The 479308-nt window shown below is 42.4% G+C and overlaps 2 protein-coding genes across 2 annotated transcripts; both read left to right on the top strand.

The window, feature by feature from the left end:
- The first annotated feature begins 67210 nt into the window (after window positions 1-67210).
- On the top strand, window positions 67211-210182 carry LOC126474390 (ATP-dependent translocase ABCB1-like). The gene is made up of 19 exons (XM_050101858.1): window positions 67211-67311; window positions 71930-72030; window positions 78029-78325; window positions 81535-81730; window positions 83994-84218; window positions 85603-85728; window positions 88668-88871; window positions 124942-125112; window positions 136999-137191; window positions 156629-156903; window positions 167681-167785; window positions 176897-177058; window positions 186343-186546; window positions 193677-193918; window positions 196127-196286; window positions 205279-205473; window positions 206999-207205; window positions 207335-207481; window positions 209904-210182. Exons 1-19 carry the CDS (start codon window positions 67228-67230, stop codon window positions 210096-210098), a joined length of 3489 nt encoding a protein of 1162 aa, XP_049957815.1. The 5' UTR covers window positions 67211-67227; the 3' UTR covers window positions 210099-210182.
- Window positions 210183-228354: 18172 nt separating this feature from the next.
- On the top strand, window positions 228355-441618 carry LOC126473833 (ATP-dependent translocase ABCB1-like). Its single transcript, XM_050101158.1, has 23 exons — window positions 228355-228516; window positions 253361-253449; window positions 265957-266070; window positions 266204-266270; window positions 269884-270186; window positions 280509-280609; window positions 292542-292838; window positions 306401-306596; window positions 310412-310636; window positions 323952-324077; window positions 336986-337189; window positions 354116-354286; window positions 366400-366595; window positions 374585-374841; window positions 381544-381648; window positions 398382-398540; window positions 398652-398855; window positions 401703-401944; window positions 411516-411675; window positions 424302-424496; window positions 433999-434205; window positions 438322-438468; window positions 440275-441618. Exons 2-23 carry the CDS (start codon window positions 253430-253432, stop codon window positions 440467-440469), a joined length of 3891 nt encoding a protein of 1296 aa, XP_049957115.1. The 5' UTR covers window positions 228355-228516; window positions 253361-253429; the 3' UTR covers window positions 440470-441618.
- The last annotated feature ends 37690 nt before the right edge of the window (window positions 441619-479308 follow it).

Raw genomic sequence — 479308 nt, 5'->3', positions numbered from 1 at the left:
CAACACCTATTAGTAGTAGATGTGGCAGGTTGTTGCTACCACACCAGACATGTCTTCTGCTACAGGCTTCGTGATTAGGTGCCAGGTTTTGGCGTAACAAATGCACATCACAGCCAGGTAAACGTTCCTGAAATTTGAGGCAGGGGCACCAGCAGCACCGGCACGATGCCTGGGTCGTGGTGGATGACGAGACGACTGGGCATCGCCAACAGGTGCCTTCGAGTCCAGGTGGACCAGCCACCATCATCACTGAGCTACGAGACTAGGTGCCTCAGCACTGCTGACCTACCATCCGAGTTAGCCTCTGTCCGACTCCTGCCGAAGGGCTACGGATGGCACGAAAAACGCAGCAGTCGCCACGTAACGCTGTGGCAAACACGTGGGCGACCGAATCAGAGCGCGATGCTATTCCCATAGAGGAACTCCGCCGCAACTCAATACGCAGCACTGCTGCCGTGAGGGCTGTGGCCCACTGAGGCTGTCAGGCCTCCTCCAGCTTGTCGTCAGCAGTGCAGGGCACCTACTATTGCTGAGAACAATTGGCCATGAGTCAGCACCGCCAGGGTCAACTGAATGAGGCGTGTTTGCCACACTGAGCTAGTGACACAATGTATAATTACAGTGGATTGAACACCTTTCTTTCGGTCAGCAGTGTACCCACTCGGTCTCCTGACCTGTTGTCACTACCACTCATGCTACAGAGAGCAGCCGCAGTGAACACGTCCGTGAAACATCTAAGAGTATGAGTACAGAGCGATTTGTAGTGAAACGGCCACAAAAAACCAATCGCAAGTAAGGCAGAGTCCAAAATGAGATTCATTGGAATAATCCTCACTAAAAGTAGTCCACCGACAAAAGAGGTAACATAAAATCCTCTAACGATCAGTACTTGGATACTGCTCACGTCTGGAAATCGTACCAGACAGACAGAGAAAATAGAATGTTCAAATGTGTGTGAAATCTTATGGGACTTAACTGCTAAGGTCATCAGTCCCTAAGCTTACACACTACTTAACCTAAATTATTCTAAGGTCAAACACACACACCCATGACCGAGGGAGGACTGGAACCTCCGCCGGGACCAGCCGCACAGTCCATGACTGCAGCGCCTTAGGCGAGAAAATAGAGAAGATCCAAATAAGGACTGTGTGTTTCATTACAGGTTCCTTTAGAAAGCACGAAAGCGCCCCTGAGATACTCACAGAAGAAGAGTGGCAGATACTGTAAGGGCGAGATCTTCATCACGGGATGGTTTAATGTTCGAGTTCGAAGATTCGACCTCAGGCTCACCAGAAATCGTTCTACCCGCGAACCATTCGCGACTGGAATAGGAAAAGACGAAAGTAACAATGATACACAAAGTACTTCTGCCACAAATCGTAAGGTGGCTTGCGGAGTATAGATGCAGATGTTAAAACGATCACGAGAGACTTTCGTTTCTGCACCTGGTTTCCGTCAGCCACCTTAACATAAAATTACCTCACAGCTATAGTCAAATATAAAACCTTAATTATCTTCCTTCTGATATAGCTAGACGTCATTCATTTTATTTACCTCTCATCACTCATTCCCCAATACCATATTGTGCACAATCTTGACGTTTCCACCTGCGGTTGCTGTTTTGAGACTACCTCCGCGCTCATCACACAGAAGTAGAGCCGCTTTTTAAATCAGAAGGAAATTAAATTGATGCCTCGTGAATCACTAGTTTTGGATAACTTTCTATTCTCGATTAACCATCCAAAATCAAAAATGTTATGACAGTAAGTGGGAGTGTTGTACCTGGGAGATTGTGTGGCAACGAACACGTTATGCTCTTTGGGCAGTACCTCAGTCTAGTAACTCATTTTAGAATCACGTAAACGAATGCGCACTAGACACTGTCATAAGCAGTTATCGCCGTTTTCTACAATTTTTGTTGTTGCTAGACATGAAGTTCTTTTTGTGATACATTTATAAATATTTCGAGTATCACGTATCTGTGTGCTATGTTATAAATTAAAGCTATTTGAAATACGTTGTTGTTCATTCATGAGTTACCAAATTTATCACAAGTTAAATTCTATATATATTTTAAAAATACTTGTATAACGTGTGGACGCTAACGCCATCCTTCGTCAGTCGTGCACTAACTTGCACGCTGAAACACAAGCAGGTATTTTCCTATGGAATATGAGACATTTGCAAATTACTTGTGTTTCGTTAACATTATTAGGAAAGAGACATATATCAAGCTATCAGGCATCATCCAACTGGGAACTAATTACATGTGGGGTCCCACAAGGTCCCATTTTGGGGCCCTTACTTTATCTTGTGTATGTCAATGACCTTTCATCAGTAACATAACCAGATGCCAAGTTCGTTTTGTTTGCCGATGATACAAACATTGCAATAAATAGCAAATCAAGCGTAGTCTCAGAAAGATCAGCTAATAAAATATTTGTGGACATTAATTACCGGTTCCTAGCCAATTCATTGTCAATAAACTTTGAAAAAACACACTACATGCAGTTCAGAACTTGTAAGGGGTGTCCCACGAGTATGTGTCTAACATACGATGACAAGAAGATAGAAGAAGTGGACAGTGTTAAATTCTTGGGATTACAGCTTGATAATAAATTCAACTGGGAGGAGCACACCACAGAACTGCTGAAGCGTCTTAACAAATGCGAATTTTGTCAGACATAGGGGATATACAAATGAAAAAGCTGGCATACTATGTTTACTTTCATTCCATAATGTCATATGGGATTATTTTTTGGGGTAATTCATCAAGCCAAGCTAAAGTTTTCCGGGCACAAAAACGTGCAGTAAGAGTTATATGTGGTGTGAACTCAAGAACATCCTGCAGAAGCCTCTTTAGGGAACTAGGGATACTAACTATTGCTTCCCAATATATTTATTCCTTAATGCAACTTGTCATTAAAAATATATCACTTTTTCAAACCAACAGCTCAATTCATGGAATCAATACTAGAAATAAGAATAATCTTCACAAGGATTTAAAGTCACTTAGGCTTGTACAAAATGGGTTGCATTATTCAGGAACACACATTTTCAATAACTTGCCAGCAGCCATAAAAAGCTTAACAACCAATGAAATTCAGTTTAAGAGAAGCCTAAAGGATTTATTGGTGCCCAACTCCTTCTACTCCATTGATGAATTTCTTAGTAAAACCAACTGATTTTTATATATATATATATATATATATATATATATATATATATATATATATATATATAAGTACAATCTAACTTCTTCATCATTTCAGTGCAGTAATGTGTTCATTGTAAATAAGTATTATAGTAGTTGTATTACATGTTTCTTACCTTATAAATAAATAAAAAACTTTTTATTTTAAATTCAGTGCATTAGTATTTGTAAAATGACTTTCATGTAGTGTTTATTAAAAAATGACGATCATTCCACTTGGGACCTGTGGAATGAAACATTAGCTTATTTGTTTTAGTTGTAAATATTTGTCATGTATTGTTGTTTTTTCTGACATGTTCCACATCCTAGAGGACCTCCTCACTACGGATCAGTTGGAATGAAAGTAAATCTTATAGCTAATCTTAATAGTTTTACCAGTCTTCAAAAACGAAATTTGCGTTAGTTTTGAATAGTTTTGACTTCAAAATGTATTTAGCTTGTAACTAGTTTTTCATAATACTGGACTGTGCAGTAGCCACAACGGAGCCACGTACATGCGATGTCGGTAGCAACCATTTCGAAGGAACGTCTTTGCCCGGTTCCTACGTAACAGGTGGTCATGCTTCTCAATGGGAGCAGCAATGTGGCACCAAGTGGTGATATGTTGGCGTGCTGGGCGTACATGAACATACACTACTGGCCATTAAAATTGCTACACCACGAAGATGACCTACTACAGACGCGAAATTTAAACAACACGAAGAAGATGCTTTGATATGCAAATGATTAGCTTTTCAGAGCATTCACACAAGGTTGACGCGGGTGGCGACACCTACAACGTGCTGACATGAGGAAGGTTTCCAACCGATTTCTGATACACAAACAGCAGTTGACCGGCGTTGCCTGGTGAAACTTTGTTGTGATGCCTCGTGTAAGGAGGAGAAATGCGTACCATCACGTTTCCGACTTCGATAAAAGTCGGATTGTAGCTTATCCCGACATTGCTGCTCGCGTTGGTCGAGATCCAATGACTGTTAGCAGAATATGGAATCGGTGGGTTCAGGAGGGTAATAAGGAACGCCGTGCTAGATCACAAAGGCCTCGTTTCACTAGCAGTCGAGATGACAAGCATCTTATCCGCATAGCTGTAACGGATCGTGCAGCTACGTCATGATCCCTGAGTCAACAGATGGGGACGTGTGCAAGACAGCAACCATCTGCACGAACAGTTCGACGACGTTTGCAGCAGCGTGGACCATCAGCTCGGAGACCATGGCTGCGGTTACCCTTGACGCTGCGTCACAGACAGGAGCGCCTGCGATAGTGTACTCAACGACGAACCTGAGGGCACGAATGACAAAATATTTTTTCGGGTGAACCCACGTTCTGTCTACAGCATCATGATGGTCGCATCCGTGTTTGGCGACGTCGCAGTGAACGCACATTGGAAGCATGTATTCGTCATCGCCATACTGGCGTATCACCCGGCGTGATGGTATGGGGTACCATCGGTTACACGTCTCGGTCACCTCTTGTTCGCGCTGACGGCGGTTTGAACAGTGGACGTTACATTTCAGATGTGTTACGACCCGTGGCTCTAACCTTCATTCGATACCTAAATTTCAGCAGAATAATGCGCGACCGTATGTTGCAGGTCCTGTACGGGCCTTTCTGGGTACAGAAAATGTTCGACTGCTGCCCTGTCCAGTACATTCTCCAGATCTCTCACCAATTGAAAACGTCTGGTCAATGGTGTCCGAGCAACTGGCTCGTCACAATATGCCAGTCACTACTCTTGATGAACTGTGGTATCGTGTTGAAGCAACATGGGCAGCTGTATCTGTACACGCCATCCAAGTACTGTTTGACTCAATGCCCAGGCGTATCAAGGGCGTTATTACGGCGAGAGGTGGTTGTTCTGGGTACTGATTTCTCAGGATCTATGCACCCAAATTGCGTGAAAATGTAATCAACATGGCCGGCCTGTGTGGCCGAGCGGTTCTAGGCAATTCAGTCTGGAACCGCGCGACCGCTACGGTCGCAGGTTCGAATCCTGCCTCGGGCATGGATGTGTGTGATGTCCATAGGTTAGTTAGGTTTAAATACTTCTAGGTTCTAGGGGGCTGATGACCTCAGATTGTAAGGTGTCAGGCAAATCGAACACCATCCATGAAAACCCTGACATGATAAGCAAATCCAGTAGTATGTCACATAGCTCCGAATAAATCGTGACATTAAATTAACCAAAGTAATACGAGTAACGAGTGAGCAAATGGAATACCACAGACTAACACAAGAATGCCTAAATGCATGTCATACCTTCCCACCGTGAGACAGACGCAGTTCCGAGGGGAGAAACGAGAACAGAAGCCGAGAGCAGAACCGTGTTAAGCGAGAAGGCCCTACGATAAGGGACGGACGGACACCCACGTCGCCAGCTAACCGCTAGAACCGCACCACCCGAAAGTTTTTTGCGTAAGACTTTTTTCGCCTCTCTGTTACGTTAGGACCACCCCCCAGCCCATGTTAAAAGCTAGAGCCCTCCAGAAGAACAGTATAGATCTTACGATAACACAAAAAGGGCCACACCACCCGCAAGTTTTAGCGTGAGACTTTTTCGCGTCTCTGTTACGTTAGGACCACCCCCAGCCCATGTTAAAAGATCGAGCCCTCCAGAAGAACAGTATAGATCTTACGATAACGCTAAAAGGACCACACCAGCTGCAAGTTTTAGCGTGAAACTTTTTCGCTTCTCTGTTACGTTGCAAACTTTAAAAACATTGCCCCACCACGAAAAGTATAACGTTTCTCATTGGATAGACAGAATTTTCGTAGGCGGAGCTTAAGGTTAACAGTGAGACCCTGATTGGTCAGATGAAAACACAGCCAGATAGTTTTTTTTTAAACCAACTTCGGTAAATTGTAGTAAGGAGAAGTTAGGAGAGGAGCTGCTTCCGAGAGGGCGAGCTGGACGGAGCTGCGCCGGCCGCCGCCCCCTGGCAAACACCGACAAGGTAATGAACGCATGCGATGCCGCATTTTTGAGCACATAAGGCTTCACTCAGAACTGCAGAAGTCTCATCTGTTACATCCCCTTTTTGCGTAATACTAGTGTCGATCGTCAATTAAAGCTCACGGTGTTCACATTTGCCACTTGAAGTAAAGATCTGAAACGCGATGATTTTTCTGTTATATAGTTATTGAGAAGCCACATCAGCCACTGTAATTTACGACAAGTTAGATAAGTAATTAAAGATAATTGAGGGTCACTGTAGACCATTTTGATAGTTTTCTCTCTTGTGAAACTTAATTTAAACCTAGATTATAGATGTGATATGGCATAGGTCATCCTTCGATCCATTGTAGAACTTGGAAACCCATTCAGGGAATATTCGTTCACATTTTTGTTGAACGCAGTTGGTTTTTACCATCCTGTGTTAAAACATTTCCCTTTATCAATAGTGCAATTTATAAACGATGTTTTGTGAGTAGAATAAAATTTCGAATGGTAAACTTAACTGATTTTTCGACGTTATTTTACCAGCTAACCAAAAATAGGAAAGCCTTGAACCTTGAACCCCTTCCACTAAATTTAGTTAGTATTAAGATTCTTTTACATTGAGTGCATTGGAGCTGACGCTGAAATCACTAAGTATTTGGTTATATTATCGATATTCTCACTGAACTCTTCTGAATTCTACATGTCATGTGTGGTCTGGCGTCTCCTTACCAGTAACAGGTCCCAGGTTCAAACTAGTCAATTCCCTAAAAAACACGCTCAGAGCGTCGTTGCGCGAAAGTGGTAGGGAGACACGATATAGAACAAACAGACACCGCGCAGAATGTTTAGAAGATGTTAAGTCCCATAGTGCTCAGAGCCATTTGAACCATTTTTTGTAATCAACATGTTCAAATGTTTGTGAAATCTTATGGGATTTAACTGCTAAGGTCATCAACCCCTAAGCATACCCTCTACTTAACCTAAATTATCCTAACGACAAACACACCCTTGCCCGAGGGAGGACTCGAACCTCCGCCGGGACCAGCTACACAGTCCATGACTGCAGCGCCGCTCGGCTAATCCCGCGTGGATGAAAATGTAATCACATGTTAATTCTAGTATAATATATTTGTCCAATGAATACCCGTTTATCATCTGCATTTCTTCTTAGAGTAGCAATTTTAATGGCCAGTAGTGTAGTTCACTTACTGGAGTGGGACGTTCGGGATTCGCTAGTACTGCGGACGTCTTTAGCTCCCCAGCGGCCTGATCACTGGGACACGAGTGACAGCCTGGCCTGAGGACTGTTGGCGGTGAGACACCTACCTGAATTCGAGCCACTAGACAGTCAACCACTTGACGGACGGGAATTTCACATGGAATTTCTTCAACCCGAAAACTGTTGTAATCTTTACAGCGAGTATCTACATCCATCACTGGGTGGCGTTTTGAACTTGTTCAAAATACTTTCTTAGCCCCCGTCATCCTCTTTACGTCGTACCTTGCAAGTGTGTTTTCTGTTACTTGAGTACAACACGATGAGAGTGCGCTAGTAGGCAAAAGGCGTGGGAGGGAGGGGGGGTCCGGAGGGTTCAAACTCACCCTGTTACCTAAATGAAAGTACACGCCACCTAGTTACCATGTAATGCAACTGAAAGATATTTTGATTTTCAGTCTGACAACGCAAAAGGGGCCACGCACTGTTCATTGTCAACAAGGTCATTGCTAGATTCAAACTATTGATGGCACTGTCGACTACCGCTCATCCATACTTCAGCCGAGACAAACTACTGTACGTTGTTAGTCTTACTTGTGCTCAGTTGTTTTGTTAATCAGTTCAATTCTTACTTGCAACTGAACATAAAGTAAGTGCAGCCGTTTATTGTTTTGTGGTGTGCGCTGTTTTGACAATTTCTAATTACGGTTAGTCTGTAACAAGAAAAACGAGGAAAACCGATTTTGACTCGTCCACCAATTACTCACTGCTATAATAGCCTAATCGCCTATCTATAGCATATTAATGTAAGCACTGGAGTCAATATCTGGAGACGAGTAGAACTTTGAGGTTGCAATATTTCAGTATTTCACAATGGCAGCCGAACGGTAAAAACCATTAGAAATAATATCAAATTAAAACCAGAGCACAAAAATACACTTGGATTTGCTTGTGTCGCCCAAAAATCACATTAATCAACAGAAATGGCTCCCAAACATCGATGGTTGCACTTTTATAAAAAATGGCTCAAATTCTGTATGGCAAAATACTGCCCAGTCTGGTCACCCAGGCGGTACTCAGTTAAGGAAACCAGTTCCGATACGCAACGGTCGGGAAGATTTGTGGACAGCAGAAGGAGTATTTGGTGATAGCACACTATTTATTTCGTTCGTTTCTGAAGGACTTCTTCAGTGAGCTGCTAGAATTTGTCCGGCCCGACCCGCCCCCCCACCCCCCATCCCCGCCCCGTTTCATGCAATATCTATTTACGCTCTTATTACACCATAATTACTGAATCCAGGAATTCCATGCACAAATTATTAAATCTTAAATTATGCATGCATCCATGCACTATCAAATAACCAAACATCCACTATTAAAAGAAAAACATGTAATGTTAGAATTCCACATTTCGTTGCGATGCACTTTATTTTATTTTAGAAAGAAGGTTTTCCAAATTCTGTACCGACTGGGGTAGCTCTGTGCGTTGAGACGCTGAGCTAGCAATCCCTGGATTTAGGAGGCGAGGTGGTTTGAATCCACCCCCGCCGATCCTGAAAATTGTTTTCTGTGGTTTCCCATTTTCCGTTTAAGCAAATGCCGGGGCCTGTCCCTTACTAAAGGTCACATCCAACCCATGCTGAATTACTGTCTCACCTGACAGATTGCAATTTCCTTTAAGACACAGTCTATCTGTTTCGATGAAAACAGCCTCTTCGGAAGCGAACCGAACCTCTCTTCGAGACTCCCGGTACAAAAAGCCATATTTACGTTGGAAGGTGACTAGCGATCGTCATTTTGTCCTGCGTTTCCGTTTATAAAAATTGCTCAATTTTGGAACGGCAGTATACCATGTCTTCAAGTTTTACTACAGGAACGATATTCAACTGTGAAATATCTTATTTCTAATGTCCTCGGAGCAACGAGTCCAACTGTCTAACTCTGACATATTTTCAAGTAAACATCATATAAACGTCATTGTATAATGTATATCGTAGAAGAGTTTTATAGCACCAAAGACTGTGTAACCATAGTGTCATGCATAAATACAAACACATTAACGAGGTTGCAAATATTAGAAGTCTATCTGAAATCGATGTGTGAATCAATATTAAGATACCAGAGCGGTAGTTCATAGTATATGTGCATTTAGTTTTGTTTAATAAATAAATAAATTTCGTTGCTAAGTTTCAAGTTGACTGTTGAAATAATAATGTTTAAAAAGTTCTTTATCGCTTAAGAAAATTGAAGAATTTTAATGAAGTGGAAGATACTTTAATAACATTTTAGATTTAATTGAGGAACATGGGATGCTTTGATGTGTTGGAGGATTTCTGGCTTGGTTTCAGATAAGTCATAAATTTAAGTACAAGAGTGTATTAGGAGGAAGAGTTTCATTGACAAAATTGATATGAACCCGTTTAACTTTGAAAGTACTCGAATTTTAATTCATTTGGCGAGAGAGTCAGGTTATCATGTTTCCAAACAAAGAAATATTTAACCCATTTAAGACCACACATTAGAATAATATTATTTTTTTAAAGTAATGTTTATTTGATCTAATTGTATAATAATATAGACATAAATACACAAAAAATATACAGGTACTAATTAAAGTACAGCAAAGTGTTGCGTTTACGCAACTTGGGGACTACAAGGAGTCGTATTTAGTTCTCTTATGGAATGTTTGAATACAGTTTGAATAGAGATGCCATTGTCAATTGTTGTACTTTTACATAACCTAGATCTTCTTCTTGCTTTGTTTTCCTCCACTATTATTATGTGGCCCACATCATCATAGCGTATTTCTTTCGGAAGGGAGCATTTAGGGGGACGTCCGTAAGTGCATTTTCCTGTGTTCTGAGGGGTAGTAGTTTCTCTCTTTCTTTCGTCCTCGGCTGCAGTATCTTTTGATTTCATTAGGGTCATACATAAGTATGATCGAAATTCAAGCTATGACATATTTTCTTAATTTGCAAGATTGTATATTTTCCATGAATTCACAATTACACTGCCTATCAAGTTGGTGAAGAGAGATGACCGCCATTTTTTGCCTCCTATTCAAATTCTGTAATTGGCAGTAGTATTATCAACGTAAATCAACACTATCCATATGCTGACTGTGCTGAGCTATAACCCTGGGTTGGTGCAGAGAAATACTTTTCTTTCTGACTGTACCCTTTTGCATTCGCTAAAGGCTGAATGATGCCGTTGTTGGTGACTACTGTCATAGTGGAACTGTCATTCCACTTTACCATCATGACTTCAGCTTTATCGTCAAACAGAAAGTCAAACATACCCTTGCCTTTATTATTCATGCTTGAGGGGGATTCCAAAGGGCACTTTGCAGTGCGGTTCTCCCGAAACGAGCCAGTGGCAAAAAATCTCTTTTGTTTTAAAACACAAAATAAAGAATAAGAGGAAAAGAGATTATCAAAATATATACAATGACGAGACGGTTCTTCAACAATTGAAAGCCAATTCATTACTACTTTTCACCCCAAGAAAATTCAGATGTTTCACATCCTGCCATCTTCCCATCATAAGGAATGAATTTATACAAGTAGCCATTTGAACTGCATAAACACCAGAATTTGAAACCAAATCGGACAGGTGAACATCTTGCAGGAATGTCTCCCTAGATAAGGGACCATTTCCTCGTCAATAGACAAATTATATGAATATATTCCAAATTGAAGATTGTTTCATTGATTTCATCAAAGATTGGTCCCACTTTAGAAAACTTGTAATTTTTATTCATTCTGTCGTTATTAGACAAATGGACGTTTTGTTTCATTGACAAGAATTTTTTAAGACTCATGCAACTTCTTACAATTGATAATCCGTTGTCTTCATCTTTCGACCAGTACAATTTGTTGCAGATAATCTGTGCGTACAGTTCCGTTGGTGGTAATGCGTCATGTCCTGAAAGAATCATTATTCCTATAAATTGCTTCAGCAATGGAACAGTTATTTGAAATGAATAGCGATTATTGTCTTGTGCATGTGTATTTGTGTATTCAGTAATTTTTGAAATCACTTCTGAGTCAAAGTAAAGTGAAAAAATTTCATAAGGTGATAAACCCTCTACTTTATTCATGTCTTATGGCTTGGTTTGAGGAGTCGTGTCACGGACTGTGCGGCCTCTCCCTCCGGAGGTTCGAGTCCTCCCTCGAGCATGGGTGTGTGTGTTGTTCTTAGCATAAGTTAGTTTAAGTACTGTGTAAGTCTAGGGACCGATGACCTAAGCAGTTTGGTCCCTTAGGAATTCATACACATTTGAACATTTGTCTTGGTTAGCACATCTGTTATCGGTGAAGATGTGTAAGTTGGTTGAACTTTCTTCCAGTTCGGAACATCTTCATTTCCTTTCGTAACATTTACACTAATTTGTTTTCCTTTCTTAGCAGGTGCACTGACTTCTGACCGACAATTGAATTCACTATGTCTAGCTCACTATGTGCTTGTATTTCAAATGTACCTACAATATTAGTTGCACAGTAGATAGGGGTTTGGTGTAATAACCAGACATTCCTAAACAAGCGGAAATCCCTGTGTGCACTGTCTGCATTCATTTACAGCAGAGCTGCGGTAAATTACGGTTTAATTTGTATAACGCAAAAGTAAACAAAATGCAAAACTTCAATTTTTAGTTTAATCGCATGGCTGGGCCCCCCGTCGGGCAGACCGTTCGCCGGGTGCAGGTCTTTCAATGCGACGCCACTTCGGCAACCTGCAGTCGATGAGGATGATAGGATGATGATGAGGACAGCACAGCACGAGGACAGCACAGCACTCAGTCCCTGGGCGGAGAAAATTCTCCGACACAGCCGGGAATCGAACCCGGGCCCAGAGGACTGACAATCCGTACGCTGACCATTCTGCTACCGGGGGCGGACAAAGCTTCAATTAAACTAACTGACCGGTAGCGAATATTTGATCAGAGCTATTGTTATACCTGTAAACACACTGAATGAATATCTCCCGAATAAAAGCTGACAGTAATAAGCTGTTCCGTCAACAATGGATTACCGATAGCCGGCCTGTGTGGTCGAGCGGTTCTAGGCGCTTCAGTCTGGAACCGCGTGGCCGCTACGGTCGCAGGTTCAAATCCTGCCTCGGGCATGGCTGCGTGTGATGTCCTCAGGTTAGTTAGGTTTAATTAGTTCTAAGTTCTAGGCGACTGATGACCTCAGAAGTTAAGTCGCATAGTGCTCAGAGCCATTTGAACCATTTGAAGCCATTTTGATTCTTGTATTATTATGGTAGAATGAAGCAGCCGTGTTTCACAAATATACTCGGCGTCCCAAAGTTGCGTAAATGCAACATTAGCGACATTATTGTAAATAGCAAAAAAAAAGTTCGAATTCTAACTGACGTCTCTAAACAGTGATGTAGTATAATAACAGAAGTTTGAAAGAAGTTCGCTGTATACAATTCGTCTAAAATTCATCACATGCTAATTAGGGAAGACAATGAAACTTTCGCAATGAAATACACAAATTTGTCTGGAAGTTCGAAAATTCACGGTGGTCAACATTACGGTCAGTGATCTAATTAAAATGACTAAACTAGTTTTTTTTCAGATGTCCTCTAAATGTTGTATTAAAGAAATTCGAAATCTTACAACTCATTTTATACAAAAATATTACGAATGAAATGTTGTGTTAGCGCAAGTTTGAGCCTTAATGGGTTAATTGTGAATTTGGGTACTTCTGATATATATACTGTTGACAATAAAAGTTATACTTTCTATGAAAACGTTTTGAAGCTTAATTTTATAAAACAAATACTATTTGTATGAAGATCTGCCGAAAGCAAATTATGAACAAAAAATTAAAAACTAAATATATGTGTTTTATGAATGAAATGAAAAACAGGAACCATTTCAAGGATCTCTTTAACAAAACAGAACCCTCCCTTTGACGAAATTCTGGCTACGCCCTTGATCTGTTGATTGTATCAGACTGTTTGCGGCCGTTTTGAGCAATAATCGCAAACTGATGCTTGCGTGTGTTATTTGCTGAATATCTTGATAACTACCAGAGGTAAGCGGTTGCCATAATTCTTGAAAGTGCGTTGTTCATTGGTGCTCAAGCAAGCTTCGTATTTTATGTTGTTAGTCTTTCAGTAGGCTGTGTTCTTAAGAGATCTGTTTTAAAACTGCCTTGCTGGTGTGTATTTTATGTTCTTGCATACGCAGTCAAGTTGGTTTATGCGTGTGTGCCTGCGTTAGTAGGAACTTTGGATCTGCAAAATGCGTTTTCACTAACTAGTGATGAAATTGGCACACGTGGAGTTTGGTTGAGTGCAGTATACACATAACTTCCGGATATTTTGGAATAACATCAAATGGAAACCATTTTTTGTTAAACCCAATGTTCATATTTTTTGTTTCTTTTTGTCCCGATTCCTCAATTTTTTTTAAAGTTCCACATCCCTCACTAGGAGTACGCTAATAATGTTTTATGTCGAAATTGAAAAAGCAACGATATTTTATTTTAATACAACAACAGCAATGAGTTTATATCTCAAATGGTGTTTAATTTTCTGGTAATTTGTTTCAGTCACACATGACCGTCTTCAGACCAATATGTAACACTGAAATTATGGAATTACATGGGGAATAATAAATTTCTGCTTACTTAATGCTATACAATTTGATAGCCGTATTATTCCTAGGCTACTTTGTTAATTTCAGAGTTACATACTGGTCTGTAGATGGTCTTTATACGATTGAAACCGGTTACCACAATAATAAACACAATTTGCGATCTACACTGATTGTTTTTGTTATATTACGATAAAAAATCGCTGTTTTTGAATTATGACTTAGAAAATTCAGCTGAGTATTTCTGAACTGCATTTTGGAAGTTGATGAATTGAGGTGCCCCACAACGACACACCTTCTTCCCTTCAATTATGAACAATGGTTTTCTCTTCACCACTACCATTTTGTTTTGGGGAGTACGTGAGTTTAGTGTATAAAACTGCTTTGCTCTTAATGACAGGATACCACAGATCGTTAATGATTCTGAGAAGCTCCCTTTCCGGATAGACAGACATGCATTTAGGAAATGCATTGGGTCTTGGTAGCCTGTAGTAGAGTTATCAATGCAGGTGTATGAGATCCTATCCTCATATACGCCTCCAGCAAATGATTAATTTAAACCATTCCTCCTGCTATCCTGGTGCTGGCCTACTGTAGTAGAACAGGTGAGATAACTGACTCACTTTGCAACAGCTAGACTGCCTGCAGATGGTTCCAACTGTCTTGTGGGAAAAAGAAGCAACGAGGTAGATACGTACGTGTCTGATGATTCCAAAAAAAGAATCATATGCACATTTAGTATTTTTTTCCGGTACTTATGCAGGTGATACTCCATGTTGGTATTAGTCAGTCAGAGGTTCATCTCTCCATACTCGAGCAGTTGAGTGTTTAATATACTATTCAACGCAGCATGGGAATCTATGTCCGTCATCTCAATGTCGGCAGCAAGCGCTCCTACAAACAAGGTAAAATCTTGTAAGCATTGTATGCAAGTGTAAATTATTGTAGAAATGTGAACTGTCGCTTATGTATTCAGTTCCTTCTAAACGGAAGCCATTCATGTCAGCTTACAGATGAGAATGGGCTCATAAAGTGCGGTGGTAAATACTCATTATCTTCATGAGGGCTGGGCATTTTATTATCAAAGACGTATAACACTCCATGACCATTATGTCGACCACGTGTGCTGGGTTATATTGAGGACTGGCTTCATATTTCTATGACTCACAACAGATGGTAGCCAATATGTGTCATACATAAACAGTACTTACGTACGTCCATAGCCACTGGATAGTTTTGTCCGAGACTGACATATTCAGAGACGATCATCCATCCTCAGATTGGTGATGTCATTCAAGAATTCTATGGGCAAACACCTAATGTCAGACAATCAAAGCACAAAAATATTCCACGCACATGTATAAAAATGTGTACTTACAATTGCAATCCTCGTTGGTTAGCGATGCTGGTTCAGTCATTCCAAACCAGCCACTCCTTCATGGGAGTTTATTGTCTCCATTAGGTCTAGTGTGTCACCACTCATCCGTTGTAATGGAAAGCTGCCATCTGCAACGTACGAAAAAAATCATTAGATCGTGTCTGTATATGAACAAGTACACACACACACACACACACACACACACACATAAGATATTTCAGGTACATACCTGCATTCCAATCCCCATAACTATTAGATTTTCATCTCCCTTTATGTACTGAACTACCGTTATATATCCTCATATATTTTCTCTGTTTCTTCATCTTCTGCTTGCGACATCGGTTTGTATGCATGAAGTAATATTGTCGGTTGTGGTTTAGTGTGGAATCTGATGAGAACAACTCTGTCACTAAACTGCCCTACCTTCCTATTCATAATGACTCCTACTTCTGCTATACAATTTTCTAATGGTGTTTATGATACCCTATACTCAGTTGAGAAGAAATAGTTATCTCCTTTCCATTTCATTTCACTGAACCCCACAATATTCAAGTTGAGCCTCTGCATTTCACCCTACAGATAACTTCTCTAACATTTTAAAACTTTTTACGTTCCACGCCCTAAGTCGAAGAATAATATCGTGTTGGCTATTCAATATCTTTCTCATGATCAACCCCCTCCCCCATACGCACCCCCTCCCCCGATTGTCACCTCCTGGAGATCTAAATCGGGGACTAGTCCGTAATCTTTTGCCAGTGCAGAGATTCCTATGAAACTGTTTCAGTTACAGGTCACATGCTCTGTGGATTTAGATTATGTGTATTAATGCAGTGGTTTCCTTTATCCTATGCATCCTAACGCCGTTGATCATTGCTTACTCTTACCCTTTTTAGGGGCAGTTTCTCAGCCCAAGGGCAAGAGAGTGTCCTGAACATCTGTTCACATCTCCACCCTCTTTGACAAGTCCGTTGGCAAAGTGAGGGTGATTTCTTACTCCACAGGTCTTTGGCCGCCATTGCTGCTGATTTTTATTCAAAATGTAACCAGTGTCAGTGGTCGAACCTGGGATCAAAGTCGTTTTAATTACTGCTCAAAGATGTGCGATACGGAGATACTAAGAACTGAAAAGGTATTCTTGAAGTTCTCTAAGGCTGTAGCTATTGTGATAATAAATAGAGCAATAAGCAGTTAATCTGAAGAGAAATTGACGTCTCTAAAAAGAGCAGCCACAGTGGTTGGAACAAAAACAAACGTTCAAGGAAGGTAATTACGAGGAAACTATGGATAACAGCAGAAATACTTCAGCTTATCTACATAAGAAGGAGGTGCAAAAAACGTTCAGAGAAATTCAAGAATACAAAAACGCAAGTCAGTTAGGCGTGAAATAAAGAGAAAGTGCATGGAAACTAAGGCGAAATGGCTTCATGAACAATGTGAAGAAATCGAAAATAATTTTCAGAATGCCTGCCTCAAAATGCAGATAAGTGAAAATAAGCTTCGGTGAAATTAAAAGCAAGGCCGATGACGTTAAGAGTGCAATGAGAATTCTACTGTTAAATGCAGAGGAAAGAGCGGATAAGTAAAAATAGTACATTGAGGGCCTCTACAGGGGGAGACATGTCTGAAGACACGATAGAAGAAGAGGAAACTGGAATCGATAGCGAAGAGAGACTGGCGATATACCATTAGACTTTCAGGTAAACATCATACACACAATTCTGAAGATTTCAAGAGCCGCAAGCGCGAGAATTATCGCAAATCAGGTTATTAACTCATTTATCGAAGTTGGTGATAACAATAATAATAATAATATGCACAAGACTGGAAAGGAAATTTGAGGATCTATCAGGAGACGGTCGGTTTGGCTTTAGGGAAGGTATAGGCACCAGAAGGGTTGCTCTGATGTTGCTGTTGATAATAGAAGCAAGAGTGAAGCAAAATCCAAACACGTTCATAGGATTTGTCGACCCGTACAAAGCGTTCGACAATGTAAAATGGTGCAAAATGTTCGAAATTCTGAAATAAATAGGGTAAGCTATACAGGAAGATGGGTATTACACAATACATACGAGCACATGAACTAGACGGGAGCAATGAGACTAGAAGATCAAGAACGGAATGCTCAGGGGTGTAAGAGAGAGTTATAATATTTCGTTCCCTCTGTTCGATCTATACATAGAAGAAGCAATGACGAAAATAAAAGAAAGGTTCAAGGGTGAAATTAAAATTCGAGGTGAAAGGATACGAATGATAAGATTCGCTGATGACATTGCTATCCTAAGTGAAAGTAGAGAAGAATTACAGAATCTGTTGAATGGAATGAACAGTCTAATGAGTACAGAATATGGACTGAGAGTAAATCGAAGAAATACGAAAGTATTGAGATGTAGCAGAATAGAGAACAGCGAGAAACTTTTCAGCAGAACCGGTGATCAAGAAGTATATGAAGTTAAGGAGGGAGGTATATAATTTACCCAGACATCTCTGTCAGGGTATTCTGTGTATATAGAATGATGTCATTAGCTAGCACACACATGTCCTGCAGGAAGTTGTAATTTAACTACTATGTTTCTGTCAGGGTGTTGTATGAATACTCTGCAACCCTAATGTCTGAAGACATTATGTTATGAATAAATACCGCTGGCAGAAACTGTAAATTAGCTACAATGTGCTTGTGTGTATAGAGTGCCAGCACTATATATATCCCTTGGTTTCACAGATACATGTCACTTGTGGCGCAGTGAACTGGCTGCAGGTGTTGCTGTGTTAGGCACAGACATGCACGTATTATTTAAGAGCTTGATGAATTCTATAAAGAGGAGATACTTGAGTGCACCACTTCAGAGAAAATGCATTCATTGTGAGTCAGTCACCTGTCTCCTTCATTACCTTAAAAAACAGCAGTAGCATTTAGAGAGAACAGTAGCAGCCTACTATACAAAGAGATGCCTGTTTGTAGTTTGATGCCCTCTCTTAATGTTGCAGTCCAGTATGTGTTGATAGTGGAGCATTCTCGTATAAACACAGGAGTAGCTAACTAATGCATGAGAGAATTAGCCAGCCGTGTCGCTATGGCATGGGTTCGTCTGCATCCCTCGCAAGCATTCACAGTGAGCACGTCAGTAGGTCTGGTGGCTACAGTCTTGCACGAGAAGTATTGCACACCCAGGAGGCAGCTCATAATGTGTTTCGGAGTTCATGTTCTATGAATGACAAGGTTTAATAAATGCAAGCCCATAGCTATCCTGTTCCAGTCATTAGTAAGCACAGTGCGGTGTATTTTAAAATACTGATTTTGTGATAAAAAGAGCCTTATATATTTTTTTTAAATCATAATACACCAATAGCACTGTGCATGTGTGTTTTCTGGTAGAAGCATGCTATATCACTTGGACTGCTTAGAAGAGTGGGACAAGGGGGAAAACCTTAGACAACCATATTGGATTCTAAAGGTGTACTGGGTGAAAAACTACAGTTAAGAAACGCTAAATTCATAAGTCCCCCTATGGTGGCTACATTAGGTAATAAATTATATAATTTGAGATAAAGCTGGTCGTCAGTTAGACCTAAATAAATGCTGGACAAGAGGACAAGAAGCTCATTTGCTTACATAAGGGCTACAAATTAAAGGCATTAAGATTATAGGCATTACGATAACTGGGTCATAGATTAGATCCTAAATATACATGGGACATCTGGCAACTACGTTGACAGCATCAACTTCCCTGACCAATAATATAATACTCCTTCGAATTCTTCTGCCTCATCCAGTTGGCCAAGAACGTTGAGGGAGGGAGGAGGGAGAGAGGAAGGTGGAAGGATAAGGAGAGGGTGTTGACCTAGAATGTGAATGTGGTGTTTACATGAGGAGGTCTGGCAGCAATGCAGAATGCACTAAAATACAGGCCGCCCCAATACTTACTAGTTTACACACATTGATAACAACCTACACTAACTGAAAGGAGCAAAGCATTTCTCAGCTGTGGAGAAACTCCTACCAAATTGAGGTTGACAGACAGAGAAAAGACTGTCCCTATAACAACTTATGTCCTACATGAATTTAAAATTACACCATTAGGTCTAAGTAATGCACCAATCACCTTCAAATCTGTGATAGACAACATGCTTTGATACCTTCAATGGACTATGTGTCTATATTATGTTTATGTATGTTGATGATGTCGTTTATTGAAGATATTTGGTGAACATCTAAGTTGTCTAACAATTGTGTTGAAGTGTGTTTTGACTGCAGATCTCCACCTGAATCCAGAAAGTTACCTCCTTGGCGTCGAAGAAACTGAAATCTTGGGGCACTTAGTTAATGGCCATGGTGTCTGTCTCGATCCTGAAATATTAAATCAATAAGAGGAAATGATTCGGCATTGTGACAGACCACTATTCTCTGTGCAGGCTGATTAACCTGAAGAATTCATCAGGATAGCAACTGAGGCTTTGAGAGTATGACGCTACAGCGGTACAAGAAAACGGACGCAAACACATGGACACTGACTGCCTTTCAGAGAATACTTTTGGAGAACAGAGCAGCGTGGACGAAACCTCAGCCATCGTTGTATTAAATGAGATTTGTGATAAACAAAAGGAAAAACCATCACTGCTGAAAACCACAGAAGCTAGAAGAAGGAGGAGCGGACCAAATGAGAATTCCGATTAATAAACGGAATATTGTATAAGAGCAATCACGTTCTGATGGAGTGAAAAGTACCCTCCATCTACCGCCAGTTATCCTGAAGTTCTACGATGCTCCACCATCTGGTCATCTGAGACTCGTGGCTATCCTAGACAGAATCAGGTGCTTGTATCACTGGCCAGGTCTCCACGGATCAGTTAGACACTACTGTACTTCCCTGCCTATGTCTTTAGGTGAGTAACCTGTATCAGTATGTAGAAAGCCAATGAAGACGGCAAACTATCATCTGTTATGTAAGGATTTCTAATGAGTGCTAAATAATGTCCCTACAGACTTCAAAATGGTGGTGGAATAGTGGCACTGTAATTTTTTTGTGGTCAGGTAAGATACATATGTAATGAAAGTCAAAGTTACCGTAAGTTCTGTTGTTTATTACAGATCCTCACACAAAACGAGTGCAATAGTTAAGCTGAAGTATAACACGAACGTGTCTAGTAACATCCTGTTCACTGACAGATTATCACAAGAATATGAAACAATTACAAGTAACTTAGGTTGGCGGACGTGCAAGACAAGAAACTGATTCGTAAGTTACTTCATTAGTGGCACACTGAACCTTTTCCGCGATCTGACGACAATGACTGCCAAAGTTTGACTACGTAAAATTATGCGTGTGAGAAGAGCGTCTTCCTTCTTACTCACTGACACTCTAAAGTTTACTGTGTACGTTACAACTTATACGCGCCGAAGCCAATTGCAGAGCTTTGCAGTTTGACAGCGTCTTTGTGTCGTCAGCCGATGCTGCTGTTGGTGCCCACAGTGTTGGATACGATGTCTGTGAATATCCAAAAGCTACATAACGCAAACTTTACATCATGCTCCTGTTTGAGCTCAAAATTGAATTGACTGCTTCTCACACCAAATTATGCGAGCAGACTTCGAAGTGTTTCTCTCACTCGCAACGGGTGAAGTGACTCCTTAGTTCCTCCTGTCTCCCCTCGTAAATTTCGCACCTTCTTTGAAAGTCAGACCTAGCCACTCACAAGCAGTCATCCTATGACACGTGTCAGTTCTCGTGAAGCGTCCTCCCACTTCTCAATAATTTTCCGAAACTATTACGTGAGACCGGGCTGACCAATGAAATTCCCGCATTTTCGCACCCAGAGGCCTACAGCTAAAGAAACGAATTTGGTTTGGTTCTTCCCCTCTGTGCCGGGATGAGAAAATTGCAGTCTCACACTCACAGAATCCTGCCGTGTTCTGCCGAGAGCATCGTCATCATCATCATCATTTAAGACTAATTAAGTCTTTCAGCGTTCAGTCTGGAGCATAGCCCCCTTATAAAATTCCTCCATGATAAGAGCATAGAGCCATAAATACCTGCAGCTTTCACAGAGCCCGCATAGTGTTCACCGGTATATTGCTCTCCTGTCGTCAGGTCAGCGCCGTCTTCCCTGCATTCTCCACCCGAGGCTCATTGCTGTCCGCCTTCTGGAACCCTTACTGTATTTTTCAGCGCGCTCACAGCAGAAAAACGGCCTAGGAACTCGGGAGTTGTAGTCATCTCGTGCAGATTTCCAATGACTCCGTTGCGGCCGTCTGGATGGTTGCGACGTTACTTGATGTCTGCATTGTGTCAGCTAGCGACGAGTGTTCCCTCACCCTGTCCTTCAGCGAAAGCTCTCCTACATGGCGTCGGCGTCACCTTTTACAGCCTACATTAATTTAATGGCGGCCTTGCGCCTACTTTGATCTTCTGTCTGCTGTGAAATTGCCAGCCCAGCAAAATGTAATTCAAATGGTTCAAATGGCTCTGAGCATTATGTGACTTAACATCTGAGATCATCAGTCCCCTAGAACTTAGAACTACTTAAACCTAACTAACCTAAGGACATAACACACATCCATGCCCGGGGCAGGATTCGAACCTGCGACCCTAGCGGTTGCGCGGTTCCAGACTGAAGCGCCTAGAACCGCTCGGCCACTGCGGCCGGCCAAATGTAATTCTCAACAAATAAAACACCTTCAAGTACTTCATGTGTAGTCAATTATTATCGGATAACCTTTAATAAAAATAAAAGAATACACTATTTTCAGATCAAATTAATTCGGTTTACATATCCCTCTGCGTAATTTGCATATCAAATATGTATAAAGTGATAGTCGACGAAACCGTCAGTTACGCCGTCTTTCACTATGAGCCATTGTAAAGAATACCTTCAGCAGAAGCAGTTTTCGCATTTACTTCCAGGACATCTGTTACCAGTTCGGCCTGCGGCAGCACAATTTTACCGAATTGCAATCGAACTTTTGAGAAGTTCCCAAAATCGACAAACTGGTAGTCGATGGATAATAGTCTACCTGAGTACCTCACCCGGCTATGCTGTCACCAAATTTGAGCCAACTACCAAAGCTCCAGAATTTGCAAAGTTCCTATCAGAACACATGAGACTAAAGCATGAACACCCCGTGTGATGATCTTTGATATAATCGAGACTAGTATCAAAAACAATTTCACACTGCCACATCACCCACATAAATTGCAGTACGCTTTAATAAGACGTTCGCACATACGTTTCCGATATATGTTGATGTCGAAAACAGAGATTGGGTACACTACTGCTGGTCATGAGATTCACATGTAACGTAGCGAAAGTAAAGACAGAAAAGGCTTCGCTGCATGCATTCTGCTCCACAGTCACGAGGTCGAAACGACAATGGATACAATGTTCTTGTCTGACTCAGACGAGCAACTCATCAGCAGGACTGAGGAACAAAATAGTTAGCTCGCGTAAGGACACTTGACGCTTAGGAGAGTGACAGAGAGTGCTGTAACCCCATGCATCGACCAGTGAAATACAGTCCGGGAGATCTGCCTTGGATTTTTATACCTGTGTGGGAAATAAGACTGCCAGAGAGCTTACTAAAGTGCTACTTTGAGCCGTATTGTATTGTAACGTCGGACATTACATACGAAGTCGACGAGGTTGATCATTCATTATGAAAAGAAAAACGCGGGAACGTCCTCCGTGTCGCTCGTATCTAGTCTTATTACGTTTCTGTGGCACAGGTTCAAGGTGTATGTTCCTCGTTTAAGGATATTGAAGACCCGCTCGACGATGGAAAAGTTTCGACGGGAGGCCTATCTTTCTTGCTCATCTTAGTGAAGAGGGTGTGACAATGCGACCAGAGCTTGAGGATCCGCAAGTACTGACATACAGAGAATATGGATCCAGGAGAACGTAGTCGGCTGCAATGAGAACTTCCAAAGCAGCAGGACGGTATTTCTCCAGGAGAGAACCATGTCGTGTGCCGTGTAGAGTAGCAGTCAGCGTCGCTCTCTGGTGAGCTGCTGGTCGCCAGTTAAAACCTATTCAGGAATTTAGTTCTGTTCTGGATGTGCGTTGCTGTTTGCAATAAATGTGCTTTTAATCCTAAGCATTGTACTTCACTGACGACTCTGCTTTCGGACTTGAACTTCATTCTGGTTACAATGTGGCAATATGAAGAATGCTCTGGTTTACTTATACAATCACAGTACCTCATGTTCAAGTCCCAAGCTTACTTCCATTCACAAATACAGTTGGCCAGCTTGTGGTGATGTACTTGTTTATGACAGCTTGTACAAACATGATAACAAATATAAACTACACAAAACAGCCAGTGCAATTATGCGTGCCTAGTTTCAGTGTTGCTCACGAGTATCTTCTGGTTCTCAGAACACAGTGCGAAGTTTCGAGCGATGTGCCCACTATGCAATGCATTGTAAAACAGCAGGTTTGGTTGAGCGATATCTGGCCGGCAAGTGTAGTGACTGTTCCTAGTAGGTGAGAGGGCGTTGAGGAGCGTTCCCCGTCATTGCAGTGGGCCGTGAAAGGAGGATGGATAGCTGTCTGGTGGGCGGAACTGTGCTAGGTAGTTGGAAATCCCTTGGTAGTTGGGATAAACTGTGCTTACGGACGATAAGCAGAAGTGGCTAGATTCCGAATGCGCTAAAACCGAGACTTTGAATATTCACTAAAAACAGTGAAACCACGCAAAGATATGTTACGGAGAATTAAATGACATGTCTGAAGTCACAATATAAGAACGAACTCACCACGTTTTTACCACTTGTATAAAATAAATACAAAGGAATTTATTGACATTTATATATAAAATAAAAATATTTAAAAAATTACTACCGAAAGCTACAGAGACGATACTTATGCGTACAACAAACAGTTGTGTAGATCTTGAAGCCATCTATAAAGACACCATGCTTATAATGTAGTTCAAACACAAGCACAAATTGTTATATATAAGTTAATGAATTTCTTATAAAGCAGTATCAAAACAAAGAGTTCTCCATACATACAATAAACATTAGAGTTAGCATGAATGATTTGTCCTTCTAATTCGCCTATGTCAATTTAAGAAGGTAACATTTGTAAGATTCTTGTTTAACTAACGTAGCACTGCCACGATAAACTGGTTTAAGAGATAAATTTTTTGCCAATCCCTTTGTGATGGATATAGTTGAAATGAAAGCTGATTACTCAGCGATGTTTGGCATTTAAAAATTTTATAGCAGACTGCCAATATTTGAAAGTATACGTAACTAGTGACTCGCCCCAGTATCGTAGGTTTAGCACTTACTATCTACCTCCTGACGACTTGTCAGCAGTAGCAGTAATTTCGTTTAAGGGGTAATGCGTAGAGTTACGATTCAAAAATCGTAACTGACAGGGCTGATTTAAAGACCGAGCGATAGAAGCCGCTGCTTGGGGCACCAAGCTGAGAGGAGCGCGAGAGGCGCCACAGCTGTAACATTTCTCTGCACGACGAGCCACAATTTCTAGCGGTCGCTCGGGGTGTCAGTCGGAGAGTCACGCCCAAGTGCAAGATACGTATACGGTGCGTATCCTCACAATTAGTAGTGACAACTGAAACGGGTGAAACTGTACCGGGGAAGAAGAGGGAATAGGACGCCAAAACAAAAGTCGCTTGTGCGAAAAAATGGTCTCGGATCGGCCCTGGTAGCTGCAAATCCACGCTTTCTTATAAATTAAATACACCACTTGCTGGAGTAACGTAGCGCCTAAGGGCGTGGCTGGGAACTGACTATCAGTGCAGGCCTTGCATCGATGGCTCCGCGGCCGTTCCTCCATCGATGTGGCGATCGTACCAGTGCTCCGCGTATATCAAAATCCGTACGTTATTTCCCGAGAACAGCCTTCGCATATAGACAGAAAAACGCGATGGGGGACTGCAATTCATCACAGTTCTGCAAATTTGCACCAAATACTTATAAATTATGTATACTAACGTTCCTCGTGAATCGGTGTACAGCTTGGTTTAACTAAACTTTCACTACTTAGGGGAGCCCCCATCACTAACGAGTGATGATAATACAGTGAAACTCTGGGGAAACATTTGTAACGACATGTGAAAGAGAAATAACAATTAACCATTGAAAGAAATACGTTTTAATTTCCACATTGGAGGGTAACAGTTGTTAATTACATACCAATGTATACCTTTCGGGTTACAAAAGTTGCTCAGTGTGACGAACATCTGCATCCATGATAGACAGAAACCGCACTAGAGATTGCTCTACTGCTGCCCAAAACAACGGTCGACCGTGGAATGTTTAGCTACCATGATACTGCTTGAAGATCGCACACTGCGTCCAGCATTCTCAGCCATGGCAACAGCAGCTTCATCAACAATTTGTAGTCCAATTGGCCGACGGCCTCTCCCAGAAGCGATTCCCAAGTCACCAGTTAATTCTAACTTACCCATCATATTCTTTAACACCGGGTTGAAGAGAGTAGCTCTTCGTACTCCTTTAATGCGTCAGTTCCAGCTACGGTAGATGTCGAGGATTAGTTTTAGGTATAGCAGATCTGTGAAAGTAAAGAGTCCTTCATTTGTTTTATTATTTAGAAACACTGATCGACAAGGACTGAAGATACATCAGTCGTTCATTGATCAATTTACACAGCACTGGTAGTAAATTAATCAGCGAGTGTCGCAGTAATTTGACTATCAGCTATTTGTTAGTTTCGCTAGGGGTTTCGAGAGAAGTGTTATATTGAAGATTATTGTTGAAGTGTTTCCTTTCTCTTGACGCACTTACTTAACTGACAGCAGCATAAATGGAGAAGAATTCAGTCAATTTTTTTGCTTCAGCAACCTCTTCTATCATTAACAGCGCAGTCCGCCCCTGGTAGCTGAGTGGTCAGCAGGACGGAATGTCATACCCACCGGCACGGGTTCGATACCCGCCTGAGTCGGAGATTTTCTCCTCTTAATCACTGGCTGTTACGTTGTCCTTATCATCATCATTTCGTCCCCATCGACACGAAAGTTGCCGTAATGGCGTCAACTCGGAAGACTTGCACCAATGGGAGGCCCTAGCCACACGGCATTTCCATTTTATTAACAGCGTAAGCCTCAACAACGACCCCTCGCAATGCTTCCGAATATTTGACGTGGACAGTTATTTGCTGGGATGTTCTGTATGATCAGTATCCCATGTACCCAACACCATCTAATTTGCAGCCAATCTGAATATGCCTGTATCAGGCGAAACGCGTCACTGGTAAATAAATAAAAACCATATCGCTACTACGAAGATTGTTTCTTCATGGAAAAGAAGATTACAGGAATGTAGCACAGCTCGTGATTTCCAATACATTTTAGAAATTTCATGACGTTCTCTTCAGTAAATGACTGAAAAGTTGTAAAATACTTAATGATAAAGTGGCACGCAAATCTCTTTTGCTAATTGGTCTGCAATTTGGCCGATACAATGACTGAGTGTTTTCTAGCTAGAAAACTGCAAACAACAGTAAGAGTTTCACTGACAGGAAATACTAACTTTCAGAAGACGCACAGCAACGACCTCTGGCATAAGTGTACTTAAACTATATATACAAAAAGAGGAACCGGGAGAGGTCACCCAGTGCTGAAAGAATTGACTCGCATTCGGGAGGACTATGATTTATATCTCCACCCGGCCATACACATTTAGACTTTCAGTGTTTCTCTTAAACACTTTCTGGCAAATGCTGCGACGACTATTTAGAGAATGAATGGTCTATTTCCTTCTCTCCCTTTCTATAGTCATAACATTTTGCTTCATCTCTAATGATCTAGTTCCTTTTTTTCCTGGTATGTGTGATACTTTTCAACAGTGAATTTGATGGCAGTTCGGCATGCTTATAAAGCAAAAGCTACTTATGGCTCTCTCAACACCGATTGCAACACGTCTACACTACATCTCCATTCAGTCGAAAAGCGGCACCAAGCGTGTAACGTTGCACAACGCTGGTCACAGCTGTTCCCGTATAGCCGTGAAATAACTGGACCAACGTCACGCTGTGAGTCACTGGCATAGAGATTGCACATGAGCAAGAAACAGGCTGCCGGTGAGAAAGGGGACGTCAGAGGGCGGGGAAGCGGGGGGAGGGGATTCCATTGATCTGCTTGCCGGCAAGTGGCAACAAAAGCTGTTGGACTTACGTTCCGTCGTGACAGATCGCAGTTTAGTGGCTAACACGAGCATAGATCGGTAGTGTGCTAATACGTCTTACAAGGTACGTGGTTCGCTACGCACTCTTCTCGTGCTCATGTTGTCTCTGCCCTGTGTGCTTTGTACAGTGTCGCAATATTTCAACTAGTTGCATTAGTCGACCACAATATTATTTTACCTGGGAGCTAGGGTGCTTCGGTCTGCTTATCATGAATTTTTATTGTGATATTTCACAAGGACATGGCTCCGCAAGGACGTGCTGAGCCACTTGATAATATACGTACAACTGTCTTCAAGTCGTTCACAACGCGACGCGTTTACTCAGCACTGTACTTGTCTACTGTAAAGTCACCTCGGGTTGCCGATAACGGCCACGGAAGGCCAAGTGTAATGATATCGTGGTCGGCTGATCTTGCGCTCCTTCTAATCTTCTGAACCGATAATATTTATCTGTATTTCGCGTAAAGCGCTTCACACTGTTCGCCCATCATCTGGCACGCTTCAAAAATACAGCATAGGATACATGTTGGATGCAGATATGTTAAAATTATTTTTAATAACATTTAGCAGCCATATTGCTTTTGTAGCTTCTTCAGTGGTGCATATCTCATCATTAAGTAAAAACTATTATTTGTCTCCTGTACCGGGTTTAGCTGTATTACCGGCACGTTTTTCACCTCATTCTTGTAGTCTTTGGTGTACATGAGTAGTGAATGTTGCAATTGTTCCACAACTACAATTGTCCTGACACTAGAAGTTAGTTTCTTCGTTGCACCTTTGTATTAATTCCATATTTTATTCATTCTTAGTAGAGTGTATAAAGAAACCACTTTCTGTAAACTCTCATCTATGTGTTCAATGTCCGACTGCTTAGCTGGGTGGTAACGTGCTCGCCTCCCATGCAAGAGGGTCCGGGTTCGATTCCCCGCCTGGTTCGAGATTTTCTCCGCTCGGGCACTGGGTATTGTACTGTCTCTATCATCATTTCATCATCATCACTGGCGCGCAGGTCACCCAATGTGGCGTCGAATGAAATAAGACTTGCACTTGGCGGCCGAACTTCCCCGAATAGGAGCCTCCCGGCCAACGGTGCAATATGTTCATTTCCATTTTATGTCTTCAGTGACTGTTGTGGTTACTGTTATGTACCTGGATCTGTGAAACATTTTTGCAGTTGACTGTAGCGTCGCTAAGTGTAGACAAGTTTCGCAAATCCGTATATTTGAGTTCTCTCTGCAGTCGGTCCTGAATTATTTTTCTATTACTTAGCCCGTCTTTCATCTCTCTAAATGTTTTAACCATGTCATAAATGCCAAGTTTCACTGGTTCAGAGGTCATGCTAATCTGCAAGTGTCCCGATAACTGACTAGACACAAGAGAACTACGGTTGAAGAAAAAAAGTGAATAGCACCAGTAATAGGAATGTGCCTAATAACTCATTGTGCTGGTCAGACAAAGCTTCAGGCTGTGGGCAGCTTTGTAAACATCGCATTTTACAATGTGTGACCTTGCTACAAAGCCTGCCGATGCAGCATAGGAAACTGCGAACGATCGGAGTGGAGTGTATGGTCGTAATCGTGACAGCCGAAGTTACAAAGTTGTTGTTAGGTGCTGGGTGCACATACCGTGTAAATAAAAATGCATGAAATCTGGTGTACCGAGTGTTGGACATCACCATTCAGTTTGCGTAGGGGTCTCAAGATGACTAATTTAAAGAAGAAACGCAGGCCGCGATGGCCAAGAGGTTCTAGGCGCTTCAGTCCGGAACCGCGCTGCTGCTACGGTCGCAGGTTCGAATCTTGCCTCGGGCATGGTTGTGTGTGATGTCCTCAGGTTAGTTAGGTTTAATTAGTTCTAAGTCTAGGGGACTGATGTCCTCACATGTTACGTTCCATAGTGCTTACAGCCATTTCCACTATTTTTTTAATGTCGAAACTGGTCCCGTAAATAGTATACACTAATCATGAAGGGATGCAAGTGGTCTGCAACCAGTGTACGATACTGGTTGGCCATCATGGTGCCTTGCACGATTTCCACTGGCCGTATGTGAATGTTCCCCAGAGCACAATGGAGCCGCCGCGAGCTTGTCTCCGTCTTGCTTTACAGGTTTCGAGGAGCTGTTCCCCTGTAAGATGTCGGATTCGCATCCTCTCACCGACGTCATGGTGAGGGCATTGGGATTCAACAGACCATGCAACGCTCTGCCACAGCGCCAACGTCTAGTACCGACTGAAGATGGTATCTGTTCTTTCAGACTTTCTCATATAGATAAGGCTTACCGGCCAATGATCTTCTTCAGTGCAGATGCACTCACATTGGCCGAACTCTTACGGGAATCGGTAGACTGACTGCCGCGAATAATGATTATAGTGAGTAGGGGCACTACAAATGTTGTGTGTGGACAGTAAGTTGAGAATGTGGGTCTCACGGGGAGAGTGCCAGAGACAAGTCCCTGCAGTGGCACTATCCTCTGTGTCCTCGATGGCTCAGATGGATAGTGTGTCTGCCATGTAAGCTGGAGATCACGGATTCGACTCCCGGTCGGAGCACACATTTTCAGCTGTCCTCATCGGTATTTATAAACGTTTGTGAGCAGCTAAAGGTCTGAATTTCATTGTAATTTAGTTCTAGTGCGGATGGTCACGTGCCCATTTCAGCCATAGTTGCCGATGTCGTTGTATTAACGTTTGCACATGCAAGAGTCGTCGGCTGCGGAAGCCCATCGTTGGGAGTGCACTATGTGTTCTGACACACTTTCACTCTGCCAGCGTTAGTTCCGTCACAGTCCGCCTCCTATCCCGTTCTACCAGTCTGCCCAGCCTCCGACGTCCGACATCTGTAATGAGGGGTGGCCGCCCAACTTCACGATGTCTCAACGTGGTTTCACCGTTGTTTTGCCACGTGTTGAAGACACTCACCACAACACTCATCGAACATCCGACAAGTCGTCCAGTTTCCGAAATGCTCGTGCCGAGCCTCCGAGCCATGACAATCTGTCCTCGGTGAAACTCAGATAGATGGTGTGCCTTCCCCAGTCCACACACTGACCGCACGCTCATTGACACTACGTACACCGTGCGTGAGTCTGACTAGCAGTGATTCGTCGCCAGGTGACGCTTGTTATCGCCTAGACGCGTTTATATAGGTCGGTGGTCATGATGTTCTGACTGATCAGTGTAGTTTATAAAAAGCAGGGTTGTTGGTATTCCTTATTTCCATAACTTCATGACCAGCCAAACCCCACGTCCATTTCAATGATGGGTCATGTAAATCTGTACAAATTGTCAACGGAATTCTTGTTGCAATAATGTTCCTTATTCCTGTATCCCAAAGTTTCATACTGTCGGCCTGACTTTCACATCGTACAAGATCGTTCAGTTGGGGTCTCAATTCATTCAGCCACGCTATTCACTTTTTCATCAGTAAATTTAACGATAGTAATAGTAAACCGTTCTTATGTCCGTGATACCACTTCCAGCTATGATTTCCGATCCTTGCACTACGATGCAACGTCACAACGTTAAAGTGGAGGTAGCTTGTACCGTTTAACGAATGAAAGTTAGTTTCAGTTACTGCCAATTTCAAAGAATCGTTTTAGTTACTACAGCATTGTAAAAGGGATGAATTCCTCGAAGAGGTGTTTTTTCCCTCTTTACCTTGCAGCACAAATGTTGTATACGTGCTTCTACACTGCAAGCACATATTCTTTCCGGTTCTGATAGGATGGTGTTGACAGGTGTGAAAATTACCGATCAGTTTAAGAAGTCATAGTTGCAATGTACTAACACGAGTTCTTTACAGACGAATGAAAAAACTGGTAGAAGCCGACCTCGGAGAAAATCATTTTGGGTTCCCTAGAAATAATGAAAACACGTGAGGCAATACCGACCCTAAGATATATTAAGGAAAGGCAAACCTTCGTTTCTAGCATTTGTAGACTTAGAAAAAGCTTTTGACAATGTTGACTGGAACACTATTTTTCAAATTCTGACGGTGGCAGGCGTAAAATACAGGGAGCGAATGGCTATTTACAATTTGTACAGAAACCAGATGGCAGTATTAAGAGTCGAGGGGCATGAAAGGGAAGCAGTGGTTGAGAAGGGAGTGAGGCAGGGTTGTAGCCTGTCCCTGATGTTAATCAATCTGTATATTGAGCAAGCAGTAAAGGAAACAAAAGAAAATTCTGGAGTAGGAATTCAAATCCATGGAGAAGAAATAAAAACTTTGAGGTTTGCCGATGACATTGTAACTCTGTAAGAGACAGCAAAGGACCTGGAAGAGCAGCTGAACGGAATGGACAGGTCTTCAAAAGAGGATATAAGATGAACATCAATAAAAGCAAAACGACGATAATGGAATGTAGTCGAATTAAATCAGGTGATGCTGAGGGAATTAGATTAGGGAATGAGACACTTAAAGTAGTAAATGAATTTTGCTATTTGTGGAGCAAAATAACTGATGATGGTCGAAGTAGAGAGGATATAAAATGTGGACTGGCAATGACAAGGAAAGCGTTTCTGAAGAAGAGAAATTTGTTAACATCAAGTATAGATTTAAGTGTCAGGAAGTCTTTTCTCAAAGTATCTGTATGGAGTGTAGCCATGTACGGAAGTGAAACGTGGACGATAAACAGTGTAGACAAGAAGAGATTAGAAGCTTTCGAAATGTGGTGCTACAGAAGAATGCTGAAGATTAGATGCGTAAATCACGTAACTAATGAGGAGATACTGAATAGAATTGGGGAGAACAGGAATTTGTGGCATAACTTGACTAGAAGAAGGGATCGGTTGGTAGGACACGATCCGAGGCATCAAGGGATCACCAATTTAGTATTGGAGGGAAGCCTTCAGGGTAAAAATCGTAGATGAATACACTAAGGAGATTCAGAAGGGCTAGGTTGCAATAGATATTCGGAGATGATGAGGCTTGCACAGGATAGAGTAGCATGGTGAGCTGCGTCAAACAAGTTTCTGGACTGAAGACCACCACAACAACAGAACTTTTGACGAGCAGGTGCCTTATCCAATGATTTTTATTCTTATTTTATGCCCTCTTGTGGCAATTGACGAACGACGTTTCTTCGGTTACGTTTTTCCATAACGTGATGATGCCTCACAAAGGCGAGAGGCGTAATTGGTATTAAGGAAAAACATGTTTTCAATCGAAACTGCCTTTATTGCTGCACCGGAGAGCCAATGATGGAATGAAACCAATATTGTCCACGAAAAATGTTTCATTTGCATTATGCATTCTTAATTTAAAAACTTTATTGAGATAGTCAACGTTACAACTGGAAGAATTATACAGCTATGGTAGCTAATTAATTAGCCAGTATTTTGTACTTAGCTCGAAGCTGTATTGTCTAAACTGAATACGGAGGAATTTGCAGCGCAGAACTGCAAAATTTTTGTGGCTATTTCGATATTTCTTCCAATGCGCTGATCCTACGAAGTATCAAGTGAGTATCTTCTTTATTTTTTATTGTTTGATAAAATGAATTCAATTTGTAGATCCACTTCAGTCCATTTTCGACTCATTATATTGAAGACAGACATGTATTTCTCGGTGAATTCTTGTGCTATGGGTATAAAAGTGATATATTAATGCTCTGTATTCATTGTCATATTACATACGAAGACTGAAGTGTTACTGACAGTGTTACACCAATTAGCAGTTTTTGGTCAGGGGAAACGCTATGACCGAAAATTCAATTAGCGCACGTATCTATTGAAGGAATGACGCAGAAATGATTCTTAGACGGGATACTCGGTTACTGCTATTAATGATAAATGCTTTCTTTCTTTTCAGTCATTCTCCCAGTGTTACGGGAGGCTTGGTCATCAGCTACTACATCTACAGAAATAAGTTGCGGATCTGGTCAAGTCATGAGGTTTGAAAGGCAGAAGATTCCTCCTGAAGCAAACGTGTAAGTTATGGAATATTATGAAGTGTGGAAATAGAAAATATTCCAAGTGCCATTTTTTTTTCAAAAGTGTTTTCAGTGCTATTGTGTTCTCGGTATTCTGTTGCATGCCCAACATTTGATGCTGGTTGCAAACTATGGATAAAACCTTTCAAATATGTGTTAGCAGATGGCGCATGGTCTTTGTGCCAAGCTGTGGCTCCGTCTAGAGTTCGAAAACTCAAACGACACAAATAGTACTTTTGTGGACTACACCTCCACAAAATTATAAACGTAATGCTTTATTTGCGTTCATGTATTCCTAACAGTATAATGTAGTGCTTCAGTTCTGTTGGCACTTAGAACATACACTTTCTCCCAGCTGTTTTGTCGAAATCTGATATTTTCGAGACTGCGATTGTGCACAAAATACAAATTGATTCTTGCAGAGAAGAAAACAGCAACCAGCCACTGTTGATAACGGTTTTTATTTACAGGAAAAGCGCCGATACCGGTTTCGGACCGACAGGTTCGTCTTAAGACGGCTGTTCACTTTTATATCATTTTAGTTATTTTTACATTAGTTATTGGAAGGAAAACGACTGACAACTAATGTAAACAACAGCAGATGTAGTGCAAACGTGAACAGTAATCTGAAGATGAACCAATCAGTTCGAAATTCGTAACGGCCCTATTAGTGTAAATAAACAGCATTGTTAACAATGTCTGGCTGCTGTTCTTCTGCTTTATATGAATCATCTCACAAAACTGTCTTACTAACACATAGAACCAGTCAGTTATCTGGTATGGTAATTAGAACGATGTCGATAAAGTAATTTATTTTCTAATTTGCCTCATTATTTTTTGCGACGGTGTAGTGAGCAGCATAATTGTTTGGTTTCACAATTCTTTCTCAATTTTTTGGATGCTTATCAGTTATGTACAAAGAGAGATACTTGTGTTTTTCATTCTCCTAACATGTGAGAGATTTGGCATTTGGAACTTTTTCGCTTTCCACTCGTCATGTAGAGAGGAAATTTTGGCAAATCCTTGTTTGTTAGTAGTGAGATACCGAAGTCGGTTTTTAAAGTTAAAAAGAAATAAGAACGTCTAATGCGTGCGTTTGCTATGTATTTGTATTGGGGAGCTTAATAACTGAATGGTTCAAATGGCTCTAAGCGCTATGGGACTTAACATCTGAGGTCATCAGTCCCCTAGATTTAGAACTACTTAAACCTAACTACTCTAAGAACATCACACACTCCATGCCCGAGGCAGGATTCGAACCTGCGACCGTAGCAGCAGCGCGGTTCTGGACTGAAGCGCCTAGAACCGCTCGGTCAAAGCGGCCGGCTACTTAATAACTATGTTCTATCGGACCTACCAATTACTTGTAGTCAAATTCTGATAAACTGTTATGGAGTATTACTAGGCGGAATGAGCTACATTCAGTATCCCGTGAAGCCGATATACAGACAGCTCAAAACCATACCACCCGCACATTTGAGAATTTTTATTGGTTTAGAGGAAAGAGGAGTAAGGTCTGAAAGGATAAGCCTCATAAACCACTATAATTAAAACAATAACCAAAATAAGAGAATTTCTTTCGAAAATGTACGTCTTTGGACATATGTTACATCAAAATCTGCTTCCGGTTACCGCTAATTATCGAGTTGTGCTACCCTGTGCATTGTAACATGCCTTTATTCTTCCTAGTCCAAAGCGTGAGTGGGACGTGCCTCAGGCCTTCCCACCACCTCCAGGGCTGCCCTCCTGACGTCATCCAGTGTGTGATGCAAGCTTCACCTGGATCCAAGTGTGGACTTGTTCGTCGTCTTGAAACAAGACTTCATCTCCAAAATGTTGACTGTAGGGCTAGACAGTTGAGTGGAGGTACCTGCTCTGATACTACTCAGATCTGCATCTAACTTCGACAGCAATCAGACTTGTCCGACCTCCGTATATGGTCCTTAACATGAGGGCCCCACCTGCCTGGTGAATGCATTGATACCTTGGCATCTCCACACTCTCCTACTAAATTTATTTGGCGTCAGGGAAATTCTACACTCGTCCGCGAAGAGCAGCTTTCTACGTTGCTCCAGGTTCCATTTCAATCGTTCCTTGTTCACCTTCTTTCTTCACCTCGGTGCTGTGGGGTTTGTACTGTTGTTTGTTAGCGTACTACAACGCCTATATAAGCGCAGTTGTTGGATCAGTTACTGCTGCTACAGTGGCAGCTTATCAAGATGCAAATGAGTATGAACGTAGTGTTATAGTCGGCGCACGAGCGATGGGACACAGCATCTCTCACGTAGTAATGAAGTAAGGAATTTCCCTTACGAGCATTTCACGATTGTACCGTGGATATTGGAATCCAGTAAATCATCAAATCTCCGACATCGCTGCGGCCGGAAAAAGATACTGCAGGAACGGGACCAACGACAACCAAAGAGGATAGTTCAACGTGACAGAGGTGCAACTGTTCAGCAAATTGCTGCAGACTTCAGTGCTGGGCCATCAACAAGTGTCAGCATGCGAACCACTCAACGAAACGTCATCGATATGGGATTTTCTAGCCGAAGACCCACTCGTGTACCCTTGATGACTGCACGACACAAAGCCTTACGCCTCTACTGGTCCCTTCAACACCGACATCGAACTGTTGATGACTGGAAACATGTTGCCTCATCGGACGAGTCACGTTTCAAATTACATCGAGCGGATGGATGTGTACGGGTATGAAGACAACCTCCTGCATCCTTCATGTCAGCATGGGACTGTTCAAGCTGGTGGAGGCTCTGTAATGGTGCGGGGCGTGTGCAGTTGGAGTGATATGTGACCCCTGATAAGTCTAAATACGACTCTGACAGGTGACCGTCTCTAATGACCTTGTTGTCGACGGGACGTTGAACACTAATCTCCTCCTCCTCCTCTGACAGGTGACACGTATATAAGCATCCTGTCTGATCACCTGCATGCATTCTTGTCGACTGTGCATTCCGACGCAAATGGGCAATCCAGCAGGACAATGCAATACCCCAAATGTCCAAAATTGCCACACACTGTCTCCAGGAACTCTTTTCTGAGTTTAAACACTTCCGCTGACTACCAAACTCCCCAGACATGAACATTATTGAGCATACATGGGATGCCTTGCAACGTGCTGTTCAGAAGAGATTTCCACCCCCTCGTACTGTTCCGGATTTATGGACAACCGTGCAGGAATCATTGAGTCAGTTCCTTCCAGCACTACTTTAGACGTTAGTGGAGTCCATGCCACGACGTGTTGCGCACTTTTGCTTGCCTGCGAGTGCCTTACACGATACGAGGCAGGTGTACCAGTTTCTTTGGCTCTTCAGTGTATCTGGGTCGACGCAGCGCAACCAGCAGCCTTCAAAAAGCAATTCGTTGTTCTAATGCATTTGTGTCTTACGATGGTGGTAGAATATAAGAACGGTAACTTCCTATGCTCACATCGCCTCTTCTCATAGATCTTCAAAGGCCCTTCAAGTCATGTTGACACACTCATCAACACAGTACACAAGCCACATAGTCACCTTTACACTTGTCGACACAGCAGTATCGGTCCAATGGACTGAGGCAAAGTTGAGTGTACCTGTACGTTGCCCCCGGTCGGAGGTTCGAGTCCTCCCTCCGACATTGGTGTGTGTGTTGTCCTTAGCGTAAGCTAGTTCAATTTAGATTAAGTAGTGTGTAAGACTAGGGAGGGATAACCTCGACTGTTTGGTCCCATAGCACCTTACCACAAATTTACCAAATTTACCTGTACGTTGTCCTGTAGTCAAAAGAGTGTTGAGAAAGAGGCTTATGATCAACAAAACATAAACAATGAAAGCCATGAGGGTTGTGGAAAACTACTTTTTAGCAGATTACATATGTGGACCGCTGTGAGGTTAGTCTAGGTACATAAATGAAGTCTGCTACTTTTAAACCTAGAAAAGGAATAACACTTACACCAATGGGAACCGTGAAGTACAGTCACGCGAGTAGAGTCACTTGTGTCACGAAAAGCTTGGGTTTGCAGAAAGGATGTTTTGGGATATAAGGGAACCGACGCGCGCGGGCGCACGCGCTTTAGTGTGTGTGTGTGTGTGTGTGTGTGTGTGTGTGTGTGTGTGTGGGGGCGCGAGAGAAAGAGAGAGAGAGAGAGAGAGGCAAATACCACACCACACCTCGAATATAATCTGGAACAAATTTCATGTGTGGTGACCGGCAGTATACCGCCTACAGAAACTCTTCCTTAATTTTGTATCTGTTGCATGTTGGGGGTTATAGCACAACGGCAGTCAGCTGACTCAAATAACTTGAATATGCCGTGGTAAATGAAAATTTCTTCCAGATCATAGACGAAACCGGATCTTCTACATATCGCAGGCAGCTGACTGAACGATTTAGGCCACCCTAGTACGTCTTCGAGACCGACACGAAACATCCTCCCTTGCCGAACAATCAGCCAGGATAGCGGGTGTAGCGCACCAGTAGGCCTCGATATCATTAGAAGGATGGCTTACCGTCTGTACATCAGTTGAATTAATTTCGTTGAAATGACGTACACGCAATTAATAGGGATCAAATCGATGACATTCTCTGATATGTATGGTATTTGTTAAATCCGTTTCAAAATGCTGAACCTGCAATGTACTGAATATTCCGAGGAATGTGCTCAGAAAGTATCAGTTATTTGTGTAATGAAAATAAATGAACATTTATGCTAGACTGTTTTTTTCGCGGCGAATAGTACCATGAAAGCAGCTGGTAAATCCCTAATATTGGGATTTACATCAGTTCAATGAAATGAGCAAACTCAATGGAGATGAAATGCAATTCACTCATATGGGAGAACCCCTGATAACTTAATCTGAAAATTTTGGAGAAAAATGTGAGTGGTATTGACTGTTTGGGTCAGATCTGGAGATGTCGGGTATGTTAAAAGGTGGTCGCTCCGAATAAGAAGTAGATTTGGAATCGAATTTCTACCTTAGAAAAAATTTTCATTTGTAAATATCGAGACTATTCATTATATTCAATGTTGAGAATTTCTGAACGGTCTCCACCACTATTACTTGATGTTGTTGCAATTAACGGACAGCACTCTCACTTATTCTACGCATTTCGTTTCATTAATTTAATTTAAATGAACTTTAAGAATGGCTTACCAGTGTAGGAAAGAACAAACAAAAGTTCTAACACTGATACCAGGAGTTACTGTCAGCTCAAGAACAGCTGTTTCTATTCTTGTACCATTACTTCACAATCATCAGATTTCGTATTTTAACTAAGTTTATCGCTTTAACTTAAGCAAGAGGGAGCTCAGACTGCATTACGACAGAAGCAAAGTAATCTGCAAATGCAGCAGTATAAGAATCGTATAGTACCCGCTGAAACGAACCGTTTGGCAGCGATTACAAATTCGGGGACATTTTGAAATAACACGCAGTGGAAGAAAGGTAAGTAGAAAGCAAACTTCAAGAGATTCAGTACGTAATGTAACACGTATTATTACCAAGTATACTAAAATATCCCGGTTTCATGATTTTTCTCCATCAGATATGGTAGTTAATAACTTCAGGAACTGTATCAGAAAATTGTGGTCCCATTCCACGGATATGAATACAGATTACAGCATCTGCTTCCACTTGCATCCTTCGCTTCGTGTGTGTGTGTGTGTGTGTGTGTGTGAGAGAGAGAGAGAGAGAGAGAGAGAGAGAGAGAGAGAGAGAGAGAGACAGAGAGAGAGAGAGAGACAGAGAGAGAGAGAGAGAGAGAGATAGAGAGAGAGGGAGTGAAAGAAACAGAGAGAGAGAACGAACTTTATCCTCCTTGGAGTGATTTTTAATGTCAGAGAGGTTGGATTAATCTTATCAGTTAATGTAGAAGTTGGTACTATGAAATACAAAGACTTCTCCTACGAAAGAACAAGTAACCGTGCGTTGGTGCTTAGCAAGTCAACCAGATACGCAAAAGCTACATGTGGATGTAATAGACAAATGGGAGGAAACACATCTCTATACTCAAATGATGAGAAATAACCATTTTTTGCTCTTAATGAAATATTATTTTTCCTTCTACTTTACAAAAGTTGTAAAAACACAGATCCTCTAATATCTCACATTTATACACAGTGCAGTAAACATCAATAATGAATACTGACTAAAGATAGGAAAGTAAGACCAAACTCCAAGAAATTAAACCCAGTGATGGGAATAGCGTCGACTAGCCACAAGGGTAAGGGAACACTTGCCTTTGCCTGATGCCTGTGCAGACGGAATTACCAGGCAAAGGCAACTGGCAACAGAGATCATACTCCCTTACGAAGGATCGGACGTGGCGGCCAAACATTGGCGCGCGCTGTCTGAAGCACCGTCCAACGGAGTACGAGCTTGGTGAATCTGAAATTATTCCGATTTAGTGCTTACGGTCGTTTTTAAATGCCCAGCAATCAGCTGGTGTTCAACATTGTGCAAAGACGGAAGCACGTTGCGACTGCACTGACGGTTTTAAAGTCCGCTTTTGGGAAAAGGTGTTAGACAGGCTTCCGTCAAAGTCGTAGGAGTATGTCGAACAGGTGCGCCCCGAAATCCTGTGCATTTACTAAAGAATTGTCGCATAGACAACTATAATTTAGTAGGCAAGTTAGCGAAATGGTCATTATAAATAAATAAACTGTATAGATAAATTCCATGAAATTAGTCATGTTGTTAATCCAAGATGATCATCGTTTAAAACAGTGTTTGTTAATAACAGTTCAAACATTTATGAACGGCGAGCTTACATTTTCGCGGATTCCAATGTAAAAAAAAGTTGGCGTAGTAAACGTACAAAGCCCATTAATGTAAGAAGCCAATTAATCGTTAAACTGAAAAGCAAACACCCAAAGTACGACAGCATAGTTTCTCACTGTTAATCAAGACATAAAGACAATGTTCATTATCACAAATATTCACTGCGAAAACAAGCAAACAAGTCCATAAGACGCGGATCTCAATATCAACCATAATAAATTATTTGAGGTTCCCGTGTTCCTCAAGTCCCACAAATACGTATTTTTGGGAGCTCAAACTCAGTCACCGAAACGATCTTCAAAATGACTAAGCCCCGAAAAAACGCCGCGCTCTGCAAAATTATAGTAACAATCGCCACACGAACACACACTACTGAAGCAGTGACCGCCATTTACAACTAAAGCAATTTGTGTATATATACACTACATTGTACACTCTCAATTGTTATGAACATTCTGCGAACTATAATTACGGAAACTACACAGTATTATATAAATTATTAGAAAATTCGCAAACACGTTTACATCCGATTTTACAATGTGGAAAGAATTACCTTAAGATACCAAAATGCAAATGACCAGCTTGACGAAGTTAACTCTTGTGTTTTACTTTTTATTTATTATTCGCACTCCCTTAGCGATTTAATATAGCTTACAAATGGCACTGACATACATAATCGTTTAAAAAATATTCAATAGTTAACCGTAGGCAGTCATTAAGTGGAATAGTTACGTGAGTGGAGGGTAATATGTTGTCACCTTCATACTACAGTAGTTGTAGCTTGTGGAATATTTATGACTGTGGCACATTTGCATAGCTTTGATAATAATTTATATTGCCAAGTGTAAAATACATAATCAAAATACGTAATTAATTAATTAATAATACATAATTAATAATTAAAATACATAATTAAAAGCAGTTACAACATCCTCAATATTTTTCGTCCGAACATGCTTAAAGCTGCAATGAGCACGTCTCACTTTTCATGGCGTATTTGGTTATATTGTGTCATGTGTGTAAGGTCTGTAACACAGTTTCTCTCAAAATGGAATGTGCGTCTTATAAACTGATGACGCATCCAGAAGACACGTCGGATGTCAATGTCACTTCGTACAGCCAGACACCATAGGCGGTAATGTATGTGATTAGAGATGCAGCTCCCTGTGACGGGTAGAACGGTCAGTAAACATTAGTGAGGTATGTATTGTTACCAGGCCTCGTACGGAATATAAGGTGGGTGAACAGCATCAGATGTTGGCTGGTCACATGAACGACACAGAGGGCCACCTACTCCTGTGAAACAGGGTTTTCAACATCTAACAGAGTTTTATAAGTGGCCCCACTGGGCCCTCTATTTGAGCAGCTGGTCGAATCATGCACTATCCACATTGGTGACGTATTCGCTATGACAGTGGTCGATGTTGGACTCCATGGGAACGTGGGGGTAGGCACATTCGTTGTCAACGTTTCGATTGACCACTGCTAACCACATAAGGTAGAATCGCCGTATTTTGCGCCAAGAATATCGTAACTGCTTCACATCTGCGTATCGTATCCGAGAACAAGTTATGGATTTCTTGCACTAACTATATCATCAGCACAACTTGTCGAGAAAGCGCAAAAGCTAGATTAAGAAATAATTCTTCGAATTATATTTCCGCCATTTGACTGCGTAGCCTCCCCCTTCCTAGTCGGCCTACTGGACTGTGACATAACTGACCGTGATTACGTATTCCTAGTCAAATTTACAGTGAGTAAGGGTATCCTTAGCGAAGGAGAATAATACCGGTTAGTAGGAGGAAACTGTACAACAGACCGTTCTGAAGGAAGACTATATTCTAAGCCTAATCTAAATACAGATGATAATTTTGAAATTCGTGGAAAGTAGTGCAAACGCTAGCAAACTACACAGGGGGAAGAGGGGTACCTCGTAAAAATTTGATACAAAAAATACAGATAAAACAAAAAATACTGATTAGCCAAAAAATGAACATGAAACGTTCAGCAGGCTACTGCAGCAATGAATATCCAAAATCCTAGGAAAGGCAATTGTAAAGAGAATTAAGCAAATAATCACTGGCGTGGCAACAGGAGTGTGTCAGGCGTTTCTACAATACATAAGATCACGAAAAAATAAATGAATCAGGAAGCACTCACTTTGCAGTTACTTAATCTGAAATACTAAATTTTGAAAGTAAAGTTAAATGAAGTTGCAGGTTAAATGAATGACAGACTGTAACTAAAATTTTGTTTCGTGGAAAATAACTTTCAGTAACTCCACCGTAACGTGATGCAAAATTTAGAAAAAGGCAAGTAATTTAGTTTTGATTATTGAAAGACTGAATTGAATTTAGTTCAAGCAAAAGATCAACTGATTTTCTTATGACATAGCAATAAGGTACATACCAAGCGAGCAGAAGTCACTCGCTAAACTAAATACGGAATAAATGAAATTGCGCACTCTTAATTTGTGCTGTATCTTTACTTATTAGTTTTTCTAGCGAAATTTTACGTTAGTTTAAGTGACTGAAGTTAATACTCAAAATTGGAGATAAGTTAAGCCTCTGTTATGCAATACAAGAATTAACTGAGGCAGCAAAATTTAGACTGAAACTGGTCATGAGCAAACAGACAAAACTGGCAGTAAATAGTTAATTAGTTTTCATAGTTTTAACACACTCGGTGATTACATGGAAAGGAAAGCGACTCTGCTTGGTAATAATGTTTGAAGAGAATAACAAAATATGTGCCCTAAAAGTTTTAACTATTGCGTGTTATTATTGAAGAAAATTATTAAATTTCGTGAAAGGAATGCCACTGAGTAATGCCTGTACAATAATAGTTAACAGTCTTACGATGTTGTAGCTGTGCGGACGACGAAGAATGCAGACGGCGACAATGCTGAGCTGCTACTGTTTCTGCTGCTGATTGAGAACTGTCAGTCGTCTCCAGAGAAACGGATAAATACGGGACAGGCAACAGTTAGAATTGCAGCTTCCTCCGCCTGTACACTCCTATCGTGCTCTCAATACTCGCGGGTTAACGAATTAGGTGCGCCTACAAGGAGCTGAACATCGCATCTGCCGGAGAGCCCAACATACACTTCCGCACTCTTTCATCAGCCAAGCTGCTCTGCTTCCCCTCTGCTCCCAGCGCGACAGAGACTCTCCATACGCTAAGATAAACAACGGCACAGCTACTGCCATTTCGTGGTTCCTATCGCACAATTAAAGAAAGTTCCCTTGGCTATTATCCAGAAATTTACATTATAATTAGAAACAATAATGGACAGTCTCATGAAAGGAGGGTATAAGATGAACATCAACAAAAGCAAAACGAGGATAATGGAATGTAGTCGAATTAAGTCGGGTGATGCTGAGGGAATTAGATTAGGAAATGAGACACTTAAAGTAGTAAAGGAGTTTTGCTATTTGGGGAGTAAAATAACTGATGGTTGTCGAAGTAGAGACGCAATGGCAAGGAAAGCGTTTCTGAAGAAGAGAAATTTGCTAACATCGAGTATTGATTTGTTAGAAAGTCGTTTCTGAAAGCATTTGTATGGAGCGTAGCCATGTATGGAAGTGAAACATGGACGATAACTATTTTGGACAAGGAGAGAACAGAAGCTTTCGAAATGTGGTGCTACAGAAGAATGCTGAAGATTAGATGGGTAGATCATATAACTAATGAGGAGGTATTGACTAGGATTGGGCAGAAGAGAAGTTTGTGGCACAACTTAACTAGAAGAAGGGATCGGTTGGTAGGACATGTTCTGAGGCATCAAGGAATCACCAATTTAGTATTGGATGGCAGCGTGGAGGGTAAAAATCGTAGAGGGAGACCAAGAGATGAATACGCTAAACTGATTCAGAAGGATGTAGGTTGCAGTAGGTACTGGGAGATGAAGAAGCTTGCACAGGATAGAGTAGCATGGAGAGCTGCATCAAACCAGTCTCAGGTCTGAAGACCACAACAACACAATATATATTTACATATAAATACGGTATTACATATTAAATATAGCTTCTGTAATAAAGCTCACCGATTCATTACTACACCTAAGAGCCAAAGAAACTGGTCACCTGCCTAATATCGTGTAGGGCCCCCGAGAGCACGCAGAAGTGCCGCAACACAACGTGGAATGGACTCGACTAATATTTGAAGTAGTGCTGGAGGGAACTGACACTACGAACCCTGCAGGGATGCCTATAAATCCGTAAGAGTACGATTGGTAGAGATCTCTCCTAAACATCATGTTACAAGGCTTCCCAAATATGCCCAACAATGTTCATGTCTAGAGAGTTTGGTGGCCAAACTCAGAAGAGTGTTCCTGGAGCCACTATGTGGCAATTCTCGACGTGTGGGGTATCGCTTTGTCCTGCTGTAATTGCCCAAGTCCGTCGGAATGCAAAATGGACATGAATGTTTCAGGGGTTCCATATCACTTTAACTGCACACGCTCCACACCATTACAGAGCCTCCACCAACTTGGACAGTCCCCTGTTGACATGCAGGGTGCATGGATCCATGAGGTTGTCTCCATACCCGTACATGCCCATCCATCCGACACAATTTGAAACGATACTTCTCCGACCAGGCAACATGTTTCCAGTCATCAACAGTTCAATGTCGGTGTTAACGGGCTCAGCCGAGGCGTAAAGCTTTGTGTCGTGCAGTCATCAAGGGTACACGAGTGGGCCTTCGGCTCCGAAAGCCCATATCGATGATATTTTATTGAACGGTCCGTAAGCTGACACTTACTGATGGGCCAAAATTGAAATCTGCAGCAATTTGCGGAGGAGTTAGACTCCTGTCGCGTTGAACGATTCTCTTCAGTTGTCGTTGGTCCCGCTCTTGCAAAATTTTTTTCGGTCGCAGCGATGTCGGAAATTTGATGTTTTACCGGATTCCAAATATTCACGGTACATTCGTGAAGTGGTTGTAAGGGAACATCCCCACTTCATCGCTACGTCGGAGATGATGTGTCCCATCGCTCGTGTGCCGATTATAACACCACGTTCAAGCTCACTGAAATCTTGATAAGCTGTCACTGTAGCAGTAGTAACCGATCCAACAACTGCGCCAGACGCTTCCTGGCTTATATCGGCGTTGTCGATCACAGCGCCGTTCTCTGCCTGTTTACGTATCGTCGTATTTGAGGAAGCATGCCTGTATCAGTTTCTTTGGCACTTCAGTGTCGAAGCATATTACAAGTTATCAACGGATATTAAACGTCGAAAAACTTTGGATGTGGCGGAAGGTACTTTATCTGCATTTTCCGTGTTACAACTGTACAAACTTCTTCACTTAAGAAAGAATAATTATACTCAACAGTGTTGTACCTGATAATGCCATAAGGCTGAAATCATGATAGTAATACAAAATAAATTGGGTTTTTAAAATCAATTGGCGAAAATATCTCTAAAAGATTACTACATGAGTGTGGCGCAAAAATATGAAACGATTAATGAATTATTGTCTCATGCGTAGGCTGCTGTTAACACCATAACACTAACGGTTTGTGTCTGGACTGATCTTGTGACTGGAAAGCGTGCACTATCTCTAGTACCTTCCGCCAAGGAAGTCGAACATGCGCCAGAACAAATGGACGTGGTCAGCCCATAGAGGGCTCCGCCTCCGCGGCGGGTATTCCGCGCAGCGGCTCTCGCGCAGCGAGGGCGCCACTGCTACGCCACGTGCAGACAGCGGCCAATAGCCGGTCCCTCCAGTTTCGTATATAGGGACCCGCTCTGCTCTAGTCCATTCACCTTGCTCAACTCCACCTCCTCCCCCTTACCCAGTGTGGCTTCCGACCCTCCTTCTCTGCTGACGACCAACTCCTCAACCTTTTTCACCTTCTGTCCATCCAGCTCAACTCCTGTCGCTCCGCCATTTTTGTTTCCCTTGACCTCCAAAATGCCTATGACCGTGTATGGCATCCCGGTCTCCTCTTTAAACTCCAAACCTACACCCTGCCTATCAATTTTGTCCGTCTGGTCGCTTCCTTCCTCTCGCACCGTCCTTCCTATGTCACCCTCCACAACACCAACTCCCATACCTTTTATCCCACGGCTGGCATCCCCCAGGGTTCTGTCCTCTCCCCTCACCTTTATTTCTTGTATACAGCTGATATGCCCAAGCCACCCCCACCAGTCCACCTTCTCCAATATGCTGATGACACCGCCTTCCTGGCTCTCTATCCTACCCTTCAACGGTCTCAACGTACCCTCCAAACCCACCTTAACCAGTTCACCACTTGGTGTAATCAGTGGTTCCTCCGTCTCAAGCCCTCCAAAACCCAGGCAATCATCATAGGCCGCACCACTCGCTCCTTTCGCCTCCATGATTTCTACCTCACCCTTTATGGTCGTCCTATCCAACTTACCCCCACCCTGAAATACCTTGGCCTCACTCTTGACCGACACCTCACCTGGACCCCTCATCTCCTGACCATCCAGCAGAAAGCCCATTCCCGCCTCTACCTGCTGAAACTCCTATCCGGCTGGACATGGGGATTGCATCCTTCTACCCTCCTCCACACCTACAAATCCCTCATCCGTCCTATCCTCTGTTATGCCAGCGTCGCCTGGATCTCCGCCCCCACCCGCTTTTACAAGGCCCTCCAAATCCTTGAACGCCATGCACTCCGCCTTGCCTTCCGTATCTGCCTTCCTTCCCCCACACGGCTCCTGTATGAACTGATCCCCTTCCTCCACCTCCTCCTGTTCGTCCTACATCTCCGCATCCTTTACATTGTTTGCAGGGTTGATCCCCCCCCCACCCTCTGGTTTCCTCCTTCCTCTCCATCCCCCACCCATTGCCGCGCCTCTATCGCTGTATCCCTCCCTCCACACCCTCCATCTCCTTCATCAGGGCAATTTCCAACGCCTCCCCCTCCTGGATGACGAACTTCGCTGTGACATCTACCCTTCCTTACAACTATAACCTGGCCTTGTTCCCCACCCACCTCCCCAGGGCCCCCTTCTCCTCTTTCCTCCTTCTCCCAGAGCGGATTTTCCTCCGTCCCCCCCTCCCCTGAGACCCTGCACCCCATACTTGCCTCTCTCCTTCCCACATCCCTCCCTACCTGGCCCTCTTCCGCGCGCCCCCTGCTCCCCTCCCCCATCTCTTCCCCTCCCTCCTTTCTTCAGGTCTCCCTCATCTCCTAGAACCTGGCAGATCCTCTGTATTGATCATCATCAGTGTGCCACATCAGTGTTGTGTTTAGTGCTGTTTCTCGTGTGCCTTGAGGTTCGCCTTCAATGTTACGTTATGTGCTATGCCATCCGTCAACACCTTTATGCTCCAGTCATACTGTGCCTTGTGTTCTTTTAATCGTCGCAGTGTGTGGCTTTTTGTGTGTGCTACTTTTAAACAGTTTTTTATCTCCATTTTACAGTCACCCCGTTTTTTGTCTATTGCCTTCCATGATGTTCCCCCTTTTTTATATCTATGTTCACCTTATTCTCTCCTTTGCTGTTTTTAAATGTCTTCTATTGTTTTGTTCTCTGTCTTTCGGCTGAAGAGCAGCGTATATGCTGCTGCCAGCCCGCCCCGATGGGGAATTGAAATACAATAAAGAAAAAAAAAAATCTAGTCCATTCTAGAGGGTTTGATCCCCTCCTTCGAAAGCGTCAGATTGCAAAGCCTGGGCTACTCTCAGGGTGGAATCTCCGTCTTCGAAGATTGTGTTTGTCTGTCTGTCTGTCTGCCCGCCGCTTGCTGCTGTCGCTGTCGCTGTTCGTTCGTCCGTCCGCCTGCCTGCTCGCTGTCCATCGCCGTCCTCGTAACCGCTGCCGCCGCCGCCGCCGCCGCCGCCGCCGCCGCCGCCTGCTGTTCGTCTGTCTGTTCGCCGCCGACCATCGCCATCGCCGACGCCGACGCCGCCGCCTGCTGCACGTCCGTCCGTCCGTCGCCGTTCGTCTGCAATGAGTACTCCCGCCTCCACCGTCATCTACACCTCCCCCTCCCCCTGTCCCACAGTCACTTCCTGGAGTGCCGCCCCTGGCCTCCCTCCTTCCACCTCCCCTTCCCTTCCCCCTCTTACCCATCCCCCTATCTCCTCAACTGCTGTATACCCACACCTCTACACCCTTCCTCCAGCCTCCACACCCTCAACAGCTCCCACTACTACCCCCGCCCTCACGTACGCCTCTGTTGCCGCCTCTGCTCGAGCCCCTCGGGTGGTTGACTTCCCCTCTCTCACCGACCCCATCGCTTCGTCTTCTGCATCTCCTGCACGTATCACGTCGCGCCGAGCCACCATCGCCACCACTGAATCAGTTGCTTCTCCCGGTGCCTCCACTACGCCACAGGGATCTGCCACCCGCCACCTCCCTCTCCTCCCCGTTCCTCTCCCCTCCTCCCAGCCTCCAGTCTCCAAAAAACCCCAAAAGCTCGTCCTTACCGACTGCTCCCGCCACTTCCCACAAAAAATCAACACCACCTCCCCCTCCCCCTGCTGTCACCATGGACACCACCCCTCCTCCTGCCATCCCTACCTTGGCCCCCACCCTCCACACCTTTGTCCTGTCAACTCCCGATCCTACGTTCCTCAACGCTCGTACCCTCACCAAGGAAATAAGAAAGTACTTACCTGGTGCTCCCATCTCCCAACTCATTCCCCGCAGGGACTCAGTCCTTATCAAGTCCCCATCCCCATCCTTTCACACAGACCTCCTGCGAAAACTCCCACGAGTTATGTTTGGCCCCCACGCCTCTGTGACACCCTTCCTTTCTGCTTCCACTCCTTGTCAGCCCCAGCCTCCCCGTCGCCCCCCAACCTACACCGCTGTGATCACCAAGCTCAGTCCGGTGATCACAGAGGATAGAGTGTTGGTAGAACTGAACTCCCACCCAGACTTGGAAACCCGCTCTGCCCGCTGTATCCACAATGCCTCTGGTCCCACCTACCTCATGCGGGTATTCTCTGAGTCCACCCCATCCATAGACCATCTCCTCACCCAGGCTGCCCTGATATACCACCGTCGCCACCCTGTTGAATCCTCCAAATCCCCTCCCCAATCCTGCCATTGCCAGCAGTGCCTGATGTACAATGACCACCTGACTCCCAATGCAACCCCCTCCCCACCTGTCCCCATTGCAAGGCCTCCCACTTTCTCAAGAACTGCCCCAACCTCGCTGCTCCTCCTTCCTGTAATACCTGCAATGGCCCCCATCCCACATACTCCCACAAGTGTAAAGCTAAACCCCCTCCAGCCAAACCTGAACTTACAGTCCCAGTTCGTCCCGTCGATCCCCCTGTCCATCCTAACAATTCCCTCCGTCCACCCCCCACGGCCGAGGACATCATCCGGTTCATTACCGTTGTACTTTCACCCTTCTCAGCGCCCCCACACCTTCCAACAAATATCTCTTGCTGCTCACTCTGTTTTCCACTTGAACACCTTCGCAACTTACTCCCACAACCAAGCCCACTTCACCTTCACCCGCCTCGACACCCTAGTTTAAGTCTCTTCCGTTCCCTCTCTTCCCCCCCTCCTTCCCATCATGGTGCGGCACGAGTCTCGCATCCTCTTCCAGAACATTCGCTCCTTCCGCTCCAACAAATACCTCCTCATGCACACCCTCTCCCACCACCAGGTCGACACCTTCCTCTTGAACGAAACATTTCTCCAGCACCACCATTCTATCCGCACCTCCCCCTATATCCTCCACCGCACTGACGCTCCTGTTCCTCGTGCGCAGGGTGGAGTCGCGATTGGCCACCTTAAGCATATCCCGGCCACAACCTCTCCTCAATGGCCCCACTGAACACCTTATCCTTAGCGTCTTCTTCCCCTCCCTCACCATTACCTGCGCCACCATCTATGTCTGTTCCACTGCTCCTCTTCCTTATGACCTCATCTCACACATTGACCACACCTTCTCCACCTATGTGATTGCCGCCGACCTCAACATCCATAGCCGCACTCCTGCTGCCCTTCGGCGGTGGCATCAGTTCCTCTCCACAATCCAAAGTGATCTTGTTCCCCTTCCCCAGCACACCCGACCCGAAAGTAACACCACTCCCGATGTTGTCATTGCCTCCGCCAACCTCCTTGGGCGTATCACTGTCGCCGTCTTTGACCCCACAGGTAGCGATCACCTCCCTGTCCTTCTCACCATAACGTCTGCAAGCCGCCCCCCTCCGGCTCCGCACCCTGCACCCCGTCCCAAGGTCGTCCATGTCTATCGCCGTGCCAACTGGGATGCCTACCGGGACTCCATCTACACCCAGGTCGAAAGCCACCCTCTTACCTATCGCCATCCTGACGACATCATCCACGCCTCGTCCTTCCTTCAGAAGGTCATTACTGACGCCGTGGAGGCCCATGTTCCTACTAAAACCATCCACCCACACCGTCCCACTCTCCCTCCGCGAGCTGTCCTCCTCCTCCGTGAATCCTGCCGCCTCTATCGCTCCTTCCTGCGCACTCGTGACAGGGATACACTCCAACGCCACCGGCAAATACAGCGACACGTACGGAAACTTATTACAGCAACGAAACGCCAAGACTGGCGACAGACCTGCACAGGACTCAACGCCACCCTCCCTATCAACTCCTCCAAGTACTGGTCCGCCTTCCATCGTCTTACTGGTTCCCTTTCCGCTCCCCACTACCCCCTTCTCCATAACGATCGCCCCCTTCCAGACAACCTCAGTAAGGCCAACCACTTCACTTCCCACCTTTCCGAGGTCTTCTCCATCCCCGATGATCCCCACTTTGATTATTCTCTTTTCCCCACCGTCATGGAACATGTGATACCTCGGTCGCTCTAATTGCTCCTAGTCTCCAGTACTTGGGGCAGTTGCCCCCTCCGACATCAACACTCCCATCACAGCACAAGACATTAAACTTATCCTCCAGTCCAAACGCAACACGGCCCCTGGTCACGACTGTGTCACCTACCGTCACCTTCGAGAAAGCCCCTATAACTTCCTGACTGTCCTCGCCCGTCTCTATAATGTCATCCTCTCTACTGGTTTCTACCCTGACCTGTGGAAGACCTCCCGCGTCCTCTTATTCCTCAAGCCCAACAAACCCCCTTCTGCCGCCTCTTCGTATCATTCCATCTGCCTCACCTCCGTCTTCAGTAAGGTCTTTGAAACCATCATCTCCCACCGTATCCATCAGCACCTTGCTCAACACCACCGCCTCCCCCTTACCCAGTGTGGCTTCCGACCCTCCTTATCTGCTGAAGACCAACTCCTCAATCATGTTCACCTTCTGTCCCTCCAGCTCAACTACCAACGCTCCGCCATTTTTGTTTATGCTCGAGTCATACTGTGCCTTGTGTTCTTTTAATTGTCGCAATGTGTGGCTTTTTGTGTGTGCTACTTTTAAACAGTTTTTATCTCCCCTTTTACAGTCCCCGCATTTTTTGTCTATTGCCTTCCATGATGTTCCCCCTTTTTTATATCTATGTTCACCTTATTCTCTCCTTTGCTGTTTTTAAATGTCTTCTATTGTTTTGTTCTATGTCTTTTGGCTGAAGAGCAGCGCATATGCTGCTGCCAGCCCACCCCAATGGGGAATTGAAATACAATAAAGGAAAAAAAAAAAATCTAGTCCAGCACCACTTGGTGTAACCAGTGGTTACTCCGTCTCAATCCCTCCAAAACCCAGGCAATCATCATAGGCCGCACCACTCGCTCCCTTCGCCTCCATGATTTCTACCTCACCCTTTATGGTCGTCCCATCCAGCTCCCTCCCACCCTGAAATACCTTGGCCTCACCCTCGACCGACACCTCATCTGGACCCATCATCTCCAGACCGTCCAGCAGAAAGCCCATTCCCGCCTCCGCCTTCTGAAACTCCTGTCTGGCCGGACATGGGGATTGCATCCTTCTACCATCCTCTACACCTACAAATCCCTCATCCGTCCTATCCTCTGTTATGCCACCGTTGCCTGGATCTCCGCCCCCACCCGCTTTTACAAGGCCCTCCAAATCCTTGAACGCCATGTGCTCTGCCTTGACTTCCGTATCCGCCTTCCTTCCCCCACACGGCTCCTGTATGGACTGATCCCCTTCCCACACCTCCTCCTGTTCCTCCAACATCTCCGCATCCTTTACATTATCCGCAGGCTTGATCCCCCCCACCCTCTGGTTTCCTCCTTCCTCTTCACCCCCTGTGCATTGCCACGCCTCTATCGCTGTATCCCTCCCTCTCTCCACCTCCACACCCTCCATCTCCTTCATCAGGGCATTTTTCCAACGACTCCCCCTCCCGGATGACGAACTTCGCCGTGACATCTATCCTTCCTTCCAACTATAACCTGGCCTTGTCCCCCCCCCCCTCCCCAGGGCCACTTTTTCCTCTTCCCTCCTTCTCCCAGAGCGGATTTTCCTCCTTACCCCGCTCCCCTGAGACCCTGCACTCCATACTTGCCTCTTTCCTTCCCACATCCCTCCCTACCTGGCCCTCTTCAGCGCGCCCCCCACTCATCTCCCCCATCTCTTCCCCTCCCTCCCTCCCGCCCTCCCTCCCTTCTTCCGGTCTCCCTCATCTCCTTGCGCCTGGCAGATCCTCTGTTTTGATCATCGTCAGTATGCCGCATCAGTGTTGTGTTTAGTGCTGTTTCTCCTGTGCGACAAGAGGTGTGATTTTAATTGTGTACTGCCTTGAGGTTCGCCGTCAGTGTTTGTTACGTGCTACGCCATCCGTCGATACCTTTTATGCCCCAGTCATACTGTGCCTTGTGTTCTTTTAATTGTCGCAGTGTGTGGCTTTTTGTGTGTGCTACTTTTAAACAGTTTTTTATCTCCATTTTACAGTCACCTCGTTTTTTGTGTATTGCCTTCCATGATGTTCCTCTTTTTTTTATATATATCTATGATCACCATATTCTCTCCTTTGTTATTTTTAAATGTCTTCTATTGTTTGTTCTATGTCTTTTGGCTGAAGAGCAGCGCATATGCTGCTGCCAGCCCGCCCCGATGGGGAATTGAAACACAATAACGAAAAAAAAAAATCTGGTCCTGTCAGTCTGGTACTCGCTCTGGATTTCGTTTCTATCTCGGCGGTATTGCGTTCTGGTCGTTGCTCTGGCTCTGGTTCTGAGTGGATTTACTGTTGGTGTTTGTGGTTTCCACAAGCCTCCGTTGTTTATCTCTTCCTTGCTGTGTCGGTCATAGTTGGTCGTGGTCGGTTGTTGTCAGTTGTCATTGGTCTGTCGTCCGACTCGTCCTGTGTTTACCCGGTGGTCCGTGCTCCACCGCCGGCGGCTTCCCCGCCTGGCGGCTCCGATCCGCAGCCCAAGGCGTTCCCGCAGTTGATTTTGGTTACTACACTATCAATGTATAGCGTCGCACTGTGTTGAGCGATGCATCGCGGTTCTGTTCTGCCCTGGGTGGCCATCGTCTGCGAATATGACGCCGCGTTAATCCTGGCGTCATGGCGTGGGTAGCCGTCGGGCATGACTTCAAGCCACTACTCATGGTGACTGAAGTTGGTTGATTATGGAGAGGGGACCAAACAGGGGGACCATCGGTCCCATCGGATTAGGGATGTATGGAGAAGGAAGTCGGTCGTGCCCTTTCAAAGGACATTCTCCTGAAACGATTTAGGGAAATCACGGAAGACCTAAATCAGGATGGCCGGACGCGAGTTTGAACCGTCGTCCTCCCGAATGTGAGTCCAGTGTGTTAACCACTGCATCACTTCACTAACTGACTGAGGGAACCCTGATGGCATAATGGTACTTCACGGTCATTGTGTGTCCTCACGTGTTTCATCTCATGGGACAGTATCGTGGTGTCATATATTCGTTAGGGCAATGTTTGTTCACACATATCACATGTCTGTGAACTGTCAGTGTGATGCTGGGGTACCCCCGTGACTACTGAGATCCCTAGATTTGTCCCTCATCGAACATGTGTGGGACCGGCTCGGACGTCAATTCCGTCTCAGTGGAATTATCCAGGATATCAACGTCGAGTTAAAAGGAGAGGATGCAAAGCCTGTGTGATACACTTCGAAACGGTATCAGTGTTTAAATTCGGGTCAGAGTGTGTGCAGTGGCATACTGATAAATGGGCTCATTCTGAAAATTTCATTTTAAATTTGATTTGACTCTGTAATCGCCGAAATAGCATCGCATGCTCTCTAAGCTCTTAAAATTTCATTTCGTTTCCCCTTTTCCTTCCCGCTGTTTCGCATTCTTTTGTCAGACAGTGTATTTTCTCACTGTAGTTGCCATTAAGTCTTCTGCAAAAGCTCGAGCCTCCCGGCGCGAGATAGTTCTCCAGTTCCTCAGAAGCATGCTGACATGGCTAACCGATGTATCAGTCCTCTACTTGCCACGAGGTTAGCATCGCATGCTCCCTAGCTCTTAAAATTTCATTTCGTTTCCCCTTTTCCTTCCCGCTGTTTCGCATTCTTTTGTCAGACAGTGTATTTTCTCACTGTAGTTGCCATTAAGTCTTCTGCAAAAGCTCGAGCCTCCCGGCGCGAGATAGTTCTCCAGTTCCTCAGAAGCATGCTGACATGGCTAACCGATGTATCAGTCCTCTACTTGCCACGAGGTTAGCCTAACAGTTCACATGAATTTTTAATTAAATTTTAACCCTCATGACGGCGCTTCCGCCTTCATTCTTCAGTTGCTTCTTACAACTCTTAATTTCCATTTATGTTTCATTTTCTATATCTCCCAGAATGTGTACAAGCAATGGGAAGCTTAGACGTCACATCAGATATTTCGTTTCCAGGTCTGAGCTCGCTGAGCCCCTGATTTCGTCTTACGACACTGAAGACCACTCTATAGATGAAATTTCAATGGAAGGTGCATCCAGAGGGAAAAAATCCACACCAGTACAACGGTAAGTCTCCAAACTAATATGTCATTACGTGAAAACAGTTTATAATTGAATGAAAACAAAAGTAATTTCTCATCTTAAAAGTATGTTTTGAATTTCAGGAATTGTACTGAGGACTTGAAAGATGAAGAGTCACCGGCTCCTGTGCCTTTCTTAAAATTGGTAAGGCAACTACCTAATACAAATTTCAATTGGCATAACAATCCTTTGTACACGTATTTGTAACATTGTTCTAATGTTTATAGAATTAAATTGTGTTCGGTTGCAAAGGATCTCCTTACACGCCTAGTACACACCGAAATTTATTTATTTGTTCAGGTTGTCAAACAATAACGCACATAAGAACGAAGATTCATTTGATAAAATGACACGTCCAGAGCAGTGTAGCATTACATCGCAAAGACCAAATCATATCAGAGGAAATAGATCAGTGGTGTGCTTCAGATATAGATTGCCATCAACTTCTTCCTCCACTCCGTCCGACAGAAATATTTGATAATGACGGTTTTCTGTTCTGGTAGTTTTCTTCGCCTGCGCTGATGAACTTCTGACAGTTTGGATACGTAGGTCATCCCGTGTAATTTCGCCTCCAAAGTGAAAGAATTTTCTCGCTTTGCTATTGTTTCCGAGTTCTGATGGTTAGCAGTTCTCTGCCTTCCATATTTTGATTAACCTTTGTGAATAAATTCTCTAGGTCTCCTAGCGTTACTAAATTCGCTCTGTTTACGTTATTCTTACTTGAAGAACTAAGCGCTATGTTAGCGTTTTTGACCTCGAATCTTTGTCTTTTCTGAACAAACTGAACTTCGTGCAGTCTTTCATACTTTGCTTTCAGATTTACGTGTTTTCCTAGTCAGCAATAAACAAGCACAAAATGTTGATGCAGTTAATTACTATATTTATCTGCTCGTACCTTGTCTGTTAGTGCAATGTTAACATTTTTATGGAAATTCGATAATAATTCTGCTACCTTCTAGATTTCTAAAATAGAATGCGTAACCTTCCAGTTTCCATACATTCCGTCGTTTTTAATCAATCTGAATGTATATAACAGGCATCTGTCAACTTTTTACGCTTCAGTTATTCTTTGCTGTATCAAAATGACCACCAGACAACTTGTTTCTGCCACACCGTTCCCTTCTTCCTCTCGTTGCTACACTGATTTGTTGGTGTGAGTAATAACTGGGAAGATAAAGAGCAGAATGATTAAAATAAAATTTTCGTTCCCGAGCGGATTTTGCGATCATTCAAAAATTTCTGGCATGTTAAAACTGTGTGCTGGACCGACACTCAAACTCGGGCCTTTGCTTTGCAAGTGCTCCACCGTCTAAGTTACCCTAACATGGTTTGCAACCCGTCCTCAAAGGAATCTGTCTTACCGACGAAGTGTGGTGTCAACCCAAAATAAATTTATTATCAGTTTTCTTTTTATCTTTATTGTTTCCTTGTGTTTCTTTTGCCAGTTTCATGTCCTTACTTCTTCGCGAGGATACTTGATAGCTTCAGGCTACCGGCCAAGAGGTTGCCCCAGCTTTCGCGCCTTTCTAACGTACTCCGATAGTCTACTGCTCATCGTAGTGACATGCCACACTGCTCATGAAGCTTGAGAAATCCCTCTTAGAACGAGAATTCGGATCGAATAACCTCTACTCTGAGAGTCCTTCGTCACAGACTTGGGAAAGTTGCATTACAACTTCAGCTTGTCCTTCTCTCTCTCTTACCAGTTCCCAGTTTACCCACAGCATATCGATTCCTAACATTCCACACATTAATTCACAGAAATTAATTCTTATCTACCATTCTAGTGGTAGTTTCTTCCTTTGGAATGCTCTCGGATATACACTGTAAGACGAAAAAAAGTACATATACAAACAAAAATATTATTACATTTTCAGAAAAAACTGGATGATGTACTGAAGAGCAAGACATTCACAAACTGAGCAAGTCAATAACGCGTTGAACCATCTCTGGCCCTTATGTAAGCGTTTATTCGGCTTGGCACTGATTGATAGAATTGTTAGATGTCCGTATAACGGATATCGTGCCAAATTCTGTTCAACCGGTATGTTAAACCGTCAAAATCTCGAACTGGTTGGAGGGTTCTGCCCATTACGCTCCAAACGTTCTCAATTGGGGAGAGATCTGGGGACAAAGTACGGTTCGGAAATCACGAAGACAAGTAGCAGAAACTCTTGCTGGGCATTATCTTGCTGAAACGTAAGCCCAGTATAGATTGCCGTTAAGGGCAACACAACAGGCTTAGTATATAGTGGACATTCCGATGCACTGTAAAGGTGTCATCGATGACAACCAAAGGCGTCCAAGTATGCAATGAAATGGACCCAGACCATCACTTCTGGTTGTCAGGTCGCATATAGGGCTACAATTAGGTCGTTGGGGCACCGCTGTCTAGGTCGTATCCAGAAACGTCTTCGACCTGAGATTTCTTTCATTGGAGCAGAGTTGCCTTCAGCGATAAGTCCTGCTTCAAACTGAGCCCCATTGACGAGCGAATATGCTGTGGGATACCAGCCTGTCGCCCGCCATATGGCCCGACAACCACGAGTGATTGTCTGGGGTGCCTTTCCATTTGATAGCAGGACCACATTGGTTGTCATGAGCACCATTCCATCACAGCGGTACGTCGATGATATTCTGCGCCCCGTTTTGTTGCCCTTCATGGCGAGCCGTCCTCGGCTTACGTTTCAGCAAGAAAATTCCCGGCCAGGACCCTCCAACATCTGGCGACCGAACGCTCCAGTTGAACAGAATTTGGCACGGTATCCCTCTGGAGGACATCCAACAACTCTGTCAATCAATGTCAAGCCGAATAACTGCTTGCATAAGGGTCAAAGGTGAACCAACTTGCTTAACTGGTGAAGCTCTTTCTCTTGAATAAATCGTCCAATTTTCTAAAATTGTGATTATTTGTTTGTCGGTATATTTATAAGACATCTACCGATTCCCGTCCCATTTGGATAATTCCTTCGTGGTGCATCGTTTTTTTTTTGTTTTTTTTTTCCTTTTTTGGGTGTATGAAGGGAAAAGGGCTCAATTTTACATTCGTTTATATTTCTATTTTTCATAGTCTTTTTTCAAAGGAAGTGATGATAAGACCATGTGTGAAAGGTACAGGCACTATGGATATTCAGTACAGTGGATGCCGTTACCTACTGCATTGCCAGTTGATTGAACATTTATCATATTTCTCTTTTTCATAGCCTTTTTTCCAAGGAAGTGATGATCAGACCATGTGTGAAAGGTACAGGTACTATGGATATTTAGTACAGTGGATTCCGTTACCTGCTGCATCGCCAGTTGATTGAACATTTATCATACTTTAGCCTTTACCGCTCCATAGGATATAAAGACCAGGCGGGAACATTGTCATTGGACTCTATTGTGCTGTATTACGTGCTCTTTTAAGTTACATGTTTTATTCAAAAATCTGTGCACTGATTGCGGTTCTTTAGACTGGTGCTGAGAGATGATATCCGCTATACCACGATGAAACTACTCTCCTCTTCGCGTAACTTCACGTACTTACACTCGGTCTATTTTTTTTACTTAAATCAGTGATTTGAACCTAGTATTCAATGGTAAAGCTCGCAGAATAAAATCTTGATCGAATCACGGAATTTTTCAGTCTGCTTTTAACTTAGGAGTCACCTCTCAGTGACGTGATGATCCGTCTTAAACCAGACGTCCTTCGGATTCCATGTTAAACTGCAGGTTTCCCTTCCCCTGTTGTAGGTGATAGGACAAGGAGACACAAGCCCCCAAAAAGGTGTGCAATTGTAGGATTTGATCCAGGCCACAGCCCCTTGGCAGATTATTAATTTTACTTAACAAATGGCTATGTTGCCGAGCTTTCAAGTTACTCCCCTGGGGCGAAGATTTAGTTCAGAGTTGTGAAGTAAGCGAAATGCTCTTTGTTACATTCTTGTCGTCATTTAAGGCGCTGTTAAAAACCGCCATGACAGTTCATGACCTATTCCATTGTTTTCGAGGAAGATTTTATTTTTGCGTCAGCAGAAATTATCCAAGGGTAGAGGGGGTGGCAAGACTGAAAAATCGCCAGTTTTGATATTCTGTACATGATTTGGTCAGTTTCGAGACGTGTCACACCATAATAAAAGCTGTCAGCCACATAACCCTGCATTTCTCTAAACAAGAGTGCTAGCGTAATCACTGGAAGTCACTTCTAGAAGATTATAATTCTGTAACAAATAAAAACTAGCATCCCTGGCGCAGACCGGAAACGCTTGATTATTGAGCTCGTGAAGATAAGAAGTTAATTCTGTAATGACTGTCAATTAAGTCAATATTACGCAGTAAGGAAGTTAATTAGAGCCCATTTCATATTGTTTATTGAAAGTTTCATGTGTTATAAAAGATTTCTCGAAGAAAAAAGTCCTACGGGCCGATTCCCGCGTACTTTAGACGTAGATTTCCATAGAAGTTTAAGACCTTTTCATAAGTTTTATGTGAAGAATTTAGCTTTTTTTCGTTACACATATCTACTCGGGAAATTAAAAGGTTTAACGTATATCTTTTATTTCTTTTCAAAACGCGTAAAGTCCATGTCGCTCAGACACGATCTTACGCCTAATTTTTCAGGTATACAAGTTTTACGTTTAACCTTATTTTAAGGAGATTACGTTACTACATTAATAGTATACACATGTATTAGCGTTCCACATAACTTTAGTGACTCTTGTGATCTATAGGTAGTAGAATGTTACTGTTATATTCTAGATAATTTTTTGTAAAATTATTATAAACAAACATTAGCACAAAGTGTTTGAGCTGCCGTAGGAAAGTTAATTCTGGGGTTCTACGCAGCTGTTGTGACAGACAGTTACATTGGGGGAATGTAATGGCATGGAAATCGTGGAAGTAAATGGTTCTCTTCCATGGTACTGCAAGATATGTTCAAGGGAAAGGAAATATCTGAGCAGGAAGAGAAAATTAGATCCCTTAAGAATGAACTGGATACTGCTAGGAAGGAACTGATGAGGTTATGAGGAGAGAATGCTGAAGACAGGTGGGAAGCGGGAACAAGGAACAGGGCCACGGAAAGAGAGCAGTATCTGACAGTTTCATCATTCGCACAAACAACAGATTTGCCTTGCCGCCTCAGTTAACTGAAGAAGAGGCTCAAATAGACGTAAGTGTAGCTAATAATCAACAGACTTTCACCAGGGAAACAACTGTTTCGAAAAAAGTAGAAAGTAGAAGGAAAGTTCTGTCGTTAGATAGTAGCCATGGAAGAGGCGTGAGCCAGATCTTGCAGGAAAAATTAGGTGAAAGGTGCCACATCACAAGTTTTTCAAACCCAGTGCATGTCTTAACCATCATCATTGTGCAAGGGTTTCACAAATCAGGATGATGTTGTGATAGTGGGTGGAGCAGGAAACAGTACTGATAGGGATCAAAGCTACAATATAGAGTGTGACCTGGTAACAATAGCATCTGCAACGAACCATACAAATGTTGGCTTGGTTCCTGCTTTCATATGATATGATTGGCCCCAACTGAACAACTCCGCCAGCAGGGTCAATATGGAGTTAGATCAGCTGCTTCGGACAGCTGCTTTGCAAGGCATGGGTTTCGTTCTTGTTGATACTATTGGTATTTGGAACTTCACAGGTCGGTCCTGCATCTCAGTAAGAAAGGGAAGAGTAAACTGGCCAGGATGATAGTAAAATCCTTAAGGCGCGTGGTGGTGGGGGCACCGAAACACATGGCAGTAACTCTATTTTAAGCTAAGAGCAGTGTCTGATAAATGAACATTGAATGAAATTTAGCTTAATGAGAACCTCTGACAGGCATGTACTAGGGATGCTAAAATATCACAAGATTCTCATAAAAATATGATGAAAAATAATATAAGCATATTTCATTGGAAAATCAGGGGATTGAAACACAAAGTAGATGAGCTTCTTTTTTGATTGGAAGATTTAGAAACTAAGAGTGGAGTAGATGTACTACAACTAGGTGAAGATAACAGTCACAGATATGGAAAGGTAAATCCATGTGGATATAAACTTTCACAACATGTAAGTAAACATGGTATGGACAGAGTAAGAGTTTCCATATATGTTATAATTTATCATATCGTGAAAAACTGAAAAACTAATAAATTTAGTGTGAAGCAACTTATAAGAGCGTGTGCCTATGAGCTTAAACTAAATAATGGTACTTCTATAATTGTAGCTGTGTACAGGTCTCCATTGGGAAATTTTCAACTATTTCTGAAAAACTTGCAGTCTTTGTTGTGCAAACTGTCAGACAGAGGAAAGGAAATTACTGTTTGTAGGGATTTCAATGTATATTTTCCAAAAGAGTCTGATAGAAGAATTACCTTGCAGTATTACTTGGTTCTTTCAAACGTCATCAATTATAAATTTTCCTACTCAGGTTGTTAAGAATTGCAGCACACTAACAGATAATGGTTTCACAGAGCAATATAAACTTAATCAAAAAGCTTTCCTTGTTAAAAATAGTCTTTCAGATCAAGATGCACAGTTAGTTACAGTATATGACACAGTAATGCAATACAGTTCTCCAAAATAGTGTGTTCAATTAACGACTTAACAGTTGCAAATTTTAGGGAAGGTTTGCAACAGATACAGGGGGTGTGATTTACAGGGAACCTGAAGCTATAATTTTAAATTTAAACTATTTCATGACATCTTTGTAAGTACATTTGAAGACAGTTTCTGTAAGAAAACGATGAAACATAATGGTAAGAAACCATCTAAAAAGCCATTCCCTACCAAAAGGTTAAAAATATCTTGTAAAAAGAAAACGAAAGTGTATCTTATAGTGAGAAGGAATAATTATCCAGAAACAGTCAAACTATATAAAAAATACAGCACTGTATTAAGAAAAGTAATTAAAACATCCAGGCACATGTGCACTATATCTGAGATTAGCACATTTGATAATACAATTAAAAGAATTTGGAATATTGTTAAAAGGGATACAAGGCAACAGCACAGGAAAATTGTATTTCTATCAAACTCATAGAAACGTCAGAAGTATAAAATGTTTTAGTAATCATATGGTGTAGAAAAGTACCCACTACCAGTCACGAAAAACATTATTTATTTGTCACACGACCGGTTTTGGGCTTGCGCCCATCATCAGGTGTTTATACATTCATTTACATGTTTATACTGTTGGAGATCACTGTACAAATAAGAAAAATTATTTACTAATGACTACACAGATGCAAGTGGGACAATTGTAACTGGTAAGGCAGCAATTGACGAAAATATATCTGTACTTACATAAAGATGGTGGAGCATCATTTTTACGGTTATGCTGTGGTGATAGTTTTGCCACTTAGTTACACACTTATTGTCATTTCACGTCCATGTTTCAGTTTTACCAAGTAAAGCTTCATATTTCACTATAAAGATGTGCACTCATGAAATACACAATGTTTACATACAGACATGTGGGCTTTATGTATTGATGTAAAGGTGTTGCTCATACAGAAACTTGTAGGTTATGGTCAAAGAACGTAGCCACAGGAAGTGCAAGGGTGTTGCATATATAGAAATTTAAAAAGATATTATAGACTGCGACATTTCTTGATACACATTATGAAGTTTTTTTATTCACATTTTTGTCATAGAACTTAGATCTAGGAAGTACACTGATGTTATATATATGAAATTACTCAAAGCTATCACAAATTAAAAAATGACAGCTTGAACTGTTATCCAGAATAATAACATACATGAAATACACAATGATCCCACACCCAAATTTCAGGTCCAGTTTAAGAAACTACTGAAATCTTCTGACTTCCTTTTATATGACTCTGATGTTCTAAAATGTCTTGTCATGAACCCATCTGCACCAAAACTACCTTCGCAAGCATATCAAAGACTTACCAATACCAGAGGGTGCTAAATTTGGTTCAATGGACATAGCAAACCTTTACATCAACATTCCTGTACATAACGCTATTCAGATAATTACAAACAACCTATTAAAACACAACAAGCTATCCAAGCCTGAGATATGTGAACTGTTGCTATCACACAATTATTTTACTTTTAGTAACAATATTTATAAACAGGAAGATGGTCTTGTAATTGGCAGTGATTTGGCAGGAATACTTGCAGATATTTAGATTAACCACATAGAATTTTTTTTCAGGTCAGATAGTTCACTTGAAAGTATAATATACTACAAAAGGTATGTGGATGATACTATTATCTTGTACACTGGTACAACTGAGGAGATTGAGAAACTTGCTAAAGGCCTCAGCAGCATGCACAACAACATCAAATTCACTGTAGAACATCAAGTAGATAAAGGCATCAATTTTCTTGACCTTACAATATCTAATGTAAACAAGAAACATGAATTCCAGATTTACAGGAAACATACCACTAGTGACATTGTCATTAACAAACCCTCATGTCATCCAGAACAACACAAAATGGCATTCTTCAGATCCACACTTAGTCATATGCATAAAATCCCACTCCGCTCCCATGATGAACAAAAAGAAATTAACATTATAAAAGAAATTGCATGGAGAAATGGATACAACCCAGATCTAATTGATAAACTTAACAATAAAATCGAAAAGAAGTAATGCACACCTACTAATTCAGATTCACAAGAAGGAAAAAACACATTTGCACATATACCATTTATAGGTAAAATTTCATACCAAATTGTCAACGTCTTTCGGAAAACTGGTATTCAAATTTCTTTCAGAACTAACAACAAGCCACAACAGTAAGACAAATAACCAATGTCACCACAAATCAGGTATTTACAAACTTTTATGTGACAATTGCCCACAGTTCTACATAGAGCAAACTGGAAGGAGTTTCACTATAAGATACCGTGAGCATGTGGATACCTTCCAGCTAAATAATTCTGATAAATCCACCTTTGCAATGCACCTAGAAGACCATGGTCACTCAGCCACAGCCATTACAGAAAACCTACAAATACTACACACTGTGAACAAAGGAAAGAAAATAAATCTGCCTGAAGAGCTAGAAATTTTTATCGACAGCTCTAACTCACCAGACCTCATTCTCAATTAACAAGTGGAGCTGGCAAACAAATCCTATCTTCACATATTTCATGAAATATTCAAAAACGGAAATTAATTGTCCTCTGGTATAATACCAACGTAATATTCTATGGAAATTCGATGTAGCAGTCATACTATGGTACAAGTGTCATTATTATAATTGGTAATAGTCATAGTGTAAACACAAGCTGTATCTGGCATTGTATTATGTGTAATATCTTTCAAGATTTCATGTGTGCAACATTATTGTACCTCCTAGATCTAAGTTCTCTGACAACACTGTGGCTCAAAACAATTCTAGCTGTCATTTTTTAATTTGTAATAGCTTTGAGTAATTTCATATATATAACATCATTGTAATTCCTAGATCTAAGTTCTCTGACAAAAATGTGAATAAAAAAATTTCATAATATGTATCAAGAAACGTCGGAGTCTATAATATCTTTTTAAATTTCTATATATGCAACACCCTTGCACTTCCTGTGGCTAAGTTCTTTGACCAAAACCTACAAGTTTCTGTATGAGCAACACCTTTATAACTGTTACATCTAAGTTTTTGACCACAGTCCACATGTCTGTATGTAAACATAGTGTATTTCATGAGTGCACATCATTACTTTGAAATATGAAGCTATACTTGGTAAAACTGAAATATGGACGTGAAAATGACAATAACTGTGTAACTAAGTGGCCAAACTATCACCACAGCGTAGCTGTAAAAATGGTGCTCCATCTTTATCTAAGTACGGATATATCTTCGTCAAATGCTGCCTTATCAGTTACAATTGTCCCACTTGTATCTGTGTAGTCACCAGCAAATAATTTTTTTTGTATTTATACAGTGATCTCCAACAGTATAAATGTGTACATGAATGTATAAACACCTGGGGATGGACGCAAGCCCAAAACCGGTCGTGTGACAAATAAATAAACTTTTTTTGTGACTGGTAGCAGGTACTTTTCTACACCCTATAAAGGAACAGTCACGGAGTTCTACAGTATCCACTATGGTTAAAATTCATTTTAGTAATCATTTTTAAATGTTGTAGAGAAAACAGCATCAAGATGTTCATTATAAAATGCAAGCTGTGTGTGGAAGAAGCAATGACCATGCAATTCGATAAAATTCCTAATGAAATTCGGAAAATAATTAATCCACTCAAAAGTAAAAGCTCTCATGGAATTGATGGCATCTCCACCAGAATAGTAAAAGCTTGTTCCAAACGGAGAAGTAGGATTATCAGCCACATATGTAGTAGCTCACTGGATAGGCTGTATAGGCTATTGTTAAACGACTGGGATTTTTTGTGATCTCTCAAAGGCTTTTGACTGTGTAAATCATGAAATTCTTGAAGCTAAGCTTACGTATTAAGGTATACATGCGACATTTCGTAATTGGTGTAATTCATATTTAATAGGAAGAATGCAGAAGGTTGAAATTAACGGTACAGATAGTGTGCCAAAATCAACAGAGTCCTCTAATTACGGAGGTATGAAGAACAGTGTACAACATGATACAGACTTGTGTCCCTTATTTTTCTTAATACATGTTAATGATTTGACACTCTATGTTAATGAAGAAGCATAGCTAGTTTGTTTTTTACCGATGATACAAGTATGGTAACTTGAATTAGCTGAGGAAATTATAAATAATGTGTTTCAGAAAATTATCGAGTGGTTCGCTGCAGATGGGCTCTCACCAAATTTTGAGAAAACACCATAAATACAGTTCTGTACAGTACATGGCATAAACAGCGTTGATAAATACAGAGTTTGAACAATAATCTGTAACTAAGGCAGAACAATCAAAATTCTGGTTGTGTATACAGGCGAGAAACTGAACTGGAAAAAAAACACTGGTGATCTGCTGAAACATTTATGCTTATTTTCATTCACTTGTTTCATGTGCCTTGATATTTTGGAGTAGTTTATCATAAAGAGAAGAAGTTTTCATTGGACAAAAGAGTGCAAGCAGAAGCTGGAGCCCGTCCAATATTACTTTACAGACATTTATTTAAGGAACTATGGATATTCACCTTCACAATACAAACATTCACTTATGAAATTTATTATTAATAACTCAACCCAATTAAAAAAATAGTAGCATAGTGCACAACTGCAGCACAAGAAGAAGGATGATCTTCTCTATTCTGCGTTAAGTCTGACTTTGGCACAGATTTGGGTGAACTATGCTGCCACAAATGTCTCTTGTCATTTACGCAACAGCATTAAATGTCTGACAGAGAGCCAACAGGCATTTAAAAACAAACTAAAAGAATTTCTGACTGACAATCGTTTCTACTCCATAGATGAATTTTTAAATATGAAGTAGTAATGGTAAAAAAATAAAATAAAAGGTAGAAAATGAAAACAAAAATAAAATAAAAAATTTGAATTATATCATGTATGGAAACCTTATGGTAACTGACTCGTTTCACATCGTAATGAAATGTCGTATTCACGATCTATGCAACAAGTATTAACGTAATATAATGTAAATGTACTCTAGATCCCAGGATGGAACAAGCATTTTTCTGCCCACCACCCCTTTCAGACGCCTGATGAAATATTTTCCTGTAAATGGCAGTTCTGCTGCTATACTTTATTATTTTTATTCTGTTTATTTAACTGTACTTTATTATTTTTATTCTATTTATTTAAATTTTATCTTAGTCACTAGTTTTGGGGTCGCAGCCCCATTCTGAAACGCTCTTTCTCGTCGTCACCTAAATTGTCGAGCTGTGACCTAGAATCATCATGGGTCACAGTAAGGCTGCGACCCTGAAGCTGCTATTTTAATTAAAATATGAGTCGTCGTGGTCCCTGTCACACAAGTAACATTCAGCTACAGTGAATGGAAATGACTTGTTTCGCAGTACCGTTTCTCGACAATCGGGGAGCGACTTGCTCTCGCGATAGGCCTGATGGCTGGCCTGGGCGAGGCTGTCACGGAGCCGATCAACAACCTGCTGTTCGGGGGCTTCGTTAAGACTATGGTGGACTTCGGTTCAGCCGTGGCAAATGCAACTGCCTCTGGGACAACAGTCTCCGACAAAGACGCGACAATTTTCCTGGATGATGCCAAGAAATACGCCATGTACTGGTGCATCATGGGCGCCATCAACTGTCTCCTTACCTACGTCTCCACCTTTACTTTCAACTGTGTCGCACACAGACAGGTAGGTGACCCAGAAAATTTAGAAATATCCGTCACATTGCAGAGAGAAATCACTATAATTATATTATCTTTTTCTTCGTAGATACCTTTTACTGAGACATTGGACATCTCAGGGTCTTTAAATGTAACTGCAACAAAAATAACTTAATTTATACATACAAGAATTTACATGCTTATAAACTAGTATGACAAGGATGGGACTGGCAGTCCGCAGTGGGACTATAAGCGGAGCCATCCCATCATCTGCCTGAATTAGTTTTGGAAAACCACGGAAAGCGGATGGCCGCATGAACGTTCAAGTCTCCACTCCCTCGAACACAAGGCTATTCTGCTTAAAACGGGTCAGTGGAAGCGCATCACTGACGTCTCCAGCAGAGACGCCTACCTGGCCATCAAAGGGTTCGATGGACCGTCTGCAGTGTTTGCAAGTGTCTCAAAGTTAAGGTATTTTCTGCAATAGATGTGACTATAGTCAACTTCGAAGACTGTTGCGTTGTCCGCCTGTGATACCAACCGTCGGCCGGTAAGCAATTTAAAGAACAAATCAGCACTGGTCGACTGCGTCTAATAACTGCGACGAGATGACGCACTGACGGCGCTTCTCCGTTGACGCTGTCTTGGCACCGCTTCCACAGACAGTATGAAATTCAAAAAATCCTTTTGAGCATTGGGCTGCGTCTTTTGAAACTAAAACCGTTATTAAAACAGACGGTTATCACATGGCAGCCTGTGTCACATTTCTGAACACGTAATTAGACAGTCAAAATGCCTATGGAGTGGTGACTCTGAGGATGGCTGTTGCCAGTGTCACCCAATCAGACGATTAGCAGGCAACAGTGAATCGACAGTTTGTACACAGAGGCACGGTTTTCCTGCAACACTGCAGTTCTCTTAAGGCCTTTCGTGAACCCAGGACTTCAGGAGCTGCTGGTTGACGATCACATGCAGCTCATAGTTGTAATGCCCTCGACTGCTAGCTTCAATACCTTTAAACTGATAATAAAAAATTGCTCTACAAAACCTCATATATTGTATACCACGCGAGGGAACAATAATACATGCAGCGACAGTGAACAAAATGACTCATAGCTTCTTTTACACGATAAACTATCAAATTTACGACCATCTATACTACATTTAATAGCATACCTTGTTTGTTAACTATCCAGTAGTCTAAATAATTGTACCCCACCTGCAACTATCATTTTTATTTGTTCTATTGCTTAACAATTTCAGCCTTGGGCCATTTTCAAGTATGTCGACATTTGTAGATGTTACATTGTTCCAAAATCAGCGACGGTAAATGACTCATGAGAATGGCCTAAGGCCGTAATTGTGCTGTAGAACAATAAATAAAATAAAACTGAAAATTGCAAGCGAAACGTAATCATTTAACCTTTCAAGTGCGGAGGCGATCTAGAGTAATGTGGAATATAGAAGTAAACCTTCAACAACCAGGACCGTACATTGTAATTTTATAAATACGTCATCTTATTAATTAACTGTTTGACAAAAGCTGCTTTGGGGTAGTATTTTATTTCACCTGCCTAGTGTCGAGCGTTGCCCATCATCAGTGGTATCTGTATTACAGAAAATATACATATTTCCTGTAATAAGTTACTTACAGTGTATATTGCAGTGTTTTATCAATATGAGATTTTTAAATTCATTGTAATTTGTTTTGCCTTGTATGTGATGTTTTCTAGTACACCCCGATGACAATATTTCTTAATGTTTGTGTAATAATCCTATTACATGATTTGCTCTGTATATACATATATGAAACCGGAATAAGGAATTGTTTACTAAATATATCCAATCGTTTTGGCCAATTACTGTGCATATTATGGAGATATACTGAGAGGTATTTGCATAAGATCCGATGACGAAAACTTGCATTTACCGTAATCCCCCATCAAAAAGTTGTAGTTAGCTATCTTGGCTGTTGAAGTGTTTACTTTTGTATTTCACATTTAAAAAACTGGCGCAATTATAGGCCAAACTTCAATCAAAGCAGTCTATCCAATATTCGTCGAACGGCCAGTTTGCACGCCATTGTTACTACACAAATGATGTTTTGACGACCGTTGAGTGGCACAGCCCTATGGCAGGATAGAATGTTGACAACAAATCGGAGAAACTAGTTCTGTAAAACTATTTCTTCTGCAAGCAATGCATCATCAGGAATGTAGCTGACTGCCCGTTGTGCGATTATAGGCGTTAGAAACAAGTTCTCACTGCTGAACATGCGCCAAAGTCTCTTTCCTCCAAGATAGATACGTTATTTGAATTACTCACTGATTTAATAACGTGAAGATAATCGAAAACATGTTTTGTTGATGATATCATAAAGTCAGAAAGAGATTTGAATCTCTCGGTGTAAAGAAGGAAGTTCCAGGAGTTAATCCAGCTTCCTTTGACAACACTGGTGGAAGATGTTAAGTCTTTAAGATAAACTTTACAATTTTGTTGGAAATATATCCGAACTCCAAAATACGTAGCAACCGTCCCGAGTCATTTGAGATATTAATAACGTAATTAAGTACGGCAGTCGAGAAAATAGTTCCTTATCACACAGTCTTTGATGAGTGAATCTGAAAAACTAAGTGAATGTCAATACCTTCCCATGATCAATGCGTTCTGTTGTTTACATACACTGACAGAAAAAAAAGGTTGCAAAACCAAGAAGGAGTTGTGCGACATAAACGAAATTTTTTAGGCGTGTTTCTACATCAAAAACATGAGAGTGCAAATCAGGCTTATTTTAAATATACGCTGTCAGCGTTCGTGACCGTAGGTTACCTTTGGGATTTCACGTAGTGAATTGATGTTAGTCAAGACTGCTTTTAACGCGACAAAGACGCCGTTGTCAACACGTCATTGGGTTCGAAAGAAGTTGTGCAAAAGGGTTACGAGTAGCTGTGATATTACAGGAAGACTTGGCAGGAATGTAGTCTGTACGTGACTGCTAGCAGCAGTGGTGGTGGTGGTTAGTGTTTAACGTCCCGTCGACAACGAGGTCATTAGAGACGGAGCGCAGGCTTGGGTTAGGGAAGGATTGGGAAGGAAATCGGCCGTGTCCTTTCAAAGGAACCATCCCGGCATTTGCCTGAAACGATTTAGGGAAATCACGGAAAACCTAAATCAGGATGGTTGGAGACGGGATTGAACCGTCGTCCTCCCGAATGCGAGTCCAGTGTGCTAACCACTGCGCCACCTCGCTCGGTGCTAGCAGCAGTGGCGATGAGAATGTATGGCTGCAAGAAAACCGGGCTCCGGACGGCCACGTGGCAATGTTGACAGGGAAGACCCTCGCGGTCAGCGTATGGCTCTGGCGCATCGTACTGCATCTGCAGTGATAATCTGAAGAGCAGCTGGGACCACAGTGACACAACGACCTGTTAAAAATCGGTTACTTCAAGAACAGGTCCGAGCTAGATACTACGTATCGTGCGTTCCACTTACCCCAAACCACCGCCATTTTCGGCTTCAGTGACGTCAAGCGAGAACTCATTGGAGGGCAGGGTGGAGATAGGTTGTGTTTTCTGATGGAAGCTCGTTCTGCCTCGGTGCCACTGATGGCCGTATGTTGATTAGGAGGAGGCCATTTTAGGACCTGAAATCAACCTGTCGGAGTGGTAGACACAATGGATCCACATCTGGAGTTACCGTCTGGGAAGCGATTTCGAATGACACACGTGGTTATTCCACGCACCCTGATTGCAAATTTGTACGTCAGTTTGGTGATTCGATCTGTCATTCTGCCATTCATGAGTAGTATTCCACAGGCTGTGTTCCAACAGGATAACACTCGCCCACATACCGCCGTTGTAACCCAGCATGATCTACAGATTGTCTCCAGTAGAGCACATGTGGGACATCACCGGACGGTAACTCTAGCGTCATCCATAGTCAGCACTAATCATCCCTGTACTGGCCGATCAAGTGCAACAGGCATGGAACTCCATCCCACAAAATAACATCCGGCACCTATACAACACAATTCATGCAATTTTGCATGATTGCATTCAACATTCTGGCGGTTACAATGGTTATAACTGTACCAGCATTTCACATTTATCTCGCACTTACATTAGCATGTTATCTTGCAGTTTGAATCACTTAAATATGTTACCTAGACAAATGAATTAAAGAAATTTCATTGCTCCACATTAATTATTTTTTGATGTTGCGATTTTTTGTTTCGTCAGTGTATTATGAATTCATAAGGGATTCGTATGACTCAAACGTACTCAGTGGAATGTAGTAACCCTCACTTACACTTGTTACAAACAATTTTAGTTTCTACTGTTCCCAGTTCGAGTTGCTGTTTTCAAGGATTATCTGATATATGATAGTGAGCGTAATAAGCTTTATAGTTGGGTATCATAATGATATTAGTTTAGATTTTCTTAGCTACCCTGCAATTAGTAACTAAAACACGAGAGCTTTTGTCGTTTTTCGAAAATTAGGTAAAATTGTAGCATAAATTCGCTATCCGATGTGACCGAGGCTTACTGCTGTTTCCTAGAATAGTTTGGTGAAATACTTCACAAGGAATTTAAACATGTCTTTAAATTGTGATGTCTATAAGAATGAATTGTTTTGTCTGTCCACAGATCCACAGAATCCGCGACCTGTACTTGAGGTCTGCGCTACGGCAAGAAATGGCGTGGTACGACGAGCATCAGGCGGGAGACTTCGCCAGCCGCATGTCAGGGTGAGCGCAACATTCATCAAACTTCCTACACACCACGGTCTATAACCATCGTGAATTTACTGAATCAAATACATACTCCACGAGCTTGCAGATACAGGTCGATCGTGTGGAGTAAGTGTCTAATTTATTTAAGTAAAGTATCGGCATATGCAGGGTCAAATTCGTTCGAACACTTTCTACATATCCCATGCTGTTCAAGCTATGCCTCACACAAGCGCTAATAAGTATAAGGAGTTGGCCGATACGCCACTGAATAAAACTGAAGAGAAGTGCAATATCTCGATGCTGTTGTTATCCCTGTGGTGATGTCAACCAGTTCAAAAGACTTTTGCATCTGTAATCTCTGCAGATCTTCAGCAGTGAACCTATCCATGCTGTTGTGTATCACTCTCAACTCTGCAATTAAAGTGCAGCTACTCACGCAGGTCCAGCGTCGGCTGGAATCATCGCGTTTCAGCGTAGATATGCTAATGCGTTCATGAAAAAATTTTGAAATGTAGATGTGCGCCAGGTGGTGTTAGTAGTCGTGCGGTGTTGTGAGTATTGTCCGACCTATGACACACAATACGGAAAGTTTTGCGGTCTATTTTAGATTGGTACCCGTACAAGATCCAAGCGGTGCAGCATCTGAAACCCCAAGATCCACAGCAACGTTCTGAATTTGCTCTTCGATTTCTGGTAAAGATCGAAGTTGATGACATGTGGCTGGGCAACGTTCTGTGGAGTGACGAGATACAGGGTGCAATGAACTCACAAAACTAGCGAATTTGGGGTAGTGTTAAACCGCGTGTTGTGCAGGAAGAGCCACTGCACTCGCCATATGTGACTGTGTAGTTTGGATCCACAAGCACCTTTATTCTCGGTCCGTTCTTCTTTCAGGAAAATACACCCAGAAGAACTGTCAGGTGTACTGAGATGTCCGCACGTTATCGAGACCTCCTTGTACAGAACGTGCTCTCTGCTTTGGAAATCGCTGCTGTGTGGAAATCAGCATTTTCATGCAAGATGGTGAAACATCTCATGTCGCTCGCCCAGTGAAAGATCTGCTTAATGCAACCTTCGACGAACGTGTTATCTCCAGACGTTTTCCATGTCTCTTTCTCTGGGGATATCTGAAAGATCACGTTTACCAGTGACACATTCAGTCTCTACCAGATCTGAAGGCCAGTTCAAAGGAAAACATTGTTCGTACTCCATTGCAACTTCTGACAACATCGTTTTACGGATGAAGCATCTTGTCGCCGTCACCAGTGCTCATATTGAACAAATTGTGCAAGCAGCGGTTAACAACAAAATCAACATTGTGCCTTTCTCATTCGTTTGACCTTTTCTCCCCACGTCCCATTCCTAATTCATTACATTTGGAAACATTTCTACAGTGTTTTCTTGCATTCATAGCATATCCAGATTTGCACCTGGTGGCCAAAATTACAATTAATTTTTTTCCAACTTTAATCGATTCCGCATTAACATACTGGAATATCTACAAAGTTTCGCTGCCATACTGGAAGGCGTAGGATAAAGAACCGCCAGTGATTGGGATAAGTTTGTTTACAAACAAAACGCACAATGCATACTGTCGACATTTGCATTGTTGTGCAGATATTTTCGTTGCAATACAGATACAAAGATGAAAGGGTGTAATAAAGCAAACGAAACGTAATTTCTCTGTGCCAAGTCACCTGAGACCGTGGCTTCCTTATATCAAAATACTCCGAAAGGGTCCCTGAAGAACAACCGAAATTTTGTGGGTGGCGTTGGGGTTCACCGAGTATCGTAATGACAATTCGGCTCGCTTCCCAACCATGTGATTCGCTCGAACATGATGAGCAAATAAATGAAATGTATGCCAATTTCGGCTTGTTACAAGATACAAGCAGCTCCATAGAAGTATAACATATAGTGGTAGGAACAGTTTTGATTGGTGACAGATGCTGGCGATGATTACAGGGACCTGTCGCAGCAGGATGATGGGATCATGGAGTGGATGGTGATGTTCACCCCCAAGTGGCTATGTTGTCACTGTGGTGATGGTCAGTCCCATTAGGGTTCAAGACATGTTTTCATTAAATTTAACTATGTTATATATAATAAATTTCGTTTGCTTCACGTCTATGGCCACAAATGTTTTGACATCAGACTACCGGTTTCGGTCTATAATGACAGTCATCAGATCCATTTTATAAAAACATGTCACAATAATTTTATAAAACAGGTCTGATGATGGTCATTATAGACCGAAACCGGTAGTCTGATGACAAAAAAATTTGTGACCATAGACATGAAGTAAAGGAAATTTATTGTTTATTCGGGTCACTGTTCGATTCGTGACCATGTCGAAGCTTGTGAAGCACGTTATACATGTTGGCGATGTCGAATGTGGAAGATGGATTAGGGAAGGGACAGAGATGTCCACAAGCAAGATGGATGGGTATATCAGATGCGTGATACTGCCCTCGTATAAGTAGAGCTCGATACATCTTTCAGTTAAACGTACGTCATACGTGTGGGAATGTCCACAGGAAGCCGTCGAAACTGGAAAATGAGGCGGTTGGCGGAATTGGTGAAAGCGGAAAGCCTCGCTCGCGGGGTGGAATCAGAGCTAACTATTTGTAGTATCGTTCCCAGAACCAATCGCGGTCCTCTGGTTTGGAGCCGAGTGGAAGGCTTAAACCAGAGGCTCAGACGATTCTGCGGAGATCTGGGGTGCAAATTTCTCGACCTCCGCTATCGGGTGGAGATATGTAGGATCCCCCTGAATAGGTCAGGCGTGCACTACACGCCGAAAGCGGCTACAAGGGTAGCGGAGTACGTGTGGAGTGCACATGTGGGTTTTTTAGGTTAGAGAATTCCCTCCCTAGGCCCGACAAGACGCCTCCTGAGACGCAGCAAGGTAGGAGTAGGCAAGATGCAACAGGGAATAAGAATATTAAAGTGCTATTAGTAAACTGCAGGAGCATCTACAGAAAGGTCCCAGAACTGCTCTCATTAATAAACGGTCACAACACCCATATAGTACTAGGGACAGAAAGTTGGCTGAAACCAGACGTAAACAGTAATGAAATCCTAAACTCAGATTGGAATGTATACCGCAGAGACAGGCTGGACAGTGAAGGGGGAGGCGTGTTTATAGCGATAAGAAGTGCAATAGTATCGAAGGAAATTGACGGAGATCCGAAATGTGAAATAATTTGGGTGAAGGTCACGGTTAAAGCAGCCCAGTAATGGTAATTGGATGTCTCTATAGGCCCCCTGGCTCAGCAGCTGTTGTGGCTGAGCACCTGAAGGATAATTTGGAAAATATTTCGAGTAGATTTCCCCACCATGTTATAGTTCTGGGTGGAGATTTTAATTTGCCAGATATAGACTGGGATACTCAAACGTTCATAACGGGTGGCAGGGACAAAGAACCCAGTGAAATTTTTTTAAGTGCTTTATCTGAAAACTACCTTGAGCAGTTAAACAGAGAACCGACTCGTGGCGATAACATATTAGACCTTCTGGTGACAAACAGAGCCGAACTATTTGAAACAGTTAACGCAGAACAGGGAATCAGCGATCATAAAGCGGTTACTGCATCGATGATTTCAGCCGTAAATAGAAATATTAAAAAAGGTAGGAACATTTTTCTGTTTAGCAAAAGTGACAAAAGGCAGATTACACAGTACCTGACGGCTCAACACAAAAGTTTTGTCTCAAGTGCAGATAGTGTTGAGGATCAGTGGACAAAGTTCAAAACCATCGTAAACATGCGTTAGATGAGTATGTGCCAAGCAAGATCGTAAGAGATGGAAAAGAGCCACCGTGATGCAACAACCGAGTTAGAAAACTGCTGCGGAAGCAAAGGGAACTTAACAGCAAACATAAACATAGCCAAAGCCTTGCAAACAAACAAAAATTACGCGAAGCGAAATGTAGTGTGAGGAGGGCTATGCGAGAGGCGTTCAATGAATTCGAAAGTAAAGTTCTATGTACTGACTTGGCAGACAATCCTAAGAAATTTTGGTCTTATGTCAAAGCGGTAGGTGGATCAAAACAAAATGTCCAGACACTCTGTGACCAAAATGGTACTGAAACAGAGGATGACAGACTAAAGGCCGAAATACTAAATGTCTTTTTCCATAGCTGTTTCACAGAGGAAGACTGCACTGTAGTTCCTTCTCGAGATTGTCGCACAGATGACAAAATGGTAGATATCGAAATAGACGACAGAGGGATAGAGAAACAATTAAAATCGCTCAAAAGAGGAAAGGCCGCTGGACCTGATGGGATACCAGTTCGATTTTACACAGAGTACGCGAAGGAACTTGCCCCTCTTCTTGCAGCGGTGTACCGTAGGTCTCTAGAAGAGCGTAGCGTTCCAGAGGATTGGAAAAGGGCACAGGTCATCCCCGTTTTCAAGAAGGGACTTCGAACAGATGTGCAGAACTATAGACTTATATCTCTAACATCGATCAGTTGTAGAATTGTGGAACACGTATTATGTATAATGACTTTTTTGGAGACTAGAAATCTACTCTGTAGGAATCAGCATGGCTTTCGAAAAAGACGGTCGTGTGAAACCCAGCTCGCGCTATTCGTCCACGAGACTCAGAGAGCCATAGACACGGGTTCACAGGTAGATGCCGTGTTTCTTCCGCAAGGCGTTCGACACAGTTCCCCACAGTCGTTTAATGAACAAAGTAAGAGCATATGGACTATCAGACCAATTGTGTGATTGGATTGAAGAGTTCCTAGATAACAGAACGCAGCATGTCATTCTCAATGGAGAGAAGTCTTCCGAAGTAAGAGTGATTTCAGGTGTGCCGCAGGGGAGTGTCATAGGACCGTTGCTATTCACAATATACATAAATGACTTGGTGGATGACATCGGAAGTTCACTGAGGCTTTTTGCAGATGATGCTGTGGTGTACCGAGAGGTTGTAACAATGGAAAATTGTACTGAAATGCAGGAGGATCTGCAGAGAATTGACGCATGGTGCAGGGAATGGCAATTGAATCTCAATGTAGACAAGTGTAATGTGCTGCGAATACATAGACGATTGATCCCTGATCATTTAGCTACAAAATAGCAGGTCAGCAACTGGAAGCAGTTAATTCCATAAATTATCTGGGAGTACGCATTAGGAGTGATTTAAAATGGAATGACCATATAAAGTTTATCGTCGGTAAAGCAGATGCCAGACTGAGATTCATTGGAAGAATCCTAAGGAAATGCAATCCGAAAACAAAGGAAGTAGGTTACAGTACGCTTGTTCGCCCACTGCTTGAATACTGCTCAGCAGTGTGGGATCCGTACCAGATAGGGTTGATAGAAGAGATAGAGAAGATCCAACGGAGAGCAGCGCGCTTCGTTACAGGATCATTTAGTAATCGCGAAAGTGTTACGGAGATGATAGATGAACTCCAGTGGAAGACTCTGCAGGAGAGTCGCTCAGTAGCTCGGTACGGGCTTTTGTTGAAGTTTCGATAACATACCTTCACCGAAGAGTAAAGCAGTATATTGCTCCCTCCTACGTATATCTCGCGAAGAGACCATGAGGATAGAATCAGAGAGATTAGAGCCCACACAGATGCATACCGACAATCCTTCTTTCCACGAACAATACGAGACTGGAATAGGAAGGAGAACCGATAGAGGTACTCAGGGTACCCTCAGCCACACACCGTCAGGTGGCTTGCGGAGTATGGATGTAGATGTAGATGTAGATGAAGATGGTGATGTTCAGCAGCAATGTGACGGGTCGTCAGCTGCATGATGAAGGCCCTGCTGTACATAGGGTTCGGGTCGCTGTTAGATAAAATATACACTATACAGTACTTTTGGCGATGTGAACACTAACCTGTCGAAGCTGAAAGAGGGAATCGGGAAGGTGTTCTGATGTTCACCAGCAAGATGGTGTGCCTAAATCGACTGTTTGGTGTTGGTTTCAATATGCATGGGACTCGAGACATCTTTCAATTAAGCACACGTTATACCTGTTGTCCATGTCCACAGGAACCTGTCAAAGTTGGAAGACGGGATCGGGGAGAAGGTAGTGGTCTTTGCCACCAACATGGTGGGCTGCATCGGCTGCGTGTTGCTGGCCCTGGTGCGTGGCTGGGAGCTGGCTCTCGTCTGCCTGCTATCCCTGCCTGTGTGCGTGGGCTCGCTCATTGCCACCGACGTTTACTCGTCTCGCCTCGCGGACCAGGAGGCGGATGAAGAAGGCAAGGCGGGCGCCATAGCTGAGGAGGTGTTCGCCGCCATCCGCACCGTAGTCGCTTTCGAAGGACAGGACAAGGAAGTCGAGAGGTAAATAGCATGGAAAGTACTGCTTAGTTGTATGATGGAGAGCTACCAATCAATCAAAGGATCGATAATGAGGAAGAAGAAGGAAACGAAGAAATCCTTTAGAAAATCGTAGGGAGGCAGTGGTCTTCATTATAACTGAATAAATTTTAGTTCTTTGAAAACGATATTACTTCTACAAATCTTTTCAATGCCTTAATTTATCTATCATTTTTACGCGTCTACGAAATGGTAGCACGTTTCCTTTAAAAGAGGTAGTTAAACCACGCAGTCGTAAAACACTGTAGCGCTTCTGACGTCACAACACTGCCTGGCCCTCTGTCAGCCAGTTCGAATCCTGCCGGCTGGGATCGTTGCCAGCCAGATTCATGACGTCACAGAGTGAATCCACAATAATTGCTGCTGCCACTCGCCTTGGACTGTGCCCAATTTGATCTCCATGTCGAATCCATAGATGTAGATATTTGTTTACTAGATTAATGCCAGTTGTACAAAATGCCAAACTCACTGTGCCCACGAGCTGAAGCTAATATCTCGTGGCACGGAACTGTTACATCGAAAAACAAATTATTTCATAATTTTCGAGTCGTTGAAATGAATGAACACTGTCACAAAAACGTACAGGGAACTGGTATACGTCTGAAAGTTGTTATTGTGGTATTCTCGGAGAGGCTGATGATCACTATGTTTAAGCTATTCAGCCGAACTGAAAATATTTCTACGATGGCCAACGACCTTTGTAAGGTGCTGTTGGTGATTATCTCACTTTTGCTGCCTTCGTAATGTCCAAAATGTCTTTCGCGTAGTGTCAGCATTAGCCACTTTTTCCACATGAGTTCGTCTCCCAGTGAGCTGATGAATGAATATGTTCACAGTACCTAGTGTAGGCATTTACTTTGGGCAGTGTGTAAAACTGGCCTTGAGAGGCCGTTTTCGTCATTATACATGACTGTTTCTACAGCTGAATATTCCATCTCTTATAAACATGACCTTGTATGCATAAAATACATACGTAGGAAAAGGATGGTTTGCTGCACGTCAGTGCAGCAACTAATATTCACCCTTCTCGCACCATCTGAAGTCTCCTCGCTGCAAAGAATAAGAGTTTTTGTGGATGATTGGGATGACGACTGTTCAGGTCTTCGTCTAACTATTCATATTTAGGTGTTTGTTGTCCCCATCTAAATCACGTCATCCAAATGCCGGGGCGGCTCCTTTGAAAAGGGAACTGCCGTTTTCCTTCCCCATCCTTTCGTAAACCGAGCTTGTGCTCCGTCTCCAATGTCATCACCCTCGACTGGAAGTTAAAAGCTAATCTTCCTTCTTTTCCTATTTGTCGAAACTATGTACTAATACTGGAATCGAATAGTGGCACGAACTCAATCTATGTAACTTTTGACATCTACTATAAGCTGACTCCCTCATATCTGTATCACTGCATGACTGGAGTCTCTAGCATAATGAATAAGCTCGTTTTAAGAATACCAGTCTCCGTCATCCTAGGGTTACCTTTCCTTGAAATTTTCCTTATAGGACATTTATAAGGAACTAGTTCCTTCATATTACGTGGCCAGTCCATCCCTGCTGTCTTCGCTCTATTGTTTTTCTTAATTACCACTCTTCACCAAATCTTTGCTGAACTCCATGGTTGGCGGTTTTACTGTCCACTACATCTTTAACAGGAGCCCATCGCTGCAAGAGATTTAATTTTTCCCTATAGACCATGTTTCGCATCCATAAAATAGGCTACAAATTCAGCTGTTAACCATCTTTGTTTATGTTGCGTGAACAAAGCAATTTTCTTTAATTCGTGACCACTGCTGTTTCCTCTTCAATTATTTGTTATATACCTTCTTTGTTTCTTCCGTTTACAATTATCTTACTTACTAAATATTTGTATGAATTTGTTTGTTCTCTTTTACTTCCTCTAACATTAACTTTTATTTCTTCTGAATACTTGTAGTTCACGAGTATTTCTGTCTTTCATGGGATAATTTGCATTTTGTACTTAACCCTTTACACTAAACACATACCTGTTAAGATTCTTTAGAGATTTATTTCATGTGAAGCAATCACAGCTATGTCATCCGCAAATCTACGCATCTATATTCCTTCTTTTTTTCATTTATTGTGGTACCTGTACAATATTCTTTGCTTTCATGTACTCCACACTGAATGTACGTGTTGGATAGGGATAGGGACAGACTGCATCCTTGTTTAAACCTTTTTAGAATTCTAGCTTCTTCTTGTGCATTTATTGCCTTTACTATCTACAGCTGAATTAGCTTCAATTTAGTTCTTAATGCGTCTGTATATCATTCTTGTTCATATATTTGAAATGTGAGTTAGAGGGCTCAGAGTCCTGTGATCATCATTAGTAACCGCTGTGTTCTTCTTTGGACCATTATCATGTCACTTTTCTTAAGGTCTTTATGGGTATTACCAGTTTTATGCATATCACTGACTTATTTTTGAGTCTAATACCTGAAGCATTTCCCTTGGGATGTTAACAATACCATTACTTCTATTTTCTTTCAAATCATATACAGATTTTTCGAAATTTTCTTTAGCAGTTTGAGGCACCATTTCAATGTTTTCTAGTTTCTCCTCACAAATACTCCTAATGAGGCCCATGAACATACACACCCTTTTTACAGTTCTCCATAAAAAGTTTTTAAAATTTTGAAATATGTGTTCTTCGAGTTACACTTCACAAAGTCGGGAAACTTAAGTAGACCAGTGAGATGTACATATTCCTTCTGAAAGACAGTAATCTGTTTGTTTATTTATAATAACTATCATTTGTGATAATACCTGATGTGGAGCCTAAATGAATTTTATAATTATCCTATCGACCTACAGAATATTCTCCCTCTCCTCCTTTGCTTCTCATTTTAGACAGTACGTTGCCTAAAGCAGGAAGTGTTTATTTACTCATACAAACTCCGTGATTAGTGTACGGAGTAGGAACTGTGTGTACCAAGTAGATAACAAGAAAGAAGCTTACGTCTCAGAAACGAAAATAAAAGAGCTGTCCGTCAGCTTGATACATTTGCAGTAATACCTGAAATAATAGAGCGTTTTATTCTTGTTTGTGTGTGTTCAAAAAACATTAAATAAATCAGCAACGGAATTTGATAATGTCGTGCCTTCTGTCATTTGTTACAGTCCGAAAAATTTTGAACTGAGGCATACCAAATGTGTTGTTCCAGGTACAGCGAAAAACTGCAAAGTGCCGTTAATATCAGCAAGAGAAAGCACTTCGTAAATGGAATAAACGAAGCAATCTCGTGGATCTCAATGTTCGGCGGGTACTCTCTGGCTTTCTGGTATGGCGTGGAGCTCATCATCAGAGACAAAGACTATCCTGAGAGTCAAAGAACTTACGACGCTGGCACTATGATTGCCGTAAGTATGAGGCACAGCGTGCAACATCTTAAAATAATTTGACAAATCGTTTATCCACACAAGAGAATGGATATGATTAACATGGAAGTCAATCATGTTTCGCTCATCCGTTGAATCTGTATAACTGCATACATGTTTCTATTCTGTGTGAAGAATGAGGGGCGTGAGAGCCAAAATTGGGACAACGCGAGTAAATATTCGCTATAGTGATAATTATAGACGCAAATGGGACAAGCAGGCTATTGAAGGTATTATGGCAACTGAAATTTTCTCTCCGTGACACCAATATGAAATGAAGTTCTTTTTTGTGTTCGTATCCGTTAACTTCTTTTTCTTCTTCCTCTTCTTTCTTCCGGAGTTAGGCATTTGTCTGTTACGTCCTCCTGTTCTGTGTCTTGTCTGGAGTTCGTTTCTATTTGTTTTTATCGCTTCTTTTTTAGTACAGTCGTTGATCTTTTCCCTCCTGGTATTCATTATTATTTTAGACCTGCTATGTTCATTCGTTCTTTTGACATGCTTTATACGATTTAATCTGTTCATTTATGGTTCAAATGGCTCTGAGCACTATGGGACTTAACTGCTGTGGTCATCAGTCCCCTAGAACTTAGAACTACTTAAACCTAACTAACCTAAGGACATCACACACAACCATGCCCGAGGCAGGATTTGAACCTGCGACCGTAGCGGTCACGCGGTTCCAGACTGTAGCGCCTAGAACCGCACGGCCACTCCGGCCGGCAGTTCATTTATGCTTTTTAGTTTAATTCTTGTCTGATTGTTAGACTCCTTATCATATGAGTAACCTATTACTTAATTTAAATGTGAGCCTGATACGATAACACGTTATTACATTACGTTTATGAGAATGATGCCAAAAATACTTGAGTAATATAAATCACATTAAATTTTACTATGTGACGAATATGTAACAAAAGCTGGCTGGTGAGTTCCAGGAATGCTTTGAATGTTGAGTAACGTTCACAATTTACCTAAGTGATTTATCAAATAGTATAAACAGCACTCTCATACTTCTCGAGGACGACGCTCCTATCCTCATGAAAGTACTGTCAGTGCATGGTACTAATGAATTACAAAACAACTAAGGCAGTACTGTGACATGGCATAGTGAAAGAAGCTGTCTTTAATTGAGGATCAGTGGAAAATATCGACTATAAAAAAGAGAAAAAATTGATATTATTTGATTACAAGCTCACCGAGTCGTATTCGGGACGACGACAGTTCAAATCCGCACCCAGTCATCCAGATTTCGGTTTTCCGTGATTTTCCTAAATCACTCAGGCAAATGCTGGCATGGTTCCCCTTTGCTGAGGACACCGCCGATTTCCTTCCCCATCCTGTTGTAATTCGAACATGTGTTCCGTCGCTAATGACTCCGCTGTTGACAGAACGTCAATGTCCAATCTTGCTTCCTTCTTTCCTGCTGTTTCCCAGGAAACAAAATAACATATGAAGGAGGAAGCAGACCATCACAGGCAAGTATGCCTAAAGAGGTCTACTTGCATTAAACACTGGCAAAATTTTGAGGTTTCAATTTCTGAGGATGTGTATCCGTAGCATAAAATTTCTGGACTGCTGAAAACGCGAAGAAAAGAGAAATGAAGCGTTTAACATGTGGTGTTACAGAGAGACGCAAATTAAGTAAGGCGATAAGATTAAAAAATGACGAAATTCCGCAAGATCGGCAAGCAAATGCAGTATGCGGCAAAAGTATGGCTATAGGAAGAGCCATAATGATATGACGAATGTTAAGACACCTCCATGTTGCTGAAGAACATGGACTGTAGAGGAAAACAGATATTGGTGTTTATCCAACAAATAATCGAGGATGTTAAGTGTAAGTTCTACTATGGGATAAAGAGATTCGGATAGGGAAGGAAGCTGTGGTGGGCAGCTTAAAACTTGTTCCAAGTCTTTTGACGAAAAAGCAGCTTTGAGAGGAGACACGTAAGGAATTCACAGAAGTGCCGTAGTAGCTTAATAGGTCGGTACAGCACATACGAAATCGTAACAGAGAGACTAATATCGATTATACGGAATATTTGGAAGCAAGAAGACGTTGTTCTCGCGGAATTCTATGGAATACATTTAGAAAACCAGCACTGGACGGGTTAGTTTTCAAGCATTCTATCTTTCACTTCACTTCTTATATTACATTGATCGAATTAAGGATTGATTCGGGGATTTGAGGAGCTGGGCAAAAAACGTATTAGGATATCGGGTTGGTTTTTATTGTTCCTTGCAGATTTTCTATTCGGTTATGGACACGTCGTGGGTGTTCTCTGCGGCGACTCGTCAGTTTGAGGCCTTCTCCACCGCTAGAGGCGCCGCCGCCAAGATATTTGCCGTCATAGACCGCGAGTCGCCCATCGACAGTCTGTCTGACGAAGGAGAAAGGCCACACTACGCCCGAGGGGACATCGCCTTCAACGACGTCCACTTTGAATATCCGTCACGTCGAGGTGTCAAGGTAACGCAAATAATAATCCCTCTACACGACTTCTTTTTTCACTTACTTTGTCATCGTTGCATAGCCTCACTGTCAAGTCCACTGGTAAATGTAGTGTCTGAAAAAGATACTGAACTCATTTCCGAGGAACGGACTCTAATCTTCATCGTCAAATCCCCATTTGGAACTCCTTTCTTTGCCGCACCGGGTTGTGGGACTGTCCTTTACCCTCTTTCTGATACTTTCCTGTCTGATACGTAAGGCAGTGAATATCATAATTTCCTTTTGTATATGTCCAGTTTTAAACACATATTCTGTTGAAAGCAATGAATAGAAGAAGCTCTGTATTTGCGCTGCTGCCATATATGCAATAAAACACCTACCGCAAAACTTTAAGAGTCACTAATAAATGCTATGCTTAATTTCAAACTATTATTATTGAGAGAAACAAATCATGGAAAGAGGAACAGAGCGTTCTTTCAAAGACATCATAGTCGCCCACACTTTTGGCTGTTTAGCCATGTTCAACTGCAGTAGATTGTCTGACATGTATACATACGGTGTACCAGCGGGAATGGTCAACATTCAGGGATATGACAAGAACGACCATTCTAAGCAAAATGGTCTAGTAAATATGGGTTCTAAAACTGTGTGCCTTAAGAGCTACAAAGATTTATCATCTTCCATACTGTGAAAGAAATCTATTCTGCTGCAAGTTCTTTGCTTCCCATATTTTGAGAACTACCAGTGTGGACCAAAACAAGAAAAAAATGTTCAGTAAACCTGGACTACAAAATGCATACCCTAAGAGCACTCGTTCATCTTCGTTACTGTGAAACACATGTGTTCTGCTGAACAAGTGCTCATAGCTCTTAAAGTGTGCATTTTAGAGTCCATGTTTACTATATACCTGTTTCTTATTCGGGTCCATGCTACTTCCTCGCAAAATATGGAAAGCAAAGATCTTGCAGCAGAAGACATTTGTTTCACAGCATCGAAGAAGTGCTGATAGCTCTCAAGGTATGTACTTTGCAGTTCTTGTTCAATAGACTTCTTTGCTTCGAAAGACCGTTCCTGTTTTATCTGTGGAATACTGACCGTACCTCCAGGATCACCTTTACAAGCGTCGGATGTATTGACACAAATTTAAACTGAACTGTATATCATTTGAAAATGTAGTAGGGTGTTTTTCGAACAAATAATTTCAACAGACTAAGGTGTCGATGACACTTTTCAAAAAGTTTTATATCCGTAACAACTCCAGAGAAGAAAAATCAAGAATTAACTAATGAAACTCCCTTGTTGTAAATTCTGCAGTGCTTTATACTGGGAAAAATAACACAGAAGTGAATTATTTATCGTTTACGCTGTTCAGTATTCTGTTGAAGTTTGTTCCTGCTTGCAGGTCCTTCAAGGCCTCAACCTGAAGATCAAAGCTGGCCAGACGGTGGCGCTTGTCGGAAGTTCCGGCTGTGGGAAGTCCACGTGCATCCAACTCATCCAAAGATTCTACGACTCTCAAATCGGTTCGGTAGGTATTTAATAGGACAGTTAGTTAGTCTCTACTGTAGTCAGTGACTTTCCTTAGATGACTGATAGTAATGTGAATTACCAGAATAAGTTTTAGCTATGACGCTGTGGATACAATATGCCTCTAGTGTCACTTGATAATCAGGTTCGCTTCTCTGGGTGCGCTTGTCCACAAATTTACCTCTTCTGTGGAGATTTTAAAGTGAGTGCAAGAAAGATTAGAAAAAATTAAGGGCCACGTCATGGGAAGGACATACCTTGCTAACAGTGTGAGTGTAGACAGTCTGTTAAGAAGAGGAGCGTACTGAACACGGCAGCACGTTGTGAATTAACCAAGTTTGAGCGTGATACGATAATCAGCGCAAATTTACACAAAAATACTGGTTTCTGTGGAAATACTGTCCAGGATAGGTGTTTAATATCTCTCAGACACTGTTTTTAATTGCATAAACAGCAACTCTGGACCACCACAAGCGTCTGACGAACAGACTTCACTCCGTTTCAGCAGAGCCATAGGGGCCTCAGGAAGCCGTTCCTACTGCTATTGTACGGAGACAAATCTGCTACATAATTTTCATCAGCCTACGACCGACGGGTGTTTCAGCGCCTTCCGGTCAGTTTTGACGACTCTGCGCAGATCTGCTCCACCACCTGATACACTCATCCATTATTCAGTATTTTTACTGAGCCTTATATGTGCGACAGTGAAGTCCGCTTCGTACCTATTGCCGCCAGTTTTTATAATCAACGTGATATAATACACTGCTGGAAAAAATTAGTATGCCCTTTTCGAGGACTGCAGTTCATTCAAGATTTATTATTAAAACAGTGCATATGGAGTACATGCAATGATTACATTTACAGATCACTAGCACAAGCGGTTCTGAGGTACCAGGTAACGACGCATGTTGAAACACCAATATTTGAACGTGGTGTAGCCTCCACGGGTGTTAATGTAGGCGCTGGGCGGCATCCAGATGATCATTCAGATGGCGAATACTATCCTGGTATACGTTATGTCACGTTTGCTCGACCTATTTACATAGTTCTGTAAGAGTTGTTGGTTGACAAGCTGCACGAGTCACTTCTCGTCCCGTCATATTCCACACGTGTCCGATTGGAGACATGTCTGGAGGTCGTCCTGGTCAGGGAAGCTGCAGAGCACGTTGAGTTTCACAGGCAGTGTGTGGACGTACATTATCTTGTTAGAACAATACATCGCCTTCTTGTTGTGAAAATAGCAAAAGAACGGGTCTAACAGCATACTGCAGGTACCGAGCACTGGCTAGCGTCCCCTGCAGAAAAACCAAAGGTAAAATAAAGTTATGGATTTTCGCACCCCAGACCATAAGGTCTTTGGAGGGGTCAGTGCGTCTTGGGCTAATGCACTCTACGAGACAGCACTCACCAGGTCTACGTCGTAGGCGCAAACGACCATCACTGGGGTCTTTGCAGAATATACTTTCATCGCTGAAGACTACGGCGCGCCATCTTTCAAGTGATCCTCTGACGGCACCAGTCGAGCCATTCACGTCGATGCTAAGGCGAGAGTGGAAGACGGGCTAGAGATGCGCGTGCCTGTAGTGCCACTGCTAGCAACCGGCTCGCAACAGTTCGTGATGACACTTCCGGGCTCACAAGTCCTCTTACCTGAGCTGTGGTAGCTGTGCTATAATCCTGGTGAGCGTCTGTGTTGCATTGTCATCCAGAACCTCGTTTACGTGTGTGTCAGTGTACATGCAACCACTGGTACTAGCATCATTGCATATTGTATAACACTGATGCAGCATGTCCAACTTGTGTGGCAATTCCCGAACTGCCCCCCCCCCCCAACACACACACACACAGACACATACACACACCACCACCACCACCACACTGATAACGCTACAATTTGGGATGTTTCCGACTCGCTCAGTTGGCTGTAGGTAGCACGAGTGCGTCTCCGCGGCATGCTTGCCTGCTTGTTTCGCACGTTTGCAACTCGCATCCCGTACCAACTCATTCATTTTCCATATCTTCTTCTCTTCCTAGAAGGTCTTCGAATCCACTACATAAATCGCAAAACCAGTCCCAGCACCCTATTTCCCACCCGCTAATCGCCAATCTAGGTACCCTGCTGCGGCACTACGTCCATATTGAACCCTCCATGCATATCCACGCCTTATCCATCATCTGCCGCCGGAATTTTAACCAACTGCTACTCCACAACGATGAATTCCGTCCCGAGATAAAACCTTCTTTCCAACTCTAATCACAACGCTCCACCTCACACCATCCTCCAATTTTCTCCTTCTCCCTTTATCCACCTTGCTGACTTGTAGTCGTTGCCTGCGGTTCGACAGGGCTCCACAGCCATACTCGTCACAGCATCTTAATCATAATAATTTTTTGTGTCTGACCTCGCATCACTGTTATACCACGGAATCATTCTCGTTCAAGAGTGACTGTATCTTAACCGTAATATAAAATCATCAAACGAGTTTTAAAAACCGTCAGTATTTTCATCGTTTTACAAATCCTCGTTTATTGCCATTTGCTTTTATGTAAAAATCGTCACTATCGTTCACCTATGTATTTTTTACAAAATCATCTCCTGTTGTATGTTTTAACCATTTTTAGAGTTTTTGTAGCCTTTGGCTGAAGAGCGGTTTTTTATCTGTTGCCAGCCCGCCTCCCCTTGTGGGGAACTGAAATAACAATAAAAAAAGAGAAAAAAAAACCAGCCCGACATTCAGTGGTTTTACCGCTGAAGACAAGATTTTATTGACTGTTACAGTCATTTGACGTCAGTATTAGTCTATGCCCATGCTTGGTTTCTAAATCTCCACTGGACGAAACATGAAACCCTAACCTTCTTACCAATTCGAAGAAAAATCTGAGACAATATGCAGAATAATGTATACATTACTAACAAAAGAATGTTCTCTTCGCTGGCAGGTGGAACTGGACGGCCGCGACTTGAGGACGCTGAACGTGGGCTGGCTGCGCTCGCAGATTGGCGTGGTGGGCCAGGAGCCGGTGCTTTTCCACACCACCGTCGCGGAGAACATCCGCTACGGGCGAGAGGACTGCACCATGGAGGATATTGTGGAAGCTTCCAAGACAGCTAATGCGCACGGATTTATCTCTAAGCTACCGCAGGTAAGGCCTGCTACTTCGTGTTCTCCATTCACACTTCAAGAAAGCAACGTCCGGTTCGCTCTGAATCTTACTAACAAGGAGAGGCGATGCCGTTCGGCTCACCGATTTACTTCAAGTTTGTGCACTTTTGTAGTCAATTACGACAACATGATGTACAAGTAGTGAGGCGTACAACTTAGGTGATTTCGAAAAAAAATCGCAAGGGATGTTTTATGCGTTAGTTATGTACCCGTGCGTTGCGGCCCTGACCACGAGCTCTCGATCATCATGTGGTTGACGCTGAAGTCCTTTAATCGGTGAATCGCAGGATCGACTATCGCTCATGTTCTTTTTTTTGTTATTCACAATTTTTGAGACGCTAGTCATGTTATTTCACACACATTACGTTTGAAAGGTAATATGATGATAATACACGTGTATTTGCAGGCTCTATTATTGAATTTCCTATGTTATTTGGTTGTTTGCCAACATTGTCAGAACAAATGTTATATTTACAATTTCGACGAGTAAACGACCAAACGCGTAAAGATTTTCTGAAAAATGTATGCTTCTCGTGATTTCCGAAAATGTTTGAAGCCGTATGTGTCATCTGAGATAACTTTGATTCGTTGCTAGGCAAGTTAGGGCCATTTTACTGCTAGAGAAAGCAACTTTGAGTGTTCTCTATACCACAAAATCACCCATCTGTTTCATGATGTCTTGTTACTACTGTGCTAAAATTTCGTTATTTCCTGTCCTTTTTGGTGTAAGGCATTTTATGGCTAGCGGAGTATAGAAGAGTGTTCAAATATCTGTGATCGCTTTCAGTTTTGTAGGGCTTAAATAGAAAACGTCCTTCGGAGTTCCACTTCCAGGATATTCTGCAGAAATTGAATGCTGCTAAGTCGCACTGCATAATCTGTTCAATTTTCTGTGAATTTTACTACTCTCATAGCATGAAATTTGTGGTTAAAATCATACAGTCATTCAAAAGAAATTTTACGTTTCAGCTAATGAACATTACACAGAAAACACCGCAGTAGCAACTGCTCAGTATCTCGTGCGTTGGAAGGCAGTCAGAGTCTGCTTGCAACATGCTTTCAGGAAAGACGTAAAAAGGTGTACGATGAACCCAAGAATTTTAAACATGAGCTGAAAATCTTTTCATTTTTAAATATACGTGATCCTTTAGATTTTCAAACCGCGAACAACACATATGACTCATTTCATGACCAAATAACTGCTGCACAAGTTCTATATGTAAATCTGAGGAACGAAATAATAAGCCCAAGGACAATAAATTAGTTACCCACAGAGAAACCATTACAAGCATCATTTATGAGGCGTATTCGGAAAGTAAAGTCCGATTAGGTGCGGAATGGAAACCACTTTGAAAATCCGATGGACCTTTGCACAGATGTGTTGGGCGGTGTCTTTATTTAGTATGCCTGTCGATAGCTTCACGCCGCAGTTTTCAGTTCAGAGCGCAAAGTGATCACGTAGAAAAGCCTAAAACAATAGTGTCTCCCGGCAAGTATGTGGATCTGGTGAGAGATTTCACATGAAGCTAGGAAGCCCACATAACATAAATATCATGTGTTTCTTTCTTCAAGACAATTTTCAGCCGCATTCTGCACGGGCAATGAAGACGCCCCTGCAGCATTTTCGATGGGAAGTGTTTGATCACTCACAATACAGCCCTTAATTGGCTCCCTCCGTTATTCATCTCTGCTCACGTGAACCGCTGTCTACGAAGGCAACATTTTGGCACAAAGAACGAGCAGCAGACCAGCTTAGAGGATTGTCGGAAAGCACCGGAGGCTGCTTTCTGTTACAAGGATACTGGAAAGTTTGTACAACGTCACGACAGATGTCTAAGTCGGAGCGGCGACTAGCTAGAGAGGTAGCTGGAAGTGTGGCTAACTGTTGGGAATAAAAAATTTTTGATTTTCACTGTGGTTTTCACTTCGCGATCGATCGGACCTTACTTTCCGAACAGCCCTCGTAATACCTTGCAATACCGCCACTGGAATTTATAACAGCCTGGATTCGGTTAGGAAGTGAATCAACAAGGTCGTACAGGTACGTCGTATCCAAGTTAAGACACTCGCTGAGAATTCGATAGGACAGTTCTACCCATTTGCGAGGATGCTGATGACGTCGTTTTACCCGCTGTTGCAACATGTCCCACAGATTTTCTGTGGGGATAAAGTCAGGTGATCCGGTGAGCAGAGACCTCTTGCGAGGTGACGGACTACAAGTGTTCAATGCAGCGCAGTTCCCATCGTAATGTTCTCTCGTTAAGCGGTGGGGATGACGTTCGTTCATTGCAGGCACAAATTCCTGTCGGCTTTGGAAGTGATATTGATTCACAAATCGCTAAAGGCGTCTCCGTTTCCTCTCAGTCAGGATCTTTTATCGACCACAATTCAGACGTCGTGTTGCTTGGCCATGTGTGTTATACCACTGATTGTAGACACGTTGAACAGTCAGCCGCGAAACACCAACAAATCCTGCAACTTCACGCACCGTTTGGGCACAGCCACAGCGAAACACGAGGCCACTTTTTGCCACTCTGTCACGTCCTTACATTTACCGACGTTTACGTGCATTGTCCGCATGGAACATAAATGTCTCCCTCATCGCTACTGCCTTATGTTCCCGTAGAGTCAGTGCGCGAGCGTTTGAGCACGTCACTCGATTGTTACGACATTTGTAAATGCTGAAGTCTCATTCATACATGTGCTCTGGAGTGACTGCTTGTTTGCCGGTGAGCTTAAGAAGAACTAAGAAAGTCCAGCATATAAAGAAAGAGTTGTGGTATAATGAAGCCCTCTGAATTCTTACTGTGAGTGTGACACTACAGTTGTGTTTCACGCTACAGATTTTCTGAGATTGGAACCTCCTGTCAATGGGATATGTTTCTGTTGAGAAAGAAAAGTGTGCTTGATATTACAAGTGTAACATGAGTGTGCAATATCATCATCATCATATAGCCGTCAGATCCAGGGCAGGCCATATAACAATGCGCAACAGCGTTCTGTCAGCACACTGCCTAACAACAAAAGTGAAACGCAAGGAGGCAAGGTGGGATGACGAAACTTCGTACTAATAGATACCATCGATGAATATGTAAATGAATAGATTTGAAATTCTCTGTCACCAGTAGAGCAGTCACCAATGTCCATCTGTGTTGTTGCTATTTAGTGCTGTTAACAGGCCTGGTGGAGCATGTAACGGATATGAACAGCATCAGATGTTAAGTAACCTCTGTGAAGGACACAGATGATGCGTACTCGTTACCAGTAACAGACAGTCTTAAAGAGGATCAGTGTGGTTTTCCATTTGGCCGGCTGGTAGAATTAGATTAGTAGGGCATTTAGATGTGACAGTGGCCCGATGTTGGACTGTGTGGGAACATGAAGGCGAGCATACTCGGTTTCGGTCGACCACATTTGACCAACACAAGGGAATATCGCCATATTCTGCACCGTCACATCGTAACCCCTTCAAATCTGCGTCTGGCATCTGAGAACAAGTAACACCTGCCTGAAACGTTTTGTGTCTTCCCGCACCACTGGACGGAGACTAGAGCAACTGTTAACACACAACACAAACGACTGTTTGGAGTAGTGGCGTCACTGGGCAGCATAAACTGCTGATTAATGGCGCTGTATTGTGTTCAGCGATAAATCGCGTTTCTGCCCTATCCCGGATGACCAACTTCATCGAGCATGCCGGCGAGCTAGGGAGAGGTCCCATTTTTGCAATGTTATGGAGAGGCACGGCCGTGTTACACTTGTTATGGCGTGGAAATCCATCGGATGTGACATCAGTGCACGGCTGTTAGCGACTGAGGGAACCCCGAAGGCACAGTGATACGTCTGCGGTGTCATGTGTTACCTCTCATCGCGGTGCCGTTTTTCAGCTGGAGATTGTTCGTCTACACATGGCATACGTCTCTATTAACTGTCTGTGTGATACCGAGGAACTCACGTGAGCAGCAAGATCCCCAGATCTTGTCCCAATGGAACATGTATGAGATCAGCTCGGACATCAATTCCACACCAGTGCCAGTATGCAGGATATCAAGGACCAGCTGTAACAGTTGTCAGACAGATTACCTCAGGAGATGGTACAACGACCTTGTGACACCCTTCCCAAGCGAACTGCTGCACACAACCAAGCCAGAGAGCGTGCAACGTCACACTGATGAATGAGCTCACACTGCCAAGTTATTTGCAAATTTGACGCGATATTGTAATCAATGAAATAACAGCACATAACCTCTCAATCTGTACTTTTTCTTCAGGCGGTGTATCTCTCAATCGGTTTCCTTTCCCTAACACGTCCATCAGAATGTTATTGCCTGTCAAGACGTATGCTTGTCAACAGACCTACGATGCCTGTGCTCTGATAAATTTCATGCAGTTCACGTTTGTACCGCATTCACGACTGCCCAGTATTCATGACTTGCACTGTCCCAAAGATTTTTCTTAAGGCTTTCCGTTCAAGAATGAGGAGGTTATGGGAATCCCGTTGGGCATACCACGTATGACTTCCATATAATATCACAAGTTGACTGAACATCGTGTAGGTTATTGGGAGTCTATGTGGCTCAGGAATATGACAGAGACTGTAAGAGAGATTCTCCGGGTGGATATTCGGGTGGATATTCGCATTGATCTCTGTGTGGAATGGTAGTACATGAGGAATGCCAAGGTATTTCACTGACACAACGTCTCCTCTTTATCACAGCCCACAGTGAAACCCTTGCTCCAATAGTACATTTTATAAAGAGAATATTCAGTTTTAGAGTCATTTTTGGATGATGAGGCCTATGCGCTGCAATCTCAATCGCGGTGCTCCTTCATATTAGTTCTTTCTTGGGCCTAAGCCATATGGCTACATAATCAATAAATACCACGAGGGTGATGTTTGTATGTACAAAGTGAATTCTGTGCAATTTCTTGCTGAATTTTACAGTAAATATTATCTCTAGAGCAAGGTGGAACAACACTTGCGTGAACTACTGTCTTCTTACCTCAGCTTCCAATGTCAAGGGTCGTAATTTTATTCTTCAGGTTTACTTTTCTGGAACGGACAAGCATGCCTAATCCATGACGGGAGAAGAAGGAGTATCATTTTGTCATTTGTGTGGATGAAGTTTCATTTTGTCTTTTGTGTCATTTAACTATGCTGCACTTAGCTGGGCACTTCATTAAGTTTTACTAGTGAATAAATTCAAATGCCTTTCTGAAACCTACCAAAAGCACGTGTCTCCATATTTTTTCTATGATTTGTCAGTCCACAAACATATTATTGGCTATGGATCCGCTCTTACGGGACTACTTTGATAGTCAGCAGTCTTCTCTTCCGCTGTGCCCTCGGTTCAGTCCAGTCTACACTTGCACAGTATCAAATAACACATATTTCGGAGAGCAATTCCACAACAGTTAGTGCACTTCATTTTATCATTCTTCTTGCAAATGAGGAAGATGATCATTATTTTCCCGTATTCTGGAATATGTACTACTGTCCGTACCTTCCCGATTATTTGGTGGGGACTCGTTTGCAACTTCCGTTAATCCTCTTGAATTGCATCCACTCGGCTCCCTAATTCACCTGCACTTTTTTCTCTTCATATTTTTCATTTTCAACTGTATAATCTCCACTGACGAGAGAAAACAGTTTGTTCGGGATAGTGGAACACATGCGAATGGTTTGTTTCATCTCATCTGAGAACACTGTTGAAAAATTGTTTCCACATCGCGACGATTCTTTCAGTATTATCCGTGACGAAGTTCTATTGATATAGTACGTGTTCTTAAACATATTATATCTGGTTATGTCTTTTCCCTCTGTTCTTCAACAACAGCCGCGCGGGATTAGCCGAGCAGTCTGAGGCTCTGCAGTCATGGACTGTGCGGCTGGTCCCGGTGGAGGTTCGAGTCCTCCCTCGGGCATTGGTGTGTGAGTTTGTTCTTAGGATAATTTAGGTTAAGTAGTGTACAAACTTAGGGACTGATGACCTTAGTAGTTAAGTCCCATAAGATTTCACACACATTTTTATGAACATTCTTCAACAACAACAACAACGAAGTAAACGATTTATTGACACAAAGTCAGCACGGATTCAGGAAGCATCGTTCTTGTGAAACACAAGTAGCTCTTTGTACTCATGAAGTAATGAGTGCTATCGAGAGGGGATGTCAAAGTGATTCCATATTTTTAGATTTTCAGAAGCTTTTCGACACCGTTCCTCACAAGGGTCTTCTAATCAAACTGCGTGCCTATGGATTATCGTCTCAGTTGTGCGACTGGATTCATGATTTCCTGTTACAGAGGTCACAGTTCGTAGTAATGGACGGAAAGTCATGGAGTAAAATAGAAGTAATATCCGGCGTTCCCCAAGGAAGTGTTATAGGCCCTCTATTGTTCCTGATCTATATTAACGACATAGGAGACAATCTGAGCCGCCCTCTTAGATTATTTGCAGATAGTGCTGTCATTTACCATCTTGTAAAGTCATCAGATGACCAAAACGAATTGCAAAATGATTTAGATAAGATATATGTAAGTTGTTGAAGTTATTCACATCAGTACTAAAAGAAATCCGCTAAATTTCGATTACGCGATAAATCACACAAATATGAAGGTTGTAAATTTAACTAAATACTTAGGATTACAATTACAAGTAACCTAAATTGGAACGAACACATAGATAATGTTGTGGGTGGAGGAAATCAAAGACTGCGAATCACTGGCAGAACACTTAGAAGGTGCAATAGATCTACTAAAGAGACTGCTGACACCACACTTGTCCGCCCTATTCTGGAGTACTGCTGTGCGGTGTTAGATCCACATCAGGTGGGACTGACGCATGACATCGAAAAAGTTCAAAAATGGGCAGCTCGTTTTGTATTATCGCGAAATAGGAGAGATAGTGTCACAGACATGATACGTGAGCTGAGTGGCATTCATAAAAACAAAGGCGTTTTTTGTTGCGACGTGATGTTCTCATCACCAGTTTTCTCCTCCAATTGCGGAAACATTCTGCTGGCACCTACCTACATATGGAGAAATGATCACCACGATAAAATAAGAGAAATCAGGGCTCGCACAGAAAACTTTAAGTGCTCGTTTTTCCCGCGCGCCTTCCGAGAGTGGAACGGTAGAAAAAGCTTGAAGGTGGTTCATTGAACCCTCTACCAGACACTTAATTGTGAATAGCAGAGTGATCACGTAGGTGAACCCTCTGGAGTTCTTCTTGTAGTCCTTCTAAAGTTCGCTAGAGTAGGTCTGCGTACTCCATCGAATACTTTTTCGGGAAAATTCTATCGCATCAGATTTCCTTGGCCCTTATTATCTTTCTTAATACCTGACGCACTTTTTTTTATATATTCTCCGTCTCCTAAAGATGTTTTAAACGAAATCAGTGCATCACAGCTTCTGAACCAGCGGGTAGAAACTACTGGAGGATTTAAAATTCCATACACACCCTTCTATCACAAGTGTGTGTTGATGGCCTAAACAGTTAAACTGGTCTTCTGTTATCACGCCAGTCAACGTCATAAGATACGAAATCGGTACGATAACTAGACCATTCAATCCATATTCGTCCACGTATTAGGCCTTCTGATATCAGCTCTTGTTTCATAACAAGTAAGAAGCAGCTGATATCTAAATGTATAGCAATATATTCTTTTCTTGACATCGTTTTACTTATACATCCTGCTAATTGAGGCAGCATACAATTTCCGATTGTACGTTTCGAACTGACAGAGAAAAATTGACGGTAAGCGTAATTTGCGTGCCACGCCATTGGTCAAAGTCTGTAAATGTAAACGAAATTAATGTACCTCATTTTGAAGAGAGATTTACTATTTCAAAATTTATTTGCATCCAATACAGCTTAATGACATTCAATGTAGTGTCAATATTTCCATATCTAGATAATTGTTACAGTCTATATCGTCAGTTTCCGCTGTCATTTAAATCTTCACTTCACTTTTCGTAATTCACGGGAGTAGGATACGCCACTTCCTTTAGATCGTGTTTTCTATCATCACGAAATTTAATATACAAGGTTTCTCAGGAGAAATGTCAATACTCAGAGAGATGATAGGAACGATCATTCAATGGGAGCTATGAGCACTTCCCCATTTTCGATACGGTGAAACAAATCCCTCTACTGCAAGCTTTTTGCCTTCAATATTTTGAGATGTATTGACAAGGACCAAAAGACGAAAAACAGTTCTGTGTGAACATGGGCTCCGCAGTGCATACTTTAAGAGCTACGAGTCCTTGTTGGTCTTGGCTGCAGTGAAACACACTTCTGCTGAAAAAATGCTCGTTTCGATCAGGCGATTGTTCACATCTACGAAGTGCTACCCCACAGATGTTTCTAGAATTTAATACTAGGTTCTCGTCACTGTATAGTAATAAACAGATTTATTTTCAGATATACTTCTTACTTACCAGACCAACTTTTCATCATTCCTTTAGTTGCACAAAGTATATTTCCATTCCTCCTCCTGTATCCTCGCTCATATCCAATGCTAGTAAGGTATTAATTGCTTTGATTGCTAATCTTCATTTGTTTTGTTAATGTATACCTCATTTTAAACGCTACCTCTGTGAAGATTAACTCAATGAATATTCTAACAATAAATAAAAATTAACTTCCCTTAACAACAATCAACAAAAAATACAGTTATTTCTATTTTATATCTTTCAAACCTTTCTCCTGACAACAGGGAGGATTGTTGTAGAGCACATCTAATATAATTTTGTAGTCCAAAGATAACATAGGGTTGTTTGAGATCCAGCAAATTAAAGAGTCGCGGCTATTTTCAGAGAAATGTCGCTGCAGGCGAAAAGTGCGGCAGAGGGAATCCCAGCTGGAACTACGAGTATGTGGGTGGTGACGTCGGTGCAGGCATTTTTCAGATAACCAAGGGAAACATCCCGAAAATCTTGGTCGGAACCGGCGGACTGTAACTATTTTAATATATTTCTGGGACAATATGGCAGTGTGGGTCCACTTTGATGCAAAATATTTTCCGTTTCTAACTCCCCAAACTGCTTCCGTTGAAATCAATGGGTTTCTTTGTTCTACGAGTGGCGTTCAATAAGCAATGCAACACGCTTTTTACTGAAATCAGGTTGTTTTTATTCATTAATCCAGTACACCTTACTATTCTCAGCTCTTTTGGCTACAAAATCTTACTTTTCTAAATAATATACGTTCAATGCGACAGCATTACTCCATCTTACTGGAAGGGCTATATGCCCTCATGCTACCACTCTACTGGTCGACGAAGGAACTAAGGCGTGGTCGATCAGTGACCTCCCCACCATCCACGTACTGCTTCCCACGGAGTGCATCCTTCATTGGGCCAATCAGACGGAAGTCTACTATTAGGCGGCGAGAAACCCAGGGGGCACACACCTCTGAGTACCCCAACTGATGGGCGAGTGTGTCGGCACTACCAGCAGAGACGTCAAATTGAGCAGCGAGAGGTGGTTCATTGTGATCCGTCGATCACCTCGACTAAGGGTGTCCGCACGTTCCAACATTGCAGGAGTCACAAGTGTTTGCGGTTGGCCATCGTGCAGGAGATCGGACAGGTCTGGGCGACCCTGTTGCGGTGATGACAGACGCCTCGCCCAACTATTCACCGTGCTTTTATTCACTGCCAAGTCTCCTTAGACGTTCCACAAGCGCCTATGAATATCTGCGATGCTCTTGTTTTCAGCCTTAAGAAACTCTGCTCGGAACGCACATTCGTTACACATGCCATTTCGATGGCTACGTATAGCCTGCCACCTATCGGAACTTCATAAAACTATAGGGGCTGAAGTGAGAATGTTCTACGATGTACCACAACCAATTCCACATTTGTTCAACGTAAAAATTTGCGTTGCATTGCTTTTTGAACGTCCCTCTTAAAATATTAAAATAACACCAATAAAGTTAAATTTATACGTACCTGGAAAAATAAAAGAAGAGATCCAGTAACAAAGATTCCGGAACAATGTTATGTATTGTCTCAGGCAATAAAAAAATTTAAAAAGCTGGCCGTTGTGGCCGACCGGTTCTAGGCGCTTCAGTCCGGAACCGCGCTGCTGCTACGGTCGCAGGTTCGGATCCTGCCTCGGGTATGGATGTGTGTGATGTCTTTAGGTTAGTTAGGTTTAGGTAGTTCTAAGTCTAGGGGACTGATGACCTCAAATGTTGAGTCCCATAGTGCATTTTTGAAAAGTAAAATTTCGTTTGCTTGTGTGTGCGTGTGCGTGTGTGTGTGTGTGTGTGTGTGTGTGTGAACTCAAATAGTTTGTGCGCTGTGTGTATTCATAATCATAGCACCACGCAGCTGCGAACAGATATCCCTGTAGAGCTATTTGAATATCTTGTTTAGTCCACTATTCATGCAACGTAGTACAGCACCTGTTTATAGGATGTTGTTGTTGTTGTGGTCTTCAGTCCTGAGACTGGTTTGATGCTGCTCTCCATGTTACTCTAACCTGTGCAAGCTTCTTCATCTCCCAGCACTTTCTGCAACCTACATCCTTCTAAATCTGCTTAGTGTATTCATCTCTTGGTCTCCCTCTACGATTTTTACCCTCCACGCTACCCTCCAATGCTAAATTGGTGATCCCTTGATGGGCCATCGCTAAAATGATGAGTATTTTGGGGGATAGTACTTTCACACTACTTTCACCATTTGCAGCGGATGATTCATGGATGCCACTGATAAAATAGCTCACACCAAATGCTGGCCATTACGTCCCTAAAAGCTCTCTGAACTGCTAATACGAGAAGTGTGTATACGGGATCGCCCTTCTGGGAAACCATTATCTGTCTAACATCCGAACAACAACGGAATGAGCAAACCGGCTTCCTGGGTGTATAACGCACTGTTGAGGGTTTCACATCGAAAAAAGGGTCTATTTCATCTCCCCTGCTTTCATCGTCACTTACATCCTGACATCACGCACACAAATTATAATATGACGCACCTTGATAAATTTCTCTCTAATCTGAACGTAGGGTAAATACGTAAATCGTTGCCGTATTGTCTTTGTGTGTCAAAACACGCGATGGTAGGATTATCTCTGTTGGGGTCCTTCCACCGTAACTTCTCAAATAGACACCTGGTAGGTGGGGTATCCGTTTCCAGGGGCCGGCAAAGTCAACATCACGCAGTATGGACAGTCGATGAATGCTGCGGACGGGCAGATATAATGCGGAGCTAATGAATACATTCTGTACCATTTGTTGTTTGCAGTTGTTTTTACCGTCCTTTGTTCTCCAGTTAAATTTTTGAGAAACTGTTCAATCGAATGAGCAAGCGTTTACGTTGGTCAACTTGTGAGTGATGAGCCCACATCGTATAAGAGGAAAAATCGCTGTGCACCTCCACTTCATATGTCACTCACCAGCTTAGCACCGGCTGCTTCGCTCGCGTAGGCTATATGGCCTGCACGGATTTTTTTGGTTTATTTATTCGAATTTTTAGGTCGTTCACAAATTTCAACATTTTCTGAGCTTTTCAACCTAACTAAGGCCCTGTAAGTACTTCTGACCAAAAGGCGATTCTGGTAGCTGGAGTCCGAAGTTTTTGTTAATCATGCCTTTTGCGTTCCTGTGGGTATATTCCCATGGCAACTTTTATCCCCCAACAAACATTATTTATGTCTAACCGAGAAGTGAAACATCAGTTTTCGTAAATTTAGCTTTAAATTTTTTTTAATATAACGGAATATTTTACTAAAAATTTTCATTCCTTGTTGCACTCCATTACGGGTTGAATTTCCAGAAAAACTACAACACGTGGTTTTTTAATTTCTAACCGAAAAGTCAGAAACCAATTGGAATAAATATAGGCTCAAAAACCCCTTAATAGTTCATTAGAAATTATATATTTTCAAAAACCTTTCACCACAACTTTACCTCCTTAGACACTGAATTTCCAAAATGCTGAAACAAATATTTTTTATTTTCTGACTGAAAAACGAAATACAAGTTCTCGTAGTTCTAGCTTCAAAATTCCCTTAACAGAGATACACTTTCGAAAAGCCTTTCATCCCCTATTTCACCCCGTTAGGATTGGAATTTTGGACAATCTCTTCTGAAACGATGCCACAATATAAGATCCACACCCTCTCCAAACTTCAAGCTTCCCTCCTCATCGGTTTGTGCTGGGCGATGATGAGTCAGTAAATCACTCTGACCCTGTTTCACCCCCTTAGGTGTTGAATTACCAAAAACAATGAAACACGTATTTTTTCATATATAAGAGAGAAGACATACACATTTTTTTAAAAAAGATTTGGCTTTCAAAATGCTTTCGCAATGAAATACTTTCACAAAACGTTTCACCCCCCTCCCCCATTACACCCCCTTAGGGGCTGAATTTTCAAAAACAGTGAAACATGTATTTTTTTATTCCTAACTATTCTAATTTAAATTTTCATAGATTTGGCTTTAAAAATGCTTTCATAATAATTTTCATAAAAATTCTCGTCCCCTATTTCACTGCCTTAGGGGTGCAATTTCCAAAAACACTGAAATTCGTATTTTTGTATTTTTGTATTTACAACCGAAAATTCAAATACCATAGATGCAGCTTTACATTTATTTTAGTAGTTCTTTAATAAGGATATATTTTCAAAAAGGGCTTTCGCCCAGTTTTACATCCCCATAGGGTTGGAATTTCGAAAAATTCCTTCTCAAGCGACGCCTGTAGTATAGGATCCACACCTTCTCCAAATTTCGATTTCCACCCTTAGCGGTTTGGGCTGGGCAACGGTGAGTCAGTCAGCCAGCCAGTCAGAACATTGTCTTTTATATACAGAGATGACGTCTCTCATCCTTCCACCTCCAAATTATAGAGATAATATCTTTCGACCTTCACTTGTGCAAGTCTTACTTTCCTTTCGTATACATTATCTCCTCCACTTGACTAAACACGTGGTCTGCATTTCTCTGGCCTGGACTGGCCACAGCTCTATATTATCAGTTGATGAATGTGATACCGTTTCTGTTTTTAATGATGCTTCGGTACGGATAAATTAACTCCAACAAATTTCTTGTGTCACCTAAGTGGGCAGTTCAAATAACAATAATAAATGCGTACGTTGAGTAGCGATGTATACTATGCTTTTATCGCTTTATATCGTCCATGTTAAGCAATGATTTGCAAAACTCGACTGTCATGAAGTAAAAGATGAATTAAAATATTATCTGCGTCAGTTACATGTTCTCTCATGAAACGTTTCTAGCGGCATACACCTACACCTTCACATTTAGTTAGATATATGATTTATTTTACAGTTTAGTTTGGCAGTTGTAGACAGGTGTCATTTTCGAACTTCCTTTCCGAAGATGTTCCAACTGAAAGAAAATTTCTGTTTGCTAAATAACCTACAAAGGATTGATGAATGGTGAACTGTCTCGGCCTGAACGTATATAAATCTAACATGTTGCTCATAGATAGGAAAACAAATCCACTGCTGTAGAAGGGCACTATCAATGATAAATTGATCAAAACAGTATCTATCGAAACTGTGCAGTGAGACCTTAAATGGAATGAACATATAAAACAAATAGTAGAAAAATCAGATGCCAGACGGAGGTTCGTAGCAAGACTCTTAAAGTAATGTAACTCATCCACGGAGGAAGTGGCTTACAGGGCGCTTGTTCGACCGGTTCTTAAGCATGGTTCATCAGTCTGGGTGTCTGGCTAAAAGGGACTGATGGACGAGACGGGGAAGATCCAACGAAAAGCGGCGCGTTTCGTCACAAGAGCGTTTGGTCACGTGAGACAGTTACAGAGCTGCTCAACGAACTCCAGTGCGAAAACTAGAAGAGAGGCCTTCTGCATCACAGAGAGGTCCAGTGTTGAAATTTCGGGACAGCACTTTCTGGGAAGAGTCGGACAACATGTTGCGTCCTCCCACATACACTGTCCAGTCACATTAATGTGAACACCGCTGGAAATCCTGAATTTCCACCTTTTGCAGCGCGGACCTATGCGAGACTTGCAAGAAGGGAGTGAATGAGGTTCTGGAAGGTATCGACAGGAATGTGGAGACGTGTCGACTCCAGTACCGTGGCCATCTGCGGTAGGTTTCCAGGTTCAGGATCCACGGCGCGAGCAGCCCGATCGCAGTGATCACATAGATTTTCGATTGGGTTTAAATACGGCGAGTCTGGTGGCCACGGGAGTACGGTAAATTCGTCCTGGTGCTCTTCGAACTACGCACGTTACATTGTCTTGCTGGTAGATGTCATCGCGCTGGAAGGAAAAGAACTGCTTGTAGGGGTGGACATGGTCCCCATGGATAGATGTAAACTTCTGTTGATCTACTACGCCATCCAGAATTATGAGCCACCCTACACCCCCCCCACCCCCACCCCCCCTAAGTGAATGTCACGAAAAAATTATCCCTACTCCGGCCTGAGCCGTTCCGACATTGGCTGCAGGGCATTTCCTTTGAAATGTTTCACCTCGTACACACAAACAGCCATCTATCCGATGGAGAATAAAACGCTATTCGTTTGAGAAAGACACCTGTCGCCACTCAGTGGACGTCCAGTTGCAGTATTGGCGTGCAAATTCCAGCCTTTGGCGCCGACAACCGCAACCAGCAGTGGGCCACGGAAACGAATCAAAGGAGAAAATATAAATGCCTGAAACAGAAGAGCGTTTAAATTCATGTTTTACACCTTTAATGTCCCTCACTGCCCACGATTTACACTGACGCAAGAAAAGTAGCAGCACCAAGAAGGAGTTGTGGGACATAAACGAAACATTATCGCTATTCAAAATTCGCGCCAGTCGCGTAAGAGTGGCACTAGTGTAGCCACTATGAGGATGTGAATCAGGTTTACTTTAAATACACGCTGTACGTCGTGAGCGTTAGTTACCTGTGGAATTCGACGTGATGAGTTGATGTTAGTTAAAAATACCTTTAAAGCGACAAGGACGCCGGTATCAGCACCTCACTGATTTTGAACGAGGTCTGGTGATAGGACTACGAGAAGCCAGATGTTCCTTCTACGATACTGCAGAGAGGCTTCGCAGGAAGATAGCCACTCTATGTGATCGTTGGCAGCGGTGATCACGGGAATGCACTGTTCCAAGAAGAGCAGGTTCCGTAGCGTCATGTGGACTATCGAGAGGGAAGACCATCGTGTTCGGCGTATGGCTCAGCCGCATCGCACTGCATCTGCAGTAGTAATTTGAACAGCAGTTGGCACCACAGTCACAGAACGAACTGTTACTTCAAGGACAGCTCCGAGCCAGACGCTCTAATGCATCCATTCCACTGACACCTAACCCCAGCCATTTGCAACTTCAATGATTTCAAGCGAGAGCTCATTGGAGGGCGGTGTGCAGGTCTCTTGCGTTCTTCGATGAAACCTGGTCCGGCTTCGGTGCCAATGATGGCGGTGTGTTGGTTAGAAAGAGGCCAGTTGAGGGCCTACAACCAAGCAGTCTGCGAGTTAGACTCGTTGGACCTATACCTGGCCTTGTGGTCTGGGGTGCGATTTCATACCACAGCAGGAGCACTCCCGTGGTTATCCCACCACCTTGACTTCAGATTTGTACGTAAATCTGGTAATTCGACCTGTTGTACTGCCTCTCATGAACAGCATTCCAGGTGGTGTTTTCCAACAGGATAAAGCTCGCCCACACGCCTTTGTTGTAACCCACCATGCTCTATAGTGTGTGGACATGTTGCCTTAGCCTGCTCGATCACCAGATCCGTCTTCAATCGAGCACATATGGGACATCGGATTACAACTGCAGTATCATCCACAACCAACATTAACGGTCGCTGTATTGCAACTGACATCCGGGTTCTGTTCAGCACAATGCATGCAGTTCGCATGCTTGAATTCGATATTCTGGAGGCTACACCTGTTATTAATGTACCAGCATTTCACATTTGCAATAGCTCTCTCGCGCTTACATTAATCTGTGATGTTGTAATGTTAATCACTAACATACGCTTCATAAACAAATGTACTTCCGAAATGTCATGACTCTACATTAATTTTTTTGATGTTGCGATTTTTTTCAATAGTAGATATTTTCTTTTCGTAATACACAATCCCCTCCCCATCTACAGCCACTTCTTCACTAGTCCACAGTGCAGACAACACTTCCACATGAAAAGTAATTAACTACAAATTTACGAGTTTACCTCGGTACTTTTGAAGAGAAGCAGGTTCCCCACAACTCGAATCCTGAAGTGGTCGTCCATGAGAGTGCACAGCTCACTAACATAGTGGTCTCTCCCCAAGCTGTCGTCATATTCGCAAACGACCAGCATCATATCAAAGCAGAATTTATTTGTGTTTAATAAATCTGCTTCGTCAGTTTCCCCAGTTACATTTTTCATTGCACCGTCGAAGGCAGGTTTCATAATCTGGAAGGAGAAATAGCAAGAGACAACCAGTCGAGTCACGAATTACACCTCACGTACTATTCTTGGTCAACTCTTCGAAAGGACCATCCAGTAGATCCAAACTACACAACCTGAGAGAAAAAAAAAAATGTGAAGCACCTAGAAGACCGGGTGTCATCGCACACGTACACACCGTCGGAGGGAATGTAAATGATAAAGAGTTGCAAATTACCTTGACAACTACAACGGACAGCGGGATGCATTAGTGTTGTTCCTGTTTAGTGTTCTTACCAGGCCTGAAACTGAATGCTACGCTAACCGTTGTCACCACAGACTAGGCTATTAGCCATTTATCGTCAAACGACGTTGAGACCGCTGGTAAAGAGTGTTTACGTTATCATGCAGGTGTGTTGACACCAGTTCACAGATTAGAAGCTCAAATAACAAGCTTTGTTCTGTGAAACATCACTACGGGCTCACTCAGGGATGATTCGTGTATCTGCTCTGGGGATAAGCATTTGCCTTTATTTATCTTTCGAATGGAACTACTTCGCATTACGCCTATCTCTTCCTAGTAAAATCGTATCTACTTCCTGGGGAATCTTTTCGTCCTTTTTACTAGCACACTATTTTCACCTTGTTTGTGGAAACCAGCTGCTTACTTTAGGCCTGCTCTGCTTGTGTTATTTGAGTCCTTCTCTGTTTCTATAAACATTATTTTACTGGTAGTGTTCCTTGCCACTTCATTTAGCAGAGAATCTGGGACGCTTCGTCAGACATATATTCGCCTTCATCTTCTATAAAGCAGAAAATATGCGTCACGAAAATTCTCCGATTCACTGCGACTGGACGTAGTGACAGAAACGAAGAATATTTTATAATAGTTATTTTTTTCTTTCGCAAGAACTTAAATATGAGGTTGGTCTATTCCTTGGAAAAAATCGTGTCATATAATTACCAAAGATGCTCATTTTCTCTCGTGACTAATCAACATCCTTACTGTCTTAGAGCGTGGAGTTTTAAATTGCAGCGCCTTCCGCATTTCCTCATTTTTCTCAAAACTGTTCTCTCTGTTTCTCTCTGGCTCCTTATCTCTCGAGTGGTCGTGTTTTAATCAGTGATAGACATAGCCGTTATGTACTGTCTTCAAAAAAGCGTCTTTGTTATGCAATGATCCGTCCCAGACTTCAAACGTTTTGGGCCTTGTGGAATGAGCTTTCACAGTAGTTAGTTCCTGAAATCGATTTCATTCAATGGTTACTGCATGCAATTTAAGTATGTAGTGTGAGAGCTGCGACTGAAGTTGAAATTCGACTGCTCCTCTGTCAGAGATGCATCCAGTCCATCTGGTACCCCCATAGGTTGGCTTTAAAAACCGCAAAGATAGAACAATATCCTCACAGGAATTTCTGGTCTTGCCTTGAGATCGCAAGTTTTTCATGACAACAGCGAATTTTTTCAAGACTTCAGAAGGTACGTAGTAGTCGTGCTAAGAAAAGTCAATGAGAGAAGTTTACTTGGCGGAAGGTGGGCCAAACCTACTCAGATTGTTCACTCCAAAACCACGGCTTAGATTAGCTCAAACGTTGAACACCGACGAATTTTTGGGAGAATTTCTGGACAAGAGAAACCAAAGAGTTGGATGTGGAACTCTATGTTGCGAAATTGAGATTTTTGGTTGAGGAACGCACAGCACTTCTACTATTTTCCTGATGTGATTCATGGTATTGAGATAAGTGGAGATATTATTCAAGCGTGTAGAAGTAGCGGGAAGTGAGGGGCGGGATTCCTTTAGACTGGCTGATGAAAAGTCACTAGAAGACTGTAGTTGAGTTTTGGCCCGCATGTACATTAATGCTTGGTGGAAGGCTAGTGTTGCACGTAGATTTACTAGCAACATAGTGTATGACTTGAACAAAGGTTCAGAGTGTGACAATATAACGTGTTTTTTCTACGCAAACTCATTAGCTCAAATTTGTTTGACTTTGGTCTCGACTGCTCTTAATTATTAGTACTGATCTACCATGGACCTTGCCGTCGGTGGGGAGGCTTGCGTGCCTCAACGATACAGATAACTGTACCGTAGGTGCAACTACATCGGAGGGGTATCTGTTGAGAGGCCAGACAAACGTGTGGTTCCTGAAGAGGGGCAGCAGCCTTTTCAGTAGTTGCAGGGGCCACAGTCTGGATGATTGACTGATCTGGCCTTGGAACACTAACCAAAATGGCCTTGCTGTTTTGGTACTGCGAACGGCTGAAAGCAAGGGGAAACTACAGCCGTAATTTTTCCCGAGGGCATGCAGCTTTACTGTATGGCTAAATGATGATGGCGTCCTCTTGGGTAAAATATTCCGGAGGTAAAATAGTCCCCCATTCGGACATCCGGGCGGGGACTACTCAAGAGGACGTCGTTATCAGGAGAAAGAAAACTGGCGTTCTACGGATCGGAGCGTGGAATGACAGATCCCTTAATCGGGCAGGTAGGTTAGAAAATTTAAAAATGGAAATGGATGGGTTAAAGTTAGATATAGTGGGAATTAGTGAAGTTCGGTGGCAGGAGGAACAAGACTATTGGTCAGGTGAATACAGGGGTATAAATACAAAATCAAATAGGGGAGTAGGTTTAATAATGAATAAAAAAATAGGAGAACGGGTAAGCAATTACAAACAGCATAGTGAACGCATATTTGTGGCCAAGATAGACACGAAGCCCATGCCTACTACAGTAGTACAAGTTTATATGCCAACTAGCTCTGCAGATGACGAAGAAATTGATGAAATGTATGATGAGATAAAAGAAATTATTCAGGTAGTGAAGGGAGACGAAAATTTAGTAGTCATGAGTCACTGGAATTCGACAGTAGGAAAAGGAAGAGAAGCAAACGTAGTAGGTGAATATGGATTGGGGCTAAGAAATGAAAGAGGAAGTGGCCTGGTAGAATTTTGCACAGAGTATAACTTAATCATAGCTAACACTTGGTTCAAGAATCATGAAAGAAGGTTGTATACATGGAAGAACCCTGGAGATACTAAAAGGTTTCAGATAGATTATATAATGGTAAGAAAGAGATTTAGGAACCAGGTTTGAAATTGTAAGACATTTCCAGGGGCAGATGTGGACTTTGACCACAATCTATTGGTTATAAACTGTGGATTAAAACTGAAGAAACTGCAAAAAGGTGGAATTTAAGGAGATGGAACATGGATAAACTGAAAGAATCAGAGGTTGTACAGTTTCAGGGAGAGCATAAGGGAACAATTGACAGAAATGAGGGAAAGAAATGCAGTAGAAGAAGAATGGGTAGTAGTGAAGGCAGCAGAGGATCAAGTAGGTAAAAAGACGAGGACTAGTAGAAATCCTTGGGTAACAGAAGAGATACTGAATTTAATTGATGAAAGGAGAAAATACAAAAATGCAGCAAGTGAAGCAGGCAAAAAGGAATACAAACGTCTCAAAAATGAGATCGACAGGAAGTGCAAAATAGCTAAGCACGGACGGCTAGAGGACAAATGTAAGGATGTAGAGGCTTATCTCACTAGGGGTAAGGTAGATACTGCCTACAGGAAAATTAAAGAGACCTTTGGAGAAAGGAGAACCACTTGCATGAATATCAAGAACTTTGATGGAAACGCAGTTCTAAGCAAAGAAGGGAAAGCAGAAAGGTGGAAGGAGTATATAGAGGGTCTATACAAGGGCGATGTACTTCAGGACAATATTATGTAAATGGAAGGGGATTTAGATGAAGAAGAAATGGGAGATATGATACTGCGTGAAGAGTTTGACAGAGCACTGAAAGACGTGAGTCGAAACAAGGCCCCCGGAGTAGACAACATTCCATTAGAACTACTGACAGGCTTGGGAGAGCCAGTCCTGACAAAACTCTACCATCTGGTGAGCAAGACATATGAGACAGGCGAAATACCATCAGACTTCAAGAAGAATACAATAATTCAAATTCCGAATTCTTTACAGACGAATGGAAAAACTGATACATCTACATCTACATCTACATCTATACTCCGCGAGCCACCTTACGGTGTGTGGCAGAGGGTACTTATTGTACCACTATCTGATCCCCCCTTCCCTGTTCCATTCACGAATTGTGCGTGGGAAGAACGACTGCTTGTAAGTCTCCGTATTTGCTCTAATTTCTCGGATCTTTTCGTTGTGATCATTACGCGAGATATATGTGGGCGGTAGTAATATGTTGCCCATCTCTTCCCGGAATGTGCTCTCTCGTAATTTCGATAATAAACCTCTCCGTATTGCGTAACGCCTTTCTTGAAGTGTCCGCCACTGGAGCTTGTTCAGCATCTCCGTAACGCTCTCGCGCTGACTAAATGTCCCCATGACGAATCGCGCTGCTTTTCGCTGGATCATGTCTATCTCTTCTATTAATCCAACCTGGTAAGGGTCCCATACTGATGAGCAATACTCAAGAATCGGACGAACAAGCGTTTTGTAAGCTACTTCTTTCGTCGATGAGTCACATTTTCTTAGAATTCTTCCTATGAATCTCAACCTGGCGCCTGCTTTTCCCACTATTTGTTTTATGTGATCATTCCACTTCAGATCGCTCCGGATAGTAACTCCTAAGTATTTTACGGTCGTTACCGCTTCCAATGATTTACCACCTATGGCATAATCGTACTGGAATGGACTTCTGCCCCTATGTATGCGCATTATATTACATTTATCTACGTTTAGGGAAAGCTGCCAGCTGTCGCACCATGCATTAATCCTCTGCAGGTCCTCCTGGAGTACGTACGAGTCTTCTGATGTTGCTACTTTCTTGTAGACAACCGTGTCATCTGCAAATAGCCTCACGGAGCTACCGATGTTGTCAACTAAGTCATTTATGTATATTGTAAACAATAAAGGTCCTATCACGCTTCCCTGCGGTACTCCCGAAATTACCTCTACATCTGCAGATTTTGAACCGTTAAGAATGACATGTTGTGTTCTTTCTTCTAGGAAATCCTGAATCCAATCACAAACCTGGTCCGATATTCCGTAAGCTCGTATTTTTTTCACTAAACGTAAGTGCGGAACCGTATCAAATGCCTTCCTGAAGTCCAGGAATACGGCATCAATCTGCTCGCCAGTGTCTACGGCATTGTGAATTTCTTGGGCAAATAGGGCGAGCTGAGTTTCACATGATCTCTGTTTGCGGAATCCATGTTGGTTATGATGAAGGAGATTTGTATTATCTAAGAACGTCATAATACGAGAACACAAAACATGTTCCATTATTCTACAACAGATTGACGTAAGCGAAATAGGCCTATAATTATTCGCATCTGATTTATGACCCTTCTTGAAAATGGGAACGACCTGCGCTTTCTTCCAGTCGCTAGGTACTTTACGTTCTTCCAGCGATCTACGATAAATTGCTGATAGAAAGGGGGCAAGTTCTTTAGCATAATCACTGTAGAATCTTAAGGGTATCTCGTCTGGTCCGGATGCTTTTCCGCTACTAAGTGATAGCAGTTGTTTTTCAATTCCGGTATCGTTTATTTCAATATTTTCCATTTTGGCGTCCGTGCGACGGCTGAAGTCAGGGACCGTGTTACGATTTTCCGCAGTGAAACAGTTTCGGACCACTGAATTCAGTATTTCTGCCTTTCTTCGGTCGTCCTCTGTTTCGGTGCCATCGTGGTCAACGAGTGACTGAATAGGGGATTTAGATCCGCTTACCGATTTTACATATGACCAAAACTTTTTAGGGTTCTTGTTTAGATTGTTTGCCAATGTTTTATGTTCGAATTCGTTGAATGCTTCTCTCATTGCTCTCTTTACGCTCTTTTTCGCTTCGTTCAGCTTTTCCTTATCAGCTATGATTCGACTACTCTTAAACCTATGATGAAGCTTTCTTTGTTTCCGTAGTACCTTTCGTACATGATTGTTATACCACGGTGGATCTTTCCCCTCGCTTTGGACCTTAGTCGGTACGAACTTATCTAAGGCGTACTGGACGATGTTTCTGAATTTTTTCCATTTTTGTTCCACATCCTCTTCCTCAGAAATGAACGTTTGATGGTGGTCACTCAGATATTCTGCGATTTGTGCCCTATCACTCTTGTTAAGCAAATATATTTTCCTTCCTTTCTTGGCATTTCTTATTACACTTGTAGTCATTGATGCAACCACTGACTTATGATCACTGATACCCTCTTCTACATTCACGGAGTCGAAAAGTTCCGGTCTATTTGTTGCTATGAGGTCTAAAACGTTAGCTTCACGAGTTGGTTCTCTAACTATCTGCTCGAAGTAATTCTCGGACAAGGCAGTCAGGATAATGTCACAAGAGTCTCTGTCCCTGGCTCCAGTTCTGATTGTGTGACTATCCCATTCTATACCTGGTAGATTGAAGTCTCCCCCCTATTACAATAGTATGATCACGAAACTTCTTCACGACGTTCTGCAGGTTCTCTCTGAGGCGCTCAACTACTACGGTTGCTGATGCAGGTGGTCTATAGAAGCATCCGACTATCATATCTGACCCACCTTTGATACTTAACTTAACCCAGATTATTTCACATTCGCATTCGCTAATAACTTCACTGGATATTATTGAATTCTTTACTGCTATAAATACTCCTCCACCATTGGCGTTTATCCTATCCTTGCGGTATATATTCCATTCTGTGTCTAGGATTTCGTTACTGTTCACTTCCGGTTTTAACCAACTTTCCGTTCCTAATACTATATGCGCACTATTTCCTTTAATAAGAGATACTAATTCAGGAACCTTGCCCTGGATACTCCTGCAGTTTACCAATATTACGTTAACTTTTCCTGTTTTTGGTCTCTGAGGACGGACGTTCTTTATCAACGATGATAATGTCCTCTCTGGTAAGCCGTCAGGTATTTTATCGTTTCGCCCAAGGGGGGGTCCCTCTAACCTAAAAAAACCCCCGTGTGCACGCCACACGTACTCTGCTACCCTAGTAGCTGCTTCCGGTGTGTAGTGCACGCCTGACCTGTCTAGGGGGGCCCTACAGTTCTCCACCCAATAACGGAGGTCGATGAATTTGCAACCATTATAGTCGCAGAGTCGTCTGAGCCTCTGGTTTAGACCCTCCACACGGCTCCAAACCAGAGGACCGCGATCGACTCTGGGCACTATGCTGCAGATATTAAGCTCAGCTTGCACTCCGCGTGCGATGCTGGTTGTCTTCACCAAATCAGCCAGCCGCCGGAAGGAACCAAGGATGGCCTCAGAACCCAAGCGGCAGGCGTCATTCGTTCCGACATGTGCTACTATCTGCAGCCGGTCACACCCAGTGCGTTCAATAGCTGCCGGAAGGGCCTCCTCCACATTACGGACGAGACCCCCCGGCAAGCACACCGAGTGCACACTGGCATTCTTCCCCGACCTACCCGCTATTTTCCTAAGGGGCTCCATAACCCGCCTAACGTTGGAGCTCCCTATAACTAATAGGCCCGCCCTCTGTGACTGTCGGGACCTTGCCGGAGAATCGGCCACTGGCCCAACAGGCGAGGCATCCTGTGGTGGCTCGGAAACGATGTCATCACCACTAGGAAGCACCCCGTACCTGTTGGAAAGGGGTAAGGCAGCTGCCACGCGGCCAGATCCCACCTTCGCCTTTCGGCCAGGCACGCGCGAGCCCACCACTGTCCGCCATTCACCCTGGAGTGATGGCTGACCGGTAAGATGCTCACTGCCGGAAGACGCAGCGACATCAGGGGTTCCATGTGATTCCAAGGCCACCGAAGTAGGCATAGGTCTCACCACAGTTGCCCCAACGCCACTACGAGCCGACGCCTGCGCCTCGAGCTCGATGAGCCTAACAGACAAAGCCTCCACCTGCCCCCGAAGAGTGGCCAATTCTCCTTGCGTCCGCTCACAACAACCACAGTCCCTATACATGACTATGTTTACCCTACTCTATACGGTGACAAATTCCCAAGATAATCTTCTGATGAGCTACTCTGATAATCAAGAAACACTCACTGAAATACGAGACGCGAGAACTACGCTAGGTTTTCCCAGAAAAACTATTTAAAAGCTAAGCGCAGCAAATAAGTACAAAAACGCTTTATACAAACAGTACTCGCTGCTGCTGGTGCTCTCGCTCTGGCTGTCACAAGACAACTGCTGATTCAAGTGACTAGTGGCTAACGGCCGCGAAACAAACAAAAGACGGTTTTAGGGCGCTTTCTGTTCTAAACGATCAAGAAAACACTAAGAAATCTAACACGAAAACTACGTAAAGTTTTATCAAGAACTGTTAGTTACTATGCAGAGCAGATAAACACAAATAGAATCCCTTCCTTAGTGGAAGATCGTAAACAAAATGCAAAATAAACGCTTTATACAAACAGTACTCGCTGCTGCTGGTGCTCTCGCTCTGGCTGTCACAAGACAACTGCTGATTCAAGTGACTAGTGGCTAACGGCCGCGAAACAAACAAAAGACGGTTTTAGGGCGCTTTCTGTTCTAAACGATCAAGAAAACACTAAGAAATCTAACACGAAAACTACGTAAAGTTTTATCAAGAGCTGTTAGTTACTATGCAGAGCAGATAAACACAAATAGAATCCCTTCCTTAGTGGAAGGTCGTAAACAAAATGCAAAATAAACGCTTTATACAAACAGTACTCGCTGCTGCTGGTGCTCTCGCTCTGGCTGTCACAAGACAACTGCTGATTCAAGTGACTAGTGGCTAACGGCCGCGAAACAAACAAAAGACGGTTTTAGGGCGCTTTCTGTTCTAAACGATCAAGAAAACACTAAGAAATCTAACACGAAAACTACGTAATGTTTTATCAAGAACTGTTAGTTACTATGCAGAGCAGATAAACACAAATAGAAGCCGACCTCGGGGAAGATCAGTTTGGATTCCGCAGAAATATGGGAACACGTGAGGCAATACTGACCCTACGACGTATCTTAGAAGAAAGATTAAGAAAAGGCAAACCTACGTTTCTAGCATTTGTAGACTTAGAGAACGCTTTTGACAGTGTTGACTGGAATACTCTCTTTCAAATTCTGAATGTGGCAGGGGTAAAATACAGGGAGCGAAAGGCTACTTACAATTTGTACAGAAAGCAGATGGCAGTTAAAAGAGTAGAGGGGTATGAAAGGGAAGCAGTGGTTGGGAAGGGAGTGAGACAGGGTTTTAGCCTATCCCCGATGTTATTCAATCTGTATATTGAGCAATCAATAAAGGAAACAAAAGAAAAGTTCGGAGTAGGTATTAAAATCCATGGAGAAGAAATAAAAACTTTGAGGTTCCCCGATGACATTGTAATTCTGTCAGAGACAGCAAAGGACTTGGAAGAGCAGTTGAACGGAATGGACAGTGTCTTGAAATGAGGATATAAGATGAACATCAACAAAAGCAAAATGAGGATATTGGAATGTAGTCGAATTAAGTCGGGTGATGCTGAGGGAATTAGATTAGAAAATGAGTTACTTAAAGTAGTTAAGGAGTTTTGCTACTTGGGGAGCAAAATAACTGATGATGGTCGAAGTAGAGAGGATATAAAATGTAGACTGGCAATGGCAAGGAAAGCATTTCTGAAGAAGAGAAATTTGTTAACATCGAGTATAGATTTAAATGTCAGGAAGTCGTTTCTGAAAGTATTTGTATGGAGTGTAGCCATGTATGAAAGTGAAACTTGGACGATAAATAGTTTAGATAAGAAGAGAATAGAAGCTTTCGAAATGTGGTGCTACAGAAAAATGCTGAAGATTAAATGGGTAGATAGCATAACTAATGAGGGGGTATTGAACAGAATTGGGGAGAAGAGGAGCTTGTGGCACAACTTGACTAAAAGAAGGGATTGGTTGGTAGAACATGTTCTGAGACATCGAGGGATCACCAATTTAGTATTGGAGTGCAGCGTGGAAGGTAGAAATCGTAGAGGGAGACCAAGAGATGAATACACTAAGCAGATTCAGAAGGATGTAGGCTGCAGTAGGTATTGGGAGATGAAGAAGCTTGCACAGGATAGAGTAGCATGGAGAGCTGCATCAAACCAGTCTCAGGACTGAAGACAACAGCAGCAACAACAACAACAATAACAATAACAACATGGTGTATGTTATGAACAAAGGTTCAGAGTGTGACAATATAACGTGTTTTTTCTACGCAGACTCATTTGCTCAAATTTGTTTGACTTTTGCCTTGGCTGCTCTTAATTATTAGTACTGATTTGGTTTTCAAGAGATTCAGGGACCTGAGAACGGGAAACGTTAACTGTGGACAGAAAATAGAATATAACCTATATTCAGGTACCTGGAGCAAGGTGCAATCAGGTAAAGACCTGGTTCATATAAGTAGTACAGGAATAAAGCCTGATTTACCTTGTCTTGCATTTTCTTACAGGAGGTTGCTCTTTGCCTGTCAATTTATCATTTTTAGAGACAACCTTGGGATAAAGTTGTTTAGCAGAATCATCTGTTATCCACAAAGACTCTATACTAAGGTAACCCTGTGCTGTCCCGAGGAATAATCTTGGCCCAGAAAGGGGCAGTTAGACAGCCATGCGATGCCAGTTCACGAACTTCTCTAAGGCTGGCGTTCTGACGTCTCGGGATTGGTTCAAATGGCTCTGAGCACTACGGGACTTAACTTCTAAGGTCATCAGTTCCCTAGAACTTAGAACTAAGTAAACCTGACTAGCCTAAGGACATCACACACATCCATGCCCGAGGCAGAATTCGAACCTGCGACCGTAGCTTTCGCGCGGTTCCAGACTGTAGCGCCTAGAACAGCTCGGCCACCCCGGCCGGCCTCTCGGGATTCTAACTCTGCCATTCCTGTACATTTACTCCACGAGATTTGTTTTTAATAATATCGACTCATTCAGAAGAAACTTCCACATTCATTACGTGAACAGTAGATAGGAAAACGCTTTGTACATGGATAACACTTTACCATACCTCCTCACTACTCTGTACGTCGCGATCTATTATGTCACTAAATTTTGACGTTTACAGTTTTACTAATGGTTTGTTTAGGCAGACGGACACTAAGTTTTAATTTACCTCCGAATTATATCACAACTAGTATACAAAAGAATGCCGATTGTGAAACTATTCTGTAAGCTCACACGAAGCTGAAAATTTCGATCAGCACATTAAATTTGTTCTCTGACTGTTTCAGGAGATAACTGTTTCTTGTAATCAGTACTTCACTACAATATTGATTTTGTTCCTCACTGTGTGACACTAATTTGCAAAAAAATCACCCCTCACATTAACTATTGCGAAAATAATTAGGATGGTTATGAATAAAGGTACATGTACAGTTAACACTGAAATAAACCTGCAGACCTACTTTCTTTCCATAGCTATTCTATTTGTGCAAATACGTCTAGATGAATATATTTTAGTCAGGCCGCAAAACAATGAAATGCTAAATAAAATTTAGGCATATCTTGAATGTTCATTAAATGATACTAGCACATTCATTTTATTTTCATATTAACGACTAATTATTTTATGAAAGTAAAATTCCATTTCAATGTTGCGTAATAGTTTACTTGAAACCATTCTATCGTTACTCCATTGATAAAGTCTTTTTGAAGCAAATACTAGTCCCGGACAATGTTTGTTAGGAAAAATGGCAGATTTGTCATTACGACTATGACGGTAGGTTGTATTTTACGAATCAGGCCCGGATACAGTCGAGGTGACTTAACTTGAATCAATAACGCTGCACGTGCAAACTGAATTCTGTCCTTACATTTAAAAAGAACACACAGTAAATATTGAGTAACAAGTTTTACCGTTTCTGGAGAATAAAGTACTTTGCCTGTAGGCGACGATGCGAAGCGATGAGTCGGCACTGCTTAAAAATAGCCTCAGTGTTTATTAGCTCAGACATGGCTCTTCTTCCGGTTACCAATTGCCGTGAAGCACTATAGACTTATTCCCCGTCTTTACATACAGATTTAATTTTCTTGTGAGGCTCTAGCTCCTTGGACTTGGGGAGAGCGGTATGCGTACGGCCTGATGCCTTACGAAAGACAGGTAATTTGTTCGCAGTTGCGGTACTCTCAACGCGATCTCCATCTTTTCTACTGGCGTGCTTTTGTCTCCCTAACGTAAGGGCACTTACCTCCAGCTTTTCCTATCGTGCTGTTACAATTCTAACCACATACCTGGCGTCCCTCCTAAGGGTCGTCACGCGCATTTCCTCTGATGATTCGGCAGATATTTGCAATTTCGATTTAGCAATGTGTATGTGGAGCCAGCCCAAAGGAGTACTGCTCGTCACGTCATTGATGGGACGCCCAGTGTCCACGGAGAACGTCGGATTATTTCCCGTTATAAACAAAACGATATTTAATGCGGAGTTTTAGGTGCACATTCGATACTGTGGTCTGAAATTAGCCTAGTGCGATAATTATTCTGCCGAAATTTATTAATAGCGACGGTAAAACACCAAGAATAACTGATACTCCAGCAGCGACTGAGCAGCGCTTCTGTATGGCGGAAGCAGTCAGCGCGGGCCAGGGTGGTGCTGTCGCTGAAGGAGTCCTGGTTATTCTTCGTGCTTTACTCTCCCTCTTAATACATTTCGACAGAATAATTATCGCACTAGGCTTATTTCAGACCACTCTATAGAATGGGCACGTAAAACCCAGCTTTAAAATCATTTTGTATGTAACTGGAAACAAACTGACGCTTTCCGTGGATACTGTGTGTGGCATGAAAGACATGATGGCCAATATTTGTTTTGCATGAAATGTATTCGTAGTTGCGAATATGTACACCTATCAGCTGTATAAATGAATAATGATAGTGAAAATTTGTGCCGTACCGGGCCTCAACCCGGATTACCCACTTACCGCGAGCGGTAGCGGAGCACGCTTCACGGCCACACCCAAATTGCATGCAATTTCGAAGGAACATTGCGTGGTGCTTGCTAACAGAACAGGCACAGCGATATGGTATAGTATTTGTTTGGGTTGACTTCAGTTAACATTCCAAAAACGAAACGCAAATATCTGCCGAAACATCAGAGAAAATGCGCCTGGCGACACGCAGAACGGGCACCCGCTATTTGGAGCGGTAAAGTAAATACTAATTTTTAACAGTATGCATTCAACGAATAAAAATTGTCCATATTCATTACAAAACCAGTATTGAACGTAAATAGTGAGAAAATATGCATAAAACAAAAAACTTGATAAACAAAAAGCTGAAACTTGTGAATGACATTGTGCTACCAAGCGGCACCTCTGCTATGGAGCGCTAGCTGTGTGTGGTCGTATGTGGATGCAGAGTGCTGGACCCGCAGCGGGCGAGGCAGTCAGTCGGTGCGGGCTCGTGAAAGAACTCACCTGAGGACGAAGTTACCGTTGCCTATGGTTGGCTATTTGGTCCAGCACACATGCACAGCAATGGATTCTGCGTCTGAAATGAACTCTGCTCGGTGTTCCGTTGCACGGTGGCATTGCAATTTGGATTAACGCCCAGCTTGAATGGATTGCATGTGTTGGCGACAAGTGTGAATCGAGTCTGAATACTGCTTTGCTAGAAGGGCAAATAATTTTGAATAATTAAACAATACTCCATCCTAGATTCTGTCATTTCTGTTAACTAAAGTGTTTCGGATAAAACCAGACTGGTTGTACAGTGCACTGCTTCATAAGACAGACGTCTTACGTCAACTCTTGTTGTTATGTCCGAACGCATGTAGCCTGGTCAGCTAGAATAGTTCTACTGCTAAGTTTACTAGAGAGAAATTCAGTTGGTTCTGTAGCACGTGCCACTGTGGCTGTGTTTGGTAATAAGGTGCCTCCCGTGTGTGTATACGTGGCACCACTACACTGGAAAGCTTACCGTCCATTGTATTTACTGGTTGAATATTCTGGCCTGTACTTATGTTCAGGGACAGTACTGCAGTATATGTTATCCTTAGGTCACAGATTGTACTATACTTTTAATTTTTTTGTAATATTTGGTATGTTCGTTGGATGCCTTACGTGAATCTAAGTAATAGAGATTTTAAGTTAATTACTGAGTTCTATACTGAGTTTTGGTATAAGGTCTATGCGACACTGTGTAAACAGAACCTTGTGTAATCAGGTTGTCATTTACTTAAGGTTATTGGGTAGTTAACATTCATCTTAACATAAATTCCCGCTCAGGGTGCCCATATGGTAAGGAGGTGAAGGTCATTTAAGCTAACTGATTCGATTCTGTGTAATTTGTTGTACCGCCAAAGGCAAATATTGTTCTCTTTTCAGATAAGCAAAATCTCTTTGTATATAACTTGTATTTAGTGGCCCCGTCTGAAACTAAAGCGATATCCTGTGGCTGCAACGGCCTCGCTCCACATCATTCTTTATTAGTGTACTGAGCGGCCCATTGGAAATTGTCTGTGACGTCTCGTCAGCAGGCCAGCCGGTCACGTAATGAAAACTAAATTTCCTTTAAATGCATAATTGTCTAATGTAACTTATTAATTAACTGCTTGCATGAAAATATTAGTTCACTGCTTTACCTGTTTAATCTGTTTTATGAATTTAGGTAATAAAGCCTCCACTCATTTAACGCAGAACCCGCTCCAAACCGACCTGTGTTACACCATGAAGCGCCCGAGTCACCACTTCCTTAAGTACTTTTCACAAAGGTGTGCACTATAGCAGGTTTCATCTTGAACAGACTTCCAGAAAAACCGAAAAAAGTTCAGTGGTGAGCCTCAAGTCTTCAACTTTAAATAGAAAGATATCCTTACCGTAAACTCCCATGCACGAGTTCCACACGATAGTTGAGAACTTCCTGCTGTAGTCAGAATAAAATTTTCATTTTGCTGCAGAGTGTGTGCTGGAATAAAACTTTGATTAATAAGGCCATATTTTTGCGATAAATGTCAGTAAGACAAAGTCCTCCACCTACTGATATGCCTTTTCCAGATGCATCTACATATTTGACTCATGATGTTTTTTGCAATTGCCTCGGGAATCGACAGGACTTGTCCTACGTTCACTGCTTTAGACAGAATAGCACAATTGATTAATGTTTTCCATAATATTCAGATTCGTAATTTAATCTAACATTTAAGCCCCTCGAATATAGTTCGCCATTTTCCTCCACGTAAAAGTTGTCGTTTGAGATGAAAGTCACTTCTATTGCCGTATGATGGTCAACCAACTTTATCCTTTACAACTGTATGCTGTTAAAACAGTTGAGGCTGAAGAATGAACTCTTCTAGTCATTTATTTTAGCTCCTGTCGCGCTACAATAAAGGAGTACAGTTTCTGTGAGACGTTTAACGTCTTCCCTACTTCGTATGACAACTCCTACGTCATCAGCGTACGCGTTGGCGGCTGTACTCGTCACTAATATTTGAATGCTCTCTTAGTTATCAAGAATCTGCAACAGCGGTTCTAATGCAGCTATATAAAGTAACATTGATAATGGGTACGCCACTGATAATTCTAATTGGTTGGATGTGGTGTCAATTCATTCAGATTTTCATTTTGATACCTTTCACGATGTTGTTCAAAATGCCCACGTAATTTTCATTAAAACCCATATGCTTTATCAAAGTAAATAAATACTGGTGTTTGATCCTGTCGAAAGCTTTGACAAAATCTATAAAAAGGAGTCCTGCTTTTGCTATGATCTTGGAAAATATTCTTGTAGTATCTCGATGCGCACTCAGTGTCTTGAAAATACTTCGACCAGGAAGGCGTGTCTGATGACATATGATTATCTTCTGCAAGGCTAGTCTAAGTCTTTCTTTCACCGCCCGCGCAACGATTTTATTATCGGCATTCGTAAGACATATGGGTCTCCTTTAGGAAAGGTCTTTGATTTCAATAGTTCTTCCTTTAGGAAGCAAGACAGTTACACCTTCTTTGAATTCTGGAGGAACTGTTTCTCTCTTCATGACGTCATTCACTACTTCCATAAAGGTGTTGCCTATAATGTGCAAATAGCTGCATAAAAGTCTCAGGGCAATCCGTCGGGACATGGTGACTTCTTGACGGGGACACTTTTAATGATGTCCGAAACGCCATCGCACGACATTTCTGTTGTTAGCTCCTATTTTCTTCTTCGTTTATTATATTCTGTAGACCACTTTTCATCAGCAGTTTCCTTACAAAGCGTGGTTCAAACTGACTTTTACCATATAAAACCTTGCAAAACCTACATGCCTCCGTTAAAATATCTTTGTGTTCCGTCAGATCTCCTTTGTCTTCTGTTCTCAGACTCTCGATAAAATTCCTTCTTCTGTTCTTTTCATGTATTATCACATGGAAGAGTGATGTGTTTTCTTCCGGCACAACTGAGGTAACATGCGATTTTATCTCTAGGCCCTCCAGCTGCGTTTAAGACTTACTGGCTTAGCCTTAATCTTCCGTATATTTATTAAAACATCTTGGCTATTCGTAAAGCTCCCACAGACATGTTTAATAAAATTCAATTGTATCTTTCAACCACCTTGCTCTTTCTCTACCATAACCTTTCAAGGCAGATCGTAGCTTCATTTTTGTACATAATGTCCACCAGGTTACAGCATTCGGTAACTTGTAACGCAATCGGAGAGAAGCGTGCAAGCACAGGATATTTGCTCATCTAGATCATTGTTATGCAGCACGTTAATGTTTAGATCCCATGTGGGACAACCCCAGTATATTTTTTGTTTAACTAATCTGATGCTACACGTCACTGCTAAGTGGTCGGGAAAGGCTGCAGGTATCGTTCCGACTGCACTAAGTTTGTGTGCTAAGTTTCTGGTAATATATATTATACCGATCCTGCTTTGCGGCTGTGCAGCGAAATACGTATATTTCACTATCGTAGAGTACTTTAATTCCCACGCATCTTTCCATCCCATATTTGTAATAAGTGCCTCAAGTTTTTTTGAAAGAGTTGAAATTTGAGCTTTGATCTTTCCTGTGTATAACACAGTTCCAGTCGCCGCCAATTAAAGCTTTCAAGAGGTTGTCCTCAAGTAAAAGTACTAAATCACTTTCAAAAAATCGGACTTCTGTTCTCTAACATTGTTCCCTGAGTCAGCATAAACGTTCATTACTTGTACTATTAAAAATCCGACAACTAATACGCCGTCCAGATTCTAAGGAGCTAACGGCTTTCGTGTCTACCTCATCCTTCACGAGGATTATAGTACCACGTCCTTTCTCACGGGAAATATTTAAAAACACTTGGAATTCCAAAACATCCAAGTTTTAATGTTCACTTCTTGAAGTACAGCAAATGTCCGTATCTGATTGATACAAAACGTCTTTTAAAACAGCCATCTTAGTATCATTCTGTATTTTATTGATGTTCTCAGGAGTTACAGCATACGTTTGTTCCAATGACATTTAAAAACATACAGGGAGTGACACACACAGAAGGCAATTTAGCTCCCAACTTCATGTTCCATCCCACTCTGATGTTTGTTGCTTTACTGTCTGCATGTTTTTGTTGCCACTTCCGGAACATCTTCCATTTCCTGGTCAGTCTGAGATTCTACGTCTTCTGCCCAATCGTGTTTATATTCCGACCTGTCATGTCCATGTCGAGTGCCAATTTCTCTTGTAGAGTCGGTTCCTCCCTGACCTGTCATCAACATCGCCATGTCGGTGTCCTATTCTATTGTACGACCTTTTTCACATTCATGCACAACTCTGTGTCTCTTATTGCGGGAGCAGATTCTCTGCCGTCTGGTGCGAGCGTGTTCGTTTCTTATTTTTGGAGATTTCTTGGAAGATGGCGAAATCCTTCTCGTGTGACGTGACGTCATCATCTCGTGTCACTTCTCCCCGTGCAGACAGGTGCATAATCTGCACATTTGCTGTATTCACTTCCTCGCCATGGTTCGAGTCATGGTTACTTCTTATCCCCCTCTTTTCCCTTTCCTTTGTTTCGTTACATATCGTTCGGAATAGCATAATTCCTGTCCTGTTCTTCCTTCGCTGTGTACCATCGGCATGACTGGTTCGATTACATTTCCGGAAATACTCTCCTCATGGGAGAGCCCGTCTGCGTTTTCCTGTTCTTGCGACGATTGCTTACTTTGATGTTAACGAGATAGCGACACAGTACAGTCAATATCGGTAAAGCACGAGGCGCTGCTCACATGAAGTTCAATTGGTCATCATCTGCTTGTCCTGCACGAAAGCAAATTCTTCATTCTTATTCGAGTCCTCTTGCGTCCCGAATTCTGCCGCCTGTCCGGACGGTTTCTGTTCACGAACCTAGCGAGCGGACGTGACAACAGCGTCTGACACTTTCATACTGGTCATAGGGCTTAGACTTGGAGCTCACCGGTACGAAACTGCGACACGCGTCTCCTGTTACATTCAGCGCGAATATGTTCAGTATAATTGCACAACGCGCATGTCCGAGCTTGTCCACCATAAATTACAAGACACGATAGCCGTTTACATTTATAAAAGACGAAATGTGCTTCCTGAGTTCGATTATTGCTTGTCGAACTCCGTTAGGGATAGGGAACATAGATGGTTCCAACCACATTTCTGCACTCGATATGACACTGCCATGGTCTTTCAGAGCGTAATTTATTTTCTCAGCGGTGATCTTAAGCAGAAGATCTAAAACTCTAACTGTACGATTACCCAAGCCAGATAAGGCACAGTAAATAACTACCTGTTCCATCAGAATGATTGAACTTTACGACGCAGCCGCACCTCTTTACAATAGAACAACGTATTTCTGCCGTTTCCTTCATCAGGAGTACAGCATTTTTAAGAAAAAATAAGTGAATGTCCACAATACCATCTGGAAATATTCCTATTTTTTCCTTTAGCCACATTTTGATTTCAGTCGCCTTTGATCTTGCAAAATTACAGTCAATTCCAAATCTAAACTTATCTTTCTTTTGATAATTTGAAATACTCATTATATCTATTCCAAAACAATATGGTGAAGCCCATAAGCCGCCAGAAACTCAGGCTAACACATCCGTTGTTTACACCGGAAGAACGTCCGGGGAGGAGGAGTGGAATATACTGGTCATTCCTTCTAGTAATAGTCCTTATCATATTTCGAGGAATGTGGCGAACAATTGACAGACCACTTTTTCTTTTATTTGACTACTATATTGAATAGTGTTAGTTAGCATAGCTTGAAATTTACTATGCAGTGTTTGTTCGATGTCTCTGTTATAGCGATAATAACAACAAAATGCCGAAAAACGGTTATTTCAAAAACTGGTGACTTTATGAGTCAGGTTAAACTGTAGTTGAAATAAACCGGTGTAACCGAAAAAAGGTTGTTTCAGTGATAACCGCCGTCCCTCCTTTACCTAGCCACAGTGGGGAGTTGGCGATCACGGCCAAGACTGTACATCCCTGAAGCGGAAGAACGGAATATTCGACACTTCTGCATGTCAAGCGATTCTTCACTGCCCAAAACAGCAGACCCTGTCCCTACTACATATATACCGAGCGTGGTGACGCAGTGGTTAGCACACTGAATTTGCATTCGGTAAGACGACAATTCAAATCCCAGTTCGGTTATCCAGATGCAAGTTTTCCTAAATTTCGCTTAACCGCTCCAGGCAAATGTCGGGATGGTTCCTTTAAAAAAGGACAAGGCTGATTTCCTTACCCATCCTCTCGTAGATCCGAGCACGTGCTCCGTAATGGCTGTTAACGGGACGTTAAACTCTTAATCTTCCCGCAGTCCTTTGCTGTACGCAGGGCTACGACACGCTGGTGGGTGAGCGCGGGGCTCAGCTGTCGGGCGGCCAGAAGCAGCGCATCGCCATCGCCAGGGCGCTGGTGCGCCGCCCCAAGATCCTGCTGCTGGACGAGGCCACCTCTGCTCTGGACACCAGCAGCGAGGCCAAGGTGCAGGCCGCGCTGGACAAGGTGAGAGACGAGCAACTCACGCCCACGTCTAATACGGTTATCACGTTACCTCCACATTCTTTGATTTAATACGCACTTACACACACACACACACACACACACACACACATACACGAGATGCCACGTGGTGGAAGAGACTTTTACCATGAGACAAGATGTATATTTCACAGACTTTTTTATGACATTACATGAAGTTCACAATACGCACTTACACACTCAAATACACACACACACACACACACACACACACACACACACACACACGCACGCACACAAGAGTTGACACATGGTGGAAGAGACTCTTTTACCATGACACAAGATGTATATTTCACAGACTTTTTTATGCCATTACATGAAGTTCACAATACGCACTTACACACACACACACACACACACACACACACGAGTTGCCACATGGTGGAAGAGACTCTTTTATCATGAGACAAGATGTATATTTCACAGATTTTTTTATGCCATTACATGAAGTTCACAATACATGTAGCTTAAATAAAAAGGTATCAGGCTTCCGGATTGAATTACTCATGCACCACTCATACGAAGTTCTTAGTTTCTCACGTGATACACCCATTGCACCAGCGATGTTCCCACTGTTGTGTATGTATCAGCAAAATGTCATGAAGCTAAACATACACTGGAACACCGTGCAGACGTAACACTGTTTTGGATCAATTATCACCAACGGAGATTGATTCAAAGTTAATGGAGTTTTACAAGTAGATATCTGATTCATTTTAACACTTAAAAATGGTTAAAATCTTGACTATGGCTGGAGACATCAGCTGTAGAATGCAGTCTTCGTGAGGAAACGACGAAAAACAGCCAAACCAGTTGCAATATTAAGAAAGTATATGAAAACCCCTTCACTTAGGTTTCGATGTCTTTAAAAACGTCTGCTTCAGGAGGATCAATGATTGACAGTGGGTACATAATGTTACGGAGGTACATTAAAAATGTCCCCACGAAGACTTAAAAAAAAGGGTGGGTATGCTCTAACGTCACTGTTCTGATCTTGAAGATAAGTCACACGAAAGACGTTAAAACCGCTACAGCAGATGAAAAGCAAGGAAGTATACGATATGGTTGTGCACGACGCTCGATCGTACATTTCCGCATTTCGTAAGCGTTCAATAAATGTAGATCCAAATCGCAAAGTGATATCTAATGGTTACTTCCTTGTGTAAAATATTCAGTAATTTTTCTGACATACTTGTAACTATTCTGTTCCTTATTTTAGACACATTTAATCTAAGATCGTCCTACACTCCGTCGTACACTTTTTGAAGTTTCATCTGTTGTAGTATTTTTTCTTTATAGTATTCTGTTGTAATATTCATCTTTCACGTGGATCACCTATAGGGTATTTACGACCTGTTCAAATTTAACTTTGCACTTCTTAATTTTAGAAATGTAGCAGTAGTTTGTTTACAAACTTTCGTTAGCATTGCATAAACTTCCACTGGTGTTAAACTTTCAAAAATACACCGTTTTTTATCGGAATGCTTTATAATTGACGCTTGTGAATGAAATGACTAAAAATGTTGTTGGAAGATATCGCACACATGAAATTGCTTCGTAAATCCACTTGCTACTTGACTTGTAGTACTACACGTTGCAGTAGTAACTTTTTATGGAAATGCGACACAATCTTTGTGGCAGGCTAAGAAACTTTCGATTTGCCCTAGTAATGTAGCTTAGAATGAATGTGTTCAGTGTTGGCTTCATGGCAACATATTGTTAAGTATTTTTGGGATCGAATAAGCAAACTTCAGTATATAGAAAAGTAATAAAAACTGGCTGGAGTTAGCACTACAAAAAGGCTTGTGTAAGTTTCTGAAGAATTGATACATTGTCAAATGGACTACAGCGACCGTGAAAATATTAAGATAATAATTGCTTATGTCAAGAGAGCTTGATTACTATAATATTCGCATTACCGGTTTCACTAACTTATTGACATATTCGTAGATCAAAATTAATCGAAAACAGATTCTTCATGACGTCTAAACTTAAGCTGCATTTAAGAAAGCAGAGTCTCGCGGCGATAACACTGAATAGACGCTGTGGCCAAGACGTCCATTTCATTTCGTCGAGGAAGGTTAATGCATTATTTTTTTCTACCTCCATGGTGAACTGGATGCTGCTGTTAATGCCGTTGAGGTATTCCAAGAACTCATCAAGTTTCTCAAGTCCGCGGGGTCAAAGTATCGAAAGAAACTGCTAGGCTTTAATGGTGCCGTCTCTAACGCAGTATCCTCAAAATTCTCGATGAAGCGGTTTGTAGCAGATGGAGATAATGCTGATAACATGCCCCACGAGCTGAGCCAGCTACGCATGGTCTTCAGGAACAACGGCTATAGCGTTCGTCAAAGTAATGAAGTGATTTGAAACAAGAATCACAGTAACACTACCGACGAGCCGCCGGAAAAGAAACTATCTTTCTTGTCTTTTCGTGGCTCCGCGTCGGGCAGTATAAACCGGCTGGCCAAACGAAACAAGGTCAAATCGATCTTCAGGCCTCCGACAAAAATCCATGAGGTACTGAGACCAGTTAAACACGCAGCAGGTTCAGAACTCCTGGGGTCTACAAGATAGGTTGCGAGTGTGGCCAGTCTTACGTCGGACACGAGCAGTTCTAGGCGCTACAGTCTGGAACCGCGCGACCGCTACGGTCGCAGGTTCGAATCCTGCCTCGGGCATGGATGTGTGTGATGTCCTTAGGTTAGTTAGGTTTAAGTAGTTCTAAGGGACTGATGACCTCAGAAGTTAAGTCCCATACTGCTCAGAGTCATTTGGACCATTTTTTCTTAGGTCGGACAAACAATATGCACATTGGAACAACGCAGGAAGGAGCATGAAAGTTTTTACCGCCACCACTACCCCGAGAAATCAACTTCAGCTGAGCATGCTTTAGAAAACGGTCACCGGTTAAAATTCGACGAAACCATTGTAGTGGGTAGCACTAATGACTTCTGGAACTGTGTAATTAAAGAATATATTGAAAAAAATCGCAGATAACGTCCTAAATAGAGACGGCAGCCTGCAGCTCAGCGCAGTGTGGGATCCAGCGATCGCACGGTTGAAACGGGTACATTGAACGCCGAGTCTAAACATTGCCATATATGGTGATGCTGCGACCACCAGTGACCTCACAGCCAGCATATAGGATGTATAAAGGATGTACGGCAGCCCACTAGCAGTCATACCATTTGACAATGGCCAAGGTGCGCTTAGGCGAGAGCTATTGTTATTTTAATCACTTGACGCTGCTGGAAACCCGGGAACGTTTCATTCAATATTATCGCTGGAGACACTACTTTATTACATCTAATTTACGTTTATACATTAGGACGAAACTGTTTTTCGATTAATTTTCATATGTGAAATAGGCAATAAATTTTTGAAACTGGTAATTACTCTATCTTTACGTAATCATTTATTATATAAATATATTCAAGATCGCGTTATTCCATTTGACAACGTTGTTGTTGTGGTCTTCAGTCCTGAGACTGGTTTGATGCAGATCTCCATGCTACTCTATCCTGTGCAAGCCTCTTCATCTCCCAGTACCTACTGCAGCCTACATCTTTCTGAATCTGCTTAGTGTATTCATCTCTTGGTCTCCCTCTACGATTTTTACCCTCCACGCTGTCCTCCAGTACTAAATTGGTGATCCCTTGATGCCTCAGAACATGTCCTTCCAACCGATCACTTCTTCTATTCAAGTAGTTCCACAAGCTCCTCTTCTCCCCAGTTCTATTCAATACCTCCTCATTAGCTACGTGATCTACCCATCTAATCTTCAGCATTCTTCTGTAGCACCACATTTAGAAAGCTTCTATTCTCTTCTTGTCCAAACTATTTATCGTCCATGTTTCACTTCCACACATGGCTACACTCCATACAAATACTTTCAGAAACGACTTCCTGACACTTAAATCAATACTCGATATTAAAAAATTTCTCTTCTTCAGAAACGCTTTCCTTGCCATTGACAGTCTACATTTTATATCCTCTCTACTTCGACATTCATCAGTTATTTTGCTCCCCAAATAGCAAAACCCCTTTACTACTTTATCTTATTTCCAATACCAATTCCCTCAGCATCACCCGACTTAATTCGACTACATCCCATTATCCTCGTTTTGCTTCTGTTGATGTTCATCTTATACCCTCCTTTCAAGACACTGTCCATTCCGTTCAACTGCTCTTCCAAGTCCTTTGCTGTCTCTGACAGAATTACAATGTCATCGGCGAACCTCAAAGTTTTTATTTCTTCTCCATGGATTTTAATACCTATTCCGAATTTTTCTTTCGTTTCTTTTACTGCTTGCTCAATATACCGATTGAACAGCATCGGGGAGAGGCTACAACCCTGTCTCACTCCCTTCCCAACCACTGCTTCCCTTTCACACCCCTCGACTCTTATAATTGCAATCTGCTTTCTGTACAAATTGTAAATAGCCTTTTGCTCCCTGTATTTTACCCCTGCCACCTTCAGAATTTGAAAGAGAGTATTCCAGTCAACACTGTCAAAAGCTTTCTCCAAGTCTACAAATGCTAGAAACGTAGGTTTGCCTTTCCTTAATATTTCTTCTAAGATACGTCGTAGGGTCAGTATTGCCTCACGTGTCCAACATTTCTACGGAATCCAAACCGATCTTCCCCAAGGTCGGCTTCTATCAGTTTTTCTATACGTCTGTAAAGAATTCGCGTTAGTATTTTGCAGCTGTGACTTATTAAACTGATAGTTCGGTAATCCTCACATCTGTCAACACCTGCTTTCTTTGGGATTGGAATTATTATATTCTTCTTGAAGTCTGAGGGAATTTCGCCTGTCTCATACATCTTGCTCAATAGATGGTAGGGTCTTGTCAGGACTGGCTCTCCCAAGCCCGTCAGTAGTTCTACTGGAATGTTGTCTACTCCCGGGCCCTTGTTTCGACTTAGGTCTTTCATTGCTCTGTCAAACTCGTCACGCAGTATCACATCTCCCATTTCATCTTCATCTACATCCCGTTCCATTTCCATTATATTGTCCTGAAGTACATCGCCCTTGTATAGACCCTCTATATACTCCTTCCACCTTTCTGCTTTCCCGTCTTTGCTTAGAACTGCGTTTCCATCAAAGTTCTTGATATTCGTGCAAGTGATTCTCTTTTCTCCAAAGGTCTCTTTAATTTTCCTGTAGGCAGTATCTATCTTACCCCTAGTGAGATAAGCCTCTACATCCTTACATTTGTCCTCTAGCCATCCCTGCTTAGCCATTTTGCACTTCCTGTCGATCTCATTTTTGAGACGTTTGTATTCCTTTTTGCCTTCTTCACTTGCTGCATTTTTGTATTTTCTCCTTTCATCAATTAAATTCAGTATCTCTTCTGTTACCCAAGGATTTCTACTAGTCCTCGTCTTTTTACATACTTGATCCTCTGCTACCTTCACTACTACCCATTCTTCTTCTACTGCATTTCTTTCCCCCATTTCTGTCAATTGTTCCCTTATGCTATCCCTGAAACCTCCGGTTCTTTCAGTTTATCCAGGTTCCATCTCCTTAAATTCCCACCTTTTTGCAGTTTCTTCAGTTTTAATCTACAGTTTATAACCAATATATTGTGGTGAGAGTCCACATCTGCCCCTGGAAATGTCTTACAATTTAAAACCTGGTTCCTAAATTTCTGTCTTACCATTACATAATCTATCTGAAACTTTTTACTATCTCCAGGGTTGTTCCATGTACACAACCTTCTTTCATGATTCTTAAACCAAGTGTTAGCTATGATTAAGTTATACTCTGTGCAAAATTCTACCAGGCGGCTTCCTCTTTCATTTCTTAGCCCCAATCCATATTCACCTACTACGTTTGCTTCTCTTCCTTTTCCTACTGTCGAAATCCAGTCACCCATGACTATTAAATTTTCATCTCCCTTCACTACCTGAATAATTTCTTTTTTCTCATCATACAACTTCTTCGTCATCTGCAGAACTAGTTGGCATATAAACTTGCACCACTGTAGTAGGCGTGAGCTTGGTGTCCATCTTGGCCACAACGATGCGTTCACTATGCTGTTTGTAGTAGCTTACCCGCACTCCTATTTTTATATTTCTTATTAAACCTACTCCTGCATTACCCCTATTTGATTTTGTATTTATAACCCTGTATTCACCTGACCAAAAGTCTTGTTCCTCCTGCCATCGAACTTCACTAATTACCACTATATCTAACTTTAACCTATCCATTTCCCTTTTTAAATTTTCTAATGTACCTGACCGAATAAGAGATCTGACATTCCACGCTCTGATACGTAGAATGCCAGTTTTCTTTCTCCTGATAACGATGTCCTCTTGAGTAGCCCCCGCCCAGAGATCCGAATGGGGGACTATTTTACCTCCGGAATATTTTACCCAAGAGGACGCAATCATAATTTAATCATATAGTAAAGCTGCATGCCCTCAGGAAAAATTACCGCTGTAGTTTCTCCTTGCTTTCAGCCGTTCGCAGTACCAAAACTGCACGGCCGTTTTGGTTTGTGTTACAGGGCCAGATCAGTGAATCATCCAGACTGTTGCCCCTGCAACTATTGCAATGGCTGCTGCTCCTTTTCAGGAACCACACGTTTGTCTGGCCTCTCAACAGATACCCCTCCACTGTGGTTGCACCTACGGTACGGCTATCTGTATCGTTGGGGCACGGAAGCCTCCCCACCAACGGCCAGGTCCATTGTTCATTGAGGGGGGGGGGGGGGGGGAGGGGACAACGTATCAACTCTTAAATAATTGTAAGATTGACTCCAGTCATTTTTAAATTTTTTTATTAAATTTGTTGCCATCTGATTATTCAAGTCTAACACTCCTCAAGAATAGGTTGTCACAAAACCATCACTGAACACGTTCATCGCACGTTACATTACTAGAGCAAACTGACAATTTCACGGCTTTCCGCAAAGATTGTCCCCCAATCAAATGAAAAGTTGCTATTGCAATATGTAGCACCGCAAGCCAAGTGGCAACGAGATCTACGAAATACTTTCATGTATATGGTTTCTTTCAACTACTTTTTTAGACGTTTCATTCACAACCCTCAACTATAACACCATGCATGCTATTATAACACAGTTTTTTGGGTGGTTTATCACGAACGGAAATTCATCCTATGTTAATGAAAGTTTACCTTATTTATAACGTAAAAATATCACACACACACGCACACACACACACCACACACACACACACACACACACACACACACACACACACATACACACGATGTCGGAATTCTCCGAACAGGACTGAAATTGATAGATGTGCTGTATATTTACGGACTAAAAAATGATTACAATTTTTAAAAAAATGGATGATTTGTTCAGGGTAAAGCGTTTCAAAAATTGAGCAAGTCAATAACTCGTTGATCCACCTCGGGCCCTTATGTAAGCAGTTATTCGCCTTAGCATTGATTGATAGAGATGTTCCATGCCTCCCTGAGGGTTGTCATTCTGTCGAATTGGCGCTGCTCAAATACCGATCTGGTTGGAGAGCCTTGCCCATAGAGCTCAAATGGGGAGAGATCGGCGACCGTGCTGGCCAAGGTGGGGTTGGTAGGCACGAAGACAAGCAGTAGAAATTCTCGTCGTGTGCGAGCGGGCATTACCTTGCTGAAATGTAGGCCCAGGATGGTCTGCCTACAAGGGGGACATAACAGGGCGTAGAATGTCGTCGACATACCTCTGTCCTGTAAGGGTGTGCAGATGACAACCAAAATGGTCCTACTATGGGAAGTAATGCCATCCGAGATCATTACTCCTCGTTGTTGGGCCTTACGGCGGTCGACAGTCAGTTCGATATCCCACCGCTGTCCGGCGCATCTCCCGTCACTGGGGCTAAGTGCTAAACGGGACACACCACTAAGAACAATCCAACTCCAGTCAATGAGATTCCATGCCAAAGATACACACACAACACATAGCACATCGCTGGTGCAATGAGTATATTACGTAAGCAACTATGAATATATGATAATCGGATGAGTCATTAATTTTGAACACATGAATGTCATCCCCATAACAAAAAGGGCAGTCTCCAGATTGAAATTTTCACTATGAAGCGGAGAGTGCGATAATATTAAACTTGCTGGTAGATTAAAGCAATGTGGTGGACCGATATTCGAACTCGGGATCTTTGCGTGGGCAAATTCTCTACCGATTGAACTACCCAAGCACGACGAGATCGAGTCTCGGACCGGCACATCTGCTACGATGTTTCGTATCAGCGCACACTCCTCTGCGGAGTGAAAATTTCATTCTAGAAACCTACCCCTGGTTGTGGCTAAGCCATGTAACGGCAATTTGCTTGCTTCCAGGAGTGCTAGTCTTGCAAGGTATGCAGGAGAGCTTCTGTGAAGTTCGGAAGGTAGGAAACGTGGTACTGGCTCTGAACACTGTGGGACTTAACTTCTGAGGTCATCAGTCCCCTAGAACTACTTAACCCTAACTAACCTAAGGACATCCACACATCCATGCCCGAGGCAGGATTCGAACCTGCGACCGTAAGCGGTCACGCGGTTCCAGACTGTAGCGCCTAGAACCGCTCGCCCACCACGGCCGGCCAGACGAGGTACTGGCGGAAGTAATGCTGTGAGGAAGGATCGTGAGTCATGTTTGGGTTGCTCAGTTGGTGTGCAAGGAGGAGGGATGTTACGTTAATGGAACCATTCACCTCCGAGGAGGTCACTACCGCTTTCTCCAGGGATCCGCTGAGAATCACCAGGCATCGACGAACTTCCTACTGAATTTTATCGTACGTTTTGTGGTCTCATGTCTGCACGATGGACGGAAATGTGTAATGAACTGATCACGTCTGGAGCTGCCATTCCGCCATTTTGTGGAGGGCATTATTGTTCCCGTTCATAAACCGACGCCTGGAATTACTACGGGCCACTACTGCCCTGACACCTTATTAAATAAGGATGACCAAGATTTTTGAATGGTTATTGGTGTCGCACGGCAGACCTCTCTCGTTCTTGTGGCACTATCCCTCTTCCCGCCGGTCCCGATCGGTAACGTCAGGCCCGCGTTCGCACGCATCGCGGCTTCGTTGTGGAATTCAGTTATGCTCGCGCCCGACTTCCACGAACGCGCCTGCCGCGAGTGGAGAATTACTACGTCCTTTTCCTGCGTGGCGTCGCTTGCAACGTCGTAGAACGCAAGTTCTCACTGTTGCGGCGGACTGTGATTTGGCGCCACATTCACCACAGTTTGTTTCTGACGCATATCAGGTCGACTTGGTATTATGCGACCTGTGGGAAGTCGTATCCAACTAATCAGCGGCTCCATGCCATGGGACTGGCAGACTCTCCCCTCTGCGCCGACTGACGTAGTATCGACGATGATCATCACAGATTCAACTGTGTAGCCGTTACGGATGTCTGGTTGTTGGAGGGACAAATGGTCGCTTGGTTTCTACAAGTGCCGCCGCACGTTACTGGCACCGAGTCCTTTCTTATGCAGCGGTGGAATATTTTCCTTGGCATATCTATATCGAAATGCTCATCATTCGCGCCTTGATTTTTGGCAATACTTCTAGACTGCACATTTTGAGGCTGCGCGCAGTTACCGTGATCGCACGTAATTTACCATTTATCTTAACAGCGTTTTTACCACGCCTCCACTAAGTTGGTCTGTTTCTGACGTTACATTTGCTCGCCCGATTCGGAATGAAACATGACACGTCTATACCTTGGATTTGGTGCGCCTGCCATCCTTTATTACCTTGCGGGATTTTCGGGGTTCCGGATGAGTGGACTTGCATATATGTGCACAAAAAATGAAATAAATACGTAAATAAGTAAAATTAATATGAGTAATGTGAGGGTGCAGCACGGCGAAGGGCCTCGAGATTCGACTCCTGCCCACCTACTCTCCTCCAACTTGTAACTGACTGTGGCCCTAACAAACCGAAAAAACAAAAATAAATAAATAACTTTAAAAAATTAAAAAAGAAAAATTAATAAAAATAAAAATGTTTTCCTTATTAAAACACGACGAGATAGCGTAAAAAATCAAAGTTGGTAGAGCGAAAAAGGGAGAGTTGCGTCTCTATAAAAAAAAAAGGATCAGTAGAGCACTTGACGGCGAAAGGTAAAGGTTCCGAGGCTTGGAGAGATACACAGTTTCAGTCTACCACGATGTTTCACAAAGAAAGTGTGTATAATAATAAATTACGTCACGATCGCCTGGATATATGAAGTACCTGAGAGAAGAAACAATCGCAACACCAAAAGGTAATTAGTGCAGAGTAATGGTATTTCATGAATACATTTGTCAAGGCAACATATGTAAGTGATTAACATAGCAGAATCACATGTTAATCAGTGAGCTTTAGCTTGATAACACTGCAGTCGCAAATGGTGGTGGTTTGGGGTTAATGGAATTCAAACTACAGGGCGTCTGGCTCGGAGCTGCCCTTAAGTAACCGATCTTACGCGGTTTGTTGTGTCACTGTGGTGCCAACTGTTACAACTACCCAGTTTGATACTGCAGATGCAGTACGATGTGCCAGGCCATATGCCGAACACAGTGGTCTTCCCTCTGAGTGTCGACAAGTGGTAGTCCCGAGCTAGGTCTTCTTGCGACCGTACATTCTCGTGATGACCACTGCCAGCAATCATGTATAGTGCTTGCATTCCTACCAAGACTTTTTCGATATCGCAGCCGAAATATCCAGCTTCTCTTAGCCCTATTACACGACCTCGTTCAAACTCAGTGACGTCTTTGTCGCGTTAAAGACATTAGCACCACGTTCGATCTGAAAGGTACCTAATGCTCACTATCATTACAGCGGGTATTTAAATCAAACCTTATTTTTACTCTCGTAGTGGTCTATTAGCCTCACTCTTATGTGACTGTCTAAAATTTGAATCTTTCAGCTGTAGAAGCACGTCAGCCAACTTTCTATTACGTCATACAACTCCTTCTTGATGTTGGGATTTTGTTTTCCGTCGGTGTATATTCGCATTACTAGTTTCGGCTGGTAGTTGCCATCATCAGAAGTGCTTAATCCACTAAATACCTTCGTAGAGATGTATAAGGAAATATCGTTCGGCTCTTTGAAGTAATGGAATCCAAATATGTAAGTCATATAGTCACATCATAAAAGACTCACATGATAGTCTTTTTATCAAGTGCAGATATATTTACATTCATTGAAATACGTTAAATGACTTTATTATATTGAAAAAGTTTAACTATATTTCTTCACATATATGTGTACGAAGTTTCTTATTGGATTAAGCGCATATGAGGACGGCAACGATTTCCCAAAACTACTCATGTGATTATATTTCATATATCCAAGCGATTGTGACATAATAAATAATTATGCAAACAATTACAAAATTCGCTTATTTCTATCTGGCAATATGTCACTTTTTTTTTTCAAAAGAGAAAGAAAGTCAGTTTTTTCGCTCTTGTTTTCACATCTCTTTTAGGCAGATGGACGACACATCCGTTGTAGACATAAAATGGATGAAACATTAAATTTGCCTACTCCTTTGATGCTATCAGATAAGAAATGGGCTATGTGGTGGCACTAGTTTTCATCCTTTTACTACTGAAGGAAACAACTGTTTTTGTATCAGAGTCCACTACTACGTGCTTAGCAGAAATAAGAAAACATTAGGTGGCACAGTACTTGTAAATTAGAACAAAAAGCTGATGACCAACCTATGCTCGAGGAATCAGACGCATAGACAATTTGGAAGGGCGGAGCAAATTTATAAAGTAGCAACCAGCATTTTTCTGTTCCTCTTTTGAGCCATAAATCTTCTGTCTGGTCCATTAATACTCTACATTTAAAGGTACCAAAATTATATTTCAGGCCATCGAAGGACGTACTACGGTCATTGTAGCACATCGGCTGTCGACAATACGCAATGCGGACAGAATCTTCGTGCTGTCTGGAGGGGTCGTGGTCGAGGAAGGCAGCCACGACCAGCTGATGGCGTTCAGGAGTCACTACCATGCACTCGTCACTACTCAAGTGAAGACTACTGTAACCGGCGAGCGCATAGGTAAGTGCACTGAATTATCGGACAATATGCTGTCAACAACAACTTGCGAAGTATCTTTGACACGACATGTTTACAACTGCGAATTGCTGCTTCCGAAGTTCCCGTGTTTTATTGCGGCGACACTAGAACCCTAAGTTAGTCCTATGATGAACGTCTGGCGAACGAAAATTCTTACATCGTGCTTGGTGATGCATAAGTAATGCAAGGGTAGCGAATCGTAATAATCTGACTATCCATAATTACACTATGTGATCAAAAACATCCGGACACAAGGCTGAAAATGACTTACAAGTTCGTGGCGCACTCCATGCTGGAATTCAGTATGGTGTTGCCCCACCCTTAGCCTTGATGACAGCTTCCACTTTCGCAGGGGTAAGTTCAGTCAGTTGCTGGAAGGTTTCATGGGGAATGGCAGCCCATTCTTCACGGAGTGCTGCACTGAGGAGAGGTATCGACGTCGGTCGGTGAGGCGTGGCGCGAAGTGTTCTATATGATTCAGATCAGGGTTCTGTGCAGGCCAGTCCATTACAGGGATGTTATTGTTGTGTAACCACTCCACCACAGGCCGTGCATTATGAACAGGTGCTCAATCTTGTTGAAAGATGCAATCGACGTCCCCGAATTGCTTTTCAACAGTTGCTTAAAACATCAATGTAGGCCTGTGCTGTGATAGCGCCACACAAAACAACAAGAGGTGGAAGCTCCCTCCATGAAAAATACGACCACACTATAACAACACCGACTCCGAATGGTACTGTTGGCACTACACACGCTGGCAGATGACGCTCACCGGGCATTCGCCATACCCACACCCTGCCATCGGATCGCCACATTGTCTACCGTGATTAGTCACTCCACACACCGTTTTCCACTGTTCAATCGTCCAATGTTTACGCTGCTTACACCAAGCGAAGCGTCGTTTGGCATTTATCGGCGTGATTTGCGGCTCATGAGCAGCCGCTCGACCATGAAATCCAATTTTTCTCATCTCCCTCCTAACTGTCATAGTACTTGCAGTGGATCCCGATGCAGTTTGGAATTCCCGTGTGATGGTCTGGACAGATGTCTGCCTATTACACATTATGACCCTCTTCAATTGTCTGTCAGTCAACAGAGGAGGTCAGTCTCTACGCTTATGTGTTGTACGTGTCCCTTCACGTTTCAACTTCACTACACACTGGAAACAGTGGACCTAGGGATGTTTAGGAGTGTGTAAATCTCGCGTACAGACGTGTCACCCAAGTGACACCTAATCACCTGGGCACGTTCCAAGACCGGTGAGATCCGCGGAGCACCCGATTCTGCTCTCTCACTATGTCTAATGACTACTGAGGTCGCTGATATGAAGCACCTGGCGGCAGGTGGCAGTACAATGCACCTAATATGAAAAACGTATGTTTTTGAGGGTTTCCAGATACTTTTGATCACATAGTGTACCTTAGTTTCAGTTATCGACCTCTTTACGAGACAATTTACAAACACAATCGTTAAATGTGGCAATTCCTTCTTTTTTTTATGTGGTCCGTCACGTATTCCTCTCCTGTGGGGACTCTTCATCTCACAGTAGCACTTTCAATCGAAGTCCTCAATTATTTGCTGGATGCATTGATATCTCTGTCTTCCTCTATAATTTTTAACCTCTACAGCGCCCTCTGATACCTGTTGTCCCAACAGATATCCTACCATCCTACCAGCCGGTCCCTTCTTCTTGTCAGCGTTTTCCATATATTCATTTCCTTGCCAATTCATTTCTTTCCTTATCAGCATAATTAATTTTCAGCATTCTTCTGTAGATTCATATCTCAATTGCTTTCATTCTCTTCTATTGCGGTACTCTCACAGTTCATGTTTCGCTACGTGTAATATTGTGCTCCCTACGTACAGTCTCACAAATTTCTTCCTCAAATTAAGACATGTTTAATACCAGTAGACTTCTCTTGGACAAGAATGCCCTCTATGCATATGCTAGTCTGCTTTGTATGTCCTCCTTGCTTCGTCCATCATCGGATATTTTCTGCCTAAGTAGCAGAATTCGTTAGCTTCAACTACTTGCTAATCACCAGTTTTGATGTTAATGTTTCTCTCTTCTCATTTCTGCTACTTCGCATTAATTTCCACTTTCTTCGATTTACTTTTGATCTATGTTCTCTACTGATTAATCTCTTCATTCCAAACAGTTCTGTAATTCTTTTTCACATTTTCCTGAGAATAGAATTGTCATCATTGAATTTTATCACTGGTTTCTTTTATTTCCATCACTGCTTCTTCGAAGTATAGACTGATCAGCAGAGATGGAAGACTGCATCCCTGTCTTACACCCTTTTTAATCCTAGTAGTTCGTTCTTGTCCTTCCACTCTTATTATTCCATTTTTGGTCTTGTACGTATTGTACACTACCTACCTCTCCCTGTAGCTTATCCCTATTTTCCTCAGAACTTCGAACATCTTGCAATTATTTGACAGTGTCGAACGCATTTTCCAGGTCGCCAAATTCTACGAAAGTGCCTTGATTTTACCTTAGTCCTATTTCCATAATCAACCGCAATGTAAGAACGGCCCCTCTGATGCATTTAGCTTTCCTGAAGCCAAACTGATCGTCATCTAACAGATCCTCAATTTTCTTTTCCATACGTCTGTATATTATTCTTGTCAGCAGCTTGGATGCATGAGCTGTTAAGCTGATTGTGCAATAATTCTCGGAATTGTATGGATGATATTTTTCCAAAAGTCTTATGGTGTGTCGTTAGATTATTACATTCTACACACAACGTGAATAGTCCTTTTGTTGACACTCCCCCCCAAAGGTATTAGAAATTCTGATGGAATGTTATTTTTCCCTTCTGCTTTATTCGATCTTAAGTCTTCCAAAGATCTTTAAGATTCTTATTCTAATGCTGGATCCCCCTATCTCTTCTATATAGACTCCTCTTTCTTGTTCTATCATAGCCTCATTGAGGCTTTCAGTTTACTCTTGTCACCTATACGCTCCCTCCTCTGCATTTAATAGTGGAATTCCCATTGCCTCCTTAGTGTTACCACCCTGATTTTAATTTCAGCGAAGGTTGGCTTGAAGTTTCTCTATATTGAGCCATTATTTCCGACAATCACTTCTTTTTAGGTTTCTTCACATCTTCGTGTAGACATTTCGCCTTAGTCTCCGTGTACTTCCTATTTATTCCACACCTAAGTGACTTGTAGTTCTGTGTTCCTGAATTTCCCTGAACATTATTGTACCTCATCCTTTCGTCGATGAGTTGAAGTATTTATTCTGTTACCCATGGTTTCTTCGCAGTTTCTTCTTTGTACCTATGTTTTTCTTTCCAACTTTTGTGACTGCCCTTTTTAGAGATTTCCATTTCTCTTCAACTGAACTGCCTACTGTGCTATTCCTTATCGCATTATCTATAGCCTCAGAGAACTTCAAGCCTATTTCTTCACTCCTTAGTACTTCCATATCCCACACTGTGCGAACTGATTCTTTCTGACTAGTCTCTTAAACTACATCCTGCTCTTTATCATCGCGCAACTGTGACCTGAGTCTGTATTTGCTCTTGAATACACCTTGCAATCCAATATTTTATTTCAGAATCTTTTCCTGACCATGATGTGAGCTAATCGAAGTCTTCCCTTTTCTTTCGGCCTTTTCCAAGTAAGCCTCCTCCTCTTATGACTCTTGAGGAGAGTAATCGCTATTAATCACTGAAATTTATTGCAGAAATCAATAAGTCATTTTCCTCTCTCATTCCTAGTTGCAAGCCCATATCCTCCCGTAACCTTTTCTTCTACTCCTTTTCCTAAGACTATTAGATTTTCATCTTCCTTTACGTACTGAAATAGCCTTTCAGTATCATAATATATTATTGGTTACTATCAGAGAGGAAAAGGCTGTGTAGAAACATTAGAATACACCCTAAACTTCTTCTATCGTCACTATACACTCCACAGTGAACAGTTAGGTTGATGCACAATTTTCGTTGTTCAGGTACTCTAACCTTTCCGTGTCATAGCAGTCAGTTACGACTCTACTATTTATTTTGTGGCGAACACTTTAACTACATGCAAATAATAGACCTTTTTCATTTTGGGTACATAAAGGTACTCGCACACTGACGAGTCAAAACTTTATCACCATCTACATAATAGGTCGTTGGTTCATTTCTGTAATTTAATGTGATTCCGACGCGACAAGGCATTGATTCGACAAGTCTTTGGAAGATTTTGGGGGACATGTGACGCCAGACAGCTATGAACAGGTCATGCAATTCCCGTAAATTACGAACCGCTGATTTGTGGGCGCAGATCTTACGTCTAGCGGCGTCCCAGATGCGTTCCCTCGCGTCCAGAGCACGCGAATTTAGTGGCAAAGACAACAAAATTGGTTCACTATCATGTTCCTCAAACTACAGTAGCACTATTGCGGCCTTATGCTGACGAAAGAATTCATCGCTGACGGGGAAGACATCGGGCATGAGGACATGCAGGTGGTCTGTGTGGTGTCACCGCCAGACACCACACTTGCTAGGTGGTAGCTTAAATCGGCCGCGGTCCATTTAGTACATGTCGGACCCGCGTGTCGCCACTGTGTGATCGCAGACCGAGCGCCACCACAAGGCAGGTCTCGAGATACGGAATAGCACTCGCCCCCAGTTGTACGACGACTTTGCTAGCGACTACACTGACGAAGCCTTCTCTCATTTGCCGAGAGACAGTTAGAATAGCCTTCAGCTAAGTCCATGGCTACGACCTAGCAAGGCGCCATTAGTCTTACATAGTTTGATAGTTATCGTATGAAATGTCTCATCAAGAATGCTGTATTCACACAAGGAATAAAAGTTAAGTATTCGAGGAGCTGCATACTTTTCTTGCTATCATTCACTACTTATCCTGTTCCAGAATTCACGCCCGTCTGCGTTAGATAGCGTGCATTTCGGCCTCCTCTATCTACAAGGTGTTGGCACATTTGCCAACACATCAGTCTGCATAATATTTACGTAGTGGACTGCGTCATGATGCCTCAGACTGCTATCACAACTATCAGCGATGCCCAAATGAACGTCCCAGACGGTATACCTCTGTTACCTCCAGTTCGCTTGCATGCTGCGGTGCACGTTTAGAGCAGCCGTTCGTTAAACGATGGCACACCAGTACACGAACATCGAGCTGATGCAACGAGAAATGTGTTGACGAAAGTAACCATGAATATTGGACCACCTTCACCGTTTCTGAAATGCTGATTATCAGACATCAGGCTGTAACAATCTCCCATTGAGAAAGTCATTTACGTTAGTAGAGTTGTCCATTTCCGACCCACACCGTCACTAGAATGATACTCCATTTTCGCATGCACTCGAAATGACGAGCTCACTTGACTGTGTGCAGGCCAAGCAGTCTATTCTTTGGATTCTCGCATCAGACGGTGTTGATTTATTTCTCAGTTGTTGAATTGTCACGTGGGCTGGATGCATTTGCTCTAGTGCATCTGGCGCTGCGAGGGTGAATTACACTCGTACCATGTCCGGCATACTGTCCCAAGTGTCGGACGAGTAGGTTTGCCGACCGTTGTACCTTCTAATAGAAAAGGTGTGCACTCTACCGAAATCTGTCTCACAAGATTGTGCCTCGCTGTGTATCCCCACGGACTGTATAAAGCGAACATCAGGGCTCGATTATACACTCTTGAGGTGCACTATGGATGTGGCAGCAGCATATCTCCATTCTACAGCTGTTTACTCCATCCGTGGTCTCAGCAGGCCTGCGTAGATTCTGATACCAAGGTGTGGTGTCAGATTCGACATCGATGTGGTGAAAGGGTAGAGTGCCCCTTTCTTAGTGCCCTGGATGTGCGGTAGCGACTACAGATGTCTATCAAGAATCATCCCCACCCTGTCCTGCACCATGGGATGGGGCCACCTGGGATCACGACAGGTGGTAAAGTAGAAGGGAGCTTCCTTCTCGTTAATACGAGAATCCAACTTGTAACAGCATTATACTTGGAACACGATTTCACGAACCACTAACCAAAGCAGCAGCATCCAAACTGGAGACGGCAGTGAAGCATATTGGTGTTCATGCTGTGGATGAACAGGGCAGGCGTGAACCAACTGTATGTGTGCCACCGTGGGAGTACAGGACTTCCACAATGAGAACAGCAGGAAGCCGAGCACAGGCGCCTGCAGTACCCCTGAACGTGTCAGCTACTTTGTAGATTTCCCGTCGTTGGTCCAAATGTGGGCCGTTCTTCCGGAGAGGTGGGAGAGAAGCACGTGACGTCGGTACCCTGTGCACAGAAAGCTTGTACATTATATAGTCATTCCACACGGAATCGAAAACACTGGAAACGTCAAGGAGCATGGCTCCAGGTATTAGCAACAATCCATGGTTCTCAGTGCTTGCTCTGTCAGATCCAGTACATGTTGTGACTTGGAATGATCCCTCCAGAAGACAAACTGTTCATCTGGTACGAGGCCTTCTTCAGCAGGGTCTGATAGCAGAAGCTTGGCGTACAGCTTCTCGAAAATTTCTATGAAGGGAAGTGGGCTGATTAGCCAAAAATCCTTCACCAGCCAGTGGTCCTTGCTGCTCTTTAGGATAGCTAGCATTTTCGCATATTCCCACATCGAAGGGTAATAAACGAACGACAAGAAGCTGTTAAAGTTGTCTGCTAATGTCCAGTGAACTTCAGGTGAGTTACATCAGTAGAACGTTGTCAAGCCCGTCATTGTCTCTTGATTTCTTCGTACTGGGACGCTAGAAATGTCGTCCCGCCTCCTCCTCGGAGTGTGGTGCGATCGCATCATCCTCAGTCCCGGCCATGAGACTCCTCCACCAGACGAATATGCTCGTCGTCGATTCGATCGGCCATAACTGTAAACGTGTCAGCGTAGCCTTCGCATCCGCGTCGCAGGCTACATCTAGCCCAAATTGCAGGGGCCGGATCCTCATTCGCCATTCGCGAGATGTTGCCATCCTCGGTGCTGATTACAGGAACCATGCCAACCCGTCCACAGTTATGGAGCTCCTAGAAGGCTAGCTTGATGTCCCGATGCTTCGGACTGCTCATCGTATGTCACCTGAATAACATATCCATCAGGAGCATTTTAATACTTCTAAAGCTTTCCAACGCGGCTGTTGATGACGTTTACGTGAATTTGAAAAGCGATGGAAGAACCACAGCTAAAACAAGACCAGACAGACCTCATGCACCGATGGACAGGGACCGTCGATCATTGCAGAGGGTGGCTGTAAACAGTCACATGAAAGGTATCACTCGTGAGTTCCAAAAGATCAACCAGCAGTCTAGCTAGCACAAGTACTTTGCGTTGGGATAAAAAACGAATGGCGTACAATAGTCGAATAAGTCCCGATAAGCAACCCATTTCTGTAGTCAATGCTGAGCGACTCTTCACGAAAACAACGACGCCACTTAACAGTGAAAGGCTGGAAACGAGTGGTCTGCAGTATCATTCTTTACCCTTTATCAATCCGTTCGAAGCGTTTGAGTTTGAGTAATTCCTGGAGAACTTTACCTGCCATCATGTGTAGTGCCAACAGTTAAATGCGGTTAATTTGATGCTTCGGTATGGGGGTGGTACTCGTGCTTAAGATGTGGATCTCTTACTTTGCTTAAGAAAACGCTAAATCCAGAAGGAAATGGACGCGTTTTACAGAATTGGTTACTGCGTACAGTAGAGGAAGAGTTTTGAGGGACTCAGCACAATCCACCCTCTCACAAAGCAGCATCTGTGACGTAGTGGTTTCAAGACAATAACATTTCTTAAATGAACTGGCCCGCCCAGAGTTTGGACCAGTTCCCAATGGAACATCATTTGGAATGAGTTAGAACATCGACATCGCTTCAGACGCCAGCGCCCAACATCGCTGCCTTTTCTGGTTTCGGCCGTTGGAGAAGAACTGGCCGCCATTCCTCTGTTGACATTCTGACACTTCACTGAAAGTATACTTAGCAGCGCTGAAGCCGTCATAAAGGCTTAGGGCGGACACAAACGTTATTAATGTCCAGCATCTTGGGCCTGATACATATGATCAGATAGCGTGACATTTCCGATATTCGCTATGCACGATGCGAAACTGTATCGTCTTCCTTCCTGAAGCTGAGAAGCCCAGGAGCAACGTGATCTACATTACGAACAATCTTCTGGACATCGTGAATGAAAAGAGAAACCATAATTACATTCATTAAATCTGTAACAATAATATTTAGCCGAATATTTTATGAAAAAATTGTAAAATCAGTTACAGAAAATGCTATAATAACTGTTTATTTTGACCATCAGGACACAGACACATTTTGCACGGTTCATTATCGCATTTCTTTTTGAGGCTTGTCGGCAATCTTCCTTGTGAGATCTTCTCTTCGGTCTTTACTGGCCTGAGCATCCTACTAAAGTCATAAATAGTCACCCTAGCTTGTATTTCTGTATGTATGTGTGTATGTATATGATGACGTGATCCGTTAAAGATACACTTAACGATTGATTGAAGTTATTAAACTTTCGATTTCTAAGGATGCGTAACTGTAATGTCTTGTGCTACTACTTCAACACTGATAAAAATTAATCTCGTGAGTGAAATTATTCTCGTTAATTATCCAAAGTCAGAACAAATGTAGGCGGCCGCTGTGGCCGAGCGGTTCCAGGAGCTTCAGTCCGGATCCGTGCTGATGCTACGGTCGCAGGTTCGAATCCTGCCTCGCGCATGGATGTGTGTGTTGTCCTTAGGTTAGTTAGGTTTAAGTAGCTCTAGGTCTAGGGGTCTGATGACCTCAGATGTTACGTCCCATAGTGCTTCGAGCCATTTCAACCTTTTTTTTAACAAATGTACAAAGACCTAATGGTTCCGTATTATATCGTCAAAGTCCCACAAAACACAAGCAGTAATCGTTATGTCTTCGCCGAAACTGTGTCATATAATGTGCGCAAATACAAAGATGACCTGCCAATAATAATAAAACTGCAGTTATATAGGGTGATTTTTTTCGACCGTTTACAAACTCTAGGGATTGATCGATGAGAGGATACGGAACAAAAAAGGTATAATGAACTTATGTCTGAAAATGCATGGTTTCCATGCTAGAGACCATTTACTCAATTACACATTGTTGCAGAGACTGCGGTCTAATTCGCGCTGTACCATGCAGCAACAGTTACAGTATGCATGGTTTCCTCCTAGAAGGTGCACTATTCCTCTTAAGTCATGTTCTAGCTCCCTCTCCTGCCATAGTAATTGGTAATGTTGTGTCGAGTTCCCTTCTCTTGCTGCCTCACTTTGTAGTGGATGGGATACGGGGTTGTACGCAATGGTTCCGCATTCGAATCGAGAGCTTTCCGACATGGTGTTTACTTACGGAAAGACAAATGGCAACGGGCGGCGGTCAGCAAAGTTGTATCAGGAGACCTATCCCCGCCAACAACACCCACAGCATTCAATGTTTTGCAAGAGTGTTTCACCGTTTGTCTGAGACAGGATCATTTCAGGAAGCAGGAAATCATGAAGGACGTACCCGAAATGCTCGGACACCACACTTGGAGGAAAATGTGAATATCATGGGACTCGAGTCCACTTCGCCGTTAACGTTCGGATGCATCTCAATTTTATCTTCTCTGGGCGATGGATCGGACTCGAGGGTTCAGTTGCATGGCCTGCTCATTCATCGAATCTCAACCCTTGCGGTTTCTGGTTATGGGGCCCTCTCAAAAAGTATTGTTTATGCAGAGCCCACTCCAGATGTGGAGATACTGGCACGGCGTATTCATGCTGCCTTTTTTTCCGTATCCTGTCATCGAACTATCCCTAGTTTGTACACGGTGAAAAAAATCACCCTGTATAAACCCGTCGATCTCGTAGAGCAGAAGCATCCGCCGATGATCTCCGGTCGTGTATGAATTTACTGGTCATAAACAGAAACTTACATAGAATCCTCGGATACTGATTCGGTGCTATTCAGTTCGCATTGGTTGTATGATGTGCAGTTGTAAAACAGATTTCTCCCAATTGCAGAAAAACACTTCCCCAATTTCCTTGACCATGCTTGCAAATTCACCAGCAAAAGTCACTAACGAAATTTGCAAATTTCTGCATAGAAGCCCGACACAAATTCACTCTTCAAGAGTTAACCTTCTGAAAATAATTAAGACTGGTAAAACTACACTCCTGGAAATTGAAATAAGAACACCGTGAATTCATTGTCCCAGGAAGGGGAAACTTTATTGACACATTCCTGGGGTCAGATACATCACATGATCACACTGACAGAACCACAGGCACATAGACACAGGCAACAGAGCATGCACAATGTCGGCACTAGTACAGTGTATATCCACCTTTCGCAGCAACGCAGGCTGCTATTCTCCCATGGAGACGATCGTAGAGATGCTGGATGTAGTCCTGTGGAACGGCTTGCCATGCCATTTCCACCTGGCGCCTCAGTTGGATCAGCGTTCGTGCTGGACGTGCAGACCGCGTGAGACGACGCTTCATCCAGTCCCAAACATGCTCAATGGGGGACAGATCCGGAGATCTTGCTGGCCAGGGTAGTTGACTTACACCTTCTAGAGCACGTTGGGTGGCACGGGATACATGCGGACGTGCATTGTCCTGTTGGAACAGCAAGTTCCCTTGCCGGTCTAGGAATGGTAGAACGATGGGTTCGATGACGGTTTGGATGTACCGTGCACTATTCAGTGTCCCCTCGACGATCACCAGTGGTGTACGGCCGCACACCATGATGCCGGGTGTTGGCCCTGTGTGCCTCGGTCGTATGCAGTCCTGATTGTGGCGCTCACCTGCACGGCGCCAAACACGCATACGACCATCATTGGCACCAAGGCAGAAGCGACTCTCATCGCTGAAGACGACACGTCTCCATTCGTCCCTCCATTCACGCCTGTCGCGACACCGCTGGAGGCGGGCTGCACGATGTTGGGGCGTGAGCGGAAGACGGCCTAACGGTGTGCGGGACCGCAGCCCAGCTTCATGGAGACGGTTGCGAATGGTCCTCGCCGATACCCCAGGAGCAACAGTGTCCCTAATTTGCTGGGAAGTGGCGGTGCGGTCCCCTACGGCACTGCGTAGGATCCTACGGTCTTGGCGTGCATCCGTGCGTCGCTGCGGTCCGGTCCCAGGTCGACGGGCACGTGCACCTTCCGCCGACCACTGGCGACAACATCGATGTACTGTGGAGACCTCACGCCCCACGTGTTGAGCAATTCAGCGGTACGTCCACCCGGCCTCCCGCATGCCCACTATAAGCCCTCGCTCAAAGTCCGTCAACTGCACATACGGTTCACATCCACGCTGTCGCGGCATGCTACCAGTGTTAAAGACTGCGATGGAGCTCCGTATGCCACGGCAAACTGGCTGACACTGATGGCGGCGGTGCACAAATGCTGCGCAGCTAGCGCCATTCGACGGCCAACACCGCGGTTCCTGGTGTGTCCGCTGTGCCGTGCGTGTGATCATTGCTTGTACAGCCCTCTCGCAGTGTCCGGAGCAAGTATGGTGGGTCTGACACACCGGTGTCAATGTGTTCTTTTTTCCATTTCCAGGAGTGTACCTTTTAATATATCAATACACTCTTGCTGAAACTTTCGCCAGTGGCTTCTTTACCTCTTTCTATGATCGTCAAATAGTTTAGTTCCCATCTGTTTTACAAATGGCCTGTAACAATAGACAGTTATTAGCTTCGGAATCGCAAACATATTCATGCTAGCGACTCTTGTAACAGAGTCCCCGTTGATCGCTAATTTTTCACGTAAGCGATCCGCTCTCTTCGGAGCAACTATATGTCACGGAGTAAATGTATTTTTCTCCCTGGCATAACGCACTGACTCGTAGCATTTTATAAATTTTCATCCAGGCTTGAGGTGAACAAACAGTACATTTCGGTAAATAGCGTACGGCCAGGCATCGCCTAAATTTCGGGAACCAGCACAAATTCGGCCACCACCTGCAGTAACGCCAGTGGCTTTAACCCAACTGGGCATCGCACTGAATTGAGTTTGGATGACAGATATGGCTTCATTATTCTATGCTGCCTAAAATACATGCCAGAGTTCACTGGTCGTATTGATTGGGGGCAGGTGAAGTTCTCGTCTCCTTGCAACCCATGACCATACGCTTTCAGTGATGGCAGATGCTTTCAGTCAATAAGAGATCTGGAGAACGTGATGGCCATGGCGACAGCCGAACAAACCCTGTATCAAGTAGTCAAGTGCAACACAGGCTACATGCGGCGTTGCGCTCTCTTGTTGAGAGATAATTCACGAAAATATCAAAGGTAAGGAACAACCACCCTCCCCCATTAATACGTCAGAAATGTTACAGCTGCACTCTAAATGACTAGTTAAGAGGTCAAGAGGTGATTTTGATCGTACTGTGCTTTCAATGGCAGTCCATACCGTCACACCAGGGTATAATTTCCGCGGAGCTCAGCCCGTTCCGGTACCTCCCGGGGAATTTTCCTTCTTTTTCTTTATTTTAAACTCACTGGGACAAGTTGACACCGTAGATTTAAAATAGTACACGTGTATTAAATTGCAACGGAATTGTGCTTTATCTCCGTGTCGGCATCAATAAACGTGACCGTGGATAACCAATGTGATGCGGGCAGAGGTGTGGGGCGAGGTTGTGGCTGTGCTTGTGCCTGTGCATCTGCATGTGTGTGTGCGTGTGCATGTACGTGCAGTATACCAAAGATAAGTCGAGCTCCAATCCAAAGTAGTGATCGGTACATATCGGTAACCTTCATGATCTCTGTTTACGACTGCCACCAATATATACATTTATTCATGTTTTGTGTATCACTACGTAATTTATGGAAACAAGTGTCTTCGATGGCTACACAGAGTACAAACTCTGGAGGCCAAATAAAACAAACAAAAACGTGCAGTCTGTCCCCATACACTGTCACATGAGGTGGGGACGAGAGGAGGAAGATTAAGGCAGCCGCGACGTGAGGAGCTACTCACTGAACAATTGCTATGGCACACGGAATTAACGTGAAGACGTATTACAGGGACTTTAGTGTTCGAATGTGTTGATTATTTGTAGTAACGAATATGAATTTACATCAGTCCGGGTATAATATAACTCAATGAGCAGAAGACAAATGACATTTAAAGCACATAACTGTGGGTCCCATATCACATGGAGTTTTCTGTTTCCTCACTCTTCGGGAAATTGAAAATGGTTAAAATGGCTCTGAGTATTATGGGATTTAACATCTGAAGTCATCAGTCCCCTAGAACTTAGAACTACTTAAACCTAACCAACCTAAGGACAACACACACATCCATGCCCGATGCAGGATTCGAACCTGCGACCGTAGTGGTCGCTTGGATCAAGACTGAAGCCCCTAGAACCGCTCGACCACACCGGCCGGCTCTTCGGGAAGTCTGAATTTTACGTGATCCCGGTGGGTCAGGAATAAATTTATCGTCATACATCACTAAATGGTTTAATAATTAATAATGGACACACATTCACGAGCAACTACAATGTAACTGTCTGAACGTTGCGGCTGGTAGCAGTTGAAAACATGACGTCATAGCCGTGAAGAACACTGACTTGTGCCGATGTGTATCGAACAGAACTAGGGATCAGAGTGGCACTGCTATAGCGACAGACGCTCATCTAAAATCGTATGGTTTTATTGTTTTGATTATAAGACATTATTTTTTAAATAATCTGAATTTCAGAACAGTATTTTGTTAAAGCCACGATTTCTCATTGTCATTTTTATCACACTCAGATTTTGTTATTATTATGGTTGAAGGGGTGAAGGGTGGGGGGGGGGGGGGCATTGCGTGGCTGAGGAGGTACGTTCCGGCACGTAAAATATTAGATTAAGCACTGTACCATCTCAGATGCTGGGCCCATACCACGGTGACCAATACGATGTGGCAATGTCTCTTCTTCTCAGAAATTCCGCATACGGAATCGCCCAACTGTGATTCAGTCCACAGGACCGGGACTAATGTGGAAAGAGAGCACAGTGCCATTCCTCAGCGTTATCGTTTGGCGCAGTTTTATCGGTGCGCCTCTCAGTTGCCACATTAGGCGGATCCACAACAGAGGTCACGTGCTGTGAGTCTTCAGATGTCGTCGCTCTGTCTGTATGCATGATACTTGTTTTGCAGCAAACAAACACAGTTCCTGATTCAAGCTACGTGCGTAAACTTTCCTTGTATTCAGCATGTAGAAGGCGTAACTGCTACCGACATTCTACAGTTGTCTGGAAATGCAAATAATTTGCGTATTTAAACATGCAGTACATTCATGAAAGTTTTAACTCTGTTGCTTGCTGTCTTCAAGATACGTAGTTTTCTCTACATTAAAGTAATTCTATACAGCAAAAGTGCAAACAGTACTCTAATAACCATATTCTCCGTTCCTCTAGCGAATTGGTTGTAGTTATTATTGGAAGTGATGTATTTCCCGAGAAGATTTGTTTTGCAGATTTTGAGGCACCATGAAGGACTACTCTATCTATATTAAGTTTGGACAAGTACCAAGGGAAGAACAAACTAAAATAAAGATGGGCTGTCGCTGAGAGGCTTAGTGCATAAACCAGCTAAGCAAAGAGTAAGTACATTTGCTCCTGTTCCCTTTGTAACAGCGAGAAAACTTTGCACCTTTTGATGGCCACATCATAGCAACGCTGAACACTATATTTCCCTGCTTAATCGGGTGTTCAAATGGTGGCCTGTTGTATATCTGTTGCGTAATGTTAATCTGATTTCCACGATTACGGTTTCCTGAAATGTGACGCTAAAGAGGACTCCAGAAGATTATAGGTGTATCGGATGACTGATGAGCAGTTACTAAAGAATAGAAGCTTGTGCCTCAACTTGACTAAAAGAAGCGACCGGCGGATAGTACCCATCCTGGGCCGGCCGGAGTGGCCGTGCGGTTCTAGGCGCTACAGTCTGGAGCCGAGCAGCCGCTACGGTCGCAGGTTCAAATCCTGCCTCGGGCATTGATGTGTGTGATGTCCTTAGGTTAGTTAGGTTTAATTAGTTCTAAGTTCTAGGCGACAGATGACCTCAGAAGTTAAGTCCCACAGTGCTCAGAGCCATTTAGTACCCATCCTGAGGCATCAAACAGTGATTAATTTTGGGAATGTGGGGGGTATGGGAGGTTAAAATTGTAGATCGAAATTAAATATTGACTACATTTAGCAGTCTGAAATAAATGTAGGTTGTAGTAGTTATGTAGAGATAAAGATACTTGCACGGGATAGACTAGCGTGGAGAGGTGCATTAAACCAGTCTTTGGACTGAAGAGCATAGAAGTAACAAAATAGTGTTAAATCTGTTCTAATCTATTCTTGGCTATTAGGGAATGCATTGTGTTAACAGGATATTTGCGGTTCTGTTATAATTGACAAGCTTGTTTCGTTTGAATTACATATGTAAAAAAGGACAAGGTGTTAGGGATTTCTCTTTAGACTAGCCTCTCAGAGAACATATGGTAAGTTGCAGTGAGTCGGGATAAAAATTTGGAAGATTAAAATAATGGTTTCATTATTAGTATAAACTGTAAAGTTTACAGTTCTTTCTTTAATGTAATATTTAGGGAACAAATTACAGGGCTTTATAATCAGATACATAAAGAATGTACGAAGGATAATAGTTAGGTACCACATGTCCCTATTTATCCATGCCAGTGAGGATTAATGGCGACAGTCACTTAGCTGAATGGGGATAGTGTTACAATAGCGTTTCTTATTTTAAGTGTCGTAGACTCCAAATATTTATTAAGGGGGTACACTGAATGTCTCAGGATAGCTTCTGCACTTCTGAATGTCATTTCTTAAAAACACCTAACTTTTTCCTTCCCTCAGCCCTACGCACTTTTCATGTACCACTCCTTTTTCCCTTCCTTGGCACTGTATCCAGCCTTCCAGTTTTGATGGTAAGGGGACACCGTATTTCACACAACAAACAGCACACCTTGTATCTCGTCCTTCTGGTTCTGAGGATTATGATTCTGTAAGTATTCTCCCCCTCCTTTTCTAGTCCACTTTCCGTTCCTGATTTTCACTGTTTTTTTCTCCTCTTACCGCAGCCATATCTTCTTGAGACGTTAAGAGAACTGCTTGTAGCTTCCTTGTCGATGGACGGCGGTCCATTGTTTCTTCGTAGCTGGAAGAAGATCACGGAAAGATACCGAAGGTGACTTGGATTCCGTCTTGTTTTTGGTGCCGGTTTCTTGAGTTGCAACCAGGACGAAACTCACGTGCAGCGAAAACATTTGCATTTAATGGATAAACCCCTGTTGTTCTGAACCCACTCTCACCAATAGCAGTTGTCGTTGCTTTCAACAAGGATGCTTTGAAATTTGTTAATTTTTCTTCCCTTTGATCGTTTCTCATGAAAATATTACTCTCACTGTCATAATAGGACTTCAGAGGTTTGAAAATTGACCTATCTAACGGCTGAAGTCGAAGAGTTGTGTGACTAGGTAAACACATTATGTGCACCTAATTTTCCTCGCAAAACCCCAATACCTGTAAAATTTTATGAGAAGTATGCTCATCCAGTAGTAAGAGACATCTTCCAGGACCCTAAGATTTGAAAATGAAGCAACCGTTTAAAAAAGGCACCTTCATTTATCCAAACTGACTCTGCTATTGTCACCAATGAGTCACTAGGGAAATTGTCAGGCCTTTAAATATTGCTACAGGTGGAATTAAATTTTCTACAGCATTCGTGCAGGCACCCCTCTCTACGCAAGAATACGAATGAAACAGCTCTGCATCCTTTTGCCGCAAACATTTTCTTGTTTGATTTATTATTAATTTAGCAGACTGATTCATCAAAGTTATAAATCAATTGTGGCTTACCACGTAAATTAAATTCTTCCATGGTTTTATTCAATAAGGTAAGACATTGCTCAATGTCGTGCTTATTGCAACGATATGAGGAGAGCCCTTCAACCTTCCTGTATGTGATTTCAGGATTGCCCTTACGAAAACCAAATAGCCAATCAATTCCTGCCATTTGATGTTGCCTCGAAAACTTGAAGTTAGATTCAATTTTGCTCTCCGAAGAATAAATCAGCTTTTCTTACAACGAACCCACAAGCAGACAACCTAAGCTTTTTCTTGTTCGGCGGTGAACATAGTTTGTCCACCATTCTTCTTCAGCTTACCATCACTACCACTTTGTAGACGATGGTGAAGACGTGAACGATGCTCCCCAAATAGTTCTGCAGGATGCCATGTGCTCCATCCTCGCAGCAATAGCTTCGTGAACATCATCTTCTGTCCGACTATGTTTATCATAACCCACCTGCGAGAAAAAAGTAAAAAATAAATCAGCAAAATGTGTTGTCTCTATTCAGCTTTTATTTAGTGCCCCTACTCACCCAGAAAGTAAGTGCTACAGAGGTTGGTAGCACGGAAACCATTTTCCATTGTATGGAAAAGCAACATAATCTCATTTGAGATCTCCGATTTAAATTCCACCACAAACTAACACATAATCGGAGCAACGGTTAACTAATTAAACTAAATTTAAAGAAACATAATATTAGAAAGCAAAAGTTTCTGTTCCACTTACCTTCAACTAGTAATTGTTATGAGGAATTTAGAACACGACGGTAGACTGGCAGTCTGATAAGTGTTTGTATAATACGAGGTGCTTTCAAGTTCTAAGGCCTCCGTTTTTTTTTTTTTTCTAATTAACTACTCACCCGAAATCGATGAAACTGGCGTTACTTCTCGACGTAATCGCCCTGCAGACGAACACATTTTTCACAACGCTGACGCCATGATTCCATGGCAGCGGCGAAGGCTTCTTTAGGAGTCTGTTTTGACCACTGGAAAATCGTTGAGGCAATAGCAGCACGGCTGGTGAATGTGCGGCCACGGAGAGTTGGAAAAAGCCAGATCTCACTAGGAGCCAGGTCAGGTGAGTAGGGAGCATGAGAAATCACTTCAAAGTTGTTATCACGAAGAAACTGTTGCGTAACGTTAGCTCGATGTGCGGGTGCGTTGTCTTGGTGAAACAGCACACGCGCACCCCTTCCCGGACGTTTTTGTTGCAGTGCTGGAAGGAATTTGTTCTTCAAAACATTTTCGTAGGATGCACCTGTTACCGTAGTGCCCTTTGGAACGCAATGGGTAAGGATTACGCCCTCACTGTCCCAGAACATGGACACCATCATCTTTTCAGCACTGGCGGTTACCCGAAATTTTTTTGGTGGCGGTGAATCTGTGTGCTTCCATTGAGCTGACTGGCGCTTTGTTTCTGGATTGAAAAATGGCATCCAAGTCTCATCCATTGTCACAACCGACGAAAAGAAAGTCCCATTCATGCTGTCGTTGCACATCAACATTGCTTGGCAACATGCCACACGGGCAGCCATGTGGTCGTCCGTCAGCATTCCTGGCACCCACCTGGATGACACTTTTCGCATTTTCAGGTCGTCATGCAGGATTGCGTGCACAGAACCCACAGAAATGCCAACTCTGGAGGCGATCTGTTCAACAGTCATTCGGCGATCCCCCAAAACAATTCTCTCCACTTTCTCGATCATGTCGTCAGACCGGCTTGTGCGAGCCCGAGGTTGTTTCGGTTTGTTGTCACACGATGTTCTGCCTTCATTAAACTGTTGCACCCACGAACGCACTTTCGACACATCCATAACTCCATCACCACATGTCTCCTTCAGCTGTCGATGAATTTCAATTGGTTTCACACCACGCAAATTCAGAAAACGAATGATTGCACGCTGTTCAAGTAAGGAAAACGTCGCCATTTTAAGCATTTAAAACAGTTCTCATTCTCGCCGCTGGCGGTAAAATTCCATCTGCTGTACGGTGCTGCCATCTCTGGGATGTATTGACATTGAACGCGGCCTCATTTTAAAACAATATGCATATTTCTATCTCTTTCCAGTGCAGAGAAAAAGAATCAGAGGCCTTAGAACTTGAATGCACCTCGTACATCAAGTACAGACGATTATTATCTGGAGATGGCAGCACCTTCTTGTATGCAGTTAACTTCTACTGGAGAATCGATTTTCTAAAATTGTGCGTATTCAGTCACTGCCCCGCGAGCTTACCCTATTCCTTATTCGAATGTTCAATAATTTCTTATTCCCTGTTTTAGTTGCGATGTTTAATATATTTCGTGAACGTGGCCCCCACAGCTCGTAAGTGTTTATAAACATGTTTCAGTTCCTCAGCCAGAGCTACTACTAAGTTTTTCATTACAACTCGCTTCAGCCCCTATGACTAGGTACTGGAAATTGATTTAAAACGGGTTATCTGACAATAGTAGCCCTGTGGCATCAAGTAGCATAAAATCTATTTATGTCTCTGCTTTCAGGTAGTAAACTATGTTAAGTTGTCAGTAATAAAGCGTTCCAAAAGCTGGTAATATTCGTTCTGTATGAGACTGACAATTGTAGGAGACGATCGTCCGGTCCTGGAGCGGCTGCAGAGTGAGCAGTGCGACGCTTCCTCGGTGGTGGGCCGCAGGGGGTCGGCAGCTGACGTGTCGGAAAATACAGAAGAGGATGAAGGGGATGGGTCGGAGGGGGTAGGGGTGCGTCGCGTGGGGGTGATGTCCGTGCTGCGCTTCAGCGGCCCGGAGTGGCGCCTGCTGGCCGCAGGGACGCTCAGCGCACTCGTCGTGGGCGTCGGCTTCCCCATCTTCAGCATCTTCTACGGAGACGTTATTGGGGTCAGTACCTAACCTTAAACCTGTACGGCTTTCATGTGACTCTGGAGTCAGTTTAGAGCGGGGCTTTACGGACTAGACCTCTAATATTTTTCCTCATGACATTTGGAGGTCAGTGGCCCCGCAACAGTTTCCTAATTATAAAAACAAAACAAAATTCGAATTCGTTAAAATATCTGCCTGTAGTTGAGCGTGTAGCGTACAATTCTTACAATCAAGAAGTTGTTGCTTCCACTAGCAGCATCTTCAAATTTTATTTCAATCTTACATTAATATTCAAATGGAAACATTAATTTTAAAATTGATTCATAATTTTAATAAAAAGTGTTTTTACTTTTAATTATTAGCTATATGAAAATAAACTGAAATTGGACACTGACATGAAACGCCACATTTTAAATGAGAAAATTTATTATGCACATCAGTACCTCTTAAAATAACAATACATTTAATTTTATATTTGATTTTCTGCGTTTTTGATCTAATTTTAATGCTTTGAGTATGAAATCTTGGTCCAAGGAGGCTGTGTTCTGTTTATTAGCCATACAGTCGGGCAATTTTAACCGAGTGTCGTTTTCAAGCAACAGTAATCCGTTCCAAAATGTTGACAGTGGTTTGTACATCAATTATCTAAAAGCTCTCGTATGTCTTGGGTTGACCGCAGCTTGTAGACATTTTTTCTTGAATCGGATACATTCGTTCAACTTTACCATGTTGCGAACATCTGTTGATACTATATAATTTAACCCCGTTCTATATCTGGGAAAGGTGTAAAAAAAAAAACATTCTGGGGGTCTTGAGGCTTACATGAACCATGTTTACACTCTGAAATCGCGTTGAGCCTGTGGATCCCCACAAAAAAGTTTAGAAACTTTGCCAAATATGGACTGGGGTAAAATTACTTACTGTTAATGGATGTCTACAAAAATGGCAAAATTGAACGAGTGATTCCAATTCAACATTAAATTTCTACAAGCTGCGATCATCTGAAGATATGCAAGACCTTTGTAGACAATTGATACACAAACTAATGTTTCAACGTGCCTGAAAATTACCCACAGTTGAAGTTAGCCAATTCCACGGATAGTAAACAAAATACAGCTTCCTTGGACTGTATTTTATTTCTCAGAACACATTGAGACTGTGAACCTCCATAACAATACAATTAAAAATTAATTAGTATATTGCAAATATTGGTATTCGTATTTCGTGTGGTTACTAATTAAAAAATAAGTAGGTGCTACTTTTATTAAAAACTTGAGCTTCAATACGTGTTGACATTTCCATTTCTTAATAAATAAGAGTCAAGCCGAGAACTGTACGATTAACTCACTTGTATATTACATACCCAGCTACTTCTTTTAAACTAAATCTTTTACTAAACTGAAATACAAGAATAGCAACGTTTTTACAAATGTCGATGCACATCATCAGCTTATCCTTCATATTATTTACATCAAACAATAAATTAATGATAAAAGTAGTATGATAAGAAGGCCAATTGTACCACAGAATATTCTGTACCCATAGAAACCTGTTTTTTAGACAACATAAAATGGTTTTAGTCCACCTTTCAGAAGATTGTCTTTATACAGTGTTATATATTGTTTGAAGTGCTTTAAAACGTAAATCAGAGAAATTAAACATCAGAATTGCAACAACTTCTACAGGATTTATGTTTCTTCCTAAAAAAAGAATTTCGTGTGTGTTACAAGAAGACGAACATGTGATAGTTACGGTAACAATGCGTATGATTTGTTCAAACCTTAGAAAAGAAATAGATGTGCCCAATTTTCGTTAGTTAAACTGTGCACTTATGCAATTGACATGAGAGTCAAGAACATATTTCCTTCTCTGACAATAATAAAAATAGTAACAGTAATATGAAACGAAAGCAGATAGTTACACCACACGATGATTTGTGTGTGTTGCATTCCCAGATGCGGTCTCAAAGAGTCTGCATTTTAAATGTATTTCTTTTAACCTTGACATTAGTTGACCAACTGTCTTGTTGCATCAGCTGATGTTACTGACTAAGGTGAACACTTCGTGGTCATTTTCCCCTCTTAACCAGTCTCGAGAACCTCACCCAGAAAACTAGGTTTCAATGCTGTAATGACAAATAGTTGATACGTTCCTATATATCAGTTCACTTGAGTTTGGCGAGGAAAAATTCAAGTTTTGAACATACGAGGCGTGAACGTTGTGTTTATCGGCAAGGTAAAATTTCTAATCTGGTGGCAAAATTTGTTCGACGTTTAACGTATTTATGTTGGTTTCGGTGACGATAGAGAACTTTTTCTCATTCGATTCTGAATGGTAATAGTTTCCTTGCATAGATTTATGTGTTACATGTTCGCTTCAGAACGATAAACTTCCCCAAGACTAAGGGTGTCAATCTGATTTTATATTTCTTAGCAAGAGTTGGGAAGGTTTCGATAGAGACGTCGAGCTACTGTGCTCCAATACTAGTGAACAGTTCGTGTGATGAAATATCATTGTCACAGAGTGCTTAGGAGCGCATCAGATTATTTGTTGGTATATTCTTTCAGACGACTGCATCACTGTGGCCTCTCCCAAGTAGCCTATTTCTGTGCAGTAGATGTAGGCTACTCTCTAAAAGCTACCAGCAACTATCTACGAATGTTTTGTGTTTCAGAGCGCTCAGAACTCGTCTAATCTTCAAAAAAATTTTTGTGTATTTTCGATAATTTCATAGTACTGATTTTGGAAATAGATGCCCGGACACTAATTATCGAGTCTTATTAAGTATGGAGGAAGTTGAAGACGCCGGTTCGTAGAGTCGCCTTGTTAGAGAAACCATGACCGAACAGGGGCAGGTTTGATTGGGACACTGAAGCAGCACTCAGGCGCGAGTCTAAACGGAAAGAGGGGGAGGATGCAAGGTCATGGAGGTCGTATAAGGAAGGAAGGAAGACTGGGTTTAAAGTCCCGTCGACACTGAGGTCATCAGAGATGGAGTACATGCTCGTATGGTGTCAAAGATGGGGAAGAAAATCGGCCGTGTCCTTTAGCCTGGAGCGATTTATGGAAATCACGGAAAACCTAAGTCTGGATTGCCGGACACCGGTCTGAACCGTCGTTCTCCAGAATGCTCGTCCAATGTGCTAACCACTGCGCCACCTCGTGGTCGTCATCTCTCACAGAAGGCCATTTCAGTAGAAGCTGTTGTACTCATACATATTATAAAAATCTCTGTACGTATGTAAGTATGTTTGTTAAACTTCCCCTCCTAAACCACGGACCGATTTCAAGCAAACTTGGTACATGCATCACTTTCTACAGGGTTATTACAAATGATTGAAGCGATTTCACAGCTCTACAATAACTTTATTATTTGAGATATTTTCACAATGCTTTGCACACACATACAAAAACTCAAAAAGTTTTTTTAGGCATTCACAAATGTTCGATATGTGCCCCTTTAGTGATTCGGCAGACATCAAGCCGATAATCAAGTTCCTCCCACACTCGGCGCAGCATGTCCCCATCAATGAATTCGAAAGCATCGTTGATGCGAGCTCGCAGTTCTGGCACGTTTCCTGGTAGACGAGGTTTAAACAGTGAATCTTTCACATAACCCCACAGAAAGAAATCGCATGGGGTTAAGTCGGGAGAGCGTGGAGGCCATGACATGAATTGCTGATCATGATCTCCACCACGACCGATCCATCGGTTTTCCAATCTCCTGTTTAAGAAATGCCGAACATCATGATGGAAGTGCGGTGGAGCACCATCCTGTTGAAAGATGAAGTCGGCGCTGTCGGTCTCCAGTTGTGGCATGAGCCAATTTTCCAGCATGTCCAGATACACGTGTCCTGTAACGTTTTTTTTTGCAGAAGAAAAAGGGGCCGTAAACTTTAAACCGTGAGATTGCACAAAACACGTTAACTTTTGGTGAATTGCGAATTTGCTGCACGAATGCGTCAGGATTCTCTACCGCCCAGATTCGCACATTGTGTCTGTTCACTTCACCATTAAGAAAAAATGTTGCTTCATCACTGAAAACAAGTTTCGCACTGAACGCATCCTCTTCCATGAGCTGTTGCAACCGCGCCGAAAATTCAAAGCGTTTGACTTTGTCATCGGGTGTCAGGGCTTGTAGCAATTGTAAACGGTAAGGCTTCTGCTTTAGCCTTTTCCGTAAGAGTTTCCAAACCGTCGGCTGTGGTACGTTTAGCTCCCTGCTTGCTTTATTCGTCGACTTCCGCGGGCTACGCGTGAAACTTGCCCGCACGCGTTCAACCGTTTCTTCGCTCACTGCAGGCCGACCCGTTGATTTCCCCTTACAGAGGCATCCAGAAGCTTCAAACTGCGCATACCATCGCCGAATGGAGTTAGCAGTTGGTGGATCTTTGTTGAACTTCGTCCTGAAGTGTCGTTGCACTGTTATGACTGACTGATGTGAGTGCATTTCAAGCACGACATACGCTTTCTCGGCTCCTGTCGCCATTTTGTCTCACCGCGCGCTCGAGCGCTCTGGCGGCAGAAACCTGAAGTGCAGCTTCAGCCGAACAAAACTTTATGAGTTTTTCTACGTATCTGTAGTGTGTCGTGACCATATGTCAATGAATGGAGCTACAGTGAATTTATGAAATCGCTTCAATCATTTGTAATAGCCCTGTATCTGGAAAGAATCGCTGAGAGGGTAAGAATCACCTACCCACCAGAGGGATGGGGAGAGCCCACGGCGCGCGGATATCGAGACTTCCTTCATCCAGTATCTGAGGATGAGAGCACTTAGTGACTTGTAACAAACTTTATACATAATTTCGAGCCTTTAACAAACTTTCAATGTCTGACAGCCTCGACAAAATGATGAAACGAAACAAGTTTATGGCTTACTGCATTTTCGCTGTTCATCGGGTAAAAGTACCGCATACAGCATGACCTTTTAATCTACAGATTCTAACTGTAGTCGCGAGACACTTCGTAGACGGTATTCACGCATTCCGCCTAATGTATTTCCAAAATAATATCATTGTACGACACAAAGTTCAGGAAATATGACATCGTAAACACTGATATGCTTCAAAGCGAAACTGCCGGGCAAAATTCAGTAGTAGATACGGATGAACTATGTGTGAAATACACTGAGGTGACAAAAGTCCTCTGATACCTCCTAATATCGCGTGGGGCCCCCTTTTGCCCAGGGTTGGGCAACAACTAGACGTGGAATGGACTCAACAAGTCGTCGGAAGTCCCATGCATAAATACTGAGCCATACTGCTTATATAGCCGGCCATAATTGCGAAAGTTTTGCCGGCGCAGGATTATGTGCACGAACTGACCTGTCGATGATGTCCTATGAAAGTTCGATGTTATTCATCTGAGTGGCCAAGTCATTCGCTCGAATTTTCCAGGATGTTCTTCAAACAAGTCACGAACAACTGTACCACCATGAAAATCCCATCGTTGTTTGAATGAAAGTCCTTGGATGGCTGCAAGTCCTACGTCCCACAGTGATGCTTGTCTGTTAGCACTGAAAACTCTACGTAAACGCCGCTGCTCTCGGTCGTTAAGTGAAGGCCGTCGACCAATGAATTAGCCTTCGTCAGAGGTAATACCTGAAATTTTGTCTCGGCACCTTATTAACACTGTGGATCTAGGAATACTGAATTCTTTAACGATTTCCGAAACTGAATGTCCCATGCGTCTAGCTCCAGCTACCATTCCGCGTTCAGAGTCTGTTAATTTCCGTCATGCAGTCATAATCAGTCGGACAGCTTTTCACATTAATCGCCTGACTTCATATGACAGCTCCGACAATGCATTGCCCTTTTATGCCTTGTGTACGTGACACTGCCGCCGTTTTGATATGTGCGTGTTCCTATCCCACACGTTTGTCACCTCATCGTATTACGATGTTCCGGCTATTGTCATCATCAGATTTGTACTAGAGCGTGCTGAAAAGTAATGCCTCTGACTTTTTATAAGCTCTCAATGCTTTTTAAATAAAACAAACAGTATTAACATTCTACAACTTTATGCTTCATGTCTACCTATTTGCAGCCCCCTTCCGCTAGAGAGCTCCTGTATGTAGCGCGTAATATGGCAGTGTCTGACGTAACTACGTCGGTAAGTGAGAAACACCGTTCTGCAATCGGGTTTCGAATTGGAACAGTTCGTCCGCACATGGAACAGCCCCTCCTTCAGCGTGACAATTCCAGGCCACACACATATTCTGCAACATCTGCAACAATCTGACGCCTAGTGTTCACTGTCAGGATCATCCTCCAACTTGGCCTCATCCGAATTTCATCTGTTTCCAAAACTTAAAGAACACCTTCGAGGACTCCACTTCGATATTGAAGAAGGACTGCAAACAGAGTTGAGGTCGTGGTTCTGTCAACAAAGTCAAACATTTTCCTCTGATGGCATCAACAAACTTGTTTCTCGTTGGGAGTAATGTGTCCGTCACCAGGTTGCCTATGTTGAGAAACAAGTACGTAGACATCAAGAACAAAAAGATAGAGGGTTAATAACGATTGTTTTATTCAAAAATTTTTAAGAGTATTCACATAAAAATTTGGAGGTGTTGCTTTTCAGTTAATTGAAGTAATACAAAAAGAAGAGTTTGTAAGTGTACATTACCAGGCTACAAAGGTAAAAAAAAAACTAAAAACTTCTCCCTTAAAAACTTAGCACTCGTACAGCAAACATCAGTGTAGTTACAATAAAATCTCTTCCTAAGCGAGATATAAACTCCGAACACTGCTCGGAAGTTTACAGAAATAAAAGTGTTAGCTGAGAGGACGTGCCTGGAGCGTTTATTTTTCAGTTTATACAGCGGTAGGAGCTTGTCCTTGTGAGTTTTCGCGTTATTTCCAATCATATCACAGTCTACAAGAAACCGTATTCCAGTATTCTATTGAATTAAGAATCTGTCAAGCATTTCTTCAGCTTAGAATATCATAGACAAGAGAAGAACTGCCTTTAGTGATGAGTCCGGTTTCGTCGTATTGGGCCACGACACCAGTGAAGACATGTCTGGTTTGGTGCGCCTCACCACGGATTCCTCTTCTGCACCATCCTCTTCATCTCAGAGTAGCACTTGCAACCTACGTCCTCAGTTATTTGCTGCGTGTATTCCAATCTCTGTCTTCCTCTACAGTTTTTGCACTCTACTGCCCCTCTAGTACCATGGAAGTTATTCCGTGACGCCTTGAGAGACGTCCTACCATCCCTTCTTTTTGTCAATGTTTCCATATGTTTCATTCCTTGCCGATTCTGCGGGAAGCCCAGCTAATTTTCGACATTCTTCTGGAGCATCAAATTTCTGTTCCTTACCACACAATGTTGTGCTCCAAACTTACTTTCTCAGAAATTTCTTCTCAAATTAAGTCCTGTGTTTCATACCAGTAGATTTCTGTTGGTCAGAATGCCCTTTTTGCTATTGCAAGTCTGCTTTTGATTTCATCCTTGCTCCGTCCGCAATGGGTTATTTTGCTGCCTAGGTAGCAGAATTCCTTGGCTTCATCCGTTTCGTGATCACCAATTCTTATGTTAAGTTTCTCATTTCTGCTATTTGTGATTACTTTCGTCTTTCTTCTGTTTACTCTCAATCCACATTCTGTACTTATTTAGACTGTTCATTCCATTCAGCAAATCCTGTAATACTTTTCACTTTCACAGAGAACAGCAATGTCATTAGCGAATCTTGTCACTGATGTCTTTTCACCACAATTTTAATTCCACTCTTGAACCCTAGTTTTATTTTCGTCATTGCTTTTTCAATGTATAGACTGAACAGAAGAGACAAAGGACTACATCCGTGTCTTACAAACGTTTTTAAGGCGAGCACTTTGTTCTTGGTCTTCCACTCTCATTGTTCCCTCTGGTCTCTTGTAAACAGTGTGTATTACCCTTCTTTTCCAATAGCTTACCCATATTTTTCTCAGAATTTCGAAAATCTTGTACCATTTTACATTTTCGAATGCTTTCTCCAGGTAGACAAATCCTATTAAAGTGTCTTGATTTATCTTTAGTCTTACTTCCATTATCAGCCGCACCTTAATAATTGCCTCTCTGGTGCCTTCATCTTTCCTGAAGCCACACTGATCGTCCTCTAACGCATTCTCAATTTTTTTTCCATTCTTCTGTTTGTTGTTTTTGTCGGCAACTTGGTTTCATGGGCTGTTAAGCTGACTGTGCGACATTTATCGCACTTGTTAGCTCTTTCAGTCTTCAGAATTGTGGTATGTGGCCAGACTCATACATTCTACACACCAACGTCAGTAGTTGTTTTGTTGCCTCTTCCCCTATAATTTCAGAATTTCTTGTGGAATGTTATCCATCCGTTCTGTCTCGTTCGAACTTAAGTCCTCCAAAGATTTTTTAAAGTCTGATTGAAATACCGGATGCCATATCTCTCCTATATCTGCTTCTACCTCTTCTTCTATCATGTCCTCAAACAAGTCTTCTGCCATATGAAGTCCTTCAACGCACTCTTTCTACCCATCAGCTCTTTCCTCTGCATGTAACAGTGGAACTACCATTGCTCTCTTAATATTACCACCCTTGCTTTTAATTTCATAATTTCACCGAAGGTTGAAGGTTCTTATAACTTTTCTATATGTTGAATCAGTCCTGACAACCTCTGTCCCTCTCTCTCTTTCTTAGCTTCCTGGCAGTTGCTATTTACTTCATTCCAAAGTGACTTACATTTCTGTGTTCCTGAATTTCCTCAAAAATTTTTGTACTTCCTTCTTTCATCGATCAACTCTAGTATTTCTCCTGTTACCCATGGTTTCTTCGCAGTTGCCTTATTTGTACCTATATTTTTTATTCCAGCTTCTGTGATTACCCTTTTCAGAGAGGTCCATTCCTCTTCAGTCTTCAACTGAACTGCCTACTGAGGTATTCCTTGTCTCTCTATAGCCTTGGAGATCTTCGCTCGTATCTCTTCATCCTTAGTACTTCTTTGCGCACTGATTCTTCCTGACTAGTCTCTTAAACTTCAGCCTACTCTTTATCATCTGAGTCTATATCTCCTCCTGGTTACCTCTTACAATCTAGTATCTGATTTCGGAATCTCTACCTTACGATAATGTTATCTGAAATCTTCCCGTATCTCCAGGCCTTTTCCAACTATACCTCCGCCTTTTATCATTCTTGAACAGAGTATTCGCTATAATTAGCTGGAATTTTTGCGGCACTCAATTAGTCTTTTTCCTCTCTCACTCGTTGTGCCAAGATCATATTGCCCAGTAACCCTTTATTCGTTTCCTTCCCCTACAACTGCCTTTCTGTCCCCTTATGGCTATTTGATTTTCATCTCCCTTAACGTACTAAAATATCCGTTCAATATCCTCATATATTTTCTGTATCGCTTCATCTCCCGATCTCCCGCTTGCGACTTCGGCATGTATACCTGAACTATCGTCGTCGGTGTTGGTTTGCTGTCGATTCTGACAAGGACTACCTTAACACTGAGTTCTTCGCAGTAACTCATTCTGTGCCTTACATTCCTGTTCATAACAAATCCTTCTCCTATTATTCCATTTTCTGCTGCTGTTGATATTACCTTATCCGACCAGAAATTCTCATCACCTTTCCACTTCGCTTCGCTGACTCCCACTATATCTACACTGACCCATAGCAGATTTTCTGGCTTCCCTACGGCTCGGCCGCCATACGGCCTGAAAATCAGGAGTGATAGTCTGGAGTGCCGTTTCACTTCACAGCATGATCCCTTTGGCTGTCTTCCGCGTCATCCTTACAGCACAGCGGTACGTCGACGGCATTCTTCGCCCCCTTTTGTTGCCCTTATTGGCAAGCCATGCTGGGGTTACATTTCAGCAAGATATTACCCGCCCGCAGACGACGAGAGTTCTACAGCTTGCCAAACCCTACCTTGGCGATCAAGGTCGTCGGGTCTCCCCCCAGTTGAAAAAGTTTGGACAAGGTTTGAGGACCATCTCGGTATTCGGACGATCTAAAGCGCCAGCTGGACAGAATTTGGCACGATATCTTCCAGGACAACATCCAAGAATTCTGTCAGTCAATGCCAAGCCGAATAACAGCTTGCATAAGGGCCAGAGGTGGAACAACGCGTCATTGACTTGTTCTCTTGATGAAGCTCTTACTCTTGAATAAATCATCAATTTTTTTCTGAAACTGTTATCATTGTTTGTCTGTACATGTACATCACATCCATCGATACCCGTCCCATTCAGATAATTCCTTCTTGGTGTGTCTTTGTTTTTTATATCATACAGATATACCATATATCTCCTCCATGCAGACAAAGATAGTGCAATTCGTAGCACACGAAATCCGCGGTTAGTGTGTCTTTACACCTCGCCAGCGCTTAATAACTCGCGTCAAGGTAATTGATTTGAAAGCCATTTTCTAATGAACAGCTTTCAAGTTCTCTTCACCGTTCTTGGGCATCTAAACTTCCATCAACATTGACGTGCCTCCCGCCTGTTCAAAAGTCCTTTAACAGATAACATTAGTTCCATTTGAAATGCCTTTTAAATAATGGTAAAGAGGACTTCCTCCTTTACATATTGTTTGTAATCATATCGACCTAATGCAAAGCAGGATTAGTGTAGAACTAAAGCCGCATGCACGTGTATATTACTTACCATAGGACTGTCAAACAAAATGTAGGAGATACTAAGAGATTTTAATGTGTCTTTTTACTTTCCTGAATACTAATTATGTAGGCATAAAGTAAATTAGTCTTTCAAGAAGAGAAGATTAGCGGTAAATTTTCTTCAGTGACTCCTACAAACCGTTTCCCTTCTTTCAGGTCCTTTCTCACCCGGACCCTGCTGTTGTCCGCAGTCAGACATACTGGTACTGCGCCGTGTTCATCGTGATAGCGGTCATCATGGGCGTAAGCTCTTTCCTGCAGGTATGTTCCAAATCTATGCTACGATACTCCGCAAGTGGCGAAATCACATAAGTAACTAGAAGAAGCTTAGGAATAGAGTGGCCACTGATAAACTTGTTTTTATGTAAAATACCTCTCTGTCTGTAAACAGGTATTTTGAAAGATAACGAGTGTCTGTCGAAATAGGAGTCGCTATCAGTTTCCTGTCTTCCCTTAAAATAGTTTCCCATCTGTGGGATAACCTTCTGCGTAATTGTTTCTGGTTGTGTGACTTCATTTTCTGATTATATCCACTTACGTAACATTCTCATAGTCTCGTTGTCTGAACTGCAAACTTATCAAGTAAAACTACTTACGTTTATCTTTTTTGTTTCCTAAGCCAGCAGTCTTCGTCCAGTTGGTAAATTCTCCTGTGTTATCGAACATGTTTTAACAGTACGCTGCCCTCACTGCCCAGTTTTCTTTCGACAAAGCACATATGTTTTCTCATGGTGGAAGCGGAATCAACAAGAATACAACCATTTTATTTGCATCTGACGAAATCTGTATGTCTTTTCGTCTGAAGCTTGGGCTGTGTGGTGAAACTAGTTCCAGGTATCATTACTCCTCAAATGGAACACATTTGCAGTCGTGTACTTTGCATCAATTAATTTTTATCTTAGGTCCTCCGCAGTCTCACGAAACAAAGCTTCTTTAAAGGCTATCTGATCCCTACAATCGGTCATTTCGCCTGGTCAGCGCTACTTCACAGCAACAAGATCGTGTACTCATCTTCCGTACTAACAATAAGTCACTGCTAGCCTTACACTCCTGCATGCTTCAGTAAGAGAGGGAGAGATCGTTAGTACGAAGCGACGCAGTGCTACTGCTGCCAGACTTGTTATACTCGCTGAACTACAGCGGGAACGAAGGAAGCCCGTTAGTACTGATGCAGCAGAGGCTCCTTGATTTGTGAAGTATGCACCCGGAACGTAAAAGTCGTTCCCGCTCCGGTTCTGATCTCTAGTACCTCTCATTGTGCGCGTCGTTATGGATGCTTCCCATTCGATTCTCCTATAGAGCGCGGGAATAATGATAATTTTAATGCCTCTGTGAGCACTGAAGTTATTTTTAAGTTGTCTTCACTATCCCTACTGGAGCGATAAATAAGCAGGTTCTTCACTTGAAGATGGTTCTTGATAGTTTGTAAGTAGGCTTTCACGGGAAAGTTTGCGCTTAGAGTCTGCAGTACAGTTTTTTTTTTCTTTTTTTTAACCACTCTCGTGGGTGAAACAAACGAGTGACCATTCGCACTGCCCTTCATTGTTTATGGTAATATCTCCTATGAGTCGTATTTGGTGCGGAACCCACATGCTAGAGCAATATTTCAGTATGGGTCGCACAATCATTTTGTAAACAAACTCTTTTGTAAATTGACTGCATTTTCCTAGTATTCTACCAGTTAAATGGAGTCTACGACCTGCCTTTTCAACGAATGAGCGTATCTCACCATCCTTTCTCCGCAAACGTTACAGACGGGTGTTTGTGTGACTTGAGATATATCAGTCGTGACTCGTTGGTATTTTGATTAGTGAAGAGAACACTTTTAACTTCTTAACATTTAAAGAAAGTTTCCAATCCTTGCAACGCCTTGAAACCAAATGACAATAGTGATGAATGCTTTTGCAGATTTTCCTACAAAGTATTCCGTGAATGCCTGTACTTGAAAACTGCCCACCGACACACAAGCAGCTGTTCGTATGTAACCCAGACAAATACTCACAGAAGATGTGCAAATGCACGCTGATAAATGCAAAGTTGAATATCACAAATTCCGCCACCGACTTCAAGGGGCATTCTAATCCTCTTCAAAACACCGCGTGTAACTCTTCTGAGGTTGTGTGTTCGTTACTTTATAGGGAAACACTATTTACAATCCGATTAATTCGTTTCTTGTGCTTACCTTCTCTTTTGTGAACTTCGTCCTGCATGCATACTAACGTGTCTACAGCCTACCTTGGTGCTGAAGAAATATGAGCACTTCTGCAGGGGATGTCAGAGTTAGAAAATGTTTCTCCTGACGAGTAGAACTTGCAGTGGCCCCATAGTACTGGAAAAAAACAGCCTTTCTTGTAGCCAAAGGAACCTCGTTTTATAAAATGTCAAAATAATGAGGCTATGTAAGACGATGCGGTAACACAACAGACCCGGTTAAGTGATTGTCTATCATACCACACGACATATATATGGAAACGTGATCTTAAAAATTTGCATCCACAAAGGCCAGTATGTTGCCGTCGGACCACCAACGTGAGTTACGAGTGATCATGCAACGAGTGAAAGCAGCTTCATCATTCTTCTTCTTCTTCGGTTATCAACCCACAGGTTGGTTGGCAGCAGCACGCCATTCCGTTCTTTTGTCAACTTTCTTCTTCATATCTGCATAGGTCTGGCACCCGATGTCATTTATTACTTGTTGAATGTAGCTTAATCTAGGTCGTCCTCGGCGAGTTCTTCCTTCAATGATTCCTTCTAATATTCTCTTAATGAAGTTGTTATGCCGTAAAATGTGACCTATGAAGGTTATTCTTCTTTTCTGTATATTTCGCCAAAGAGATCTGTTTTCTTTCACTCTTCTGAGGACATCTTCGTTTGTAGCCTTGTCTCGCCAGCTGATTTTTTCCATTCTCCGGTAGCACCACATTTCGAATGCCTCTAATCTTCTCTTTTCTTCTTTTCCACTAGTCCAAGTTTCACATCCGTAAAGGGCTGTACTCCACACATAGGTTTTCATGACTCTCTTTCTTACGTCTAAACTAACATTTCTACTCGTCAGTAAGTTTCTTTTTCCATTGAATGCTATTTTGGCAAGTTGTATTCTGTTTTTAATGTCACTTTTGCTCCTTCCATCTGCTGTTATTTTGCTACCTAAGTAGTTAAATTCTGTAACCTGCCCTAGTTTCTCTCCCTTTATTGTTATTCGTATGGGTTCATTGTAGTTCAGGGCGCCACTCACCATCACTTTAGTCTTTTTCTTATTTATTTTCATTCCATACTGTTCTTTTAAGGTGTTTTCCATTTCATTGAGTGCGGCTTCTAAATCTTCTTTCCTTTCTGTAATTATGGCGATATCATCTGCATATCGCAACATATCTATTTTCATTCCGTTAAGTTTTATTCCTACTTCAATATTCTCTCTTATTTTGTCTATTGCTTCTTGGATATATGCGTTGAAAATTACTGGAGATAGTGGGCATCCCTGTCTCACTCCTTTCCTTATTCTTGCTGTTTCTTCTTTGTTTTCCTTCTTAACTAAGGCTGTTTCATTTTGGTATATTTTAAAGATTATCCTTCTATCATTATATTTCAGACCAGCCTTCTTCAGAATTCTAAACATTTCTGGCCATACAACATTGTCAAATGCCTTTTCGAGGTCTACGAAGGCTATAAATACTTGTTTGTTTTTGGAAATTTGTTTCTCAATTATTAGTCTTAAAGATAAGATTGCTTCCCTCGTCCCTACACCGCTTCTAAAACCGAATTGGTCTTCACTTAGAGTGCTATTCAATTGGTTTTCAACTCTTTTCAAAATTATTCTTATTAGAATTTTTGATGCGTGTGAAAGAAGACTGAGTGTTCGATGGTTTTCACAGTCCATAGTAGATGCTTTCTTAGGTATGGGGAATATGATGCATTTCTGATAGTCTTCAGGAACTTCACCTGTTTTGTATATTTTCTGTATGAGTTGCAGTAATGTAGCTTTCATTTTGTCTCCTGATTTCTTAATTAGTTCAGAAGGTATATCATCAACACCTGCCGCTTTCTTATCTGGTAGTTCTTTTAGTGCTTTTTCAAATTCATCTTTCAGAATTGTGTCCCCTAGTTCTTCTTTCTCTACTTCTTCGCTTAATTCTATCATATTATCTGTTAGAGGGTCTCCTTGATATAGCTCTTCAATGTATTCTTGCCATCTCTTCAGCGTGTCATATCCAAATAGTACCTTGCCCTCTTTGTTCTTTATAGTTCCTGAAGATTTTACTTTCCTTTTAGCAAAGTTTTGTTTTATTGTTCTGTAGGCCAAGTCAGTTTTTCCTTTAACCATGTTTTCCTCCACCTCTTTACAAATGCTGTTGAGGTAATTTTCTTTTGCTTTCCTAGATTCTCTGTTTATTTGGTTTCTAAGCTTTCTATATTTGTTTTCGCTTTGCTCGTCAGAGGCATTTTTGTATAGTCTTCTTTCTTCCATTAGACAAATTATTTCAGGTGTTATCCACTCTTTCCTGTTTACAGGTTTGGCTTTCCCAATAAATTCTTCTGCTGCTTTATGTATGCCTTCTTTGATTTGTTTCCACTCCTCGTTAGTACTCCCGGGAATAATGTTTGATGCCATCTCATCAGTTTTCCGTGCGTAAGGGATCACTAGTTCTTCAGACTTTAGGTTATCTCTGTTCCATACTTTGTTCGTTTTTCTCTCTAATCGCTTGAGTTTGAGTAAGCATTTCATCATTACAAGGTTGTGATCACTATTAATATCCGCAGACGGGTAGCTTCTGCAATCCTTGATTTGGTTTTTAAAACGCGATTTTACTAATATATAGTCGATTTGGTGTCTTCTAGTATCTCCTGGGGCTTTCCACGTGTACCTTCTTCTTTTATGGTGGTTGAAAAGGGAGTTCGCTATGACCAACTTGTTTTTGGCACAAAATTCAATTAGCCGGCTTCCTCTTTCGTTTCTATCTCCTAGACCATATTTCCCTACAATTCCGTCAACTTTCTCTTCTCCAACACTAGCATTCCAATCTCCCATTATAATTAAGTTCTCTTCACCTTTAACATAATTTATAACTTTGTTGATGTCTTCATACACTGTTTCTATTACATCGTCTTCTTCTGCCGATGTCGGCATATAGACTTGTACTATTACCGTGTTCTTTGGTTTGGTTCCAATTTTGACTAGTATTATCCTAGAGTTAAATTGCACATATCCTGTGACTAGATTCCCGAGTTTTCCTTTTAGAATTATTCCAACTCCACCGATTCCAGTTGTTCCTTGGTTAGTACCTGTATGAATGATACGATAATTTCCTGATCTGAAGTCTCCTGGTTCAGGCCATCGCATCTCAGATATTCCTATTATGTCTGTTCCCATTCTGTCCATCTCTAGTTTGAGGTTCTCTAATTTCCCGCATTGGAGGAGTGTTCTTACATTCCATGTTGCTATTTTTAGTGTATTCTTCAACTTTGCCTGACCTTCCATTGTCCCCACCCGGAGATCCGATTGGGGGACTATTACTCCGGATTTATGTTTAACAGAAGATTCTGGCATGGTGCGCTACTGATTCTTGGGATATCTTGAGTGATCTTTAATGGAGTGGTTTCCCGTTGCCTTCTCCATCCTATGCCGTTGACTGTGAAGTTCTTCCGCCTTTAGGAGCAATTTCTCACTCCAAGGACAAGAGAGTGCCCTGCCTCTATCCGCTCATCCGCTCTCTTTGAGACCGTTGGCACTTGATAGGGGGCGTTTCCTTATCCCGGGAAACACTCGGTCGTCAGAGCCTCGTTAGCAATAACAGGGTGTACCGTGCAGCAATCCTTAGCTGCAACTCGGGTAGGTGAGGTTGACATTTGTACAGGAGAGGCTGTTAGAGTCGCTTCACTGTACCTTACACCCCCTTCATCATTAAACAGTCTTAACTGGATTAGTCGCTGATTTGCAATTAATCAACTACATAATTCCCATCGTCTACATTTATCCACAGAGTCAAGTCTGTTGCCGTCGGACCACCAACGTGAGTTACGAGTGATCATGCAACGAGTGAAAGCAGCTTCATCTTTAAACAGTCTTAACTGGATTAGTCGCTGATTTGCAATTAATCAACTAGATAATTCCCATCGCCTACCTTTATCTCGTTCTCCAATGTGTATGATTTGCTATAAGTGATAAGGATCAAGGCCGTACAAGCTTAATGTCCACGATAATCTTGTAGGTTGAACACTGATATCTGCAAAAATCCTATGCTGTTTCGTCGAAAGGCTACGTTCTATCAACTGAGTAACACTCCGTTCATTTTCACGATCCGATGAAATATGTATTTTCGGCACTGCATGGTCTCAAGAAAATTATTTAGAAAACTGTATCCCATATTCTCTACAAAACCCAGGTAACAAGAAATGCTCATCACGTCTTTCATGCGACACCCAGCGTCGATGGAAACAGTCGGTTTGTTTCTCGTTGCAAACAAAATAATTTTTAAAAGTGGAATTGTACGTTCGCAAGTTAGTCTAAGGCGATATTCGATTTATCGATATGTGTTCAGGAACAGTAAGACACAAAGAGTACCCTGTACTGTAGCAGCGACAGCACCGCCGCGGCCCGCGGTGGCTGTTGCCACCATGCAGCAGCGCTGTTCCTAGTGTCTTACTGTTCCTGCTAACACACATCTATAAAGCGAATATCGCACTAAGCTAGGACGTCGTATGTGATACACGACGAGCGTAGCTTGTTTCGGCTGACTCCAGCTACACATCGCAAAAACGAAACTGCAAATATCTGCCGAATTACTAGAGAAAATGTGCATAACAGCCCCTACGAGACACCCGATGCACACACACACACACACACACACACACACACACACACACACACACACACACACACTATATACAAAAAAGTTCTGCATCACCCCAGTTCCCAGAACTCCTGAAGATAGACGTTGACTGTGGATATAGTATCACAGACACATTCCCTCTGACTGTTCAGAGATGTCACTAAACACGACCAAAGATGTAAACAACCATGCATCAGTTGCGCCTATTAGACAGCCGACTAGTCCCAGTCATTCCACAAGATTCAAATGGCTCTGAGCACTATGGGACTTAACTTCTGAGGTCATCAGTCCCGTAGAACGTAGAACTACTTCAATCTAACTAACCTAAGGACATCACACACATCAATGCCCGAGGCAGGATTCGAACCTGCGACCGTAGTGGTCGCGCGGTTCCTGACTGTAGCGCCTAGAACCGTTCGGCCACCCCGGCCGGCATTCCACAACGAAGGAAGTACACGGCTCGTGTTGTCTGTAGTTCAACCATGCCTAAACGGTCAATACCGCAGTTCAAACGCATCAGCATTGTTACTTTGTGCCAGGAAGAGCTCTCAACAGGGGAAGTGTCCAGTCGTCTCGGACATGGAGGAGATACACAGAGACAGGAACTGTCGATGACAAGCCTCGCTCAGGCCGCCCAAGGGCTACTACTGCAGTGGATGACCGCTGACTACGGATTATGGCTCGGGGGAACCCTGACAGTAACGTCACCATGTTGAATAATGCTTTTCGTGCAGCCACAGAATGTCGTGTTACGACTCAAACTGCACGCCATAGGCTGCATAATGCGCAACTACACTCCCGATGTCCATGGCGAGATACATCTTTGCAACCACGACACTACGCAGCGCGGTAGAGATGGATCCAACAACACGCCAATGGACCGCTCAGGACTGGCATCACGTTCTCTTCACCGATGAGTGTCACATATGCATATGCGTCGGAGACGTGTTTGGAGGCAACCAGTTCAGGCTGAACGCCTTAGACACACTGTCCAGCAAGTGCTGCAAGGTGGAGGTTCCCTGCTGTTTTGGGTTGGTATTATGTGGGGCCGACGTACGCCGCTAGTGGTGTTGGAAGGCGCCGTAACGGCTGTACGACAAGTGAATGCCATTCTCCGACCGATAGTGCAATTATATCGACAGCATATTGGCGAGGCATTCGTCTTCATGGACGGCAATTCGCGCCCCCATTGTGCACATCTTGTGAGTGACTTCTTCCAGGATAACGACATCAAATGTTCAAATGTGTGTGAATTCTTAAGGGACCAAACTGTTGAGGTCATTGGTCCCTAGATTTACATACTACTTAAAATAACTTATGCTAATAACAACACAAACACCCATGCCAGAGGGATGACTCGGATCTCCGACAGGGGGTGCCGCGGATAACGACATCTCTCAACTAGAGTGGCCAGCATGTTCTTCAGACACGAATCCTATCGAATATGCCTGGGATGGATTGAAAAGGGCTGTTTATGGACGACATGACCCAACAACCATTCTGAGGGATCTACGCCGAATCGCCGTTGAGAAGTCAGACAATCTGGACCAACAGTGCCTTGATGAACTTGTGGATAGTATGCCACGACGAATACAGGCATGCATCAGTGCAAGAGGAGATGCTGCTGAGTATCAGAGGTACCGGTGTGTACAGCCATGTGGACCATTACCTCTGAAGGAATCTCTGTATGGTGTTGCAATATGCAATGTGTGGTTTCACGAGCAATAGAAAGGGCGGAAGTGATGTTTATGTTGATCTCTATTCCAATTTTCTGTATAGCTTCTGGAACTCTCGGAACCGAGTTGACGCAAAACTTTTTTTTTTCTCCGCGTCTAACAGACTTCCATCAAACACGTCACATAGTTTACTACGTGATGTTCTTTGCGCGGTCGTAACTGTAGCACTAAAACAGTGGAATACACCTGTCAATATCGACTAACCGTTTGGCATCAACATACCCACTCTTCAACGGCTGACCTAACGGCTTGCCAACCTATAATCATACTATTCTTAATAGCTATAATTATTAGTTCACAAATGCAGTAAATACTGATGTAAAGCTGTTCAGCAGTTCACTGCCCTCAGTCACTAATTAAAATATCTGCTGTTGTACCACTAACACACACACACACACACACACACACACACACACACAGAGAGAGAGAGAGAGAGAGAGAGAGAGAGAGAGACTATCTTCTTGCAGGTTGTTGCAGTCCTTCGCTACTAACTAGGAACAATACTCCTCTTACTCAATTAATTCATTTCATTTCTAGAAGAATAATGGTTGTACGCAATTCGTGATGAGTTACCATTTGAAATGGTACACTTCCCGAAATCGCGATTGTGAGACATTTAAGTGGAGAAACAGTGCAGGAGGTAAAAGCTGATACTCTTTTTGATGTATCGTAAAAGTTGTGTTCCCATGTGAAGCCTCCATCACAAGACAAGAACCATCTTGAGGCCCGTAGACTTAACTGATTGCACAGTTACACCCATTTGGAGGAAATAAAAGGCTGTGATTTCAGACATGTTGTACTTGCTGCAGATGTTCACCTTCGACGTCGCCGGGGACAGGCTGACGATGCGGCTGCGCAAACTCACTTTTTCGGCGATGCTGCGGCAGGAGGTGGCCTGGTTCGACGACAAGAACAACAGCACCGGAGCGCTCTGTGCCAGGCTGTCCACGGATACTTCTGACGTGCAAGGGGTGAGCTACTGTTACTGAAATCATAAGTCAGTATTCATTATGCAACCCCACCAGATTTAAAAAAAAAAGAAAGAAAGAAAGACGTTGTACGTAAGGAAAAGTGATACTGTGTGTAATAATAATCGATATGCAGGGTGTTTCCGTAAGAGCGCGCAAAAATGTAACAAGACATAGAGAATGCTCCACTGAACAATTTGAGGTAGGAGTTGGTGTCGGAGAAGCCAGATTAAGGAGATATGGAAGTAAACTTGTTTACCGCTTTGTCTAGGATGACTGTTTTCCACCTCATCTACAACTAACATGCGTACATGTTTACACGTACTGTACTGTTTATTTACATTTACATTCTTTATTTCCGGCAAGGAAACAAGGAGGACGAACCTGATCTCCAGGAAGTCATGATGCAGGTTTTGTTTACTTTACTTGTCCATAAGGTTGCTCTGTTGTATCGTGTTTACATTGTCCCATGACAGAACGTGCTATGAATCAACGACAGACCCATTCATTGCTCACTCCTGTGCAGAGACGTACAGTATAATATGATGGAGCAATATCGGTACAGTATTTCCTGGTCGCTGGTCTGGAAGGGGAGGTCCTATTCCATGGCCTGCGAGGTCACCTGACCTGAATCCCCTTGATTATTTCCTACGGGGACATCTAAGGTCACTTGTGTATGAGGCCCCATTGGATACGGAGATGGAATTAGTTGGCAGCATTGTAGCTACCTCCTATTATGTGATGTGATTCAAAACACACCAGGGACATTTGTCAGGGTGCGTCAGAATCTGTTTCGCCGATGTCATGCTTGCATTGAGACTGATGGCCGTCAATTTCAGCACATTTTGTAAGATACAGTACAAATGGTACGTTCATTGTGTCAATTATAGTATTTTCAGTTAACTAATGTAAATAAAAAAGACCAGGGTAACGTGATTTTATTCCTATTATCATCTTAAGCAGGCTTCTCCGACCCCAGATTCCCTACCTCAAAATTGTTCAGTGGAGCATCCTCTACGTTCTGTTAAATTTTTGCTCGCTTTTACTGAAACATCTTGTTCAGTCACAACTAGCAGTGTTCATGCTGTATATTTCTTCCAGAGAAATACAAGACCCCTTCTTCCTTTCCTTTCTTTACAGTTATCCCCTTTTCTTTCGTAAAGTACAAGCTATCGACACTCGCTCGTTATGAATTCAGCAATAAATTACGAGGGCACGGCCAAAAACTGGCGACCAGACCGAGCGAAAGCGTTGTATCAATAACATTTTGTTTACGTTTCTAAAGAGGAGACGTCCTCGTTACAGGTGGATCTCCTACTCGTCCTAAGGTCTACTTTCCCAAACTGCGCCCCTTTTCTGCCGAAGGAAGGAACTAATAGTTCCGAAACCTAGAAAAGTTTCGTTTAGTTTCGTATGCGCCTCTCAGCTGCTCTAATTATTTCACCTACAGAAAGTATGTAGTGGCAAGTATTCTGTCTCAACAAAGTATTTGTTTCCTGTGTTGTTACATGTCATACAATGTATGTAAAGTGAGAACTTGACATATGTCGTGACACAGACGAAACTACTTTCGTCCGGTCATAACAGTAGGTTCTTTGATTGCTCTGGGAGAAGGCTAATCAAACAAGAGCACATGAATTATTACCTAAAAGAATAAAATATTTACTTAAGTTTGACATACTTCTTTGTAACCGGAGTGGTTGATAATGTACAACTGCCACTGACTATGAAAGCATCACTTGATGCTCTAATTAACAAACTGTTCTCTTGAGGTACGATGTTCATCATTTACTGAAGTACAAGTTCATTAGAAACCTTAACAGCTCGTTGGTCCTACACTGTGATGCTGACGCCTTCAGATGATTTCATGAACTGGGCTGTGCACTTGCTTGGCTCCATATTGACCTCCAATGCGAGGGCACTGCTGTGTGTGAGGTAGGCGTGGTCAACAGAATCACTGCGGATTCCTGCGAGCCCTCGCTAATGTCTGTTCTGTCGATATACGTTGCTGACCCTGGTGTAGCACCGTAATCTCCGGACAATATGTGCAATGGTTTTGTTTACACAAATTTTAAAGTAGTTAATTTGTGTGTGTTTGGTTCAAATGGCTCTGAGGACTATGGACTTAACATCTGAGGTCATCAGTCCCCTAGAGCTTATAACTACTTAAACCTAACTAAGGACATCACACACACCCATGCCCGCGGCCGGATTCGAACCTGCGACCGTAGCGGTTGCGGGGTTCCAGACTGAAGCGCCTAGAACCGCTCTGCCACACCGGCCGGCTGTGTGTGCTTCGTCCTGAGGCATTCTAATATCAAACTCCCAGTCCAAAAAGCTTAGACACTGGATTAATAGAAAAGCTAGAGAAAAGTTAATTTTAATGCTTCAGGTCTCCTCCCACTTCACTGTATCGCACAGAACATTCATACAAGCATGTGAATCTGACAGAAAAGAGTTTCTTTTCAGATGCTGTTCAATTCTTGCATACATTGGCTTGAATGTAGGTTATGTTAACAAAGTGTTGACTCTTTATATGAACTGGTGCACTCTTTCGTTTTGGGGTATTGATGACACAAAGTCTCGTCACCCCTTGATGATGTTATCCAGAACAGAATTGTCCCCGTTCGGCATTTCCATCGTCACAGCAGGAGTCTAGACGTCGTTGCTTTTGTTCGAGAGTCAAGGCGTGCACGGCAATCATTGCGCACATTTTTCTCTTCTTCAAAGCATTCTGGAGAATGTCTTGAACACTTGATTTAGGGGTGTTCAGTTCGTTGCTCCATTCCTATTTGTGACAGCAACGACACAATACTGACTCACGTCCGCTACTTCACACTGCGTACTCACAACTGCCTGGCCAAGTTCACACCTGTTGTTTACGGGTACTAGGAGCCGAATTAATATGTATAAACATATTTTCGTTTTAAGTAATTTCCATTCTTTTTGTAGTTTTCTACGTAATTCATGAAATTTAGAATCTGAAAAAATAGCTTTCATTTTCAATATTTTTTCATATTTCAAAGTTTAGTCCGTATTTTTATATCCGAATTGCATTAATCCATATTTTCAACGCTGCGTCATAGAATATGATCTTTTTAAAGTGTAACATGATTAAAAAATTCGTTAAATGACACTTCAAAGCGCGATTCCTGGCCTCGGAACGGAGGAGCCGAAAACACGAATCGCACTATCTGAAGCAGCCTATTCTTTCAGATAGTCAAGCTTCCCAGGGATGGTGGTTAGAGGGAAAGAAGCAAAATCTCTTCCTTGGGAGTGAAGCACTGAAACGATGTTTCAGGAGTGGTGGGAAGGACAGAACAGTTTTTGTCATTTTGTTCACTGCTGTCACCATACCCTTCCCCATCATAAATTCCCTGTAGTGAAAATGCCTCACCAAAGTTATATACTTTCGTGGCGACACATTTATAAACACGCTATTATCAAATGTCGTACCTGTTTGCAGTAACAAACATGATTATTAAAATAAGGCAGCTAAAACACAATTTCTTTCGCTGGCAAAGGTTTTCGGTACCCTCGATGTCCGTGAAATCTACCAGTCGAAACTAGGGTGCAAAGCCGGCCGGAGTGGCCGTGCGGTTCTAGGCGCTACAGTCTGGAACCGAGCGAACGCTACGGTCGCAGGTTCGAATCCTGCCTCGGGCATGGATGTGTGTGATGTCCTTAGGTTAGTTAGGTTTAATTAGTTCTAAATTCTAGGCGACTGATGACCTCAGAAGTTAAGTCGTATAGTGCTCAGAGCCATTTGAACCTAGAGTACAAGGGCTCGCTGAGGAGTTTACAGACGGTACATTATATACCGTCTTCGTCGTAGATATGTTCCAGTTTTTCTATTCCTTCACTTTTCTGTTTCGCCATACTATTATCATTCGCATCGAACGCAAAGCAATTAGGCCGTATAATGAAGCGGACTATTTCTTGCCAGGGATGCAAACAATACGACTGAAGCATTAACTGTTTCTTCATTGTTATATTCGTGTGTTCCGTTCAACGCGCATCGTCTGACTCGCACCTCCGCAAGTAGTGCGCTATTTTTTATACATGCGTAAAAATTCCGAAGGATAAGCAACAGTTGTATTTCAATTGCAGGTATATTGATGATTTCCGAAACCAGTCTGTGAGTACAGACGGAAAAATACTGTTTTGTAGTACTTGTGAAAAATCCGTGTCGACTGAGCAACGGTTTCTAACTTCACAGCACACATCTACCAAAACATATAAGGTAAATATTGTAACGAAGAATGAATTTAAACGACAGTGTTTTTCTGATGCAGCTGCCAGTGGCTCTCAAAGTTCTACCTTCTCGAAAGATTTATGTTATGCCACGATATGTGCAGATATACCTTTACATAAATCACTCACTGAAGCGCCAGTATAAGACCTATGTAAGGCAAAAAGTGTCTGGCGCAGTTGTTAGATCGGTTACTTCTGTTGCAATGGCAAGTTGTCCGGATTTAAGCGAGTTTGAACGTGGTGTTATAGTCAGCACACGAGCAACGAAACACAGTATCTCCGATGTAGCGAGGCAGTGGAATTTTCCCGTACGACCATTTTACGAGTGTACCATGAATATCAGGAATTAGGTAAAACATCAAACTCTGATATCGCTGCGGCTGGAAAAAGATCCTGAGAGAATGGGACCAACGACGACTAAAGAGAACCGTTGAACGTGACAGATGTGCAACCCTTCCGCAAATTGCTGCAGATTTCAATGCTGGGCCATCAACAGTGTCAGCGTGCGAACCATTCAACGAAACATCATCGATATGGGCTTTCGGAGCCGAGGGCCCACTCGTGTACCCTTGATGACCTCACGACACAAAGCTTTACGCCTCGCCTGGGCCCGTCAACACCAACATTGGAATGTTGATGACTGGAATCGTATTGCCTGATCGGACAGGTCTCCTTTCAAATAGTATCGATTGGATGCAAGTGTACGGGTATGGAGAGAACCTCATGAACACATGTACCTTGCCTGTCACCAGGGGACAATTCAAGCTGGTGGAGGCTCTGTAATGGTGCGCAGTTGGAATGATATGGGACCCTGATTCGTCCAGACGGGTGACACGTACTTAGGCATCCTGTCTGATCACCTGCACCCATTCATGTCCAGTTTGCATTCCGACGGACTTGGGCAATTCCAGTAGGACAATGCGGCACCCCACAGGTCCAGAATTGCTACAGAGTGTCTCTACGAATATTCTTCTGAGTTAAAACACTTCCACTGGCCACCAAACTCCCTAGACATGAACATTATTGAGCATATCTGGGATGCCTTGCAACCTGCTGTTCAGAAGAGATCTCCACCCCCTCATTCTCTTAACTGATTTATGGACAGCCCTGCAAGTTTCATGCCGTTAATTCGCTCCAAGACGACTTCAGACATTAGTCGAGTCCATTCTAAGTCGTGTTGCGACAGTTCTGCGTGCTCGTGGAGGCCACACACGATATTAAGCAAGTGTACCTGTTTGTTTGGCTTTTCTGTGTATAACCCAGTGTTTAAAAGCTTACTAGAGAAGTATTCAGGCAATCATATTCCTGACGAATCTACAATTAGAAAAAACTATTTCAGTAGCATTTAAAAGGCTTGTTTGGCGTCGATTAGAGATGTAATTCTTGTTGGTCCTGTATGAGTCACAATCTACTAGACTACGGACACCCAAGGGCGGTGTACTGTCAATGTAGGAATAGGACCACTATTTGAAGATAAATCGAGCAAATCCTTTCTGTTGGCGTGAGAAGAACTTCCAAAATATAACCACCAACCACTAGAAAAGCTTTTTACTGGTGGTGAGTGTTTGGTGGCCTAATAGCCACAAATAGTTGTTAGTTACCGACACTGCTCCTTACACGGTTAAAGCTGTAGATGACCTGAATATTTTATATCCTGAAGTGATCCACGTAACGTGCTTGGCACCCGGAATAAATAGATTGACTGAATGGATAAGGATAAATTACATAAATATTGATAGTTTAAAATCAAATGTGAAAAAATATTTTTGAAAGCTCCCAGTAGGATTCCAAATTTAAAGAGATGTATCTCGATCTTATTTTGCCACCAGAACCAGTTCTGACACGTTGGCGTACTTGTCTAGAAGCAGCTGAATACTACGCTGAGCATTTCAGTGATATTAAAACAATTATTTTTCAATTTGAAGACGGATCTGCTTGTATTTTGAATGCTAAAGAGCTTTTTAAAAATGGTACTCTACAGAGTTACGTTGCTGAATTGTTAAAGCAAAAACTAAACTATGCACTTGAGACAAATAAAGTTTTTAATCACCTGACTAAAATTAACAATATGCTATACGGAAGAACAGATGACAAACTTGACGTCCCATACTCACTTCCACAATTGTGCAAATTTAAATCTACTCTGATCACATCTCGCGACGTTGAAAGATCTTTCGGTCTGTACGAAGTGTTGTTTCATTCACACAGAAATAGTTTTGATTTTGGAAATTAAAAAAAAATGTGACTGTGTATTGTAACAAGACAAATGATGCCAGTGAGACTGAAGACGCATAAAATTATTTGTTTTTGGTATAATAAAGTGTGATTTATTTGAAAATAATAGTTTTTGTCTCCATATTTTTCCCATATTTTAAACTTTTATGCACTATTATATTTACGTATTCTACCAATTTAAATAGCTAATTATCCGAACCCTACAGATGATGGTTCAAGCTGTCGCTGTAGGCGATTGTACCTGGGGAACAAAAGCAGTCTCGGAACATCTTGGACGGACCGTGTAAACGGTAACTTGTTGTTTGCATGAGTCTAATATGATATTATCAGTGGTATTCAGTTTGGGTTCAGTTGTCCGCTTTCGTTCTCCGTCTAGTTCGTCTTGTTTCAGCGCTAGAACCGAAGTGTTATTTGGATTTGTCTCAAAGTCGTAAAAAGTCGACTAGCAGTACTAAATTCTGCCTCAACATTCTAGGCAGAAGTACCGGCTTGGATTTAATGAAACGCTTTCATTTTGTTTTCTAAAGTTAACTGTTGGTATTTTTATCTAACACTCTTCTTGGTTACTGTGTCGTACTGTACCACTAACACACTTTTAAGCAGTTATGTGGGCTTCAGTAAGCGAACTGAGCAGACTTTGACATTGCTGCGTGGTCTCGGAGTTAACGCCGCTTTCATTGCATCATGGAGTCCCGTGTTCGATTCCTAGTCGGATCGGGGATTTTCTTCCCGCTGGAACTGGGTGTTTGGGTTTTCCTTATCATTTCATCTTATTTTCACCGACACGCAAATGAGCGCGAAGCGGCGTCAAATAGAAAGAGGCCGAACAGCCATAGACGGGGTCTCGCGGCCAGTAATTCCATCCGATCATTTCGTTTCATCGGTCCCCGTGAAATGTATGGGAAGGAAGAAATCACGTTCGACGTTTTACAATAAATCATGTTGGCACGAATGATCTCCGATAGAGGGCAGTAACATCGAGCACTTTTCGAACTTTCGCCTCTAGCAAGCAATATAAGGGAAGTTTAATATTTTTTTCTTATTCCATCTTTAAATTATAGCATTCACTACATTGGTGGTACAGGTTTTTTCTTAACCTCACATAAATTACTCTGGGAAAGTAAGGTTTCTCCAAGTATGATAAACGGTTCCAAGACACAACATGATTACATACCTAGGAATAAATGTTGTACTCCAATCGAGAAAATCTTGTCAGTACTGCATTTAACACTCTATGTGTTACACTGTTATTCTTTTAAACACCAAGAATTAATAAGTAATATCGTATTAAGGAGAAGTATTACCAAAAACCCATGACAAGCAAAAAAACATATGAAATATAAGGTATTGGCGGTCTACACAAATTTCGGTTTTCAAGACTGGGAAAGACTAAAGAAACTCAGTTCATTTGCAGGTATCTGGTGTTTCACGGTAGAACATCTTCTTCCATTTCAAGGTACAAGATGGTGCATGACATGCAATATAGCTTAACCGTCCACATGCTACGTAACTAGTTTCAAAAAATTAAAATTTTACTAGCCATAACACTCTCTGATCGAAGAACTAACAGTGTGCGCCAAGTAGCTTTAATATACTATACGGTACTTAAATATGTAGAACTCGTAATATTTACAAACGCTGCATAAAGACGACCTTGAGTCTCAGAACAAAAATACTATAAATTGCCAGAAACTGAATATGAAGCTTTCTAGTGCGCATTCCTTCATACAGTTCTAAAAAAAATCACCGACCATCAAACATGATGTATTCGTAAGCACACTGTTATCCAGGTACAATACTCTCCTCCAATAAAAGATACCATTTCACATCGCGATAAAAACAGTACAATTTTCGCGAATTTCAAATTAGTGAAGTCCTAATTAATGACTGTTTACTGTACTACAATTTCAGCCATCTGAACCCCTTTATCGTTGCGATGTCATACTTCATCATTTGATATACCTGTATGCGCACAATCAGCCCAACACAAATATTATGTCTAAAATGTTACAAACAGTAAGATTCTTCTGGGTATGTGACCGCATTGTTAATGTGTAAAATTCTCCGAGATTTCGGCTACTATAGCAAATGGAATTCCTCGAGGTATTTTTTCTAACTCAACTTAGCATAAACACCCTGAGGAAGGCCTTTTGCAACAGCAGCCGAAGCGTTGGAGAATTTTACAAATTGACAGTGTGATAATAAACTCATGAGAATTTAATGTAACAACGACCACGGATGTCTCCACTTGCAAAAATGCTACAGAATTTAAGGAAAATGTGAGAGATACTTACTTTGTTTTGAGTTGTTAGGTCCTGGCAGATTGAAGACCAAAGAATGTCCAAAATAATCTGGGATAAAAAGTTGTGATATCTGTAGTCCTTGAAAAGTCACGATTGGGTGAACATCCAAGTTCGTTGTATTGGTTGTGCATTCTCATCAACGAATTTGTGATCACTTTTCACTTACTACAGCTAGATTTCCGCATATTGACTGACTAGTTCCTGGTAGCATTAGTACGCACGAAAGTATTCGTTGCCCAAAAAGGGCGCAGCGAGAGGGCGCTATATCAGTGACCCCATTCGTGATTGTACTTCTTTCTCTGCAACATTCAATGAGTGTGCACATTTGCTGACCTGACTCTTCCTCATAATGCAATTGTCAAAATCGAGGCAGCTACGGAGCAATAAGCAACATCAATATTTTCATGTTTTACCCATTTTTATTGCATGCTGAATAATAAATGAATGATTGCTTTTGTCGAGTTGAGCAAGTAATTAAGTTGATGTGTTGTGCAGGCTACAGGTCAGCCTATCAGCTCCGTGGTGCAGGCGCTGGCGACGCTGGTGCTCTCTGTCGGAGTGTGCCTGTACTACGAGTGGCGACTGGGGCTGATGGCGCTCGCCTTCATGCCCGTCCTAATGGCGTCCGACCACTACGATGCCCGCCTAGAGGAGGCCGGGGACGAGCGTATTCGAAAATCCGTGGAGAAAGCCACCAAGGTACTTGTTCCATCCTGCCGAGCCGCATCTAATTTCACTTCTGCGACAGAATCGTCTGTCTAACTTACATTACTACAGCATAAGTACACAGGAAAAGTGTTTATCTGATAAAGAATTTCTAGTTGTACAGGCATGAGCAGTATTTCAGATATTTTAGCTGCCATGCCAGTATTCGAGAATATAATCCATCGTCAGTGGAATCTGATGCACAGGATACACAAAAAAGTATGTGCGCAATGTCGATAATATAGAATATTTTGTACACACTAAAATAGAAAGATAACATTACTTATATGCTGTACACATCTGCATCAAATGACATGTCCGCCGATAATAAAATTCTGCTGCTGGTTAACAACGATCTGGAACTAGTAAACGTGGAACCCCACCGTTATCTAAACTCAAAATATAACCCTGTACATAACCAAGACCATGTGACCACAATACAGCGATCAACCAGAACATTATGACCACCAACCTACTATCAATGTAAACCTGTCCAAGCGACAGGGAATGAGTGCTAGTGAGACACGCGGATGGTGCATGTAGTATCTGTGTGTGTGCTGTCTGTGTGAAGAATGGAGGTGTGCAATCTATCTGACAAGGGGAGGCCACGACGTTTGGAACGCGGATTTACTGAAAACTTCGTACACTCGTAGTAATCCATGAGGACAACAAAATGTGTAAGCAGTAGCGCGTACTTGTCAAGCGTTACTGCGAAAATCGCAAGATAATTTCGGTCGTCAAATATATATCTTTGCTTGGCCATTTTAACCATGAAGCGGCTACAGCCGAGTGGTGCCGGCACGGTAGCGCAGGGTGTTCGGCCAGAGCGTTAGCTTTCCCTTTCTAATAAAAAAACTGAGCGAAAGCATCATCGATCAAACTGAACGGGTGTCATCGGACGTCTGCCCCGAACAAATTCAGCGAACAACATGAAACAATTTTTTTTCTTAAAGTGGTTGTTGTTCAAGCCACTGGATCGCTGGATCGAGTTCCGTTCGTCAGTTTTTTTTTTTTTTTTTTTCAACACAGTCATTTCCTTTACTATTTGTATAGTGGGAAAAATACGTGTAATCGGATGAACTTTTATTAAATTTATAATGTTATTTGCCAGTCTACTAATTTTTATTATCACAAATAAAATAATATTCATAACTATCGACTAGTAAACGACCAAACGCATAAAGTGATACTGAAAATGTATGCTTGTCCGTGTCTTCAAAACTGTTCGTATTTAATCGAAAGAGAACGAGAAATTGCTTCTCGGAAGACGCTATTAAAATACACTCGATACTGCATGATCAATTATCAGCGCCGATTTTTAAGGAAATACTGCGTTATGCATGGTTTGCTTCCAAACTATCGTCTGAGAGAGAGGTTTTTTAAAATGTTAACGAGGTTTATTTTTCCACGGAAAACGTCAAAAGACCTTGCGTATGCGAAAACATAGCATTTATTCAATGCAGCTGTGCCGTTTAACTTTACGTTTTCCATGTTTTTTACGAAAAATAGCATCCTGCAACTTGTAATGTCGAAAGCGAAGATTAATTGCACATCTTTCGAAAGCCGTCTGTGCTGGTCAAAACTTGGAGGTAGCAGGTCGTTTCGGGCCCTTCCAGGTATAAGGGATTTCTCAAATCACAGACAAGCATACATTTTCAGTATCACTTTATGCGTTTGGTCGTTTACTAGTCGATAGTTTCGAATATTACATTATTTGTGACAATAAAAATTAGTAGACTGCCAAATAACATTCTAAATTTAATAGAAATTCATCCGATTACACGTATTTTCCCCATTATATCAATTATAATATAAATCATAAAGAAAAGGACTGTGTTGAAAATAAAAAAAAAAATAACGCACGGAACTCGATCCAGCGATCCAGCGGCTTGAACGCCAACCACTTAAAAAAAAAAAAAACTTTTTTTCTATATTATTCGTTGAATTTGTACAGGGCGGACGCCCGATGACACCAGTTCAGTTTGTTCGATGATGCGTTCGCTCAGTCATTTTTTTAGCAAGGGTAACTAACGCTCTGACTGAACACGCTGCGCTACAGTCCCGGCACCAGTCGGCTGCAGCCGCTTCATGGTTACATTCGCCAAGCACAGATATATATATATATTTGACGACCGAAATTATCTTGCGATTTTCTCAGTAACGCTTGAGAAGTACGCGCTACTGCTTACACATTTTGTTGTCCTCATGGAGTACTACAAGTGTACGAAGTTTACAGTAAATCCGCGTTCCAAACGTCGTGGCTTCCCTTGTGAGTTTGACAGAAGGCAGGTTCTGATTGCACAGGAGCCTGGCACGAGCATTTCGGAAACTGCACAACTTGTCGGATATTCGAGGAGTGCTGTGGTGAGCGTTTTTAACATGTAGTGAAACCATTTCCAAATGTCATGGGATTGGGTAGCTACCCCTCATTAAAGATTTTGTACGTTGGAGGCTGAGCAGACTGGTAAAACAGAACATGTGGCGAAATGTGATGGAACTAACATCGGAGTTTAATGCCGGCAGAGTAAAAGCGTGTGTGAACACAAAGTGCACCGAACAACCCTAACAATGGGACTCCGGAGTCGACGACCCTTGCTTTTACCAATGTTAACACTATGACATTGGCAAACTACAACTGAAATGGGCACATGACCACTGGCATTGTACGTTGAAGTAGTGTCTGCGTGTTGCATTGTCTGATGAATCCTGATACCTTCTTCATTATGTCGATGGTAGGGCTCGAATCCGTCGTCTTCCAGGTGAATACCTCCTTGACATCTTTAGTGCAAGGTGAAGGCTAGCTGGCGGCGGCTCCATTATGCGATGGGTAACATTCGCTTGGGCATCCATGAGTCCAGTGGAACTCGTGCAAGACACCATGGCAGCCCAGGAGTATTGTACGTATATTGGTTGCAGACCATGTACACCACTTCATGACGATCATAAAATTCCCGACGGCAGCTCACAAGACCAGGAGTGTGATGAAGTTGTTCCAGGAACACAGCAATGAGTTCCAACTGGTGTTCTGGCCCGCCAGCTTGCCAAATCCAAACCTGATCGAACACGTCTGGGATGTGATTGAACGTGGCGTCAGAGCTCATCGTCTCCCTCCCTGTAATTTAAGGGAATTAGGTGACCTGTGTATACAGATGTGGTGTGTTAGCTCCCTACAGCGGCTTACGAAGCCCTCGTTGCTTCCATGCCACGATTCGTCGCCGCTGTTATCCGTGCCAAAGATGGACATACTGGATATTAGGTAGGTGGTCGTAATGTTCTGTCTGATCAGTGTAGTATCCGTTACATGTTTGCAACTGTAAGGCAGGCCTGTGCAAACAGTACTCCGTGAGTACGAGCGCTCCAGCAGAGCTCCTGCTAATAGGTTATGGGGTGTGACAGTGCGGGTTTAGAGATTTGCACTTGAAACCAATACCTTGTTTGCTGGTGCGATCAGAACAAACTGTTGATGGGATCATCACTCTTGCTTAACCCATGGCTTGCGGACTTGTCAAGAAGATCTAAGACTCACGTAAATTGTCCTAATATTCATCGCTTGTATTTCGCTTTGTTTTTGTATCTTCATAATTTTCATTGATGGGTGTGTACCAGCAAAGAATAAGTAAAACTGGGGTTAATATGGACCGATATCATTGATCTAGTAGATATTTATTACTCATTAATGATTTTGATTTTTTAAGAAAAGACATCCAGAACTCACTTACTAGGGTCTTCCTTTCCTCATTACGTGATGTATTACCTGAGAAATTCACTTATCTCAGTTCATGGATAAGTGATCTAGGTCGCTCCTGAAGGAAGACATAACGAAAATGACCGAAAGGGTGATTAGCTCGAACTTCCGTTGCACAGAGATTGTTAACTACCTGCAAAGCAGGATTTCTCGCCCTACTGCTGACGTAGTTCCCGGAGGAAATGTAAGGAACATGAAATTGGTAAGCATGGTAGTTGGATCTAAACGATAATCAGCGATGGAGGCTATACCAGAAAATGGGTTCGAATGTATTTTATAAGTGATGAAGTAGGGTAAAGCAATACACTTGGCCCATGTGGCTATATGATGTGCCTAGTGTCTAGAAAAACCCCTGGGAAAAAAGAAAGAGTGACAGACCAAGAAGGAGAGAGTATTTTAGTAGATGTTTTTTTTAGGGGGAAAATATGTCATAAAACTGAAGATAAGGCAAACAATACTGACAATGGACTGATGAATATGGAGGCGTATAGTGGATGGAAGAGAACAGAATAGCGGTTTAGACACGTAATACGTCTTTAAAAGTGGAATAATGGAAACGATTGTCCACTCATTTCTGAGGTAGTACTAAATAAATGCATGTGTCTTGTATAAGATCTACGGTAATATGTCTAAAGCAGTTAAAAGCAGATACCATTTAATGCAGTCTAAAACAAGAAATTTAAAAAATTTGTTTTTTAGTTACGTAAATGTACATGTCGTACAATTTTAATTTTGTATAGGTTTCCAATCTGATGTAAGAGTTTGACGAAGTTCGAATACAATCTTTGAAATTCTGAAGACACCAAGAGTAAAATACAGAAAGTGGAGTGTTACCTACGGATTGTACAGAAACCAGACAACAGTTACAAGAGTAAGAGGATGAAAGCAGTAGTTCAGAAGACTTACGTAGGTAGCTTATCCTCAGTGCTCAGTCTGTATTTTTAGCAATCCGTAAAGGAAATTAATGAGAAATCTGGAAAGGGAATTGAAGTTCAGGCATATTAAAAAAAAATTATACGTTTGCTGATGGCATAGTAATTCTGTCAGAATGGCTAGTTTCTCGAGGAGAGGATGTAAGATAAACATCAACAACCGTAAAACAAGGGTGTTCACATGTATGTGAATTAAACCAGGATATGCAAAGGGCAGCAGATTAGGAAATGAAACATTAAAAGTACTTGAGATGTTTTGATATTTCGGTACAAAGTAACCGACTTTGACCGAAGCAGACAGGTTATAGAACGTAGACTAGCAACAGAAAGAGAAGCATTTGTGAATGGAAAATTTCTTAACATCGAAAGTAAACATAAGTATTAGTTAGTCTTTTCTGAAGGTATCTGTTTGAAGAGAGGCTTGCTCGGAAGTGAAACGCGGAACATAAACAGATCAGACAACAATAGAACAGAAACTTTTGATATTTTGTGCTCCAGAAAAATATTGAAAATTAGGTGGGTACGCTATGTAACCAATGAGGAGACAGCGAGCAGAACTGATGAGGAAAGAAAATTGTGGTACAACTTGCCTATAAGACGGTGTCAGTTGACAGGACGAAACTGAAGCGTCAAGAAACAGTTAATTTGGTAATAGAACAAAACGTATGCGTGTGGGTGGGTGTGGAGGGTTCAACTTATAAAAGGACACAAAGTTTTAAGAACAGTAAATGGTGTCTACTGGATGTTAGTGGCAATTGTTGCGCAGAGGTGAAGAGTAGTGCACCGGATAAGCAAAGAGAACTGAATGAAGAAAGTGTTAGAACTGAAGACCACAGCAATACACATCAATAAGAGCTACAAAATGAAAAATGTTCAAATTGAATTTGATATGAATGGATTTCATGGGAATATTATTTACTTCGTAGACTGCATATAGACAGGGTCATATAGTATAACGAAAAATAAGTCTTAGAAAATTTCATACCCTTTGTAGCGTCCTCCTTGCTACGACGAAGCTGACTTCAACTGCCAGCATAAGAGACAGTTTTCAGTGCCACTTCGATCCGCTGTCCTTTGATTTCTGGGTCATGATGCGGATCGTAGTATCTTACCCTTTCGTTGGTTATTCAATCTCTTCCTCATAGTTAGTTCCCTCTTGGCAGTCCTCTCCCAGAGATAGGAATGGGGGTCTAATCCGGAATCTTTTTCAAATGGTGAGACCACATGATACTTCTTCAAGATGCAGGTCACAAGTCCTATGGATACACATTGTGTGTTTTTAATTGAATTTTCTCATTTTGCGAAGACCGAAGGAGCGATCTGTTTTCCTTGCTAAACGCATTCAACGGCCAGGATCGCATAAATATTTCTTGATTTAATACTATTGGTTTCTATAAACTTTACTGTCACCTTCAGGTCTTAAAAAATCTTTTCCTTATGAAACGTGTTCATATTACGTTTGGTCTCACGCCAATGTGTCATGTGGATAAAAATCAGCACATTATAAAAGGTTCGTCACAACTAAAATATTTAAAAACATAAAGTACCATGTAGAAATGGCCAGAAAGGTATATTTATGTGATCTTGGGTGTTGAATGTTTTTAGCGTGTGCGTTTTTAATGCAGTAGCTTCCATTGCCTTATGTACCCTCATACCGTTGACCATTGCCAAAAGTCTCGCCTTTTGGGGGCAGTTTTCGAGCACAAGAGCAGCAAATAGTAACCCTTCGCCATCTTTGACAAGGCGATAGGCATAACGAGATAGTCTCCTTATAAGCATTCAGCCCAAATTGTAGAAGGTCTTTATTTATAATTTAACCACTGACTAGAGTCTAACCTGGGGCCCAGAACTTTTTGATTAATAGTCGAAGACACTACCCTTATACCAAGGATCTAAGTAAAATAGTGCATAATCAAAGAAAAAGTGACAGCTGTGATTTGTATGGAATCATTGAGACGAGTTACTGTTGTGGTCTTCAAGTCGAAGAATGGTCTGTTGCAGCTCTCCAAGCATATAGTAGAGATGCACATCTTGAACTCAGTTAAGATGTAGCAACCAATTTACCGTTTTTCAGCAGAAGTAGCATGATCTCAGAGTTTTCATGCTCAATCTACTATTCATACTATGTCCACAGCACGAAGGTTTAAATCGCTGCCTTTACTGCCTCTGCCAGGTATCCACGCTTTCGTAGTGATCATTTTTCATTCAGCACTAGTGTACATCTGAAGGGCAGCGAACGTCATGCAGAGTGACAGCAGTGGGTGGTATAAACAGTAATGTAACCGATAGATATCTATCAGCCCAACTGCAAGAAGTGGAACATTTATTTCCCAAAAAGAAAAGAAACCAACTTGAAATATCTTAAATGACTATTACTGAGAATTTCTTGATCATATGAAGATAGAGGACGATGCGTCCTAGGTACTGACAGTATCCTACTTTTACAGGTGGCTGTGGAGGCTGTTGGTAACATCCGCACGGTGGCGGGTCTCTGCCGCGAGCGTCAGTTCCACGCCCAGTACCTGTCAGAGTTGCAGCCAGCGTTGCAAGTCGCAGAGCGCCACACGCACGTGCGTGCCGCTGTCTACAGCCTCGCTCGGAACATTGGCACATTCACCTACGCCGCATGCATGTACTATGGAGCAACACTCGTCCATGCCGACGGCGTCCCCCACCAAGATGTCTACAAGTGAGTAACTGCTTCTTCTTTGCACCATCTCTGTGTCCATTGATACACCGCGATAACCTTCATTTGCATGCTTCATCGCATACTCTGCTATAACCACGGTCATTCTGTCACCTATACCACACATTATTCCATTCTTTCCAAACACGTAAGGCAAACAACCAGCTTAACACATTTTGAAGCTTCTCTTCTTCTTGGAGAGTTTAATATATAGTATGCTCCTTTTAATGCCCGTTCCACCCATCCCATATTATAACTTCTGACATATCTACATTTCCATATCAGAGTATTTACACGTCCTATCTATTGCTACGTCTAAAAAAATAATTTTGCTACCTTCATCAGATCGTTAAAATACTCTGTTCTCCAATTTTTTACTTTTTAACAGTAACACACTTTTATGCCGGTCTTACTACTCCATTCCGGTGCATCTTGAATCTGTGGTAAATTCTGTGGTACTGAATAGATCGCTATCACCCTGCAAACATCCAGACTCCCGTCTCCAAACGGCACACTAATTTCAGCCACTGCAGTCTAAAAATCAGAATTTCTTCTACATCATTGTACACATCGATCTAAAAAGCGAAAAAGCTGTCGAAAATTTTGCTGGTTTTCTTTAATGACAACAAATTCCTTTGTTCCACTAACAAAAATAATTCAAAATAAAAGTAGCATTATGTTGTGTACATAGTTCCACATAGTCAGCGCGTACACAACTTTCCCACTAGAGCGCACCCCGCTAAGCACAACAGCGCAGGCGCAGCGCTCGTCCGTCTCCACACTACGAGATGGCGCTGCCTAAGAGACGGACCAAATTCTGCTTCCGCCGATCCGCGTATTAATATGTAACGCAGCCAATGAGATTGCTGCTAACGTAGAACCTTTTCTCCTCGCGGATCACACTCGCGCAGTGATGCTGAACGTGCGAGGTATTATAACGAGTGTACAGACCTCCGATTAGTCAGTCTGCATTTGTCTCCACCAGTCTGTGTCAGTCTGCCTTTGTCTGTACCAGTCTATAGTCAAGTTTCAGTCTATGTCTAATAAGATTATCACATTCCTGTACGTAGCCATGAAGATAAATGAATAGACACTTTGTCAAGTATCAGAGATATGTGAGAATAAGATTAACGTACCAAGAGCAAAGGAACTTCAGATTGACAATTGTAAATAGCATCCAGAACCAAGTTGAGTAATTTTATGCTTGTTATTATTTTAATAAATGTGTGTGAAAATTAATCAAGTTCTGTTTAAAGTTGGTCACCGTCAATCTGCTACTCTAAGCGTGCAAGTGGCATTTCTATCGTCTGACCTAACGGCAAAAGATAAACACACCACAATAAGACCACGAGACATATTTCTGACACTCGCCTACTTCGTTACAGCGACAAGTCAACTAATCTGATGGTGTGTGTACCGAAGGTCTTACAGTAAGCAGACCACACATTACATTACGTAAATTTCATAGTGTGTATCAAAAATAATCTTTGCCTGTACAGCAATCGCCAGTGACAACTACGTACATTTTCGTGAAAAAGTCCTTGTGCTGATTATATATGAGGAAACTCACATTACAATGAACTGAAAACACACATGCACATAACACTAATATATACATTTCAAGTACATACTATAAGAAATAAGTGTCTTTTCTGTCATACAGCTACAGCTCATGATGGACAACGCCGTAAACTAGTGCGGTAAGACAAACTACTAGAAACAAGCAGCTTCTGTCTAACAATTAATTATTAATACGACAAATTTTAAGAAAATAGCGTCATTTCTCTCCGTCTGATTATTACCAGATAGCAGTCTCAATACTCTGCCACAGCTCTCTAAGCTACGCGATTGCAATGTAACATATATGTAGTACAGTTCAGAACTCAGAGTTCCTTACACATCAGTACCCTAACATTCTCGTTTAAACTTCGAAAACATACAGCATACTTTGAAAATTACGTTTTATGCTAACGTCAGCTTAATCTCAGGAGCGGTTTTGGAAGGAAGTCCGAGAAAACTGTTGCATCACACGGCACTGAAGACTGGTGTTTGTAGCATATACAAGACAGAGCTATACGTAAGCCATGCTTCACCTCTTCTGTTTCAAGGAATGAAAACATTTTTTTATCATATTCAGCTGGACTTCTAGACAACCTGGACATAACGTCGCACAGCCTGAACCTACCTTCTTGTGTACCTTTGTTTTTACAGAGTGGCAGAAGCTTTGATGTTGGGGACCGGCACCATATCAAGTGTGTTCTCCTGCACCGCGAGCCTCAGGAAAGGTCTAAGATCCGCTTCAAGAATCTTCACTTTATTAGAGCGTCGACCTTTGGTAACGGATCCGCACGAGCTCACAGATGATAAGTGGGTAAGTTGTACCACTGAGTAACGTATCTGTATATAAAAATATTACTTATAGAATGTTTCTTACAGTCCGGATAGGCCGTCAAGTTGGGGAGAGTATTATTTTTAGACTCTCGTCTCTAACTGGCTCTGTAATAGAAGTTTAATCTGTTTTCATATTCGATTTTGAAATAACTTACATTGTATGTGTGCTGCAGTCTTTTTCTAAAATTGCAAAAATTAATCTGCAAAAGTAAAGCTTCTCCATGTGTGGAAAACTGTTCCAAACTACAACATCGTCATGTATCTAGAAACAAACGTTCGACTGAAATTTAAAAGCTCTGCAATCGAGAAAATATTGTCAGTACTGTATGTAACAGTCTATCTGGTACATTTTTACTCTAAATAAATGTAAATGTCGTGTGACCAGGGACTCCCCTCAGGTAGACCATTTGCCGGGTGCAACTCTTTCGATTTGACGCCACTACGGCGACTTGCGCGTCGGTGGAGATAAGGTGATGATGATTAGGAGAACACAACACCCAGTTCCTGAGCGGAGAAAGTCTCCGATCCAGCCGGGAATCGAACCCGGGCCCTTAGGATTGATATTCTGTCGCGCTGACCACTCAGCTACCGGGGGCGAACGATGTTGCTTTACTACATACCAGTAATAGTAATTGAAATCAAATTAAACAGAAGTTTTATCAAAAATCAGTTACAAGTTAAAGACATTTTGAAATAGAAGCCATAGGAAACAAACACAAATTTTCATTTTCAAGGCAGGGAAAAGTTTAAGGCGTTATGCAAATTCATTTCAAATGCAAGTATCACGTGTTCCATGGTAAAAGTGTTTCTCCTGTTTCAAAGTATATGATGGACGACCGACGAATTATACTTTAACTGCCCATATGTTTCATAAATAGCTATCAAATGTATAGCATTTTATTCACTATTCTGTACCTGAATAATTTACAATATATTCCAAGTAACTGTAATATATTATACAGAAATTAAATGTGTAGAATCCAAAATATTTACAATTGCCGAACAAAACACAACCTTATGTCTAACAACAACCAAAAGTGCAGAAAATGACGGAAACCGCTTATGGCGGTCTCCAGCGCGAATTCCTTCAAGAGAATTTCAAATCAGTACCGACCAAAAAACATCGTGTGTTCCTTGCTACACTTTCCATCAGGTACAACTCTCTCCCCTACTCTGTAACAAAAGGGCGATTTATTTTCTTCACAACAGATACTTCGTAATACAACGGGAACTTATTAGAAACGATAGCAAGAAATTTTTGGCCAACTCGCTGGTATTTCCTTTTCTGAAACACTTCCTTAATACCAATGGTGTTCGGTGATCTCATAAAAAAACGCGACAAATAAGATGACCTGTTATTGTTCCGTACAGAATACGGAAACCACAAAGCATAAATCATTGTAAGAGATTTAATTACCAGGCTCAAGTAGAGTGAAATCGTTACTGTAACACAAGGTGCAAAAGTGAACATGTAGCACAAGAATCCGTTGCACTGAGTGAGGAACGAAAAGACTTCCCCAAAAATTAGGTCCCGAAATATAATCCCTTTCTCTTCAATATCGGCCAGAAAAATACCATTTTAAATAGACAGCTTATACTTTTCTGACTCTTCTTCTAGTTTCTTCATTTGGTTCTGTTTTCTTTTATGTGCTCCATTACGATGTTTGTAATACTATAGGTGTGTATTGTGTGTTTGTGTGTGTGTGTGTGTGTGTGTGTGTGTGTGTGTGTGTGTGTGTGTGTTGTACGATGTTGATGACGTGAGAGAGGGGAGACAGAAACCGTGTGCCGTCACACAGCCTACTCCTCGCGAACAGCATCGAGGGGGCCGCCAAGCTTAATGTCCCCACCCAACGGACAGATCACCATCAGCGGCGCCACACGGCCTCACTTCATGGGACACTGCGGAGAGGTTTGGTATTTAAACCAGGACATTGGCGCGAAGTCTGGTGATCTGGAAATTCACGCCACCACCTCTCCTCCTCTTGCCGGCCAAATACTGGCAGTGAAATTTTTTACCTTCAACACGATTCGAACCGGCTTAACCCCGGGTCGAGCGCCGCTCCACAAACGTGTGTCAGCTACCCCAGCAACGGAGAAGTGTTATTTCGTTGCTGTTACAGGAATTCTTGTCCAGTATCATCTGATCAATAAGTTTCAGCCAAGTTTATCCCACAGAGTAATTGAGATGAAGTGGACGGTAATGATGACAAATGAGGAATCCCGTATGTTTGTCAGCGGAAGTCGTGAACTGTCTAACATTATTAAATAGAAAAGAATTTGTACTTGGTACCATCGTTAGGACGATAAAAGCTACGTCCTTCTGTTGGCACTTCACTTCTTGCCTGCCAAGCATTAGGCAATGGACATCATCCTCACCCTCATCATCATTATAGTTTCCGGCCCCTTGCTGAAGCTGCTAAGAACATAAATCTCCCCATCCTTCCGTATTCACTCATCACATTCCTCTCTCCAACCTGTCACAGACTTTTCCTCTCTTCTTCAAACATTCCTTCGATCATCAGTCCTGTCTCTCGGTCTTCCTCTGAGTCTCTTTCTTCCTACTATCATTTCAGCCGCCTGTCTTGATATTCTACCAACTTCCATTCTTTCAGCGCGTCCATTCTACCTTAATCTATAGTCTCTTGCATGGACTTTTCTTTCCGTATTTCTGTATCCATACGAGTTAGTCCTATCCTGAAAAGTTTTTTTTTTAAATTTCCGCTACCAATCACAAACTGGTAGCGGTAATTTTTAAAAAAAAATCTTTACATATTTCTTAAGACAGTCACGTCGAAAAATTGCCAAAATGGCTTCAAATTCTAGTCCCATCCTGCTTCTTTCTCGAACTTTCTTCTTACAAATCTGTATGGTCATAGCTAACCTTTTCTTCATTATCTAAGTTTCCGATGCATACGCAAGTACTGAAATGTGAAATGCTCGGTATGACGCTTGTTTGCTTTTTAGTGGTACATCAGTGTTTCAGACCAAATTTTTTTAAGCTCTGCCTCTCATTCCTTCCACTGTCTTCTGATGTGCTCTTCCCAGGTATTTGAAACTTACCGCCGTCCTTAGTATTTGCCATCTAAAATATCCGTTGCTGCTTTCATTTCATCACTTCACACTTCTTTGCACTAAAGTTCAACCTATACTTCTCCAACACTTCCTCCCCCAGATTTACCCTGTCTTGTTCTTCAACTTTACTTTTTCCTCTCCTGCCCGTACTATCACTCATGTCGCTATCTCGCCCATAACGTTGGTGAAAGTAAATGGGAATAGCGCTCTCCCTTGTTTAGCCCATTTTCTATTCTAAATAGTCTGCCATAGCCCCTCCTACATTTTCGAAACCTACTCTTGCTTGATAATGCCCTTCAGTCTTGCCATAATCAGGTATTGACGCTTTGCTAGAGGGCTTCCAAAATATTTTGCTTTTTTTCTCACTGTCATAAGACTTCCCATTGTCTAGAAACGCCTTTACTGAACCCTTGCCGTAGCCGTAATGTCTCTCTTGGAGCTGCCTTATGTAAAAAAATTGGACCAAATGTCGATATTCCTAATCTAAAACTATATTGTTACTCTCTCTTCTGCTCTCTCCAATACTCTCGTTTCCAAGGTCTCCTCAAATACGTTGACGGTAGGAGACATCAAAGCATGAAACCGGAAGCCATATAATTTTGGCATACTTCCCTGCAGGCCTTATTAAAAATTTTACATTATGATTCCTTTTTCCCAATCTTCATGTCTCGTTTCCTTCCATACTGTTGTGAGAGGAAGAGTACTAAAAATAAAGTGCTCGTCGCTACTCATCGGGTCTGGTAGTGCCCATCAGCACCACCTGAATGTTGAAGGGTAGGACAGAGTTAAAATACCTTCCGCGGAACCAAAGAGACTTGAGAGGAAACACCGACAGCAAATCCAGGAAGCCAGTAATGGATGAAATGCACGCTTTGAGACATGCAACAAACCTCTGAAAGTGGACAAGATTAAGTAATAGACTTTCGCCGAGACATGCCGCAAGAAACCGAAAACCTATGTAAAAGGGGATCTCAAACATACATTTTAGCCGAGCGGTCTAGGGCGCTGGAGTCCTGGACTGTGCGGCTGGTCCCGGCGGAGGTTCGAGCCCTCCCTCGGGCATGGGTGTGTGTGTGTGTGTGTTTGTCTTTAGGATAATTTAGGTTCAGTAGTGTGTAAGCTTAGGGACTGATGACCTTAGCAGTTAAGTCCCATAAGATTTCACACACATTTGAACATTTTTCAAACATACATTAGTGCATTTGTACCAGAAGAGGAAGTGGAATTACGTGGGAGAGCACATCTAGCATTCGAAGCAAGACATAATCATTATCTTCATCACCCATATTTAGATATTTAGATCGTGTTCCAAGGATGATGCGAGTACAGTGTCTAGCGTTGCAAGGAAACCAGCACCCGGCTTTTAGGTTGTGATTGTCGCATACGCTTCCACTCGTTCCTCGATCTTGGCAGTTCACACATCGATTTGAGTCAAAAAAGACTATATACAAGGATCGTTCAGTAAGTGATACAACACATTTTTTTGTGAAAGCAAGTTAGTTTTATTCAGTATTCCATTGCACCATATTATTCCCCACTCTTTTCGCTAGAAAAACCTATTTTTTATTATTATTACCGCTCAGTGAGACGGCCTGTATTCTCGCATGGACCTCTATACTGGTTTGTGTCAGAGTCAACGTCATGCTGCATCAGTAATCTTCGCGAGGAGTCACCCTTCGTTGTGCCAAACAGATGGAAGTCGGAAGACATGGTATCCGGGTTGAAGGGCGCATACGGAAGAACAGTCTAATAAAGTTTTGTGAGACACTCTCGCGTGTGCAGACTTGTATGAGGCTTTGCGTTGTTAAAGAGAAGGAGAAATTCTTTTGGATTTTTGTGGCGATGAAAACGCTCGAATGAGTGAGTCTGTACGTTTCAAAATATCAAGATACACATCTGTGTACGGCCTGTCGGCACATGGGATATCGCGTGCTTTTGTTCGCTGCCTTTCTCCGAAGACATTCTGCAAACGCCTTTGAATAACTGCGACGCTCTGTTTTTCCGCCAAAAGAAACTCAATGACAGCTCTCTGCTTGGACTTCACCTCTGTTACAGACACCATTTTGAAGGCTCGTATAGTGCCATCAACTTTCGAAAATACATGAAACTAAAGTGACTGAAGAGGGAATATTCCACGATGTCCCACAACAAATTTCGCATTTATCCAAACGAAACTGACTGAGAAAAAAATTTATTGCATTACTTATTAATCGCCCCTAGTAGAAGCTACTTAGCAATAAGTCCAAAAACCTATTTGCATAGCATCTGTCCGCAACACTGTGTACAAACTTAAGCTGAACTCTTGCAAAGTGCATCAACTAATTAGTAAAGATGCTGTTGCTCAAAATCAGTACTGAGTAATGCCATTGGCTGCTGCAACCTGTTGTTGATAAAGAGATTGATCGTGAAATGCTCTTCTTTCCTGACGAAGTAACGCTGCCCTTATTGCGATAAGTGAACTGAAGCACAATGGCCGTTGGAGTTCTGGTAATCCGCATCAGCCACATGGAGAACGTCTACATGATGTGGAAGTAAGAGCCTGGTGCAACATGAATTATTAACCCATGTTTTCCCACGAATCTGTAGCTTCTGACAGGTATAAGATCAATACACTACTTCATGAATAGCATCTGGATAACCGTATGTAATGAGGATGTGGCCGCTAGATGTCACGAGAGACGGTCTCGCCAGTGTAGAAGGAGACGGGGAGTACATTGTTGGCAGTAGAGAAACAGTAACAGCAGACTAGGTCACCGGAGAAACAAATCCATTGCCTGTTGGTGATGTGATTGTGAAGAGGAAAGGTGAAGGAAAACCCGTATCTAAATCAAGACCAGACAGACCTCATGTACTAATGGACAGGGGCCGTCGAGCATTTCGGACAGTGACTGTAAGAAAATCGCATGAAATCAGCGGAAGAAGTCACTCGTGAGCTCCAAACTGCTACCGGCAGTGCAGGTAGTACGATGACTGTGCGTAAAGGCTCAGGAAGAATGGGGGTGAAATAGTCTAGCATCTCCGCGTAAGCCACCCTTTCTATAATCAATGCTAAGCGACGCTTGAGGTGGTATCAAGAGCGATGCCAGTGAATGGTGAATGACCGGAAACGAATCATTTGGAGTGATGATTCACGCTATACCCTGTGGCAACCCGACGGTAGTGTTTGCGTTTGGCGAATGCCTAGAGAACGTTACCGGGTTCTAACATTGTGCTTGGTGTCTGTTCGTTCTAAGTCATGTCTCCCTACCACTTTCGCGCAACGATGCTCTGAACGTGTTTTTTAGGGAATTGACTAGTTTGAACTTGGGACCTGTTGCTTGTAAGGAGACGCCAGACCTCATATGACATGTAGAGTTCAGAAGAGTTCAGTGAGGCTAGCGATGGTATAATCAAATACTTCATGGTTTCAGCGTCAGCTCCACTGCAGTCCCTATAAAAGAATCTTAATACTAACTAAATTTAGTGGAAGTGGTTCAAGGCTTTCCTATTTTTAGTTAGGTGGTAAAATAAGATCGAAAAAGCAGTTAAGTTTACCATTGGAATTTTTATTCTACTCACAAAACATTGTTTATAAATTGTACTATTGATAAAAGGAAATATTTTAATATAGGATGATAAAAACCAACTGCGTTCAATAAAAATGTGAACGAATATTCCCTGAATGGGTTTCCAAGTTCTATAATGGATCGAAGAATGACCTAGGTCATATCACATCTAAATCTAGGTTTAAATTAAGTTTCATAAAAGAGAAAACTATCAAAAATGGTCTACAGTGACCCTCAATTATCTTTAATTACTTATTTAACTTGACATAAATTACAGTGGTTGATGCGGCTTCTCAATAATTATATAACAGAAAAATCATCGTGTTTCAGATTTTAACTTCAAGTAGCAAATGTGAATACTATGAAGTTTAATTGTCGATCGACACTAGTATTACGTTAAAAGGGGATGTAACACATGAGACTTCTGCAGTTCTGAGTGAAGCCTTATGCGCTTTTATGCAGCATCACGTGCGTTCATTACCTTGTCGGTGGTTAGGCAGCATCAGGGGCGGCTGGCGGAGCAGCTCCACACACCTCGCCGTCTCGGTAGCAACTCTCTTGAACTTATCCTCACTACTGTTTACCGAAGTTGGCTTAAGAAAAAGGTATCTGGCTGTGTTTTCAGCTGACCAATCAGCGTCTCAATGTCCACCTTAAGCTCCACCTACAAAAATTCTGTCTACCCAATGAGAAACGTTATACTTCTCGTGGTGGGGCAATGTTCTAAATGTTTGCTACGTAACAGAGACACGTATAGTCTCACGCTAAAACCTTGCAGCTGGTGTGGCCCTTTTAGTGTTATTGTAAGATTTGTACTGTTCTTTTGGAGGGCCCTATCTTTTAACATGGGCTGGGCGATGGACCTCTTGGCGGTCGGCCAGCAATGCGGGTGTCCCATTGTTCCGCTCTTATCGTAGGGCCTTCTAGCCTACATGGCTCTGCTCTCGGCTTCTGTTCTCGTTTCTCCCCTCGGAACTGCGTCTGTTTCACGGTGGGAAGGTATGACATGCATTTAGACGTTCTTGTGTTAGTCTGTGGTATTCCATTTACTCACCTGTTGATGGTATTACTTTGATTAATTTAAAGTCAGGATTTATTCGGAGCTATCTGACATATTGCCGGATTTGCTATCAAGTCAGGGTTTTAATGGAAGTGTTGGATTTTCCTGACAGCTTACATGATATCATGTGTATTTCTCAACAGCAGAGTATGCCGTAGGTGGCATTCCGGTATAAGTGTGATTCTCTTTCTTAGGATACTGTCCCTTTATTAGGGGTAAGGAAATGCTAAACACAGAAGGATATGAACTCATTTTAACGCATTGTGTACTACGTACAGCAGAGGAACAGTTCACCAATGCACCCTGTCATAAAGCATCATGAGTGAGGCAACTGTTTGTGGACAATAACATACCTATAATGGACTGGCCTATCCAGAGTCCCGACTTAAGCCCAGTGGAACACCGTTAGGAACAGCTGGAACGTCGACTCCGCTCTACACACCAGGTTCCAACATCTCAACCTTTTCTGGTTTTCTCTCTTGTGAAAGATGGAGCTGCTGTTCCTTCATTGAAAGTTTTCCCAACAGAGTTCAAGCCGTCATAATGGCCTAAGGAGGACAAACCTCATATTAATATTCATTAATAGGCATCCATATACTTTTGATCAGGTAGTGTATTTATACGCCACGAGGCGTGTTGCAACTGTTTATTTTCTGACCGGTATTTGGACATAGAGTCCTTCATCAGTGGCATCCGTTTCGGATGTTGGATGACAAACTAATCCATGCTTATTTCGATAACACAAGAACACTTTGTTTACGCTAAAGTAAAAAAAAAGTAAGATCACTTAGGCCTACATACAGAGTACGTCTACTTCAGAGGATATGCCTGTCAGGAGTAATATGTTCATAACAATTATCAGTTATGTCGAACAGGAAACACAAGAAATCAGTGAATATATAAAAACATAATTACTACCCTTTACATAACCATGCGTACGTGACCACAGTAGGGTCGATTTCTCAATTACTCTGTAGACATAGATCGAGTCGTACACATGTTATAAAACTGTGAAACCCTAAACAGAATCAGAATGATTGTCTCTTTGAAATAAATGTGAACTGGATCACGAGACAGTTTTTTCTATCAGTTGTGTGTGAAATTCAACATGACTTGTCTCAGCCACTCTTCCGGGTCGTATTGGATGCTACAGTCACAGTACCAAAACACTCTATAAATAAATACCTTTTAAATGCAGCTCTTGGTGTGCAAGAACTCCTTTATCAAATGTATGGAAGCTTTAGAGAAGCAGCAAACAAGATTTTAACAGCACTGTGCTTCATACTTTGTAGACAGCAGAAGGGAAGGTGCGCTACTCGGACGTGGAGTTCAGCTACCCGACGAGGCCCGACTCCCTCGTCCTGAGGGGCCTGGACCTGTTTGTGAAGCCCGGTCAGACCGTGGCGCTGGTGGGTCTCTCAGGCTGCGGCAAGTCCACCTGCGTACAACTGCTGGAGAGGTTCTACGACGCCACCTCCGGTACTGTGGTGAGTACTAAACGATAAAAGATATTAAAACAGAAGAACTGCGTTGTCACATTGATACTACGGAACACAGAATTATTTCGTGATGTTCCTAACTATTCAAGAAGAAGGAAAATGATGGTGTGACGGAGTTTAACGCGTAAAGAAAACTAAGATTGGAGTTTAACGCTGATCAAGAGTTAATTAGAAATGCAGCCAAAAGTCTGATTAGGACAGGGTCAGGAAGAAAATTTTTCAGAGGTATTATCCGGTTTAGGGAAAACACAGAAAAATTAGGAAAGATGAGTCGTGTGGCTTAACATTGTGCAATCTCTCTCGGCAGCGCAGTCATCGATTTTCATACATAGCACTACGAGGCGTTACCTACATAAAAACCTAAACAGCCTACTTACACATGCTGGCTTGTTGGTCAGTCACAAACATTATTCAACTTTGCACCAAAAAGCGAAACACGAAGTTCAGTTTACAAGAATGTATTTTGAATATGTTAGATGCTTCACAAGTGAGATGATTACTTACACATTTGTTTCTAATTCATAACACTGATGGAAAAAGATGGGTCCTTTCTAGGTAGCACACACATAAAACTTAATAATGACCACCAGTGTGTCATACTAATAATACTTTGGTTTTGATTTGAGCCTATTATGAGCAGCTTTTAACTGTGCAATTACAGACAACATTAATAACTATATTCGTCTTGTCTCTGTACTTATTTTATGTTAGCCATTTCTTCATATCGATTAATGACTTTCTGATATTCTAATAAATAAGAGGTTTCCTTCACTATAGACGTAACGTTCATCGCAAATTTTCTTTTTCAATGTCTCTGCCTTGACAGACATCATCCAGTTCTTCTTCCTAAGGAAGAATGTTAACATTCCTCTCTACATTACCAAAACATAAACACTGCATAATTAGTTTCCCTTCGTGCTAAAGAGACATTATCTTACCCATAACATATGTTGCATGTTTCATTACACCTCACGCCTTGTGACGGTTATTTATTTCTGCTTGCAAGAAGTCTGTGCATTTCCACCGGGGTCTAAAAAAAAGAATGATGCCTCTTTTTGCGTTTTAATTGAGTGACACCTCTCTTTCCTAGCATTTATACTGACATAGAATCCACAGTTTTCACAATTTCAAAAATTTAATAGATTTTGCGGCCGGATTCCCTTCGTGTCACTACAGTCGATAATTTAACCAAAGGGGTGGTAAGTATGTGTGCCACCTATCTCTGAATCGTGTACACTTTGTCCCGTGTGTTATCGTATTTTATAATCTGTGTATAGTATTTTCTGAAGCGGATATTGTGAATTAACCCAGGATTTCCGAAACGAGAGTGGAAAACCGCCTAAAATACTCAGGCTGGTCTGTGTACCAGAGTGACAGTTACCTGTTAACACGCCGTGATTATTTGACCAGAGTGTCGGGGCGTCGCTTACATACCCGTAACGCAAGCTACCGCGCTACGTATTCGGACTTATCAGCAGGTTTTTAATTAACTGTCATGATTCTATATCTACAGGTTCTCGGTGACCGTGAGGTGTCCAAAGTCAAAATGTCGTCCCTGCGATCGCGGCTGGGGCTGGTGCAGCAAGAACCTGTCCTCTTCGACAGGACAATCGGCGAGAACATCGCATATGGTGACAACAGCCGCCACGTACCCATGGATCACATCATTGAAACTGCTAAGAAAGCGAACATCCACAATTTTATAGAAACATTACCTCAGGTATTGAAATTAACCAATACTTATCTGGGTATATAATATCAAATGTAAAAAAGATATTTACAATCAAAAAGTTGTACTTTTGTTGCAAGGCGTAACGTTTCTTAAAATAAGTAGAATTCACAATTACAGGGTTACAAAACACTTGTGGGAGACAAAGGTGTTCAACTCAGTGGGGGCCAGAAACAGCGATTGGCAATTGCAAGGGCCTTACTTCGCAATCCCAGTGTACTTATACTGGATGAAGCAACGTCGGCACTGGACTCAGATAGTGAAAAGGTAACTGATCACTGAATGTTAATAGCTGACAAATTATGTGTGTCTGTAAAGATTAGGCATGCTCCCATTAACAATGAATTTCCTTATTCCTCTATAAAGAAGAAATATTGCGTTCATTTGAACTGATTACATAATCTGTATAACAGTTGAATGAAAGTGTGGAAACCTACAATGAAAGTAGACCTAGTATTGCAATATCGTTAGTAGAAAAACACGTAAGTTGTAACGAATTTCCATGCTCCTTCATAATTTGTTTTTGAGTGTCTCTGTCATATAATGAAACTTTAAATATTTCACACTAAGAACCGTTAAGAATGTAATCAGGTAATCCTTATGTCATATCTGCAGTATTAGTGTGAGTTCAGAACTGATATTATTCAGAAAATTTTCCGCCTCTAATAACAGCGGGACGTTAAACCGTAATATCCATTTTCATTAGCAGTAATGTTTTTTTTACAAATAACAGCAAAGAATATGCACTTATATCATTCGTTTAGTGACTACTCTTCTAATATGGTATTCTACTAGTTATCAGCATTACACAGATCCGTCACGGATTCAGACACAATGTAACATGCAGTTTTAATAGTCACTCGATTAAGTTAATGAAGCAGGATCTTTGCTAACACAGCAGTATATCCCAGCAATGTATTACTTTACATCACAGTTTGCTAGGGATTATTATTTGTAATGTATTATGAATTTCTCATACTCACTTGGGGAAGTTCATTTCATAAGCAAGACAATCGTAAGTAATAGTACAGACATGAATGTCAGGAATTAAAATGTGTCCACCTGTGGATATACATACTGCCGGAAAGAGATAGACTCCTCAAGGACAGTGTTCAGTGGCACTGTGTTATCATACGTGCATACTAAGCGGCTGTAATGTTGTTACTGATCCATTTGTCACTGTCATAGGTGATCCATTGGCGCTCTGGAGGCCTGTCTCGGCACCCTCTATTTTGAGTCTGTAGGCAGCAACGCGATGAGTTCAGAAGTGAATAGTGTTTGCAACACTCATTCTAGGGTACAACCATGCCCCACCGATGACTAAGTACTTTTGTTGAAACTGCTTCAACCATTTGAATGGGGTCACATTCTGGGTCTCCGGGAAGCTGGTTGGAACTACCGACAGATTTCTGCACTTGTTGGGCACCATGTGTCAGTGGTGTGTCGGTGCTTTCAGTATTGGCCTGTGGGACATTACCACAGCTGTAGACCAGATTCTGGTCGAACGCGTAGTACTCAAGATCGACGCGTTGTGCAACCAGCAGAGGTCATCCAAACATCATCCACGGACAAAAGATGGACACATGTTGCACATACTGTGTCGTCAGAGACCATTCGGAACCGCCAGCTTACTGCAGGATCAATATCACATATGCCTCTGACACCACGACTCCGCCAAGCAAGGTTACTCTGATGTCTTGAAGAGTTGACTGGAGATTGGAATGGCGCTCAGTGATGAGGTTCTCTCCACATGCAACTGATGGGTGTACATGCATGCGGTGTAGTGCTGTTGAGCTGCCTATATCAGAGTGCATTCGTCTACGACCCGCAGATTCCATCCGAGGCTCTATTTTGTGGAGGGCCATCAGTTAAAAGTTGCCGTCACGTTTGGTGATCCTATAGAGCAGAGTAACCAGTGATCGCAACGCTGCATGGCTGTTATCCCCGTACTACTACAGTTTTTTCGATAGGAATGTAATGTGCTTCTTCAACAGGACAATGCAGTCACGTCTCGTTGCTGCGATGCAACGTGCTCTTTGTAATGTACGACAACTTCTGTGGCCACCAAGATCACTAGATCTCTCGCAAACTGAACATGTATGGGACATGATGAAGCGGGAACTGACTGGTCCTCCAGGGCCTGCAAGAACCATTGCCGAATTGCAGCAAAATCTGCAAAATGCTTCGGACAGTCTACTTCAGGATGCCATTCGGTACCTTTATGATGGTTAGCATGTGAGAATACGCGCCTGCGTTGCTGCCAGAGAGATTCAGACTGTGTACTGATGCGAGTTAGTTATGTCCCACATATCATTTGAACGATTCTTTTAACGAAACGATGTGGAACGAGTGATCTTAAAAGGCATGTACAGATAATTAGTGTTATGATTAACGAACACATTATTTTTAGTCCTACTCATGCAACTACATTTAATTTTATTTTACATTATTCATTTTCTTTAAACTTAGTTTTGGCGTTCTTTACTGTGACATGTGTGTTTCATTTGGTCTGAATTTATCATATACTCTTCCAACAGTGTGCCACCTGTCACCTCACTTGTCGAATATGTTGCGTTTTATTCGGCAGTGTATTGTAGAGGAAAAAGTACTCCAATTAAAACTTTTTAACATGGATCTGAAACATAAGAACCATGTCTTTAAATCAGAAACATTTTCGTGTTCCATACAGGTTGTACAAGAGGCACTCAATAAGGCGAAAGAAGGGCGAACTTGCATCACAATCGCACACAGGTTGTCAACAGTTCAAGATGCAGATACTATATGTGTCATCAATAACGGAAAAGTTGCTGAGATGGGAAGTCACGCAGATCTGCTAGCAAAGCGTGGCATCTACTACAAACTTCAGTGTCTTCTGCCTACTTAACAACCTTTGGAATGTACTTCATTGATTGGTAAATGAATGTCTCACAATGCAGCGTTACAAGTTTGATCTTTCTGTGAGTGCCAAAGTCATGGTCATTGATGAATTACTGTATGTGATGGAGTATGTCATCTCATTAATGTATATCCAAGAGCAATTTTCATGTGCAACGTGGACTACATCATATTCAGTTGTAATTGTGTTGTGGAATTTGTTCTTCATTAACAGAATTACAAGTAATATTTGTTGAGTATATTTTAAGGTTGCTGTATTTTTGTTGACTGTCATCTTTAACACATTGTTATCCATCTGCTACATGTTCAAATTATTTTTTGTTGTAAACGATACCTGAAAAGCATAATAGGATTCCAATCTAAATTACCCGAGTCTAGTAATTTTGAGGCACACTGGATGTAACTTCATATTCAGACATGCGGGATAGGCACAAATTTTACAGCCCAGCAGAGACATGTTTATATCAGCTATCATTTTCTTTTGATCCATTATTAGATGTTTCATAACACTGGAAGTCAAGTTTCAACTTGATATATTTGGTAGTTTATTTTGTATTAAAGCTCTTTAAAGTATATGTGATGTATGTTGGAAGAAAACAAAAATATTACAGAAACGTGTCATAATTTGAATTTAGTTGAGTCTTATTTGTTTCCTAAACAAGTGATACTTTTTTATCTGATATTTTACACAGCTTTCGTAAGTAACCTCTAGTGTTTCTGAGCAATGAACGTTTTTCTAAGTATGAACATTGTTACAAGGATTATGATTTGAATGCATACATCAAATTGGTGTAACTCCTTCTATTAAACTGAGCTATGAGCGTTGTAAAAAGCAACAAATAAAATGTTTTTCAGTAGGCCTATATTATGTGCTTTTTCAATAAAAAATCCTTATGAAAATGGGAACTCACTATTGCTCATCTTATTGGGACAGGTTAGCGGTGGGACTACTCCAGTTTGCATAAACACCTGTTCAACAGTCAGTTACCTTACTACGTGAGCTACAATGACTGTGTATCATTAGAAACGTATACAATCTCAATTGACCTGACTGGGTGTAAAAAAACACATTATCAATTTGTAAGAAGAGGGTGCTGGAGGATCACTTTCTGGGTGGAAGCTATGTAGCTGTCTGATCACGACAGGTCAGGACAAGGAGATACCTGGTGGAGAGACTGGCGACAGACATGTGGAAAGCGAGTTCAGGGCTGATAGCACCACTGGTTGTTGTTTGCAATTGTCAGTCTAGACGAGGAATATAGTGTGACAACATAATAACATTGTAAGAACAAACATTGCTGAACTAGACTTGCAGTGTGTTTGTGACATCCTGATAATTAAATACTGCTTCACACAGGCCCATAAAAAGTGTGAAATGTTACACAGCATCAGATTGTTGCTAAATGATTAAGTAAATAGACGTTAGCATTTGTAACTGTTAAACAAGCTATCTCTTCATTAAAACGTCGATTTTTTAAAAATTTCGCATCTTTTTTTTTTTTACAATGGAGTGTGTCCACTGAGACAATAATTCACGGAGGTAGCCGTCTTGAGTAGCCATGTTAGTGACGTTTTGACCTTCTGCCATATGGGAGGAATCTGGCAACTAGTCAGGCTGTGCAGCCAATTGCCACTGTATACGAGTGGCTTTGAGTGCTAGAGAGAGGAGGAGTAAGTGGATATGAGGTGGGGGAGGGAGTGCATTAATCGTCGATAAGGGTGGCGAGTGGTGGAGATAAGCTTGACGGGAAGGGGAAGAAGGTAATAAATCACTGAGCCAGAACCGTAAAACTAGACTGCTGAGGACTGGTAAATTTGTGGATCAGCTGTTTCTTTACCGGTGAAGAACTCTTGCCATTCTTTACTTTCTACTTTTCTGAAGTTCCAGTTCTCAGTATGAAATTGTTAGCACTGATTCAACACTGACCAATTTCTCAATTGTCAATTATCTTATTAGCTGGAAAATCCATACTCTGATTCCATTCACTGTCATTTATTTTTATAATACTGGCTGTCCTGATCGTCTTGGACTACAGTTGGCTGTTACTATATGTCGTAAGCAACAGGGTGAGTAATTGTTTTGCTGTACAAATGCTTCAAAAAACTGAGGATCAGTGTGGAATCCAGTAATACGCTCGATTATATGATTGAGTAGACACGAATGAAACCCTCTAGAATGGCTTTCGAGTGCAAAATAATGGTATCTAGTAGATGCATAAATTTTCTTTTAAGTACAGTTTCCTCTATAATTTTTCTTCGCTACTCCAAGGGTTAGATTAGGCTGTTCCAGATGTGGCTCATGATACATCCGTCGTTCGTCTCACTCAAATACCGGGCGAAATTGCAGTACGGGCAGAGGAGTGTCCCACTGTGGATCTACCTCCTTAAATACTTGCATCCCTAAAAATGAAATCTAAAGAGACTCACAGCTGAAAGGAGCATCATCAAAGCAATGCAGTCTATGGGCAGATCTGAGAATGTGTGGACACTCTTCACTAGTCACGAAGAACTTTTTTTCATTTTTAAAATGATAGCGAATTTGTAGAGTTAGTTAGTTACATGTTCCACCGATCATTTGAACGACTACTGTATTGAAATGATGTGGAGAAAGTCAGTTTACAGGATATGTATACAGCATTACCGTTAGTGAACACATCGTCTTATTCCTACTCGTTAAACTACATTGCCACACATTTTACGTTACTGAGCAAACGATCAGAAATTTTTAACAATGGGTAATAAAGGTCTTTTCCCCTCTAATGTTGTATATTGTACGTCACTGTTCTTCTCAAATTGTGATGGATTATTTATGACGAATTTCACTAGGGAAAATGTGAGTTGTGACGGCACATTTAACATGCCTAGCTCCTGGAAGAGGTACCTGCAGGACGTCTGTACGACATTAAGGAGTGGAGATATGCAAAATTTGTCAGGAGATTTGTTTCCAAGATTAGCGATTATACGAAGAGCAAAAGTAGCTGAACTTAACTGTTTGAGAAGCATGTAACACACTTTTTCCAAATTAAATGTTCCTCGACGTGTACACCTAAAAATTTGGATCATTTTACTCTACTTACTGTCTCCCATTCACATGCCACATTAATTGTTGGCATGATTGTGATGGTTGTGCAGAACTGAATGTAGTGCGTCTTTTATTTTTTTTTTTCAAAATTTAAAGACACTCATTTTCATAGAACCACTTAATAATTCTTTGGAAAATATTTGTTACTAACTCTTCGTTGCTTTCTCTCTACTGGTATTTATTATAACATTAGTATCGGCTGCATAATGTACCGATTTTCCTTGTCGAATCTTAACTGGAAGGTAATTCACATACTTAAGGAATAGAACCCTGTGGGACTCCTTTCGTGATTTTGCCCCAGTCACTAAAATTATCTGCACTCTCGATATCGTCTGAATTATTCAGAACAACGTTTTGCATTCTGTTTGTCAAGTACAATTCAAATCAACTGTGTGTAAAACCATCATTTCCATAAAACTTGAGTGTCATGATGTAAGCAATCGATAGCCTTGAAGAGATAAAAAGAGTACCAGTTGATGACGTATTATTATTTAAGGCTTGACTATTTAATGAAGCATTAAGTAGCATTCTCAGTCGAGTAACCTTTCTGGTATTTAAAGTGTGATGTGCTAAGTAGTTGTTTCCACGTAAGTGTGCGACTACTCTTGAATACATTACTTTTCCGAATATCTTGAAAATAAAAGTTAGAGAGGATATTATATGAAAATTTGTGTGTTGTCAGCTTTCTTACGAAGTGTTTTAATGATTGAATATTTTAACTTGCTGAAAAAATTCCCTGTGCCACTGATGCATTTCGTGCATTACTACGCGCATTACTAAAGTCGGGACAACTTTTCCGAATTCTGTTTGAAATTCCATCAACCCCAAAGAGATTTTGTTTTTATAACTTTTACAACTGTATTAATTTCAGCGAAGGATGTTGGTGCTACCTCTGGTTGCTTAAAGTTTTATGGAGGGTCATTTTTAATATATTCTCTTGCTTCTTCAGCTGAACAATTTAATCCCACATTTGCTGCTACGTTTAGAGGGCGGCTGTTAAAAGTATGTCGTAATATTGTTATTTAGTTTAATATTGTTATGGAATAGTGCGCACTGACTATCTCCCGTTTCACAGTGTCCCATATAGTTTTAATTTTATTATGCGCATTATTTTTGTTAGTGCATGCATACTTCTGGACAGTCAAATGATTCCTTAAAATACTAAAGTATTTTTTGTAGTATGCAGTTAATGTCGTATTTTGAATTACTCTGCTCTTACATAAATTTTCCTCTCCTTCTTACACGAGAGTTTAATTCACTTAGTTATCCATGGCTTACTTGTCTTTTTAATGGACCTATTGGGTAACATTTTAGAAAAGCAACTTTCACATACTGACAAATTTAGTATGAAATGAACTGAATTTGACTATAGCATCTCTTTCTAATATTCCTCACCCCATACCACCCCTTTTAGCTTACCCTTGAAACACTGTATTCTATTCTCATTAACAAGCCCCACCTCATTGTATGAAGTTGAATCTTAGTTGTAATGTGTCATACTCTTTTCTTCCATTAATTGTGCATCATGATCAGATAGTTCATTAGCAACTGTATACATATTAGTTGTTTCAGCCTGAACACTGTCTGCAAAAACATTATCAGTGTCCTACTATTTTTTTGGACAGAAGTTGGAAAATTGACTACTACAATCGGATTTAAATACCTAAATAATAAATTTAGCTCTTTTTTTCCTGTCTGCATCTTTTAAGAAATCTACAGTGAAATCTCCTCAAACTGCTGTTTCTTCTTGTTTGAGAGGTAGGTAGGCAGATTTCTCATAACTAACTGAAAATTTCGAAGAGGGTATCTGTAGACTGTTAGAATTATGAGAAAAGTATTCCGTAGTAACAGCTCACTCACACATGTTTCTACATTCTGGTGAACACAAGAACTATTTGTTTCAATATTTTTCACTTTGTGTCCAATTTTTATATATGTTGTAACTCCTGTTTACCATGTTAACTGTACACGAAAATGATACAAGTTTGTCATCCCTGATATTTAACTTCTCCATCCCTGTGGTTACATGGCGTCCAGAGAGGCACAGAATTCTTCATATCTTCTAGGCATACAATAAGCTGATCTGTATTGTTTCTCAACCTTCTAGTATTCTAATAAAACTCTTTTTATTTTTTCGAAAACTGTTATAAATATCATGGTCTTGTGTTGCTCCAATTTCTTTCAATACTCTCTGTCTATAACCTGACTAATAACCTAAAAATAAATGTGCCCTTTTGATTCTAGTAATCACAGGGATTTGTCTTGTATGCTTATGCCTCTCCTCCCCCCTTATACTCAAGTCAACTAATCCTACCTTGCCCTCCTATTTAGGTGGAGGCCACGATTAGTGTATCCACATCTCCCAGTCACGACAATAGGCACAGCACAGATATGAGAATTCGTTTCACTCAAAAGCAACTTCCTCAGCTCTTTGTTCACACACCTAAGAGTTGAATAAACCTAGGGCGGATCAGATTGCTGCAAAATGTGAAGAATTTCGATTTTGCATTTAGTTTTACTCATCCATTTGCACAAAGTTACCTCAAATGTATTAATGTAAAATGGTCTGTGACCTTTCTTCTGATATGGCTATGACACCTACCATTTTTCACCCATTATCACTGATCTTCCAATTTTTTACTGTGCAACTTCGGCGCTTTTTCATCTTTCGCTGTAATTTTGGGAAGACCTCCGCATACATCTGACAAAAGTATGGACACTTTTGAAATCATCTGCGTTATCTTGAGTGTTGGAAATGAAATAGATATATTATGAATAATCGGTTTTGGATAACTTTATGTTGGCGATTTACTGTCCAAAACAAAACAAAAATTATGACTGTAGTGTTTTCAAGTTAATACAAGAGTTTGCTGCGTTTCATTAGAAGGAAATCACATTGTACACTCATATGAAGTTTAACACTTTGTGTACGTGTAATGATTTCTAGTGACGAATAATGAACAACTGGTTACTTACATCTTCATTGGTGGATTGTACGATTACACTTACGTCTAAGGCTCTAGTCAGAAAGTGAGTGCCACAGTCCCGAAGCAGTCACCACAAAGAAATCATATTTAACACAACTGCGACGGATAGAGGAAGAAAATGAAAATATTTAATAACAAAGTTGCTGGTCGCGTACTCCATCAGTATGTTGGAAATTCATAAACTACTCTGTTACCTTTTTTATAAATTTCAAGAAACAGCTTACACGTGTTAATTGATTTAATCCACTTGAATAAGATATAATCATTGACTGTCTTTTTCATTTGAGAGTATTTTGTTGCACAATATTTAAGATGTCAGGGCTCAGTAGCTTTCGTGAAAACACCAATATCTTTTAATAATTTATTGAAAATTTATAGCCGGCCGCGGTGGTCTCGTGGTTCTAGGCGCGCAGTCCGGAACCGTGCGACTGCTACGGTCGCAGGTTCGAATCCTGCCTCGGGCATGGATGTGTGTGATGTCCTTAGGTTAGTTAGGTTTAAGTAGTTCTAAGTTCTAGGGGACTGATCACCACAGCAGTTGAGTTCCACAGTGCTCAGAGCCATTTGAACCATTTGAAAATTTAAAATTAACTTTAACCCAAGACTACTTAATATTCTTTAAGGCAAGATACGCCCTTTGTAAGCCACAGATTGCAATACGACCAAAGGCGTAACAAAGACAGAAATAAATCTAAAAAAAACTGTACCAGAACAGATCAGAACGTCCTTAATTACAAATTGGTGAGAATACAACATGATTTTCACTTGAATAACTACAAAAACTTAGTCATACTTCAAACAATATAAAACAATTTAACACCAGTATCTAGGCAATATAATTTTCAGCCCAGAAAAACATCAACTGAAGTTTTAACCCATTTTCCAGTAACACAAGAGTAATTAAATTACAACACATTAAGTTATATGTTGGGATCCCAACACTTCAAAATTTGCTGAAGGTGGAGGGCACAAGCTAATGGATACAAATTCATAATTATTCCAAGTATGAACTTAACTTGAACAGCAACATTAAGTACTGCGGCTACGGTTGGAGGGAACAGCGCAAAAGACACAGGCGAGAGCTGCCGAGCGTGTGCACTGCTAATGACGTGAAAATCCGACTAACCATGCCGAAGAAGAGTGAGTAAATAAGGCCCGTTGCTAGGTAACACGTACCAGCAATGGCGTACAAGACATTAACGACAGTTTACTGCAGCACACTTTTAACGAGACAGAATTCTAAAACGCAGCCATTCATCAAATAAATATTTCTTAAAGTAAAATTACTGAATCCGAGTTCTTAGCAAAAACCACGGCAACTTAACCGCCTTTTAACGAGTTAAAAGATTTAAGATATTCGCTACAAATATTTAAAAAGATAATTTCAACAATAAGATAATAATGTCAGACAAATTTTCCTTTCTAGTAAACCATTAAAGCAGACAGAAGGACACACGCGTGGCATTCAAAGCTTTTGCTGTCGATTCTGATGAGAACAACTCTGTAACTGAACTGTTCAAACTAATTCACTCTCAGCCCTACTACACCATTTTCTGCTTGTGTTTATATTATCCATACTGCTCTAACCTATATTTTTAATTTCAGTTCACTGACCTCCACTATAACTAGACTGAGCCTTACCATTTCCCTTGTTAAATTTTCTAGTTTCCCAGCCACGTTAAAGCTACAGACATTACACACCGCGATTCGTTGAGCGTTTTCCCTACGTTGTTTACTTAATGTTTTTGTCATGGTCGCGCCCCCTTGGCTGTAACCTCCCAGAGATCCAAATAGGGAACTAGTCAGGAATGTTTTTCCACTGGAGAGATCATCATGACACTTTTTCAGTAACAGGCCACATTTCCTGTAGATATAAATTGTGTCCTTAACGCAGCGGTTTCCACTGCCTTCTGCATCCTCATGCCGTTGATCATCGCTGATTCCTCTGCCTTTGAGGGCTGTTTGCCAGCCCAAGGGCAAGGGAGTACCCCGAACCTCTGTCCACTTCTCCGCCCTCTTTGACAAGGCTGTTGGCAGATTGTGGGAGCCTTCGTACGCCGGAAGTCTTCGGCAGCCATTGAAGATGTTTTTTATTTAAAATCTAAGCGGTGACGAGTTTCGAACTCAGGACCTAGGAGGTTTTAATTACTAGCCTAAGACGATATCCCTTATTTTTTTATCGGCAGCGAAGAGAGAAAATGTGTGCTTGACCTGGAGTAGAACATGGGATCTTCTGCTTACTTTCCTTTTTTTCAAGTACGTTACGCATTCCTTCAAGTGACATACTAATTAGAATTTCTCGGAGGTTTGAAACAATTTATATATCAGTCTGTAAGCCCTTCCTTCCTAATCGGCCTACTCGGTTGCGATTTAATTGACCATGATCGCATGTGCCTAATGAAATTTTACAGTGACTAAGGCTATCGTTACCGAAGTAAAATAATATCGGTTAGTAGGAGAAAAGCGTACAAGAAACCCTTCTGAAAGAAGAATCTGGTCTAAATCTTAACTAAATATTGATGAGAATTTTGAAACGGGTGGAAATTTAGTGCAATCGCTCACGAACCAAATAGGGGGGAGGGAGGGGGGGAATGGTAACACATAATACTTAATACAAAGGGAACACTGATTAGCAAAGAAAAAAAAGTGTAATCAACCGTCACGAGCCCACTAGGGCAGTGAATATTCGGAATCTTAAGAAAGGTAATGGTAAAGAAAATTAGGCAAATGATTTCTGGCGTGGCAACAGAAGGTTGTCACGCTTTTCCACAACACAACAGTTCGCGAGAAAATAAATGAATCAGAAAGCTCTGAGTTTACAGTACTTTATCTGAAATACTAAATTTTGAAAGCAATGTGAAATGAACTTACCGGTTAAAGAAATGACTGGCTGTAACAGAAACTTCGTTGTGTAAAAAATAACTTTCAGTAACCTCAGCATAACGTAGTACAAATTTCAGAAAAAGGCAAGCAATTTACTTTTGATTATTGAAAGACTGAATTGAATTTACTTTAAGCAAATGAGCAACTGATTTTTACTTTTAATATAACAACAATAAGACACAAATCAAGCCAGCAGAAGTTACTCGCTAAGCTAAATACAGAATAAATGAAATTGTACTCTCGTAATTTGTGCTATATCTTAAGTTATTAGTTTTGGCAGCGAAATTTTATGTTGCTTTAATTGATTGAAGTTAATACTTAGAGTTGTAAATTATTTCAGTCTCTGTTATGGAATACAAGAATCAGTTTCTGAGGCAGTAACATTTAGACTGAAACTGGTCATTACCAAACGAACAAGACTGGCAGTTAGCTGTAAATCAGTTTTCATATTTTTATGACAGTCGGTGATTGCACGGAAAGGAAAGGGGCCCTGGTTGTAATGTCTGAGGACAATGACAACATAGGTGTTCTAACTGTTGTAGGTTATTATTCATGGAAGATCGTCAAAAATTGTGAAAGAAATGCTCTTTGGTAAAGCCTCTACAATACTATGAGCTGTACGGACGACGAAGAATGTAGCCGACGACAATGCTGACCTGCTGATGTTGCTGCTGCTGCTGCTGGTAGGGAACCACGATTCTTCTCCAGGGCCACGGATAGTTATGGGACAGGCAATCTTAGAACTACAGCTTTCTCCGCCTCTTCGCTCCTGCCGTGCTCTCAATACTCCCGGATAAACGAAGTAGCTGCGCCTGCACTGGAGCGATCATAGCTGCACACCGCGTCCGCGGGAGCTCCAAACAAACACTTCCGCACACTTTCATGACTCAAGCTGCTCTGCTTCCTCTTAGATCACAGCGCGTCATAGATTCTTCATACACAAATGTAAACAGCGGCGCAGCTACTGACATTTCGTCGTTGCTATCGATACTTTTAAATAAAGTTCCCTTGGCCATTACCCAGCAACTTACAATATTTTCATTATAATTAGTATCATTTCTATACAGTCAAAAATAAATACTCTACTACATATTGAATATAGTCACTGTAACAAAACGTACATATTCAGAATTAGAAGTGCAGTATCAATGGATATTAAACGGCAAAAACTTTCGGAAGGCATTTTATCTGTATTGTCGGTGTTCTATGTCTTTTTAATTGATTAATTTTTTAGTTTTTATTTTATATTTTCTTACTTTTATTATTTTTTATTAGTGTCACTGTCAGCTACAGATTGAAAGAGACAATATTGGCAGGGTCGATTGCCGAGACCTGCCCCAATCCAATCCAATCGCTGTGCTGCAACCTCACACTCCTAATTTTTATTTTATTTAATTATGTTGCACATATATGCAGAGGAAAACAAATTAAGTCTAGTCCATCCATTCGGAACCAAGAAAACCCCGAAAGGTGATAAAGGATAGAAGGCGGCCGAGTCCGAAGTGAAGGGGCATCATGTGTCGTCCCGAATCGACCTGACGCCTTCCATGCCGGCAACACGCCAACTTACTGGGGACGTGGTATAAACGCTGTTATGGTCACTGACAAAATACGAGCGACAGCTGAAGCAACGCGCAGCCCCTACAAGTAATGCTAAAAATCAATTGTGTGTGATGAGCGTTGCCATATAGGTAAGCCAAGATGCACCCCTTTATCCAAAGAACCGCTCGAGATTTTGTGGCAGGAAAATATTACGCCAATGGGTAAAGAAAGGAATCTCGATCAGGAACATGCAGCGGCAATCGCAGAAAACACGCGATCATTTGTCGCCCCAACAACTAAACATCCGCATTGGTGATGACCATCGTTGACACTACGACAGACGGCGTAAAGGGGAGAGTACGCCAGTCCTATGGCATGGAGTCGCTAATTGGTTGGATACTTCCCACCGGTCGCATAATTCCGAGTCGACATGATATGCGTCAGTAACAAAAAGTGATGAATACGAATCCAAATCTTAGTCCATCGCCACATTGGGAACTTACTTTCTATGACGTTAAAGGCGACGCTAAGCAGGAAAAGGAAATAGAATTGCTTGGCCGCGGATGGCGCGTTCGGTGCGAGCATAACTGATTTCCACAATGAAGACCGCGATGTGTGCAAACGCGGCATGATGCTACCGACCGGGACTGGCGGGGAGAGGGACAATGGCCAAGGAAGGCAAGTAAATGGTGCGTAATGGAGGCCTCGATACCGTGCCATTGTTTGTACAAGGTGGCCATGTAGAGTGTTGCAACACGATACCGACGTTCGTAAGACCAAGCCCTCCCGCACGCGGGGGGCGAGTAAGTGTGTCTTAGAGTATTTCAAAGATGGACCCAGCTGTCATAAAATATCCAAATGTCGTTTGATTACAACGTCCTACAGTAATAGGTATCGGTAGTGTGGTGTCACCGCCAGACACCACACTTGCTAGGTGGTACCCTTTAAATCGGCCGCTGTCCATTAGTATACGTCGGACCCGCGTGTCGCCACTGTCAGTGATTGCAGACCGAGCGCCGCCACACGACAGGTCTAGAGAGACTTCCTAGCACTCGCCCCAGTTGTACAGCAGACTTTGCCAGAGATGGATCAATGACAAATACGCTCTCATTTGCCGACACGATAGTTAGCATAGCCTTCAGCTACGTCATTTGCTACGACCTAGCAAGGCGCCATTACCAGTTTATATTGAGATTGTTATTAATGTGTCAACAAGAGCGATGTTCTCCAATTATGGATTGAAGTTAAGTATTCAATCAACTACGTTCTTTTCTTCATAGGATAATTACTTTACCTTGTTCCAGACCTCACGCCAGTCTGCGTGAACTTAAACGTGTGCATTTCGGCCTCCTCTAGCAACACGGTGTTGGCTCTTCTGCCAACACAGTAGGTAGAACGTGCGTGACATGAACCATTCTGGATGCCACATAGGCATTCCGGTAGGCAACTGGCTGCAAAGGATCGAGTTGTGACTGATCATCATATGGATAAGTCTCAAAACTATCCATATGATGATCAGTCACAAACTTGACGAAGGTTAACCGCTTCTCTCCCAAGGCTCTGGAGGCATTGGAGACAGGGCAGGGCGCCAGATCTTCCGTAGACAGTCGGTGATCAATAGACAGCGTACGTTTATTACGCTTTCAGCCGTCCTCCCTTTAGCTGTAATGGGGTAGTGGACCTTTGCGACCTCCTCCTGAGAACGAACCAGTAACAGTTCACCTGGGTAAGCGCCTTATCGGAAGGTGTAACTGCGCAAGGAGAGTCCACACAACTGCGCCGCCAGCAGGCTTAAAGGTACATGAAGAGGGGGCAGCCTTTGCGGACAGACCGTTGGATCGGTACTGGACCCACCACACGGCCCTTGATTTGGACCGACCAACACGCGCTGCTACAGAGCCGCCGAAGGACGCTGATGCTCCAGGCAGGCAGGTAAGCCCCTCCGTCCTAAAACAGAATATGGAAATAAATGGGGCACCCTGTCAAAAGCATTGTGTAACTCTACGGCTACGATCGCCGCACGAAGAGAATTATGAAGGTGGTTCGATGAACCCTCTGCCAGGCTCCTAAATGTGATCCGCAGAGTATCCATGTAGATGTAGAATTCTGCACGCTTCTGCTACCACTATCGCGTCAGGACTGTCTCCAGTGGCTGTCTGGACGTTAACTTTGTCACCTCCCGTAGTTTGCTCGGTGGAGAGGACACATAGTAAGAGGAGTCTGCAACGTTCCGTCAATAACAGCGCAAAAATATTGTAATCAGTATTTAACAAAGTGATAGGGTGGTAGTGGGCCCTCGTGATTCAAGGTTTGGGTTTATGAACGGGAATAACAATTTCCTCGACAAAATCTTGCGTGGTCACTTCACTATTCCCCTCCGTCCGTCGCGCAGACATGAGACCACAAAACGTACGATAAAATTCAGTAGAGAGCCTGTCAATTCCTGGCGTCTTACACAGCACACCCCTGAAGATAGTGGTAGTGTCCTCCTCGGAGGTGAAAGGTCCTATTAGCATAAGCTCCTCCTCAAGCGTGAAGGTCCAAGGCACAGTCACCGCGATAGGACCGATGTCCAGGATGGGTTCATATTGAACAACGATGTAGACTGTGTCCGCTTGGCAGGTGACCCACTGCGCACGGTGACTAACTTTCGTCTGTGGTATCTGAGATCGTGCACAATATATTGCATGGAGGGATTCTCTCGGCACACAACATCAGGTTTGCGGGAGATCACGACAGCCCCATGTAGTTTTCGGTGAGTAATAGTATCTTCGCCTTAATTATGCTGCGTTCAGTTTGCGCTTCCAGGGAAGGAGGCTCGCCATAAATGTCGCGGAGGAAGCTGAAGTAGAAGTGCACAGTGTGTCTGTCTGTGCCAAGCGGCCGCTTCCCTGCTGTAAGTGAGGCCATTTCACATTGTAGAACGCTTTTTCCAGGTCAACAAATCCTATGAAGCTGTCTTTATTTTTCTTTTGTCTTGTTTTCATTACCTACCACTACGTCAGAATTGCCTCTCTGATGCTTTTACCTTTTCTAAAGGCGAACTCATCGTCACCTAACACATCCTCAATTTTCTTTTCCATTCGTCTGTATATTATTCTTTTCAGCAACTCGGACGTATGAGCTGTTAAGCTGACTGTGCGATATCTCTTGCACTTGTCAGCAGTATCAGTCTTCAGAATTGTGTGGATGATATTTTTCGTAAAATGAGACAAAATGTCGCCAGACGCACACATTCTACACTCCTGGAAATTGAAATAAGAACACCGTGAATTCATTGTCCCAGGAAGGGGAAACTTTATTGACACATTCCTGGGGTCAGATACATCACATGATCACACTGACATAACCACAGGCACATAGACACAGGCAACAGAGCATGCACAATGTCGGCACTAGTACAGTGTATATCCACCTTTCGCAGCAATGCAGGCTGCTATTCTCCCATGGAGACGATCGTAGAGATGCTGGATGTAGTCCTGTGGAACTGCTTGCCATGCCATTTCCACCTGGCGCCTCAGTTGGACCAGCGTTCGTGCTGGACGTGCAGACCGAGTGAGACGATGCTTCATCCAGTCCCAAACATGCTCAATGGGGGACGGATTCGGAGATCTTGCTGGCCAGGGTAGTTGTCTTACACCTTCTAGAGTACGTTGGGTGGCACGGGATACATGCGGACGTGCACTGTCCTGTTGGAACAGCAAGTTCCCTTGCCGGTCTAGGAATGGTAGAACGATGGGTTCGATGACGGTTTGGATGTACCGTGCACTATTCAGTGTCCCCTCGACGATCACCAGTGGTGTACAGCCAGTGTAGGAGATCGCTCCCCACACCATGATGCCGGGTGTTGGCCCTGTGTGCCTCGGTCGTATGCAGTCCTGATTGTGGTGCTCACCTGCACGGCGCCAAACACGCATACGACCATCATTGGCACCAAGGCAGAAGCGACTCTCATCGCTGAAGACGACACGTCTCCATTCGTCCCTCCATTCACGCCTGTCGCGACACCACTGGAGGCGGGCTGCACGATGTTGGGGCGTGAGCGGAAGACGGCCTAACGGTGTGCGGGACCGTAGCCCAGCTTCATGGAGACGGTTGCGAATGGTCCTCGCCGATACCCCAGGAGCAACAGTGTCCCTAATTTGCTGGGAAGTGGCGGTGCGGTCCCCTACCGCACTGCGTAGGATCCTATAGTCTTGGCGTGCATCCGTGCGTCGCTGCGGTCCGGTCCCAGATCGACGGGCACGTGCACCTTCCGCCGACCACTGGCGACAACATCGATGTACTGTGGAGACCTCACGCCCCACGTGTTGAGCAATTCGGCGGTACGTCCACCCGGCCTCCCGCACTCCCACTATACGCCCTCGCTCAAAGTCCGTCAACTGCACATACGGTTCACGTCCACGCTGTCGCGGCATGCTACCAGTGTTAAAGACTGCGATGGAGCTCCGTATGCCACGGCAAACTGGCTGACACTGACGGCGGCGGTGCACAAATGCTGCGCAGCTAGCGCCATTCGACGGCCAACACCGCGGTTCCTGGTGTGTCCGCTGTGCCGTGCGTGTGATCATTGCTTGTACAGCCCTCTCGCAGTGTCCGGAGCAAGTATGGTGGGTCTGACACACCGGTGTCAATGTGTTCTTTTTTCCATTTCCAGGAGTGTACATACCAAAGTGAATAGCCGTTTTGTTGGCACTTCCCCCAACGATTATAGAAATTCTGATGGAATGTTATCTATCCCTCCTATGCTCTTTTAAATTACGATTGTAACACTGTCTCTTCTAAAACGACTCCTGTTTCTTCTTCTATCACATCAAAGAAATCTTCCGCCTCATAGAGCCCTTCAATTTTTTTCCCCACATATCCGCTCTCTGCTCTGTATTTAACAGAAGAATACCCGTTGCACTCCTAATATTACCACCCTTGCTTTTAATTTCACCGAAGATTGTTTTGACTAACTATAAGCTAAATCAGTTCTTCTGACAGTCACTTCTTGCCGCGTGGTTTAGTGCGCCATGTCATGGATTGCGGGGACCCTCCCACCCGAGGTTCGAGTCCTCCCAAGGGCATGGGTGTGTGTGTTGTTCTTAGCGTAAATTAGTTTAAGCATTGTGTAAGTCTAGGGACCGATGACCTCAGCAGTTTGGTCCCTTAGAACTTCATACACATTTGAACATATGAATCATTTATTTTCCGATTTCTTCACGTTTTTCATGCAGCCATTTCATCTTAGCTTTCCTGCACTTTCTATGTATTTCATTCCTGAGCTACTTGTATTTCTGGCTCCCTGAATTTCCCTGAACATTTTTGTACTTCCTTCTTTCATCGATCAACTGAAGTATTTTTTCTGTTACCCATGGTTTCTTCGCAGTTACCTTCTTTGTACCTACGTTTTTCTTTCCAACTTGGGTGATTCCTCTTTTTAGGGATGTCCATTCCTCTTCAACTGTGCTGCCTACTGAGCTATTCCTTATTGCTGTATCTATAGTCTTAGAGAACTTCAACCGTATCTCGTCATTCCTTAGTGCTTCTGTATCCCACTTTTTTGCGTATTGATTCTTCCTGAGTAATCTCTTGAACTTCAGTCTCCTCTTGTGATCTGAGTCTATATCTGCTCCTGTATCTGATTTCGGAATCTCTGTCTGATAATGATTTAATCGATCTGAAATCTTCCCCTATCGCTCGGCCTTTTCCAAGTGTACGTCCTCCTCTTGTATTCTTGAACAGAGTTTTCGCTGTTACTAGATGAAATTTATTACAGAACTCAATTAGTCTTTCTCCTCTCTCATTCCTTTTCCCATGCCCATATTCTCTTGCAACCTTCTATTCCTTCCCCTACAACTGCATTCCCGTCCCCCATGACTATTAGCTTTTCATCTCCTTTTATGTACTGTATTACCCTTTCGATATCCGCATATACTTTCTCTGTCTCTTCATCTTCAGCTTGCGACATCGGCATGTACACCTGAACTTGTTGGTGTTTGTTTGCTATCGATTCTGACAAGAACAACCCTGTCACTGAACTGTTCGCTGTAACGCACTCTTTGCCCTACCTTTCTGTTCATAAGGAATCCTACTCCCGTTATACCATTTTCTGCTGTTGTTAATATTACCCTATACTCATCCGTGCAGAAATCCTTGTCTTCTTTCCACTTCTCTTAACTGACCCCTACTATAACTAGATTGAGCCTTCGAATTTCCCTTTTCAGATTTTCTAGCTTTCCTACCACGTTCAAGCTTCTGACATTTCACGCCCCTACTCGTAGAACGTTATCTTTTCGTTGGTTATTCAATCTTTTCCTCATGGTCATCTTGCCCTTGGGAATCCCCTCAAGGAGATCGGAATGGGGGACTATCCCGGAATATTTTGCCAATGCAGAGATCATCATGACACTTTGCTATTACAGCTCATATGTGCTGTGGATACAGGTTATGTGTCTTTAATGCAGTGGTTTCCATTGCTTTCTACATCCCCATGGCGTTGATCATTGCTGATTCTTCCACCTTTATGTGCAGTTTCCCACTCCAACGACAAAAGAGTACCCTGAGCCTCTATCCGTTCTTCCGCCCTCTTTGACAAACCGTTGGCAGAATGAGGGTGACTTTTTAAGCCGGAAGTCCTCTGCTAATTGAACTAAGTGAAGATCATTAACTAAGCTAAATAAGATTACGTGGCAACTTCAGTATGAAAATCTCTGAAATTGTCTGCGTCTGCCCCTGTATCGACAGTTTGTAGCAGACAAAATTGTACTATGTCTTCAGAGCGACAATATAGTTAAATAATACTGAAAATATGTTTTGTTTTTGACCTGTGTTGAGAAATGAATACAAAACCATGTCGTATGTAGTGCGACAACATTGCCATTCAAATGTGCCTGCCAGGTTGAGCGCTATGGCACTAATGCCAGGGAACGGCTCATGGGCCGAATTCGTGGCCACCCTGAAATACAGCTTAAATTCAAAAATTCTGATTGTTGTCTCTCACCGTAACTCCACGTCATTCACGAAAAGGATTATCTGGCATGTGTATTCAGCGAACATGGCTTGGAAATGATCCATGATGAGATCCAATGCGAATCATAGACCTTACAGGTTTTCCATCTGCCTTACAGGTGTGGAAAGGAGTGACTCGTTGAACACATTGGATAAACCAAACTAAAAATATCTCCCAGAAAACACCAGCTCCTGACAGGTCTTAGAAGAAGCAACCAGCATAGGCTATATCAAAAAGACTACAAGAAGCCAACGGTCAGCTTTTTATTAGCACCATGTGACTAGATGTCTAGATGAAAATAGTCAGTACCAAATTTCACGTATCGAAACGTGTTCCAAGTGTAAGCGTTAAGTACCTTGTATTGTGGTCTGAGATTGGATATCATTTTTAGTGGCAACTGCATTAGCTGACACATCGATCTCTGGTCTCAACGTAACGAAGGAATGGTTTGCTACAGGCATTTCTGTACAGATAAGAGCTGCAGACAGATAACAATTATGGCCTCGTGGGTGCGCTTTATCAGCAATATCAGCGGTCGACTCGGGAACAGAGACTAGGTGTGTCAGGGACTCGACACACGGACGGTGCTAACGTCGCTGTTGTGGCACATCAACTTACATTAAGTTGCGTAACACCTTCCGCCGCCCGCATCGCTAGTCCGGGGCGTTCCAGGAAATGGCGTTACCGTCACGTTGTGAGTCAGCCAGCGCTCAGAGCAGGCGAGCGGCCGTGATTACACAACGTGACGGCGGTCCGCTGTGTGCGGACGGACTCGCAAGGAAGTTCCGTCTGCCGATTCGCAGAATGCCAGAGGCGATCACCCACCTCACGGTTTTCACGGCCGAACAGTGTACGCCGCTCAGTCGTACCAGCTGCCGGCACTGGAACAGAAGCTCCCGAGAGCTGCACACAACGGCTGGTGAGTCTCTGGCTAAGCGTTCTCGTGCGCAGTAATACTGAGCAAGTCACTGTGTTGCACATGTTAGAGAGAACTTTCGATCGTTATCTGTCCTTCCCCTTCCTGTCTCACTCGTTAGTGGTTCAAAAATGGCTCTGAGCACTATGGGACTTAACTTCTAAGGTCATCATTCCCCTAGAACTTAGAACTACCTAAACCTAACTAACCTAAGGACATCACACACATCCATGCCCGAGGCAGGATTCGAACCTGTGACCGTAGCGGTCACGCGGTTCCAGACTGTAGCGCCTAGAACCGCTCGGCCACCCCGGCTGGCACTCGCTAGTGGAAAGGGAGAGTAATGGCTCCCTACACATCTCAGTACGTCTTCTAGTGTTTCTCAGTCGTTACCTTAGAGATATTAAAGTGATACAACAGAAACTCTGACACTATCTCTCGAATGTTGACCCCTTAAAGAAGCCGCGTTCTTTCCTACACTAACATACAAAGTGCGAGGTATCTAAGGCAGGCAACGCTAAATATACCCAGAAGGAATGTGGTTCCCACCTAGTCATACCAAAAAATTGGCGAATGTTTTCAAGTAATCAAGGCATGTTTCAACATTTATAACTGCCGAATTAAAGTACCTACCTATCCCGTTTTTAATGATACAATAAACTGTTTCCGTGACGCTGAAAAGAATTTCTAAACTCGATTTCAACAATGCGTGTGTTGCTTGATCGAATAGTGACAAAATTAATAGCGCCCGCCGCAATTCACTGTCACGCCTTAGGAAAAAAAAAAAAGTTCCACTGTACCCAATGTAAGCAGACTCATAATTCTCATAATTTAAGTTTGGTTCGTGTGTCTATTTGTGCGCTAGAACCACAACAGTCTTTTGTGTTTCACCTCAGCCGTAATCTGAAAGGTATCCTGGCCATGCCAGGATCTCATGATGTGTCTTTTTCAAAAATTACAAAAATTTTCAAGAAACTGGAAGTGTGAGACATAAAATCAGAAAACAGCAGCAAGGAAGGTAACTGCGAAGAAATATTGATCGACGAAAGAAGGAGATAAAAAAAGTTCAGGTAAAGACAGGAATACACAAACAAAAATCACTTAGGAGTGAAATAACATGTGAAATTCAGGGAAGGCGAGGCAAATGGCTGCAGGAAATGTGTGAAGAAATCGGAAAGACAAATGATCGACGGAAAGACTGATCCAGCATATAGAAAAATTAAAACAACGTTTGGTGAAATACAGCATTAAGGGATCAATGAGAATCCCACTGTTAAACGCAGAGGAGAGAGTGGTGGAGGGAGGGAGGAGATTAGTGTTTAACATTCCGTCGACAAGGAGTTGGTTAAGAGAGGGAGCACAGGCTCGGTATGGGGAAGGATGGAGAAGGAAATTGGCGTTGACTTTTTAAACGAACCACCCTGGCATTAGCCTTAAGCGATTTAGGGAAATCATGGAAAACCCAAAACTGGATGACCACAAGCGGGTTTGAAGGATGGAGTGGACAGGTGAACAAAGTACACCTAAGACCTATGTGAGGGGGATGAATTGTCTCACATGTGATAGAAGAAGAAACTGGAGTTGATGTGGAAGAGATAGGTAAACCAGTATTAGAATTTAAAAGAGTTTGGAAGACTTGAGATCAATTAAGCCAGAAGGGATAGATAATATTCCATCGGAATTTCTAAAGTCACTGGAGGAAGTGGGAACCAATGGGCTACTCTGGTTGGTGGGTAGAATCTATGAGAGACTCGACATACCACCAAAAAAATGGCTCTGAGTACTATGGGACTTAACATCTGTGGTCATCAGTCCCCTAGAACTTAGAACTACTTAAACCTAACTAACCCAAGGACATCACACACATCCATGCCCGAGGCAGGATTCGAACCTGCGACCGTAGCGGTCACGCGGTTCCAAACTGAAGCGCTTAGAAGCGCACGGCCACACCGGCCGGCGACATACCACCATACTTTCGGGAAAATAACATCTACACAATACCGAAGAGGGCTGATAGATACCAGAAATAACGCATGATCTAAGAGCTCATGCATTCAATTTGCTAGAAAGAACAATATACAGAATAATAAAAAAATAAAACTGATAATCTGTGAGATGATGATCAGGTTGTCTTTAGAAGAGATAAGGGCACTAGAGACAGATCTTAACGTTGCATCTGATAACCAAAGAAAGACTGAAGAAAAATCAAGAAACGTTTCTTAAGACTCTTCTACCCACAAACAGTGTTTCACAATGTCAAATGGTGCAAGATGTTCGAAATTCTGACAAAGATAGGAGAAAGCTATAGGGAAAGACGGTAATATACGAGAATCAAGAGAGACAGTGAGACTGGAAGACCAAGAGTGAAGTACTCGGATTAAAATTGGTGTAAGACAGGAATGCAGTCATTCGCCCCTACAGTTCAATCTGTACAGAGGAGAAGCAGTGATGGAAACGAATGAAAGGCTCAAGAGTCGGATTAAAATTCAGCTTGAAAAGATATCAGTGGTAAGATTCGCTGAGAAAATGAAAAGAATTACAAAAACGGCTCTAAGCACTATGGGACATAACATCTGAGGTCATCAGTCCCAAGAAGAATTACAGTATTTGTTGAAGTGAATCAGCTGTCTAATTATTACACAATATAGAGTCAACCGAAGTATGACGTAAGTAATGAGCAACAGTAGAAATAAGAAAGTCGAAAAGGTTAATATCAGAATTGATGATCACGAAGTAGACGAAGTTAAGGTATTCTGCTATCTTAGTAGCAAAATAATCCATGATAAATGAAACAAGGAGGACACAAAAAGCAAAGTAACACAGGTGAGAACTGCATTCCCTTCCAAGGCGAGTTTACTAATATGAAACTGACCTTAATTTGAGGAAGAAATTTCTGAGAATGTTCGTTTGGAGAACAGCATTGTATGGTAGTGAATCATGCACTGCGAAAAAATTGGAACAGACGAGAATCGAAGCGTTTGAGTTGCAGGGCTGCAGGCAAATGTTGAAAATTAGGTGGACTGATAACTTAAGACTGAGGAAGTTCTCCGCAGAATCGGTGAAGAAAGGATCATGTGGAAAGCATTGAAAAGAAGAAGGGACAGGACGATAGGACATGAGTTAAGAATTGGGGAATAGCTTCCATGGTACTAGATGGCTGTAGCGGGTAAGAACTGCAGAGAAAGACAGAGATTCGAATTCATACAACAAATAATTGAATATTTCGGGCAAGAGCTTACTGTGAGATGCAGATGTTGCTACAGTAGAGGAATTCGTTGTGGCCGCATCAAACCAGTGAGAAGACTGGTTACAATAAACATCCACGAGTCGATATGGGCTTGAATGTGCGAGTGAGGTGAGCCAAGGGAACATTCTGGGAATACTAAACACATTTTACTTTTTGGACATTTCACTCCATCCACAGCTTCAAGGTATAGACTTTCAAAATTGTTCACATTTCTCTGTACGACGTCTACTAAAACCGCAATGTGAAGCGGCGTTTCTATGAAAAATGTTGTTTACGAACAAATCAGCGTACACAGATAAGGAATTGTTTCCAGTATGCACTATTGCTCTAGAACTTTAATATATTTTCTCATTCCATTTTTAAATTGTGACATTCACTTTTTAATGACTGAAATTACAAAAACTACTCCAGAAAATTAAGGTTTTTTCCAAATATGGAAGTTTGTTCCTGAGTATAACATGGTCATGTACCTAGGAACAAATGTTCGATAGAAATTTAAAAACACTGCACTCGACAAATCTTGTCACTGCTGTATTTAACAGTCTATCTGTTAATTATTACTCTACTATACACCAGTAATCAGTTAGTGAAATAAAACTAAGCACAAGTATTATGTGAAACAGTTAAAATTTAAATACATTTAGAAAAACACTATGTCATCAAAAGTATCCGGACATCTGGCTAAAAATGACTTACAAGCCCTCCATCGCTAGTGTTGGAATTCAATACGGTGCTGGCCCACCCTTAGCCTTGATAACAACTTCCACTCTCGCAAGCATACGTTCAATCAGGTGCTGGAAGGTTTCTTGGGGAATGGCAGCCCATTCTTCACAGACTGCTGCACTGAGGAGAGGTATCGATGTCGGTTGGTGAGGCCTGGCACGAAGTCAGCCTTCCAAAACATTTTAAAGGTGTTCTATAGGATTCAGGTCAGCACTCTGTGCAGGCCAGTGCATTACGGGGATGCTACTGTCGTGTAGCCACTCAGCCACAGGCCGTGCATTACGAACAAGTGCTCGATCGTGTTGAAATATGCAATCGCCATCACCGAATTGTTCTTCAACAGTGGGAAGAAAGAAGGTGCTTGAAACATCTCCGGCCGGAGTGGCCGAGCTGTTCTAGGCACTTCAGTGTGGAACCGCGCGACCGCTACGGTCGCAGGTTCGAATCCTGCCTCGGGCATGGATGTGTGTGATGTCCTTAGGTTAGTTAGGTTTAAGTAGTTCTAAGATCTAAGGGACTGATGACCTCTTATGTTAAGTCCTATAGTGCTCAGAGCCATTTGAACCATTTTGCTTGAAACATCAGTGTAGGCCTGTGCTGTGATAGTGCCGCGCAAAACAACAAGAGGTGCAAGAACCTTCCATGAGAAACACGACCACACCATAACAACACCGCCTCCGAATTTTACTGTTGGCACTCACGTTGGCAGATGATGTTCACCATGCATTCGCCATACCCACACCATCGGATCGCCACATTGTGTAGCGTGTTTCGTCACTGTACACAACGTTTTTCCACTGTTCAATCGTCCAATGTTTAGCCACCTTACACCAAGCGAGGCTTCGTTTGGCATTAACCGGCGAGGTGTGTGGCTTATGAGCAACCGCTCGACCATGAAATCCAAGTTTTCTCACCTCCCGACTAACTGTCATAGTACTTCCAGTGGCCCCTGACGGAGTTTGGAATTCCTGCGTGATGGTCTGGCTAGATGTCTGCCTATTACGCATTACGACCCTCCTCAAATGTCGGCGGTCTCTGTCAGTCAACAGACGAGGCCGGTCTGTATGCTTTTGTGCTGTACGTGTCCCTTCACGTTTCCACTTCACTATCACATCGGAAACAGTGGACCTAGGGATGTTTAGGAGTGTGGAAATCTCAAGTACAGACGTACGATACAAATGACACCCAAGCGACGTTCGAAGCCCGTGAGTTCCGCGGAACCCCGCATTCTGCTCTCTACCGATGTCTAATGACTACTGAGGTCGCTGTTATGGCGTACCTGGCAGTAGGTGGCAGCACAATGCACCTAATATGAAAAACGTTTGTTTTTGGGGGTGTCCGGATACTTTTGACCACATAGTGTAGAAGCTGTTGTAAACTAAAACAAATTGCTCTTTTCGGTTCAAATGGCTCTAAGAACTATGGGACAACATCTGACATCATCAGTCCCCTAGACTTAGAACTAGTTAAGCCTAACTAACCTAAGGACATCACCCACATCCATGCCCGAGGCAGAATTCGAACCTGCAACCGTAGCAGCAGCGCGGTTCCGGACTGAATCGCCTAGAACCGCTCGGCCACAACGGCCGGCTCCCTTTTCAGGACAGGTAAAATATTTAAGGCATTGAATAAACTTACTTCTTTCGCAAGTATCGCATATTCGATGGTAAAAGACCTTGTGTTTCAAGGTACAAGATGGTGTATTGTCAACGAAGATTGTATTAACTGTCCACATATTATATGATAATTCTAAAAATATATAGCATTTTACTCACCGTAAAATTCGACGTAAAATACAACATTGTAGGTTACAACAAACAAAAGGAACTGTAGAAAACGGTGGAAGCTGGTTATGCCTGTTTCTAGTGCTCATTCCTTCATGTGATTGTAGAAGCAGTCATTACGCTGAAGTACCCAAAAAATCATTTGTTTCCCTCGGTACACAATCCTCTATGTACAATATTCAGTTGACGAGAAGAAAGTACAGAGTTATTGACTGTGTTACAAAAGACTGCTGACAATTACGTGGTTTCATAAGATAAGTAATTAAGTGGTATTGAAATGAATCGGGGAGAAAAGAGCTCTGTGACACAACTTGACTAAAAGTAGGATTAGGTTCACTGGACATGTCCTAAGGCATCAAGGAGTAGTGAATTTTGTATTGGATGGAAGTGTGGAAGTAAAAAGTACAGAGGGAGAGCAATGCTTGATCCCCGTACACAGTTTCAAGTGGATGTGTTGCACAGTAGCCACGCAGAGAGAATGAGGCTTGCACCGGACAGAACAGTGTCAGGAGCAGCGTCACACCAGTCTTCACTCTGAAGACCACAACAACAACAACAACACACTCAGATACTTGAAATGGGCACTCAGAGATGAATGTATTCCACTAAAATGTCTAAAGTTGGAGTAAAAGTTGCACAAAAGGAAAATGCAAAATTTTTCACACAGAGCCTGCGGAGGACATTCTCAAAACAGGAAGAACAGTCTAAATATTATGTTTGGCAAGAAATGAGAAGTACAAGACAATAAATGCACTAGAAATTTCCTATAAATGTTACTAACAGCTTAGAAGGAACATTTGCTTTTAATCAAGCAAAGGAAGAATCTGACTTCAGCAGTAAGTATTCCACAGGGGATCATTTGTGAGTCGGGAGTTAAATTATAGAACAGAGCAACGAGCATGACTTACCACTTTGTCTACAACTGAGAAATATTTTAACTCGGTTTCAGCAAAACCTTTACTAACAGCCCTTTGGAGACAGGGATTGATTCACCCTGTGCTAGCTTACAGTGGAATGCGTCAATACTACAATCTGGTATACTATGAGTAAGAACACGAATTAGCCGAAAGTACTTAATTATATTCATTTTGCAGATGAGATTGCACTTCTTGCTTCAACAACGGAGTAAATTTAAAACTACGCAATGAAAATCGATAATATTAAGACTGATATGATGTGTAGTAATGATATCAAAATGAAAATACCACAGATTAACAACTAATTAATAGAACCAGTTGTTAGGTTTTTATGTTTTAGTAGAGTTGAAGGCAACAACTAGGTGACCAATACCGAAAATAAACAGAGTACTAAAAGTGGCCGAGAGCGTTCTGATAAACTGTATAGGGTTTTCTTGTAATGAGATTCCATTGCGCCTCAAAAGGAAAGTTATCATCGATCAGTCTGTATTAGCAGTTTTGAGGTGTGACGGTTAGATACTAAACTTTAATGTGAAAACCTTTCACAAATTGAGGATTGCTCATCAGAAAATAATAGAGCATGTCACAAATTACTAAACGAAAAGAAAGAAATTGATCAGTTAGCAGGCTATAGTAGAAGACGAAATTTGTTTTTTTAATTAAAAATCTGTTGAAACGGACGGGATAAAATCTGTCAAAGTGGACGGGATTTGCATCGAAACAAATGGATGAACAAAGTAAGTTCTTTTCATAAATCAAAGAGACAAGATACCGAAATTGGCCTCTTAAAAGGTGGTTAAATGGCATTATAGAGTTTCAGGATGAACGTCAGTGCATATGACTTAAGACTGTATTGCTCGAAACAGTCTGGTGAAGGGTTTAACACATGACCAACGGCTGGTTTTAATGTGGTGATGAATTAAGGGATGCACAACAAACAAAAGTGAGAATAATCAGACGGTAATTTAAGCTCCAAACCCTGTACACACGAGGCCGGTGTCATAGTTAATGTGCCGCTTCGTTAACTGTCGTCCACGAAGTCTTGTTTTCTCCTGGTAGCAGTAACGGTTAGAAGACCCCCGCCACCGTTAGCTGGATTCTCAGTTGTAATCTAATCTGAGGCGTCCCCAGATGGCGTCCCTCTGCTGTTATCTTTGTTATCTTCTGATGTTCGCCTATGCCGCTGTTCCAAGAAAACCTTGCCATCTCCATAAGGGCACCATACTTTTCTTATCTCCCCTTTCTCTGCCACAAAGGAACTGTGTGGTACGCTTTGTCACGAAATATTTCTGCCATTCAGTTTTGGTCATTCCTACTGATTTAATAACATCATAGCTATTCTAACACACAGCGTAATTTGCTTTGTCGACCTCGATAGAATCGCACAAAACTTTTCGTCAGCAAAAAGCTATGACGGTGGGTCGCGTTGTTCAGTCGGTTAAAGATTTTGGCACAAAAGGCGAGGACTCGGGTTCGAGCTCTGGGCCGACACACAGCAATTATCGGACTGGATATTTCAGAACAGCGAACACCTCTGGTAAGCAGCGGCAATATACATTCTGACAACCATAGAAGAAGCAGTTATGGAAATAAAAGTGCGGCTAAACAGTGGAATTAAAATTCAAGCTGAAAAGTTATCAATAATAACATGTGCTGGCGAAATTGCTATCTCTAGTAAAGGTGAATTGCAATTAACGGACAAGGCAACTGTTCAAAACATTTTCGTCAACGATGTAAGAACAATGGACTGATCATGAAATTTCTGTCCGCATAACGGTTTCTTCTGACAGAAATCTGTTTTTTATAGATTATGTTTAGTTCAATATCAGTTTCAGCACTTTCAGTCATCCTCAGTCCTTCGTAAACATGTTCATGGATTTTCAAAGTGTACAGTCCATCTACATTTATATCGAACGTGCTCAGCATGGCATTAACTCAGTTTATCGCGGAATTTTCTGTGAAGAAGCATCTTTTCTTTTCTTTTTTCCGTCTTCTGACTGGTTTAATGCAGCCTGACACAAATTCTTCCCCTGCGCCAAGGTTTGGATCTCAGGGTAGTTCTTGCGGCCAACTTCCTCATTTATTTGCTGGATGTTTTCCAATTTCTGTCTTCCTTTATAGTTATAGGCACCACAGCTGCCTCTAGTACCATGGGAGCTGACATCTTAACATATGTACTAAACTCCTGTCCCTTCTTTTTGCCGGTGTTTTCTATGTGTTTCTTCCTTATCAGATTCTGAGGAGAAACTCATCCCTTACCTTATCAGCCCACTTGATTTCAACCCTATTCTGTGGCACTACATCTCAACCACTTCGATTTTCATCTTTTCCGGTTTTCCACAGTCCATCATAATCACCATAAAATGCTGTGCTCCAAATGTTCATTCTCACTACTTTGCCATCAGCAATACTGATGTCAAGTTTCTCGCTGTTCCCATTTTTGCTCTATCTCATTACTTGCGGCTTTCTTCGTCTTACTCTTATTCCATATTCTCCATTCATTAGACTGTTCATTCCATTCAACAGATACTGTAAGTCTAATTCACCTTTATTAAGGATAGCAATTTCACCAGCAACTCTTGTCAGAGATATCCTTTTACCCTGAATTTTAATCCCACTGTTTAACCATTCTTTTATTTCCGTCACTGCTTCTTTGATGTTCAGAGTGAACAGCAGAGGCGAGCACTGCATCCCTGTCTTACCCACATTTTAATCCGACCACTTTTTTCTTGGTCATCCTCTCTTATTGTTCCGTCTGGTTAATTCACCTTCACTGAAGATAGTACCTTATCATTGATATCCTTTCAGCCTGAATTTTAGTCCCACTCTTCAACCGTTCTTTTATTTCCGCCATTGCTCCTTCGATGTACAGATGGAACAGTAGGGGTGGAGACTGCATCCCTCTCTCACTCACATTTTATCCGAGCACTTCGTTCTTGGTTCCTTTTCCTTCTTGGTTCTTGCAGATATTGTTTATTACTCGTCTTTCCCTGTAGATTACTCCTACTTCCCTCAGAAATTTCAACACCTTGCAGCATTTTATATTGTCCAACGCTTTTTGCAGTAATCCTATGAATGATTCTCGATTTTTCTTTACTCTTGCTTCCTTTATCAAGTACAACGTTAGAACTGGCGCCCAAGCGCCTTTACTTTCTATAAGAACAAACTGATCGCCATCGAAGTGATCCTCCATTCTTCTGTACATTATTCTTGTCGGCAACTTGGATTTATGCGCTGTTAAGATGTGTGTACGATAGTTCTCGCACGTATCTGCTCTTGTTATCTTGGGAGTAAAACAGATGACATATTTCCGAAAATCGCAGGGTATGCTGCCAGTCTCATACATTCTACACATAAACTCAAGATTTTAAAAATTTCGATGTAATGTTATCTACACTCCTGGAAATGGAAAAAAGAACACATTGACACCGGTGTGTCAGACCCACCATACTTGTTCCGGACACTGCGAGAGGGCTGTACAAGCAATGATCACACGCACGGCACAGCGGACACACCAGGAACCGCGGTGTTGGCCGTCGAATGGCGCTAGCTGCGCAGCATTTGTGCACCGCCGCCGTCAGTGTCAGCCAGTTTGCCGTCGCATACGGAGCTCCATCGCAGTCTTTAACACTGGTAGTATGCCGCGACAGCGTGGACGTGAACCGTATGTGCAGTTGACGGACTTTGAGCGAGGGCGTATAGTGGGCAGGCGGGAGGCCGGGTGGACGTACCGCCGAATTGTTCAACACGTGGGGCGTGAGGTCTCCACAGTACATCGATGTTGTCGCCAGTGGTCGGCGGAAGGTGCACGTGCCCGTCGACCTGGGACCGGACCGCAGCGACGCACGGATGCACGCCAAGACCGTAGGATCCTACGCAGTGCCGTAGGGGACCGCACCGCCACTTCCCAGCAAATTAGGGACACTGTTGCTCCTGGGACCATTCGCAACCGTCTCCATGAAGCTGGGCTACGGTCCCGCACACCGTTAGGCCGTCTTCCGCTCACGCCCCAACATCGTGCAGCCCGCCTCCAGTGGTGTCGCGACAGGCGTGAATGGAGGGACGAATGGAGACGTGTCGTCTTCAGCGATGAGAGTCGCTTCTGCCTTGGTGCCAATGATGGTCGTATGCGTGTTTGGCGCCGTGCAGGTGAGCGCCACAATCAGGACTGCATACGACCGAGGCACACAGGGCCAACACCCGGCATCATGGTGTGGGGAGCGATCTCCTACACTGGCCGTACACTACTGGTGATCGTCGAGGGGACACTGAATAGTGCACGGTACATCCAAACCGTCATCGAACCCATCGTTCTACCATTCCTAGACCGGCAAGGGAACTTGCTGTTCCAACAGGACAATGCACGTCCGCATGTATCCCGTGCCACCCAAAGTGCTCTAGAAGGTGTAAGTCAACTACCCTGGCCAGCGAGATCTCCGGATCTGTCCCCCATTGAGCATGTTTGGGACTGGATGAAGCGTCGTCTCACGCGGTCTGCACGTCCAGCACGAACGCTGGTCCAACTGAGGCGCCAGGTGGAAATGGCATGGCAAGCCGTTCCACAGGACTACATCCAGCATCTCTACGATCGTCTCCATGGGAGAATAGCAGCCTGCATTGCTGCGAAAGGTGGATATACACTGTACTAGTGCCGACATTGTGCATGCTCTGTTGCCTGTGTCTATGTGCCTGTGGTTCTGTCAGTGTGATCATGTGATGTTTCTGACCCCAGGAATGTGTCAATAAAGTTTCCCCTTCCTGGGACAATGAATTCACGGTGTTCTTATTTCAGTTTCCAGGAGTGTATCTCTTCTGCCTTATATCAAGCCTTCCAAAGATAATTCAAATTCTAGCACTAATCTTGGATCGCGTATCTTTTCCATGTCGACTCTAATTTCTTCTATCACGTTATCGGACAATTCATTTCACCTCCTCCCCATAACAGAGAACTACAGTGGACATTTTCCATCTATCCGCTCACTCCTATGTGTTTAACAGTGGAATTCCCATTGCACTCTTAATGTTGCTGCTCTTGCCTTTACTGTCACAATGGTTCTCTTCATTTTTTTTATGCTGAGTAATCGTTTAGAAAACAGCAACAAAGGTTTGTGTCGTATACTGGAAAAAGTTAATTGAACGCGTACAGATATACAATATATGCAATGGCTGGACTATTTTGGTAACCAAGCGCAGCACTGGCAAAAAGGGCATTTACGGTCAAGAGAAGTCTACTAATATCAAACATAGGCCTTATTGTGAGAAAGAAATTTCTGAGAATGTATGTTTGCAACACAGTGAAATATCGACTGTGGGGAAACCAGAATAGAAGAGAATCGAAGCATTTGAGATGTGATGCTACAGACGAATGTGGACTGATACGGTAAGGAACGAGGAGGTCCTGGCGAGAAGAAGGGACAGGATGATAGGACATGTATTAAGACATCATGGAATATCTTTGAAGAATACTCAGTATTGTAGAACACTCAGTATAATGTCTTTTACTGAAACTGAACTACACTTCTCGAACAATCACTATATACACACAAAGAAAACAAATAACCAGTAGACGACTATTCATGAAGAGCGTCGGTGAGGTCCGTCGGAGCTGGTCCTAGCTCGGCGAGGAACTGGCTATACTGCAGCTGCGCTGGCCTTATAAAGCCGGCGGAGGTCGGTGGAGTACTCCAACTTCCCTGTTTCTGTGAGGCGATCTCTGCAGAATAAGGTTCGCATTAGTGACTAGCAAGTTCTGTTTATTTTGACGAATTGTTTTCCTCTTGGTTGCGCCTGCAAGTGCTTGTGTATTTTATATGGTACACAGGGGTGTCTTGAGAGTAGTCTGCCTGGCAGGGGCCGTCTGTAGCAGACGTAACAAACTTCCATGGTAATAGAGGGAGCTGTAAAGGGTAAAAGCTCTAGAAAGTTTAGAGGAATACAAAGATTGGACTACTTCAAGAAAATAATTGATGAAGTAGGTTACATGTGCTACTCAGAGATGAAGAGGTTGGCACAGGAGAGGAATTCGTGGCGGGATGCATCAAACCAGTCATAAGACTGATGACTCAAAAGAAACAAAAGCGCAGTCCAAGTCAGTAATAAAGTACGTTAGTAAAGATAGACGAACAAAAAAATCTTAATTTGCTACGAAGATGATGCACGATTTCTTGAGACAGTATAATTGTGTTGTGCACTCCTGAGAATATTTCGTACGTGACCGGTACAATAACTGATGGGACAGAAGAAGTGATTTCAGAAAGGATGTGAGACGAGTGCCGATGTGGATTAAGATACAGGAGGTACAAACTAGGAAAAATTACAAGTAAAGAAATTTTACTTACGGTACATATTCAGCATGGATTGAACCATAATTTTGTAACTAATTTGCGAGAATACAGGTTGCAAAATTTCGTTCACATGACTGACACCTCTGAAGACATTAGAGTAATGTCTGTCTTAACAGACCGTGCCTTAAAACGATACTATTCTTATATGCACTCTGTCCTTAACTATGGAATAACTTTTGGGCCATCCATTACACAGAACACTGACAGACTTTTCAAATTGTAGCAAAGGACCATAAGAATAATAAAGAAGATTAACAAACAAGTTCGCTGTAAAGATCTGTACAAAGTTATGACTCTAAGAGCACCGTTTTAGTATGTATACTAACTTTGTATGCACATATAGAACATCAGTACTTATTACACTAACAGCAGTATTCATAATCATTAAACAGAGTCCATACTTAAATTATATTTACCGAGAAAAAATAAAAGTCGTACACCATTTTCTAGCAAGGAATAAAAATTGTACAATAAATTTACCAAGTAACTTAAAGATAAAACTAAAATACATACCTTTAAAAAATCTGTTCAATTCTGACATGTACATGTTACACACTCAAGGGTAGCATTGAAAGCAGAGTGTAGAGATGGGTAGAAGGTAGAATAAAATATCAATAAACATCTCAGTCACTGAACATAATCATGTGGAAAAGTAGAACACCTTGCAGTGAAATCTAACGTAAGAAACATGTGGTGCACAATGTACTATTCTCATTCCGTTTTCCTGAGATCAACAGGTCGTTCACTTTTGGTAAGATGCTAGCTGAGTTTTTTCTAAACACATGTAGGAAAACATGAATATCATGAAACAAAAGGGACGAAGTGCGTCCATGGTCTACCGTCAGTCACAAGCATATGAGCACTTTGTGCATTGCAGTGTACGCAGTGCAGTTTGTACAGTGCAACTACACAAATTAAACTCGAAAAATGAATGCAGAGTGACCAGAATGAGATTTTCACTCTGCAGCGGAGTGTGCGCTGATATGAAACTTACTGGCAGATTAAAACAGTGTGCCCGACCGAGACTCGAACTCGGGACCTTTGCCTTTCGCGGGCAAGTGCTCTACCATCTGAGCAACCTTAGCACGACTCACGCCCGGTACTCACTGCTTTACTTCTGCCAGTATCTCGTCTCCTACCTTCCAAACTTTACAGAAGCTCTCCTGCGAACCTTGCAAAACTAGCACTCCTGAAAGAAAGGATACTGTGGAGACATGGCTTAGCCACAGCCTGGGGGATGTTTCCAGAATGAGATTGTCACTGTGCAGCGGAGTGTGCGCTGATATGAAACTTACTGGCAGATTAAAACAGTGTGCCCGACCGAGACTCGAACTCAGGACCTTTGCCTTTCGCGGGCAACTGCTCTAACATCTGAGCAACCGAACGACGTCTCACGCCCGGTACTCACAGCTTTACTTCTGCCAGTATCTCGTCTCCTACATTCGAAACTTTACAGAAGCTCTCCTGCGAACCTTGCAGAACTAGCACTCCTGAAAGAAAGGATACTGTGGAGACATGGCTTAGCCACAGCCTCGGGGATGTTTCCAGAATGAGATTTTCAATCTGCAGCGGAATGTGCGCTGATATGAAACTTCCTGGCAAATTAAAACTGTGTGCCCGACCGAGAACCGAACTCGGGACATTTGCCTTTCGTGGGGAAGTGCTCTACCATCTGAGCAACCTTAGCACGACTCACGCCCGCTACTCACAGCTTTACTTCTGCCAGTATCTCGTCTCCTACCTTCCAAACTTTACAGAAGCTCTCCTGCGAACGTTGCGGAACTAGCACTCCTGAAAGAAAGGATACTGTGGAGACATGGCTTAGCCACAGCCTGGGGGATGTTTCCAGAATGAGATTATCACTCTGCAGCGGAGTGTGCGCTGATATGAAACTTCCTGGCATTTTAAAACTGTGTGCCCGACCGAGACCCGAACTCGGGATCTTTGCCTTTCGCGGGCAAGTGCTTTACCATCTGAGCAACCGAAGCACGACACACGCCCGGTACTCACAGCTTCACTTCTGCCAGTATCTCGTCTCCTACCTTCGAAACTTTACAGAAGCTCTCCTGTGAACCTTGCAGAACTAGCACTCCTGAATGAAAGGATACTGTGGAGACATGGCTTAGCCACAGCGTGGGGGATGTTTCCAGAATGAGATTTCCACTCTGCAGCGGAGTGTGCGCTGATATGAAACTTCCTGGCATATTAAAACTGTGTGCCGACCGAAACTCGAACTCGGGACCTTTGCCTTTCGCGGGCAAGTGCTCTACCATCTGAGCAACCGAAGGACGACTCACGCCCGGTACTCACAGCATTACGTCTGCCAGTATCTCGTTTCCTACCTTCCAAACTTTACAGAAGCTCTCCTGCGACCCTTGCAGAACTAGCACTCCTGAAAGAAAGGATACTGTGGAGACATGGCTTAGCCACAGCCTGAGGGATGTTTCCAGAATGAGATTTTCACTCTGCAGCGGAGTGAGCCCTGATATGAAACTTCCTGGCAGATAACAACAGTGTGTCCGACCGAGACTCGAACTCGGGATCTTTGCCTTTCGCAGGCAAGTGCTCCACCATCTGAGCAACCAAAGGACGTCTCACGCCCGGTACTCATAGCTTTACTTCTGCCAGTATCTCGTCTCCTACCTTCCAAACTTTACAGAAGCTCTCCTGCGAACCTTGAAGAACTAGCACTCCTGAAAGAAAGGATACTGTGGAGACATGGCTTAGCCACAGCCTGGGGGATGTTTCCAGAATGAGATTTCCACTCTGCAGCGGAGTGTGCGCTGATATGAAACTTCCTGCCATATTAAAACTGTGTGCCGACCGAAACTCGAACTCGGGACCTTTGCCTTTCGCGGGCAAGTGCTTTACCATATGAGCAACCGAAGGACGACTCACGCTTGGTACTCACAGCTTTACTTCTGCCAGTATCTCGTCTCCTACCTTCCAAACTTTACAGAAGCTCTCCTGCGAACCTTGCAGAACTAGCACTCCTGAAAGAAAGGATACTGTGGAGACATGGCTTAGCCACAGCCTGGGAGATGTTTCCAGAATGAGATTTTCACTCTGCAGCGGAGTGAGCCCTGATATGAAACTTCCTGGCAGATTAAAACAGTGTGCCCGACCGAGACACGAACTCGGGATCTTTGCCATTCGCGGGCAAGTGCTCTACCATCTGAGCAACCGAAGGACGTCTCACGCTTGGTACTCACAGCTTTACTTCTGCCAGTATCTCGTCTCCTACCTTCCAAACTTTACAGAAGCTCTCCTGCGAACCTTGCAGAACTATCACTCCTGAAAGAAAGGATACTGTGGAGACATGGCTTAGCCACAGCCAGGGGGATGTTTCCAGAATGAGATTTTCAATCTGCAGCGGAGTGTGCGCTGATATGAAACTTCCTGGCAGATTAAAACTGTGTGCCCGACCGAGACTCGAACTCGGGATCTTTGCCTTTCGCGGGCAAGTGCTCTACCATCTGAGCGACCGAAGCACGACACACGCCCGGTACTCGCAGCTTTACTTCTGCCAGTAGCTCGTCTCCTGTGAACCTTGCAGAACTAGCACTCCTGAAAGAAAGGATACTGTGGAGACATGGCTTAGCCGCAGCCTGGGGGATGTTTCCAGAATGAGATTTCCACTCTGCAGCGGAGTGTGCGCTTATAGGAAACTTCCTGGCAGATTAAAACTGTGTGCCCGACCGAAACTCGAACTCGGGACCTTTGCCTTTCGCGGGCAAGTGCTCTACCATCTGAGCAACCGAAGCACGACTCACGCCTCGTACTCACAGCTTTTTTTCTGCCACTATCTCGTCTCCTACCTCCGGAGCAGGAAAAGTTTATGAGCAATAAGACGTCACACGAAGACAAAGTCCATAATGCTTCATCCCCACCTAAATTCGAAAGTAACCACACGGGTTCCCTAACACTTCTTTCCAGACATATAAGTATCCCGCTTGTAAGTTATCCCACAACCCCGTAATACTAACAGGCCGTATATGGCTCCAAACCAAGCGCAGCTCAGAATTATTCACAGATGTTAGTGTGTTTTTCTCCAGAGGAGCGCGTTTCTCTTCACTGGACATCCACACCTTTTGTTCACTGTCAATGGTAAATCCACCAGAGTTGTAAAAATTATTTATTTCTAAAAAGGGATGCATTAGCCAGTTTCAGGATTCATGTTCCATCTTCAGGGGCATGTGCAAAATTACAAAAAAAAAATAGTAATACGTATTCCTATGGTTCATCTTCTCAAAGATAGACAGAACAAACAAAAATTCTTAAAAAAAGCTTTATACATACATTAAAATGTGCGTCCACAAAGGTCTCATAACTGAGATTAAAATTTGCATAAATAGTGCATTTTTAGTACATGACATGCACAGGACCCCCTGCACTCTAATTTCAAAATTTTCGCTTAACACCAGTAATAGCATTACTAAAACCTGAAACCAACAACAGCATTACTAAAATCCTAAGCCACAGTTTCACTCATTCACAAATTTAAAAGGACATTAATATTGGACAAAAGGATCATGAAGATACCAAACAAACATGAACGTAACTTGCAAAAATCGGCGAAATGGATCTTGCTGCTGCCTCTTCTGTCAACGGCGTGATACATTTGCTCTCATCTAACTGTTGTTACTTGTTCGAGCTTTTCTATTTACTATCCTCACAGATAACAAGTAGTTACCGTACCCAGGATTCATCTGAAAAGAAGATACTATATGATAAACCTTCTGGTGCACAGTAAGATACGTAAAAATAACCCGTGAGGTGCGATGACGCAACTATCATTCCACAGTTAGGTGAAAATGATTTGATATCCAAAATGTACTATAACCTAGTCCTCGTATTACCGTACTATTACTGTATGCGCGCACCACAGCATATGCACTAACATGATAGGCAAGCAACAACCAACAATGTCTGTTCCGTTATGTGTGTTCTAAAATGCTTAGAGGACCACAAGGCAAAAAGCATATATACCACCCATGAGTTTGCGGCAAAGCAGTGATAACAAGCACCGAATGACGTCAGTTCAGAGTAGCAAATTTCCTTCCGCACGGAATTACTCAGAAGGCCTACCACATAACAGTCCATTGACACGGCCCATCTGTACCACAGAACAGAAAGCTACACCCATATACCACATTCCATGAGAAGAACCATACCATCATTTCCATGCTACTTAGCCTCGTTCCTCTCTGAACGCAGTGACTCAAAATCTCCATAGACTTAACTACAGTAGTCACTGCATGTTTCAACATAAATCACGGAGCACTGACTGCCTTAGCACCACACACACATTCGCCTACGTACAGCCCCATATACTGGCCGCACTTGCTTGTTGTCGCTCCATGGTCCATGGTCCCCTCAAGTAACAACCATCCTCACTGCCACCATCGCAGACACGTCACATAACTTACTACCTGGTGATTTCTGAATGGTCATAACTGGACCATTAAGTAGACTATGCCTGGCAGCATAGACTAACCTCTTTGTGTCCACACATTAATACCTCAGCACATCACCTGCTGCCCAGGGGAACATTAGCATTAATAGCTTGCCCATACCACAAATAGCTGAAGGCACTAACCAAACTGAAAACGTACTACTCCTAATAGCTACAATCATTAAAAATCTTTCATCGTCTCAACTTGTCTGTGACCATGTAGTTGTATGATGGCACCTGTGGTCTTCGTGGCAGTATTCCTTCGGCAGGGCAACGGCTAGAACGTTTTGTTTGCGCCCCGTCCGCGGTCTAGACCAATGTGTACAGTCTGTTTACATCTTCACCGCCGCTTAGTGGTACAACTGTTGACAGACGTGCCATGGTTCAAGTGTATTGAACATCTGAGATCAAGTTTAGTTTTCAATCGGACTATGCACGACCCACAGCATTTGAAATCGAATGCCTCCTTCACGATGAAGTTCACCTTGACCGCAAGGACATAGTAGACATTTCTGTCACCACTAGCGTCGCACATGTCAAAATGATAAGCGACGCCGTCTGACATGACGCAGTGTCCAGATATGCCAGCGGCCTCAAGTTCAAACACGCCGATAGACACTTCGGAGTGCGTTACTTTTTACAAAAGAAGTTGTTCCTCTTTTTCAGTGCACAATGGATGAGATCGTCCTTGGCGGCGACTTTAACAGTGTGCTAGCGCCAAAGGACCAGTTCGCGCGACTGGAGAACAAGGGGAACTTCTTAGATGGTGGATGCTTGAGACCATCTAAGAGGAGATCGTCCTGGGTTCACCCACTGCAAAAGCCATTCATCCAGCTGCATTGACATGATATATGTCTCTCGTCTCCTTACACCCCGTTGCAGAGCTGTGGCTAGCTGCATTTACAGACCATATCGCCGACATAAGCGCTGTCGCTCTCCACCTCCAGCAGGTGTGGTGAAGCCAAAGCCCCTGGATGCTTACTCTGCTCAGCTCACTTTCCCCGGTTCTAAACTCGCCATCGTGGTTGCCTGGCAGTCACTCATTCGCCGAATAGGAGCATATAACACAACACTAGAGTGGTGGTTTGCTTATGCCAAACCGATCATCCGGCACTGACTGCATACTGCCTCATGGGACCGGCAGTCACTCGGCTTCTACTACACCGTCTCGCGTGACTACACTTCTATGCTGCCCTCACCAGAGAGAAGAAGTGGTAAACAGGGCATAACGATAGATAGTGGCATAGGTGTGCCGACAGGTAGAGAGTCCGATCCTTCACACACTGATGCCTAATAAGCTTACGGTGGACCAGTCGCCCATGTATCATATTAGCAGAGAACGCTCACAATGGCAACGAACGCTGATTCGTGTAACTGATGTGGATGATGAGCAGCACTTTTCTACACAGCGTGACATCAGTACAGCCTTCTGCAATCACTACACCGCTCTCTGCTTGGCTCAAGACTACAACCAGCTGACAGTGATGAAAGTCACACAGCAGATCTATGGTATGTTAACCCCTGGCATGGCTGACGCCTTGATGACAGACGTTACTGTGAAAGAAGTGCTTGATGACATCAGTAAAGGCGAGACCCATACATAACCGGGCTTGGACGGATTCCCTTTGGAGTTCTATCGCATGTTACAGTGTTTTCTTGCACCGCATTGGCTATCCATTTGTCAAGACCTGCTGTCACCAGAGACGTCAATTCCCGCTACAAACATTGAAGGTATGATCATCCCCAACACAAAACCAAAAGACGGAGCACAAATTCACGATCTACCCTTAACACTGCTTCATTATTACATGAAAATATTCACTCACCACTTGGCGGCACGAATCCGGTCGACGCTGTGTAGCCCCATGTTAGACGTCTAAGCGTCGTTAGGAGGACCAAATAATATCCAACCTGCTGTGCAGATATCGTGATATGATATCCTTGGCGAATACAGACAAATTACCAGGTGCTCTGGCATCTCTGGACTTTAGCGAGGCCTTCGACCTAGTCGACCACACTTACTTGACGTACACTCTTCTGAACGTGGAATATCGGCAGCCCTTCATTACCATGGTCATACGCCTCTTTTGAAGGGCGACCTCCAGAGACCTGATCAATGGCCGCCTCAGGAGCCATATTCCTATTGCACGTTCGGTGCGGCAGAGATGCCCACTATTGACAATCCTGCAAACAATGGCGCTTGAACCTCTGTTATGCGGCCTTCTTCGTCAGGAGATTACAGGCGTTATGGTACATGGAGATAAGTTTCGATGTATAGCCTACGCCGACGATTTGGTGGTCCTGCTGACTGCGTCCTCACTATCGAAACATCGGTTGATATGAATGTAGAGGCAGGACTCCAGCGTGCGTGTTTCTCTCCCCTCCGACTCTGTGGCACAAAGAAGTGTCTAGGTATCGAATTCAGTAGAGACATACGCCATGCAGCGGTCCGTAACTATTGGCGCCTTCTGCAACACGTCAGGGCTCTCATCGTCGACCGACGATTGCAAGCCATGGACATCATTCAACGAATACACTTTGTCAACACATACCTGGCTTCTCGTCTCCATGACCTGATCCAGATCTTACCATTGCCAGCCACAACTGCGTGACGTTTGTTAGCATTCTTTGGAAATTTCATCTTCACTGGTATGCTATTCCAGGTCAGTTATGAATTACTGACCTTCCCCCCTAATCGAGGGTGACTCGTTCGTGTGCATGACAGGGTGGTAATCCTCTTCTGTGTTGTGTGTTTAGAAAGAGGGGTGGCAGCCCCCAACTCAAGCTGTGGAGACTTGTCCACAAAGTCTGACAAGCTCCTCCTGGAATCGTTTGAGCCACCTTCCGTCGCACCCCTGGTGACGTCACGAAACAATCCCCCTCTTTACACCATTTAAGCCATTTTTACGTGCAATTTAGCTATGTTCGCCTCGCCGTACCGACCAGGCATCATATGACGATGTGGGACGTTTGTCACGTCCTCCAAAGGAGTTGACTCCCCAACGTCACATAGTCGAAAGACGTGAACGTTCGATGGAAAATCGTGTGAAAAATGATAAGGATGGGCCTGGTGGTCGCTGATGTTCAGTCCACGTGGTGTGCAACAGTCAATTGCAAACAGGTAATACAATCAAGACTTCACTAGATCAACATGGCAGACTCACCCACTTACACTACCCTGCGGAACGCCAGACACAGATGCACTTTGTCTTTGCTGTGAAGAAGCGGATCACATCTGTCACCTACTTCGACAAATCCTGGCCTATTGCCTTGCTCCACAGACCCTCCCCTTCCCGGACGATATCTACTACTCTCGTACGAAAGCCAGTCGTGTGGATCGAAGGACATGCAGTTCATTACCTGTTTCGGAATGATATCAAAGAATCTCGGATTTCTGGAATTACTTGCAAAAAACGCGTACCAGTACTGTTCGCAATGTGACGTATCAACAGTTCTCTTCAAATTACGTAGGCAATGCTTTACGCGACCATTCGTGCGGCTGGTACCTTCCGGGTATGAGACGACACCCGTCTATGAACTGAAGACTAAAACATGCAGAACCATACTATGGGGAACTAGTAAATCTTTCCATGAAGACGTTCCCGATCGGTCCAGCCCGGGATGCGCGACGCGGCAGGAATCGCTAAGCGCCGCCGTCTTTCTCACCTCGGGAGAGGCTTTCTTTGTTTATTTCATGCACTTTCCTTTCCTTAGTCTGCTTACTTAGCTTTTCCCCGTAAAACTAAATAAAATAAAATAATGAATGAATAAATAAATGCGTTAAAAATCAAAGTAAAAATTTCCTTTCTCTGTATTTAACTTTACATCGTTGCCAAAGTCAGTCGCGGTAGTTGAGGGTGCGGGGAAGCCGCAAGCAGGTCTCGAGATCTGACCCCTGGCCACTCTGCTCCCCAAACCCACATCGACCGTAAGAAAAAGGAAAAAATTAATATGAAAGAAAAAGATAACAAGAAAAAAGGAGGCAGATGAACGAGAAAAACGTGCAGCGTCTTTGGTCAGTAATCAAAACGTCCTCGGTCCCGGGTTCGAACCCTGACACAGGTTAAATTTTGAATAAATTAATCAAATGTGACAAACGAAGACTTCCAGCATAAGAAGTCACCTTCACTCTGCCAATGACCTTGTCAAAGAGGGCAGAGGAACTGACAGGGTTCAGGACACTAACTTGCCTTTAGGTTGGGAAGCTGCCCCTAAAGGCGGAAGAATCAGTAATGATCCATGGCATGAGGATACAGAAGGCGATGGAAACACATACATAATGTGTATCAACAGGACGGCCTACAACTGAAAACGTGTCACGACGAGCTTTCCATTGGCATAAGATTCCGGAATAGTCCACAATTCGGATCTCTGGGAGGGCTAAGGAGTTGGTGAACATGAGAAAAGGAACAATAAAAAACGAAAGAATAACGTTCTATGAGTCAGGGGGTGGAATGTCAGAAGTTTAGACATAATAGGGAAGCTAGAAAATCTGAAAAGGGAAATGCTAAGACACAATCGAAGTGTTTTTGGGATCAGCAGGGTGAAAGGGAAAGAAGAAAAGGATTTCTGGTCAGATGACTGCAAGTTGACATCAATAGCAGCAGAAAATAGTATAACAGGAGTAGAATTCATTATGAATGGGTAGGTAGGGCAGAGAGAGTGTGTTACTGTAAACAGTTCAGTGATAGGGTTGCTCTAATCAGAATCGACAGTAAACCAACACCGACAGCGAAAGTTCAGGTATACATGCCGACGCCACAGGATGAAGAGATAGAGAGAGTATATGAGGATATTTAACGTAAAGAGCGATGAAAATCTGATAGTCATGGGGGACTGAAATGCAGTTGTACGGAAAGGAACTGAAGAAAGGTTTACGGGGCACGGGAGAATAACGACATCGTAGCGGAAATGAGAGTGGAGGTGGAATAAATTTCAGTCAGTAATAGAGAGTACTCTGTTCAAGAATCACAAGAGATGCAGGTATACTCGAAAAAGGTCGCGAGATACGGGACGATTTCAGTTAGATTACATAATGATCAGGCAGAGATTCCTAAATCAGATACTGGAATGTAAGGCGTACCCAGGAGCGATTACAGATTCAGATCACAATTTAGTAGTGACGAAGAGTAGGCTGAAGTTTAAGAGACGAGTCAGGAAGAGTCAATGCAAGATGAAGAGGGATAAAGTACTAAGGAATGAAGACATACGCTTGAAGTTTTCTGAGGCTATAGATATTGCTATAACGAGTAGCTTATTAGGTAGTTCAGGTGAAGACGAATGGACTTCTAAAAAAAGAGCAATCACAGTAGCTGGAGTAAAAAGCATATGTACATAGAAAGTAACTGAGAGGAAACCACGGATAGCACAAGAAATACCACAGTTTATTGATGAAGCAAGTAAGCTGTTTATCTAAAATTAGGAACACAGAAATACAAGTCTCTTAGGAATTAAATAAACAGAAGGTCCAGGAAGCTAAGGCTGAATGGCTGCATCAAAAGTGTGAAGAAATCGAAAGAGAAACAGGTTCAGCAAATCGAAAAGTCAAAACAACCTTTTGCAAGGGTGGTGATATTAAGACGGCCATAGGAACTCCACTGTTAAATGCAGAGGAGGGAGAGTGAATGGATGGAAACAGTACATCGAACTCCTCTTTGGGGGGTAAGGCTTATCTGACGACATGATAAAAGGAATAGGAGTCGACACAGAAGAGAAAGGTGATTCAGTATTACAAAGAGTTTAAAAGAGCTTTGGAAGACTTAAGATCATTAAGGCACTAGAGGTAGATAACATTCCATTAAATTTTCTAAAATCTGATGTGTCTTATGATCCACACAGTTCTGAAGAGCCCGAGATGCTGGAGTTGGTGCTCATGTGCGCATGATGTGTGCTTGCTTGTGCGTATGAACTGTGTGCGTTTCTCTTTTGCTGATGAAGGCTGTGGCAGACAGCTTTAAGTGAGTGTCTTTTAATTGTGCCTGTCTGCAACTTAACGTGTCTGCTTTACGGTAAATAGCAATCTGTCTTTTTCGATATCCTTGTTCTTATTATAGGGCCAATATTGCTAATGAATGGATCAATAGCCCACACACGACCATTGAGGCCACAAAACAGAGTAATGTCATGTTGAACAAACAGATAATACAGAATGACACCAATGTAAACTTTATCACTTGATAATGAAAGAAAATACTACAAAGAGCTGTAACTCTTCCTTTTTTGTTGTCTGTTGCTCAATTCCTACGAAAATACCTCCAAACAGCTAATTATTATTTTAGCGATGGGCACAAGCTATCCACAGGCTTCCATATGAGTATTGTTTCTGGTAGAAGAAATTTAAAACTTATCTATAGGAATTTTTGCTTTAATTGTTGCAGTTCGGGTTGCCCGGGACTGATCCTCGATGAACATCCGAACAGGCTGAAGGAAAAGAAACATCGTCGAAAATGGCTTCAGAAGCGGAAGTGTGAGTTTCTAAATGACTTTGTATTTTTGGGGATCTACAGCTTCCAGATGTTTAATAAACTTAAACATAGTCCATAGTAGGCTGTAATGTAATGCTTATTTAATCGTGTGATTAGCTAATTTCAACAACGCATCGTTGTCTAACACATTTCTAACATCTGTATTTCATGACATTGTCAGATCAGTCTTAATTCTAAATGACATCACATTGAAATAATAAATAAATCTGAAACTCTTTACTTCTCCTATCTTTACTAGTAGTAGCGCATTCAAAAACATAAGCAGTTGACACAGTGATCAGTAACCTTTTAGGTGATAAGAGTTAGTGGATGACAATTTTCAAAAGATCAGACGTGCCTTACTTATGAGCCTATGTTCAGGAAAGGCTTAACATGCTGGTTAATATTACCTGAATTTTTCGAATGTAGAAGAAATTGTGAGCACTTTCAACTTCTAACGTACTCCCCATTCTCTTTCTTTCATGCTACCAATACCTATACATTCAGGTGTGTGAAGAGCTGCGTCACATACGATAAACGTTTTAAGAATGTGGAATCCTAAAATCGTATGTGGAGAAATAACGAGGCATTCGAGTGTCTCCGAATTTAGTATATCAAACCATTGAAACATCCCCTTAGAAAAATTTATGAATTACAGTGTTGGTAAACCGCTTACGCTATTTGATTTTCAAACAGCTGAGCAAAACTGAACGTACTCAGACATTTCTCTTCTTCTGATCATCACTAAACTGACACACAATATTTTTAGCGCAACGCAATCTGACTTTCAATAATCCCTACAAAAGAATGGCCGTGACTAACAATAACCTATACCTTTCATGAATCACTTACCTCACAAAAATCTTCGTTACTCGAACTACTGCAATACAGCGAGCGCCAATACAGTCATCTAAATAGAAGATTCTAACAACTGAAGGCACTAACTACTGATAGGAATAGTTAGCAAATAAAAGATTTTGATAGAGAACAAACAATGCGTTTACCTTCATTATCATCAGTTATCTGCTATATTAGCAGGTCCTTTGCCTCTCCATTTCCTGCGATCCATTGCTTCCTTCTTAAGGCTGCTGTATGTTGTACCGTCCATCATGTCATCCAGTATCTGGAATCTCTTCCTTCCTCGCTTCCTTTTCCCTTCTACATAACCTTCTAAAACTGTTTTTATCAGTCCGTCATTCTTTCTTAATATATGCCCAATCCAATTTCTTTTTCTTCTCTTTATTACATCTAATAACTGCCTTTTCTCTCCCACTCTTCTCAGTACCTCTTCATTTTTTACTCTGTCCATCCAACTTATTCCTTCCATCTTCCGCCATGTACAGATCTCAAAAGCCTCCAGCCTTTCTCTGTCTTTTTTCCTCATAGTCCATGTTTCAGCGCCATATAGAAGAACACTCCATACAAGACATTTTATGAGTCCCTTTCTGAGTTCCCTGTCCATACCGCTGCAGAAGATTCTCCTTTTCTTATAAAACGCATCTTTAGCCATTGCTATCCTTGTTTTAATTTCTGTGGTGCACTTCCAGTCGGTGTCTATCCTGCTTCCAAGATGCTTAAAATTTTGCACCTGTTCCAGTGTTTCTCCATTCAGCACAATTTTTATTTCCTTATTTCCTCCTATTGCCAATACTTTTGTTTTATTTGTGTTAATTTTCATTCCATATTTTTTTCCGTTAGTTGCAATGGTGTCCACCAAATCCTGTAATTCTTTTTCCCCTGTGGCTAGAAGGACCATGTCATCAGCAAATCTCAAGCACCCTACTCTTCTTCCTCCAATTTCTACTCCTTTGTCATCTAATGAGCATTGGTCAATCATATTTTCCAAGTACAGGTTGAAAAGAGTAGGTGATAAACAGCATCCTTGTCTTACTCCTTTCCCTAGTCTGATCCAGTTTGTACTTTCTCCTCTCACTTTAACTGAAACTTTTTGATTAAGATACAATGAGTTTATAAGTCTTCTGGTTTTCCAGTCCACTCTCTTTTCCCTCATAATAGTCGCCAGCTTGTCCCAAACCACATTGTCAAATGCCTTTTCTAAATCGATGAAGCACATATATAGGTCTCTTCCTTTTTCAATAAACCTTTCTCCCAAGATTCGTAGGAGCCCTATTGCATCTCTGGTGCCCGTATTCCGTCTAAAGCCAAACTGCTCCTCGCCGAGATTCTCCTCTATTACTTTTTCAAGTCTTTTATTAATTATTCTTATCATCACTTTGGCTGCATGTGAAATGAGGCTGATTGTCCTGTGCTCGCTGCATTTCTTGGTTCCTTGTTTTATCGGCAATGGAATCATTACTGTTGTCAAAAAGTCTTCAGGCCATTCACCACTGTCATATATTTTATTGCATAACCTCAATATTTCTGTTATTCCATTGTGGTTCAAGCATTTTAGTATTTCTCCCGGTATTGTATCTGTACCTACTGCTTTGCCATTTTTCATTGCAGCAATGGCAGACTTTACTTCTTCCATTATGATGGTCGGTCCTTTCTCTTCATCACTTACACTGTTGTGTGATTCAAGTTCCAGAGTTTCTGGTTTGCTATTTGTGTCATATAGCTCTTTTATATATTCTTCCCATCTCTGGAGGACATCGTCACGATCTTTATACACTACCTCTTCGTCTTTACTCAAAATTTCCATAGTAGCACTTCCTGCTCTGTTTTGTTCCCATGTCATAGTCTTTACTCTGTTGTATAGTAAGTCGTATCTTCCTTTCCTGTCCAGTTCTTCAATTTCATCACATTCCTCTTTTAGCCATTTTTTCCTAGCCTGCTCTGTTTCTCTTCGCAGTTCGTTATTTAACCTTCGGTATATCTTTCTTGCATCTTCAGTGTTCTTGTTTTTCAATTTTCTTCTCTCCTCCATCTTGGAAATCATTTCTTGTGTGACCCATGGTTTTTTTGACCTTTTCCCTTTTACAGATCCTATATTTTGTTGTCCTGCTTTAATGATTCCTTCTTTCAGCATATTCCTGTACTCGTTGGCATTATCAGGTGCTTCTTTGTCTCGTAATGTGTTTAGAAAGTCCCGAGACAGCATTTCTGTAATTTGTTCTTTGTTGGACCTTATCTTCTCTAGATCCCATTTCTTCACCATTGTCGCCTTTTTCAGTTTTTTCATTCTTATTTCTATTTCTGCCATAAGTAAGTTGTGGTCACTATTAATATCTGCACCTGGTAATGTGTGCACCTTCTTGATTCCATTCCTGTATCTTTCTTCTACCAGTATAAAATCGATTTGGTTTCTATATTTATCCCCTGGTGATTTCCAAGTGTAGAGCCTCCTCTTATGGTTCTTGAACCATGTGTTTGCCACTATCAGCTGCCTTTCCCTGCAGAAGTCAATTAACCATTCACCTCTGTCATTTCTCTTTCCAAGACCATGACTGCCTACTATGTTTCCCTCTTTCCCTTCTCCCACAATGGCGTTCCAGTCTCCCATTACTATTTTGCAGCATTTTTTATTTTCGTCCATTATTCTCTCTATTACATTGTACGTTTCCTCTACAATTTGGTCATCATGTTCTGAAGTTGGCATATACACCTGGACAATCAGTAAATCTTTTTGTGCTCCTTTCAGCCTTACACCAATAACCCGGTCATTTGCATAGTCTACATATTCCACACATTTAGCCAATTCCTTTGTCATAATCATTCCTACTCCATTAATTCCTTTTACTTCTCCTCCTGAGTAGTAGAATACATATTCATCTGACTGCAACTCTCCATGTCCATTCCATCTTACTTCAGCAACTCCTACGAGGTCCATATGATTCTTTTCCATCTCTCTTTTAAGGTTTTCTAGTTTTCCTGCTTGTAGCAGAGTTCTGACATTCCAGGTACCAATTCTCGTTTTGATTTTTTGCCTCCTTTACCTTAATTGTGTTCAAAAGTCATTATATATATATATATATATATATATATATATATATATATATATATATATCATTTCATGACATCCAGTCTTACAAATTTCGTTTTTCTTATGGACACACGTCCAGATCGTCCGCTCTCAAAACACTGCCATCTCTCTTCCCACATCCACCACTGCTGGCGGCTTACCTTCAACTGCCCAACGCTACGCGCTGTTCACATCCAACTGCCCAACACTAAAATAGCAAATATTCTAACAATGTCAACCAGCCACAGATTGCACACAGCCCAGTCAGTGATTTTCATACAGAGCGCTACTTGGCATTACCAACATAAAAACCTAAACAGCCTACTTATACCATTATTTCCATATAACATACAGTTACGCACTTAAAAGTATTTACTGGAAGTACGAACTGGTCCCCTACTACATAGAATTTCAGTTTGCTAAAGATTAATATGAATTACAGGGAATCCCGAAGTACGACAATATTCTGAATAAGATTAGTATTAATGACAGCGATAATTTATGTCGTACGTAGCACAATATAAGCTATCTCGAGGTATACTGCCTCTGCCAGAGTTTCAAACATTCCATTGTGAAAAACATCCTGCCTCCTTCTATGACGAGTGTCCGATGTACGCATGATCAGTAAAGGCCATAAACTGCGTGGGATGCTGCTGACAACATCCTGTACCCGGAAATTTTGCTTATTTGTCATAAGCAGTTACCGAGTTAAATAATTTCTCCGGTGTGTTGGGAAATATCGCAAGATATCTCTTCAAGACCATAGCGCATTTTTGGGAAGAAATAGCAGTTAAAGAGATGGTACGGTGTGTAATAAACAAATTATTTAAAAATGTGACCAACAATCAACCTCCTATAAGCATTATTCCTTTAGGTATTCCTATTGTTGGGACGTATCTTGACACAAGTCGTCTTTTCTCCTGCAATAAAATGAAGATCGCGAAAAGAATTAACAAGATTTTGTAAATCCTCGCCGTGTCATGCATACTGAAGGATGTGTTCGACGAACTGGAGATGTGGCGTTGTTTGTGGCCTCAGTCTTCTATCCACATTCTTCGCTGAAATGAAAGATACTAGTCAGTGATTACTCCCGAAAAGTGATACCGACTCAGTCTGACAACATCATCTAAAATCTATGTGTCACATGTGGTTGTCGAAATGCTGATCAACCTACAAACTGCACATGAATTTTTGACACTCGAAATGTCATTTCGGGAGTTAACACTCAGGTGACTTGATACGTAATTTCATTGGATTAGGTGATAAAACGAAGCTTTAATTGAAATACGGATTCACAAAACTCCCAAACTGTTACGAAATTAAATTGCACTCTGTCAAATTTTATCTTTTCTGTTTTCGCTGCCATCCACGCCATCGGACGATTACTCTGACAAGTCATGCCTGTAAACTGGTTCCAAAATAATATAACAAAGGAAAGAAAAATTATATTGAAGTCTTCGAGAATCATTAACACGATTTCATAAAAAAATAAACGTACCATATCAGCAATTCTTCCATTGTGTTTGGTGGTGGAAGGCAGTGTATATTAAGAGCGGAATGCGTTCCTAGCATTTGTGCAGACAGAGAAAGCTTTCTAAAATATAAGATGTAATGAGCAGTATACAGTATTTAGATAAACGTACAGAAACAGACGAATATTGTGTAGCATCTACAAACCCCAACTGAGAATAATAAATTTTGGAAAAGGTTTAAACGTTTTATGAAATGATTCTTTTAGAAGTAAAAAAAAAAGTAGTTTAGAGAAACATTCGAGGCGCTTTCGAATATCCTCAAAAGCATGTACAGCAAACAAGGAGCCTACTGAGAATCTTAAGTTCATTGTTGAAACCTGACCTTTAAAACGAACCAGATGATAAAGTATGCCAAGGCCACATAAGCGTAGGGTCAACGTAATAAACGAGGCAAATATCCTCCAGTAATCTTTGAAATACTAAGATTCTAAGTCAAATATTGAACTTTAAATTTTCAGTAGGCTATACATTTGCTATATATGGTTTCGAGCATCATTTAAAGGCATGTCATACGTTTTTCTAATCTACTTTACTTCTTACGTTTAGAAACATCATTTCACAAAACATTTGACCAGATATTTTTTCAGTTATTAATTTTTTTTTAAGTTTTCAATAATGCATTATTATATTATTATTACATTATTATATTTTTCATTATCGGTCGGTATTCTATTATTATTAAGTTTGTGGCTCAAGAGAAAGCAGATAAGTTTCAACTTATCTTGTGATTGCATATGTATTCTCTCTCTTTTTTCTCAACGTGGAAGACGAATTCCACAGTTTCTCCTGTGATAAGTGGAATTTTAGTTCCTTGTTCAACTCGTGAGTTGTCGGCCCTGCTGTTCACTATTATCATCCTCAGAGAGCATTTAGATGAGAGTTGCAAGACGTTCTTCCGTTCTAAAGTGTTGCTTTTCATGGAAGGCCTCTTAGACGTGCATACTCATCGACAACTTCTAGCACGTGATACCTATTGTCGATATCCAATTCTTCTTTTGGCTATGAAAACATGGACAAAAATCCATTGGTAATTTCTGTGGAATGTTGGTTTCTCTTAGCGCAAACATTTGCATTTAGAAGGGTGCAAAGTAAGGTGGCAATTTATCATTACTGTTGTGACTTGTAGTCAGAGAAGCAGTATGGATACTGAAGGAACAAAAATTCTAGAAATGTATTGTTAATGTTTGTAGTTGATGTAGCCTCTGAGGTCTGATTTAAGGAAGGTCTATATAACTTACTGAAAATATTGGGCAAGATGTTTAACACTGAATAGGACTAAAAATATAAACGGGCCAAAGAACATAGCCGTGAATAGCATAAGAAATATAAATAACAACTTGCTTAATCTCAGAATTGGGAAAAACAGTGTAGTGGAAGATTCTAACATGATGCAGCGTCCCTAAAGTTACTGGTGTTCAGGGAATGATATCCTTTTCTTTCCATGCGTCAGCTTAGTGAGAAGGTAGGTTCTCTTATCCTCGAACGTTTCTAAAATGATGATTTTGTTCTTCAGTGTATGTTTACTATTCTTACTGCTTACTCCGTTACGCTACCTAGGAAGTAAGATTTTTACAGACATGCTCAAGCATATATATATATATATATATATATATATATATATATATATATATATATATATATATATATATATATACCTGGTAGATACTCAGTGGTACTATATATATATATATATATATATAGTACCACTGAGTATCTACCAGGAATAGCTTGGCACAGGTGAAGAGATCTTTCTTTAGTAAAAGTCACTGATATTAGATATTACCCTGGAGCTGAGAAAGTTGGGGTTGTTTTGGAGGAAGAGACCAAACTGCGAGGTCATCGGTCTCATCGGTTTAGGTAAGGACGGGAAAGGAAGTCGGCCGTGCCCTTTCAAAGGAGCCATCCCGGCATTTGCCTGGAGCGATTTAGGGAAATCACGGAGCGCCTAAATCAGGATGGCCGGACGCGGGATTGAACGAACTGAGGAAGTAATTACTGATAGTGAACAACAGTACAATCCTGTTTGCAGTGAAGCGTGAATTACAGGAAATCAAATGATAGAGAAGCTGGAAGCATTTTATTTGTAGTGCTATCAAAGAACGCTGAAAATTAAATGGACTGGTGGGGGAAGAAATAAAGAAGTAACAATAAATATTGAAGGGGATAGAATTCTTTGAAAAACTCTTACCTGAAGAAGGCACAGTTTAGTGGGGTATCTGTTACTGCATCCAGGCATAGTAAACCTGGTCCTGCATGTACTAGTAGAGGATAATAGCACTAGTAACAGAGAAAGACTAGAATATGCAATAAACATAATACAAGATTTTTAGTGTAATAGAAACGTAAAGATGAAAACATTAGCACCAGATACGGATGGATGTAGGAGAGAATCCAACCAGTAGATAAAACATCATACTGCAGTGTTTTCTGCTACTGCGACGATTTCTTCCGAGTCTGCTACACAATTACATTTATCACTTTGTCGCAATGACGTAAAATGTGTTCTTCGCTTGACTAAGTCTCTCATATGGGTCATGACAACGGCTATTAATTCTACAGCTCTGAAAATCAAACCCTATTTTTCACTTTTTTGCCCGTATCTTCTAATACTGCTTAGCTTCGCGTCGTGACACCATCTTTGAAAATGATTCTTGATCCTAGAAGGAAGCATGCTGCACGTAATCTACAGTTCCTACGTTTCTCGTATTAATCTAATGTTACATAATCTCTTTCTTTAAGTAAAGCAGGTTCAGATCACGTTTCAGCGCCAGTAACGTAACACAGAAATGCTTATATTTTGTTTATTTAACTCTGCATTTGGCAAGCAACATCAAAACTGCGAACTGTTTTCTGCAACATATTGCGAGTTTCGTTCTTGGAAGGGTAACGGAACTTGACGGCAACATTTAAGATCTCATACATAACGATGTTCTGTTGTCTCTGGCAAAAGGTGTTCTATGCAGTTTCGTACACAACGGTAAGATGTAGGCTACGGAGTGGTGCGGCAACTGCCGTCATAGGGAAGCTGCACGGGAACAGAAATGATCAGCGAACAAGGTAACACAACAAACAGAAGATTTACTTAACTTGTATTTCTCCAAACAAACGAAGAAGCATTACAAACAGTGCGGCATTATTTAGAGTCCAGCTACCACAATGTCCACAAGGAATGGCTTCCTGCACTACAGCATGAACTATTGTGTCGATTAGAGGGCGTCTGCGTAGCATCGCGTAGTGCAATGGCTCCGAGCGTGAGCTGTCGCCGGCCGTCCCACGTACACTGCGGCGACAGAAGGCGCTCCAAGTACAGAGCTGGTGGAGAGCTGCGGCTCAGCAGGCGCATACCGCTGCCTCCGCCAGATCCCTGGCGCCCACTATCGGCATCAGAAGGAAACTTACAATTTCGTTGCTATGACGTCCATGGGATGCTATCAACACGTGATACATAAATAGCGTGCATCTTTAGCAGACACTGCGGGAAGTTATGTGAGCATCAGTTACAGGGGTAGCACTTTCTTCCGATTTTGCGGTGCTGTTTTTCCTTGTGCATTAAAATTTCTTATAAGTCTTGAAAGTATCTTGTTATAGATACTGGCAAGTTCTTACGTAGGACAGTACTTATCTTCTCTGGGAGGAGGAAAGCTGACTTTGGCTATTGGATGGAGAACACGTCTAGAAGAAGAAGAAAACAGCACCTATTGTGTCAGTGAGTGATATACGACATGACAGTCTTTTTTAGGCATTTCGCATGAAATTGCGTAAAATACAAACTTTTTTTCAGCTGCAGAACAACATTGCATTACTTATATTGCAGCAAAAAAAGGTCACATGTGTGTGAATTCCTAAGGGACCAAACTGCTTAGGTCATCGGTCCTAGACTTACACACTGCTTAAACTAACTTGTGCTAAGAACAACACACACACCCATGTCTGACGGAAGACTCGAACCTACGGCGGAAGGGGCCACGCAGGCCGTGACATGACCCTCAAACCGCGCGGCATATTGTAGCACCCACGCGCCTTTTGTGAGCAACGACACTTGCAGGCAACATACTGCATTTTGAAAACAATGTATGTACAATTGTTCACGTGAACGCATACACTGAAGGAAAAAAATCACAACACCAAGATGGAGTTGTGCGACATAAACGGAAGTTTATAGGCTGTTTAATGTCTATTCAAATTTCGCGGCAGTCGCATAAGAGGATGCAAGTCAGGTGTAATTTAAATATACGCTGTAAAGGAGCAAACCATTACACCATGGCATCATTCAGATTCATCAGTGACTATATTTTAACTGTAATATAAAATCGTCAAATTAAAATTAAAAACCATCAGTATATTCCATCTATATGTCTTTTACAAAATCCTCGTCTATTGTCACTTGCTTTTACATAAAAATCGTCAATATCGTCTACCCATGTATTTTTACAAAATCATCTGATATTCTCACCTTTCATATATTTTCCATCTTCAAATATAGTCTATGTAACCTATGACCGAAGAGCGGTTTTAATCCGCTGCCAACCTGCCCCGTTTTCGGGACCTGCAATAGCAAAGAAGATAAAAAGAAAGCAAAATAAGGCCGTAAATGTTAGTTACCTTTGAGATGGGACGCGGTGAGCTGATGTTAAGGAAGAATGCCTTTAAGTTAACAAAGGCCCCGATATTAACATCTCATTGGGTTTGAATGAGGTCGTGTAATAGGGCTACGAGAAGCTGGATCTTGCAGAAAGACTTGGCAGGAATGTAGCCACTGTACTGCACTTGATTGCTGGCAGTATGGTCACGGGAACGTACAGTTGCAGGCAGACGGGGCTCCTGACATCTACTAGATACTATCAAGAGGGAAGACCATCGTTAATTAGTTAGTTACTTAGTTACAAATTCCATATGTCATTTGAACGATTCTTTTATCGAAATGATGTTCGACTTATGGGCCTGGCGGATCGTATTGCATCTACAGCAGCAATCTGAGCAGTAGTTGGCACCACAGTGACACAACTAACTCTTAAAAATCGGTTACTTCAAGGACAACTCCGTACCAGACGCCTTGTGCTTTTCACTGATTTCAAACCAGACTTCAAAGATGTCAAGCGAGAGTTCATTGGAGGGCAGGATGCTCGTCTGTTGTGTCTTCTGATAAAAGCTGGTTCAGTCTCGGTGTCAGTGATGGCCGTGTGTCTGTTATAAGGACCCGAGTTCAGGGCCTGCAATCAACCTGCCTGAGTTCTAGACACGCTGGACCTGCAAAGGAGTTATGGTTTAGGATGCAGTTTCGCATGGCACCAGGAGCACTCTCGTGCTTATTCCACGTTCCCTGACGGCAAATCTCTACGTCACTCTGGAGATTCGACCTGTTGTGCTGCCATTCATAAACAACATTTCAGGGGATGTTATCCAGCAGGATAACGCTCTCGCACATACTGCTGCTATAGCCCAACATGTTCTATAAAGTGCCGATATGTTGCCATGGTCTGCTCGATCATCAGCTCTGTCTCCATTCGAGCACAACATCGAACGACAACTCCAGCGTCATCCACAACCAACATTAACCGTCCCTGTATTGACCAACGAAGTGCAACAGGCATGGATTTCCATCCCACAAACTGACGGCCGGCACCTGTACGAACAATGAATGAACGTTTCGTTACTCCACATTAATTATTTTTTGGTGTTGCTTTTTTTCGTCAGTGTACATACAATTTAGGTAACTTAATATTTTTTCTTCACATCATTTCTGTGTGACAAATAAGGGGTTAACTACATGTCTGTTTTCATTACACTTTCACAAATTCATTTAACTGCTTCCGACTGCTCAATAACTTGTAGTATCCAACAAGTAGTGTTCGTATTGTACAAAGCTTTCATTCTCCTTAACATATTGTGACATTGTCTCTTAAATGTTTGTATTTTCATTTAGTCTTTCACCCTAAGCTTTCTTGTCCTCTATTCCTTGCACTGCCCATTTGTCAGTTGTCACAGCAGGAGATTCTACAAAAGTAACAAGTGTTATTAACACCGTACGAAGCGGCGCCCTGTTGAACGCAATGAACTCGTAATTTAGAACAACTGGTTTCAGGCGTAAAGTAAGCTTCTCTTATTTATAATTTGATGTGGTTTTCGTAAATCGTTAATTGAGATTAACGGAATCGTTGCCTCAGCAAGAACACGTTTGACTGATTTCCCATTTTTGTTGAACTTCTCTGGCCCTCTGCTTCTAATATGTTAAGGAAAGGTATCATCCCTTTTCCTCTACCAATCATATTAGTGAGGCAACAGTGTCTCCTATTTCCTAACTATTACTACAACGATTCTGTTCTTATCGTATACTGTCACTGTTCTTAACGTATACTCCACTACAAGATGATACGCATTTTCAAAAACCAAACCACTGAATAAATTTCACGCTTGAAGTTTCGTTCGATTCTGTTTATGAATACCTGCTATTATTCGACTCGGATAAAATTCTAGCGACGTAAACACTTCGCAAGAGTAGACGTATAAAGTCAACAGCGTCACTAGAGCGGATGGACTGAGAACCGCCTTAATCCCGACTCTTACATATTTGTTATGTCTTCTGTGTTTGCTCCGCTGGCATTTAAGCAAAGAAAGAAAGAAGCATACTCGATCTGTCAATGAGACATGAAATAAACGTTAATTACCGGTGTAATAAAAAATGTAAACTCTTCCACGGATATTACATTGAATTTCAGAAAATAAAGGTACATGTACAAAGTTGGATGACTGATAAGACAAGAGCAGCTTCCTTCCGAATATCGAAATGGTCATTGCTGGCGATCTTGCTGCAGGAAGAAAATCTTTAAACACCGACAACTTTGTGGAGTATCTTCAAATCTCATTTGTTTAATAATACTAGAGAATGCTTGCAGTGGAAAGGAACTGACACTGTTTGTTTTGAGAATCATACTAATCTATGTCCTGAAATATTGATTGTCTGAAAACTGCAGTGGTATCATGCCATAAAAGTCCTTTGTACTGCAGAAATTTATTTAAAATTTTGCAGAAACCTCTACTGTTACTCTTTTCCCCAGGTTGGAAGGTCAGAAGCCTCTGTTATGTAAATCCGAAGACGATAAAAACAGAGCAACGGAAGAAATGTCGGCAGGTGACAAACCGGAAGATGGGACTCCCTCATCGACAGAAACGTAAGTCGTCGTCTGATGCATGCTACGGCAACAAAAACTTAAAAAACACATGTCTCGTGATATCTGAACTTGTTGGCACCAGTGTTACACATACATCCTTTCTTATTCACTCACTGCCATTTCTTTGTTTCAGGGAACCAACTAACTCAAAAGAGCAGCAAGTTGAAGAACCTCCGCCACCCGTCCCTTTCCTAAAACTGGTAAGTCCATTTTTATGAGAGCCGTCTAGCAGCATGTTGCTGAACGATATTACATTACATTTACAAATCTGATGATAGTTGGTTATTTACGGTAGCTGGTTGTTTTACCTTCTAGAAAGCTCCGTTACATCAAAACACAAACAGGGAAAATAATTCTTTGGAAAGATTTGTGGTCTTAAAAACACGAAACAGCTAAGACTGGCAAATTCCATTAGTTTTTCTTCATATTATATTGTCTTCATTGGCATGATACTGCTCACCTGTCTCTAAAAGTGGTCTGTGGAGTAGTACTTTATTAGACACAAGACCCGTTACGTTCACAATTAGTCATACATGTACCAAAATTTTGGTAGCTACTTCTACATATATACTCTGCTAGCCACTATGTAGTGAATGGCGGAGGGCAGTTTGCACTACTTTGTACATCCCTTTCCCAAACGCAAATGGAACTAGAGAGAAACGACTGTGTGTGTGTGTGTGTGTGTGTGTGTGTGTGTGTGTGTGAATTCCTAAGGCACCAAACCGCTCAGGTCATCGGCCCCTAAGCTTACACACTACTTAAACCAACTTATGCTAAAAACAACACAACACACATCCTCGCCCGAGGGAGGACTCAAACCTCCGGCGGGAGGGGCCGCGCAATCCGTAACATGGAGTCTCAAACCGCACCGCCACTCCGCGCGGCGAAACGACAGTCTATATGCTTCCGCAAGAGCCCTTATTTACCATGTCGTTGCTGTTCGTACACGAAGTATGTGTTTATGGCGTAGGATCGCTTTGCCGTCTGTTTCCACTGTCCGTTTATTTTTTCAACAGTGTTTCGTAAAAATAACCTCTTCATCCCTACAGAGACACTAGTTTGAGTTCACGTAGCATTTCTGTAATAAAGGCCTGTAATACACGCCTGTGAATTAGTTCAGTCTTCTGATAAACCGACCTGGCATGGACCCAGAAAACTCAAGAATGTCTCGCAAAAATGTTGTGTGCGCAGTTTCCTTTATAGATGAGCAGCTGACCGTGGTGGCCGAGCGGTTCTAGGCGCTACAGTCTGGAGCTGCGCGAACGCTAAGGTCGAAGGTTCGAATCCTGCCTCGGGCATGAATGTGTGTGATGTCCTTAGGTTAGTTAGGTTTAAGTATTCTAAGTTCTAGGGGACTGATGACCTCAGAAGTTAAGTCCCATACTGCTCATAGCCATTTGAACCATAGGTGAGCAATATTTTCTTATAATTCTCCCAGTAACCGACGATGACCATTCGCCTTCCCTAGTACCGGGCTTACTTGCTCGTTCCATTTGATGCCATACTGCAACGTTAATGCCTGCATTCTTAATTGGTGTGTATGTGTTAAACAGCTTTGTCATGTTCTTCTGTCACATGTGTTATGTTGACCTGTTGTACGAACAAGTATTTCGAATGTTCCATTGGTACTGTGTTACCGTCAAACATTAGAGATGCGGGTAATGGTTTGAAAATGAACGCTATGGATCTAAACTAGTCATTATACATTCAGGTGACAAAAGTCATGACATAGTAATATACACGTATAAAAATGTCGGTGGTATGGGGTACACGAGGCGTAAAAAGCAGTGCATTGGCGGAGCTGCCGTTTGTACTAATGTGATTCATGTAAAAGATTTCCAACGTAATTATGTCCTCATGAACGGAATTAAAAGACTGGACACAGAACGGTAGTTGGAGCTGAAACCGTTAGGGAATTCATTATTCCGAGATCCACAGTGTCAAGAGTGTGCTGAGAATAACAAATTTCAGGTTTTACCTCCCAACACGAACAACGCAGTGGTCGATGGCCTTCACTTAACGACCGAGAGCAGCGACGTTTGCGTAGAGCTATGAGTGCTAACAGAGATGCAACACTGCTTGAAATAACCGCAGAAATCAATGAGGGATGTACGACGCACGTATCCGTTATGACAGTGCGGCGAAATTTGGCGTTAATGGGCTATGGCAGCAGACGACCGAAGCGAGTGCCTTTTCTAACAGCACGATGTCGCCTGCAGACTTGTCCTCGGCTCGTGCAAACTACTGGAAAACCCCGACTTCAGTTGGCAAGCGCTGACGATAAGGTTCGAGTGTGGCGCAGATCTGACGAACTCTTGGATCCAAGTTGTCAGCAAGGCACACTTAGAGCTGTTGGTGACTCCATAATGGTGTGGGCTGTGTTTACATGCGGTGAACAGGCTCTTCTGATACAACTGAACCGATCATTGATTGGAAATGGTTATGTTTAACTACTTGGGGGTATTTGCAGCTATATATGCACTTCATGATCTCATGTCATGTCAATGGGCCACAGTCGTTTGCGAATGGTATGAAGAACATTCTGGACAATTCGACAGTATGGTTCAAATGGCTCTGAGCACATGGGACTTAACATCTATGGTCATCAGTCCCCTAGAACTTAGAACTACTTAAACCTAACTAACCTAAGGACATCACACAACACCCAGTCATCACGAGGCAGAGAAAATCCCTGACCCCGCCGGGAATCGAACCCGGGACCCCGGGCGTGGGAAGCGAGAACGCTATCGCACGACCACGAGCTGCGGACAATTCGACAGTATGATTTGGCCTTCAGATCGCCCGACGAGATTCTCATGGAACATTTATGGGACATAATCGAGGGACCAGCTAGTGCACAAAACACTGTTCGGGCTACAGTTTCGCATTTTGGACGGCTGTAGAGGCAGTATCGCTCGGTATGGGCAGGAGATTTCCAACGACTTCTCGAGTCCATGAGAAGTCGAACAGCTGCACTACGCCGGACGAAAGGAAGTCCGACACGATAGCAGGAAGTTCCCATGACTTTGTCACCTCAGTCACAGATAACTAAATAAAATATGCTCATAATGTTGTGCCTCATCAGCGTAGGCTAGATCTGAACCCAAAGTACGCACATCGCCTACGAATTGGTCTCAAGAAAAGTATGGTTACTCCAACACCCGCAGAGTAACCATCACGCAAAACAAGTAAGTTAGAAACTGGGAACGTGATTCTGCTCAGTAGAGAAATAATGTAAGCGAAGAAGTACACGCAGGGGATTTATTAACTTCTCCCTGCTTTCTTCGGCCATAAGGAATAGCTGTGTGTCTATTTGCTTACTGATAAGAGATACCCAGCCTCTCATGTGGTGTTGGCGAATTTGTATCACGCCGTCGTTGTATACGATCTGCAACAATTTATTAATTCAGGCGATAGCTTCTTGTCTCTCTCGCGGCGACAAGAAATTCTCTTGCAGTCGCTTTTCCCTCTTTCCTTTACCAGTAGGTTAAGGACAGGTACGAGCATTGACACTACTACCCTCCGCCCCTCCGTTGATCATGAATCTACATCTAGATCTCCATTTACGCACTGTATATCACCATTAAGCACATCGCAGAGTGTACTTCCATTTTGACCCTTCCCTTTACTTGCGAATTGGAGGAATAATGATTATTTATAGCCCGTTGAGCGAAAAGTTAGTAGTTTAAACTTATCTCTAGGGAGCGATACAGATGGAGCTGAAGAAAATTTCAATTTTCGTTTCAAAAACCAGTTCCCAGACTTTTCCAAGGAAGTTTTCACTTGCTGAGATGACCACTGTTTGCCTTCCAGTTCCGCTTCTCGTCGACCTGGGAGCACCTGCTGCTGTTTGCCGGGCTGTTGGCGGGGCTGGGATCGGGCGTCACCGAACCTGCCGGCCACTGGCTGCTCGGCGATCTCACTAAGGTGATGGTGGACTTCGGCACGGCCACGGTCAACGCGTCGATGGCCAACGTGACGCTGCCCGACCAGGAGGTGAGCGTCTTCCTGGAAGGAATCAGGCACTACGCCATATACAGCGCCGTCCTGGGCATCGCAAACTTCTCCCTCAGCTACGTCTCCACCTTCATCTTCAAACGCGTTTCAAACAGACAGGTACGTATCTAGAGAGATGTAAGACCTTTCATCAAGGAAAAGCTCTTTAAATACAGTCTACGCTTTAGACACCTCATGTCTTCCAAAGTTTACATTGCTTCAATTGCTGCAGCAAGACTAGAATACTCACACTTTGAGTCTGCTTTTACAATCCAAGCAAGATAAGCGAATTGAAGTCGATTTATTTGTGAAGAATATACAGGTTTTTGAAACTACAGCGTCAGTGTTAAACGGATGATAGATGACCAAAATCTGAGTACAGGGAGGGGACATTTTGACTTTTTTCCCTCAGCCGTAATAATTATGAAAACTGCACCTAGGGTGTGAAGCATTATTTTGAGAGTAGCGACCAATCCTTGGAAATGAATATTTAGAGTGATACAAAGTCTGGAATGAACAGTGCGTGTGACGCAAAATTTTCTGAAGTGCTTATCTTTCTGCATCGACGTTACTGGCAAGACCTTTAAAAACAATACAGAACTTAGAACGGCGAACTGGATTACATGAAGTTTTTGAACACATGGACAGAAGAGGAATTGGTTGGTAGAGTCCCACCTCTATTTCTCATTCTGTAACAGGCAACATGGTTGTTTCACAGTGTGTGGAGAAAGAGATATCCACCATAGTGATGCATACAATGACGTTGGTGGTCATCACTTTAAACAGTCGCTATTAATTTACGTTGTTGCAACAAAGTTGTTTATCTTAATAGCAAATTAGATATTCATTTATTAGATCATTATTGCAAATTAGCCAATTCGCTATCTTCTACTATCGTCTGAATCTGAGGTTCTGGGTTATGCTGTATTTCTTATGCTCAAAGGCGAGTTGTGATCTAATTGTGATGTGCACGATCTATTCATGACTAAATTATCCTCACGCACATCGTAAACTTTATAATAAATCTTTAAGCTCTCCATTATTCTGGATGCAAAACTTGAGTACTGATTTTTCAATTCATAATTTACTTCCAACATCGGACAAGCGAACAGCAGCAGTGTTTGGAGATGAGTACTGTGTGCAGTTTCTAGGAGGAAGTTAATGTATATGCTTGTTTATTACGTAATACACATCTCTTATAAGGCACGATCTTAAATGAGAAGAACTTGCTTTCTATTCCCCTTCAATCCAAAAGTTTCGAGACTGGATTAACAGAGACAAGTAAAGATGGAGGTTTAATGCTTCACGCATTCTACACTGTGTTTGTCCGCTTGACTACAACGCACAGAACGTTTGTACGACCATGTGAAACTGTCCATCATTGTGATGCTGTTCAGTTTACTTGTCACATTGGCTTGAATGTTGGTTATGTCATCCAAGTACAGACCTTTGATGTGACCTCCTCCATCTTGCCGTTCTGTGGTAGGTGCCTGTTGATAAAACCAAGTCTCGTGACCCATCATGATTTTTTTCAGAAACGAACTGTAGGCGCCCACGAGTAGTGTGCCTTGTTTGGAGTCAACAAATTTTTCACGCACTTTTCTCTTCTCCAAAACGTTCCGGAGAATGTCTGCACACTCGATTTGTTCCATGGCAATTTGTGACACATCAGCGTCGAACGTCTACGGCTATACTGTTTGCTCACAGCCGGTTGGTCGCATGTATCTGTGTTTACAGCTGCCACCGTAGTTACTGCGCTGGCGTCGCTTGTACACCAGAAATAAAATCAGTCTCAGAACTTTTTGGACTTACGATGCTTTCGTGTATGCAGGGTAAATCACCTAAAACTTGCACCACAGATATTGCGGAAATGGGAAGTGCTATTGATATGCAGCTTTCACAGAATGGATTAGTAGCCAGCGACCCGTATTGTTAACCAATCAACAGATTGTGTTAACACTTGTAAAGTGTATTTTTTGTGCAAAGATACACTTTTTAAATGTGACATTAACAAACTAAAAGTTGGGTAAATTAGAACATTGTTGGTATTGGTTGCAGGATTCTAGCTGTGAATCGTTTACGAGATATCGTATTTCGAAAAGTTCCCACACCGACACTTGTACAATACCTATGATAGCACACAGTAAAGAAGAACACAAATACATGCACTAGTTATGCGGATTCTGACGATTACCAGGACAATTGTACATCACAGGTTGTGTTCAAAATGACCACCGCTTCCAGCCTAATCTGGAACGACTGCTGCACACGTGGTAGTATTTTTTAGCGGCGATGTCCGAGCAGCCTGCAGTAATACGTCGTTACATATCATCGGGTGTAGTTGGCATGTCCTTGTAGACAAAGAAAAGCATACGCGCATCAGATCCAGGGAACCGGCCGGCCAAGGTACAGGTCCTCTGCGTCCAATGCAACGATTTGGAAACAATTCGTGAAGACATCCTATAGTACTTCATGCACTAAGGACTGGACACCCATCATGTTGGTACCACATATTCCCCACAGTCTGCAGAGGAACGTCTTCTAGTGTCCGTGGAGGATGGTCTGTTAGGAGACTGCGATACTTGGGCGCGTTCAGTGGCCGTTTATCAAAAACGGGCCTTTGGGCTCCTGGCTCACTACTCCATATCAGACGTTTACACTCGGTGGACGGTGAAGATGCACCTAAAGAAAGCCAACAGGGATTGTCAACAGACAATAGTGCATGTTTGAGTGGTTTACATGGCCATGACTGGTAAGTGTGGCTTCATTATTAAACAAGGTAAGTCACATGATACATCTGGAGTATCCTGTCTCAATCCCCATGTACGGAAGTTAATATGGTTCTCATAATCGTTTCCATGGAGAGATGTGTGATAAGGATGGAATCTATATTGATGGAGAATGCGTAGGACACCTGTCTTGACACTTCCTTCCTCGCGACATTGTGCGAAAGCTAAAGTGCGGATCAACTGCAAGAGCAGCAAGAACGTTAATTTCTACGTCCTTCTGTCGTCAATGGTTCTTGCTGTTGCGTTATTAAATGCTACATCACAGCTTTCACGTAAATTGTTGCAGAGGATGATAAATAATTGCCAAGACCGGTGACGTCTGTTGGGATACCTTGCGCATACGCCGCACAAGAACGAAGTACATTCTTCCAACACTCTCCATACACCATGGGTATGTGGGCCTTTTTTTGCATGGGTAAATCCCATGGTCCACTCATAACCTACTGCTTGGACTGTTCACACAGCTGACTAGCAAGTCGTAATATATTCAGGGGACACACAATCACACTGTAAGCAAATATAACATCGTACCTAGCAACTACATAGGTTAAATGGCACAAACAAGTGCCAGTGTGGCAACTTTCCAAAATACGGTATCTCGTAAACGACTCTCTCTACAATTTGTAACAAACACCATTGACATTCTAATTTATCCTACTTTAAGTCTGTTTATGTCAATAGGCATTGTTAAAAAGTGTATGTTTGCACAAAAGTACACCTCCTAAGTGTTACTGCAATCTTTTTATTGGCTAACAATACGAGCCCCTGACTGCCAATCCGTTCTGTGAAATCCCCATATTAATTGCACTTTCCATTTCCACAACATTTGCAGTGCAAGGTTTAGGTGATTCACTTTATAATATAGTGACGTTAATTAATGATTTATTAATTATTTCAGTGCACAGCTTGGACATAAAAAACTATAAAGATACCAGTTTGCGTGACGCGCAAGATATTCACTGAAAACAGCGCCAACCACTTCGGACCGTAGCGGTCGCGCGGTTCCAGACTGAAGTGCCTAGAACCGCTAGGCCACAACGGCCGGCCAACATGTTGTATACAGAAGAATACATAAGCCACTTTTATTATACTTGATGACAGAGGGTACATCAAAATTGAAATAATTTAGACAAGAAGGTCCCAAAGCAATTCTCAGTACTCCTTGAAAAATATTTCACTACGAGAGAAAAATTTCATATACCCAAACTGTAAAAGAGAGGAAGATATACACCCTGAAGAGCGAAAACATTATATCCATTGATAACTGCGAGATCGAATCCTAGCTAGTGGTGTTGCGAGTACATGACTGGGTAAGGACAGAGCGACGATGCGGGCCGCAGATGAAGAGATTCATTGACATAAGCGAGTTTGGTAGAGCAGACTGTTATGGCGTAGCACCTGGGAACGATCATGGCGGAAACGGTGACACGGGTTGGCTGCTCGCTTGTTACTGTACTGAGCGTCTATGGAAACTGGTTGAAGGATGGTGACACTACCAGCAGGTGACAAGGGGTTTACACCCTCTCCCCGTAATGCAAGAAGGAAGTCGGCAGCTTGTCCTTGTCCTTTCTGTAATGCACCATAAGCGTCGGTTTGTGGCAGACCTGACAACAGCGTATAATGCTGGTGTAGGCTTTACTGTATCTGAGGTTAGTGTTTAGCACATATTCTTGAACATGAGGCTCTGAGACTCTGTAGCAGATGACCTCCACCCCCACCCCCCTCTCCAAGCCGCGCTGCATGTTTCCATGTGGCGCAACATGCGCATTAGACATGGGTTCAATGAGATTGGGTCCTGGGTGAATGGAAAGGTGTCCCCTGGTCGCATGATTCACGTTTCTTTGTTTTAGATTGTACTTGAACCACCACGGTTCTGAAACTGCAAGATTCTTAAATTTTAAAAAGAGTAAAGATATTGAAAAAATGTGATAAAATAGAAGTATTCAGTATGTAAGGGAAAATAAAATTTAATTGTGATGGAAGACAGGAATTCCATAAAAGGAAGTGGGAAAGGACAACATACAGAAAGGAATGAAACTGGAAGCCACGAGGAAGAATTTTGCACCAGCACAATTTAATAATCGCATCTATTCGTTTTAGAATTATGAAAGAAGATTGTTTACCTGAAAGAAAAGGGGGTTGTCAGACTGTTTCAGAAGGAAATTGTGGAGTGTAGAAACTCAGTACGACAAAGTTCGAAAGATTGTAGACCGTGTCATGAAAATAAATGGTCAATGAATACCAAGGCCCCGAAATGTCATCCAGTGGAGTTACAAAGGATCGACGTAACAGAGGCAAACGCTAACGGTTACGTTACTCCTTCGGCAGTAGACATTGGCACGTTATACAGCCGCGCGAAGTGGCCGCGCGGTTAGAGGCGGCTTGGACGAATTGCGTGGCCCCTCCCGTCGGAAATTCGAGTCGTTCCTAAGGCATGGGGGTGTGTATTGTTCTTAGCATAAGTCAGTTTAAGTAGTGTGTAAGTCTAGGGACCGATAACATCAGCAGTTTGGTCCCTTAGAAATTCACACACACATTTGAACACGTTATACAATTTAAAGGGCCACTGGCGTCGCTGTGTTCGACGGCATCTAATACATATCATGCTGCCGTGCTCATTGTAAGGAATTCCGCTTAACTTAGATGCTCTGAAACATCGTCCTATAGTTTCTCCATAAGTAAATTGGTATCCTGAAATTCTTCCTGTGTTATCCCTAGAATTTGGTTCAAATGGCTCTGAGCACTATGGGACTCAACTGCTGTGGTTATCAGTCCCCTAGAACTTACAACTACTTAAACCTAACTAACCTAAGGACATCACACACATCAATGCCCGAGGCAGGATTCGAACCTGCTACCGTAGCAGTCGCACGCTTCCGGACTGCGCGCCTAGAACCGCGAGACCACCGCGGCCGGCCCTAGAATTTGGTCGGTATTGTCTTGTTACATGCTGTACATTGGAAAGAAAGACGAAAATTCGCAACCAGATTTTGAATTGCTAAATGTTTCCAAGAGCACAAGCGGACTACGACTGCAATGCATTGGTTACTAAATGCTCTTTAAAACTGAAGATATTCCAGAAATGCAGAACATTACTAATTGTGACGTAACGAAGTAGCGTCAATTTTGACGTCGGTTCAGCACAACACAATTTTCAAATTCCTCTAAACAATGGCTTCAGTATGAAAGCCTAACCGATCGTGTGAAATGCATCTGGAGCGGTTGTTCTCTAAATCGTTATAAACAGGGATACTATAAATGATTCAATCGTTTTCAGAGTTCCATATTTTCGAGAGTACTACATGTACAAATATGACAGAAGCATCAATAGAACCGAAGAGTCACTGATGATGACAAATCTTGAAAAGGGCTCCTGTGTGTTGGAGTATGAGATGTTTATCTGCCCCAACAGTGCAACATGCATTCATAAGGAATTATGGAAAAGAACCACCATGTATAAAAAGCATTGTGTGTCGGTATTGACAATTTAGGGACATTTGTCGTTTCTGTAAACAGGAAAGTACCAGTCGACCAAGCATGCAAGATGCAAACGTGGAGGCCTTGAGCGAATATTTCGTACGCAGTCCACGAAAATCAACTGTCCGTGTAAGCCACGAACTTGGAATACCGCAGCGGGTGCAACATCAAAACCAGAAGATTATGGTTGCCGCCTTCAATTTTGACTCACAATGCAGGAAACACTTGAGGACAAACATTTCGCCTCCAAGCTGATATTCAGCAATCTTTCATTTATCTCGAAAGGTTAGTCGCCACAATGTGTGAGTGTTGGGCATTGAAAATCCACATGAAAGTGTGGGGCATGAACGAGATTCGCCGCACGTTAACGTTTTCAGTGCAACTTCACAGACGAACTTAATGAGCCCTTTTCCTTTGGTGAGAATACTGCGAAGAGTACTTCTTATCTTGATATGTTGCAGTTCTGGTTGTTTCCACAGCTGACCATCGATGGTTCAAATGGTTCAAATTGCTCTGAGCACTACGCGACTTAACTTCTGAGGTCATCAGTCGCCTTGAACTTAGAACTAATTAAACCTAACTAACCTAAGAACATCACACACATCCATGCCCGAGGCAGGATTCGAACCTGCGACGTAGTGGTCGCTCAGCTCCATACTGTAGCGCCTAGAACCGCACGGCCACTCCGGCCGGCGACCATCGATGTTCGTTGCTATCTAAACGATGAACTTTCGCATCGCTGGATTGGGTCTAGTGGCGAAGATGATGTGGCTCTGTGCCTTTGTCGTTGAAGGTACATTAAAAATGGAGTTTACGTACCCCCACTGACAGGTACACTGGAGCAGCTCAGCGGACACGTCAGTATTGATGTGATGACCATTGAGAGGATGTCACTACATACGTTAAGGAACGAATTTGCCTACCGCATGGACGTGTGTCGTGTGACTAGAGGGCCACTTATAGATCATTTAGAGAGTGAAAAATGCAAATTTTGTGACTTTATGGTTATATCCGTTCATCAATACTATTAGCACATGTACTATTTAGGAGAAACATAAAGCTCTAAAAATGAATGAATCATTTGTAGTAGCCCTGTAGCTGCGGAGCTGCGGCGCTCAACAGATACGAAGAAACTAATAATGTTGACTGGACTACACTCTTCGAAATTCTGAAGATACCGTGTGTGAAATATAACGAGCAGAAGGTTACCTAATACTTGCACAGGAAACAGACTATAATTATGAGTGTCGAAGGATATGAAAAGAAGGCTGTTGTTGAGAAGTTAGCGATATTATGTCGTAGTCTAAACATCAGGTTATCCAATCTCTGAGTTGGCAATAAAGGAAACCAAGGTGAAATTTAGAAACGCAGTTTCAGTTCATGGAGAAGAAATGAAAATTTTAAATGACATTGGAACTCTGACACAGGCAGAAAAGGACTTGGAAGATCAGCTCTGCAGTAAGAATAGCCTCGAAAAGAGATTATAAGGTGTACACCAACAAAAACAAGGATAATGGAATGTAACAGAATTAGATTAGCAAATAATGAAAGCAGTAGACGAGTTTTTGTATTTAGAGAGCAAACTGACCATGGGAAAACGAAAGAGGATATATAAAGCAGACATGCAGCAGCACGAAAAGCTTTTCTGTAAGAGTATATCTGAACACCTTTATCAACTCAAGTGCTTGGAAGTCTTTCCTGACAGTATTCTCCATGAGCGTTGCTATGTATAGAAGGGAAACGTAAATGATAAACAGTATGGACAAGAAGAGAATAAAAGTATCTGAGAGATGATGTTGTAGAACAATGCTGTGGATTAGATGTGAAGATGGGATAACTAATGAAGAGGAACTGAAAAGAATAGGAGAGAAAAGAGGTTTATAGCTTAGTTTGACAAAAGAAAGGATAAGTTGGTAGGGCATAACCAGACATATCAACGCTAGTCACTATGGTGATGATATATAAGAAGGGGTGTAGAAACTATAGCGAACAGCAGCTAACGAGTCTTCGGAGTGAAGACAACAACTACAGGATTACATCCGTAAGGTCAAGATTAGTGAAAATTAAACATCGCGTTGATGTGGTATTATCACCTACCTGACGGGCTACGGGACAGCAGAGGATTTCTTTGTGGGAATAGCTATTTGTGGTTGCTATAATTTCTTAAAAATTCCGTGACTGCATTTTCTGATGCCAGGGTAGTGGCAATATTATTGGGCAATTGGTGTTTCAGCTGGTTTAGGAACTTGCAAAGAGTTTATTGCTGGATGCGGTGTCATTCACGAGAAAGAAAAAGATGATATTGAGTTACACTAACAATTTGGGAACCTCTCATGCCTAAGCTGTAGTGTTAGCTACTAGGGAAGTAGCAATGGTGGAAGCGCTTCCTTACGGTAGATGTTTTATGTGTTGCCCACCACACATCCAAGACGTAAACCAAGTTATTCTGGGTTATTGAAATTTCCATCACACAAGACATCATCCAAAGGGTAAGAACCTTTATTGCTACTATAAACCACCCAGTGCATAAACATTACTTTCTCGCTTCGTACTTGCTACTTGCCACAAAAGTATTACCTGCCTCGAAACCACAACACTAGAGTTCCGCATCGAGCGAGATGGTGATATGGCTGAGGCACTGGATTCTGGTTCGGGAGGATCGACGTTCAGAACACCGTCTGACCGTCCAGATTTTGGTTTTCCGTTCTTCTCCTAATTCGCCAATTGTCAAATGGTTCGTCTGAAAAGGACTCTGTCGATTTCCTCCCCTATACTTGACATATCCGAACTTGCGTCCCGTCTCCAATGACTTCTTCGTCCACTGAACGTTAAACTCTACTGATTATTTTTCTTTCAAAGTGCGTGGCCAAATACGGAAACGGTGTACGTGAATAAATGGTACGATCTGCGATAAGAACAAAAATTACTGACGCATAAGTTCGTAGCGTTTTTGTATTGAGTGTTAGTATTACGGTTGCTATAGGTGTATTTATCGATTGTCACTTTTTATTTGTAATTCACTGTAGCTATCTCAGTTCACATTTGTCATTTTGTCATCTGGAGATACTGAATAGATCTGTGGAAGCTAGAAAACAGAGTGTCAGGCGCATAAATAACATTTCCATCTTCTGTTTAAGTTCAGTAGATGGGTGACAGTAGCGGAGGCACGTAGAAACGTTTAGGGCGTGTATGATGATAATGCCATTGGACAGAGCACGACAAGGAAATGGTTTTCTCGTTTTAAGGAGGATAGTTATGACATTAGTGACTCTCCACGTTCAGGAAGACATTCGGGATTGAATGAAGATCATTTAAAAGCATTAGTCCACAATGATTCAAGTCAGTGTATTCGAAAATTTGAAATGTGATGAACTCTGGTCATTCCGCCATCGTTCGACGTTCTCAAGCAATGGGGAAGGTTCAAAAATCGGAGGTATGGTACTGCACGCTCTGAACTAAAATAACAAAAATCTGTGGGTGGCCAAGTCTCTGCTTGCTCGTCATCAATTGTCTCGTAAAATACACCGACCATTTTTATTTTGTATCGTTACTGGTGATGAGAAATGGTGTCTTTACGCCAAAATAAGAAATTTCTGAGCCAAAACAAAGCAGCAAGACCTGTGCGCGTCCATAAAGATAATTTTATTCACATGGTGGAACAGCGGCAGTGTGGCGTGTTACGAATCCCATCCCCGAGGTATAACCATCACTGCTGAAATTTATTGTCAACAGCTGAGACGTCTTTCAGACGCAATCCAAGGAGAAGGACCAGGAAGACTGCGTGAAGTGATGTTACCCCACGATAAGCCCCTCCAGCATTCTGCTAGACTGACCAAAGCACTATACATGAGTTCGGTTGGGAAGTTATTCCACACCCTCCTTATACACCTTATCCTGCGCCTCAGATTTTCACCTTTTGCGCTCTCTCACAACCTTCAAGGAACTTCCTTTTTGGATGAAAATGCCCTTCGAACATGGCTCGACGAGTTCTTCGCATCAAAACAATGTGATTTCTACAGTCGTGTAATCGAGAAGTTGTCTCATCGTTAGCAGACTGTTGCAAATAATGGAGTATATATTATTGATGACTAAATGTTTTGTGTTCTTCTGTGTTTAATAAACTTATAGAAAAACGCTACGAACTTATGCAGCAACCTAATACTTGTGTGCCCGTAGATGTACCGCATCCGTGACCTGTACCTCGAGTCTGTGCTGCGGCAGGACATAAGCTGGCACGACACGCAGCGTACTGGCGACCTCGCCAGTCGAATTTCTGGGTGAGTACAGCCTCGTAATTCGATGTCTTTCACCTTACTTTATTGACTGCTCTATGTTTGTTAGTTTTCCATCGCCTGAGAGTGTGGATTAAAAACCCTGTCCTACATCGTTAGCAAAATGATGTCACTTTTCCCCTGGACACTTTCTGTTTAATGCCTGCACAATACTTATCTAGTATTGTGCAGGCTACAATACAAGTCTGCTGAAGTATTAAATGGTCTATCAAATCGAACTTCTTGCCACACTCGAACTGAAATATTCGTGGCTGAAGCGAGAGACATTTCATCAGTTATGTATTTCAGAGTATGAAGACCAAATCCATTGTGCTATGCCGACATATATTTACAGTTTGTTCTTCGTTAGTCATTTAATTTGTCGAATCGTTAATATCCATGTATACAGGGTGAAAATTATCGAAATTTATGAAAAGAAACGTAAATTAGTGACAAACGACGGCGTGCACACACTTTATTCAACATGTAAACGTCACTACAGGTATTCGGATTTAGGTTATGACATGTTCGATATGCCTGCCATCATTGGCGATGATGTGGCGCAGACGAATAGCGAAATTCTGCGTGACACGCTGAAGTATCCGAACATCGATGTTGTCGATAACCTCCTGAATGGCTGTTTTCAGCTCACAAATGGTTTTGTGGCTATTGCCGTACAGTTTATCTTTAATATAGCCGCAAAAAAGGAATCGAATGTGATTCAGATCCGGAGAGTATGTTGGCCAATCGAGTCCCATGCCAGTGGGCTCTGAGTACCTCAGAGCCAGAGTACGGCCGCCAAAGCGCATCTCCAGGACATCAAACACTCCCCTGCGTCGATGGGGTCGAGCTCCGTCTTGCATGAACCACATCTCGTCGAAATCAGGGTGCCTTTGGTTCAAATGGCTCTGAGCACTATGGGACTTAACATCTGAGGTCATCAGTCCCCTAGAACTTAGAACTACTTAATCCTAACTAACCTAAGGATATCACACACATCCATGCTCGAGGCAGGATTCGAACCTGCGACCGTAGTGCCTAGAACCGCTCGGCCAACCCGGTCAGCAGTGACTTTGGATAATGTAGATGAAATTATCTTCCAAAATCTTCACGTACCGTTCGATAGTCCCCGTGCCATCAAGGAATATCGTTCCGATTATTTCGTGACTAGACATTGCACACCACACAGTCACCCTTTGGCATTCTCAGTCTCCCAAATGCGCCAATTTTGCTTATTGATGAACCCATCCAAATGAAAATAGGTTTCATCGCATGCACGCGCATACTAATTCCCATCATTCCCCGCGGCCAACCATGCAGTTTGAACGTCATAATGCAAACCATTCAAAAATTATGACGATTTTAATTCATATAGTTCAATGATTGTCGCCCTGTAGATGTACAACGATTTTCGCGAATAAAACGTTGAAGACAAAGCCTATTGCCAGAGTACACCAAGAGCGGAGAAAGCAGCAGTTCTTGCTACTAATGGAATAATGAAAAGAAACAAAGATGTGTTTTGTGTTTTCTTTGTAGATATAACAAGTCTCAGTACACACCGACGGAAAAAAAACGCTACATCAAGAAATAATGGAGAGTAACGAAATTTCGGAAATATATTTGTCTAAGTTACCTCAGGGAGTCACACCTAGTGATACGTGGCTGGCGACCACGGGGCCCCGAGCTGAGTCCTGGCATTGCTTCCACTTACTTATGCCAGGCTCCTCACTCTTATCTTTCCTATCTGGCCACCCTCGGCCAGCTCTTGTTCTTTTCCGACCCTGACGCTATTAGGTTTCGAGGGCTAGGGGTCTTTCATTTTCCAACCAATACTTCTCATGCAGCGTCTGACCCGGAGCGGGCGGCTGCAAAAGGCGTCTGTATCCCATGTTAGGGGCGGCCTCCAGAACTGCGGAAGGCAACGGAATACCACCGCAGATTATTTTCCCTGCATAATGCAGTCTCCATTTTATGCACAAAAAATGGCTTCCTCTCATGTTAAATCAGTGTCCGGAGGTAAAATAGTCCCCCATTCGGATCTCCGGGGGGGACAACTTGAAAGGAGGCAAAAAATCAAAACGAGAATTGGTACCTGGAATGTCAGAACTCTGCTACAAGCAGGAAAACTAGAAAACCTTACAAGAGAGATGGAAAAGAATCATATGGACCTCGTAGGAATTGCTGAAGTAAGATGGAATGGACATGGAGAGTTGCAGTCAGATGAATATGTATTCTACTACTCAGGAGGAGAAGTAAAAGGAATTAATGGAGTAGGAATGATTATGACAAAGGAATTGGCTAAATGTGTGGAATATGTAGACTATGCAAATGACCGGGTTATTGGTGTAAGGCTGAAAGGAGCACAAAAAGATTTACTGATTGTCCAGGTGTATATGCCAACTTCAGAACATGATGACCAAATTGTAGAGGAAACGTACAATGTAATAGAGAGAATAATGGACGAAAATAAAAAATGCTGCAAAATAGTAATGGGAGACTGGAACGCCATTGTGGGAGAAGGGAAAGAGGGAAACATAGTAGGCAGTCATGGTCTTGGAAAGAGAAATGACAGAGGTGAATGGTTAATTGACTTCTGCAGGGAAAGGCAGCTGATAGTGGCAAACACATGGTTCAAGAACCATAAGAGGAGGCTCTACACTTGGAAATCACCAGGGGATAAATACAGAAACCAAATCGATTTTATACTGGTAGAAGAAAGATACAGGAATGGAATCAAGAAGGTGCACACATTACCAGGTGCAGATATTAATAGTGACCACAACTTACTTATGGCAGAAATAGAAATAAGAATGAAAAAACTGAAAAAGGCGACAATGGTGAAGAAATGGGATCTAGAGAAGATAAGGTCCAACAAAGAACAAATTACGGAAATGCTGTCTCGGGACTTTATAAGCACATTACGAGACAAAGAAGCACCTGGTAATGCCAACGAGTACTGGAATATGCTGAAAGAAGGAATCATTAAAGCAGGACAACAAAATATAGGATATGTAAAAGGGAAAAGGTCAAAGAAACCATGGGTCACACAAGAAATGATTTCCAAGATGGAGGAGAGAAGAAAATTGAAAAACAAGAACACTGAAGATGCAAGAAAGATATACCGAAGGTTAAATAACGAACTGCGAAGAGAAACAGAGCAGGCTAGGAAAAAATGGCTAAAAGAGGAATGTGATGAAATTGAAGAACTGGACAGGAAAGGAAGATACGACTTACTATACAACAGAGTAAAGACTATGACATGGGAACAAAACAGAGCGGGAAGTGCTACTATGGAAATTTTGAGTAAAGACGAAGAGGTAGTGTATAAAGATCGTGACGATGTCCTCCAGAGATGGGAAGAATATATAAAAGAGCTATATGACACAAATAGCAAACCAGAAATTCTGGAACTTGAATCACACAACAGTGTAAGTGATGAAGAGAAAGGACCGACCATCATAATGGAAGAAGTAAAGTCTGCTATTGCTGCAATGAAAAATGGCAAAGCAGTAGGTACAGATACAATACCGCGAGAAATACTAAAATGCTTGAACCACAATGGAACAAGAGAAATATTGAGGTTATGTAATAAAATATATGACAGTGGTGAATGGCCTGAGGACTTTTTGACAACAGTAATGATTCCATTGCCGAAAAAACAAGGAACCAAGAAATGCAGCGAGCACAGGTCAATCAGCCTCATTTCACATGCAGCCAAAGTGATGTTAAGAATAATTAATAAAAGACTTGAAAAAGTAATAGAGGAGAATCTCGGCGAGGAGCAGTTTGGCTTTAGACGGAATACGGGCACCAGAGATGCAATAGGGCTCCTACGAATCTTAGGAGAAAGGTTTATTGAAAAAGGAAGAGACCTATATATGTGCTTCATCGATTTAGAAAAGGCATTTGACAATGTGGTTTGGGACAAGCTGGCGACTATTATGAGGGAAAAGAGAGTGGACTGGAAAACCAGAAGACTTATAAACTCATTGTACCTTAATCAAAAAGTTTCAGTTAAAGTGAGAGGAGAAAGTACGAACTGGATCAGACTATGGAAAGGAGTAAGACAAGGATGCTGTTTATCACCTACTCTTTTCAACCTGTACTTGGAAAATATGATTGACCAATGCTCATTAGATGACAAAGGAGTAGAAATTGGAGGAAGAAGAATAGGGTGCTTGAGATTTGCTGATGACATGGTCCTTCTAGCCACAGGGGAAAAAGAATTACAGGATTTGGTGGACACCATTGCAACTAACGGAAAAAAATATGGAATGAAAATTAACACAAATAAAACAAAAGTATTGGCAATAGGATGAAATAAGGAACTAAAAATTGTGCTGAATGGAGAAAAACTAGAACAGGTGCAAAATTTTAAGTATCTTGGAAGCAGGATAGACACCGACTGGAAGTGCACCACAGAAATTAAAACAAGGATAGCAATGGCAAAAGAGGCGTTTTATAAGAAAAGGAGAATCTTCTGCAGCGGTATGGACAGAGAACTCAGAAAGAGACTCATAAAATGTCTTGTATGGAGTGTTCTTCTATATGGCGCTGAAACATGGGCTATGAGGAAAAAAGACAGAGAAAGGCTGGAGGCTTTTGAGATCTGGACATGGCGGAAGATGGAAGGAATAAGTTGGATGGACAGAGTAAAAAATGAAGAGGTACTGAGAAGAGTGGGAGAGAAAAGGCAGTTACTAGATATAATAAAGAGAAGAAAAAGAAATTGGATTGGGCATATATTAAGAAAGAATGACGGACTGATAAAAACAGTTTTAGAAGGTTATGTAGAAGGGAAAAGAAAGCGAGGAAGGAAGAGATTCCAGATACTGGATGACATGATGGACGGTATAACATACAGCAGCCTTAAGAAGGAAGCAATGGATCGCAGAAAATGGAGAGGCAAAGGACCTGCTAATATAGCAGATAACTGATGATGATGATGATTTGTCTAAGTAACATACTTAAGGACTGACATTTCAAGGTCAAAGGCTAATGTAAGTGCAAGATAAGCCATTGGAAATGTGAAATACTGGTACATTAATAACCAGTGTAACAGCCAGAATGTTGAATGCAAGCATGCAAAGTGCATGCATTGTGTTTCACAGGTGCCAGATATCAGGTTGTGGGACGGATTTCCATGCCTGTTGCATTTGGATGGTCAATACAGGGACGCTTAATGCGGTATGTGGATGATGCTGGAGTTGTTGTCCGATAATTTCCCATATGTGCTCGGTTGGAGACAGATCTGATGATCAAGCAGGCCAAAGCAACATGTCGACTCTCTGCAGAGCATGCTGGGTATAACAGGGGTATCTGAGCGAGCGTTATACTGTTGTGAAAGAACCGCTGTATTGCTGTTCATGAATGGCAGCACAACAGGTCGAATCGCCAGAAGCATGTGCGAATTTCCAATCGAGGTCCGTGGGAAAACAGGGGAATGCTCCCACTGTCATACGAAATCGCACCACAGACGTAACTCCAGCTGTAGGTCCAGTGAGTGTAGCACGCAGACGGGTTGGTTATAGACCCTCACAAGCTTTCTTCTACGTCTGCACAGATACTCAGCAAGCCACCGTATGGTGGGTGGTGGAGGGTACCCTGTACCACTATTAGTCATTTTGTTTTCTGCTGCACTCGCAATTACAGCGAGGGAAAGACGACTGTCTGTATACTTCCATATGAGCATTTCTTGGTGGTCCTCAGGCGCAATATATGTTGGCAGTCAGCTTCAAATGCCGTTTCCCTAATTTTTCTCAATAGCTTTACTCGGAACTGAGGCCTCTTCCCTCCAGGGATTACCATTCGAGTTCCTGAAGCATCTCCGTCACGCTTACGTGTTGTTCGAACCTACCGGTAACAAATCTAGCAGCCCGCCTCTGAACTGCTTCGATGTCTTCCTTCAAACCGACCTGCTACTGATCCCAAACTATCAGTACTTAAGAATAGGTCGCTCTGGCGTCCTATTTGTGGTCTTCTTCACAAGTGAGCTACCCTTTCCGAAAATTCTCCCAATAAACCGGATCGACCATTCGCCTGCTCTCAACAGTTCTCACGTCCTCGTTCCGTTTCATATCGCTTTGCAACGCTACGTCCAGATATTTGAAGACTTGGCCGTGTCAAGCAGGACACTAATAATACTGTATCTAAACATTATGCGTTTTTTCTTCCTACTCATCTGCATTAAGTTAAATTTTCGGCATTTACAGCTAGCTGCCACTCATCAAACCAACAAGAAATTTTGTCTTACAAGGAGATGTCCCCAGTGGTGCTATCGACTTTTTGAAACCTTCTATACAGTGATGTACGTAGCTTAAGATCCCAGATATCATACACTGCAGCCATTCACCCTGGTGAGCCCTCGTTTGCTAGTAATTGACGAAAAAATTCAGAATTTTGTGTGTTACGCAATACTGTTAAAAATGTTGGCTTATGTAGTACTATTGCTGGGTGTGATTGATAGAATGACAGATTGGCTTGCAGGAGGTTTTGGGATCCAATCCCCCAGGTGCAGTAAGGTTCTTTTTTATTTTAAATCTTTATCTAAATGACTTTGATCTCATTTTTATTCAATTAATTGATTTAAAAGTAATATTTTAATTCCATTTCTTTGTCACATAATTTTAATTATGATATCATAATATCAACTTCTGCGCTTGCTCTGATTTTTCTTCCTATCATTCTTTCTCCACTTCAAATCTTTGTTCATGTGTTTTTAATTAATTCTATGTATTAATTTTGGTTTATCGTCCTGTTTTTTCTACTTCATTATAGCGCTCACTATATCTGTTTCTCATTTTGCTTAATTTCGTTTTACTTTTAAGTAGGTATTTTCTTTAAATATTCATCTGCGTTATTTTGTCCATTTAGGTTTTGTTTTAAATGTTTTACCGTGCAAAAAAAAATTGCACATCTAGTAACATGAATACATATTTCACACCATTGCAAAGATCTAAATAGATTATTTCGCCTTTTGTTTTTTAACTGATAGTTCTGAATTTTCACATAATTGAATATTATAAAAGGTTAATATAATTAAATTGATATCCATAAAAATTCCGATTGGAAAAAGAATGATACAGAGAAAAAATGAAACCAAATAAAAAGTTCATACGGTGATTGAAATGATGTGACGACGGAATAGAAATAAAAAATTAGATTCGAACCAATTAATTGAATAAATATAATGATGTAGGTAATTTCGATAAAGAAATGAAAATGAAAAAAAATCTTACTACACCTAACGAGATTTGAACTCACAACCTCCTGTATGCAAAGTTGTTAACCTATCCGTCGCACCCTATATATGACATCTTTTTAAACGCTATTGAGTGTCACACAAAATTCTGAATTTTTCATTCTTCGGTTACTCGCAAACAAGGACCCATCAGGTTGAATAGCGGCAGTGTTTGATACCTGGTATCTTAACCTACATTACCGCATAGAAAGTTTCAAAAAGTCGATCGCACCGCTGGGGACCTCTCCTTGTAAATCGTCTTGTATCTTCCTACAATCACTCAACTTCGATACTTTACTGTACATCATAGCATCATCAGCAAATAACCGTAGATTGATTCCCACCCTGTCCGCCAAATTATTTATGTATACAGACAGCAACAGCAGTCCTATCACACTTCCACCGGACACTACTGACGATATCCTTGTCTCTGATGGACAGCCGTCGCCGAGGATAACATACTGGGTTCTGTTACGTACGAGGTCTTCGAGCCATTCACGTATCTGTGAACTTGTATATATCGTCATCCATTCGTTAAAAGCCTGCAATAGGGCACCGTATCAAATGCTTTCCGGAAATATAGAAATATGCAGTGTGTCTGCTGCTCTTCTTCCAGAGTTCGCAGTACATCATGTGAGAGAAGGACAAGCTGCTTTCTAAAACCATGCGGACACGTGGATGTAAGTTTCTTACAGTCTCAAGAAAGTTTAACACATTCGAACCGAAGAATTGTTCAAGGATTCTGCAGCAAACCGAAGTTAGGGATATTGGTCTGTAATTTTACGGGTCCGTTCTTTTATCCTTCTTATAGACTGGAGTCACCTGCGCTTTTTCCCAGTCACTTGGAACTTTGTACTGAGCGAGAGATTCACCTTAAATGCAGGCTCGGCACGGGGCCAATGCTGTAAAATACTCGTAAAACGTAATTTGTTTGCTTTCAAATTTTTCAGTTGTTTCTCTACTCCAGGGATGCTTATTAATAAGTGGTCGATACGGGAGTCTGTCCGATGGTCAAATGACGGTATGTTTACACGATTCTCCTGTGTGAACGATTTCTTTGAACCAACTCATGGCCAATACAGGCACCGCGGCAGAAAGAAGAACAACATATAGCTAAAAATCGCGAAGATAATGAAAGGAGGAATGGACAATTTGAGTTGAACTATATAAGATGCCGCAGAAGGAATGGTCAGTACCCGTGTTTACTACATAGACTGTTTTGCTTCGAAGGGTCGTTCCTGCCATATCCTTAAATACTGACCAATCCTGAGACGCCCTGTATAGCTCAGATGTAAAGAGCGACAGCAAAAAAATTAATCCAAAAAAACATCATACTACGCATCTAACGAAAATTCGTGGAAAATGACAAAGCGTTGGATCAACAACCTGCATTGCGCTATGTAGCTCAAGTAGACAGAGCGATACTAACACATTAAATACTAGAAAAAATAACGCCATTTACGCAAAAATCACCCAAATATTTATGAGAAACAAAATGCAAGGATTACTGCAGAGCGTTTCAACTATGCTCTTAGCTTCATGCCTAATCTCACATTCCGTAATCGTGCCACATTCGGAATAAAAACAACCATCTGTTTATTAGAGGGAAGATTTTGAATATGTTTGCTACTTGTCTCATTCAAAGCAATTTATACTGTGCTTTAAGGTTGCTGCCAAACCACACCCTCGGAAATTGCTAGGTATTCGGAGTAAATAGCATAGTTTACTCCAGTTTCTAAGACAACCACAGATAACGTTTAATAACAGGCCGCTTACATCCTTCGCATATGAAACTCATGTCGTCACACATAACGTCAGAACTCAAAGCCAAGAATTGGAATCGCGCACTAAAATTGACTCTAGAATGCTCGCACCTCGATAGTACACAGCCACGCTGGGGTCTTAATGTCAAGTCTTTTTTTTTTCAGAACTTACGGGTGAATTTTATTACAATTTGTACACGAATCCGGGTATTGTAACGTTTGACAAGTGTATGAGAATACTGTAACCGATTTGTGTGAACAGGTACAACGTTTTGCTGCTAGTAACAGATGGTGCTTCATACATGGCTAAAGCAGTTAAGGATCTTCTGGTTCTCTACCCCAGTAGGAGATACGTCATTTGCCTTGCACATATGTTACACAGAGTTGCAGAAGAGGTGCGATCAGATTACTCTGATCTGGATAAATTAATTTCCCGTGGCAAGAAAATCGATGTGAAAGCTCATCAGCGGGTGCAGAAATTCTGGGAAAAAGCACCTTCACTGCCCCTCCCCCTTCAGCCTTTCTTACACAATGGGGTTCTTATCGTAATGCTTCTTTGTGTTGCTGTATCAACTACGCCAAAGTAAGGAAAATCTTTTGTGAGCTTGACTGCGATGAATCGAGTAATATAAAAGCTGTCAAAGAGGTCCGTTAGATACCTTGACTAGAAACTCAGCACACGTCAGCGTCAACTTTTTCTTGTGTTTATACGAACATTTGTAACTGTCCAATATTTGTGTTACATATTCATTAAACATCCAAGAAAAAGTGCCATAGCTAACATTATTTCTTTTTTCAATATGTTTCCAGCTACAGTAACATTTGCCCAAAATGATCGCAATTGTACCACATTACCCTACTGTCTGTTACTCAAAAATAAACAGTATATATATCAAAATTTTAATTTTCAATGTGTAATTCAGTTTTTTATGAAAAGTTGTTGATTTGTAACGTGAAACAGAGGGATGTTGCATTGAAAATAAAGGAAAACGATACAGTTTTATCATTTAGCGCTGCAAAAGGCAGTCTCTTCAATAAAAGGGTAAAATAAAAAATAACACAAAAAAATGTTCTAAACATCGCTTCCAGTACTTCATCGAACATGTATAAAACATATTTATGTTATTCAGAAACAAATTCTGCATTTATCCTTAATAAAAGCAAACTCTTGCTTTTGATCATGATGAAGAACGTTATATAAAGTACAAATAACAACTACAATAATACAGATTTCTTATGTTTGTACATGTAAACTGTACCAGATTCTGTTACATAAAAGCGCAGGAGTTACGCGATCAACTACCTTTTATACCTATAAAATGCAGTTTATATCCTCTAAGGATACGCAGTGCACTAACAATGGTTGATGTGTGGTGCTAATTCTGTGCAAAACAAACAAACGCACAAACCAGAAACAAAGAGAACTCATCGGGTCCCAGTTACACATTGCTTGCTTACGTTCCTACCAGTGCTGCCAAGACTACCGGTAATCCTGCCTTTTACTACGTCATTTTATGTAGTGTACCGTAGTTTTGGTAGAGCGCTCATGTACGTAGAACGCATCGTATCGCTGTACACTTTCATCTTCAGCTTGCCCAGTTATGGAAACAAACCACAAGCTTTTAATGGTGCAGGACGCTAACGCTGTGGATAACTCGGCAGTGTGCTTGTTGATTTCGGCGACATTCTAGCACAATTTTCACTGAGGGGAGAGAAGTCATGGGATAGCGATACGCACATATACAGACGGTGTTAATGCCGGCCGGTGTGGCCAAGCGGTTCAGTCTGGAACCGCGCGACCTCTACGGTCGCAGGTTCGAATCCTGCCTCGGGCATGGATGTGTGTGATGTCCTTAGGTTAGTTAGGTTTAATTAGTTCTAAGTTCTAGGGGACTGATGACCTCTGAAGTTAAGTCCCATAGTGCTCAGAGCCATTGCTGAGTAGCCCTTGTGCAATCAGTTGTATGAGAACTTATAATTAAATTCTCCCCGAGACATTTTAGTCTTATCTTTATCTACGATAAGGGTGAAGGCTGAGGAAATGAATTAAAACTTGTGACACAGCCGGGACTCGAACCCGGGTCTCCTTCAATTATTCAAAATAAGTCACAATCGCATTATATATTTTGCCGCCAACCGGTTGCAACCCACGATGGGGTCATCTTCAGGGCAATTAACACCATGTGGTCGCTCGCTGGAGTCGTCACCCTGCCTGTGCACGGTTGGTAACCATGAACAGGCAGGGTGACGACTTCAGTGAGCGACCAGATGGTGTAAATTGCTCTGAAGATGACCCCATCGTGGGTTGCAACCGGTTGGAGGCAAAATAAATAATGCGATTGTGACTGTCATTTTGAGTAATTGATTATAAGCAAGTAATCGCTGTTATCTCCATAAAACTATGTTGTCTAAAAAAATAAATAAATAAATAAAAACTGGGTCTCCTTGACTGGGTCTGGTTGAATATTACACAACCACAGCATTGTGGTCAACAGTGGTGGACCCAATACATAAGGCGAATGTTCTCCCCAACACAAACTTCGTATCTCCAGCTTATTTTTCACCCTTAATTGTCACTATTGCCAATGTGGGTCACTCTTAACTGGACAAAGTTACTAGGAAGACCACTGTTCTCTATGCTTACTTGTGAGGGGGGAATAGCTCGTGATATTAAATGAAGTTTGTCTTGGGGAGGCCCCCTGGACTTGGGCAGTCAGTGCTGTGGTGTTGTAATGGTCAGCATCTCTGCCTAGTAAGCAAGAAGACCCGGGTTCGAGTCCCGTCCGTTTCATTTCTTCAGCTTACATCCTGATCGTAGTTGTATGAGAAATGAAGACGAGCTTCGCTGACCGGTCGCATGGAACGCGTTACTGACGCAAGACCACGGACATTCAGCACGACGCTAGTGTAGCGTGGGTTCCGGTGTCGGTTGCAGGCAGCTGCAGGAGTTGAACTTCGGCATCGGAGAGCTGGTGGTGCGGTTCGCGATGCAGCTGGTGAGCCACGGCGGCGCGCTGGCGGTGGCGGTGTACCGCGGCTGGGAGCTGTCGCTGGCGTGCCTGGCCGCCGTGCCGCTCACCGCCGCCTCGCTCAAGGCCGCGGACTCCTACACCAGCCGGCTCTGCAGCGAGGAGGCGGACGCCCGAGGCAAGGCCAGCGCCGTCGCCGAGGAGGTGCTCGGCGCCATCCGCACCGTCGTCGCCTTCGGAGGACAGCAGAAGGAAGTCCAGAGGTAAGACATGCACCCGGTAACCGTCCCTTCTGACTGGCGAGTCCCCGACGGAGACATCTACATCCTAGCTGAACTTATTTTTCTACTACTGCTTTGATTTTTCCCACGACCTTCGCATTAGCATATACACTGTAAGAAAAAAGAAATGACGCATCATGGACGAATCATCCGAATGGGACGGATATCGATTGAAGTATTCACATCTATAGACAAACAAATGATAACCATTTCAGAAAAAAAGATTTATTCAAGAGAAAGATTTTCGCAAATTTATCAAGTCAATAACGTTTTGGTCCACTTCTGGCAATTATGCAAGCAGTTATTCGGCTTTTCACTGATTGATAAAGTTGTTCAATATCCTCTGTTGTCACTGACAATTCGCAATTTTTCACAAACACAACTTTTATTGATGTAAGTTCCAAGCTTGATGACACAGCAACAAACGAAAGGTAACAATAGCGATGCCAGTAAAAGTCTCCTAATTGAGGCAAACAAAAATTCACTTCTGATTTTCCACAAAGGTTCGTGGTAACACAGACACAAGCTAGTAACAGTCCAATTCAGAGACGAAGACGTAATCTTCAACGGTCGCAGTACACGAGGTCGGCATCCGGCGTGAACTCGTGGGCTGGTTCTAGCCCCAAATAACTGTCTCCAGCCAATCAGGTTTTGGGGTAGTGATACTTCCTGCAGGCCGTGGCTCGAGCTCCCCTTGCAGGAAGTAGTGCTCGGAATGTCTGTTTCCATTATCTTGCATGGAAATAGCCGGTGTTTACCATGGTGCCTTTGGTATATCTTGAGCATAGACAATCTCGTCCTCTGTGGTGTAATATGCGTTGCCGGCGCCCACCTTTGTTACCTTTGCTCCCGTATAACATCCTCCTAAGGGATATCATGCCATATTCTGTCCAACTGGTGTGTTAGATACTAATAATCCCGAGATGGTTGGAGGGTCCTGCCCATAAAGCCCCAAAACTTGTCAGTGGGGAGAGATCCGGTGAGCTTGCTGGCCAAAGTGTGGTTTGCCAAGCATGAAGACAAGTAGCAGAAACTTTAACCGTGTGCGGAGTGCATTATCTTGCTGAAATGAAAACCCGGGATAGCTTGCATGAAGGGCAATAAATTGGGGCGTAGAAAATTAGCGACATACCGCTGTACTGCAAAGGTGTCCCGGATGACAACCAAAGGGATCTTGCTGTGAAATTTAAAATGTGAGGTACGTTCCCATGGGACCAAATTGCTGAGCTCATCGATCCCTAGGCTGGCACACTCCTTAATCGAACTTAACTTACGCTAACGACAACACCCACACCCATGCCTGAGGGAGGACTCGAACCACCGACAGGGGGGCTGGGGGGAGGTGGAGGAGGAGGGCGTGCGAACCGTGGCAAAGCGCCCTATGACTGTGTAGCTACCCCGCGCGGCTGTGAAATAAAATGCCATAACAGTCCAAAATCCTGGTTGCTGGGCCGTAAGCAGGGCGACAGTCAGGTTGGTATCCCACCTGTGTGCGGAGCGTCATACGTCTTGAAAAGCTGGAATGCTGGACTCCGAAACTATTTCCTTTATTACCAGGAACCGTTTGCTTGTCATCTGTGGCACCCTTATAGCACAGTTATACGTTGTTACGTCTTGTTGTCCTTCGTGACAAGCCATCCTGGGCTTACATTTCAGCAAGATAATGCCCGCTCGCACACAGCGAGTGTTGCTGCTGCTTATACAACCTGCTGTACATGCAAAATTATATTATTGTACAGCACAGAGTTCAGGAGATTCGACGTCATAAACATTGAGCTGCTTGTAGATGACACTGCAGAGTGAAATTCCCTAGAGATACAGGTGAAATATGGGCACAAATACGTATGAAATATGTTAAATATATGTGAAATATATTTTACACATGCGAACACGGGAAAAGCCACGGATGAAGAGTTCATCCTAAAACCTTGGAGCGATTTCAACCAAATTTGGTGCAATTTTAGTTACGATCTGGAAATAAATGCTATGGAGCTAAGAACAGCTAGCTTCCTATCAGGGTGAGCGTGATAACATTGAGAGCGAAGAGGGAAGAAGGAGATGGACAGATAGAGAGGAGGAAGAGGGATACAGATAGGTATGGAAGAGATAGATGGTGAGAGGGGACAGGGACAAAGAGAGGGGAGAGGAAGAGATGGATAGAAGAAGAGGTGGAAACGGACTGGTGATTGGAGGAGATGGTCAGAGAGAGGGGGAGAAGGCAATGGACATGTAGAAGGAGACTGACAGAGAGTGGAGAGAAGGAGAAGGACAAAGAGAAGGGGAAGGGGGATGGAAATAGAGGGGGAAGAAGATTTGAACAGTGGGAGAAGGGGAAGATGGACAGAGGAACACATGAGGAGAGAGGGAGTGGAGGAGGTGGACAGAGAGGGACAGGAGGAGGTGGAGAGGGGGTGGGGTGAATGATGAGTTGGATAGGGAGAGGGGAAAGGAGGAGATAACCTAACAGAAGATTAGAGTAACATGAGTACTCCGCTAGTTACAGTATAAACAAGGACATGCAACAAGATTTAAGGACGCAAAAATAACATTTTTTTTAATCTATAAGAAGGTGAACTGAATAACGTTAGTTACATAATACAGGATGTTTCCCTTAGTTTCTTAAAAAGACTAGCTGGTAAAGATAAAAGAAAAAATAAATAGATAATTGAACCAAGTTGTAAATGACAGTGACATACATTAGAAAGGAGCACTATACATTCACTAAAGGCTGAACAACTGCACTGGTAAAATGACTGAGGGGAGACTGAAACAGTTGGTGTTCTGTAGGGTACAAGGGTGTAGGAGTAAATATGTAGACTGTTGGGTGGTATCGATAGGAATGAAGGTGTGTGTTAGGGTGAATAATGGTTAGACAAGAAGGGAGGAGGAGATTGGTTGGCGACTATGGCCATGGTATCGAGAGATAAGGAATGGGTAGAGATGGAGAGGGTTGAGGTAGGGGGCAAAGGTGAGCTCCGATACGGATTCAGATGGTTCAGGAATAGTAGTTGGTAGGATGGATAAATATCAGTGTGGATTTCATTCTCTTGGAGAGGGAGTCAGTGGAAGCTGTGTTGGGATAGGGAGTCAGAGAGTAAACAATGGGGTTACTGAAATCTAGGTTGTGGATAGTGCAAGATATGCAGAAATGTGGGTGCGAAGTGGGGGGAAGGAGGGAATTTGATAACACTGAGGAGGATCCACTTGGAAGAAGATAAATAGTGTGGAAAGTGAGGTGGTAGCATGATGTTCAAGGATTTGGAGGAAGGTATAGGGAGAGTGAGTCATCTTGCAACAGCTGCATGGGAACGATGGGTCAGCTCAACGTTTTGCAGGATGAGGTGGGTAGTTGAGTCGTTAAAACCCCAAGTTCGGCCAGTTAGTAGTTTTAATAAATGTAATTTACTGTGGGTTTTCTGTCGAATGGTTAGTTGATGGGGGTTCCATGCTAGTTGGCAATCAAGTGCTACTCTAAAGTATTTTAATACGTTAGTTAATGAGAAAGAATGGTTGTCAATGATGAAGTAGATGTTTGGCGACAGAAGCTGCAGACTGTTAATCCAGTAATTATTGTCAAGGTTTTGGAGGGTTGATCTTGAGGAGCCATTGGTTGTACCAGGAGGTAACCTGATTGAACTGGATTTTGAAGGATCATTGGGATCTCTGGAGTGCACAGCAGAGGACGACGAAAGCAGTGTTATTAGCATACTGAAGGAGGTGGACAGATGGAGGTCATTTGAGTGTACTGGCAATATAGGGGAGATAAAGAAGAGGAGAGGGGATAGGACTTTGTGGCACTCCTGCAGTGGGGTGGAAGATAAGGGCATTGGTATTGTTTACAGTGATAATCGATGGGCAGTCACATAGGAAGATGCATAAGTCTGGAGTTTGAAAAGGAGGCCAGAACGTACATGGCCATACACTTTTTTTTTTCTGTGCATTGAGCTGGTGGGTTAGGAGATGAATTAGGTACATTAGTTGGTCATCAGAGAAGAAGTTAAAAGACACACTGGTTAACAGGAAGGAAGTGGTGTCAGTTCAGGTAGCCGGCCGTTGTGGCCGAGCGGTTCTAGGCGCTACAGTCTGGAACCGCGCTACCGCTACGGTCGTAGGTTCGAATCCTGCCTCTGGCATGGATGTGTGTGATGTCCTTAGGTTAGTTATGTTTCAGTAGTTCTAAGTTCTAGGGAACTGATGACCTCAGCAGTTAAGTCCCATAGTGCTCAGAGCCATTTGAACCATCAGTTCAGGTGTTCATGGATGCATCAGGATATAATGGATTCACAGACCTTGCTGAACAGAGAGGTGAAGTTGATGAAGTGGTAGGAAGAAGTATTGGTATGGTGTTTGTTTGGTCTGAGGAAAAGTTCCACAGTTCAAGAAGTAACGTGTGGAGAGGAACATCTTGCAAAAGGTTGCAAGGATGGTCTGAAACGAGAGGGGTCATTCTTGGAGGTGTCGGTAGGTAATAAGGTCGTGACCAAGCAAAGAGTTGTGTTTTTTGGGAAGTACTTGTTTTATGTCTGTTTTGTGATAGTTTGATTTAATTCTGTTTGTGGTATATTGTCTAAGTTCAAATGTTCAAAAATTGTTCAAATGTGTATGAAATCTTATCGGACTTAACTGTTAAGGTCATCAGTCCCTAAGCTTACACACTAGTTAACCTAAATTATCCTAAGGACAAACACACACGCCCATGCCCAAGGGAGGACCCGAACCTCCGCTGGAACCAGCTGCACAGTCTATGACTGCAGTGCCTCAGACCGCTCGGCTAATCCGCGCGGCTATTGTCTAAGTAATGGAAGCTTGGAGTCAGGAGTAGAATAGGGAGTAATCAAAATGAGGTCCCCAGGAATGTGGACATAGGGTGGTGAAATGAGGATATATGGTATTATTAGAATTTTGGATGGATGTAGTGCCTGACAAGGTCTGCTGAAGGGAGGATATGGAGTGTATCAAACTGACAGAATTTGAATGGGTGGCTTCAAATGTGGGTATCATGAATTCCATGTAGGCATTCCATTTGGTCCAGAAGTAGTTTTGGAAAACTTTTGTGGAGTGATTGGAATGAGGTGCGTGGGGAAGAGGTTGGGTGTAATAGATGTAGAGGAGAATAGATGATGGTCACCTCCAGTTGGATCAAGGATTGCTGTAGTGAGTTTTCCAAGGAGGTTGGGAGAAGCTGATATGATGTACAGAATGGTGTTGCTTCAAGGATGGGTGCACTGGGGAACAGAGTGGGAGAAACATCATCTTCGAGGTAGTCTGCAAACTGACACCACTGCTGGAGCTCTGCAGGTGATGTGCTATGGATTTTAAAGTCACTGGAAGTAAAGTAGGTGGAAAAAGTGTAGTCGATATGTGTGAATCTATTTGGATACAGGTAGTGGAACAGATTACAGTTAAGTTTTTGAAGAATGGGGTAACGATTAGTACTGTAGAAGGGTTGTGATCGAACAGGGATATTATGTTGGTGCCCAATTGTAGCTCTGCCTCTGGCCGAGGGATGGAGATTATCTGGGTGGTATAGAATGTAGGGAAAGATTTTGATTGTATGATTGGATGTGAGGAAGATCTCATTTGTGAGGAATACATGGCATTTGTAGTGGGGAATGATATCCACAAAAAGGGGGAACAGATGTGTGGAACAGAGTGTTGTAACGCTGTTTCACAATGATAAAGAGATTGCAAGTAGTTTCTGAAGGTGGGTACTAGAGGGAGTCTAGACTATGGTGTTGAGGTGGATCAAGATGAAGTGGACCTGGTTGTTGGATTAAGTGATTTTGGTGTTGAGATGGAGTAGTTAGAAGGGAGATTTGTTGAAGGGAGTGTAAATGTGGTAATGGATGGATGTTTTAGAAGACAATGATCATTATGAAGTTTTTTATATTTTCAGCAATAAGAGTTGCACAGAGAGGATAGTTGGAGTTATCAGTGGTTCAAGACACTGAATTCCGGTTTGGTAGGTTGGGGCCTGGCTATGAATTTCGCAGAATAGATGGGATGGGAGTCGTTGCAGGCATTGCAGGTATAAGGGAAAGCAATGTTAGGACATCGTTAACGAAAATGAGAGGATTTACAGTGTCGATAGGTGGGTGGGTTTTTACAATTGGCTGTGACCCCTTTGGCAGCAATAGGACTGATGATAGGATCTGGAAGATTTGACCTTGTGGTGGTGATGGTATATCAAGGTCCCATCTTCAAGGAGATCGTCAATGATTGAGGCAGACTCAGTAAAAACATGGATAAGATAAGGGGGCTGAGGACGTTATTGATATGGGGGGATTTGTAGGACTTTTAATTCAGGTTGGGTGTTCAATTCACTTTCCACCTCCTCACCGTTAATATCGTGGTCAACTTCGTGCCGCCCCTCGATATCGCAGGTGAGGAAGTAGAAAGTGAAGTTGTAACGTCCCCTTTGAAAAATTATGAATGACAGTGCTGGAAAAACTTCTACGTTATATGATACAAAGACAGCTGAGTAAAACTGAACGTATGCAGACAGTTCTCTCTTTACTTGTTCTGATCATCACTAAACTGGCACACAGTATTTTTTTAGCGCAAAGCAATCTGACTTCCAATAATCCCTACAAATGAATGGGCCTGACTAACAATAACCTATACCTTTCATGAATCACTTACCTCACAAAAATCTTCGTTACTCGAACTACTGCAATACAGCGAGCGCCAATACTGCCAGGTAAATAAAAGATTCTAACTACTGAAGGCACTAACTATTGATAGGCATAGTTAGCAAATGAAAGGTTTTGATAGAGCACAAACAATGTATTTACCTTAATAGCGTTCAAAAGTCATTAAATATAATTTTGTGACATCCAATTAAACAAATTTCCTTTTTCTTACGGACACACGTCCAGATCGTCCGCTTAAAACTCTGGCATCTCTCTCTCTCCACATCCACCACTGCTGGCGGCTCACCTCCAACTGTACAACGCTACGCGCTGTTCACATCCTACTGCCCAACACTAGACAAGTGAATAATCCAACAATGAGTCCAACCAGCCACAGACTGGATACAGCACAGTCAGTGATTTTCAGACAGAGCGCTACGTGGTGTTACCAACATAAAAACCTAAACAGCCTACTTACGAAGTGTGAGTGTGGGAGGATGCTGGGGGAAACATTGGGGTTGTTTTTGGGTGAGTGTAGTGGCGAGGGGTGGTAAGGAGGCTTTGGAACCAAAGATGGGACATCGTTTATGGAGAGGGGGGTAAGTGTGAAAGTTGATGTTCAGGTACCTAAGTAGTACAAAGCCTTTCCTCAGGATTGTTTGTAGGATTTGGAAGTTTTGGAGATTTTTTTTATTTTGAAGATAAGACATTTGGGTTTGGGGAATTTTTGGACCTGGATTGGAGATGGTGCCGGTGTGAAAATCAGAGGAAGACGTTGCAGAGGGTGGGAATTGTCATGAATTTTTATAGTGTTGTCTGATTGAGTTTGTGGCTTTTCTGAGTGTGGAACTCGGAGCTGCATTGGTTTTTTGGCATTTCGAGGGTTTTCAGTCGCTGTTGGAGGGAATGATGGTTGCTGGATACGATATGATGGAATTTGTTGGTTGTGCAGGTCATTCAGTATGGCTTGCCTCGGGTGTTGTGTAGTTTGTGGAAGAGAAGCTTGTGAAATGCTGTTGTTACTGTTGCTGAGTGGGAGTCTCCGCTTACTGAGAAACGGTAGGGAGGTGTGGGAAGAGAAGGAGACGCAAGTATTTTGAATGTGGTGTGAGACGATACGGTAGACAGGAAAGGACAGATGCTCGGTGGTGGGTGAGATGACATTTCCCATGTGGGACAGTGGAGCAGTATTTGCTGAGACGCAGGTGATTGATTTGATGGGGTTATCCACGATGGCGGGCGGCGATAAGCGGCAATGAGTCGTGGGGTTGGCCGCGGAAAAGTTGCCGATGATGATGGGGGAAGGCTGCATTGGACTTGTGGATGATGAACCAGATGCTGACGACTAAAGGTCACCAAAACAGTAAGGATGACAGTAGCTATGTCTGGGGCATGGGGTGACGACAACAGCAACGAACGAAGGTGGTGGCAGTAGAAAAGGCAGAGGTAGTGGCGGCAGCAGAGGTGGTGGGTGGTGGCAGCGGAACCGGAGGCACAGAGACAAGTAAGGATCCGAAGGCCAGTTTGTGGGCAACTACGACGATCCGCTAGATTTTATTTATTTATTGTTCCGTGGGACCAAATTAAGGAGAAGTCTCCATGGTAATGGAACGAGTCAATACATGAAATTATAACACGATAGTAGAAACAGATAAAATTAAATATAAGAAACCTATTCAGGCGACAAGTCTAAGTTTAAATAAAGAAAATCAACAATATAACACTGGAATTTGCTTAATTTTTTAGCTCTTCCAGGAGCTCCTCGACAGAATAGAAGGAGTGAGCCATGAGGTAACTCTTCAGTTTAGACTTAAAAGAGTTTGGGCTACTGCTAAGATTTTTGAGTTCTTGTGGTAGCTTATTGAAAATGGATGCAGCTGCACTCCCTTCTGCACAAGAGTCAAGGAAGTGCATTCCACATGCAGATTTGATTTCTGCCTAGTATTAACTGAATGAAAGTTGCTAACTCTTGGGAATAAACTAATATTGCTAACAACAAACGACATTAATGAAAATATATACTGTTGAGGGCAATGTCAGAATTCCCAAACTATTGAAAAGGGATCGACAAGAGGTCCTCGAACTTACACCACATATAGCTCGAACAGACCGTTTTTGAGCCAAAAATACCCTTCTTGAATCATAAGAATTACCCCAAAAGATAATACCATACGATATAATGTGAGGTGAGGTCAAGCTGACGTGACAGGTAGTAGAATTTAAAAACACACAAGGCAGTTCTTGACAACAACGAGTAAAACACACACGCTTATACCACACACACGCGCGCACACACACACACACACACACACACACACACACACAGAGAGAGAGAGAGAGAGAGAGAGAGAGAGAGAGAGAGAGAGAGAGAGAGAGAGAGAGAGAGTGGGGGGGGGGGGAGACTGGGGGGTAGGGAGGGCGAAATACAGATAAGAAAGAGTAGACACTAAAATATGACACACACTGAAACAATGTGCAGGAAGCGAGTGAATTGAAAATATCGATCTACCACCAGGAGTGTACACGCCAATCTAGTCAACAGCTACTCAGGATGCATTTATTTGGTTACAGGGTATTAGCAATTAATTTGGGAGTACCTGACGAGTTTAATCTCTGTAGCCTTTCAAAGCCAAGCTGAATAACCTTTTTTCGTTCCTTTTGAAAGGGTAACAGTGCAGAAAATTGATATGGGTCGGCAGTAACTGTTTCGTAGGCAACCTTAAAGGTAAGAACTTCATGTGATGCGTCTCGCATGCAAAGAACATACAGTTTCCGGCCGCGACTAAGACCTCGCAAGACTCCAAGGTCTCTCTCGGTATAAGACGACTCTTTTCACCGTGTCTGTGCAGTTAAGCTAAGTTTATCTTTAACTTTTGTATTTAACATATGGTTTTCCCAGTGAAGTCTAACTGCTTTGATAATGATGGTGGACTTGTGACTGTCATTACGACTGCACAGAAAATGTGTTCTCACCGATAGCAAGTGATGTGCAATGTTATTTCAGAGCTAGACAACCCAAAACCTTCACGGACATTTCCTTCAGAGAATTACAAACCGAGGGTAAAACCAAGGACAATGATACTGTGTTACAAATAATTCAGAATATGTCCTCCAACAGCGTTATATATCCAGGCTGAAAACACTGTTTTGACTAACTACAATAGCTATCAACAAATAAATAAATAAAAATGTTATTTGCAAATCAGACATAACTTTCCTTCCCTCATTATCTTTTATGTCAGTACGCTCTTCATTCTGTGGTAATCAGTACTTTATAATACAAAGTTATCAAAATGGTTCAAATGGCTCTGAGCACTATAGGACTTAACAGCTATGGTCATCAGTCCCCTAGAACTTAGAACTACTTAAACCTAACTAACCTAAGGACAGCACACAACACCCAGCCATCACGAGGCAGAGAAAATCCCTGACCCCGCCGGGAATCGAACCCGGGAACCCGGGCTACAAAGTTATCTGTTGAGTACCTAAATTAATTGTCGCTGTTCGTTAGACAGAAAACAGACGCCATCGAAGTCTCTTGAAGGTTTCCTTTACTCTGTTTGCAACGTGTGACGTTGCACTGTCATGAAGCAGAATGACTTTGTCATGTCTCTGAAAACGTGGGAGACAAATTGAATAATTGTGCTTCGTAGTGTTCACCGTCTGACCAGCTCATGGTACACCACATCGATCAGGACGCATCTAGTGATGCACTTCCAAATCGGGGACTGTGAGTCGTGTAAACCATTCTCTGCATGTTTTCCTGACACAGCATGTTCTCCGTACATTTCCACCAGCAAACGTCAATTTTCCGCAGCAGATTTCTTGAGATGAAACAGATGCATTTCCTGCAAATGCCTGTTTGTAGGGGCAAAACCCGCCGTATTCAGAGCAATACACAGGCATTTTTTTTTTTTCACTCCACTTGAAAGTCGCACAGACATCAGAAAGCCCACTGCTCCTACTGTTCAGTAGGTCTCTTGTCGCTGTCTGCCTTGATGATCTAGTATAACTATTGCCCCGCTCCCTCAGCTGCGAGAATTAATTGAAGCTCTCAGTACACTGACCCGACGTAGCCTGTGCTGACATTTCACTTTCGAATACTTGCACGATGAGCTCCATACAGGTAACTTAGTGAGAACGCAATGGTTTAACATTAGGGTGGACAAAATAGACCTAGCACAGAAAATATTTCATTCATTTTGAGACAGGCAACTCAGGGCCGATGATGTAACTTCCACTGCCTGTTTTAAGGCACACTGCACAAAAGAATTAAAGAGTCATTTCTTGAAATCCCGTCATTTTCCCACCAACGCTACTCAGAAGTGTGAAATGACCAAACTGTGGATTCTTACAGGGACCCTGTGTGTTTTATTCATGCAAGTCCCAATGCATTCCCTGACCCCGTCTCCCGCGATCATGAGAACAGAGAGCGAAAAGGAGGGGTGAAAAAGGCATAAACACGCTTTGCTACTTCAGATCAAGATGATCGTTCCGTCGTACATCGCACACCAAAATGTCGTTGTTGTTGTGGTTTTCAGTCCTGAGACTGGTTTGATGCAGCTCTCCATGCTACTCTATCCTGTGCAAGCTTCTTCATCTCCCAGTACCTACTGCAGCATACATCCTTCTGAATCTGCTTAGTGTATTCACCTCTTGGCCTCCCTCTGATTTTTACCCTTCACGCTGCCCTCTAATACTAAATTAGTGATCCCTCGATGTCTCAGAACATATCCTACAAACCGATCCCTTCTTCTAGTCAAGTTGTGCCACAAGCTCCTCTTCTGCCCGATTCTATTCAATACCTCATCATTAGTTATGTGATCTACCCATCTAATCTTCAGCATTCATCTGTAGCACCACATTTCGAAAGCTTCTATTCTCTTGTCCATGTTTCACTTCCATACATGGCCGTACTGCATACAAATACTTTCAGAAACGACTTCCTGACACTTAAATCTATACTCGATGTTAACAAATTTCTCTTCTTCAGAAACGCTTTCCTTGCCATTACCAGTCTACATTTTATATCCTCTCTCCTTCGACCATCATCAGTTATTTTGCTCCCCAAATAGCAAAACTCCTTTACTAATTTAAGTGTCTCATTTCCTAATCTAACTCCGTCGGCATCACCCGACTTAATTCGACTACATTCCATAATCCTTGTTTTGCTTTTGTTGATGTTCGTCTTATACCCTCCTTTCAAGACACTGTCCATTCCGTTCAACTGCTCTTCCAAGTCCTTTGCCGTCTCTGACAGAATTACAATGTCATCGGCGAACCTCAAAGTTTTTATTTCTTCTCCATGGATTTTAATACCTACTCCGAACTTTTCTTTTGTTTCCTTTACTGCTTGCTCAATATACAGATTGAATAACGTCGGGGAGTGGCTACAACCCTGTCTCACTCCCTTCCCAACCATTGCTTCCCTTTCATGCCCCCCGACTCTTATAACTGCCATCTGGTTTCTGTACAAATTGTAAATAGCCTTTCGCTCCCTGTATTTTACCCCTGCCACTTTCACAATTTGAAAGAGAGTATTCCAATCAACATTGTCAAAAGCTTTCTTTAAGTCTACAAATGCTAGAAACGTAGGTTTGCCTTTCCTTAATCTGTCGTTATCGACTACGAAATCTATGTAAATAAGAGTCCGACGGGAAGGGGTGGTTTTATTAACGGCTTTTATGCCATATGAAGCCTTTTCGTGTCGATACTGAGCGGCGACGTGTCTGAAATGTTTTCCTCGGCCACCCATAAGAACACGCGTGCATAGCGGAGGCGGGAAGGAAAAGGACGGGATGTGGATAAGGAGGGGAGGGGGAGGGGGTTGGCGACTACCGTGTAACTTGTCTACGGTGGCGTTGGGCATTGTTGTTGTTGTGCTCTTCAGTTCTGAGACTGGTTTGAAGCAGCTCTCCATGCTACTCTATCCTGTGCAAGCTTCTTCATCTCCCTGTACCTACTGCAGCCTACTTCCTTCTGAATCTGCTTAGTGTATTCATCTCTTGGTCTCCCTCTACAATTTTTACCCTCCACGCTGCCCCCCAATTCTAATTGGTGATCCATTGATGCCTCAGAACATGTCCTACCAACCGATTCCTTCTTCTAGTCAAGTTGTGCCACAAACTCCTCTTCTCCCCAATGCTATTCAATACCTCCCTCATTAGTTACGTGATCTAGTTGTGGTGAAATTTTGTGCCAAAGTTACATTAATCCACCTTACACCTCACATGATCTTCTTAACGCTTACCTATTTTTCGCATGTCTGGACACCTTGCTGGAGGCAACGCCATGCCCGAGGGTGAGGTCGCAGGGCGCTACGCTTTTGCATCGTTACAATGGAGGGTTGCAGGCATGTTTGAGTCAAATTTCGCACTTCTGCATCGCATCTTGGGAAAATGATGGTGATTTAAAAAAGTAATCTCTTAATTCTTTTGCGTAGTGTATTTTCCAGGTCATTTTTATTTGCTCACCCTTTATTAACTCAGACAGCTGTCAGATAAGGACGAAAACAAAATCTGGGGACGTGTCACGCAGCCAATCTAATAAAACTCTTAAGAACAGTGTAACGGTCCGTCACGCTGCCTTTCTTCTGCCGATAGATAACAATTATCCGTGCCTGATTAATACCAGTATATGTAGTTTGTTTTACAGCGTCAGGTGACACAAATGTTATTACAGCCCGTTCATATTTCTTAACAAGTCATCATCCAATGATTTATATTCGTTGCATCAGATGTGCAGATGAACAGGCCAGGAGAGTGAATCACAATTTTCATGTGACCTGAAGCTGAGAGTTATAATTTATAAAAACAGAAATCGTTGACATAACCATCACTGAGTTTCCCTTAGGCAACCTGCCTCATCTGTTATGATCTATAGCTCACGAGAATAACCTGCTACATGTTTCAGGTTCAACGAGAAGTTGCAAGATGCTGTGAAGGTTGGCTTTAAGAGGAACCTAGCTGGCGGACTGTACTCTGCTATCTCGTCTTTCTCCGTGTACATCGTGTATGCCGTGGCGTCCTGGTACGGCGTGTACCTCATCCTCAGGGACAAGGAGTATCCCGAGAGCCAGAGGAAGTACGACGCAGCAACCGTGATCACAGTAAGTGTGCTAGATATTCCGTCGACACTGTGGAATGACCACCTGCTTCAAAATATTATATCGGTGGTGGATGCACTACTCTGTGTGGGTATATACAACAGAAACAGATTAGTAACAATGGTAAGAAACTTTTTTCGTCGTGGCATGTTAGTGTGAGCTTGGTTTTCGGCTTTCAACTGCGCCGTAACAGTGTGCCAAATCCATTAAAACGTATCTGTTCTGCATTTATACCCACATGAAAACTCCGTAAACGACTATGAAGTACGTAGCGAGGTGCACCACTTGTGCACTGGACTCGCATCAGGGACGACGACGGTTCAAATTCACCTTAGACCATCCAGATGTACGTTTCCTGTTATTTCCCTAAATCGCTTATGGCAAACGCCTGGACGGCTCCTTTGAAAGGGCATGGACCATTTCTTACTCCATCATTAACCAATCACAGTTTGTGCTCCGTGTCTAATAATCTCGTTGTCGATGGGATGTTAAACGGGGCGATAAACCCCAATCTTCCTTCTGTCTCTCACGGTGTAATGCGTGGATCAGTATACTTCCCATAGTGAATACCCTTCCCCGCCCCCTTCAGTCAAACAAACGTGTTACCATTCGTGCTGCCTTTACTTGCATACGTTCAGTAATCCCTGTCAGTTATACAATAAGTCCGAGGAGGAACGGCCAGTATTCACGAATATGACAGGAACGAACATTCGAAGCAAAAAAAGTCTAGTAATCACGGGCTTTACGATGTATACGTTAAGAACGACGAGCACATTGTCTTCGACACTGTGAAAGAAACCACTTCTACTGCAAGCTCATTTCTTTCCATATTTTCATATTTTGGGAATAGGTGGTACGGACCAGAACAAGAAAAAATTACCTAGTAAACATGGCCTCTATAATGCGTACCTTAGGAGTTGTGAGCACTTGTTCAGTAGTTGTGTTTACAGTAGCGAAGATAAAAAAGTGCTCATAGCTTTTGAGGTGTCCAGTTTTAGAGCACACGTTTACTAGATTTTTTTTTTGCTTAGAATTATCTTTTATGTCATATCCTGAATACTGATCATTCTTCCTGTGACACACGGTATCTGTTATAGGGGACAAACACCTGAATAATATTCTAGGGTGGGTCGCACAAGTGATTTGTAACCGATATCCTTTGTAGAAAGATTTCATTCGCTTTACATAAGATTGCGCCTATATTGTCATTCCGTTGCATATCCCAGCAAATATTGGCAACCAGGTATTTGCATGAGCTGACTGATCCCAAATGCGACTCTTTGATATTTTAGCTATAGGAAACCAATTTTCGGTGGCTTATGAAGCGAATAAATTTACATCTGTGAATATTTAAAGCAATATAATCTTTGGCACTCTTCCAAATCGTATCAAGATATGAACGGATATATCTGCCAGTAATCATTTATAGATAACTGAATGCTACGTAAAAAGTCTAACGTTGCTAAAACGTAGTATTGTTTTCCAGATGATTAACAGGGTCGTGATGTAAAGTAACGCCTCCTAATTCTTTATTCTATTCAAGTACCGGTTGCTTCGCCAACTAAAGTTGCAATCCTCTACCGCTAGATGGCTCCTAATTGTAGAGTGTAGCACGGCGGTGTGTAACGTAACCATGTCGGTAAGTAAGGAATGGCGTGCCTTAATCGAGTTTCTGACAGCAGAAGACGTGCGTCCATCTGAAAGCCATGCAAGGATGAAAGATGTGTACTTTGATGATTGCATCGATATCAGTAATATGCGACGTTGGATTGTTCATGCTCGAAAGAAGGAAACGGTATTGCTCACCTGAACGTGTATGACAGTGCTGGAAATGGACGACCGCATACGGCAGCCGTCGAGACTCATCGGTATAGGTTTCAGAACTCATCAGAGAAAATCGAGGCACCTTTCCTCCTTTCCTTGCAGATAGTTTTCTGTGATATGGTCCTGTAGTGATGGTCTGTACATGCTCTCATGGTATGCCTGAGGCCTGTGTTTGTATTAACCGACGATTTTTTCTGATCATAACCAGATTCCGATGAGTCTCGTCGGTTACCGTAGATGGTCGTCCGCTCCGAGCTCTGTCACACACATTGAGGTTGGCACCATTGTTTCCTTCATTATGAGCACGAACGACTCAACGTGGCATGTTGGTGATGTCGATACAATCATCACCATGCACAGCTCCCATTTTTCCAAGGATTTCAATTAGAGGCACTCTTTCTGCAGTTATAAACCAGAATACAGCGCGCTGTTTCTCACACACCGACGTAGTTACGTTACGCACAGCGATGTTACACGCTACAGGTCGGAGCCGTCTGGCGGCAGAAGGTTTCATCTTGCGTCAGCGAAGCGGAGAAGTCGGCTGACTGATATGTATATCGAACAGTACCTCAACCCATATGGAGAACAGAATATTAAAAAATTCGCAGGTATTACCTTTCCGCACATCCTCATACAACATGAGCAGCTAGGATCACAATATGTCTTCCAGGAGTACACCTGTATTTACTCTTTCATCTTTCGATGAATCGCCCATCCACTAAGTGAACAGATGGTACACCTGACAACCGTTCATTTGAATAACATGGTTCGTAGTATACACAGACCCCATGCATGGAGGCTAGTGCCGATTCTGGAACCTCTTCCGAAACTTCCCTTTTTCTGTTTCCACTTCTAAACAAAGATTTTTTTTTCACCTAATTAAAATCCATTGTTTTATCTCTGCGTTGGTGAACATTTCGCACATTATAGAGAGGAGACTGTTACATTTACAGTTTTTATGTCGTGTCTGCCACCTTTCACGTGAAATAAAACAGCTGCAGCGTTGTTACAGTTTTCGGGCATTACCTTCTACCGTGGACATTTTGCAAACCATTGTTTCGGTTACTTTTGCATTATTTTGGCTTCCGTTTTTATTGAAAATTTGTCACCTCCCAGATACTTTTCTTGATTCCTAATTCCAATAGCTTCACATACTTCATCAGGCATTGGTACCAGAATATAATTACTTTTGTTACTAACAATCTCTGAATTCGTCACCTCCCACAGTCTTTTCTTGATTCGTAATTCCAGTAACTTCACATACTTATCTGCCATTGTTACCAAAATATCATTACTTTCGTTACATACAATCTCTGAATATGTTACATCTCTTGAACAATACTAGCACTTTAAAAAATCTTGGACTACTTGTACATTTTTCTCTTTCGTGTTAGTCAGTGAACCAACTGCCATCTTAAATGACGAAATGTGTTGTCCATCCAACGAATGTTACTTTTTAGTCTACTTATTTATTCGTTGTTTTTTTCTTCTGGCAGCTTTGACGCGACCCATCACAGCTTCCTCTCTTTTGCCAACCTCTTCATCTCATGTTATGTACTTGCTTTCCCTAAAATCTATTTGGGATTTTCCATATGCTGAAACAGTTTTTTCCTTTTCTGTCTCTGGGTGCCACTTCGCTTTATCTTCCCTGCAGTTTCCGTTGAGTTCATTTCTAAATGGTATATTTTGCCATATTTCTTCCTTTTCCTGAATATTTTTGTCTGTTCCTTTCTTCGATCGGTTGATTTCTTCTAACAATCGAAGATTCCTTCTCAGTTACGTTCTTTATAGCCATATTCATTAGCTAGCCTTTTTGGTCCATATCTATTCAATTTATCTGCCTGTCTACCCTGCCACATTGAGATTTATGATAGTCAACATTCTATGTCGCAGACTGTATCCCGCTTAGTTCAGCCTTTTTCTCTTCATCCCTTCCGGTTAGGCAATCCTTTCCCAGGGACAGAACTGTGGGACTAATACTGAATCTTTTGCAGGTGTTCTACTCGGTGACGCATGGGTCGTCGATATTCTCCTCATTGTCAGCGTACATCGAGATGATCTCTGAGGCTAGGGGTACCGCCGCGAAGGTGTTCTCTGTTATCGACCGCAAACCAAACATCGACAGCCTGTCGGAAGAAGGCGAGAAACCTTACTACGCCAAGGGTGATGTTACTTTCAAGAACGTCCACTTCGAATACCCATCGCGGAAGGGAATCAAGGTAAGGTATTTACATGATGTGTAAGGTAAATACGTCTCACACTCTCCAATAAGAACTTTTTTGAGTGTGGGTCACTTTCGGTAGTCTTGGCGGAAAACTACGTGATGACGTGTATTATTTCATCGTTGTTTGCGCTAATGAAGTCTAAACAAATCAGCCAACGCAAAGGGAATTAAAGAAGGAAATGAGACACAAGGATTAAACAGATTCTATTACTTGGGCAGCAAAACTGACGATGGCCGAAGAAGGAATATAACATGCAGACTGACAGTAGCAAGGTAAATTTTTTCCAGAAGGAGAAGTTTGCTAACGTCGTATATGAATTTAAATATTAGGAAGTCTTTTTTACAGGTAGGGGGGTGGGGGTTATTGTTTATTGAGACCCAATCGGTCGCGAAATGGAAATCACAGAGAAAATCCGATGAAGTTCTGCACAGATGTGTAGGGCAGTGTCTCTAGTATGCCCATCGATCGCGTCACATCACATTTTTCAGTTCCGACTGGGTAGCGAGCAGATAAAAGTGCCTATAAAATAGTGTCTCCCGCAAACTATGAGTATCTGCTGAGAGATATGACCTGATTTCATGCAGCCCACATAAAGTAAGCGTCATGCATTTCCTTCTTCCATACAATTCTCGGCCGCACATTACAGGGCAATGAAGACGCTCTTGCAACGTTTTAGATGGGAAGCGTTTTATCATCCGCCATACAGCTCGGTTGTGGCTCCCTGTCAGCTTCATCTCTCCTCACGTGAATTGCCGACGATAAAGACGACGTTTTGGCATAGACAACGAGCTGCGGACCACGTAGAGAATTGGCGGAAAGCGTAAGTGGCTGCCTTCTATGATGAAGGTACTGGAAAGTTGGTGCAATGATATGTCAAATGTCTAAGTTGGAGCAGTGACTATGTAGAGAAGTAGCTGAAAGGATAGCTAAATGTATCAAATAAAACATTTTTTTTTAATTTTCACTGTTTTCATTTTGCAATCAAGCGGACTTTAGTAAACGAATAGCCCTCGTATTTGGCCAGAGTGTAGACTAGGACGGGAGTAAAGTATGGGCAATAAATAGTTTAGGTAAGAAGGGAACAGTAGCTTTCAAATGTGGTGTTATGAAGCTGAAGACCAGTGGTGTAGATCAGATAACTAATGACGGTATACTGAATCGAATTTAGAACAAAATAAATGTATGGCCGAAATTGATTAAAGGCCAGGTGTTGCGAGAGCACGTGTGTGTCGGTCATAGGTCTCAAAAAGAGAAATAAGTTATTAATAATCAAAAACGAAGCAATCTTATTACAGATTAAGGACTCTTTGATAATTAACAGCTCATAGGTGTACTCAGTTTTAATATTAATTCGCTTTGAGTTCTTTTAATTTTCAGTTACTATTTTAGCAGTTAGCAAAGATTCTAAGGTAAAGGAGACATTATTATGCTTTTTCGTAACGTACTGAGGAACTCAAATTTGGGAACAAACTTCTCCAGCTGGCATTTTGAGAGTTTCTAACTTACTTAAAAAGGAGGTTTCTGCCAAAGACTCAAAGACTCTCCCACTTTTATACATGTCCTTCCTCTTCCACGTGGAGTCGTAGGAACACAGTGAGGAGTGCTTTTCCGACAGATAGGACTCAACCAGAATGTGAAAAAACGTGTTCTCTACGCCAGAGCAGTTGGTCTTTGGCATCGGCCATCCATGTAAGCTGACAAAGGTCATATTTTTCAGGGTCGAAACCTCGCTAGAGACGGGTCATTGGTCAGACCACCAACACAACAGCTCTATTAAGTTTCAGCTTCGTTGCGGACTAACAGATGCAGCTGACGCGTTTCATTGCAGGCAATTGCAGCCTTGTGTTTAGTATCAGTTCAGCTTGAGCACAACTAGGTGGGTGTCACTCGCTTATGCACGCCACGTCATTCGCATGGCGAGATCGAACGCCTCGCGCTATGGCCACAGACAGACTTCTTCAGTTATGCTGTAAAGTTCCACCATGACCTTTGCTTTGTCATCTGCAACAGTACCTCATTTTTCAGTCCTCTCTGTCAAGCTTAGCCGAATTCTTTAAAATTTTCTCTGTGTGAAAGAAATGGAAGGAAGGAATATTGGAATTTAACGTCCTGTCTACAGTGAGGAAAGATGGAGCACAAGTTCAGATTACGGGATGGAGAAGGAAATCGGCGATACCCTTTTGAAAGGATGCATCCCGGCATTTGCCTAGAGTGATTTGGAGAAATCACGGAAATCGAAATCTGCATGTCAGAACAGGGATTTGATTTGTCGTCCCGCCAAATGCGAGGCCATTGTGCTAACCACTGCACCACGCCACTCGGTCCGTGTAACACACTAATGGCGTCTGTATAGTGTGAGTAATTTTCCATGTAAGTTTCTGTGTTCTTCAGCTGTCTCCATTCATGTACCAGATGGTTAAAATGAAAGGGCAGCTGGTCACAGATATCCATTGTGGGCTGTAATTATCGTATGGCAGCAAAACATTGTAGATATGCTAACGCTTTAGTGTAGAAACGACTTATGCTAGAAAAAAAATAGTTTCACTTTGGGCCAACAGGTGAAAATCTAACGCTGTAATGCCAGAAAGATATACACTCCTGGAAATGGAAAAAAGAACACATTGACACCGGTGTGTCAGACCCACCATACTTGCTCCGGACACTGCGAGAGGGCTGTACAAGCAATGATCACACGCACGGCACAGCGGACACACCAGGAACCGCGGTGTTGGCCGTCGAATGGCGCTAGCTGCGCAGCATTTGTGCACCGCCGCCGTCAGTGTCAGCCAGTTTGCCGTCGCATACGGAGCTCCATCGCAGTCTTTAACACTGGTAGCATGCCGCGACAGCGTGGACGTGAACCGTATGTGCAGTTGACGGACTTTGAGCGAGGGCGTATAGTGGGCATGCGGGAGGCCGGGTGGACGTACCGCCGAATTGCTCAACACGTGGGGCGTGAGGTCTCCACAGTACATCGATGCTGTCGCCAGTGGTCGGCGGAAGGTGCACGTGCCCGTCGACCTGGGACCGGACCGCAGCGACGCACGGATGCACGCCAAGACCGTAGGATCCTACGCAGTGCCGTAGGGGACCGCACCGCCACTTCCCAGCAAATTAGGGACACTGTTGCTCCTGGGGTATCGGCGAGGACCATTCGCAACCGTCTCCATGAAGCTGGGCTACGGTCCCGCACACCGTTAGGCCGTCTTCCGCTCACGCCCCAACATCGTGCAGCCCGCCTCCAGTGGTGTCGCGACAGGCGTGAATGGAGGGACGAATGGAGACGTGTCGTCTTCAGCGATGAGAGTCGCTTCTGCCTTGGTGCCAATGATTGTCGTATGCGTGTTTGGCGCCGTGCAGGTGAGCGCCACAATCAGGACTGCATACGACCGAGGCACACAGGGCCAACACCCGGCATCATGGTGTGGGGAGCGATCTCCTACACTGGCCGTACACCACTGGTGATCGTCGAGGGGACACTGAATAGTGCACGGTACATCCAAACTGTCATCGAACCCATCGTTCTACCATTCCTAGACCGGCAAGGGAACTTGTTGTTCCAACAGGACAATGCACGTCCGCATGTATCCCGTGCCACCCAACGTGCTCTAGAAGGTGTAAGTCAACTACCCTGGCCAGCAAGATCTCCGGATCTGTCCCCCATAGAGCATGTTTGGGACTGGATGAAGCGTCGTCTCACGCGGTCTGCACGTCCAGCACGAACGCTGGTCCAACTGAGGCGCCAGGTGGAAATGGCATGGCAAGCCGTTCCACAGGACTACATCCAGCATCTCTACGATCGTCTCCATGGGAGAATAGCAGCCTGCATTGCTGCGAAAGGCGGATATACACTGTACTAGTGCCGACATTGTGCATGCTCTGTTGCCTGTGTCTATGTGTCTGTGGTTCTGTCAGTGTGATCATGTGATGTATCTGACCCCAGGAATGTGTCAATAAAATTTCCCCTTCCTGGGACAATGAATTCACGGTGTTCTTATTTCAATTTCCAGGAGTGTATGTAGAAATGTTTCCATATGTAATGGATTAAGAACAGGATGTGGGCAGAAAAAATAAAACAAATGAGAAAGGCATTATGTTGACTTCATAGCCTGGCTGTCACACCGTCATACAGACAGTGTACAGTGGCAGATTTGCGCTTGGTGGCCAAAATTGGAACTAATTTTTTCCAGCGTACATAGGTTCTGCATTAAAGCATTAGCATATCAACCAAGTTTCGCTGCCATACGATAATTATAGCCCTCACTGGACCTCCGTGACTAGGTGCATTTATTTATAACCATCTGGTACTTTTATTTATTATTGCTTAACTTCAGTGAAAGCTGTTCGTGGATGAGTACTGTGAACCGATAATCTATCAGTGCACCTCCGGCCAGAGACTCGATAAATATTTATTATTAGAGCCTCGGTTGCCCGTTGATCTTTACCACATCTGCGAACTGGAGCAAGTTGCTTTTACATTATCGCCCTTGGGTGAAAGTGTTGTTAATAGCCATCGAAGGAGAGCAGCACAGGTTGGTAGGACACACCCTGAGACGTCAAAGAATCGTCAGTTTGGTAATGGAAAATAAGTACTTACATGTAGGGAAAAACTAAACTCCGCCCGAACAGGCCATGAACGCCCAACGTCACCGACCGGCCGCCGTGTGATCCTCAGCTCACAGGCGTAACTGGATGCGGATATGGAGGGGCATGTGGTCAGCACACCGCTCTCCCAGCCATATGTCGGTTTACATCTTGCAGAGCACACTGAGTTTTACGGGCAGTGTGTGGACGAGTATCATGTTTCTGGGACAACCCATCACCTTCCTGTTGCAAGAACGCCAAAAGAATGGGTCTAGCAGCGTTCTGCAGGTGCCGAGCGCTGGTTAGCTTCCGCTACAGAAACAGCAAAGATGAACGAAAGTTGTAGCTTGTCGCGCCCTAGACCGTAAGGTCTGGGGCGGGGCCATTGTGAGTTGGACAAATGCACTCACCAGGTCTAGGTTGAAAGGGCAAACGACCGTGACTTGCGCCTAGGCAGAATCTGCCTTCATCTCTGAAGACCACGGCGTGCCATTCCATCTTCCAAGTGATCCACTGATGGGACCAGTCGACCCGTGCACGTCGATGCTATGGTGTGAGTGGAAGACCTGTTAGAGGTGTGTGTACCAGTAGTTGTTGTGGACTGGCAAGACAGCCAATCCACTATGACAGGAAGCCGAAAGGCACGCGTTTAAGCTCACGCAGGCTGGCGTGAGGTCTGGAACAGGACAAGGTCTTGAGACTGGCAAAAAAGGTACGTAGCTTCTGGAATACTTAACTTTAATCCATAATTGGTGAACATCGCTCTTGACGGTACATGTTTTACAATCTCAATATTAACTGGTAATGGCGCCTTGCTAGGTCGTGGCGAATGACGTAGCTGAAGGCTATGCTAACTATCGTCTCGGCAAATGAGAGCGTATTTTGTCAGTGAACCATCGCTAGCAAAGTCGGCTGTACAACTGGGGCGATTGCTAGGAAATCTCTCTAGACCTGCCGTGTGGCGGCGCTCGGTCTGCAGTCACTGATAGTGGCGACACGCGGGTCCGACGTATAGTAGCGGACCGCGGCCGATTTAAAGGCTACCACCTAGCAAGTGTGGTGTCTGGCGGTGACACCACAGTAGTTCCACCGCTGATAAACGGTTCGCAAAAGTTCGTTTTGACACGTCTTAGCTCCCAAGCCCTCTTATTTGAGCTGTGGTAGCTGTACGCTTTTCCACTGCTGCCTTACAATATGACGATGCTGGCGGTCGCCTGTGCTGTTTAGACGTCCCGAACGTCGTCTACATGTGCGAGACTGTCCAAGTGACCGCTGATACCAACATCGTTGCACCACTAACGCAGCACGTCCTACGTGGCAGAAAATTATTCGAAAGGACCATCCCGCCACTCGAAAGTCCACGGTTTGACCCATTCTGACACGCTCAGTTGGTTTTACGAAGCACCAGTGCGTCTCCACGTCATCGATGTCTGCTTGCTTCACACGTTCGCACCACACTGAGCCTTCTGGCTGTGAGCATTCACTGTTAAATGATAGACACAGATGGCACTCTGGCACCTACGCCACTACGCTGTCTTTGGGCGGACGACGTTCAAATCATTAGCAGTACATCTACACTTTCCTTTTGTTGATCTTCTTTTGCGGCATACACTCCTGCTCTGAAGAGAAGAAAGGTGTTTATTTGTTACAAAAGCTGTAAAAAATCAGCCGTAGAAAATGCGCTGACAGGGTGAAACATTGTTTTCAAGTTCCAGATCTCACGAAGCTGCTAAATAAGTCGCAGTCACTGAATGTAAGCTATGATATGTTGTCACATTTTAAGTACATATTTAGTCATCACGTCCGTCCTGTACTCAGATGATAACAAAAGTTTCGCACACACCACACACTCACTCTAAGTAGCCAGTTTAAGGTTCCCAACCTGAACTGTTACTGAAAAGACACGCCGATTTTAATGGCTATAATGCTCGCTCTATACAATGAAAAATTTACAGTAAGTTACGACTGCACAGTACGACACATGGAGTTTAACCTTCTTCTTATCAAAAAATCTGTATAGCGTTGCCTACCGGTCGGGACTCTCAGGCCCCTATTGTTGAAATTGACAAACTGACGCTGTTTTGACTACTTACGTTGTGAATGATGTGAACGACTTATGAGGTATAAGTAATTTTAAAATAATATATTTATTTAAAGATTACATTTTAGAAAACGCAGTTTTTGTACTTTTACTGCTGGTTTTTATTCTTTCTGCAAATTTGCGCAGGGTCTACAGACAGTATCAGAATGTTTCGAGCATACACGTTTGGTGCACTTATAACATGTAATTTTACTTTTTCTCTCTTCTCAATACAATATGCACATCTTCTCCTTTTTTTTAGCCGGTGGTTTCACTGCCCTTTCTGGATCCGGTGTTGCTTCTTTACCCATGTTGCTTTCCGAAACAGATAATAAAGTAGACGTCTCTTTTTTTATTGGTAGCCATGATCCAAATTATGTATGCATTCATTATGCTTACATCGACCATGTTCAAGAAAACCACCAATGGCCAGCGCCTAGTTTATCTCTTCACACTGTAGCATCGCGTATTCTAGTCCTTAGTGTCAATGCCGCCCTTAGTGGCATTGTATATAATTATAACTACACACTACTTCACTTGCCATGATGACACGGTTGGTTGATCAAGAGAGCTGAGAACGGTAACAAATTCGTTTTTCTTGTGAACATAAGAGACTATCATCAATTCTAGTTGAAAAAAATAATGCAGTGTATACTTCATGTCCTTTAGGTGACAGGTAGTTCACCTTTGTTCTTTCGGATAGTACCAATTAGTGTCAGATCTTTCGACAGCAAATAATAAACTAAATAGAGAGATGTAAAAAAAATCACTGGTGATATTACTTCCAGACTTTTCAGTTTCAATCAGTACGTTTTTCACAACATTCTCTCCAAGTCGCACTCCTCTGGTTTCTTCCTCCTTCCCCAAATACACAAACATCTCAAAGCAGTAGCATCTTGCACTGTCACAAACTGCCCAGAAGTTTATTCTGTATCTCCCAGGTTTTGAAGGGTTTTGTTGCGGAAATGGACTGCCACCTCGAAATGTAATCAGCTGAGCTATGCATTTCATTGAACACCTTCATTGACTGTTAGCTGCTATTTATAAACTTATCAGGACTGTACTAATTTATGCAAGCTTCTGCTTTATGTAATTTTTTTGGATAAATACTTCTGAACATGGCACAAAAACAATTTGACCATTCATCGGCTTCTGAGCACTTTGCAAAGTACTTTCAGGTATTTAAACTAGTGCGCTTTATGTAATTTTTGGGATAAATGCTTTTGAACATGGCGCAAAAAATGGTAACATTTGAAAACTTTACAGCACAGCCAAGATGACTATATTGTGTCCCTTTATGTAATTTTCTGGATGTGTGTGTGTGTGTGTGTGTGTGTGTGTGTGTGTGTGTGTGTGTGTGTGTGATTGCGAAAACTTTTGGTAAGTAATCGAGTACCTTATATTGCATTATCATTAGCACAATCTTTAATTTTTAAATTTACTACCATTGGCCGTTTTCAGTTTCTTTTTTAATTTTCTGTCATCTTCCTTCTTGATGATGTCACACGTTTAAGGTTATTGATTGACGTTATTGTCCTTTGCATGTAGGCAACCACCACTGGCACTGGTAATTTTTAAGGTCATTTACAGGGTCACAATTACGGAACTATATGAAATAAAATCGTCATAACTTTTGGACGGTTTGCTTTAGGACGTTCAAATTGCTTGATTGGCTGCGGGTCATGATGGGAATTACTGTGTGCATGCACACGAAGAATCTCACTTTCATTTGGATGTGTTTGTCAATAAACAAAATTGGCCCATTTGGAGAACTGAGAGTGGGCATTTAGCGATCGAGAAGCCTCTTCCCCCTTAACATGTAACTGTGTAGTGTGCAATGTCAAGTCACGGAATAATAGGTGCGATATTCCTTGATGGCACGGTGACTACCGAACGGTACGTGAAGGTTTTGGAAGATGATTTTATCACCATAATCGAAACTGACCCTGGATTCGGCAATATGTGGTTCATGCAAGACGGAGCTCAACCGCATCGAAGCAGGAGAGTGTTTGATGTCCTGGAGGAGCACTTTGGGGGGCTGCATTCTGGCTCTGGGATACCCAGAGGCCACTGGCATGTGCTTCGATTGGCCGCCATATTCTCCGTATTTGAACACATTCGACTTCTTTTTGTGGGGCTATATTAAAGACAAGGTGTACGGCAATAACCCCAAAACCATTTTTGAGCTGAAAATAGCCTGTCAGGAGGTCATCGTCAGCATCGATGTTCCGACACCTCGAATTCGCTATTCGTCTACGCCACATCATCGCCAATGATGGCAGGCATACCGAACATCTCAAAACCTAAATCAGAATACCTGTAGAGATGTATACAAGTTGAATGAAGTGTGTGCACACCGCAGTTTGTAACTGATTTACGTCTTTTTTTTCATATAGTTCCATAATTATTGCTCTGTAGACCCAAAGTGGCCTGGAGGCCCTATAGATATACTACGAATCTGTCTAAAAAGGACTGGCAACACTGTATGCTAGACTACGACAATTGACATTTCCTTAGAAATATATCATTTGACGCCAATTCAATAGTTTAATGTCGAAAATTCTTTCAAATGTGCGTAAGCGATCTTAACCATTTGAAAACAAACTAAAAATTACTAGATACTTTCTCGTCCTGTTCATTCAGCGCTGACATCATCGTAACTTAGAAAAATGTCATAATGTTAGACGCACAATAGCTTACCTAGCTAGGGTACAGAACTCGTATCCTGCCGCGTTGGAGAAACAAACGTTTCAGTTCAGAATCAGTTTGGAGAAAGCCAGAAGATGTAGAGGTTAACGACTTGTAGCAAGTCTATCCGGAGTCATTTGCAGCATTAACAGGCTTATTGCAACTATAAAATATAAATAAACATAAAGGTAAACAAATGCTATCATAAACATGATACAGTCACAAAGTATAGGGTGGAAAATGTAGAGCGTGATAAAAAAAATCGGATGATCAACCATGTATCGGTAAGCGCTCCTTGCTTTCCTTGTAATATGCAAATGGACAGTTTCAGGGTGTATGTATTTATGTAAAACTCATATCCCATCTTTAACCTCGAATGTCGGTCATTGAAATGTCTGCTGTCAAGTTATTCATTTGAAAATTTTATACATCATACGATGTGTCACTTATGTTGGAATGTTTGCCTTTAAGGGCGTCTTTGGATGTCTTATCACATACATGTTGGTTACCGGAGGTTGTAGTAGGAGTAGAAAACAGACACACACACACACACACACACACACAGAGAGAGAGAGAGAGAGAGAGAGAGAGAGAGAGAGAGAGTGCTGAATAGACTGAAATCTGTCTGAGAGGCTCCCTGTTGTGACTGAGGATAGAGAATGATTTTGAGACGATTTCATAGAGAGACGACACATTTGGAAAAAGAAAATTGAACATAGCTCTTATTTGCTGCAATTGCTAGGCGTATATTTATTGTACTGCAAATATTCCACTTTTTTCAACAGTATGTACATTGTAATTCTTCAGGCTTTCCCGGCGATCTAATGACATCTTGGGTTGTCTGGTGTTCTGCCGGATATCAGCGTCGTATTTGCAAGATATTTCGGTCACGTAGCTCGTAACCTTCATCAGGTGCAACCTGAGACTGCTCCTCGAGTGGACCTGGTCCAGATTTTGGGACAGTGTTATAAGAGAATCGATAGAAATTAAAATGGCTGACGATCTTATGAACCGTGACGCAGGGTACCAGCTAAGCAGAGCCTGGGATCCGGCTCTGGAATTGTTATAGGAGCAACGAGGCCAGCTGCAACACTACACAAACAGAAGAACCAGAGACATGGAGACGGAAAACGAGCCCCTGACGGACTGCCAGGCGCACCAGAAGGAAGATGGAACACCCAGAAGTGGGACTGGTTGGCGCGGACCGCAGAGGGAACATCCAGAGCCGCAGCGGACGAAAAACAGAGCGGCAACGCTCCAACAGGTCGTGGTGAGCGGGCGCGGACCGCAGGGGGAGCGCTTGGTACCCCAGACCGTAGATGAAACCCCCAGGAGCGGGTTTGGTGGGCGCGGACCGCAGAAGGAACACCTAGAACCCCAGCGGACGGAAAACGGAGCAGCAACGCTCCAGCAGGTCACAGGGAATGGGCGCGGACCACAGAGGAAGCGCCTGCAGCCGTTGGTGGAGTGGGAAGGCCATAGGCATAAATACTGGACCAGGTCCACTCGAGGAGCAGTCTCAGGTCGCACCTGATGAAGGTTACGAGCTACGTGGCCGAAATATCGTGCAAGTACGACGCTGATATCCAGCAGAACACCCAACAACCCAAGATGTCAGTATGTACATTTTCACATCCAAGGCAAATTACCTGTCATATGTTCAGAATCTTAATTACTGTTCGTTACTCATCACTTTTAGTTCAAAGTATGTTACAACGAAAGTAAAGAGTAAATTTGTAACTAAAGTACTATATAAATAGTTTTTATTGTGTATGACAGTGCCACGAAAAGATTATAGTTTCATCCTAATGTGATACATTTCTGTGTTATTAAAGAAATTCGAACACCCCTTCAGTTTAAAATAACCTTTTCATTCGTTTCCAAACATTACGTTAAGTCTATCTTTGCAGAGTGAAAGATAGTGAGTAATATAACTGCACTCTCCCTTCTTGCACAATTGCGTGGACATTGAGCTGCATTATTGAAAAGACAAGAAATTTCTCATTTGGCAAAGTAGCCTAAAGCAAATGATTAGACAATTAGCTGAAAAATGATTTATTTCAGGTACATGCATTCCAGAACTTCGTATTCACACAGGGAAAGAATAGAGGACGGAGCTGAGTTATCCGTTGCGGCTAAGGATGAATCGTAGGGATTAAACCGAACTTTCTGAGGTGGAATCAAGAACCGTAGTCATTTGTAAAATTTACCCATACTTCAGTTGGTGCAGTCTCTAACGGCCACAATTCCAGTACGCGACAATTAACTAATGTGTTGTGATCGTTTGATGAGGTAGCCTTTCTGCGTATTATTGATAGCCATTCTTTGTATTGTATTTCATTTACACATAGTCCGATTCAGTTTTGAGTAATTGTCGCCATACACACTGAAAGTCATTTACACAGTCAATGTTTGTGTTCAAAAGTAAGGTAGGAAAGGCTATCCTAGGTCAGAATACATGGGCGACATTGTTAATCAGAATTTAAAAGTCATTGAGCTTTGAATGACAAATTTAACGCTAGTTGTTAGGTGACTAGTTACATACTAAAGTTTCACATTCTTACTTGAGTTCTGAGACGGAAGTCTGTTGCAAAGACATCCTGTAACAGGTAATCTATGTTTAACGTCTTACAGTCTTTGCATGGTCGAGTGAAGGCTTGTCTGCTAGCCTTTTATTTGGAGGCAGTGTTTATGGTCCAATCACAGGCTTGCACGAGTTGTGTCACGTGTTTTGCGAGACCTGTTTAAAGGTAGAAAGACCAGTCTGATTCCGTTCTTGGCTTTTGGCTTGTGTCGCCGCTTCCACGTTTTGCTACAGACAGCTGGCGTGGACGTTGAGTATTTGCACTAAGGTTACTTAATGATGGCCATTCTCGTGCAACGAGCTGTGAGAATTACTTGAGGTAGCGGCTTGCACTTGACGCTGGATTTGATATTTTGCTTACAGTGTTTTCAGGTCTTTAAATACGCCTTCACTTGCGCTCAACCTTAACTTCCGTTGATCGTGGTACAGTATCGGTTTTACTCTAATTCCTCCACCTCGCAGGCATACTGGCTACATCACATTCTTCTCAATTAAAGGCACTCAGGACTGCTAATGTATCTAGAAAATTTCAGTTTTTGATACATCGTGGCCTGCTAACCACAAGCTCCATCACAGGACAAATGTAACCTTTCATGTGTTATTGCTTTTGAACTGCGTTTTAATAATCAGCAATTTAATTAAAACATCTATGATTTGTTTTCTATCCCTTGTCACTTGATGAAACCCATGCTAAAACTTCGGCTGTGCATGTGCTTGTATATTCAGTCGTGAATCTAAGCACGAATTTTATTATAAAAGATGATTTCAGCAGAAATATTAATAAACACAAAGCTAAGTTGCATTCATCACCCCTTTTCAATTCTGTGTTTGCCTTTTCAACTCGGAAGGTAAGTACTGCTGCAGAGACTCCGAAACTTGTTCCTGTTTACCAGGTTATTTTCGACGTGATTATTACATTTCGTGTTCCTGCGTGGACAAATGTTTGACTATCAGCCTGAGACTCATACCCTCATAAGACTCGGTCCGCCAACAAGGAATATTAATTACACATACATCGAATCAGTTTATCAACATTCAAGAAGTAACTGATTTTAAATTCATCCAAAAATCCATTTACGTCCCATATGTGGTCACTGCACAATATAAGCATCCCCTAATATTGAATATATTTGTGAAACTGTGACAAATATTTACCGGGTAGAAATTTACTGTAAAAGGGGCACTTTTCAGAGCATTTTACTGTAGTCATATGTTACCAAGTACTCAGCTCAGACACAAGGAAAAGTTAGGAGGCTTACAACCTCTCCAAATGGTGTCATGTGAATTGTGAAATACCCTGTCGTTCTGACTCAGCTTTCCGCCTGCTTATGATTACGTTGTTTTATTATTTAAGATGTTCTCCTTGTCACCAGGTCCTTCAAGGTCTCAACTTGAAGATCAAAGCTGATGAGACCGTGGCGCTTGTCGGAAGTTCTGGCTGTGGGAAGTCCACGTGCATGCAGCTCATCCAAAGATTCTACGACCCTGTGCAAGGAACAGTGCGTATCTTATTTATATCAATAGAATTTTTCCAGCAAAGTACACCTTTTATTCGAAAGGTGCTGCTATGAAGCAATGGAATAACAAACTAAAAAACCATAACCGGCTTACAGAAAATAATTCTTTCTATATTCATAAAGTACCTGTTTTAACGCTGGAACTTTCGTCATTGTTGTTTTGATCATTTTATTGTTGTGATTTACGTTATGGATTTGTTTGGTGTATGTGACTGTCTAGATTTCACATACTGTGAGGTCAAAAGTCACTGGAATGGTTGTACCCTTTATAGTTTGTAGATGTGCCACGTATGACTCCCGAATGTTTCAGCTAGGTGTTGCGAGTCAGGTGAAGTTGGCACCGGATTTTCAAGAAATATGCATTGTTCCAGACTTCTTGGTAGATAAGCTATAGTTCCAGAATTCTTTGTACAAAATTTGAATAATTCCACAATAGGTTAAATTATTTTTTTACTGTTACGTCAACATGTTTAGATAACATTTTCCATCCGATATCCGCTATTGGATCCGAAAGTTTTTGGAAGACATGAGATGGTATGAAGAGAATGCCTCTATCATGGAGGAGGTTAAATTCCTTCAAGGTGATAAAACATTTTAGTTCCGGTAGACTGTAGATTTTTACGCATGTTATGGTTCATAAATGTCAGTTAAACTAGGGCAATGAGTGCCCAAGAGCACTGACTGATCGAGCTTAATTATACTCCTTACGTCCTTCTCAGTTAACTTGTTCCTTGTTGTCTGATGTTTACCTCCTTCTATACGAACAAGGTTTAAAAACGTGCCACATCATTGCGTTTTCTTTTAACGGAGTACCATGATGATCTTCGTTTACTGAATATTGTGGAGCTGGTGTGCGGTCATAACCAACTTCCGAACGCAAAAATAATTTTTCGTTGCCTCCATCAAATAAATTGAAACAGCGCCACTAATTCTTATCACAGCAGCTCCATTATACCTCAGATTCTACAGCGCTTTTCATTGCAAATTAAATTTACCTTACCGCCATCACTGGAAACGCCGAGAAATCTCTCTCTGCCACAATTTTGTTATAAGTAAGGAACTTAAATTAGACAATGAAACTTGGCGTAATCTTGCACGGATAGTGAACAGTTGGAGTTTGATCGTCCTGCTACCTGAGCACAAAGTTTTCGGAGTTCGAGTAAGGGTTAAACAGACTATTTTCTGTAGAACTGTTGGAGCGCTGTCCTGAACTGTGATCAGAACTGCTGTACGAATTTGTTTTATGTAGAGGAAATAGGTCCCTCATTATTACAATTATCTCATGAACCATTATTTGAAAAATAAAATGTCATTAGAGTTTTCTGTAACATTCTTTGGGAGCTATTAAGAGTTTTGATCACAACTTTTCCACTTATTGGCAAATGTTTCTTGCAAGATTAAAATTTTCTGAATTCCTATTACATTCTTCACGAAATTCTGCAGAACTCTTCAAATTCTGTACAGAGAAGTCTAGCACCACAGCACATATATTAACAGCTCAGGAAAAAGTGAATACTTCTCGAAAGTCGCATGCCAACTTTACCACACATATGTTGCGAACGGCGTGTGTGTAGACATGTCACCTGAGCGTACTGTTGGCGTCAGCTGTGTAGTCAATGTGACAACACGTCGCGAATCAACCGACTTCGAACGTGAAATGATAATAGGTGCTACAGCCATGGTACGTATCATACAGGAGATTATACAAAGAACCGAGGTCAACAGCGAAGGCTTCAATACCGCAGTGTTTCACGTGCGTAAACCGCCGCATAGGACGACCACGGGTATTCCAGGAAAAAAAAAAAAAGTCGTGTCGTCTCCGCGTTAGTCCAGTCAATAAAGAAAAATTAGGGGGAAAAGTCGTATAGTCGTAGATTTTTGTACAGCATTAGGGGCAGTGCCATGAACAACATTCTAAGTAACCTGACCGGTTTGCTGTGAGCATTGGAACTGCGGGTGTTTAAAGGTCACTTTTTATGTTTTTCTGGACTATCTCGTAAAACGTGGCAACTAGTGAAAATGTTTGTCAGTACAAAACCTCGTAGAAGAATGGCCATATTCATTATTTCCTCTAGGACTAATAATTTCCACGTTTCAAAACCTTTATTGCGGGAAATTTAAAGTTGTTTAATTTTGTACTAGAAAGTATTTTCGATAGCTGGCCCCGTTTTCGAGATGATGAAGAAAAGTCTAAAAAAGTTACCTTCACATGTCTCCCCCCCTCTCCCCACGCCCACCACAAAACTCACACCGCGCTGTTGAGCATTTTTAGTACGTTATTCATTACGCGCCCTCTACAACAGTACAAAACTTACTGTTTTCTTGCCCAGTCGATATCTTTTGGCCTTCATAGACTGGGCTCCATGAACCATGGACCTTGCCGTTGGTGGGGAGGCTTGCGTGCCTCAGCGACACAGATGGCCGTACCGTAGGTGCAACCACAACGGAGGGGTATCTGTTGAGAGGCCAGACAAACGTGTGGTTCCTGAAGAGGGGCAGCAGCCTTTTCAGTAGTTGCAGGGGCAACAATCTGGATGATTGACTGATCTGGCCTTGCAACACTAACCAAAACGGCCTTGCTGTGCTGGTACTGCGAACGGCTGAAAGCAAGGGGAAACTACAGCCGTAATTTTTCCCGAGGGTATGCAGCTTCACTGTATGGTTAAATGATGATGGCGTCCTCTTGGGTAAAATATTCCGGAGGTAAAATAGTCCCCCATTCGGATCTCCGGGCGGCGACTACTCAGGAGGACGTCGTTATCAGGAGAAAGAAAACTGGCGTTCTACGGATCGGAGCGCGGAATGTCAGATCCCTTAATCGGGTAGGTAGGTTAGAGAATTTGAAAAGGGAAATGGATAGGTTGAAGTTAGATATAGAGGGAATTAGTGAAGTTCCGTGGCAGGAGGAACAAGACTTTTGGTCAGGTGAATACAGGGTTATAAATACAAAATAAAATATGGGTAATGCAGGAGTAGATTTAATAATGAATAAAAAATAGGAGTGCGGGTAAGCTACTACAAACAGCATAGTGAATGCATTATTGTGGCCAAGATAGACACGAAACCCATGCCTACTACAGTAGTACAAGTTTATATGCCAACTAGCTCTGCAGATGATGAAGAAATTGATGATATCTATGATGAGATAAAAGAAATTATTCAGGTAGTGAAGGGAGACGAAAATTTAATAGTCATGGGTGACTGGAATTCGTCAGTAGGAAAAGGGAGAGAAGGAAACATAGTGTGTGAATATGGATTGGGGGAGAGAAATGAAAGAAGAAGCCATCTGGTAGAATTTTGCACAGAGCATAACTGAATCATAGCTAACACTTGGTTCAAGAATCATAAAAGAAGGTTGTATACACGGAAGAATCCTGGAGATGCTAGAAGGTATCAGATAGATTATATAATGGTAAGACAGAGATTTAGGAACAAGGTTTTAAATTGTAAGACATTTCCAGGGGCAGATGTCGACTCTGACCACAATCTATTGGTTATGAACTGTAGATTAAAACAGAAGAAACTGCAAATAGCTGGGGATTTAAGGAGATGGGACCTGGATAAACTGAAAGAGCCAGAGGTTTACAGAGTTTCAGGGAGGGCATGAGGGAACAACTGACAGAAATGGGGGAAAGAAATACAGTAGAAGACGAATGGGTAGCTCTGAGGGATGAAGTAGTGAAGGCAGCAGAGGATTAAGTAGGTAAAAAGACGAGGGCTAGTAGAAATCCTTGGGTAACAGAAGAAATATTGAATTTAATTGATGAAAAGAGAAAATATAAAAACGCAGTAAATGAAGCAGGCAAAAAGGAATACAAACGTCTCAAAAATGAGATCTACAGGAAGTGCAAAATGGCTAAGCAGGGATGGCTAGAGGACAAATGTAAGGATGTAGAGGGTTATCTCATTAGGGGTAACATAGATACTGCCTACAGGAAAATTAAAGAGACCTTTGGAGAAAAGAGAACCACTTGTATGAATATCAAGAGCTCAGATGGAAACCCAGTTCTAAGCAAAGAAAGGAGAGCAGAAAGGTGGAAGGAGTATATAGAGCGTCTATACAAGGGCGATGTACTTGAGGACAATATTATGGAAATGGAAGAGGATGTAGATGAAGATGAAATGGGAGATACGATACTGTGTTTGACAGAGAACTGAAAGACCTGAGTCGAAACAAGGGCTCGGCAGTAGACAACATTCCATTGGAACTACTGACGGCCTTGGGAGAGCCAGTCCTGAAAAAACTCTACCATCTGGTGAGCAACATGTATGAGACAGGCTAAATTCCCTCAGGCTTCAAGAAGAATATAATAATTCCAATCCCAAAGAAGCAAGCGTTGACAGATTTGAAAATTACCGAACTATCAGTTTAATAAGTCACAGCTGCAAAATACTAACGCGAATTCTTTACGGACGAATGGAAAAACTGGTAGAAGCCGACGTCGAGGAAGGTCTGTTTGGATTCCTTAGACATGTTGGAAAACGTGAGGCAATACTGACCCTAAGACTTATCTTAGAAGAAAGATTAAGGAAAGGCAAACCTACGTTTCTAGCATTTGTAGACTTAGAGAAAGCTTATGACAACGTTGACTGGAATACTCTCTTTCAAATTCTGAAGGTGGCAGGGGTAAAATACAGGGAGCAAAAGGCTACTTACAATTTGTACAGATACCAGACGGCAGTTATAAGTGTCGAGGGACATGAAAGGGAAGCAGTGGTTGGGAAGGGAGTGAGACAGGGTTGTAGTCTCTCCCCGATGTTATTCAATCTGTATATTGAGCAAGCAGTAAAGGAAACAAAAGAAAAGTTCGGAGTAGGTATCAAAATCCATGGAGAAGAAACAAAAACTTTGAGGTTCGCCGATGACATGGTAATTCTGTCAGAGACAGCAAAGGACCTGGAAGAGCGGTTGAACGGGATGACCAGTGTCTTGAAAGGAGGATATAAGATGAACATCAACAAAGCAAAACGAAGATAATGGAATGTAGTCGAATTAAGTCGGGTGATGCTGAGGGAATTAGAATAGGAAATGAGACACTTAAAGTAGTAAAGGAGTTTGCTGTTTGGGGAGCAAAATAACTCATGATGGTCGAAGTAGAGAGGATATAAAATGTAGACTGGCAATGGCAAGGGAAGCGTTTCTGAAGAAGAGAAATTTGTTAACATCGAGTATAGATTTAAGTGTGAGGAAGTCGTTTCTGAAAGTATTTATATGGAGTGTAGCCATGTATGAAAGTGAAACATGGACGATAAATAGTTTAGACAAGAAGAGAATAGAAGCATTCGAAATGTGGTGCTACAGAAGAATGCTGAAGATTAGATGGGTAGATCACATAACTAATGAGGAGGTGAAACTTCTTGGCAGATTAAAACTGTGTGCCCGACCGAGACTCGAACTCGGGACCTTTGCCTTTCGCGGGCAAGTACTCTACCAACTGAGCTACCGAAGCACGAGTCACGCCCGGTACTCACAGCTTCAGTTCTGCCAGTATCTCGTCTCCTACCTTCCAAACTTTACAGAAGCTCTCCTGCGAACCTTGCAGAACTAGCACTCCTGAAAGAAAGGATATAGCGGAGACATGGCTTAGCCACAGCCGGGGGGATGTTTCCAGAATGAGATTTTCACTCTGCAGCGGAGTGTGCGCTGATATGAAACTTCCTGGCAGCCATGTCTCCGCAATATCCTTTCTTTCAGGAGTGGTAGTTCTGCAAGGTTCGCAGGAGAGCTTCTGTAAAGTTTGGAAGGTAGGAGAGGAGGTACTGGCAGAAGTAAAGCTGTGAGTACCGGGCGTGAGTCGTGCTTCGGTAGCTCAGTTGGTAGAGCACTTGCCCGCTAAAGGCAAAGGTCCCGAGTTCGAGTCTCGGTCGCACAGTTTTAATCTGCCAGGAAGTTTCATATCAGCGCACGCTCCGCTGCAGAATGAAAATCTCATTCTGGTAATGAGGAGGTGTTGAATAGAATTGGGGAGAAGAGGAGTTTGTGGCACAAATTGACAAGAAGAAGGGACCGGTTGGTAGGAATTGTTCTGAGGCATCAAGGGCTCACAAATTTAGCATTGGAGGGCAGCGTGGAGGGTAAAAATCGTAGAGGGAGTCCAAGAGATGAATACACTAAGCAGATTCAGAAGGATGTAGGTTGCAGTAAGTACTGGGAGATGAAGAAGCTTGCAAAGGATAGAGTAGCATGGAGAGCTGCATAAAACCAGTCTCAGGACTGAAGACAACAACAACAACAACACAGACTGGGCTACAGCTCCATAAAAGGCAAACGACGATATACTTTGAATTACATCGTCAGAAGTTTGAATTTAAGAAATCAAAATAATTTTTTTCTACCAAGATCATACGGGGACAAGGGCACCACATGGGCTTCAACAGTCGACGACTGACTCATGTTACACTGCCGCCTCATAAATGTTGACCATCCATAACTGGTGACCACGCAGTGTATCGCTGTGACTCATACACTCCACGTTTTCGCTAATGTTTGATTTTCGCTGGAGTGCACTCTCCGTATAGTTACATACCTGTACAGGATTTTTCCCAGAATATCGAATCATAGCGAAAAAATCTTCTGTCTCCATTTGCAAATGATGTGTTTGTATATTAAACAGAGAGAAGCTTCTTCACAACTGAACAACCGTTACAGAACACGTTTTGTTGTTTATTCAGTTTTCCATAGTTATTGTAGTGACTTGACAAGACAGCCAAGACACTCGGTGGTAGCCGAAAGGCACGCGTTTAAGCTCACGCAGACTGGCGTGAGGTCTGGAACATGACAATGTCTTGAGAATTGCAAATAAAGTACGAAGCTTTTGGAATACTTAACTTTAATCCATGATTGGTGTACATCGCTCTTGATGATACATAAAACAATCTCACTATAACTGGTAATGGCGCCTTGCTAGGTCGTAGCCAATGACGTAGCTGAAGGCCATGCTAACTAGCGTCTTGGCAAATGAGAGCGTATTGGTCAGTGTAGCGTCGCTAGCAAAGTCGGCTGTACAACTGGGGCGAGTGCTAGGACGTCTCTCTAGACCTGCCGTGTGGTGGCGCTCGGTCTGCAATCCTGACAGTGGCGACACGCGGGTCCGACGTATACTAATGGACCGCGGCCGATTTAAAGGCTACCACCTAGCAAGTGTGGTGTCTGGCGGTGACACCACATTCCTCCCCCGCAAATCGGCGTGCGGTTGTGTTATAAGGCTTCCGCCCGCCGTGGGGAGGACCCCATGTTGACGTATGCGACGAGGTGGGGAGCCTAACAACAGCCGAGGCTGTGCCACCCGCACCCTGCCATTCGGTCCGAGCTAGGAAACGCCTGAAAACCTAGTCCAGGGTGCACGCCAACAGGCGGTGTATGCGCCCGTAGAGAGACAGGAGGGGCCGGAGGGTCGACCTCCATCGCGTCGGGGTACCCGACGGGCGAAGACGCCATGTGGTCCGGAGCGGGCAAGAAGTCCATGGCGGAGGACAGCTGGTCACGGGAAGCGATCGGCGGCACGTGACCCAGGGAGGCGCCCGGCGGTTGCAGCGACGCGTCCACTGCGGGCGTCGCCGGCGGGAGAACAAGCGGCGGCGGCGGTGCGTCGCCATGGGGCAAAATGGAAGGCAGCGTCGGAAACACCTGGGGCTGAGGCGAGCCAGTAGATGGGTCCCAAGGGCGCTGACCGGACGGCACCGTCGCTGAAAGCAGACGGGGAGCGGCAGAACCCGTGCGACGACAGAGGCGCAGCTGATTGAGATGCCGACGCACCTCACCAGAGGCCCCCAAAACCAAATACATCGCGCGGCCGAGGCAGCGAAGAATGCGCCCTGCGAGCCAACGCCGTGAACCTCCCGATAGTTGAGATAGTATACAACGTCGCCTGGAGCAAAAGCAGGTGGCTGCCGCTGCACAGGAACCGGATGCGGCGGATGCAGCAAAGACATCAAGGTTCGATGAGGACGACCGTGGAGCAACTCAGCCGGCGAGCGACCATGTCGGGCCTGAGAGTGATACGAGGACAAAAAGAGCAATAACGCGTCCTCCCGAGAATGCGACTCTTTCAACTTCAACATCTGTGACTTGAAAGTCCGGACCAAACGTTCAGCGGCACCATTTGACTGCGGCGAAAACAGTGCGGACGTGAGATGTTGAATACCATTGGCCTTGCAGAATGACTGAAATTCTGCAGACATGGATTGTGGTCCAGTGTCGGAAACAATAGTCTGTGGAAGACCTTCAATACAAAAGATAGCAGATAACGCTTGGATGGTGGCAGATGACGTCGTGGAAGACATCCGGACAACAAAAGGAAAATTACTGAAGGCATCTACCAGAACCAATCATCGAGTATTCCAGAATGGACCAGCAAAATCTATGTGTAAGCGTTGTCAAGGGGAAGTGGCTTTTGGCCATGCAAAGAATTTCCGCGGTGGTGCGGATTGTTGTTCAGTACACGCCATGCAAGAAGAGCACATATTCGTAATCGCAGCATCGATTCCGTACCAAGTACAGTGCTGACGAGCAAGTTGTTTCGTTCTCACTATACCCCAATGTCCTTGGTGGAGAAGCCGTAAGACAGAGGACTGTAACGAACGTGGGACCACGACCCTGGACTGGTCATTATAAGAACGCAACAGCAAAACACCACGTCGGACAAAAAGTCTCTCCTTGTGAGCAAAAAATCGGCGAACCAACGGATCCTCGATCCGCGACTTTGACAAGGGCCATTGAGTAGCAACGAAACGCAGAACGGTAGCAAGGACAGGGTCAGCAGCTGTGGCTGTAGCTACACGACGAACATCAATCGGAAACGATTCGACCACGTCATCGGTTTCCGCATCAATGAACATGCAAGCAAGTTCAGAAGAATTGAATGCTCTATCCTCAGCAACAGGCAAACGGGACAACGCTTCGGCGTTTCCGTGCTTAGCAGTGGACCGATACAAGATATCGTAGCGGTACTGCGAGAGGAAAATAGACCAGCGAATGAATTTCTGCGCTGTACGTGAAGTTATAGGCTTGTTCGAATGAAAAAGCGACGTCAAAGGTTTGTGGTCTGTGACGATGGTAAAGTGACGACCATACAAGAAATCATGAAACTTTGTAACACCAAATACTAGAGCCAAAGCTTCTTTCTCGATCTGTGAATAATTTCTTTGCGCAGACGAGAGCAATTTGGACGCAAAGGCAATAGGGCGATCATGCGATCCATCTTTGTGCGCAATCACAGCACCAATCCCGAAATCCGATGCATCTACCATCAACAAAAGGGTTTCTGGGGATCGAATGGCGTAAGGCAAGTATTTGAAAGCAACGCCGATTTCAACTGGCGAAAGGCGCGTTCGCATTCCGTCGTCCAGACGAACGGAACACCTTTACGGCGTAAGCGATGAAGCGGAGCTGAAATGGAAGAGGCGTGGCGCACATATGTTATAGTAATCTATTTTTCCCAGCACACTCTGTAGCTGCTTCAAATTCTGCGGCGAAGGCAAGTCCTGTATTGCACGGAGGTGCTCTGGACTGGGAGGTATGCCTTGGGCATTGAGTACATGGCCCAGATATGGTAATTCCCGAGCAAAAAACACACATTTGTCCTTCCGCAAGCGAAGACCATTTTGACGCAAGACCTGAAATAACGTCCTGAGATTGGCTAAATGTTCTTCTTCCGTCTTTCTGGAGATCACAATATCGTCCAGATAGTTTGGTGCAGTAGGGACCGACGCACAAACAGTTTGCAGATATTGCTGAAACAATGCAGGGGCGGATGCACACCCGAATGGTAGTCTTTTGAATCGATACAAACCAAGATGCGTGTTAACCACCAAAACGCGCTGGGAGTCCTCGTCCACCGGTATTTGCAAGTACACATCCGCTAGGTCCAACTTCGAAAAATATTTACCCGGGCACAGTTTGTCAGAAAGATCTTCCGGGCTGGGTAGAGGAAAGGTTGCAATCACTAGTTGTGGATTCACTGTAGCTTTGAAGTCCACACAAAGTCTCAATTTTCCGGAAGGGTTTGGCAAAATTACTAAGGGTGAGGCCCAGAGAGAAGCCTGCACACGTTCAATCACACCTTGTGATTCCAAATCATGTAAGGTTCTTGCGACCTCATCACGCAATGCGTGGGGAACATTGCGCGCTCGGAAAAATTTCGGTTGCGCATGTACTTTCAGTTCCAAATGGGCTGTATAGTTTTTAGCGCAACCAGGGCCCGGCGCAAAAATGTCTGCAAATTCTTCACATAGACGAGAAACACTGGCTGAAGGCACAGTCTGGTTCACTGATAGGACCTGATTTACTATAGACAAGTTAAACAACTGAAATAAATCCAAACCAAACAAGTTCACTGCAGAAGAAGAACGAAGAACGTAAAATGACACAAGTTTTGTGTGTCCCTTGTATGTTGCAAGAAGGCTGCACTATCCTAACACAGGGATAGCTTGTCCTGAATAACTATTTAACTTAACATCTGCGGCATGCAACGGAGGTTTGCCCAGCTGTTTGTACGTGTCGTGATTGATCAATGAAACTGCAGCTCCGCTATCGAGCTGGAATGGTAGCACTTTGCCATGAATGTCCAAGTCCACATAAAGTTTATAGTCCTGTTGACGACAAGAGCGACTGTCTCGTGCAACGTGAACTGACACTGGTACAGAAGCACTTGCGAAATGACGGGATTGCCGTCGATGTCGACACACACTATTTGTGGGATGAACACTGTCACTGTTAGAGAGAGTGGCACTGGGCGGAGTGGAATGAACTACATGAATGTCCATGGGCGAAGGTTCACGAACCTGAGTATTCTTGGTTCAATTCCGATTCTGGCCCGAAGCAAAGGACCTGGAATGGTTGTGAGTGTCCGATCTGTGCTTTTTCTGGCAAACACTTTGAACATGGCCTTTTTTATTACAGAAAAAGCAAATAGCTTGGCGTGACCGGCAATTCTCACGCGAATGTCTAGTAGCACACCGCGAGCATGATTTTAGCACTGCATTTGCTTGGTTGCGCGGCAGCTGCCCGGACAGGTGCGAGGGCTGTTTACTGTTCCATGCAGCGCGCCCGGCGGGCTGGTTAATGTGACACATGGCTGGCGAAGTTGCAAATGATTCCTGAGCAAAGTCAAGTGTGTCCTGTCGATCCAATATGTCCATCACTTGTTGAAGGGAGGCATTGACTAGTTTCAAAATCTGTTCCCTTATACGAACATCAGAAACATTCTGTGCTATTGCATCACATACCATAGTATCTGAATAAGGGAGGCCACATTCACACTCAAAAGCACAATCCCTAGTAAGGCCTTGCAAGGTTGCAACCCACTCCCTATTAGTTTGACCGGCCATACGTTTGGTACGAAAGAACGTATACCGTTTGGCAACTACATTGACTGAGTCTTTGAAATATGCATCTAATGCAGACAAAATTTCTTCGTAGGACAGAGCTGCTACGTCGCGTCGGGGAAATAATTTCACTATCACACGGTACCTGGACACTCCGACACACGATAATAAGAAAGGCTGCCGCTCGTTACCTTGAATTCTGTAGGCGGCGAGATGGAATCCATATTGGCGTGACCACTCCGTCCAGCTCTCCAGTGCCGCACCAAAAGGGAGAAAAGGTGGTGCAACTGCGTTTTGTGGCTGTGGGAGCGGTGGAGCGGCGGCGGCCGCATCGTTTTGCATTGCACATTGACCCTGGACGAGCTGTCCAAGGGCATCCAATAACGCCTGCGTCTGCTGATTCTGCAAGCGATAAAATTCGGACAGTACATCTGGAGATTGTGGTGAAGCCATGACAAGTAAATCAATACGAACGCAAAATCCTCGGCGCCAAACTGTAGTGACTTGACAAGACAGCCAAGACACTCGGTGGTAGCCGAAAGGCACGCGTTTAAGCTCACGCAGGCTGGCGTGAGGTCTGGAACACGACAATGTCTTGAGAATTGCATATAAAGTACGAAGCTTTTGGAATACTTAACTTTAATCCATAATTGGTGTACATCGCTCTTGATGATACATAAAACAATCCCACTATAACTGGTAATGGCGCCTTGCTAGGTCGTAGCCAATGACGTAGCTGAAGGCTATGCTAACTAGCGTCTCGGCAAATGAGAGCGTATTGGTAAGTGTAGCATCGCTAGCAAAGTCGGCTGTACAACTGGGGCGAGTGCTAGGACGTCTCTCTAGACCTGCCGTGTGGTGGCGCTCGGTCTGCAATCCTGACAGTGGCGACACGCGGGTCCGACGTATACTAATGGACCGCGGCCGATTTAAAGGCTACCACCTAGCAAGTGTGGTGTATGGCGGTGACACCACAGTTATAACTTTATAACGCTGTTACACCGAAAGATGGAAGGAACACCTGGATCATGGTTATTAGGAACTGATTGCAAATACGTATTGGATCAAGTTGGAGCACATCGTTTGTACCCTTTTATAATGAGCCACGTCTGCATCCTCTGTAATTGTTTCAGGAAAATCACGGAAAACATTTCACGTGTGTGGCCAGACGGAGATTTCAACCATCCTCTTGGCGAATGAGAATGCAGTAAGTTAACCACGGGAATACATCGACTAGCTCAATGACACAAAACCATAAAAGACCTCATAAGAACCGGCTGGTGTGGCCGAGCGGTTCTAGGCCCTTCAGTCTGCAACCGCGCGACCGCTACGGTCACAGGTGCGAATCCTACCTTGGGCATGGATGTGTGTGATGTCCTTAATTTAGTTAGGTTTAAGTAGTTCTAAGTTATAGGGGACTGATGACCTTAGATGTTAAGTCCCATAGTGCTCAGAACCATTTGAACCATTCGAACCTCATAAGATTTCTAGAACATTTCGGGATCCAAAACAAATTTAATCCGTGAAACTACGTGAGATTAAATCGAAATTACTCCTGTTTGCAGGTAGAACTGGACGGGCGCGACTTGAGGACGCTGAACGTGGGCTGGCTGCGGTCGCAGATCGGTGTGGTGGGCCAGGAGCCGGTGCTCTTCCACGCAACTATCGCCGAGAACATCCGCTATGGGCGAGAGGGCTGTTCCATGCAAGAAATCGAGGAGGTGGCGAAAGTAGCCAATGCACACGGATTCATATCGAAACTGCCACAGGTAAATCTTTCTGTTTCATTCTAGATAATTTACCACTACGTGCCCAAGCCTTATGTACCTTGTCTAGCGACTGCTGTTTTCTCTCTACCCACACTGTCAGCTACAAGCGGCACCCTGTAATGTTTATCATTTAACAGGTTGGGAAGACACTCATAGACTATGATCCAAGTTTACCTGACAAGCGCCGGCCGTTGTGGCCAATCGGTTCTAGGCGCTTCAGTTCGGAACCGTGGGCCTGTACGGTCGCAGGTTCGAATCCTGCCTCGGGCATGGATGTGTGTGATGTCCTTAGGTTAGTTAGGTTTAAGTAGTTCTACGTTCTAGGGGCTGATGACCTCATATGTTAAGTCCCATAGTGCTCAGAGCCATATCTGACAAAATCCAAATAAATCTTGATATTCAAACACGTTAAATTTTGGGCCTGCACTGTTCCCATTTAATATATCAAATAATCGATCTAATCATTCATTGACACTTCAGTCACGTAGTCCTTTGGAGGGCCATGTGCCGAAAAGTTGATCATTCAGTAAAAATGCTTAGACCACAACAACATGAAATCCATTGCTCATACAGGCTGTTTTATGTTCAGACGAGTGATATAATTCTTGCAATTGGCACTAATAAGTTCTAGTGACGTAATCAGTTATTATCACGAGCATACGCGCGGCCGATCGCGACACCACTGTTTCATGATTTTGCGGTACGATATTCCGACGATAAGTATCTACGCTCGTGATATTTGGCCAAACTGATTATATCTCTCACACACTTAAGTTCTCATAGATAATTGTCCCACACAAGCTACTTCTCCCGTAACCGACCCGACGCGGTTTATTTAAAAAAAATTGTTCAAATGGCTCTGAGCACTATGGGACTTAACATCTTAGGTCATAAGTCCCCTAGAACTTAGAACTACTTAAACCTAACTGACCTAAGGACAGCACACAACACCCAGTCATCACGAGGCAGAGAAAATCCCTGACCCCGCCGGGAATCAAACCCGGGAACCCGGGCGTGGGAAGGGAGAACGCTACCGCACGACCACGAGCTGCGGACACGGTTTATTTATTTTATTTATTTAGGCGTCTGGTTCCGTACGACCAAATTGAGGAGCAAATGTCCAAGATCATGGAACGTGTCATTACATGACATTATAACACAAAAGTAATGACCGATAAAAAATAAAACGTTTGTGAACCCAAAAAAAGTCAATCCATAAGTTTAAGTAAACGCAGTCAACAATATAACATAAGGATCAGTTTGATTTTCTAAGGAGCTTCTCAGCAGAATAGCTGTGACCCATGAGGAAACTTTTCAGTTTCGATTTGAAAGCGCGTGGATTACTGCTAAGTTTTTTATGGTAATGGCTGCAGAAGTTTACTGCACACTTTTCAGCGCAAGAGTTAAGGAAGTGCGATCCAAATGCATATTGGGTTTCTGCCGACTATTAACTGAGAGAAAGCTCAGTTGATTGTTGTTCTCGCGACTGTTAACGAATTTTCATTCTCAAATAAATCACTCATGCTGAAACGTGAACACCGATATGAAATACACAACTTCCGTGCAAATGATTTTGATTATTTTTACATAGTAACCGTACATTGCGTTATGTAGCTGCGGTACTGGCACAGCATGACACACTCACCACAGAAGGGCTCGCCAGAGAGGCGACGATAGACCTTTCCGTGAGGTACTCTGCAGTATTTTCAAACACTAGTTTCAATATTCTTTCTCAAAGTGATTTCGACCAGGAGCCCAAGGTGCCGCCGTGGCGCAGGTAACATACATTCACACTCATTCATATTCAAAAACAGATTCAGCATATACGAGTCCTTATGATGCAATCTCAGGAATATCAAGAATCGGAATATGGCAGGTTTCTATCATGAAGGCATGAATTTTATTGATATTTACTTCACAGTAATAATTAACATCGGATATGCCCCAAGGAAGTGTAGTCGTACGTCTGATTTTCACGTTAAGCATAAACTAACTGACACGCAGGATGAGCAGTTCTATTAGGTTGTTCGCTGAGGATGCTATTGTCTGTGGGAAAATATCACCACTGAACAATAGTAAGGAAATGTAGACAGACTTGGAAAAACATCTAATAGTTGTAACGAATACAGCTTACTTTAAATGTCGATGAATATAACATAGTGCCTATAACAAATAGAAAAACCCGACAGTATAATATTAGTGGTGATCATCCCGAGCATGTCGTATGGTATAAGGGGCATTCGAATGAAACCCGGTCACTAGTGTAAAGTAACGGTAACGATTTTACTCGTATTAACTCCAAAATGCAGTTATACGCAGTACACATACTCAAAAACAGTCTCCGAAACTGTTGGTATATTTATCCCATTGCAACATTTGACGGTCGATTCCATCCTTGAAGAAGCTAGTAGTCTGCTGTCGGATCCAGACCTGGACCCAGTCACACACTTCGTCGTCTGTTGAGAATCGATGTCCGTGAATAGCTTGTTTTAGAGGTCCAAACACATTCAAGTCACACGGTGAAAGGTCGAAAGGTCGGGACTGTACGGTAGCAGCGTTTCCCACCGAAACTGCTACAATGTCGTCTTCACCGCATTGGCCGTGTGTGGGCGGACATTATTATGCAGGAGGATAACGCCATTGGACAAATGGAAAACATGCTTCAACGTTTCTACTTGATGGCTCGTCTAAGATTCTGTAAAGTGGCTTGATAACGCTGGGCATTCCTTCTCAACCTAAAATGCCAAATTATCTTCCGGGTTGTGTTTTACCCCTTAATAGTGAAATTGGGCACTAATAAAAAAAATACTTATTCCACTATTTCGTTCCCTCTTCATACCTGCTGTTTCATCAAGCTCGTTTATTTACACTTGGGAATATTCCCTTACGAGTCACAGTCCACACAACAAACTGTTTTGGTTTCGCACTGTACAATCGTCTACACGTGTTTCTAGGGAAGTGACGCTGATTTCGTAAGCGACTTAGAAAATAGTGTGTATGAATTCGAACAAATCTGTTGCAACAATTTTATCATCACCATCAAACCATCTTAATCTCTTGAAAGTTCAAGAAGTGCAATAGCCGAGTAAGTGGCTGAGGTTGCTAAAGTACCTTCTACGCTGGCACTGTAATCAGAGGTTGTCGGTTCGAATCCTTAAGCGGGAATAAATTTATATCAACAGTATTTGGGCAGCGAGAGGTGAATAAAGGGTTGCGCCAAATCTCACATCAGCATACTTTCCTCCAAGGCCTGGATTAAATCCCAAGACTGTCGTCAGTGTCCTGTAAATTGAGGGCATGTGACAATATTGATGATAGTCGTCCAGCAGATAAAGCGGTTAAGCTCGGTAGCCCCTTTGCTGCTATTGTGCAACACAAGGCTTATATCAATGAATAATTGTCCTGTTGTAATAGTACTGTCTGGAAAAATATATTCGTGCATTTGTTACCGTGCTATAAAGCATTGCTATTTGACAATGGTTACTCAACTGTCAGCAGATAAAAACTGTCAGAGTCTACAGAATATCAGACCAGCTGTGTGGCTGGATTGAAGGGTTTTTAGTAAACAGAACACAGCATGTTGTTCTCAATGGAGAGACGTCTACAGACTTTAAAGTAACCTCTGGCATGCCACAGGGGAGTGTTATGGGACCATTGCTTTTCACAATATATATAAATGACCTAACAGATAGTGTCGGAAGTTCCATGCGGCTTTTCGCGGATGATGCTGTACTGTACAAAGAAGTTGCAGCATTAGAAAATTGCAGTGAAATGCAGGAAGATCTCCAGCGGATAGGCACTTGGTGCAGGGAGTGGCAACGGACCCTTAACATAGACAAATGTAATGTATTGCGAATACATAGAAAGAAGTATCCTTTATTGTATGATTATATGATAGCGGAAAAAACACTGGTAGCAGTTACTTCTGTAAAATATCTGGGAGTATGCGTACGGAACGATTTGAAATGGAATGATCATATAAAAGTAATTGTTGGTTAGGTGGGTCCCAGGTTGAGATTCATTGGGAGAGTCCATCAACTAAGGAGGTGACTTACAAAACACTCGTTCGACCAATAGTTGAGTACTGCTCATCAGTGTGGGATCCGTACCAGGTCGGGTTGAGAGAGGAGACAGAGAAGATCCAAAGAGTAGCGGCACGTTTCGTCACAGGGTTATCTGGTAAGTGTGATAGCGTTACGGAGATGTTTAGCAAACTCAAGTGGCAGACTCCGCAAGAGAGGCGCTCTGCATCGCGGTGTAGCTTGCTGTCCAGGTTTCGAGAGGGTGCGTTTCTGGATGAGGTATCGAATATATTGCTTTTCCCTACTTGTACCTCCCGAGGAGATCACGAATGTAAAATTAGAGATTCGAGTGCGCACGGACGCTTTCCGGCAGTCGTTCTTCCCGCGAACCGTACGCGATTGGAACAGGAAAGGGAGGTAATGCAGTGGCACGTAAAGTGCCCTCCGCCACATACCGTTGGATGGCTTGCGAGATATAAATGTAGATGTAGATGCAGAACAAATAATTACAGTTAATGCTTATATATATACATATATATATATATATATATATATATATATATATATATATATATATATATATATATATATATACACTCCTGGAAATTGAAATAAGAACACCGCGAATTCATTGTCCCAGGAAGGGGAAACTTTATTGACACATTCCTGGGGTCAGATACATCACATGATCACACTGACAGAACCACAGGCACATAGACACAGGCAACAGAGCATGCACAATGTCGGCACTAGTACAGTGTATATCCACCTTTCGCGGCAATGCAGGCTGCTAGTCTCCCATGGAGACGATCGTAGAGATGCTGGATGTAGTCCTGTGGAACGTCTTGCCATACCATTTCCACCTGGCGCCTCAGTTGGACCAGCGTTCGTGCTGGACGTGCAGACTGCGTGAGACGACGCTTCATCCAGTCCCAAACATACTCAATGGGGGACAGATCCGGAGATCTTGCTGGCCAGGGTAGTTGACTTACACCTTCTAGAGCACGTTGGGTGGCACGGGATACATGCGGACGTGCATTGTCCTGTTGGAACAGCAAGTTCCCTTGCCGGTCTAGGAATGGTAGAACGATGGGTTCGATGACGGTTTGGATGTACCGTGCACTATTCAGTGTCCCCTCGACGATCACCAGGGGTGCACGGCCAGTGTAGAAGATCGCTCCCCACACCATGATGCCGGGTGTTGGCCCTGTGTGCCTCGGTCGTATGCAGTCCTGATTGTGACGCTCACCTGCACGGCGCCAAACACGCATACGACAATCATTGGCACCAAGGCAGAAGCGACTCTCATCGCTGAAGACGACACGTCTCCATTCGTCCCTCCATTCACGCCTGTCGCGACACCACTGGAGGCGGGCTGCACGATGTTGGGGCGTGAGCGGAAGACGGCCTAACGGTGTGCGGGACCGTAGACCAGCTTCATGGAGACGGTTGCAAATAGTCCTCGCCGATACCCCAGGAGCAACAGTGTCCCTAATTTGCTGGGAAGTGGCGGTGCAGTCCCCTACGGCACTGCATAGGATCCTACGGTCTTGGCGTGCATCCGTGCGTCGCTGCGGTCTGGTCCCAGGTCGACGGGCACGTGCACCTTCCGCCGACCACTGGCGACAACATCGATGTACTGGGGAGACCTCAAGCCCCACGTGTTGAGCAATTCGGCGGTACGTCCACCCGGCCTCCCGCATGCCCACTATACGCCCTCGCTCAAAGTCCGTCAACTGCACATATTGTTCACGTCCACACTGTCGCGGCATGCTACCAGTGTTAAAGACTGCGATGGAGCTCCGTATGCCACGGCAAACTGGCTGACACTGACGGCGGCGGTGCACAGATGCTGCGCAGCTAGCGCCATTCGACGGCCAACACCGCGGTTCCTGGTGTGTCCGCTGTGCCGTGCGTGTGATCATTGCTTGTACAGCCCTCTCGCAGTGTCCGGAGCAAGTATGGTGGGTCTGACACACCGGTGTCAATGTGTTCTTTTTTCCATTTCCAGGAGTGTATGGATATATATATATATTGTGCTAACCAACTACCAGTGTGTTCATTATACTGTCATGTGGTTATTCAAGTAAGCTGCTTCTTCAGTTCCTGCACAAAAGTCAGTCTGGTATGGACAAAACTCAGTTACTCCAGTACACACAGAAGTTAACTGAAAGAAACACTTGTTAACTGGCTGTCCGGCATTGGTTCTTCATTTAAATGCATAAATTGTATGTACACATATAACCACACATACAGTCATGCAAACAACAAATAAATCAGAAAAACGTGTTATGAAAAATTAACTAATGACACAGGTAGGCCCACATCATAATATGTGGATGTAGTAAAAGTCAAAATTAAAGTATGTGTTAATTGTAAGCAGTGAATTCTGATAACTTTTGAAACTGCTTATTTATGATACCACATTGTAAACATGTTTTTGTTTTGTTTAACACATTCTGAATACCAAAGTCCAGCAAAAACGTTACTTTTAATTTCTTTTCGTCCACTTTTAAATTGATCATAAATTACAAAATCTTATTTTAGTATGTCTATAAACGAAAATAACAATCCATATAAAATGGTTTACAAAAGCTCTGTACTGACACAGTTATACATTTTTACTGTGTCAGAACAAATACATCGACTTACTAAACCCCAGTGTTTCGAACTGAAGAACAATCATTCGTTAAGAAGGCAATTACTTTATTTCGGTAAAATACTTCCTCTTGTATATTGTTGTTGTGTAATTTAATTGTTGTAACCGTGTCTAATGGTTGTATAGAACTTACAACGATGGCGTTTCGCAGACTGCATTCTGTGAATCTTTAGTGTCCATTGATTTGTTAATCGTACTTCCTACTTTTCTGACATTACCAGCTGCCCTTGTTAGACGTTGCGTGATATCTGGTCCTCTCCCGGCGTAGCGGATCGTCAACGCTGAGTACAGATGGCTGCCTTCATTGTCCAATACGAAGTAATTTCCTTGAAATTTTGAACGTCCGAAATCTTGCCCTGGCTAAGCGAGGTGTCTGGTTAGGATTTTACGAGATATTCTAGTGGCAATACCATCTTGCAGTAGTAAAGAGCACATTTTCTATTATATTTATTTGTTCGAAGGTGTGAATTATTTTAGATGCAAATCTCATATTTGACGAAGACAAGGTGCCATTGTGAAAAACGGAAGACATCCTTTTCAATGAAGCGACTGAATATTTAGAATCTCACTTCAAATAAAATTCGTGCTATGATTTTCCTGTTATAAAAGTTCTACGTTTGTCTCAAGCTCAAGTCTTCATGTGATGTTTTGATCTCTCCAAGGAAAAGCTTCTTCACAGACCAGTCCCTACACACAACTCCTCCCTCACTAACCAGGTTATTAATTCTTCACGGTGATTGTTTCTTTACAATTCTTCCACCCTTGGGACTTAATTCAGCGTTCATCAGTCACTAATCTTCACGCAGACGATAGCCGCCATTGAAAATTATTGAAGTATCATCGACTCATCTCTTCTTGCTCGTAGAGTTTCACCGGTAAATTCCTCTGTCTCCTCTACAACTTTTCTGTTAGCTTCTCTGCCATCCTTCTATACATTCACAGTCATTGAATACTTTAAGTAAACGATATAAAGTTCGTCGAACAGCTCTAACGCATTGACATAGCGCAACGCCACATCACCCTGTATCACTCTATTGAATCTCTAAAATCCAACTCCACTTGATCCTATACAGTTAAAGTAATTTTTGAACACTTTCCTCCACAATTCAAAGTCCAAATAGCGCTTCACGACATTTTTTTCTAAAAAAATTTCATGAATCGTCCACCCAAGTGTATTTCCATTCCACCTATCAATTAAATCGCCCTCCATCGCACTTAAAAGCACAGACTGCATTTATTCCTAAGTGGGTATAGCGAGTGTTTCTACTTACAATACTTCTTACGTCCTACAATTGCATATAGTAGAAAATATGTTCATAAAGAATTCATAATTGTGTAAAAAGAGGAATATACCAACAAGTGTGAAAAGAATTTGCAATAAAACAGAAACAAAGTAGCCCAGAGAAAAGCATGTAACCAGAGCAGATAAGTAATTAACGAAATACGTTACAGGCTGTGTGCCGACTTTGGGTTCCATCGTCATTCGTCCCTCCACTTTACACGCTTCAAAAAGAAAAACGCGACACTATTGTTCCACGTGCCCACTTCACTCATCCGTATTTACGTTCATCTAAGATTCAAATCTCATATTTGACGAAGAAAAGGTGCCATTGTGAAAAACGGATGACATCCTTTTCAATTAAGCGACTGAATATACACTTGGGGTCGCCAGTCAAAGGTGCAATACGATCTCACTTAATGAGAAAATAACAATATCCATGCACAGCTACACACCAATATTACCAAGCGATTATTCCGGGGCTAGGAACCCGAACCCATCTGCAGGATGCCCTACCAATGGCTTCAAGGAGCAACAAAACTTTGATTTCGTTTCATGTAAACAGTGACCTAATTTGAGAATATAATGTAGTGTTGACAGATTGCCAACACTACGCACAATATTTAAGGGAGGCGGCCATTAAGCAAGCAGGCGGACTTGATGGTCTGAAACAGGATACTACATAAAAGCTATAAAGAAAAGTACATAGCTGCTGGAATACTTAACTTTAATCCACCATTTGTATACAGCGTTCTTGATGAGACATTTCATACGATAACTATCAAACTATGTAAGGCTAATGGCGCCTTGCTAGGTCGTAGCCATGGACTTAGCTGAAGGCGATTCTAACTATCTGCTCGGCTAAGGAGCGATGCTTCGTCAGTGTCGTCGCTAGCAATGTCGTCCGTACAACTGGGGCGAGTCTATTCCGTATCTCGAGACCTGCCTTGTGGTGGCGCTCGGTCTACGATCACACAGTGGCGACACGCGGGTCCGACATGTACTAATGGACCGTGGCCGATTTAAAGCTACCACCTAGCAAGTGTGGTGTCTGGCGGTGACACCACATTCCTCCCCCCCATAAATCGGCGAACGGTCGTGTGATACGGCTTCCGCCGCCGTGGGGAGGACCCCATGTTGACGTATGCGACGAGGTGGGAAGCCTAACAACAGGCGAGGCTGTGCCACCCGCACCCGGCCATTCCGTCCGAGGGGAGCTAGGAAACGCCTGAAAACCTAGTCCAGGGTGCACGTCAACATGCGGCGTATGCGCCCGTAAAGAGACAGCAGGGGCCGAAGGGTCGACCTCCATTGCGTCGGGGTATCCGACGCGCGATGACGTTATGTGGTCCGGAGCGGGCAAGAGTTCCATGGCGGAGGACGGCTGGTCACGGGAAGCGATCGGCGGTGTGTGACCCAGGGAGGCGCCCGGCGGCTGCAGCGAAGCGTCGAATGCGGGCGGCGCCGGCGGGAGAACAGGCGGCGGCGGCGGCGGCTGCGGTGGCGCGTCGACATGGGGCAAAATGGAAGGCATCGTCGGTAACACCTGGGGAGGAGGCGAGCCGGTAGATGGGTCCCCAGGGCGCTGACCAGACGGCACCGTCGCTGAAAGCAGACGGGGAGCGGCAGAACCCATGCGACGACAGAGGCGCAGCTGATTGAGATGCCGACGCACCTCACCAGAGGCCCCCAAAACAAAATACATCGCGCGGCCGAGGCAGCGAAGAATGCGCCCTGCGAGCCAACGCCGTGAACCTCGATGATTGCGAGAGAATACAACGTCGCCTGGAGCAAAAGCAGAAGTTTGCCGCTGCACAGGAACCTGATGCGGCGGGTGCAGCAAAGACATCAAGGTTCGATGAGGACGACCGTGGAGCAACTCAGCCGGCGAGCGACCATCTCGGGGCTGAGAGTGATACGAGGACAAAAAGAGCAATAACGCGTCCTCCCGAGAATGCGACTCTTTCAACTTCAACATATGTGACTTGAAAGTCCGGACCAAACGTTCAGCGGCACCATTTGACTGCGAAAAACGACGCGGACGTCAGATGTTGAATACCATTGGCCTTGCAGAATGACTGAAATTCTGCAGACATGAATTATGGGCCATAGTCGGAAACAATAGTCTGCGGAAGACCTTCCATGCAAAAGATAGCAGACAACGCTTGGATGGTGGCAGTTGACGTCGTGGAAGACATCCGGCCAACAAAAGGAAAATTACTGAAGGCATCTACCAGAACCAACCATCGAGCATTCCAGAATGGACCAGCAAAATCGATGTGCAAGCGTTGCCAAGGGGAAGTGGCTTTTGGCTACGCAAAGACTGTCCGCGGCGGTGCGGATTGTTGTTCGGCACACGCCATGCAAGAAGAACACATATTCGTAATGGCAGCATCGATTCCGAACCAAGTACAGTGCTGACGAGCAAGTTGTTTCGTTCGCACTATACCCCAATGTCCTTGGTGAAGAAGCTGTAAAACAGAGGACTGTAACGAACGTGGGACCACGACTCTGGACTGATCATTATCAGAAAGCAACAACAAAACACCACGTCGAACAAAAAGTCTCGTTCTGTGAGCAAAAAATCGGCGAACCAACGGATCCCCGATCCGAGACTTTGACAAAGCCCATTGCGTAGCAACAAAACGCAAAACGGTAGCAAGGACAGGGTCAGCAGCTGTGGCTGTAGCTACACGACGAAAATCAATCGGAAACGATTCGACCACTTCATCGGTTTCCGAATCAATGAACATGCAAGCAAGTTCGGAAGAATCGAATGCTCTATCCTCAGCAACAGGCAAACGGGACAACGCATCGGCGTTTCCATGCTTAGTAGTGGACCGATACAAGATATCGTAGCGGTACTGCAAGAGGAAAATAGACCAGCGAATGAATTTCTGCGCTGTATGCGGAGGTACAGGCCTGTTCGGATGAAAAAGCGATGTCAAAGGTTTGTGGTCTGTGATGATGGTAAAGTGACGACCATACAAGAAATCATGAAACTTTGTAATACCGAATACGAGAGCCAAAGCTTCTTTCTCGACCTGTGAATAATTTCTTTGCGCAGACGAGAGCAATTTGGACGCAAAGGCAATAGGGCGATCATGCGATCCATCTTTGTGCGCAATCACAGCACCGATCCCGAAATCCGATGCATCTACCATCAACAAAAGGGGTTTCTGGGGACCAAATGGCGTAAGGCAAGTATTAGAAAGCAACGCCGATTTCAACTGGCGAAAGGCGCGTTCGCATTCCGTCGTCCAGACGAACGGAACACCCTTACGGCGTAAACTATGAAGCGGAGCTGAAATGGAAGAGGCACTGCGCAGAAAGCGATGATAATAGTTAATTTTACCCAACACACTCTGTAGCTGCTTCACATTCTGTGGCGAAGGCAAATCTTGTATGGCACGGAGGTGCTCTGGACTCGGATGTATGCCTTGGGCATTGATGACATGTCCCAGGTATGGTAAGTCACGAGCAAAAAACACACATTTGTCCTTCCGCAAGCGAAGACCATTTTGTCGCAATACCTGAAATAACGTACGTAGGTGTGCTAAATGCTCGTCGGCTGTCTTTCCGGAGATCACAATATCGTCCAGATAGTTCGCAGCTGTAGGGACCGACGCACAAACAGTTTGTAAATATTGCTGAAACAATGCAGGGGTGGATGCACACCCGAATGGCAGTCTTGTGAATCGGTACAAACCAAGATGCGTGTTAACCACCAAGACGTGCTGGGTTGCGGCGTCCACTGGGATTTGCAAGTACGCATCTGCTAGGTCCAACTTCGAAAAGTATTTACCCGGGCACAGTTTATCAAAGAGATCTTCCGGACGGGGTAAGGGAAAAGTTGCAATCACAAGTTGTGGATTCACTGTTGCCTTGAAGTCCACACAAAGTCTCAGTTTTCTGGAAGGTTTTGGCAAAATGACTAAGGGTGAGGCCCAGAGAGAAGCCTGCACACGTTCAATTACACCTTGTGATTCTAAATCGTTTAATGTTCTTGCGACCTCATCACGCAATGCGTGGGGAACATTGCGCGCTCGGAAAAATTTCGGTTGCGCATGTACTTTCAGTTCCAAATGGGCTGTATAGTTCTTAGCGCAACCAAGGCCCGGTGCAAAAATGTCTGCAAATTCTTCACATAGACGAGAAACACTGTCTGAAGGCACAGTCTGATTCACTGATAGGACCTGATTGACTATAGACATGTTAAACGACTGAAATAAATCTAAACCAAACAAGTTCACTGCAGTAGAAGAACGAAGAACGTAAAATGACACAAGTTTTGTTTGTCCCTTGTATGTTGCAAGAAGAGTGCACTGTCCTAACACTGGGATCTTCTGTCCTGAATATGTAGTGAGCTTAACAGTTGCGGCACGCAACGGAGGTTTGCCCAGTTGTTCGTACGTGTCATGATTGAGCAATGAAACTGCAGCTCCGGTATCGAGCTGGAACGGTATGACCTTGCCATTAAAGTCCAAATCTACAAAAAGTTTATTGTCCTGCTGACGACAAGAGCGACTGTCTCGTGCAATTTGAACTGATACAGGTACAGAAGCACTTGCTAATTGACGTGATTTCCGGCGACGTCGACGCACAGTATTTGTGGGACGAACACAGTCACTGTTATAGACAGTGGCACTGGACAAAGTGGAATTAACTACATGAATGTCCATGGGCGAAGGTCCACGAGCCTGAGTGCCCTTGGTTCGATTCCGGCGCGAAGCAAAGGGCCTGGAACGATTAAGAGTGTCTGATCTGAGCTTTTTCTGGCAAACACTTTGAACATGTCCTTTCTTATTACAGAAAAAGCAAATAGCCTGGCGTGACGGGCAATTTTCACGCGAATGTCTAGTAGCACACCGCGGGCATGATTTCACTGCATTTGTATGCTGTCGTGGCACACCTGGTTTAGAACGTGGCGGCAGCTGCGCGGACGTGTGCGAGGGCAGTTAACCGCGCCGTGCAGCGTGCCCGGTGGGCCGGTTAATGTTACACACGGCTGGCGAAGTTGCAAATGATTCCTGAGCAAAGTCAAGCGTGTCTTGTCTATCCAATATCTCTATCACTTGTTGAAGGGAGGGATTAACGAGTTTCAAAATCTGTTCCCATATACGAACATCAGAAACGTTCTGTGCGATTGCATCATGTACCATTGTATCTGAATAAGGGAGTCCACATTAACACTGAAAAGCACAATCCCTTGTAAGGCCTTGCAATGTTGCAACCCACTCCCTATTAGTTTGACCGGCCGTACGTTTTGTACGAAAGAAAGTATACCTTTTTGTAACCACATTAACTGTTTCTTTGAAATAGGCGTCCAATGCCGACAAAATTTCTTCGTAGGACAGAGTTGCTACGTCGCGTTGGGGAAATAATTTCACTATCACACGGTACGTTTGCACCCCTACACACGACAATAAATGAGGCTGCCGCTCTTTACCTTGAATTCTGTAGGCGGCGAGATGAAATCCAAACTGGCGTGACCACTCCGTCCAGGACTTCACGTCTGCTTGAAAATTACGGAAAGGTGGTGCAACTGCATGTTGTGGCTGCGGTAGCGATGAAGCGGCGGCGGCCGCATCGTTGTGCAGTGCACGTTGACCCTGGACGAGCTGTCCAAGGGCATCCAATAACGCCTGCGTCTGCTGATTCTGCAAGCGATAAAATTCGGACAGTACATTGGGAGATTGTGGCGAAGCCATGACACAAGTAAATCAATCAAAGAAAAAGAAGGCGGTTTGTGACGTCGGCGCCATAAATTAAAGCAATACGAACGCGAAATCCTTATCCCATCCTCGTCGCCATTTGTAGTGTTGACAGATTGCCAACACTACGCACATTATTTAAGGGAGGCGGCCATTAAGCAAGCAGGCGGACTTGATGGTCTGAAACAGGATACTTCATAAAAGCTATAAAGAAAAGTACGTAGCTGCTGGAATACTTAACTTTAATCCATCATTTGTATACAGCGTTCTTGATGAGACATTTCATACGATAACTATCAAACTATGTAAGGCTAATGGCGCCTTGCTAGGTCGTAGCCATGGACTTAGCTGAAGGCTATTCTATCTGCTCGGCTAAGGAGCGATGCTTCGTCAGTGTCGTCGCTAGCAATGTCGTCCGTACAACTGGGGCGAGTCTATTCCGTATCTCGAGACCTGCCTTGTGGTGGCGCTCGGCCTGCGATCACACAGTGGCGACACGCGGGTCCGACATGTACTAATGGACCGCGGTCGATTTAAAGCTACCACCTAGCAAGTGTGGTGTCTGGCGGTGACACCACATATAAAATGTCATGGGTGACTGGAATTCGACAGTATGAAAAGGAAGAGAAGGAAAAGTGGTAGGTGAATATGGACTGGGTCTACGAAATGAAAGAGGAAGCCCCCTGACAAACTCTACCATCTGGTGAGCAAGATGTATGAGACAGGCTAAATTCCCTCAGGCTTCAAGAATAATATAATAATTCCAATCCCAAAGAAGGCAGGCGTTGACAGATTTGAAAATTACCGAACTATCAGTTTAATAAGTCACAGCTGCAAAATACTAACGCGAATTCTTTACAGACGAATGGAAAAACTGGTAGAAGCCGACGTCGAGGAAGATCTGTTTGGATTCCTTAGAAATATTGGAAAACGTGATGCAATACTGATCCTACGACTTATCTTAGAAGAAAGATTAAGGAAAGGCAAACTTACGTTTCTAGCATTTGTAGACTTAGAGAAAGCTTTTGACAATGTTGACGGGAATATTCTCTTTCAAATTCTGAAGGTGGCAGGGGTAAAATACAGGGAGCAAAAGGCTATTTACAATTTGTTCAGAAACCAGATCGCAGTTATAAGAGTCTAGGGTTAGGAAAGGGAAGCAGTGGTTGGGAAGGGAGTGAGACAGGGTTGTAGTCTCTCCCTGATGTTATTCAATCTGTATATTGAGCAAGCAGTAAAGGAAACAAAAGTTCGGATTAGGTATCAAAATCCATGGAGAAGAAACAAAAACTTTGAGGTTCGCCGATGACATGGTAATTCTGTCAGAGACAGCAAAGGACCTGGAAGAGCAGTTGAACGGGATGACCAGTGTCTTGAAAGGAGGATATAAGATGAACATCAACAAAGCAAAAAGAGGATAATGGAATGTAGTCGAATTAAGTCGGGTGATGCTGAGGGAGTTAGATTATGAAATGAGACACTTAAAGTAGTAAAGAAGTTTTGCTATTTGGGGAGCAAAATAACTGATGATGGTCGAAGTAGAGAGGATATAAAATGTAGACTATCAATGGCAAGGGAAGCGTTTCTGAAGAAGAGAAATTTGTTAACATCGAGTATAGATTTAAGTGTGAGGAAGTCGTTTCTGAAAGTATTTGTATGCAGTGTGGCCATGTATAGAAGTGAAACATGGACGATAAATAGTTTAGACAAGAAGAGAATAGAAGCTTTCGAAATGTGGTGCTATAGAACAATGCTGAAGATTAGATGGGTAGATCACATAACTAATGAGGAGGTATTGAATAGAATTGTGGAGGAGTTTGTGGCACAACTTGACTAGAAGAAGGGATCGGTTGGTAGGAAATGTTCTGAGGCATCAAGGGATCACCAATTTAGTATTGGAGGGCAGCGTGGAGGGTAAAAATCGTAGAGGGAGACCAAGACATGAATACACTAAGCAGATTCAGAAGGATGTAGGCTGCAGTAGATACTGGGAGATGAAGAAGCTTGCACAGAATAGAGTAGCATGGAGAGCTGCATCAAACCAGTCTCAGGACTGAAGACCACAACAACAATATGCTGACATAATCTACAACTATACTCGTAATCTCATACGAAAGGTTCAACATGGTGTGACAAGCATTACTCACCGTACGCAAATACGTAGAATGTATTTATCCACAATTTGTGAAAGAGAGAAAGCTTTTGTAACTTTTTCTCGGTGACACCACCCAGAAAATGATAAAAGGAAAACAGTTTATCGTTTACTTCATTTTCGCTGTCCTTGCTGTAAAACTGCTGCAACAGTTCTGACGTTTTAATTCATTTCTTCTCTATTACTAACTGTATTCACAACACATTTTTCGCAACATGTCCACAAACAAAACTGAGTATTACTGTGAAATTATATTATTTTATGACACCTGGTTCAAGAGGTACAACGTCATAAGCATTGATGTGCGTGAAAAACTAGGTTTTGCTTGGAACAGAGAGTATATTACCGAGAGCATTCTCCTGCAGTATTTGCTAATGAGAGCACTAGGCGACTTGTGTTCAACTTAAAACATAATTTCAAACCTTTTCTATACTTTTTCGCACTTACATGCTTAACGTCAAGTATTTAGCAGATTAACTCGTTTGTAAGTCAATCAGAAGCTTGAAGCCGTTTTATATATGCGAGTTTGATTCTTTAAGGAATTTGGTGTTTATGCCTATGTGACCGCTGTATTTAGTTTTATGTTGTCATTGGTGTTCCTTCGGGAGTGACGCACAGATGAGTGTTGTAAGTTCCTAAATTCCTCACGAATCTTCCGCAGGGTGATTAGCGTTCATCTTCAAACGTCTGCCTTTAAGATTGTAGTCGTAGGAGAATACGATTTTCAGTTTCTGAAGTGCACAGTTCTTTATTTATGAACATTCAAAGCAAGTTGTCAGTACTCACAACACTCTGAAACCACATCATCGTAGTCTGTAACATGAACAACAAGGGCAGTGATGTTCTCATCCTGTGAAAGACGATATCGTTACCACTATGGGTAATTCGACAAGTCAAATCGTTTTTACTGGTAGTAAACATTATGGCCTCTCTTTGTTGCAGCTTTGATGCAATGTATCTCCTGTCTTGTGACGCCGCTGTTAACCTGAGTCTCACTTCTAATGTAACTCTTGACTTGAGATTCACTTCTGAAGGAACACTGTGTGTCACGTCCTTCTTCATTGTACCCAATCGTACACTTTCTGCCATCACGTGTGCAGGGCTACGATACGCTGGTGGGCGAGCGCGGGGCCCAGCTGTCGGGCGGCCAGAAGCAGCGCATCGCCATCGCCAGGGCGCTGGTGCGCCGCCCCAAGATCCTGCTGCTGGACGAGGCCACCTCTGCTCTGGACACCAGCAGCGAGGCCAAGGTGCAGGCCGCGCTAGACAGGGTGAGCACAAGCTATCAAGACGAGCTGCTGGCTTGTTCCAGTCTGACACTTACGTCAAGGATTTGTTGCTTGAATTTAGAACATTTCCGTAACTTATACCCCAATAGTCAACTAGTGCTCGTGCAGCTGATGGTTCTGCTGACAAACATGACTTGCATTCTTCCAAAAAGTAATTGACTCAGTTCCAGAATAGACGATAATTTTTTTCAGCTTACTTGAAAACCAAGACAGTATTACCTCTCCCTTGCACTACAAGTTTACCAAAGATAATGCATAATGTAGCAATTTGTGTCCCAACGTCCAAAACTGGAGCGAAACGTAGCACTTTGGACATTGTATACATATAAATTTTAAACTGTTGTTGGCTGAAGTCCAGCAACCGTGCATTAACTTAATTACAAAAACTGGCCCTGAGCACTTTGGGACTTAACATCTTAGGTTCAAAATGGCTCTGAGCACTATGGGACTTAACATCTATGGTCATCAGTCCCCTAGAACTTAGAACTACTTAAACCTAACTAACCTAAGGACATCACACAACACCCAGTCATCACGAGGCAGAGAAAATCCCTGACCCCGCCGGGCATCGAACCTGGGAACCCGGACGTGGGAAGCGAGAACGCTACCGCACGACCACGAGCTGCGGACTAACATCTTAGGTCATCAGTCCCCTAGAACTTGGAACTACTTAAACCTACCTAACGTAAGCACATCACACACATCCATGTTCGAGGCAGGATTCGAACCTGCGACCGTAGCAGTCCCACGGTTCCGGACTGCAGCTCCTAGAACCGCACGGCCACCGCGCCCGGCTAACTTAACTACAGAATGTACATATAGCCACCTCGGCTACATACAATTGCTGTCAAATTGACCATGGTTTCGACAGCACTACGGCGGTCTTCATCAGAAGAAAAATTACATAGGATTACCTAGAAAATATAATGACATGGCTAAAAAATACAGTATACTTAATAGGATTACTTCCGTAAAATGTACAAACAGTGTACTTACATGTAATCATCACACAAGTGAAACTACATGTGAGCAAACATGCTGAAATCTGTCACTACATCAATATCATAGCAGCAGGCCCTAGAGTGACTGCCACTCCTTCTTCAGTGCCACAGCAGCTAGGCTGCATCACTAGGTACGACTGCTGTCCTTTCCTTCCTTGCAGACGGGTGGTTCAGTAGTTCGTCTGCTGTGGCAAATCCTCAGCCTTCAGGGAAGGTTTGGATCATTTTTCTCATGCTGGTCCATTGGAGGTTCAGAAGAGATGGAGGATTATATAGGAACTGATAGAGATTTGGATGGATTATGGTTTTAGGACGTGTTCCCCTAAAGATGTGGAGGTGAGGCAGAACAAGAGCTCGTACAGGGCAGGGTCGCCACTCCCTGAGATGATCCAGCTCCCATTTGTATCGTGAGAGGGAGCCACCTACTACAGCAGGCGTTGCATTACATCCCCATAATTCTCATATGAATATTGTGGTAGCCCAGAGGCGTCGTTCGTATGAAACCATCAAGAAATAAACATTCTCTGCCAACTGAGAATAAAAAACTTGCAACACGTTCAGCTTGGTTCTTTCTTAAGTGTACTACAGGCTGAATAGATCTTCAACGTAGATATTTTGCCGTTTGCTGAGAAAACATCAGAAGTGATAACACTGATAACACTGATAACACTGATAACACTGATAACACTGATAACACTGTTCCAATAATCATTACTAGTATATTACTTTTGTCGTTCTTTAAGTATTAAAACTCTGAATAAAGTCTTGCTAGAGGATGACTTATTAGAGATATTACTGTCAGCGTTTTGTGTTCCTTCTTCCACATCCTGGTGACAACTAATTCTCCTTTCTTGTTAGTTCGTTTGGTTTTCTCCACTCATTGTTGAGTCCACTTTTTCGGTCATGGCGTATTCTTTCCTTTCACAGGAGACTTTCTCGATTTGAAAGTTCATGTTATGAACTCTCCCTATCACTTATTGCAATCAGTCTTGTATTGTTATATATTCGTTTGTGTTCCAATAAGCTGATGACAGTGCCAATGCGACGCTCTTAAGCAAAATATTTTCAAAACTTGTAACGATCAAAGGTTGTGTGACCTACTCATAATGTTTTCATTATAATCACCGGAACGCTCCAAAAATGTGAATTCTGTCTGGTGAATGTGCTTTCTAATTTTCAGTATGTTTAAGACAGGAAAACAAAAATAACTGTTGAGATGCATATTTGAACATCAGCTGTTTAATTGAAAACCTTAAGCATCACTCACTTTCGGTCTTAGACCATCATCAACGAATTTATATCCAAAGGTACAAACACAGATAAATATAGCATACGGAAATATGTCATATCATCTAGATTGTTTATTTTCAAAATAAACAGTTTTACTTTCGAAATAAACAGTGTAACTTACGTGACAGTCGCACGTGATGCAGTTCTTCAAACGTAGTCGTCACGTTATGGTAACGGATAATTAATATAATTAGAATTTAAATGAATGGTAGGTGACAATTTGTACCGTAAACCAGCCTAAATTTCAGTTTTTTCCTAATGCCTTTAAGACATCAGGCATCATTAATAAAATTTTGGGCATCAGGTACGCTTTTTCCAAATCTACAGAATATTCCTAAACAAACAATCCCTACAAATTACTTATTTTTCCTGTATTAACTTATTTTAAGATTAATTTATTTTGGTGTCATGTTAGACATGTTGAGTCACTTGATCCTAATCCTTTTTCCTAGTGGTTTACTGAAAAATAGTAAGGTTGAACATTAGGTTTGAAATTTCTTATTACAGGTGCGTCTACGTGTTAGAAAGTTATAAAATCAGTGATATTTTCCCTTAAAAGTTTGTTTAACAGCATAAAAAGCAACAAATAAGAAAACACACGTATTTCTCGGAAATGATGTAGGGAACACATTGAAAAATAATAGTAACGTATGTTTTTAAGTTTAAATGTAGTGTACTGCACCTCACAAAAATATTTACAGAAACATAGATAAAATTTGCAAGCACTCGAGCACTTGTTTGTTGTGTCCCAAACTGACTGTAAATAGGACTCCCTTTTCAAGTTTCGGAGGCTTGATTTTCGCAACAGTGTCTTCCCACTAGTAGAGTTGAATATCCTTTAATGTTGGCTGTTTCCAAGCTTCGTTGGTGGGCTTCATACATTTGACTAGGGCACCAACATATTCGGTCTGGAGAACCTGTCCTACGTGAATATTGTCTTTCCAATTTACACAAAGTCTCGTACATTCAGGCTTGCTTTGTCAAATGGAGCCGACATAGTCTCTTGTCGCGTTCAACAAAACTTAATGGCATGTCATCTACACATCCTTTGTCGGTTTTGTTTAGAGAAATATCACTATTTCCTTTAGACTGCGGGCTAAAGGTGTCATCCTCGTCATCTGAATTAGACTCACTCAACACTCTCTTTTGTTTTTTCTTCTATCTTCTTTCTAAAATTCAGAACACTTAGTTCCTGTTATTAGATGTTTTGGCAGCCTCTTAAGAATCTCAACCTTATCAGTAGGATATATTCTCAAGTTGTGAGCAATATTCGGTTCCATTTCTCTCAACACAGTTTTTAACAAAATCGGGAATTGATCTTTGGGTAACACACCAAGTTGTTTGCCCGCATTACTCTCTTACTATCTCCCAAGGACATCGCTCCATTTAATTTTTAGAGGTCTAAAATAAGTAGTGTTTAAATGCTGAGTCAAATGGCCAGAGTTTGGAAGCAAGCAAAAAAAATGAACATTGTTTCCTTCACAATTGACTACATTAAGACTTAAATGAGAACTCATACTATCTCCTAGCATAACCTTCTTTTCATCTTGTTTTCTTATGAAAGGCAGCAGGTAACTTGTAAACCATTCTACAGAAAGATTTAAATCCATTCACCTATGTTTGCTACGATAGTATCGTGCACCCAGCGGACCATTTTCCATCCAAGTATTCCATAGTTGTTCAGCCTAGCAAACAATATACAGTGGGAGTGCGGTTCCAGCAGAATTCCACAAAACATGACACTTACGCTGGATTCTTTAGAACCTCTCCTTACAGGGTCATCACTCATAACTGCTTCATCGAAATTAAAGATTTTTTGTGGGGGAATGTCTTTAAGGACATACTTAAGGTTTTCGATAAAGTCGACTATGACTTTTTCATCTATGGTAGCTGTTGTTCTTTTTATGTTACTTGCAAAGCTAACTGACAAATTTAGATGTCTTTTCAGAACATTCTTAAACCAATCTCTTCCCAGAATATTGTACTTGAAACATGTCGCATTTCTTTCTTGCCTGACTAAACAAGATTTTATAATGAACGTAAAGTCTAGCTCACGACATGGAAATCCAAAATCACATATTTTATCGAGATGACTTGCAAAAGCCTTCTCTTCTTCTGTAGTAAACATTTTTGGGTGTCCTGGACTCTTCATGTGTTCACTGTGCGGCTGGTCCCGGCGGAGGTTCGAGTTCTCCCTCGGGCATGGGTGTGTGTGTTTGTCCGTAGGATAATTTAGGTTAAGTAGTGTGTAAGCTTAGGGACTGATGACCTTAGCAGTTAAGTCCCATAAGATTTCACACACATTTGAACATTTTTTTTTCTTCATGTGTTCATTCTTAAGCTTTTTGTTGATTGTAGTTCTGCTAATCTTGAAATGAATCTCAGATTATCGTTGGGTAATTTGCTTACTCCTTACAGCATTCAAACTTTTTTTTTCAATTTTCTGTCTCAGTAGTCAACTCATTTCCTGTTGCGAGGGTGCCTCCAGCAATTGGTAGGAATCTTTTTGGATCTGTGAAAAACATACTTGTACTGTAGGTCCACGCATTTACATTTACTATTCTGCAAAACCCTTTAATAAACTATGTTTAACAAACAGCATTGCAGCTTAGCAAAGACACGTTTCTACTTCAGCCCACAGTCATACACTATTTGAACGCTAGAAACGTGGTTCAAGACTACTTAAGCCCAACTTACAAGAGAAAAATATTGGGCTCAAGTTAGCCACATTTACAGGTTATGTTCACAAGTTTTTAGACTAATCTTTCAAAGTCAGTTATAAAATACGTTAAACTAACAGTGTATAAAATTGAAGAAGTTATGATATTTGAAAAATAAATTTCTTACCAAGACTTTGTGCCCTTTGAAGTTGCGTGTACAGACGAAATTTTGCGGAGTATTCGATACAATAAATTTTCAGTTCGACAGTTGAACCAGAACAGCGCCTTTTTTAGCCAGTATATGAACTACAAAATCCTTTCTCGCTACAGACAACGCTGTCACCTACCGTAAAGTCGTAGTACTGCCACTCCCGCGCTTTGGTTTTACCTCACATAACAGATTGAATCTTTTTTTCGTTTTGGGCTCAAGTTACCCCTCAGGTTTCAGATGGATGAGTTTAACATAAACTCCTGGAAATTGAAATAAGAACACCGTGAATTCATTGTCCCAGGAAGGGGAAACTTTATTGACACATTCCTGGGGTCAGATACATCACATGATCACACTGACAGAACCACAGGCACATAGACACAGGCAACAGAGCATGCACAATGTCGGCACTAGTACAGTGTATATCCACCTTTCGCAGCAATGCAGGCTGCTATTCTCCCATGGAGACGATCGTAGAGATGCTCAATGTAGTCCTGTGGAACGGCTTGCCATGCCATTTCCACCTGGCGCCTCAGTTGGACCAGCGTTCGTGCTGGACGTGTAGACCGCGTGAGACGACGCTTCATCCAGTCCCAAACATGCTCAATGGGGGACAGATCCGGAGATCTTGCTGGCCAGGGTAGTTGACTTACACCTTCTAGAGCACGTTGGGTGGCACGGGATACATGCGGACGTGCATTGTCCTGTTGGAACAGCAAGTTCCCTTGCCGGTCTAGGAATGGTAGAACGATGGGTTCGATGACGGTTTGGATGTACCGTGCACTATTCAGTGTCCCCTCGACGATCACCAGTGGTGTACGGCCAGTGTAGGAGATCGCTCCCCACACCATAACGCCGGGTGTTGGCCCTGTGTGCCTCGGTCGTATGCAGTCCTGATTGTGGCGCTCACCTGCACGGCGCCAAACACTCATACGACCATCATTGGCACCAAGGCAGAAGCGACTCTCATCGCTGAAGACGACACGTCTCCATTCGTCCCTCCATTCACGCCTGTCGCGACACCACTGGAGGCGGGCTGCACGATGTTGGGGCGTGAGCGGAAGACGGCCTAACGGTGTGCGGGACCGTAGCCCAGCTTCATGGAGACGGTTGCGAATGGTCCTCGCCGATACCCCAGGAGCAACAGTGTCCCTAATATGCTGAGAAGTGGCGGTGCAGCCCCCTACGGCACTGCGTAGGATCCTACGGTCTTGGCGTGCATCCGTGCGTCGCTGCGGTCCGGTCCCAGGTCCACGGGCACGTGCACCTTCCGCCGACCACTGGCGACAACATCGATGTACTGTGGAGACCTCACGCCCCACGTGTTGAGCAATTCGGCGGTACGTCCACCCGGCCTCCCGCATGCCCACTATACGCCCTCGCTCAAAGTCCGTCAACTGCACATACGGTTAACGTCCACGCTGTCGCGGCATGCTACCAGTGTTAAAGACTGCGATGGAGCTCCGTATGCCACGGCAAACTGGCTGACACTGACGGCGGCGGTGCAAAAATGCCGCGCAGCTAGCGCCATTCGACGGCCAACACCGCGGTTCCTGGTGTGTCCGCTGTGCCGTGCGTGTGATCATTGCTTGTACAGCCCTCTCGCAGTGTCCGGAGCAAGTATGGTGGGTCTGACACACCGGTGTCAATGTGTTCTTTTTTCCATTTCCAGGAGTGTACTTATTTTTAAGCACTTTATTTTTTAACCAATTTTATTTTATAAACACCATTAACATTACGTTGATATTATGACTGTGATATATTTCATATCATATTATGAAGAGGTTTAGTGAAGGTGTTGGACCAACTCTTCAGTGTTCGTACTATGATAGTAATTCAGTCTCTGTCCTTCTCATTTAGTTTGTACACTGTTCTATAAACTGATGTCACTTCTGAGTGCACACATAAATATCCTGTGCAGAAGTTACTATACTGTAATTTATTACATATTATATTACCTGAACTGTATCCATTGCTATACTACCGGAAATGTATCCACTGTCAAATATAACATGAGATGTATATATTTGAACGGTATTTAACCTTGTAAATTTCGTAAATTCTTACCATCTTTCTGTGTACTACATTTATCTATGTTTGTGCCTTTGGATAGATATCCTTTGATGATGGTCTAATGACCTAAGATTGTTAATGCTTAATGTTGTCAATAAAATATCTGATAGTCAAATATGCATTTCATCACTTACTTGACAACTGTTAACAAACAGGTAAGAAAAGGGACAAATAATTTGACTCTTATTTTGCAATTGGTGCTACTAGGTATTACTAGTAACTATGGTCTAGCCCCTAAACCCATTTATAGAAATGAGACTAAAGCTGAGTGGCGTACGCATTTGGTAATTCGACCCTTGGCAGCCACGTCAATGGAATGTAAGCCGTGTTCACTTCCAAGCCTCCTCAAGGAACACATCAGCTAGTATTCCTCCTAGTGGTACTATAACAGAATCTATGTGACCGACAAGTTATTTCTTGATTAGCACAGAGCTATCTTGCTAAATTTACTTGACTTCTCATGACTTTTCCACTAAGTAATCTTTGTGATTTTTATCTAACATATGACACACAGTTATCAAAGTATGGTTTTGACTCCAGGGAAGTTGTTTCACACGGAAATTACAACTAGTGTTGTCTTTTAAAGTGTGAGTTATCTGTCCTAGCTACCACTGGCACAATGAGGGAGAGACAAATACTGCTGCTCATCGCTAGCTCAGAGGTGACGAGGTCGCCTGTAACATGAAAGCTGTTTTGGCTCGTGGTTCCAGTTTTGCTGAAGGCTATACTTTTAGCTGTTCGCATGGAAAATCAATAAGAAAATCTTAAGAAAACTTCTCCCTCAGAGTTCATCTCGCTATTGACAGTCCCACTAATGTACAAGCGAAAACCTGATCTCACTCTTCAACTGATCGTGATCCTTTCCATTTCTGTCAACATAATTTTTGGTAACTGTGAATACATAGTTTTATTTATGAAATTCCGCATTTTCGTTCTGCTGTATGACACAATAAAGCATGTAAACATAGTCAGCTTCGAACTTTAGAGTTAGTAATATCTTACTAATTCATGCCGATATAGGCGTACTCGTATTACAGATATTTATGTTTTATTAAAACATTCTTTCGTCCTAAGATTATCTTGGTAAGTTGTGTTTCAGTTGTGTTAGGACAGTGTGTATTTTAATTGAGTCTTCCATTAGCTTATTGATGACAACAGTATGCATCAGAGGGATATTCAAATCAACAACATATTCCTTCACATTATTCAACTTAGTCTGACAATGCTCAGGTAGTTTACCAACTCCAAGCCTGTAGAAACCTACTCACTCTGAGTTAGCGATGTCGTCAAACCTGTTCTGAACTGCATCTTCGTTCGGAAAGGGATTTTCTTGAAGGTTTTTCGGTAAAGAGCGAGAAAAGTAAACTTTTAAGTCGGTAAGATCACAAGAATGTGTTTGTGAGGGATGATTTCCCAAAGACACTCCACCAGCTGCTTGAGCACTGTAACCACTAGAGAAGAATACAACACTTCAGAGACTTCCCATCTTACAATAGTGCCAAATCGTGCATACAGCTGGACTTACAGTTCTGAGGGGCTAAGTGAACGATTCGTCTTAGTTTCTGCGGTGTCCGGCCTGCGGTCAGGTTTTACCCTTAAGACTGTACATCTAGTATGCAACAGGTTTACTTGAATGAAACATGTCGACTTGGTTTCAAAAAGACAAGCCTTGGCATTTTCAAATGTTTCCAAAGCTTTGAACCGAATTTATGGCAGCGAATTACTGGAGGTAGACGCAGGACACTATTGGACTACAGGCATCAAAATGAATGCTTATTTGGTACCTCTAGTCTAACGTATCGTATCCCATCCAGTTTCTCTTGGTAGACAGGACAACATTGTTGAAATAAAATTATTTCTACCAATCGTGCGGATCGTCATTGTCCTGGCTCTGGCTCTGAGCACTATGGGACTTAACATCTATGGTCATCAGTCCCCTAGAACTTAGAACTACTTAAACCTAACTAACCTAAGGACAGCACACAACACCCAGCCATCACGAGGCAGAGAAAATCCCTGACCCCGCCGGGAATCGAACCCGGGAACCCGGGTGTGGGAAGCGAGAACGCTACCGCACGACCACGAGATGCGGGCCATTGTCCTGGAATGACAAAAATTTTCACTAGTTCAGCACAGTCTTCGAAATTATAGCCTTCTGAAGTTGCGTGTGAGATGCAGTTGTACTTTTGTTTAGCTGTTACTTGCATTCCATCTAACAGACAAACTGGGTTGCACATTTTCCGTACTTCAGCCTTTTAATATGATAATTAACCAATACTTAAAATAATTGACATTTATAAAAACGTATTAAGTTAGATGAAATGGCGATGTGCTTTCTCTTGACACTGTAGTGTGCTGTCGGCTTCTGGCCCCATTTCTTACATATGAGATTCAGAAGCATTTGGACATGGAGGGCAATTTACGTGAGGAAGAATGTGGAAATAGTATGAAGAAGAATCAAGAGAATGTGGAGTCCTACAGGTTTCAGATGCAGTTTAAGAAGGACATTTTTGACATATTCATACATCGACTATAGCAGATCGTAAGTACCGCCGCTCTGGCCACAGACGGGAAAGTAGGGCCAGCTAACCACCATGTCATCATTCTCTACCAACGGCGTCATTTGGATGCGTACGGAGGGTTAGGAATCAGCACACCACACTCACGGCCGTTGTCAGTTTAGAAGCCATGTTGCCGCTGGTACAGTACTCAACTTGAGAGCACTTCTCATGCCAGTGCAGAAAGGTCGCTGAAATGAATTGGTCACAAGCTGTTCAAAAAAGAGTTTATATTGACATGTTTCTGGCACACTCTACGTTGTGAATGGCAAACAAAACAGGAAGGAAATTTCTGTTCGACATTCTGAAGATGAAGAGCACCCTAAACGCGATTTTTTTTTTCTTACAAGAAGTTACTAGTTCATTTCAGCAAACGAGCGAACGTTTAGCATTGACGTTAGAAGTTCTCTCAATTTTACTTCATAGTCTCATGCCTTCTGCGTGACTACATGTTGCAACTACTGCTGGATCAGCTAACTCTTCAGTTGGCATCATAAGGCTAAGTGCAACCCAGTCCAGCCCTCCCACCAAGGAGTAGTCCCTGACTGTACCAGGAATGGAACACCGATCCCCTGCACAACATTCATTCGCGCTGAACAATGAGCTAAGGAGACGAACATACAGTACATTGTGTTGAATATTTGTTCAGCGCTGAGTACGCGTAGCTCATTCTGTTCCCCTTCCATGCTAAACACGGTACAGTCCCGCTATCATCACCGTAATGACACTTCACTTGGTGACGCTATACAGACTTGTTTTTCCAATATCCTCTTGTATGTGTTTCATGCAGGTGATTCAGCTGCCCTACTGATGTCGTTTTATGCAGCCCGCAACATTACATCTGGCATTAAAAAATCACGTGTGAGATTTTCATATTCCCTGGCTCACTAAGCGGAAGCTATTAGTCCCAGAAAAAAAACGAACGGCAGCTTTTTTGTAGGAAATTTAATGTCGTCAATTTTTGTTCCCGAGAGGCCTTAGTTTTCGAGTTATTCAAGAAACACGCACAAAAGTGACTTTCAAACGCACCCACACTCAGCCCCCATCGGTCAGAATTTCTTTTATGGCTCTGAGCGCTACGGGACTTAACTGCTGAGGTCATCAGTCCCCTAGAACTTAGAACTACTTTAAACCTCACTAACCTAAGGACATCACACACATCCATGCCCGAGGCAGGATTCGAACCTGCGACCGTAGCGGTCGCGCGGTTCCAGACGGTAGCGCCTAGAACCGCTCGGCCACACTGGCCGGCGAATTTCTTTTATATTGTTAACGGCACTCCCTCCTGTTATTGTTCAAAAATTTGGGACTGCACGAATTATTTCCCACATTCACTCTTTTTAGGTCTTCCCTGACTGGCCTTATTATGCCACCGCCTTAGTCGAGCACTTAGAAATCGTAAAACTGACGTTTGTGTAAATTTTATCTAACGATTTTGTCAATTTTAAAAGCATAAAATAAACAATTAGGTAACTGTATTCGTCAGGCCTTTTGATTACGAAGTTCTGTGCTTGTAAGAATTAAGTTTGGCTTGAATTGTCAACGTGATTAGTTTTAGCGTAACGTTAAAAAAAGTCGGTTCATTCATTACCATCACGGGCATGTTAAAATTAATAATATTAAGTAAGTATTCGACTACGTCTGTGGCGCAATGACCCAATCAATGGAAACTAAAAATGTCGATCATCGGGAATAGTTAGTGTAGTCGGACATTTTTGTTCAGTGGTAGAAGGAAGTGCCGCGAACAAAATACTAGAAACCGTGTCTGGTAAGCAATGCAGGAGCATTTGGACCCTACTTTTGTACATTTTTCTTTAATAACTCGAAAACAGTGGCCTCCAGCTTAAACGTATTCTGATACAGAATTTAACTGCATTACATTTTCTACAAAAAGGTCCTGTTCATTTTTGTCTGTGGGACTAATAGTTTGTACGTAGTGAGCGAGAGAATATGGAAAATCTCGCGCTTGGTTATTGAACGCCAGATATAAAATTGCGGATTGCATAAAACGATATCCGTAGGGGCAGCTGACTCATTCTTTATAATGATTTTTGTTCAAATTATTTTAGTTGTTCAAACTGACGGCGACAAATGTTCCACGCTTGTCATTACCAATAAAAACAGTAACAAAAATTTTAGGTTTGTATATGTTGAATCTAGGCCTTGTTACTTGATGGCCATTTTTTATGATCACTACAAAATCAAAAGTAATCGAATAGCTTTGTAAGTTGTTATAAAATATAAAACAGAACTGAATAAAGGAACGTTAGTTAGGTTAATAACTTAGACATTACTGACGCAGGCTAGTATGGGTCGAACAACGATCATCGTAGCGCATCGGCTGTCGACGATACGCAACGCGGACAGGATCCTGGTGCTGTCTGGGGGCTCCGTGGTCGAGGAGGGCAGCCACGACCAGCTGATGGCTCTCAAGAGTCACTACCGCGCACTCGTCACCACACAGCTCTCAGTCGCCGACGTGGACGGCAAGTTGAAAGGTGAGCACGTCTACACGACTGGTTCCATGCGCTAAAACTACTGCCCAAGTTGCTGATCAAACTGAGGCGACATTTTCCTAATATTCTTGTTCTGACCCGAACCCCATTGCCGGTTTCATGTCGACACTTTCCTCGTAACAACACCTATAATATTCCTGCCAGACTCACTCAGCAGATACCTGTCTGCTACGTCACACCACATATCCTTACAACACACTTTCCTTCCCCACGTCTTCATACATTCTGCCTATGGAAGCCGGTTTCTACCTAGGACTCACATAACAAAAGACTAATATCGCGATCACACCTCCAGTTATTAATTTGGCGCCTGATATGGTGTCGTTTCTGTTTTGCACGTTGCTTTTCCGGCTGCTGAGAGTTTATTTATCGGATGTGATTTTTTATTTGTGGTTCACTGTCACAGTTTGAGTTTACATATCGCCATTTTGCCGTTTGGAGATTGTGAGTGCAGCTGTGGGCGCTAGGAAATTGAGTGCCACGTGGAGAAATTGGAAGATTTCCGACATATGCTTCTGTGTCATTCATTAGAGGGGTAACAGTAGCAGAGACTGTATGGGGATGTCATTGGACACAGCACGGAAAGAAAATGGTTTTCTCGTTTTAAGGAGGATCGTTTTCATATTAGTGACTCTCTACCTCCAGGAAGACCTTCGGGGTTTGACGAAGATCGTTTAAAAATGTTAATCCACAATGCTCCACGTCGGCACTCGAGAACCGCCAAATGTGATGAATTGTGATCAGACCACCATCGTGCAACGTTTGCATGCGAGGAGGAAGGTTCAAACATCGTGTGTGTGGGTACCGCTTGCTCTAACCAAAAAATACAAAAATCAGAGTGTGGCTATACGTGCATCTCTCCTTGCTATTTGTATGCGCCCAGCATATGAAAACAGATGTGCTTTTGTGTACCGCATTTTTACAAGCATCTGTGAGCAATATGTATGTGGACGTGGCCTTTTGGACAAGGTCCTGTGTGTTTTTAAATATTTTAGCGATGACAAACGTTTATACTGTGCTAACTGTATCTACTTGATATCTTGTGCATGAGATTCAGCGTAAAATGAACATGTTTTACTATTAAAAAAAGTTTAAGACCTGAAGATGACAGCTAAGAGTGTTGAAACCGGTTGTCTTGATTAAAAAAATGTTTTGTGCGATGTTGGCTTTTGAATGGTTTTTAACATGTTGTCAGCATCCTCTTGGTTTCTTCATAAGTGTCAGAAATCACAGGATTACCACCTTGGCACCCCTTTTAAGCAGCCACGCAGTGGACATCGCCGGCCGCTGTGACCGAGCGGTTCTGGGCGCTTCAGTCCGGAACGGCGCTGCTGCTACGGTCTCAGGTTCGAATCCTGCCTCGGGCATGGATGTGTGTGATGTCCTTAGGTTAGTTAGGTTTAAATAGTTCGAAGTCTATGGGATTGATGACCTCAGATGTTAAGTCCTATAGTGCTTAGAGCCATTTGAACCATTTTTTGACATCGTGGGATCTTGATCAGTAGGTTGCTGGAGCTGTTCCGGACTGTGCCGAAGTTTCGACATCTCCAGAAAACGTCTCAAGTTTTATTTTTATAGTGGTCAGTCTAACACTAGATGGTGGTCTTAGCAGGTTGTTTATCATTGATGGTAGAGTGAGTCATGTAATTCATCACTTTCTCTTCTATTGCCCGTGACATGTGTCACGTTCTTATGAGAGTTTTCTCTGCAGACATAGTGAGGTGACTGTCTGCGCGGGCCTAAGTAGTATGCAGTTTGATAAACGAAGAACATATGGCAGCACCAGCCATAAATAATAGCGAGCAGCTACAATGACAGTGTAAAGTACAATAACTATTGAATCAGCTACTGCTGCAAATGGCAATAAGATACGTGTGGCGTGATAATTCCGTTAGACTTACCTACGTATGCAGGCGACCGTCGACGAAGTTGTTGGCTAGCGTGGCAAATCTCTAAAGTGAGCCCTCGCGGAAGCCGCGCGAAGTGCGTTCAAAAATCGTGGTGTCACAAGCCCGCAGCAGCAGTCCTGGAATCGTCCCGGGTTTCGACACCAATTTTTATGCCGTTAATGACAGCAGCAAGCAGTGATTTGTAGTGTAACCAAAGTCTAAGCTGTTCGTTCACAAATCACATAACATTCATAACAAAAGAGCTTTCAACAAGTCATATCTTAGGAAACAGCATTACCAGTGTCAGATATAAATGTCTTAACGACTTCAGTTTTCAACAGCAACATTCTTAATACGTAGCAGTGCCTCCTAGAATAACCCGTTTCAGACTCAAAATACACTTTCTAATACATTTGAATTATAGTACAGACTAAAGTATTATACCGCTGACAGTCATCATGGAGAGTGAATGAATTGGACCTGGGGGGGGGCAGGGGGAGGGTGGGAAGTCGACCATTCAGAATTGGTTCAACTCGACAAACACCAGCCAGTACAAACAGAAATACCCATGAATATCCAATATTCTCCCGCGATTTAATCTACAAGCAGAGGTCAAAAGAGCTTGTATTCTGCGGCAGTAGTACAAGCTTCTTAATAACATCATATTCCAGCGCTAAGTCATCGACCCAGTGTAGCTGGAATTGGGGTGAAGGAAGAGAGAAAGTACTAAACGCCATACTTGAGATAACAATCATTAGCACTGATTGACTGTTGCCGGCCGCGGTGGCTAAGCGGTTCTAGGCGCTCCAGTCCGGAACCGCGCTGCTGCTACGGTCGCAGGTTCGAATTACGCCTCGGGCATGGATGTGGGTGATGTCCTTTGGTTTAAGTACTTCTAAGTCTAGGGGACTGATGACCTCAGATGTTGAGTCCCATAATGCTCAGAACCATTTGAACCATTTTTGATTGACTGTTCCGTCGGTTCTTGGTAGAATATTTCCTGCACTCTGAAAGAAAACACACACATCACTGGTTTAATATTCTACAATATTTCTTATTTATTTCACAAACCGGTTTTCGGCTATTATTCCATCATCAGGTACTAAGATATGATTATCGTCTGAAGTGTGATCTTGGTTGCTACTTCATACGGAAAACAGTTGGATACTTTGCAATACTTACATCTAAGACATCAGATTAGAGACAATTTTTTCTTTCTTTCTTCACTTAGCACAAGCACACATTGTCGTAAACCTATGGAGCCAGAAACATAAAAACGTAGTTTAGGATTCGTTCAGTTCATTACACTGAGTTCTTCAACGAGTTAATTTGTTTGAACTTTAAAATGGTGTATTAACCCCAGAATACTACATGAATTTCGAACCTTTCCATACATATACCTCCATGGATTCAACTAGCAGACCTAGGTTTGGCCAGAAAAATGATTAAAAGCGACGCAAGGGTAGAATTATAAACTCTTTATAGCGGTAAAGTTAAACAAAAATGAATCGGGTTTAAATGGTCTTTGCATTGCAACAAATCAGAAAAACTCTCACTGCGTAGTTTACAAACAAAAGGGCGTCTATACGTACTTTACACCCGCCGGAAACGCAATGGAACAAGTACCGAAAGGAAAAGTGCATCAATACTTGCACGACAATTTGAGTGATCGCGTGCCAGGAGTATTGAATACAAACAATAGAAGAAGAAAAGTACTAGATCAGTTTATCTAATGAATCAAAAGTAATTTGACAAAAAATGTGGAAACACAGGAAGTACGTATATCTAACGAAATAATCAGAATAGTTGATATAAAAACGAATACAACATCCGAAAAGATACAAAAAAATTAAAGCTGCCCTTGATTAAAGAATATGTCTACATATCGCAAATGGCCTCTTGATTATAAATGTTCCGTTGAGGAACTGTACGAAATCGACAGATGTAAACACACTCTGGGAGAAATGTAACTCATACCCATGATGTGAATTCCTTCAGGCTTCATGAACGTTGCTGATTTCAGATGTTGCACACAGTCTTGCGATGTTCCCTGCACACAGTTGCATCAACGTTACACTGTTGCTTTTCATCACTTTTCTCAGATTATAGCTGCAGTCTCCGCAAATGCGGCGTTTTTTAGGCTGAGAGGGCTGAGTATCGGATGTGGCTCCTTGACCTGGTTTGGGAATCGCTGGAGAAGAGGTGGAGTTCCTCTTCCGTTTGTTTCGGGAACCGTTCAAAGACGTTTGTAGCTTTCTATTCTCTGCTTCACGTGCCGATGTTGCAATATCTTTTCTTGTAATGAGCCAATCCTTAGACAAAGCATGTGCAAGGGAGAACATGAAATCCAACTGAGGCGGATTCCTTTCGCTTCACTGCACTTCATGGGCTCTGTGGAAGTTGTGTGTATAAATGATGTAGGCATTTATCATGGCGATATTTATCACACAGCAAAAATAACAGAGGGGCCACAGATTGGTTTTTCTAATGACATTTGCAGCGTGGCACATATGGTCAAGTGTACCAACGCCATATTTCGTCTCATTGTGCTGAAGAATATGGCGACGTTTATGGTTGTCCAGATGTATGCGGCCATCATAACGAGCGGATGAAAGGATGCATACGAGCTTATTCTGTTTTGGCTTATAGGAAACTGCCGTTAGATCATCATCGTAAATGAAGAAGGATGTACCTGTACACCGGTTCTCAAAATTTATATTGACGAATTCAGCAGGAAGTTCTCTCTTATTCAACCGAACTGGCTCAAGGGCGGTGAGTTTGTGGCCAGATTTCAGCTTCTTAAAAATGCGGAACAGACGTGAACCAATTGTCCAAGGTTACATTTCGAATCGATCCTTTAATAAAATGAACAAATATTTGCAAAAAAATCTTCCGCAGGTATTCCAGCCGTAGTTGTATCCTTCTCCAAATATGGCTCTGTGTGCATTTTGTAAAAAATGGGTCTAGGCACTATGCGACTTAACATCTAAGGTCATCAGTCCCCTAGACTTAGAACTAATTAAACCTAACTAACCTAAGGACATCACACACATCCATGCCCAAGGCAGGATTCGGACCTGCGACCGTAGCAGCAGCGCGGTTCTGGACGGAAGCGCCTAGAACCACTCGGCCACAAACGCCGGCATGTATTTTGTCCCATTGTCACACATCATTATGGTTTTCATTTCATATTTGGCGGGTTTTGTTGGGAATTTACATCTTTAATGCGACCCGACTGCGGACTCCAACTAGTTGCTCGTCAGCAGTGTCGTAGGTAGATTTGTGTTGCTGAGAGTTCTCTTGCAACATCTTCCAAACCTTTCTCGTTGGAGCCAGCTTATCGTTGAGATCCCGTGAGGTTTTGATGTCAAATCGAGGACAGTTTATGATAAAACTGAATCGAGCTCGGGAAGTTGTAGCCAAAAAATCAGCACCGCATCTAGTCCTATTGAAAAGAATACGCGTTGGTAGATAATTCGTCTTCAGGCAACGCTGAGTATAAGCAGCCCTAGACTAACTTCGACTTTTGAAGGTGTTCGACGTCCTATTGAAGTTTCATGTTTGCTCAGTGATTTCGACATTCGTGCAAAGAAACATTTTGTTGAGAATGTCATCTGATAAAAAGCTCAAAACATTTTAGTACGTCATACGTATGTCCAGTGGAGGCAATCGGTCCCTGGTGAGTACGGACTACTATGTTCACTGCTAGAGTTCAACCAGTGGTTTCACACAGACTTAATTTCCAGGCCGTTCCTGTGTTAGACGTTAGTTCGCCTGCAAATGGCGTGAATACGTATTGGAAGTTGTCCACAGAGGATGACACATTGTGACTGACGACTGGAAAGCTGCTGAGGAACGTTTCTTCCTTGAACCATTCTGGTTACTTGTGCTGTGCACGTTTCTCAGGGCAGTATTTTTGGGGCGAATAGCTGACTGTTTTTCCTTCTTCTGACTTTGCCAACAGTCGCTTCATTCTCATTTTGGGCCACCGTTGCATGAGTGTTACTTCATCACAATCTCATGTAGATTCAGTAGTGTCATCGGAAACGATGTCTTCTTTTTCGGCGTCGTAGTCTTCGTCAGAATCATCAGATGATGATATGTCAAGATCTGATTCCATTGCATCCAAAACACTCGGTTTTTGGGTAATTCGCCAGAACGTAAAGAGAAATGAAAGTTACGGACTAGGTACACAACCCACTTACAACCAAAATCCAATCAAACAGCTATAGCAAATTGGTCATTCATTATTAAACGTTCATCGAATCGACGAGTCCACTTTATTCGTGAATAACACACATTAATCATTTCCACAAATCAGCATTTACGTGCACACATACTTTCGTCGATTCTTCAGTGATGAGTCCCGCTTCTATGTAGGTCCTGATGACCAACGAAGACGTGTCTCGAAATGCACCAGACAGCCGTGGAATACCAACCTGACTGTCATCCGCCTTACGACCCTACAGCCAGGAGTGATGGTCTGGAGTGCCACTGTGCCACTTCGTTTCGTGGCAATACCCCTTTGGTTGTCATCCGCGACACCCTTACAGCTCGGTCGGTATTCCACGCCCCGTTTTGTTGCCCTTCATGGCAAGCCATCCTGTGGTTACACTTTAGGAAGATAATGCCCGCATGCACACGGTGAGAGACTCTACTGCTTGTCTTCATGCTTGCTCAAACCTACCTTGGCTAGCAAGGTCGCTGAATCTCTCCCCAATTGAGAAGTGTGGGGTATTATGGGCAGGGCCCTCCGATGAGCCAGTTGGACAGAATTTGGCACGATATCCCATAAGAGGGCATGTAGGAATTCTGTCGATCATTGTCAAGCCGAATAACTTCTTGCATAGGTCCAGAATTGTACCCACGCGTTATCGACTTGGTCTGTTTGTGAAGCCCTTCGTCTGGAGTAAATGATTCAATTTTTCTGAAATTTTAGTCATTTGTTTCGCCGTAGATCTATGTCGTATCTAGAGATTTCCGGCCCATTTGCACAATTTCTTCGCGGTGCGTCCGGTTTTTAAATTTTTTTTGATGATGTTTCACAGAACAAGTGAAAGAAAAAATCTGAAAATCGTTACTCACACGATAAAAATATTCTTTTTCCTTTTGTCATTCGACTTCAACCGTAAGACTAAAACATTCTCTAAATCTTCGATTTCGTGAGATCGGTACATTGCAAGTATCAATGTCGATAAGAGACAAAAATCGTCGAGCTTCTCGATTCATCAGATGTATGAACTATCTTCTTCTTCTTCTTCTTCTTCTTCTTGCATTACGGCCTCTGTAGGACCAGCGGTAGCCCCTTCGTGGACTGCATTTTCCTCTTCTTCTCCCAGAACCTCTTCATTCTTCCTCTTCTTCTCTCCCGCTCTTCTTCCGAGATCTTCAGTGTCCGTTTCTCCTGTCGGCTCCACTGGTGACACTCTAATCTTTTCCTGTATTCTTCTTTGTCACTGATCTCCGGCATATTGTTCGGCGTATATTTGTTCCCCCAGTTTTCCTTTCCTTGGACCTTAATCCCAAATTCCCCTTGTCTTCCCTGTTGTTTCCCACACTCTCTTCGTCATTCTGTCCATACTCATCCTAACTACATGTCCAGCAAACCTTGCCCTTTAGAGTCTGATTTCCCTGGATATTGTTCTAATGTTCCGGTACAATTCTTCCCTAGGTCTTCGCATCCACCTCTTTTGAGACCTAGTATTTTTCTCAGTATTTTTCTCTCTTCTTTCTCTAGTTGTTCTGCCCCATTTCTTTCTAGTGTCATCGTCTCAGCAGCATATAATACTGCATTCCTCGCCGTTGCCTTGTAGTGGCTTATCTCTGTGGAACTATCTATATACAGACAATTAAATTTGTACAGAACTCTTAGGAGGCGAATCCTCCTCTCACCCGTCTAAAGTTTTCGTGGTGGTAATTATAGCTACCCGTCACAAATTGCGTCAAGAGAACTTTGCAGGGCACCTTTTAGACCACAAAGCTCGCCGTGCCTTATGTTCCAGCGACATCTGGGAGAAATGTTATGTAGACGAGTGTAACAGTGCTACTGTTATGGATCTCAGGCGCTCTCTTCTGGCCTTAGACGACCGCCCTGCATTGGCGCGTACGGTGAGCGATCGCGGTGAAGTACCCTGTGAGGAGCACGACCGCGAGGCGAAGGCCTGCGCCGCCGACGAGGACGCGTCCGACGAGGAGGAGCCGGTGGCGCACGTCGGCCTGCGGGACGTGCTGCGGCTCAACGCCCCGGAGTGGCCGCTGGCGCTCACCAACACGGTCTGCACCACCCTCCGGGGCTTCGCCAGCACCGCCGCCAGCGTCGTCTTCGCAGACGTCATTGGGGTCAGTAACACCGCTCCACTGGCCTGTGCTACTTCAGTTTTCCTTTGGAACAGATTGCGTGAACGCAGTGCAACAAAGGCACAGTATTCTAACGGCAGATAGAAAAAAACTCCTCACGTATCACATCAGAGGTGAATGCGTCCTGGGTAGAGTTAGTGATGTAAAAGACATATACTCGCACTTTATTACTAGATAGTATTAGTGCCCATGTTATGTAATATAATGTATCGTATCAAGTAAGATAACACGATGGCATTTCTCATGTCATATGTCGTGCAGTATGTCACAACGTGTCGTTAAAGTTTAGGATCCATGCTTCCTCACTCTGGGATAGTACATATTATAGATGTACTCCCACCTTCGTATACGTCCTCTTGTAGATGCCTTCCACGCTCTAGAAGCGTATGTATTTGTCTTTTTTCCTCACATCCCTCACCATACATGGGGTGAGTAAATATTTTTGAAGTTGCCAGATAAGTCGAAAAACGTCTTTTATATCCCTAACTCTGACTAGGACATGTTCGTCTGTTTATGTGCAACGGTAGAAGCATTTTTCATTGCGATTCCTAACTTTTACTCTACTATAATTTTGACATTAGGCCACGGATAGCTTGACAACCGATGTAGATTTTTGTTGCCTCGACGACGGCTTATCCGGTAAACGGTTTTTAATTGTCTTTCGAACAATATTGCTTATATCGTGGCAAAACTTTCCCAAAACAACAATACGACCACTAAATACATGTATTTGTACACCTTCCTACAAAATTTGAACCGATTTGTTCGAAACATGCTACTGCCGCTCGTAAGGAAACCTCACAAGAAATGTTTTTGAACGTAAAATCCAAACAAAGCAAGATCTTTTTTCAAACTGTTAAAACTTCTCTTAGACCAAGGTCTGATACACCGGTGGATGAAATCTGAACCATCAGTCCCGCTCCAATCCAATTATTTAGAAGCTTCTATTTTTGTACGAAAAATCCGAACGGTGTAATACAAATGGTTCTGTTAGCTGCTAAAGGAATTAACCGATTCGTAAAATTTTCCTGAGCGCCAGCACCGGTTCGTCGTTCAAACCTTGCTTAACATACTGCAAGTAGCTACAGCAAGACAGATGTTCGAATGGCTATAAAAATGGCTGCTGGTCCGGGCTAAACCGTAAACTTTTTACCCGATGTTCCCAGCTCAACAGGAACCGAGCACCAAGACACCCCCCACCCCCGAAAATCGCGTTTCTAGGCGCGGCCTTTACAGACATATTTGTTACTGCACTTCCGCGCTGTAATGATTAAAACAGCAATGTTAAACGAGTAGGAGATGAAGAGAGAGCTTTGCAAAGTCCCCTAGCGTCCTTACGAATAATTAGGAAAAGTGCAAAAAGAAAAAAGAAAATATGATTTATCATCAAGTATTCCCGCCTGTAAGTTGTGCTGCAAATACGTGGAAATCTATGTATGAAACACCAGCGTGGTCCCAAGATAACTAACAGCTGTGAGTTTGGCCTATGATCACAGTGCCGGCAGGAGTGACCTACCGGTTCTAGGCGCTACAGTCTGGAACCGTGCGACCGCTACGGTCGCAGGTCCGAATCCTGCCTCGGGCATGGATGTGTCTGATGTCCTTAGGTTAGTTAGGTTTAAGTAGTTGTAAGTTCTAGAAGACTGATGACCTCAGCAGTTAAGTCCCATAGTGCTCAGAGCCGTTTGAAACATTTTTATAATCACAGTCGTGTTCGTACTTTCATTGTGTCTTCTGAAGCAGCTATTGATGTTAACCATTTGTCTGAGCAGGTGTTTCACTGTATTCAGGACTATCTAGCAGAGAACTCAGCACATTCCTTGTTTCGTGATTTGTACCCATCTCGTCAATTATTTGTTGGTTGTATATCTCTGTCTTCAACGATAATTTTTACCCTGTGCAGCTCCCTCTAGTAGTATGGAAGTTATTCGCCAACTTCTTAAATTGTGGTTTGAGTCTCACTCATCTACTTGTCAATGTTTCGCACATATTCCTTTACTCGTATTTTTTACCTTATCAGTCCACCTAATTCTTAACATCCTTATACAGCGAACATCTCAAATGGTTTCATTCTGCTCTTTCCTTGATTTCTCACAGTCGTTGCTACCTAATACTTGTACTGCGTGACGCATAACTTAATTTCTCAAGCACAAGTGGATGAGTTACACATCTGAACTTAAACCGCTGTAGAAGAGAAACGGTACGTTTCCGGACGTGGGGTCCTATACAGTATATTATGTACTCATTGTCCTCTACAAGGTCTAGAAGTTTGTAATTAGGATTTACGATTAGTATATTAGGAATTCTAAAATTCGGCACAAGCCAGTTTGTATATATACCTAGTTATTCGTTCCTCTGACCAAGAAAAGCCGTTATCGAAAATTAGTATCATAAATTGATGCAGAGATTCGCAAAAACGAAACAACGAATTTAAGTAAACATTCGCTTCACGCGATACCAAAGAGCATTTATTATCTTGATTGCTAATTTAAATAAGTGCCATGGCTACCTGCATCGAAAAATAAACTAAAGGATCCCGTCCAAAATTGAAACCTGTACTGAACTTGCTCCGAAGAACTCGATCCACTCCCCACACACTCACCAGAAACAAAACGCTCTAGTTTCCCCACGTTTTTCGGCGCATATCTACAGTCGGTGGTGCCAGACCAGTCGCAAAAACCGCCAACGAGACGCCATGCTTTTGTCCAATCGGAAGTACGGTAAAAAGGCGGGGAGTCGTCGGTTTGGACCCACGCCAGTTTACCAAACAAAATTTTTAACAGTCTTCGATGGTAAATTTCCACGACTTCACATGTTTGCTTGTTTGACCACCCATTAGTAAAAAATGACGGGATATCCGTTGCTCTCGGCCACGTCAGGTCACAAGCTATGTTTGAACAAGATTCTAGGGAAGTTCCCAAAAACTGATGTAAGAATAACTGCCCTGATCACTACTATTGCTTGTGCACATCCGATTACCCACACATCCATACATTGCAGAGCTGTTCATGCTACTGATTACGGAAAAGGCTAAAAAGGTTGCTTACGTGAAACACAAAAATAATGATCAATAAAATTGGGTCCTTGTGTAATCCTTCTCCCAGCACTGAAATTAGGTGTTACAAATGACAATTACAAGGAAGGAGGCATGCAATTACTATGAGAAACTGTCAGCAGCGACCTGAGATGGGAGGAAAAAGTTGTCGAAAATTCAGATGTAAGGCTGAGATTCACGGGACGAATCTTAAAAGAAATGCAATTCATCCACGAAAGAAAAGATTTACAAAACGTTTGTAAGACTGATTCGTGAGCAGTGCTCATCTCTCTGAGTCCCTCACTAAGATCGGAATAATAGTAGAGATAGATAAAATCCAACAAACAGCAGTTTTGTTGGCGCGAGGGACCTTACGGGGCAGCTCAACAAATTCCATTGGTAGATGCTGCAACCTTGCTGTTGAGCACGGAGAGTGTTGCTACTGAAATTCCGATGAATTTCACATTTAAAATCAATAAATTTGGCACTACATTGCCTGCTCTCTACTGCGAAACGAAGACCACGAGAGAGTCGAAGAAATCAGAGCTCATTCGAAGGTTGATCGACCGGCGTTTATCTTCCCACGCACCATTTGTAGATGTAACAGGGTAGGAATGAAATTATAGTGTCACTAAAAGTACTCTCCGCCAAATATCATAAAATATCTTGCGGAGGGCGCTACTTTGATCAGGCTGCGCGGGATTCGATGCTCTTGCGCAGTGAATGGGGTCAAACACGGATCATACATCGTCAGCGCGTCATCACAAAGCCTCGTATGGAAGGTTTTGCTATGGTTATGAAACTCTGGGAATGTTTGTTGGAGGTCAGCACAAGACAGACTAAGAATAACCATCAAACATCTGACATCTGGTCCCAACTGTACTACAAAATCTGCCGGCCGGTGTAGCCGAGCGGTTCTAGGAGCTTCAGTCTGGAACCGCGCGACCGCTACAGTCGCAGGTTCGAATCCTGCCTCGGGAATGGAAGTGTGTGATGTCCTTAGGTTAGTTAGGTTTAAGTAGTTCTAAGTTCTATGGGACTGATGACCTCAGAAGTTAAGTCGCATAGTGCTCAGAGCCATTTGAACCTTTTTTTTTTTTTTTTTTTTTTTTTTTACTGACAGATAACTCCACTGCTTTCATGCAGTTAGTCAATGCAAGTGAAACGTATCCTATAAGAACATGGTTCTGAGTTTGTTTACTTGAGAAAGAATATTTATATTTTGAACAAGTTTGATCAAGAACATAGTGTGTCTTGGAACTCTCATTTGACGAATCACATGAAAATTTAAGTTGTAGGATTAATCTAACTTCATTTGTGATTTATGTACCCAAAACAAGATATTCACATCAAAGTCGAAACACCTGGAAATTATGAATACGGCTTGCATTTTTATGTTTTCACAAAACGGATTTTAGTCCTTTCCTTTCTTATAACAGCACTTTCTAGGCTTAAGTATAGACTGGCTTCATTGGTCCCAACGCAGCGGCTATGGACATTTTCTCAAAGCGACAATGCAATTACAATATGGCTCACAAAGTGTCGATTTTCGTGCGAGCCGTATTATTTTTTTATAACGTCCGAACTAAAAAAGAAAGTAGACTCAGGTGCCACCATTACATCAGCGTGCCGCCATATTATAAAGACTAGCGACATTACACCATACAAGTTCTTGATTCCAGTGCAGCATATAAATATTTTTATAATGTCTTTTCTTAAAATGTGCAAAATCACTTTGCTGATTTTCCGTAGTATTAATTCAGAAGATCTGTTTAAAATCCGTTTTCTTCTGCAAAAGTCCTTTTTGACCCCTAGTTTTTCTATGAAACTCCTATTTAGCCACCTTCAGTTCTGTAAGTACGATATTTGCACTTTTTCGGTATTTTAAAGTTAAAACCTTCAAATCCGGACCCTGGTAATGAGAACTACGACTTTACTCGTATGACTGACGGGCGTATTCTTTTGTAAAACAGAAGAAAAACGGATTAAAATTTCCTTTCTCATTCGGAAGTCCGCCTTCATAATTGAGTGACCGGTCGGTCCCGGTCTAGAATGCCAGTGTTCAGTTTTTACCAAATTGTTCGATATTTCAACCCCGTGTTCGCTGTTCTGAACGGAAGTGTGAGTGGTTACGCATTTGCAATGTTCCATTCTTGTCACTAATTTATTCATTGATTTGTAAACTCAATTCAGTAAACATTTAGTACGCTGTTTCCAGCCAGGGTGTGCTTTTTCGTGAGTTCGATTGATAGTTGTAAGTGTTCCTAAGCCGAATACAAAGAGAGAAAGAAAGAGACGACAACAAGATTCTACGTACACAAACTCGTTCTCGCGGAAAATGTTTTCAGACGGAGAAGAACACCAAACGTAAAAAATTATTAAAAGCATAATGGTGGTCCCACCACCATGTGGTAAGAATCTTCACTCGCATGAATCATTCATGGTCTGACGCTAGAAACAAAGTGAATGTCGATAAAATAAAAGCAGAGTTATGTATTCATTGTAATTTGAAGTTTGCAACATGCAATTACATTGAACAAAAAGTTACGGGTAACATAAGTTCGTTGAAAGCTGCAACTAGCAACAATAAATATAACTTTAATGTGTTTTCACCCTCAGCCCTCAGTATACGAAATCTCTTCGGGATGTAATGTTCGGTAATTTTGTCAATTTAATCTGGCCCTTCTAATGCTACAAAGATGGAGCTTTCCTCGTTCGAAAATCAAATGGTTCAAATGGCTCTGAGCACTATGGGACTCAACATCTGAGGTCATCAGTCCCCTATAACTTAGAAGTACATAAACCTAACTAACCTAAGGACATCACACACACCAATGCCAGAGGCAGGATTCGAACCTGCGACCGTAGCAGTCACGCGGTTCCGGACTGAAGTGCCTAGAACAGCACGACCACCACGGACGGCGTTCGAAAATCGTCTGATTCACCACCTAAACTTATACTTACACAATGATTTATTGTTTTTGAAGTTAGTTGTAGTGAGAAAAGATTGTTTTGAAATCCAGGTGACTCAAGTGATGCAACAAATAAAATTGAAATACATGGCAGAGAGCGTGAGGAAAATGGTGGCACAAAAGATAAAAACAAAAAATGGGACATGACCTGCTGATTTTTGCTAGCTTTTAGACTCTGAACATATCTCGTATTTTAAAAAATTTGTTATTTTGTGGCAACGTTATTTTAAAGGACACTGTTTCCAGAAATTTTTCCAGAATGGTTTGCATAGCGTAACCATTCAGAACAAAATTATTTGATAAATATTTTAAATCTTTAACACTAAAGACTTAGTTGCATTATTAATTTGTTATGCAAATATCGATATTAGATCTCTAATTCGTTGTCTTCCTTCTGTTTGATACGGGTGGTGTGTACGAACATACACAACACTAAACAATGATGAAGTACCCAATATGGTCTTCACCATGAAGACCTTTTGGAGGAGTTGGACTCCTGTCAACAAAACTTAAAAATTTATAGTTAGAGAGTGTTCCAAATAGGTATGGCTTATTTCCTATCAAATAATGTATAAATACACTGTGAATATTAGCCTTTCAATAATAATAATAATAATAATAAGATTCTGTAATTAGTTCTGTTTTACAACGTAACAATATCTATGTCGTTTCTTGCAGGTCTTTTCTCTTTCGGATACAGCTGAGATGCGCAGGCAGGCTACTTGGTTCACTATCAGCTTCCTCGTAATCGCAGTCACTAGCGCCGTCATCGGATTTCTGCAGGTTTGTTTCATTCTAATTCCGCATATGAAAGTAAAAACTGCGGAATCAAAGAAACAGTATGAAGCAGTTTTGAAACAAAGAAAGCACATATTCTAAATGAGGCATAATCCAAAAAAAAAAAATACAAGAAAACTGAAGACGTATAATATGTAGGAAATTACTGCGTGTTTCCAGTGTAATATTTTATTGTAACTAATCACATTGCATCATCTTCAGTAACGAATCCGTGAGGATTACAGCAACGTTTCAGGGGTCTTACTCATTCGTTTGTTCTATTTACGTTTCTTTACACTCTGATTTAAATTTCTTGAGTTCCTGTTCTGAGCTTATGAATGAAGAGTATCCCTGTCTCTTTAAAGGAGGGAGATAGGAGAGTCACAAACAAGAAACACGAGTGTACTGCATCGTAAGTAGCTTGAAAATGCCTTCCAGGGCCAAAACTGACATGTTCGTGCCGTACAAACGCACACGTTAACAAACTCACCTCTACTGTTGACTATCACACAGCTCAAAATCTTTCCCCTGGTTGTCCTTTGTGTTACAATTCACTTTGACGATACTGTTTATCGTTATACAGAAAGGGAACAGATACACATACGCCAGTATGAAGTTGTATTCTCTCTGTCTCATCGTTGAAGTAAAATATTCACAGTTTCGGGGTTCCAGAATGAATTTACAATTTGCAGCGAGTGCGCGCTGATGCGGATTCAAGGCCCAGTCGGGCAAACGGTTTCAATCTACCAGGACGTTTCAGTTTGTTGGTTTCCTCTTTCTAGGCGCAAGTAAAATTATGTTAATCATTAGCAGCGGAAAGTGACATGGGAGAATGTAAACGACAATAAGAGCAAAGACGTACCACTAAACGTGTATGCACGAATGCCTTGTCTGCAAGTATGATCACGAACAGTCACTGTTTTCTGTATGACGTAAGGGGGTAGTCACCACAAAATTATTTTAAAGGTAAACTACTCCATTAAGTCCCCATCTAACTGGACTGAAATTTCACCAATGGCCCATGCGTTGGGAACAAGGTGGATGCATGATGGGAAACGGTACGTTTTGCTGGCGACAAGAGCCATGTAATTAGCCGACATAGTTCAAGATGCAGATGTCCCACAGAGACTGTTCTTTGGGCCCCGAGATCACCGGATTCGATCCTCTGGATTTTTACGTGCGGAGTCATTTCAAAACAAAAACATGGAGTACTCTAATTGGTATGTTGAAGTACTAGAGCGGACTGTATATTCTTGTTAATATTTACGAGATGTTTCTACGGTGTTTGAAAGAAGTCATGACTAACTGTAGAGACGAGGCCAGTATTGCATTCAAATGCGAAGAACACACTTGGAAAAACAGCTTTAACAGGTACGAGTGCGCAATAAACAGTAACATGTACAGTGTTGTGCAGTACTGTGTTTCTTGTTAACGTAGGCAGTAGGTGAAATTTGAGTCCAATTACGAGGACTCTCTAGAAAGTAATGCCTCTAAATTTTTATTCTGTTCTCAATATCGCTTGTGGTGTTACGAGTCATGCATATTATTAGGAATACTTCGTCTGACGCTAGAAGGCCCGAATCGTAGCGTGCAACGTAGCGTTGTGTCACGTAGCTATGTCGGTACGTCAAAAACAGCACAAAGAACAGAAAGCAAGAGTTCGAAAAGTACGTCTACACGAGTACCCTCGCCTTGGGCGTTACAGTGCTAGAAGACACAAGAGCGCTGCCGCATATTCAGTAATCTGATGCCTTGAATTCACTGTCAATGATCGTCCTCCACACAGTACCGACTTAATCCCTTTCGATTTTCATTAGTCTCCAAACCTTAAAGAACACCTTCAAGGGCATCATTTTACCCTGCCTGTTCATCTCCTCCAGTTTGCTGATGATACCCTTTATCCTACCCTTCAACGGTCCCAACCTACCCTACAAACCCACCTCGATCAGTTCACCACTTGGTGCAACCAGTGGTTCCTTTGTATCAACCCCTCCAATACCCAGGCAATCATCATAGGCCACAGCACCCGCTCCTTCCATGATTTTTACCTAACCATTTATGGTCGCTCTATCCACCTCACCCCTATACTAAAATGTCTTGGCCTCATCCTTGACTGCCATCTCACCTGGACTCCCCATCTCCTTACGGTCCATCACGAAGCCCACAACAGACTCTGTCTCCTGAAACTCCTCTCTGGCCAGACATGGGGACGGCATCCTTCCACCATCCTTCACACTTCCAAATCCTTGAGCCACCCCATCCTTTGTAATTTCAGTGTCACTTGGATTTCTACCTATCCCAGATTCTATAAAGCCCTCCAAATCCTAGATTACTATGCACTCTGCTTTGCCTTCCGTATCCACCTTCCATCTCCCATGCGCATCCTCCACGACCTCATCCCCTTCCCCCACCTTCTTCTTCTCCTTGAACACATCTGCACCCTGTATATCAACTGCTGACTCGATCCCACCCACCTCCTGGTGCCCCCTTCCTCTCCAACCCTAGCCCTTTGTCACACCTTTAATGTTGTGTCCTGCCCTCTCTCCATCTCCATACCCTCCACCTTCTTTTCCAATGCAACTTCCAGCACCTACCCCTCCCAGATGATGAGCTTCGCCCTGACATCTACCCCTCCCACCAACTCTAACCCAACCTTCCTCCCCCCTACTCCTGAGGGCTCCCTCTCCCCTTCCTTTATTTTCCCCTTAGTGGTTTTCCCCTCCTACACCCCCTCCCCCTCCTGTGCCCCCCTTCTGTGTCTCTGCACTCCCTCCTGTCTTGCCTTCCGTCTTCACCTCCACCTTGCCCATCTACTGCCTATTGGTGCGCCTCCTGCCCCCCTTTTTTCTCTTTCTCCCGTCCCCCCAGGCCCCCACCGCACCTTCCTCCCGTCTTTTCCCCTCCCCTCTGGCCTCCAGTCCCTCATCAGGTCCATATCAGTGGGTTTTGTTCTTCATGAGCGCTCTGTCGTTTGCAGTGGTTTTTTAAGTGTCTCACTCTGTGTGATTTTCATACTGTGGCCGACTTTTACCTTGTGTTTGACTTCAGTGTCTTTTAAGTGCGCAACGAATAGCCAGCTATGTTGTTTTACCGTTATGTCGAGTTCTTAACTGTTCCCCAGCGCATGTCCCCACATTAGTGTATATTTTAACTCCCATCATGTCCATTTACTGTGTCTTTTTATGCCCACCTTTTGTTCCCCTTCTTATTTAAGAGTTTTTAATGTATTTTTGTAGAACCATTTGCCTGAAGAACGGTGGACTGTGCCACTGCCAGCCCTCCCCTGCCCATATGGGGCAGGGGCATAAAATTATAATAAAGAAAAAAAACACTGTTTTAGTGGTGATGAAGCTATGCAAACCGAGGTGAGGTTGTGGCTCTATCAACAAAGTCAGACATTCTACAGTGACGCTATGAGCAAACTGATCTCACTTTGGGAGAAATGTGTTCATCGCCTGGGAAAGCGTGAACATGCAGTAGTCTGTAGGATGTGGGTGGCGCTGCTAGACCAGGGGGTATGGGGCATTTTTAATATTTTGAAAGATTGGCGATTTGTAAGCGGTCTTAAAAAAGTCTGTTCTGAGCCTGCTAAAAAAACACGTAATACCGACTTCTAAATTATTTTCTTGAAAGAAAACACCTGACTACACTAAATATTTCCTTTCCCTGAGTATTAGCGTGAGGAAATGGATGCGCCCCCCCCCCCCCCTTACCCTCGAGCATGGGCACCCTTGTGCCAGGGTAACTATGTTGAGAAATAAATATATAGACATGAAGAATAAAGATGTAAATTATTAATAGTTTTATTTCAAAAGCTCTAAAATTTTTCATAAAATTTGGAGCAGGGGAATGAATTGAAAAGTATGTATTTCCAATAAATTTGCACTAACTAGGATAATATGGTGGCTCCTTAGCAATTATCTCGCAAATGGCTGCTTTTCCTACTGGTTTACTGCAACGTTTTTGGTTTTATTACCATATACTTTCATTATGCCTATTTTACACGATGAACGGTCCGCCCCAATAGCTGAACTGTCAGCATATTGGAATGCCAAGCACGGGGACCCGGGTTCGATTCCCGGCTGGGGCGGGAGATTTTCTCTCGTCAGGGCCTGGGTGTTGTGCTGTCCTCATCAACATTTCCTCCCCATTGTCGACGCTCAGGTCGCCCAATGAAGCGTCGCACTCAATAAGACTTGCACTTTGCGGCCGAACTTCCCGTCTGGGAACTCCCGACCACTGACGCCATATGATCATTTCCATTTTACACGACGAACGAACTTGTAATCGTAGTATGAAGGCTTTCACGACCGGATGACATATCTTCTGGTAAACCTTGCGGGATGTAAGGTCGTGGTCCATGAAACTCTTCAGCTCCTAACGTTTCGTCCAGAGCTGCGCTGGACATCTTCAGAGGGGTGTTTCTCCTCCGGTGAGTCTTGCCGACTCACCGGAGGAGAAACACCCATCTGAAGATGTCCAGCGCAGCTCTGGACGAAACGTTAGGAGCTGAAGAGTTTCATGGACCACGACCTTACATCCCGCAAGGTTTACCAGAAGAACTTGTAATCGATTGACACCCAGATGCTTGAATAGCAGCTGTCTATCGTGTGAACGGGTACACTATTATGATCGCATTAGTAGCGATGCGCGATAATTCTAGGGATAAAGAAATAGGACCAGTACTAAATTCGGTCCTAGTAGCCTCACCGCCCATGCGCGAGCTAGTAGCTGTCTGGCGTGGTCACATCTCAGTTGCACGGAGCCTGATTACCGTATGTTGAGTTTTGTTTCTGTTTATGGTCGTTTCATTATCACAAGGAACTTTCTGAGCAAGTAAGTATAGTGCACTGTTCGTAAATTTTTTTTTAAATCTTAGTAAATTTCATAAATAATTAATGATATGCTAACGTGAAATCTCGACTTTGGCGCTGTTATGCCAGTACCGGTACGCTGTGTTTATAAACACGCTGCCATAATATCTTGTACGATTTTATAGTTCGGGCATAATACTCTTGGAGCGCTTCAGTAGACTAACGTCTTCCGTGAACAGTATCGTTCATCGTGTAAAAAGGGCTTTACTTGAGGCAGCGCCATGGGCACACGGCACGACCCGGTTAACGCAATTTACTCTCTCAGTGCTCGCCAGCGGCTGTTGAAGACTTTCTTTGGCTCGCAAACCACACAATTTCTGTACGAAAACGGACGCGCGGAACGTACAAGTAGCTGCGTTAATTCTTTTAGCGACTGTGGTAGAACAGCGGAGAAAATCGCGAAGAGGTTTCTGGATTCGTCGATGGCCTGAACAGCTAATTGCTGGTAGAGGATCATCACGTAATAACCTCAGATACATACTAGCAGAAGTTGTTCGATACCTCAGTTGCATTTTCATCCCTTTTTGGATTTTGAATTAAATACAATTAGGATCTAGTGTTTGATGTCAGTTCATGCATGCATAGTATCCATATTCTCGATGTTGCATTGAAAAATGGCTCAAATGGCTCTGAGCACTATGGGACTCAACTTCTGAGGTCATTAGTCCCCTAGAACTTAGAACTAATTAAACCTAACTAACCTAAGGACATCACAAACATCCATGCCCGAGGCAGGATTCGAACCTGCGACCGTAGCGGTCTTGCGGTTCCAGGCTGCAGCGCCTTTAGCCGCACGGCCACTTCGGCCGGCAAGCATTGACTATATACTTCATCATATAGATTTCAGGATCGAGATTCATTTCGTAATTTCATTCGAATGGAAGTGGAGATTTTTTTCGAATCTGTCACCATCGTTGGAAAAGATGTCTACCGGGAAGGTTTATACGACGGTTGGAAATTTAATAGTGGCAAATATTTATTTACAGCCCGTACAAAATAGAAAGGTGTTTCAAAATTTTACTGACTTTCAAAGTAGTCACCAGCATTGCGTATAACCCGTTGCCAGGGATGTGAAAGTCGTAGGATACTATTAGCAGTGCCAGTTGTGTTGAGAGTTCGAGCGGCGCCGTCTATTGCCCGACAAATTTGTAACAGTTCTGAAGCGAATGCCATGAAATGTTTCCATCAGTTGAGAAATCGGGTTGAACTCACGAGGGCTTAAGTCAGGGGAGTGCAGTAGGTGGTACAGCACTAAGCAGTCTCATCAGTCAAACAAATCAGTAACAGCTTGCACTGTACGTTATTGAGCATTGTCCTGCTAAATGATGGTCAGGTCTTACACAAAGTGTCATCACTGCAGTAGTATCCCTTGAGCGACCTGAGCGAGGCATGTCATCGACAGTTCCCGTCTCTCTGTATTTCCTCCATGTCCGAACAACATCGCTTTGGTTCACTCCGAGACGCCTGGATACATCCCTTGTTGAGAGCCCTTCCTGGTGCAAAGTAACAACGCGAACGCGATCGAACCGCGGTATTGACCGTCTAGGCATGGTTGAACTACAGACAACACTAGACGTGTACCTCCTTCCTGGTGGAATGACTGGAAAAAAAAATGGTTCAAATGGCTCTGAGCACTATGGGACTTAACATCTATGGTCATCAGTCCCCTAGAACTTAGAACTACTTAAACCTAACTAACCTAAGGACATCACACAACAGCCAGTCATCACGAGGCAGAGAAAATCCTTGACCCCGCCGAGAATTGAACGCGGGAACCCGGGCGTGGGAAGCGAGAACGCTACCGCACGACCACGAGCTGCGGACAATGACTGGAACTGATCGGCTGTCGTACCCCCCACTTCTAATAGGCGGTGGTCATCCATTGTTGTTTACATCTTTGGGCGGGTTTAGTGACATCTCTGAACAGCCCATAGGATTGTGTCTGTGGCACAATATCCACAGCCAACGTCTATCTTCAGGAGCTCTGGAAACCGGAATGATGCTAAACATTTTCTGATGTGTGTATATCACACAAAAAAACTCTCTGAAATGTGCTTCAGTGTATCGTTTAGGAACTTCAAGAATATGCAAAGAACAATATACACTCCTGGAAATGGAAAAGAGAACACATTGACACCGGTGTGTCAGACCCACCATACTTGCTCCGGACACTGCGAGAGGGCTGTACAAGCAATGATCACACGCACGGCACAGCGGACACACCAGGAACCGCGATGTTGGCCGTCGAATGGCGCTAGCTGCGCAGCATTTGTGCACCGCCGCCGTCAGTGTCATCCAGTTTGCCGTGGCATACAGAGCTCCATCGCAGTCTTTAACACTGGTAGCATGCCGCGACAGCGTGGACGTGAACCGTATGTGCAGTTGACGGACTTTGAGCGAGGGCGTATAGTGGGCATGCGGGAGGCCGGGTGGACGTAACGCCGAATTGCTCAACACGTGGGGCGTGAGGTCTCCACAGTACATCGATGTTGTCGCCAGTGGTCGGCGGAAGGTGCACGTGCCCGTGGACCTGGGACCGGACCGCAGCGACGCACGGATGCACGCCAAGACCGTAGGATCCTACGCAGTGCCGTAGGGGACCGCACCGCCACTTCCCAGCAAATTAGGGACACTGTTGCTCCTGGGTTATCGGCGAGGACCATTCGCAACCGTCTCCATGAAGCTGGGCTACGGTCCCGCACACCGTTAGGCCGTCTTCCGCTCACGCCCCAACATCGTGCAGCCCGCCTCCAGTGGTGTCGCGACAGGCGTGAATGGAGGGACGAATGGAGACGTGTCGTCTTCAGCGATGAGAGTCGCTTCTGCCTTGGTGCCAATGATGGTCGTATGCGTGTTTGGCGCCGTGCAGGTGAGCGCCACAATCAGGACTGCATACGACCGAGGCACACAGGGCCAACACCCGGCATCATGGTGTGGGGAGCGATCTCCTACACTGGCCGTACACCACTGGTGATCGTCGAGGGGACACTGAATAGTGCACGGTACATCCAAACTGTCATCGAACCCATCGTTCTACCATTCCTAGACCGGCAAGGGAACTTGCTGTTCCAACAGGACAATGCACGTCCGCATGTATCCCGTGCCACCCAACGTGCTCTAGAAGGTGTAAGTCAACTACCCTGGCCAGCAAGATCTCCGGATCTGTCCCCCATTGAGCATGTTTGGGACTGGATGAAGCGTCGTCTCACGCGGTCTGCACGTCCAGCACGGACGCTGGTCCAACTGAGGCGCCAGGTGGAAATGGCTTGGCAAGCCGTTCCACAGGACTACATCCAGCATCTCTACGATCGTTGCTGCGAAAGGTGTATATACACTGTACTAGTGCCGACATTGTGCATGCTCTGTTGCCTGTGTCTATGTGCCTGTGGTTCTGTCAGTGTGATCATGTGATGTATCTGACCCCAGGAATGTATCAATAAAGTTTCCCCTTCCTGGGACAATGAATTCACGGTGTTCTTATTTCAATTTCCAGGAGTGTATTTTAAGAGCTTATTGATGAGAAAAAGTACAGAAGAACCTGCGATGATAACTACTTAGCGCAGTAGGCGCTGCAGTGCTCAGGCCATACCGTGCTCAGCACTGCGGGCGCTGCCCCATGCTGATGTACCTCGTTAAAACGTTGCAACACAGCTATTTTATGAAAGCAGGTCGGTTTTATTCAGCATTCCGACACATTATATTATTCCCCACTCAAATAACTATAAAATCCCATTTTTCAACGTAATCTCCGTTCAATGCGATAACCTTACGCCACTTAAGTCGGAGCCAACGTCTTGCTGCATAAATAACCTACCCCTCAGCACCACTACCATCCTCTTACTGCTTCCCAGCCGGCCGAAGTGGCCGTGCGGTTAAAGGCGCTGCAGTCTGGAACCGCAAGACCGCTACGGTCGCAGGTTCGAATCCTACCTCGGGCATGGATGTTTGTGATGTCCTTAGGTTAGTTAGGTTTAACTAGTTCTAACAAGGGAACCTCCCCATCGCACCCCCCTCAGATTTAGCTATAAGTTGGCACAGTGGATAGGCCTTGATAAACTGAACACAGATGAATTGAGAAAACAGGAAGAAGTTGTGTGGAACTGTGAAAAAATAAGCAAAATATACAAACTGAGTAGTTCATTCGAGACAGAGGCAACATCATGGACACAGTCAACTCATGAGCGCCGTGGTCTCGTGGTAGCGTGAGCAGCTGCAGAAGGAGAGGTCCTTGGTTCAAGTGTTCCCTCGAGTGAAAATTTTACTTTCCTTAATTTTGCATAGTTATTATCTGTCCGTTCGTTCATTGACGTCTCTGTTCACTGTAATAAGTTTAGTGTCTGTGTTTTGCGACCGCATCGCAAAACCGTGCGATTAGTAGACGAAAGGACGTGCCTCTCCAATGGGAACCGACAAGATTTGATCGCAAGGTCATAGGTCAACCGATTCCTCCACAGGAAAACACATCTGATATATTCTATACGACACTGGTGACGGCATGTCCGTCACATGACAGGAATATGTTGTCGATCCACCTAACTTGTACACTTGGCGAATGGGTAAAAAGATTCTTCTACCTTGCCCGATTTAGGTTTTCTTGTGAATGTGATAATCACTCCCAAAAAGTGATGAAAACATAAGAGTTTGTCACATAAACTGAAAATAAAAAATTATAGTTTTCACTCGGTGGAAGATTTGAACCAAGGACCTTTCGTTCCGCAGCTGTTCACGTTACCACGAGACCACCGCGCTCCTGCGTTTCCAGTGTTCTTGATGTTGCCTATCTTCCCATGAACTACTCAGTTTGTATATTTTGCTTATTTTTTCACAGTTCCACACAACTTCTCCCTGTTTTCTCAATTGATCTGTGTTCAGTTTTTCAAGGCCTATCCACTGTGCCAACTTATAACTAAATCTGAGGGGGGTGCGATGGGGAGGTTCCCTTGTAAGTTCTAGGGGACTAATGACCTCAGCAGTTGAGTCCCATAGTGCTCAGAGCCATTTGAACCATTTGAACTGCTTCCCAGAGAGTACGTCCTTCATTGGGTCAAATAGATAGAAGTCGGAAAGTGCCAGGTCCGGGTTGTACGGTGAATCAGGAAGAACAACCCAAGAAGTTTCTTGAGCTTGTCTGGAGTGCGCAGACTTATGTGAGGCCTTGCCTTGTCATGGAGAAGTTCATTTGCATTTTTGTGGCACGAACACGCTAAAGCATAAGACACTCCAGAGTTAATTGTAGCACAGTGAGCGGGAACATCTAACAGAATAACCTCTTCAGAGTCCCAGAAGACGGTCGCCATGACTTTACCACCTGCGTGTGCAGCTTTGAACTTTTTCTTCGGAGGAGAGGTGGTGTTGCGCCACTCCATGGTTTGTCGTTTTGTTTCCGGATCAGAGTGATGAACTCATGTGTCATAGACTGTGGCAATGTTCAACAAAAATTGTAATGATCAGCCTTGTACCGCGCAATAAATTCCGTAGACATGTTCCTTCATTGCTCTTCATGGTCTTCTTTTAGGCGGCATCACGCTCCTGCTACGGTCACAGGTTCGAATCCTGCCCCGGGCATGGATGTGTGGATGTCCTTAGGTTAGTTAGGTTTAAGTAGTTCTAAGTCTAGGGGACTGATGACCTCAGATGTTAAGTCCCATAGTGCTTCGAACCATTTGCACCTTTTGTTAGGCGGCGAGGAACCCAGCGTGCATACAACTCTGAGTACCACAAATGGTGGACAGGTGTGTCAGCTGTACCAACAGAGACGTCCAGTTCTGTAGTTGGATGTTTGATTGTGATCCATCGATCACAATGAATAAGAGAGTCCGCACGTTCCAACATTGCAAGAGTCACAGCTGTATGCTGCCGATTGGCACGAGAGACATCAGACAAGTTTGCACAACTGTTGCGGTGATAACAGACGCCTCACCCAAAGACTCTCCGTGCTTTTGTTCTCTGCCAGGTCTCCGTAGATATACAGAAAGCGCCTATGAATTATTGCTATTCTCCACACCCATATTAGTAGTTGATAATGTGGGGTTCTCAGTGTATCTTATTTGCTCTGACATATGTAGCAAAGTAGCGGCGTATTCAAGTACACAGCCGCAATACTGTAGACCTGAAGATGCCTCACAGTGGTTAAAACCGTCAGTCTGCTTTTTTGTTGTGCGATAATGTGCGCCAGAGGTCTGCTAACAAACACACCTTTCGATAGCTCAGTGGCGACGTGGCGTAGTAATTTCTTCAGTCAGAACAAGATGTGGGCTACAAATAAGTAAAAGGTTTTAAATATGTGACTCACATTTGTGCCATTCCCTCAAATAACGGAACCTTCTGCTATTACGTTGCATCACTTAATTGAATGAGCTTATGCAAAGAAAAAAAAACATGAAAACTTGCCCCTAGTGTTCATTAAAATGACATTCTCATTTTAAATTTCGCAATGCAACGTGTTAACTTTTCTCGCGTGATAATAGGTATGTCAACCAGATGGAAACACTGTCGTGCTCTCGTTTCACAAGACGTGTAGTGTCATCTGGTCAGTAAACACCGCTTTACTGTTTGTTTCCAAGGAAATAATGCCGGCGTACACGGTATCGGTCGTAGGTCATCTGCATGACAGTGTGACGCTTTGAGCTGTCAGCGAGTGACTGTGGGGTTAAGGACCACCTATGTCTCATAGGGGCAGGTGTGGGGGTGTGAAAGAAGCCTAGCTCGCGACGCGCAAATAGCCAGACTATATTCATCCAGCATTTGAGACTGAGAGCACTTAGTGACTTGCAACAAACTGTACACATAATTTTAACCCTTTTAGAGACGTTTCCTCGCTCTCACGCCCCACAAAAGATGAAAGGAAGAAAGTATATCGCCTACTATATTTTCGCTGTTCTTACAATAAAACTACCGCATGAAGCCTGACCTGTTAATTTATGTTTACTACTAACTCTTTTCGAAACACATTTTGCAGACAACTGGATGCACCTGCAAAATTACCTCACTGTGCAACACATAGTACGGGAAATATGACATAAAATCGAGCACCGAACGAAAACGAAGGTGCATGGCGAAATTCGCTAGAGATACAGGTGGAATATGTGTGTAAATATGTGTGAAATATGTTAAATTTGATACGTGTGCGGTCCTGCCCATACCTCTCGTATAGGGTGCCTAAAGGTGCTGCGTTCTCGGAATAGCTATACAACAATTCAAGCCAATCACATCAATAGTTTTTATTACAGTAAAGAAGATTGACAATACTTAACATTGTATTTACAAGAACGCGTCGCAAGCGATAGGCGAAATGCAAACATTCAGTCCTTGGCTATCTATATACAGAGTCCATGTATGCAATTGATGTGGATCACTAATAACTGTTCTGCAAGTGCCGGTCTAGTACTGTGCAGCTGAGGCTGGCACGAACAGCGCTTATATTCTCTTCTTGTAGAGGCCGCTCCTATTGTCGTCTCACAACCTTCTCTGCTCTTGCTTTCCTCGTCTTCGTGCCGGCGCTTGTGGTTACGCCGGAACAATAAGTGCGTATGTGGGCAAAGCCACTGGTAAAAAGCTCCTTGTAAACCCGTGAATCGAACTGAACGAAACTTGGTACACATATTACTATCTGGAAAAAAATACTGTTGGGTAAGAACCAGCGTTCTTCTCTTGGGAAGGAAGAGAGAAGGAAGAGGCGAGCAGACAGAGGGCGAAGGAGGAGATCGACGCAGATATGGGAGATAAGGAGATGGACAGAAAGAGGGTGAGGGGGAAATGTACAGAGAAAGGGGCGGCAGACGGAGAGAGTGGGGGGAGATGATGGACAGAGCAATGAGAGAGGAAGAGAGAAACAGAGAGAGGGCGAAGGAGGAGATGGGCAGAGAGACAGAGAGGAGGAGTCGAACAGAAAAAGTGAAGAGGACACGATCAGAAAGAGGGGGTGGAGGAGATGGACATAGAAGGGACAGAGGAAGAGATGGACAGAGGAAGGTGGAGATAGACTATGAATTGGAATAGAAGCATACCTGGGCAACGCTAGGCACTCTGATAGTGCAAATAAATTAGAGAATAGAGTATGAATAATATTAACGTTTGTTCCATTGCGAATAAAATTTTCTTTAAGTCTGTTTGTTACAGTTCTTCACCAGTTTTATTGAACATTCTCAGTTTTTTATTTTAGTTTGTTAGTCACACAATCCTCAAGCTACATATATGAGTCTGGATATAGCTATCACGTAATTCTCTAATACGCGAAGTACAATACTGATCACGAATATTGCAACACTACGAATGCGGAATTCAACAAACTTCAAACTGCCATGAAGTGAACTATATACCTGAATATGCAGATGGTTAGTATTTCAGTGCGACCACACAAATGCGTTAGAGTAATGCTGCCTACATTCTGTATATAACGAAGGATTGGGCACTGAGTTTTTCATTCAAATATAGCAACTGAAACTTGATTGTTTGCTGTAAGACCGATTTACGCCTCGTATAGGCAGGAGAAGACAATTGGACATATCTAAAAAAGGCAGTCGCAGATGTTGGACAAGGAAGTGAACTGCGAAGAAACCATTGGTAACAGGTGAAATACTTCAACTGATGGACGAAAGTAGAAAGTAAACGAAAGGTTCAGAGAAATTCAGGAATACAGAAATGCAATTCACTTACGAATAAAATAAATAGGAAGTGTAGGGAAGCTAAGCGAACTGTCTGCAAGAAAAATGTGAAGAAATAAAAAAAATGATCATCGGAAGGACTGACACAGCATATAGAAAAGTCAAAAGTCCTTCGGCGAATATAAAGCACAGGTTTTAGTATTAATACTGCAATGGGAATGCCGCTGTTAAACGCTAAAGAGAGAGAGCAGGTAGTTGTAAAGAGTATACTAAAGGCAACCACTTGTCTGATGACGTGATAGAAGAAAAAATTAGAGTCGGCATGGATAACATAGGGCATCCAGTATTAGAGTCAGAATTCGAAACGTATTGGAAGATTGAGATCAAATAAAACAGAATGGATAGATAACGTTCTATCGTAATTTCTAAAACTGTTGTAGTGACAAATGAACACTTACTGAGGTTGGTGTGTAGACTCTGTCACCAGCAATGTACAACCAGACTTTCTTAAAAATATCGTCACACAATTCCGGAGCTAGCAAGGGCAGGTAAGTGCGAAAACAATCAGCTTAAAAGCTCATGCATCCAAGCTCCTGACACTAATAACATACAGAAGAATGGTAAAAAAGTTGACGATCGATTTGGCTTTAGGAGGAGGAGGAGATTAGTGTTTAACGTCCCGTCGACAACGAGGTCATTAGAGACGGAGCGCAAGCTCGGGTGAGGGAAGGATGGGGAAGGAAATCGGCCGTGCCCTTTCAAAGGAACCATCCCGGCATTTGCCTGAAGCGATTTAGGGAAATCACGAAAAACGTAAATCAGGATGGCCGGAGACGGGATTGAACCGTCGTCCTCCCGAATGCGAATTCAGTGTGCTAACCACTGCGCCACCTCGCTCGGTTGGCTTTAGGAAAGGTAAAGACACCAAAGAGGCAATTATGACATTGCGCTTGGTAATGGAAGCAAGTCTGAAGAAAAATAAAGACATATTCATAGAATTCGTCGACCTAAAAGCATTCGACAACGTAAAATGGTGCAAGGTGTACGAAATCCTGAGAAGGAGTAAGCTGTATGGAAAGACAGGTAATACGTAATAATGTGTGTGTGTGAATTCCCAAGGGACCAAACTACTGGGGTCATCGGTCCATAGACTTACACACTATTTAAACTAAGTTATGCTAAGAACATCACACACACACCCATGCCCGAGGGAAGACTCGAACATCCGGCGGGATGTGGCCGAGCAATCCGTGATATGGTGCCTCTAACCGCGCGGCCACTTCAAGCGGCAATATGTAATAGGTACAAGAACTAAGAACGAACAATAAGATTGGAAGCGAAGAACGATATGCTCGGATTAAAAATGTTGTAAGACAGAGATATACTCTTTCGCTCTTACTGTTCAATCTATACATCGAAGGAGCAATTATGGAAATAAAAGAAAGATTCAAGAGTGGGATTAAAATTCAGGGTGAAAGGATATCAACGACAAAAGATTCGATGATCATATCGCTATTCTCAGTGAATGTGAAGAAGAATTATAGGATCTTTAGGATGAAATGATGGAGTGCAAAATATGGATAGTGAGTAAACCGTAAAAAGGCAAAAGTCATGAGAAACAGCAGAAAGTAGCAAGAAACTTAACATCAACATTGGTAATCATGAAGTAGATGAAGTTAAGGAATTCTGCTACTTCTGAAGCAAAGTAACCACGACGGAGAAAAACAGGGTGACATAAAAGCACACTAGCAGAGGCAAAGAGGGAATTCCTAGCTAAGAGAAGTCTACTGATACTAGACATATGCCTTAATTTGAGGAAGAAATTTCTGAGAACGTACGGTTGGAACACAGCATTGTATGATAGTGATACATGGACAGTGGAACAGAGAAGAATCGAAGGGTTTGAGATGTGGTGCTACAGTAGAATATCGAAAATTAGATGGATTGATAATATAAGGAATGATGTGGTTCTCCGCAGAAGAGAGCAACGTATGGAGAACACTGAATAGAAGAAGGGTATAACTTTCATGATACTACAGTGAGCTGAAGAGGAGAAAAACTGTAGGGGTAGACAGAAATCTGAATACAACCACAAGTGATTGAGGTCGTAGGGTGCTCTCTGAAATGAAGAGGTTGGGACATGAGAGATATTCGTCGTGGGGTGCATAAAACCAGACACTACACTGCTGGTCGCATTGGTAGGGATTCAAGGACTGTCATTCGAATATGGAATCGATGGGTTTAGAGGGCGATACTCAACAACATGAGGGATTTCAACGGCCCCACGCTGCTAGCGGCTGAGAGGACAAACATGTTCGGATCTGCGTGCAGGATCGTACACTCATATCACTTATCTTGAAATAAGAAGTACGTTAGTCGCAGCAAGACAACTATCCACACTGGCAGTAAGATAATACTGCAACGTCAGCATGGCGACCAGTTTTGTAGCTGTTTGACACGACAGCATGGAGAGGCGCGACCAACGACAATACTCGAAACAAGAGAGGAACCACGTCCTCTTTAATGATATTCTGTGTCTGCGTACATCATCACAATGGACGCATCAAGACGTGCAGCCTCCAAGGGCAACCCACCTTGCCAGATTGTATTCGTCTTCGTATTATGGATGGAGCAACTGACTTTATAGTATGGTGTGTCACTGGATGCACAAGACAGTCATCTCCTGCTCGCATAACTGATAATTTGAACAGCAACCATTTCTGATTGTTATAACCGACAGCTCTGTCCTGCAAGATAATTCAACACCGCTTAGTGCTTGCGCTGTTTGACTTTTCCGTTCATCGATGCAGACAGTGTCCGACTGTAGTACTGATCAGCTCTGTCTCCAGATGTCTCACTCAATTAAAACTTCTGCTCATAGGTTGCCGAGAAATTGGCACACCAGCACATTCAAAGCGCTACTACTGAAGAAAACTTACACAGCACGGAACGAAGTAACTGTATCTGATACTAAGTTCAGTTCAACTCGATGTCTAGCTGGGTTAGGGCCATTATTGCTGCTACTGGTTGGAGCCATGTACTAAATTTCGCACCCCGAAAAAAACACATGCAAGCTTAACCATGCATTCTTCCTTCTACATCATACAGGCACCCAGCATAAGCAAAATCTTATCTTTTTCAACGTTGATGTTATTGCAATTTTAGTGGCCAGCAGAGTATGACAGTCCTCGGCAGTGAGTTAATATCATTTCTGCTGCAAATATGAAGTCGTGGCTGGGTAGACAACTCTTGTGTGTTGCAGACGTACGCTTCTCGCCACTCTGGAACCAAACTAAAAAATCGACTGCAGAGCCTCATGTTCTCAGCGATGTTGCGGCAGGAGGTGGCGTGGTTTGACAAGAAGAGCAACAGCACAGGAGCGCTGTGCGAGAGGCTGTCTGGAATCCACGAAGTTCACTCGGTAAGTGGCAGTGATACATAGCGCCAGTGGCTAGCGCTTGTGTGATAAGCCCGCGTACACTCTCGCTACTGAAATTTCTCTAGCTATGATTTTCTGTTCCGCGATGCACAGGCATCCGCACAGTATATAGGTTACATACTTGACGGTGTGGTGACGCTAGTACTGTCTGTGGGCGTGTGCGCGTACCACGAGTGGCGGATGGGCCTCGTCGTCGTCGCCTTCCTGCCGGCGTCGGTGGCGCTGCACTACTACGAACACGGGAAGATGCTGGAGGACATGATGAGCGTCTGGGACGCCATGGAGAAAGCATCTAAGGTAAGTATTCGCTCCTGCCGTGATTTCTCCACACGCTTAGTCAGTAAATTATTATAATAAACACTGCTGCAGTAAACGTAAGCCACTTCGTTCCTCCTTTGAATGTCGAAAGGAAGGAAAAACGGATGATTGACCCTTGCAGGGAGGCAGAACCGGCAGTTTCAATTGTGGCACTGGCCCCTCGCGCGACCTGACGTCACTCAGCCCCGCGACGGGTCGTAGTTGCTATGAGCTGCCCAAATCACCTCCCGTACGCGCGTAATTTCAGCCGTCTCTGACTGGTGCTACATGTTGTAATCGTGCCTACACAAGCACAAAACCTTCCCAGCCCCGGCGGCTAGTGGGTTTACTCTTGACGAGTATAGCGGAGTTAACTATCGAAAGCTCGAACATTTTAATCGAATTGAAGCGGCTTGAAAATCGAGAACATTTTATTCCCTGCCTTTCCTTTTGAGCCTGTACAAGTAAACATTGTATGGGCCATCTCCCATTGGTTAATTACCTATGCACTGACTGGCGTTGACGTGACCAAGGGCTAGGCGTTCTCGGATTCACAAGAAAATGTGGTGGATTCTTCGGCACGTTTCTCAATTGTCCCATTCATTTTGCCACGTACTGACTTTCAGGAGTTGGGTCTTAGTCACTGTTGGTCTTTGGTACAAGGTTTCCCATACGAGGCAAATGTTTTCACTATAATCGCAGGTAACTGTGACCAGTCTCCTACTAAATTTTATTTTTAAAACTTTTCGGGCTCATCTTCGTAAGTGATCAGTCGCAATTGTCTGTATCTGTATTCATTCTTTATATAGTTACGGTGAACAATATCCATAATGGACCAATTCAATCTAGACAAATGATGTTTATGAACGTGTGTCCCATTACTAGGTTTCGAACTGCTCGATGATTTGTCACATGCGTATGGATAAATTTCAGCGGACAGCTTGGTCGAAAATTGTTTAGGGTTTGATGTGAAGTTCATCTACGAGAGGTGTCCGAAAATTAAGTTCCGATCGGTCGCCAAACGGAAACCACAGTGAAACAATGAAACTTTGCACAGGTGTGTTGAGCTGTGTCTCCAGTATGGCCGCAGATCGCGTCACGTTACACTTGCAATTCTGAACGTACAGTGAACACATAAAGACGCCTAGAAAGCAGTGCCTCCGTGCCTCACATGAAGTGCTGAATGGTATTGACAAGGGATTTCAGATCGATTCCGTATTCCAGGATTTCCGAAGGCTTTTGGCACTGTACCAAACAAACGACTCGTAGTGAAACTGCGTGCTTATGGAATATCGTCTCAGTTATGTGACTGGATTTGCGATTTCCTCTCAGAGAGGTCACAGATCGTAATAATTGACGGAAAGTCATCGAATAAAACAGAAGCGATTTCTGGCATTCCCCAAGGTAGTGTTATAGGCCCTTTGCTGTTCCTTATCTATATAAACGATTTGGGAGACAATCTGAGCAGCCGTCTTCGGTTGCTTGCAGATTACGCTGTCGTCATCAGAAGATCAAAACAAACTGCAAAACGATTTTAGAAAAAATTTCTGAATGGTGCGAAAAGTGGCAGTTGACCCTAAATAACGAAAAGTGTGAGGTCATCCACATGAGTGCTAAAAGGAACTCGTTAAACTTCGGTTACACGATAAATGAGTCTAATCTAAAAGCCTTAAATTCATCTAAATACCTAGTTATTACAATTACGAACAACTTAAATTGGAAAGAACACATAGAAAATGTTGTGGTTAAGGCTAACCAAAGGCTGTGTTTTATTGGTAGGACACTTAGAAAATGTAACAGACCTACTAAGGAGACTGCCTACACTACGCTTGTCCGTCCTCTTTTAGAATACTGCTGCGCGGTGTGGGATCCTTACCAGATAGGACTGACGGAATACAACGAAAAAGTTCAAAGAAAGGCAGCACGTTTTGTATTATCGCGAAATATGGGAGAGAGTGTCACAGAAATGATACAGGATTTGGGTTGGAAATCATTAAAAGAAAGGCGATTTTCGTTGCGACGAAATCTTCTCACTAAATTCCAAACACCAACTTCCTCCTCCGAATGCGAAAATATTTTTTTGACACCGACCTACATAGGGTGGAACGATCACCACGATAAAATAAGAGAAATCAGAGCTAGTACGGAAAGATATAGGTGTTCATTCTTTCCGCATGCTATACGGGATTGGAATTATAGAAAATTGTGAAGGTGGTTCGATGAACTCCCTGCCAGGCACTTAAATGTGATTTGCAGGCTATCCATGTAGATGTAGATGCCGAGAGATTTCGCCTGATTTCATACAACCCCACATAACATAACTGTCAAGCATTTCCTCCTTCATGAAAATTCTCGGCCGCATACTACAGAGCAATAAAGACGCTCCTGAAGCCGTTTCGATGGCAAGTGTTTGATCACCCACCGTACAGCTACGCAGAGGCTCCCTCTGATTTTCCTCTCTACTCACACGAGCCGTTGGCTGTAAAGACTGGCGCAGACAACGAACAGGAGACCAACGTACAGAATTGACGGAAAGCACAGGCGGTTGCCTGCTATGAGGAGAGTACCGGTACTGGAAAGTTTGTACAACGCTACGACAGGAGTCTTAAGTCGGAACGGCGACTTTATAGAGACGTAGCTGGAAGGTGTAGCTAACTTTTGCAAATCAACCACTCCTGATTTCACTGTGGTTTCCTTTTCACTGCCGATCGAAACTTACTTTCTCGACAACTCTTGTACTTTAAGGCAGCAACCCTCCTCTCAAATCAACAAATATTGTAATGCGAAGTCTCACAGACAGCCTAGGACGGAGTGACAGCCACAACTGATGCGATGTCACTGTTGCAGTTGGCCGTCGAGACGGTGGGGAACATCCGCACCGTGGCCGGCCTGTGCCGCGAACGCCACTTCCACCAGCAGTACCTGGCGGAGCTGCGGCCGGCGCTCCAGCGGGAGGAGCGCAGCTCCCAAATCAGATCGGCCGTCTACATCGTCACTGGCAACATCAGCACCCTGTCTTACGCCGCGTGCATGTACTACGGAGGATTACTTATTCACTCCGAGGGGATGCATTTTAAGGATGTCTTCAAGTGAGTTCACTGCCTTTGACTCTGTTTCTGCAGATGCACATATCCGGCTTGACTGTGGAGTCTCCATCAGTGAAACGACCTGGTATTCAAGAAGGACATGGCAAAATATTCTGTAGTATCTATATACTTCTATCTCCATAGGTTTCGCTTTGTGGTTGACCCATACAGATATTGAAATGTAGAGGAATATCTCTGGTAAGACAAGGTTCGCAACACATCCAAAAGGTGCTCTAATTTTCTTGGTTGTGTTCAGTCCGAGTAGCTTGTGATACTGTTTCTGAGACAACTACAAGTAAATTTTAATATGCTCAAGAGTTTTCGGCAGTGAAATTTATATAAAGACGTATATTTTAGAATTGTGAACATAAAAAATGGATCAAATAAGTATATCCGCTCTGTGCACTTAAAACCCTGACAAATTCTTTCGTTAGAGCAGCTTTTAAGCTGCTGATGAACCTTAATTTCGAAAAGTATGCGTTTATTGATTGGAGGAAGTAATTTAGTAGGGAACTGCCATGCTAGCTGTGATATAGGTGTCTCCTGACAATTCTCTTGTCAGATACTATTTCTTTAGCACCTGAAGTCTCTATTGCAGTCAGCATTGATGGATACTCTGGCTTGGAAAAAAAATGCTCCTGATAATGATTACTGTTTAAAAGCAAAAATAATTTTATCATTTAGAATTTGGAGTTCCACCACGCCCATAGTCTAGTACCATTTTGAAAGCTTATCCTTCGTGAATTCTTGTAATTCTTTCCTCTTGTGACAGATGATCACTAGCATTTACTAAGTGTTTTACGAATCTAAGAGTGTCTCTTATCTTCGTTATTACGCAGAAGATACGAATATTTATCATATGTGTGAAATATCTAGATTTTCAATAATCTAAATGAATTCACTAAAAAGTAATTAAGTACTTAACATACATTTAAGCTGAAATGTCGTGTTATGATCGAACTATAAAGGATTAAGGAGCATCGGAAATGACATTATCAGCAAAGCTGACATCAACATTTTGACCTATGTAAAAAAGGAAGTGATGGAATTCTGCTGCCTAGGAAGCAAATATTCATACTCTTACGTGGGACAAAACATGGTAGACATAAGAAGCAGTCTAGCTTAGTCAAAAACTATGTTTCCACTAAAACAAGTCAACTAGCAATAAACGAAGGTCTTAACTCGAGAAAGATATTTCTGAAATTTCAAGGAAACCAGGTTAGAAGAGAATCGAAGCGTTTGACATGTGCTGTTTCAGAACGATGCTAAAAACAAAGTTGAGTAGAGTGAGGTGCCAACATGCCCGCAGCTTCTTTACTCTGTTGCCACTTTGATCTGTATCGACTGAAGCCTATCGAGATGTCTATTCTCCCCTCAGACTCAGATATGAGATGAAAAGCTATTGCACAGCGGAAACGTCGTAAAATTAATGGTCCTAACCAATGTGTCCACGGTATGGTCCTTGCACGGCTTTCCGGGCGGGAAGGAGCACCGGTCCCCGGCACGAATCCGCCCGGCGGATTTATGTCAAGGTCCGGTGAACCGGCCAGTCTGTGGATGGTTTTTAGGCGGTTTTCCATCTGCCTCGGCGAATGCGGGCTGGTTCCCCCTATTCCGCCTCAGTTACAATATGTCGGCGATTGCTGCGCAAACGAGTTCTCCACGTACGCGTACACCACCATTACTCTACCACGCAAACACAGGGGTTACACTCGTCTGGTGTGAGACGTTCTATGGGGAGGGGAAGTCCGCCGGGGGCCGAACCGCACAATAAACCTGAGTTAGGTGTGGGGCGGTGGAGGGGTGAACTGGACCACTGCGTCGTGGGGTTGTGGACCACTGCGGCTGCGGCGGGGACGTTTCTAGGCCCCCGGTTAACATACAATACAATACAATGCAATGGTCCTAACAAAAACTAATTGAAATAATGGGTTATTAGCTTCATCTAGCTACGGAAATTAAAGAGTGGTTTTAGTTAACTAATTTTATTGTAACCATAAACGCAAGCAGAAACAAACATGCTTTGATAAAAGCAAACAATCATAGGAAAGTCAAGACAGACTCGTTAAACAAACTCAATTAGACATAACTGAAGCACAATAAAGCCAGCTTAAAATGGATGGGTAAATCGGTTTGGATCATCGGTGTACTGTGTATGGGAGAGACTTCACCAGCAACTGGATCTGTGAGGATAGTAGCTTCAATGATAACGTTTTGCATGGTTTTCGTCTGCGAATGGGTAGGATTACAAAGTTTCGGACGATGCAGATTCCGTAGTAGTATTCTAATCGTAAGCCGATGAACCATATATACAACTTTCCGGCTTTCTACTAAAACCAATTGTGAGGAATAAAACGGATGCAATTTTTTTTAAACTGAAAAATATATACATGAGAAATATAATTTCTCTAATGGGTAACCTGCCGATATCATAATTAATACTGACTGCTAGAAAGAAATCTAAACCACACGTTTACACACCATAGCACTTTTTTTCTCGCCGTCGGTTTTAAGAGAGAATCTATGCAGTTTGTTTCAAAAGAAGTATACAGTGTATTTCAGAAGTGATGGTCCATAATTCACACGTGGAAAGCACAGACCACAAGTAGCTAAAGAGTTCCAATAAACATTGGTCCATAAATCAATCGTTGTCTAGATACTATACATTTTCTGTTGTGGCTCATCGTTGTCCAGAAACACATGCATATCTAAACGTTAAAGTAGGTGTTCAAAGTGTTGTCCATGCGTCTGAATGCAACACTGAGCTTTTCTCTGAAATGAGTTGCGAATCCTCTCAGACAGTCCTGGGGAATCCTGTAAATGCTGGAAGGCAGCTTCAACCTGCGAGCGTAATTGCTGAAGAGAGTTGACCTCGGTACTGCAGACCAGGCCTTTGACTGACCCCACACACAGAAATCCATGGGATTTATACCCGGAAACCTTGGATGCCATGGCACAGGCCCTCCGCTACCTATCCAATGTTGACCATACGTCCGAGTCAGAAGCCGGCGCATTCATAAATGAAAATATGCTGGAGCACCGTCATGCATGAAACCACATGTTCAGGCGTTGGTTCAGTGGGACATCATCATGTACAGCTGGAAGTACAGTCCACAGAAATCGCATATACTGCGTCCGGTTAGTCTCCATGGTAAGATGAGTTGTCCAACTATGCAGTCCCCGAGCAGTCCTGCCCAGAATTTCAACGAATAACGCTGCTGATGTCGTGATAGGTGTTTTGCCTTACAATTGACATCGGCCCAAATGTGACAGTTATGATAGTTAAAAATACAGTCACAAGTGCATCCAGCCTCATCCGTTAACAGAATACTGCTTACAAACATGGAATTCAGGGTACACTACTGTTGCACCTATTGGCAAAAGTTATCCCTAGGAGGGAAGTCTGCATTGATGAGGATTTTCACTCGCTGGAGATGATACGGATAGAGTACTTGCCGATGTAAAATCCGCCATACAGTGCTATGACTCAGGACACGCTCTTGGATAGCAATCCTCCTTGTTGAAGTACTCGAGCGTTCGTGTACAATGCGTAACACCCTTTCCTCAACATCTGGTGTTATGAGTTTGGGTCGGCCTTCTAGTACTGTGTGAAGCTCCCGGTTTGTCTAAGGCACTGATGTAACCGGCTAAATGTACGTCTGTCGGGCTGCCAGCAGAGAGGACAAGTTTCTTCATACAATCATGCACCATCAAGGGCACTGTCATTCGCTTTGCCGTACATGAAGTGCATGTCAGCGTACTCTTGATTGGTATAACCTCTGACCATGGTGCCTTCAGTTCGTAACTGATTTCTAGCCCGGCACGGCACGGTGGACGAAGCGGGAAAGGCACGTAGCTGCGCTTGCATAAACAGACAGTCGATCCCAAACCTTGATATACCAAAGTACATACCGCAGTACCCAGGGGCGTTTACAGTTGGTTCCCAACTCGAATTAATTCGATCCCTCGGCAACGGTTGATTTGCGGACCCATGTTTATTGGGGTTTTTTAGCTACTTTTCGCATGTATTTTCCGTGTGTGAATTATTGATCTACACTTCTGAAACACCCTGTATAGCCTACATCTGTCTGAACAGTTATTATTTTGGAAAAATTTGATATAAATCGTTCAAGAACTTTTCGAGATTTTTGCTAACGTCATTTGCCTATTATATATATATATATATATATATATATATATATATATATATATATATATATATATATATATCCGTCGAGTTTTGTTAAAGTATCGTGTGAAAAGTAAATATGCAAAGACGTTTTCGAGATTTTTTGTAACAGTTCCTCTTCATTTAAAAAATGTGTATTCTCTGTCCATCTGATCGTCCATTACCCATACAAAAATCAGAAGTAAATCGGTGAAGAACTTTTCGAGAATTTAGGTAACAATGTTGAACTAAAATTTGAAGTAAATCAGTCAAGAACTTCCCGAGATTTTTGGTAAAAATCTTGCCCTTTTATATAATTTATGCACCACATATATTTTTAAAAAGAGTGTAACCTATGTCTGTCCGAACATTTGTTAAAGTACAAAAAATCTGAAGTCAATCGATCAAGAACAATTCGAGATTTTTGGTAACAATGTTAACCTACGACATGTCTTTATATAATAGTATAGATGCGTAATTTTTTCTTTTCCCGAAACATTCAATAACAATTTTGGTTCACATACTGTCGAAAAAGTGACGTCTGTTCCATGGAGCAATGAATGAGAAATAGGATTTTCTTATTGATATTACTAAACTGTTTTGTATTCTGGATGTTTCATGCTTTCCTATTTTCTTACCTATTTTATGCTTACATATTTACGCTTTCTCGACGCAGGCAGTGTATATGAGGTAAAACGCCATTTAACATATTCTTACAACAGTTATTACACAATTACTAACATTATCTTTGAGAAACAGCCAAATGATTTTTAGTTTCCTGGACGAGCAACGTTGAATCTGTGCAGTTGCAACGTTCTGCTGCTGAAAAGCTCGGGTTTTATGTGTTACGTATTGCAGAAATACGAACCTTATTTCGAGAAAGTACAACATTTCAGGTCAAAACACCACTTCCTGCAACAAGCAGCAACACAAGTTACGGAAAAATTTAACACTATTCCTGCTGCAGCTACACTAAACATATTGTGCAATCAGCATTATATTTCCTGACCTTTGTCATTGGCTTTTGCCAGACAGGTGTGAAAATGCACTACTCACTCAGTACCAGCTTATAGAAACTACGTTTTCCAGCTGGAATACAGTGCCACACCTCAAGTAAGGCTTTCTTCTTGTCAATTTTTAATGGCAGAATTTTATCGCACAAGATAGGAAAAACTAAAATGTTATCTAGCGACAGATACCTTTTCCCAGCACCTCTCGGCATCTTTGCAGTGCCTTGACAAATCCATGGTTGCTGGATGTTATGACTTTCCCTTCGTAGGATTGTCAAATGAAATGTGAAGCCTGAAACACACAGTTATTTTGAATGATCCTCTGCACAGCCCTTGGCCTTGTGCGCTAAGGACCCTGAAATCGTCTGGTTCCGTTTTATACCATAGGAATTCATTGTTCTTGGCGTTGGCAATGGCCGTAATCCAGTTTTCTGTGTGGAAGAATCTCTATCACATGGTAGCAAACTATGCCCTATGACGAGGAATTTCTCGTCTAAATATTTAAGGATGATCAGACTTTGGAAAAGTGTCGTAATATTTTGAACATCTCTCATAAAATCAGAAATGTTTATGTTTACGTTCAAATGAAAATCATACGAAAGATAGAATTTATGATCGTAGCATTCGAGCTTTGTTGCTTTTCCCTCAGTGCTGTCCTTCACTTTGTCTAACCTAATATGGAATCACTTTTGAGACATTCTATAAAAATGCTGGAAACGTTCGGGATAGGTTTCCAATTTTTTCACTGCATCGAATGTACTGTATTTCTTCCGTTTCTTCAACCATAACGGATCTTCTCCATATCTTCTTCGTTGCTGAATATTCACGAGTTACAAAAGATCCAATGCGTGAATATCTTTTCTGATTAGGACGAGATATGCTGATCCATTCGTAGTAGGGACGGGAAAACCGACAAGTTAAAACCGATACCGGCATTTTAATTCTGAAAACCGGTATTTTTTGGTATTTGTTTGGTCTCGTTTATAAAACGTATTTTTTTTTATTTTTTACTAATAGAGGAGTAAAACAACCGAAAGATCAATTAACCACAGCAGCAGCGCTAAAACTTTTCTTTTTAAATAAACCTTTTTCAAAATAGTGGTTACTAAGGAGTAACTATAATAGTGAAATCTGCATTAGTTTGAAATATTGCGTTGTTATAGAAAACTGGAACAGCGGTCAGTGCTATTTTAGTAACAATGCCGACAGTAACGAGCAACAAACACATGGTACGTGCATAGTGGCGTAGCGAACATAACCGGCGCCATGGGCACGACACTTTATTGGCACCCTCCGTCCCCCCCCCCCCTCTCATAGGCGCCCAGTGGATAACACTTCCTTGGCACCCTCCGCCCCCCTCCCCTAAGCGCACGGAGGATAACACTTTCTTGGCCCCCCCCCCTCTCTCCAAAAACACGTACAAGTAGGTGACACATAGATTTTACTCTAATAATAACACACTTTCCGGAAAACCTTGTTTGCCTTAAAGCCCATTTGGCGCCCGTCTGCAAGTGGCGCCCGCGGCATGATAGATCACCTTGCCTCCCCCAAGCTGCGCCACTGGCCATGCGACGTGGGTTAAGGCACGCGTGTATGCGCAGTACGCATCAATACTTGCCCCCGATTGGTCATAAGGTAGTATCTCGCTGTCGTTGCGTTGCTGAATGACACCAACTCTAGTTTGGAAACATTTTTACAAAGTTGCGTAGCGATGAAGTACAATGCTCCATTTGCTTTAAAACATTAAAAATTGTTTGCCATTTCTGTGAAATAATAAGAGGAAGGAATTTATGGTAATAGTAACAAATTAAAAACTTAACGACAATTCAGTCCTAGCTGATCTGCTGGTTGTGTCTACATAATATGTCTTTATCTGGTTGTAGCCCTTGAAAACGGACAAATTAATGAGGAAAAAAAAAAAAGCAGGGAAACAGTTCCCAACCGCAGTTTTCAATCTCCAGCACTGACTATTCATAATTCCTAAATAGTGGTGTTATCCCCGAGTACAATACGCTTTTTGAGCAGAGTTTAAAAAAATTTGGATCAGTAGGAGAACACTGGTGGTTTTTTGTAGTATTCAATCTTTTATCACTTTTGTCACTCGAGACGGGCAGTGAACGTTGGATATATTAAGTTTACTTTTAAATGCCTAATTACTTTTCTATTTTGAAACTGAGAGAGTCAAAATTTTTTCCATCTTCCTTCAATTTCTACGTATATTACAGGAAGCAATAGCAATACACAACCGAACACTGGTTACTTCAGAAACAGGGTATTCTGAACGATTTTAACAGTCAGGTTAAACTGGTGTGGAAAACAACGGATATAACCGAGAAAAGGTGGTTTCAGCGATAACCACCATCCCTAATTCGTAGCACGGGCATGTCATGCCTCTGTGACGGTGCCGCTTCAGTGAGAATAGCTCAGGACTCGTCCGTGCCACATCCTTGACCAGCTGCCGCCGGGCATCCGTGACCCGCTATTTCTGAATTGGCCTTACTCACCATCCATCATCCTATCGATATGTGAGTGCAGTCCTGAGTAACAATAGCATAATACGCATAATACACTATTGCAGACGATGTCGGTATGTCGTTTTACAAAGAGGAGAATTTTCTAGAATGCGACTGCTTACGCGTAAGTGTTCTTATATTCACCGTGGCCAACGTTAATGACTCGGTAATTCCAGCTGTATTCCTTTGCCTGTCCATTTTCGTTCCTGCGGGTGTCATACTTGAATTGTTCCGGATGTTGCTCTTAAGGAGATTCTGAGTAATTAGGATTTCCCCTGGTTGCGTTGCAGATGAAACTCAGCGTAAGAGCAGTAGACGGTCTGCCACCCTTCCCACTCCATGCAAATTCCTTTATAAGATGACTCCGATTCATCCACAGTTTGGACACAGGTCCTCCTCCGCTTCAGATCCGTTGGCTGTCTTTACCTGTAACTTAGCAAGGTTCATTCATAAAGGTGCTATCAGTATCAAGTCCTTCTGCATATCTGCGCTGGCTTGTGACTGACTGCCCAAAAGGGTACAGGATGGTGGAGGTCGCCGGCCAGAGTGGCCGAGCGGTTCTAGGCGCTACAGTCTGGAACTGCGCGACCCCTACGGTCGCAGGTTCGAATCCTGCCTCGGGCATGGATGTGTGTGATGTCCTTAGGTTAGTTAGGTTTAATTAGTTCTAAGTTCTAGGCGACTGATGACCTCCGAAGTTAAGTACTATAGTGCTCAGAGCCATTTTTTTGGTGGAGGTCAATAGGTACCGTACAACAAATGGGGTAATGACGATCGGTAGGAGACGAGGCCTACTGAAGAAAGTGCCCACACCTGACGAGTGGCGATGAGTGGAAAACAAGGGAAACCTGTATTTTGAGGAAGAGGATATTTGTTTTTATTTATTTTTGTAAATTTGTTGGAAGATCTTATGGGACGAAACTGCTGAGGTCATCGGTCCCTAAGTTTACACACTACTTAAGCTAACTTAAACTAACTTACGCTATGGACAACACACACTCCCATGCCCGAGGGAGGACTCGAACCTCCGAGGGGGGAGCCACGCGGACCGTGCCAAGACGCCTCAGACCGCTTGGCTACCTCCCGCGGCTTTTATTTATGTATGTGATTTCGTTACACTAGGCTCTCTAGTTCTCTCTCCTATATGACTCTAGAGCTTTGCTTATACAGTATTTTATACATAAGAAATGACAGTAACTTTAATATGATTATCGGTAATAAAATAATATCAATAGAATTAAAAATGTTATGAGTGTACCTAATACTGTTGCTACCAATACAAGCAATAATAATAATAATAATTATAATAATGGTAGCGTTGTAAAAGATACAAAATGTAATAACAGATGTACAGAAGTGGCTCAAATGGCTCTGAGCACTATGCAACTTAACTTCTGAGATCATCAGTCGCCTAGAACTTAGAACTACTTAAACCTAACTAACCTAAGAACATCACACACATCCATGACCGAGGCAGGATTCGAACCTGCGACCTTAGCGGTCGCTCGGCTCCAGACTGTAGCGCCTAGAACCGCACGGCCACTCCGGCCGGCAATGTACAGAAGTGATATTATTTTCTGATATAGAGGGTTTAGAGGGAGAGAAATTTAGGTAAACTGTATCAGATAACGGCTTTGGGAAATGAGGAAGCTCTGGTTGGAACGAGGAACTTCGTTGGAATGGAGTAACGAGTGCGTTCTGGACCAACTTTATCCGTAAATCAGCACATTTACACCAGGCCAGGGTTGTCCGTTCTAGGCTCTGGTGTAATGGCAATTACATTTAGACCTAACAACTGACTGAAAAAAACATTTTTGTGATCATTTTCTGCTTAATTTGTAACTCGTCTTGAATAATTCCAAATAATTCACTCCTTTTTTCAGGGTCTCTGACGCTTTAAGCAATGTGAGTGACAGCCTAACGTACGTCCCGTATTTCATTCTGGGTGTTCGTAAAGGGCTAATTGCTGCTTCGAAATTATTCCATTTGCTAAACCGGCAATCAAAGATAGCAGATCCTCGGGTCGCTGCAGAAGATACATGGGTGAGTAAAATATACTATTCGAGTACATTTATGCCGCGAAAATCGCTTGTGACCGATGATACGAGTACTGTTTGACAACGAAATGATTATTATTATCAGCCTAAAAGGAGTTGTTATATCACACTTTAATTCATACGTATAAATTTGTACCAAAGTTACAGAAAACTGAAAGCTTTTTCTACAAAATGCCATTTAACAACTCCTGTGAAAACTCACAAAACTCTGTTAATTATCATTGATTAATTGTGTTATGCCTTGCATCCATAATGCTTTGCAGACTCGTGAGTCAGTATTAATGGTTGTGACAAATAAGTCGTTTGTCGACTATCAATGAGAATCGGATCCAAGTTCTAGTCTGCGACCACAGTCCTCTTACCTTCTGAGTTTTGTAGACGCCCTGCCTTCAAGAAAAGCTAGATGTCATTAGAGTCCCTGTCCCGCACATAAATTAAATATGTCAAGAAATATCATAATTATGAAATACTAATATGATAAACACTACACAAAACCATTTATAAAACAAATAGATTAATCTTTTATAGGATAAGCATTGTGCATTACTACATCAGACGTGAATAACATACCCACAGGGCCTGACAAAACGAGTACTATCGTTAAAGATCTGGTCTTGCTTCTGCTATGCCACGAGGAGCGTTCAGTAAGTAATGCAACGCTTTTCTTGTCAACCAGTTTCGATTGCAAAAATGCGGAATTTTTTGGGGGACATCGTAGAATATTCCCGCTTCACCCCCTACAGTGTCATGAAGTTCCGATAGGTAGCGGCGCTATACGTAGCCTCCAAAATCGCATCTGTAACAGAGGTGCGTTCCAAAGCAGAGGGCTTTCACTGAGTTTCCTTTCGCGGAAAACGAGAGCATCGCAGATATTTGTAGGTGCTTGCAGAATGTCTGCAGAGACATAGCACGGTCTATGCGGTGGCAGTCTTTCTCGGAGTATTCCACTGATGAATTCTTCTCGGGTTATCAGCCGAGTGGTGGCGTCGTCTTGTCGCAACGTTTCAATGAGATTCGTACCCATCATCTTTTATCGAAGTGTTGGGATGCTCGCTCGCACACATCTAATACTTTCTTCTCTTTGGGGAAGCGTGTGGGGGGAGTTTGTAGCCTTGCGGTTTTTCCTCGTCTGTGTACTTGTGTGTGAGAATTTGTGTGTGATTTATTGGTGTCTGTGAAATGTGATGAATGTTCTGTATGTGTCTGGTACTTGGCTGAGGTTGGCGAGATGATTGTTATTTTGGGGGCGTGAAGAGGTTTAGGATTTTGATATAAGGATGTTCTCTTGAACTTCGTCGTCGAAGATCGTCATAGGGCGTTTGTGCTTGTCACGGAACATGTCATACCGACCTAAGGAGTGGATGAGGTTATTTCCAGATCTGGAAGAGCTCTCGTAGAAAGCCCTTGTCAGATCTTGGAATCTTTCTTTGAAGAGTGGGATTTCGGCAGCGGCGTGCATATCATCAGTCGGGAATCTAAGGGGTAGGTGCAGTGCCCTCCTGACGACGCGGTTTTGCAGCCTCTGGAGTTTGTCCAGATGCTGCTTTGCCGCGTATCATCAGACAGGGCATGCATATTCCATTACTGGCCGGATCAGGGCCTGGTACACATTTACTCCCACTGTGCAGGGAAGGGAGCTGGTTGAGTTCAGGACTGTGTATAGGATGGACATTCTGGCGCAGACCTTCATGTGGACCTCGTCTATGTGGGGTTTCCACGTAAGACGAGAGTCCAAGGTTACACCAAGGTAATTGGCGGTTCTGCGCCAGGAGAGATGGGTTCCGTTTAGATGAAGATGGAGGGGGCGGGGTTGAGGAGGTTCGCGTCTTCCAAGCCTGCGGGTAATCAGCATAGCCTGCGCCTTTTCAGAGTTGATGGTGATGCACCAGCGACGGGCCCAAGTTTCTGTGTCATCTAAAACCCTTTGTAGCCTACGGATGACCAGGTCCTTGTCCGCATTTCCCGTTTAGAAGGCTGGGTCGTCTGTGTACTGTGCAGTGTGCACCAGAGGGGCCGCTAGTGTGTCCGCAGTGACAGGCTGTACGAAACGGGCCCCAGGACCGATCCCTGTGGCACCCCAGCACGAATACGCCTTTTGTTGGAGGTGGCAGTTTCTACTTTGACACAGAAAGTTCTATTCGTGAGATAGCTTTTGATCAGTTTAACTTTGCTCCCGGGAAACAGTCGCCCTTTATCCCATACTGAGTCAAAGGCTTTGGCTACATCTAGTAGCACTATCCCGCAGTAGCCTCTGTGTGGGCATTGTGGTTCTGCCGGAATCCGAATTGGAAATCCGGCAGCAGTTGATCTCTAGTAATATGTTCCTGTATGGGTCTTACAAGGGAACCTCCCCATCGCACCCCCCTCAGATTTAGTTATAATTTGGCACAGTGGATAGGCCTTGAAAAACTGAACACAGATCGATCGAGAAAACAGGAAGAAGTTGTGTGGAACTATGAAAAAATAAGCAAAATATACAAACTGAGTAGTCCATCCGCAAGATAGGCAATATATAGGCATTTCTGAAGAGAGAAGCGCCGTGGTCCCGTGGTTTGCGTGAGCAGCTGCGGAGCGAGAGGTTCTGGGTTCAATCCTTCCCTCGAGTGAAAATTTTAATTTTTTATTTCCGGTTTACATGACAAACTCTTATGTTTTCATCACTTTTTTGGGAGTGACTATCACATCCACAAGAAAACCTAAATCGGGCAAGGTAGAAGAATCTTTTTACCCATTCGCGAAGTGTATAAGTTAGGTGGGTCGACAACATATTCCTGTCATGTGACGCACATGCCGTCGCCAGTGTCGTATAGAATATATCAGACGTGTTTTCCTATGGAGGAATCGGTGGACCTATGACCTTGCGATCAAATGTTTTCGGTTCCAATTGGAGAGGCACGTCCTTTCGTCTATTAATCGCACAGTCTGCGGTGCGGTCGCAAAACACAGACACTAAACTTATTACAGTGAACAGAGACGTCAATGAACGAACGGACAGATCATAACTTTGCGAAAACAAAGAAAGTAAAATTTTCACTCGAGGGAATACATGAACCCAGGACCTTCCGTTCTACAGCTGCTCACGCTACCCACGGGACCACGGCACTCCTGAGTTCACACTTTCCTTGATGTTGCCTATCTTGAGCATGGGCTATTCAGTTTGTATATTTTGCTTATTTTTTCACACAACTTCTTCCTGTTTTCTCGATTGATCTGTGTTCAGTTTTTCAAGGCCTATCCACTGTGCCATCTTATAACTAAATGTGAGGGGGGGGGGGGGTGCGATGGGGAGGTTCCCTTGTTAGTAGGAGGCGCTCATAGATCTTGCTGAGAGTTGGCAAGAGGCTAATCGGCCTGTAGTGCTGCGGTAATAGATGGTCTTTCTCTGGTTTGTGTATCCCGACCACTTCCGAATGTTTCCACCAAGCTGGAAACTCGTGGGATCGAGTAATCTCGTTGAGGACGTTCGCGAGGTGTGTGATCGCCGTGGGTGGGAGATTTTTGACTAACTGATTGGTGACACTGTCGTGTCTTGGCGCCTTTTTTGTGAGGAGGGACCTAATTACTTTTGCCGCGTCCTCGGGGGCGAAAAGTGTGGGTTCGTCCTCTGGGTCCTCCTCAGCATTGAGGAAGACAGCCAGTTGACGACTGACTACCTCTTCATGCTCTTCATCCTGGGGTTCTGCCGCTTGAAACTGCTTCTCGAAGCAGTCGGCAAGGGCTTCTCAGCATGGCTGTAGACCAAACCCCGCTCGCCGTGCAGTGGCGGCATCCTAGCACGTCTTTTTATGAACTATTTGGTTGCTTGCCATAGTGTATGATCGTCTACTTTGAGAGCTGTGAGGCGGTTTTGCCATTGCTGGTTTCTGTGCTCAGTGAGCGCTACCTTCAGTTCACTCTGTAGACGATTGAGCAGCCTCCCGGTGGCCAGATTTCTGGTGATCTTCCACTCTTTTGCCACTCTGTTCTTATGTCTAATTTGAGCTAGCAAGTGTTCCGGGAGCTGTACTTGTGGCGGTGGGCCATCCCTTTATGGAGGGGTGGCCTCTTCCCCCGCCTGCAAGATGGTGCCTGTTAAGTCCTGTAGCGCTTGTTCTACGGTTTCGGCGGTAGGTGGCGGAGCGCGAGCGATATCAGAGGCGACAGTTTCTCGATATCGCTCCCAGTCTGTACGGTTGTAAGACGTCTGGTACCGTGGGAGTGTTACCCACTCTCCCACATCGACCTCTAGAATCACTGGGTTGTGGTCTGAGGACATCCTGTTGATTGTCCTAGCGGCCACAAACCCTGCGATCCTCCTAGTGAGAGCTATGTCTAACACGTCGGGCCTGCCTCCATTATTTGGAAAATGTGTGAGCTCGACCGGACCCCATGTTTCGAAGTGGTGGATGGGCGCTAGTTGTTGCAGTTTGGCGCCTGTTCTGGAGGTTACGTCGGGATGCTGTGTTCTGCATATCTATATAGCTGCTGTCCGTCGTCCGCTTCTGTAGGCCGGCCAATCACGTTCCTCTTCCGGAAGGGGGGGGGGCGTCGGCGGTGATGAGGGGGAGGGGGGGCGGAGGCTGGGGGAGAGGGCCGCGGCGCGGACAGGCGTCGAGACCCGGTGGCTATCCAACTTGTCTGCGGACGCCGCTGCCTTCAGATCGGAGCGTTCCTGACGTATTTTGTCAATTGTGGGATTCCACGGTGCACTGAGCTGAAAACCATTATCCCTGTTTAGTAAATTGTTGTGTAGACGTATCTCCACTGCCTCTTTGAAGATCGAGTCCCAGAATGCGTTGACGCTGCACAGCTTTTTCGTTTTTTTCGAATTCGAATGTGTGTCCCTCTATAATTCTATGTTCTGCTACCGCAGACTTGTTTGTCTCTCGTAGTCGTACATTCCTGATGTGTTCAGTACAGCATTGGGAGATACATCGTTGTGTCTGCCCGATATATTACATACCACATTCGCACTCAATACTGTATAGCATGTATCGCAAGAATATTAAAGAAGCACGAAATAACGACCATCTTTCGCGCACCGAAAAATGTCAAAGATATACTTGGCTCAACCGAAGACCAGCTGGGGTTGCAGACGCCAGGCATTTACAGTAACGTGGCGTATGCCCGTCGCATTGAACCGAGATAATGTTGAAAACCAGGCTTCTGCAGCCAAAAGAGCGGGGAATAATGTGGTGTACTGAAATCCTATAAAAAAACCAACCTCCTTTCAGAGAAAAACGTCACTACCCACAGTGGCGTATTGCTTCAGCTCGTTCGAATGTTAGTTTGACAGGGCAATTTCAAAGAGCTGCAAAAATACCTACCGACTGTCCCTACCGTAGGCTGGTGTCTCGAAAGTATACACAAACATAACGTGTTAAATATGAGTGTCGCACAGCCGTTTACTGACCTTATTAAAACAGTTTCATGTTTATAGACTTTTACAGTTTAAGTTAGTTTGTTCTTCTGCATTCTAGATTTTGGAAGATTAGTTGTGGTGTCATTCATAATCCAGAGAGAATAACACTACACAATAAAAGTAATTCGCTCCTGAATGTATTGCATAATTGACAGCTCTGAGTTCAACAATACGAGGCCTGTTCAGAAAGTAAGCTCCGATTGATTGCCAAATTGAAACCACAGTGAACATCAGAAATGTTTTACTTGTAACAATTAGCTACACCTTTCAGCTACTTCTCTACGTAGTCGCCGTTCTGACTTAGACTTTTGTCATAGCGTTGTACCAACTTTTCAAGAGCCTCATCATAGAAGGCAGCCGCCAGTGCTTTCCGCCAATTCTCCACGCTGGCCTACACCTCGTTGTCTGTGTCAAAATGTTGTCTTCAAAGACAGCGGTTCATGTGACCAGAGATGAAACTCAGGGGGAGACAATTGCGGACTGTATTGTGGGTAATCTAACATTTCCATTTGAAAACGATGCAGGAGCATCTTCATTGCCCCTGCAGAATGCGGCTGAGAATTGTCGTGAAGACGAAACAGCATGACAGTTATGTAATGTTAGCTGCATAGCTTCAGGCGAAATTTCTCACCAGGCCTTCGTACTTGGCGGCAGACACTATTTTCTAGACATCTTTACGCACTCACTGCGAGCTCAGAAATGAGAAGAGCGACGTGATGCTAACTGGGGTTATACTAGAGACACTACCCAACACATCTGTGCAAAGCTTTATCGGATTTTCATAGTCGTTTCCATTTCGCGACCGATCGGAGCGTACTTTCTGAACGCCCCTCGTATTAGTTCGCGTTGTTATCTTAATTACCACGCCCGTAGCTCGCAGAATTGTAAACGTTCTTCATACGGATATCACTGCGATTTCGCCATGTTTATTTACTTAAACTGTGGTGCATGATACTTTGCTACTACCGGTTTTCCTCGGGGACTTCGGATTCGAGACGCGTGACTATAGAACCAACCCCTCTGAGTCTGCTGGTACGGTTTGAAGTTAGCTGACGGTAGGATCCTTTTCAGTATAAAGCAGGTTTCCATTCGTTTCGGTCAGGAGCGCAGTTCAGTAAATTAATTCAGTTTTGGGCATGTTCTACTGAACAGCAGCGACATTTTAAAGGTAACTGCGTTTATTAGCACAGTACCATCATTAATTAGCTGTAATCACTTCAGCTCGTTGCTGCATGACGAGGTTACAGCAAGTAGGCGCGATATCAGAGTGACGCTAAGGATCTTCAAGTTGGCACTTAATGAGCAACATTTCCAGCGAACAAAGCAAGAAACATTCTAATATATCCAGCAGCCTGGTGAAATTTGGTATCACACTTGACGCTGAGGCGAAGGGATATCTACAAAAGTTGTCCCGAAACACAATTGCTGCAGACCAAACGTCTGCATTCCCCTAGGCTGAAAGCTATGGGCACCGTTCATTGGCCTGTAAAATAATTTGATCACCCTAATCGAAGATGTGGGCGAAATTTGGATGCGCTTAGGAAACACATCTACCACTAAGTAATTGGAAAACGGATGCTCCAACGGATTCATCTGGGATGGATTATAAGAGAATTTCATCAGACACCCGTACAACGCGATTTAGCGGCGCATGCTAAGCTTCCTGCGAAATCGCTAAGATCAAACAACTTAGAACGGTATGTCAATGCATTGTTAGATGAAAGTTGTAAACGGTTTGCTTTTCTATCGTCAATTGGACACATCATAACCAATCGCGCTCTGTCGGTGCATTGTGAAGACCTATGCAGAACTAGGAAATGGCCCTTTTCGAGTCCATCCGTTTGCACTGATCGTATGTAAAACTTCTGCCAAGGCGTTTTACCTTTCATTGTTGGTGTAACTAGGATTGGCATCCGTGCGATACAGTGGAACCGTCAGCGTTATGGACCTTCTTGTTCCGAAAAGACCCAATTTTGTCCCGATTTTCCGACTTACTGTTACGAGCTTGGCTCAAGTACTAAAGTAATGCCATCTGTTGGCGCAACATGTAAACACAGCCTCATGTAGTTTTATTTATGTCAACAACTTTATGTTGACAGGGTCGTCTCACAGATGGAGTTGCATGTATAAGATCTAGCGCCGTCATTCGAGATAATACCAGATATCTCCAGTAGTATGGGGCTGGAACTATTTAACCAGTGCCACGCGGAAGAATCAAGTAGATCCCATTTGAATAGCGATCTGATAAGACGATTCTTTCTAAACGTAGTACCAACAACGAGCGCATGTTAGTAATGTTTGAAACGTTTGCTGTGAGTATATAGGGCGTGAGATGTATAGTGACGTGTACTTCGATGACTGAAGTGTAATTGTCGCCTGTTTACGGTCCAATAAACTTAACTTGTCATAGCTTACGAAAACACCTAATAAGGAAAGACAAAGCATCACTTTTCGGATGATTACACAAAACAGCGGTCTTTTGTCAAGAAAGGAAGTACGAATCTGCTGTTTCATTTCAGTAACTGATGGAGATAAGTAAGATGTGAGGCACCACATTTCTACCAAGACTCATACAAATAGATTCACGGTAGCATCGACAACAAACCCTATTTGTGCAGTCATGATTAAGAAAGATGCCCAGGAAGAATTTCTCGTTGCTGATGCAGAGCTAACAACAGCTTATAAGGTTATCAAGCACCATCAATCCTTCAGCTCCCTTGACTGTACCGCAAAACTGAATGGCGCAGTCTATTCTGACTCCAAAGTCGCCGCAAAGCAGTCTGCAGCCAGGACCAAAGCTACAGCCATTGTTACAAATGAGTAGCCCCGGTGCCAATGCCGTTAAACGCATTTTTTGTCGGTTTTGAGTTAGGCACACTGTCGTACAAATTTTTTCAGCGCTTTAGCGATGGAATAGCTTTTAGGTTGCAAAACTCACTATAAACCGTTGAAAAGGACTGTAGAAAATCGCGTTCTTCGGGTACAAAGCCCGCTAAAATGTCTAACGTTTGCAAAACATGCCACTTTCAACAGGCACGGCGATCAGCGTGCTATGTCCGGATGCAAAGCACGCTAACTGACATCAGACTTACCATTCTAGACGTTCAAAGCTACGCTTCAGTTTGTTACGATTAGGAGGAATATTTTTCTTATTCAGAGTTAGCGAATGCGTACTCAACAATGAAGCTCTCACTACCGATGCACTGTCGAAATATAAGCCGGCAAGCACAGTTCACCTGGTCAGCAGGGTGTTTGTTGACTTATTTGAGTATTTTGAAGAAAATGATTTTTTGGACAGTTTAAAAGCAGAAGATGGTACAAACAAAGTGGGAGTGATTGATCTAGAAGGAATTATGCAAGAAGTCGAACCCGTCGTCGTAGTTGCAACTGACCAGAAGACCGAGGGCGACGGCTCCTCCCAGAAAAGGAAGATGCGTCGCGTTCAGTGGAAGAGAAATGTTTCCAGAACAGAAAGATAAAAAGATGAAAAGTATTACTAAAACAATGTTATGCAATAAAACTTTGTTGACGCTAATTGTTATGATATAACCTCCACAAATTGTGGTACGATCTGTGCTCTCCTCTACACATTGGCTGTATCTGACCAATTTAATGAGAAATTCGTGCAAAACTAAAATTTGTAGTTATCTGGCAACAAAGTAAGTGTAGCGCGTAGCATAACTAAAGAAAATGTGTGCGCAATGCAGTTGATCTCAAAACGAGCAGCAAGGAATGCACGCGACAGCGCATAGTTTTACTTCGCACTATACTTAGGCTGTTGCCAGACTGTTCCTAGTTTCAAATTTGCAGGAATTGCCCAACTTTGGGGAGGATTTTAGCAACCACTGGAAGGAGGCGGTTTTGGCAGTAAAAATGAACTGTTCTATCAGTCATATGGTTTAATAACGGTACCTCATTTTTTAATTTATTTCTGTTTTATCTGCGTGTGCAAACTTCTGCCTACTTTTAAGAGATCTGTGATGTGCCTCCGCCGGCCGAAGTGGCCGAGCGGTTCTAGGCGCTACAGTCTGGAACCGCGCGACTGCTACGTCGCAGGTTCGAATCCTGCCTCGGGCATGGATGTGTGTGATGTCCTTAGGTTAGTTAGGTTTAAGTAATTCTAAGTTCTAGGGGACTGATGACCTCAGCAGTTAAGTCCCATAGTGCTCAGAACCATTTGAACCATTTGATGTGCCTCCCACCCCGCCACCCCTCCTTCCCCCCTCGTCACTGCTTATGCTTCTACGCACTTAAAGATGAGTGTTTCAGATACAAACGCAAAGCCTTCCTAAAGTTGCCTGATTGTAAACATCTCTTCGGAAAACTGAGATGTAGCGAACTTGGAACATGCAAGACGTAAGAAAAATTCACCAAACGTTTTACCAGAAAAGAACCCGAGAGTGGCAAAGCAACTACGTAGCTCAACATGGCTCTACCACGTCCCCTAAAAGAAGATCAGGCGAGGACGAAAAGAGAAGCGGACCATTACCACCCATTTTTCTTTACCCAAAAAGAGGGGCGAGAAGATCGAAAATCTTGCTGTTTGCAAAGCAGCTTTTTTGTCAGTTTTAAAAACTAAGAAAAATAAGGTTACACATTGTGCCACAAAATTTTAGACAAATATGCAGTTCGCACTAATACGAGAGGAGGTGACAGAAGAACGAATTTGTATGAAGCGAGAAAATGAGAGTGTGAAAAATCACAAGTTCAGCCCTTTAGAACGTCACTACTCGCGAAGAACCAACATCCAAAAAGTCTATTTAAGTAGCAAGTTGACCATAAATAAGCCGTGGAACATGAGAATAACGAAGCTGTGGAACATGTACAGTAAAGAGAACTCTGAAAATGTTTTCAAATACTACTGCTACAGGAGGGTCTTTTGCCAAGATGTTAATATTGTCGCCTGTTTACCGTCTAATAAAATTATCTTGCGATAGCTTACGAAGACAACTAAGAATAGAAAGAAAAATGTAACTTTTCGGATGATTACAAAAGATCGGTCTCTTGTCAAGAAAGGACGTACGGACCAGGAAACGTTCTGAGGTCTGTAGCTGTTTCATCTCAATAACTCATGGAATTGTACTGAAGCAGAAAAACGAAGTGCCGAAAAGGAGAGCCTACAAACATGTCTCAAACTCCACAAAATGAGAGCTGACATGTTCTACACAAAGCCGAAAGAAAATAACGAGGGGGAAATAAGTCGCGGCTACGATTGTCAAAAGAATCTAGTTCTACAAAAAATGCCAGACCAAGTGGCCTATTATTCCTGTCAACTTCACAGTCTGTCAGGGCTCCTCGGACTCCCCCCCCCCCCCAGAACACTGACACGGTTCTGTACATTTGACTGGAACATGAATGTGCCAAAGGATCAAACCAAGTAGCGTCTATGGTTCGCTAGAGACTAATTCCCCTAAATTTCGAAGAAGCGAAAAAACTTCGCTTGTTTTCCAAGGATGTGGGAGTCAGAATAAAAACAGGATCATGATCAGCATGCTATGTCACTGGTTTCTTCTCTAAGATCCCAACAGTCTTGAAGAAACAGAATTGTGGATCGCAATGAAGTCCATAATTACCTGCTGCACATCTTCATCCGACAGGAATCGTCGACCCTTCAAGACCTTTTTTGAGCAACCAAAGGCGTGATAATCGCATGGAGAGAAATCAGAACTATAGGGCGGTTAGTGGAGTGTCTCCCATTTGAGTCGGCGTAACTTGATTGCGCTGGCCTCCCATATCTACCGGCATCTCGTGTCGAATCGCGACCAGAACGGATCTTGGTGCACCTTTCCAGAACAGTGGTTTTCGACAGACATGCTGCCCCATGGACATTCTTCGGCAGTCAAGAAAAGAATGACAGCCCGTTGGTCCTGACTGGAAGCATTTGATAGTAACGTCGGCATACTTCACGTTTCTGCGCGCATGCCGCTGATCCACTGCTTGAAGTCGCTGCTAATACACCCGCATCGAAGTCACGCTACCTTGTTTATATGCTGCAGCAACGCCTTCAAACAGGTATTTTCTGCTCGCCCCTGTCACACAATCAATAAATTCCACGTCATATAAAATTATACATACACCTGTATCTCTTAAAATCAAATGGTAATTTTCCGAATTCCAAAACGGTTACTTTCTAACACATCACTTGTTTGTCTTTGTTAATTAAAATACGCCATAAAACTCCTTAGTCTGATTCCTTAGATTGTGGATATTCTGGTAAATTTGTTCTTTGTGGGTACTGAAAACTGTAGACATTTCAGTTATCTCGGTCTCTGTGGTCCAGTAACTGCACATTTTGCTGTAGTGCAGCATCATCAGCTACCAATGCGACGTGTCCGGACCCGTCTTCGGCCTAGATACTTATTGATCGGAGTAGAATTGCCTCAAGTGATAAGTCCTGCTTCGAACCGAGCTCCAATGACCATTGAGGACGTGTCTGAAGACGCTTCAGGCAGCGGTGGGATACCAACCTGACTGTTGCCTGCCGTACGGTCCGACAGCCCTGAGTGATGGTCCGAGATGCCATTTATTTTCACAGCAGGACCCCTTTGGCTGTCATCCGAGGCACCATTACAGCGCAGCGGCACTTCGACAATATTCTGCGTCCCGTTTTGTTATCCTTCATGGCAAGCCATCCCGGGCTTACATTCCTTCAAGACAATGCCCGTCCACACAAAGTGAGAGTTTGGCACTGGCACGACGTCCCTCAGGAGGACACCCGACAACTCTGTCAAACAATGTCAAGCCGGATAATTGCTTGTGTAACGTCCAAAGGTAGACGAATGCTCAGTTTGTGAAACTCGTTCCACTGAACAAATCATCTTTTTTTTTTAATTGTAATTATTTGTTTGTCTGCACATGAACGTCACATCTATTCGGAAAATACCTTCACGGTATGTCTTTTCTTTGTCTTAGTGTATGATTCCACTGGTTCCTAGCCGACCACAGTGACCGTGCGGTTCTAGGCTCTTCAGTCTGAAACCGAGCGACCGCTACGGTCGCAGGTTTGAATCCTGCCTCGAGAATGGATATGTGTGATGTCCTTAGGTTAGTTAGGTTTAAGTAGTTCTACGTTCGAGGGGACTGATGACCTCAGAAGTTAAGTCCCATTGTGCTCAGAGCCATTTGAACTATTTGATTTCACTGGCTCCTACAAAACGGATTATGTTGCAACGAATTACTGCTAAAGACACACTTGATATGATTTGCTACAGGTGACCAGGGGAGACGTGTCGTACTGTGGAGTGGAGTTCTGCTACCCGACGCGGCCCGGGGCACAGGTGCTGCGAGGACTCGACCTGGCGGTGCAGCCTGGCCAGACGGTGGCGCTGGTGGGGCCGTCCGGCGGCGGCAAGTCCACCTGCGTGCAGCTGCTCCAGAGGTTCTACGATCCCAATTCCGGCACTGTGGTGAGTGCTGGGAACATCGATGGTCCAGTTCCCGAGAACGACGCCTATCAAAAAATCGAATCCATAGCGTACTGAAGGAACAAATTATTCTGCTGTTGTTTCAGAAAATCATATGACGGTCAAAGTATAAAAATCAAATCTTAAGGGGAGAAACAAAGAAGATAGATTTCTTACTGCTAGAGACATATTTGGGAATGTAGTTGAGATGCCCTGCTAAACCCACAGGACAGAACAAGTAGTGGGAATTGTGGAATGGGGCCAGAATGAGCGGCTGTCAGTTACAATCCACACATAACACTTTATTTAGTTGTCCAAACGTTACAGCGCAACTTCTATGCTTCATTATCGACAGAAGACGTCTGTAATTCTAAAACGGCTGAAGGCCGTTGAATTAAATACAACTGCTATAATTTATTTATTGAGAGAAGGCTCTAGGCTCTAACCTTAAAAGTATTTAAGGCCAAGCGATGTAAGACTTGACTACTCAGACAGATTAAGTTTTTAAAAGCAGCTGATGCCCATAAATTTAAAACAACATAACTACAATAACCGTTCAATAGGGAGAAGCCCCAAACTTTATGGCCTTACTTCAAACGGCTGAAGAAATTTGTTTAAAAAAACTGCAACCAATTTTCCGAGGCAGAAGGCCCAAAGCCTTTACGCTAAAATAGTATTTAAGCCAGAGTGACATAATACTTGATAAGTAAGAATCCAAAATTTTAAAACGGCTGAAGGCCCATCATTTTAAGAACAACACAAATACAATAAATTTTCAACAGGAAGAAGGCCCACAGCTTTATCTTGGAAGAATGTAATATTTGATAGATAAGATCCTTAAAACTTAAAGCGGCTGAAGGCCGATGCTTTTAAAAACTATACACTGCAATAAATTTTCAACAGGCAGAAAGCCCACAGCTTTATCTTACAAAAGGTAATACTTCATAAGTAAGACCCTTCAAACTTAAATCGGCTGAACGATGATGCTTTTAAAAACAATACAATAAATTTTCAACAGGCAGAAGGCCCTAGCTTTATCTTCAGACAATGTAAGACGCCCAATTTAGAAAAACTTACTTTTAAAACGGCTGAAGGCCTTTGTTTTTAAAAACGCAATTACAAGCATACAAATTCCAACCATCGGCTATGAGCGATTAGAAATACAGAATTAATCGCTAATAAGAAGGCAGTATAGGCAACGACGCTCAGAAGTTTCCAGGGGCTCGGTCTGCCCTTGAAATCTTAACGTTCGCTTAGGTGAGACAAGAACTCGGACCAACTATACTCGATCAGCCGGTAACACAACCAAGAGACAGTCAGGGACCCACCGACAAGACAACTTGCTAACCACCGACCAGTATACGGGAATTCCAAAGCCAAAAAGTTAGAGACATAGCCGCCAACAACCAAAAATAAACAAAAACAAAAGGTGTCAAAAACTACACACCATACTGAACAGCGACAACAGGTGAGGAAAGGACTATGCCTGAATTTACGTCAGCGACCATGGCAGGTAACGGAAACACTAACGGCTACAAGGCAGAAAATCCCGCTGGTGCACTTGAATTTCTAACCGACAAATATAGTTAATTCCACCACACGGCGTCTATCTTCACCAACTCGAACACTCGCTGTTGCTCCCAGGAATACCGCCAACAGCGAATCACCAACCAAGGGGACAACGTGAATAGACGTGGCTTCGGTAATAAAATCACCACCCAACTTTCTTGTCCTGGGTCGGTGAGACACGAGCCTCATAGAACTCGGAACAGCTCCCCACACGTTCCGACACACGTAGAGACCACCAGCGGCCCGGCCGACTGCGGCGCGCGGAGACTGGCTGATCCGCTCCAACCGACCGACTGGCTGCACACCGCCAAGCCAGAAATATAAGCACCAGACCAAAGATAGTATAAGGTGAAAATATCGATACATACCGCTGCTGCCGCACGTAGAAAGAGGAAGAACCACGGCATAACCGCAATAGCCGCGAGAAACCAAACGCATAGTAACAGCCAAGTTTTAAAGCAATGCATAAGCTGGGGTCAGCACGGCTCAGTAGCGCTGGCACATGTTTGTTGATTTCAAGCAGTCTTTAAGTCGGAGATTGGTTCAACCACTTGGTGATTAGGAAATTGCCCTGTGGGTGGCAGTATGTCCTTTTCTTCCTCACCTGAGGAACTGGCTCTTCCATCCCCACGAGAGGAGGTGGAAGGGAAAGGAGGAGGGGGGCGGGGTGGGAGCGAACATACAGTGTAACGTTTAATGCAACAGCAGTATAACTATGATAACCATGCGTTTTTCACATACATACTTTGTTGGGCAAAAAGCAAAAATCACAATAAAGGCAGGAAAAGCTGGCACCTAGTGATTTCCGAGTCCCATGTCTATTAATTATGCTTATACACAGTATCAATGTAACACAGTGTAATCATTTGTTCACCTTTCTTAAAATGTCTGTGTTCCACCAACGCAAAAAATTGACAATAACTGCAACCCGTAAAGAGTGGCCGCAAAATCGTAACGCGATAGCTACATGTGCCAGTACATTCGTATTAAAAGATTTACTTCCATAAAATATCTAGGAGTATCGTACGAAGCGATTTGAAGTGAAACGACCACATAGAATTAATCATGGTAAGGCAGACGCCAGACTGAGACTCAGTGGAAAAATTCTGCATGGCTACTCTGGATTTCATACTTAATTTCCTGCGAGAAGGTTCATCGAACCACCTTCACACTATTTTTCTACCGTTCCACTCTCGAAAGGTGCGCGGAAAAAAAAGAATGCATAGATCTCTCCGTGTTAGCTCTGTCTTCTCTTAGTTTATCACGATGATCGTTCGTCCCTATGTAGGTAGGCGTCAACGAAATATTTTCGTATACGGAGAAGAAAGTTGGAGAATGAGATTTTGTGAGCAAATCTTCCCACAATGGAAAATGCCTCTGTTTCAATGACTGCTAACCCAACTCGCGTGTCATATTCGTGACACTCTCTCCCTATTTCGCGATAATACAAAACTCTGTGCGCTTCTTTGAACTTTTTTGATGTCGTCCGTCGATCGTAACTGATAAGGATCCTATACCGCACGGAAATACTGAAGCATAGGACGGTAATCATATTGTAGGCAGTCTATCTAGTGGATTTGTTGCATCTTCTGAGTGTTTTGCCACTAAATCGCAGTCCTTCGTTTGCTTTCCCCAGAACATTATCTATCTCATAATTCCAGTTTAAATTATTCGTAATTGTAATCCCTAAGTATTTAGCTGAATTTGCAGCCTTTACATTTGTATGCTTTATTGTGTAACCGTAAGTTAGCGTTTTTCTTTTAGTATGAGATCGACATGATTACTACTAGAAACATATAGCTGAAGTTGTGATTTTAATCCTAAAGTTACCTGCACTTGCGCTCAGCTGACATACAGCACATACGAGGGCTATTCAGAAAGTAAGGTCCGATCGGTTGCGAAATGGATACCACAGCGGAGATGCAAAACGTGTTACTTGCAACGATTTGCTACACATTTGGTCTATAATACGTACTTGTCTACATCGTAACCGTTGCGACTTAGACACTTGACATAGCGTTCTACCATCTTTCTAATACCCTTGTCATAGAAGGCAGCCGTCTATGGTTCCAGTCACTTCTCTAAGCTGGGTTGCAGTTCGTTGTCTGTGTCAAAATGTTTACATATTCAGAGGTTCATACGAGCAGATGAACATCAGAGGGAGCCAAGTCGAGGCTGTATGGTGAGTGATCAAACACTTTCTTCCCATTGAAAACCCTGCAGGGGAATCCTCATTGTCCCTGCACTGTGCGTATGTGGGGTAACATGGTAATCAGGCGAAACCTCTCAGCAGGCATCCATGCTTGGCGACTGACACTATTGTTGCAGACATCTTTACGCGCTCATTGTGCGCTCAGAGCTGAAAAAGAGCGACTTCAGCGATCGACATGCATACTGGAGACACTGCCCAACATATCTGTGCAAAGCCTCATCGGAGTTTGACTGTCATTTCCATTTCGCGACCTATCTGACTTTACTTTCCGAGTAGTCCTCGTATATCAATACCGATTTTATTGAATATCCGATGAGTAAGCTTCTGAAATGCGTATCAGTGAACAGTCACAGTACTAAGTGGTAAAGCTTCGTCTGCAGTCCCTGTCGGACAATTCAGTGCCGACCGACAGCCGTGTCACCCGCTGCCAGTGGCGTCATTTGATGCAGTATGGGCTCAGCACATCGCTCTCCCGGCCGCTGTCAGTTTTCTAGATCTTGGAGCCGCAACTTCTCTCCAAAGTTGCTCTTCACCTGGCATCACGAGGTTGGGTGCAACACGTTCCGGTCCTCGCACCAAGGAAAGCTCTGTATTAGTATTGGAAATCGAACTTGGGTCGTCAGCATACCAGCCAGACGCAATGACCACGCTGTTACTTCCTTTCTTTTGTTTAGTAAATCCGTTATTGAACTGAAGTACAATGATTTAGAGGGTTTTACAAATGTTGATGCATGGCTTAAGCACCATCAGTATGTCTCCAACTTATTGACGCTGATAAAGGAAATAATAATAATAATAATAATATGACCATAAAATGGCCGCCTGCTGCTGTGAACACTGTTAGTGTACAGTTCAGAGTCCTGCTGGCTCTTTTTGTAGTGCTGTTAATATTCATGGCATTCTGAGCATCAATAACAACTCTAAGCTTCGCATCATTTGTGTTTTTCCGTTCATCTCATTATTTTTGCAAATCTAAGCTACGGAAATAAAGTTTCTGAAAGAAATCAAATGTAGTAGCAGACTGGGTCACATCCTCAATGAACACACCAGAAAGAAAGTGAAGATATTGATACTAGGAAAAAATAGAACAATACGGGCAAAAATAGCTCTAACATGTCATTAGTTTGGCCACTGATCGTCTACTAAAAGAAAGTACTAAGTACAGATCGACAACCAAAAGACGTCCTGTAAGACGAAAGGAGAGTTGGACAGGAAAGCCATACATCTGTAAAGTAGATAATGATGATGACTGTTGCAGGAATAGGATTCTTGTTGTATCTGAATAACGAAGACTGGTTACAAGTTAAGTGCTCTAGGCAACATTCTTTGATATCTTGTGCTAGTAACAGACTGCAACAGCCACGTGAGCTTTGTATATAGGATAGACTTGGTGAAGTCACGTTTTCAGGTTGACAGAAAAATCAAGAAATGAAGACACTCTCTAATCAGACGATGTTATCCATTCGACATTGTGGACATTAAATATGTGTCTTTGGTTTAGTTCATAAGCAGTGGGGATAGTAATCGCCTGAGACCTATGTTATAAGCAATCCAGTCGATCACCTGGAGTTGTTAAGTGAAATCCGCAAGAACATAAAGTTGCGTCTTTACACAGGAGTTACATCCTTCTCCTTCAGAATCCGAATCCAGTGCCTTAACTTGTTTTTTACCAGCACTGAAACTTTTGTTATTATTATTCCCTTAACTTATATAAAGTTAGGTACATAACACATCAAAATAATTTAAAGCTTTTTCTGAAAAATTTACCCTTTTAGCTTGTGGGACGTGTAGTCTGTCGTAGCCGACGCTGTCTGCTTTGCATGCTCTTGAAGTTGGTGGACACGTCGATGGCCCTGACAAGGCTTGCCATGACAGAAGTTTATAATTCTTCGAACTCATTCCATCTTAACTTCGGCCTTAATTTCGCTGGAGGTTTTACTGGCGTTGGCTATCGGATTATAAGGTGCCTCCATTTCTTGCGTTTTACAAAGACTTCAACGCATATTTTCATCATGTGTGTCATATACACGTAGCCGCTGTGGGTGTTGTGATCTTTTACTGGCGCAGTGCATCAGAGTGTTGCTTAGAGGCATCACTGCTCTTCTTTGAAACTGCCGTGACATTATTAGCGTTATAGAAATTAAACAGGAAAAGAATCCGTTTCCTGTGTTTCCACGTTATTGCTACTTAGTCATTTGAGCATTGATTCTGGAATTCTCCTCTTTCGGCAAACTTTTCAGTTGTAAAATCAGTAGCATATCGTACGCTGCATTAGTATTTTCGCAACCTGTGGGATGATTTCGTGCGTTTAGGCCCAGAATCACATTCTACGGATGGCCGAAAGCTATACGTCGAAATATCAGATGACGAAATTGAGTTTCTGCGGCTTTAGTCTTGAAATCTAAGGGATCAGCCTAGTCTGCTTTGCCTAACTGTTCCGTATGCCTAAATTCCATATACTTGGTCCATGTAATTGGTCAGTGTTTCCAGTATCCTGTCACAAAGGCATTTGCCAGTACAGGTGCCAATTTTCACAGTCTACAATGCAAATTGATTAACGGAACGCTCCTCTTTTATTATTTTATATTCCAGTCTCCGTATTTAGAATGGTTTACAGTTCCGTTCATATCTGATGTACAGGAACGGCATAGCTACAACTACGTCCTTTTATGTAATACGGGACACCACACCCGCACTATACGGACGCCTTCTATCAGGCTATACTTTGCTGTAATTAGTTTGTATTGTAGTTGACTTCCCAGAAGTCCTTTTCTTGTTTCCTTTAATGATAATTTTAGAGTTATCTGAGTACTTGCTTTACTGTTATTTTTATAATTTATAATGTTTTAGTAATGTGGACTGTCCACTACTTATTAATTTTGTATTTTATCAACGATTTTCGCAAACTGTATTTGCGAAATACAGTCTTTTCACGTACGGCGCCACTAGCAACCTCCGGCCTAGCTTACGTGGACTCTGCAGGTGCCCCGCAGGTATCAGGTTACGTTTTGACATGTTGTTGTTGCTGTTGTGGTCTTCAGCCCTGAGACTGGTTTGATGCAGCTCTCCATAGTACTCTAACCTGTACAAGCTTCTTCATCTCCCAGTAACTACTGCAACCTACATCCTTCTCAATCTGCTTAGTGTATTCATCTCTTGGTCTCCCTCTACGATTTTTACCCTCCACGCTGCCCTCCAATACTAAATTGGTGATCCCTTGATGCCTCAGAACATGTCCTACCAACCGATCCTTTCTTCTAGTCAAGTTGTTCCACAAATTTCTCTTCTCCCCAATCCTATTTAATACATCCTCATTAGTTATGTGATCTACCCATCTAATCTTCAGCATTCTTCTGTAGCACAACATTTCAAAAGCTTCTATTCTCTTCTTGTCCAAACTATTTATCGTCCATGTTTCACTTCCATACATGGCTACACTCCTTACAAATACTTTAAGAAACGACTTCCTGACACCTAAATCTATACTCGATGTTAACAAATTCCTCTTCTTCAGAAACGATTTCCTTGCCATTGCCAGTCTACATTTTATATCTTCTCTACTTCGACCATCATCAGTTATTTTGCTCCCCAAATGGCAAAACTTCTTTACTACTTTAAGTGTCTCATATCCTACTCTAATTCCCTCAGCATCACCCGATTTAATTATACTACATTCCATTATCCTCGTTTTGCGTTTGTTGATGTTCATCTTATATCCTCCTTTCAAGACACTATCCAAGTCCTTTGCTGTCTCTGACATAATTACAATGCCATCAGCAAACCTCAAATTTTTTATTTCTTCTCCATGGATTTTAGTACCTACTCCAAATTTTTCTTTTGTTTCCTTCACTGCTTGCTCAATATACAGATTGAATAACATCGGGGAGAGGCTACAACTCTGTCTCACTCCCTTCCCAACCACTGCTTCCCTTTCATGTCCCTCGACTCTTGTAACTGCCATCTGGTTTCTGTACAACTTGTAAATAGCCTTTCGCTCCCTGTATTTTACCCCTGCCACCTTCAGAATTTGAAAGAGAGTATTCCAGTCAACATTGTCAAAAGCTTTCTATAAGTCTACAAATGCTAGAAACGTAGGTTTGCCTTTCCTTAATCTAGCTTCTAAGATAAGTCGTAGGGTCAGTATTGTCTCACGTGTTCCAGTGTTTCTACGGAATCCAAACTGATCTTCCCCGAGGTCGGCTTCTACCAGTTTTTCCATTCGTCCGTAAAGAATTCGCGTTAGAATTTTGCAGCCGTGACTTATTAAACTGATAGTTCGATAATTTTCACATCTGTCAACACCTGCTTTCTTTGGGATTGGAATTACTATATTCTTCTTGAAGTCTGAAGGCATTTCGCCTGTCTCATATATCTTGCTCACCAGATGATAGAGTTTTGTCAGGACTGGCTCTCCCAAGGCTGTCAGTAGTTCTAATGGGATGTTGTCTACTCCCGGGGCCTTGTTTCGACTCAGGTCTTTCAGTGCTCTGTCAAACTCTTCACGCAGTATCATATCTCCCATTTCATCTTCATCTACATCCTCTTCCATTTCCATAATATTGTCCTCAAGTACATCGCTCTTGTATAGACCCTCTATATACTCCTTCCACCTTTCTGCTTTCCCTTCTTTGCTTAGAACTCGGTTTCCATCTGAGCTCTTGATATTCGTACAAGTGGTTCTCTTTTCTCCAAAGGTTTTTTTAATTTTCCTGTAGGCAGTATCTATCTTACTCCTCGTGAGATAAGCCTCTACATCCTTACATTTGTCCTCTAACCATGCCTGCTTAGTCATTTTGCACTTCCTGTCGATCTCATTTTTGAGACGGTCGTATTCCTTTTTGCCTGCTTCATTTACTGCATTTTTGTATTTTCTCCTTTCATCAGTTAAATTCATTATCTCTTCTGTTACCCAAAGATTTCTAGCGGCCCTCGTCTTTTTACCTACTTTATCCTCTGCTGCCTTCACTAATTCATCCCTCAAAACTACCCATTCTTCTTCTACTGTATTTCTTTCCCCCATTCCTGTCAATTGTTCCCTTATGCTCTCCTTGAAACTCTGTACAACCTCCGGTTCTTTCAGTTTGTCCAGGTTCCATCTCCTTAAATTCCCACCTTTTTGCAGTTTCTTCAGTTTTAATCTACAGTTCATAACCAATAGATTGTGGTCAGAGTCCACATCTGCCCCTGGAAATGTCTTACAATTGAAAACCTGGTTCCTAAATCTCTGTCTTACCATTATATAATCTATCTGAAACCTGTCAGTATCTCTTGGCTTCTTCCATGCATACAACCTTCTTTTATGATTTTGACATAAATGGTGATAATATGTATATAGTATGTTATCTTCCTTGGAACAGAACTGAATTTTGTTAAGTTTTTGTTGATTTGTATCGTAACATCCACTGTATTTTATTCTACAGGATGATTTGATTATGGACTGGCCTTCCGAAACTAGTCATTAAGAAAATACAAAAATTCCGATGCAACTTATGGCCGGTCGTCTAGCAGTTATTGTAATCACGTATAAGTTGTAGTCCTGTTTCAACTCAAGCATGCTTGAGATATAGAAGTAAAATATCAATTGTGCTGCCAGAACTCATAAAAGTTGTGTTGCGAGGATGGTTGCAAATATCAGACAGTACTGCACGGTTATGCTAAGTTGTGAGCAATCTTTAAACAATAGCTATTCACACATGTTAATCAGGTGAACTTCTCTGTTTACAGGCTCTTGGTGAACATGATGTGTCCAGCATCAGACTGTCATCGCTGCGGGCGCAGCTGGGAATGGTTCAACAGGAGCCTGTGCTTTTCAACAGAACAATCGCTGAGAATATTGCTTATGGCGACAATAGCCGTGAGGTTACCATGGAGGAGATAATTAAAGTAGCAAAAAAAGCAAATATTCACAAATTTGTAGAATCGTTACCTCAGGTAAGAGCTTAAAGACCAAACACTGTACATCGCCTGATAATTACTTAAACATTTCGTTTTCTTCACAGTATTATCACCGACACTAAAAAGAAGAGGCTTCGTCGACTCTGTGACGGTCTTGGCTGCAGATTTCTAGACTTGCGCTATTGGGTGGGGAATTGTAGGACGCCCCTAGATAGGTCGGGGGTGCACTACAACAAGGAAGCGGCAACTCGGGTTACAGAGTACTTGTCGCGTGCACATGGGGTTTTTTTAGGCTAGGCAGTAGTGCGAGGTGTCCTGATGAACTCTCACCACTCGTCGTGCAGGCAGGGAAATCAGGACGCGCTCAGTGTAAAGACACTTCAGCTATCAAGATATTAGCAGTAAATTTTCAGAGTGTTCGGAATAAAGTTCATGGATTTACTGCCCTCCAGGAAGCGTGTGGCGCCCAAATTATTCTCGGGACTGAGACCTGGCTGAACCCTGAGATAGGAAGTTCTGAAATATTTAGTGAGGGTTGGAACGTGTATCGGAAAGACAGATTAGACACCGTATGAGGTGGTGTCTTCATTGCAGTTGACAGAAACACTGTGTCTACTGAGGTCGAAGTAGTGTGTGATTGTGAAGTTATCTGGACACGTTTAACAGGGCTAGGGAAAATAAAGTTAATTGTTGGCTGTTATTCCTGGCCACCAGGTTCCACCGTGACAGTTCTAGAATCATTCAAAGGGAGTCTACACTCTGTATCGCAGAAGTACCCGGATCATGCTATATTAGTCGGAGGCGACTTCAGCCTACCTAGTATAGACTGGGATGTCTATGGATTCATTACAGGTGGTACAGACAAGCCGTCGTGTGAATTAGTTTTGAACACATTATCCGAAAACTGTCTCGAGCAGCTAAATCGACAGCCAACGAGTAATGGTAATATTTTAGATCTGGTAGCCACGAACAGACCAGACCTCATCGACGGTGTCAGTCTTCAAATGGTTCAAATGGCTCTGAGCACTATGGGACTTAACTTCTAAGGTCGTCAGTCCCCTAGAACTTAGAACTACTTAAACCTAGGTAACCTAAGGACATCACACACACCTATGCCCGAGGCAGGATTCGAACCTGTGACCGTAGCGGTCGCGCGGTTCCAGACTGTAGCGCCTAGAACAGCTCGGCCACCCTGGACGGCGGTGTCAGTGTTGAAACAGGGATTAGTGATCACGTTGTTGTCATTACTACTATGGTCACGAAAGTTAAAAAGTCGGTCAAGAAGGCTAGGAGAGTATTCTTACTAGAAATAGCAGATAAGCAGTTGTTAGCATCCTACTTAATAAATGAATCGACTTCATTTACTTCCGGTACGATGGACTTGGAAGAATTTTGGGCAAATTTTAAACACATTGTAAATCACGCTTTGGAGAAGTATGTGCCGAAAAAGTGGGTTACGTACGGAAAAGACCCACCGTGGTTTAACAGCGCAATTCGGAGAATGCTCAGGAAGCAAAGAAAGTTGCACTCGCGTTACAAGTAAGATCGGGAGAATGAGGACAGGCAAAAGTTAGTAGAGATTCGTGCTGCTATAAAAAGAGCGATGCGCGAAGCATACAACCACTACCACCGTCATACCTCAGCTAACATCTTGCTGAAAACCCAAGAAAATTCTGGTCTTACGTAAAATCGGTAAGCGGGTCGAAGGTTTCCATCCAGTCACTCACTGATCACTCTGGCCTGGCAACGGAAGACAGCAAAACGAAAGCTGAAATTTTAAATTTAGCATTTGAGAAATCGTTCACGCAGGAGGATCGTACAAACACCGCCGTTTGAGTCTCGTACAGATTCCCTTATGGAGGACATAGTGATAGACATTCCTGGGGTTGTGAAGCAGCTGAATGGGTTGAAAATAAATAAATCGCCAGGTCCTGATGGGATTCCAATTCGGTTTTACACAGAGTACTCTACTGCATTGGCTCCTTACTTAGCTTGCATTTATCGCGAATCTCTTGCCCAACGTAAAGTCCCGAGCGACTGGAAAAAAGCGCAGGTGACGCCTGTATATAAGAAGGGTAGAAGGACGGATCCTCAAAATTACAGACCAATATCCTTAACATCGGTTTGTTGCAGGATTCTCGAACATATTCTCAGTTCGATTATAATGGATTTCCTTGAGACAGAGAAGTTGCTGTCCATGCATCAGATTTAGAAAGCCCCGCTCCTGCGAAACGCAACTCGCCCTCTTTTCACATGATATCTTGCGAACCATGGATGAAGGGTATCAGACGGATGCCATATTCCTTGACTTCCGGAAAGCGTTTGTCTTGGTGCCCCACTGCAGACTCCTAACTAAGGTACGAGCACATGGGATTGGTTCCCAAATATGTGAGTGGCTCGAAGACTTCTTAAGTAATAGAACCCAGTACGTTGTCCTCGATGGTGAGTGTTCATCGGAGGAAGTGTGGTAGGTACGCTGTTGTTTTCTATCTACATAAGTGATATTTTGGATGGGGTGGATAGCAATGTGCGTCTGTTTGCTGATGATGCTGTGATGTACGGGAAGGTGTCGTCGTTGAGTGACTGTAGGAGGATACAAGATGACTTGGACAGGATTTGTGATTGGTGTAAAGAATAGCTGCTAACTATAAATATAGATAAATGTAAATTAATGCAGATGAATAGGAAAAAGAAACCCGTAATTTTTGAATACTCCATTAGTAGTGTAGCGCTTGACACAGTCACGACGATTAAATATTTGGGCGTAACACTGCAGAGCGATATGAATTGGGACAAGCATGTAATAACAGTTGTGGGGAAGGCGGATAGTCGTCTTCGGTTCATTGGTAGAATTTTGGGAAGATGTGGTTCATCTATAAAGGCGCCCGCTTATAAAACACTAATACGACCTATTCTTGAGTACTGCTCGAGCGTTTGGGATCCCTATCAGGTCGGATTGAGGGAGGACATAGAAGCAATTCAGATGTGGGCTGCTAGATTTGTTACTGGTGGATTTGATCATCACGCGAGTGTTACGGAAATGCTTCAGGAACTCGGGTGGGAGTCTGGAGGAAAGGAGGCGTTCTTTTCGTGAATCGCTACTGAGGAAATTTAGAGAACCGGCATTTGAGGCAGACTGCAGTACAATTTTACTGCCGCCAACTTATATTTCGTGGAAAGACCACAAAGATAAGATAAGATAAGAGAGATTAGGGCTCGTACAGAGGCATGCATATAGGCAGTCTTTTTCCCTCGTTCTGTTTGGGAGTGGAACAGGGAGAGAAGATGCTAGTTGTGGTACGAGGTACCCTCCGCCACGCGTATGGTGGATTGCGGAGTATGTATGTAGATGTAGATGTAGAATTTCTTGTTGATATAGCCATTCTTCTCTATCAATCGCCATTTGTTGCAGCGGCTGCAGTTAAATCCACAGATATTATTCTGGTGCCCAAAATAAGTGTCTTGAATTTCTTTTATTATATTAAAGTGATTCTTTGTTACTATATTACTCTTATACCTGAAGGATTGTTTGGCCATTCCAGTTTTTATTTTAATCTTCATTGTATGTCTTTCGTCATCTGTTATTGTACTTTCCAAGAAGCAAAGTTCATTTCTTACAGGAATACGGAGTTTCTTATTTTAATGTTTGCCGTTATTTGTCTATTCTGCTTATCTGTCTCCATTATTTTGTTCTTTTTTTAATCATTGTCGGTGTGTGGTTGTCAAATGTATCAGAACAAAAATTTTAGCATATGGTTCATGTCCTTTACAGAATCTGCTAAAGAAATCGAATACAATGTATTCGTTCGACATTCATTTTGATACCTTGAAGCAGCTTTTCATTATATGTGTTGCACTTTCTGAAAACAAATTAAATATGGGGAGAGAAGACAGCCTTCGTATTGTAGCTTCTTTCTTAACACCACTGCTAACTATTTCTCAATTGTGATTATTCTATAGGTTGAGAATCAGTCTTTCTTTCTGGCTGTATATTCCAGTTTTATTTAGTTCTAAAAAATTGTATCTTCTAGACCATTCTATCAAACGTATTCTCTGCACCAATGAATGCGGGATATGTTCCCCTCTTCGTTTCATTTCCTCTTCCTCAATGTGTTACATTGATATAAAACTACAGTACAGTTTTTATTACAGGGCTATGCAACACATGTGGGGGAGAAAGGCATACAGCTCAGTGGAGGCCAGAAACAGAGGGTAGCGATTGCGAGGGCATTGGTTCGTAACCCTCCTGTCCTACTGCTGGACGAAGCCACATCAGCTTTGGACGCGGAAAGTGAAAAGGTAATGCAAATACTTACCAACAGTAGATTCTAAAGAATCATTCTTGTCACTGCACAATATTCGACGTCTTAAAGTCTACACTGCACTGTTTCCTTGTCTTCTCATCAAATAAAAGTAGTGTAAAAGCAATGTACAGTGTCTATAAATATACTTAGTTGAAATTGTTCGGAAGAAGTACGACTGGCATGAACAAAATGCTGGACGTCGCAACAAAAGTCATACATATATGCTTCTGGAGTGCTGTGCTCACGGTTATTCCGAAATAAAGTACAAACGTCTCGGCATCAAAACGACAGCTTACCTCACTACAATAATTACATACATCTGCAGTCAACCATAAATTTCATAGATTATTCTTTTGGTACGTACTGGGCAGCAGGTAACAATTTTCGGGAAATCTTTTGATATTTATCTTAACAAACTTATTATCTATATTAAACATAAGCTTCAGTGTGTGACAACTAAACGTAGTACTCATGTAAATATTTGCAAGAAAAGCGGTGTTAAAACGAATGACAGCAAAGAGTTCAAACTGTGTTCTACACCCCACTGACAGTAATACTATTAACACAGATACTGGTCAGCTTTTAAAAATACATCTTTTATAGAGCTTCCTATTGTGCAATGAACATACGATTTCCTTAAAGCAGAATTGCACAGAGCATAAAATATCATGGGTAACATTTCAGACATGTAACTACATCATAGCTGTGATTGTTGTTTTGCCTCTGGAGGTATTTAAAAGTTGATCGCCATGGTAAAATAGGGATGTAAACAGTATCATTCTGAAGGGTTGTAAGGTTCAAAAAAAAAATACACAGTACAGTTGATATAGTACGAATATGGTTCTTATTCTACTGTGTACTGAAAGTTAAAGTATTTTCACAATTTTTCACAAAGCGTGTTTTTATACTTTAGAGAAGCTCAATATATGTCTGCCCGTTGTGCCCAATTCACATATGCTGTAGTCCATCTCTTCCCACATGCGGTTCAACGTTCAGGAAGGCAGCTTGGTTGCATTCATTGAGTTTCAGAATATTCGACGATAGGAGAGGTATAGACACGGAGAAATCACACGGTTTCAGGTATGGTAGTCGTGTTGACCAGCATATTAGCATCTGATCATTGGTCATCCAGCGTCCAACCTATGGCTAAGGTAGTTGTTAGTTTAAAAACGCTTTGCCCTCTTTGTAGAAATTACTTTTTACACTATGTCACTACCGTCATTTAGATATAGTAGCAGCCATTCTATAAGCATGTCCACGTATGATAACAGTGACACATTGCTATGACTGCCATCTGAAGGTAACTGGGGGCAATTACCACCCGCACAGAAGAAAACTTCGCTATTTTGTCTATACATCGCTGCAACGATATAATTGTATGTATCTCATTGGCTCTAAGAAAACATGAAATTCCGATAACCATTTAAAATAGCCCCTGTGTAAGCACTTCTCTTACAATTTTGAAGACATCAACAGTGAACAATAAGAGATATGCATTGGCGGTTGATAGATTGGTTCTTACAAAACTGATTCAGCACAAACGTTTTGGTTCAGACTATGCTTTTATAACATTTGCAACTTCCTGGAATTTTTTTATTTGCTATTAGTATTGATCTCCTGAGTTGTTGAAAGTTTATTAACCCGTGTTCAATGAAAAAATTGTATTGGATTTGCCTTTTTTCATTAAGAAAGTGTACGACTTCTTAGCTCCTCAGTTTCAACTGCTTCAAATTGTCAACAACAAAAAGTATGATCAAAAAACGTAAACTATATTCATAAGTACTTTTTTTGTTTTACACAGGTTGTGCAAGAGGCTCTCGACAACGCAAGAGAAGGCCGGACTTGCATTACAATTGCACATCGGTTATCGACAGTTCAAGATGCAGATGTGATTTGTGTCATCAGTGATGGAAAAGTTGTTGAAATGGGAAAACACGCAAACCTCCTGGCGAAGCGCGGCGTTTACTATAAACTGCAGGGTCTTCAGCCTAATTGAACAACCACGTGTGTCAGAGATTTTCAGCTGTGAGTGTAGCTTAGTGAAGCTCATGCCACTCCGTGTATGAGAAGATAATACAGCGAACTGCATCAGTTACTTAGTTTCGTTTAGCAGTATGCTTCGTGTGCCGAGTGAATGACAGCATTATCTGAAGCGATTTTTATCAGTATTTAAGTTTTTGTATAATAAATACAATAAGAACAAAATCTGACATTAATAGTGATATTCATAATGGTTCAACTTCTGAGCAAGTGTCTACAGAGTTACAACCAGATACACTTCGTCACATAAAATGCTGTTTCAGAATTACTATTTTAGCTCATTTTCTGATACACATGAATGGCAGGCCTATTGCTCACATTATCTTAACAGCAATGCTTCACTAATCAATTTTTGTATAGACCATATAAAAGATACGTATCATTTACTGTCAGTGATGATTTTGTTTTTAATTGTTAACAAATAACTGCACTATGCTATACTGATAACAGAATGACATATGTGAAAACTGTTTATGCTGACAGTACAGTAACGCATAGGGACATACCTAGATGTATTCTGTACATTCCACACACCAGGTTACTGTAATAATTATGTCCATATTTATTTTCCTTTTCTTCACTCGGTTTCTTTCCTTCTCTCAGTTTCTTCCCATCCTGACAAGTACGTTCATTATAAACAAACTGTGAAATTTTAAGTTTCAGTCTGCTATTCATACAAATTATCTGATCATCATTGATCTATAAAATGTCTTTACAGTCCGAAAAGATCCTCCTAACGGTTTTCACTTAGATGTAAAATAATTTATTTTATACTTTACATGTCTCTTTTTATCCTAATGTCCCTATCATGTTTCTTCCATCTGTGTATGATTTTCTTATAATTCTAATACACTGTACGTACAGTTTCACAATGTGCACCCCCACGAATATTTAATAACAGTTCAACTAAGCAGCCAACCTGTTCAGTAAGCGATAGCACACGATATACAATTTGTTACTTTATTGTAGGGGAGAGTGTTTTTTACCTTGGATTACTTTTCAAACTTTTTTTCTACCAGTACTGTAAGAGAAGCTCAATATATATTTCCATTTTCGAATGATACTATTCACTTTGTGTGCTGCAGTCTTTTTCTAAAATTATGAAAATTACTCCAGACCAATAAGGTTTTTGCAAATGTAAATAACTGTTCCAAAGTGCACAAATTTAAAAATGTTGCTATAGATACTATATTGTCATTACTGTATTAAACATTCCATGTGTTACATTGCTATTCTGCCAGACACCTTCTATCAGTAAGGAGAAGTCTGATCAGAAACCGGTTACAATTAAAATTATTATGTAATATGAGCTATTGGCAACTACCACAAATCGCTATTTTCGAAACAGAGAAAATTGTTAAGACAGTAAAGAAACTCAGTTCATTTTCAAATATCATATGTTCCATGGTAGAAGCCCTTCCTTCTTTTTAAGGTTCAAGATGCTGCACTACCGATGAAATACAGCTTAACTGTCCACTTGCTATGTAAATAGTTTTGAAATTATATAGAATTTTACGCATCATGAAGCTCTAACTGAAGAATCAACAGTACCCTCCCAATAGCTTTACTATAATATACAGCACTTAAATATGTAGAATTCTTAATATTTACAAATTATGCACAAAACGCAACCTCATGTTTCACAACAAAACCAGTACATAATGGCGGTTTCTTGTCTGTATTCCTTCATCTGATTGCAAAACCAGTCACTAGACTTAAACATCGACTAAGAAATATCTTATGTTCCTGCATAAAGTATGCAGCCAGTACGACACTTCCCTGCCACTAATACTATTAAAGTTTCAAACTATACAGGTATTGAAATAACTATTTCTTTGGTATCGTTATATGTAACTCCTCTGATCACTCCGTAACATGCAGCAGGGAATGGGTAGTGTTCGATGATATATATGTCTTTAAGAATTTGAGTATTTCAGCCCAATCCACTTAGCTACCTATGAACATATATACTGTATTTGAATGAAGTACCCCATATTTCAGCATATACATTTCAATAAACCTGCCTATCTGACACATCCTACAGATCAGCATGTCAGCACGTGAATAATCTCACAATCACATTCGCTGTACTTCGAGAGGGGGGGGGAGGGGGGTTACGCTAAGGATGCCCCTTTCTCTACAACGTCCACACACAAAACTGAATCGTTTCAAAATATATGTTGATCGTTCTATCTTGGTTTGTGCGTATATGATGTTACACACCACAATATCATTACGTCACTGGTCAAAGCTTTACATCTGGTATCAGTGAGTTCTGTCAGCCCTGTCTGTGACAGACAAATCGTAATTTATTGTAAGCAGCATTGCAAGTTGTGAAGCCATTGCTAATTTTGAAGGACGTTATTTCTTTCCCCTTTTTACATCACCACTGTATGTGAACATTAGGCAGATTTGAAATGTGGTTTCGCAGGACAGAGTGGATCATGTTGTGGAAAGGGGCCAAGATCAATTACTGTTAGTTATACGAACACAGAACTTTATTCCTAAAACACAATGCACAGTTTTCTCTTTAAAACAACAAGGATCAATTCATGGCTGAGGGTCCAAGTAACTTCTCAATAATAAGGTTTGAATAATTCCTTTTAAAACACAAGAATTTAGAGAAACGGCTGAAGGCCTTACTTAAGTAAAATTAAAATATCCTTAAATAATTCTTTTTAAGACACAAGTATTTAGACAAACAGCTGAAGGCCTTACTTTAAGAAAATTAAAAATCTTCTCAGCTAAGTGCCCAAATAATGTTTGAGATTAGGAAAAGGAAATTCTTTAAAACGCAAGCATTTACCAATTTCAGTTAAAAGCCATATTAAGGAAAATTTTAAAAAATTCCTTGGCTGAAAGCCCAATAATATTTCAACATAATAAAAGACAACCCTTAAAGACAAGCATTTATACAGTACAACAGAAAACCATCTTAAGAAAACCTGAAATTGACAGCTGAAGGCCCAAACAATTATTCAAAATAATTAAAGACAAACCTTAAGATAAGCATGTAAACAGTACACCTGAAGGCCATTTTAAGAATTCAAGATAATTAAAAAGAAACCTAACAGACAGGAATTTACACATTACGGCTGAAAGCCACAAATTTTAAAACAAACGTGGCTGAAGGCCTAAATACAGTGTAACCAAGAATTTTAAATAAAACACGGCTGAAGGCCTAATCTTAAAATACTTCACATAAGGTTTGGCAGAAGGCCATATACTAAACATACAACAGATAAAATTAATACATGGCTGAAGGCGACAAAAGAAAATCACAGTCACAAACAATAGAACAGTGGTGCTCAGAAATGTTCCAACGGTCGCCCTGGGGCCGCACGGGATTAGCCGAGCGGTCTCAGGAGCTGCAGTCATGGACTGTGCAGCTGATCCCGGTGGAGGTTCGAGTCCTTCCTTGGGCATGGGTGTGTGTGTTTGTCCTTAGGATAATTTAGGTTAAGTAGTGTGTAAGCTTAGGGACTGATGACCTTAGCAGATAAGTCCCATAAGGTTTCACAAATATTTGAACATTTTTTGGTCGCCCTGGGGAGGAAACTCTAACAACAGTTTAGGTGAGACAGGCAGCCAAACGTAACACTAAATAATCAAGTGGCAGCACGACTTAGATATGGCTGAAGAACCAACCAACAACAGCGAGGACAAGGATTGCAGCAGGACTATGTCGTAATAATTGGTGTCTAAACAGTCAAGGCACAATAACCACTCAAAGAAAAAGGGAGAACAACATCAAGCTGTTGAACTACACGCCGTGCCAGACAGAATCAATACTGCGAGGAAAACACACTGCCGGAAAACTATGCTAACGACCAGGGCAGCTAACCAGAACGTTAAGGGCCACAAGGCAGCACTTCACTAATAAATTGTATCATTTCAAAAGTTAAACATCATACAGGAAGATGGCTGTGAAATTTGGCGACTCCAGGCCACCATCGCGTTGCTGCTTGCGGGAACACCCCAGGAAGCAACAACCAGCAATCAATGAAGAGATGTCACAGTAGTTGAGATTTCATAACAGGTTCACTGATTACTCAACTGCAGTATGCAGGTTCGGTGGGCGACGAACTTTGCAGCTCTCACAGCTAGTGCCACTTCAACTCCGACCGCACGTTCATGCCGCCAGCGGCCCCGGCCTGTCCTCGTGCCACGGCGACCTCCTCGCTGCTCCGTAGCAACTGACCAACTGCCTCACACACACCCCAACACAGTGGCCACACCAAAGAAGGTACAGCAGTACTAGTGTCGACAAACGCTGCTCCTGTCACAGACGGAGGCAAGTGAGCAACTCGTTCAGGTAGTACCTGAGGGAGCAATAAAATGTCACTCGATGGTGACAAAATGCCAAAAAAGAAAAATGGCATCAGCGCGAGCCGACCATGGCTCAAGATCTGTTCTGATTCATGAGCTTTGTTCTACAGCATAATTTATGTCATTACTTTTATTATGTTATGCTACATACTTATTATGAGCACTTTTAATTTTGAATAATGCAACATCTCAATTTCGTGACTCTTTTTTGTAATAACTGTACTACATGAAACAGTTAAACAAGAGTGAGGGAACTAGCGACACATCGTTAGTTGGTCACTTACAATATTCCTTCTTTCTTTTCCTTTTGTGGGTTGTCCTTTTGATTCTGTCTCTAAGCACATCTTTATTTTTAGGGTTCAATGCATCAGTCTGTAAACACAGAACCTTATAGGATTGCTTTAGTGTGCGTCTGTCTGTTTGTCTGATTGTTAGAAACCCTTTTACTTGAGGATGGATAGACATACCAAATTGAAATTTATTTCACATTTTGAGGTTTATGGTGGCTTGACAGATGAAAACATTGAAGTTTCTAAGGCAATGCAAACAAAAGACACGGCCATTTATGTCACATATTTCAATAGCTGAAAAATCAGTCATCAAAGCATGTAGGGTACTTCCCTTTGCCTAGAATCATGAAATTGGGAGAAAAAGAAAGATTTTACAGTACAAATAAAGAAAAAATCCGAAAACTGTTCATCTGTAATTATGTCACATGAAAAGAATATTTGTTTAGTCATTTGCACCCAATCTCAAATTTGAAATTAAAACAATCAGTAGTTCTCTATTTCTGCTGACTGGTTAGCAGTGCTAAGAGTCAGACACTAGGTGAGGAATGACTTTATTGCTCATATGGCGCGTTTCGGAATTTATCCATGATCAGATATCCATCAACCATTATTGCACGTAGATATGGCATTTCAAGTTCCACGTGAAACACATTCATAGAATAGTCTGCAGTGGGCTTTCTTAAACTTTAAGAATTTTTTATCCTCTTGGACATTTCCACACTTACCACTTCCTGGTTCTAACAATCAATAACATGTCTTTCTAATTACTCACACTTATTAGTGAAAGAGTTGAGACATTTGCAACTAAAATGCCTTGCCTTTAATTTTTACTCATCTGGGAGAAAAATGGGTGGGGTATGTTCTTGATGTCACCCTTTGAGACTAGCAGAAATTTTATCTCTTTGTGACTCTGACAGGCTACTTTGGAAGCGTAGAGCGATTTGACACTCTTACACATTAGTTCTTTGGCAAAGTGTGCTTGTCGTCATCGTCTTCTGGCTTGCTTTTTATTTCTTAATGCAGACCATAAACATGAATTGAATAAATAGGGTTTGCCTACAAAATTTTGGTAAGTCTGGGATTTTGATGGCAAATGAAAAGTTGTAATGATTTCGAAGGTTAGATGTCTTTTATGTATCCGTAAGATACGGATGTTTCGAGCAGTTTCTATCGCAGGCCAGAAGTGACCATGCAAATCAATAACATGCATTCGCCTCATCTAAGTTCTGGACATTAATACACTCTTCTTTAGCAGCAATATCTTCTGTAAGGGGGATGAAACTGGACACTCTCGTTAGTAGTATCAAAAACATATGAGTACACATCAAGATGAAGTAAACAGCCGCATGCTTTACCTGATCCTCTTTCCTGCATACTGGAAAAACGTCACTGTATGAAGTTCTCGAAAAAAGTCCCATTCTAATATGTGATTGATCGGCCCTACTGTACTACGCCATCTTTTCTCAAAATTTTGACAATGTCTTTCTCCACAGCATTGCCTTTCTCCACAGCATTAGCACCTTCTTTGGAGGGGGTGAGGAATGGGGTGCACTGGCTCACATACAAAAACGCTTGGTACCTAGCGGCAGGATATCGTAGGTCATTGATGAGAAGGCGTGGATTGCAAAGGATGTAGCTGGATCTTGATACCCTACATAGGTGTTATCAATGGGGGATTGCAGGATCCTGTCCCTGAAAGCACCAGTAACCGCATAGCAGTCTATCACAGCAGCATGTTTTACCTGATGATCTCTAACAGAGCAGGCTTGACGACTGGTACTGCTGCTAGACCCAGGACGCTGCCATGATGACCGATTGCCAAATGAGAACTGCAAATGTGATACTCCAGGACGGGATGATGGGTCACAAGAGGTGGCCACAGCAAGTGTGCCGAGGTTGGTGGATCATACCAGTTTGATGATCCAGGCTGGGGCAGCGACTCTGTATGCTCTGGGCAGGGGCGACAGGACCGCTGCATCAGTGTTTGCACCATCATTGACAGAGCCAGTTGTGGTGTGCTAAGTCCACCTCAAGATGGCTCTAATACCTGTACAAAGTAAGTAGTGAGGTTGATATCATGTACACACTCCTTTGACGGACGTACGCATCCACCAATTACAATAATTTTTGATACTTGAGCTGTTGATCACCGATTACAATATACAATTTTAGCCACTACCATCTCCATCATTTGGAATGCGATATCTTTGAGTATATTAGGATATTTCTTCGTTAAATAAAGCACTCATATCTAGGGTTATGCTGTCATCTAGTGCATTTAAAAAAAAGAAATCATAAACACTCCACACAAGTGTAAATTATTGTTGGTAGAAGAAGTGGTTATAGTAGTAATACTCACATATCTGCTACTCAATGACCCATGCCATCCACGATGAGCCCTGACTAGAAAATGGTGTCATGGCTTGTGAAAGCTCAATGTCAATGGCCTGTATTTGTTCATGTACAGTAGGACCAAAACGCCATGAGTTCTGTGTAGAAAATGGTGTCATGGGCTGTGGTAGCTTGAGGTTGATAGCACCTACAGAAGAAAACCACAGGAACACATATGTACTGCACACAAGCACGAAAAAATTGACACACATGCATTTGAGTGTGTACACTAAATATTTGACCTCCTGCGAAGTACACATTGAAAAATCATAGCTTTATCACTAAGGTGTTGTGACGCCAAGCTATTCTCCTGCTCACGCATTTGTATAAGAGCAATGAGATCAACTAGCAAAAAAGCGCCGTATATGCATTGTCTAAAGTATTTTTAAAAATGTTATGCATAACACATGTAGGTGTATAATTACATTCCTGTGAATTACTCAGAAGGAAAACTGTACTTTGCCCATCAAAGAGAGTCGATGTTACATCATCACCATCACTTGGCAAACGACAAAGCTTACTTGCTCCATCACCTTAGCACAACTGGACTAATCATATTGTTGTAGTAGTAAGTAGCAATGATTATCAAACTGTGCTAGATAGAAGCCATTCCACATGGTTTATTTACAGGCAGCACCAGCATTCTTGTTCCAGCATGTTGGTAGAATAATGCTGATGATGCTACTGCTAACTTGTGCATAGACGTGTGATTGGAAGTCAGTATAGGGATAAATGTGTGTAACAACTAAATAAAATTATGCCAATGCCTGTCCAAGCTGCTGTTACAATAATGATGATGGTGCAACTACCAGCTTGTGCATATCAGCAACATGGGTGAAACAAACATATAACATTTCAGCACTATCATTTAGATGTGCATGTGACTGACAGTCGCCATGTGTAACAAAAATAAATACTCATACCATTATGCTAACAGACTCGCAGTTTTTTCTGTAGTAGTGAGAAAAACATATAATATTTCACTGCTGCTACTTGACTGCAAATGTGGACGGAAACTGTCATGCATAACAAGAGTATACAATATCACACTAATATATAGCACTTTTATAATAATATCCTGACATGACACTGTCGGTGTGTGTCATGCATTGCTTTCTTATACATGATGTGCTGCTCTTGTTCGATGATGACACAGTGTCTGTGCACTGGTCACGATCATCTGCAGCTCCCGAAGTGGGAGGCGTGCACAGAATTAGTATATAGTGATTCATGTTATTCATAGAAATATTTTTCAAGTATGAAGACACATATAGGAATACACAATTTTAAAAGAGAATGTCTGTTATTGATAATCTAATTTAAAAGCATTTCTACACTATCTGAAGTACATATATCAACTGCTTCAGTCTCCCAGCTGGTGCGCAGCTGTACTCAAGACTGAAGATATCAAGCAGCTATGGCACTTTCTCACGGTCTTTGATTTAATATATGCAGCCTCTATGATCATAGGTTCAGCAGGAGGTTGCCATATCTTCATATGATTCTCCCCCATAATCCCACTGATTTCTGTGATGATAGCAAATAAGTCATGCAATGGTTTGAAAAATCTAGCACAGTGTATTCCAGTAAACAATTTGGGCAAAGCAACTATTATGCATTATTTCATAAATACTTGTCCAGCTATGGAGAATGCAGGTAATGCAACATCTTGAAACACAAAGTTCCCATCCTCATTGTAAAACTCATCTGTATCAGCAATGATCTTTGCACTCTGAGATTTCATTTCAGGCCATATGGCAGGTGGTGCAATACCTCTACCTCTATTCAACACATTGTACGATTCCTGCGAGGTGGGATGTTGCATACAAATGGCTTTAGTATGTTGTGTTCCACTCCAAATCTGACACCCTGCTAATATGTATGCCAACTTTTACCTTATAAGTAGCTTGCAGCCGTTGTTCTTGAAGATATTTGCTGTAGTGGAACTGCTATGCAGTAGCACTGAACTGTGACACATGACTTCTTCACCTTTTGCAGTTGGTAGGTGCAGAAAGAGAACTCATATCTATTTAAGCTACTAAAATAATGTAACCAGATTTGTGATAATCTTCTGTATTATACACTTGCAGTGTTTTTTCTGCACAGTTTGATTTACAACTGCAGGTGATATAGACCTCTAATAATCGTAGCTCACAATGGATCATAACGTGTACTGCTCCACTGATTTGACATTTCAGAATAACTGTTCTTACGTATATTCTTCAACTTGTCTAATGTTGACAGTATCACCCACACTCTTTGGCTTTGCTCTGTGGATTCTTAGACACCTCCATCCGCAATGCCAAAGCACAAATGGCCTCCACAGCAGGTGGAGATGCGCACTCACCTTCACTCCTTGTTGATGTTCAAAGAGTTGATGTCCTTTACACTAAATCTGCATATACGGCAAACGAGAGCACACACTGAATGTTCCACACTTTACAACCACGTAAATAACGTTTCCAGTCTTCACAAACATTTTTTATCAGCCTAAGTGGTTAGAAGTGGAACATATTATTCGGCAAAATCGACATGTTACACTACAGAGGTGAGTAATTTACGATATGATCATACAGCAATAATGCATTTACTGTGGTGGATATAGGGAAGTAAGATGTGCAATGATTGAAAATCAGTATGCACTCTCCAGATCCAATTTTGATAGTTACATTTTGCTTTGAGCAGTTGATCATCACTATGGGTGCCAATTCTTTAAACTTCTTAGCACTGAGCATACGTCCAAATTCATTGCCCTCACAGCAAAAAGGGCGAAATCTTGCTTATATAAAATACAGTAGACCGACATTGTTATTGTTCCAGACAAGCTGTAATAACATCATATGAATAATACTCAGAATTTAGGTACACTCTAGCATTGGCTAGTTTCCAGTTGTTCCCCTTTCTGTCTGTTTGCAGTACTAGAAAATATATCATGCTGTTTCTAGTTGAAAATATGTCTTAATCTTCCACAATTGTTTGGATGCCTATGGAAACACTTGATACTCGTAAAGTTCCAGAAATGAGCACCTGCATTCGACACATGTAAAATTTTGAGTTGCTCTTTGTACGATAGTGAAAAATGGTGTATTTTCCACAACGATTTATTCAGCATAGTTTTATCGTCTTCTCCTGGCCCTTCTTGAATGTATGAGTTGTCATCCATTGCACATCACACTAGAATCAACTGCTGTTTAGCATTCATTATGAAGTTTTTATTATCCTCTAAGTAGCCCATCAATATTTTGAGCGACATACAGGTACTAAATCAACCATCTAAAATTCATTATTGAACCATCCGGTATTTTCTAATGCATTCATGTCCAAAGCTGATGCAGAGACGCATGTTATGAGGGCCGATGTGATTCTAACACTTCTTGTGCTGTCGAGCTCAATATCATTAAGTTCGTATCTTATTTTTCTGAAGCGGAAAAGCGAGTTCATTCTGTGTAAGTCAGGATGTTGTTGCTGGCAGAGTGCCTCCATCCTTCTTCGTGACCACAAGTCTTCCTTCCAAATATAGGAATCTGTTTCTTTCAAGTGTCCATTCCTCTCAATGTTGAATAGGAATTATTACTTCATGATTGTTATTAAAGGTGTTGAAGCAAAGTATTTATGGGAGACATATTCCTGATGAATGATCTGATCATCACAATGAACTTGAATTGCAATATCAAGTGACGTCATTGAAAGGTTTCAGTCCTATCGACTTAAGAAACTTTTAATTTTCCCACGGTATCGCGTTCGGCTTCCACTGCAAAGTGGTCTCATAATGTCTGTGTGCATTGTATTTATACTTTATACCTATGCTGCTGATTCAGATGAAGACATACTATATTTTCTCTCCGCAAAAGTTGGCTAGATTCATGGTCTGATTCACAATATTCAACTGGAGGTGATCTAATTTCTCAACAGTCATTATTCTGTATTTCTAGGCACCTCTATAATTTTGTAACCTTTACGCCCTGCAGGAAATAATCCATAGATTATCTAGATTGATGTATGATTAAGGTACGAATATGCTGCAATATTCCAATCAATATGGGTCTTTCTAGAGGTGGAATATCTACTTGTTGATTCTATTTGCAAATTTCATCAGTGTTATTTTACATTTGGTTTCTCGAGAAACCTAGCAGTGGTCCTATTGAACCTTCATGCCTAAAGTCGATTGTCTGTTGTTTTCGTCGCTGTGTTATCCTTCTGACAGTCACACCTGTTGTTGTCACAAGAGCAGGCATACATTGTGAAATTTACAACACGGAAATTTACACAGTAAAAAGATCGTGTGTTGAACAAACTGCGAACATTTGGGGTGATGCAGGCTTCACTTTAGTTTCTCAAATAGAGGAAGGGGAAGAAAGCGAAAGGGGTAGGTGGAAAATCATGACAACCTTGCTGCAAAGAACATTGTGGCATTGCAATGGCAAAAGTTGATAATTCGTGCCAGCCTGAGATTCAAACCCGAATAATTCGCTTTTCTGGCACGTTTGCCTAACTCTGTCGGCCACATGGTCACAGCTCATGCCCGACATATCCGACAGCGCAGACACCTCTCAGTTACATTAATACAACCGAGCGCCACGATTCAATGACATATGTTTTGGTACGGATGCACAAATATCATTGGAGCCCCAACGGGAATCGAAAATTTGAGAGTAGAGGATGTAATGGACGAGGGACGCAACAGTGCAGTGTGCGACAGATGGAGAATTCTGGCCCCGCGGGAGGAATGTCCGAGTGGCCGAGATGGTTAAGACAACATTTCTAGAGAAGCAGAGCCTCCGTTTTTGAGTTCAGGTCGGGCACAAATTTTCATCTTTTGTTATTGCAATGCTAAAATACCCTGTGCAGCTGGGGGTCATGTTTCCTTCTGCCCCTTTCCCTTTCTTATCCCTTCGGACATGTGCCATGGAACATATAACACTCTGCTACGTTAATGAGCATCAAAGACAATAACATTATTAACTGCACTGGAACCCACATATTTACAGCTATCGATAAACCATTCAACCAGTCATGTGAGAACTCTAAAACGGTGAAAATGTGGAAGAGAATTGCAGCCAGACAATAACTTTGCAAGTATTAGAACTGATGATGATGAAGACGAATTACAAAATATGTAGTTGCTAATATGTAATTTGCTCAACCACACAGTTCAGTCGCATTAATCTGACCACAACGTATGCTCAACATCAATATGCAGTAACAACTCAGAGGTGGCAGCACTAGCAGTGGAGGGTATATAAAGCGCTTTGAAGGGATATGACAAAATATGCAGTCGCTTCCAGAATGAGATTTTCACTCTGCAGCGGAGTACGCGCTGATATTAAACTTCCTGGCAGATTAAAACTGTGTGCCGGACCGAGACTCGAACTCGGGACCTTTGCATTTTGCAGGCAAGTGCTCCACCACCTGATCTACCCTAGCACGACTCACGATCTGTCCTCACAGCTACAATTCCACCAGTAGGTTCGCAGGAGAGCTCCTGTGAAGTTTTGATGGTAGGAGACGAGGTACTGGTAGAACTGAAGCTGTGAGGCCGAATCGTGGGTTATGCTTGGGTAGCTCAGTTGGTAGAGCACTAGCCCACGAAAGGCAAAGGTGCTAAGTTCGAGTCTCGGTCCGGCATACAGTTTTAATCTGCAGGGAAGTTTCAGTGCAGTCGTTGTTCTAATGTGGAAACAGAGAAATTTGTCTGATGTCCAAAAGGGCATGATCATTTGCTTTTGGGTCAAAAGTGGAAACATTTACGAAATAGCTAAGTTTTTAAACTATTCATGTGCTGCCTTAGTTAAAATATATAGTGGGTGGCAAAATGGAGCTTTCCATAACCAGCGTCGAGGGAACTACGGTGTATCACACGCCTTAAACGACGGGGATGAACGACGGCTGCAGAGATGTGCCATGCAATTTAATGAACCATCTGCCACGTAATATAAATACCTCAAATATAGGCAAAAGACAAATCTGAGGCCATGGATCACCTCCAAACTGGCAGCAACAACACCACCATCATGCGGTACGTTTTGTGGAGGTGACAAAATTGTTGCTATTTAAGGGTCCCCTAACTCCGACTTCACAGCGCTTTGGCTCGAGCTAGAGAGGGTTCTTGGTTTACTTTCTAGGTAGTACCAAAAATTAGTTATATGTAGTAACTGTGCAAAAAGAGGGATGTTGGAAGATCTCCTAAATTCATATAATTTGATGCAGACTGTGGTTTTTTTTCCAACAAGGATGCAGAAGAATTGTAGCACAAAGAGAGACAATATTTTTATTGATTCTTCGTTACTAGATGGCCATTCTGCTAGTAACAGCTTGAATGGCCTTTCAGACCACGATGCACAAATTTTAACACGAAAAGGTTTTTGTACTCAAGCAAATGTTATATATAATTAAAAACTACGTAGAAAAGCTAATCCAAAGGCAACAGAGAGTTTTTTTTAGACCTCATTAAGCAACAAGAGTGGCAGGGTATTTATACTCTAGAAAACACAGATGACAAATATAATGCTTTCCTTTAAACATTTCTCATACTCTTTGGAAGCTGCTTTCACTTAGATCGTTCTAAACATGGTACTAGCAGCAAACGGCAGCCTGCGTGGCTGACTAGTGGGATAACGATATCATGTAGAACAAAGTGGGAATTATATCAAAATCTTAGAAGTAGTCACAATCGAGCTACAGTAGCCCATTACAAACAGTATTGTAAGGCGCTTAAAAATGTTATTAGGAAGGCAACAAGTATGTGAGCTAATTCACAGGATAAAATTGAAACCATACGCTCACACCTGAAGGAAGTATCTGGTCAGCAGCACAAGGTCGAAGATATAAAGTCAGTTCGTAATAAAAATGTTTCTGTCACTGATAACTCGGATATATGTACAGTATTCAAGAATCACTTTCTGGGCATTGCTGGTTAATTAAATAAAAACTTATTTTCTACAGAGAATCAATAATTCTCTTGCGAAATCCCTCTTCGAGACTGATTTCTGAAATACTCCTCTGTGATACTGACAGGGAGTAGATTGAGTCAATAATTAAATCACTGTAGCCTAAGGACTCTCATGGATATGATGGAGTACCTAGCAGAATATTTACACTACTGGCCATTAAAATTGCTACACCACGAAGATGATGTGCTGCAGACGCGAAATTTAACCGACAGGAAGAAGATGCTATGCAATGCAAACGATTAGCTTTTCAGAGCATTCACACAAGATTGGCGCCGGTGGGGACACCTACAACGTGCTGACATGAGGAAAGTTTACAACCGGTTTCTCAAACACAAACAGCAGTTGACCGCCGTTGCCTGGTGAAACGTTGTTGTGATGCCTCGTGTAAGGAGGAGAAATGCGTACCATCACGTTTACGACTTTGATAAAGGTCCGATTGTAGCCTATCGCGATTGCGGTTTATCGTATCGCGACATTGCTGCTCGCGTTGGTCGAGATCCAATGAATGTGGAATCGGTGGTTCAGGAGGGTAATACGGAACGCCGTGCTGGATCCCAGCGGCCTCGCATCACTAGCACTCGACATGACAGGTATCTTATCCGCATGGCTCTAACGGATGGTGCAGCCACGTCTCGATCCGTGAGTCAACAGATGGGGGACGTTTGCAAGACAACAACCATCTGCACGGACAATTCGAGGACGTTTGCAGCAGCATGGACTATCAGCTCGAAAACCATGGCTGCGGTTACCCTTGACGCTGCATCACAGACAGGAGCGCCTGCGATGGTGTACTCAACGACGAATCTGGGTGCACGAATGGCAAAACGTCATTTCTTCGGATGAATCCAGGTTCTGTTTACGGCATCATGATGGTCGCATCCGTGTTTGGCGACATCGCGGTGAATGCACATTGGAAGCGTGTATTCGTCATCGCCATACTGGCGTATCACCCGGCGTGATGGTATGGGGTGCCACTGGTTACACGTCTCGGTCACCTCTTGTTCGCATTGACGGCACTTTGAACAGTGGACGTTACATTTCAGATGTGTTACGACCCGTGGCTCTACCCTTCATTCGATCCCTGCGAAACCCTACATTTCAGCAGGATAATGCACGACCGCATGTTGCATGTCCTGTACGGGCCTTCCTGGAAACAGAAAATGTTCGACTGCTGCCCTGGCCAACACATTCTCCTGATCTCTCACCAACTGAAAACGTCTGGTCAATGGTGGCCGAGCAACTGGCTCGTCACAATACGCCAGTCACTACTCTTGATGAACTGTGGTATCGTGTTGAAGCTGCATGGGCAGATGTACCTGCACACGCCATCCAAGCTCTGTTTGACTCAGTGCCCAGGCGCATCAAGGCCGTTACTACGACCAGAGTGTGTTGTTCTGGGTACTGATTTCTCAGGATCTATGCACCCAGATTGCGTGAAAATGTAATCACATGTCAGTTCCAGTATAATATATTTGTCCAGTGAGTACCCATATCATCTGCATTTCTTCTTGGTGTAGCAATTTTAATGGCCAGTAGTGTAAGTAGTGTGCTGCCCAGGTTAGTCCTGTATTTAGCCATCTTTGTAATTTTTCCTTTAAGAATGGTCAGTTTTCTGAACGATTAAGGTACTCAGTAGTAAAGCTACTTTATAAAAGGGAGAAATGAATACTGTAGACAATTTTAGATCCATTTCTGTGCCATCAGTGTTTGCTAAAGTTATTGAAAAGGCTGTGTATCTAAGAATAATTAATCATTTTATTTCAAATAATTTGGTATCAAATGTACAGTTCGGTTTTAGAAATGGTTTAATAACTGAAAATGCTATATTCTCTTTTCTCTGTGATGTATTAGGTAAATTAAAAAGAAGATTACGAACGCTAGGCATCTTTTTCGATTTAACTAAGGCGGTTCACTGTGTTGATCACAAAATATAACTCCTGAAGTTGGACCATTATGGAATGTGGGGAGTAGCTCACAACTGGTTCATTTCTTACTTCAGTAACAGACAGAAAAAGGTCATTCTCCACAGTTTTGGGAATGGCTATGATGTGGGGTCTGAGTGGGGCATTGTTAAATGAGGGGTGCTCCAGGGATCAGTGCTGGGGCCACTCCTGTTCCTTATTTATAAATGACATGCCTTCTGGTATTACAGGTGATTCTAAAATATTTTTGTTTGCTGATGACACTAGCTTGGTAGTAAAGGGTGTTACGTGCAACGTTGGCACTGCTCCAGATAGTGCAGTTCAAGACATAAGTTCGTGGCTCATAGAAAATAAACTAACGCTAAATCACAGGAAGACTCAGTTTTCGCAGTTCCTAACACACAATTCAACAACACCCGATGCTTTAATTTCACAGAATGGGCATATGATTAGTGAAACTGAAGAGTTTAAATCTCTAGGTGTTCAAATAGACAGTTAACCATTGTGGAAAGCCCATGTTCAGGATCTTGTTCAAAGACTGAGCGCTGCCATTTTTACCGTTCAAACGGTATATGAAGTAAGTGATATCTCGACACGAAAACTAGTCTACTTCGCTTATCACGTATAGTATTATATTTTGGGGTTCCCATTCTCAAAGGCTTTTTTGACTCAGAAACGGAAGGTCCGGGAAATAAGTGGTGTAAGTTCGCTAACCTCTTGACGACCCTAGGTTAATGTGTCTGGTATTTTGACATTCGACTCTCAATACGTGTATACTTGACACAGCTTATTCCCAAGATTTAGCAGCTTTCACTCAGTTAATACTAAGCAGCAATCCAGTCTGCATTTTGATCACATTTCCTTGACTTGTACAGAAAGGCGTGCAGTATACTGCCGCATCTATTTTCAATAAGCTACCACAATAATTCAAAAATCTTAGCAATAATCCACGCGCTTTCAAATCTAAACTGAAGAATTTCCTCGTGGGTCACTCCTTCTATTCCGTCGAGGAGTTCCGTGGAAAATTATGCTGATACGTTTGTTATATCGTTGATTGCGTTTACATAAACTTCTAGATCTTGTTTTTCGGGTTCATAAACATTTTATTTTATCTTTTATTACTTTTATGTTGTATTTTCACGTTCTGAAACGTTCCATGACCTTGGAGATTTGCTCCTCTGTTTAGTCCTACGGAACCAGACGCGTAAAATAAAACAAAAGAAAATAAAAGAAAACTCCTGGAAACACGTTAAGTCATGAATTAGTCTTTGTTAGTCCAGATGTACACCTTGCCCTTCTCGTAACATTTATGACTGCAAAGTAACATCTAGATGCAATCCGTTCACTGCTTTATTATTTCTGAGTGCATAAGTATAGTACATTTGTCGTGAACACTGGGATTACATTTCCTTCGCCTTCATGTCACCGAGAATTGTTTAGCATTTGTCGTACGCTACCCCAGACCAGTGACTCACGCATTGTTATGACATCTGGCAGTACAGTCCTTTTCACAAGTAATGCTGCGGAGCGCTTCAACGAACCCTTTTGCAGATTTGTTTTTACATGTCGTCACATTCAGCCACTTTACACTTGACGTCACAAGATTCTGACTGTAAAACGAAAGCTTCACTAATTTTTTGGTGAGTTTAATGCTCTCTTAAAATGCCCAAGTTACTACACTTGAACACAAGACAACAGGTTAAAGTTTTACTTAAGTAAAAACAGTGTGTTATTGGCTTATCAAACGCTAAAGGAAGAAAATCTTGAGAGGAATAACTTACACCTATCTGGAGAGTTGTGCCCAAAGCGGTAAGAGCCAAAGCAGGGGTTTCCATCATGATAAAGAAAGCATGGAAAAAGAGAATCACAGTTTGGAAATATATTAATGAGCGTATTGTTGTGGTAGAAATGACTCTATTTGCCAGAGAAACTGTAATTGTTGGTACATATGCACCCACGAACGATACAAGAGACCAGGAAAAAGGCACTTTCTGACAATCCTTACGGAGACTATAGAAAATATCCCAAGAAGGGAGGAAATGATTATCATGAGGGGTATGAACGGAAGAGTAGAAACCAGAGAATCACGTCCGATAGTGGGAAAAATACGGAGAGACATGGAGAACGACTGATTGAAATTTGCGAGTAGTTTGATCTGAAAATTACCAACACATATTTTAAACACAGGATATTCATAAATATACATAGCAACAGAGTACAAGAGAACTTTGTTCTGTAATAGATTGTATTACCATTAGAAAGACAAGAACTTTCAAGGCAGCAGATAGTGGATCTTATGGAAGAGCCCAGTGTGAATCAGACCATTATTTAGCAAAAATGAAGAGTTTTTGGTCATGGAAGAGTGCAAAGAATGTTTATAACAACATAAAAACGAACTGTGCTGAGAAAGGTCAAAATCTACACTTCAATATCGACAGCCTACAAGATGAAAGTATACGAACATGCTTCGCTACCAGAATCGAAAAAAAAACATTGGAAAAATCATTCGAAGGAAGTACAGAGGAAGTATACGAATACATCAAGTCCAATGTTGTAAATATAGCAACAGAGATGCTGGGCTTAAGGAGACACAAACACAGCTGTACAGTAGCATGGCGGTCGGAGAAAATAGAGGTGACAGTTAAAGAAAAGAGAAACGCATTCAACCGCTGGTTGAATGATAAATCGTAAGTAACAAGAACTATCTGCAAGGAAAAGAAGAACGAAGTGATAAAAAAATAAGGATAGCAAAGAACGAAGCATGGGAAAGGACATGTGCTAATGTCAACAGCAAACTAGGGTTTGGGATAGCGAAAGAACGGTGGACAGTCTTAAAAAGACTTCGACAAGAGATGAAAGCCAAAACCAATCTTCAGCTGACAACACCAAAAGAATGAGAAGACTATTTCCAGAAATTATTAAATGAGGATAGAGAAAGACCTGGAAGAAGGAACAGTGAAAGAAAAGGAACAGGAAGGTGGGGGGGGGGGGGGGGGAACATCCAAGTTTTAGAAAGCGGTGTAAGTAAGTTATTAAGAACAGGGAAGAATAGTAAGTCACTGGACCAGGCAATATCAATCTGGGACTCTTAAAATATGCTGGTGACAGTTACGAAACTAATAATACCATAATTCAATAAAATGTTACATGGAGATTCAATACCAAAGGAAATGAAGCTGGGCTATATTGATACTATATTTAAGGAAGGGGATCGCAAAAGCTGGTCGAACTATCGAGGAATTTATATTACAAACACATTAATAAGAATTTTTGGGACAATAATTAAGTATAAATTGGAAATAAAATTTAAAACCTAGGAAGAACAATGTGGTTCTACAGCTGGTAGTTCATGGGGTAGACATATTTTCACATTACGACAGGTCTTAGAGAAACATAGGCAAAAATCAGAAAAAATAGGATTAATTTTCATAGATTTAGAAAAATTATACGATACTGCCCCTAGAAAACTACTTTAGAGTGCATTACATATGGCAAACATAAACGGTTCTTTTAATTAAAATAATACAAGAAATATATATAGGTAACATACGTCAAGTGAAAGCAAGAGTTTGTTACAAGGCTGCCTCCTGTCGGCAACATTATTTAAAATCTATATAAACATCCGTCTTAAGACGTGGTCTCGCAAAGGCAGTGGTATGCGGCTAGAAATTACAAATGGAGTTTATTTACATCTCCCACTATTTAGTAATGATCAAGTAATTATAGCAGATAACAGGGAGGACACAAATAATATATATGATCAATTAGGAATGGAACACAGAGTTAGGGATTGAAGATTAATTACCAGAAACAGAATACCTCACTAATGATCCAGATGACTTCTACATACATGGAAAAAAGTTAAGAAGTTCAGTTCGTCCTGTTATTTGGGATCCATTTAGAGATTGAGGGGAAACCAGAGATAGAAACTAAAAATCAGAATTAATAGTGGAAGGAAGCTCATTGGGATGCTCAGCTCAATCTTATGAAGCAGAAATATAATAAACCGAACCGAAAGAATCATGTATATTAGAGAGCATAATTTTGTATGAAATGGAGACTTGGATTACTAATCTGAAACGCATGAAAGACTGCAAGCAGTAGAAATGGAGAAGATCAGTAAGAATATGTAGAAAAGAGAAAGTAAGAAAAGACGAAATAATAAAGAGAATGGAAATAGGAGAAAGCATACACGACATGATGGATAGAAGGAAGTTACAATGGTAAGGGGATGTAAGAAGAATGGAGGAAGCCGAAATTCCGAAAATTATCCTGGAATGGGAACCAGAGGGAAAGAAGTAGAGAGGCTGTCCTATGACCACCTGGCTCTAAAATGTACGAGTAACAATGAGAGATCTTAGTGCAAATGAAGAAAATATACAAGATTTGACTCCTGAAGGGACATGCTGAAGACATAAATTAAGATCTTATGTTACAGATGTAATAATTTCTGGGCAGTTGTTATGTTGGACAAAAGCCTTTGTATAAAGGAAAATCTCCATAAACAATAAAAAAACTAGATAAACATTCTAACTGTGAGAGAACAGTTCATTGACAGCAAAACTTTTAATACGAGCTGAAGGAACAAACTTTATGAAAGTATCATTTAGCTTAAGGCTAATACATGGAAGAAAATCTTTTTTAGAAACCAGGTGCCTACATCTTAATACCAAATGACAAAAGAAACATTTTACTTAAAAAATACTTCATTGCCAATCATAACTTCTGTAAAACAAGAAAATAAACATCTTATTCCTAATATTTTTTATATACTTATGAGAATAGTTTCGGATACAAAATAAGTAGCTCACTTCATGAGGTATAACAATAATAATGTATTGTCCAAAATAAAGAGCTTGCTGCTTTTTGTTCTGTTTTTCAATAAAGACGCATTAGGGTGCGTTCTGAGGAGAATCTTTTCTGGAATCTTGTACTTTGATTTTTGTCCTAGCCTTTTATCAAACTGGGACTTTCTCTTTTGAGCATTAAATCACGGTTCTTGTAAAACTTGGCGTATGTGCTCAGCTTTGTTGCCAGCTAACTTGGTTACTTTAGGTACTGAATCTACCCATTCATTCTTTCCTATTACATAGTTGGTTGTCTTCCTTTACTACTTGGAAAAGACAATCACTTAATCCCTTCAGTGATGCAACAGCAGTTAAACAAAAATCCTCATCCATGCTCAGATGGTGCAAAATATTTTACTCTAATAAAGTAGTTTTTATCTGCTCACATAGTTCTGTGCAGTGGGGAGATTAATACAGCAGTTTATTCTTTCAAAATAGATCTAATAGGTGGTCATTATTCAGGAAGTGATTCGGAAAGAATCTTCAGAAGAATGAAGTGACATCAAGATATGCTTTTAACTGTTTTTCATTGGTGTGGGATGTGGAAAATTTCTAATAGCATCCAACGTTTTTGTGTATTGCTTTATTCATACCTGTGTGGTGATATGACCCTAAAACATAATTTTATTTTCCAAACTTGAATTTCATCACATCTGCAGCAATGCCACACTCTGTGAACCTTTCAAATACTATCTGTAGTAATTTACTATTTCCATGTTTCTATAGCTATTAGCAAGTCATCTATACATACAAAGCGACTTTGTCAAGCAGCTCTGGCCCTAATACCCTCTACTCACATTCAAACCAGATGGGATCATCTGAAACTGATAACTTCAGCCAGAGAAGAAGAAGGCGGAGTGCTTCCTGGATTATTTGTCTTATTTGATCTGTCAGTAAGATATCTTAAATCTACAGATTTTAAGAACTTCACTCCATAGAATTTTTGCAGTAGTTCTTCTAACTCCTCTGGCAACACCTGGACAACTACAATAATTTTATTAGTGTCCCACGCATCTCGTACTAAGCAAATACTTCCATCTGGCTTGGCTACAGCCGGCAGCAGTCTACTATACTATAGGCAGAACTGGGGTTTTCAGTTATGTGTCAGTGCCACATCTTACGAATTTCTTTAGTCACTGCAGCTTTCTTTGACCGAGGGAGTGAAAAAGAAAAATTGACAAAATGTTCTATGAGGTACACCTCCATATGATAACATAGTCCTTAATAATGCCTGGCTTTTCATCAAACACCTTAACATAGTTTTTAACACATGACATGGTTCTCTTTTTTGTTCATCCATCAAGTACATGGATTCAGCCACTTTAATTTTGACGAGATCTATTATATCTACTTCGTCGCCCCAGTTTGAATCATACAACTTATTTTCAGTTGCTATGTGCAGTACCATTGGACCAGCACATTAGACATTAATTAGCTTCACTAGGTCCAGTTTCATACTGTTAGCATTGCTTTCTGATACTAACTTTCTAATACTAATATTCCTGTCTCGAGGTCCATTATGGTTCTCCTCTTGTACAGGAAATCCCATCCAAACATGACACCGGCAATTTATTTAATACCAAAAAGGTGCTCTTTAGTATTTCCTTCTGGATCGTAACGTCGACCAGTATTTGAATTTTTACAGTCTATGACTGCCCCCCCCTACCCCCCCCCCAAAAAAAAACTCCAATAGCTTTACACTTCTGAATGGGCAAAACCGTAATCTTACTCTTCACACGGATTTGTTTGTATAACCTGTAACTCATAAAGTCCCATTACCTATAATCATATCAAAAACTATAAAATTTATTTATGCCTCAGCTCTGGCTTGTATAATTTTTTCCTTGCCTGGTTTACATTCTAGATATTATTACTTAATTGTAACTAAGTATTAGAATTCGGTTTCCACATTCGCCTCCCTCATGGGGTCATATTCAGTTTTCCTTGTCAGTCAGTGCATTATGGGACTGTTCCACAATGTAAACTATTCTACACTACGAATATGCTCTTTCCAAGATCTTGATGGGCCTGTCATTGGTGTAGGGTTACTTACATGACTGTTCATCTGATGTTACATTTGCAAATGCCATTCAGTTGCAACAGCAGCATCAGAAGACTGCCAAGAAGCTGGAAAAATTTTATTATTATTATTAGTAGTATTTCACTGAGGATTTATGTTTCAGTTGTCATTATTGTAATTAGAGGCGTTGTAATTTTCACTATACGTTCTTTTTCTCGGATTTTTGTTGTTCTGTGCACAGTGTTTTGGGTTCCATCATGCAAATGGAAGTTAGGACTGAAATTTACGGGCGGACCTGAATTATATATAAAATTTCCATTCTTATTACCATCCCCACGACCCCAACCGTTTCTATTTCTCTTGTAATTCTGATTTTTCCTACCGGAATAGAAATCATCATTGTTGTCATAATGATTATTATATTTATTGTTGTTACCTTTAGAATTTCCAATATGGTTTTGATTATTTCCATTTCCATTCAATTGGTTGAGATCGTCTTGAATCAGATCAAGGGAATCTGCGACTGATAAGAAATGCTCGAGATCGGTACCAGAAATATAGATAAGTTCTTTCCCTAATATTCATCGCTGATTTAGCTTTCAAAATTCTGAGTACTTCTCGTGGTGATATCCGTTCATCCCAATATTGGGTCTTATTTATGTACTTCTCAAAATATGTTCGTAAGTTACCGTTTTTCGGATTGTAGTACTCATGACTGTATACCTCTTTCCTCAGTTTTTCTTGTCTTTTAGGGGATCAGAATTCGGCGATACATCTACGTTAGAAAGCTTTATGTGTACCGCATAATTCAGTGACTTCGTTGGTCTACAATGTGGCATCGCCGATTATGTGAGACGCAACGAACTGGATTTTATGAGACTCATTACTGGACGGGGAAAATTATTCTTAAAACGTTTTATGACCACTATTGGAGGCGGAACATCTTTTTCTGAAGAGCATGTATGGAATTGCCTGTTTATCATTATACCTTGTTCAAGTTTCAGTAATGATAAAGACAGACAGCTACTTCTTGGATCGTCACTGCTTTCAGAATATGGTGTGGGCATTGTGTGCTCATTGTCACATCTATAATGTGGTGTAACATACTCAGATATTTTGTATGGACCTGGAAACTCGCTCTATACTTCCAACACGAACAGCGTTTTCGTGTGCGGTAAAATTACGATTAATTCCAACCTGCCATTTCGGGAGTTGAAATATGACCTTATCTTTTATTTGCTTGAACTCAGCCTTCAATTCTTGGATTATTTCCTGTGTACTGTTATTTTAGTCTTTTTTCTGTTTGAATTGCTGCAGCTATTTCGGAAGTGACCTTACTACTAATTTCGATATTTTTTGGCTTTCATCTGTTGGGCATATCCTCTTCCCACTTTTTAGATTGTTTAACCAAATACTCATTTATGTGCTTCTGACTGACTATTTCGAAGTCTTCGGTCTTCTGGTTAATTGATTCTACAGCATTTTCGATATTGGTCTGCTTTCCCTGGAAACTTTTTAAGCCTAATTTTAATAGAGCGACCAGCTCAGGCAGAGTCTCAATTTACTGTTAACTTCGGCCAATTTGGTATGGATCTGCTTATTTTCTCTCTCGTTCTTTTTTCTCTTCCTCCCGTCGCTTATCCCTTTTTGTTAATTATCTGTCTCCTTTTTCCTTTTGTTCAAACTTATCGATTAATCGCTTATCTCCTCCTGCTTGTCTCTTCTCCCATTATTTACCTCTTCTCTCTATTCTAGCTAAAACTGCAGTAAATGGGTCAGAAGTCATTCTCTATGAGGGTAGCTCCTACAGCTTTACTATATATTTTGAGGTTTCGTCAACACATTGATGCAAAGTTGTTTCAAGGGCATGCTTCGCTGCGTTCAATAATTGATTCAGAGGCACCTGAGTTCGATGAGTCACGACTATAAATCTGCTATTTATTGGCATTGGAATATTTCTACCTCTGTGTCGTCGAAACTGATTAAATTCCCGAGTGATCTCAGATCGGTCACCTTATCAGATGTCTCGTTCCCTCACGTGTTCTTATCACTGCTGATAAAAGCCTGATAACTTTAGTTAAATTAATGGGCTCATCTTAAAAATATCACAATAGTTTCTACAGATTCTTCCAGTATATTAAGCTTCCTATGTAGCTGGATGCACGCTAACTGACGAAATCACATAAAATTATTTACTACTGCAAACTGCAAAATATCTTGACTTAATTAACCAAATCAATACTCAGGCAAGGCCTCAGCGAGAACAATTTCTCTCTCTCTATGAGGCTCAATCAGTAAAAAGGTACATGAAACAGAAAATCACAGATTACTCACAATCACAATTATAGCACTATATAGTTCAATTAATCAAGCATGCTCAGTTACTGTTCAATAATTGATAACACAGTAAAGTCTCAACTGACGATAATTAACTAATTGCTCTCATCTTTATCTGAGTCGACGTTAATCTGCTAATTGTGGTCTAAAATTTTCGTCCTTTGTTCGAACTTCGTGTTGGTGGCATTTGTGGCGGCACTAGTAATCTTGATATTTCTTGACTACGTGGTAGGTGTTAGTCGTCTTAATATTGGTTTCTATCTGATCTCAGGACAAGGTAATTTTTAATTTTTTTGTCAGAAGGCGCCACAATTTACTGTCTTTAAAATTCGTCGTAAAAACGGGTTCGTAGTGGAACTAAATATTTCGTACTATTTTTCTCTCTTTAACTTTGATGGGTTAATCAATGAATAAAGACGATAATCTTAAAGCAATTCCTGTAAAAATTAATTTTACGTTCTTGATAGTGAATTAAATTCAGGCCAAAAGTTATTTTCTTGGGAGTTATTACAAAGTTAATGTTCATAAGAACTGGCATTCAAATATCCTATGCCCGCGTTAACTTTCATTCGATTTGATGAAAAAATGATGATCGCTACATTACACAGCTCAGCGTAGCGATCGTCAAATAATTGAGGTTCTCAATTTCACTTCCCTGAATTCACTTAAAAAATTAATCATCAATTTTTTTAATAACAAAACGTTTCCCTTTGGCAAAGATAATTACTTTTAGATAAGGTGGAAGGTACTTCTGAAATTAAAGTTTTTAAAGCTTCCACTCTATATACTTTCCGAATTAAAAGTTATAAGTGCTCACAGGAGCTAATACAACACAGAAAACGTGAGAGAAAATGACTGAAACAAAATGACAGACTGAGAAAAAAATAAGAGCGGGACACTATTGCCTCGACTATAGACTTACACAAAACAAAAGTTGACGTAAGTATAACTTCTGATGCCTAAAAGTTCCAGTACTTATTCTTTTCATGCCTAGAAGTTCCAGTACACTACTTATTCTTTTCAAATAATTATTCTCAAATGATTTATAACTATACAAAACATTAAAAAAATTATTGAAAATCACGGCTTTTGGTCTTATTTGAGTGGCTTCACTGCCATCCGACAGACAGGAGTGTTGGTCTGGGCTGCCATTTCATTTCACAGCACGACCTGTTTGGTTGGCATCCGGGGCACCCTTGTAGCACAGTGGTATGTCGACGATATTCTGCGCACCTTTTTGTTGTCCTTTGTGTCATTCCCTCATGGGCTTACATTTCAGCAAGATAATGCCCGTCCGCACAAGGTGGGAGTCTACTGCTGGTCTTCATGCTTGCCAAACCCTACATCGACATCAAGGTCACTGGGTCTCTGCCCAATTGTGAATGTTAGGAGCATTATGGGAAGGACCCTCCAACCACCTCAACAACTGTATACATCAATATCAAGCCGAATAACTGTTTGCATGGGAGCCAGAGGTGTGCCAGCACATTATTAACTTGCTCAACATGCGAAGCTCTCTCTCATGAATAATTTATCCAATTTTTCTGAAACTGTAATCATTTGTTTGTCTTTATATGCACATCAGTTCTACCTATTTCCATCCCATTTGTATAATTTCTTTTGTGGCACGTCGTCTTTCTTTTCTTTTGTAATTGGCTGAGAGCATGCTGATGTTGATCGACATTTATAACGTCACAGGGGGAAGGAGGAGGGGAGGGGGTGGGAATTCTGGAGGGGAGGGAATTTTGGGAATGCTGATCCTGATGTTAGCGAAATCCTTTGCAAAACTCGCAGTGACCCTCTAAAACCTTTTTATCTTCGAAAGAAACATCCGATTTAACAGGGACAAGTAACGAAATGTCGTATGGATTTGTTGGTTCAACCACGTAAGTTTTAAGAATTTTTTCTCCTCAGTGCCACCTTTCTTTCGTGAAGTTTAAGAGTCCTCTGTTTTTACACAGAGAGGTTGGCAATTTAATCTGGAACACGGGCGCAAAGTCAAGCAATCAGTGACTCTACGCCACCAGTCCTCTTCCACTTTACCGGGTCAAATATACCACGAAATAAGCATCAAACAAAAAAACTACAAAGAATGAAACTTGTCTAGCTTGAAGTGGGAAACCAGATGCTGCTATGGTTGGCCCGCTAGATAGCGCTGCCATAGGTCAAACGGATATCGACAGGGGTTTTTTAAAATCGGAACCCCCATTTTTTAGTACATATTCGTGTAGTAAGTAAAGAAATATGAATGTTTTAGCTGGGCCTTTTTTTCGCTTTGTGGCAGGACTCTACCTGGAGCCGGGAACATGAACCAGCGAATTACAACCGCTGCCAATGTGAACCTTTTGTGTCTGTGAGTCTGTTAAAAGCCACCTCAAGTTTTTCTCTTAATTCATGTATTCTGAATCATCCTCTATTGTGTTCACTAGAACTCTACGTACCCTTGTGATTATCGCAATCATCTATGACAAGGGAAACCCGCGCTCGATTCACTGACTCGTCAATTATTTCAAGTTCAAGATGTTTATACCAGGGCTTGCTACTTTTATGGGGCGAATCAGGGCCTTAAGCTCTCCTCCCTTTCTCATTCACGCCGTTTACGGGGGCTCCGAAAACTGGATTTTGTTAACCGATTTCACAATACCGCTTTTGGTTGGACATGTAAACAGAATCGATTTTGGAATTCCGCTTCTAGTTGCCAGTTTTCCAATTCCGCAATTGATTTTTGCTCCCATGTAAACGCAACCGATTTTTAAGCGTAACTGGATTCTTAGATTTCGTTAAAAATGTTGTGTTCCGTTGTTTTGTGGTGGTATGACGGAAGAAGCGAGATTTTGCGCTTTGGACAGACCAGGAAGTTGTGCGTATGTTGTACTTAATAGAAGAAAAGCAAATATTGACACTGTTGGTTGGAAAAATATTCCGAAATGTGATCTCTTCGCTCAGTTAGCGAAAGCTATGGTTGAAGGTGGCTACGTGGGAACAGCCCAGATCGGTTAAAGTTGGTGTAGCTTCTTAGATAAAAGTAATTTCTGTGATGTTAACCTAAATATTATTTCTGTTTTTAAACTGAATGTAACTCGAAATAATATTGCGTTTCAGGTCGAACTGGAACTCTTCAAAGAGAGACTTCCAAGAGGTGAAGAGGCAAAATAATTACTAGCGGATGCGACAGCTCTGATTTCACATTTTACGACGAGATGACCAGTCTCCTGGACCGGAGGTCATCTGCTTTCATTGTTGAAAGTGGTGTCGATTCCACACCATGCAAACGAGGTAAGTGTTTCGCTCGTATAACGTAGTAGTATTTTTGGTTAACTTTATATTTATGACGTTCAATTAAATGCTACATCGTAAATTTCTTTATTGTACAGAATCTGTAGAAACTGGAAACGAGACAAAGTCGGAATCGCCAGTGCAGGAGGAGATTGGTTTTACGATGTCTACAGAAGAGTCCTCAGATTTTACTGCAACAGCAACCAGCAGGTCATTACAAAACAGTAGTGATTGTCTTCATGGTTATTTACCCACTACGATAGTTCTGGTGGCATAGTGTGATTACACTCTATTCATATTACATTTCTTTGCCTCCGGTGACATTTACCTTAATTTTAGTTTTTGTACGACATACGTACATAACATACATCAAAATACACGTTAGTAACTTGCCTATTATCTGGTATATGTTTTAAAACATTTGGCAGTGACTTGCCCATTTCCTGGTATATGTTTTAAAACATTAGTCAGTGACTTGCCCATTTCCTGGTATGTGTTTTCTGAACGTACTTCGTAGATGTAGATTTTATGATCAGTCTCTTACCACTACTTTCATTTTGCATTACTGTCATTTGCTTCGCTAATTCAAAATCTAATTATCATCTTCCACACTCATCTAGACCCTGGGCTACGTTGCAAACCAATGTGTCACCACGTCCAAGATTTCAGGGGAGGATGGTGGGGTGGGGGTCCAGTTTCTCCCCCTGACCTCTAATACATGCTTGATAATTCATTCACATTTTGGAACAAAGCCATTGTATCTGTTAAATTACAATGGAATGTATATTGTTTATTCGGGACGAAAAAATCATACTGACAAAGAGGGATATGCAGCTGCTATGGCCACTATTTCAGTGGATATGGATGCAAACCAGCTGTAGGTGCAAAAGGAAGAGAAAAAATGGTAAGTCTGGCCTTATTCAACATGCAAACTGCTGTACAGCAAAAGTAGTGGATAATCTTTTTATAGATTGTCATACCATTAAAATTTATTGTACAAGGTATCAGAATAACAGGAAACTGACTGAAGTTATGAAATCATACAGTTCAAGGGGAGTACCAATTTGGAATAATAACGGATTTGTAAATAAAGTAGCCTGGACAAGAGGATAGCTGTATTTCATTGGTATACCGGAAAACACTGTAATCACGTCAGCATTTGTTTATAAACAAAATATCATTATATATCATATGTACAACAGTACAGTGCTTAGAACTGTGTTACAGGTTATCAGAAGAATTTGAAAGGGGCAGCCAGCGGGAGGAGAAGATGCCAGAAAATATACAGTCAAGGCATTCAGAAGACACAAGACAGTTGCTGGCCACTTTCCTAAGTGGTGTTCAATCAATATACGGCAGGAACACCCAGTCCCACTTCACGTCTTACCCCCAGTCCTTTCCACAACCTGAGTTCTTTCCACCAAGCAACCCTTCTCCAGCTATGTCCCCTTCCCCATCAATGTCATCTCCCCCATCGGTGTCCCCTTCCCTGTCAATGTCCCTTTCGCTATCAATATCCAGTCTCTCCACCACATCTAGTCTCCCCTCCACATCCAGTCTCCCATTCACATCCCAGTTTCAAACCAAAAAAACTTAAAACTGTTGAGTATGAGGTCTACCTTTTATCCCAAATATTTTTTTCCTGTTACTCAGACAACTTTCATTACTTGTGTGCCATCATAAATGCGTTTTCTTTTGTGTTATGCTTGATTTTAAAATTTTACATTATAGAGGATCATTTTTATGTTATCATGTAGTTGTAGCTTTGTCAAGTTTTGCTTTGGCGTGTCCCTTTTTTTGCATTCTCATGAATCCCACACAGATAAGATACATTATGCCGAATTTTGCTTTCACAAATACTTATAACTTTGAAAAAGAAAATGTGTAAGCATTGTTACTGTGCGTCAAAATTTAATGTGAAATATTAAATATAAAACTTACTGAAAATACTTTTTACTTCATTTGATAACTGTCCCAAATTTGATCTTATTTTCAGATTGCTAGCACATATTTAGAGTACACACTGTAATTATTAAAGTCTTAATCTCGATCTCCTTAATGGATAAGTGGTTGCACAATATGTTTTCAGGCAGTCTCTAATCCTTTCTACATCTTGGTCAGCTTCTGTGCTGTGGGAATATTTCATTTCCCCTTTCCAAGTTTACCCTGTTTCCACTGAAGTGATCTGTGTGTGTTTCAATGATGTTGTGAAGTACACAACATGCAGAAACAACTTGGGGTACAAATTGATAATAAACATCTATTCATTTGGCAAGGCACCTCCATCGAGCTTCAAGCCTACCAGATGCACTCTCCACAACAGTTCTAGTTCTGGTAGAGCTCAAGTAAACACCAAAACTTTCTTGTTCAGATGAAAGTGTCCCACTATATGGTTTCATCAGTCATGGTAGCACGAGATATGCTGCATCTCCAAACTGCAACTTTGGCACAACAGTCCCATTGATTGTACATGGTGCTTAAGAAAAAAAAACTGTTCAAATGGCTCTGAGCACTACGGGACTTAACTGCTGCGGTCATCAGTCCCCTGGTGCTTCAGAAAATAAATTTACATTAGTAAACAATATTGCAATATTGTGGATTTTGTGTTCTGAATACCATCAATAAGCAACAACTTAGAAGATAAGTGAAATTATCATGTTTCCATAACAAAATGAATTACTTGGCATATATTGACTTACTGGTGTAACACATTTCCACAGTTTACTGCTTCCATTTGGAATATGCGTACTGTTAGCTTTATAAAGTATACATGGGGAAAAGGCAAGCCTACGCTGAAATGTTTGTAATATTTCTGTAAGTTGTTTCTTCTGGGTCACACAAACAGCACGATTACTAAATCAATTTAACTTTGTTTCCTTGTATGATGATGACATTTAGACTAATGATATTTGGAATTGCAAGTGCATAACATGTAACACAAACTCTTTCTGTATACGAATTTACCGTAATAAGGAAATAGTTATCTGCATTAAAACACATTGTATTTTTTGAAACAAGCTCTCCTGACGTGTAGCTTGGGCAGGTGTCTTTTTCAGCATTTGTTTAGCCTGCAAAATATGTAACTACACAGTTTCTTAATCAGTATGGGATTTTTTTTCTTTCTGAAGAGAAATAATTCATAAAGAGGTAATATTTATGTACTTTTTTCCGACGTGCTGCAGGCGATTCTTCTCAATTTGCTGGGCCAATGTTGCACTGCTTTACGAGCGAGTAAGGGCATGAAACTGCATATTACAGCCACTGAGGAAGCCATACTTATTACATTAAATATTGTAAACCTACAAAACTATATCTTTCCTCTGGCATCACCCAATGTCCATTTTGTAGAGGTTTGAATACTTCAGTACTGTTGTATCATGAACGTTTCCAGTGTGCCTGATATCTATGTTCCTGAAACTGTGAAATGAAAAAATATTTGTTTCTTTTAGCCATCCGTACTGTCACTGTAAGTTTATAAGAAAAACATTTCACATACCAATACTGTCAGTCAAGAATTGCTTGAATAACAATTGATGTCCACCCCTTTCTGTTGACAAAATCTGCATATCCCTCCTGAGGAAAGACCACAGGAGTATGGATATCATCTATGTCTCCTGTGACCTGCGGAAAACCTGTTACGCTTGAGAACTCATTGCTGATTCTCTCTGCTTCCTCAGTATCTGGAATTTTTATAAATTTCAGCAGCAATACAGTATTCACAGCCTTCACGATTGAATACAGAAATTTGTTCACACAACTTTTATGCACAACAAACCGATTAGCAATTACTCTGTATTCAGCGCAACATGCTAATTTATAAAGGGTTATTTCCACCCTCTTCTCTAGCACCAGCGGCTCCCGAATGAAATCAGTGGGTGGAGAAACACACTTGACAATTTCATACAAATGTATAGGGAAGTCTCTTTCCTCAAGCGAAAATTTTACAGCCATTCTGAGTCACCAAAATGCTGGAATTCAATTACGTTCCATCAGTAATCTCTTCGCATTTTCTTCCACAAAGTGCGCGATCTCGGAGGCTGCAAAACAGAAATTTCCGCTGGGATACTTTGTGCGCATATGATATGGAGGCTTTTTAAATAACCTCCTCCTCCTCTGAACGAGTTCACTCACAGTCCATTGATACATTCTCTCTTTATCAGAAACGCCACAACGGCGTCGACTAAATCATTCGCAAGCGCAGAAGCTGCCATCGGGCTGACTACAAACAGGAAATGCAACAGCTGATTGCCAGAGGCCACTCGTGTAAAACAAATGATGACCGGAAAACCGATTTACGACAGGGCCCGCAAAACTGATTCACGCCGTAACATGTAAACGCGACACGGAAGAAAAGGTTTACCAAATCCGGTTTCCGTCTTCCAAAAGATGTATCGCATGTAAACGTAGTAACTGAGCACCCGAATGTGAGCAATTCAAAACCCATGTTACGCTGTGGAAGCAGAGAACGACACCAGCGTTCCTTGTGGCCCAGCAGTGAACTTTGAACACGAGAAAATATGCCGCGGAAATCCATATTTTTAATTCAAAAATGTGATTTACATGACAATATTTTTATTACCTGTTGTGAAGCCACCATATAACTGTCTCATAAACTCATATTGAGAATCGTCCTGGTAGATTTAAACTGCGTGCCTGGCCGGGACTCGAACTCGAGACCTTTGTCACCAATTATCAAGTGTGTAATATTATTAACGCAATATGTTACGGGATTCGTTATCCTCTTATAAAATACTAGAACACAAGGAAACCAATCAATAAATCGCAGTACTACATGTACTGAATACCATACAAAATATTTATAATGTCCTGTAGTATAACATACTTGTACGTGAATAACTGTCAAAAAATCGATTTTTTAATTTTTATCTTAAAAAATTCGCTGTAGTTACCTGAACGAGAAAAAGTTTACTTCCAGGAAAATGGACCACTGAAAGTACAAAAACTAGAGGAATTTAAAAGTGGCTTCACGCACCACGATGTTTCCATGGTACACAGTCAGCTCTGTTAAAAATAAAGTTTTGCTCTCATTTGTTTCGTTTTTATGACTTTGTAGTTCCTTAGTTGACTAACCGGCGAAAGCTTTACAGTTGCTTAACTTTTGTTTACACAGAGAGTTTAGTCGTTATTTGCTGTTGTTTTGGCATGAAAATTTGTTTGCAGCAAAGTATTTGTGTGTGAGAGATTCTTATAGCGTACGTGAGATTCTTATTCCATTTGGAAGCAATGGGAAGAATTGAGAAGTTCGGTGTTAAACAACGTAAATTTTATGAAGATCGGTTCACAAAACGGATTAACTTTGCTAATACTGGTATACAACGTCATACAACACTTGAATCAGCTTCAACTACTTCGAGTGCTTCGAAACTAAAACTGAAATATTTGGGTCATGGGCTTGTCATTACTAATGTTTACGTACAATATAGAGACGCCAACTATTGATTCAGGTTGTGTTATTGGTGAACTCTGTGGTCTATCTGAACTAATAAATAAATCTTTACAGTGTAAGGAATGTCGCAATGGTGTTGTGAAGGTAGTTGAGGAGATACATGCTGGACAAAGTTGTGCGTCAAGATGAAGAATTGTTCGTAATTTTTCTGATTTAAACAAATGCGGTTATACTTGAGGTGCAACTAAACAGAGAGTATATAACACAAGTATTAAACTTACTTAAGCCATGAGGTGTATAGGTAAAGAATACTGAAGTGCAAAATTTTCTGTGCTTTTATCGATTTATCTCCCTCTACAAGGTTTGAGAGGTACAATAAAATTATTCTACAGACTTTAGAAGAAGTGTCAAATGATAGTACGAAAAACACTGTTCACTAAAGTGTAGACATTAATGACAGAAATACATGTCCTCAGCCCTGGATCATCCTGACAACGAAGAGTACATAGTCCCCTAAATGGTGTAGTGACAACTACCTTCTTGAACACCGATAAAGTCATTGATGTGGAATGTAGTACCAAGTACTGTCATGGCTGTATCAGTAGAGCTGAAAATCATAATTGTTCGATTATTTTTAGTGGTTATAGTGGAGGGATGGAATCTGAAGGTCTTGTGGAGGTATTTCACTGGTCACTAGAGAAATATGGTGAGATGTACACATCTTACCTAGGAGATGGAGACTCAAAAGCGTACCAAAAAGTGTGTGAATCCAAATCTTATGCTGACACAAAAATTGAAAAAATGGAATGTGCTGGGCATGTCCAGAAAAGGTTAGGTACAAGAGTGAGGAACTTGAAGAGGAATTTGTAGGGAATGAAATTAGCTGCTGGTAAGTGCATTAGTGGACATGGTCGGCTTACAGACAGAGAAATAGACAAGTTGCAGTATTGTTAAGGATGGATGGATGGATTTTACTTTCATTCCGATTGATCCGTAGTGAGGAGGTCCTCCAGGATGTAGAACATGTCAAAAAAACAACGATACATGACAAATATTTACAACTAAAACAAATAATTAATGTACCACTCCACAGGTCCCAAGTGGAATTATAATCATTTTTTAATGAACACTATATGAAAGAGTCATTTTACAAATACTAATGCACCGAATTTAAAATAAACAAGTTTTTATTTATTTATAAGGTAATAAAAGTGTAATACAACTACAACAATACTTATTTACAATGAACACGTTACTGCACTGAAGTTGTGCAGAAGTTATATTGTACTTATATATATACACACACAAATCAGTTGGTTTTACTGACAAATTCATCAATGGAGTAGAAGGAATTGGCCACCAATAAATCCTTTAGGCTTCTCTTAAACTGAATTTCATTGGTTGTTAAGCTTTTTATGGCTGCTGGCAAGTTATTGAAAATGTGTGTTCTTGAATAATGCACACCTTTTTGTACAAGACTAAGCGACTTTAAATCCTTGAGAAGTTTATTCTTATTTCTAATATTGAGCCCATGAATTGAGCTGTTGGTTTGAAAAAGTGATATATTTTTAATGACAAATTTCATTAAGGAATAAACATATTGGGAAGCAGTAGTTAGTATCCCTAGTTCCCTCAACAGGCTTCTGCAGGATGTTCTTGAGTTCACACCACATATAACTCTTATTGCACGTTTTTGTGCCCTGAAAACTTTAGCTTGGCTTGATAAATTACCCAAAAAAATAATCCCATATTATGGAATGAAAATAAGCATCGTACGCCAGCTTTTTCATTTTTATATCCCCTATGTCTGACACAATTCGCATTGCAAATAGAGATTTGTTAAGACGCTTCAACAGTTCCCTGGTGTGCTCCTACCAGTTGAATTTAATTTCAAGCTGTAAACCCAAGAATTTAGCACTGTCCACTTTTTGTATCTGCTTTTCATCGAATGTTAGGCGTATACTCGTGGGACACCCCTTACAAGTTCTGAACTGGATGTAGTGTGTTTTTTCAAAGTTTAGTGACAAGGAATTTGCTAGGAACCAGTGATTAATGCCCACAAATATTTCATTAGCTGATCTTTCTACAACTACACTTGTTTTGCTTTCTTTGCAATGTTTGTATCATCGGCAAACAAAACGAACTTGGCATCTGGTAATGTTACTGATGAAAGGTCATTGACATACACAAGAAAAAGCATTTCCTGTTACACTATAATATTCTAATTTATTTAAAACGATATTGTGATTTACACAGTCAAATACCTTTGTCAGATCACAAAATATACCAGTTGCCAGCAATTTTTTTTCTAATGAATTAAGCACGTTTTCACTGTAAGTGTAGATAGCCTTCTCAATATCAGAACCCTTTAGAAATCCAAACTGTGACTTTCACAGTATGTTATTTGAGATAAGATGGTTATAAAGCCGATTGTACATTACTTTTTTCTAAAATTTTGGAGAATCCTGGCAACAGTGAATTTGGACAGACATTTGATGCTATTTCTTTATCTCCCTTCTTCAACAGTGGCTTAACTTCAGCATTTTTCAACCATTCAGGAAATATTCCACTGATAAACTACTGGTTATACAGATAGCTTAATATCTTACTTAGCTCAGAATCAAATTCTTTAATTAACTTTGTTGATATTTGATCATACCCACTAGATGTTATGATTTTAAAGATTTTACGTTGGACATAATTTCTGCTGGGGTTTGTGAGGGTCAAAGTCATATTATGGAAGTTACTTGAAATGTCTGGTCTCAGGTATTCCAAAGCAGCGTCTACCAGACCTGACAAACCCATCTTTTCAGTAACAGTTATAAAATGTTTGTTAAAAAGTTCTGCAACACTATACAACATCTGTCAGCAATGTATCATTTACTCTTAATTCTACTTGTTCCTCTTCATGTCTGGTTCTACCGGTCTACTCCTTCACTATATCCCATATTGTCTTTATTTTGTTATCTGATATGACTATCTTTTCCTTGTAATATATTTGCTTTGATGTCCGTATTACAGTCTTTAATTTTTTGCCGTATTTCTTGTAATGTGCTATAGCATTAACATTGCAACTGTTTCAGATTGACAGATATAGTTTTCTTTTTGTTTTACAAGATACCCCCATTCCTTGAGTGATCCATGGCTTCTTTGTAGACTTTGCTCTAACCTTGGTAAGTTTTGGAGGAAAACAGTGTTCGAATAATGTAAGCACTTTATTAGCAAAAGTGTTCTATTTTTCATTTATGCCATAAGCACTGTAAAGATAAGTCCAGTGAATGTCTCTGAGGCGTCTCCTAAAATAATCAATTTTTGGCTTATTGATTACCCTTTTGAGCTCAGATTTAACAGATTTTATATCCTGTTCAATATTAACATTTAACAGAAGGAACTGCATGTCATGGTCTGAGAGGCCATTGACTATTGGTTTTGTAATATAATTTTGTTCATTGGACTTTCCTATAAAGATATTATCAATGGCTGTTTGTGAGCAATTGGCTACCCTGGTGGGGAACTTTACAGTGGGAATTAAGTTGAATGATAGTGTTACTAACTCAAAGAAGATCTTATTGGGAGAATCTTTAAGGAAATCTATATTGAAATCACCAGCAACCACTATTTCTTTGTTTTCGATTGTTAAATGGGCCAGTACAGCTTCAAGGTGGTTTACGAACAGATTACAGTTACCTGCACGTGCTCAATATACACTTAATATTATGAAGGATTTTTTGTGAAATTCTACTTCTGTTACGCGTGCTTCCATATGCTGTTCTAGGCAAAATTTATGAATGTCTATGTTCTTAAATTTATGACAGTTCCTGATGAATGTGGCAACTCCTCCCTTCTCCATTTCTGATCTATAAAAATGAGATGCTAACTTAAACCCTGTAACACTTAAAAGTTCTATACCAGTGGTCACATGATGTTGAGAGAGGCAGATTATGTCAGTTGGATTTGAAGACTCTAGTTCATCTATGCAGATAGTTAATTCATTAATTTTTTTTCTCAGTCCTCGAATATTTTGATCCAATAAAGATAGTTGACATTTCACTTTGACTCAGTTAAAAATGGGTAGAGTTAAAATATCTGCTGACTGTTGAAAATTCTTAACCAATAGCTGTTTATGCTGATATAATAAGCTAGAATTATGTTTTTTGGTTTCTTTCTCAAACAGAAGGTTTGTCTCAGTTCTAACCTCTCTTAAAATTTGGTTTCTTTCTGTCCTCCCTACCCTACAAAAAGGTATTTTCTGAACCCTATAACCACTGTTATTTTACCACTAATGACAGTGCCTCCCCCCTTTAACTTTCCTGCTATTTTCCCAGCCAATTTACCCTTCCCCTTCCTGTTGAGGTGAAGGCCATGCCCAGTATAATCTTACCTATTGAGAGAATCAACAGGAACCACACCAATGTGTGACCCTGCACCCGACATAAGCAACAGGACCTTGAGGGAATGAAAGTCAGTATGGGCTACCTTCTTTCATAAATCCACGACAGATGACAGCCCATGTCATGCATTCTGCCCACTTAGCCACTGATGGAAGGAGACTCTTCGAAGCAGAAAAATCAGAGTTGGAAACCACCAAAGAAGCAAGGATAAGAAGAAGAAGTGTGAAAAAGAGAAGGGAGGAAGCATAACACAGGAAATAAGATGAGTATGGACCTGGGATGGATTAGTGCTATGCAAGTTTAACAGAGAAAGCTAATTTTAAATTTAATTTGAATTTCCTTGAAGTTAAATTATTTCATGTTCTGGTACATTTTGGCTAAAAAGTACTAAGGATAGAAAGACGTAATTTTGTATACTGCCCTAAAACATGATTAACTAACAAGTAGACTACTCTTGTGACTTTGAAAATTGTGGTATCGATAGTTACGATGCCACGACGTATGTGCAAGTTCTTAAGTTGGCAATACGACAGACACCGACGACAGCGCCCTCTAGCAAAAGTGCAAAGTTATGTATGCCTCTGTATATATTCATGCACCATTAAACCAAATTTACTTACATGCAGTACCGACAT

This window comes from Schistocerca serialis, chromosome 4 (genome assembly GCF_023864345.2).
Source record: "Schistocerca serialis cubense isolate TAMUIC-IGC-003099 chromosome 4, iqSchSeri2.2, whole genome shotgun sequence".
NCBI lineage: Eukaryota > Metazoa > Arthropoda > Insecta > Orthoptera > Acrididae > Schistocerca > Schistocerca serialis.
This window is presented reverse-complemented; position numbering and strand designations above follow the sequence as displayed.

Coding starts and splice junctions, on each gene's coding strand:
- LOC126473833 (XM_050101158.1), top strand. CDS start 253,430: ATGGCTTCAGAAGCGGAAGT. Junction 337,190..354,115: donor TCATATCGAAACTGCCACAG/GTAAATCTTTCT, acceptor TCACGTGTGCAG/GGCTACGATACGCTGGTGGG. Junction 398,856..401,702: donor CCATGGAGAAAGCATCTAAG/GTAAGTATTCGC, acceptor TCACTGTTGCAG/TTGGCCGTCGAGACGGTGGG.
- LOC126474390 (XM_050101858.1), top strand. CDS start 67,228: ATGTACTGGTGCATCATGGGCGCCATCAACTGTCTCCTTACCTACGTC. Junction 137,192..156,628: donor TGTAACCGGCGAGCGCATAG/GTAAGTGCACTG, acceptor TGACAATTGTAG/GAGACGATCGTCCGGTCCTG. Junction 177,059..186,342: donor ATACTTCTGACGTGCAAGGG/GTGAGCTACTGT, acceptor TGTGTTGTGCAG/GCTACAGGTCAGCCTATCAG.